Source organism: Passer domesticus, chromosome 4 (genome assembly GCF_036417665.1).
Source record: "Passer domesticus isolate bPasDom1 chromosome 4, bPasDom1.hap1, whole genome shotgun sequence".
NCBI lineage: Eukaryota > Metazoa > Chordata > Aves > Passeriformes > Passeridae > Passer > Passer domesticus.
Genome location: NC_087477.1, coordinates 23805632 through 24382347, shown reverse-complemented (window position 1 = coordinate 24382347; position 576716 = coordinate 23805632). Strand labels below are relative to the sequence as shown.

The window sequence follows — 576716 nt, the reverse complement described above, 5'->3', positions numbered from 1 at the left end:
AGCTTGGCACACAAGGTCTGTGTTAATAAATGTACAGTCATGGTCTAATCAGATTTAGATGTGATTTTTTTCCTTTTGTTGACTGGCAGGTGACAGCTAAATCTTTGAGGCTCTCTCAAGGAAGTGGAAAGTATTTTGATTTGTTCATCTGGGATTTGCATTATATGAAAAAGATAATACCCTGTTTTTTAAAGGGGTTTGCCATCTGAAAGCATGGTGCATACCCAAGAAAGGTTATTTTTGCTGTGTTTTTTCCCCCCAGAAAGCACAACCAACATGCCAATTTTGGTTGGAAATGTTCAGATCACATCCAAACTAAGTGGATTAATCTGTTTATTCTGCTTGATGATGCTGTACTCTGAAGCCTGCTCTGTTCTGGGAAGAGGGGAAGCAAGGGCAGCTGTGGAGTGAACCTGCTGGCTCCACAGCAAGGACCACACCCCAGTCCACTCTTGTACCACCTCCTGCACTGTCTGTTCCTCGCAGAGCATGAGCATTTCTTGGCCATGCTGGTTTAGGGGACAGTGGGAGAGGCTCAACCCCTTGCTACAAGGGATGGAGATGGGCAGTTCAGCACCTCTGCCCTTGCATCAGAGCAAACACTCCCAGACTGAGTCACAAGGGAGGTTGACATCTCTGCTTCTTCACTGGAGAAAGCAGACACACACAGGGCCCACAGAGACACAGGAATGTTTCTTGGCATGCCTTAAACTGGGGTCACTCAGCACCTCCTGCTAGAAACCCATGAAAAACCCTTGGGTTAAAACCCATGAAAATAGAGGAAGATTTTTGATGATTCTCAGTAACAGTCAGCATTTCAAACATATATGATTCAAAGGATAAAATATTCCAGATAAGGTCTGTGTTTAAATAGCAAGCCTCAGCATAATGCACATGCAAAAAAAGCGGTTTAAAACTGACATCTGCGTTTTGCATGGGTATGTGGCTACACGCTATTTTTAAGACACGCTCAGTTTTCCAGAGAAAAAAATGAACAGGGAAATGTGGGTTTGTACTGTTTAAGTTTCCCAAGTTATCAAATCAACTGGCTGTCATGCTGAGGGGATGACACTTCCTCAAGCAGCATCCAGCAGAAGAGTACCTAAAGGAATTGTCCCTTCTCTCCCATGTGGGAGTACACACCGCTGAAGCAAAGTGGTCTTAACACAGTGAGATCTACAAAGTCCTTTTTTTCCCCACTGGGATAAAACAAACCAAAGCAGACGCCTAAGAACAAAATAATCTATGTGTGCCACTGGGTGATGAGACTTTCCCCCTGCAAGACAAATGCATGACAAATTGTACTGGGGAAGGCACACAGCCAGGCTGTGCTGTGACAGTCCTGAACCAAACACTTGGGGAAGGAAATTTTGGGGACATCTGCACCAAAATATGGACTCTTCTGAACTTCTGCAAGCAAATAATTAATGCCATAGTATTCGACATGAAGTTTCTATGTGAGGGAAGCTTATATTTATAGATGTTCTATGTATAGATGTACAGATGTAGAACAGAAGACTTGTATGGAATATGTATGGGATTTTCTTCTTCTCAATTAGTTGATATGAAGAGGACCACTACAAGAACAACAGAGCAGAGAAGAGAGCTTGTTTTTGTCACACCCAACTGGAAAACACAGTATATTTCTGCTAAGAACCCAGTTAGTGTTGAAATCCTATTGAAGAGTTGGAGATGCTGCAGAGATGTCACTTTGATGGACTCAGCAGAACATTCATGATATAGGAAGTCAGAAGAAAAAGTTTGGATCTGGAGGGCAGACACCTGTTCCTTGAAGGAGGAAGGAAGTTGTAAGGGAATTGAGCCTGCTGTTTCCTGATGGAAACTGCACACTGGATCACAGGGACAGCTTCTGGTTGTTCAGTTCCCAACAGGAGCACCTCTGGAGCCAGCCTCAAGAGCCTCCAAACAGGATCTTCTCCTCTGAGAAGCGAGCCTGGAAAAGCACCAGGCAGAAAGAACATACCAGAAAGTTTGTGGTGAACAGTAAACAAAAAATTACTCCTGGTCCTGTGCAGCTGTGTAGGTGTCTGGGGACTGGCAAACCTGCTGGATAAGAGGAGATGCTCTCCCTGAGGAGATATGAGCAGAGGAGTTGTAACAATTGCATGAATTCTTTGACGCTGCATGCAAACTTCTGTTCAGTGGAGTGACCTGTACCCAGGATGAGGTGAAGTGAAGAACAGAACCCAAACCACCATCCCTGAGTATGAGCAAATGACTGCTCTAGAACAACAAATGTATCACCAAAAAGGGCAGGGAGCACTACTGAGGGGTCTGAAGCAAGGGGTGTTCAGCACTGTCCTCAGAAAACACAATCCCCAAGAGTCTTCCTGAGCTACTCCCTTCTCCACTATTAGCAGCTGACAAGGGGACAAGTTATGACAAGAAAATGTCATGCTCTTTTTTTTTTGTCTTTCACTGGAAAACACAACAAATACTTGAGTCAATAAATCAGATAGCGAGGAGCCGTGTCTGAACCCAGTAAAACCAAAATTCAAATGAGTTATTCTAAATAGAAAGCAAGCAAAAAGTCACTATCAATAGCAGATTCAGCTGCTTTGGAATCACATATGGCCAGCCAAGGATGATGTTCCAAAGAAACTGCGGAAAAATGACATGTTCAGCTAGTTCCCCTTACAAAAATTAATGTTAAAATAAAAACATGACATCTCAAAATCCCTTACAAAAGGCTTGCTTTTTCCACAGAGCCTGATGAATGTGAATTACAAGAAGCTAATGCTGTTGAAAAGAAGAAAATTGGATAACCTAAAATGTGGTGCAGGCAAATATCCTTGTGTACCTTCTGGTTAGTAAAATAAAGAACACTAACAATAGCAACAGTGCTAGAAAAAAAGTAGACCATTTCCAAAACGGAGCAGACACAGGTTGTTTTCAATATGGCAGTAATTATAGAACAACTGTAAAAAATTTGTCATAGCAAGGTGGGAGGGAGCAACTTTAGGAGAAGTGAAAGAAGTTTGTTTGAAAACGCTTATAAGCAGAAATCTTTGTGCAGCTGATGTAGCAGAGTACTGCAGAAGAGCATAAGGGAAGTCTGAAGGATATGAAAGGAAGAACAAACATTTATGGGAGATATGTCTGAATGTGAATGTAGAGAATACGAATTACCAGTTATTAGAAAGGAAGGTACTATTGATGCCTTGAGTTTTAGCTTTCATATTTTCCAGATTTTGTACTGCATTAGTATATAACTCTGAACTTCATATAACGTGTTTGCAAGTTCTTTTCACAGTTAAGTTAGACAAAACAATCCTTTTCCAGCCTGAGAACCAAGGGCCCAAAAAAAAATTATAAAAAACAGTGAATTGAGGAGAGCAATCCTCAATGGGAAGATGGGACTTCATAACCTGAAGCTATAATTGGACAATTGGACAATTAGTCCAATATGTAAATTGACAAAATTTATAAAAGTGTGAAAACTCATGATCCATCGTCCATCTTGGGTGTAGCCTTGGCCAGGCTCTTGTACTGCCCAAGGTGTGTCCTTTGAAGGCCTTTTAATAAATACCTACTTTATTCCTTTAACACTGTCCTTTAACATCTGTTCTAGGTAGCTTCTCAAGGCATCATTTTCACAATATTTTATCTCCAGACTCATCGCAGGCTGACACCTAAGCAAGGGTCACACCATAAAGAGAAACAAGGGAGTATGCGCTGTCAAACTTACATCCAGTACCCTAAATTAATTTTTAATACTTTAGAATTGTTTGATTTTTCCCCCCCTTCAGTAGCCACTTAATCTAATAAAGTTTCCCTGATAATATGTGTTTGCCTGATAATATACCTCCCATTTACATGCATGGTCTTGTAGGAGAGTCAGTCTGTAGTCAGGTAGCTGTGGGGAATCTCGAAATGTACAGATCTGTGTAAGCAAACTGAGCCTATGTAAGTGTCTACATGATTAGTGGATAAAAGTTCTTGGCAACCATTAAGCAAAGGGAAGTGTTCTGGCTGTAAACATTGATGAGGCCAGCATTTTTAAATTTCTCACTACTTAAGAGATCTTTTCCAAAGGACAAAATACATCTCTTGCAGGCAGTGGAATGCAGCTTAAAATGCAGTGTTGCGATAAGCATCTATCTAGTCTGGGAAAATAGGTTATGTTTTTAGATTTATTAGCAAAAACTGTATTAAACCATTTAAAAATACTGTTTAGTCTCCTGCATGAGTAATGACAGGAATAAATTTAAAATATTAGTCTTATGAATAGCTAACATATGTTCTAAATTCTTGACTGTAAGGAGAGCTGAATTTTCCTTTAAAACTGATTATAAAAATATGGAGTTTTTAATCTGAAAGACAAAACAGATAAGCCAGGATACAATACTGGAAGGAATACTTTGGAAAATTCCAGGTTTGTGTTTCTCCCTCTTCCCTTCCTTTGGCTGATGGTGGTCTGCAATCCTCTGATCCCATATCTCCAGCTGATGCAAATGCAGTGGGGACTGACTCCTCCCATCCTGTCAGGGAATCAACCTCAAAGGGCTTCTTCCAGTTTGCACTTTGTAATGGCTTTGTCACTGTGGAAAGATGAGTTTACTGGAAGGCAGAATCCCAAATTAAATAAAAACTAATGCTTGTGATTTAAAAACCTTGGCATTGTATTTGCACTGCAGAAGTACATCAAACACATAATCAGTACATCAAACACATCTGGAAGGTGCCTCTGTTTTTCCAGGAGGAGACACTGGAATGTGAATGTGGACTAGGCTGGGCCATTATAAACTTGAAAAATGTAGGTCAGGTGATTGCAAATCTGTTATCACATCCTTTTCCAGAAAAGAGATGAGAACATTTAAAAAATAGAAGCCAAACAAATCCTTTCTGTGAATGACTGAGGTCATACTGTGGCTGAATTTTAACTCCAAGATCAAGGCCATCTTTACAATAAATGATCTTTTATTTATGTAGTGAGATGTTGATCAGCATTTCACATCTGATATCTTTATCAGCTCTTTCTTATTTTCCTTAATCCTCTCCCTTCTGCACTGCACCTGAAGAAACTACTTTCTAAAAAAATCTATTTTTTCTTGAGTGTCACATAGGTTGAAAGTAGAGACATGGCAGATGATCCTGGTCACTGATACTGTGACAGTGTCTAGCAATGGAGGCTTTTAGGTAGAAACCTGTAACAGTATTTCCATGGATCATTGCCATTTTTTATGAGTTTGTGGTTCCTTGAGCAGGACCCTTCTTGCTGTCTGAAGCCAGGTCCACTCCCAGCAGATTACAGTTCTTCATTTCCTAGAGCACAGGCAATTTTTTTCCTAGCGCTCATCTCTGAAGATGTTAGGCAGATGGGAACGGACCTTTTAAGTATCTTTTGATAATTATATTACAGTTGTATCATTCTAGTTTGCTTCTTGCTCTCCAGTGGGTATGCCAAGGAGTGGGGAATTTAGACAGACTACAGACCTGTGAGACAGAGAGACATTTCACTGATCCCCCCGTTATGGCACTGCTCCTCAGGTCTCTCATGCCAGCCTTGTCGAGCTTGAACATTCCCTTCAGCATTACCTCTCTTAGAGCAGAAGCCCTAAGAATGACAAGGCTGGTTCTTGATCAGCATCTAAGAGAGGTGTGAGTGACAACAGCCCCTGAGAGATGTCAGTTCTTCAGAACAGATTTTTGAGGCCTAAATCACCAAGAGTCAAGACGTTTTTGCAGATTGAAGGAACCAGTTTCTTCTCAAGCATCAAGCAGTAACACCCAAGTGTTCTGAGCCAAGAGGCCATGTACCCCCAAATTTCTGCAGGCTCCAGAACAGCAGGAATTGAAGGTGTGCAAATTTAATTCCTCATGTTCCCCATCAAAAGCTTGACTTTTGTGTTGTGCAGAAATGTATAATGAGGTGTAATTTGAGTTTGAAAATTTTGTCTGCTGATAGCTTTTATCCTGTATTTTTCCTTTTCCCCCAGTGGTAAACATGGTAGTAATTATTACAGCAGCAGAGTGGATATTAGTCTTGTCTGCAAAGGCTTAAAGTACTGAAAAATATACCTGAGATATTAGAAAGTAAAAGAGGGTGTAGTCTATTTTAAAAGGCAGTTATCCAGTTCCAGGTGGTTGGAGGGCAAGATCAGAGCATTCGTTCATTATGTGGGTGGTCTGGACTGAGAGCTGAACTCTGTGCAAGGGAGTGGACTGCACAGTGGGAGAAAGAGAGAAAGAAAGCTTGAATTTATTGGTTTTTTTACTTTATTACTTAAAGTAGAAGTTATTAATGGAATATGTGCAAAGGGAAGGTTGCTGGTAGAGCTGGCAATGCATAAGTTTGAAATTACTAAAGATATTTAAGACAACGTTGGGAGAAAAAAAAACACATTTTCCAAATTAGAAGTAGCTGTAGAGTAAGTACTCAGCTCTGAAACAATTCTGAATTTTAGAAAATCTGGATCCAAATCTATTGGGCGATGGCAAGCCATATTTCTTGTTTAAAAGATTTATTTTACTTCCCCAGGGGCCTTCCTGTGCTTGTTTTGTTCGTTAATCTTTAGAGCACTAAAGATTATTTAGGAGGGGCGGGGTAGGCATCTTCCTCTGGTGATAGCACAACAGGACCCCCCCCCCCCCCCCATAAAAGGGGTGTTAGGAGTGCTGCAGTGGTGTAATTTACCAAAATCAACTTTATGACTAATAAGTATGTGTTCCAATTCATTACTCATAGGCAAAATATTCCATAACCATATTACTGGTTTTACAAGCAAAGTTTTTCAACTACATTTTAATCTGGAAGGCACTTTTCTGTCAAAGAGAGGACATGCTTTTTTTGTTTTAATTTAAAAAGTAATAATAGTTGTATTTTTGCTCTCTATGGAACATTAATACCTGAGTTTGTGATGCACCAGAGATGGAAGCAGGTGCATGACTGCTGCAGCACTGCTGGGAAAGTGGACCAAAGCCCCTGTGAAGATCACTGAAACAAGACCTAATTTTAGTGGCACCACTCATGCATGACATAATAGAGTTTGGGCCATTATACTTTCAAGGTCACTAAAGACAAGAAATAGAGAACAAGAAGAAAAAAATATTCTAGAGCAGCTTGATTAGAGCAAGTGAATAAGAAAACAACACTTGACACTTAATGTATGCTTTCAAAGTCAGCTATAATTAGTCTAAAGGTTTAATCTACTGAAAGCAAGTTGGAGGTTAGAATTTTGTTTAGAAAAATAGAAAGCAATGTTACCTAAATTTTGGGGTGGGGGGGAGGGGAAGTGTGTTCAAGTATGTTATATCTAGTATTCTCAAATTTTTAATGAACCATTTCCAAGCAAAATTATAGATGGACCAGGGAGCATGTGGAGTCTCTATCCTTGAAGATACCAGCTCCACTCAGCCCTTTGCTCACCTCCCTCTGGGTGGGACAGGGTGAAATGGGAAGGGCAAAAGTGGGAAAACCTCTGTTTTTTGATAAAGACAAATTAACAGGTAAAACAAAGTAGAGCAAAAATATGGAACTCATTTCCCACTTTCTGTGGACAAGCAGGTCTGTAGCCACCGCTGGGAAAGCAGGGCTCCATCATAGGTTGCCAGTTGTTACTTGGGAAGCCAAACACCTTATCCCCAAAGTCCTCCCTTGCTCCTCCTTTCTCCTAGGTGTTATTGTTGGGCACATCACATGTCCCAGCTGTGTCCCCTTCCAGCTCCCTGTTCCCTGCAGCTACTGGTGGGGCAGCATGAAAAACAGAAACCCTCAATGCTGTGCAAGCTTTGCTCAGTGATAGCTAAAACACGGGGTATTATCAGTACTGTTTAGGTCAGAAATCCAAAAGAGAGCACTATGCAAGCTACCACAAAGAAGATAAACTCATCCCAGACAATCCAGTATATTGGTTCTTTTTATGACCATAGTGCTTATCTTCCTCAGCTATCTCCTAATGTCATTTTGCATTCAGTCAGCAAAATCAGTATTTTATAGTAATTCTAGCATTTTAATTTTGCTTAAACAGCAATTTCAATGAGCTAGTTGTGTGATTTTTTTTTAGTGTTTTCTTTTAGTGAATTGGATATATCCAGCAACTCTGCAGTTGTAAAAGCCTCTGCCAAAAGAAACCCTGTGGCCGACTGGCGTCACATGTCACAGCTCCAGCAAGAGGAGCTCTCAGCTACTGGCTCATTTCCATTCTCCACTGCATCCCTATAAATCAGGAGTCAGTTATCTCAGATTCAAAAGGTGTAAGTGGAAACTAAAACTGAAACTAAACCACTGGATTTAGGGTGGTTCCTTCCAATATGACCCATCCTGTGATTCTATTACTTGTTATGCTAGCTAGAAGTAGTATTGCTTTTAGAAAAAAGAAAAAAGGAAAGAAAATTTCGCACTTCAGCGAAAACAGAGAAAAAGTAATTGGGACAGAGAAGGGAAAACCAAACATCAACACAAGAGAATATTTAGCTATGGTTTGTAGTAGTGGAAGGCTGTTGGGTGGCAGAAGGCAACGGGAACACATCAAAGAGAAAACCCTAGCGACTGCAGCTTTCTCCTTTAGTTTATTGCCTGATATATAATGTCCTGAATTCATTAGATATTACAGGTTCATTCATCACAAATGTGCTTTAATGGAACCAAGGGTCAAAGGTAAAATGAATGCTGAAGAGAAGGAGCAGCTTAAGAGTGGAAGGGGAGAGATGGTTATTTCTATTTTAGCTTAGGTTAAAAGGTTGCTATGTGTCTGTGCATGCACAGCTTTGCACAGTAGAGGATTTCTGGGTTTATGAACCTAGGGTTATTATAAAGCTTCATGAAAAAATTCTAGATATGCTAGGTAAACACTAAAATATGGTTTTAAACTAACAAGACAAAACAGAAGTAAAAAGGATGCTAAAAGGCACAATTCATCCCTCTTGAGAGAATATTGTAATACTCAGCCACAGAAAGAGGGAACTTTAAGCATACAATAGGAGCTTTATCCCAAGCTATTTCATTTTACACTGTCAATTTAATTCAGATTGTTAATGTACCTTTCTGACAATCTTGAGAAGATTGCATGTAGAATAGTTAGCAAGAGACTTTTTTGCAATTGGGACTTTATGAGATGTCAGAGAAATAAATGTGACGAAGGCATCAGAGATCACTGGGGTCTCCCGCTGAGTCACTGAAAGAACTGTGAGCAAATACTATGGGAACCACTAAGTTCCCTTAGAGGCTGTGTGCACATTTCTAAGTTGCTTTGCATTCAAAAGGAGCTCAAAGAAAAAATTCCTTATTTATGAAATCTGAATTAACTTCAGAATATTTTAATAACAATAATAGCTTGATTAAGATCTAAGTGAAAATATGAAGCTCTAAAATGAGCTATTTTAATAGTACATAATTTTCGCTTTTGAAGCTGTGCCTAGAAAGGAGTTAATCCTCATAGACTAAAGAACACAACATGCATAGGAAAGGCCTTTTGAATGGTTATTAATTTCTGCAATGTTAATGACACACAAACAATTGTGCAGGGCCCACCCACAGAATGAAGATAGCAAATATCAAACTCCCTCAAACCCCGTTATTGCCAAAACTTAGATTGCCTATACAACTGCTGTTCAGCCCTCTTCCATGCAGGCTTTGGGGTAAATTAATTAGTTTTATGGATATAAACTATTCTTTTACAGCTGAGTCTGCTACTTAGTCCAGAATTGCCTGTTCAGGGAGCTCAATAGCTGTAAGATACTTAGTCTTCTCAATTTTGCCAGTGACTTACTATTACCCACCACCTGAAGCCTACACAGAACCTCTGATTCCTTCATATGAAGGAAAGCTGCAGGTAGGATAATGATTATGCCTCTGAAGAAGGTACCATAACACACAAAACACAAGAGAACTGAATTAGGGATACGTACAACAATCTCAAGAGTTTTTGAGCATTTCAGAACTTCCTAAATATATTTCATCGAATGATCTCATTTTTGGATGTTATTTCCTGGGTTTTTTTTTGGTCTGAAGACCCAGTCATAAGCCAGCATAAAGAACAGGGCTGAATTCTGACATGCAGCACTCACATAGAATTGAAGTAGTATATTAATAACAGGAGAAGATTTACAATAGGAGTTATCCTTTCCACATACATCCTGTGTCAAAGTGATGAAGTAGAAGAAATTGCCAAGCATTATCAGCCCAAATTTCTCCACCCACATCCCTTGAGAAAATGTGTGTTCACATAGGTCTGAGTCGACTAAGTGCTGTTCTTTAGGTCTGATGAGGAATCACAGCTTCCCAAAAGACCTAAGCTGAACCAAAATTTCACAGCCACTGAAAAAGAGAATTTGCTCTCCTCCATCCCCACCCTTTCTCCTCCATCCTCCTGCTTGCACAATGCAGTTTGTATTTCTATACATCTTTGGACCTCAGGCACTGACTTGTGCAAGACATATTATCTCATCACTGGTGTCACAAAATCTTTACATTTACGGGATTTAAATATATTTATAAGTATTTACAGGGATTTATTCCTTGGCCACCTCAGAAGGAAATGATGTAATTACAGACTAATACAGTAGGATCATTATTAGGTTAGCTGCCTAAGCCTTCTTGTTATAAACCCCATTTTTGTATTGTCTGTAATTTGGTGGTTTTAACTCTGTGACCAGATTTCCTTCATCCCATAAGCCTTCTTCAGTTGTTTTTTTTCTTAAATAAAATTTTCTGCCAAAACACATGCTAATTTCCAAGAATACAGCTGCAAAGAGAGATGCTGGTTTCCTGACACTAAATCTTCCATAGGAAAACGCTGGCCTACACATAGCTCTGAGTAGGGAGCAGCAATTTGGGGTGAATGCAGAATTAAAGGATTGCTGTTTGATATCAAAAGCAAAAAAGTGGTACAAAAAAGTCTGGAAAAACAGTAGTTTGCACATGTTCAGTAGAGACTGTCCAGAACTTTGTAATATCACTCTTCAGAGATGCTGCTCACAATGAGCACTCATGACTTCACAAGGTTATCTGTGGCAGGAAGATTTTTAACACAAAACCATGAATAATTGGTCTTCCAGATTGGGTTGTATGTGTATGCAGCCAATTTAAAGTCTCAAGCCTGCTGATAAATCCTGTTGCTGTCAGTACAATTACACAACTGAATTTTACTTGTTTGCACTTTTCACAAGCTTAAGAAATCTGGCATAAAAACTCTCCTTTGAAAAAAACATCAACAGTACAAAACCTATGCAAAACGAGTATTATTATCCCATTATACAGATTTGCATCTGAGATATGTGAAGTTTAAAGCCAAATGCACCTACTGGTTTTTGGGCATACAGCCAAGATGCAAAATTTGATTTTTCACTTTATTTTTTAATTTTTATGAGCACGTGGCTTGACACAGCTGTAGCTGTGTGTTCTCTACTCCTGCAAACCTGTTTCAGGTCTCAGAGTCGGGTATTCAAAGAACAGGGAATGTACAAGGTAAAGACTACCTGTGAAAAAAAAGTGATCACCCACAGCCACTATCTGACCTTGCATTACATGGAGGACTGCAGCTAGGATGGGAAAGGGACTTCCTGACCAACAACTGACAGTAATATGATTTTAGCACAGTATTTCTATAAAGTTACCCACCAAGATTAAATGAGGCAAATAGGCATGCCCATTTCCCAAGAAGTCTTTGGTCAGACCTATTTCAATACCAGCTTGGTCTTTCTGAGATTTTCTCTTGTTTGTTTGTATGAAAAAAATGTTATGAAATTATTAGTGTGTCTTATCTTGAAAAAGTATAACCTGTGCACAGTATATAGGGCAGGTATTTGTATAGCAGAGAGGTTATATAGATACAATGATAATAATGATTTCATTAGATCAAACCTTTAATTGGGATGTATTCTGGAACAATTAATACCTTTTATTTTGGAAGTCTAGGTACAGAGATCACTATTACACTGGGAACTTGGGCACTGGAAAAAGTTGATGACAACGACATGTAACATTTATCACAAAGTATTAAAAACAAGCAGAGGAAGTAAAACAATATTTTCTTTAAAACTGTTGAGTTGTTATGATGAACACACAGAACCACTTGTAATTAAGATAAACACAACATTCTCTGAGTGTTGCTGTGCTTACAGCTCTTGCAAATAACACATATGATTGGTACTTTTATCAAGTGTGCTTAGACCTTTTTCTCCTAATGAGGGATTCTACGTGTAGTAGTTCGGAGCAAAACAAGACTGAGCTAAATACACTCTGGCTGTCTTAACTCAGAATTTCCTTGTATTTATGGATTTATATTAAATCCCTAAGATTATTTTAATTTTTTTCAGTGTTATTTTATCATTAATCTTATTATAATCCAAAAAACTGTCTGTAAATGATTGCTTTGAGGATTGGCAAACATATTTGTGCAGCTTGAAACAATTTATTGAAAACATGTTGCTTACTTAAGAGAACATGCTGTCTTTAAATGCTGTTGGTAAGAAATGTTCATTATTTGGATTTCCATTTTATTTATGGACTCTGAAGACAGGAGAAATACATTTTAAAGTGCATTTAAAGGTTGCATATGTTTTTAGGATCATCTTATTTTAATCTTAAGGGATCTTCCTTGTCCATAAAGCTCCGCAGTGCACAGCACACAAGCCAAGGTAACACGCCTTTGCAAAATATTTGATGTCTTCTCCAAAGGAGAAACATGTAACCAATCCAGTTGTAAACTGATGAACTATGGTTTAATAATGAGAAGATTCTAGTTTCAGATCAACAGAACAATCAGTTTTAGCCAAATATATTTCTGTGAACATAGTACATACAAGAAACATTGATTTATGGTAATGCATTTCCATTTTTCATGCTGATATCTCAGAATCCCTATAAAACTTCAGTCATTTGTATATTTACAAAACTCCCTAAGATGGAATGTCTTGTAACATGAAATATCTTTGCTAGTTTATAGCTGGTGAAAAGGAGGTACAGCCTGAGTTACACAGAGCATACCAAGTAGAACAGAACTATGAACGCCCCACATGGTGAGTCCCAGCAAAAAGTTCTCTTTGCTGTGTGTAATGGAAGCTCCAGGGGCTGGATCTATTCACTGGCCATTGGAAGCACGAGAGCTCTATGCTCTCCCACAGCATGCTGGACACTCTCCTCCCCTCTCTGGTGGGTGTCTTGCCAGCACGACCTGGGGGGACAGTCCAGGATTTTCCCTGATTACCAGCTAAGGCAGCAAAACAAAACAGTCTGTCCGTTACAGATTTTTTGAAAAATAAATCTTCACCTTCCAGAAAACAGCTTATTTCTATGTTATTTTTAATTGAAATCAAATCCTCACTAATCTGTATTGCCTTACATGAAGGTTTTGAGACAGTTATGTGATTTTCTTCTGCAGCTGCAAATCCTGATACTTCTGCCATCTATGCAAGCAGGAAACACAGAGACTTTTCATCTCTTCCTTCTTTCCTGGCCTTCTAATGATCAAGTACCTCATCATCTGGATTTTCCTAGAGCATAAAAGCCCAGCGTTTTTCACTATGAATAGTTTCTTATCATTTCCTTAACTTGGGAAGGGGAAGAAAGGTAGGACAGAAAATTCTGTAGTTTTCAGTGTGTGCAAAAATTGCAAGCTTTTAACAACACAGTTTAGCCCCCAGAACATCTTCTAGAAGGACCGAAGAAATTTATTGACTTGCATTGGGAAAATTTTGCTACAGCATTTTCAAGTCAAATTAAAAAAAAAAACAAAACAATATCAACTTCTATATAGTCACCTACCTGGTTAGATGTGAAATTCTGTCTGTATATCTATCTGCCCTCAAATTTCATAGAGGAACAAGTCCTTTCTCCTGACTGAAGAGAAGAGGCTCACTCAGAAACTCAGCTAGAATCCCACATTTCTAGCTTGCTTTCCCATTTAGTCCCTTGTTTTAAATTAACAAAGGCAGGATCCAAAACCCCAGCAGTCCAAGTTGGCTCCCCTATATTAATACAATTTTTTAATATTCAGTTTTAAATTAGGAGACTGACATATGTGGCTAGGCATTTAGAACATCTTCCTTTCAAAATTAAACATAGCTGTCTTGTAAAAAATTGAACTTTGGAAAGAATCCCCCAACCACAAGTATACATAACTTACAATCACAGCCAGACTTCAAAGCTCCTGCCTTTACACCCACAACAGGGTCTTTTTTTATTGCAATTCTTTTCAAAATAATTAATTTCTGGATAAGTGGTAAATAAGCAATTTACACTTTCCCCTTTATCCTTCATGGGGTAGCTGACATAATGTTGAGAGCACACCTACCAGCTAAAAGCAACAGCAACACAGTTTTGGCCAGGTCCCTCCATCCCAGTTTCCCAGGAATAAGAGTAACGACTTCTTCCCTGTTTCATTATAACGTTTGCCATGTTCTACTTAAGATCTGATTCAGCATCTCATGCCAAGAAACAATTTCTTGCTTAGATTGATCACAGAGGGTTTAGTCATGTTTTTGTCAGTGCTGTGCCTCCAGAAAGCTGGGATTTTGTACAGAAACTGCACAAACACTGGTAAAAACTCTGCAGCACGACTTGCATTTCTGTGCCACTTTTGGGTCCCCAGTAGGACCCGAGCATCTGGATGCTTGTTTGCCTGAGCACTTGAAAATGAAAGTCAGCATTTTTGAGTTTTATTTGTACTCTGCTGTAGCCTCCTTTCCTCTGTCCTGAGCAGCATGTCTCTTTCCAGAGCTCCTGCCAAGGGAGGGGGCCATGCTGTCCCCGCCTGTCACCAAGTTAGGAAGCCGTGCCAAGTTAAACGCTGTGAGTGCCACAGATCAGCATGCAGATTGATCCAGACAGGTAAGAGATTCCTCAAGGACAACACCAGCTTTGTATTTCTGGCACTTTTTCCTCCCCCTAGACTCTTCTCACTTGAAAAAGATCCAAAAATCTCTTATGGAAACCTAAGAAAACCTTCAGCCATTTGTTATTTACTCACTGTCTTGGTTTACAAGACAGGTGTCTTCTAGGGAAGGCAGAAAAGCCTTTCTTGGAATGGAGAATGTAAATCCTCTCCCTCTGAATTATTAGAATTTTGAAATTAAGGGGCTTTCAGGCAAAGACATGGGAATAGGAATAACAGTTCTCTACTAGTATGTATAATAAATCAAACAACCAACAACCACTGGAAGAGAGGCCTTGATCCACAAACCCTGGGGCAGCCGGTGCCGGTGCTGGAGGAGAGGCCTTGATCCACAAACCCTGGGGCAGCCGGTCCCGGTGCTGGAGGAGAGGCCTTGATCCACAGACCCTGGGGCAGCCGGTCCTGGTGCTGGAGGAGAGGCCTTGATCCACAGACCCTGGGGCAGCCGGTCCTGGTGCTGGAGGAGAGGCCTTGATCCACAGACCCTGGGGCAGCCGGTCCTGGTGCTGGAGGAGAGGCCTTGATCCACAGACCCTGGGGCAGCCGGTCCCGGTGCGCCTAGCAGGACTCTCAGAAGCAGCAGGCTGGAATGGCAGGGATGGGCAGAAATCCCGGGGCATGGACAAGAATGTCTCAAAACTCTACGACAAATAGCTGGAAGCTGCAGGATGTCCTGGCAGGGCAAGGATACGTGGGGCCCAGTAAGAGAAGAAAGGTTCCCTGCTGGGTTATGGTGGCGGCAGTGAACTCCTTTCCCAAGCCGCAGGTCTGGCTGTTCTTGGTAGAAGAAGGCAGCAGGAGACGGAGCCTCGCAGTCGTGGCGGATTTTTCCTGCAGTGACCGCAGCCGATCTCCCCTCCCCTCAGCTGAGAGAACTAGGAGCTGCCCCCCACCCCTCCCCGCAGAGAAACTCCCCAAAACCAAAGGAATTCCCTATCCTGCCTCTATCCAGCACTGTCATCAGTGCCTTCTTAGTAACTCAAAGGGGAAAAATTCTACAGGTGGTAAGGAAAGAACAGAAAAAACCAAAAACCCCAACCCCCAACATTCACCTACAACCAGTAAGAGACAGATTATGGTAACAAGATCATGAAATTTTAAAGATCAGTGGTCAGGTTTTCACAAATAATATTTGCAGCATATTTTTGTTTGGCAACATACAATCCAGTTACACAAAACCAACTGATTTCAATTACTTCCAAGTAAGTAGAGAGTTTACTTTCTAATCACCTTGTTAGGTCAGCACTATTCGCTGACATACAATTACGTTGATACAGGCACTAAAAATAGTTCACCTAGATTCTTCTTTAAGGTCAAGCCTGGAAATTTATGGTAGCTGTTCTATGTATTATGGTAATTCGTGCTGGTAGAACATATATATAGATGCAGGAAATGTGTCTAAAATATAAAAACATTAAAACACACTAGCAGGGGGAAAAGGGGAGATGCTTCACAGGGTGACGAAATCACAGCTGGCAGCCAAGGAGGAGGTATGCCATACAAAGAGAACCTAGCCCGGCACAGGAGAAGGTCGTTCTCACTGGTATGAACAGGAGAACCCCAGGGGTGATGGCCCACGAAGATAAACGGAGCCATCAGGGACATACATCTGAACACGGGATTCCAGTAACCAAATAATGGACACACCTCGGTTCCCGGAGAGGGTTTTTGTCCAGCACAGGACAGAGAATGGAAGCAACATGAATATGGAGAACCCTGAAAGGAGACAAAGAGACTCCGCTGTGGGCTAGAAAAAGGGTATAAGAACGGACTCTACCAAGGCACATTTGTGAACTCTGGGGGATTCGGTGCAATAGAGGCCGAGTCTGTGTTCACCCAGCTCCAATCCCAGGGTTGGTGCTGTTCCTTGATTGCTGGCTGTCGGGACTGTATATCGGTCACAAAATAAATTCTATTTTTATTTTTATTAAATTGGCTGTATCAATTTTTACCTATAACAGTAGCTGTTCAAATTTCTGTGAGATTTGTTATTACTCATATATTATGAGTAATGAGATGGTTGGCTCTCACAGTTAGGGGATGAACATTATATGCATGCCAAGAGAAGTTTTACAGATCTATAGCTACGTTACTGCAAAGTGTCCCCCCACCCAGCATTGTTATCCCGGGATGGTCTTGGTAGTGTGGGCATTTGGGAGAAGGGACAGGCTGGTTACTAAGAGGTAACACTTGACCTCCAATCAAGTTAAAAGAAAGCAGTCTACACCAATGGACAGCGATGAAGAGTCAACAGACAGACTTGGGGAGAGGCTAGGGTTACCTGTTGCAACACCAAGGGTATAAAGGGTGGAGCAGCCATTTTGTAGATGAGCCAGCCACATGGTCACTAGCAGGGGGATGAGGGGGTGTGTGCTGCCAGTGCTGTAATTTTTCCTTATTTAGTCCTTTTATTGTAATTTTTGTTAATAAACCTTTTAACTAAAGGTTTAATAAACCTTTTAAAATTTTAAAAAGTGAGTGGTTGTTTCTCACATTTAGATCTTCATGGAAAGCCGCCAGCCCAGCCCTACCTCCATTGGCTGTGGAATGAGCCTGGGGAATATGACCTCCTTGGTCAGCAGTCCAAATTAGGCAAAGGGAGTACTTTGATTCTCCTCACATTCCCAGTTTCTGCTTTATGGTTACTGTAATTTAAAGCTCCTTTACAAAGCCTACTTGTCGGTATAAATATTCAAAATACAGAGATATTGAGCCAATTACATCCTGTTGACTAAAGGTTATTTTAGTCTGTATTAAGCACTCCCCCAAGTTATTTTATGAAGTGTTTTAAATAAACATATTTTGTAGGTTTTATAAATTTTCCTTATGTTCTTAAGGTTTTCTTTTTATTATGGTTTTCTTGGTTTTCTTTTAATTCTTCCTGAGTTTTCTGTGCATCAATTAGCATGGGCAACTTTCCCAAAGTGTTATGGAAGGGGATTTGGGATTCTGTTCCAGGAGCTTCATCTATGTATCTAACTATTTTCCTTCTCCGCAGTTAATTCCTCCCTTCCTGCCTCTGATCTGAAATACAGGACCTCTTTCTCATTTCCCTGGAAGTCCATGTTAAATTGATCCACACTCCAAGTTTGCAAGCAAGTCTCCATTGCTGTCAGGTTTACTCCTTTCACAGTCACAGTTATCTTTCTTAGATTATGTACTTGGTATACAGTATATGTATATCAATTTTATGTATGATACTGAATGTTTATTCTCACCTTTTCTCACAAAAGTAAAAAAAAAAAAAAAAAGGAAATTACAATGTCAGAAAGATACCATGATCCACAAACAGTTTATAAAAATGCTGACAGGAGCTTGGATGGGAGATGAGGGTGCACATGCAGAATAAAAACCTGCTATGCTGAAGGGCACACCAGTGCTCCCAGTAGATCCTAGCAAGGGACTGAGCTCCAAAACAAAATGGTTAGGCTTTCCTGGGCAGAATGTAGTAAAGCATATCAGTCCAACCATGAGCAAGCAATCCACTACCTAGTTTCCACTACCTAAGTCATGGTCAGGCAGGCAGAACAAAGTGTTCAAGGAAAGGAAACACCTTAAAAAGACTGAAATGCCCCAGTATTTTTGCTGAATGGTGCCTGGAGGACACCATTCTTACTAGCAGCTCTGGCTTGGCTTTGGTTTCCATATAAAGAATCTCCCAGAGCTCAGTAAGGTTTCAGGAACTCACGTGCTGTATAAACGTGCACTCTTCTTCCCTGAAGCCACATCACCAGGCTCTAGAGATGAGCAGCCCAAAAATAATATTTTGGAAAGAGCACTGCCAATCCACCCTTCATGTGAACAGCCTTCTCATTGGCTTGCCTTGAGGTATTAAAAGTTATGATATGAAAACCCTCCAGGCAATCTTTCCCTCCCAGTATTGTTAGCTTGTACTTTTACTAATTCTGGTCTGCTGTGAGGGCCTTCATCATTTTGCAGACAGAGTTCTGGTTCCAATTAATGCATTTAGACACCTTATGCCTGGGCTACAGCTTTTTCTAAACCTGCAGTTTTCTACTTGCACCCATTCAGAACTGGCCATTCTATTCTCCTCACTTTTCTGTCCCAAAAATGTAACTGCTTGGCAAAAAATATTTCCCTTCCCTGTGTCGATAATTTCTAACTGGGTACTTCCTCTTTTGTTTGTTGTTTCCATGAGGCACAGTCCAGAGAAGAAATTATGTTTCCTGTTCACAAAAAAAGCCAAACAAAACAACAAAACCCAATGCAAAGCCACTGTTCATCCTCCTCTCCTCCAGGCCTGCAAGCCACCAGACCATGAGGCCCTTTTCCATCCCCCTGTGTGGAAGCACAGAATATGTCTTCTTGGGCTCCTACTCCAGAGGCAAATCCTGTACTAAAAGTGTGGATGTGTGTGTAGTAGATACTGCACATTCATGTGGGAAAGCTGAGGCTGAGAGCACTAGTGAGGCCATGTGCTACTTTCTGAAAAGGAGAATCAAAAAGCATAGACTTGGTGGTGGGCTAGCAAAGAAGCCCTGAGAAACACATTAAACATCAGACCTGACTGGGTAGGTGAAAACACAGATCAAAAATGAAGGCTGCAGCTTCAGGCAGGTGTCCTAGAACAGGTGCATGGAGGAAGGAGTGTGATAGTAGCTGAACTAAAATAACCCCCAGCTCCAGTGGAGCTGAGTGGGGCTTTCCCAGCTCACAGTTACCTGGGAAGAAGGTAACTGCTGGGACACCAAATGCAAAGTGAGGTAACAGAGTCACATTAGATAGACAAGTTTTCACCTTTAAGCTGCAGAATTCCCTTATTCTGGAACCATCCAGAAAAACCTTAATCCACCACCATTTGAACAGTAGTACTCAAGTGACCCAGGATGCCAGGCTTTCCCAGAGTGCCTCAGACTACCCACAAATGGCCTTTTAATGCTTTATGGACACCACAAACCCATGCCCTTTTAAACTAATACAACTGTATTTATTAATCTGGTATATCCTTATTCTTTTAAAAAAAATACCCCAAACCCAAAATACTGTAAGCAGAAGAGGGAGAAAAAGCTTTATTATATGTGAACGCAGAGCAAAACAATTTTCTGTACCTACAGGTGTTTGAGAAAAAAATACAACAAAACATAACTTTCAATGAGGTGTTGTTAATGAATGATTTATGGACTATTTGCATAGAAGTACTAAGCATTAAGTATCATCTTGATAAATCAGCTCAAATTCCACTAGTGCTAGTAATAAATTAAGAGCAGGTGAGCTCCATTCTTAATGTTATTATTATGCCTTCTGTCTGCTAACGCAAGTTTTGACATCTTCTTCACACCTTAGAGACAAAGATACATGTATCTCCTCAGTGAATTAATTAGCAGGATTTTGCATCCCACCATTCTTCCTTACACTCCTTCAGCTTGCTGAAGGCTACATCTATAACATATGAAGGACAAGGATATAGCACTATGATAAAACTGAGACAAATGAACAAACAGCTCTTCTAGAAATGGAAGGCTTCCTTCTCCCCTTCTGCAATATCCTTTTCTCAGCCTTTCCCTTTGCTCTCCAGCTCTGTAGGTCACCCAGGGTGCTGACACCAGCACTTGTCCAAGGGAAAGTAAGTTGATGTAATTTACTACCCCAGCAGAACTCAAGAAACCCCAACAAAAAATAACAACAGAAAAACCCAACACCCCACGCCACACTGTTTTGATAACAAGCCAGAATATTTGTGGGAACATTCAGCAGAACAGAAAGAAATGTAAGTGCTTGAAATTGGTTTAAATGCAGTTGCAAATGCCAAAGCCAGCTCAAGGTGAGAGGAGGGGAGAGGACAGTATCTCTTCCTTCTGGTAGGTGCCAGTTGCTAATTTGGCTCCTCCACTTATGAAGCTTTATCTTAAGACTCTAGGACACATCAGTGGGCTTAAGAATCATTAAAACTACCAGTTAGTCTGATTTTTAACTTGAGTTGGTGTGGGAATTGGCCCAGCTGTGACTTGGAGTCAGTTGGATTTTACCCTGAAAGATCCAGGCGTCAGTTTCAAAGCCCTGAAAATCCTTTGTTTAACTTCGGGTGAGCCTGAAAGTTCCCCCATAAGCCTTTAGTGTTATGTTAAGTTGTCCAAGTTCTGCTCCTCTATTGGTTACTTGTTTCCCCTATATGGTTATAGTTCTAGAATGTTCTACTCCCAAATATATATATTGTTGCTTCACCTTTGTTTCGGGTCTTTGGATACTGCCCCTCGTATTGTGCTTGATTTCTTCCTGTTTGTTGTTTTTTACCCCTTTATTAAAGTTCCTTTCAGGCAACTCCATCGAATCCCTCCTTTTCATTTTTGCCACCCTTGCCCTGAAGTCAGAGGAGCCAGAGAGATTTGTCACAGCCACCCTCACTGTGACAAGTTGGTCTAATTAGCTCCTACACACAAGTAACACTAATTCTCCATATATTCACTGTGCTGGTTAATACTCAACAGCAGAAAGGGCTGGTCATTGTGTTACATTTAGTATTTATTATGCATCTTAAAAATAGTCAACTTCTACTTGTAGTATAAACCATTCTTAGGATGACACAAAAATTAATTTTTTTTTCATAATGTATTGATGAACTTACACCTTCTGAAACACAAGCAGGTTCTGGTTGGTGTGACAACCCTACTCCTTACAGATTAATTTTAAGGATGTGTCACACAGAAAGGGAGAGAGAGAGAGAGAGAGAGAAAGAGTGAGACAGACAGAACAGATAAAGAATGAGAAGAAATAGTTTCTACAGATTCTCAGAGGTCATTTCAAAGAGAAGGGGAACTGAAGAACATATTGAAAGATACACTGGAATTTAGAAATCTTAATACAAGTACTGGCATGCCAATCTAAGGGCCTTTTTCTGTTTACAGAAAAACCCCACAGTAGCTTCAACCAAAAAAAAAAAAAAAACCACTAAAAATTTCTAAAAGGCCATGCACTAATTTTGCCAATGACAAAATTTTATACATGCAAAACTAAGACCTAAAAACTATACATAAAGGTGTATTGGCCAGACACTGCCACACATGTTGTCCTTGCTCTGCAGAGTTTACAAAGTGCTCACAAGGCACATGCCCAAAACCAAATGGCTTTATGCAAACTGCAAATTTCAGTCATAAAATTTAAAGTGCTTATTAAACTAAACATTCAGCAGCTTCCTATCTCTGCATTAATCAAATATTAAACAGACTCAGGAATGAGATGATGTGGTACAAAGCTTTATTCCCACGTGTTTAATCTCCCCTGAAAAGTCACAAATGGTTGAGGCATGACCAAGATTTGCAGGTGTTTAAAGGATTTGGCTCTCACTTGGCAGCCCCTGCCGTGACCTCAGAGTACCTCGGAAGAACTAAAACCATCCCACCAATCACCCTCCCTCCCTCCTGGTAGGCAGGCATGAATTACCTGACTTGGATGACTGAGCTGAAGGGGAGTGAAACAGGAGCACAGCAACCAAGGAAAGCTCCCTGGAGGAGCCGCATGCTTCATGATGAACATTCCGTGGTCATCCTTCTGACACACAGCTCCAAGGCCAAGGCCCAGCTCACACATAAACTCTGGCTCCTGTCTGCAAATCTCCTACATTTGCAGCACAGGTATGTACCCACAGTGTAACACACCTGCTGCACACAGTCACACGTGCAACAGGACAACATCCCAGGCTAATCCCAGAGTGGGCTTGGAACAGCAACACAGCCAACAGGTGGGAAGAGGACCCTGTCAGCACACAAGACTTCAGCATGATGATCTCAGAGTGACCTGCACTGCCCAGCAGGCAATCTGCAGCAAGTTTGGACCAGATGGGGCTTTTCAGGGTGTGATCTTGGTTCTCACTAATGGAAGGAATCATGCCTGGCTGTCTCAAGTGCATGGATCATGTGGAGAATAGGATAAGACTCAAACTCCTAACCAGAAGCAGATGAAAACATTTATTATTGTGGTTCTTCTGCACACACAGAGTGGAGGGGGTCTAAAGGGTCTGAATGCTGGAGGCTGACAGCATCCCTCAGTGGTAGGGGAATGTTACAGAGCAGGCAAGTTATCTCCTCTTATCCAGCAAGAAACTGAGCTCAGTTTTTGTCCTGTTATTATATCAGGACTTCCCAGTTAAACAGCAATAATATTTAACCAGTTTTTGTCTTTGTTGGGAAGACACGAGGAGAAAAGATTCTGACTGATTTATTTCCTTACTATTACTGCTCATAAAAAATGTTTGTGACACAAAACAATGTGCAGCTTTGTCTTGTGGCAGCATATATATATATTAGGCATGTTAATTATCTCTGGCAACCTTCCTCCCTCATTTACTGCTTTTCCCCAAAACAAATTCATAACAGGAAAGATCTTATTTTATATCTGAACATGGGATAAAATGCCCATCAACTGCTTCAAGACAGATCAAATCCTTAGATTACTTTATCATATAGGCTACACATTCTTCAATGGCTGTAGAAATCACTTAATACTTCTTCAGTCAATTATAAAGAGCGATAATCTCTCACTCTTGCAAAGATTCCTGTTATTATTGAATGGAAGCTATCAGTAAAAACAATGCAATGGGAAAATACCAGGCTCAGTGGGAGTTGGCAAGCACCAGACATAACTGTGGGAGTGACTCCCACAGTGGGCTCTGGCTAAGATATGCCAGCTATGCATTCTTATTTTATCTTCATTGTAAACTGGGGTTCTGACAAAAGCCTTTCTACCACTATTGAAATAATGAAACACAGAGTTATTTTGCAGCTGCAAACCAAAATTATTGGCAAGGGAGATTTTTCTTACTGTTAATCAAAGCTAATCAGTAATTGTTAGTTTTATTTTGTACCTTTAGACCAATATTTCTCCTGGAAAATGGGAACTCAAATGCTTTATATGTATAAAAAGGTACTGTTCCTCATCCCAGACACTTAGGTGGTGGCTCCATGCCTGGGAGAGATGATGATCTGGAGAAGGAAGACATCCCATCAGCAGCTGGTGGGGAAGCTCAGCAGACCCACTTGCCCCCGGTGTTTTAGCCTTGCCTCTGCTCACACCCTGCCCAGCTCTGGCACTGCAGCAGCATTGGCTTGGTCAGCTTTCTCATCACAAAATAGTTAGGGTTTCAAGGGACCCCTGGAGGTCACCTACTCCAACCCCTTATCCAGTTTATAGCTGGATATTTTTTTATTTCAAAAATCTAGCATGATGTTTCTGACCTGTCAGAAACTGTAATCTCTCCAAGCACCCCAGGTGAACAGAATCATACCTGTGAGCAAGCTGGCCTCACTTTTTCACTTGCTGTAGGAGAGATGGATTGAAATGAACAAGTTTAGCTCCCTAACTCAGCATCTGCTCAGCAAATGCTCACATAAATCAAGACGCAGAATATAGAATATTTGCCACACCCTGAATAGCAATAGTCATGCAAGATGAAGAGCGGAGTGAAATCCTGGACTTGCTGAAGTCCATGGTAAGACTCCCATTTAATTTCAGGCAGGCCAGGGTTTTAATGCAGATTATTACCATATGGTAGATTTTAAGACCAACTGACAAAAGCAAATAAAAGCAGAAAAGAATTTACTGTTATAATAGCTACATTAATTAACTGCATTCATATTACCAAAACCCAATACACAAAATACATCTGCCAGCAACACCTATGATTATCCTCTTAAAAGTATCCATTTCACTTAGAACTGAAATTCCTCTAATCCAGAAACATTCTCCCCCGAGCAAGCAGATTTTCTATATCAGCTTGACTTTTAAGCACAGAAAGGTGCTATTTTTAATGTTAACACAGTTTATTCAAATATACTATTTTATTCATGGCTTAGACCTCTTACCCTTTTTTCCTATTAATTCTAATAGAAAAGATTCTGTTTAAATAGCAAGGATAAAAATTGGGAGTTGTTCTTGAGGTAATACAGTGGTCTCCTAAATTCAAACCAAACACCAGCTAATGCAAAAGGCCTAGAGGTAATACTACAAGTTCATGCTCAGCATTGTAGTGTGGCTGTTGGATTTTTTTTCCTTAACTCCTCACAAATAATTTAATAAAGGCATTGTCTCCAGACAGTTATTCTTAAATTCATCCAAGACTGAGATGAATTACTATAACTCATGCTTCTCTCAGTAAGATTGTTTCAGATTGCCTGTGTATTTAGGAAGATTAATATACACTAGACACATTATTAAAATTCTTTTGTTATCCTAAGGGAGAATTAAAACACCTTTTGCTCCCATAGGCAGCATCTTCATGCTGCTCATGTAAGGTTAACAGTTCTGTGAGCTACTAAGAATGAACTGAGTTGGGCAAAATGCTTTTCACCATGCTGCCCAGCAGTCCAGGACACAAATTTCAGATACACTTGTTTATTTTGAAACATATTAGTGGGTCTGTTTCTATTTTCTTCTTGGCTCCATCTAATTTTCTCTCAAAGTGTGTAAAGGGACTTTCGAGTTGCTGGTCACAAACTTCCATTTGACATCTCAAAGTGTTCCTTTCTAATGCAGGAGAGTCACCCATAGTGACTCTAGAATTCCAGCTTCAGTAAACTATCCTATGTCCGGCTTGGCTCTGAAGCAAAGGCAGACACTAAAAGATGATTAAGAAGAATGCTTTTTCAGTCACTGCTGGCAAGATTCTGGCTACATAAAAAGAGGCAGGAACCACCTTGATTATACCACACCATACCATTCCACAGAGATGTTTAAGATACTTGTAGCATCAGCACTCAGCAATTTGTCCTGACAGTCCTGGCACCAGCTGCTGCAAGAGGGATGTTGATCAACTTCCACATTAAAGGCCTTCCCTTAACTCTTTAGTGCAAAGGACTCACTACAGTACTGCAGTGCCTCCAAACTGTGGGTTAATGTCAGTTTAGCATTTCCTGCAGGCTCCTGCTTTACATTCTTTTCCCCCAAAACTATTTATAGCAGAGCTTCAGCCACACAGTGACTTAGAAAAAACTCTACATTCCTAAGCCCAGCCCAGTTCTCCACAGCAAAAAACTTTAATACAACCCCTAATAATGTGACCGGACTGTCAGCTAATGGATAGCAGTGTCATTACTGCTCTCTACTGGATAAACACATAACTACTCCAAAATAAAACGGCATATCAGGAACCTCAGTAACTAAGTGGAGTAAAACTACTTGCATTTAAATGACAATGCTTGGAATATATTTCTAAAATCTTATGCCACTCAGAGGAAGTTAAAACCTTACATAAGGATACAAAAAAGGATGTACAGAAGTCCTTGAAAACAAAACACAGCTGAAGTTGCAACTCTGATCTCTGGAGTAGGACAATTAGAAAAAAACCCAGGCAAGAATACCTGAGTCAGGGCAGTTTTAATCAGAAATATTCCTTGCTATTCTTCACATACTATAGCCATATGCACAGATTAATTTATAGCTAACAACAATTCAATTTCAGAAATTCCTCTGCCCTCAAAAGCAGTAATGTATTTGGAAATCACAACAATTTGCATCATCACTGTTCATACCCTGCTAATACAGGGCAAGCTTCTACTTGGCAATCAGACCAAGTGGTTCACTGACTTAGTGAACTTAGTTCACTGACTCCCACATGAACAAAACCACGTCAAGGTTTGTGTTACCCATCACCATCACCACCAGTGACTATGGCTCCATCTGAATGAAGACTGCTGTAATTTACCATTCCCTCCAGCCAACGCAGAACCACCAGGTCCCCCCCACCAGCAGAATGGTTGTGCTGCCCTGGAGTCCAACATTATTCAAAGCCAAACATAAAATACCTAAATTGGCACTGAATCGTTAATGGGTTGAGCACCTGCAACCACAAACTGTTGCATAAAAATGAGCAGTGACTGGCCTTTGTGAGAACCTCTTAATATTGCAATTCCCTACAAATACCTGAAGCAAACCTACCCCTACACTACCCCCTTCTACCAGATTTCTTAGCAGGAGTTCTTACAAGTGTGGAAGACACAGAAAACATTTTATTGCAACTGCTACTTATCTGAAATTTTAAATGCAGAACTGAGACCGTGCAGAAAGTCACTTAACTAAGTTTTCTAATTGCATTTTTGTTACCCTGTGTTTGATACATTTGGGAATTATGTTTATCACAGCAGCATTTAGAAGCTAACCAAGAAAGAAGCAGTGTTAGGTGCAGCCCTGTACTTACCTGAATGCAGTGCAGAAGATACACCTGTATCCTGGAGTGGCCATCAGCCAGCAAGGGACATGAATGAGGAGCAGGAGGGATACTGGATGTGGAAAGGAAAAAGACCACAACCCTGCTGAAGCCATAGTAGGAAACATTTGTAAGTATGATTTCCACCAAATTTGTTTAGGGGAGAGTAAGATAGAACAAAGTTCCCAAGTGGATGGGGCAAAATAGGTTAACACTACTACCAAACACAGAACTGGTGAGAAAACTCAAGAAATTACAATTTTCTCTTATTTGTGATACCACAGTTTCTTTTAGCCGGGCATACTCTTGGTTGCACCCCTTCAGTTTTCATGAGGCACTTAAAGTAGGAGGGCATTAAAGAGAATAGTCTTGCTGGGACCTGGTGATCTAAGGATAATATGCATCCTAAAAAATAATTTGGGGTTAAGGAGGTTTCAGGGACAAGACTCCCTACAACCTAAAATAATATATTTATCACACCAAATTAGTTTAATTGTCATTACAGACATCCATATCTCTTTATGTAAGAAATTGTGCATGATCCTTTTAAAAACATGTAAGGCAGAAAATTGTTCAGAAAAATTAAACAGCTATTTCCAAAGGAGATTAAGTTAAAAAGACAAATCCCAAAGTATTTAGTTTTGTGTAAAAAAAATTGCTTAAATAAAATATAGATAGACTGGGTATTATTATAGTTCAAATAATAAAAACACAAATAGGTCAGAATTATCTTGACCAAGTGACTGCTATACTTTTTCCCACGTCTTTTCCTTACATATATGTGGCATGTGAAGATGGTATGGTTTTGCTTAAACAAAGCAAACTGGTTTTGGTCCCAAAAAGAGTAGGAAATCCACAGCTTTGCATACCCACACACTCTGAAGCTCTTGCTTACATTTCTTTCCAGCTGCTCCTTCTTCTTTTTTTCAAAAATGCTCTGCTTGTTTTCCTTTCATCAAATCCTCTCCGAAGCTCAGCATTCATGCCCATTCCCAGAACAGGAGCTGGGTTATGTGAGCTGCTTGCTATAGTTCATCCTGGTTTTTCCCACTCAGTAAATCCTTAGCACCAAAGAGGACCAAATAAGAGATGAGCTGACTTGAGCTCAAAAGCAGCCTTGTCAAATAAGCAGTTTAAACCTTGCACTTGAAGTGCCTCCTGACTTGTGGCTCATTCTGTGCAATCACAACTGCAGAAATACGCACCACGACGCACAAACTCCACACTGGATTTGCTCCCAAGAAAATGAGATGTTACAGAAATACTCTGCTTCTTGATACCCCCAATGAAAGGAAATGGTCTTTATCTATGACGACACTGTGAACAGTGGGTACACTTCAGGTCTAGTGGACTAATTGCATTTTTGTCTTTCCATCCTTCCACCGTAATACTGTGGGAGGAGCACAGCTCTTGGAGGCTGCAATGCAAGATCACACTGACACTGCCTAGGATCCTGCTCCAAGAACTGATCCTTCTCCTGCAGAAACATTTGTAACTGCTTTAAAAAAAAAAGCAGTCCATACATGCTTCTTTCACATCAAATCCCCAAATGCAAAACACAGCAGACCAATCCAAATGATGAAATCATCCACCTAGTTCCTTGTTTATACTGCAGTAAATTTCCTTCCCCAAGGAATTCTGTGTAGCTGCTGTTTTCATGGTCTCGGCAGCAGGAAACACCTCTTGTAGACCTAGGATGTTTAAAGCACAGCAGCTCCTACTGGAGCCAATGTGCTTATTTAAAAAAAAAAAAGTATTATGTTAAAGCTTGATCTGTCTATTCCCTTGGCAGTCAGCAGATTCAAGTTACTTAATCAAAGCAAAATTGAAACAGCTCAGGTCGAGAATAATTCTTCAATTAGCCTGAATAGGACTTGGATGAAGGGGTGGTTCCCACGATTTTCTCCTCACAGGCAGACCAAACTTAATCTGGAGACCACATAAAGGCAGCTATTTCTAATGCCAGAGGGAGCTGTGGGCAGCCAACTCGAGGAGACTCAACTTCAAACTACATATTCTAAGGGCAACCCAAACTTTTCCCTTCCCTTTCACACAGTTCACCACCCAGTAGTACTTCACAGATTATTAACTGGCTTGTTAATTGAGTTTCTTAGGTATTCCTGTAGTCAAGAAAAACAACCAAACCCAAAAGCCTTCTTTCAACTTTTAGTCTGGGGAAACTTGAGGAAAAATATAGAAGAGTTGAAAACAGCTTTTGAGAATCATGTCTTTATTTACAGAAGGCCTGAATGTTTCTGTGCCATAACTTCCATGTTCATTGAGAAAGGCTACATTTTAACCAACTATGATGTCCTTTATTATTTCAACAAATCGAAGTTATTTAATCTTCTTTGAAGATTGAAGTATCACCAATTGAGAAGACAAGTCAGATGAAACACTGTCATAATCACTGCATTGTAAATACACAGCAAATCCAGCTACTTTGTTCTTCAGATAGAGCTGGACCATCAAGAGTTCTCAGATGACTTATTTTCCATGTTTTTGTGTGAGATCCTTCAAGCTGAGATTTACAGGTAAAATAGACAATTAAAAAATCCCAAATCACCATTGTTATATTTTACTAGAACATCTATCGCCTCTCCAGTCAAACACAAGAAAACTTACATACTTTGAGACACCTTTTGAGACATTTAAAAGATGTGTATTTTGATTTCCTTATGCAGCCCAACATATGTACAGTCTTTTTGCCCCATCAATTTTTAAAAAATGATATGAAATCTTATTAAAAATTTATGCCAGTTCACAAGATTTAAGCACAGCCATACTGCAAATATGGTCTCAACTGTAGATCAGTAAAATAAACATCAGGAAAGATAGAGCAAGAAAATTAATTACTTTCTTCTGAGAGGCTGAGTACTAAATATTGCAATTCTTTAGTGAACATTTGAGAAAGGGCAAGTTGGTTCAAAAATGGTACTAATCTTTGAAGCCAAGTACTAACACATCCCTGTGTTTGACAGGGGACATGCCCTCCCCTCCAAACTGGAAAGGCTTTGCATTTCTGCAAACCACTTAAGGCTGACACCTCCTGTTTTGTCATTTAATGCACACTGCAGGAAAACAAACAGCAAAACAGTTCACAGCTCTTGGACCAAATTTTGTAAGAACTCTGAATAAACAGAGATCCAAAACTGAGTCATGCAGCACAGTTAAGGACAACAGTCTATATTCACAGAGTAAAAGAAACTGTCATTAGAAACTGGTCAGTTTTGATACATGTTCCCATCAAGTTAAAACTCTTTCCAAGACTATATCCTAAAGTGGTCTCCAAAGTGAGGTGCATGCACCCCAAGAGACAGCCCATTTGGGTGCAAGAAGAAAACATATTTTGCAAAATTAACAAATGAAATTTTAAGTAATTTAAAAATAGTCTTTATTTCACTTTTCTCTCATACTTTTTCAATTTCTACTCCTGTGTATGTACATAATAAATTAGTATAGTAGTACATATATTATTTATAAATTAATAAATATACATAGTGGGTGCACACGCAAGAGTTTTTAGTGATATGGATGTGCAATCAGAAAGTTTGGAGACCACTGGCCTCAAGGATGCTGTATGATACTACTGCTGCTTGCACAATCACATATCCTGCTGCTGAATTCCCTTTTTTAATGTCAACCTGAAATATGCTCCTCAGCAGCCTACTTTCCACAAGCCTGCTGAGATATTTCTCCTTCAAAATATAAATGGATATAATGGTGCAGTGGAAACTTCTGAAGGATCAGGCTCAGATAACACAAGGCATTGTTGACAAAGTATCCTTTGGTGGAACATGTGCAACTTTTAAATCAGAACAGAGCCGTGCTGTCCTTTCTGCATTTGTCCCATTTCAGTTCAGTACCAGCTCTTCTCCGTCATCACCCACTGTCCCTCTTTCCCGTGTTGTCTTTTGATGTGTCTGTTGAAGCACTTTTACACCCAATTCCTAAAAATATTATCTGCACTGGGGAAAAAAAAAAGAAGAGCAACAAGAAATGTGTATCCTGAATCCACATTCCTATCTAGAATTTTGCAGATTAAGAAGATATTCAATTTTAAATAAGGAGGGGTGCATATTGTATTAAACACCATTAATCCGTGTTTCAGTCTGGGTTGTTTTGGTTGTTGTGCCTTTGACTTGGATGCTTTAATTCAAGCAAAAGCAGAATTCAAGCAAAAGTGAATTGTGTGTGTGCATTGCAACACAAAAGCTTGTCTGGTGAGACAGTGCTACACTACACCCCACAGGCAGAGCTTCTGTCAGACACAACCCAGCCTGCACCACACTTGGCTCTCTGTCACATTTGACCCCACACCTCTGGATTTAACAACACATTACTCATAGCTCTGAATTCAGATTTAGGTAGACCTATGATGACTGGCTGCAGGGAACATTAAAGCCTTCAAGATTGTGTATTCTGATCTCATTTACATAACAGATCATTTGCTCACCCTTTGAAAATGTCCAATAATTTCCATTTGATTACAGCCTACTGAAGATACCAAGTGCTACAACTCATTACATCTCATTGTAGGTTGTTACCCAGGGAAATCACCCTTGTGTTAGAAACTGAGCACATTTCTTCAGATCACAACTCCTCCAAGCTTCCACTTGCCATGATTTGGAAATTTTTATGCTTCATTCCCCTACATCAGAAACCAACATCACCCAAAATTGAGCAGTTAACTTTTGTTGTTATGTCACAATTTAATATTCTCTTTATTTACCCTCAAATCTTTAAGCCTTAAAAACAAAACTGGCAATGAGGCAAGACAGGAAACCCAAGAAAAGAGCAAAACTCTAGGAAGAGACTGGAGAGGACCTCTGGTTTATCAGGTCTAGTTGCCTACTATTCAGACACCACTTTGCATTTAATTTCTTTCATAGCCATAGCTCGCTCTTCCTTCAAAGCAAGGCTCTGCCCAGAAGGCTGTTCCAGAATTAGGAACTTTGTTTCTAATCTAAATTTTATTTACAGAAAGTTTATACCCACTTGATTTTGTATCAACACTCTCATCTCCCAGAGCTTTTGCCCTTTGCTTGTCACTTGTATAGAAAAAGTGTTCGGATTCAATGAACAAACTTATTGCTAGAGATTAAAAAAAATAATAAATTAAGGCTTACCCATTAAATTAAACTTCCAGAGCATAGAGAAGGTAAAATATTTAACTTTCCAAAGAAGGGAACACAGGAAAAAAAAGGAAAAAAAAAGAAAAACAGCTAGCCAGAAAGTGTGATTTGTTCAGTTATTCAAAGAAGCCTCTTCTCATCCTGGATAAATGGGCTCACAGACATTGTAATCACTTGTTACAGGGGAGACTGTTCACAGTAATCCACTGTGATGCTCCACATGAAAAAAACTATAAAAAATTAACAGCACAAAAGAAAGTTAATACAACTCCAGTGACCATGAAAACAAAGACCAAATCACAGTGTCTTGGTAGAAGCAAATACGATTTTAAGACACACCACCCTTGAGTGGTACAACTGTGTCTCTTTCATGAAAGTAAACAACAAAAACCCCAAAGCTTCTGAAATGGTCTTATGCATTTTGTATCTTTCTATTGATTCAACTTAATAAACTTGCTAAGAATGGAGCCAAAAAGGTAAATAAATCATCCAGCATTCATTCACAAGCAAAAGAAATCAAAGTACATTTTTCTTTCACGTCCAGAAGATAGTGGCATGCAACACCATTACTGTAAACAATAAAAAAGGTGCACATTTCAAAGTGTGAAATAATTCTTCACTCCCACTAGGTTTACTGAAACCTTCCAAGTTGGGTATCTATGACTCACCAGCCTAGGACAGCTGTCAAGTCAGCAAGCAGACTTATGAAAAGGTAACCTGAATTTTAAAGTCTACTTTTAAAACCCCAAGCAAATGCATTGACAGGAGTCAACAAGGTGAAAGAAAGGAGTTATTTTCAGTTTCAGACATCCATCATTTTGCACCTAAGCAGATTCAACCTGATTTGCATTATTCTCGTGTAAATTTTCCATATTTAACACCTAATTTAGAATAGGCAAAAAGGGTGTAGAAAGCCTTCTAAGATCTCATGAAATAAATATAGTTCAACAGGTATACAAAAGACATACTGCATATTACTTTTAGGTAGGCTGCATAATTTGTATTTTTACTGTAAGAACATAAAAACAAAACTGACCTTTACAAAATTATGATTTCATATAAAGTAAAACCACTTGCCCCTGCTTCTACTTACTAGTAGTTGAAAATGAACAGTAAATTGATACAGAGACAAAATATTCCCAAGATAATGCAATGAGTAGACAGCTTTTTAGTGTGTCCACAATCTGGGAGACAAAAGCCAAATTAACCTGTCTTATAAAACATTTTCAAGCCAAAGCAAACTGGCAGAGAAGCCTAAAAGAAAATAAAGAACCCTCTTGGACTCAGTTACAGAATTTCAAAGCAAAGTGAACTTTCAAAAAAAACCTCATCCAAATGCAATGAAATGAGAATGTTCCTCATGCTGGTCTCAAAACATTCCATGTTTCTGTGGCTGAGCCCCTGGTTCAGAGACCTACCACTGAGATAGCAATGAAAAGAGTAGGCCAAAGCCAAGGTATCACAAACTGTCACAAGAAAGCTTGGATTAAAAAAAAAAAAAATCAAAGTGAGCTGCTCTAGCTTTCTTGAGTATAACATCTGAATGTATAGTAAATCACATAGTTTAGTGATAACAGAAAAATAGCTTGCAAGCCAAATTACCTTTCAGACTCAACTCCATATATTTAAAATCATATGAACAAGACTTAATTCTCTCAACATATCTTAGGCTTTTTTTAAAGCATTTTCAAAGAAATTTGCTTATTTTTATACAGTTATTCTAAAACTTCTGCATGCTTTTTAGGGACACACTTGTCACCTAACAGAGTACAAAAACACAGCAAAAACAGTGCAGAATTTTGTAAAAAATATTTTAAATAAATTTACACTTCACTCTAAAATTACTCAAGAATTAATCACTGGGTTCAACAGTCTAAGTCCTTTACTTCTGTTATCCTCATTGCACATCAAAATCAAAGTTGCTATTTCTGTCAAGCCTCAAAGGAGTGGATCCTCAGCCTCTGCTTGCCTAGGAGCCATCAAACACTGCTCCTTAGGCAGAATAATTGTGGGCTCCTGCAGACAATAAAAAAAATAATCCTGAACTCACCAGAAAGTTCCCACTACCAGCAAAACCCAAAGGCAAAACTTCAAAAGACTCTTATAAGCCAAGATCCTCAGCAAAGACCAAAAGAGGCAGATTTTCTGTGATTTCACGAACATCGCTCCATTTTTATGACCAGTTTTTTCTCAGCAGTACAGGCCATGAACATTACAGATCACTAGGTATGTATATTTTTTAATCGAAAAATAAAGGGCAATATTTACTGCATTTCAAACTAACAGATTTTAACTTCTGTAAACTTAGAAGCTTTCTATAAATGTCTTGATTTCTAATGCTGACAAAAAAATTGACTACTAAGACATTTTTCTCATCTTCTGCAGCCTCAGAGAGTTTAAGTTACAGTACTGCAAGGCACATACAGAATCTCTTCCTTTCCAATACTCAGCAGATATATTCCCTGAAATAATTTTAAAATCCTCAAAACAATTAGAAATGCTACTGAGTTAAGAATTTCTATTTAAAAACATCGCTCCTACACAACATGCACTTTTTTGGATGACAAGGTAGCAAATACTTATAATTTTTTTCTTTTCATTTACACTGGAAATGGACTGAATAATTTTTAACCTGGAAAGTACTGTATCATGTCACATTTAAGTTATTGCCTTCATTACAAATTGCATCATCTCTGAAAATCCACATAGGTATTGTATTTGAACAAGCAGTGGGTGAGACTACAGATGCAGTTTAGCCCATCTGAAAATGGCTTTTCACATAAAGCAATACCATCAGAGTAAAAAAGTGAACTTTCTTCATTCAGTGTATGAGGACAAGAGAAACTGATGTAAGTACATTTTGTTCAGTTTAATGCAACGTTATTAGCATTTACTAAAAAAAAATAATCTTAATTTTCTGGTTTTTGGGCAAGTGTATCTTACTATGAAAGCAACTGAACTTTTAAGAGGTAGGTTTTTTCCATTATGCAATTATTTATTTCAAATAGAACATAACCAAAAAACCACTAATATTTGCTTTTGGACAAGGATCAAGTCTCAAAGCCTGGTACAACTCCGACAGAGTTCAGTATTTTATTTGTCCTCAGCAGTACTAGGCTGCCTTGGAACCAGTGTATTCCAGGTTGTCTTCATAGTCAAAAGACCAATCTACCAACAGTACTGAACCCACCCCCTCCTCCTCCACCCGCGGGCCCACAACTTCCTGGGGGATCATTGTCATCAAATCCATTGGGTCGGAAAGAGCAAGAGGCCGAGGCAGCTTGAAGTGCTTGAGTTCGAGCACTAAGCTCTTGTTCCTGAAATGAAAGAATAAAGACAATTAAAAAAAAAACCCCCACAATCTCATGCCCTTGAAATAGCTTTTAAAACAGCATCACTAATTTCTAGTGAACAGCTATGCTGAACTTTCAAGTTGAACATCCACAGCCAACCTAAGATGTACAATTTCACTGACTGTCAGTAAGTGTAAGTGAAACAAAATTAAATCCATCTGAGTTCACGCTAAAATTGTATTTTATAGCAATATGGGATGTCACCAAAAAATGAGACTGCTGATGAGAAGCTAACAAAACAGATTTTGATACATGTTTCATATCAATTTTCATCCTAGGAATTTTCATATACTCTTGGTTGCAAAGTCAAAAGGTAAAACCTTTATATCAGTGTTCATTACTTTAAAGACATTTCTTCATTCCACTCCACAGAGTGGAATGTTACAACTGCATAGAGTAACAATACACTCCAATAAAAGCCAAAGGATGGACAAGCTCTCTAGTTTCCATTCACTGCAGCTTTTCAGCTTTCAATTATTATTGCTATGGTGTTACAATGTAGCAAGTCTCTGCAACTCTCTAGCACTTCCTAAAAATCAGAGTTACCTGCCGGAAATGTACCCGCACGAGTGGAAGGAACATGAAAGCTCTGCTGCCTACCAGCTGCTTTTTCAGCTGAATGCTCCTGAGGCTTCTTAAGACATCTAAGAAGGGGATGAGCACACGCTTTTCCCTCATTAGACATATCATGCACTGTTTCGTCTCTGGCCAACTAGTTCAATAAACCCTGCAGCAATTTTCTGTCTTTAGTATACCTTTCTCAAACTGGCCAATAACTTCAAAAACTGAGGGAGAGAAGGCAGATGTTGGCTCTGGAAGGCTAACAGGAAAAGACAGTGGACCTGGCAACAAACTGAAATTATTCCAATGCTAAGGCTCATACTGACAGCTGCCTTCACATGACACTTCATCACCACACACCTCCCTAAAGTCAATGCGAGCAAACTTTAGAACAGGGTTTCAGTAACTACAGGGGTCACCTTCAGTTCTCCCTGACTGTATTATACTACCATGAAACCACTAAACTGAAGTGTTGTCCAAATACTTTCACAGATGCCAGAAGTAGACCTTGCAAATTTAAATTATTTTGCCTTTTTCAAAAACACAGCCTAAGTTTGAAACTACTGTACACTACTAAGGACTGAAATGTATACTCATTTTCAAAATTAAGATATTTGGAGGACAGTGTCTACACAGATGTGCTGGCCATACTCCTGAAGACAGTATTATGCTATCTCCAGCAATATGGGGAGTTGCAAGTATCTGGCTAACTCTATGACACACCAAAAACTATGTACATTTACTTGGAATAACAAGGAAATATAAAAAACTACTAGTACCAGAAATCAACCATAGATTTTGATTTAAATAGCAGACTCTGCATAAATAGCCTGTTTGGTTCAAAAAACTACACCACCAAACCGTTTACCTTATAGCACTGGCATTTTTACAAGCAACAGCCTTATTTCTAAAATCATTTAATGTTTTCAGGCTGTTATATTTATCCCCACAAGTACTACATTAGGTAAGTAAAACTTGATAGTCAATCAGTTTTCTGGACTCAGAATAATGCAGAGCATCCCCTCTTGCATTTATTCACAGTAAAGGTTTTAAAATTTGTTTTAAATAGAGTGGGAGCTACCCATTGCAGGTTTAGTTATTTATACTGAAAACATCTTCATTTGCCATGTGGTAAACAGATATGCACTAGCAAAAAAAAAAGCAGTAAGATACAGAATTTTTTTTGAACATACCTTCTGAAAATTAAAGGCTTTCTCAGGACAGAAAAATATATTCTTAACTTAGCTGGAAAACATTAATTTTGAATTCTGAACCAACAGTGAACTATGGCATCTTAGAATAATCTAAATTCAGTGAATCACGGTATTTACAATAATTTCAGAAAAACAATAACCAAGCACTGGTAATGAGCCTCAATTAAAATGAGAAAAGGTCAGGAGCTCAGAAACTCTGAGATTAATAAAACACTACAAAAAAGTTCAATTTACCTAGTTATTCTAATTTGAGTTAGCCTAGAGCCCTTATAGGACAAAGAGCACACAGTGAAACATACTTTTACTCCTAGAACATCAAAAGAAAGCAGCAATGCTCCAAGAAAAACATACTGAAGTGTGGAGAACACTGGAGTTTTTTAACAGCAAACAAAAAGGCTGCCACAGCTAGGTGAAGTTCTCAGAACACAGGGAGTGTGCTGCTGGAAGCACTGGTCCCAGAGAGGACATGGCATAGGCAGCAAAGGGAAAATGGAATCCAGTCCCCCACATTTGGTCATTGTTTTAGTTGTTCCAGCATTTGAGTAAGCACAGTTTTGTAAGTCAAACTTCACTACAAATGAAAATGCACTAGTAAAAACACCACTTAGAAGTTTTTAAGTAAACTTAAGCCACTCTTGTAATTTCCTAAAGGCAATGAAAAGTTTGAAACTGTTTGAAGCCTCTCCCATATGGAATGACAAGTGGTTAAAAGATGCTGTACAAGCATCTCCACTCAAAGTTTAAACTGAAATGAGTTTATGCCATTTTCCTTGACATTTCCCATCTAACAGTGACAAACTTACTACAAAACCTGTCCAGTAACACCAAGATGAAGCCAGACTGGTGATTTGTAAGGTTAATATAGCAGAATACTTAAAAGCTACCTTGTTCTTTCCTTTAGATCGCCTCTTGTGAGGCTTAAGGAGACACCCTTTACACAAAATTTCCATCTTACCTGCAAGTACAGTTTGTTATCTTTTGTAATTGCATCCATGAGGTCTTTTTGTAGAGGAGGGTCTCCATTTACCCAGAGGCCATTTGCTGGATTGGTGTTGAAGCCACAGGTGCTGTTCTGTTTTTTGTAAAACAGAACATAAGCAGTGTCCTTTGGAAATCTACTGGTGATTTTCTGGACTGACTGAAATGAGGTAAATGTCACTCTGCTGTCATTGAACAGAAACCATTCTCTTGGCATCTCAGCGTCCAGCTCATTTTCTACAACAGTACAAGGACTCTCCTCTGTAAACAACTTATCCTGAGGAGAAACTAAAGAAAGAGCTGTAGACTGGTGGCAGAGTCCCGAAGACCCTGACCCAGTAACATTTCTAGCATATGAATAATAATGTCCACTTTCAGAGGATACACCAGAATGCACCACCACAGAGCTCAACACATAGGGCACCAATTGTGGGCAGATCACTTCATCAGCACCAGAGGGCTTCAGTTTTTTAGCAAGGTTTTCTCCAGTATCAGAAATCTCCACACCAACAGACCAGCCTCCCGAAACGACGGCTAAAGGGGATGTTGCTCTTTTCACTGGCAGTTCCAATACAAGTGGTAGAGAAACATTGTCCAAGATTTTGCGCCTTATGTGACACTTTGGATCATATGAAAATCTCAAAAGAGTGAGAATGAGGTATTCAGGTTCCTCAATGATTTGCATAGTTTTTTCAGCATTCTGTAGAGAGGCACACTTTTCACAATAATATTTGTTGTCTCCACTAAGGATCTCAGGTGCCAGAAAATAATTGAGTAAGTCTGTAACTGACAGGGTATTTTTACCTACTAGACTCTGAGACATATCCCCATTATTTTCAACTTTGAGTTCAGAAATTGTGGTATTCTCAGAGCTTGGCTCACTAGAAACATCTTCTATGGTTCCTTCATTCATTATTGTGTCACATCCATGATTTACTTCCAAATTACTGAGAGGTGTTTCTGCAACAGGACTGGTTGCTGAAGTATTACTTTGCACCATGTAGTCATCTTTCACTTCAGAATGTTCTATGCATTTTGGGTCAACATTCTCCAAGGAAGTTGGGGGACAGAAAGCCAAAGAGAGATCTGTAAAAGCTTCTTCCTTTTGAGACATACTTTTGCAGTTCAAACAGCATATGTTAGTCTTCAATTTTCCTCCAAACATCTTCTCTATCAGCGTTCTTTCTTCACTTTCCATACAAGATGCTTCAGTAAATCCTTGTGTTTTATGGGCAGTTTCTTGTGCCTGGGACTTGTCAGTCGTAATACTTGCAGAACTCTTGGCTGAAGACAATGCTTTCAAAGTTCTCTCTTCTTCATGCAACCTGAAGACAAAGAAAAATAAATCCAACTGTGCTATTTTCCAAATATTGCCACACTATTTCAGATTTTTTTTTCAGTTAAAAAATACAGATGGTTAAGTTGTTAAAGTATCTTACAGTAAAAAAATCTGTTATTTTTTATAAAAGGAAGCTGAAGCAGAGTTCTGCAAATGAGTACGAGTGGCACAAATGCATTTATTGTGGATATCATTACATAGAACACAAGGGCTATATTGAAAGAACTAGCAAATATTAAAGAAACCTAACAATGTTTTTATTATTTACCATTACGTTGTGTTAATAAATCAGCCCTTGAGTTGACTGGGCCTGTATGACAGACTTTGTAAGAGAAAAAGTAACTATTTGTCTATGGCCAAACTATTTCCAAATAAAATGTCAGAATTCTGCAGCCAGGAAAGTTCTACAGTAAGAAAATCCAAACTAAAAGAGGAACCCAAAACACAGGGGGGCAAAAAAGAGAGAACACTATTTCACTATTGAGATAAATTTCTCCAGAAGCAGAAAGTGTCTTAAAGTAATATTACTTAAGCCCCATTTAGCAAGCCAAAAATAAAGAGGGTTATTTATTTAATTATTTTAAATAATGAAATAAATTTAAATAAAATATTATTTATTTAGTTATTTAATTTCGTTATTACTGATTTATCTCTGCCACAGTTAATTTGCTTGCTTAATTAACTGATTATAAAGACACGTACATCTCTTTGTGACTTATGCACCCTGTATGAAATACAGCTGTCTCCACCAACATGAAATTCCAGAAGCACAACTAAACTGCTTTCACCAACTACATTAATTTAACAACAGGACCACAACTTGAACATAACACCCATGTTTAGATTTATCAAAATGGCACACTGTTACCACCATAACCTGTTCTCAATTATGGGGATTCAAGATGGCATCCAGACTTTACTAGAGACTAAACCAGACAAAGACAGGAATGAGGTTGAAAATTCCTGATCCCCACTCACGCATTGGAACTGTTACACAACTGCTCCTAAGAGTTCAACATTAAATGGTAAGGTTGTAGATTAATTCCCATTAATGGCACCATAACCATACCTGTCTAGCAGGAATCTGAGATATTCCGAACAATCCTGCTGGGATCGAGGAGTGAACCATGGCGGTCTGGAAGCTTCAAAGAAAATTGTAGGAGCATATGCCTCCCTCTGTTCAAGTGAGAGAACAGGCAAGGTAACACAGGAACAACTTAGAAAGTTGGTTATATAATTTTGATATTAACAGCTGAACTATGGACTACATTATCGCAGAGTAGCTGAATGAAACACAAGGTACACAAACATTTAAACAGCTTAATCATATGAAGGGAGAGCCATTAATTTTGTAGCAAATCACCTCTAGTACAAAGATAAAAATAGCTTATTCTGCTGGCAAATATTAATGTTTACTGAGTACAAGCCAGGTATTATAGCAGCTACCATTCTTGCTGGTGAATTAAAAAACTTGTTTGCTTTCTTCAGAACACCAGCACTTCATAAGTACCCACTTATTTTGAAGCTGATCCAGCCTCATTCTCTTCAGAAGTTTATTGCTATTATTCAAAGAAGTGTCTTGTGCCTTTCCACAATTAGCAAAATGTTTTGAACAGCTAATGATGTTCACATTAGAATTTGAACTACAATAAAATTTAGTGTAAATATCAATGAAGGTCACAGTTTACTCTAGAAGGACAGATAAAATCAGCTTGTATATCAACTCAGGTCTTACTTGGATTTTTTCATTCTCGTTTCTCAAAGAAAACCTATCACTACCTATTAATAGAGACAACAAAATACCAACATATTCCACCTAGAGAAACATGTATTTCTTAAGTACATCCACACCATCTGAGCATTTGAAGGCAGACTGATTCCCATACAAAACTATATTTACATTTGAAATATTCAGGACTCCTCCCATGGCATCATGCTTGTTTCTCAGTTTTGGTATATGGATCTAAGCTTGAAGAAAAGCAGATGAAAAACCAACATACCTGGGTATGGGCCAAAAATGCAAAAAGATGCTGTAATTTTCTCATTAGGGAATTACAGCCATTTAGATTCAGAGATAAAACATGTCTTCTGAAACTGAAATGAAAGGGAGAGACATCAGTTTCCTTGCTAGACTTCTAACAATGCAGTTATCATTCCAGCTCAGATAATTACTTCAAATTGAAAGCAGAACACAACACTTCCCTTTAATACTGGTATGCAGATATAAAATTACTGTATGGTAAGAATTAACACTGCAAAATACCCAAGTCTTTAAAATTTAAATGTGTAGGAATGGGATACAGATAGATTTTTAATTCCCTTCCAGATTATAACAAAAGCATCACCAAAATTTTTTACAATACAGTAGTGAGTGAGCAAGGACAGTGAGGGAAAAAGGACTTGTCTTTTGACACTAGGCAGAAGGATCAGGATTTTTAGTGGCTAAAATTTCAGTTTCCAGAGCTGAACTTGAACAAAGCAATCAATAACTGAGTGCAAAATAAACCCGCTCAGCTCTAGCAAGGTGAGAGACCCCAGGACATGTTACTATTGTGTGAAAATCAAGAATGCAGTAACTACAAGAATTATTGCCATGAAACAAGCTGTTAGAAGCACTTACTCTGTAGCCATAAAAAGTGCCTGAATAACACTGTTCATGTAGCAAGTATTTCCTAGATTTATTAGGCCTGTCTTCCCAGTTTCAGATTTTCCAGAAGGTCTAGATAAACAAGATGGCAAAGAACTGGATTGAGAAGTCCAGGCACTCTGATTGAGGATCAACTTAATCTTCTCTTCAGTGGGTTTGGGCATATCCTGCAAGAGAAACAATTAACATGCTTAATAGGTTTCTTTATTTGTTTCTGCAATGGGTCTTGCCATTCAGCAGTATTCTATCTTCCCCTGCTCCCCAGCTCTCCTTCAAGTTCTTGCTGCTGTCCCTGAGAGCCTAGGAGATACAAGACCCCCCACCCGTGTTCCCTTCCCTCCCTGCAACCTTCTTCTTCAAAGTTTTACATTTATTTTATATTTCAAACACAGGATTGACATGAGATTATGTGGTTAGCTCTTTTCTCCATGTGGAAGCTCTAAAGAATTTGGATCTGTGGAACTACAGCTTCACATCTGGGAGAACAAAAAAACATTCCATGCTCTTAACATTCCTGATGTACCTTAATAGCTTCCAGAATGGGTTCATAGAGCTCAGGAAAACCTGAATAATGATACATCATACAGTGTATCAACTCAGTCAACTGCATCAAAAAGGCTGTGCTGGAAGGCAAGCCATCTCTTTTGAAGGAGTGAACCAAACCGACCACATGTGGGACAATCTGAATGAGAAAAAGAAACAAAAAAAGTGTTAACTGCATTTTTTCATTGTTTTTTTTCTTCTACAAAATACTTCATTAAACTTCCTTGGTTTATACATGCCAAATGACAGGGGATCTTTTGTTATTAAATATGAAGTGGTTGAGAAACAATAACTTGAAAAACAAACATTATTCTTTACACATGACAATTTTCAAGCAGCACAATGAATTATTCAATGCTCTCTTTAGCTCACATAGCAAGTTTTAAAAGGAACATTATGAACTTAAAAGGTGCATGCTAAGGTTTTAAACAGTCAAGTGTCCAAAAGTACTCATCTTATTAAGGATATTAACTGCAAACATTTTGCTTTTGTGCCACTAAGATGGGACTTAGGTGGGACAGTGTGTCAGATTGAATGTCTCCATTCTAATATTAGCTTTGCTTCCAAGTAATCTGCTGTCATCCTCTGGTTTGGGTTGTGTGCCCAAGGACATCTAAGCTTTTGTACAACAGTTACTCTGTGAAAATGCTGTTCTGTTTTCCTAACACTTTGTGCTGTCACAGCTGGGACACTGCAATAGCCTGGATGTGCTGAGTGCCTAAAATCAACTACATGCAATAAACTCTCCATTTCTCAGGGGTATTTCCTACTGAAATGTGTAAAATTTACTAATGTGTAAAAGATACTAACAGTTTAGTATCTTGTTCTGATTTCACAGACATGTTTTTTAAAACAAACCTGTAAGTTTTCCTTTAACAGAATCTAATGCTTGGGCTGACGAGCCAATGAATACATTTGTGCTATTCCTACAAGAAGGAAACTGGTCCATAGCTCCACCTAGTGAGGCAGCTCAGCTCCATAAACCACAACCACGTCATTTACTACAAGCTGAAAGTTTACCACAGCTACAGTAATCTATCTGAGACTTAGTTCAGATTCAGGAACACTTTAAATTGGGTCAGATTAGAATCAGAAATGTTTACTTCATCTCCTTCCTCTTCTTCAGCACAGCTCTCTACTTTTAAATGTGGGAGACATTGGCCTTAAGACATCAAGTAGAAGTTTACATCAAAGCAATTTACAAAGAGCAGGGACTTCTCATTGCGAACCAAAGTATTTCAGACTCCTTTGCCAGTTTCCAAGTGATTAAGATTGATTAACTGTTAAAAAACTTGATAGAATAATTTCTCATCATTAATTACTACCAAACAATTTGTAAGCTAAAGGCATAAAATACAGAAGAGGAATCATAAGAATATAGGAATCTGAGGAAGGTATACCAATTACAAGAACTCATATAGTTCAAAACACCAAAGTAAAAAGGGCTAGGTGCAAAATACAGATTTGTCACTTTTTCAAATATTGGTTATTCTCTGGGTATAAAAAATATTTTTACATCTTTGATAAATCTTGCTCTTTAGGTAAGCAAGATATCCACTGTTTAAAAATAAAAACACAAAGATGAAGTGTTTGCTGTATCACAAGTCAATACTGAAAGCTTTTGCAATGAAAAATTTCCATCTTACACTTTATAAATGTGGGTACACAGCAATGAGAAAGCAACTACTGAGCTCCAAGAAGGAGCTTTGTATCAAGGAGATCTGAGATATGATAATTCTGAACAAAGCACATGGGAAGAACAGAAAAAGGATAGGTTTTCAATTCTATCAAAGAGTCAAATTCTGCAGGTTGGATAATACTGAAAGTTACACCTTGAATACACACAAAATTCTCTTCTGGCTTGAGGTTGCATTAAACTTTTATATATCAGTAGATGTTTGATGATCATAAGTTCCACATCATAAGTACAAGACTGCTTCTGCTACAAAAATATCAAACTAATTTATGCTAATGGTGCTCAAGGGTAAGGAGAGGGAATGTAATTTCAGATGCATTATCAAGTAAATTCATTTCTATTTATCAAATGTGCATTTGACACTTTCATAATCAGAGCATTTGTTATTAAAAAAGTAAACAAGCACTTAAAGTGAAGGAAGATATTACAGAATATTAAATGGTAGTAGCACAAGAAAATGATAGTGAAGAAAATTGTTTAAAATGGAGGAAAAATGGTCAAGAAACCTTACAGGGAGGTATTTATGCAGTACAATATGCAGCCTCCAATAGAAATTTTCTTTGGTAAATCAAATTCCTCTTTCTAGAACAGGCTATCTTACATTTTACATTTTTCTAATGTTTTGTCTCTCTCAGGAAAAAAGAAGCAAGACAGAAAAATATATGAAATATTTATGTTTTGAACATATTCAAAGCTTTTAATTGTAACTGAAATTTCTATCCTAAGACAAGATCAGGGCAGTGGAGAAACTTCAGAGATCTCTTGTTAAACACCAGTGTAATGGACATAAGGCAATTATTCCGACATTAAACAAAGGGCTTGAAATCCCTTCAGAGCCTTAGGAACAGCTTAGAAACAATGTGCCAGGCTGCTACTATTAAATCTCAGATATTTCTCCTAAACTTTAAGCTGAACACCAAGTGTGGGAACACCTTGCTGTAATAACACAGTCACTGTCACGCCCTCCTATCTATGGCCTTAACGAATGGATTGCATTTTGAAAAGGGGTCATTAAAAATGGTGACCTTTAATTCGCTCATAAACATTGACACAGACAGCACAGCTTTCTGGAAGTTGAGTACTTCTTGGTCTCATGAGCCTGTTCAGGCTGACCAGGTTACATACAGAACAGATTATCCCTGTTACCTGTTTTCCCCAAACAGCTGTCCTCAAAAACCTACTTGCAGCCCGACTTTATCAGCTAATTTCACATACACAAAATGGATTTCCAGAAGCACACAGCCAAAACGTGGTGCCCAGATACTCCTGCCGGAAATAGGCACATACAAGGAAGGACAATGCTTGTTTCCAGTTATATATGAAGTGGTTGAATTTGGAAGCTAAAAAGCCTCCCTGTAACCACAGGAACCTGATTCTAGGACCTTCCAACAGACAAAACCCAAGCACATCAATTCTGATGCTCTTTACACCCATTTCAGAAATCACACAGTGAGTGACATTTCAAAGCACTGAAAAACAGTAACTCACCAAATGAAAAGCTTCTGGAGAATGCTGGAAACTAAGTAACATGTGGGAAAGGACAGCAAGGGCACCAGGCCTCACTAGAGGAAACCAAAGTCGATTAAAGACCTAAAAAAACCCACATTTATTTCAGTGAATCTGCAAAGTAAAATTTCAGTAAACACAAAAACAAATCTTCAAACACACAGCCACATGAAATAGAAAAAAATCATTACATGCTTTACATTTACATATATATTTTACATATATCATACATATACATTTACATCATATTTGCAGAGGAAGAAGATACTGTATGTTACAATAAAAAGGATGCTACAAAGTTGCACAGCTGGTAGCAATTCCTTTCCCTGTCCCTCAGTTTTGAATGCTTTTTTCCAACATACCAATTCGATCTTAAGTAGAGTGACATCAATGAGGATGGTAAATTTCTGGACTGCAGCCAATCCTTTCAGCAGTGCAATCACCCATGTTTCCACGTGCTGAGCCAGAGGCCAGGACAGCCAGTCAATCATTCTGCAAGGCAACAGGAGAACAAAAAATATAAGAAAACCAATATGCCACTAACTTTAATCTCCACAAAAAAGATACTCTATATTAGCTTGCAACATACTTATGCAATAAGACTCACAATAAGTAACGTAGGAAAGTTGGGCAAGTGGTAAATTAATTTTGATTCTATCTCAAGTCATTTAACTCTGAAATTAATAATGATTTATTTAATACATTTGAAATAAATATGCATCCCCAAAAATACCTTATCATAAAAAAGTCAATATTTTGTATTGCTTCTTTTTTGTCTAGAAAATGCACTCTGATGTTATAGACATTGAGCTAACATATGGCAAAAACTTACAGCTGAAAAAGTGCCTGTACCTGGTTACGTCCCCTCTAACACCTTTTACTCCAAAGCAGACCAAAACTGCCTACTAAGTAAGACTCTACAACTTACAGCCACACTCCTGGAAGCCAACCCAAACACTCTAAATTAATGGTAAAATCTAGTCATTTTAAATACATTGAGCAGTCTGGGGTCTGCATACATCTCAAAAGGGAGCATTTTGCTTGAGCTAAGAAAAAAAGTGAAGGAACCTCCTGTGCCTAGAACATACAGTGAAATATCAGGAGCAGAAAACAGAGGTATTTTAAATTAATAGTCAGTTTATACTGATCCTTAAGGCAGACAAGCAGATGTGTTGAAACAATTCTAAGACAGACAATATTGCAAGGGAGTGCCAGCTAAAACATGAAATCTAGGCTTTGTTCTTCTGAGATTTTACTTGGCAATAGTTTGAATTTTCTTTCACTATCCATAAGATTCCTTTCTTCAAACAAGACGAGGCAGCACTAATTAGGTGGAAGAAAAAACTTTCTACCATGAGTGGACAGCTATTGAGACAAGTTATAATGTATATATCTTAGAATCTGCACATATAAAGTTAAGAGGTTTCTCTAAAAGAAGGGATCTTTAGAACTCTCTTTTTAACAAACAAGCACAAATCTTACCAAGTTTCTTCCCTATTACCATAAAAAAAAAGGGGGAAAAAAACATGGCAACATCCTAATCAGTGCTCTGAATTTACACAAAGCTCTCATTTCCTCAAGGTGTTGAATTCAAACATGTTTATCCTGAGCAACCTTTCCATATATCCTCTAAAATAGAGAATCAAAAACACAGGCCCAAACTGTTTTTGTTTGCTAAGAAATAACTTTAACCTAAAAAAAAACTCCTCACAACTCATAAACCAATCATCTTCAAATCTTCCCCTCCTTGATTGTAGGCCTGATATTTTTCAGCAGAAACATCTGCTGAATTTAAACCTAATGACAATATTTTCTTATCTGTTTAGACAAGTATCCTGTAGAGCCCTACATCAGAACCACTATTCTAAAACATCTGACTGTTAATCTGAGAGTTAATGATTTTGAGAGCAGAAACAAAAGCCAGAAGAGGAGACAGAAGTGAAGTTGCAGACCTGCTTGAGACTGTCCCAAAAAGCATCACATCTTAGATCTCGTAGGTGAAGATCAGGTACTTTGGTTGCATTTACTTGGCTTCTGCTCTGTTTCAATCAATGAGAGCATTTTTAAGCAGACACTAGTATGGGCCATGATGATCATGAATATAAACAGAGGATGCTTTTTTGGGTTTGACTAGATTAAGAGAACCTTAAAAGCCTCAAGAGGTCCCTGTGCTTCATACCACCCTAAAATCAGCAGGTCTTTTACCCATATATGTGCCTAGTAAGGACAGTATTTTTGATATCTTTGAATAGAAAAAAAAATTACTTGTGCAACCTCAGACAAACTTCCTTCACAAAATATCTTCTTTACCACATCAAAGAATCTGGCAGCTCAGTCGTGAGTCCCTCAGATTAGGAAAAAAACCCCCAAAATAGCAACAGAAGATCCTCAGACTACCTGTTACCCCCAATAACTTACAAGTCTTTTACAGAATTTTACATTTTTTCCCAACAGGACAGAGCACCTGGCTACATCTGGAGTTCTTATTAGCAAAATTTTCAATTTCTCTCAGCAAAGATACTTGGGTTGAAGTACAAAGAAGCATTATACTTGTCAGGATGCAGAGTACAGCCAGTTCATTTCCTCCCAGAGTTATGAATTAGACTTTTAAAGTACCCATATATCCTCAATGAGATTCAACAATTTTCTGCTTTTCCTTACTGATGCTTCAGGTAAGGTTTCATGAGACAGCTGAATCAATCAGAAACAGCTCAAGCCAAATTCTAACATGATCTTGTGTCTAATGTACCACCCACTCTGAACAAACTAAATTTATGAGTTTGTTAAATACAAATTATTTACTATTCTGTGCTGAACTTTAGAAAAGACTGCAGTGCCACAGATGTTATACTTGGGAAGTGACAACAAGGTCTCTAATTTACAGTCACCAAAAGCTCTGCTAACTCTCATCAGACCTTGTTGTGCCTGGAGTTCTTCATCTCCTGGGAATGCTACAAGCCTGATGAGTGCACAGTCATTTGGTGCTTCAGACATTCCAGCTGCATTAACCTCTTAACAATTGGTTCACTAAGCCAGAAAAGAATAATAACTGCAAAGGGTTTCCAGAGGTAGAAAAAGAAACTGGATGCAGTGGTGACATGAGGTTCCATGGAACCAACAAGATTCCATGGAACAAAACTAGAGGCTCTTAAGAGAGAGTATTACCTCAAGGAATGAACAAAGTAAGTAAGATTATCCTTCCTTTTCAAAAACAAGAGAAAAACTCACCCATTACATGGCTGGTACCCAAAAAAAGAGCATTTATTTGATAATAACAGCTCCTACTGTAACCAAAGCTCAGTACTGCATTACTTCCCTAAGCAGAGGGACACAGTGAAGCCGTTCTCAAGCTCCAGTTATATGATTACAGTGTCTTGATGCAGCAATGCAACATAAATGTTATAACTACACTAACTTGAAAATTAATCACCAGCATGTTACTGGCAAATTAGCAGCATGACCAAATCCTTAATTTCTCAGCTCTGACCTTTAGACTCGGAACACAGTTTTGATGAAATCTCTTCAGTCAAGGAGATTCTCTTGAAGTCCCTAAACAATATGTCTTACCCCCAACTGTATTACTAATGCTGCTTCTTTTCATTATGTTTTTGACTGAAATACAGCTTCTCAACTTATTGTAAACACAAGGAATATTTTCAGTGTGAGAAAGCCCACCAAGATATTCAAGTGCTACACTACATGAATGCTTAAGTACTACAGTACACTCAAATGGATGTACTTAAAAGTAATAATATTGCAGACACTGAACTCTTAGTTTAGGGCTTCTTAAATATTATTGTTTAAACAATACAAGTTTTTAATAGTTCCCTTTTTAACTGCATTACCCATTTTCCTATCCTTCAGTGCTCAGTAACAGCTTCTTCAATTGGGTTTAATTGGGTTTCAAAAAAAAAAAAACAACCCAAAAACTTCAAGGTCTTCATCCTTCTATCACTGTCATCTTTCTGCATCCCTATTATTTGCACATCTGAAGATACTAATCACGATTGCAATCTGAATCCCAGTCTGTTTACACTGGTACTCATCTACACCACATTTACTCAAGGTAAGATTACTGACAAACATAATATGCAACTGCTTTTACGTCATTTCTATTTCTGTATCATTCAAAGAACATCCAAAAACCTATAAGGGCTTGAGTGAAAAGGGTAATAGAGGCTGTTCTCTGTGAATCCTTCTAAAAAAATCATTAAGATATCCAAGTAGGAAAAAACCCCTCAAAACTAAGCAGTAAAATTCATTTTGAACCGGCTCCTCTCTTCAGAGCAGGACATGATGGTTAACACCATCACATGAGAATGCTTCTTGGAAAAGCAGAAAGATTCATCTTCTGAAAACAAGGCCTTGCTTCTCAGCTTGACTGTAAACCCTATGAAGTTTCCTACTTACACCACCTTCCATAAGGCAGAAGACCTCAGTTAAGATGCCATGTAAGAGGAACACAGGTGTTTCCTCTCAGTTTCTATTTAACCCTCTTCATCCACCCTGGCAGGGTTGGAGAATGAAGCCACAATAGCAATGAAGGCAGCAACCTTAAACTGAAACCATGCCAGTAACACCCACAGCATCAGATAGATAGATAGATAGATCTCCTTAAATTTTAACATGCCAAAAAGCATGACTTGGAATACCATTTTAAAAGTTATTCTTCATGCTTTGTTTGGTTGTTTTTTTTAATGGAACTTCAGTAACAACTTTAAGAAAGGCAAGATTAAGAAAGAGTCTTTTCTCTCCCTTCACAATTAAATACGTTACCTGCACAGAGCTTGAGTCATACTTGTATCTTTCACATTAGGATCTGTAGTAAGGCTCCTGATGAGTACTGTAATCATCTGCAATGGTATGTGCTGCACAAGACTTGCCAGTGCAACAGAAGGCTCAAACGAAGTGTCTGTAACAATTGAATATTACAATGTAAGGAACTAAAAAGAAAACCTCACAGAAGAAAAAGTAAGCTTCTTGTTCTACCCTACAGCCTCACCATAGTTTAAAAGTGACAATAAATCTATCCTATATCTTGCATTCTATTATCACAAACCAACCCAAAATTAGAACACATCAGTGAATTAAGGACAATGAACAGCAGCGAATTACGAACTCCATTAGTTCATTTCATAGCCGTGCCACAAAGTGACAATCTGCCAACTACTTCCTCCTCCACTCTAACAGAATTGAGAAGTAGGTGTTGTAATTTTCTAAAAAGAAGTACCACAAATTGTTTATTATACTTCATATTAAGCCTAGGAATTTAGTGCAGCAGGTACTCCCCACATCCTATCTCAACAATTCTCTTCAAACCATACCACTTATGGCAAAATGCAATGTCAAATTTCCCAGGTGCCTCAACAGCAAAGGCACTTTGCAATGGGAACTGTTATAGTACTTCACTGATTTCAGAAGTCAGAAAGGACCTATTTACAATCACATTTCCATTACTCAGGCACTGGATGCTTCCTAAAATTTTATACATATTACTTATACATATTTATAAATCCTGATTTGTTAAACAGTTCCAAGGAGCAACAAGAAGGAGCAGCTTTTCATCGAATCACATAACTGTGTTGGAAGGGACCTCTGGAGACCACGTAGCCCAACCCCTCTGCCAAGGCAGGCTCACGTGGAGCAGGTAACACACGAACACACCCAAGTGGGGTCTCCCTCTCTCCAGAAAGGGAGACTCCACGACCTCCGTGCGCAGCCTGTTCCAGTGCTCCACCACCCTCAATCTAAACAAGTTCTTCATGTTAAGGTGAAACTTATGGTTTAAGTTTACGGCCTTTGCCCATTGTCATGTTGCTGGGCACCACCAAAGAGTCTGACACCAATTTCTTGGCAAGAGCCTTTGAGATATTTATATGAGTTTTACTATCGATATTTTAAATCTTCCTTAATAGGGCACCCAAAACCTCATTTCGGTATATGATTTAAAGCACTTCGTGACACAACACAATCCTGCTCTGCAGCAAAATAAATCAGTATTCCCCCTCTAGCTTTTGGGGGGTGGGCAGGAAATAAAAAATAAAAAAGGATTTGCTTTCTCGACAGTCAGAAGTTGCATTTTAGTATCTGGGTGACAAAGCAGTGGTTACCAGGTGATGCCTGCAGAGCGCCCACCGCCTGCGCTAAAGCTTCTCCCATTTGAATAACCTACGCCCCCGTTACTCCGCGCCGCTCCCGCTCACCCGCGGCGGAGATGACAGCGAACAGCTCCTGCAGCGAGGGCAGCAGCGTGTCGGGCTCGGCCTTCCAGACGCTCCGGAGCAGCGCGCTGACCTGCGTTACCTGCGACACGTAGAGGCGCAGCTCGGCCTCGCGGGTGCCCTGGCTCTGGAAGTGGGCGATGCTGCGCACCAGCTGCTGGCAGAAGGCGAGCGAGAGCTTCCTGCCGCGGGGCAGGCACTGCGGGAAGTCGCCCAGCAGCTGGCAGAGGCGGGCGCAGAGCGGCGGCGCCGGCCGCTCGCACACCAGCCGCAGCGCCTCCACCTGCAGCAGCTCGAAGAGCTCCAGCACCGACGGGCAGCTCATGATGAGCCGCAGCCCCGCCTGGATGTAGTCGAGGATGGCGGGGTCGCGGTTGCTCAGCTCGCCGTAGCCTCGCTGCAGGAGGCCGAGGACGAGCCCGCGGTTGAAGAACGCCTCGAACTCGGCGCGGTGGAAGCGGCCGTAGGCGTCCAGCACCTGCCGCCCCACCTGCCGCTGGAAGGGGTCGGGGCCCTGCAGCACCAGCCGGGTGCCCAGCGCGAACATGGCGCGGCACTGCGCCTGGCTCAGCGGCGTCTCGGCCGACTCCACCACGCGCCGCACGATCACCCGCTTCAGCGGCAGCGGGTGCGAGGAGCTCACCAGCCCCTCCAGGATCTTGTCCATGGCTCCGGGCGCATCGGCCGAGCGGCGGCGGCGGCGGGCCAGACCAGGCCTCGCAGGGGGCCGCCGCCGCCGCCGCCTCCCCGCGGCCCTCTCGCCGCCCTGCCGCGCAATGCCGCCGCTCCCCCCACGACCCCCGCGGCTGCGGGCGGCGGCGGCGGCCCCGCTCCCCGGCGGCCCCGGCAGACGCGGCCGAGCTCCCGAGCCGACCCGGAAGCGCAGCCCCGCGAGCGGGAAGCCGGTCCGGCGGGGGCGAAGGAGCATCGCGCAGGCGCCGGCTGTGCCGCGGCACGCCCCGCCCCCCGCGCTGCCCGCGGCCAATGGCGAGCGAGGGCGGGGCGGGGCGGGGCCGGCCGTGAGGGGACGGCAGGAATGGCGCGGCGGGAAGGGCCGGGAATGACTGCATGGCAGGGGTTGGGGTACCGGGAGCGGCGCCGAGAGGCCGGGGAATTTAGAGTCGGCCCGGGTGGGTCCCCTGTCCCCCGCGTACATGACGTCCCGCCTGCTCCGTCCTCTGTCACGGAGGCGCTCTGGCGCATGAGGCGATGGCCGCCCTGCGTGTACAGTCCGTAAGCTGCTCCTGGGGTGTGTGTTTATTGCTTCAGTGTACCGCTCATCCTTGCTGTAGTTATTGCTCGTGTTTAGATGCCCGGTGCGGGTGTGCTGGTGACCAGCGGCACTTCTTCAGAGAAGCCTTTGCTCTTTGGCAGCGCTCTAACCGAGTGGCAGTTCGTGCCGACACACACGTGCTTGCTGTTCCCATCCTTATTTAAGGATCCTTCATTTCTGACCCGGTTTACCTCCAGTTTCCAACAATCAAATCTTGTTACTTTGCATTTTTATACCACAATACATTTTGAGAATAAGTGAAAAAGAGCAAGTTCTGCAAATTACAAAGACTGAATATTATCATACACCCATGGAATAAGGGAACGCTTTGGCTTGGAAGGGATGTCAAAGGTTACCTAGTTCCAGTCCCTCCTACCATGGGCAAGGATGGCACTCAGTACATCACCTTTCTCAGAGCTCCATCCACTTCTGTTAGCTCTTTGTGAGCTAGGTAACAAGAAAGGTCACAAATTGAATTAAGACCATCATTGCCAGTAAAATAACTGGAGGCCAAACTCCACTTGCTCAAATGAAATCCTTTAGGCTAGCTCGCTGTGGCATAAGCTGGGCAAAGCCTTCTTGATTTGCTGTTTCTCAATAAATCTTCATGCTATGTGGTTGAGCAATACCTGCAATTCAGCATCAGGAGAGTATGGGAAATGAGCCTAATTAATCCCTGCTAGTATTTAAAGTGGAACAGGTGCAGAATCTGAGCTGGAGCTTAGGCTGACAACAGATACCATTGATTTTAGAGTAAGAAAAAGACCCACAAACTCTCCAGGGAGAGCTGTGAGATACTACAGCCGTCAAACAACAAAACACAAAACTGAGAAGTTCAGAGATGGCCTGAAAATTGAGTGCCCTGTTGATAAAATATTTCAATTGCTCAGTTAAACAGCTTAGATGACCTGGACTTTGCTCCTCACAGATGTAAAGTCTGGTTCTAGAAACCACTGTGCAATTTGCCAAGTTATTACAGTCCAGTATAAAGTGTGTTGGTCAAGGGCTTTTTTACAAGAACTTTTCAAAGGCCAGATGCTGTTACCACCAACATCTTAACTATCTAAATTGTGTTTGTACAGTGTTCTGTATGGGAATGATATCTAAATTAACTATTTTTTTTCAGAAGGACTTTGTTGTAAGCATAGATAAAAAATTAGCCTTGAAAAAGGTGCTGGATTCTGTGGCTTGTATACCTGTGGAACTTAATGCTTTGCCTTCTGTGATCCTGACTAGGAGTGGTTTAATTTTCTTATGTTTACTAGTGTGAACTTTATTTATTTATTTTTTTTCCTAGCACTGTGGATGGCGAGTTCTGAAGCCAGAAGAGGAGAAGAGTCCCCTCAGGATCCAAAACAGAGCTCTGAAAGAAAGAAGCATTAAAATCAAGTTGCCAGTGACACATGGAAAGGGATGAAGTGAGACCTTATCTCAGCAGAGAATCATGGAGAATGGAAGGAGAAAGAAAGTTTGGAAGTATGTGAAGCTGCAAAGGTGCTCAGGTGTATTGATGTGAAAGAGAATAAAGGGGAAGAAAGGGAGAAAGGCAGGTGGTATGGCAGGCTTGTGGGACATAGGATGGAGTAGGAAAAGCAGAGAGATAATGAGTGAAGCAGTTGCCACAAATAGGGAAGAAAATATGGAAGAGCTAGAACAGTCATTTGAAAAGCTGGAGACTTATGGATGATTTTCGGGAGCACGGAGATATGGGGAATGCTGAAAGCATGAGCAGCTGCAGATTAGCAGGATCAGGGTTCCTGTGAGCCAGGAAATCAGAGGTCCCAACAGGTGTTTAGTGCTTTGCCCTTTGTTTACGTAGCAGTGTGGGTGGGAGGGGAGGCAGTGCCCACTGCTTGGGATAGGAGAGCAGTTTTCCTGGCAGCCTGGAACTGCTCTGTCCAGCAGCTCAGCCACAGAACAGTCACTGCGTAGATAAAGCAGGTTCTTCCCAAAAGGCCCAGGAAGGTGTGAAAATCTACAGCCCCCATAAAAATTAAAATTGATAGCTGGAGGTGAATAGTTGGAAGGAGGGCAAGGTAATTCTAGCAGAGAAGCTTGAAAATAGTGATCATATTTGCAGACAGATGACCAAGCATGCATAGTCCTTATTTAATGGTTGTATTTCAAGCAATAGAGCCAGCAATGAAAAACAAAGTGTTATGATGTTTGGTTGAGTCACCTAATTGCCTGTGACCTCAGAGCTAAGACTAACCTGAACTGTGGGGATGATCCTAATGACAACCTTACTATTAGATATGCAATTACCAATCTATAATTACGAGCTAAATTGTAGAACACTGACTGTTCCTCTGTTTACAGTGAAACCTGACTCCTCTATATAAGTCCATTACTAAATGTGACAAAATTAAAAATAAATTCATTATTCAGTGAACAAAATATATCTTTAAATACTTTCTTTGAAAAAGTAAGTAAAACACCCAGTCATGTTTCATGAAAAGTAATGATTATTGTTAAATACTAATTACCCTTACTGTGAAAAAGCACAAATAGCAGCAGAAGGTTAACCATGGTGGCATCTCTGTCATAACTCAACAATCTTAAAGACAGGAATGCAAAAAGGAAACTTTTTACTAATAATCCTGGATTAAAGATATTCTGTCAGCCTTATGCATGAGATGAATCCTTTCTAGCAGAGCATTTCATAGATAAGGGGGCCATCCTAAAGGCTTGTGAGGCTCTGGATGCAGCAGCTGCCCATTCCTTATGGTGCTCATGTGAAGCAGTTTGACATGCTGGACCTCCTGCTGCTGTACAGAGGCATGTCCAGTGAGGTCAGACTTCCTGAGAGGCAGGATCCCACACTCTGCAAGAGGTTCAGGGCCTCTGACAGAGAGCATCACGTGGCTTGGCCGTGTGCTTGCACGACTGCCAAATGTGGTGTAAGACAGGCAACAGGAGACCAGGGGAGATGAGGAGCAGGCTTCTCTTTTCAGTCACAGCTTGCTCTTCGAAGTGTCACAGTGACATGAAACTGCACCATGAGTGAGGAGCTCCTGAGCACTGCTTGTGGCCTCCATATCTACTCCTGTAATTCTGCCAGCAGCTGAATTAACTGCTCAGGGTTGGTATCTGTCAGGTACAAAGAGTGGTAGCTAGCTTGAGAGCACTGCAAGGTTCAATTAATAATGTTTGCTAACTATTAATTAAGTGTTTTAAGTTCTAAAGTGTTGATGAGAAATGCCTGAACGTTGAATCATCGTGTTCTAGTTGTCCCAAAGGTTCATTCAACTGATAAACAACAGGGCCAGAGGTTTATTTATCCAAAAATCAAGACAGCACAGCATGTGGCCCAAGTGTCTTACGGAAACCTGTTATCATGATGCAATTATTTATTTTTGAGGAGAGAATCTTTGATTTGTTTTGCCAGAGCTGTTTTACCTCCTGCAGATACAATCTGTCATGATTCAGTTTTGCATCTATAATATAAATATATTTGCCATGTCAAGGAGCAACATCTGACTGAATGTGGCTTTATTTCTACTTCTGTATTAGTTTTTCTCAGTTGTAAAAGAGAAATGTCACAGGGCTTGCATTTGGTATTCAAGACCTGTGCAGTAATTGCCTTGAAAGCAGGGAGAATCCATAGCTTCAGACAAGGAACTGACTATTAACAGCCGAGATTAAAGGCTGCAGTCCAGCAATGGTGGGAGATCTGGGTAGCTCTTTAACACTCATGTGACAATAATCTGCCACAGTATTAGGCTGAGGCATGAAAAATGTTTGAGGAGACTCAGGCCTTAAACATACAAAGTGTGGATTGAGGGGCCAGAAAGGTGATGTCTTAAAAGGCAAGCATATCCATGTGAGATAAACTAATAGACAATACCTGCCCCTGCAAATTTTCTGGAATAAGAAGCATCCCTGTGATTCAGCATGGCTCAGATATATCTTGGCTGAAAAACTGTGTTTTCAGCTCAGGCTTCTGTGCCAGATACATCCGCCTTCTTCACTAAGTACTCTGTCTCAGTAAGGAGTTCAGCTGGTCCACTGTGGTGAGTTTATTTTGTATTTCTGCCTTTTACTCAAAAGGATGACTGGCAAAGCTTTACACATCTTTCTCTCAAATCTCCCTTACATGAATAAACAATACTGCTTGTTACCAAATATACTTTTCTCACTGATGTCTATCTCAATGCACACCCTAGAGGAAATGAATGTAGTAGCCATGGTGAAACAATGGTGGTTAGATTGATATTTGGACAGCTGGAAACTCAGCTGTGCATTAGACTCTCCTTGTTCTTCACTTTGTGAGATTTAGAATTAGATCAGTGAAGTCTCACAGTGGTCAGGAAGGTTTAAGGTCCCTAGACATTCACAGCTATACCCCAGAGGCAATCTGTATGCCAGCATTGTGTGTCATGAGTATGAATGATACACAAATTCCAAGTCCTGACAAGTCTGTGTTTAGTCTTACTTCCATAGTGCTGTAAAAAGTGAACTTTTGGTGGCTCCATATCTCCTTTCTCTCGCATTGCAGAAAATGTTCATTATAAACATCCCAGATTTTAAAGTTGATATAAACTCCATTATGTTTGGGATGTGTGAACCTAGATGTTTAAATTTAGAGAATCAGACTAAGTTGTGCCAAAACCCCTTGAATTTGTGAAATCCTTTATTTATTTTACTTGTGCAAATGCTTACTTTGCATGCATAAATTTGCAATACAAATGCGACTTGAGTGTGTTCATATGAAAATGTGGCGTCATGTAGGAATTTATGTGCAATGATCATACTATTTTCAGGGAAAAATTTGTAATGGTGATCATCTCTTTCAAGTACAAACTGCTCTTAAACCCAGGAAAGTGGGCCTCTATGAAGAGCTTCATTTGATAAATGATACATTTGATAAAATTCAGATATGTGCTGAGGAAATGGCCTGTTTATAGAAATAGAGTTATACATCAACCCAGCTATCTGGCAGAAAATAATAAAAGTTGATTGCCCGCGAGGTCATCTGTGACTCAGAAATTAGACAGAATACGGACTGTGGAAATCAGCTGTGAGGCTATGGCAGAGAACAATGCATACTTGACTGAATCCTCCCCAAAAGATGTGTCAAATATCACACCTTTCTCACGAAAGAAGAGACTCAGTAGGTGAAAAAAGTATGAAGCATTCTACTTCCTTGCCTAGCATGCACAACTGACTTAACAGGTTTTTCATGATGTGATAGTTCTAAAATTTTTGTGAAATGTTTGGTAGTTGCACAGACATCCAACCACATACACATTGTAATTTGTGAAAATGTGGCAGCATGCTTCACAGTAGCAGGAAAAGTAGCAGGTTTAGCTTAAGTTAGACTGCTGCTTCTTTTATCAGTTTTTAATGAGACACTTGGCAGAACCAATACTGAAATCCTTATAGCTGTTGGCTGACACACACAATGTCTACTGCTTAATGAAGGAGTAAATTGTATCATAAATCTCCTATTTTTATTGCTGTTTCTTTGTAGGAGGAGTGAAAATCACCTTTCAAACGTAGACATTTCTGCTGTTTCCTTCTTCATGTGTTATCAATGTGTATTGTAAAGGATACCATAAAAGGATGTAATTTGTCCAAGACCAAGTATCAAAGATACTATCACATCTTCTGGTTATATATTTCATATTTTTATTTTATAAAAAATTATATTTAAAATAGAATATTTTAATTTTTTTATATTTCAAATGAAATTTCGTGGAATTATTGAGGACTAAATGCATATTATCATTAAAAACAAGTCCAAAAATACATGGGCAAATCCAGAAAAAAAAACAAAAACCAGAAAATAAAGTTTAATAGAATAAAAAGTTTTATTCCTGAGAGATTTGCCCAGGCTTGATTTGTGTGTATTTTAACAGATTTACCTTATTGGAGTCCGTCACTTTTCCAGTATTACAATATCTATGCATCCTGTGACGATCTCTGTGTACCTTTGCTAGTTGTTACCTTACATTTCTAGCACTTCTCTCACTAATCCAGCACTTTTGCATGTATGGAACCCTTTGCCCTGAGCTAATGACACAAAATGTTTCAGTATATGTCTGATAATGCGGCACAAAAGAAATCTCATTATTTTCAGTGTGGCTTTTGTAAGGCTAACTGGTCATCATTGCCTGGGCCTTTGCTGTTCTACTGATGTGTGCAGACTCCTCCAAAGTGGAGTAATACACACAGAGTCTGTGTTTAGTCTTACTTCCATAGTGCTGTTACTACACTGGTCAGGCTTCATCCGTTTCACGGGCTGTACAACTTCCTTTGTTCTGATTATTTTGCCAAAGATTAAGCACTGGTTTTCCTACCTTCTGGGAATTTTGTTCCAGGTAATAAACATGATTTTCCTTTCTCCACTTAAGCCATTAATACATTCATTTGTTGTATATCAGTCACAAATATCTCTTGGCATCTTTTTTTTATTGTCTGTGTTTAAAAATATACTGCTTGGTTATGCTCATGATATTCTGACTTATTCAGGAAACACTTTGTGTTGAAAGCATCAGACAGAGATCCCTTTTATCCTCTGTTGTCTTTCTGACTGCATCTAACCTACGCTGTGTGATAGAGACACCCAGCTTAGTCCCATCCTGAGCAGGTGTGTTTGGACCCTGCCTCAAATAATAAATAATGCAATAATAAGCAAAGCAATTCATGGAGGCACAGCTGAACTGCTGGCACTTGAATTCAGCTGCCATCGGTTCAAGTATCTCTGCAGTATCCTTTGTTGGGAGGTAGGTAGGTCCTTCACTGCCAGAGAAAGTCTGTTTCATCAGGTAACTCGTTGGGTTTCAGAGCCCACCGTAAGGGTCAAAGCATTACACCTCTGAAGTCTGTACCTCTTGACAAATCCAAGTGAAATCAGCATTTTTTTCCTAATGCTTATGATGAGGAAGAGGAGGTCAGACACAGGGTCATGACAACATATGTCTTCTTTCCTTGCAAATCTAAGAAAAAGAGTCTGACTTCCAGCTTGAGGAGTCCCCCCAAAACACTGGAGAGATCATATGCTGAATAAATTCACCCAGCAAGTGAAGTGCTCTGGAATGAGGAACACAGCAGATCTGGACAATAATGAGGGGAAGAAAATAAAGAGTATTTTCGGCAAATGTGCAGGCATGTTTAATGAAACAGAAATCAGATGTAGATCCACTAGCATATATCCTCCAAGACTAGGGCAGCATAAATGCATTGTGTTGGCCTTGTACAGACATCCTTAAAGATTTCACACTTAAATGAGCAGATCACAAGGAGTGATTTAGCCCTAAGACACAGGGTAGTCACACTGGTAATTAGAATTTACAATTGGTTTCTATCTTCTGCCAGAAATGTCAATGCAGTTTAGTGAATTTTTTGAAGGGTTTGCAAACCTGCAGTTTCATTTACCTAGTAGATTGTGGAATTTTTTTGCTTTTTAAATTCAGCTCCAAAATTCAAATTCCCTGAAGACTTCATAGCAACAAAGTCATGTATCTTAATTCAGAATATTTTGGTTTGGAATCTGTGATAATCTTCAAAGTAAGCCAGCCTGTCTGTATTTTGATACCTTGTTGGTGGTATTGGATGCACTAACTGAAATGCATAAGAACAAAAGGAATAATAACCATCATTAGGGTTGAATAGCTGAATTTTTTGTTAAAATTTGGATAATTAAGAAAATTTTCTAGACCTCAACTTACTTAAGATCCATGAAAATAACTATTACGGGGTACAGAAAAGCAGTGCAAGGTCAAAAATATACTTTGAAATGTGAAATTTTGTAAATACATTTTTATTTGATTTCATTTTAACTTTCAGCACAGACAGAACTTGTGATAATTCAGTAGTGGCGGTATTTTGTCTCCATCTGAAACCAGGATGTGACATGTTCTTCTCTTACAGTAGCTGCTGAGGAGAGCTTAGGTTAATGTGTAAAATAATTAGTTCTCTGAACAGTTGGGCACAGTCTCAATCAGTTCCAGTTTCAGTATCAGATTTCTTTTAATCAGAGAGAAATATAATATTTTTCTGATTCTCTGTATGCACTGAAATTGCTTGGAAAGAAAATGCTTTGAGCAGTGCAGTATAGAAGCAAATGTCCAATGTTATAAATAACATATGATAATACAAATATACTAAAATTATAGAGTTTATTTATGTTGAATCAGCTGTCAGGGTTTACTATGGACTCTTTTGTCCTGATTACAATGATCTCATTCTTCTGGGAGATGACCTATTTAAAGTAAATTTCATGCAAAATATATATACATACACATTCATACATATAGTCAAATAGTTATTTTTCTTTATTGAAGACAAAATTCTCTACTACATATTATCTACAATATGAAAAAATGAAAACTCATTACTTGTGGCCAAAACATTTTTTAAAAATGAGGCAGATCCAGCCCCATCTTTTTAAAAATTACCTGCTCTATGCTGACAGCTTGATATAACTTAGCCAAATTAAAAGAAGACGGACACTTTTTTCTCATGTAGTTGTTACATATGTTTGAGTATCTTCATTTTCCTAGAAAGATTTAAAGCAATGAGAGGATCACAGAAAGTTTATAGTGCCATAAATTGCTGTAGAAAAATGTGGATAATAGAGAGGAAAATAATTTTTATTTAAGTGGCTATAAATTGCTCCTGGTTTGTTAATGTAGCTTAATGTAAATCAGACACTTAACATATGTATGGAATGTTCTTTCTTTAAAAACACATTACCATTCTAGCTTTTCAACAAAGATCTGGCTAAAGTTGATCCCCTGGGGAGGGCTCAAAGGTACTTGTTTTTCCCTTTGAGCCAGTCACCTTCCAGTCCTTCCTGAGCTGTGAGTGCACATTGCTGGGTCATGTCCAGCCTCTCATCCACTGGCACCCCCAAGTCCTTCTGGGCAGGGCTGCTCTCCATCTGTTCATCCCCGAGTCTGGACTGATACTGGAGGTTGCACCAAGCCACATGTAAAACCTTGCACTTGGTCTTGTTACACCTCTTGAGATTCCCATGAGCCACTTCTTCAGATTGTCCAGGTCCCTCTGGATGTGTCCCGTCCTTCAGGTGTGTCAGCAGCACCACTCAGCTTGGTGCCATCTGCAGATATGCTGAGGGTGCTCTCAATCCCTTTGTCTATGTCGGTAATGAGGACTCAAATACCACTGGTCCAGTACAGACCCCTGAGGGACCCCATGTCACTGATATCCTCTGAGCCCTTGACCACGACCCTCTGGATGCAACCATCTGACCAATTCCTAGTCCACCTAACAGTCCAGCCATTCAGTGCATCTCTCTCCAGTTTGGAGAAGAGGATGTTGTGGGGGACCATGTCATAGGCTTTATAGAAGTCCAGAAAAATGGCATCTGTAACCCTTCCCTTGTCCACTGATGTAGTCACCCCATCATAGAAGAACCCTGGTCAGGCAGGACTTGCCCATGGTGAAGCCGTGGTGGCTGTCCTGGATCACCTCCCTGTCCTCCCTGTGCCTTAGCAGAGCTTCTGGGAGGGTCTGCTCCGTGATCTTCCCAGGCACAGAGGGGAGGCTGACAGGTCCGTAGTTCCATGTCCTTTCTTCCCTGTTAAAAGATGGGTGCAATATTTATTTCCCTTTTGCAGTCACCTGCAAAAAAAAAAAGCCATGACTTTCCAAATATGGTGGAGAGAGGCTTGGCAATTACATCCACCAATTTCTTTAGGACTGGGATGCCTCTCATCAGGTCCCATAGACTTATGTGCATTCAGCTTCCTTGGGTGGTCATGAACTTTATTTACAGTGGGAGAGACTTTGCTCTCTCAGTCCCCATCCTTCTATCCATCCATTTGAGGAGTGTGGGAAGAGAGGTTGCCATTGATGACTGAGGCAAAAAAGTTGTTGATTCTTCTACTTCAGTCTTCCCCTCATGAGTTGTTACCTGTTCACCAGTGTTTTTTATCAGGGGGATTTCACCTTCTTTGACATTCCTTTTCCGACTAATGTACCTGTAGAAGCCCTTCCTGTTATTCATTGTGTACCTTGACAGGTTCAGTTCCAGTTTCGCTTTGGTCTTCCTCACACCCCCTCTACACAATCATACTTTTTTCTGTACTCTTCCCAGGTCTTCTCTATACTCTTCTCAGGTTACCTGTCCTAGTTTCCACTTCTGCATTTGTTTCTTTCTCTTTATTTGACCAGCAGGTCCCTGCTCAGCCGTTCTGGTCTCTTGCCTTCCTTGCATGATTTTGTGCTCCTGGGAATCTCTAACTCTTTTTATCTATAGAAGATTTCTTGAAAGATTTGCCAGTTCTGTTCCGCTCCCTTTTCCCCAAGGGCAGTGTCCCAGGGGATGCCTCTGACAATCTCTCTGAGGAGCAGAAAGTCTGCCTTCCTAAGGTTCAGAAGCCTTACTTCTTACTTGGCATATGTTCCTCAAGAGTGCAAACTCCACCAATGCATAATTGCTCCGATCCTGACATCCCCAGTTATCTCTCTTATTTTGGAGACCATCAAATCTAGTGTCATGTTCCCTCTGGTAGGGCTGGCTATTACCTGGCTTAAGAAATTATCTCTGGAGTCTTCTAGATTGTCTACAGTTCACCATGCTACTTTCTACCAATACTTCACAAATGCCAGTGCTTTTGAAGGTAAAAGGCTTTTAGTGCTTGGTTATTTAAAGTTTGTCTTCCCTACTCTCTCCTAGAACGCTTGCAAAAGATTAATTGTAGCCCACAAGTTGCTTGTGAAGTTGACATCACTGTAGACAGTCTAAATCATTCACCTAAGGCCGCATAAGGATTTTACAGCACCTGGAACTCTCAGAGAATTATACTTGACCTTATTAAGTAAACTAATTTATTTTTATTTAGACAGTAATTTGTCTGTATTTTAAAAGTGGATCAGGAGGAAAAGAAATTACCATTGCAGTTTCAAAGTGCTTTATGAGTATCAGCCTTGCTAAAAACCAATAGGATGCATGTTCTGAAATTTCTGAGATGCTTTTGAAAATCCATCTCTGCAAACACCTTAACATTTTTCCTCATGAAGCTCCGTCTTACATACCTTATAAATACCTGCAAAACCACCTCATTCTTTTTGTCACTTTTTGTCAAATTTGTCTTGATGTGATACTTACAGAAAAAAATCTAGCTTGCTGTTGGAACCTTGGTTACTGAGAATTTTAGACTTTCTCTGCTGACAGGCACTGACCCTCAAGAGAACACTGCATTTGACCTGAGGCCATGGAGAAGGCTTCCAAAATTGAATGATAAAACTGGGATTATGGGTGTGTAGTTTGAATAGAAGTGTATCACAGTTGAATAGAAGTAATATCACAGGGTGGAAAATTTAAAGTTTAAGGTTTTAGGATATAGTAATACATATAAAGCAAGATGGAAGTTTTAGGGCAGAGGCTAGTCCTTCTTCACCTTCTTCTTCATGGGTTTGGGTGGTATTTTGTAATTGGATAAAAAAGTTCACATTGTGGGCCACAGGTGGTTGGTTGTTGGGTTAAAAGTAAAAATAATTTAGGTGTCATTTCTTAATTGGACAGTTTACCCTTAAAAAGCCTTGTAGAGAGAGAGAGATACAGCTCCATTTTTTAATCTGTTAGAGTGAGGTGCTGTAGAACTGACAGTTTGTGAGACTGTAATATAAATAAGAACTAATAAAGATCTGAGTCTGAACAAGAAATACTGTCTCACGCATTTAACCCCAACCCTGGCAAAAAAAAGTTAAGACTCGACAGTTTGCTTTCTGTGATCATTCCTTGTTTTTACTGGCCTGAATAATCACAGTCACCTTCATACTCCATCTATTTGTTATCTCTTCTCTCTTGGCCCATATTTACATCAGCAATGCTCAGGAACTGGACTGTTCTTCCCATTTTGTGATTTTCCAAAATGTGCTAGGGCATAGCTTGCTTCACAATGAACATTTCCAGCAATCCCAAAGCAATAATGCACCAAATTTACATGCCAGGGAAAAAGCAAGTGAGTATTGCTTGAACAGATGTGCCACTACCCAGCTGTAAGTAGGGAACCCCATCTACCAGGGACTGTTTGCCACTGCAGTACTAAGAAGTGCTTCAAAATGAGGTGGAAATTACCAAAATCTTATTCGTAATTTTGCCTTAGTATGCATGCTTATATCCTGACAGGACATGCCATGAAAAGATGTTTCATTACAGAGGAATGGTGTAGCATTGGAAATATAAATAGGGACTGTATAATACAAATACAGATGCCTAAATAAAAGCATTTGGGATTCATCTGGAAAGAATGAAATTAAACTGATTTTTGCTTCATTTGGATAGTTCAAATAGAAAAAAAGACCATTATAGTGCCAGTGACACACTTGCTAGCACAATAGAAATAATCAGGATTCCAGTTTAATGAGATATTGTAGAAGGTGAGAATATTTTGAAGTGCTAATGAAAAAGAAGTGTTATAAGTGTTAGAAAATGGTAATTGGTAGATAGTAGCACTTTTAAAGAATAATAACAGTTTCATATGAAAAAGGATTGTAAGAATATTGATTAGCTTAACTGGAACAGGAATGATTTACAGAAAGAAGGGATTCAAAAGAGGAGCAGCTTTACTTCTGTTCTTACAAAGCATTGAGTAGTGTTAATTAAAACTGAGGCAGGACAAAGCTTAGGGCATGCACAATAGCACAGGTATCCTCTGAATGGCATTGACCAACAGAGGTGAGTGTAATATTGCAGAACTTGGGAGAATTACTGATTGCAGAGCTCATTGCCTTGTACCTAAGAGGTTGCATGGGTAAAGCATTCCTATTCCAACTTTTTGTTCTCATTGTCCTCTCTGTATTCCTGCTTACCTGTGGCAGGAGCTCGCTGCCTATAGGCCATGGACATTCTGGTCTCATTTGTGTAATTTGTGCAGAGTATTTGAGCCCTCTGTACCTTAGCTTTTTATAAGGAATTATTGAGAATTAGGGATTATGATGCTTCTGGCATGGCTTTGTGCATGCTGGTTTTAGATGCAAAACAGGGAAGCAGCAAGTAATAACCTGAACTTCTATCTGGTTTTATTTACTTAGGTCTGCCTTTTTCACACTACTCACTGACAAAATGAATGCAATGAAAACTTTGATTTTTATTTTATGTTACTTATGGTACTGCAAATGTTTTAAAGATATGGTTTTTAAAATACATTTAATATAAAATTGAAGGGTTTTTTATTCAGAGCTGAATATGTCTGATGCCGTTGTTAAATATCTTATCTTACTTGATGTTAACATAATTAATTTCTTACAACTGAACTAAATTACCATCCTAATCATTATTCTCTGGTTTGTCAGCTGAAGTTAGACCACATTTAATGGTAATGCTATGTAAAATCTGATATGCTGGGAATATATAACATGTTTCTGAAGGGCATGATGATAATCAGATTTGTCTAGACATGTAAAACACATTTGTGATGCTGTGAACTCCTCCAATTAATTTCATGAGTTTCTGAGACTCATAATAATTTAATTCAGATGTAGTGTGGGATTAGAAATTGTAGCAGCCACAAGTTTTTTAGCAGAAAAGCCACAGACTTCTTAAAATATTCAGGCCACGTCCCCATGTGTTATAAGTACCATTGGTGTGTTATTTCAGTATTGAATGTATTCACTAAGAATTTACTTGATGCAGGTACTTGCCTGTCTGAGGAAGGGTAAATTTAGACATTGGGCAATGTAGTGTATCCACTGGTTATTTAATGGCATGCTGTCTTCTGCTGCAGCCATGCAGCTGTGAGCTTTTTCAGTTCATCATGCTTCTCTCATCCTTATCCAGCACATGCTGGTTGCAGCAATCCCTCTCCAAAGTGGCTGAGGAGTAGTGGAGCACGTTGGGATATCCATGATTTTCTACTGTGGCTCTGCTCAGTAGGAATATAACATTGTCCAAAACAGTAGTGGTAAGCTGCTGCATGTTCTAAAGTTGCAAAATGAGAGGTGCAACAATTCCAGTTTTAAGCAGCTTAAGTGCTGCATGTTGCCACCACTTCAAAGCCTTGGAACACCCACTGGTTCTCATATTTGCCTTTCAGTTCCCCTTGCTTTCCCCAACATGCATGCCTCTGCAGATGAATGTGTTCATTTAAAGCACTGATGACATATCATTTGTCAAGCTGAATCTTTTCCCACCTCAGTCTGGGTTTGGTGTGGGTATTCTCCATACTTCATTTCCCCATGTGGAAAGAGAGGTTTGTCTTTCTCTCTTTCTTTTCCGTCTCTGCAGACTGCCCACAGACTCTGTAACACAATGTGAGCTGGCACAGGAGACCTGGCTGTGGTGGGGGGACTGGGGGCAGTCTGTCTCTCTGTCTACCTGTCTGCATCCATCAGCTGATTTGTCTTCACTGTCAGACTGCACAGGAGCAGTGGATGACTGAGGAAGATGAGCTGTTCCATGGAAAGGACAGCCTCTTGCCCCAGCAATGCCCCAGCTAGGCTGGTCTCTAGCCTTCCACAGCTGCGCCTGACCCTGCCTGGACAAACCCCTCTGGGCTCTCCTCACTGCCCCCAGCTCCCATTCCTAAGGGAGCTGACAACTCTTGCTGTGCTCAAAAAGACTTGCCCAGAGAATAAAGGCTTCAAAATCACAGGGACATTTAAAAAACAAATATCCATCACTTTAAGATAGACTCATGTAATTTTTTTTTCAAGGTGTGTCTTGAAAAGTTTTGATGTGTGAAATCCAGTTCTAGCTGGGAGCTATCTGAATTTCCCAAGCAAAATGTTACCAATGAGGGGAATGTGTTTCAAAATCAGGAACAAAATGTGTGACCTAGAAGCCATAGGGGAGACAAGGAATTAATTGGAGAAAGCTCCAAATGGAGCTCCAAACCTGCTGTGGGGGAGGACCATAGGAAGGGTTTCCAGGCGACTCATCTGCTTGGCAGTGTTGTCACCTAGACACCTCAGTAGGGATCTAAATGCCAGCCAGAGTGCATGAACAGGAAAGACAAGAGTGGAAGAGTAAACTGTACAAGGAAGGCAGTTAATTTCCTGTATAAAGGTGTAGGAGAAAGAAGGAGAAAATCTTTTAGGGAAAACTGGGATGATTGTTTCTCAAAGAACAGATGAAAACACTAAAGAATGATGCAAAACAGGATTTGAGGATTTGACAGTCTGGGCTTGAGCACCTCTTAGAGTGCTTTATGGGAGTAAATGAGTCTCCACTACATCTGTAGGAGAAGGAGTGTTCCCACTGCCTCTAGGTTTATCAGCATAGGGTCTCGTTGTACCTTTGGACTCTTTTGGAAGAACTGACATAGCCAAAGGCAAGGTACACAACTTCCCCTTCCACCCTGTGTCCACAAATAGGTTGTCAATGTTGTTGCACCTGAGGAAAAACTGCCTGACTGTAAACTTTCATTTGCTGACTGTCTTCTTTTACCAGTGCCTTGGTTTGTTCATCTACCTGGCTGCTTTTGTGTGGGTTGATGCTAAAAGCTGTAGCGCACTCTCCTCTAATGCATGTTAAAGCACAGAAGCTTTGAAGATACAGGTGTTTTCATTGTGAGCTAACATCTGCCAGCTTGAACGTATGGTGCCAAAACAGCAGTTCCCCACAGCAGACACAGCATGTGAGCCTTATTCTGAGTGGAGGTTAGAGGGGAATGCAAATAGTTTTTCCTTGGTTAGCATCAAAACTTTGAGTTAGCGCCCCAGCAAAGCTGAGTCTTTCTCTGGGGAATACTTGTGAACCTTAGCGTCATCATCAAATTAATTAAAAGTTGTTCCTCCTCTCTTGAGGTTAATCTGAAATATGGGATTTAGCAGAGGACTGAAAAAGTTTTCTCTTTCCACAGGAGGTCCTGAGCCACCACATTGTTTATACTCACTGGAAGTGATCACCTCTGAAGTACTAAAAGATATTAGGTTACTTTTATATTATTTATATTAGGTTCAGTTATATTGTTGTAATGTCTTATTCCAGTATTCATCCAGGAATATATTAGTAATTACTAATACTATAATACAATTATAAGATCTCTTGAGTAGGTGCATGAATAAAGCCATCAAATAAGACAAAGTGCTAATAAAATCTTACACAGCTGGGGGAATATTGCTATAATAACACTTAATGAAGAAAAGGTCATACGTAACAAAAATACAGTAGTACAATGAAAACAATACTATAGTTAAGGATTATTAATTAAAGTACTTTCCATTAATGTAATTTGACTATAGTCCCATTCCACTAGGGGTCAAATTCATCCCTAGTGTTACATGGAGAGTGTGTATTTGAGAGATGGATTTTTGCCTTTGGTTCGGGCTGCTTAGAATTTTGTGTCCTGCTGCTTCTGAAGAAGTTCTGAGCACCTTCTTCTGGCATTTGTGTAAACCTGAGCTACAGTTTTTTCAGTTCCTTAGCTTTGTGTCCCTGCACGCCCCTACTCCTTATGCTCTTGTCCTTGCATGCCTTCTAGTGATTCCAGCACTCTACTGAACCAGAAATGTTTGCTGAAACCCAGGAGCAGAGCTGTCCTGTGACTTGGGGAATACTGGCATCAGTAGGTGGAGCTGTGCCTTGCCGCAGGAGCTCACTTGGATGCTCTGGGTTGCATCCACATTAGCGCAGGCGTTGTGTTGGTACAGGTCAGAGGAGTGCATTTGAAGAAAACTTGGCAGCTGTCCCTGACACGCTGCACTTTGTCCCGCAGCACAGAGCAGAGGGGACAGCAGTCCTGTGTGATCCTGGCCAGACAGGCCTTCCCATTAGCAGAACAGAGCCTTAGATTAGGGAGTCCCCAGCATAAAACTGTTTGCTGAGTGTGCTTGAGGTAACACTGATGATTATATGATCAGAAATCATTAAACTATTCTTTTTTTCTATTCTCTTTTGTCTCCTACTAATCAGCTTGCTGACTATTTCATAACGATGAAACTGAGCACTTTCAGTGCTGCCCCAGGATGTATTGGCTACAGTCAGAGGTCTGCATGTGCAGATTACTTCTTTATTAGATGTGTTTTCTGCCTTCTCACCAAAGTAAACAAACCATCACTTGCAGTAGTTGAATTCATTTTATGTTTGTTTGTGTTTTTGGTAATTTATTCTGTATGACTGCTGGTGTTTGAGTGGAATAGCTGTCTGAGTTCATTAGTCAAAGAATGAGAAGGCTTCCTGGAGCTCTCTCTCCATGCTTGCAAATGTCTTGCTAGTATTAAAACTTTATTTCTATCAGTTTTACTAGTCCTTCCCACAATTTTCAGTTCTGTTAGGCCACACTTCAGTCTTCTTTTTGCATCCATCTCATATTCCACAGAAATTGTCATAAGCTGTTGAGACCTGATATTATTTTTATTGTTTTAGTTAGCTCTCAAAAGCCATGGTGCCCCATAAAGCAGAACTAATACAGTAGTACATCCTGTAAGCTCTCATGTTTTAATTCTGATCAACACAGCAGAACATGTAAAAAAATACTATTTAATTTGCCTCCTTTATTGCATTTATGTATTGGACAGATGGATGTTTCGATGATTCTTTCACAGTAATTACAAAATCCTTTTTCTGTTCACTTTGCTGGATGATTGCTCCATTTAGCACATTCCTGAGCTTGATTCTTCACTTCCAGGCTAATTATTTCACAAGGTGCAATGGCTAATCTAAACTGTTATGTCAGGCTGTCAATACCTGTAATCCGTTTTTTTCCCACCTACAGGTACACCCAACCAAACATTCAGTGGAAAAAAAATAATGTGAAGGACAACTCTCATTCAGCTGTCAGTCATATTGCTGTGTAAACCAGGTGACAAACATCAATGAAGTAGCAATCACATTTCCATGAGTTTTCCTTAACTCTTTCAGTTATCTGAGCACTTCTTTGCCACAGTAAGATCTGAGAAGACCCACACTCTACCCACTTATAACTATAATCTCAGTTATATGAAATACTGCTTCAGCAATGTTTGCATTTAAAAACAGTCATCCCCTTTTTCTGACATCCCCTATTCTCCCTTGGGCTATATGAGCTTTATGCAGAAAACAATTTGGCATCTCTCAAACAGTGTTTTTTCTCCTTTTTCCCTGAGAGAGGCATTAACTTCTTTCAAGAACTTTTCAGGGACTTCATACTGACTAAGATATCTTAATCTTTCATTTGCTAAAAAACAATCAGGCTAAATGATGTAGATCTGAGTATTAGCAATGAGAACTTGTTTCTCTGCCAACCAGGTATGTATCTTGCAGCAGGCTGATCAAAGATTCCAACATGCCATCATGAAGCCTGTGTCAGCAAAGCCTCAGGTGACTTAAAGCCCTAAATTAGTGTGTGTATTTGAAAAATGTATTTTGGAAGAAAGTCTGAATGCAATCAGCAAGGACTATTGCAACACCATGGTCATCTAAAGCAACAGAAGCAGTCATGTTGTACCCAGATTTTGCCTCCCTCACTGTTGAGGAGAACTGAAAGAGGGTGTGGACTTAAAGAAGGCACCACTTACAGCAAGGAAAATTCCAGATAAACTCTAAGAAAACAGTTTGGTTGGACAATCATTCAATCAGGCTGCCCAGGAAGGTTGTGGGATCTCTATCCTTAGAGATATTCAGCATTGGACTGGCCATAACCCTCAGAAATTTAATCTAGTTTGGAAGCTGGATCTGACTTAGAATTGGTGATATTTAGTGCAATGGACCAAATGACCTCCAGAGGTCCCTTCTAATCTACATCTCTCTGATTCTGTGGTTACAAAAGAGCTGATGAGTTGCAGTGAGAAAGCAGAAATTGGGAGGATGAAGGGGAAAATACAATGCTAGTTTTGCTCTCTACAGTAAACAGTTTTCTTAGATTCTTGGGCTGTTACAGAATATTTAAGAAAATGCTGCTGTGTCCAAATGACTCAGATTCACAATGCTTCCAGCAGTGCAATGGCAGCACAAAAGGAGGTTTTTTAAAATGTTTATTCTTCTTAGCATGAGTTTTCTTGAACCTTGTTGAGTTTAACACTGTTAAGAGCTAGATGTATAGGAATACAATCTTGAAATGTAGCAAGGAATATGCATAAGAAGAGACCATTTAAAATCTGTCTTCCATACAGAGTTATCTGGAAAACAAGAGAAAAGGTACTAAAAACAATATCTGCTTTTGGCATGGTTGAATATTTTCTGTGGAAGAAAAACTAGATGGAGTTTTTTAGTAACTTCAATAGTCAGCTTCACCCTGGTGACTTACATCCATTCCTATTGATTTTTACATCCATTCATCAATCACTTGTTTTGTAACTGAATCTGCAAATTGTTTCTGGCTTAAAACTCTAAATTTTGGGATGCAATAATGGAAAATTGCAGTTCAGAGCAGAATAGAAAGTAAGAAAGTACTATGGTGATTATGCTGGTTTCTCTTGTTTGATTGTCTTGTATTCCTATGTGTCTTTGAAAACAGTGCTTAAAATCCTTGGGCACGGATCGTAGGATGGTGGTCAGGGAACTAAAAATAGCACTGATAACATGCACAGATTTAGCAGTGACACTGGTGATTCATGATTTATCTGATTCTTCCACTTCAAAAAATATTTTCTTGCATCTCTGCATGGCATCAACTTACATCTTCTCTCCAAGATCTGCTGCATTAAAAAATCAGTAGAGCATAAAGTTTTTCCATTTTCAAAATAATAGGAACCTGTGATTTTCTGGATTTCATATTTTTAAGGACTCTGAATGAGATCTGTGCTTATATTGTACATTTTTACCATTTTATTTTTCTTCCTAAAATATGCTGATCTAAGACAGACTATATGAAAAGACCTGTAGTAGTAAAAATTGAAATTATTTATGCTCCAATCAGTATTTTTCCTTAGAAATGCTGTGCAAACATAGCAGCACATTCCACCCTTTCACATTCATGGCAGACAAAGAATATATTGTCATTCAGTGATTGTTGTAAGGGAAGCTCACTGAACTGACATTTCAGTGTAAATTTATGATTTATTAAAACAATTGAGATGTTCTGCTAAATCACTTCCCTCTTGCCTTTCCCTTGTGCCTTCTCTAGCTTATTCATATAGTTCTCTTCTCCTTACAGGAAGAGTCTCTGTGCCATACAAACTGTGACAGCATTGCCATCCATATGGTTATTACTTCCTTGATCCTGAGTGAGGGATGATGGCATTGAAAGCAATGGGAAATGACTATGAGAATATGAGAAGTAATTTTAGAAGTCATCTACTTAACTGAACACAGCCAAATGCCAGTTACCAAAATGAAACTCCAGTGTAGTATTTCCGGCAGATATTTACGTTTATGGTTATGTGTCTGTGTTTATGGTTTAGTGGTTAACAAGTAACTGGTGGCATCACTGTAGAGGCAGTGGAACTGGGCTGTCTTTTCCCCCCCTCAGGGTGATGTTCCAGTTCCATTACCAGCAGAAGAGTTTCTGAAAGGAAGGTGTACACTCATCCAGACCCCTGTGCATCCAGCATTTCTGTTGGATGTAAAGGATGTTTCAGGGCAGTCCCCACCAGGCAGTGCTTCCAGCAGGGCTGGGCTGACCTGTGCATGCACACAAGGAAAAAACAAGAATATCAATGCAAAACATTTATTTCCATGACTTTGCACAGAAACTGAGCTCCAACTTTATTTGAGTAAGGAAGGGTATTGGTGCCCATCTCGTGATGATATAAAAGCAAGTCAAGAGCTGTCCTGATTATTCTGCTTTCCAAGTTGTATGGTTGGCTCATCCTAAGACCAGATATTGATTTGTGGTCAAAACTTAACCCAGAACACATCAAAACCAGTGAGAGTTCTGCTGAGATTAGGTGGACTCCGATTTTACAGGTAATGATGAATATTTTGTCTCACCTGACTAACCAACTGACAGGACAATAAGGGGATTCGTGTCTAGGGGTAGGGAGATTTGCCATAGCTGTGCAACTTCTTTTGTTTTTCTTCAGTTTGTAATTAAAGGAATTTTGGAGGCTATGAAGCATTAAATGAAGTGGTCCTGTGGCCGCTGTCCCTCCAGAGTTCCCTCTTGGTAGAGAGGAATCCTTTCTCCCTTGCTTCTGTAGATTGTTTTAGGAAGTCCCTGCAGTCCTGTACTGTAATTGTTCTCTTATTAAGGGAAGTTCTTACATACTTTTTTAGAAGCTACTAAAATGCATGCACATTTAGCCCTGGAGCCCTAGTTCTCCTCTTTGCACAGACAGGAGTGGCTGTGTTTGATTAACAGCCATGACCAGCAGCCAGAAAAATAGCACATAAAATCAGAGGTAAACAAGGATACTTTGATCCTGAGACTGTGTGGAGTAGCCTTCATACCTCATTAACAAAGTCTCAGCTCCACATATCTCTGCTTGATAACAAATGACAGTCAAAGATACAAAGTCTCTGAGTGACACCCTGCACCACTGAGCCCCTGCACTGGCACTGCCATGGACTGGGAATACAGGGATCCTGGCACCCTGCAGGCACCACCCTTTACTATTTCATTTAACAATGTGTCTGACTTCTGTCCTTGGATTCCTGAGCATGGGCTCTTATCTGTTACAGCTCTAGAGTCTGGCAGGAAGAAAATTTGCTTTTATCACTAAAATGTGACTCTGATCATACTTCAAGAGTGGATTTGTTGCTGAAGTAGGGACTGTTTTTGTAATCACATTTTCAGAGAACCAAGCCAGAAATTATTTAACACTGGCAAAGTAGACACATTTTTATAGTGGGAAAGAGTCATGTTTCTACAGTTCTTTGTGATAGCAAACCAAAGATACTGGTTTTGTATATCTAATATAAAAAATTAATTTCCTTTAGCATATCCCTGCAAGTGAGTGCTGTAAAAATAAAAGGGAATGTGTGCATTCTTATAGTACACGAGTCAGTTTGTGTTGTGTCTTCCATTAAAAGTAAATCAAATCAAATGCTGCTTATGCCATTACATTTTGAAGTATACAAACAACATATTATTTTGAACCTCAGCAGAGAAAAGTGCAGTGCACTTGCTTCTCCCAGTTGTATCAACTTTCCATTCAAGATGTTTTGGCCTTCAAACCCCATATACTAGTCGAGGTGCATAAGGATTAACCTAAATAAAAGTTCATAATTCTGACCAAAGGATTCACCTGTAATTCAGGTGGCAGGAGAAAAGGGGAGGTAGAATATGAGAAATATTTTTAATTCATAAACTAACACATCTGTTATATATCTTTTTGGGACGATAAGGTTCATATTGAAATCAACTGGCTCTGCACATGTTTCAGAGTCTCTTGTGGGTAATTGCCATGTTGAAAAAAATCTTGAAGGTCTCTTCTATGTGACAGAGTAGCTGGGTATTGGTAAATTTAACTTTTTGTTTGTGATTTGAAATGGTTCCTGTTAACATAGGCCCTTAAGGTGATGCTTTAAGTGAGGTTCCCAAGCAGAAGACACAAGACAGAAGTAGAAAGTTGCACAGAATGTTTTTTTAATACAGCTATGTTTTTCTTTAATGAACAGTAACTGAAGGCCTATTATTTAGCAGATCCAGATTAATGCATGTAATTACAAGTGGAAAACACCTTGGTGATAGGAGCCTTTCCTCCAACAGGAAAATCCTGGCCCTATGTCAGAAGCCTCAAGGATTGAGCCAGCAGCAAGGTTTTGGGTGGGACTACTTTTTGTTCTGTAAATGTAGATATAAACATATAGCAGTTAAGTCCCTGTCCTGCAGCAGTTTGATATTACCACATGGTATTGATCGAGTGCTTAGTGGCAAATAACATACATATAGAAAAAATAATTTGTCCTGTATTTAATTTTACCACTACAATCACTTTTGTGTGATGTGGTTAGACTTTTGTATACAAAGGATCATTTTTATGATCTCTTGAGGTTCCAAAAATTTTGTTGCAACTCATTTTTTCCTTATCAGTCATGATCAAATGATGTATTAGTATTATATAAGCATTTTAAATGATAGTAATTTGGATGATTTTATTACAAAGGTCTTATGTAGTTTCCCTTGTTTTTTCTATTTGTGTCTGCTGAAAGACCATAGTAGAAGAGTGATTTACTAAATCCATTTGAGAATTAAACAATACTTATTAGCCAATGTTCCATGTTGTGTTTACCAGCAAAATGTGAAGTACAAAAAATCAGTATAAGGAAATATTTTGAAATGTCCTTAAATCATATGGAACATAGCTGTTCTAAGTATAATAGGTGATAGAATAGATGGGTGAAATAAACTGAGTTTATCTGCCAGCAGCTGCAAGTCAATTAACCAAGCAAGCATGTTTACCATATTTCTATTTCTATTTCTGTCAGAAATGAAAATCCCAGAAGGAAAAAACCCCACCATATCTAATAAGAAAATGCTCGGTTTTGTAGGCCTTTTTTCCCTCCCTTTCACAAATCTCTGTAATCCTCTTCAATGGTGTATGTAGGAGTTTATAAATACTGTGAAGGAGCATCTCCTAGAAGAGCTTCTAGCAGCTGGGAATTGGCTCCAGTGCACACAGCAGTGTTATTGGTGCTGTAGGTTTAACTGAAGTACTTCATGCTTCCAGACAGCATTATTCAAATGACTTTTCAGGATAAACTTTGTGTTATGCATTAGCTGTTAGAAGAGCTGGTACTGGAGAGAGAATGCACAAATACCCCTTTCCCCTTTCCTGACCTCAAAAGAGTGAAGAAAAATATTTGTGTTTTGCTCCACAGATTTTAAGGGGTGAGAGACTGCAACAAGAACTCTTTCTTCTTGTCCTTCTTATGTTTCTGAGTGTAGTGAAGAGTGACTCTAAAAATTAAAGTTTTATGAGTCAGTTTGTAAACCTTCGAGTATTGCTCCATCAAATTTATTTTTGGACTCTGCTAATAATTCTTAGTCCCCTCATGACCCATTCAGTCCAGCTTATCTGCAGTTGCCTACAGTCACTTTCAGACAACTAAATTCAGACAACTAAACCCCTCCTGAGTAGTTCCCTGCCAAGCCTCCTTTACAAAGCCAGCTGCTGCCTCTGGGACCACCTTTATGTGGTGCCTGTAGGATTACAACACACAGGGTACAGATATGTGCCTGCAGCCCCATCTTTTTGAGTTGCACAGTGAGATAAAGTTGTCAATATTCACTTAGGAGTGTTACAGGATAAATATAATCCTTGTGAATACAAAGAATGTCTGAGGACACAACTTAAGTGTGTCTCTTGAGTACAGTGACCTTCTGAGGACATGGCAGGGTGGCTTCAGATGGTATCAGTTGTCCCTTTCATCATAACTGGCTCCCTCTACTATGTTAAAGGAAGCTTAGGAACAGGTATGTGTAATGGCCAAAGATGGAGTTGTGCATGGAGAAACACTTCACAGATACTATGCCCAGAACTATATAATTTTTGCTCTGGAAACAATATCTCCTGCAATGGAGATATTCTGGAAGAGACTTGCAGGCTGTTGAGACAGAATTGGTGGACTGAGGGCTGGTAAAGGAAGAAATAGCTGGAACAGTATGAAACCCTGAAGTACAGTAACAGGATGTATTTTCCAATGTAAAACTTTTATGACTGCTGCTTTTTGGAGTAGGATTAAATCCCAGCTGGATTGCAATTGGCAGTTTGTTATAGCAGCTCATCTTGAATTTCTCATGAGCTGAGACAGTTGTTTTGGTTGGGGGTAAACAGTCCCCCAAAGGGAAGAAGGGTACTAACTGAATCAGAAAGAACTGCCTGTTATACTTATTTAACTGGAATCTTATTCTAATATCATTCAGTCCTTCTGACGTCCATCTTTTTTCTCCAGATAATTTTAAAGAAGCACACATACTCAAAGCTAATAAAAAAATGTTTTATTTAAGCAATTTTTGTAAAGAAAAAAATTCTGTCTGGTAGTTCATTTCCCATCCCCATTTTATCTTCTACTTTGAAGAAACTTTCTTTTAAAGTGAGGAAAATTATTTTGGAAAACACTTAAACGTCTTGTTGAGCAGCTGCAGAATGCAGTGCCTTGGGTTTTGCTCCTATTTAAAAAGTCTTTGCATAAATTAACAGAATGGAAACATTTATAATTTATTGACATGTTTTGACTGTGGACTTGTGTTACATAAATTTTGATTAATTGAAAAAAATCACAATATGCCTTTTTCTTCCAGCTTGGAATTATATCACTGTATTTTCCAGTCACCACTACTTCAGAAAAAAGAAATATGGAAGTGGGTAGGCATAACAGCTACTGAAATTCTCTGGGATGCCTCTTTAAATTTATTTCCTTTCCTACGGTTTCGATCATTTGTCATTACATTTGATTTTGCTGTGCTTTGGGACAAATGATGTACTTGATCATGATAGCCCACTATTTTACAACACCACTAGCAGGAAAATATTGATTATCACAAACTTAAACCAAATCCCATAACATTAAATGATAATATTCCTTTTTTTTTTGGTCTGTCTGCTGCTCTGTGCAGACAGACACCCACCAGCCTGATTCCAGGAGGCAAAATTTTAATAAGTTTGCCAGTATTCTGAATTCAGACTGAGCTGGCTGCAGTCCCAATGGTGAATTCCTTCCAGGAGCTTTCTGGGGGCCTCTGCACTCTCTTGTGCTTGGCATTGCACAAGCACACAGTAAGAGTTTGTGTCTGACCCAAAGAACTACCTCAAAGCTTGTGCAGGCAAACATATGAAGCAGAAACTGGAGCTGAGACTAATTAATCTAGTGTGCTGACTCCAAACATCAATTAGCTGGGAATAAATTTTAATCCCTGCTTGAGCTAGGCAGAGTTTCATTTGGTATGAAGAGGTGACAGGCCGTATCATTCATTTTCCACACTTTGTGTTCTGGGAATAGATTATGATATTGAGTCCTTATATTTTTTGGATTTTGCACAGTCCCAATCAGCTCGTTTTTGGGAATACAAGTGAATCTGCTCAGTTCAAAGGGTGCTTAATGTTATTTCTTCATTCTAGTCACTTGTCACCTTTGCCAATAGCAACAGTAAGTGCCCCAGTTTGTGTACTGATTCAGATCGTGCACCACTGAAGGATATGCTGCAGCCTGAGAAGCACAGTCCCAGTGAAGCCAGGAGGCTGCCACAGCTCGTCCTCAAAGAGCTGGATAGTTTCAGTCAGAGAAGAAAATGTACAGCAGTAAAACATATAGCAACACAAATCTTGAAGTCATATATTAATTTAATACATAGGCATAAAATTGTTCTAGAAGCATCTGAATTGGTCTCAGTCTGTGCAGGAGCCCATACTGGCCTGTGAGTCCTGGTTTCAGTGCTGTCCAAATCACTTTTAGAAGTCCTTTTTCTGCAGAACTGGAGAATAATAGATACTGTGCAATTTGATGTAATGTATTGGGTTGTGAAGGGCAGAGAAATATTAACCACAGTTGGCAGAACAGCTGGGACTTGAACAATTAGCCTCTAGACACATAGATAAAGCTCTCTTCCTCAAAGCCCTAAGACGTTTTGAATGGGATTAGTTCCTCATTCTCATTTTGCTTTGCAAAAATTGTGTGAAAATTGCAAGATTATATATAGCGACAAAACAGCCTATAGCAGTGACCAGAAATATGTTACCTGTGATTAATAAAAAATGACAACAGTGTATGTATGTGGCCTATTTTAGCAGGAGGAATCCAGAAGTTGCAAACACAGAAGCTGGCCTCCATCCTGCTGCTCTCTGTGGTGAAAGAGTCATCACTTTAGCTAGTGCAAGAACAGGCCTTTTGCAGAATTTTGCAAGCTACACATGTGGCACAATTAATCTCTCACAGTGTAGCCACTCCATGTTTGACACACTGTAATATCCAGCAGTTCTGCTTCATCGCATCGCTCCAAAATAAAGGACAGCTGAAGACTTTGGGATAGATGCTTTCTCTTCCTGTGGTTACTTCTGACCTACAGGGCCAAGAGGATCCCACTGCAGAAGCAATTTGTAGGGCATGACCCTAAGCTTTGTGGCCTGCAAGAGCTTTCCCATCAGCACCTGCATGCTGAGAGAGTCCCAGGGAGGTGAACTAGGGTAAAAGTAAAGCCCTTGTGCATGGCTCTGCAGGTTTTCTAAGGTTCTTGGTCTGCAGGTGTCATATGGGATGATCTTCTGGAAGTCATAGTAGTTGATAATTTACCCTCAGTTATTCTAGCTTTGATTTCTAGCCTCCAAAATGGCCCACATTGTAGTGTAAAAAATAAAAGCAGCTATTAGCCGTGCAAATTCCTGGGGATTTTTTTGTTTGGTTTTGTTTAGTTGGGGTTGGTTTTTTTGTTTTGGTTTTTTTTTTTTTTTTTTTTTTTTTGTGTTGGGGAGGTTGTAGGGGATTTTTTTTTTTGTTTGGTTGGTTGTTGTTTCTCGGTTTGGTTTTGGTGGGTTTTTTTTTGTTTGCTTTTTTCCCTTTCTGTGTCATTTTTAGCAAATAAAACAATTTATACATGTCCCTTGGTTTCTTTTGAAATCAGGCACCTTCAGTAACTCGATGCCCCTTTCTCATAGCACCGAGGAAGTGATTTATTACTGATTGAGAGAGACACTGTGCAATCAGTATCTGTTATGACTTGATTCTGCTGTGCTGTTTTACTTGCCTTTTCTCTAAAAAAAATTCCTGTGAAGTGGGGGTGGTGTCAGTTTTGTGATCAGATGCTGCCTGCAGCAAGATAAACATGGAAATGGTAAGGAAGACCTTATATTTACTCTCTGAAGCTTTTTGTTCAGTGTAAGATAAAGGTCATTTTAGAGAAACACGTCAAGAATTCTAGTGAAGCTGGCTGACATCTAACTTAACCAGAGAACCAGGAAGTTTAAAAAGGATTTAAAACAGCAAAGGGAAATATTCTAAAAATATTTTTTAGAAATCTATAAGTTTGCTTTTTGAATGTAAGGACATTCAGTCCTGGTCATGTCTTCTGAACTGCAGAAAGCTTCAGGTGTAAAATGATTTCTCCTCTAACTGTTTAGAGATGCACCACTTTCCTTTCCCTTGTGTTTTCCAGCCATGGTAAACTTGGTAAAGTGGGATGGCACTTAGCAGATATTTATATGCTGAATTTCAAAACCAAACATTAATCTATAAAGAACAAGCCTCAACAGATACAAATAATAATACCAATTTATGAATCACTTCCTGAAGCCTCTGTTTCCTTTGGCAAGTCTCATACCTGCTAAAATTGGAAGACCTGGAATGTAGGTTATTATAGAGGCCACAATAATCAGGATGTGTAAATTTAAAAAGAGCCTTTTAAATATTGTTGGGAGTGTGTAAAATGTGCTTCCTTCTCCATCCTTTCTTTGATGCAGAATGACATTGATTTTCTTCTTTGATGGTCAAGGTTCTAGAGTTTGTGACCTAACAGATCCACTAGGTATAAAGGCAGAGGAAGCTCTGATTTTGAAGCTATTGGGTTCTTATCTGGTAGGTGTATCAAAGTCCAAAAGAGGTGAATGGGTGAGGATTTGAGATGCAGCACCGTTTTCAAGATACAGCACCATTTTCATCTGGCTGACAGGGAATCTGGTGAAAAGTTGTCCTTGGCCATCAGCCTAAATCAAATTAACAGCTTAAGGGTCTCTTTCCTGTTCTAATAATATCACAAAGAGCACCTCCATGACTGTTGGCAGTTGCTGCTCTTTCTCCCAGTCGCTGCTCTTTCTCACTGAGCATAGGTGCACATTAATGAGATAGAGCAGGATGCCCTTTTGAGGGGCACTGGCCTGTCTCGAAGCATTGGCTGAATTGTTACTTGCATTTACTTCTCTTTTAAATGCAGAAGTAAGCATAACTTGCCTCTCCAGCTACTTTAAAGTGGATGAAGAACATGTAAGAATTTTACTTGGCACTCTCAGAGGACACCTGTGACTTATGACCCTGGATAATGATGTTCAGAAAGGGTATTTACAAGCAGGTTGAGATACAGCTAGCATTGCCCACCTCATAGCAATTCATGAATTTATAATCTGACAACTGAATGATCAGATAATGAGTTAAAGTCAAATGTGCTTTTAAACCCTGCTGGAAAAACAGAGGCTTATGTCAGCCAGTCATTTCCTGATACATTTCCTGGGTACTCTGCACCCTGTCTGTTGGGATGCGTCTTCCTTCCCCTTACAGCAAACTAAAATATTTCAAGTTTTAGTAATTTCTGATGGAAAAGCCAAAGCCACTGAGCTTTCCCAGCTGGCTTCCAGGTCAAACTTGTCCCTCTTTCCTCCACTGGTATGAGCCCCCACCCCCACCAGGTTGGTCCTCCCCCATCACCACAGTGCAACAAGTCTGCCATAGGTATGTTGCTGCACAAGCTCTTGCACCCATATCTCTTACTTCACAGCTTGTCCTTTCCAGATGATCCTGCCTATACTCCTAAATTAGATGATAGGGGTGGCAGTGCCTAACTCCTAAATTAGATGATAGGGGTGAAAAGGCAGTTTAGGGTCACTCAATGAAATTAAGCTATAATATGATTATATTTGCCTGCTAGATCCTACATCATGGGCACGAGTTGTACGAGTTGTTCCTGTAAGTTATTGGCTATATAGGATATGACTTCCCCATGGTTGAGGACAGGTAACATAGCTTCATTGCCACTTCTAGGACTCCAGGAGTCCAACTGAGTATAGCATGGCACAGCTAAGACTTCAGGGCATGCCTGTCCTTATTTCTGTTGATGCTTTTAGTTGCAGCTTGGTGCTAGGACAGTCTGAAAACTGCTCTAAAAGATGACTCAGGAATGTGTGACATGGCTTGCCTGAGAAGAAAGAATTAAACAGTAGGAAGCTACATACAGGCACTGAAAATTTGGGCCATAGTACCTGAATGTGTCAGCAGGCACAGTGTTCGTTTTCACGCTTTTTTCCATTTCAGGTTGATAAACATTGTATTCAGTCATTCATCAAAGTTAATAAAAGATGCTGGTAGCAGGCTTTGGGACTGAATTCTTTTATTCAGAGAAGATACTTCACAGAGGCAGTAAAAACATTCACGTCCCCTAGACAGTTCTTTCAAAGTGCCTTTATGCTCAGTCACCATCTCTGAGATGTTAAAGGTCAGCTCAGTCACAATGTTTATGGAATCCTTGCCCTTTCAACTTAAACTGCCTACAGGGAAGGCAACTAATTCTGGCTCGTTGGAATGTAAACAGTAAGGACTGCTTTTTGAGCACCAAACCTTCTAAGTATCATTTATAATAAGGTTTTCCATTTTATTTAAAACCTTCTGTACTACAGCAGTTCCCATACTGTGCTGAAGTATAGATTGTCATGACCAAATACTCTGATCTTTCACAGAGGTGTATTAATAATAGCTTCTTAAATGAGCCACAGGACTGCCTTCCTTGTACAGAAGCAAGAAATGGGGAGCTTTTTCTTATTCCTAACCTTGCACCCATCATCCTCAGGCTCAGAATGATGGAGAGTGGAGGTCCATGCCTCCAATGCACTGACTCACTCCCCTCTTCTCAGTTGGTACATAAGTCAGTAGCATTTTCTTCCTCTGTGAAGCATAAAAATCTCTGGATTTTTGTAGCTCTCAGGCAACAATATTTCTCCTCCTGCAACTGGTCATGTACCTAGAACATAATCACATTCTTATCAGTTAATTTTAGGAGGGAGAATAAATAATGGGCTGTCAAGATTATCTGTATATTTAGAATCTTTGTATAGTCCAATTTTGTTGTCAAATCTTCATTATTTGATAGTGGTAGATAAATGCTTCTTTCTCTCCTGATAAGTAGCAAAACTTTCATTCGAACAGCTGATTACTCTTAACAAAGTCACTGTAGGAAAAAAATCACTCAGAATTTAGGTAGGGGCAGCCTGTTTCTGGTGAGATTTTACTTTCTGTGGTGGGCTTGTATGTTTTATACAATTAAACTGGGTCCAAGCAACCACTAAGAGAAGGGATCTTCTCCTCTTTGTATTATTTACTGAATTAGCCTCGTGCAGAGCAGATTGAAGGGGTGATGTGTGCCAAGTAGCAGCCTCCTATTCCATAAATTGTAGGATTTTAGGGAATGTGAAGAATAAATACAAACACAGAATGCTGAGAGGTTTTATTAGCTGAAGTCTTTTGAGAGATCTTAGGTAAATGGACACTGTTTTCTTCACTGTAGTCTCTGTGGAGAAGAGAGATCTTGGTCACCATTGCTCAACTCATTTATTGACAGTGCAAACAGGGTATTAAAGGACACCATTAGATTTTAATAGGTTTCTGTATTTGCTCAGCACCTGGTTAACATTAGTGCAAATGGATGTACTTTTCTTTTTCTGAAAGTAGTATAAGCTGTGGCATTTTGTCTGCTTCCTCTTTGTGTTGCTTTTCTTTTACTTCCAGAGCCACAGCTCAGGACAGATTTGACTCAATGCTGAGCCCTTAGCCAACCTATCCAAAAGAAACCTCCCCACAGTGCATATGAGGCAGAAGTCACCTTTCCACTGAGGGACACTGATGGCTTCAGAAAAACCAGCAAACCAAAGAGAGCACTGAGGCAGCACTTCTGGGTCGATGGTGACCAACATCTGACACCACATGTTGTCCCACAGCCCAGCCATGGGAACTTGTGCTGGTACTGGCCTAAACATGCATGGGAGCACCTACACCAAAGCTTTCTTATTCCCTTGTGGACAGCTCTTCTAGGGCTCAAAGAAATGATCCCTCATGCCACCCTAAACACCACACAGGACACCTGAAGCCTCGGACTGTCCCATTTCATCGTTATCTGCTGCTCATAGAATTTCCTTTGTGTTTCTTCCTCTGGCCACCAGACAGAGATCCCAAAAAACTGCTCTCCCTGAAGTCCCTCCAGCATTCCTACAAGACTTGACTTGATGACCAGGCTTACCACCTACCAGAAAAGGGATGTAAGGTAGCCTGCTCCCCACCTAGAGCTGTTTTTAAACATCCCATGCTCAGCCTGTTAATCCAGATAAACTATTTTTTTTAAATTTACATGTAGTGTTACATAGACTAAAAAAAAACCCCCAAAACCCCAAAACAAAAACCAGAAAAAAAAATCAGAAAATAAAAAAAGCTTTCTCTTGCTGCTTTGTGGTAATTTAATTTCCTCTTACATATTCTAACACCAGTAATTCCTGATCAACGAGTTGAAACCTTGTGTTTTGTTTTCAGTATTCTCTAAGCAAAGGAGTAAGTCTGATTGACATTGAAATAAAGAGGAGTCTGCTTTCCAGGACTAAAATAGTTTATCATCCTCTACCTCTGTCAGTAAGTTCTAAGCTTTTAGCTGTTCTTTTAATGGCTGCTCTAACTAATTGGTTTGTTGTTTACAGGCAGAGATATAACTGTCAGGCTTGTTAAGGGGTTCTGGTCCTATATCCATTTTTTACCCATATTACTGCTGTCTCCTATTTTTTTTCCAAGATCTCTAATTGCCATTCCCAGCTTGTGCTGTCATTAGTTCCCTGTGCCTTTTACCTGCTGCTGCTGCGAACTCACCACAACAGTGATTTAGGAGCTCTCCTACCTACCTAAAATTTTGTGGATTAAATTGAATACGTCCCCATCTGCAAGGTTTGGGAACTGCCATGCTCTCAGTTGCAGGAGAGAGAAGCAGGTTTTGACAAGCATCCAAAATACAAATGTCCCAGAAACTGGTGGAAGAGACAACAGTTAGACTCTCTCAGTAAACTCATCAAATAATAGGAAAATAATATTTTTGATTCCAGAGAAAAGAATAAGAAAAGAGCTGAATGAGTTTTGACCTCTGATTTGTCAGGTTTTGTCCTTCAGTTAAGAACTCAACAGAAGGGCATTTTTCCAGAACAAACTAACTGATAGGGAGAAAAGAGAGATAGCAGAATAAAGAAAGAGGAAAGGATTAAAAGGTAAAAATTAAATTGAGAAAATCATCATCTTTTCTCTTTGAACCTTCCGCCAAATCCTTTGATCTGTTTTTGGAGCTGTGCTCTTTCTGCTGAGGAAGACGAAGCAATGTCCCTTTCAAACCTTTGCAGAGGCATCTGTTGTTTTGTTTGTTTATAGCAGACAGTCCAATTCTTTATCTCCTTTTGCTCTATCAATATACCACGCCTGGGGGAAGGGGTAGAGGGGAAAGACCAGCAGTTGTTAATGCTAACACAGCTTGATTAGTGTGGGAAACCCAAGCTTGAACTATATTTTTGAGAGCTGACCTAGCTACTGTCATGAAATCCTTTTCCTGCTCTACAGCATTATGCTAAAAAATATCATCAATTGCTTAGATTTCAGCTCAGGATTATGTTTTCACCCCTATTTATGTGGTAGCTGTTAAACAATTTTATGAGATTTTGCAAGAACCAAATTTTGCACACAAGTAGTCCCACTGAGCTGGATTTCAGCTCAGTAATACAGGGGTAAATGCAGATTAGCTCCTTCAAAGGCAGTGGAATAAGTCCAGATTTACTGTGGTGTTTTTTTCTGACTATTTCTATGAAAGAAAAAAAAAGACAAAAAAGACATGCAGGCACTTGCTTAAACTCTGCTGAGACTGTCTGGAAGAAATTGTATTCAGGTTATCAGACATGATGGTTTGGGAGGGAGAAAAAACTGACTGTTAAGGTTTTGAACCAACAGTCCTTAGAGAAGTAAAATTTCCGGAGATGCCAACAGGGAGTTTGGTGAGGATGGAGGATCTCAGTACTGCACGTAGGTCTCTCAGAACACCAGCAGAGTAATTGCACAGGGAAACAGGGTGACTGCTGTGAGCAAATTCACAGATTGTTTAGGAGAAACAGGAACTTTAATAGGTAGGAAAGGCTGACTTTAAAGCACAGGCTTTTACTTTGCATTTCAAGTTAGCTTATAACCCAGCCTAGCATTTAGATCATAACACACCAGCCTGAGAAACTGCTGTCTGGGAAGACAGCCAAGAGCTAAGAAAATTAGCGAAGGGAGAAAACACATTCTGTAAATGTTGAGCTTCAGAGAAGGTATGCTCCAGCCTGATATTCCTACAGTTTTCTTGGGACTGATATTCATATCCTTAAAGCAGTCTGCTTTTATGCGAACAACAGTTACTTCTTTTTGATGAAAAATGAAAGGTTGTGCATCCCTGATTCCTTTTGCTTTACTTCCTCCTGTGCTCACTACTCTGTCCATCCCAGTAACAGTTTTACAGTAGTGAAGAGTACTGAATTCAAGTTAAGAGTGACAACTCTTTCCTTCTATTTTGTCACAAATTGCAGCTTTAAAAACAAAATGTACAATGGGTGGTCTGCAGTACTGTTTATTACTAAACTATTCTCTAAGTGGAGAGAAAAATGTACAATTAGCTTAGTAATAAACAGAATTGTAGTCCACTAAAATAGTAAAATGAAAAAAAAAAAATCTAGAGGGTTTTAGGTCTGCACTTTATTAGTCTGCCAAGATGAATAGTTATATGTGTTTTTAAAATAACAGCACATGCTATTACAAGAATAGAGCTTGGACAGAAAAAATTCCCTTTAACTATATAGCACAAAAATGGCTCAGAAGGGTGCAGTGTCCTCTGAAGATGCAATGCTGTATTTCACAGAGTTTATGCACATGCCTACAGAAGAATTCTACTTTGGTTAACAAACATATTTTTGGGATGGAGTTACAGGGTAAGGCATTAAGTGCTAGGTAATAAAGTTTGCATTGTATCCTGTAATAAAACAGGTGAAATAAACTGGAAAAAATGTGGCTGATCTAATTTGAATTTACTGTCCAAAGATGCTCACAGGACTTCCATGTAATGTAAATCAAATAATGCTATATATCAAGAATTCTAGAAGGTGAATAAAAGGCGCCTAGGTCACACACAGTATTTTGTGAAGACTATGAACTCCAAGTTGGATCTTAAGGAGAAACATCTGAAATATTATTTTGGTCAAATTAATTGAAAGTCTCTCCAAAGCAGTGTAGCATAAAATTTGTTTTTGCCTTCTGAAATTGTGGGGTTTATGCATTAAGTTTGAGCACATCCCAAAGGTTTGACCAATAAAGTAGTTCTATAGTATTAAGAAATTGAGATTTTTTTTCAGCTGAAGGAAGGAGTATGCAAAAAGCCTGAAACTGCAGAATGTAAAAGGAAAGAGAGAACACTTGCAAACCTATCAGAACCAACAAATTACTCTACCACTGGCACTAAAAGATTGTGCTGGCATGACCAGTAATGAGTAAAGCTTTTTGAATTGAATATAGAAAACCTATTCCCATTCCCATATGGGTTGCAAGAAGTTGAACACAGTAGATGCTTAAACACAGCAGAATGTTGTCTTTTCTTAAATGATGAATTGCTTGGTAGCAAAGAAGCCTCACACAAAGTGATTTTATACTCCTATTTTCTATAAAATATGTGATTGTTTTTATGATCATTTTATTTTATTTTATTGCTTTCGTATGGTTCTTGTAATAAATTTTCAGCCTTATTTTTACCAATGGAGTAGTGAAAAATAAGAATAGATTTATATGGTTGCTGAAATGACTTATATTTGAATACACACACACACACACACATATATATGAAATATATATTTTCCCACTCAAAATTCTAATTAATTTATTACCTTAGATAGGAGACAGGTAAAACTATAAACAGAACCCCTATTTGAATGGCTTTATCACTTTTTAAAAAGCCCTGAACACAAAAATGAACAATCAAAGACATTAACAGAAACACTCTTTCTACAATGAAAACAAAAAAGAAAATCAATACAATGATAACAAAATATTGTTATTTCAAAGATATAACTATAATAATTACTATAATATTTCTTTTTTTATATATTATTACCAAAACAAATGACCTAGCAAAAATGAATCTAGGAGATGAGGCATTAGTATTTTTTCTGACTGGCCATATTTCTTTCTGCCCAGGATGCAGGACTTGTTTCAGGTATAAAACAGAAAAAATTTCTACTCATATTTGATGCCAGTGAGGCTTTTCTGGTGTGCAGCACAGCCCCATCCTGTTTTCCCAGCCTCAGGTACAGATGTTGAGCTGTAGGTAAGCTACAGGACCTTTATGCCTACTGCAAGCTTCCTGTGGTGAGACCCTTCTCCAGAGAACTTGGTCCATTTTTCAGTGTCTGTTTTTTGCAGGAGCCCAAAGAGGATGGAGTGGGCCAGAGCCTTCACTGTACTTTTAGACACCTAAATAAGAAAGAGATACATAAAGTTCCTGCTTTGATTTACAGCAGGGATCCCAGACTTAATTGTCCAGATATTTTGACAGCTCTGTTAGATTAGAATTAAAACCTAGTTCTTTTCCATATGCACAACTTCAGAAGTCAGAGGGAATGACTGAGCTTTCCCCAGAAACTGTACACAGTTAGGGAGGACCTTCCCAGGGTCTCTCTGCTGCTGGGAGTGGGTTTGGACTCCCTGCTCTCAGCACATGCTTGTGAGGAACTGCCTGGTTTTGCAAACACTGCTAGAAATAAAGCTCTGCACAACCCTCCATCTAAGGTTTTCTGCTGATCAGTCCTTGTATGCACCAAACCAATGGGAATAAATATCAAGGCTGGGATACATAGGCTGCCTGGGTATATCCACTGATGTCATTGTCATGGACATGGCCATGGAAAAGAAGCCTTTGTACTCTGTTTCACCTCCTTCCCTTGCAGTTTCTGTGGCCAGAGGCCTTTGAGCTATCCTTGATGGAAACGCTTTCAGGTTGTAGAATAATGACTGGGAGAAGGAAGCACTGTGAAAGGGATGTTCCATTACATTGTACAACAAGTTTGTTATAAAATTCCAAAACATCTCGCTAAGCAGAATCCTGGTTTACTCTGTAAGAATAAGAGCAGAGAGGAGCCTGCAGCTCACTACTTTTGGCCAGTGTGCCATGCCTATTTGACATGCTATCTGTCACATTAGACATGAAAATCTTCTTCAGATATCTTTCCTACAAAGGAAGGAGTTTGATTCCTTCAGACATTCAGGTTTTTAGTCCATCACAGAAGAGGTTTAAGAATTCACAGCTTCAAATAATAGCCTGAGAGTCTACAGTGAGAGTCTGGTAGATATGATGATGTCTGCTTCTTGCCTTCAACCACTTTTTTTTTACATAAAAATGGAAACAGGATTACTATTGTATGGTTTTGAAATTTAATATTTTTCAATAAGTTGTGCAATTTTCAGTCTCTGTAATAATCAGAGCCCAGAAAATTAGCTGTTTCATGCTCAGATAATCACTTTTGCAGTAGAAGTGGGTCTAAATAAAGAATTTTTTCTGAATCAAACACGGTTGTACTCTCTTTTTTTTGCATACCGGTCAAATTTCATTGCATTTACACTTAGTTGCTGATAATTATTGTCAGAACAGGCAGAGCAAACCCTGTGGCTCCTGACATGCTAGAAGGCAGCATTCAGCACTGCTGTGCTGAGCAGGCTGGAGGAACCTGTGCTCTCTTACAGCACCTGAACTCCCGTGAGAGGAAAGCTACTCACCATAGAAAAGTGTAGAACCTCTCCTACAAGGAGGTCATCATTATTTGTTTGTCCTTTGCACCTCAAAAGCTCAAGTCTGCAAGTATTGTCTTTTACTGTTCTTATGAAATTAACCCAGTGGAAGAAAAGCATCTGCTTGTTTGCAAGCATGCCAGCTGTGCAGGTATCTGGTACTAACACACATGTCAGACCTTGTTAAAACATTTGGCCACCTAACACATAAAGAAAATCCCCTAAGGACAACATCTTAGTTTTTACCTGTGATTTGAATTATTGAGCTCAGTTCTATTGTCTTTTCCTTCTTTGCAGAGAAGAAACTCATGTTTAATTCTCACTTAATTTGATGGGCTTTTGGTCTGTTTAATTAGTCAGAATAAAAAATAAATAACTCCTATAATCTATAACCTATTTTGAAAGCAACTCCTTAGAATTGTTCTGTAAATATCAGAATAGACCAACAAGTCTGATACTTTGTTTGAGTTTTTAGATACCAGTGGGTTTTCTTAGTGAAAGTGAAGGTTGGTGCATTGGAAGTAAAATGGTGCAAAGAAGCAATGCTGTTCTTCCATAGCCTTGGCCAATTATTGCATTAGCAAACTTTCCAATTAACCTGTGATCCACAGCTTGACAATGCAGTTATCACTCAAAGATGTTGCAGTTGTCCCAGAGGAATCTAAAGTGTCTAAAGTGCTAGAAGTATTTATCACAGAGTCTGCTTTCCAGTGTGCCAGACACTATTCTAAGTTAATTCTCCATCTGCATTAATGGCTGCTTTAACTAAAATGCAAACTCAGTTGTCTGAGTGGTCTCTAGAAAACCTGACAAGAAGTGGAGCCAGCCTCCACAATGTAGGGTGCAAATGCACACAATTGCAGCTGATTTTGTCTAGAAGTAGCTCAGGCAGAAATCAATATATAAGGCAGGCAGAAGGTAACTGTCAGACAATGAATAGTTTTGGTCACCTGCCTGTACCCCAACCCAAAATCATTCACACACTTGGCTGCCAATCTTGCATCTGTTTTGAAAAGATTTGGATGCACCATTAAGCAATCCTCATGTGTGAGCTAACAGCATAAATCAGCCTATGTTTGAAAGTAGGCTGCTGGGCTTCTCTCCGTGTTTCTGTACTCCAGAAACCTCTGTAAAGCCCCATATTTGTATCCTGAATTCTAGTTTGCTCTGAAAGGAAGCTCAGATTGAATTATGTACAGTACAAGGAAATAGGATGTTACAGTTTGAGCAAAACAGATTAAACGCTTCTAGACCAGGCAGTCTTTGACTTTGAATAACAGATAAGTAGCAACATATGAGTCATATAAAGAAATAAACAGAGTTTTTTTCTTAAAATCTTTACTGGTGTAACAGTACATCAGACTTGAGGTGTTCTGTTCTTGTTACATTTTTGTTTCATACTTACCTTCTGTCAAAACCATACAAGTAAAGCCAGAAAAAAATTGAAATATTCAGGAGAGACTTGAATTTTTTTTTTTTGGTCATGAAGCAGTTTCAATCAGCCATTACTGAAATCTCTTGTTTCTCTAACCAGTCCTTGAATCATTTTGGTCTGCCCAGGAAAATTCTCCCTGTATTTAAAATCTAGCATTGCAGATGTTTCAGATCACACAGATGAGAGCAACCCTACCTAGAGATACATTTTGTGTTATGTTTTTTAGTAGAGATGAGATCATATAAATTTCTTCATAAGAAATTCAAGTAGTATTTGTCTCAGACCACTAAGTTACATATTCAGTAACACAATTTTGAAACAATATTCTATTGCTCAAGCCCATACATTTTTATGTATCTACCCTTATGAAGTGTTTCTGGATTTAAGAACCTAGAAACTGCAGGAAATGGTATGCTCCATTATCCATTATGCCATTCAATGGAAATAATAAGAGCTGTGTTGGAGATTAATTTGGAGCTAGTTTGGCTATCAGGTGTTTCTGCAGCAAAAGTTAACCAATCTGGAAATTTTTAAACTATTGAAGTTACTACAGAGCATCTAGTAAAGATTCCTTTTTTATTATTATAAATATTGTTGTTATTATTTCAAAAATAATAAAAATGCTGCTCTCTTCTCATTAACACACACAAGACTCAGGCAAGTAATATCCACTGTAGATCTGCATTGAGAGAATTTTAAACCTTAAAGGCAGAGCTTTTAAAAGGTAATTTATTGAGTGTTTCTATGACAATAAAGATGTGAACTTTGAAGACTTAAAGCTAAAATAGCAAGACGATGATAAAACCATAATTGTCACCAAAAGGAAGAGCAAATTTGAAGCACTTTTTGCTTTCTTGAAATTTGGCATCTTTTTGTCAATGAAACTAACTACCAGAAGAAACTAAACAAGTGTCTTGGGATGCACTGAGCAGTTTAAAGTCCATCAAGTTTCTCAAGAGAAAATTACTCTGCTGGAGAGTTTACAAGCAGGTAAGAGGTAAGTCTCTTTGAGCTGAACACCACATCTCATAAGATGCTACAGAAAACAGAGAGACTTGTTAATGAGTGAAAAAAATTAATATTCCCTTTTCTGTTTTGAATTTGATGACATTGTAGAAACGGCTTTAAACTAAAAGTTGTGCACACACGTGGACATCACAGGGACATGGACAAGGTACTGAGACCATGGTAGCTCTGATCAGTCTCTGCTCCACTAATTCTGGCTTAATGCTTTGTCGTTTAGTATTAAAGACATGGAGGGAAGAGATGAAGTAGGACCCAAGGTAAGACAACACTTATAAGCACTGAAACTAGCTGTCAATAAAAATTGGTTGATTTTAGCATAGATTTTAGAAGGTGTAAATTTAATAGGCTGTTTTCCAAATTGTCATGTTATTTCAAAGTGTCTCTGTGTTTCTGTCCCCCTGTTCTTCACATAGATTCTGCAATGCCTAATAATGTGTGAACATGTTTTCATTCACTGTAGGGCTTCCTGTCTTCTTGACTGTCTAGATTACCAGAACCAAATCAAATAATTTGGAGGATTCTTTATTCCTACTAGATTAAATGTGACCAGAATTTTAAACCAGTATTGAAGAAATGGGATGGAAATAAACAGAAAAGTACATATACAGAGCTGGAACTTGAGGGCCAGTTCCTCATAAACCATATATAAATAAAAGATAAGTTTCAGTCTGTGGATTTGGTACAGGGGAGGGTACAAGGTAGCAAGAAAGATCAATGTGTACTTCGTGTACTATGGGGTGTCTGCCCAGAATTACATCCAAGACCTGGTACATGTGGCAGGATGTTCTGATACAAACCTCAGCTTTATCAAGACTGCAAGAAATTATGCACATTGAGAAATCCCTGTGGCTCAGGTGCACCTACCTTAGGGACATAGCTAAAATATAACAGTTACAATAGTTCTTCCCTTTGCCTCAGGTACTTAAATTTCATTTCTCAAACCCTTGGATGCAGCAAGGAATTTAGATTTAGATGGTGTCAGATCCCAACAAAGAGAAATCAGGAACTGAGGTTCGGACTCATTCCAATTTTGAAGCAGGTCCAGAGCATTCTGAGGCTTGGGCTTCATTCAACTCCCTTATCAGAAACCCTTCAACTGCTTCTGCCATCTCTGAATGGAGAATAAAACTGATCTTATTATTTGATATTTCTAGTTCAATGTCTGATCCTCTGCTGGGAAAAACTGAAATCCATGGATATCGAAATCAGGACATCCCAGAACGTTGGAGTGGAGAGAATGATGCATCTGACTCCATGGATATCAAAAGGCTATTTAATTACTTTATTATACTATATTACATACATCACAACTGAATCTGCCAAGCACTCACTCTGCACACAACTGCACAGGGCTGCACTCATCTCCTGACTGTCCCGGGATCTCAGCCGACAGTCCGGACACACACACACTCTTGGCCCTGACAGGCCAAGGAAACAAAACACCATCACTCTGGGTAAACACTCTCCATATTGCATTCTACTTTGGCACAACACAGGCACAGCAAATGATAAGCATTGTTTTTTTTTCTCTGACATTCAATCAATGTGAATCTCAGAAATCCTTGGGAAGAATTGTGTCTTGCTTTTCTCTGTGAAGAGAAATGTGGCAACACCTGGACACTTTATACTAGCAGAGAATCTTAATTTTTCTCCTTCAGCTACAAGGAAAGAGGTGGAAAACCCCACAGGGAAAAAAAGAAAAGTGAATCAATCCATTTGTGAAGCTGGGCAAGCTGGAGAGCCTGGGAAGTCACTGATTCCAGATGCCTTACTCAGCTTTCTCTGTGTGCCAGCAGAAAGTGTAGGAGTACTTCGGACTCATCCGGACTACTGTGGGTTTTTTTCCCTTTGAAGTGTGTAGTTTCTTCCAGTCTGTTGTGCTAGCTCCCACAAGGGCTCTAGCTGGAGGAGAATGCCTCTGACACCACCCTGCCTTCAGCAGCAAGCCCCTGTCCCTGTCCCTGTCCCTGCCCATGCCAGCCACTCCCTGCAGCATCGCAGTGCAAGGGCTGGCAGATCCAGGAGAAACCCCCATGACAGCCCCTCTCAAGCATAAACTGCAATAACTCTTACTCTTGCAAGTCAGCATGATGCCCATAATTTATTCATCCCAAGATGTATTCATCCATCCATTATTGATTTGCATTTGTTTTACTACTATCATTACAATTTCATAAACAAGCATAGAGAAGGAGATGGGAAGTTAAAGGCAGAGGTAGCTGCTGGACAAAGACCCTGGCCTTGCCTCTCCTTGGCTTCTGAAGGCCTTCAGGTTTTGTGTGAAGGCATAACACAGAGTAAGCAAAATTTCTCCTCTTTCTGTTCATTTCAGCAGTTTGGTGGCAATCCTTTCTGCCACCTAAATTCCTCTCTGAAGTTATTTATATTCTGTTAATGTGGTGAGGACACTGGAATGTAGCAAGGCGGTAGTCAAAAGCCAAGAGAAAGGCAGGGATAGAAGGGGAAGGGATGTTGGTGCTGCAGGTCACCATCTTCCCTCCTTAATGCATTCTGTGGGAGCAGGTTTCTGCTTCTCTGAGTATTAGGAATGAACTGGCTTAAGGTCTACTTGTACAATGAAGAGATTTAGATTTACTATTTCTGGCCATGATGAGGTGTGGGGATTCCAAGGGAAGTGGGAGATTGTGTTGAAAGGAGTGGGTGGAAAAATCCTGGGTAAAACATTCCCTCCCTGGCACCCTTCCTCCACAGGCTCAGCTACCTGGGCTGGGGACAGATGGTTGGGAATTATTGGATTCCTGTGCTTTGGCCGTGGCAGCTGCTGGCCTGTGCGCTCATCACGAGTCAGCTGCAAGGAAAGGAGGGTTGGCTTAAGCCACCTCCATGATCATTTTCTGTAGACAGAAGTTCAAACACCAGGTACATCAAGGAACATGATTGAAGGCCACTCGGTTTCCCATCAGGGAACTCGAGCCCTTCTGTAGCACAGGGCTTTCTGCAACGTGTTATTGACTTTATAAAAACATAGCAGTCTTCCTCTGACTACTGCCCTCTAAACCCCCTTCTTTCAAAAAATATGCAGCACTATTGTAAATCAATGTCCAAAACCACTTCAGCAATACTACATTTATCTGGAGGGACCATTTTGTAGAAAAAGGACATTTCTTTAAAAAATAAATATATATATACAAAACTTCCTAAGGAATCATTTTGAGCCTTTTCAATCAGCCAGATATTCACTTCATGCTACAAAACCACAGATTTGTTATTCAATTTATAAGAAAAAAATAAAAGAAAAAGATTGCTATTTCACTACTATATAGAAGCAAAAAATAAATTGCCATGAAATTAGAAGATGGTATATAAACCATTTATGTAAATTAGGACAAGAGGCTAAGTAAAAAAGTCCTTAGCATGAAAAGTGAACTGTTTCATATTATATATATTCTGGATTTTTAAAAGGACAACTTATCTGTAGCTTTGTGTAAAACAACTGCAGATTTTGGAAAACATGAATCCAACAAAATCAAATCAAGGTCTTAGACATGAAAATTTAATTAGGAAAAAAGTACTAAATAATACATGTCAATGTCATGGATATTTGAACATTTGTTGTGCAATATATTGTACATAGAGTTGTTTCTTACAACAGAAGGTTATATTCTGAGGAGTTTTCTGCGCATAAGCACAGGTGAGAAGAGCAGCTGTGAGATGGAGGAGCAGAAGTTAGCATCCCTTGTTCTCTCCTCAGTAACTGCAGGAAGTGTGTTTTGCTGATTGTCCCTGCTAGGCACGAATGAACACACAGGCTCTGGGTCCAGCAGACCTGGGGCATTGTCAGTGTGTTTAGATGTGTAAACAACCAAGAAAATGAACTATTATACACTATTCTCTTCCTTGGGTATCCTTACTGTATTATTTCTGTTATATTTTAAGGGTTCCCTAGTTAGCTCTGATTGCAATAATAACCTTATCTCCCCATTACTGTCAAACAAAAGTACTATTATTATCTCTTAAATTGGGGTAAAAACTATGGCCAAGGATGCACCATTAGAGATCAGAACTATTAAGTGGCAACAGATTCCTTATTTCTGGACTTGAAGGATGCAGAGGAAATGTACAAAACTGCCATTTGTTTTGGCAATATTATCCCAAAATAGTGTTCTCTCTCTGGGTAGTATGCACATAATGGAACTTCATGGTATTTGTAAAGCATTTGCACCACATATTTCTGCACTAGAACAGTGTAAATTTGGGTCAGTTTCACGTGCATCATAACACAGAATGTGGAGGGACTTAAAATATTTATAGTATTGTGCTGTATGATATCTTAATGCCATCCCTGCATTTACATTTCATTTAACTGTTGTGCTGCCCTTAGGGAAATCTCTTTTGCCCAAGAATACACGCTTTCTGTAACAAATAGGATCAAAAAAAATCACAAAAAGGAATCGAACAGCAGTAATATTTATAGAAGGAGAAATATCTGTGAATTCGCCATGATCAAGAATATTGACCTAGAGAAGCATTTTTGCACTTGAATAAAACCATTATTAAGCACTTGGTCTGTATGTGGAAGCAAAGCTTTGAAGGAAAAATGAGCAGAATATATATCACATAGTGTGTTCCATTGTTAAAAATTTCTATACATTGGAAGTGTCTGATATGTCCTTAACAATATCTCAAGCATCTGATCCCCTGTGCTTTAGATTCCTGTTAGAAGGTCTCTGACCATCTCCTGTGTGGGAGGACTCAAATAGTTAAGGGAACCTGGACAGTTTTATATTTCTTCAGAATTCAACTCAGAAGGTGAACAGCATTTTCCAGTCATATAGGAAAAATCAACCAGAAGAAACTCTAGGGAAATAAGTTTCTGGCAGACCAGAAGTTAAAAACGATGAGGCTTTTGTCTGAAATTGAAGTTGGACAGACACTCCAAGCCACATGACTTGAAAACAAATCAGAGGTGGGTGAATACCCTTTGATCAAGGCACTGACCTGAGAGCAAGCCTACGTCCCTGTCTGTGCTCTGCCACAGACCTCTCCCTTTACATCTGCTGCCTGTGGTTTTTTCTGTGTACAGAGGCTTGGAGCATCTCATCTGCTGGGCTGGGGGCTGGCTCTGTCTTCTGCAGGGAAGTGCCTCTTTTACATCCTTTGAAAGAAATTGGAGCCATATCACCTCCAAGTATTTTACAATATGTTGGTTTCTGGAAAACTGGCAGCTTTTTTGACATTCTTTCCTGGGCTTGTAATTAAAACAAATGTAAAAAACCTACAGTTTTCCTCTCCAACATACATCCTACTTATCAACAAGCCTCGCTACACAGAGTCCACCAAGATCACTATTTTAATAAAAATGCCTTCCAAGCATTAATTCCACTGTTATTAATTCAAAAAGCCTCTCAGAAGTTCAGTATTCATAAAAGAAAAATCTTCTTTGGCTCACTAATATATAAAAGTAATCCTTCTAATACAGCAGCACTGTATCAACAGGAGCCAAATGCTACAGATGTAATTACTGGGCATCACTGGCTCAGGAGTCATAAAAACCTTGACTCTGAATAAAAAGCAAAACTTCTATTAATAAATTATAACAACTAGTTCTTGTAGCAAACCATATCTCCTTATGATAAAGAAATGCATATTTATGAAAATATTAAATAATCTGATTATGTAAGAGCATATTTGTGGCCTAAAAATGTCCAGCCATGCTGCTATCACTAATCTTTACACTGAATTATAATCAGGGTATGGTAACAAGAAAAGAAGAGTGGTGTCTCTCCATGAAATTTGAGAGACAGGGCTTGCTGACTTCCCTCTAGGCAAAGTAAATTTTATAAATTTTATGCCCAGCTCCACCACTGTCTGTCTGAGACAAAGATGTGTTTTCAAAAGTGCTCATCAGCTGGCTGATTTCAGTGGACTCAGCAGACTCAGTTCTCTCAGTGGGAACAGAGCTGAGACACTGACGAGATCTTTTTGAAGTCCTTCCCTCCTCTGCTGTCCTAGGGCCAAATCTCTGCTTTCCATGGCAGAGTGAAAAAAAGATTCTACAGAATGGAAATCACTAGACTGTTTCTTTGCACTGTTTTTTTGGGGGTTTTTTTTGGGTGTGGGGGTTTTTTTTGTGGTTGTTGTTGTTGTTGTTTTTCAAATTATAACATGGTGGTTTTTCAAATTATAACATGGTGGGAAAGAGTTTACATCATTAAGCAAAGTTGTCTTCACTCAAAAGCAGTAGTGAAGGCTTCCCATCACACTGGGCATTCTTGTTCAAGTGCCTGGTTCCACAGCTGTCTTGAAATCCTCTAAGAAAGGATTTTCTAGCCTCCAAGGAACACAACAGGATAGATAAAGGGCATTTGATCTTACTTCCTTTTTCCAAATGCATTCCTGAACTTTCACAAAGCCTACTATTGATTAATGAGGAGATAACAAGAAAATTGTGGAAATAGCTTGCTTTGAGGTGGTGCCTAAAGCAATAGCTTTCCATGTCTGCACATTATTACTCATTCATGAGTAGAAGGGCATGAGCAGATTCTGTGTAAGTCCGTAGATTTCTGTCATAGTATTCAAAGGAGTACCATTTACCTATTTCTGAGAGAAAGCTGTTTTCTTAATTATGTAGATATCTGTCACTGATAGATAGAAATTAAGAAGATAGAAATTAAGAAGGAAAGAAATAAACCTAGCAAAGAATGAGAGCAGTCATTTCCAGCTTCTTTGGTCTGGGAATTTACAAACACTGGGTCTGTGCAGGCACAGGTTGTAACACAAGCACAGGCACTCTGGAATCAGAGGACTGTGTACAGCAGAACAGAGAGTCAGGCTGTGTTGGCGTTTTTCACGAATGGAACAGGACTGCTGGGATACATTCCTTGAGTTTTATTGCAGCATCAGCCTCATTATATGGCTGAGACAATAGAAAGATGGCAATGGCTCACATACAGCCAGCAGCAGCCGAAGATTTCTTTGCTACAGAGCATTTTAAAAATTTTCTAGCCAATAGCATATTGCCAAAGCTTACAGACAATTGTTCTAACCAATCACTAAAAGTACATGTATGCCTGCTGCACACAATGCTTGCTTGTATGCCTTCTATTAACAATACACAATACACCATTATTACGCTTAAAACCTTCTACTATCTTGCTAGGCATATTTTTCTGTAGTCTTAAGGTCTATCTTAGCCAAGCCTAAAACTCAAGCTATTGTTTCATGTCCTTGCTTGCTGTACTATTGTAACTTTTTCTACCTTCAGACTTTGCAGGTACAGCTAGTCCTGAGTTTCCTACTCTGTTTCTAAAGCCTGTTTTTACAGCTTTCTGGAAATCATCTTACCTTTACTATTTCCTACATTTCCCTCTCTTGGTACAACTGGAAAGAAACTTTCTTAACTTTGTCATTTATTAACTACTTTGCGTTACATAGCTGTACTATACTATGGGTTTGGGGTTTTTTTTGCTTGTTTGAGGCACCTCTCTTGTTTGTTTTAAGTGTTGTTATTTTACACTGCAGCAGCTTTTAATCTTGTAAAGGATACAAGGATAAAGAATACAAGTTAAATCTGATAGTAGTTACTATTTACTGTTCCAATGTCTGGTCTGTTCTAAGGTCTTAATTTAAAGCTTTTATCTATATCTATACTTGCATCTACTATCTCTGTAAGATCTTGAGAACTTTCTGTGATTCTGTTTTTTACCTCTTTCTCTTGTATGATAAAAACTTCTTTGATAATTTTATCTATCATGTGTTGCAGATACTGAAGTATATAAGGTAGTACTACTAGTAAAACTACTAGAAGTAGTAGTAGTTTTACTAGTAGTATACTAACAAATACTAACCTATTTTACAAAGTTCCTTTAAATAAGGTGTAAAGTTTTATCTTTTGAACAAATCATCTAACTATGATCTACCATCTTTTTTTATTTAAACTGTTAGATATTTTAGTTTTTGTATGCTTTTGTGGATGGATTTAGAATGGTTAGACAGATCCATATAACACAGTATTTCAAATTCTTCATAACTATGTCTATGTGCCAGCAAAAGAAAATCAATTCAGTGAAAGAAAATCAAATAAAAGAAAATAAATTCCAGAAAGCTTTTACAGCTTTCTAGAAATCATCTCACCTTTACTATTTCCCACATCAGGCTTGTGGTAATGAGGCAAGACTTCATTTACTCCTTGTTATACCAACTCAAGTGGATGAGACCACCTTTCCTTCAATGGTGCTGAACTCAGTTCAATGTGGTCAATAGACAGCTGTTACAACAGGATATTCAAAGTGCCCTAATCCTGTAGGCACGTCTGAATAACCTACCGTTACAGCACAGGAGACTTACAAAAGAAATAGGTAATAAAAGAGTAATAATTCAATCACAGCCATTCCATTGTATTCGTAATGGGAAAAGTTAAAACCTGCCAGATTGGATTTGAGGAATTAGTGACTAGTAAGAAGGTATAAGAGAAAGGTTGGAGAAATATAGTACCCTGGTGAGGAGAGAAATCCCTCTTGTAAGGAGAAACGGCATCTCACTAGACTTGTCTAAGTATTGTTTAAAATTATTAAGTCAATGTAGTCCACCTGGATTTCCAGAGGACTTTGGGTTAGGTATAAAATATCTTAATGAAATCTTGCAACAATGGCATGAGGAGAAAGATCTTTGCATGGATGAAAAAATGTTAAATGATCGTTATCAGACATACAAGAATCTGCAGGGGGGCTGCTGAGGGTATGGACCAGGCTCATCTCAGTGGTGCCCAGCAATAGCACAAGAGGCAATGGGCAGAAAAGGATGAACAGGAAGTGCCAACTGAACAAGAGGAAGAACTTCTTTATTGTCCAAGCACTGGAACAGGCTGCCCAGAGAAGGTGTGGAGTCTCTCTCTCTGGAGATATTCCAGAACTGTCTGGAGGCAATCCCTTGACATGTGCACTGGGATGACCCTGCCTGAGCAAGAAGGTTGGCTCAGATGACCCAATATGGTCCCTTCCTGACCCATTCCGTGACTCTGTGATGCGACTAGATGAATAATATGGCAGTGGAAAGAGATAGTGAAGAGTTCTGCAGGGCCAGTGCTAGGATCTATGCTGTGCAGTATATCCATAAAAAATGTAGGAAAGCTGATGAGTGGTGACATGAAAAACTTTGTAAATAACACTAACTGATGTGAGAGAATAAGAAAGAAATATTGGTGAAAGATCCCATAAGCTTAATAATAACACAATGGCAACTGAAATTTCATGTAACTCAAATGTGAAAGGAAAAAATTGTTGCCTAAGTTTATACAAACTTTTTGTTTACTAGTGGTATTACAGAATAAGATTCCAAGTTTGTAATATAGACAGTTTTTTGAAAGTTTCTTGTCAGTGCCCAGCTGCAGTCAAAAAAAGTTAATTTAGAAATTAAATCTTAAACTGAGGCTCTTTCCCATTCAGACTGAATGAATCCACTAGTACAAAACATTAGAAATGGAAAATAACAGAGAACACAAAAGGGAATAATTTCCCACCTCTGAATACTGCATGCTGTTCTGGTCCTTGCATTTTAAAGGATCTAGAAGAACTAGAAAGGTTTCAGAAAATGGCAACAGGCTTGTCAAAATTATTGGACAACTTCACTTGAAGTCAGGATTAAATAGACGGGAATCCTTCAGACTGACAAAAGAAAAGCCTGAGGGATGTAGACCAGTGAGTGACATGACAGAATGCATAATGATAGGTCGTCCACAGCTTCATCTACTACAAGAACAAAAATATATGAAACAGAGATAACAGAATCTAAATTAAAAATAAAGGATATGATAATAGACCTGAGGAACTCCCTTGTATATGCTGATGGTTTACAGGCATTTGCATGAAGATTCCATGAATTTGTAAAAGGAAAATCTATGAAGGAATACTCAGGGCCCAGAAACCAACTCTGTTTCAGGAATTCCTTGAGCTGGCGAAGATTGAATGGTAGGAGACTCTCAGAGGAGAACCATATTTCTCAGGCATCCACATTTGACCATTGGTGGAAACAGAATACTAGATTATTTTTTTTATACTCCAGTGTGGTTTGCTTTTGTTCTTCTGTAACATTCTTTCAGTACTTGAAGGGGCTTATAAAAAAGTGGGAGGATGGCTTTTTACACAGGCAGATAGTGAGAGGACACAGCAGGAACAAAATGATCATTAAGGTCCCTTCCAACCCAAACCATTCTAAGATTCTATGATGGTCAATAACAGGGCAAAGCAATTTCTAGCTGCAGGCTAGAACCTGCTATGTTTGCAGGTTCCCTGTCTTATATTCAGGGAATGCTATAGAAACTAGGCTGTAATTAATAAATTTTCCTATGCTCTTGGTAACTGGACCAAATACCCCAAATTATATATTTGTAGCAATACTGTGCATGCAATAAAATCTTAACTGTGAACATTTCCGTCTGGATTGTTGGTTACTCTGAACATACATCACAGGCAGTAAAACAGGGAACAAAAGTAGTGTAAGTTACCCTTTCACATTCTTTTCAGGCTCGCCTATGCTGCCAGAGCAATGTGAAATGGTCTTAAATTAGTGAAGAGCAGGCTGTTCCAGCTTACATCTGCCATTCTTTGAGAGGGGTAGTCCCAGCCTATTTGATTTCTGACAGGAAAGAAGTACGAGGGAGATGGTAGGAGAGTAAACTTGTCACTGATGTGGCCCATAAATGCATGCTGCAGAGCTACTTTCTCGAGTTTAGGTGACAAAGAAGAGCAAGATGAAACAAATGACACACAAAAATGTTCTTTAGATTTGAGCTGTTTCAACAATAATTTGTTGTCCATCAGACTCATGAAGCTTAACTAATGTTTTGTGAACTATATCAACTAGGATATCCTTTTTCTTCAAATATCTTTTCCAGTTCATTAGCCTGTAACTAAAATGTCTCTTGGGTAAGCTACAAATTCTAGAAGCCCTAATAAACTGACTGACCTGCAGCCTGTTCCCATCTCCACACTGCTTTCCCTCTTGTAATTCGGTAGGGTTATTTCTGTCAATATATTTTTTTCCTATAAAAAGCGTTGATTATTTTCCACCAGCTCTGTACTTGACCTCACCCTTCCTGATGTAAACCTTAAAATTAATGGGATAGTGCATGTATCAGCTGAATATTAAATTTAAAGCCAAGCCTCTTGTTTAATGACTGCACCAGGCCAGTGTCATAGATATAACTGGTAGAGTTGCTTTTTACAGATTTTTGGCTGGTTTAACTTCTAGATATGTTTTGTTAAAAGATAACCATTAGCTGAGAAATCTAAAATATATTTTTTACTATGATATAAGTGTGCAGTACCATTTTTTGTGGGCTAATGGGAAAGCAAATAACCAGGACTCACCTCTAATTGCAGTAGACTGTCACCATAAAAATCAAGCCTTGCTTAGCTGCCTTTCATTGTGACCTGGTGTGCAACAATCTGCACAACTTTTGTCCTGCAAAGGCTAAGGGAGAAGTAATTCTAATATATAAGGCACAGATGCCTTTATTATCATTAGCAAGCAGGCTAGATTATTCATGAAAGTTTCACTTAGAAAAGAGGAAAATATAGAAATTATGGAGAAAAATTGTTTTCCTAATTTTTTAAGCTAAAGAGGCAAACATACATGTACATATGGCTACCTCTCCCAGTTATGAGTCAGGTAGTGGTAAAATGAACTGTTATCTATTCTTGAAATCAGGCAGAAGTGGGTAATTTCTATTCTGGAAAATTAGAGGAAAGCTCACTCTGTTGACTTCTGTTTGTCCTTGACTACACAACTGCATGTAGTTTTATGTCTGGGGGTTTTATGTTCATGTGTAATGGCATCTCAAATTTTTAAAAAAGCACTAAACTCTACACTGTTAAACTGAAAATAATAAACTGAAATGGCCTGCTTAGCACCTTTAACAGGTGTGTTCTTCAAGGTGGTTAGCTGTGGGGTTTTTTTCAGCTCTCTGTTTCTAAAGATATAAAATAAAACTTCCTAGAATTTGCTCTAACAAAAAAATTATTCCCACTAAAAGTCACCTTATTTCCATGTGATTTTTATGTGTATTATACATTACAATTCTCTATGAAATGATATAGTATGTACAAAAATAACACCACATTTTTAAAATAGTTTATTATTCCATGGACATTTTCCATAAAACTATTTATTTTTTACAAACTTCTTCTCGCCTCACCTGTTTTTGGGTGTTCTGCCTGCTCCCATATCTCTTCACTATTTTAATGAATGACAGTCATATCAAAAAGCCAGATAAGTCAATTAAATCATTGGTTTAGAGAAGAATAAATAATGGTGCCGTAGAAACACGCCTCAACAAGAGGCAATGAAGGTTTGATTAGGTTGTTGCAAAGGGAAGAGCAGCTTCTTGGAGCTGGAGCTCTACTTCATCTATTAAGCAGAAAGATCTCTGCGTAACAGCCTCATTTTCTTCAGCTCCCGTTCTTCCTTGTCTTGACTCCTGTGCTGAAACTGTTATTGTGGCCGTAACAGACATTTGTGCTGTTTGTGCTATCACCTAAACGTGAGCCATGATTTGTATGCTTGCAAGGTGACAGTATTGCAGAGTTGTTTATGGCAACCCCTGGCTGAGAAAGGGAAGGGAAGGGAAGGGAAGGGAAGGGAAGGGAAGGGAAGGGAAGGGAAGGGAAGGGAAGGGAAGGGAAGGGAAGGGAAGGGAAGGGAAGGGAAGGGAAGGGAAGGGAAGGGAAGGGAAGGGAAGGGAAGGGAAGGGAAGGGAAGGGAAGGGAAGGGAAGGGAAGGGAAGGGAAGGGAAGGGAAGGGAAGGGAAGGGAAGGGAAGGGAAGGGAAGGGAAGGATGCCCTGCACTGCATTACAGCTCACACTGAAACTCAACAAGTTGCACATCATTTGCCTCCTCTCTCAGCTTGTACCTCTCTGAGCTTCCTTTCGGATTTTGTTTGAAAGTCCAAGGAGGAGAAAACAAGGATCATTGAAGTGGCATATGTAATTATTTCATTTCATCTTGAAATGATAAATGCTGTTTGCTTGAATGTTAAGCAATAAATACACTCAGGCTGAACATTATGATAAATTCTGTTGCACAGTGATGCAGGGAATCCAAGGCAGATTTTCTTGCTATTTCAAGTTTTTGAAAGGAATTATAGATATTTCCTAAATCTGTTATGCCATCATTTTATATGGGCCAAAATTGGGCCTTCATAAATGGTAGCATTTCTGTCCAGCTGTGGGTATTTTGAATCCCTGCCAATACTTCTGAACATCTATGAATATAATTAAAATATGCACTTCCACCCAGTCACTAGGTGCAGAAGAAAACTGGGTAGTTTTTTGTGGTTTTTTTTCCCTTCTGTACACCATCCTAATTTAAAAAATTAAAATTAAAATTGTCTTTCTTTACATGCTCGTCTTGCCTTAACACTGCACATCAGAGATTTCAGGCTACAATTTTGTCTGGGAATGGTTTGTTTTTCTTTTGTCCTTAGCAGTTTTGCATTATCAGTAAATAAAGGAACTTCATGTATGTTCTTGTTTTATTGAAATGGACACACAGAGATTGGGCTGTCTGTATAAAGTGAACCACAGAATACAATAAATATTTTTCCTATGCATACTGCCTGATCACAGAGACAGGAAAAGGGCTTAAACAAAATGTCAGCTGAGAAATATGCTTGATTCTGTGTAGCCAATGTGTTTAATTTTAAAGAAGCATTTTGTCATATTCCCTGACATTTTAACCTTTTTATTATGGCACTGTCAACTTTTTTAAAAGCACTGTAGTGACAATATGGATTTATCCAAGCAGCATTTCCAAACAGCAGGCTGGTTTACTACTCTTCTACACACTGTGTCTTCTAGAAATCCTAAAGTAAAGGGAATAAATGCCTCAGTGCTGAGAAGAGTAGATTACATCTGTGCTGAAATGAATAAACTCTGTATCTAAATCAACTCTCCCCCATTTTGACAGTTTATGATAACTTTTTGTGTTATTTTTTTCCAACAACCATATTTACAGAAATTGTATTCTGAGATCTAAAGCATCCTGTTACATTTTATAGAAAGTATAACAGCACAGTAACTATCAGCCTGAAGTCTGAGGAAGCAATTCCTTGATATGACAATGGTTGTTGCTTTAATCTCCATCTCCTTTGTTTATAACAAGTTGTGTCACAAGGAAAGCACCATGCACTACAATCCATCTGGCCAGAAAGCAAAGCTGCTATTGCCAATACGTGCTGAGGTAATAAATGTCAATGCTAAATGAAGGACTGCAATGCCTTGAAGATCACTGGGTCATGTGCTTCTCAGCCCTTGCTCAGATTTTGTCCAGATTATCCCTGCAGTCATATGACTTTTCCAAATTTTTAATGATTATCTTATTGTCAGCTACACAAATATACACTGAACTGTACAAGAAGAGTGAATGGCAAGAAGCCCTGATGTACTTTTACCTTCCTTCATGAAATCTGTAGTTTTGTGCTTCAGCACTCCTTAGTTTCTAAGATTTAATATGAAAATGAGCATGAAAAGAAATCCATTTCCACAGGTATAGTCAAGAGAGATGACACTCAGCAGTTTCCTCAGAAAGCAAAGCTCCAGTGAAAGCACTCGACAGACTCAAGCTCTTGGAGACTCATTACTAGCAGCAATACCACAGACTTTTCCCTTGTACGCTGTCATCCTGCTCTCACCTTTAATTCTGAAGTGCTTGTTCATTCCCCAGGTTTTAACTCTTGCCCTTAAGGAGAGGAAAATGAATGGCTGCCATAGCAGTAGCTGTGGCACGAACATTATCCAGGATATATGTTTCTTCTCTAGCCAGTTTCACATGAAGGTTAATTTTGTTCTTTCAACCACAAGAAACGTTCATTCCCCCTGTCCTCTGCATGCAAGCTGGGGCTCATGCTGCATGTCCTCTGAGTATGGCAGAGGTGAAACAGCTCTACCTCAAGGACTCTGTTTCATCTACAGCCAAAATTTCTTATATCCAATAAATGCTCAGAAAAAACTTCCCCTCTGGCAAGATTATTTCCACCTAAAGGAGAACTTGCCTTCAAAAATGTAATATACAAATCCAGAGTTTCATAGTTCCAATATGTTTTTTTCTTTGCCATTGTGTCTTCTCAGTTTTCTTTTTCTTTCTTCATTTTATGTACTTTGCATGAAACCTCCTCAGGCAGATCACTGTCAGAATACAAAAGGCAGAAAAAATAAAACATATGTATATTCTGGAATGAGATTTTAGGGAAATCCTAAAGAAAATCAGAATTTGTCCAAATTTACTTTGCAGGAGGAATGTAATATTTGAAATATCCCCTAGATTCCCTTGGCAAAGGCTGCTGGACAATAACTCTGTGGAAGTCAGCCTTTGCTTCCTGTCTTTTAGTCTCACCTTTTTTTCCCCACAAAATGGTTTGAGGTTGACTTGGAGGGTTAAAGTCTCTCCACAAAGCATGTGGAGCCGTGTAGAGCACAGGGAGGGGACAGGCAGCCACAGCACTCGTGGTCACACTGGCCTCAGGGTGGAGGAATGACAGAGCACAGCCCCAGCCTTTGCCTCTACCTTGCTGTCCACCCCCATACTTCCTACTCAGCTCATCTCTCACTCACTTTCCAGCCCACACTACAGAGTTCAGCTACTTGGTTCATGTTTCCTGAGGCTGTGCGGGGTAATTTTAAAAGAAATGTGAGAGGTGCAAGGTAAATTCCACCTGTGATTGGCTGGAAGGCAGCTAGAAGTGCATCTCTTGCAGGGTGTATCCTCTTCTTACTCCAATGCTGCAGCTTCAGAACACTTTAGCTGGATCCAACAGAATTTCTCTGAATTTGTCATGGGGGAAAAAAATAAACAGACTCTGACACAATGAACCAAATGCAGCTAGCTTAATACTTCTGCAAGAAGCTGTACTTTAATTTTTTCGTGCTTGACTTACAAGTAATATATGTGTCAACCACTAGATCTCACATTGTCCCCAAAAATAAGAGGGAGGAAGTGGTTAAAGAGTTATTAACACCATCCACATTTGCTAAAATGTTTTTGCTACGCTGAAATTAACATCTTAGCTAGTAATGCTAGCTAATGAGCAAAAGAGATCCTCCCCCATACAAAAAAAGCCCCCAAACTCATGAATGCAAATATTGTATTGTAACAGGTTTATACTTTACCTGTGGAAATTACCTTTTAAGTAGACTTAACAAAAATAATGCTAGTCACATAGGTCAATTTACCCTGAAATAGCTGAAATTGTATTTATTCTGAAGGCATTTATCTATAGCTAGTGAGCCAGGCAAATTAACATGCACTGGAGTTATGTACCTACCAAAATATATATTTTTTTGAGAAGGATCAAGAGCAAATGTTTCTCTCTAACTGATGTGCTCTATCAGTTATAGCTATCTTCTCTGTGTGGTTATGCTCCAGGACACAGAATCCTTGATTTTTTTGTGATAGCAGTAAAATATTAGAATGTTGGCAGAAAAATACATAAAGCATAAAGCTAAATATTCTTACTGTCAAGCTGCAGAAAGAGGTCCTAAAGCTACATGAGAATAACTACATTAAATTCAGTGGAATATTTGCATATATCAAGATGACCTAGATAAAAGTCAGGAAGAAGCAGGGAATAGCTCTTGAAACCAACCTTCTGCTAACCAGAGAAACTGACAGATATTAATTCCCTGATAAAAATGGGCTTGACTTCTCATATGACCTTAAACATGACTTAAATTATCTTAAATGTGTTCCTCTTGAAATGAATAACACTTTACTCTTGTCTAGAGTCTGTTGGTCGAGGATTTTAGCTTGTCCTAACCACACAATTAAAGGCCAGGCTGTCCTAGGCATGGAGAGACAGACAGAAGCCTGATGGAGACTCAAAGGAAATGTGGTTCCTTCTTAAACATTTATAGGCCAGCAATGCCACATGATTCTACATTCTCCCAAGCTCTTTGAGGTAATCATCTGTGTTATTTTACAAGTGGTTCTGATTCATTTAAGTGAAACTCTCAAAATTAAGTAAAAGATCAGTGACAAAGATGAAACTAACCCCACATCCTCACCATCAATCACCACATAGTCATTATTTCCATTTGTTTCATTTACAGTGAAAGGCAGAAAATATTTTTAAACACAGTGGAATAAACAGACCTCAGCCAGCAGAGCAGACAGCCCACTTTGGGAGTGAACATCATTAGCCTTAGGTGGTTGATTCATGTTGCACACAAATTTTCACAGGACAGACAGGGTCAAAATCCAAAATATATTAAAGATCAGGAAAGGAGAAGTGAGAGACATAATCAGCATATACTAAGCTCTCAAAAATATTCTTTGTATCACTCTTTAAATTGCAGTACAGGGAAAAAGATACACCATTAAGTGGTGATGATTTCAGATTAAGCATTTACCCTAAGACAGGCTGCAATATCATACACAGACAAGAGACTGCTATTTTTGAATGGCATCAAATTGTGAATTGAAGCACAGTGGGTAGGAAAATACTGCAAAGGGATTTGGAAATGATTGCTCATCTGTGTAGTAAAATATATCCTCTTTAAAGTCCTGCTGTGACCAGTATAAAATGATCAGGGATGAGAGTCTGCATGTGGTCTGCCAACATGCAGGAAACAGAAGGAGAATCATTGTCCAAGATAGGGCTGTACATTACAGTTACATGAATAAGGCAATACCAAATTGTGACAGAAAGTTATCCTACAAGTTAAACTTTTCTGAAATCAAGATGGCTGTGATTTAAAGTTTTGTCTGATTAGAACAGGGGCTAGCAATTTTCAAACAAGAGGTGTCAGAACAGTAGTTTCCTTTTTCAAATTAGAAAAAAAAAGTGTGACAGCAGGAGCTTGGTAGAAGCTCAGCAAGACCAAAGAGGTTTTTTTCCCTTCAAGAGATAAGATGCTGCTAATTAGCTGAGTGGTGGTATCTTACCTCTGTGGCAGGCAGGCAGAGCTCTCTGCTTCTGCTGCTCCTGGTACCACAGGGAGCAGTGAGCCAGCCCCTTGCTCAGATGTCTCCCTTGGGGTGCAACATCCCTCCACCTGCTATTCAAACGTGCCTGTTTGTTGAGTTCAGTATTGCCCCGTGAGTCCTTGTTTTTCACAGTCAATATTCGATGTGGTTAATCTGCTTGTGTTGTCAGTGACATCCTCTTGATGTATGGATGACACACAGTGAGAGAAAAACATGTGCTGGAAGCGATATGTTCATTTCTCTGAGGGAGTTCCCCAATGGTTGCTCTACATGGATGTGAGAGGTTTGGAGAGTCATGGCACAGGGCACCAGGTTTGCCCCCAGCTTTAAGGTTTTTGTTACCACCCATGTCAGGAATCCACTTAGGAACTGTGAAATTTAATAATCCAGGATTTTTTTACACGAACCATGCCCTGGAAAAATTGTCAGAATCCAAGCTAAAGGCAAAAAATGCTGCTCTGCAGAGTAATGGACTTGCACAAAGAGTTCCGTCAGATGTCAACTGCACCTGTCCTATACCCAAACCTCTTTCAGGGCAAGAGGGGATAGCCTGTAAGCAGAAAAGAATGCAACTTCCAAAGGTTATTTTTGTATTTTCAGTCACACCTTATTTCTGAACATTCTATTCAAGCTCTAAACCCCTGTTTTTATATGGAAGAGAATATCTGTTAAAACTTCAGCTTAAATTATTTTCTTTAGTTTTCAAGTGTTTATTCTTCCTCAGACAAGTATGGGATCTTCTTGGACTCCTCTTGCTGTGAATTCACAGGGTATACATAAAAGGATATTTATGCAGCTGTAAAGGCAGATGCATATTAAATAAGAATGGGGTTCTCATAATGATTTTGTCAAGCTACCAATGACAAGGTATCCTATCATCTTGCTACTTTAATCTGGCAGGCATTTGTGGATTTTCAGGTTTTTAGATGTTGCTCATCTTCAACCAGCTGCCACAAGTGAAGCCAAAATCTATTTCAAAGGAGAGTGTGAATTACAGTGTGAACTACTTCAACAATAGCACTGGAAAGCTCTAAGGGCTTCATATTCTATTGCATCAAATCTTTTAATTTTCACCATGCAAATTAAAAAAAAAAAAAAAGCTGTCATGGTTTGAGAGAAAGTTGTTTTCAATATAACATGATATAAATAATTACACCAGTGGAGAGCAATGCAAATGTGAACTTGGCTGCTTTCTGAAAAATTGTCCCTTTGAAAAATGAGAGAATTGGGAACAGCTGGCCATTGGCAGGGACACCTGTTTTTGTAGGCTCTGCTATCCCAGAGGACTGTTTTGTCTCTGAATGCTGAAGCAAAGGGAACCTGGGATTAAATTTAGGACAAAGCCAGATTCTCTTGAATTTCTGGCATAATTATAAAGGGACAAGATCAATAATAATTTTTTTTGTAGGTAGGTAATAGTTACTGTTCTAACTTCTGAGAATGAAACTGGAAGTCTGAACTACAATTTAAGGAGGTTGTAGGGGAATAAAAAGTGCCATAAAATTGGTTTCAAAGCTATAGGAATGGGGTTGGATTTGCGGATTTGAGGGCTGGAGATTTTTTTTTAAGAAATGTTCTTGACAGGTTTTTTTGTTTTATTAGGTTTTTTTTTTGTGGGGGGGAGTTTTGGTTGGGTTTTTCTTCTTTTTTTTTTTGTTTTTTTTTTTTTTTTTTTTTTTAATTTATTTTTTGTTGTTGTTTCTTTTTTTTTTTTTTTTTTTTTTTTTCTGGTGGAGAGCAACAAAATGCTTTAAAACAGGTCTGTTCTGGCAATGTAATTCCTTGAAATTCAGCCTACATAGAAAATGTGAAAAAAGTGATGGTGAAATCTTGTCAGCAAGAAGGGAACCATGTATAGCATCCACTTAAGCCTGTCTGATGACTTTATTGTTTTAGACAGTAAACTATCTGCTGGCTTGCCCTTTCACCTTCTGTCCCAAAAAAGTATTGCCAAAAGATATTGAAGTGTTTTTGCCTTGTGAGATAAAATCGAGCAGTGTGATTTTTTGGCAGAGGTTAAGTGTCCATCAAGTAACAGGGCATTTGGTCTGAAAAATGGAATCCAGTACTAGTAGACCTAATAAAAACTATGGCTTCTGCCCTAAGCATAGGTCAGTAAAAGACCTCTGAAGTCTACAGACTTTGCACTAATGGAACTGGTCCAATAATGAAACCGTTTATCTTGACTCTTTTAAGCCTTGCATGCTATCTAGTCATTTACACTGGTGTAAAGGGAGCAGAAAATGAAATTAAAAGTCCATCTCTGGGGTTTTTCGTTTGTTTGTTTGGTTGGTTGGTTTTTATTTTTGTTTTGGAAGGGTTTTTTAAGCAGCAGCCCCACAGTATTTATTACAAGATCTGCACATGTCTGTCTCTCCTGGCAAATCTGATCCAGATTTGGCCTGGGCACACAGCTGCACTACTGTCAAAGTGGCCAGAGAACACGATACAGTGGTTATACAAGCTGTAAGAGATGACACCTCACATGGGGGCTGCTTCAATAAAGTCTCTCCATTTAATGTTTTGAGCAATAGAGAAGGCTTATGCTGTTTAGCATTTTGTGTCATATGAATATGATATTTCCAAGTTCATATTAGTGATAGAATCACATTTTCTGTCCTTTGGAACTTTGCTTCTTGTCCCTTGGTTTTACACAAAACATTGCACAGCAACAAATGTTGAAACTGAGAGAAAATGCTATTGAAAAGAGAACAATAATAGTGCAATAGTGCTTTGTCTGGGATTTCTACGATTGCCTTTTTCCTGGCAGTGGGGCAAGAAGTGGAATTATTGTTTAGATTGATGATAAATAGTTGCATGTTTTATCCAATGTGCAGAAAAACATTCGAGTTACTGTGTTACAATCATTCCCTACTTGTACAACCAACACAGTAAATATTGCCAAAATGTAAAGAAAGCAAATTAATCTTTTTTTCAGCAGAAGGTAAAATCTAGGCAGCATAAGACATCATTTTGGTTTGGGATTTTTTATTATTTGCCCTACCCCCCCTCTTTTATTTAGTACCCAGTGTGATACTCTCTCTGCAGTGCTTTCTCTAGCAGCTCTGTGTTGGTTTTCCTCCATGTATTTTGATGAAAAGTCTGTGATCATTTCAGACAACTGAGGAAGTGTTTTCCTTTGACATTGCTTTCTTCTGTATTTGGTAGTAAGGTGTTTTTCTCAGTTTCAATTTCACCTCAGTGTTATTAGTTACACAGCTCTTCCTCTGGTGGCTGTTGATCCTGCAAGTTGTTTGATGCTGACACTGGCCTGCAGGGGCCTCAGAGGAGCCACTGGTACAATCTATTGCCCACACAGAATAACCTGCAAAGTCAAGGCTTCGCTTTGTTCAGTAAGTCATGGTTTGCAGCTCCCCTGCAGAGCCTAGGCCCTCTTCTTCTGCAGTCATTCTGTAGCTGCAATATGTATGCTCGGTATAAATTGCAATATTTAAGTTGTCAAGGTAGCTCTTTGGCACATGTCCACCATCAGCATAAGTAACAAGGTGTGAGGCACTGAGAGCTAAACTGAAGTTTACGGTCACCGGTTCTGTTGAGAACCTGCCAGTGCAAGGATTTAAATTTTGTGCAGTAATCTAGAGTGACACTGTTATGCAGGAAGCCCTACCAGTCAAGTTCAGTCCTGCTAGGATGTGGTTTTTGCTGATTTTCATTTAATGTTTTAGGTTTATTTTCAGTATCAAAAGCACCCTTTGGTTTCAGACAGGGTTGTTGGTTCCAGCAAGAGATGACATTAAGGGGTGGAAGTGATCCTGCACTGATGGAGGAAAGGTTTGTGTTTTCATTAGGACTTAATTTTTGATTCCCCAGATTTTTGCAGTTAAAAAGCTGGTGTAAATTCAACAATATTTGCTGTACTGTGGGTAGTATGAAGAAGAAATGCAATTATCCTGTGCAATTATTCATATCAACTGTCCAGAGAATGAGCAGCCTTCAATTTTTACCCTAACTCTGCCTTCAAAGATATTTCATAACTTGGGAATACACTATGCTTTAGATCTTCTTCAGTCCCTCTGATTCTGAGCCTAAATTTAACTTCTCTGCCTAAAACAGCCCTGCTTCCTAACAAGGTTAGCATGACAGCCCCAATTGTGTTTGCTGTACATTCAGTCCTTTCCCTTGGTAAACTGTCCTACTGAATGCCAATTGAAGATAACACAAAAAGCACTTCTTGAAAACAAACCCTTTCTATCCATCAAAATGTACTCTGTGCAAAGATTCACAACAATAAATACTTGCATTTCTTCTTGCTTAGGTGTTGCCTTTCCTTGAAGATTTAGTAAATTCCTATCTTTCCCCCTGTGCACTGGGGGGGAATTGGATTGCTAGTTAGAACTTCTCCAGTAGAGAAGTTCTACTCCAGCTGCTGACAGGCCTACTTCTTTTCTTCATCCTGAAGTTCTTCAATGATTTATTGTTGTCTTTGATCCCAGGCCTTGGTATAGCAAACCTTGCTAGTCAGAGTACATGTGGTTAGACTGGATCTGGCTAGCAGAGCAGGGATATTCTCCAGTAGTGCCACTTGTTATCCTCTTATGAAGTCTTAAGTCTGTCACAATTTAATTTCTTCTTTTCTTCCCCTCTCATCTCCTCATCTTTACCCTTTTCCACTAAGTTAGAGACTCCTGATAAAGATTTCGTATATAAAGGTGCAATATGGGATGCTATACATAGGAGTTGGGAGATAGTAGATAGGGAGACTTCAGAGCAATAACACTGATTTGGAAAATAGTGGGGAATAGAGGAAAGATATTAATAAAACTGCCATAATATTAATTAATATTAATTTTTTCTCCTTCTACTACAGAAGTCTGCTAAAAGCTGGGCTTCAGATGCTGCTTTCCATATACCAAAATGAGCTGAATTATACAGTCAAGTACTTTGTTAGGTTAAAGTTTTGTTTTCTCATGGCTGAAGTCTGCATTTCTTTTTTGAGAATACTTTTATAGCTTGCCTGAAGCTTTCTGATACATTTATTATGAAGCACAGGTAGAGGTAGGCTAAAATTTTCAAGCCTGAATGGATGCAGTTAGACACCCTAAATCCATATCTAGGCATTTTAGGAAATGTGATTTTCAGACATAGGGAGCATAGAAACACATTCAAAATAATTTTGAGGCTAGTATTTTTGAGCATTAGATACCATTTTTTATGCTTAAGTGCATTTTCAAGCTCTGAAAATTTTGACTATATCACAAAAGAGAGCTTTAGACTATATATCCATTATAAAACATTTCAGAGCTGGATGAAACTCTGATTATCCAATATATTTTTTTCCATTCTGATATAGGGCTGATTTCTGAACATCCATTTTCTAGTAACATCTTGAGTCTTAACATAAGACTAATCTAAAAATCAGCCTTTTTCCTTCCTGTGGTCTGCAGTATGACTGGCTATACAACAAAGTCTTGCCCCAAGAAAAAGTGTTCTTCAAGAAAATATTTTTGATAACTGCTCATAATAAAGTTCAAAGTCGAGGTTTTATTACTGAAAAAAGAAAGCAGGGGCTGTCCTTGCATTTCTCCCCAAATCTAACAGAACATCTATTTCACAGACTCAGTATTCCATTCTGAACTTATACAGGAGTTTGGGATTGCTTTCATTTGAAAAACAACCACAGACTAAACCCCCATAGTATTTGGTTCTTAAGGGAGCACAGAGAAAGGAACAATCTATGCAACTGAATTGCACATAGCCAAGTTTTTCAAGTTCCCTGTTCACCATCTAGATTGTCATTGGTGGCAACCTGAGTCTACTGTTACCAGTTTCTGTGACAGCAGGATCTTTCCTGCTATATGTTACACTATGGAACGTTAAAAGTTTAACAAGGAAGATTGTTCCAAAACTCCTGTTGTGAGAAGCAAAATATTGTTCATGAGAGAGGCTCAAAGACTAATGTCTGAATTGAAAAGACAATTTAACTTCATTACGACGATTTGTTCAATATGAGCCTTATTCTGCAAACATTTATGCATGAGTAGCATTATATAAGTGGATAGTTCCATCAAGCTAGATTTTTTGTGTACTCCTTTGTTTAGGTGTTTGGACAAGGTCAAATATCTCTTGTGCCTTCTCAGGATTTTCCTTTCAATTTTGTGTGTAGCTTATAATGCTATTTGTTTAGTTCCCATCTTTGTGTCTCTGCTCCCAGCTTTGTATCTCTGTATCTCTGTTTTGACTTCAAGCTCTTGAAGCTGAATCAATCTTGCTTTGCACAGATCATTATAATGCTTTGTGCTGGTACCTTGTAGATGACTGCAGTTATTACAACATAGGAAACACTAAATCCAACCCTGAAACAAATGATATTGAGTAGGCTAATGTAGCTGTCTAATCTGTATTAACTTCAGTTGCTTGGAGAACGATGGTGTAGGAGCACGCTATGCTGCTCAAATCCCAGACGGTGTCCTGCAATAATGCACAAGTAGTCTCAAAAGGACCGATTGAAGCTTCAAATACCAGGATTTATCTAACTACAAAAGAAGTAGAAAAAACCCCCGAATTTAAAAAAAATAAATTATTATCAAGTGAGTAAAATACTTTACAAATTATTTGCCTTAATCCCTCTGTTGCCATACATACAAACCCGGTTTTCAGATGCCATGAATCAAAGGCCGGGTGTATGGATGCCGTGAATACTTTCTGCAGCGGCATCACCGGCCGGAGGCGAGGTAGGTCCCTGACAGGACCAGGCATCCCTTATCGCCCACCCCCTCCAAGTTTTGAGGCTGGAAGGCAGCTGGCCCGCGACACCGCTTGCTTGCCTTCTAGGCAGATTCGCTTTCCAGCTCCGGGACAGGGAAGGGACTAGTGTTTCCCACCGGTCCCGCTGCCTTCCCCTGAGCCCCCCGGGAGGTACCGATGCGGAGCTTGCCCGCCGGGTCCAGCCGGCGCCGGCCTCCTCGGGAGCGACCCCAGCCTGCTCCCGGTGGCCCGGGGCCGGGCGAGCTCCGGCCGCCTCCTGCCAGCCCCGGCAGCGGCGGCCGGGCTCCCTCTGGGCGGCAGGAGGTGAATGGCAAGCGCCGGCATCTCCCTCCCACACCCCAGCGTCGGTCTCGCCTTCTCCAGCAGCAGCAGCAGCAGCGGGTCACCTCTGCGCGGCTGAGCCGAGCCGAGCCGAGCCGAGCCGCGCTCCGCTGGCCGCAGGGCTCCCGGGGAGGCGGCTGGCGGCCACCGTGGCTACCTGCGGGGCCGCCGCCGGCTCGCGGTGACATTGGGAGGGGACGGCAGCGCTGGGGGCGGCAGGAGCGCCGTGCCCGGAGCCAGCCGCACCTCTCCCTCCCTCCCGGGCGGGATCCGGCTGCCCGAGCCCTTCATTTCCTCTGGCCGGCCGCCGCGCTGCTGGAGGCTCCGGACTATAAATAGCCGCCGAGCGCCTCCCGCACACGGAGGGCAAAGTGCCGCCCGCCGCTGGACAGGTACGGCTGCCTGGGAGGGCTGCGGGGGCTCTTGCTGCCGGCCAGGGTTTGGTCTCCTTGTTTTCCCCCCGGGCTCCGGCGCGTCGGGAGAGATTAGGAGCCGAGAATCGGATCCGGCGAAGTCCCTCCCTTTTATTCCCTTACCAAGTTTCTTAAGGTCGCAGCCCGGCGGGCGCGCAGCCCGGCAGCGGGCGGAGGAAGGCGGCTGTGCCGGGAGCCGCGGGCGAGGGGCGATCCCGGCTGGAGCGCGCCGCTTCCCCCCGCTCAGGGCTGGGGGAAGGAAGGTGGCCCGGCCGGCCGGCCCGCCCTCCGGGGATCACCGGCAGTGCGGAAGGAGCCGACCTGCCGGGGCAGCTTCCAGGTAGGACGCGCCGGGGATCTGCCCTGGTTTCTCCCGCCGGGAGCTGGGATGCCGCCCCGGCCGCGGTGCCGGTCCCCAGCGCAGCTGCGATCGTGGCCCTTCTGAACGGGCTTGGGGGGCTGGAGGAACTTATCTGCAAAAGGTTTTTTTGTCGCGATCGAAAGTTGGGAATACTCGGGTGAGGGCAGCGACTTCTGTGGGTGACGCTAAGGGTTAATTCGGTGGAGTGATGGAGCTATAGGATCCCCATTTGCAAAGAGCAGCGTCTGCCGAGATGTAATGGAAACCACAAGAAAGGTATCACAGATAATGAAATTGAGCAGAGTTGTTACTTGAAATTGTATCAGCCAGAAAAGGTGGGAGTGGGGGATGATGTTCAATTTCTGATCTACAGTCGAGGAGAGCTGTTTTCTTTTTCTGAAATGACACATAGAATTTGAAGCATGGATGGCAGAGCTTGGGAGTCCCATCTTGGTCCCCAAAACACTAACCCCGTACCTCATCCAAAATAGAAATAATAGGATCAAGTCTTTGTGGAGCTGTGTTTTCATCTGATGCCTAATTATGATTCCATTTATCTTCCTTGCCAGAAGAAATTTGCTTGTTTATTTACCCATTAATGATGCGTTAAATAGATATACTAAAATCAGGCCATACATATGCCATTTAAATCTGACTTTCAATCTCAAAGATGAGAATATTTTTAGTCTTTACTGGCTTACAGGCACTCTCTGTATGTAAATGATGCCTACATAGCAAGAATGATGGGGAGAATGTCTCTTTCTCGGTCTGTATCAAAGAAAAAGTATACAAATAATTGGTTACTAACAAAACTTCTGTTCGGATAAGTATTTGCAAATGTGATAGCAGTCTTTAAAAAGGCAGTTTTCTAGTCACTTGGTTATTTTCAATGTTGCTTTTATTTCACTTGATTAAATTTGAGCTAGCTTTAAAGCCCTGCAGTATCTCAGATTTTTTGTACTGTGAACCTGTCTGCTGAATGGCGTTTGTGTATGTAAGCTCTCATTACTGTATCTATCCATGCAGGACTGAATGCTGTTTACTTCACACATATTGATAATTCCACTAAAATTAGGATACAAGTCACAAGATTAATATGAGCAGTAATTAGTCCTGTGAGATTTTTTTCAGCCCTGATGGCATTAGTGGCAGCATGTGGCAGTGTTACTACTTCAGAGCCCTATTTTTGCCTTTTTTTCCCCCCTTCCGCTTTCTGACAGTTTCTACAGCACTCAAGTTCAGATTAAATCTTTCCTGAAAATACATCTTTTCTTTTACTGGCTTTCTTGGACTGACTGAAGCTTCAAGTTTCTGTACTCCATGGGTTCCTCAAACCTTGCAAGTGTGGCTGATCCTTCTTTTGCCTGGGTTTCTCTTTCTCTGGCGAGACTTATCTGTGAGGCTGCTTTACTTTTTTTGATCAAAGAATTCTGTCTTCCTCTGCCTAAGGTATATCTGTTTGAGCAGGTGTATCCAAGTGCCTCTTACATATCCTCCTTTATGATCTATAGTCTCCTTATCTTCTGATCTGCCTGAAAGATTTCACATTAGGTGAAGGTTTTGTGAACCAAGAATGCAAGATTAATAGTCTGCTTAGTGCCTAGGAGTCTACTGTACTGTAAGAAGAAGAAAAAAAAAACCAAAACCACAAACCCCCACCATCCCAAAAAAACCACAGGAGTGGAAGACCTGCCTGGAGCATTGAAGTCAGCCTGCAGAGGACAGTGCTGCCAGCTTACAGTGATGAGTGGAGGCTGTGAGAGAGTCTGCAGGTGAAGTAATTGTCTGAATAGGCCTAGGCCTAAAATCAGTGTGAATTTTTGGAGGCAAAGCAGTGAGATTGATAGGTATGCTGAATTATTAAGTTTGCTATGGATATATATTTTAGCATATGACTTCTGCAGAGAAATATGAAAAGAATACTTTTTGAATTTATGTAACAGATTTACATGAGGAAGCAAGATTGTTTATGAGACAAATCCAAAGGTGGACAGTTACTCCCAACACTAAAGTTTCTTCAAAACTTCTGATGACTTGAGGCTGCATGCTTAAACACTTGGGTAAACAGCTTAAACACTGTGTAGCTAACATGTCTCTCCCTAACTTATATTTTCATAACTCTTCCTGTACGTCAAATACTCTGATGGAAATTTTTAGGAAGAGCTAGTTTTGCTTGGCTTATTAAATGTCATGTATTACACTAATATTTTGTTGGTATTATTGATGAATGGTGAATGTTATTTGAGAAAGGATTCTTTCTTTGAAGTAATCTGGGCTGATAGAACTCAAATTCTATTAAATACTTTTCGCTGGATTTTTAAATTTGCTTGTAAATCTCATTTTGATTGTCAAAACATGAGCTGGATGGAAAGCTGAAATGTTATTTGGGATGAGTTGGCAGTCCTGGCCTTTTCAGGCCTTGGCTCTTTTCTACTACTTACCCTCCCCATGCTTCCTGATTTCACCTACAAACCTGGTAATCTCACTACAAATTTGTCCTGAGTTCTCCATCTCTTTATCCAGCAGCAGTCACAGCTGATTTCACTCTTTTGTTTGTTTATTTTTAAGGGAATGTCTGACTCTTCCTTAACTCAGTTGACTAAGGATCTGGTGAGTTATCTTCTCAGGCGCTCCTGTCCTGGATAGTTGATGTGTTACAGAAAATCTGAGGCAAAGTGTGAAAGGCCAGCTGGATTGACAAGGTTTGAGTGTAGTGCTGGACTTCAGCTCACAGATGTCTTCACAGTGATACAGGATTTTAATTAAAAAGACTTGCTTGTCTTCATACAGAATCCATGTTGACAATTCTAAAGAGGGCTTGAGGTTTGTGGATTTCGGTTTCCTGCTGTTTGGAGAGCTGTGCTTTTACTGCTTGCCAGAAGAGGGGAAAAAAAATGAACTACTGATGTAGAATTCTCCATAATCTGCAAAGGGCGATTCAGTTGATTTGGCCAGGTCAGTAGCAGGTCTTTTTGGGGAAGAATTTCCCCCCCTTTTTTTTTTTTTTTTTTTTGGTCATCATAAATTAAGTAAATATGGACAGAATCTCTAAGAGCAAATCAGATTTAAGCAATCTATTCTACTATGAAAATTGCTGATAGGAGACAGGATACATTGTGTCTTCCAAGACTTGTGTACCTTTTTGGCAAGGCATACTGAAGTAACATACTGAAAAGTGAACATCTTATGCTGTACATGGTATGAGTATTAATTTGTCTTGAGAGGGAGTGAATAGAACAAACTGTATCTGCTTATTCTGTAGGGTTTTCAAGTTTACAATGATAAAGTTCGCTTACCTGTTTCAGTAATGGGTTTTGAATTGTTTGATGTCAGTTGGTGTGACTTTTAAGAAATGTAGAATTATTTCTGCTTCTCAAGTGTTATAAATCCAAGGTCTAAAGAATTTGCCACCCTTCAGAATCCAAAGAGACGGGGCAGGAGTGTCCTTTTTACAGTCACTTCAGCTCTGTCTCTGCACAGGAAGTTTAAAATTTGATTTGGATGTAAAAAGCCTTTTTGTCTCAGTCTGGCAAAATAAGCATCTTCCTATTTGTCAGTGAATTTGCCCCACAGGTTCCTTTAGATTGCTTTTAATGTTGAACCAGGCTCTATTTAATGAAAATACATAAGAAAACTCAAGCTAAAGGTACTTACTTGACATAGTACCATGTCAAAGTGTTAAATGTGATGCCGTTTATCAAGGTCACTTTGGCAGGCTGAGTTTGTGCTCTGTTACCGGGTGCCATGGCCTTAAAAATTAAAACCATCAGTGCTTTTTTGCAGGATGTCTTTTGTTTTGTATCATGTCTCTATGAAATTTTACCCTGTGACCCCAGTGAAAATTTATCCCGAGTATGGCAGTAAAGTCAGTCTGGGGGGAACTTTCTCTTAAACTTAACATATAAAAGTATCAATTTCTTTCATTCTGTTATCTGTACTCTTTCCAGTTGAAGTTTCTTGCTGCAAAAGCACTATTTTGGCAAATAGAGTGAAATCTCTTAACACGAGGCGCTACGAAGACTCTGTTTTTTAATGTGACTGCAAGAGGTGGATATGTGAAGGGCAATTAAGAGGAAGAAACTCTTGGGAGGAATAAGCTTTTATTGTATTTTGACAGCTGTTCATGTATCATTAAGTTTGTGTTTTGTTTGTTTAGTTATCAAGTGTGATCTTAGTGTATTATAGCAATGCTAGTAAGATTCACTAAGCCTGGGGTGCATATTTCTCTTATGAAAATGGCTCAGAAACATGCAAATGTGTGTAAAATCTAGGTGTTAAATGTGGCTTGGTATCTTGTGCATTTGTGCAGATGGAGCACTAAGCAGAATGCATCAGCTCTGGTGTTGTACTGTGTTTGTGTAGCAGCACTAACAGGTTCTGTTTGCTTTGTGTTTGTGTAAGTGGCTAAAGAAAACAGCTGTTAGTAAAGCTGAGTTTTCTAAGATGAAATAACTTTGTCTGCTATAGAAATGTAATTTTGGAATAATATCTTTATTGGGTTATTCCATATTGTTCTGTAAATGAGAACAGGGTTTGGTACACAGAGTAGGAGATACTGCATTTGACATTCACAATAACCTCAGTCTGCTATTTTTATATTTAAAAAATATAGCATAAATATAAAACTATATTTTAAAATATTTTACATATACAGTTTTAAAAATACAGCACTTTCAATCAATGATAATTAATTTAAATTAATTTTTCAAATTAATCATCTAGACATTGTAGTGTCTGAGAGTGCCTTTTGCTTTAGTCAAGTATGAGTGTGGGGAGGGGTTTATTTTTCCCCCTTGAAAAGGCAGCTATAGAGCTCTGCTGTATCTGGAATTTCTGTATTACTGCTGGTCATGACACAGAACTTGGTGGCTTTTGTATAGTAGCCATGGAATGTAGCCTCTCTGGGTTAGCTGGAATGAGAATTCCATGAGATGTTGCCTCTGTGTGGAAAGTGGGCTGTAAAGCAAGCTCCCCTGCAGTCCTGCACAGCAGCTCTTTCCACAGGAGTACTGTGACAAGGATCATCAGATGGTGACCCAGTCACTGAACCTTGCAATAAAGACAGAGGATGTAAATGAGGAAGAAACACCTGGTGAAAAAAAAAAGTAAACATTGAAGTAAATGTTCTGACCTGCAATTGAGAAATATTGTTCAATTTGTTCTGTAGTTTCTACACAAGCACAAATGCTTAACTTGCATTCATTTTCACTCAGTGAATCTACACTGAACATTTTTCCAAAAGATTCATATTTGATAAATGTTCAGCCATAGAATTACAACAAGTAGGAACTATATATTTTTAATTCTAGGAAATTTTTTTTTGCTTTCCTGATGTCAGTGTCAGGTTACTTTAAGTTCTGCTATTTTGTTTCAGCTGCCTAGCATTGACATTTTCTACTAGGAACTGAGAGTTTCCAGGTAAGACAAACAAAAGTGATGACTGCTGTTTTTATGGAAGTTGTTTTGGTTTTGGAGACCACAGGTGGCAATAGTCAGAAGCTTGCAATATATCAATACAGCCTACACTAGGTGGCAGTGTCAAATATGAAGAAGCCTAAAAACATTTGGAATTCTTTATGAACCCAATATAAGCTGACACATTTATAGCTCATTTTGTAGATAAGACTATTTTTACTGCATAGTCTCCTCTTAGATATGAGGTCACTTACTTTTCATGGTCCTAATTTTTCTTGACTTAACCTTGTTTGAGTCAGGGAATATATTTGGGCACCTACTTACTGTAAGATAGCTGGTATACTGAAAATTCAGTCTACACTTTTATTGTGGTTAGTTGGCTTGTGTTTGTAGTTAGTTATTGTTTAGGAAAACCATACACAGTTGAAAATGTTATGTGAGATGTATATTTTTAACTGTAGGACAGAAGCTGTCAGCTGATGAAACAAGGATGGGTGAGACTTCATTTAAACCTTTTATAGCTGTATTATAGCCATTTATAATTTATCTAGAATGATCTGGTGTGCATATATTATTTTTAAAACGAAAATACTGGAATTGTACAAAATCTGATGTCAAATTGCATGTACTGTTGGAGCTTACTGTCTTTCACTTAGAGAATATGAGAATGTCTATATGTGTGAGCTGATATATGTATATATACACCCCCCCACCCCCAGCTGTTGTGGCTGTAAGTGTTCTTATAAATGTTAAGATGTGTGAGTCTTAAAAAGCTCAAATGCATCTTAATGCTCTTCAAGCATTGCAAGAGAGCTTAAGTGACCGTGGGAGGCGGGACAGTTGTCTGTGAGCAAAGTACATCCTTTGCTAGTAAAGTTTGGAGTCCTTTCCAAGTTTTCCTTCAGCAATGCCTGATTATACACAAACTCTGATCAGGATGGAGAAAATAACATTTACTGAAACCTTTAAATCAGTTTCTGTGCCATCAAGATGTGATAGCCCAGAGACAGAACTCCCTACTAAAGCATAAAAAGCAAGAGGGATCAGATGACCCAGCCTGTAAAGGTTTTGTGCAGAGTTCCTGAACTGCTTTGTTATGTGAAATGAGAAAGCAGTTTGATGTAACACCATGAAAACTTTTTATTTTTATAAATTGGATTTTCTCTCTCTGACAAAAATGAAAAGCCTGGTCACAATAACTTCTTCGGAGCTGTGTACTACGAAAAGCCAAGCTGTCCACATGCTGAGGTTACTAAATGAATTTAGGCTGTCAAAATTTGCATGGAAATATATTTAGTAACTTGCACTAAAATAGATCAGTAATTAATCTGATGGTAAATGAAGAAGACTGTACATATATAAGGTACAAGTCAGGATATGCTGAATATGTTTGAAGAATGAACATTTTATAAAATCCCAGCATTTGATAATGACTTCTTTTAAGCAGCAGACACAAAAATACTATGAAGAAGTGGGAGTATTTAGTGAGGAAACACTTCCCCCTCATTGCTTTTTGTTCATAGTACTGTGCTTTTCACAGAAGAAAATGTTTGGTACCATTGATATCTGTCATTTCAGTATTTTGAAGATAATGTGAAAGATTTACTGGCAGAAAATGTAGATAGTCAAGTAAACCTGTGATTTCAGACTTAGTGAATGGATGTAATGGTCCTAGAGGGGCATCATAAGTAGTGACCCTCTATGTTCATGTAGTCTTTGGGAAATTTGGCCTTAACTTTTATCATTCATAGTTTCAGCAAAGGAAACCTGGCATGAATTCTCCTTGGCAGCTCTGAACCTTAGTTGTTGCTTGAACTCCAACTGTAAATTGAGACATCATGTCTTAGTTTGGATTGTTTTGGTTCAGCATTCATATCTATTTTTGTTCATTTTGACTGGTGTTGATTAAATGGCAAACTGTGCTAATCTTGCACAAAAGTAAAAGCAGGCTAGGCACCAGTTTATCAAAAAAGGAGGATTGTGGATGGCAATATTAATGTTAATAGGAGTTGAAGATTGATCTAAAGATGTGTGGGAACCTGACAGAGCAGTTCCCTGACAAAAGCAGATTGTGAAAAGTCAGTGACTGAGTCACAGGGTGAAAGGAATAGAGACACTGAAGCAAGATTAAATGGTAGCTTATTTTAGACCTGTATAAAAAGTATTCCAGAAATAAACTGTCTGATCTGATGTCCAAGATCTCACCGTCAACCATGATTATGAGGAAAATTAAATCCTGTGGTCCAGTTTGGGCTGTGTTTTATAACCCATGGGTGAAAACTGAAGGAATTACTGATGCTGGTCTGGGAAGCAAAGTGGTGAACCCCAGCCTAAGCAAAGCAAACAGTCTCCAGAGGTTCTGGGAACAAGTCAAGTCTTATCTGAACAGTGGGGAAAAAAGGAAGTCAACCCATCTGGAATTCTCCGCTTGTTTTGTCTAGTAGCACCAAACCTTGGAGCCTTCTTCTAGGTGGTAGCATTTGTTGGCTACTATGTTTAAATAAATCTGATATTTCTCTAGAAAACATGCTACAACTGTTTCTATGTTACTCTGAGAAGATACATTTATAACAATTATTTTAAACTCTAATTCAGCACTTGGTCTACTTGTTGAACAACATGTTAATGAGGTGTCCTGGAGTTATCTATGAATATTTATTAAGATTTATATCAAGAGTAAGATATAGAACAACTGTACTCCTTTTCAAAAGAGAAATGATGATTACTCATTTTCAGTGCTCTGAAATTACCTTAACAATAAATTTTGGTATTTTAAAATAATTGCACGCTTTTGAATTTTACCTGAAGCAGAGATCTGATGTTTATGGCTTCTCTGTGTTTTGGGAGGCTTTTTTTTTTACTCTTTTAGAAAAAGAGCTACCTTTATCCTCATGAACTGTTCCAGATGGGTGGTAGGACCAAAACACTGTAAAACATAAACATAAAATATTTTGCCTATATTAAATAAAATACTGATGAAGATCTAGCCCATGTCTGTGGGAAGTTTTCTTGGCAGATGCTTCCTAAGTTCTGAGAAACATCAGCTTTGAGAATCTATTTTTGTGTTCTGGAAGAGCAGTGTCTCTCACTAAAGAGACTTGAAGGTTAAGGTAGAAATACGATTTTGGAAATTGAACTATGAAGTGCAAGAAGATATATTTTTAAGCAATTTTAAAAGACAATACCAGCCTGTCAGTTTTGACCCTAGTTTTTAATTTCTTTATTTGGAACAGTGTTGCAGCTTTGCACCCAGATGATTTGTTAGTTCTGCTGTAGTAAATAATTCAAAAGAGCCTTTGTTGTGTAGTCAGCAATGTCACACATCTCTCACCTCCCCTAAGTGATGGGAGCAGATTCTGACCCCATTTGCAGTGCTGTAGGTTTGTGGCAGCTCAAGGAAGCACTTCAGAAGATCTTGGCTTTTGGGTTTTGTTTTCTAAAAATAAATAAAATCTTCACTTAAAAATGAAATTTTAAAACTTAGCAGTAATTTAGCCTCTCGTATGTTGATTCTGAAAACTCACAGATGGGACAAGATGGTAAGAGAAACCCAAGCATGCTGGTATTTTGGTAAGAAGTGTAGGCTTCTTCTTGGAAACACTTACTGGGCTGAGTGTCAGACTGGAATTTTGAATCCTTGAACAAGGTAGGATGTGCCTCTGTTGAATGGCACCAGGGAACTGTTAGATGAGAGCTGGTGCCTGCAGAGCAGGGCACCTCTGGGAAGCCATAAAAACATCGGGGCTAATAGAAATTTGCCTGCCAGCTGGGAAAAGGAGTATGCCATAACCAGTTTCAGTGTCGCAGCTTTCCTCAATCTTTAACAAGTGTGCTTGGCTACTTTGCATCTTATCTGAAAGTTTGTTTTGTTTCTGTTTGTGTTTAGAGAATTTCTGTGTCTATGAGGATATAAGCTGGCTGCCTCTTTCGACTACAGTAAATTCTATTCTTACATGCTGCTGAGCAGTCTGGGGTTTGTTTTTTAATGAAAGGTGCATATAGGTTTTTTTTTTGGAACTTAATGAGAAATTTTAGTATGAAAAACTTGTAAAGTCTCTGTCATACTACTGCCAACTCGCCCACTTGTCAGCAGAACTGGATTTTTCTTTTTCTTCATGGATGGTTACCTTTCAGCTTGTTCTATTTCTGTCCAAAGTGATGCTCCTATTCTAGCCCAGTGAAGGATATTCATAGTTTTCAGACCTAGTTCTCATCACAGCCAGACCACTAACAGAATCAGACAGTGTTGAGGTGGGAGGTACATGGAACTTGCCATGCTCTTCTCTGTAGAATTTTCTGCATCTGACAGGTGATGCAACCAAACAAATAAACAAAAGTCAGATCCTGTAATGTCTGTAGGCAGCAGGTGTTTGTACAGGTCATGGACTGCAGTGGCTCAGGTAACTGAAAAAATAAACAAAATTTATACTGTCTTGAAAACAGACACTGCCTTAATCTAAAACTTAAAAGTTGTCATATGTGAAGGAGGGGACAATGTAAGTAAGTTCATAAGATTGGACTGAGAGAGACAGATTATTCTTCTTTTCTGCTGTGCCACATTAATAAAAAAAAAAAAAAGAAAAAAAAAAGCCTTAAAAGAATTACCAGGCAATGAGGAGATAATTATACCATCAAGCACAGGGAATTTCATGGCCATTGTGGGTAAACAACTCTGGCTGCTCCATTCAAAGGACCAACTTAATTAAAAACAATGACCAAAAAAAAAAGTCAAACCTAAAATTCAAATTTAGTTAACCCATTTACCAAAGAAAAATATTGAAAGCCCATTAGTTTTTCTACAGAAATGAACATTTTGTCTATAAATGCAACATTTTAGAAACTTGCTAAACTTCCTCTGGCTTTACTTTAAAAATGTACAAACAGCATGAGTTCCAAAATTTGTGGGTTTAAAATATATTTTATACCTATTTTCTGATACTGTTTTTGCATGACGAAATATTTAATTTTTCACTTCTAAATAAGGGGAAAGCTGCGATCTATAGCAGGAATTTAATTATTATTTTTTTTTTAATTTATGGGAATAACCTTAGGGCAGAGAGAAAGATGCAGAGGAAGCCAACCATACCCTGGCTGCATCCAGAGCCCTGTGGGCAGCAGGTCAAGGGAAGGGATTCTGCCCCTCTACTCTGCTCTGGTGAGACTCTGCCTGCAGTGCTGCATTGGTTCTGGGGTCTCAGGATAAGAAGGGTGTGGACCTGTTGGAACAAGTTCAGAGGAGGCCACAAAGATGGTGAGAGGGCTGGAGCACCCAGCACCAGAGCTGAGAAAGGTGGGGTTGTTTAGCCTTGGGAAGAGAAGGCTTCCAGGGAGACCTTTAGAGCAACCTAAAAGTGCTGCAAGAGAGCTGGAGTGGAACCCTTGGGGCATGGAGTGGCAGGACAAGGGGTAATTAGTTAACACTGAAGGTGGGCAAGTGTAGATTAGATATTGGGAAAAAAATTGTTACTGTGAGGGTGGTGAGATACTGGAATAGGTTGCCCAGAAAATCTGTGGATGCCTCATCCCTGTAAGTTTTCAAGGCCAGATTGCATGGGACTTGGAGCCACCTGGTCTAAGGAAGAGTATTACTGCCCATGGCAGGGAGGTTGGAAGGAGATTATCTTTGAGGTTACTTCTAACCCAAACCTTTCTGTGATTCTGTGACCATCATGTGCAATGAAGCAAATAACCTGTTTGATCTGTGGTAGTGTGGGAGCTGTCCTGTCCTGTAAGCCTTGCCTTGTCTGCAATTGAACCATTGTGACCACAGCATTACCAGTCTAACATCTCATTACATAGGAAGCATAGGGAAATAGAAACTTCTAGGCTGGATTGGTCAGGGTAGCACTTAACAGCTCAAGTAAAGATGGGTGTTTGTGTGAGCTTGGGACTGTGTTGTACCTTTAGATGCCAAATCCAAAACTTTAGTCAACATCAACCTAAAAATTCAGAATGAATCTATATAATACTTTCAACCTTCAGTTTTCAAGAACATTTTTATTTGTACTTGGTATGCTAAATTGTTACAGAATATGGTGTGGGAACGGAATGGCTGGGATGAATAGTGGCTTAGCCTCAGTGGTATATACAGGAGGCATCAACCTGAGACCATGGGAAGTGGGATGCTGATAAGGTCATGGTGAGGAGAGTGTTGCCATGGGAGTTGGTATGTTAATGGTATGTTAATGGCATTACTCTATAATAGGTCATATATAATTGTTCCCAGTTGGTTGATGACCTGTGACATATCAGGTCATATTCCTAGTTTGTGCTTGTGATTGGAGCCTTGCCCTCAGAATACCCCTATGTATTTTTACACTTCATCTTTGGATCTTGCCACTCAGATTGTGTGGTTTCTATGTTTGTTATTTTGCTGTTAAAGTTCTTTATTCTTTGGGCAACTCTGTTGTTCCTGTCCCTCTATTTTTTACCACATTCCCCCTGGCTGGACCAGGCTTGGGCTCACAGTGAGCTGGCCAGTTACAATCTGGTATTTGAAAATAGCAGCATCACTTCATAAATTGCTGCCATTCTTACTGGCCTATGTACATGCTTTAGCCACATTACTGAGGTTGGTGGGGAAAAGCCTGGAAATGAGTGCTTTCGTATAAAAGGACATATATAAAATTGTGCCAAAATGGCAGCAAGGGAGAAAACATGGAAACCAAAAGGCAGAAATAAAGATTCTTATAGAAGTTTCTGCTGCTGTGCTTATAAAGAATGAACATTTTTCCTGTTGTGTCCAGTTGAGCTACCTTGCACCTCCCTGACATCGGTTTGGAAATGTCAAAACTGAAATGTTTTTGAGTCAGAGTATGTGCATCCCTTCCTGGTAATAGAAACTGAATTCAACTTCAAAGTCATATTATTACAGGGCATAATTCTCTAACAGTTTTTGCAAGTAATTTTCCAATCTTACTTTTAATTGTGGATTTAATATTTAACATGTGAGGATTCTTAATGTTAAGGGTAACATTAAGGAATATTAATGTTTAATTCAACATCATAAGAAATAGCTTACACTCATTTTTGCAGATGAAATAGGTAGAGATATCTCTCATAGTTTCTTTGGAATTTTGGTGCTTCTTAATCACTCTGCTTAAGGGATAAGGCATAAAATCTTCTTTGTATGTGACTACCAGAAGTTAGATTACATTGGAACCAAATAAACACTGAGTTGGAAGGAATTTAGATTAACATCCATATTGGTAGATTTTGAAATTACCTTAATCTGGAAAAACAAAGCTTGAAAGTTGTCATCTGTGTCAGCACTACGTTAAGCTCTGCATTGGCACAGTTCTTACTTCTGTGCTGCTCTAAGCTAGAACTTGGTGTTTTGTAGCTCTTTTTTTCATTCATGGAAGTAGGACATAGTGGAAGAGCTGTCTCCTTGAATGTGTGCTTTGAATTTCACTCTTCAGGGCAGCTCGCTGGTCAGAGTTGGTGACTTCACTGGAACAGAAGGTTCAGATCAGATCAAGAAATTAACCTCAGTTAAGGTTAACACTGAAGAGTATTAAATCTGCATTATTATTAAAACCAGAACACATTGCTGATTTTATTAAAAGTCTTGCTTTGAGTTATGGTTTGAATTTGAATTCTTCCTTTAAAGAATTGTTGGCAGATTTCTTCTGGCTCCCCTGTGCCTCTGTCCCTGAGCCCAGAGGCACTTTTGTGTGCTGGTAACTGCTCACCAGCCCAGTTTCCTATTCTTCAGCTTAGTTGTAGTACCCTGTCATTAAGAATTACTTAATGATCTGATTAGGAATATGTATTGCCATATACTGAAATATTTCTCCCTCTTCATTCTTTTAGTGCTATTTTTCTGCCTTAATCTAAAATGCAGTTTTATTCTTCGCACTGAATGCAGTGGTTTAATGACTTTCTTTACAACTAAAATATTGGGGTTTCTGGCTGAAATAAGGTTGTTAAGTTTTGGGTTTGTTTTTTGTTTGTTTGTTCTTTTAAAAGTGGGATAAATTAAACTGTTTAAGAGTATTTTAGGGAATGTCTGCCTCAAACATGGTAAGATGCTGGGAAACGGGGAAAGATTTGGGAACAGAATGGTTTTACTAGAGAATGCTAATGTTGGAAATGGTGGAAATCAGTTTTGTGGGAAAAAAAGACAAGGTAGTTCCTGTAAAAACAGCGAGGTACAATTGAAGTAGGAGGTAGGTATGAGGGATTAGGAGGAGAATATTTTCTAAGGATTAGAAGGATGGTCACTGCAGGTGAAGTGACAGTCTCTTGGTTCATTTTGCTGTCTACATGGATTTCTTCCTCAGTTTTTGAGGTTTTTCTGTTAACAAGTTCTATGCAATTTATTTGGGTAGCCTACAAATTATTTGCATGACTATCAAAAATCTTGTGCAAGTCATAGTCAAAAAAATTAAATAAATCCAGCCTCTCCCTTCCATGTGACTGTAATTTTTCAGTCTAACACAGAAATAAATAATCTGAATAAATGCGACAGAAAAAGGCAGAAGAGCACACATAGCCTGTGAGGTAGTATGAGTTCCACTATGTGAAAGAGAAGAATGATGAGTATTCTGTAATCAGTTGGTACAGGACAACAGTGTTTATTCTACTGGATGACTTGTCATCCAATAAAGTTTCCTGAATGCTCTCACTGAAATACCTAACTTAGTATCAATAACAAAAGTCACGTTGCTGCCAATGCGCTGAGCTGGCACCTGTGTCCATCTGCCAGCAGTCACTTCACCCCTTGAAGCACAACTCTGCAAAACCAGCCAAGTAAGGGGGCAGAATTAGTGCTATGGGATTGAGTCCCCATATGACATAAAAAGAGGCAAATTATACATTTCTAACCAATGATCTAGGACTCAGAACTTACTGTTGTATTTCATTAACTGCTTTTATTTAGTTTTCTTCCTTTAGTTTAAAATGAAAATTGTGATTTTCAAATTGCAAATTTAAAGACAAATATATTGTTTTCTCGGGATCCATGGAAATGTAATAAAAGGGCAGAGAATGCAGCTGTCAGTGGGAGCTGTGCTTATTAAATAACTGTGAAATTTGACCTCAAGCTAGGCCTCTTTGTATTTCCTTTCCTATGGATAAGGGATTTGATGGAAGTATTTTGATATGGTAGCATTTCAAAATTTTGACATATATTTAAATAAATGCTTGAATCTGTACTTAGCCTTTCACTTAACCTGAAGACTTATGAATGAAAACAAAACAAATGAACAAAAGCATTTTCTAAAATCATCTTGAGTGATGCCTGCCATGTGAGGAAAACTGCGAAGCAGCTGCCAGACAGTATCAGACCTAAAAAGAGACAACCTCATCTGTGACCAGGTACTGCAAAGAGTTGTAGTAAAATGTGGTTACTGCTACGCAGTTATTAGGAGGTAAACTACCCTTTTCTTTTTTTTTTTTTTTTTGTATTTTAAATGCTGTGCTGTAGAGTAAATAGACAGCATAAATGTCACTGATGTGTCTTAAGATGTATGAAATGTCCTAGAACAATGTTCCCGTCTGTGGAACATGGCAGCTGGTGACACAGCTGTCTTCTGTGACAAGTTGGCCTGGCACTGCTGCAGCCAGGCTGGGTAACTGTGAAACCTCAGATATGTTTTGTCGGCAGGGCTGTTTTCTCCTCATTAAATGTATGTCCCACCCCTGAGCATCCTCTCTGGAGTCCAAGACCAGAAGTACACTACTGGATTTTGGGACAGTGGAAGATGAAGCTGTTGCATTTCTCCCTTCAGGCTCAATTGGCATTGCTATAATTTATGTCAGTTTTGAGCTGATGTCTCAATATCTCTGCTGTTCAGATTACTCCAAGCATAAGATGTTTTGGGCAAATTGTTTCTCATGCTCAGATTGGCTTCCAGCACCTCTCTCCCTGGTGTGAATGTAGGACCACTTTGTTGCTGAGATGAGATTTTAAATTACTGCCAGACACATTATGGATTCTTTTAAGGATTAGCCCAGAACAGAGAAGTGAAATATTTAATTTTGATACCACTCCCCTCCTTCTCCCTTCTCTTTGAAATGGTTCCAAACACTGTGCAACAAGAGAACTTGAACTGTACACTGGTACGTGCCAGTTTTTCTGTTGCTGGATTTTTTTTCTTTATCTTTACTATGTTTGGGATAGAATGCAGAAGCCATTTAACAGGACTACATAGCCACCATTAAGGACAAAGAGATGAACAGTATCTATCTGAAACAGCACAGGAAAATCTAGGTATGTATCTGGGAGTTAGGTTTTGTCCAGGATGCCATAATTAATGCCCTTAGTAGAAGGCAATTCTCCATTACTACATGCCAACTGTCTTCCATGCTCATCCCAGTGTCAGAGGGTGCTGTGCCCCTATAAAACTAGCAGGTTTTCACCTTTTTCTTGGAGCTGTAGGTAACCAGAAGCCCTTTCTATCTTGGCACAGTGATGAGCTCCAAGAAAACTCTTGGACTGCTTGTGTTGTGTGTGTTTATCTCCTTACTTCTGAGAGTAAATAATACACTACCCAATACACTCCTCAGATTTTGCCGCAGCAGTGGACAAAATACTTAACTCACCATTGTAGTTTTAAATATCTTTTTCAAATGTATGTGAAATTGTCACTCATCCCAACACTAATACTCTATTCAGAATGTTAATTCAACTAGAAAATATTCTCAGAATTAAACATCTACTTTTTCTTCAGAGGATATTTTAAAATTAAATTTGGCTGATTCCTCATGGTGTTTTTTGTGTCCTGTATCAATAATACATTGATATGAGTTTTTTTTCTGAAGGAAATTTCATTAAGTTGATCAGTTGCTGCTTTATACTCCTTCATCCATGCAATTCAGCTTGATTTTTGTTGGTAGCAGCAGTGGAGTGTAAGGAGCAGAAAAATGAATTACTGGTGTTGCCTGTCTCCTCACCAGAAGTGTTTGTAAGTTAGCTACTCCATTCTTCATACCATTCCAGTCAGGACAACCTGTACAGAAATGGCTTTCTTCATCAAAGTGAGAGAACATACCACTTAGAGTACCATTTTCATCCTGGAAATGGAGAATTGCTTTCCTTCTGGGAGGCATGGGTATTCAGACACACTAATGTCTTTGTAACTTTAAAACCACCACACAGCTCCTTAGGAAAATGAACAAGCTGTCAGGCCTATAATCTATGTCCAAGAGTCTGAGTCTTCCAAGGCTCAACATGCAGGACCAGAATTTTGTCCCTTTGAGATGAAAATTCTGTGAGTAAGGAGAGCTCCCTGTTTCACAATTCATTAAGTAAATCATTACCCCTTTTGATATATCTGAAATGTTTACTCTGCACGTATACCATGCATTGCCTGATTCAATGAGAAGACTCACATAGGATTTGGGTGTTTTCTTTCTTTCCCTAGTTAACCAGAATGTTTGTGGCAGAGAATTAAGGTGTAAGAGAAGCAAAAGTGAAGATGTGCAGTCGTTGATGGAGTGAGCAGTCATTGAAAAGAAAAGCATTTGCGGGATCCCAGCACTAACAGCACTAACATCCATCTATCTGTGATCTCCAGGTCTGTTTTATTCACCAAGGTTTTCAGGAATACGGAGCCTCCTTGTAAAAAGCTCTCTGAGGAATGATTCATGTTTTTGCCAACAGGATGACACCAGTCTATAGTAAACTGTGTCTAGTCTGTAATCAGACTCAGTGGGGCAGATTAGGTGTTCTCATAAAGTAAACATGGCTGGAGAAAATTGGCAGCAGAAAACAACACAGATACTGAAGCAGCTGGACTTGGATAATCAGTACTCCAGGAGGCTGGAGAATTTGTTTTTGAATGCTTTGCTTAAATTTTAGGTTAAGAAATAAGACCTGACATTCTCTAGACATAGCACCAAGTCCCTTCAGATTGTAGGAATTGTTTATTTGCATACATTCATCTACTTGATTATGTGGTTTTTGTGTTTGTTAAATGATGGTGATCAGCTATGCTATTGCAAGAACTAATCCCATCAGGAGCAGCCTTGCAATTATGGAAAACCATAACCTTCAGGGATTATGATTCATCTGTGTTTAAAAGGAACATACCGACATGAAATACAAGTTATATTACTGAGCATCCTGAGATCCCTGCCCCCTGGCTTTGTACAGCAGAAAGCAAGAGTAGAAGGCAAATGAAGGCTTTGCTGTGTGTTGCTGAGGTTGCTGGGGAAATGACTCTCCCTGACTGGGTTGTTGTGGTGTTAGTGCTGGGCAGCAGAAACAAATGATGTTCTGGCTGTTACTGGTCCCAGCCAGGTGTTCTACTTTGTGTTGATACCAGTGCTCATTTGTGTTGAACAGCAGGTGCTGAGAATTAGCATATAGTTTTCTTTGTCCTCTTGCCGCGGGGGTGGTGCCTTCCCCAAGGAAGGAGGAGTGGCAACCAGAAATACAGCAGTTTTGGGCTGTTACTGCTGAATTCAGTGTTGTCTGTTGGAGAGGGAAAAGAGTAAGATTTGTAGAAAATTGAAAATTTCAGGGAAGAGGGGAAAAAATCACAAGCAATGAATACGAGTTTTTTGAAGACAGTGTCCTGATTCACTAAGTTCAGGTAAGGTAGTTGGGTTGCAATTGCCTTTCATTTAGAAGTAATTATTGACAATTATGTTTTACATACTATATAATTATATATTTTTATATAGTATGATATAATATATAATAATTATTGACAGTTATATATATGTTATGTGTTATATATAATAGTTCTTGACAATTATGTGTTTCTGTGCTTAGCCTGGTCCTGGCTCACCAGGGTATCTGAAAGCTGTTTGACCTAATGGAGTAAGCATTGTAATGTAGGCTTTATTTTACACGTAGTAGCCCAAAGGGAATTATGACAAATATATGTGGTCCCCTATTTAATGAAAAAATTGCTCTTTAGGCTGAAGCTAGCTCTAAAGAGACTGTTAATAGTTTTAATATTAGTTCTTCATTGAAACAAGACCTTTGGAAATAACTGTAGGTTTCTATTGCAGCATCAGATTTATTTGTTAGATGTTTTGGTAACGCAGTGCTGGGTAGCTTAGTTTCCCCTACGATATTTTTTTTCTTCTTTCTTTGCATAAAACATAGAGCCCAACAAGAGTGAACCCACCAATATGCAGGTTTTGGTCCTAACTGCATCTACAGAGATTTGCTGTGGAAGAAATCTTAAGCGATCTGTGTCTTCTTGATGAGTTTCATAAGTTAGAAACTATAGATTTGTATTTCATTAAATAAAATTTATGTTATTTCTGTTCTTTTTATTTATCTTAGCAGCTTTTTGGTTTGGTGTCCCTATGAGAGCACTGCATTAATCTTTTCTTATCTATTATTTTGCAACTAGCTTGCCTTTTTCTTTCCCTCCTCAATAGCAGAACTTGATGCCTCAGTATTTCCTGTCCTCTGAGGATATACCACTCTGTTATCCTCTAGAGGCTGCTGTAGAAATTGCTGTAATACATAAAAAAACTGCTAATGTGATTAGTAAATTTTAAGGTTTTACCAAATTTCCTTGTTAGTTTCCATTTAAGAATGCACATCTAGACTCCCTATTTTCTCTACTTGGCCCAAGGGCCTTTTGCAGTTGAATAGGCTGTTCAGTGTTTTTTAAAATTTGTAAAAGTCATAATAAGCAAGTTGTACATTGTTAGTTGGTTCCTATTTTGTCTGAAAAAGTACAGATGCAGTGAGGCATACTGAGAGTTATCTGCTGTCTGATCCCAGGCTAAAACCAGAATTATGTTCTCAGTCATTTACCTAATGTTTCCTTGAGGCTCTATCAGTGAGTTGGTCTCTTTATCCCAGATGGATTAGTTTAGGTATCACATGTGTTTATATATCCCACTTATCTTTTATATGATCAATCTAACTTCAGGTTTTCAGTAAGCAGTTTTCCCTTTAATCCCATAGTTCATGCATGCAACTTCTTTACAGGCTAGCACTTAGCTTGTACCTGCATAATATCTATATTGAACTTCCATCTTTTTATCATTTTTATGAAATACAAGTTACCAAGTTTGTCTTCAAAGTAATCTCAGAGTTGCAGCTGGGTTAAAAAAGGTACTTGAATATTAAAGAAAATGAATAAATAACAAAGAAAAGATGGTCAAAGACAGGCCAGAAGTTTGCTGACCTGTGTATTATAAATATAGCCAATATGTGGAATTTCAACCTGGATTAAAAATGACAAGAAGTAAGGTTGATAATACAGAGGTGTGTGTGTGTTCAGGTGGATGTGATAAGTCTGAGCTCTGTCATTTGCTGAAAAATAATCTGGAAACTAATTGTAAATTACTAGTAGTATTATTATTTTGGCTTTTAAAAAATGTAGTGTGTTTCAAACCCCTTGTTATGTGTTATGGGCAAGTTACGAGTGGCTAACACTGTGCCTGAAATTAAATAGCTGCTAGAAAAGGGAGGCTGAGTAGACAAGAGACAGGGTTGGGTTAATGCTTGCAGGAGGGCCAGACTTCCTTGACAGGGTCAGTTGATGGCCAAGAAATGCCTTGTGAGAAGGAGTGTTGAGCACCTTTAGGAGATGTGGTAGAAGCTGTGTTCCCTCTTGTGTTTGTAGCAGTTACTGCATTTCTGTACTGCTCATGAGAGAAATGGGGACAGCTGCACTTCAAATAGGAGGATGTCTGGCCTTTCTGGTTTTCTTCTGTAAAATTAGTGAAGCTGTGTTCTGTGAATCGATGGATAGCTCTCAGATGCTATGACATAGATGGAGATAATCAACACTGGCATTTTTAGTACTTAAAAAAATACACTTGTAACTTTGGGGTTAGGGTCTTGGGCTTCTGTGATTTGGTCTGAACTGAGAGAACAGGCTCAGTATTTCCAATAGCCCAGTTCAAAAATTTTTAAGGTATCTGCATATATTAAACTTTCTGGTGTATGAGGCTTAGTCTGGTGTAAAGTAATTGTCTGCTAAAGTAATTGTGTCCATAGGCTTTGGATTCTGTACAAAAATACATCTAATTTTGAATTCATGTCATGTTTTGATAGTGTTCCTGTTTGCATGTTCTCTGTAGAGAAAATCTAGTGCTGATAAAACCAAACTTTATGGTTATATGCAACTTCTACATGACTTGCCCTCCCCCCATTTTCTAGCATGATATTTTAGTAGAAAGAAGCAAAGTATACCAGCTACTGCTCCATCTCTTTTCCATTATGAATAGGATAAGGAGCTCAATGGAAAAGAGAAAGATGCTGTGTTTCTTCAAGAGTGACACAATGTTATTACAAGCTATGTTTCTAAGATTGAGAGAGCATGTAAAATGAGTAAAAATATTTGTAGTTACTTAAGTATGTGTGAATAACATTTGTGCTTAAGAGTGAAAACATGAAGACCAAGCATTTTCAGACAATATGTGCTAAAAAGATTTGATGTTTTTACAGAGGGAAATATATAATTTCATACTTATGCAAAATAGAATTAGTGTTCCATCATAACTTTCTGAGCTCTAAGTCTAGCCTCTTGTAAATAGTTTTATCACAAAGGAATTTAAGTGTTACCTGGACTATTCAGAAACCTTTCTTAAGGATCCAGAACAGAGTTGCTATATTAACCTTTTCTGTTCCATGACATGAGAAACTGAAAATTTCTTTGCTGCTTGTGTTCTGCATGTTATTTTTTTTTAATTTCATTTTCATTCTGTTTTAGAAATCAGAGCCTGTTTCTCTATTAGTATCTCCTAGAGACAGGGATAGTACTACCTATTGTTTCTTATTCTGAATTACTTCTGACTTAATTTTACAACTGAAGAGGATGGAAATACTGATTTGTGGTTACTGCTTTCACATTTTGTCATGATTTTCTTTATCGTTGCTTAAGAAAAGTGACAAGCCTCCATTTGAGATTCAGAGCTTTCTTAGTGTGGTAGTACCCTTAAGTTTTGTCAGCTGAGACTGCATTGCTTTGCTGTGAGAACAAGTGTCACATCCTCTGTTGTGGCTTTGAATGTTTACTGCCTTAAATTTCTAGTTGGATACTTGGATTTTTGGCATCTTGGATTTTTGGTATCTAGAGGAGTATGACTGCTAACTTTTAAAAAGAGAGAATATTCAGAAATCACCCCTGTATTTTTCTGTGAGATTCTCCACCCCTGTTACTCATGGTTAGCAAATGAGTCACTAGAAGCTTCATGTAACCCATGCTGGTGACAGTCATGGAAGTGGGGGAAGGTGGAAGAAATGTTAAGTTGCAATGAACCTCTTTTCTAAGCCTGCCTAGCCTCTTTTTGTTTTGTTGCTTTGTCATGGAGAGACCAAAAGCTTACAGGCTTGAGGTCACATAAGACTTTGGCATAGAGGTACGTGTGTAGATGAATGTATGTGAACGTAGAGATCGGCATATGCAAAATTCTAAGTCTACAGACAAGCTGGACAAAATGGTAACTCTGCTGGTAAATCAGTAGAACCTGTCTATTCAATAAGCTTGAGGTGCTAAAAAACAAGGCTGAAGAGAAATCTGAAGGGTAAGATGTTTGTGACTCTGCAGACAGCAGAGATATGGAAGGTTTCTTTTGGAAGAGTGCAGTGGGTTTGGAAAAGCTGCATGGCTCTCCTAGGCCTTGGAACAAAGATGTAACAGGGTAACAGAGATGTATCACTTGAGACCTTTTCCTACAGAGAGGATTTGAAAATTTTGACCATTTAAAATGCATTTACTGGAAGAGGAGTCTTTGAAAAGATGAGATAAAACTGCATTCTCCAGAGAAATGGTTTGCTGGCATTGAGAATTTATGCTGTTGCTGAAGAAGAACTTGAAATTGAGGAGTGTGATAGATTTGCATAATGCCTATTTTTTTTCTTTAAAGTGTACATGAAAAGAGATAGAAACCCAAGGATACCATAGCAGATAAAGTGATGTAACTGTACAGAACAAAAGACAATTATTAGAATAAAAGTTAAGTGCAATAAATATTTCTGAGAATAGTAGTCAGGTATGTAACTACCTGTTATGACTATACCAGCTTTCAGTGCATAAGATTGTGTATTAGCTGAAGTGCAAGCAAAGCTGAAACACTTTTGTGCAAATACCAAGAGGCTTGGGGTGTAAAAAGGAATAATTTAAATTGCAAAATGTTAGACTGGATATTGCAGCCATAAGGTAATAGCATAGCAGGCACAGCAGAACATGAATATTGAAGGATACAACTGAAACCTAGAAATAGACATTATTGAGTGGCATTAGAGTGTTGCTGTAAGAGCTTAGAAGAAATGCTAGTGAAGCAGAAACCACTTGGACTGATGTCAGTTCAGTGAAAGGTGCTAAGCCTTCTGGGGCACTGGTGGACTTCTGCACGGCTGAATCTAGAAACAGGTAATTGTAATGGAGTCAAGATCAAAATTACTTGGCATGTCACAAGAGAAACCATCTTTGTGAATATCAATTGGAGAACAAGTGCTGCTGATAATGGTAGGTAGGGCTATGGTAGTGCGGTTTAACTGCATAACAGTTTTTAAAATTTGAAAATAAATCATGGGACCAAAACCAGGTGAGACTGGTTTTGAGTAATGTAGTTTCAACTCAGACTTGTATATCTTGAGGATTTATAAGGGTTTGGTCTTATATGTTTTCCTGAGAGATGGGTTCAGGAAAGGATTATGAGAACTGGAAAGCATTTCCTACAGGGGATGAATTAGGGAATGAAAACAACCCAAACCTTGGCTTCCTTTATCACTTCCAGTAATGGAAAAAAAAAGAGAATATACATGTAAGATAGAGGTCAGTGTTAGCATAATATTGCGGATAATTTGGACATTAAGACGTTTACTTTGAAAATTAAAGAAGCTTTTTGATGTTAAACCAGTCAGCTTCTGGACCAACATTCCTCTGTGAATATAGAGACAAAGCTATCTAGACACTTTTAGGCTTGAGCTAAATAATATGTTGGGGAAAGTATTAGATTTTTGTGTTGCATGTTGTAGTGGATCTTATAACTCAGAGGGCTCTTTCTGTTTTCTGATGTGGTTGGACTAATCCTGTCCCCAGCATGTGGTTTCTGGGTTCAGTTTGGTTGAAGTCAGTTTGTCTTTGCTGAGATAGTTCAGGCTTTACAAGGAGTAACTTTGTGCTAACAGTTTCTTCTGAGAATTATATCCAAAAAAGTTGCAATGGTAGGTTTAGGGCACCACACAAAAAAGTTGCCGTAAACCTTTCTTCTTCACGTCAAGAGAAAGTACTGAATGTGAAGTTTAAAGAACTTCATGCCTTTAAAACTGGCAATGCTGTAGCTGACTGGTTTCTGACCCTTGGTGTTTTTTTTGTGCTTGAAAGGTAATCACAGGAACAGTCTTTCATTTCCACACATTTCAAAAGCATCAGTACAGAAAAACAAGGTGACAACAATTCCCCTCCTTCACCTGCTACCCTTTTAGACTTCACACCTCTTCCATTCACCTGCATAAAGAGTCTGATGTGACTGGTTTTGACACTTGTGCTAATGGCAAGGGAATTGTCTATGCATCTCCATACACAGTGATTCTTAAATGAATGTTAGACTCCTTTCCTAGAGAAAAAGAAAGGTTGAGCCTTCTTATTTTGGTAGAGCAGGAGAAATCAGATGATACATCCATAAACTAATATAGGAAAGCTGGATTTGAGGAAGAAAATAAAAAGCAGCTACTTAAAGAAGTTGTGTGTGTCTGTCTTACTGCTGGGAGATGGGGAAAAATATTTTAAAAGATAAATGTTGGGCAGAAGTTAAAATTTTGGCCATGTTTACTGTGAATGATCAAAGAAAGTGCCAACATAGTGGCATTTCAAGCAAAATGTCAGACTTCCTTTGATTTATTTATTTGCAAATTTTATTTGTTTTAACAATTTATTTAAAATATTTTCTTATAAGTGCTGGGAAAGGAAGGAGACAGGTAAGTTTGAGAAACAGCAGAGAGCCAAGTTTCTCTGATTGTATCTTCCAACTAACATACTCTTAATTGCCCAACTGCCTTAAGGAAATCAAGAAATCAGTTTTTGAATAATTTATGAAGGTTTTTTTGTCACCCTTGTAAGGTGCTAAAATGCCATAGCGAGTTGAGGAGGGGGTGGGTAGCCACAACAACTTGTAGTGCATAAAATTAGTGAAATGCTTTTAGAAAATACTGTTTGTGGGCACATGTGTGTGCTGGCAGTCTGAAAATTTAAAGATGTTCTCAGAAGAACGCAAAAGCTACTTACCAGGGGAATTTAAGTTTCCTAAACTCGTTTGTGTAAACTCCTGCACAAGTTGCTTTTCTTCCTTGAAGTAAGATGAATAAAATTGTTTAGGCTAACATCTAAAATTCAAGAACAGGAGGGGAAAAGAAATCCTGAAACAAATTATGCTCCGTTTGGGATAAGAATTTTAAGGCTGTTATACATCAGTTGCAAAAAGTGTGCCCCTCTCCAGCTGCACAAGAGCTGTTGGTCCCCAGAGCCAGCCATCTCAGCTGGGCTTGTTTAGAGAGCTGGCAGAAGCAGTGCATGAGTCTTAAAAACTGACTCCCTTCTGACCTGGACCCTGAAGTTTTAGTGTGCTGCCTTTTTACCTCTCTTTTTTTCCCTTCTAGGCCTACTAGCAGCTCTTACACAGGGCTCTTTCCACAATCCTTCTCATATCTTCTCTACTTTGTGTTTCCAGCAACTCTAATGACTCTTCCCAGGCCATGCTCAGTTGCCATTTTATACAGATATGTCTCTCATCTTTAAAGTGTGTTGCTATATTTGGTCCTTTCCTTTCTGTCCCCAAACTTTGCTTCTTTTTGTGGTGTCCAATTTCAATTGACTCTCTGGTGGCTCTTTCCACAAAGTCTGCAGTCTTAAAGCTAACTTTGAGAAGTATGTCCTGGAACTGCATTTCTTTAGAAAATACTTTCTTGAGAAACACTTTCATTTCATAAGTTAGGTAATATTCCTGGTTATTGAATAAGAAAGAAAGTATTCATTCTGAAAGATTTAGATCTTAAGAGATTCACATCTTTTAATGTATGCAAATGTAGTTAAGATCAAAATAACTTCATGTCTGCAGCAGTGCAATGGCATTGTAATGGAATGATGCAGTGAGGAGGAGGAGATAGTTCATGATGGTATTATTCAAATTTATTTTTGTGCTGAATTAATTGTACTTCATATAATCACTCTGTATGGAATGTGTTTTTCTTCAATATCTGGCTCTATGTCATTAATAACATTGATAATTGTTCTAGTGCTGACTGGGATGGAGTTTAGTCCAGCCACTATTTTTCCTTGGAGGGGCATCCTCCTCAGACTGTGCTTACTGTGTGAAGCACCCCTCCATGGGCTGTGAGATCTTACTCCTCTATTTTTGCCTAGTGCAAACACCTCAGAGACTTAGTGATACCCAGGCTGGGGAGAGAAGCTTGCTCCAAGCTCTGGCCAGGCTGTAGCTGTTCTGCTTTAATATTGTGGTGGGATGACAGGAAAGCAAAGAACACAAGTGTGACCAAGGAACAGCCTGTTTGTAGCCACCACTGCAGAGCTTTGCAAGATGAAGTTCTGAGGGATATTTTTCTTTTTAGCCTTCTTAGAGTCAGATCTTTTGGTGCATTGGGTTTGTTGGTCCCCTTCTAAGCTCTGACTCTCTGCTTCAGGCTTCCCCGTTAATTCTTGCCCAGAGGATTTTTTAGAAGCTGAGAATCCTTCAAAGCATGTAGGTCTGATTAAAATGTAGGTGATAATCCCTCAGCTAGGCGTTGAGCAGCTATTCCAGGCTGGGCAATCAGATGAAATTTTGCTACAGATGAAAAAGAGGCTGCTGCCAACCATTCACATCCTGAGGCAAGCTCAGTTTCTGTCGAGGGACTTGGCTTGTACTGCTGTGCACCTTCAGTTTTCATCACAGAAACATTCAGCCCTGGACTGCCTCTAGTAAAAATCATAGTTATATTTCATGTTAAATATAAAGCCATTCATTTAATTCAGGCATACCTGTTTTGTAATAATTGCATCATACCACTTCAGTCATGGCCTTTTTACCCAAGTAAGTCTGTAGCTGAGGAGCATGAATATCTTAGGAAACCAACTCTTGAATTTTGTTTATAGTGAATAATTGTGATAGCCTTATATTTATTAAGTTATTGTGAGCTTTCTTCTTTGCGTGAAGATTTAATCTGCAAAACATCTACTTTTAGCAGGTTTTATGTAGCTTGGCTATTTATCAGTTTTAACTTCTTAGACTAGAAGCAAAAGTTCCAGTTATTGCCACTCATATACTGTATCTTGCAGAATGGAGGAGTACAGTGCAATATTTTTTGAAACTGGTTACTGTGTCCTACCTTCATTCCTTCCTTTAAGGGATTGGTGTTCCCAGCAAACCACCTCCCCTAGCCTGGTTTTACTACTGACTTGTGTGTAGGAGCTCCTTGTGAATTGAGCTGTGCCACACTCATTTACTTAGGATTTTGTTTTGTTTAGTTTGAAATGGCACCTTACAAGTTCATGTATTTTCATGCCTGGAGATTAGAGAAAGAAATCTGCTGTGTAAATAAATTTGTAAGTAAGTACTGACTGAAATGCTAATATCTAGCTGAGCTCCACTTGCTCTGAACCCATGGGGTCACAATAGTGGGTGAACCTGTCTTCACAGTTGTTTGCACGTAGCAGATGTCTTGAAACATTAGTTGGTGCAGTCACTTTTGAATAAGGTTTTGAAAGACTGATTTAACCTTCCAGTATTTGTTTTCAAGTGCAAGAGAAGATAATGCCCATAACACAGTTTCTTGCTGGTCCAAGAGAAAGTTATAAGCCAGTGCTACAGCATATCTGTGGCTGAGCAGACATGGGAGAAGGAGGAATATAGACAGTGTTTCTTGAAAGTATCATTGGGAATTTGAGTGAAGATCATGGATTAATTTGAATTTGTCATGAATTGTCTTGAGTGAGGACTATGTTTGAGGTCCTTCATGTGGGAATTGTTTTGCAAGGCTGTACTTACACAATCATCCTCTGCAGAAGGATTACCTGTGGGGCCACACTTTTGCCCTCCATGTTGGGCTGGCACTGACGTTTCTGCAGCTGGTCAGATCAGGGAACAGCTTGGTTAGGTTTTCATCGAGGTCAGTTCCTTGAGCTGACCAAGGCTGTGTGGCTCCATCAGCACTGGTGCTGCTGTGGGGAAGGAGAGCCCCTGTACCTGTGTCGGGCTCTCAGGTGCAGCCTGATGAAGGTTGCACTTTGAACACTTGGTGTCACAGTGCAGTGGCTGTGCTGAGCAAAGCAGTGAATTCTTGCTCAATCTCTGCCTAGCGTGGTGCACTAAAACCACGAGGGACAACTCCCACAACAGATAAATGACTTCCTTCTCACAGGGCAGGTTTTCAGCTGGATCAGTATCAGTAGCTGGAAGTACATTGTTCAGTGGGTGTGTCAGGTGATACCTGTTGGTGGTAAGTGCTTATTTGCATTATCCCTTCTAGAGGAAACAGAAGGCAAGATTTTTTTCCCCCCCTTCCCCAGGAAGATCACATCTGAATGTGATCTGGGAGTGAATACTGGGAAACTACATGAATCGTTTAGGAATTTGCTTGCCTGGGAAATCTGTCAGCTGAAGGGGGAAGATGGAGCTGTTCTGCTTGGTTGCTAATTTTTTTCAGCTGAAGGGAATACCTTCAAGGCAAGCCAGCATTTAATTTTTCATTATCTGTCTCCAAATAGAATAGCTCACCTCTAAGTGCCTCTATTCACAGGAGATACTTTGCTTTTAAGGTCTTGTTTGGTTTAAGACTTTAAAAAGGGACTTGCAAACAGCAGTGATAGTGGATGAGGGTGTTGGTTGGTTTATGTGCCATTGCTACGTCATACGTCCATTGGAAGAAGTCTGGTTCTGTTTAGGGATTGCTGTGTCAGCTGGAGCTCCTATGGTGTTTTTCAGGGCATAGTGAGGTAAGGGTGACTGAAATGAAAACTTACAGAGGATGAAGTTATTATGATATGGTGTGTGTGATTCAGCATAAAATAAAACTGAAATAACACTGGTACTGTTGCAAAAATGGACAACTACTTAATGTTTCTGTTAACTTTCTTCTATAGAATCAAACCAATCAAAATTGTTTTCAATGCTCAGTAAGGGGTGTTCTAGGAAATAACATTACTTATTAACTTGTTAAATATTGCAGGCCTTGTATTGAAAATTGTAATTTTTTGATTCTAATTGTTTTTGAAAGGCGCAGTGGCTGATAAATTGTAGGAAGAAACATTTGAAGAAGTTAAGGATGATAATTTGTTCAAATAGATTGCTATGGTACTTCCAGCCTACCAAAGTATAAGTGAAAACTACAAACATTATTTGATCAGCCCTAGCTTTGACCTTGCTGGAAGAAAATAAGAGCCAGGAGACAAAGTGAGGTGACTGTGCAGCTAGAAAGAAACTGAAATTTTCCCTGAGTATAATCAGTTAGCTTGACTGCGTGCAGCCAGCTGATAAGCATCTTTATATAGAAAGGCATGAATAACTTTGTAATGCCAATAGGTATCTTCTGTAGATATCCTAGTACTTAGTGATACTTGGTATATAGGTCTTGCCTGTCTTTTTCAGTGAGGAAAAAAGAAAAACCCTAACCTAAAGAGAAGATTATTTTGTAAGATAATTTTTTCTACTACTTTCTACTTTTTTCCCCCTTTATATTAAGGTTGCCTTTGCAGATCTCTGAAACCTTCTTTGGAATGCAGTCCCTGAATGTAGGTCAGCCAAGAGTTTTCTTCCCTGCTGATCAGCTGTCAATGATTTTCAAGGTAAAACTTAAATATAGCTTTTTGAAATTTTTACTTATAAATACCCAATATCTGTCTATTTGAAACTCCTGCCATGCATTAATTCTTTTTGCTGACTCTGCCTTGTACTCTTATTTCCTCAGTTTAAGGCAGAAAACCCAGTGTTTTGTTTCAATGTGCAGGGATCAGGGGTAGAATGGATAGTTTTAATGAGGAAGCATCAGGTGTTATTTATATTTTATGGCCTAATAAAGAGACAGTATGATGAATTAACAATATCTCCTTGCTTAAAAAGAATATAATTTTTGAAGACAAATTATGGACTAATTTTGCAGCATGCCTTTTGAAGGCTGATTCGTGTGCTGAAAAGATTACAGAAACTCTTAATGCAAAATGATGTGAACTAAAAATACTGTACCTTTTCAAAGGAGGAGAATGGGAGTTTTGAATGTATTCGGTAGAGTCTCTGAGGACTTGAAGATGTGAGTTCTGGTGTTTTTCTTTTTGAAATAGCTAAACTAGTGAAATTGGGCAGTCAATTTTATTGACTTTGCTTCAGAGGTTTAGGAGATTGTAGTATTTAAAAGCTTGTATTTTAACACTTTACCAGAATATCTAGAATTATATGCAGTATTAATGAAAGCTGCAAGGTATTGTGCACTGATTTGATGTTGATCTGGGCTTATGATCTGTAAGAAAACTTGGAACCTAAGAGACTGTGCTGAAAGTGTTGTTTCAGGGTGGTGCATGCAGTCATGAAGGTTCTTACTCCCTTTTGTACTTGTAGTAGTGACCTTCTGCACTTTCTGCTTTGGACAGATAAAGTGTGGTATTTGTAATAATAAAAAACTAATAAAATATGCTTTAGTAGCTGTTCTGCATGGTTAAAGAGTTGCACGTTTTTCAATGGGTAGCTATTATTCATGCTAGCCTTTAAGTGCTGAAGTCAATTTTGTGTGGGTTTTACATGATAATACTTGCTTGTAATTAAAATTTCCTCAAACATGCTACTGGGTGTTTTGATTTATAGTATTTATGTATGGGGCAAGAGGTGGGTTTGCATCTCTTCAAGTTTCAGCACTTTTTCTGTGTCACATATATCAAATAATTCTGATTTTACCCTGTCCATAGAAAGAGATCATGAAAACTATAACTTCAAATGCAGGGAGAATGTCCAGCAGAGAACTTGATAAATTTTGTGGTCTATCAGCTGTCAAAATGGTCATCTCTTCTAAAATTATTGCTTCGAAGGACATAGACTCCTCCACCTCTTTCTCTCCTGGCCACTCACAAAGTAATTGATTGGACCAGTTTGTTTATAAATGATGGTTGTGGTGATTGTGTGCAGAAGAATGTTGAGAAGGATTTTGGACTCACTATGCTTCTGTCTTTTACCATGAGTATTAAATAATGCCTGTCTCTTGAACCACTGGTGTTAAATAACTGAAAATAGTCTCTTTTCTAGCTGAGTTCATGCTAGGAAAGAAATTATCTAGGACAAACATTTGAAGGCACTATATGACTATGTAGTTTCCCTGACTGACAGTTTTAGTCTGAAATGGAGACAGAAGGGAAGTGCATTATTGAGCTAGAAAGTCTTTCTCGTCCTTCAGGGAGACCCAGTCCTGCAGCTGAAGACAGACATGTTGTTTGGGGTGGTTTACCTTTAATTTTATTATGTGATAGCCTTTAGATGGTCATTGAGTCTCTAAGTTAAACCAAAGTTTGAATCCCAGGATCTTTTACATGTTTTAGGTGTGAATACTATTCAGACACTGTCAGATTAATTTAGCTTCTCTGGCAAACTTCCAGGGAACAGGCACCTTGATTATTATTGCTGTGGAACTACTGGCCCTGCTGCCTTGCATTTCCAGGTGCTGGCTGATCTGTACCAAAGTGTTCTGTCTCAAGGGTTTTACTGCTGGGTCCTGTCCCCCATGATTTACACGTTATGGCTCCTATGCAGAGCTAGTGGTGCACAGGTGTGACAAAAGGAATTCTAGGCTGTTACTTCTTTACTGATAGATGAATGCAAGATACATACCATCTCCCCTGGAGGGAAAAATAATAGAATCAATAAGCACATCTCTTCCTGAAACATCTTTATTACTTCCAATAGCCTTTCCAGAAGCCTGGTATGTTCTGTTTACCTGGCACTATTTTTCCTTTTCTAGAAAGCAAATGCCTTCCTAATAGCAGTTTACAACTTGTCTCATCTCCTCACCTCCTGTGTTTTGCAGTTCTATGTGGAGTACAGATGTCTGTGCATTACAATAATTACTACATTTAAGCATAATTATCTTAGTCAGTAACCTTTATTTGCTTTGATAACTTAGGTTTTATTAAATTATTGGCAGTTTTCAAGGCTTTTCCATCTGGGACCAGACTCAGAGGTTCTGATTTTCTTTATGCTACTCAAAGAGATTGAAGCAATCAAAAATAACTGTAAGTAGATGAAGTTGCAATTTAGAATAGATTTATAATGTGTTTATAAAAAGGACTGGAACTAATTGGTTCACAAACCAATAAGGAGATTGTTCTAGAAATCCAGCAGCAACCATTCTCTAAAACAAGAAGGGTACCAATGAGCTGTGTGAAAGGTGTGCAAGAGATCCAAGAGGGAACCAGCCAAACCAAAACAGTGCACAGATGGAGACCACAGAAATTGTTTAGCTTGCCAAATTTTCATGTTTTTCTTGAAAAATAGGCCCATTGCAAAGAATTTCTTCTCTGTTTTTAAAAATACAGTCTGTGGCTATAAAACAAAATAAAGAATTAATTCAGCATATGGAGACTGTTTGGAATTGGCAGTGCATACATTCCTGAGCTCCTTTTGCAAGGGTCTCTTGTGGCTGGGTTTCGTGTGTCATGTGGCCCAACCAGTGTCTTTTCATGGATTTGGTCTGTGTAAGATTACAGTGCATAATAAATATCATATTTGTGAGTGCTGTATGAATCATCTTTCCACAGCTGTAATCTATCAATTTACAAAACACTGGCAGCCAGCTGCACCTGCATGGTGGAGCCTCTGGTAGCTCATTTTGGGCACAACAGCATCCTTGTGCTGGAAATCGTAGGTCAGGTTTTGAGATGATTGTGGAGTTATGAGGTTATTTCAAGAAGATTATGAAGATGGGATAAAAAGTATAGCTGCTGGTGCTCAGGGGAAAACAAGAAAGAATGTGTATATGTGGGAATGAATGGAAAAGTTGGAGCTGTACCTTCTAATTCTTAGATACCCGTTGGGACTGCTTGCACATATTCTCTTCCTTGTTTGCCAGGGTGTTTGATAATGGAAATGAAACTAAAGAGATTTTAGCTCTGTACCAGTTCTGTAGAACCTCCCTAGGAAAAAAGAAATACTTGGAGATTCATCTTCAGAACATCATATTTTTGACTTGGCTATTTTTCACATGTACAAAATAACAGCTAAGTTTTGTTTACTTTCACTGACATAGACCTATTGGAAATTACAGGACACAGCAGTGACCATTGCTTGAGGGATAAATTCAAAAAGAAAGTGAATGTAAAAGTGGGAATGTAAGGGCCCACAGAAAGATGCAGTGCAGATGTAGCTTCTCCTTCAGCTCAACAGTTGGGAGCAACAGTATCAGGAATTGTTAAGAGTTATAGTTCTCCACCAGAAAAAGATGTCAGTGTTGCTCTCTGAAAAGTAAAGGTTCCTGATTTAGCAACTGAAACTGGCTTTTGAAGCCCATGTACTGAGAATTAGGCAGCTTTTTTTTTTTCTTAGACTGCATAGGAGTATTAAAATGCATCTGACAGGCTTCACTTGCTTGATTGTATGAGGGTCATAGCAGTAATTCTTTTTTTGAATAAGACCTTTACAGAAGTATTGGATATTAAAAGCATAGAATATTGTGGGAATTAAAAAGAAGATCTCTAGAACTACTTTTCTGGCCTTATTTTCTCATCTTTGCAGCAGCATGGTGCTGTGTTAACTGCAATTTGGAAAAAAATATTTGCTACCAAATATCCAGTGTTCAAGATTCCTGTGGAACTTAATGTTAAAATAATTTTCAATAAACAGAGGAGAGGTTTTGAGAAACAGAGATGTCTTATATGTGCCAAGTATAATTTTTTCATTAAATTCAGTATATGTATTTCCAAGAAATAAAAGCTCTTGGGTTGTTTTTGGTGGTTTTTTTTGGGGGGGTGGGGGAAGAGAGAGAAACACAACTCATTTCCTGAAACCACAGAGGAAAATATTCCAAAAGTACTGAAAACTGTTAGGACTGTGGACTTTTATAGTTAATGCTTGGTATTTTGTTAGAGCTACTGTTCCTGTGAAGGAGATAGAAATAAAAGGCAATCTACCCTCTTCCCCATGCCTCATAAATGCATCTTGGGTCTTTCTAGTTATTATATGTCCATAGCCAAAATGTATCTTTAATGGTATTACTTAACTGTGGAAATGCTGCATAAAAATTACAGCTTCTGCATAAGATTCTAGAGCTACTGAAAAGAAACTAAGCTTTTCTTTCTCAAGAAATGTGTGGGGTTACCTAAGTGACTTTGAGTTTTTTCTCCTATTATGTACACTGCTCACATGTTATGAAAAGAAAGTAATATTTGGAGTCCATCCAATAGAATGGAAACCACAATAAACAATGGCATCTTTCATATTTTTGACTTTTTTGTTTTAATGTCTCAGGTGACCTTCACATCTGCTGTCTAGATTTTTCGCAGCTTCAACAGATTAAGTGGCACCATCATTGTCCCCCTCCATCTCTTACTTATCTTCATCCTCTTCCCTGGCAGTCCCATGAGATTCAATGCCAAAGATCTGGCATTGCTGGCCAGGTGCCCATCAGGTTGTTTTCACAAGGAAGGAAAACTGAAGATTTGCAGGGATAAAAATGTGTGGTCGGGGATCAAAAATGAATAGTTATAAATGACTTGCACTGAAAACTACTCCTGGTTGCTTTGTGCAGTTGTTAGCTTGGTTTCACTCATCATATAGACCTAATTTTTTTTTGTTTTCTTCATTTCTGGTGCTTGACTGGCAATAAATAACTTTCTAAATAATGCAACTTAAAACTAGTTTGCTCAAGTTTCCTTTGTCATATACCTGAGAAAGGGTACAAAGTCCTTAACATTATTTTTCCCCCCTGTAAACAAAGACTTGTTTTTCTCTGCTAGTAACTAGTCACTGGTTGCCATGTTCTAAAAATTAGATATCTACTTCCTCAGAATTTACCCCTCCCATCTCGAAAGACTGTGTTCTTTTATCAGTATAGATTTCCCATTACTCACTTTACACCTCCTTTGCAGGTTTCTTCAGGCTTTCATGACCATATTTTAAATGTCTTTCAATTTCCAGTAAGCTTGAATAAATGTCTATTCCCTCAGTGGCTGTTAGAAAATAGCTCATGTTTAGTGATAAAATCAGTCCTAACACAATCATTTCAGCAACAGCAAATGTTTTATCTTCACTTGTCCCAGTTGATCTTCATTGTGATTGTATTTACTTTTATTCTGTTAGGAAAAAAAAAAACCCAAACAAGCTCAAACCCAGCACAGACTCAGTTATAAGGGGCAGAGCAAGTTCTGTGCCACATCTTCAGAATATTTTATACATGTCCTGGTCAGACCACAACGTGCATTTTCTAATGATAATTAGCCGTAATTTCCTGTGAAGTGCGCAGCAACTTTACTGGGCAGAAAGCTTCAGGAAGCATTCACTTCTGTCTGCCTTGAGGTTCCTCACCAGGTTTACTTACCCTGTGTACTCATTGTAGGCATCACATCAAGCCCTGCCTGATGCTTTGAGGATGTTTTTGAATTTTCTGTTAGTGATGGTTATGTTGAGTGCTGTTTCTGCTAATACTGTTAAAATACCTTGTATTTGCTGGCGACATACCAAACATTTCTGCAGCCCAGTATTGTGGGCTATCTGTGCCATGGTGAGCAGTAGATTCTAGGAAAGTGTTTAAAGAGTTATGCATGATGTTCCTATTACTGAGTGAATCCTTCTGGCTCCCAGCAAGCCTGTTATGACCCCATGAGAAGAAGGATCCTTTCTGTCAGGGCATGTTAGTCACTGTGTGTCCTGTTCTCTGACAGGCTTGTCTTTGTTAGTCTGACTAATCTTTGGACCTGCTTATTTTTTGCACATACGAAGTAATGACTTTCCCAATCCTATAGAAAAATATCTTTTATCTGAAAAAGCTGCAGTGTGAATGTGATTCTTTTCTTCCTTCTGAAGCCCACAGCCTTCTGGGGGATGGAATTTAGTCTTAGCAGCATCCTGTGCTTGTACTCTAAAGCTACATACTTGGATCTGATAACTTTAAGTTTTTAGTTGGTGGACATGTGCCAATTCATGTTACATTATTTGCTGTGCCTTGCACTAGTAGGTCTGAAAAGATGCAGGAACTTCAATTCCTTTTCTAAGAAACTCCCCCAGGTTATTACTGAACACAGTTGCTCCAAGACTCAGTGCCTGTAAGTGTAAACCTCCCACTCATGGGGAAAAAGGTACTCTGCTTTTTCCAATGTTGCTCATTGAAGCATCTTAATTGAAATTATCAACAGAAAAAGAGAATGTTTCTACCCCTCCGCTAAAAACCTTAACTTTTTAAAATCATGATTCATTAGTGTATTTATTTACTGCAACAAGACATCCTTCTGCTCAATATAATGATTTTAGTGGTGGCTAGCTTAGGAATATACAAGAGTTCCTCAGAGGCAGCTGTAGAATAACATAACCTTAAGGTACAGCTGTGCTTCCAGCTCCCTAGCAATTCCAGTCTGGCTGCTGTCGGGAGGTACAGGATTTCATGTGCCCCTCAAAAACGTGAAAGAATACATCTTGTTTAGAAAGAGTTCTTCCTCTTTTAAGACGTGATCTCTAAAGAGATCACATTTGTCTATGAGATTTATATCGGTTTATAATAGGTTTATGTATCTATATGTATCTACTCATACATCTGAAAGTGTGTTTTTTAGAAGGAAAATAACACAATATTAAAAATCATCTGTTTATGGAAGAATAACTTTTCAAAGTTTTTTGACCACTCACTGTGAAGTTGTGGAACATTCCTCATTCTCAAAAGTTTGTGTACATACCTGCATGTGTCTACAAACAAAAAGATGTTATTCCCACAGGTTTAGCACTGTTAAAAAGTGTAGCAAAATAGTAATAGCAAAGTGGCTGTAAATATTTAGGCCTCATTTTACTCCTTTTTTTAATCTTCTGAAAACTGTAAATTCGTATTAGCATGTTCTCACATAAGTGCAGTAGTGAATGTTTTTCTGTTTTAACAGAGATTAGTTCTGACCTCCTGAAATAATGGGAGCAAAAGGTGTTCCATGATAAAATGCCTGCTTTTGCTCCCCTGTGAGGAACAGGGAGAAAAGCTGAGAAAATAGTGTTGAGTGTGACCAACCAGTTCTCCTGGCTACAGAGTAGAAGAAACCTTCTGGGAAGTTATTTGACATCTGACACAGGCAGCCACTGAGTTATGCTTTCTTGTTGGTTGATAATGATTTTCTTTCCTGACCTTTATAACTAATTCACCTTTTTTGAGAAGCATTTAGTGTGTGAAGACAAAAGGTTGGTTTTATTAATCTCTTACCTCTTTGCATGCAGAACCAAGGGCAAGATGGTGCTGACTGAAAGGAAATCTGCTTTTTCTAATGAAAAATAAGGTAATTCATTTTCCTACTGCCTTTTTGCATGTGCTAGTCTAACGTGAGAACTTGAGTAATCCTTTTTAATGACAGGTATATTGGCATTGTGCTTTTAGGGACAAAAAATATAAATCACTATTATTAGAAGAGTAGAAATGAAAAAAAATTGTTTGCTGTCTGTAATGCTGGCTCTTCTTCATGACATCAACATCCTTTAGCTGACTCATAAATAGTCTATACTCAGGGTCTGCTCATAACATACACAGGTCTAAATCCAGAATTACTCCACCAAATCCACTGGAATAATGAAAATGAAATCTCACAGCTAAATGAGGCATTGTGGCAATGTTCAAGATGCAATTTAAGAGCCTGACTACAGTTTTTTCATTTGATTTTGTAGCTAGATCTGTTATAAAGAACGTTATTTTCCCTTCCTTTGTTGTAGAAGGCAATTATATGCCGAATATGAAGGGCTTGTTCAAATAGGCTGTGACCCTGACATGTGGTGGAAAGCTTTGCACAAGTTGCTGAGTGCCCTCATCTGTCATTGGCTTTATTAGGAGTTGAGGCCACTCATCTTCTGCAATGAACAAGCACTAAGTGTGGAATTGCCCTTTTTCTTACCCTGTCTGATACTATGGACATGATTCTGTAATTGCCTGAAAATAGCACTGGCCTGGAAAGAATTGGGGAATAGTGTGCAGCTTGAGATGCTCACCTGTTAACAGTAAGTACTTTATAATTGGCTTCCAGGATATTTTTGTACTGTATAAAATCTTTCCAACAAAATATACAGTCTGACCAGCAGTTGGAAATGATTGCACTGCTGGGCAGACTGTATTTTTTGTTGGAAAGATTTTTTGATATGATATAGTCACTTATCTTAATATAGTGATGAATGTGCACATATGGTACATTTTTAAAGCAGTGTTTGCTTTCAAAGCACTGTTCAGGAGCTTGTGAGATTTCTGCACGTTTGCAAACAAAAGGAGACAGTAGGATGTAAGGCGTTCTATGGCTGCAGTTTCATTCAGCTGCATTCCTGTGGGTGGTAAATGATCTGACATGTTTAATGTAGGTAACAGCAAGCTCATGGCTATGCCTTTGTCACACCTTCATGCATTATCATTCTGCTGAGTGACTTGCAGACATTTTTAGTGAAGGGCTTTAAATTTGAAATTACTCTCCTCTACTCCATGTTCCTCCAAGCACCCTATTTTCATGGGAGCCTTGGCATTTTAAGTGAAACAGTTTAAGGAAATGTTTTGATCAACTTTGCAACATTGAAGAAAGGAGTGGGTGAGTTTTGTGGAAATCAACTGCTAGGTCCACTTAGGCTTTTGAAATTCAAAGCTGCATTTTGAAAAACTTTGAGAGTGAGACACAAATTAATGGCTTGTTGCTGAAATGATTTAAGCTTGCAGAAAATAAGTGGGAATTCCCCTTGAAATGCTGCAGTTTGATGAAACCAGTTAAATAGGTGGGTGATATTCACTCTACATCCAGGTCAGTGCTAGAAAACTGCAGCTTATTCTGATTTGTTTAAGCAAGTTTTTAAAATTTGCGCAAGTTAAGGAAGGAACCAAGAGATTGGACAAAAAGTTGATTTTATTTGGTATGTACTTTAAGTAGGGAGATGACAATAAGAGAGCCACTTGGAAATGGAAGCCAGACAAATGAATCTGATCACAGTCCCAAGTGTGGTTAGATATAGCAGGTGCTTGGTTTTAAAATATCACAAGGTACCAGACTCAGTACAGAGACCAGTGAGTGATTAAAGGGCAATGTCTTGTGATGGATCAAACTAAATGATGTAGCACTTCCTAGCCAGCTTATATCCCAGGAATTTGTAAAACAGTCATTTTCACAGGCTTCATCTGTTGGATACTATCAAGGATAGCTTCTTTGACAAAGACAAATCTCTCTTGAATCTCATAACCATGTTTCAAAAGATGTAATTTATAGGGATACTAAGTAGAACCAAAGCAATTTGTGTGCTGTGAGGACAGAAGGGAGTGTACCCTGTATTTTTTTTTTCATCTTATATCATCCTAGATATGAATAGGTTTCTCATCTGAAGCAGACTGTTGACATATGAAATCATAGTTTAAATTTTGAGAGCTAATTTGCCAGTATGAAAACAAAAAATAGTCTTATGATGAAATGTATCTTAATAAGCATGGTTGCCAGTTTTCTGCTCTTTGCTTGAATTAGCAAAGGTTTCAGTAGGCTGCTAATGCAGTTTGTGAAAGATATGTCCCAAACAGCACTAATGAAGACATGTGCCAATTTTTGTTGTTGGAATCTGGCTTGGCTTATGGCTTGGCATGGAAGAAAAGTAACTTTTATGTTTTAGAAGATCATCTGAATGCTAAACAATTAACTCTGGAAGTCACTGCCATGAAGCAAAGACTGATTCGTTAGTATTTGTTAACTGCTCTCAGGGGCACGTGCATGTCTGTATGTACAAATATTTATAGTTTAGTGGCAGACACTCATTTTAGTTCAGATGTTCATAAATTATACTACTTATAAAGAAGAATCATCCCTATGAAATTGCGAAGAATGTCTCCCAACCTATCTGTGCTGTAAATCTTAAGTAGGAATAAATCTTCAGTGTAGGGAGAAAATATGGTTCATTCTTCCACTTTTTCAAATTTAGATGCGGGATAATAAACCATTAGGCATCTTAAGGACATTTATTTTCTTTGGTCTAGCAGTGTAGTTAGTTATTTTGAACTGAGACACAATCCAGCATTTGCTGGTGTTAGTGAAGCTCTTTTCCTTTGTAAACTTTGGTGTGGTTTGGTAAGTCATTCTTTGGTTGTTTGTTCTTCCCCTCCGTTTTTTCCCTACCATATTGCATTGGTTATAGATAGCCAAGTTACAGCAGTGATATATGAGGAAGATATATTTAGGAAATGTATTAGGAATGTATTTTGCTATTTGTTATAGCAAGATGTATTTAGAAAATGGAGGTATGAGAAATAGCTTTGCCAAAACTAAAGTGAGAGGAGATTTTGCAGGGGCATACAGATATACTCTGAATGGTGTGAAGCCTGTGGCCAGTCCATGTTGGTGCTGGTCCTTTTGAAAGGAGCTGTAGCCCACGGAGATGATCCACACTGGAGCAGATCTTTGATATCTGGACCCTGTAAGAGGGGCTCAATGCAGGAGCAGGGGAAAAAGTATGAGGAGGAAGGAGTGGCAGAGAGGAACTGTGACAGACTGACTGTAAACCCATTCGCTATCTCCCTTGTGCCACTTAAGACATGTGGACAAGGAGGTTAAGTAGTTGAGAATGAAGGAGTGTGAAGCTGTACCTTGGGAAGAAGGGGGATTGGAGAAAGCTGCTTTAGTTTTTCTCTTTGTTTCTTATTGTCTTTCTCTATTTTAATTGGCATAAACTTAAATTAATTATCTCTGGGTTTTGCCTGTGATGATTATTGGCAAGTAACATCCCTGTCTTCATCTTAACCCATTAACATTTAAATTTTATTTTCTCGCCCAGTCCTGCTAAGAGGAGGCCTGACCAACCACAGATACGATCCCCTGTGGGAAGCATATTTTGTTAATACTTCCGTGTGTGAAGTCCTTAAACCTTGAGCTTGTGTGTGGGCTTTGTGTCCACTTCCCAGGAGGTGGCAGATGTGCCTTTGCATCCTATGAGCACGCTCAGTGTAAGTTGCTTTTGAAGGCAGAGCTGAGAAAGGGACTCCATAAAGCTGTGGTCAGGAATGTGACAGGGCTGGGGAACCTAGTGCGTGCAGGGCTTCCAGAGAAAAATTTGGCATTGTGTTAATCTTGAACCAGTTCTTACAGATCCCAGTCCAAAATATTTCTTGTGGAATTTGGCAGATTTTTGATTCACCTAGAGTACCTGGCAAGTGGGTTATATATATACTGAGTTTCTACCCACTTTGAGCCTGGGAGGTACCTTCTTCCAGAACATAAGTGGGATACTGGGAGAATGATTCTCAGCATCAGTTATGAATGTATGTAATAAGTATTAGAAATTTATGTACCTTTTTTCATTAGCATAGGAAGGGACTTTTGATTAGAAATTTTGGATCTCTTTGAGGATTGCAGTATTGTGTACTAATTTTTGTTTTGATTGCAGATCACAATTTGTAGCAATGGTTTTCTTGAGGAAAACACCTCAACATAAACCAACAAAAAAAGCAAGAAAACAGAACATATTTTTGTCATGCTGTTTCATTTCCTTTTTTCTGTTCATAAGTTCTTCAGAATAGTTTTGTGTTTTCCTTTTCCCTAAAGGAATAAACATATAGCTTTGGCCTTTTTCAGTTTCTTAATGCTTATGCCAGTTCAGGGCTGGATTTCATCCTAAACTGTTATTTGCCATATATGTGTGCATTTGGATTAATTGCTAGTAATGAAAAGAAAGAAGGTACCTAACCCACCTATGGTTCATTTCCCCATATCCTAATATTCCCAAATAGTAGTGTTGATACTTAAGCAGATTTGTAAATTACTTTGCAATTTAGTCACAAAAAAGATACATTAAGAAGTACAATTATGTTTTTGCTTCCAAGTAACAGTTCCAGAGGGCCCATTATACTTTATTGAGTAAACATGTTGACACTGCTGCTTATTTTTGAATACGTATTTAGGAGTTTATTTAAAAATGGATTATTGATCAATGGTCTGTAGTGAATTCCCTAGGAGAATCATTAGTGTCCATTGTGTAAATCTTGTGTAGCTTGATGATCCTGTGGAGGTAAACATTCCAGTCTGTCAGGTCAGTTCGTCCATGCAACAGCTCAATAAACTCATTCTGCTGTTGTGTAGGAAAAGTTGCCTTTTAAGATTGCTGTGATGTACTGATTTTTAAAAATTATCACACAGGAAAAAAAAAAAAGTTTACAGATGACAGTATTGAAAGTTAAAGCTGCTATGAATGCTGAAAGTTTTTTGCATTAGAAGTTGTATTTCATAAATTATAAATATATCCTTTTTTTCCCCTGTAATCTAAACAATGTTCTGGTAGCAAACTTGTATGGCACATTCATACTGTAATAAATCCATATGCTTGTTTCATTACCTGCCCTAAACCTAAAGGGATTTATATTGGCCAGAGCCAATCCATGGACTTAACTACACAGATGTAAATTAGAATGCTGTAATAGACCTAATTCCAGAGAGAATTATGTAAAAGGTGGTGAATATTCTGAGACTCCTCTTATAATGAATTAAATTTTGTTAAACCAAGTGCATTGTTGGGCTTGAGATTTTATAGAGTTTAAAGAGCAAATCTTAATGGTTATACTGTCAATAAAAACAAGCTTTCCTGTAATGTATGTGGAAGCTTAACATAAATTACATTGTTACAGCATTTATTGCAAGTGTAATGTGTTATTAACAGTTGGTATAAACAGCCTGAAAGTAAGATTTCAGATTGACTCATAAATCAATAATCAGAGAACCACATAGAAGGTAGAAATAATAGAATAATGACATTGTCCTGAATTTTGTATATGAATTTCATTGTAATGCATCTGTGAAAATACTGTTTGAGTTTTCATGGCATAGTTGTATATGAGTTCTGCCATAGAAATGTGTGAATGTATCACAGAATTTTATCTGCATCAGGCAGGCATACACAATGTATTTTCACCATTTCACAGCTGTAGAGTTTTAGTATTTTTCTCTCCCATTTGATATTTTAAAAATATTCTTAAAGAATGAGATTGCTTTATATGTACTGAAGCTGCAGAGTCTTTTCTGATCTGTTAGAATATGGAGTTTCTGTGTGTGTGTGGTTTAGCATTCTGTAAGTCAGTGATCTCTCCAGGGCATCTTGAAATAAAAGTGTCTCTTCTAGCTAAGGATGTACTTATTGTAAACCATTTTTCAGCAGTCATTTTAATTTTCTAGAGCATGCTCTGTGTCAGTTTAAAGACGGAGCAACTGAGTAAGTGCTGCTGCACAATGTAGCAGAGCTTTGGGATTGAATGTCATTGCTCAGTGTGGTTTTTCTCTGGCTATAAACTACATGTATGATATTAGTTATGAACACGTTCTGCAAGCTGAGGAGCAGGTAAATGAATCTATGTCCATTAAGTTTCAGTGAAGTATGTTGTTGCTGTGTTGGTAAGATTTTGATTTGCAGTTGGAAGTGTGCTAAATGGAGAAGAAAGTGGAAAAATTACAAAACTGTGGTACAGGTGGCTCTGAAAGCCTTATCACCCCTTCATGGTTCAGAAGCCCCAGTGTGTTTGAGTGCTTGCAGCTCCAGTGTTGTCTGTGCTTCTGCCTGCACTTTAACTGGCATGTGAGTTGTTCTCTGACTGTGGGAATGTTAGGTATATAACATTATATACACATGAATATAAATTTACAGCTATCCAGAAATATGTAAATATCAGTCAGTGTTTAGTGAAGAACTCAAATGAATTTGGTTTTGTTGAGAGAAGAGATGTTGCCATGTAGGCTTTGAATCTGCATTTGAGTTGGGTACTTTCCTGTTACTGTAGTCTTGCATTCAACTCAGCAACAAGGAAGGGCTGGGCTCAACTGAAGATGTTTACTAAATAAATAAAAGGCCACAAATGAGCGTGCAAAACAAAACATAAAAAGGGCTGCTTCACAAGTCCCCAAAGTGGGGCTGACGTGGTACTATAAGCATGTGTGTGTGTATATATATTATATATATATATTTAGTCTCTCATGGAATGTTCTAGACGTTTTCTGGCCAATGATGGGCTGTTACACCATCTGCATGGCCACTCCCAATTGGTCCCCCCCTTCGCTTCTCGCCATAAGCTGCCTGGATGTCTTTGGCTGTGGCTGCTTATCTCTTGAGACTTGATGTTTGTTGTCCATTGTGTGGCACATCCCCCCCAGGACAAGCCCTCACAGCAAAGCAGGCTCAAAACTTGGAAAGCGTATAAAGAAAACTTTATTAATAGAAATTAAAAGCATAATAAGAATTGGAATAAAATTTTTAGAATACTTATCTTTTTCCCTGTAACTTTTTTTTTATTGTTTACAATGTCTAGAAATAATTGAGTTTATTACTTTTAGAATAGTCCTTTTTAGTTTACTTAGGGAGAGGAGTCTCTCTTGTCAATTTAGGGAGACTTCTCTATAAGAAAACAGGTTTTTTTGTGGCTTTTAATGTTTATGAATAGCAGCTGCCTAGAAATCTTGCAGTTGTGAAGTTTCTTTTATTTTTTACAGCTTTTTTTAATAGCGGTGTTTATGGGCTATGTTAACTTATGGGGTATTAATTTAAGGATGAGCTGTTAAGAGTAAAGGGTTTTCTGTTTATCTTTGACATCATCCTTATTTCTGGAAACAGAGGTTTTCTTCTCTTCTTGGGGCAAAGGGTCTTTATCACTCTTTTCTCTCTCTCTCTGTGTTCAAACTTCTTATGGGATCACAGCTACTTTAATATGTCTTTGCTTTAGCATAGATACTTTGGTTCATATTGATAATTTGAATGCTTCATCTTTCATAAAATTATAAGGAAAAAAGAGTCTGATGTATTAACTATGTATTTTTTAATAGCTTTATAAAAGGATTCTGGCTTAGATTTAGAGATGCCTCAATTCTTTCTTATTTGGGACTTAACTTTTTTCTTCACTGACTTTAATGTCTTTATGTTGTTCTTCTGCATGTTTTCACTCCATCCTTTTCTCTCACCCAAGAAAAGACTGAAGACTGTAAGTCCTATTTGTGTACTAAAAGAGCTCATATCTTGCCCAGGGCTTTCAGACAGCCAGGTGACCCCAGCTGGGCTCAGCAGTCTGCAGTAGGTTGAGGCTGGGCTGGGGGAGCAGCTCAGATCTCAGCAGCGAAGCTAAGGCTCAGTTCTAGTACAGCAAGGGTGGATGGTGTCCCCTGCCTGCCACCCACTGGGGCTTGGCCCCGCAGCAGAGCCCACCTGGCCTAACCCGGCTGAGACGAGGGTTCAGGCAGGCCTTGTTACTTGTTCTTAGGCCAGAAGAAAAAAGAAAATTAGCTAAATGTTTCACTTTTAACATATGTGTTCATAGAAGGGTGTTTAGCTTTCTAGTAGTTTAATGAAGTATCAATATTTAAAGTTACTCTCTGATTAGTTTTATTAGACACAGAAGAAGATCTTAGCTGCTCCTCTTAAAAAGAAAATGCTGTAAACTCTAGCCTTAGAACCCTGCTGAGCACGATACACATAATGCCAATGCAAAGCCCTGGGTCAGCAGAAGACCACCTCTCCTTGGGGTAGCAAGAGCACACTGGGATTTTGTTCCCAGGGGTCTGTGCTGGATCCAGAAGTACTGACTGTTGCTGCAGTCTTTCCAACAGTTCTTGGAAATGCAATTTGTAACCATTGAGGAAAGAATAATCAATTGCTTCTATCTTTACTGTGGACAGAGACTTTACATCTCCCATTTCCCTTCTTAACAGGATCCAGGCAAGCCCTACTGCCTTTTTGCCACCTGATTCCCTCCATTTCCTTGCTGCTTCTCCTTCCCTGCTCCAGATATGACTGACTTTTTCTGCACACAGTAAAGCCCTCTCTTCTCTTTCACTGCTGTTGGAGTCAGACTTTTCTTCTAATGTGTTCTCCCTTGGATAATCTATCTCCTGGTTTTTCTCTGTGTCTGCTTTCACGTCTTGCATAACTTGTTCCATGCCTTCCTTTCCTTATGTTTTTTTGTGGTGTAAGCAGGTTTTACTCCTGCCCCTTTTGTGTCTATTTGTCCTTGACCTGCCTGCTCCCTCAGCTGTGCCCACTACTCGGTTTGATATCTGAAGTATTGCTTTGTTTACAGTGTCCTCCATTGCATTTCCATCCCAGAATCCTCCCTGGTCCTGTTGCTATTCCTTGCATTCTATAGAACAGTCTTTTACTAATCACTGAATAAACTCTTCTAAATGAGAGCTAAGAAGCATCTCTTGTTCATGTGACTGACTAGGGGAGAAAGGAGCCACAATGAGAGGGTGAGCTAGTTTTGGAAGCAACAGACATTCTCAACTTTTTCCATTGATTTTATTATTTTGAGGGATTAATGCTGTGCTGTACCTAGGGTCAAAGCATATATGAGAAAAATGTAACTTTAAACGGAATATTCTTCAGTACTAAGTTGCATCTAGACTTGCCTCAATACTTGTTTGTCCAAACTGCGCTTTCATCTTGCCTTTCAAAGACCTCTTCCTGTGCATTTAGCCATGAATTCAATTTCAGTGAGCATCAAACAGCTGCTTAATCTTTTATGTCAAATTCTTTCTTCCATTGCTTTTGATGGCTGAAGCAAACATCACTTCTGTTCCTGCTGCTCATGTAATTTTTAGCATTGCTTTCAACAGGGATGTGTTTCTAAGCATTTGTGTTCTGGCCTTCTTTGTGTTTTACAGATTCTTTTTAAGACAGACAACTCTTTCCCGCCCTGTATCACCCAGAAGTCTGGACTGCGATAATCTAATTTTACATTTTCTTTACTGAAATATCCTTCTCCTATTCTAGGTAAAGAAGGCATTTGGTTATATTCATTAGACCCTTGCAAAACCGATTTTCCTCAGTTTTTATCTCTTTTTTGACCATCATGCTTTCATTTGCATCAGATTGTTGTGTCCTTCCTTACATAAACTTTTTGTTTTTACTGTGAAGATTTTTCCCAGTCTCCAGTACCCTTCTTGCTCTTTCCTGAAGTTTTCTTTAAAATTCTGATTCTGAACTGTGTCCGGCATACAACAAACATGTTCACAGATCTGTCAAACCAGCAAGGAATTACCAAAACAAAACACTTAATAAAAATGTATTACAATAATTATCATACCCAAAGCTGTGCCTTTACAAATAATCTTTTCTATAATGCCTGCCAGAAACTCACAACAATAATATTTTTAAATTTAATATTCATTGGCTTTTGTGTAGTCTGATGCAGGCTTGCATGTCTGTGGTGTGTAAGCTCTCCAGCTTTCTTTTTTATCATCTGTGTTCTGTATCTGTCAGTGGTTAATATCAGAGGGTCCTGTGATCCTTGATCTGCATTTGTAAACCCTTGGGTGATAAATATACACTTTTAATCTGAGCAAATCCCTGAATTAGTGTTATCTAACAGAATTAGCTCAGTTGAAATTTTAAAAAATTGTTGAAGCAATTGCTGAATTATAATTATGTAATAGATAGAATTGTATGTGTTACAGTTACATAATTGATGGTAATCAAGTATTAGTCTCATTTGCACTAGATAATTGTCTAGATAACTGTATTTAATGAAATGTTACTGAGCATCCCCATGTGGTTCTGTCTCAGTTCAGTGGCTCTTACTGGATTTGGTGCTGCTCTCAGAGTTTCAGCTCTGTTTCTCAGAGTGCAGGGTCTATCAGATTTTTTTGTTGAACAGCTTCTCACATCACTGCAGAGACTCCTAGGAATGAGTGTGCATTCATTATTTGAGATAAATTTACAAGATCAGAACTTGATTAGCCTTCCACACTGTGCTGTTTTGGGGGACTTGGGTGGCAGTTCTTGAAATGCAAGCTATTGTTTTTAGAGAGGACTCTAATAGCTATCTGGTTTGGGTTAGAGAGGACCTGGTAGCTATACTGGAGACAAGAAAGGCTTTGAAATGCTGTGCACAAGTCCTGTAGTGGAACAGTCTATAACTGAGTAGATGGCAAGTGAAACGCTTGGTATTTATTAAATATTAGCTTTTAACACATGAAAGAAACCTAGGGATGTGGGAAGGCTAATAATACCAGAGCATGTACATGCTGCATTAAGAGATGGCTGCTGCTGCAGTCCATGAAGCCACACTGAAGGGAATAATGGAAATGTTGTGGTTTGTGTTTTGAAGTTGGTATTGACTGTAGCGGGAAGAGCTTCTAGGTCTCTGACACTTTTTTGCTTCCCAATGCATGCCAATGAAGGACCTCTTAGGAAAACAAAACCATATCAAACCAAGAACAGAACTGGCCCTTTTGATTATGTTATACAAACTGCAATATTATTCTAAGACTATATGCTGTCAAAGAGTTAGAGCTTGATCTTGCCAATAGTGTACTTACATTCCTTTATTGCTGAGTGATTAGTAATCAAAGAAAGAAGTCCCCACACTTCATTAAGAAAATAAACCACCTCAAAAAACTTATGGCTTGCATCAGGTTTCTTCTGTTTACGGCAGTAAAATAATTTTTGAGGATATTGTTGCTAAACTCTTCCTTCACTGAAAGTAATCTGTGCCTGGTATGAAGTATTACTCGTGTTTCATTATTCTGTTGTACGGAGAGTGTAGTCTGGCTGCCAGTCTGTGCATGCTGGACTTTTCTATTGCACCAGTTTGTCTCACTTTAGACTAACCTTGGTTTAAGCTGCTTTAAATTTTGTTTATAAGGGAAGCTGTCAGTAGATGGCAGCAGCAATCTCTTCACATAACAGTTTTAGGTTACCAGCCAAATGAACATCTTACATTAATGTTAACTAATCCCAAGGAAAACCACTCTACTGAAGTAATTCAGTGCAAGCAAAACTCACTTTTATTCTTAGCCTAAAGCAGGATTTTGAAGCTTGGGCTGCTGATTCACCTCGGTTTAGGCTTTCATGTGCCGGCTGATGAACGAGGAAGGGAAGGCAAAAGAGTCTATGTACAGCTAGACACATCTTGCAGCTGCAAAGTGATTGATGGCAGCCAGCCCTAGAAACTCGTGGGTGGAGCCGAATGGACCATTAGAGATCTTCGGGCTGGGCTGCTTTCTGCGCCGTATACTCATGAGTGTAGGCTGTGTTTAGCACAAGGGGGAGAGGGGCTGTGCATATACATACACGTGCATTTCAGGGTGCTGCTCTTTCACTTGCATTAGTGATCCTGAGTAGCTCTAGTGCCTGCTCTGCAGTGGCTCCCAGGTCTGAGAGCAGGCTGATCTCAAGGAGCAGGGGGCCCAGCCTGCCATACCCTCTGCCTCTTCAGGAAGTGAAGCATCAAAGGTTGCTTTGTGCTGTCCACATCCATTCCTGAGAGGGGCTGACACAGGATATGTTTTATGGCTGCTGGAAGGTGCCTCAGGGAAGGGCTGTGTTGCTCCTCTCAAGGGCGCAGCTGTAACACAGATGCTGTGGTCTGGGTGCTGTAGGGATGAAGGGTAACCTCTTTGAGTTGTCTTGGCACCAGCACGGGGATGAAACAGAGGAGGTCAGCAGTGAAAAGGAGCCATGCTTCAGGAATCTGGTTGTACCAAGAAGAAAAAGACGATTATTTTTTTTACCCGTCTCTCACTCTGAGATGAGATTTTCATTTTCCTCCAAAGAACCTGAATACCTCTGATTTATAAGAAAGGCTGTAGTGCTATCCTACCCTCACATTTGGGCAAAAAGGTGCCCTCTCATTCAGTATCTCCACTGAGCACTATTTACTATTCCCATTCTTCTTCTGACCAGCCCTGAGAACTGAGCTGAATTCTCCACAGTGCCACCTGAACTTATTTGCTGAGTGCTGAGAGCTAGTTTTAAGTCCAGTGGTATAAAAGTGGTCGTGCTTTGACAAATGTGTACAGTTTGAAATTATCTGCAGTGAATATCATTTAATATTTGAACTTGGTGGGGATACTGAGAGCCTTTAGCTCTCCCTTCAGTTATCACCTTGCTATACGTTGTTGTACCTGGGCATCTATTAATAGGAGATATTTGCCTTTTATGCCTCTGCAGTGCAGTTTTTCCAAGCAATTGGCCAAGGACCTTGTAAACGTTTTCTTAAAAGGAAGTCAATTAATGCTACACCAGTGCTTCTGATTATTCTGCCAAGTTTGTAACAGGTGAACTTTTATAAAACCTGTTAACTCTTCACCTTCCTGTTATTTTATTTTTATAAATTTCTCTTATTTTACTCTGTGTTATAGTTTCCACCCATTAGTACACCACAGTGGAGTTCCTCATCAGAAAGATTTGAAATCTGCAATTATGTGACTGCTTGTAGAAGTTTAGTAATACATAGGCAAGGATTGGCCAGGATATGAGCCAAACTAGCTTTTTATGGCAAGTTAAATACTTCTTTTGATACAGGATTTGTTATTTAGGTTAATAAAAAACTGGCATACTTAGGGCATTTTTCTAGCTATGTGATAGAAGTTCAGAAGAAGTGAATGATGGGGAAAACCATCTGTAGCTTAAATCATACATGTTCTATTTTCCTTCGTAGCAAGCAGGAGACAATGGCAGATTTTATATGTAGAAACAACTACTTGGTTTGGGAAAGTTTGGTTATGTGGTCTTGTGGGTGTTTTTGTCTTTTCTATTTTTTTTAGCATAGTTTTTAAAATTTAGTGTTAACATCTTAGTGGGGTTTTTTGGTAGTGTGTTTTAATTTTGTGTGGATTTTGGTCACTGTTTTTGTGTGCTGGTGTGTTGTGGTTCTTTTAAATCATATGCATCTGGCTTTTAGGCTTACTTAACTTCTTAGACTTTGGCTCCCTTCACTATTAGAAATGTCTGCCTGTTATTGAATGTATCTGTAGACTTTTGCCATTGACCTTTTCTTTAGAGCAGTATTTATACGACTAGAACAAAAGTGGAAGGAAAAAAACCACTCCTGAAACAGAAAAGGATATCTATATACTGTTTCAGAATGGTATAAAAGCCTTCCTAATATAAAAACATTCTGAAGTATTCCCATGAGAGAAGATATGCCTGAGCATTAGCCCTGATGTCTCCTTTTTTCTCACAGCCTTACACTTGAGTGCTAATGGATCAGCTCTTTAGAGAATTGCAATTAATTCTATTTCTGTTAAGTGCATTGCAGATACCAGTGCAGCATGGCATGTGAGTGACAAGCTCTTGTGTCCTACCCAGCACAGGTGGTTTGATTTCATTGGAGTGGAGATCATGGGATGCAGCAGTACTGCTTTTTTGCGTTATTTGGATTGTAGCACATTAACAAACCTACATTGGATGATGTAGGTTTGTTAATGTGCTACACGCCTGAAGTAGGAGGAGAAAAGAATAAAGTAAATTAAAATTTAAATAACCAGGATCACACCACCATTTCAAAATTAGTTGGTGGAACTGCTTTTAGTTGACGCAGTCTTCAATTTTATGGATATGTCCTAGATACATAGAAAGCTTAAATAAACAATTAAACTGTAATGGGACATTTTGATGATTAATGCCAGTGTAATCAAAGATATTAATGGGATTCAGTGAGGTCAACCTGATGGCATTTTAGAGAAATAGAGTGTATAATCAGTTTTTACTGATGAGGTTTTCTGTATTTGAGGAGGAGTTTCTGATTGATAGCCTGGTGACTAATCAGTGTTACTTGGTCTGGGTTTTATCAAAGCTTTGGTAGCTTCAACTTTACTGAACATGGTTTTAATACCATGTATGGCCATCTTGAGCAAAGCCAATTTATAAACTGATGAATTCTTTGGGATACATGTAGCAACAAGGAAACATAATTTTCTTTTTTAAGAAATGAAATAGTTGAAGAGAAGAATCATTAGGGTGGTATAGGTTTTTCTGGATGATCATTACTCTTTTTATATGTATTGACACTACTTTCCTTCTATTTAGGAAGTATTATATAGATTTTAAGGACTTCGGACTGATGTCTGGAATGCTGTACACATGGCATCTACCTGAAGCCAAATTATTGGTTAGAATATTCTTAAATTCCACTGCACTTCTCTTTAATGAGCACAGCAGCTTTGGTCAGGTGTGTGGGAAGTGCTTCTGTGTTCCTCGAGTTTGGTATTTGTTTCTACCTATCATTCTTTTCTGACCCGTGGTGCCAACATTGACCCTGCAAATCCCCCTGAACACTTTAAAGACCCATCTTCAAGTTTAAAAATGGTTTTGAGGTACTGGTGCTTGCTATGTTTTGTCTTGGAATGATTCTGTGGTCACCAGCGATCACAGTATGATTGTGTTGAAAAGGTGGGACCTTAAGCTTTTTCTGGTGCTGGCTGGAACAAATTGTACTTGTTTCAGTTAACTTACATGTGGGGAAAATACCATGTCTGTTCTCTAAGTTATTAAACATAAAATTAATGTTTTTAAATAGTTTTATGGTTGAGAACTGTGCTGGGAAACTAGGACAGAAAGAGAATTCCTGTGGCATGAAAATAATTAACACTTAAACAGCCATTATTGAGACTTAGGTGTTTAGCCTGTTTAAAAAGATGTGAATTGAAGGGAAAAGAATGTTTTTATATATGTTACCACAAAAATGGTTTTATATACATGATCACAAAAATCTTTAAAGATTCTTTTAAATGCTCAGTAATCTATATTGGAGAAAATTGCATTTGGGAAGTGGTAGGATAAGAGAAAAGGCCTTAAGTTGTGCCAGGGGAGGTTTAGATGGGATATTAGGGAAAATTTATTCACTTAAAGGGTTCCAGCATTGGAACAGACTGCCTAGGGAAGTGGTGGAGACACCATCCCTGGAGACATTTAGAAGATGTGTAAATGTGGTGCTTAGGGACAGGTTTTAGTGGTGTGTTTGGTGAAGACTGTCACCACATTCCAGTATGTGGCTGCAGAGAAGATGGAGATCCCCACTTTTACAAGGAGTCACATGGAAAAGAAGAAAACTAATGGGTATGAGTTACTTCTGGGGAGATTGCTACTAGTCACAAGAGGATTTTTCACAATGAGATCAGTTAGTTGGAATAATCTCCCCAAAGAAGTGGTGCATTCTCCAAATTTGGATGCTTCTAAAATTTAGCTGGACAGGTTGCTGAACTTTCTTGTCTAGATAGTGCTTTTGCCCTGAAGGGTTGGACCTCATGATCCTTGGGGTCCTTTGCAACCTGGAATTCTGTGGTTCTGAAAAAGGCACTGTGAGTTCAGAATTTCTGTTCCTTCCCTGCACAGAAGACTCAGTGCTCTACACTGTCTACTCTGACATGAGTTAAAATGTGTTTGTTGAAGACAGACAGAAAAGCTTTGTATTTCACTTGAAAAACTTTGCTTGTTCTGATTATACAAGTAGCTACCAACCTGCTTACTTGCTTTAGACTGTTACGTGTATTGATGCAATGCTAAACTGCTGAAAGATTCCATATAATAACTCTAAAAGATGTGCAGATGGGCTGTTCTGTTCCACTGGTGTATTGTACTTTTCTTTGTATGGGTAGGTTTAATCTGACTACTTTTTCATTACAAGGGGTCACATGCTGGTGGGAATCCACTTTGAAGTAGATTCTTATCTGAAATATTCTGAATATCTCTGTTGGAAACAACAGGTCCTTTTACTGCGTGAAGCAGTAGGCCATGTTCCCTTGTACATGCCCCTTTCTGCCCCAGAAAAAATTGCAAACAAAAGGATAGGATGAACTTTCCTACGTTATTCATTACTCTGTCCTTTGTTATTCAGTGATACATTATTTTCGGTGTCCAACCAGGTTGAACAAACCCTTAAGGTGACCAGGATCAACAGTATCATTGACAGGAATGTGTTGTTTTTCTTTTAAATTTTATTTTACTCATGGAGAGTCTGATTTTTCAATCTGTGCTCCCTCATGCCCCCAGTTTCATGGTTGACACAAATATTTTTTTTATCTAATCTGTGAACTGCCCATGCTTTTAGCCTCTATGTCACTGTCTTCACATTTCAGAATTTAATTCAGACTTAATTCAGTTTGTGAGGAAATGTTTCCAGTTTATTTCTTCTTGGAGGTGGAAATAAGTTAAATAAATGTCTGACCTACTAATGATTTTGTCCTCTTCCAAAATTTGAAAGGAACTGGAAATATTCTTCCAAGATGTCTCTTTAGCTGCCACATGAATAACAAGGAATCCAAGTCTCTTTTTTTGCATATGTGCAAGCTAATTAGAATGTTTTCAGCTCTATTCTACTGTATTTTAAATGTGCTTTTTTGTTGAATGAAGGAATGTTCTTCTAATTGTTTTTCAGAAGAGGTTTTGAATTCACTATTTAATTTATATAAAGTAGGTAAATTAAGAATGAGGAAAAGCTACCATTATTTTGTTACTTGATTTCTTAATTGCATACTCAGTTATTTTTTTAATTATATGCCCTATTCTCCACCTTCCTTTTAGAAGGTGATAATTTTTGAGTGTAAAGTTCAAAATTGAAAGTGTCTTTATAAGGATCATTTCAATGCTCGGCTGTATTCTTAAGCCAAGTATTTGTGGTTGCACATTTTAAAACATTGTTCCCTGCTCACTGTGTAGGGAAACATAACCTGACAGTATGGCTGTGCTCCAATGAAGGAAGCAGCATAATTTGTATGTAAACATTACAGGCTAAAAACCCTAATCAACAGGTGTGCCTATGCATGCTAGAAATTCTGGTTAAGGAGATGGGAACTGTGCTTCCATGATCTTCATCTTTCCCTGGTTATCATGAATGAGGATTTTCTGGGTGACCCTGCCCTAACAGATTTATTGCTTCATGTGCCTCTTTGGTCTCTCTGCTTTATGGAAAAGATCACTAAAGACAAGGAAGTTTTGCACTGAATTCTGCATTCCACCACTTTAATGTTGCTATTCCTATGTCTGTCCTTCTCGTCAGGAAGGAGTTCTCATCTCTGAAACAAGATGACAGTTGTTGTTTTGATTTTTTTTTTTTTCCCCCTGGTGCTAGACCTACCTGAATTGTGACTGCTGTCTTCTAGGGCTATCCTGAAGATCTATATTGAAACCTTACAACAAGGTCAGAATACCCTTTTACTGGAATGATGGAATCTTGCTGATGTCAGCTTAGGATCTCTAAATTACACTTTCTGTACCTCTTTCCATAAATATGGGAAAACTAAAATATCACTGTCCACCTTTCAGATATATTAAGTCTTTTCCTGTTTAAAGTTAGGAGCCTATAATGTTAAAGTCAGAAGAGACTTTTAGAATTGTGTAGCTAAAAGAAAAAAGTGCCTGGTATTGAGTCTTGTATGTGATTTTTGTTTATTGCTTTAAGTTGTTTGGAAGACGAATTTCTAAATATTTTAGGACAACCAGTGAAATATGGAACTGTGTGAAATATCTCCTCAACAAAGTATTGCTCTTGAATGTCACTGGCTCCTTCTCTTTCCAGTCTTGCAGGAGCTCCAAAGCTGTTAATACTCAAATGTTCTACTTGTACAGGAATATATGTTTTCTGATCCAAAGTCAATAGAAAAGTGTAGAATGAAGTCAGCTCTTGCCTATTAAGTAATATTTTTGTGGCTTGTAAAATGGGGAAATGGAATATGTGAAAATGAAGCGTTCATTTTGATGTATTGCTGGCTGTTACCCCTTTCAGAATAATAAAAGGCATACTTATATATGAATTGGAGAATAATGTCAAGGGAAAAAATGTTACTTTTTGGCAATGTTTTAAAATAACTTAAACTTTAGAAACGTTCAGAGTCAGGTGTTTCCATTTTGATTCATTCCCTTGCATTAATATTTCACTAATATTTTTTGTAGTAAATGACCTTTTCCATTTCAAATTAAAAAGACAAATTACAGGCAAAGCTTTTTCTTATTTTCTTCTTCCACTCTGAAATAGAAGCATCTTCAAGTTCAGTAAGTAATCAAACATTTACAAATGAGGTGTAAGGAGTAGAAATTTAGAGTGAGATGTTCCATAAAACTGGAGTAAATGCAATACTTTCAATTAAATAGTAACAAAACAAAAATTTGATAGAATTTTATTTTTCTTTGAAGATCAGGTATGTGCATGCATAGGTGGTGTTTGTGGTGTGTTTTGGATTCTTTTGGGTGTGTTTCTTTATTTGCTTTTTGTCTTGGATGGCTCTTTTTGCCTGTTTCTTGGAATGTGAGATCTGAAGTCAGTGGATAGAGCTGCCCTTAGGCTACACCACCTTTCAGGAGCCATGGAGACCTTGGTTTAGAGCTAGGGCTTGCCAGACCACCTTAATGAGGTGTTTCATGTTCTCCAGATCAGCAGGTTGTAAGAGAGCCTAAATTCTGATTAGCTCTGTTGACGTGTATCACACCCGTGCTTCTAGAAGGAGATTAAGGTGAGCTGCTGCTTAACAATTCCCAAGCTCTTCAACACAGCAGCGTATAAAGTGAGCAGCATGATGGTCACTTCACTGTTCATTTGTGTGCATCAATGCAAACATTGCTTGGAAACCGGAAGAAAGGTCAAGACTGTTCTCCCAACTACTCTCACAGCAGTTCTATATAATTTGCCATCGTGACAGCTTCTGCCTCTGATTCCTCCATTAATTAAAAATAGAAAAGAGAAAGGTCTCAGTGTGAAGTCTTTAAGTGGGATATTACTTGGCAAGCACTAGCTAGCCATGTAGATACCTCAGTAAGGTTCCTTAAATTCCTTCATATTCTCAGTGAAGGAAAACGACACATCCTTTGAATTCAATAATCAATTTGAGATTTTATTACTCTATTGGTCAGGATTCCTCTAAAAGCTGGCTCAAACCAATATTTAGGAACTTTTCATTATTGGTGAAACCTTGATATTCTGAGACCTGGTGAAGTGAGATTCAAAAGTCCATAGGTATAGCAAAAAGAAATTTTTCTGTATTATCTCAACCTTGCTTCATTCAAAAAGCCTTATCTTAAGAAATAAAAAATGCAATTTTTATTTCTTCTTTAAAGATTTAGTATGTTTTTGGAATTCCATAGTGCTGACTGTTTTGGTAGGCAAAGGGATCCATTATATTGTAGCTTAAAATTAATATAAAGTAAGCAAATTTAGAATTTTCCAAGTTCAGTTCAGTTTAACTTTATATTAAGCAAATATTTGTGTTTTAGCACAGCTCTCAAAGGCATAATTTAGGCAACTTTATCTTGCAATCAGTGTCAATATAACTTTTTTCTTTGAAAATTTTAACTAATGAAATTCTTTCAAATTATAGAGTTTAATAAGAACCAAGTTGAGCAAATGTAGCCCATTGACTTTACTACGATCTCTATATGGATTAGTACATGGTGCCAAAAATAACATTCCTTTCTGTTGATACCCATTACTGTTATCACACGGTGATCTTGTAATTTTTGTCCTTATTGGTGACCTTAGATGTTGTGGTTGAGATGTCTATTAAATTGCAGTTTTGGTTACATTCTTAAGATGAAAGTTTTGTATTACAGTTCACTCTGTTTTATTAGTTAAATTTTATGCCAAAGAATTTCTGTTTCTTTAATAGCTTCGTGTCAGCAATGCATCAGCTTTCACTTTGTGCACAAGTCCTATTTCTCTACCAGTAATGTAGGTTAGAATAACTGAGAGGCATATAAGTTATAAGGCTCCCCAAACTATTCCCAGATGCTATTCACTTTGACTTCACTGAGAGTGCTGTGAACTCAAGGTTTTTTAGGTTATGCCCTTAGTGTGGGACATATTTGAGATGAGAACTCAAATTTAAACTCAACATGGCTATGTGTTGCATTGACTTTGTAGATGAGTGAGGTGTGCTCACACTGCATGCAAACTAATTATATTAAGTATTCTCTTAAGTGGAAAAAAAGTCAAAATGGTACAAAACATGTTAAAATTAGAGGACTAAGTGAATGAAAGACAGTTCTTCACATAATTAAAACACTTGTTTCCAGATGTCATAAAACTGATAAAATAATAGAATTGAGGTTATTTTTTTAAAGATAAGACTGAATAATAAAGCAGTGGAAGACGGAAAATAAAGCATGTGTTAAATATATTTATGGAGATGGAAAATATATACTCAGAGATAAAATTCAATGTGTTTTATTACATCAAGTGTATTGAGGATAAATGACAGAGATAATTAATCAAAATAAGCCAAGAAGAACATGAGTATTGAAATTGTTAAAAAGACAGGGTTTTATGTTGAGCTAGGAATCTTGTATCTTTGCCTGGATAGGTTAGGAACATATTGGTGGACTATTTCTAGATTTTCAGGATAGGTTTTTAAGCTTATTAAGGACAAGCTTACTTGTGTTCTTTGTGGGTTTTTTTGGTTGTGGGTTTGGTTTTTTTTTTTAATTTGGTGGTTTTGTGTGGGGTTTTTTTTGTTTTGGTTTTTGGGTTTTTTTTTAGGGGAAAGCATATTCCAAAGTATTGAAAAATCCTACTTTTTGATCTCACTAGCTTGATAAAAGCTTTTCAAGCTTTTCTTTCATTGCAATCTACCAATGGCAATGTAGAGTAACATCCTTCAGGAAAAGAAACAAGTGTGAAATACAACAGAGCTACCTTAAAAGTGCATAATTATAATGGTTACAACAATACAACAATGACAGCATTATTTCAGGTACTTGTTTCTGCAGGGAGAGAGGTTGTGGATCAATTAAGAATTACTGCAGCACTGGAACGTGATACACTGTTCTTTAGTAAGTCTTGTTTTATCCCCTAGAGGCCTCAGGAAGGCTGCAGTTTGACTGAGCCATTTCAGGTCTTGAAGTCTCTCTGTTCGCTTTGTTCTTGCATATTTATAATAGACTCAGGTGTACTGTGTGTATTTCTGCTTTGCTGGTGCAACTGACTGAGAGCCAAACAACAGAACAGGTTTGTTTTTCAGGAACTGAAGGCTAATATTCACCCCTCTTCCATTCTTTTCATAGGATTCTACGAAGACATTATCTGGCACAGTAGCAGCAGTTGATGGAACTGCTCCTTCAGCAGCAGAGATTCCCAAATGTGCACTGAATAGACTGCTAAATCATGCTCTGACAGCATTCATGACTACTGGATACTTAGAAAATTTTGTTTTGTTGGTAGGAACATGAATGGAGCTGGTTAATGTAAGACATAAGGCAAGAGGATCAGTAAGGGTCAGGGAAAAAAGGTGCCTAGAGACAACAGCAGCTTGAAAAGTGGTGAATATGAAATAAAATATCTTTGTTTTCTGAAGGTGGAATTGGAATAAATGTGCAATTATGTCTCAAAGGTGCTTTTGCAAACTGTACATCATGTGCTTGTACCTTCCATGGCTCTTTTCCCTCACTGGTAGCAGAGCACCTTCCGTCACCTGTAATAGCATTGCCTCCTGCATACTGACTTCTCTCAGGAAAAGTGAGTGACCGTTTCTACTTAAGAAACTGCAGAAATTGCAGCTGGGTTGGGTCTGATTTGGTGTAAGAGTCATATTCTCTGCATCAGTTTGACTATGCTGTCCCCAGTCTGATATTCAGAACTTTAGAACAGTGACTGATGTAATTATTTCTTCATTGTAGCATTCATTTAGGCCAGTCTTAAAAAAAAAAAAAAAAGGGAATTATGGCAGGTACTGTATATTGTTGTGTCTCAATTTCTTCCTGATTTCTCTAAGTGAGAGCTGGAAATGCAGTTTGCCCTGTATGGTATGGAGTTGCTTTGATTAAATGAGGAAGAGATGCTTATAAAGTATTTATAAGATTCCAGACCATTCCAGAACCCTGTGTCCAAGGTGCCTGAAGAGCTCCAAAGGGAATGTGCTCTCTATGTGGAAAACACTTGGCACTATATGCAGCATTGGACTGATGATCCTTTTTTTCAGATACCAGGGTTGAATGTTTCCTAAACACTCCAAACTGGATTTTTGTACCTTGGTACATAAATTATGTAACCCTTTTTTTGGGCTTCATTCATGTCAAATTGTTGCAGGAATACTATGTTTCAACTTTTTTTTTAGTCTAGCTGTCTCATCTTGGTTTTAAGGTAGTTAGGTTTAGTCAGGCCTTTTGTTTCTTTCAGTTTCTTTCTTTTAACCTCTGTTAGTTTTTTCCCTGTTTCTTGAGGGAGATGTAGTTCTTTCTTCCAGTTATGTATGAAACCCCCAGTTCTCCATCTGCCTCCTACTTTTATTTTTCCTTTAGCTTTTTGTATTTTGTTCAGTTTTTCCATTTTCATCCCAACACCCTTTCTGCATTAGCAGTAATAATTTCTCATTTTATAGTGGTGTTTTTTCTTGTCTTTCTTGTGATCCATGTTTTAGAGGCTGCATAATGTCAGTGTTACCAGGCATATCAATATTATGTTGCATTTTCAAGAAGCCATTAAACCCGACATGTTTTGTGACTCCTACTCTTGTATGTTATAATTAACCCCAACTATTAATCAAGACAGAAAAACTAGTAACTAATATAATGAACTAATTCTGTGCCATATTATTAAAGTAAGTTATTATTTACTTTATGTGGGAAATATTTTATGTATGCTAGAAAGGATGTTGTAAGGATGGAAACATTAAAATGGTTCAGTTAACAAACTGTGATTGCTTTTTCTATCTACTGAAGAGCCTAGTTGTTAAAGAGATTGAATGACTTCAACACCCACTCATTGTTCACGATGCAATAAGAAATACTGTGCCTCCTAAGTAAAATTTTAACAATCTGCTCCTAATTCAACACCCATTTAACTTTTTGAGCCTGATTATTTTCCAGTAAACCAGCAAAATCAGTAGCTTATGTTACTATGTCAGCCAATTTTCACCTTTAGATAGAGCATTTCTTAATATTTAAAACTGAGGGTTTATTTGGCTTACAGCTGCAAAACTATTGTGGTTTTCCTTGCTGCTCATGGAATGAAAATTGGCTGTATATAATTGTGTGCTTGATAGTCACATTGCTGCTAGAATTTGTATGGCTTGTATTGACTTATTGACAGCAAGCTCTTGAGTTTCCTTCAGTTTAAATAGGGCATGGCATGGAATTGAATCTGCACTTTTTACTAATAACTGTAAAGCTGATAGACTTCAAAGAGTCCTAAATTTAATTTTCAATAAAGAAAAGTTGTTCAAAAATTTCAAGCTACTGCTATTTCAAGACAAATTACAGCATTGTGTTAAAATTCTGCTTGTATATGCAACAAAATTCAAGGAGCTGGAGTTTCCTGCAGTATAAATGCAATTGCATTCGCCCCGTACCGAGTTGTCCGAATTTGTTTTACTTCCATATAGGTTGGATGAGAAACACAGAGGAATGGCTAGAATTATACTTTGTTCATGACCAGAAGGTGAGAATTATACTTTGTTCATGACCAGATCCTGCAGAGAAAGAGTGTGGGTTTTTTCCAGTTTTCCTTTCTTCCTCACCCTCCCCCTGCCTTAGTTCCCAAACCCAAGAATTTAAAGGTAGATGTAGAATTCGGCTTATCCATCTTATTCTGTTAGTTCCACAGTTTAAAGTTTAATGACTGTGATCCAGAAAAGGTCTTTGCACTAAGATCAATCCAAACAGGCCATGCACAAGGAGGATTGCTTGGCTTTTGCTCTCTGGGAGAAAAGGCAAAACTTTGCTTTGAGGTCATCTGTGGGGTTGGATCATGACTCCTGAGGTTTTCCTGTGGTGGGGCTGGGTTGAAGGTGGGCTGGGCAGATGGGAGGCCTCTGATGCACCAAACCTTCTGCATATCTTTGGAAGACCCACCCTTGCTCTGGGTCTTGGTGCTGTTTGCCTCAAGAAACTATAGAATAGCAATCTCTTGGTTACATGAAGGTTGACCTATTGACCTGTTTTTCTAACATTACTCAGGGACAAACTTCTCCTCCTCTGATGAAGCATGGATTTTCTTGCCTTGATCAGTTCTCTTTGGAAAAACAATAAGGAAATAAATTGCTGTTTTTAGCTAACCACTAGAAATATCATGATACAAATCTGTCAACACTGGTCAAAATAATGAATTGGTTACAAAACCTATTCAACTGCTCACAAAAATGTGGATCAGAGTCATAAATTGATTTAATTTGGGAAATTACAGGCAGTGTGTAGCCATGGATGGCCAGGAAGGTAATAGACTGCAGCCTCCATAGATGGTTTTGTTTTTTAAAAGCCCTTTTCTATGTTTTGTCTGAACCATCTAGGACAGAAGCATTAGTTGTTGGCAATAGAGAAAATTTGGCAGCTGCTCTCAGGAATCATTTTGTACATGTAGGTCTCTTCAACTGTACTTATTTTTGATTCTGCTATCTAATTCGATGCATTTTGATTAGGGAATATTCTGTGGAAGGCCAAATAATCTTGCCATGAATAAGCAGATATTATATATAACTTCGTTACTCCTAAATAAACCACTCTTTAATTATTACTATGTAGCTTATGATGTGAAAGAAAATAGAAGGAAAAGCCAATAAATGAAATGTGCTGTTTTTTGTGGACACAGACAAAAAAGTCTTTCCATGAAGAAAAAAAAATTGGATTGGAAAACTGCATCTACCTAAAGTATTCCACATAGAGAAATAATACTGAAGGATTAAAGCAAAAGGTTGATTCCTGGATTGCTAGCAGTATTTTGTTTAGTTGGAGGATTGCACAGTAGGCTTGGCACACCTACATTGATATTGACAGGTGGTGTTTTTCTTGAAGGTCAGCAGCTACACCAGGTGAAAAATCCCACGGTCAGGCAGGAGACACTTTGACTAGTGATAATAGCATAAAAAATTGATTTATTTATTTTGCTAAGGAGTCTAAAAAATTAATTATAGTATCTTGTGCTTTATTAGATTTGCTTTTAGTTTTATTATTTTGTAGGCTTAGGAGTAAGAGGATGATGCCTCCATCTTGCTTATTCTCTGTACAAAGTTTAACAAGGGCAGGTGCCAGATTCTGCACCTGGAATGAGCCAACCCTGGATGTACGGACAGACTGGGGAATGAGGGGCTGGAGAGCAGCGCTGTGCAAAGGGCCCTGGGGGTCCTGCTCGATGGAAAGCTGAATGTGAGTCAGCAGTGCCCTGGCAGCCAGGAGGGCAACTGTGTCCTGGGGGGCATCAGGCACAGCATGGCCAGCTGGGCAAGGGAGGGGATTGTCCTGCTCTGCTCTGCTCTGGGGCGGCCTCACCTCCAGTGCTGGGGGCAGTTTGGGGTGCCACAGTATAAAAAAGGCATGAAGCCATTAGAGAGTGTCCAAAGGAGGACCACGAGGATGGTGAAGGGCCTTGAGGGGAAGCTGTACGAGGAGTGGCTGAGGTCACTTGGTCTGTTCAGCCTGGAGGAGACCGATGAGAGACCTCATCGCAAACTACAATTCCATACTTGCCTTGTGAGGGAAGTGGAGGGGCAGGCACTGATCTATTCTCTGTGGTCACCAGTGACAGGACTAGAGGGAATGGCTTGAAGTTGTGTCAGGAGAGGTTTAAGTTGGATATCCAGAAAAGTTTCTTCACTCAACAAACTCCCCAGGGATGGGTGAGATTAATTTGTTTCCTTTGAGCAATATTTGAGCTGATAGTATCAAAATTTGGTATAAAAGTGTTTTGCACAAGACAGAAGTGGGACTGAGTAGCTTTCAAATTGTTGTCTGTAGTATCCTTAGTATAACAAGCAAGCCAAACTTAAAATGTTCAGTCTCTCTTCTGCTGTGTTGTACTTTCTAATTTGTGGCCCCAAAAAGCTGTTCTAGATTCCCTGGTCTTTAGACTGTAACATTGTTCTTATCTGCTCCATTGCACAAAGCATGCTTCATCAGCAAAGAAGCAGGATGTAGTGAGTGAAAACATAGAAAATCTCTAAATAGATATCATCTTTTATGCCTTAATCTCTTACTTTTTAATAGAAATAAACTAATATAAGTTTATTCTTCATAGGAACTGGATTTTAGAAGTGGAAAAAATTGATGTTAAACATTCTAAAAATCTGAAGAAAGTGATTTGGAAATTCTGCTCTAAACTCAAGTCATTTTACTGGAGAAATCTTTGTTTTAAATTGAAATACTGATTTGGATATATACTTCAGTGGATGAGGCTTGTTCTGCTGGCAAGCGCCCCAGAAAATTTGCGCTTTAAGCACCATGCTGATGGTATTAGAGAGAGAATCATTATCTTTGCTCTAAGTGATTTGAGATGATTTGCCCTACATCAGCTAGTCCATGAGGTTCTGTAAGCATGCAGCACACTGCTTTCCCTTTATGTGCTAAATGGTTGCCTGAAAAAATAAATGTGGCATCTCAGTGTGTTGCTTTTTAGTCAGATATTTGAATTTATGTGTGTACGTGTGCAAGCACAACTGTGTGTAGCTGAAAGGACAGAAGGCAAGGGAAGCAGTGATAAATACTTGAGAAGGATCACAAACTGTATGTTCAAACTGCCAGAATTACTGCTGCAGGAAAACAATGTACGGTGCTTATTGCACAGCAGTAAGTTTCTGTTCCTCTCTTCAGCATGTGAGGAAATGCCACTGTTCCCCATTTCTGGGATCCAGAAAAGTGTATTAGCACAGCACATATCTCATCCTCTGCTGCCAGTCTTTACTATTTTTCGAAACACATCCAAAAAAAGCTAAATTGACTATTTTTCTGTACTCCATGTTCATAAGTAGATTAAAATAATCTATTTAAGGTCAAGGCTCTTAGCATGTGCTACAAGTTATGAATGGTTCTGTACTCCAGTCTGAATTTTTCAGTTTTTGTATGTGTGTCCCTCAAGGTGCTGTGCAGGTAAACTACAGTTGTTGTGGTTCTTAGGGCATCATGGAGTAAGGGATTCTGTGTTCTGTTCTTCATCTAAAATGCTGCTTAGAGTCAGTTTTCTGAAAGGTCTTTTCTTTGTAAATTGACTGAGAGCAGATTTGGGATGTATTTTTATAAGCCTCTGTAAATTTTTATTTGAGTGTTTGCAGATTGCCCTATTTCTTAAAGCACCTTCATGATTTACTGGCAAAGTTTATTTCTTTAACATGAATTGTTATCCTGCCTCTTTCTCCTGAGAACTGGCAATTAACTGCAATTCTCGTATTTGACCTGCTGCATTTACCATGTGTAACATGTTTAACATGAATGTTTTTTTATATAAACTATCTGAAGTATTTATCTATGTAAAATATCTAAATGCTTTCAGTCATGTTGAATACCAAAGGTGTAGGCTTGTTCATTCATTGAAATAATGCGTAGTCCTTTGTCCTGGCTTAGGACAAATTTGGGAGAAAACCTCCAAAGGGGACCCTTCCACAAAGCAAACCCACACGGCCCCTCCCCCCAGCCAGTTTGGAAAGGATTCCTTGTAGAGAAGTGGAAAGAACGTGTTTATTTAACAGGCAAAGCATCCCCAGCACACAAAATGAACAATACTGGATGACAACACTCCTTCACTGCTCTGAAAAGGATGACAAAGTCAGAAAGTCTCTCCTGGGAGTGGTCGCTCTGCTGTCGCTCCCTCCGGCGCTGGGGATGGCTGCTGCAGCCACAAGGTGCAAACTCTCGGTGCTTCCCAGGTCCCAGTCTGGAGCAGGTTTCAGTGGTTCCAAGAAAAGGGAAAGAAAAACAGTCCAGGGAAAATTCGGACTGTCTAGCTAAACTAACAAGCAAAAGCAAAAAGCATGAGCAAAGCAAAAGCAGCACTATGTTCTGCCCTGTGTCTGTGTCCCGCTGACTGTGGGGGGGAGTGAGCAGGCTGATAACAAAACAGAACTTCACTTTTCAGAGCCAGTCTTGAAGGCACAGAACATAATATACAGCATAAATAGAACACATGATTGGAATACAAGCATCATAACGTCACCCTAGGACATTCCACCCCTTATCCCCATATTGTCAATATACCCCCACACATCATGTATTTTATTCACGTACAAACTTCCATCTGTTCCCCCCAAAAATTACAAGCTATAGCCATCATGCCCTGGGCCAAAGGCTACTGCATGAGCTGTCTCCTGCTTAATGTGGGCAAAGGTTTGTTTCTGCTCAGGTCCCCAGTGGAAATCGTTCTTCTTATGGGTGACCAGGTAGAGAACTGACTGTACTCGCGAATGTGCATTCTCCAAAAACCTATGGCACCTAGGAAAGCTTGTGTCTCCTTCTTATTTGTTGGTGGAGACATAGCTGTGATCTTGTTGATGACATCCATAGGAATCTGACGCCATCAGTCTTTCCACTACTCCTAGGAACTGAATCTCATGAGCTTGTCCCCTAACTTTGCTCTTTTTGATGGCAAAACCAGCTCCCAGGAGGATTTGGACGGTTTTCTCTCCTTTCTCAAACATTTCTGCAGCTGTGTTTCCCCACACAATGATGTCCTCAATATACTGTAGATGTTCTGGAGCCTCACCCTTTTCTAGTGCAGTCTGGATCGGTCCATGGCAGATGGTAGGATTGTGCTTCCAGCCCTGGGGCTGTCGGTTCCAGGTATACTGCACTCCCCTCCACGTGAAAGCAAACTGAGGCCTGCATTCTGCTGCCAGAGGAATGGAGAAAAATGCATTGGCAATGTTAATAGTGGCATACCACTTCACTGCTTTGGACTCAAGCTCGTACTGGAGCTCTAATGTATCTGGCACGGCAGTGTTGAGTGGTGGAGTCCATTCAATGCATGGTAGTCCACAGTCAATCTCCATTCTCCTTCAGATTTACACACAGGCCAAATGGGGCTGTTGAAGGGTGAGTGGGTCTTGCTTGACCACCTCTTGGCTCTCCAGCTCTTGGATCATCTTATGGATGGGAATCACAGCATCTCGAGTGGTTCTATACTGTCGATGATGTACTGTGGTAGTGGCAATTGGTACCTGTTGTTCTTCTCCCTTCAGAAGCCCTACTGTAGATGGATTCTCAGACAGTCCAGGCAAGGTATTCAATTGCTGGACGCCCTCTGTCACTACAGCTGCTATCCCAAATGCCCACCTAAGTCCTTTTAGGTCTTTGAAATACCCACTTCAGAGATAATCTACGCCCAAAATACATGGGGCCTCTGGGCCAGTCACAACAGAGTGCTTCTGTCACTCATTTCCAGTAAGGCTCACATCAGCTTCCACCAAAGTGAAATCTTGTGATCCCCTGTCATGCCAGCTATAGAAACAGACTCTGTCTTCAATGGGGATGTAACAGATTCAGAGGAGAAGAAGGAAAGCAAAGCACCTAAATATCCCTTTCTTCTATTCCTCTAATTAAGCCTCTGCTAAAGTGAGAGAGTAAATCATTTGAGTAGAATGGAAACTGTATTCTAACAGAAAAATATTGCTTTTCAAACTTACTTGACCAATAGTGGTATGAACTCTGTTCCAAGTTCAGGCCCAGGGAGGAATATAGGGTTTTCTACTTTGTTTTAAGATGGTGCAGAAAATTGTAATGAAAGTGCAACATCTGCAGGCGGTTTTTAGTGTATTTATTATGTTTCATTGTAAAATCATTGCTAAATTCTCATGTTACTTTTTTATTAGCTGTGATAATTTAGGATAAGGTTTGTCTTGGAACTGGCAAATGGAAACCTTGATCTATTTATTTAACCAGAGCAATTTTTCAAAATTCAGGCTTGTTTATCTGAGAGCAACTATTTGAAGAAAAGGATAATATTCTTTTTTTCAACACTGGAAGAGTTGGTACCTCATGAGAAAAATCTGTCTCTAGAAGATAGAAGGGTGCACATGGCTAGAAGAGAACCTGCTTAAGGGTGGTAGACCTTTTTTGTTTCCTCTGTATGGAAAGGAAACTTAAAAAGTAGTTTTGCTGCATTTAACAGCACTAAGCCTTAAGAGGAATACAAGTGAAACAAATGAGCTTTGGTTCATTTTTGTAACTTCTGTGAATATGAAAATACTTTTTCACTGCATGCAGTCCCAAAATAGTATGCTCTGTCTTGGCCTTGGTGGTCTTTCAAAATGGGGAACTATTCAAGTAATTAACATCTCTACACCTGAAAGGAGGGTGTCAGTCTCTTCTCCCTGACAACAAGGACAAGAAGAGACAGTCTCAAGTTGTGCCAGAGCGGGTTAGATGAGCTGTTAGTAAAAATTTACTCACCAAAAATGGCAGTGTCACCATCCCTGGCGGGATTTAAAAGACGTGTAGATGTGGCACTCAGGGGCATGGTTTCAGTGCTGGGTTGATGGCTGGACTTCATGGTGTTAAAGGTCTTTTCCAACCTAAATTATGCTGTAGTTCTTATTCTGTTTAGCTTTTCTGACCTGGATCAGAGTAGTATCCACACCTGTCTTACGAAGTGTTGTAAATTACATAGATATTTCTGTCAGAAGTGACGAATTTCTCAGTGTTAGTTTATGTATGTACTTCCATTTTAAATTAAGAATTGCCTTGTATTTCTTTCTACCTTTGTTAGTGGAGAGTTCAGAAGCACAAAATAGTTTTCAAATGGGATTGCTTACTGAAAATTCATCTCTGTTTTCAAGCTGTTGGTTAAATAAATGCATGGTTGCCTAATGCATCTGCTGTACTGGTTTTAGGAATCTGGATGTGACTGCCTGTCCCTGATGCCAAACATGGATGCTTGCTATTTCAGCTTTTCTGTAATGCAGCTTTCTGCAGCACTTGAAAATTGTGAAATGAAATAACAGAAATGAAAGTTAGAATTGCTGTACAGAACAGAGCAAAACATAAAGTGCTTGATAATGTCAATTTTGTTTCCTAAAAATATATACTTAAAAACCCCCAGAGGCTCTTAAACACATACCAGATGACTAAGACTGTTATTAAAGAATGTTTTTGGAGTCTATAGAACTACATTTATGTTATGATTGTGTTACTCCTCAGATCCAAGCTACAAAACAGACAACTGGAAAGAAGATTTCAGCTCTATGAGAGCTTTAAAAGACAGGCAGTCACTGATGTTGTGAAATTTCATTCATTAAACACAGTAGGAGTATAATACTCTAAATGAAACAAGAAATTTAAATTATTTAATTGTGGAGTAATGCCAAATTTCTTGTAGCTGCTTTTTCTTTGTACTACAAATAGTTATAAGGATATTACTGGTTGTTTTTCAGGGTTTTAGCTGCAGTAAATCTGCTATTTCAGGTCTTTTTGTTCTCCTTTGAAATTGACACCTTCAAACAGGAGAGTGTTAAAAACTTGTAAGTTTTGTTGTGGGCAAAGCATACTGTTGCCTCTGTGTTTGTTCCATTTTGAGCAAATCCCCAAGTTTCAGCCTGTTGGGATTCACAAGGAGGCTGAAGTATACATGTTGAGGAAGCTCCAGAACTGAACGTGGTGGGGCAGAAAAGGATTGACTTGTGCAATAAATATGCAACATTTGAATCATGGGACACACCAGACATGTTCTTGAATCCTTGCCCTGCCAGCTGTGCAGGCGCAACTAGTACAATAATTTTATTTGACTTTTCAGAGATAGTTGAGTTAATAAGAAGCAGAAACTGAAGGAGAAATTGTGGCCCTTGGTTGAGATGAGATCTTCCACTGTCCTGCGCCACCAGGCAGTTGTTAAGGTCAGACTTCATGTAGCAGTGGGGGTTTGGGCGGTTTTTGAGTCTGTTTGGGGCTCCTTTGCAGTGGATTTTGGGTATGTCTCTGACTGTCTGGTTGGGATGGCAGTTTGAAAATTTTTAGTCTTATGTTTGCCTCTTGTTTAGCTTGTGGCACTTGGAGTAATTTCTGTCTGTCCCAAAAAAATCCTGCCCCATGCCTAGAGAATTCTCTGTCACTTACAGTCTTTTCTCTTTACTATTGGTTTGTCTTTCTCCCCTGGGCTTCTGACCTTCCCCCCGCTCCCCGACTTCCCGCACTCTCCTACAGAAAAGCAGCAGTTCTCTGCCCCCTCGCTCTCTGCCACTGCCGGACCCCGAACGGCGCCGGCACAGCCACCGCGGCTCTCGGCTGCGGGAGGGGACATCGGCTGCGGTTTCTGCGGAGGGACCGGGACCGGCCTGAGGGACCGAGACCGGCCTGAGGGACCGGGACCGGCCCGCGCGGCTCCGGCCGCCCCGCTCCGCCGCCGCCGCCTGCGAGTGCTGCGTCATCGGCCTGGCGCCGGCGCTGCTGCCCCGCGGGAGAGCCGCGCTGCCGAAGCCCAGCGGCGCCAGCCACAGCGCCGACCCCGCGCGGGAGAGAAATAAAAGCAGCTCAGGGCCCTTCTTTATTCCTCTGCCACGAATGCTTTAGGCGTTGGAGCCGCGTTCTGACCCAGGGCACGGCCCCGTGTGACGCGTGCCCCGATCGCCGCCCGCGGCCGGGGCGCAGCGTCAGCTTCACATGAGGTAATCAAGTGTGAGATGAGATCACTGGAAGCAGTGGCAGAGGAGGTGAGATAAACGTTCTTTCCCTCTCTATGCGACATCAAGTTGACTGTGAAATGGCTCACGAGGACCTCGCCGATGCTGGTCAATAAGCTGTTCGTTTGACAGTAACTCCAGTGTTCTGCTTGTCCGCCTTCAGCTTTCAGAGAGGCAGGACCTGAGTGATGTTTTTGAGTGTGAGTAAGTGGCATGGTGGCCTTGGAAGTGCAGTAGGGACAGTACATTGCATGCTTTGGAAAGTTGCTTTACTGATGCTCTAGATTCATTCTGTTTTGATTGCAGATGCCTCTGCTTTGTTGGCAACACCCCACATTAAACTAGTGTGTCCATTGTGAAAAATGTGTATTTTATGGTTGGCTTTTCGCAAGTATTAAAATGAATATTGTATTATGTTAGAAAGTTGTGCTATATTAGTTTTCTTAAGTAGTGTATTAAATATAGTTTTAGGTTATAACTTTATAACTTTAGGTTATAACATAATGTTAAAATAGAAACTGTGCTATGTAAGATATTTCTTTAAGAAAGGACTCGCACCAGACAGAAGCCACAGGACACCTAAATCTTTCAGAGAAAGGGAATTTATTGCTCCCTTATCAGCAGAAAACTAACTTCTTCCCACCTTGCTGAGACAGGAAGACGGCATGAGGATTAAGAGGAAGAAGTTGACAATGACCAGACAGAATCCTGTGTTTGAATGGACTTTATGCATCATGTATGAGATGTATGAATATGCAACAGGCAATTGTTTTTAAGGGTTAATCCTCTGTTAACGGGTGTCCTTATTTGGGCTTGTGTTGCCCAGAAAAAGGTACCCAGACTATCCGTATCTCTTTGTTTTCATTGTCTCATATTGTCCTAATCTCAAATGTTCAAATTTTATTATTCTAATTATATTACTATTTTTATAACCATTTTATTACTAATAAACTTTTAAAATTTCAAAACCAAGCGATTGGCGTTTTTCACACCTTTGAGCTGCATCAATGTTAAAATCTCAAGATTAAAAGAAAAAGCACATTTTGTTGTATTTATTTGCTTAGGTATTAGAATTGAAATGCTTAACTCACAGGAATTTTGAATTTTGCTAGTAACTTGTCTTTGATGGGTTATGGAGTTTTATGTTGACCATAACATAAGTAATTAAGGTAAAATGGCCATAGAATTTGCAATTACATGAATTAAAAAGTCATGTGATGAGATGATTAAAGTGGTTATTGACTACATATTGAAGTGTAGGCCAGCTGTTTAGTAACAAAGTTTAACTGTTCTTATATACATCAAGGAATGAGAGAGGTTCTTTGCAATAAGGAGAAGTTATTCAGAAAGACAAAACCATTAGATCAGAGCTGTATTAGCTGAAGGTACATTGATGGAATGGTAGGGTATTATGCAATACACTGGGAATAGATTCCCAACTTCAAGTGCTGATTACCCAGATACAATTTCTTGCAGTGCCTCCATGGTATTTTACACTTGCTTGCTGCTCTGTTTTGGCTGTGGGAATTGAAACTGGGCCCTTGTGTGCCATTCAGAACTGGACACAGGAGAAGTGGCTCAGTGGAGATTGGAAACTGCATGCAGTTGCTTAAATTCTCTCATTGAAGCTTAGATCTTGGAACTAAAACTTTTTATTAAGGCAAGCCAGTAAGACAGCCTTTTGGATTTGGCTACCATTTTTAATGAGGCTTGGGGGTTCCAGATCCATTTAAGACTTCCTGTATACCACTCCTAATGAAAAACTGTGTGGAAGTCTGGTTTTGAAACTGGTACTGACTTTATAAACTTTCTTTAAAAAACCCCAAACCTGAGGAGGACTTCTAACAGCACAGGCAAAAAGCGTTCTCTGAAGCAAATTTATTTATTATGAAATAAATTTTATTTTTATTATGGTATTGCTTAGCACTGCACTCTATTGCCAGGTTTCTGAAGTGTTCTATTTAAATTGAAGTCATAGCCAAAGGGAGTCTTAAGTTATGTAAATATTGTCAAAACCACTGTTCAAACCCTAGAGGAATTACTGCTTGCTTCCTGTCAATAAATATAATTTAAAATCTAGGGCTTCTGAAAGAATAGAGGGACAGCCTCCATAAGAACATTAAAAAAAAATTCTTTTAGAGAGACTTAACTCATACAGAGACAGAAATCTTGTTAGACCAAATTTTAATTCAGTTTTCTTTTTTGACTGTTTTGTGTCCTCTTTTAACCTATTTTTGATGCTTAAGAAATACTCTTCTTTTTCTGCTTAGGAAAACTCTTTTTTTTTTTTTTCATCGTAGAGATTAATAGTATATTGGACTACATGAGGAAAATGAAGGTATTTTGTATTTAATGTCTTTCTAGAAATCTAATTGGATAATGATTTTGTCTTCAGGGGTAAAACTGGACATCACAGCCGTCTTCTGGAAAAGACAAGTGAGGGGGTAAATGGACCTGCTTCACACAGGCTGCTTGTAACCATAGAGGGGCAGAAACCAGAAACTGTTGTGGAAAATGCCAAGCAACAAGATGGACTTCATTTGATTCTGATGTTATCAAGTTTTTTAGGTTCAAATTGGCTTGCCCAGCATTGTGCAGCTGGAAAGATGCAAGCACTGCTGGTGTCTTGCAGGACAGGGTGAGAGTAACCACAGGCAGCATACTTAGGTGGAGGACTTGATTTTGATATGGAGTTCACATAGCCTTGGAAAAGCAAAACTAGTGAATAATGCTTTTACAATAACTGAAAAGGAAGAAAATTGTTTTAGGTATTCTGAAGTGCACAGTAGCTAACAGTAAGATTATCTTTTCTTTCTGTCTCCATCCTACAAGAATTTTAACAGCAACATGTGAATCTGTGTTGTATCAGTGGTCCTACTGAATGTGCAGATTGTGCTTCATCCAAAATTTGACCTGTGAGATGGAACTTGTTCTTAGTGTAATTCTTGAGTCATTGATGAATTGCAAGGAACACATTTGACCCACAGAGGTGGAGCTGGCAGCTGAAAAGCCTGGAATAACCCATCATATTTCTCAGTATACCTTAAGATTTTTTACTTATTAATTCACCTTCTTGGTGTTTGTTTTGGTTGTTTTTGTTTTGTGGGTGTTTTTTATTGGTTGGCTTTTTTCTTTTTTTTAATTTTTAAAGCATTTTTAAAGCTCAATGTCAGTGCAGAATTCAGCCTAGTAGACATGGTTTCTCATGTCATCATTGGCTTTTTAAGCAGTGTAACTTTCTATAAATACAATTTTTAACGTAAAAGAGAAATAGTTTATATTCTCAAATGTGATCTAAACCCATATTTTGGAAGAAGTCATTATGGAAGTGTTGAAACTGATTTTCTTCTTTTGATTTTGCTTCTTTTTCTCTCTCTAAATGCTACCTTCATAAAAAACATAAAAAGTGAAGGCTTGGTTTCCTAATTTTAACTGCGCCAGAGCTGTATGGGAGTGCAAGTAATGCATTTAAGCAAAGAAGCGGGAAGGCAGATTTCCCAGAGTTAGAGGCATCTGGGAAGAAGATTTGAAATCGCCATTCTGAACTCTCTTTCTTAGTTTGTTTCTCAAAGTAGCCTTGAAGCTTTTTGATGGGCTTCACTTCAGTTACATGAAATTAAACCTGGGACTGAGGCAAGAGATGCCATCTTAAAAAACATGAAGATTTCCAGATGATTTATTTGCAGTCACGCCTCTTTAGCATTTACAGTTTTCAAAGGTTTTATGGTCTTTTATGTGATAAGTCTTACTTAAGTCTTAGAGCAAGACTGGCTCTTGTACTACAATGTGACCACAGTGGCACAACACTAGGAATTTGAAGTTCTTGGAATTGTACAGTGAACTGTACCAGCTGCTGGAACAATCCTTCTCATCAATCAGTACTTTGAGTGCACAAATCTTTTTTAAATGAGAATTGCAAAACTTGAGTCTTCTAGTCAAATACATTCTTTCCCTTTTAGTTTCTTGTTTGTAATATGTGGATTCTTCTATATGTGTGCCAAGCATATTTTTGCACAAGTCATTTAACTTTCATCAAATTTTTTAAAAGTTCCATGCTGTATATTCCAAAGGCTCTGATTATTTTCCAGTTTTGGAGGTGGGGTGCTGCTCACCAAGAACTTAGCGCTGATTTTCCAATTATGCCTTTACAAAAGGAAAGATAATTTGTTTGGTGTGGCAAGAAAAGCTTAATGATATCATGATTAAAGTGGAGACTTTAGTCCACTTTATAGTCCAATATCACTGCATTTCTAGTACCTTTCAGACTGAATAGGTTTTTTTAAGTATAAAAAGATATTTAACGAGTAGCCTAAAATCCCTCATATAAGTGGTGAATATATTCTTAATCTAATTTAAAAGGCTGTATGAAAAAGAATGAAAAAATAAGTTTAAGTATACCTTAGGGTATTTTACATGTAGTTTTCAGGTAATTTCCATAGTATTTCAATGTAAAGAACTTGACTATAATTGTAACACTATTTTTTTTCCTCCCAAGGGAAAAAATATGGTCATGAAGTTCAAGCACGTTAGAAAGATTCTCACTTTTCTTTCCAATTGTTTGAATTAGGCTTTTTTGTCTGGCTGTTGTCCTATGAGTCGCTGGATAAACATCTACAGTTTATTAATGGATGTGCTATTTACTTCTCCTTTGTATTTTTTGTCTTATTGAGTGTCTTGATGATTTTCAAAGCAGTTCCCATCTCAGCTCTAATGGAATGATGATCTTTTAAGAGAAAGGAAAGAACAGTATATTTTGGGCCAGGAGAAGAGGGAGATGAAGTGAAAAGATCCCTTTAAATAGTAGGAAAAGCAGTAAAATGAATAAAATGGAATACTACATGAATGGTCAAAAATTATTTTTCTGGGACAGAGAGCTGCTTTAAGGGGCATGAAAGGGAAGTTTCACTACTGTTACAGCCCTGAAGAGTGATAAATGTCTCACGTATCGTCAAAAACATCACACAAATCATTCAGCTTCCGTAATAGTGCAGCTCATTTAATACTTGTATTTGAATTCTTGCCATTATTCATAATCTTTAAACAATAGTTCTCACCAAGTACATTTATATTTTATGTTCTATTCCCATAGGTGTGTTTTCCTAGTTCTATTCAAGATGGATTTAATTTTATTTCTGGTCCACCCACTTTACCTCTTTAATTTTGTCTGAAATTTTTTTCTCAGCCTCTTGTTTTGGAAGGAGTGATCCCACTTTTATTCTGTATTAGATCACTTATGGCTATGAAGGAAAATAAATTTCTTCAACGTCTGTCGCTTTCTTTATGTCAGAGATAAAAACTTTGCAAGTCTCACTATTATCTTTGTATCCCAGGGTAAGGTCCTCTGTAAAGGTGAGATTTTAGTCCGAAATGATATAAAAATGTACCAGTCACATATTGACAACAGAGGAAAGCAAAGGGAGATGGAGGTGTGATACAGTAAAAGTGGTGAATTGTGATGTCCCTGTTGATACTATTAACTCATGTTTTTTCTTTATTAGAAGCAATATGGTGACCAGGGTGGCAGGAAATGCCATTTGTTTGAGCAGTCAGTATAGCTGTTAGATGGCTTGGTACATCTTCTCCAGCTCTTTTCAGCAAACGGGGCCAGCAGAGTATTAAGAACCTCAAAGCAAATCTCTTCCTATACAAACAGCAGTTGCCTGCTTAGGAAATCCATGTGATCCAGCACAGCATGTGAGACTAGAGAATGTAGGAAATGCTTTACAAAGCTCTAGCACTAACATAGCCACTTGGTTAGAATTGATTGGCCTGATTTTCTGCCCTCTGTGCAATGGAATAATCTTGTCAGATTACGTAGGGAGCTTGGTAGCCACAGTGTCACAGCAGGCTAGTGGCAGAATTAGGTAAAGTTTCCAGTGTTTGACTATTTAGGAATTTTATACATGTTGTCCAGGACTTCTGTGGCCGACTATGCAGAAATTGACAATTTTTCATAACAGAACACCATTACAACAGTTTGTCTTTTTTTTGTTTGTTTGTTTAGTTGGTTGGTTTTGAGATGAGCAGCAAGATGGTTTCACCATTCATCTACTTCATGTGGGCACCCTTGTTCTGATTTAGGAAAAAGCCCTAGAACAGTACTTTTACTCTGTGTGTGTGTCTCAGTTATTTTCCTGTTAAATTTGAATGTAAATTAATTGGTAGCCTGTATTAATACTTGCTTGCATAAGGAATGCATGATTTTGATGTGGTTCTACATGGATTTGCTAGCTATCTGTGGGATTAAATATTTAATATGTTAATTTCTGGCTGCAGTTGAGTATTGTCCCAGATCAGTGCCGCTTCTCGGAGTTGTAGGTCTATCTAGAGATTATCCCTTTGTTAAAATTATTGGTATTTTTTAATGTCTGTTCTGTTCTTTCTGACATTCTTCTGCAAGAGATTTGGCTGTGCATCACAGAAAACTCTGTATCAAGTTACATAAAACTTGCTGAAAAGTTATTCTGTAGCTGTACCGAGCCTCAGAAGCACTACTAGGGAATTCAGTATTTCCAGATGAAGAAGGATCTGGATGTAGTTTACAACAATGGGTGAATAGCCTTTCACACCAGTTTTTGCAGATGGCAGATCTACACTGGACTTCAAATTGGGATGCCCAAGCCATGTAAACAGCATTTTACGTGGTAAAACTGCCAGCAAAAGAAAAAAAAAAAAACCAAACCAAAGCCCAAACCATTAAAATAGCATTATGGGATAACTGAATTTAGTGTTGGTAAGATATGAGACTAACTTCTTTGTGTTCTAGATATGTGGATAGTACTTATCAATTGCTTTTTATTATGATTAAAACTTCAGTTACTTGAGTGCTGACTACTTCTTGTTGGTAATATCTCTGAAGTCCTGCCTTGGAAACTGGAGTGTTCTAACATTCTAACACAAAATGCTGAAACAAATTGGCTATGCCTCTCCAAAAGATTATTAGGCAGAACAGACCATAGGATTGAATGTCTATAGGTATATGTTCGCAGTCAGTTTATTTTAGGATTAACTTCTATTAAGTTTGAATTGCAGAACTTGACCGTATTTGTCCTTTTCCCCCCCCCCCAAATTTCACATTAGTTTGAAAATGTTTTGCTTCCTGGAAGATAGAATCCATATTGGCTGGCTTCACATGTTTTACTCAGGATTATTGGATATACTTTAGAGAAGCCTCTTAGTTGATAATGTACTGAGCTCAAAAGTATCTTGTTGAGTTGTTAAACTGGGACATGGGGAAACATTACATGCTTATTTACAAAAAATAGGCCATAGTTTTCAGGGCCATTTGTAGGGCTGTTTATTTAGTAGCATTACCACCATGTGCTGCATATTGGCTGAAGTCACTGCAACTGGGGAAGAATTTTCTCTTTTCAATATACTTTTAAATTTAAGTTGTTTTTTGTTGTTCACATAAGTATTGGTTTCAATTATTTGAAAGACTGAGATCAAATACAGGAAAGAAAAGCAGCAGTGTTTTTTTCTTATTTTTTCCTGTTTGCTTATCAGAAGTTAAGGTGAACTGTCATGTACCTACTTCTCCTTCAGAACTAGAAGCATCCTCAGTTTTTTGTGGTTTCCTGCCTGAGGAGGATGGGAATATTTACAGTGGTGCTGAACTAAATTTATGACATAATGAGACACCTGCAGTTCATTCAGTTTTGCCTTCCTATGTGCTTGTTGTAGGGTACTATTGTCAAATATTCTGTAATTTGGAGTACCCTCTTTATAGGTGTGCTCCATTCATTTTTGAGGCTTGCAATGTTTGCAAAAATGTATTCAAATTGCCATGCTAAACCTCAATAGACTATGTAAAATTCACACTGGCTTGTAGAGACGTAAGATACTTCCCCCAGTTATGTGAAAACAGCCCAGTTTGTGAGAAGATTAGACCTTGTTCTTTGGGCTGAAAAGGAAGTATATCAGTTATCAATTGAAACAAAGTTTATTCTTCTTTTGAAAGCATCAGCTGGATTTTAAAAATAATTCTTGTTTTTTGAATTCTAAGAAGAGGTGCTATTTTCCCAAATTCTGATTTCTGATGTGAACTTGAGTTGTACATGAACATTTTTCCCCTCTTGTGAACCTATCAAAATAGTAATTAAAAAGAAAGAATGGAATGCCTCATCTCAACTTCTCAAACAACAGATCCTGCTCCATGGTTTTCCAATTCTTAAGTGTTTCAAAAACTTCCTCTAGATTTTAAATCTTTTATTGGTCCAAGCCTCTCTAGAAGGAGAGCTTCTCTTTAGGCTACTGTGGGATATCACTTGGATCCCTCTACAGCAGTGGCAGTGATTCTGCTTTGAGGTTTTGAGCAAGCAGAAGGATTCCTTTTCTTTCCTTTCATCCTTAAGAGGAAGTTAAGATAACAGGAAGTATTTTATGTTGTAGATAAAGTTTTCTCAGGTGGGGGGTGGGGGGGGAGACAGCTGTTAGCCTAGTTGGAAAAATTAATTAGATTTTAGGGATGCTATCACAGATGTGCCTTCCTATAAAGGAAGGCAGATCTGTGATATCTCTGAGCTAATTGTATGGAAGACTGGTAGTAGAGCAAGTGGGTATTACTGAAACCTGTCAATCTCTGAGTTGATGGCTTTATGGAAGCTGACTCCTGCAAGACACAAGCTGCTTGATGAGCTTGCAGCTGGCTGGTATTATATGTTTGCAGCATTATAGCAGTGCATTTGCTAGGTGGGACATAGCACATAAAAAAGGGACTCTGTTGAAAATACCTGGAGAAGTCTCTCTCTTTTCAGGCAGACCTGGGTTCTGCTATCCTTGCAGCTGAACTTTTGCGTGTTTCACATTCAGTGATAAGCTGATTGAATGAGGTCTGACATATCTTTTCACCAGTTGTCACTAGCCACTTGCTTAACTTCAACTGTAGTGATAATATTGCCTATAGTGATTGCTTTCTCAAGGACTGAAGTTGTCAAGTGTTTAAGAAGAAAACCCTTAGGTACTATGAAAATTAGCCAGCATCTCAAACTGCTTAAATAGAGCCTTGTTGCTGAAGTAGTTTGCTCAGATCATTTACTTGACTCCTTTCCAGTGGTAAAGGTTGTTAGTAAAATCAACAGCTGTCCTCATGAAATAACAGGATAACCAGAATTATTTTTCTACCAGCTTGAATAAGGACTCTGCTTTCTGTTTGCTGTAATTCTACTATTTTAAGCTGCCTCTTCAATTTTGGACATCATCAGTAACATAGGCTCAAGTCCTGGAGGTCATAGTTACCTTTGGGGCTGAGCTTGGCTTGGAGTGCTATCTATTGACTGCACCATTCAAACTGTTGTGGATTTTTTTTTTTTCATTTGAAGATGCTGGTTTTATTCTATCACTTAAAGATTCAGTGAAATAAAATATGTTATGGCTTTTCTCTAAGAATGACAGAACTTAGGTTTCTATACTATGGAGAATTTCTAAACATAAGTAAAACACAGTCTTGAAGGATCTGGAGAGCTGTCATTCCAAATACTGCATGGAAAATTATTTTTAAGCCCTTCAACATTGTAGTACATTTGAATGTACTATCTGGGATTTAGTTCCACTACTAAGAATGGTCTTTAATCAGACATGTCTGTCTTTCTTCCAGTCTCAACCAGTCTTAGCACTGCAGCATAGTGGTATCCTGCAATTGTCAAGTTTAACACTGGCATGTGTTTTCTTGAAGTTAATTGTTGTTTCATGAAAATGTTTTGGGAGTTCATAATGTTAATATGGTGATTATTTCCTGATGAAAAACAGGTCAAGCCAAAAGCAGATTGCAAGCTCACATCACCTTGCACCAAAATGAAACTCTGTATGTGTTCAGCTAGCAGTGAGGCAGATGTTCCTTGGATTTACAACTTCTCACAGCACCGGGATTAAGAAGTACTTTTTCTGCAAGGTCCAATGTCACTGAAACAGCTGCGACTGCATTGTATATTCAGAATATGCTGGCATCTGTGGTGAAATTAGAGATGGTACTTATTCCAACCAGGAGCACAAGGTATTGGGCAAGGGGTTTTGTCTATTCATGGACTTTTGTTTTGTTTACTCTGTGTTAATTGGGGTTTTTTAAAGTTCTGTTTGCCCAGAAAAGTTTGCTCAAACTACGTAAAAGTCATCAGTTAATTCATGATGATCTTTTAATAGAATATTTGGATATTTACTGAACTTGAAATACATAAATTTAAAGCCTGTCATATCTAAGTTGAAAGGACATATTTAAATGGAATGCCAAATTGAAATTTTATTGGGAGAGAAGCCAGGAAATGATGAATTATAGTTCTGATATGGACTAAATTGAAAATCCTACTTGCTTTGTGTCTGTACAGTGCTTCTGATTAAGGAATCAATTTCTTGTTTATTTTTTGCTGAAAAATTCATGGGTTTGAACTTATGTTTTTACTTTAAAAAAACAGGCATTTCTAAGAAATGTGAGAACCAATAACATATGATCAGTGAGTATAAATAATATTTTTTCTAACCCTATATTAAGCTTGAAATAATACTGATTTGAGTTATCAGTCCATTTTAACTAGTGGTTTAAATCTGTGGGTGAAGCTGTGCAGTGAGCGGATTGACATTATGTTGCTGTTAAAGGAAAATAAGTCATCCTGCTCCTTGAATTCACCCTTGGTCACAATGGTGTGGTTCTGTGCTCATCACTGTGTTTCTCCTGATGGTTTTTTGAATTGATTTGTTCACTAAGTTAGCAGAAAAACCATTGTATTACTGGGTTTCTCATCTTCAGGCTAATACTTGATATAGCTTATGGAGTTTCATGGAGCGAATACCAGAATGAAGTGTGTGGCAGCGAAGGTGGCAATGCAGAGGGAGAACAAAAACCCTAGATATTGTGATATATCTACACATGGATGGCAGTTAGACTGGCACAGCTACCTTTATTCCTTCACCCTGAATTTATGGGATTTTGTGGCAGCCTGCTCCAAAATTCTTCACTCCAAATAAATCTCTGTCATTGCTAGTTCAGGAGCCTTATAAGTCATTCTATGGTTTCTTTCAGATGTTTAATAGTGAGTGCATTGAAGAAATGAAATCATAAAAGGGTAGAATGGTGTGGGTTGGAAAGGACCTTAAAGATCATCCCATTTCAATCCCTCTGCTAAAGGCAAAGACAACTTCCACTACGAGGCTGCTCAAAGCCCCATCCAATCTGGCCTTGAAAAATGAAAATGTGAACACAGATCAAGTAAAAATTAATAGATTGCATACTAGAGTAACTAAACTAGCTTGTAGCGTTTTTTAACACAATTTAACTGTGGTTTTTTTTGAATTTTTATGTGTTGCACCTATAGTGCTTTTTTTAGATTAGGTGTCATTTTGCAGTTTGAGGCTGTAATGTTTGGCACTCTTACACGTACAAGCTGGAGTTTTGGCTCTAGAAGAGTTACGTAGCAATTGCTTTGGTGTTGTGGTAAAATAAGTACTAACAGAAAAGCAAAAATAACTTGGTAGAAAATTTAACAGCTTAAGTTAATGAAGGCTTTATGGATTTTTGCCACTTATTTCCAAAAAACTGGCCATAAATAATGGAAAAAAATCTGTAGTAAGTATTGTAGTATTGCAAAATATGTTCTTACAGAACTTGATGTGCTGTAAGTTTGATTTCTCTTTTTGGCATCTTAGCTTATAGAGTAATAGAGTTTTAATAGAGTAATTTCTTTCCAAGTGTAATGTACTAGACATCATCTCTCTGCTTTCTGCACCCAGTTTGTTGTAGTTCAGAGGGTTCTTCTGGAGACTAAAACAGTTTTCTCATTTCATCATATATGATCCATCTTGATAGAAATCATGGCTAACATTAACGATGATGATAAAATTCTCTGTGCAATAGTTTTCATGAGGAATAATGCAATTGAACTTATTAGCTGCAGCCCAAATGGTGGACTTTGAAATGGTTTTTTAAGTCCATGAAAAGCTCTTACCCTGATCATCCCATCTTCTGCAAATGGGAAGACAGAGAAAGGGATGGAGGGCTCTCTCTTTGCTCAGGCTGCATTCCTGATCTGCACAATTTGGGGATCAGGATCTGAGACTGTGTTCTGGACGCAGAAGTTGAAGTCAGCCTCAGTGAGCATTCTGTCTGGTTTGAGTGTTTGTGGAGGTGCTGTCAAATTGGCAGGAGTTTTAGGCTGGGCTCATCTTGGAAGTGCCCAAGTTTGACCTTCATGTTCTTGAGGGCTGTTGCTCTTGGGTGTGGTTAAACTGTTTCTGCATGAAGTAAACATCTTTGACAGATTGGCTTTCCAGCTTTTAGCTCCTGCTGCAGTTCATTTGCCCAACACAGAGGAGCAGAAATGGGAATAAGAGACTTATCCTAGAATTGTCTGTCACCATGTGGTACTGAATGTAGCCTGATTTCTCACTAATCTGAAAATGAGAGTGAGCTTATTTGTTGACCTTATATGTGACAGCTTACATTTTTTATGCAAAATAGGGTGTTTGGGGATTTGTATTTAATGAGGCCAGAACTGGGTCAAAATTAACACCTAGAATGGAGGGAGCCTAAAGGCTTAACAGGAGTTTGCATCCGGCAATGCAGAAGCAGAATGATCTCAATATGACAGAACTTTCTTCTACTTGCCAAGTCATATCAAGTTATTTAACCCAGAGCAGAAATGCCAAGTGGGACCTTTTACTTATCTTTTCACGTTTTGCCTAATATGGTCTTTGATAACTGCTTATCGGCCGGAAATGCAGTTTTTGATCTATTACTCAGATGTTTTTATTCCTAGCAACATTTTATTGGTAAATTAAGATGTTAACACATAACTGTTGCTGTTTTCTTACTGCCTTCTTGTGCTATTGTGTAACCCATAATAAAGAATTTTTCAGAACAACACTGTCTTTTTATGGCCTTTGCAAAGTAGCAAAACTGTTTTCCGTATTACAGCCATGACAGTGATGACAATTTTAGTAACTTAAGTCTTGAATTTTAGGCACAGTTTGTTTCAGTTTATGTACTATAGAAAGGTGATTTCACAATGCAATTACTCTGTAAAACACACCACTTTTTCCTGGCAAAATGAAAATGTTGTAATTATATCCATGTATCAACTCGCAGCCATTCTGTCAAAGTGAGGGGCTCATATAGTCAGAATAGCTTCATTTAAGGCTAAAATTGTGTTACACCCAAAGAATTAGTAATGAATGACCTCTTGAAGTTTAAGTAGTGCTTGGCACTACTGTGCTTGTGGAGAGCCTAGATGAACTGGAAGGAGCCCGGTACAGCTGCCTGCAGTTGCTTGGGCACGGCAGCCTGTCTTCAGGCACTGTGCAAAGTCCTGTCTCTGTGCTGAAAACCTGGGATACTTAAAATAGGCTGTTTAAATCCTGTGCTCTTTGTGCTGGGATGCTGGACAGTAATTGCAATAGGAAACCAGGAACTCTTTCTGTTAGATCCAGCTCTCTGTAAAACTACTGTGCTCCTCTGGAGCATTATGTGAAAGAAGACTTACCCTGAGTCAGGAAAGTGCTAGAGGCATTTATCTCAAGCTTTGTTCTTTGCCCTTGTCTGCCAGTAAGGGTGCAGCTCCATGTACTAATTCCTTGGAAAGTGGTGCTGCTTGTACAAAGTCCTGCCATTTGCTGCCTTGTTAGTTGTGCTGATGGTGCTGGTTGTAGGGCTGCCTTATACTAGAGCAGATCCATGAAGTGCTGGAGGGATGTTGTTCCTTCTTAGATAGAATGATTTCAGCTGAAGGTCTGGAGTATGTGCACACTTCAGGACATGCCCATAATGTGTGCTTCCAGCTTTCACTCTCTCATATTTGCAGAAGATATGTTTTCATTTTAATTGTAAGATGTGGGTGGGCATATGTTTTAATGATAAGCTTGTCATAGAACTCATATTTCACAACATCTACTATACTTTGAATTAAGATCAGCTTTTCAAGTCATTTCTATGTCTTCACAGATGGCAAGATGGTAAGATTTACATTCTGCATTTACATTACTTTACATCAAGGCTGAATGGGGCAAGTAGTTATGTAATTATTATCTGTGGTTAACAAAGAGAGCCCAAATTAAATATTTTATAAATGAATGTGCAGGATTTCTGGACATTTTCCAGCTTGCTGCATTTGACATTTGTCAGGCTCAAATGCAGGTGGCATTGATGTAAGATAGGCTGTTGTAGTAGCAGCAGTTTCTGGGGAATATGTGAACCTTGAGAGTTGGTGCTGCTTTCTGGGGCTACAGGTGAGCTGTGTTTGGTAGCAGCCTAGGGAGAGGAGGAAGCCACAGACACTCTGCTAGTTAGAAGTGCTGGGGAGAACTGTCATATGAACAGGCTTATTCTCTTTTGCATTTCCTTTCCTTGTGGTCTCATGAGCATGTCTTAATAGGAATTGAAATTGTGATAAGAGTTGCAAATGTCTGGGAGACTTCTTAGTCCCTCTACTGTGCTTTATATCCTCCTGTATCCTTATGCTTTTGTGTCACCATCTAGTCCCTTATGTGAAGGTGGAAACCCTTCCAGAATTTTGGTTTACCACAGTGGAAAAAATATTTTAATGATAATGGCAATGCAATTTCAATATATTCACTGATTAGTATAGTATGATTTTCAGAAAATTAAAATAGGAAATTAAATACACCAAGACACATCAACCTTGAATCTAGCCTTTCTATCTTCACCTATCTTAGCAATGCATTAACAGTACTTGATGTCTGCAATTTGGGTTTGTAAAAGTGTTAAAAGCTTAGTAATTTTCAAAAAATTTTGAGCTTTTCTTTTAACTTTGAGTTAAAGTGTGAGATTGAGTGATTATCTATTTAAGACCATATGGCTGGAGCAACTTATGGTGCAAAAACTCTATTAGTATCATTGGCATTCTGGACTTCAGTTCACCTTTGCCATTGTCTCTGTTATAGTTTGGCTGTTATAAGGTCTAAAGACATGATGGATTATGGTGCTTGAGGATAAACTATGTGAAACTCTTTTTTGGAGTGCTGCACGAAAAAAACCAGTTTTAGATGTTCCATCAAAAAAAAAAAAAAAAAAGAAGGAAACAAAAAACCTCCCTAAAAATACTGAGGTAGAATCAAAATATTGTATAAAGTTCAATTTCAGATAATACATATTCAAAAGCTGTTACAAGAACCTTGAAACTGACACAAGAAATGTAACAATTTGGGATTAAATTATCTGGGGTAGTTATTATGGCATAGCCAGGAAGTACCAGAAAAATATATTTTAAAAGGTTTGTATGGAAGAAGATTATTATTTTGGATATCCAAGTAAAAACAACACATTCTGTTACATTAATATGACTATTGAAAAGTTGATTTACATTTTCCACAGCTAAAAAATTAATATAAGAAATGTCTTAATAGAAAAAATTCTGGTCTTCTGTTGAAGACTTTTCTGCTGCGTTCTTGTAGAGTGTCTGTGTTCTGAAATCAACAGGTTTCTGTGATGAAAATAACACATTGACCTAGGCATAAAAATGTTGCTTTTTCTCCTAAAAGCAAATTTCCTGTTTAAGCACTCATTTAAAAAAAAAAAAACCAAAGCAAAACAAAACAGAGGGTTGAAGGGAGGGCGTTTATGGCATGTGTGTTTCTTATGAGCACATATGGTTCCAGTGGTTTCCTTTTTCAGAGCTGGAATACCAATATTATTCCTACTGATGGAAAGAGCATGAAAGTCAGCCTTGCAAATTTAGATTGTGTGTATGTAACTTTCTGGACATGATACTGCTGCTTAACATTCCTAGCCAGTTTCCTGAATTAAAAGCTAGCTGCATGTAAGGAAATGCCCAATATGTTTCAATTTATACACAGCAAAAAAGGTTAAATGGTAGCTGTAGTTCTTATATTGACGTGGATAAGATGTTCTGGAAAGCTGATTCTTGTACTTCAGGGCTTCCTTGTGTGAGAAACTTACCTGAAGAGAAGTTCTGTGGTAAAGAATTAACGAAGACTGGTTGTGCATATCCCTAGCAATTATGAGAAAGATAGTTGGAAGAAGCTGAATTTCATTTTCTCTTCCTCAGAAATTACTGCATTTATATTGGGCCCTTAGAGAGAAATTACAGCTACCAGCTTAAGAAAACTTAAAGTCCTAATTTTGGTTTCACTTCTTTGGTTTATTGATGTTAAAAAAAATGAAATAAAGAAGCCCTCCTGAAGTGCTTCACTGTCTCTGGAAATGACACTTGGAATCAGATCTTTTAAGTATCTTCTGTGTATTGAAACACTTGCTGAGTTTTATCCTTACTGCTTTTATGGCCATTCCTTCCCCTCCTCCTGGTCTCTTCATGAACATCTCTGCTCAGGATCCCTGTCCACAAGTCTTGTGTATTTAGACAGTCTTGTTTTTCACATGCCCAGAATGATGCTGAGGTGGTCTTGTGCAAGAAGATGAGACTCGTGTGGCTGTCAAGCCTTTCTTTTTCTTGGTATAGGTCATGAGTACATATCTCCTGCAGGAGAAAGAAAATTAGAGATGAGAGCATCTGAACAGAATTATAGATAGCTCATTTTTTATTTTTATAGGTTTTTATGTGACACAGTGCTAGTCTCAACCCTGCTAGCTCCACAGCACTTGGTAAGCTCCACTTACCAAGGAGTGGGGTGAATCCCAAAAGTTGAATATTCAGAGTTCAGCTTAGCTGGGGGAGAAAGCTCTACAGCACAGCTTTGTAATCCTCCGTAACAGCTTTGTTACCTCCTCTGGGCAGAGGTAACAACAAGGAAGAGGTCTTCTGTATGGGTTCCAGAGAGTTTTATTCTCAGGAAAGTCCAGGGACAGAAAACAGAAATTCAGGATGTTCAAGGGTTTTTTAAACAGGGGAGGTTCAAGGAGAGGGTACAAAACTTTAGCCAGTAGGGGGAAAATTGGGGAGGAGCATAAGGTGAGATTCACAATTTACAAACCAAGGGGCTGGGAACAGATCCAACAAACCAAGGGGGCTTTGGAGGATATAAAAATGACAGGGAAGTCTCTGGAAAAAGTGGTAGGTATGAGGAGGGGTTGACAGCTGTAGGGAGGAGGAACATCAAACATTCTGGGCAAAGAGGCTGGTTCAGGATAACCTGGTGGATAGGGGAGCTGGGAGGATACAGGTTAAGGATAAACCAACTGTATGGGGGAAACAGAATAAACCATTTGGAATAATAATACATAATAAAACACACTCACTGCAACATTTACCAAATGTCAAATATAGTTATCTAATTTTGTTTTAGTTTGAAGTCCACAGCAAAGTGGTAACGACAAGAATCAACTTAGTGGAAGCTGTTGCTTCCTCTAAAGTTTTTTGAGTTCAGGACTGGATTGACAAAATCAACATTGCACAGCTTTATCCTCCGTTTTGCCTCAAACTCCAGAAAGATGAAGGCAGTAGAGGGTCTAGGACTAATGGCCTGTGAAGACTTAGGGAAACAGGGCTTCAAGCCTAAGGTACTCAGTGACTAGAGAGAGCTGGTACCTGCAAGCTTCCCTAAACCAGGAATTTGGAAGAAATATTTAGGGGTTCCAGTAAAGGGAGAAAATACACTTTTTTCCTTCAAATTCCAGAGGAGAAGGAAATGGTTTTTATTCCCACTCTGAGTAGAAATCCAGGACCAGTTGGGAATGGTGTTCCTTTGGTCCCCTGACAACACAGATATGAGGTCATTCATCTCCGTGTCCTGGCTGGTGGAGATTTAGTGGTGTTTTACCAAGAGAAATGAAAATGCATGTGTAGCGATGTTACAGTGTCAACCGTGTAATTTTACCAGGTTGTCTGCAAGCTCACAATGTCCTAAAGTGTAGCTGGGGTAGATGTGACAAAGCAAAATATATTATTCATGTGTATTACTTTGAAATGTTCAGCTGGTGGGTTCTTCTCCTTATCAAATATGATTACACGTTGCAGCGTCTCGGTATGATAAACATATCCTTCTGTAACACTGAAAAGTCACTGTTAGTTGCTTTGACATTTAAATTATTAGTAATATGATGGATGTAGTGGGTACAGAAGTCAATGATGTAAGTAGCTTCACAGGGTTTCTATGCAACTAAGTATAAATATTGTACTAATTCTTTAATGTGCTGTTGTTTTATTGTACCCTAGATTGCTAGTTGCCATTTATGCTGTGTCATTTTGATCAGTTTCCTGGGGAATATCTAATATTTCATTCAATGTTTAGGCACAGAACTTACAATGAGATGGTGTATGAAGCAATAAATGCTTTTTTGAGGGTGGCTAAATGCCAGAGCAGTGATGAAGCTGCTAAATGAAAGAACTGTTTATAGATGGGGTTTTTTTTGGAGAAGCATTTTTCTGTTTTGCTCTAGATGGAAAACAAAACTAGTAAATGGAAGCAGGAGAAATAATGTTCTATTTATTTTAGATTGAGAACATACACTTTGCTGCTCACTAAGTGTCTCTGTGTGCAAACTGCTTGTGAAAGTCTGGAAGGATTTGGCAGCATGGCACAGGAAAACTCATTAAAACCACAAAGGAACAAATGTGTGACACTGTGTTAGCATTGTACATATATCTATTTGCAGGGGGATGTGTGCATGTGTGTTTGTAGTGTTTTGTGGATGTATATCCATGTGTTCACAAGCACTACATAGATGGGAGCAGATTTTGAAACAAGATTAGTGTGTGTTTTGATGTCTGTAAAGAAAAAAGTGGTTGTCTGTGGCTTTTATGGGGAGTTGGTGTTTGGTTTTAGGGAGGGGGTACTATGGCTAAAATTTTCCTTAGTCATTTATAATGTAGTCTGGAATGTTTTTTATTTGCTGTTTGAGAACAGTGCTAAAACTATGACCTTTTAGTTTTATATTCTCTTTTTTTAGACCTATAATTCTAGCTTCAAGTTGGAATATGAAGCCCATATGAAGGTTATAGTTGGCTCTGTAAAGGGTTTCCAAGTGGTTATGTTGCAATAAACATTGACATTTCCAGAACACTGTACTGCTTCACCATCTTTAATCCAGTGCTTTCAGCTGCACTCTTCTTTTAATAATAGTAATGAATGTGTTTTAATTTTATGCTGAAAAATCTTTGGGGAAACTTAGTTGCTGTTATCTGTAGTTCAGCATTTGACTTAGTTGTTTCAGAAACTGTAAGCTGTCTTTTTATGACTGATGAAGTAAAAGGCTGAAGGGCTAGATAGCAGCTATTTAACCTTAACTTGCTCATGATCATGCAGTAAAATCACTTTGTTGCCTGTGGGATTTTAGAGTATTTTATCAAAAGACCTCCAAGTGCAGTATGAACCAAGAACCTAACAAACCCAAAACTGAATGCTAAAATGTTGACATTTTTGAAATTGTTGCTTTGTTTCTTTTTGTCACAAAACAGATGTGGTTGTGATTTGTCGCAGTCCACATTTATGGTGAGATAAGTTTAACCTAATTTTGCATAGTCTGCAGTAAATATTAACTCAGTGTTTACTTATATATAGTTTTGTCAGCAAACTGTAACTTCTTACTTATATTCTTCAAATGCATGGGCCATTGAGGCTGTGTATCAGAACATTGTACAGAATCTTTTCCTTGAGGATGAGCTTTTGTCTGTAGAACTGGTCTCTCCAGATATGGTTGCACAACATTACTTAGCCATTGTGTCTCAGGCTTAAAACACTTAAATTAGGATAGCATTCTTGCAACAGTTAAATATGTGTTTTTTAGCCAAACTCAAATTCTCAGAGGTGAAAATGATAGGACTTATAATTTTGCAAGAACTCAGAAGTGATCCATATTGGCTTTTTGCTTTCCTGAAACCTATCTGTGTGTGGCGTGCTTTCTGCATATTTCCAGGTGTTTTCAAAGAATTTTTGCTGGGGGTTTTATTTTGTTTTCTTTTGTTATTGCTGTGTGAGTACAGCAAACTAGAAGAATGTCTTTTGTAGGAGGTTATTTAAAATAAAGGCCAAGGTAATTTCAGGAAAAAAATTGAGCAAGTTATAAAAAAAGAGAAAAAATGAATACATTCACAAATGCATTATGCTGAAGGAATTGATACAAATTCATTAAACAGAATTGCCCATTTGTTCAGAAAAGTCCCTGAATAGGCCTAGCAGAAGCTTGGCGGTGTTTTAGAGGAGCATGATTATGAGCTTGCCCTGTTCTTAAAGAATTCCATGTTTATTTTCCTTTGCTTGCTGTCATAAATTCACACAGTGCTATGTGGATCTTTGCACAGATGCAGCAATTATTGTGTAGTTTATTTATTTAGGCTTTTAAAAATTTTAATTTTCTGGCTTCTGTTGTGATGTAAATGTGGTTCTGTCAGAGTAGTCTGGTTAGGAAATTAAGAGTTTGAATTTTTGTCAGACACTGACATGACTGGAGGAATAAGCAATACTGTTTCTCTAGACGATAGCAAAGATTTCAAAATATTTTATTCTTGCCTGCTCTCTTTATTGTGTACCATTTTTTGAATAATAGAATATTGGAACAAATTTCAAAGCAAATTGAGACATCGGTCTTGGTGGTGGTAAAACCTGATATTAATGTCATGCATAATAGCTAGAGGTGGCCTGTGAAATACCCTTAGTATTTGATGAAGGATATGTATTTTAAGGCATATTTTAGAGCTTTTCACTTACCACAAATTTAACAATAAATTTTATGTTTGCTGTTTATAGCCAACATGTGCTCCTTTAGACTTCAGTATCAGACACTGTATTTGAGGCAAGTGAAATATATCAAAATAGAATTTAGATGTAAATGAAGAAATATTTAGGGCTTGTTGATGCTATGATCAACAATTTCTGGATTCATTGCATTTCAATAATCTAACTTTATAATGGCTGTACTCATTTTGCTTTGAATGTAGAAGGTGATACTTAAATTTTTGAGAATCCAGAAGACTGGTAGTTTTTGCAGCTGGACACTTGTTCTTCATGCTCATGGCTTCAAACAGAGATTGCATATCTGGGGCTTTCAGTTTGGGACTGAATTTTGTGGTTTCCTTTTTAAATATACTTTGATTTTTGGAAAATGTAGAAAGAAAAGATTTACACAGACAAGGTGCAATAGGTCTAAGTACAGATAAAAGTTTGCTTTAATGTATTTACTCATCGTTATTTAAAAATAATTTAAAATTTAAAAAAAGAATTCTGTTAAATAGATTAGAAACCCCAGTGTTACTCTTCGCTAGGTACCTTTGAAAAGGTACCTTTGGAAACTGCACTTTTAATAGTGAAATGTAGTTTGAATTTAAACATGCACTGGTGTCCCCACTCAAACAAATAGGTGCCTTCCTTACTCGCACGTATTCACCTATTGATCTTTCTTTCCTAATTAGTAAAAATACCTTTCCTAAATTTTTTTTTCTGTGGGCTCATTACTCCTTTTTTCTTTTGGTTTGTTTTACATTGAACAATGATAGTTGTCATGTATCGGATGGAAGAACACAATAAAGATCAGTAGCTGGAGGCTGTGGGGTTTATTAGACCATGTGACACAGCTGACACATGACACGTTCTTGATCACAAAAGCCTTTGTTAAGGAAATCAAAATATCAGTATTCAAAATTACATAGAAGGTGAAGACTGTTTCTAAGTGTTAAATAGAGGTCAATTTTCCATCTCAGAAACAGAAGGTAGCTCCTGGGAGGGCATGCAGAAGAAAAGTAGACAGTATATTCTTGTTGGAGTGAAGAGATGTGAAAGCATTTGCCTCCCAAGGGTCAGGCAGTTTATAGCTGGTGGAACGTGAGGAATTGACTGGAGGGAAGAGATCATATGTGGCCCATAATTTTTATTTTAAGGCCAATTGGATGTATTTGGTATCTAGCAGAGTTATGAATTTTTGCCATTATGTCAGTTTAGTTCCTTGTAAAACTGCATCCTCCATTCCAAAGCTTGGATTTGAGAAATGCTGTGTAGGTTTCCCTTGATGATGGTCGAGAGTTCAGAGATGAAACAACTCTTTAATGAGAAGTGTCCTTCTACCTTTTATGTCCAGTGACTTAATGGTAGCAAGGGAATACGAGAAGAAACTTCTCTGGGAGATAAAAAACCAATCATATTTATTTCTATGGCTGTTGTCTGGGGTTTTTTCCTTTGTTTTTCCTCAAACATGATATCCTCTATATACCTCTGCTACATTTTAAGGGCCTATTTCTGCTGCTCTTACAAACACACAGATGTGGAGATTAAAGGCAGAGTGTACCTTGCTCTGACATATCTTCTTATACCCCATTGCATTTGGAAGTGGCCTGGAGAGCTGTCATTTATCAGCTCCAAAAAAGAGAGAAAAGGAAGAGCAAGTGCTCGAGAAGGAATGGTGAAGTTAACATGAAGAAGCCGAAGAAGAATTCAAGTATTTCTCTTACTTGGTTCTCTGTTCAGAAATTGGTGTTTAGTGACTTTGGGTCTGGTGACAATTTACAGGTCTGCTAGGATGACTTCTGATCCTCTTATGGACTACAGCTAATCACACATTCCATCTCTTAGCATGAGAAGTCTTAAGCATCCTTAAAAATATTCTGTTTGCTACTTCTGAAAGCACTGTGCAGGAGATTAAAGTTTAGGGGCTGTGTGGGGGAGAATCATAGCCTGCTTTCAAATGAACATCACTGTGTGCAGTCCAAGGAAGCAGAAGGAGTTATCTTTACAATACATACACTAGATACATTTGCAGTTTATAATTAAAAATATTCAAACCACTTAATTTTTGCAGTGTTTCTATTCCAATTTTTTTATCCTAAGGTTGTGTGAAAAGTGAGTAACATGTAGTGAATTTTGGGTTCATTTTTCACATTGGGGGAAAATGTAAGAATGGTTAAAAAGGATATTTTGTTAGGAAGTGTTCCATCCTGAGGTTCTCTGTGGAGTTCTCTGGTTCATGAAGCTCAGTCTTGAATAAAGTACAGTTCTCTGCAGAGGTGATTTGCATAACATATTACTTGTTGGAGACCAGTGAGTAGAATGCAGTTTGGTCCTGTTTTTCTCTGCTCTTGAGGTATATTTAGAATGCCGTATATTGCTACAGTTTGTGTTGTCACTTATGATATTCATCCTTTAAATGTATTAGACTAATTGCACATGTAGTTTGTGCATCATTTAAATCAATGATCTCTATGATGCCTGAAAATATCTTTTACTTCCAAAAAGTAATGGAAAATAGTTATATAAGCAACTATTTTCATTCACTTTATATGCTTGCATTCTTCATTTGCCTTTCGATATAGTTTTTCTCACCTTCTGATGCAAATAATGCTGACCACTATATTGCTAGACTTCCACTTACATGAATAACTAGTTGAATGTAATATCTGGTCCAGGACCTGTGACAGCCTGGTACTGTTACATCTGCATAAATAGGGATAAGAAGGTAGGCAGTGAGGTGAGAAATTCTGTTACTTGCTAAACAGTTAAGATGGGGTGCCAAATATGAGTAGTCATAAAATACTCTTGCAAGTCTAAACCATTAGCAATTAAGTGGCAGATAAAAGTCGACATCCATAAATGTTGATGAAGAACACTACATTTGTGAAGAAAGTTTATCAGCATTTTTCCTTATCACACAGCTTGGGTTGTAGACACACGATGGAGATAGTATTATGGCAGAAGAATATATAATATTGAAGGAGATTTTGGATTGTTGAATTCTGCTTGCTAGCATTTAAAGGGGTGTTTGTAATTCTGCAAATTGTATATTTGTGATTGCCATGGAGTCATTTGTTAATATCTCAAAATTAGAACAATTTTTTTTACTCTCTTTGGTAATGGACATATTGCTGTGGAAACTTACGGAAATAAATTTAAGACCACTAGCTTTTCTGTTTGTGAATGATAATGCACTATAATTCCTGCTCCTTTTTTTCTTGTTGAATCTATAAGAAAGCTGTACTTTATCTGTGGAGTGATGAACATCATCTTTGCTAATGCCTGAATATCAAATGTAGGTGATAATGTTTTTGTAGCATAGTCAAAAGTGTAACCTGTGTACATACCTTCATTATTGAGCTACTGTCAGTCTGATTAGCTCATTTGCCAGTACCAGGGAAAATAACTGATGTGAAAAAACACAAGCAGTTTGGTGTATGTAGCATTCCTAGTCTATAGGGTTTTGATTTAATTTTTTTGAATTTGTGAATGTATGCTTTTAAAATAAATTAACTCTGCAATTCACACACACCCCCCCCCCCAGCTGACTGGGGATGCTTTAAATAAGGTCTTGTTAGAAGAATTTTTGCTTTCTGTTGTGTTCTTTCTACAGTGCTATAGCTTTACTTTTTTACTTACTGTTTTAACACAAAGGAATTACCTGGAATGTCACTTCTAATTTTAACTGTCAGCTTAATTCTTGGCTTGATATACCTATCAGTGCGTTCCCTCCCCTGCCTCCAGGAACAAATCTCCTGTTGTAAAATCGATTCACAATGACACACTTCTTCCCCCCCACAATGGTACATCAAATCAGATCTAGAGGAATGCAGAAATAGCTTAAACGTGATGTTCTCTTTGACAGATTCAAAAGTTTCTCAGTGCTTTAATTTTCTAGGTTTGGGGACTCTTCTTTAGCAGTTTCACTGAGATATTTAATTCAGATTTAGAAATAATTTGTCTCCTCAAATCACTGTTTTAAAACAATTTCCCAATCTGGGACGGTGGTGGGGTGCCTATTGAGTTTATCACTGTTTAGAGGACGATGTAAGAGTTTGTCTGGTTGCTGTTTGGCATTTGATTGATTCAGTAAATTTTTATAAAAGTTATTGAATAATACCAATGGCAGGAGTAAAACCTCCCTAATGTATTACAGCTTAACACAGTGGTACAGATCTGATTTTGATAATATTTTCTATACATAAAGACAAGATCATTACAATGTGCCCTTTTAATAAAAGTAAAGCTCATCTGGATTAGCTATTATCTTATTTTTCTAGGTTATGTTATGCATCTAAAATAGGAGAAATTTTGGATCTCTTCAGGTGCTGAAAAACAAATCTGATCCTTTATCAGATATGCATAATGGTTTCCTTGATTACAGTTTTGTTATTTAATTTGTAAGTAAATTTCTTGTTAGCTTTTTGTGTGACAGGCCACAGCACAGCTCATCTAATGGATTAAAAGTCCACCATAATGGCAATTCTGAAGATTTTTTTATTCAGGTTTGTGTCAGGATATAGGAAATGTTTTGCAGCAACAGGTGCTTTATTTTCTGGCAGCCTTATGCTCTTTCATCCCTTTTCCTTGTTTCCCTTTCTGTTTTCTCTTATGTACAGAAGTAAATACATGTCCTCTGCTCAGTGGCCTGGATTGTGGATCTTGGAAGAGCATTCACATTCATTTGAAGCTGCAGCATTCATTCCAGCTTCCACTGGTGCAGAAAGGGGAGTAACTTGTCTCCAAAGAGGCTCTTGAGCTGCAGCATCTGGGGGCTTAAAATGCAGAGAGCTTGAAAGCATCTTCTTCTCTCTTGTGTTTGCAGTTACTGTTTTATGTCAACTGCATTGTGAGACAGACTGCATGGGGACAGCTTCTCGAGAATTGTTTGAAAGCTATTTTTGCTGCCTACTTGCCAATTCATTTGTATTACACACTTGTCATTCATGTACAAATCAAAACACCACATCTTTCAGTCTTGGCAACTATAGAAAACTACATCATCCATCTTTCCAAACACCTGGCTCACCTGAAAGCTGTGTAACAGCTTTTCTTTGCCTACTGACATGTATATCCACTTACCACCATTATATGTTTTGGAGGGAATGTTAAGTCTGGGAACTTCTCATGTTTCTCTCTTGGTCATATCTCCACAGAAAGATTGATATCTCTTGAAGGTATGAGCCTGCATTATCTACTTTTCAAGGAAGGGTTATCTGGTTTCAAGAGAGACTCTGTTGGGGCTTTGAAATGTAAAGAATTAAAATAGTTACCAGGATCGTTGCAGTGGAAGACTCTTCCTAATTAGTCTGCTGTTTGTTTTGTTGGACTATTATTGCCTGTTTTCCCAAACTGACTTTAGCTCTTGCTCATAAAGACCTGGTAGATCCTCAAAGAATGCTTCACTCAACAGCACTTGAGAATTGCTGCTGGGTTGCCATGTATTGCCACTGACTTGATGGATTCTATAAATAAAAAAGTTCTGAACATAGCACTTGGGTTACTATCAAAACTCACTGCGTTGTTTCACTACTTTCTCCTTTTCTCTCTATTTGTTTTGAACAATCAGATGGGCTGTTTTTCTGTCTGCATGACAATATGTTCCTTCTAGACAGCCCAGTCAGGATAATTTTTCGAAGAAATCAGTTTACAAGTAGTTTCTAGATAAGACTGTTTTTCTTAATGTACTACAGCTTGTCTCTTGAATTCATATTTCACATGAATTTTTCATATTTCAATACAACATTTTGTTCTTTTTTCATACTTATCTGTTTTATTTTAACCTTTTTTTTCCTTTGGGTGATGATTTGTGTTTAATAACTGGGTTTGGAGTATTCATTTAGTAAGTGGTAAAATGTTAGAGAGAGTAGAGTTTTCAAGGAAATACTTTTTAGACTCTCTGAAATGTTATGTGTTCTGTTTCTAGTCAGCCTTTCAGTAGGCAGTGTATCACCATGTAGGTAAAAGGTCCTTTTGTGAGAAAAGCAGGATCAAGACGTCCACTTGAAAATTAACCCAAAACCCTTGGCAAAAAGTTTAGTCTTGTTCTGGTGGGCCAAATAAAGCAGCATAGATACAGAGAAAGGGGTAGACAAGAAAACTTGTGCATATTAGGCAGGTGTTATAAATATGAACTGTTTTATGAAGTCATTCAGTAATTGGCAGATATGTTAAACTAAAGTTCAGGCTTTTGGTAAAATTGCTGCACAATATGAAAAATATTTTATCTTTAGGATCACTTGGAATAAAGTACCACCTGAGGAACGAGTGCTAAAACAAGCATTTGCATTAATCCCTGCAGAATCTCACTGAAGTTGAAAGTGAGCTCTGTAACATTCATGTTGGGAACCTGGTATGAAGGGAGTTATGGGTGCATAGTCTGAGGGTTATTTGTTACCAGTTAAGGATAAAAAATGGATAATGGATAATAAGAGATTTCAGGGAAAAATATTAATCCTGAGGGAGTGATTGATAGCTTCACTCTTCTGAAATATGAGTCACACTTATTAACTAGGTGAGTTTGCATCTTGTCTGCAAAGCATTCACAAAAAATTGTAGTGGTAATTTGTATCCTATTGCATTCAGCAATAGGTCCATATAATTTAATTCATTTGAATTTCATAGCCAGAGACCATATTCAAAGTTTCAAGTGCTGATAAAGAAATCCCTTTAAATAAAAATGGAAGAGAAATGCCTTCTGTAAAATTATGCATTATTTTGTTCACTTGAAAATATCCTAGTCTTTGAATAGAATCTGACATTTGATTCAGCCTTGTTCGAAAATATGAAAGTTTGAATGAGCTGGGCTTGCCTGACTTGCCTAGGAATGAGGTGTCATCTAAACTTTCGAATACTGGAAGTATGACAAAAACCCTCTGAAGTTACTTTTTAAAGTTTCCTGCAGGGTTTTTTATTACAGTTTATTCATTTTTTAACTCATTGATCTGAAGTAGGATGGCACAGATGAGTAATTAAAGAATGCCTTTATCCATCTGCCTAGTGACTTCTATGCTTCGTTGTCTTTGTACCTCTGTGTCACTTCAGGTGTGAACAGACAAACAGAAGGACTTCCCAGTTAGGTTCCAAATCCTAATGTTTTGCCATCTTTGTTTCACAGAGCTCTGATGCCTCTGAAGTGGTAATCCTGGAGTGCTTCTGGGTAGTGGAATTCAGGAGTAAAACAGATGTTTCAATAGTTCTCAGTAATTAAGGTATATCTCAATGTGTTCAGTGTGACTCTTTTATTTCTGCCAAAAAAAAAAAAAAAGAAAATAAAGAACCCCAGCCACCCAGGCATTGGAATTATCCAACTGTCTGTTTAATGCATAATTTAAATACTGGTGGTCTCTGAATTCATGCCTACAAAGAAAATCCTAAAATCAAGTGAAAGCCAAGTCATCATCTTCCTCTGACAATAAACAGAAGTTTGAGATTCTGTTTTGTCAGATATCTTGTACAAAATGGGGTTTATGTTGATGCGTAGTCAATGCATCTTGTTCTTCAATAACTAATCATTGCTAAACTCTCTATTAAATGACAGGTTTTCTGTTTTTCTTACTTCTTGCCAATTATTCATTCATACAATTGTTAAAAACAGCAGGAAAAAATAGCTATCTCATATAAATCAGAATTCTTATTTAGGGGAAAGATTTTATCTGGAGAAAGTGCTGACAGTTTTCTCTGCAGGAGCCACTGAAATAGCCATTGTATTAGAATTTTTTTATGACATGAATTCTTTCTAATACCTCTGCAGAGTTTTGAAGTCCTTAGAACAGTTTGCCATTTTCTGTTAGCTGTGATGGTCTAAGAGCTGAGGTAAAAAAGTTAGGCTGTGTTTGTGGGCTTGATGGATACATTTAAATTCAGTAGAAGCTCCTATCATCTTTTTATGCACCAAAATCTCTAGCCCACTTCTAAGAAAGTGTTGCATTAATTATGCTGACTTTTGTCCTCACCTGCTGAAGTGATTCATAGTGGTTGGTCATGTTTGAGAAAGCAGTGATTTAAATTATATTAATTGTGGATTTTATCCTTATCTGGGTAGTAATCTGGGCAATAGCTCAAATCCTTCATCTTTTGTAGGGAACAAAATAATGTATTTTGTACCTGGTGTTGAGGCACTGCATCAAAAAGTATTTCTTTCTTTCTGGGTTTGGAAGCATTGCTTTTCCTGACAAAAAGAGCTGAATATTTCCCATTGACTGTCAAATTGAGACTTTCTAATTGTGCCCTCAATGACTCTAGTTCATTCACAGAGTTCCCAACTTTACGAGTATGAATACAGTTATGTCAGTTCTCTTCTGACACTTGTGTTACAGTGCTTGAACACAAGGCTGCTGAATGAACCCAGAATACAGCTGTAATTGCTGACAGGACTCAATTAGCTTTGAAGCCTGCAAAGAGGATGATTTCTGTAGCAGCGACACTGGCAGATTTTGAGCCCAAAAGCTGGGGCATAGACAACAATGGATACTGAGTAAGCACTTCAGGCTGCCTGTGGAGAAAAGAAAACCTGTGAATATGTGTGGAGGAAGAAATAAGTTTGTATAATTAGGAACTAGCTGAGAGACAGACTTTCCAAAACCAAGTTTTGAAGGTTGATGGTGTTTCAGTAGGAATCAGGGGTAAGGGTGGCATTCTGTGTATCCTCTAAAAACATATTAAAGGGGAAAATAAGAAACAGTGTAGGAAACTTCAGGTAAACAGAGCTAGCAAATGATGATGAATTCTTGAGCATGACCAAACAAGATAGAGGAAAAGACAAGACAGGTAGAGGAGAAATGTATTTCAGACTGGGCAATTTTCCCATGCTGGAGAGCAAGGATGACAACCTGGCTGATGATTTGTTGGATGGGAAAAGAAATCTGGACTATTATGAGGTATTAGAACAAAATTGAAGACAAATGAAAATGATATACAGTGTACAGAATGAGGATAAAATACTAAAAGAAGTGAAATAATAATCCATGTACTGTAGGGTAGAATGAAATTCAGAAGACAAAACGGGGGAGAAAAGCAAAACTCATGAACTAGGAAGAGAAGCCTTTTATCAGTAGGGACTTTGACCATGAAAAGGTAGTTGAGTTGTCACAAGATTAGATCCATTGGCTATTGGAAGCCAAAAAAACCTATAGAACTTGTATCTGGGACTTTAAAGGATTCAGATGAAAGCAGGATAGGAGGACATAGCTGCTCACAATGTCAGATTTCTTGTGGAACTGATGAAGGAGAGTTTGCCACAGCATAGCAGAAGCTCCAAGAAAGGATGCTGTGAGATTTAACTTGTGGTCAAAGGACATTTTCTTCATCTTGCAAGCTTCAATTTGGAACTGTGAAGGGGGATTGGAGAGAGCCTTTGTCCAGTTGTCTCCATGTGTCTCTGACTGATGGATTGAATCCTAGGAGTCGTAAGAGTGAGAAAAGGAGACTGACTGGGCTGTTGAGGAAGAGAACATAATTAGATTAATTTAGTAAATCAGGAAAATAATAAAAAATGGGCCTGTATGTAGGAATACCCCTAAGACAGCAAGCATTCCCTTTTGCCGTTTGTAGTATGCAAGCCACTTAAATTTGGAGATTTTTGTTTCAATAGTGGTGGCTTGGAAAGGCAGGTCAGGACCGTTCCGTATTTTAGAGATGCAATAAGTGAGGCATATACAAAGGTTTCTGTTGCAGATCTAGGCAGAGAAAGAAGGTCTCTGAATCCTGCCTTTTTTACGGCAGACTGATGGTCCAGCCAGGGATATGAACTGCTTCCATTCAGGAACAGCAATCCACTGCTTTGCAAAGGCCACCCTTGGAACTTTCAGTGAATGCTGCAGTGTATTTGTTCAGGGATCTTGAGATACCAATGTGGTATTCAAATATTTGTGTGGTTTGCATTGCTTCCAGTATAGGTGTGGTATTTAATGGAAGGGTATAAGCAGTGTGGCCTGTGTGGAAAGTACAGGTATGAGAAGAAAACAGTGTTCTACTGCAGTAGTCAACCTGGGGCATCATGCTACATTAATTTCAAATACACTCTAAGTGAGGCTCTGTAGGGACTTAAATGGAGCTTATAATAGTAACTTATGTAAGTTTATTCCAGCATTACAAAATTAAAAAACATCACTGAAGATAAAAATTTTAATTAAATTCTTTATCTTTGATTGAAAATGTAACTTCCAAAGAAAGATTAACATAGCATCATGAGTAACCATGGGATGATTTCATCACTACTAATTTGAACATGAAATGCATCAGCATATAGAATTCAGACAGCTTTGTGAATTAAAAGCCTCTGATGTCTGTATTAGAAATATCCTGCGGATATAATTTATGTATCAAAGCTTTCATTCTACTTTCGTTACAGCATATGGTAGTTAGCTGTGATGGTGCTTTATATTTTAGAGTGTCAGTGACTCACTGATATTCTTAACCCTTTTCCACTGCTGAGCTAGCAGCTGAGCTGAGAATTGCTTTTTTGCTGGTGTGTGTGAAAAGAGACAGACAACCTTTAACCTTTCTGAACTCTCTTAATTTGCATGTTAGCATAGAAGGAAAAATAGTGATCCTCTAAAAAAGTCAGGGCTGTCATTGTGGATGTTGACCATGGGCTTTGTACATTTTATTAATTTGAATTATCCCTGTAATTTCTTCTTCATCCTGTTCAACATGATGTTATGCTTAAATTCTCATGAAGGAAAATACAGCAAGCCAAAGAGCATCAGTTTTCCTCCACCTTTAACTGTCTAGTAAAATAAACCAAAAAACTTAAAAAAATAAAAAACCGTTAATAACAAGTGAATAAGATGTAAAACCAAAGTGGAAATATATTTGTTTTATTATTATGTTTTTATTTTGAAAACCTTTCCATTAAACTGCAGTCTTTTGAAAGGCAAGAATCAGGTCCAATAACTGCCTAAAGCTTTTTGGTGAATTAACAGAAACCAAAGGTTCTGTGTAAAAGACTGTGACTAAAATTGCAATAAAATACTTTAAAAAATTCAGGGAAATATCACTCAGACATTTTTAGCAAGACATTAGTTTTTATTTTAAAAACAACAGACCTATATAAGTATTTAGAGGGAAAAGAAGCAACTGCTACTGTTAAATTGAAAAACTTAGGAAGAACAAATTTTATTATAAAATAATGGAAAGAAGGAAAAGGTTTCTGAGGATGAAGGAACTAATATCAACATAAATTTCTGATTTTAGGCTGTTGGATTAGAGTAGAACAGGCTTTCCAATGCCACTAGCAATGTGTCAGCTCTTTGTGCTGTTCCGTTTTTCGACAGCAGCCCTTCAGAGTAGGGGCATTGAGTCACTTATTTGAGCAGCAGAAGTCCTGTGGGACCAAAACTTTCTATGCTGACTTCTGTGGGAGAAAGTCTCATTGAGACGGTGCTTAAGCAAAGAGTTGTTGGTGAACAGACCATATCCTCAGGTCTTGCCTTCCGTTGGGTCTCTGATACTGAAATGAGGAGGAGCAGGGAGAGATAGAGCTACAATTATATATAATTTTACTTTCGATTTAGTGCTGTGGGTATTTTGAAGGAATTTTTAATGAATTAGTGATGAGACCTCTGAGTTGCTTTTGATGGTGTGATTTATTTTTCTTCATTTCTACATAGGCAGGAAGGGTGAGTTTGACTCACATCTTCACTGCATGGCTCAGATGGTCACAAGACCTCTAGTTATAAGACCTTTTAAGGATTTATTAATCAATAAAACACTGCTAAAAAGGATATTTATGCTTTTGACTCAATCCTTAAATACTTTGTCTTATGGACTCATGCTAGAATGTAAGCTTTCTTAGCCAATCATGTTATGCCATACAACCTTACGGTACTACACTTTGAAACTCTAAACTTTACTTAGCTTAATGTGTCTCTGCTTTAAACTATAAATCCATATTCTTGCTTCTAGCGCTTATGTTTGGAAGCCTTTTCCAAGGTCTCAGATAAAATCCTGTGTTTAATTGTAAGCTAAGCTTTGGCTTACAGGTCCAAAGTTCTGCAAATTCCCTGCATTTTGGATTCCAACAACTACTACTAAGTTCAAAGTTTGTTCTGCAAAGAAAACCAGTGTATTTAGGTTTTTTTTAAGGTTTTCCCCCGGGTTTATGAACTGGAAACCCCACTGAGGATGTCCAGCTTTAAGAGGAGGATTATTGTTCTGCTATTGCAGATTCACAAGTAGAAAATTCTCTTAATATAGAAAGTTCTTAAAGCTTACATGTCATCATGTTCAAAAATGGTATCACAACAATAAAATTAGGAGTGCAAACTAGATAAGCCACTGTTGTTGTTGAGGTTAGCAGTAAATGCTTGCAAAAGGTAAGGTTTTTTTCCAAAACTACTCATGGTAACTCCTTTCAGCAGTAACACTATAGCGCAGGGTGCTTGTGTTCTACAATAACTTCTTATCAGCAAAGTGTGAAGTGCTTTTGTCCACCTATGAAATACTACTGCATTTAGGTCTATTATTTATATTGTTATAAATTAACATATCTCTTATTTATTTGAGTGTTAATATTTTAATAAAACATGAAGTAGAAATTTTTATTTAATTATTTATATAACTCTTCTGATATGTCTGCGCTTTGTTTGAGGCCTTCATTACATTTGTTGGTCCATTAGTTTCATTTTGGGAAAGATTCATATCAATTTTCTCCCCCTACTGATATTTGGAATTAAATGTCTGCGCTTGTTAGGGAGTACTGTATGCAGCTGATTTAAAATAATAGTCAGCAACTATTTGAAGGAGAAGAGCAAAGAGATTATGATCTTTATTACATAAATAAACCTGTGTGCTCCTTTATTGCAACAGACTTTTTTTACCAGCGTGCATTTTTCTTGTTGTGTTTCCTCTGGCAAGTTGACTTTTGATACATATATAAACCTTTCAGAACCTAAAGAGGGATCTGCAGGAGAGCTGGAGAGACTTTACTGGGCCATGGATTGATAGGACAAGGGGGGATGGGTTTGAACTAAAAATGAACAGGTTTAGATGTTAAGAAGAAATTCTTCACTGTGAGGATGAGGGACAGGCACAGTTTATCCAGAGAAGTTGTGGGTGTCCCATCTCTGGGGACAAGGCCAGGTCGGATGGGTCCTTCAGCAACCTGGTCTAGCAGAAGGTATTCCTGTCCAGGGGCAGAGGGATTGAGCCAGATAATCTTTAAGGTCCCTTCCAACACAAACCATGCTGTGATTATGTGCATTGAAACAGAATGGAAAATAGGTAACTTACCAACTGAGGTAGGTAACTTACCTACCAGGTATACTGGTATCAGTGTACCTACTGATACCTTCATTCTTACTGCAGAATGAAACTTTTTACATTTGCAGTGATGAGTATTTTCCAGGCATTTTCATATGCTTTTCAGAATTTAACTTAGCTCTCAGAGTACTCCAAGGATCTAAATATAGCAAACTGTAGTGTTCTGAAGTGATAGTTTAGAATGAATTTCCACATCTCAAAACTTGCACCTGTTAGATCAGAATTATGCCCACTCCTACTGCATTTCACTCTCATTTCTGGTTCCATGCATATTAATGATGATTCAGTATGCGTTTTGAGCTTGGCAGTCTGATTTTTACAGCTAAGAGGTAAATATAAATAACATGATTTCATGAATTGAGAAACATAGATTTCCTCCTAAAGCAGATGTTTTTTATCAAGCTAGTGGTAGGATATTTCAAGGCAAGATTATTGTTCCTATTTCTATTTAAAGATAAAGGGAGAAAAGAAAAGAACACCTGGGTATATTTGTATTTTGGCTGTTAGATGTTGACTTGTTTCTTTGACAGCTTTTCTTTCACCTAAGGTATTTTGGATATCCAAACTGCTTTTATTAAAATTGTCTGTGTTTTTTTCCTTTAAAAGGTTGAATGGTATAAGCACATGTTAACTTTGTGGTTTGTTTTTTGTGTGTATGCATTTTGGTGGCTTTTTTTGTTTGTGTGGTGGTTTCTTACTGTTGTTGTGCAGTTTTTAACGTTTTGTTTGGTTGGTTTTTGTTTTATGTTTTGTTTTTTTTTAACTAAAGTGAATTAGTTAATTTTGATCTTGATTCTTACATACCTTTTCTTTCCTTTCCTTTCAATTTTCCACTAGTAGCTCAAAAATACTATGAAATAATGACAGACTTCAGACTCATTGATGTCAATGACAGGAGGAAGTAGGGCATTCTGCTGGTGTGGACCTTATCAGAGCAACAGAAAAGTTAATAGCTCTTCTAAATACTGGTCTTTCTGAAGGTTACTTCATGAAAGTATGGCTCATATGGAGTACCAGATCACAGGAGAGCTTAAAGCTAAATCTTCTGTCTCTCCAGTCATCTTGGACAAACAGCAGAGCTCATCTTGGTCAGATTTGGTCGTTCAAGAAAAGATCTTGTCTGAAAACAGGATCTAATGAACATCTGAAACTCTCTAAGATTTTGAATATTCTTCTCTCAAGCATTGAATACCTGTTTTTTCTGACTGAGTCAGGGTTAAAGGCAAGCATTTGAATCCTTATTAGCTTTTTATCTGCCCCTGAAGCAGATGTTTCCACTTAATTTCTTTTTCCAGTCTTTCCTCATGAAATCTATGGTCCAGATGGTACATGAAATGATACCCAGCATTTTTAGCAGCATCTGCAGCCACACAATTGGATTTCCTTAGATCCAGCCCAGACAAAAAACTTGTCCTATCTCCACAGGGATTTGTGTACAGTTTTTAGAGCCTTCCAGACTTGAGGTTTCATCTTTTATCCCCTCCATAACCATAAAAGCAGAGGTTATTGGTAACTAGCAGATGCTCACTTTATGAAGTGAAAACAGGTTTAGAATAACATGTGTGCAAGTGCCCAAGGTTCAATACTCAAGGTAATAAAAGCAATTTAAGTTCACATTGTATGGAAAATAACTTTTCTATTGTTTCTATTGTTGTTTGGATTTTGAAACTAAGTATGAAAACCTTTCAGTGTTCTGTGTTGTCCGGTGATATGATATATAGCTGATTTAGCTCAGAATGATTTTCAGGCCCAATGAAATACTTCAATCCTTGTTAATAAAATAGCACAGGTGTTTTATAGTTTTATGTTTCTAAATTAGTTAGTGACTTGTTTTTAAAAAAATTGATTTGCTTTCTTTCCCAGTTTGCTCTTCTTGGTGTGTGTTGCACTAAATGTCGCATTGAATTTGTGACTCTGTGAAGCCATCTATTCTGCAAAATTTTAAATGCCTAAGAGGTCTTTATTCTTCCTGTTCTAATATTAATAAAATTACTAGCCCTTGCTACTTATCTGGATTCCTTGGGAGCTTCAGCTTCCCCCCCGACCCCTTCTTCTTATGTTCTCAGAAAATTTGATCATTAAACAATTAGACTCCAGGCAGAACAGCAAATGACATGTGTATAATAATGAGGTCAGAAGCTCCCACATACAACCTGTTGAGTCTTCGCAAAGGAGTTATGTCGTGCTAAATTATCTGCATGTGTTCCTGATTGTATTCTGGCAAGGATGAGTGAGAGGATGAGCATAATGGAGATGTTTAATAGAAGAGATTATGGACATGTTCATTCTGGTGAATCCCATTCTCTGACAGAGCTGTGTCTGCTGCCCTTGCTAAATCAAATTCTTTGTCAGATTAGCAGCTCAGAGAGCTGCCTTGTAGGCTGCAGAATCTGTGCTGGAAGAGCATTTCCCTTTTTGGTTTGATTCTGCCACCTAATTTAGCCATCTGTTAACTGATCTTTGAATTAATCTGTGGATATGTTTAGTACTGCACCAATTCTGAAGGAGTTGGGATTTGACTCCAGAGGTGGATGGGGCTGCATGGTTCTGTGACCATGAACATAAGTGTGTATGTAGTGGTTTTGATTGTTTGTGACATCAGTATTTCCATCATTCCCCTTTCCAATCACAGTCCCTAAGAGCTGCTTTCATGCTTTCTGAGTGCAGAACCGGATCTTTGCCTCGAAGCTGCATCAAAGCCAGACTGTGAATCTTGGGCTGTGGCACTGGGAGAGGCGAACTCGGAAGATTTGCGGAATAAAATTCAGCAGCTCCGGAAGCTGATCATGGAAATCAAAGAGGAGAGATCATCAGATGAAGCACAACAGTTTTTCCCTTCATCCCAGTTAAACAGTCTAGGAGAGCCCCAGTTTACGAGTAAGTGCATGTATTCATTTTATGGAATGGTACAATAAAGGTGGCCCAGTCTCTGTGGCAGTTCAGATAGTGTCACAAGCAGGGTGCAAAATGATGTTCAACTTCTTGCTTGTCAAAGTGCAGTTTAGAGGAAATAAACTGATGAAAATTGTCTTTAAATTTTTTTCCCTGATATATTTTGATTTATGCACATAACCTTCAGGGGAACAACTGTGTGATTTCTGTGTTTCTGAGTTTTTCTCTCTAACTTATTTTCTTCATAAGAATTAAAGCATTTTTTTCCTCTTCTATGTGCTATATGGACTACTGTTTAAAATATAGTCTGATAATGTTAATAAGTCTATAAATCTTTAGTGATACTTAAACTAGTATCACAGGTTTGTTCTATGTGATGTGAAAGCAGTCTGGGGATTTGAATGCAAGTAGCCATATGTTGAGTTGTATTTGGTGCAGTGGAGTCAAAAGACTCTATTTCAGTTGCCCGGTCACTTAATCAGTTCTGTAGCCAGCATATTCATGAAGTTGTTTCAGGCCAATATGCTACCGGCAGAATTCAACTCAGAAATTTGCTAAAGCTCCATTAAAAAAGCCCAAAACCCCTTTTTTCTTTCCTTTTTGACCTTTCTAAGCTCTGCAGCTGTAATTTTCCTCACACAGATGGGAATGAATAGCTACACTAATGAGAACGGTGTGAATCTAGACTTAGCAGAATCATGTTTTTATGGAGCAGACACAGCTATAATCTTGGGGTGATTTTTCTGTTCATGGGTTTTTAATTTTTTTTTTAACAAAAGTCTTGCTCCAGTTCATATACTAACTCAATCCTTCCCATCTCACCACATTCTTCAATACCGACCAATATTTAATAATGCTTAATGGAGACAGTACAAAAATGTCAAGACGAGAGAGTTTAACTTCTAGAAGTTCATTGAAACTGTACTTGTTATGCAATTACTTTGTGCATCAGATGAACAATTAAGTGTTACTCACCCATCCCTCCTTGCTTCCTACTTTTCTGTTGTTGCATCTCTGTGATTCACTCCTTTATTTTAGCACAAGAAATAGCAAGAAATTATTGCCCTTTGCAATAGAACATAATTCCACAATGGATTAAACTGTTCCTGCTATGTAAGAAGAGGAATTAATGTATTTATTCTCCAACAAAAAGAAGTTGGGCTTATTGCTTTACAGTTTGTTTGTAGATCAATAATGGGTTTATATTTTACTATATTAACCTGATCTACCTACTTTCACTAAACATGGAGTTTGTTTTTTATATGATGACATACCTACTTAAAAATTATGAGACTTAATATTTTCCAACACATATATAGTCAGTCGCTGTAACTGAAAATCTTACAAGCAACCCATCCATGAAAACTTGGGTTTTTTTCCTAGTTTCCTTTCCCAGCAACAGAAAGTTTCTATTAAGAAGGAAGTCTTCTTCAAAAGTAGCCTTTTTTTCAGGCAAATATTTCATCCAAGTTTGCTTTGCCCATGAGTTTCTAACATAAAATGTTACTTCAGTGGCAATGGCTATGTATTAGAAATTAAGACATGGAAATCAAATTATCTCTAATTTTTTCTTTTTCTTGACCTTTTAAGGTATTCAGAGAATTGCAAATGAGCCAAAGCTGGAGTTCAGTCTTGGTAAGATACAATTTTGAATTTTTGGAATCATAATGGCCTGTGTGTGAGAAGTTTTTATATATATATAGTTATACAGTGTAGCATGTGACCTGTTTAAAAAAAAAAAGAAGGTCTAGGTGGGAGAAGTGCCTGTGCATGCCTTTTGAAATGCAGATTTTAGTTTCTTAATTGGTTGGAATGTCTAAAGGTTTATTGAATTCTCTTGTGCTATGCTGCTCTACCAGGGTGAAAATCTGCCCAACAGCTTTGTGGATGTAGTTTTTGAAATACTACTTATTTGGAAAAAGACATTTAATTTGAAGATTTTGAAACAATATTCAGATAAAAGGACTGTTGCTTTAGAACAAACTTTAATTGAATTGTGATATTATTTGGTAGTGAGGAGGCAATGTAACTGTTTACCTGACTTTGCCATTTTATATTTAGTAATACTTAGTAACTGGTATATGAGAATTATATATTGTTATAGTATGCAGCAGAATTGTTTTGGGAGGGGTTCAATTTTAGCTCAAGCTTCCCCTTTCATTTAGAGGTACGGAATGATTCAGATTGCTCAGTAAGTCAAGAAATCTAATTGAATAATGGTATATTTGTAATACAAGGTCACGGCGCACAATATGTCAGCTCAAACTGTGCAAAGCAAGCTTGGCTACTTTTCACTGTTCTTTCAGTGCAAAAGCTTTGAAGCCTTTGAAATAGTAAGTGAAATAATTATTTGCTGTAGAAGCACTAAACACAATAATTCCGTGTGGGAAATAAGAATGATAACTAGGTTTAGTTGATTAGTGGCTGGACTCTCTTCAGCTGAAATGATCCTGTGATTATTCCCTGCTCCTGTGTATGGTAAAAGAACACAGTCAGAAATAGTGACTTTTCAAATATTTGATTCTATGTGCTGTCTGCATTATGAACTAAAACTTGTCAAGTTTGTTATAATGTTTATATCCATATGACCTGTGAATATTTATCTGATGTTGTGTAGCTATAAACTGAGAAACATAGTGTTATTCAGTGTCTGTTAAGTTCACTCTGGTATAGAAACTTTTATAACATCTGTTGCAAAAAAATGTAAGTGTAAGCGGGAGAGGAAAATACAGATAACTAGGAGAAGAATATTATATAAATATCAATTAGACTGCACTATTTGGAGAATTTAAATAGTCTGCAAACAAATATCCTTCAGAAATTCCAAACACAGCAAGCAGGATGGCATGAGTGATGTGGCTTCTGTGGTTCTGTTTTTGCCCATTGCATTCTGGGAGCTTCTTTCCTGGCCTTGTCCTTGGAACTGGGTTACACTTGGCTTGTGTGCTGCTGCAGCAACACTGATTGAAAATCTGACACCTTAAAGCTGTGCCCTTTGGGACAGGCACAGTTCTATTTGATACAGCCATTTTTAGAACACCTTACATTTTATCTGTGTATTTTTTATCTGTATGTCTTTTAAAAATTAGAAAGTTATGGCATCACAAAAAATTTTGTTGAGTAGGTCATGAAGTTTTTTTTTCTGTATAGACTATATTTGCAGAAATTGTTAAATGTTGGCATGGAACAAAGGCCTCATTCTCTGTTGGCGGGAAATCACCATGGTGTAATAATTGTTAAGAGCAGATTTAACTTTTCTGTGCATTTCTATTTACATCTTATAGGTGATGTGACTGTAGGACTTGGGCAGAGCCAGTAATTGCAGCATTCCAGCAATAGCAAACTCTCACAATGACTAGTGTAGTGTAGGAGAGGGAGGAAGGTGCTACAGGCACTGACTACAAATTAGATGAGCAGTGCTTCAGGAAAAGTTGCTTTCAGTGATAAATGTGCCTCAGCAGGTAGAAGTGTAAAAACAAAGTAAAGCCATTTTCAGACTTGTTTGGGCTCGTGCTGGATGGATCTCTGTTCACTCAGTGTCGGTATTTGTGTTTTGCATTGGGCTGTTTCTAGTAGGCATTTATGTTCTGTGGTTTGTTCTGCAGCATTATTGATTTGAGTCATTGCAGCCTTTTGAGGGATTTTATACACTGGATCCTGCTGCTGCTCAGGTAACAATTGGGAGTAGCAGCATAAACCTCTTGATTTTGGCTGATACTCCTGTCCAGAGTCATAAGTCAGGGATATTTGGCAATACAGGCAATTGTATAAAGGTGATTCTTAGTGTCTTGAACCCTAAGTACACTAAATGTTTAAGCATAATACATTTGCATTAGGGGAATCCACCTTCAGTGACTGAACAGTCCATGAAATTCTTAGCAATTATTCTTCTTACTGGAATATCAACATTCTCATGCCAACACTTCCTAGCTTCAGCCACCCCAGTCACCAGCACTGTGCTGTTGGTTTGTACAAATGTTCAGCAGACACCTCCTGCTGATGAGTGACACAGGAACAATTTAGCTGGGAAGGATGCACCTGATGTGTGGTGCTAAAATTCCAGCTAAAATTCCCCTCCCAAGGGCAGCCAGTGAAGATGCCCTGTGCTGTTCACCTGGTTACTGGCAGGGCTGGAAGGGACACTGCAGCCTGGCCTGTGCACCTGGGGAACACCACTGCTGCTGGCAGGCCAAGGACACTGCTTGACTGACACCATCCTTTGAGGGATTTTATCTAGTTAAAGACTTGGCTTTCACTTCAGCTAATTAAGGACTTCCAAGATCTCTCTCTGAGATGAACCAAAGCATGGTAAGCAGGGATGAGAGAGGAATTTGCTGCAAGCAAGTGCCACAGGTATGATGTGTGCCTAGCTTGGGTAACCAAATCTTTAGGACTCTGTAGAAACATTTCAGCTTGATTAGGCTGGTATTTGGCATTTATAATTTGGAAGGCATATCTAACAGTAAGATTTATAAAGCTGGTCTCTAGCCCTGAAAGAATGGCTTATGCCTGTAATTTTGTTCATATTAGTTATATAATCAATATTATTATATTAGTTAAGTAGCATACTTACACATATATACGCAAATAGACATTTTCTTTTATCATTTGATATACAAATGTGTTTAAATATATTAAAAAATTATAACATCTCATAATTGTAGTTTAAGTCTCTTGTCACTTGTTGGTCAGTAAATAACATTCAGAAGTGGAGCTCCAGTAACTAAAACAAAATATAGCTTTTAAATAATATTTGAGTGCTGCCTAATACATGGGTTTTATTTAGGGACATTATAAATAAATACTGCTGTTCAGTGTTTGAAGTTCTGATAACTAAATTTTGAAATAATGATATTAAAATTCTTCCTAGGGTTTTTTATTTTGTTGCGGTATTTACCTTGCAACATCCTATGTCCATAATACTACAGAAAGCATTCTCTTCATAAAATGTCTAAATATTGCCTTCTCTTATTTTATTCTAAAGTGCAATAAAGTGGTATTTTTTTTTCTTTTTCCCTGAGGTTAAAGCAAAGAATAAAACTCACCTGAATCACAGCTTTCCACTGCGTTACACTCAGCATTTTCAGGAGTGTGCCTGTCTTGTAACATAACTTTGGAGTCAGAGCATCCTTTAGACAAAGATTTTTTTGTGGTTTTATATTCCTGGGGACTCTTTGGAAAGGTGGGTGATTTCTGAACCTTGTAGCTGCTGCTAAGTTTACCTTTTCAAACTCTGTGTTGCTGTTTGGCATTTTGAGTGCCTGTGTTCTGCAAGCAGTTCCATGAAGCATTAGGAGGTAGGATCTGAAAGCCTATGCAAGGTGCGAGTAGAGAGGAGGAGCAGAGGAAACAGAATGAAAACCAGATACTGGGACTGAATAGCAAACCAGTGAAACTGATGAAAATCTTTCCCATGACTTTGAAGTGTGCGGGTTTAGATCTGTTTATTTTGAAGCTGCTCTTCTTGGTTGCTTCTCCAAAATATCCCAGCTCTTGAGTCCCAGATCTAACTAAATATGTTGTGGGTTCCTGACTTCAAAGTAGCTGTGCTACCTCAATGTGAAGTATGTGAGCCCAGCTGATGTATAAGGTTATGGTTATGGGAGATAAATTATATTGTGCATTTTGATAAACACTATTGTGAAGTTTTCAAGAGCTTGTGCTTCTAAGGGTATTTGATAGTGAACTGGCAAAGCAGCACAAGAAAACTGCAACAATCAGAAAAATGAAGGAACAGGGTAGAATGCACAGTTGGTGGTCCAAGTGCTCAAATGTGAACTTGGTAATGAACATGATGTTAATAGGGAGAAATAAATCAGAGGAAAAAAGGAAATAAGTTTGTTAGTTACTCTCTCTATAACCAACACAATTTTAGTGGTTTTGCATTTGTCTAATTGCTTAGAGTTGTGAAGAGAGGGCAAGGGGTATGATGGCTGTAGTGTGGTAATAGCAACCAAAATTGCTGTGTAGGAAAAAATGTCTTTGCACATATTGTAGCATATTCAGGTGGTAATTTTTATGACAACACCTGTCTGACATTTCCAAAAGTGATCTCTTTTTTTGCAAATATATTAGGTCAGTGAATTCTGATGGACTGTTCTATTATTGAATAACCTCTAGGTACTTTTCAAAGTGTAGAATAATGTAACTCTTGTGATTGTGTTTTTACAAAATCTCATTAAATAGTGCACAAATCACAGGAAACTTGACCAAGTACTTGAAAGAATTAAAATTAAAAATTTCTAGGTTATTTTTAAAATTCTTTTTACTAAGTAGTGGGTTGATACAAAGGCAGTCTACCTGTAAATGCCAAAATTTTCATTCTCTACGATCTTATTTTTCCCCAAGTGATATTGTGGTGCCATCCCTTTGGAAAAGGTCTTGAAGCAGATTTAACTGTGCATGCTGAACATAAATGGTACATTGACGCTGCTCAAAGAGCATGACTAAATGATTTTTCCAATTCTGAAACATAATCTGGAACTTTTTCAGCAGCAGCTTATCATTCACTAAAAGAATGATAAGCAGAAAGACTTGTTTTATCCTTACCACAAACTTGAAGCCAGTCTAGTAGAATTTGCCTATTTGGTTATCCTTCTGCTTCATCAAGTTATGAGTTGGTGAATAAATGATGCTTTGTTGTGTTAGACAAATAAAATTGTAAAAAAGGTCATCATTGCACTTTTGAGTAAATGTAAAAAGTGATCACTTCCCCGTGCATCAAACTCACAGTGGCACTTATTGCTGAGGGATATTTATCCCTCAAAAAAAGTTGTGTTGGCCATGTTAGAAACAGTAGCAGTAAAAACATAAAAATGAAGGCTGGGTTTGTGACTTTTAAATTTCATTTTATTTGTTCATTTTGCTCTTTGTTGTTATAACAATTTTCTGAGTTTTACTTGAGTTAGTTCTAGTCCCACACAAATTCCATCTTCCACCAAAGCAGCTAGTCAGGTTTTTTCCCCCCTTATTTTTACTGGTGTATCTTAGATACTGTTACATCACAACAACAAATAGTAAATAAAATTGAACAGAAAAGATTCAGGATGTAGAAAAGCTACCACATGATTGGAAAGAATGCTCTTGTTTTCCTCTGGGAGCTGCTTATTTGACTTCTGTCTGCTTTGAGACTCCTGCACTGCAGCATAAGATGCCTTAAATGCAGTTTATTCTTCGTAACTCAGTGTTGCTAGGATGAGTCCTTTTTTGACTGAAAGGAATCCTCCCAAAGAGACAGCAATTCAAGCCCAGTCTGAGGCTGTGTTGGCGTGTTTTGACTTAGGACTTGTAATGTTTTAGCAGTAACTCCGGCAGGAATTTCTCCTTTCCTCACTTCTGAAGGAGAACTTGAGCTAACTTGCAGTTGGTTTCAGTGGAGATAAAGCAGCAAGTGAAACAGTCTTCCAAAAGGTTCTAAGGTAGTGAATGCCTGTCATCTTTCACATCATGCTGTCACCTCTCTTGGCAGTGTTCAATGATGGATAATGTATATCCAGCAAATTGATGAGTGATGCCGAGTTAGTGACTCCTGAGGAGAGTCAGCCCTTCTTCTGTGCTCCTGCATTCTCTTGCACTCACAGTAAGCTTTTTATGTTATATGCAGAAGTTGTGTGAACACTGCTGCAAAGTGATTTGAGAATGGATTTTCCAAAATCCCACATAATTTTTTTATCCACTTCTCCTCCCACAGTACTTTGCTCACTTTAAAGAAGGCTTTTGGGATTCTGTAATAGCCGTTGCCACACTGAGCCTGACAGTTTGGGGTTTTTAAATAGGCAGCTTTCTGAAACACTGCTCCTTCATCATTGTGTACCTCTTTAAAGCATCTCTCCTGAGTTTTGCATGTTGCGTACACTGTCAGAAAAAAAGGCCAAACTGTCTATATGCTACCATTAAGACTTGGTAATGTTGGAAAAACAAATCCAGGAAATTGAGATTGTAGGGTGGGATGTGTATGTGGCATGGACACGTATCCCAAAAAGCTCAAAACCAGAATCCTTTCAAAAACTCATATACTTGTTTGGTTTTTTTCCAGCTTAGGTGGGTTTGAGTCCTAAAGAATTAGGCTGGATTTTTAAATTTGCACCTGTAGGCACTGTAATTCTAGAAGTCTATCCTTCAATCCCTTTTAGGGCAGGGATTGTCTTCATTTTCACTGCAGCTAGAGAAGCAGGCTACTGTCACAGTCCTTAAATATTAATCCGTACTAATTGTTGGGCATACAATGCAAGGACTCAAAAATTCCAAACATGAAACTTGGGAAGATGTGTGAACAGTTAGTGTTCTTTGTGCTTGTTGCATATTAAGAGAAACTGAAAATTCTGTTTATAATAATATGTACTTTACAGTTAAATAGAGTTCTTAAAGAAATTATCTGTATAGAGAGTTAAATAGCTACTCTATGTAGTCCATAAATATGATTTTTTTTTTGTTGCTGAAAACCCATTACATCTAGTGTAGCATTACTCATTTTTATCTACTTTGTTTCTGTGTCAGTAAGAAGCAATTCCTAATAGAAGCAGTCACAGAAATATTTCCAATTTGTCAGCATCCATTGATACTTAATGATTTTCATTAACCAGCTTTGACTTGTGTAAATTCAATTTCTGTGTAGGTGTTAGAGATTAAAATTCTATGTTACAAGGTCCTGTGTAGCAGTTAATCCCCACAGTGGGCTCTTTAAATGCAGGGATGTTTATTTGCTCTGAAGTGGGTCAGAGCAGAGCATGAACCAGCATGAGGGAGCAAGTTGTTACTGTCTGAGTATATTTCAGATGGATTTACAGGAATCTGCTGATGTGCTGATGCAAGTAGTAAGAAACATTGAAGATGTTTTGAGTATCAATATTAAACCCAGGTGCAAACTGAGTTTCAGGCAGTTTTCTTCCATTCTGCTTCATGAAATTGAAGTATTTCCTGTTTCCAGAAGCTTTTGCTTTTGTGAAAAAAAATTGTATTTGAAACTACTGGGAGAAAGTGGTTGACAACCTTGTAAATATAAATGTGTATAAATAAGGGCTGAAACTAAGGGAAGCTTTTAAATCTAATAGCCTAAAGATTCTCACAGTGACTTTCACATGTTTTGATATAAACACTTATCTAGAGATAAATTTTGAATAGCTGTGGGTAATCTGTTTAGAGAGGAGTTTGTGGATGCCTGAATTTGAAAAGCTATTTAACAGTTGAGAGGGTTTTTTGGAATTTAGCCATTCTGAGAGACAGGGGTTTATCATCTTAGCTCTTGAGTGATGCAGCAGATAATAGGATTAAATTCTGTCAGAAATGTACAAATTCTGAAATCTTGTCAGTTATAAAACTGCTGGATTTATAAGTCCAAGGAAAAAAAAGGAGGATAAGACTAGGAAGGACCTTTCTTTTTCAAACCTTAAATAAATAAAATTGGTAGGCTTCTTAGTAAAATCAGGTTTTTTTCTTATATTGAAAATGCTGCTTTTGTGTCTATGGCATGTATTTCTCATAGACTTTGCAATTGCTGTCTCACATGTGCAAAAGTCCTTTTATCCAAAATTTCAGAGGCAAGGCTGTGTCTGTGCTGAAAACTGTTATATTTTCTGTGAAGTGGGGTTCCAGCTCAGTTTCCCAGTGAGTCAGAATCCTAGAAACAGATTAATGACAAGAGCTCAGTCTTAGCATGTGTTCATCTACCTCATTCCATGCTGCTTTGCCGGAACTATTTCTAGTTTCTGAGGTAAAACATTCATAGCTATCAGTAATATAATGATAATTTTTAAGGCTGATTCAAAGTTATATATGGAAAAGGACTCCAGAATTACTAAAGAATTTATAGATATGGGTAGAGATTTAATGCAATTCTCTCAGAATTGAGCTTTTGTAATTTTTTTCTCCCTTAGATATTAAAAAAAAACCCACCAGAAAAGAGCTAGTGGATACCTTAATTTGTCCTTTAGTATTTTCACATGCATTGTGCTTGGCTTCTGAATTATTAGGTGTTCTGGTGAACGTGACATTAATTTTTCAGTTAGTCTGATGAAATGGAAAACTTGTGTTTCCAGGGTATTTTTAAACTAGTTCATAGGAAAGCAGGATTAAAGATCATTGCATTAGAGAGAAGTTATTTTTGGCATATGCCGCTGCTCTTTTTTCATCATTATTTTTCTCTTCCTGCTTTTGCCCAAAAATATGCCTCCTATTGTGCATACTTTCTCCTATTTGCCTTGCCAGTCTATGTGTTCTTTCCAGTTTGATATTTGAACCTGATTTTCTCAAATTAGGCTCTTCAGTTTCCCTAGATTGGTTCCCACGTGGGTGTGGTAGATCTCATCAGGAGATTTGACTTTCTCTTTGCCCATACACAAATGTGTGTGCATCCTTTACCCCTTCAGGCTTTAGGATCTTGGGGTGGCCAAAGAGAGCGAGTGGGAGGAGGTGTGACAGTTCAGTGGCTGAGCTGGGAAGGGGAGAACCATGGCCTACCTGTCAGTTTTCTGCCGTGGAAGGAGATTTTCTTGCCAGCATCTTCCCAGTGGGCGTGGCTCTGAGTGCACTGTCCTGCTCTGTCACCGCACATCCACAGGGACAGCCCCTAAGTGACTGGCTGGCTTTGTGCTTACCTGGTACATAATAAATCTATGACTGATTTCTCTGTGGGTCCAGGAGAGTTGTCAGAATGAAGAGGACTATTCAGATGCTTATTGAGAATGTTTTCTGTTTCAGGTATTTGTACACAGAGAGCAACAAGCCAAATAAGGATGAGGTATTCCTTTGTTGTTAGAGAAAGCTCTATGAGAGTTCCTTACCTACAACTGTGATTTGGATGGCAGTTCTGGCCCTGCTGCCTTCTTCCAACCTTTCTCTGCCTCCCAGGAAGCTGACATTTTAACTATTCAGAATGCAAGAGATTTTTTTTTTCTTAACTCCTTAACTGTGCTGTTGTGAGGGAAGCTTCACATGTATGCAGTGTTTGCACAATGTTTTCAGCAATAGATGTTGGTCTTCTCCACAGCTTCATATGTCCTTTAAAAATACAATGTTTCTTCTAGAAACAGAGCTTTTTTTGATCAAACTGCAAAGTGTGTTAACATTAAAGTTTTAAACTTCATATCTACTTAAAAAAGAAATTGTGTGTACCATGAAGTTTCCTGAAGAGCCATTTTTATATCCCTGGTTGTGTGCTTTAGTGCCTGACATCTTAGTTTTCTCTGCTATTGCCTAATTGGCCCTCACAGTCCTGGGATTTTTTTCTAGGTAGAAATGAGAAATAAATTTTATTTTGGAATTACTGGACAGGGATAGTTGGGATTTTTATTTACTGTGAGGATGATCAAGCACTGGCACATTGCTTGGAGGAGGTTGTGAAGTCTTCGTCCTTGGATGTTGTGAACACTCAAGTGGATGCAGCCTGCTGTGGTTGACCCTGTTTGGGCAGGGGGGTTGGACTTGTTAAACCTAAAGCTGATTCCTGTGCCACAAATTTGTCATGTAACTTTCCAGGAAGAGTTTGGAGGCTTTTTAGAGCTGGTAGTGATTGGTTTGACATGAACTCCTCCAACATTATCTGTTGATCCTTACTGTTGTTGATACCCAGCTTGTGATCTAAAAAATCTTCACGTTCTCTAAATAATCACTTACAGTTATGTTGCAGTTAGACTATTTAAAATGGTTGCTCTCTATGTGGACTCAAGCTGTTCTAGGGAACTTCCACCCTTGCATCATAATTAAACCATTATGTGTGGCACACTGAAGGTACCATAAAGGTTTTAAGAGCAGCCTGAATAGCCTTTGCTTTTGGGAAGAAAGAGTCAGGACTGGATAGAGTCAGCCATTGTTAAAATAATTTTGTGGATGCTCTTGGCCTGGATAACATGTTAGCGGTGCTCATTTTTATGAATTTTTGTATATGTACAAAATCATGTTTGGCTTTTTTTTTTTTTTTTTTTTTGCATTGCATTTCCTTGTTCTCTCAAGGAACAGTTATTCATGGGAAGGTTTGCAAAATGAAAGCTTGAAGTAAAACATGTGTAGTAAACTTGTGTTTTCAGAAGTGGTGTTTTCCAGGAATTAAATTGAAATAGACTTTTACCCTGAATTTAAACTCTTAGCCCTTTCTCTGCAAAGAAGAGAATTTGGGTCAAAGACAAAATAAGCTGATGATGACTGTTAAGTGATTAGTGCCCTTTTTCCAGTGGGATGGACCTCAGTTCTGGAGTGATTATGGACAGCAGCCTGCGTTCAGTGGTACTGGAATGTAAAAATATATATGTAAAATATCAAAATACTATCGTCTTTTGTGCCCTCTATGCCTGCTGCCAAGAAAATCTTCCTTATTTTGCAGTCAAGGGGAGACAGCTTTGAGTGGATACAAGCAGACTCTCAAGTCTTCCTCTCTCTTGTGTAATTGTTTGCAGCCTTTTGTGGTTTGCAGCTGCTATGTTAGAGGTGGGCAGAATGCTAAAACCCTTGGATCTGCTCCGTGTGTGACCCCTTTCTGGTCCAGTGCTCTGTTGAATGAAGAGAGGCACTGGCCCCATTTCTCCTTCAGCCACCCCGCCGGGAGTTGTGAAGGAAATCAGCAGTGATGTTTTTGCAGAATGTGGACGAGCAGCTGTGCCCTGCCACTGCCTGCCAGCCCCAGCTTGTCAGGAGAGGTGTGTGGTTTTCAGATCCTGACAGGGCCAGAGGTGGGCTTGGAGCTCAGGGCTGAGACAGTCGGGATGTGCCCTGGAGCCAGCCTGCAGGTGTGTAGGGACCTCTTGCAGTTCAAAACTTAAATACCTGGGGGCTTCAAATACCTCCAAAGCCAAGGAGGTGTGCGGAGTCTCAGAGTACTCTGTTTGAAACCCACTAGTGAACATCTCTGGCTTGTTGAGGGTTTACTTTCAACTTTTTTAATGTCACTTTTTGCAGTTGCTCTTTCCTAACCTTTAGCCCAGTCTGTCAAACACTTCATGAAAAATTGTCTGGGGAATTCCTTCCATCTCATTCCTTGTGTATCTTTCTCTGTGAAGGTAAAGTCACCTCATCATTCCAAAAGGGTAGAGATTATTTGGAAGACAAAAAGCAAGCAAATGATTTAGAGGTTATAGTAGTCATAGAGTTGGTGCTTCTTGTGCAGAATGGTAATGACTAAAGAGAAATGGAACAACTCTCTGTGTTAGGCCAGTAATATATTAACTGAAAACAATTTTAATAACTCAAAGCATGGTAGCTCTTGACTTTTTTGACTCTTTGCTGCATTAGCTGAACCTTTGTCTTTCAAGTGGCAGTTGTTAAATACATCTCTGAATGTGCCTGTAAAAATAATTGCAGAAATACTTTCATGTTGTAAAACATTTCCCAGTGGACTTGTTTTTAATCCTTGTGTGTGGAAACAGAAGTTACATAAATAGAAAAACATGGAATTAATAGAAGACTAAAGTCATCGTCTCCTTTTGAACACATTAGTTCTAGATGTACTTATTTTTGGAAATTCTGGAATGCATGGCCTGTGGTGAGATTTTACTCAAAAATCAGGTTCTCCTGCAGGCCCTGAGAAAACTGGAATTCTCCTAAATGCAGGAGCACAAAATCCCACGCAACACGTGATGCAGCATGACTAGCAGACTGACCTGAGGTGCTTTGCTGAAAACAAACAAAATGCTTAAAAATGCTTTTCTCCATTGTTTTACCCTTACCTACTGTGGCAAATAAATTTTTTAGTCCAGTTATGGACACTTTAATTATTATTATCAGCCAAATTTTCAGAGTGGTTTTTGCCACTTATGTGGAATATAAAAGTGCTAGGTAATACAGAAGCATTAAAAAAATTTACTTCAGTCTTGTTCCAACGTTAAAAACAAGCTAAAAGATCAGTCTGGAATTCTGTTGCTTTTAAAATTGATTTCTGAGAGACTGAAGGTGTGTAGAATTTCATTATGATGAGTTAAGAAGAATTGGGTCTTAGCATTCATTAAAGATGAGAATTCTTCATACCTGAGATGCTGAGGATTGTTGTTGGTAGGATTGTAAATTAGCTGCATAAAAACTGAAGTGGGCTAGCGCTGTTTTCAACTTTGATATGAAGAGCTGCAATACCTACATAATTCAAGATTCAGATCTCTAATCTGCCAAGGGGTGTCTCTACAGAGACAAAAGTTTTTGGAGGTTTTTGGTTGTTTTTTTGTTGATGTTGTTGTTGTTGGTTTTGGGGGGTTGTTATTGTTGTTTTTATAATTATTTTGTTTCCTCTTAATCCTAAACTATTACTTCTTTGTACAAATGACTGAAAATAATTTAAAATTTTATCTCTGAAGAAGTCAGCTATGTCTTTTCATGTGTCAACATATCAAAATCAAGGCAGTTTCAAACATATTATTGTTGCATGTAAATAGCCATTGTTCACCCTTGAAGAAACTTCTGCTACAAATTAGAGTGTATTTATAGTATAAGGATTAAATTTTCTGTTTTGGGTCTTACTCCTTTGTAGAAATCATTAATGTCTCCCCTTCTAAATCTTCTTCAAAATACAAACTGCAGAGTTGAAAATTTAGAGTAATAATTATGACCTTTTGTCTTGGAGTGGAAGTGATCTTGGTGTTGATATTGAAGAAACTACATATACAAATGTATTTGCTGCTTTAAAAATTTTACTTTGAAATAACATCTAGGCAATCACAACAGCTACAGCCACTATGGTGTTTTTCACTCTGTACTTTTTAGAAGGCTGTTTGTCTGTACCACCAGAGTTCTCATGGCTGAGGTATGTTTTTTGGAGAAGTTTAGGAGTAAAGGTTATTACTTGAGAATACACAAGTAAACAAATTCAGGATGTTGACTTCTTGAAGCTTGTCCTCTGACATGATCCTTGACCTGTGAGGTTTTATAATTTCTGGACTCTGTCATTTATGTGAAAAAACCCAAATATATGTTTTCTAAAATTCCTTGTGAAGGAGTTCTACTTTGTTATCTTGTGCAGGTTCCATGCTATTAAAGAAACTGTAAATTATTGGTCAGAATGACTGCTTCAAAATCCTCTGAGGACTTAATCATTGTCTCTTATTTGGACTTCTAAATTAGGTATAAATCCGGAATTGCCACCTTTTCAAACAAGTCTTACTTATGTTAGAAGATCTTCTCCTTTTAACTACAGCTTGAATACAGATTATTTAACATTTATCAAGCATTTCCCTACCAGCAAATTTAATCATTACTGGGCTAAAAGTGATTGTTCCGGATTGCAGAAATCTATTTTCTCCTTTGATTAAAAGTGTGTCTTACTCTTCTTTGCCTTGTCTTTGAAGTACATTTTAGTCTGCTTTCCTTTGAGATGTGTGGGTTTTGTTTTGCTAAAAGGTCACCTCTGGCATATTGGAGGGATTAGTCAGTGGTTTGCATTGCGTTTTCTGTAGAGGATCATCTTTTTAGGCTATCTCACTGGTCATTTTCAACATCAGACACCTATGCAATGAGAACCAATTGTGAATCAGCCTGACGTTTAGGAATCCAGCAGAGTTGGGGGTTAAAAATGAGAAAAAAAAAAAAAAACAACCAAAACAAACATACAGGTAAACAATACACTGCCTACTTTTTTTTAAAGGTCACATTTTACCTCTTTTGAACACTACACATGGAGAGTACTACAAGGCTCAAACATTCCTGCTGTCTTCAAGGAGGTGGTTTTGGTGGGGGGTTTTAATTATTTTATTTTTGGGGGTTTTGTTTGAATCTTTTTGAAGTTGAAACGACATCACTTTCTTGTCCCCTTGGCACAAAGAAAGGGAGGAACACAGATCTTCTCACACAGATGATTGTTATGGCTGTTCAGTAAGACAGTAGATCTATAGTTTGCTTTTATTATTGTCTGTCTTTTACTTTGTGAGTTACTGTTGTTAATATAGCTCCCTACTGCATCTTGTCCTAGCATCTTCATTTGATTAGCTGTAATACGTAGCATTTTTACTTAAAGAAGGAATTATTAGTTTTATTCACCAGTAGAGTCTCATGGGTATCAGGGCTGTGGCCACACATCAATTTGCTGACAATTAATTATAGAGGTGGCTCCAGAGAATTTTACACAAAGTGCTTAATGCAGCCCCTAAACTTGAAGCATTTCTTAGGTGTACTTATGTTGGTGTTAGCATCATCTGGTTTGGGTGGCTTGTCCAGGCTGCAGGTGGATCACTTCCTCCTGGGGGCTGGACTCCAGTCCAGTTCTCTTGTAGGTGGGCTTCTACCCAGGAGCCAGAGTAGCTCCCTTACAGCTGCTCAGAGCAGCTGGTGTGCAGCAAAGAAGCACCCTGAACGATTTCAGGTTGTTTGGAGCTCTTCCTGAACCTTCTTGTCTGCTGTAGTTGCTGGACTGTGTTGCTTGACTGCCTTCCTTTGTTTAGTGAGGGGAGCATTTTTCTTCACCAAGCATGAAAGTATCTTGTGAAGATGCGTATGGTGACATGGAATTGGAGTCAGGCTAAGCAACAGCTGAATTTTCTTTACATATTAGAGAAGAATTACAGTCAGTCAATACTGCACACTGAGGATCAAACCCATGTAATACTACACTTGACAACTGGTACAGCAGTGAAAAAATGCTCCTGTCAAAGGAAGCAATGTGTGCTGTTGTAATAAAAACAGATGTGGCAGACTGAAAACTTTGAGACTTGGCACTTTTGTTTCTTTTCGTCTTCTTGTGGTATTGCTGATGTATTTTTTTTACATTTATCTTATTTCCAAAGAGATGTAAAATGTTAGGAAACAGAAGAATATATTTTCTAATAAAATCTAAAATAAATTGTTATAGGTTCTAGTGCATTTTTGTTGAGATGCCAGCTGCACTGATCATCTTATTTGCAGATGAAGTGATTACTGGTATAAGAGTATGATATAAAGAAGGTCGTAGTTCAAAGAAAAATGGAATTCTGCTTACTATTTGCAGATCTTCCAATTCTTCATTTGGTACTTTAACTTGTAACCACTCTATTTTTTGGATGGCGAGAAATCTGTGAGAGAAATTACAGCAAGATTACTTCGTCATTAGATACTTGATAGGACAATATTAGGAAAAGGTGAAGGAGGAAATGGTATTTAGCTCTGTTTCTATGAAGTTTCAAACCCTTTTTTGGTATTCTGAAATACCAACAACACCAAAATAAATTGCAGCCTTGGAATAGCAGTATCAAATTTATTTTGGTATGGATGTATTTTGAAGTAGAAATGTATAGCAAGTTTTTGTAAGGCTTCAAGCCCCTGCCCCCCTTCTTTCTTCATTTCTCTTGCTAGAAAACTGAAGATCAGAGCCTAAATATGATTAGGAGCTGGTGCCTTGAGTAGAATACTTTTGAACAGAAGGAAAGAGGATAATTGATAATCTAAAGCAAACAGCAAGAGATCTGCTTTGCTGTCACAAGTCTACTGCAGCATCTCTGTGAAAGTTTTCTGTGCTATTAGTCACAGTGTGCTCAGTAGGGAAATGCACTCTTTTTCATAAAAAATATATTTTTGCAATTACTTGAAAGATAAACAGAGATATATATTCTCAGGAACATTTTCAAAAATTAAAGAAGTTCAAAAATCTTGATCAAAACCAGTTTGTTTCATTACTTAAGGAGGTCTTCTAAGCCAAGCTGTAAGTTCTTGTTGCTGTTGTGTAGCTGAAGCCTAGAGCACAAAGATGATGGAATTCAGTTCTCCACAACTGTAAATAAAGCTGGAGCAAGATTATGGATGTGCTGGAACAGATCATCTGTCGTTAGCAGCAGATCAATGCACAACAAATGTAAATAGCACCGGATGGATACTTAACACATGTAATCATGCCTTCACTCCTGCAGTGCAGGAGTGCCTGTGAGCTGTGTTGATCGAGTCAGCCTGTTTCCTGAGCCTCTTGCATCTATCGTGCTTAAACCCCTACATGTCTGGGGCTGTCCAGGCTAAAGAGCAAAGCTGTAAGAGGAAATAAGTGTGTTCTAGCATGTCAGAAGAACTGAAACCCCATTGCTGGCAACAGGCAATAAAAAGTTGCACATTAAGCCTTTGCATTGCTAAGGAAACTTCTCTGTCTGACCATCCAAGCTCCACTCTGGCAGTCAGAATCCACCACCTGAGCTGGGATCAAAGCTCCCTTACAGCTACACCCCCCACACTAACACAGGCCTTACTCTGAAATAGATCACGTCTGATTTTCACGGTGGTAGTTCTAACCAGATTAATCACTTCATCTGCAAATAAGATCATGAGTGCAGCAGGCATCTCAACTCATGGGCATGATCACTTATCAGCGTACAACATTTCTCCCCTGCAGCATTCATGTGTATCTTATTTCAATGGCTCATAAATAATCTTGTTCTTTTAGCTGCTAATTAAGTGGGTAATGATTGATGTTTTTCTGGGCAGCATACTGATAGATTATTTACAGTTAGTACTGTTAATATTGTTTTGTGTTTGTGGGGGTTTATTCCCCCAAAACCTGTACTTGTAGAGATGTCTTAAGAGATATTTTTTTAATTATTAATTTGGTAAGACTTCCCTGTTATCTTTCTCCTTGGATTGTTGGTAGAAATTTCTTCCTGCTGTTTATTACAGACATCCCTGAAGGATACTAATTGTTTTATGTGTGTACATTTCCTTGAAAATATAACTAGGTTTCTTTAGCAACCAGCTGTATGTTCTAGAGACCAGATATATTATTTTTATAGGAGCCTCTCACCCTCAGACACAGGAACAGTGATCTTGAATGTCTCCATAAGTAAAAATCAGTGGATCTGTACTTATTTGTATATGTGCTCCAAGTGTAGTTTTCTGTTACACTGAGTTTGTTTTCATTATAGAGTTCACCTGAATCTGAGCATCTATTGTGGTCACTACAATTAAAGAGTGTCGCTCCTAATGCATACCTGTTGCATGGCTGTGTAACTGTGCCCTCTTTTTGTGATAACGTGACATTAATTTTTGTGGTCTCATCCATTTAGTGTTGCATGATGAATTGTTCTGGGAGTCCACATCGCAAATAGTGGGAGCAACTTCTCTGTTCTTTCTGTCCCCATCAGCAAACTGAAGCATTCCTGCTGACACAGGAATGGGACAACCAGTTAGTAGTATCTATGATAAACTAGTTAGTGAAGTTTATTATGGAGCACTAGCAGGAGTGCTCATTAACACCATTCTGTGCTAAAGCCCATCCTCAAATGTTAATTTCATTTGCTTTCAGGCATGTTTTGCCAAACAGAGAACACACTGCTGTTCAGTTCTCAGCCCTCTCACAGTTTCTTTTGCACTCTTTTAGAAGTATGGCCAAAGCTTTCCTGTGTGTTCCAAAATTTGATTATTCCTAAGCTTTTGCATGTGCCTGACTGGAGGTATTCGTTTTCAGCGGAGGCAGAAAGAGTGGTGATGTGCGCTTCCTTCTCTTATACTTCCCTACCATCCTCAACACTCCCCCAGGGTGGAAGAAAGTAAACTGTATGCTGTTCAGTGTTCTGCTTGTAGCACAGGTCCAAGTGTGGCATTCCCTTCTTTAACATGTCTTTTTGCCCACTAAGGAATAGCTACACCTGACTTAATTAGTTTATCAAGACAGACTGTACATTATCATTTATAAATTAAGTTTCTTTGGGATAATAATGCTGCTGCATTGTCATGAAATGAATAAGAATGTGAACATTACCTTCATATATATATGTGTGTGTGTGAGACACAGGCTTTTCCCATGCCCCTTGTCATCAGATACTACTAATTTTTTGTTGTTTTGACAGTGTACAAAATAGCATACCCTGGAGACAACAGGGCTATGTTGTTAATTCCTGTTCTTAGCCAGCCCCCTGGAATCTGTTTTGGTTTGGAATATGGGAAGGAATGAAGCTGTGGGAAACAGTGTTTCTGTCACTGGTTAAAGAAAGAGCTGCCCTGTACACTGTCATACAGGCTAATACATACATTGTGTGAATCCAGAGTATGAGAAGAATTCACCAGTGTACTGTATTTTTCCTCACTAGCAAAAATAAACTATTCAGTTTATTCCCAATTTTTGATATCCTGTTTGGCTCATTTCCCAAACAACTCTGAACTCTGAGCTGGGAATTGGGAGTGTCTTTCATTCCCCCTGCCCATGTTGTTTGCTCTAGCTACTGGAACTTTTCCATTCCTGGGAGATGCTGCATCTTCCTGTTTCTCTGCCAGACTAATTTTTTTGCCCTAGTGGGCTTTGTGCTTGGAGCAGAGTGTGCTAAATGCCTGGTCAGAAGTGTTACAGTTTCAGGGAAGGTAGATGATGAATTTCCAGGCTATTTCTATTTTGGGTTTTCTTTGTTTGTTTGGTTTGTTTGTGTTTTTTTGTTTGTTGGGGTTTTTTTTCCTTTTTTTGTTTCCTTTCTTCTTACTGTTATGTAGTAATTGGGATTTTTTAGTTTTTCTCTCTGTACTCTCTTCCAATATGGATGTAAAATTTTCAAAAAATCCTCTAAGGTCCCATGAGGAAACAGTAACCAGTCTTTCCATTCTTTATGTGGGCACATACACACAGAAGGGCAAAGAGCACAGCCATCATGTCAGTGTAGCACAGAGAACAGTGAAATATCAGTAGAAGACTTGTTTCTTCCTGCTATCTTAACTTTTTTCTTTGTTGATATTAAAGCATAAATTACTCTTAACACAGTTCTTCCTTAAACATTCATTGTACACTGATAGGCTCAGCAGAGGTTTGGTCACCAGGGGAATGGATGACTCAGGCTTTTACACACTGAGTCAACAGTCACAATGAGTAGATTCATATACTTTTGGCATGTAAGTACAAGCTGGCGCTTCATTTCACTGTGTTTCGTTAATTAATTTTTCCAGAATTAATTCAGACATTCTGAAGTATTGGGCAATAACATAACCTGTGGTCTGCTTGGGCGTAGGTTACTGTCGAAAGTGCATAGATATTGTTACCTGCTCTCGCGGTGTCACGTTTGCAGTTAAGGAAACAGCCTCAGAACGCCTTTCATGCTTGTGTTTTCATCAGTTTCTGTTGGAGGGGTATGCAAATAATACCTAGCAAACTTGTTTAAATATATAACATGCTTCCCTAACTTTGTAACGTTTCACTTTGTTTCTTTGAAGACCTAAGGTTTTTGAAGGTGCTGATAGTAAAATTGTTCAAAGGGCAGTAATGCAGCATGGGGCTGTGGAGCTTGCCAGGCTGCAAACAGGATATAACAAGCTTTTATTCTTTGGCATCTGCTTAAAAGTAGTCCTTTTGTTTTGCTAAACTTTTCATTTGGACTGTTTTGAAGGGAAGTGATGCACTGTGGCTCAAACTGGCAAGTTCTATGTTCTTTACCTGGGATAACTTTATTGAATATTCTCTCTGATTGAAAAGCAAGTTGTGAACAGCAGTAGTCCAGTGTCACAATAGAGATAAATAACACTGTCATCAAAGTAGGTGCAGGTTTCATTTAATTTCATTTATCTTTCTGCACCAGTGTCTCCCAAAGAGTTCTGATGCTTTATGCTGATCCTCCCTACTGGAGATATGCAGATGAGTTATTTTTCTGTCAGCTCTATCCAATGAAATTCAAGATCATGCTGCTAAGCCATCTTTTTACAGGAAAAATGATCGAATGACTGGATTGCAGTACTGTCACAGAAATAAATTGTCTCCTATGTTCAGATAGCACCAAGATTGTGACCACTTGGTGCAAATCTTCTTCCTATTGTTAATGGTTTCTCAGTAGGATAAAAGCCGGTGCTCTTGGTAGCTAAAAGATTTAGTCACATCTAGATAATGTATTTGAGACAAGCCACAACTAGATCAACTATTATTTGCGAGAGTTTTGCCTCCATTCATCATGCAGTAGTACTTTTTGCAAGAGTTCAGCTGTAGAGCTCCTGCCAGAGTCACTGATAGTGTTTTATGGGGGTCTAATTTTATTTTTCCTAAGTGTCTGTGTCTTTCTGTTTTTCTCACTTTTGTGGTATTCTCTTGAATTGTGAGCTGGCTAGCCTTCCTTTGTGGTGGGTGGGAAAAATTTGTCTCTCTGTTCCAGCTTCTGGTAGTGAACATGAGCTCTCTTGCCATTCCTCTGAATCTGTGCTACGTTCTAAAAAGATGATTGTAGAGTGCAATATTTAAGGGTTGTATGGTGCATGAGATCAGGTTCTGTGGGGGGAACTGGCTATATTTGGAAATCTCAGTGATCTGCTACTACTTAAAAGATCAGCTTTCGAGAGGACAAAGTCAAATAGTGTCGAAAGGTGTCTGCCAAACCTTTTGTACTTTGACAACTGCTTTTCACGAAGTCTACTGTAATTTTTAGGGTGATGTCAAGTAGTGCTAATATTCAGTCATTTTAATAATGCAGTAAGTCTTAGCAGCAAAGACTTGCTGGCAACTCACTGTTTGAGCCTGGTACTGTTACATCAGTCGTTTCGTAAAGACTTCATCATGCACAAACTTTTATGCTTATCCCATTTTTCCCACCAAATTATAATAGGGTCAGTTTGAAACTATGTACCAGGAGATTTTAATTGGCAATTGGACTAAAGCAAAATCTTTAATGGTTAGATTTCTCTCCCTGTCTCTTAACTCTAATAAAAGAATGGTAAAAAAGCTTCAGCTAGTTTTCCTTTTATTTACTCCAGCAGCAGGTTGAAGCCCAAAGGAAAAAAAAAGGTATAAAACAAGCTGAGTTGGCCTTTTGTATGTATTAGAGCTTTTCTAGCATTGGCTTCTCATCAGACGAAGTTTGCTTGCTGTGAAGATAATCTGACTCACCTTTTGAAAAGTTAAAGGTCAGCTGCACTTGAGGAAGCCCCTGGTAGGCAATGGCTCATAGAAAATACCCTCAGCTCTTTCTTGACAATTACTCTCTCTGAAGCCATAGTCTTTTCTTTGCTTGCCTCAGGCTTCTGAGATCCCAGGGTAGTTTATTACCCTGCAAAAAGCACTGGCTAGATCCCACCACAGTGTTCACTGCTGCATATTCCTTAGGGAATAATAGAAGGTGTATGGTTTTTGATTTTTGGCCAATGCATGCCCCATTAATCTGTGTCCCTTCTGTGGAGCAGCTGATGATGCATTTATTTGTTTCTTCCTCCTTTTTCTTCAGTGCTTTCACCCTTTCATTTTGAAGGCACAAAGTGTGTTAGTGTAAAGAATGATCTCAGTCACCTGCACGACTCTGAGCCCAGGATAAAAGTGAATTATTAAACCAGAATGGAATTTCTCTGTTAAGTAGAATGAGTTTTAATAATGATGCTATATAGGCAGAATGCAATTCTCATTTATATACCAGTCACTGACAAAATAATTGGTTATGTCGCTGTCTGCTTTTAGGTATGTAGATTTATACCTGACAACTAGTTCTGCTAAGTTTACAAGTAGTAACAAACAATATAAACCAGCTTAACCACTGATAGCAATTAGTTGTTTTAGAATGTATTTGAAATGGTTGTGTAACTGGGGGAATTGTCAGACAAGAGAGGATCCAATAAGGCTGCCAAAAGAGATTTTGTGGGCAAATTAAATGAGTACTTATGTAAAATTACCTACTATTGCAGCGTTTGCACACGCACACTCATGGACTGGAGCTGATGAGCCTCCGGCAGGGAGCTTTGCAGAAGCTGCAAGTATTTTTAGTGGAAACGAGATCTCAGCTCAGTTCTGTGGCATGTGACTTCCTATTTCTGTAGGTTACTTCCAAGGGACTTCCTCTGTTAAATCGACTTGCCTCTGGAGATTTAATCTGGAGCTGGAGCATGGTCTGCTTTGTCCTGTCTCTGTGACAGCATTTTCCTGGAGTTTGCTTTTGAGTATTTTATTTTTATTTTGCACTGTCTCCAGCATGCAAGGATCTAGTGGCTGCTACCCGTGATCGGAAGCTGAATACGTTTATCCAAGTCTCAGTGGTGCATCCAGCAGAGCACATTTTGACGTGGTATTCAAGCACTGAAATCGTGGAGGTGAGAGTCTTTCTTATTCAATTAACATTTTGATTATTGGATTGCTCATTTCTTCCTTAGTAAGTGAATTAGGAATAAAACAAGTCAGTGCATTGTCTTCGGTAACTCTGGCAGTTAGTAAAGCATACCTAAGTGTGCTGTAGTTCTTGGCATTTAACCAGAATAAACAGAAATTAACTTGGCTTTTCATGAAAGCTCTGTTGTTCCAAGTAGAGGCATGGAGAATATTCAAATTTTGCAGACAGAGGTTTAGAATGAAACAGGGAATAGTTGTTCACATGAAGGGACAAGGCAATCCAAAATAAAACTTAATTAAGAGTATAGTGAGTTTGGAAAGTATTTTTAAATGCAGAAAAGCATAGTGTATTATGTGGTTTTATACTATTTGTTTTTGTTCTATTTTTTCCATTAAAGAGTTGATGCTTTTGCAATTTGAAAAATATTACTCTAGATCTATAATTTGTGAAAGAAATGTGTGTATGTAATATCTGTGACTTTACATAAAATAATTAGTAATTTGCATCATACATTGCAACAAAAGTTGTCTGAGGCTGCTTTGCTAGTCCTACTTTGCCCTGTAAGCATTGGTATCAGAAACAGCAAAAATGGTTCAGAGAAAATGAAGGGTGAGCAATGTAGGTGTAACTTGTTTAACTTACTGGAGAGATTCATTAAGAGCAGGGAAGTCTCATTGTAAACACACACATGATTTCACCAGAGGCTTGTTTTAACTGTTAAATACAATGAGAATATTTCATGAGCTCTTCGTGTGATTACTTTCAACCAACTACTAATTAAATTATTATGGTTTCAGCCCTCAACCATCCTGAAACTGCTTAATTCAAGTATCTTGTATCTGATCAGGATGTCTCATTGCAGACTGTCTGGAATGATGTTGTGCAAAAGATGAATAGATAACTATGTATTTTTTTAATAGAAGTTGGTGTATTTCCTAATGCAATGTCCTAGACCTCAACAAATTCCTGAATTTGTTTTGTCAAGGTTCTTGGCTTTGTAGTCAAGCTTTGGTGGAGGGCAAGACAGGGGCACAGAAAGTTAATCCATAAGATAAATTACCTTTGTCATGCACAATTCTTTTTTAATTTTATTTTTACTTAATGGAAAATTTAAGGATACGCGCATGGTAATCTTTGGAAATTAAATATAATTAAACATTAAGAAATTATAAACGACATTTTGTATTATTCATTTAATTGCATGTCTTTAGCTATGATATAGTTACTTCTGTGTACAGCTTTTAAGTGTAATCATAATGTTTCAAAGCACAGGAATGTTATTTTATTGCACTACTGCCTAAAGAGGAGTATTTCAATCCCCTCTCCACAAATCAATATACTTACTGAGAGTCTCTGTAGCATTTCTATGCACTTATTATTGTGACTTAATGAAGATTGCTCCTTTTTGTATGTGTGTGCAAGTGAAATCTTTAGTTTATTTAAATTAAGATGAAATTGTGGTACTTTCAAAAAGTGTCACAGGAATAAGAAAGGGTTTGGTTGTCATGAATTGTCACGAACCTGATACTGGCTGAGCTGTTTAAAAATGTGATACTAGGCTCTGCTTCAGAAGCACTTCATATCTTTTCCAGTTAAAAACACTTTCCAGGAAGTTGTTGTGGTTTTGTTTGGATTTTGTTAATATGTTTTTAGTTTTCCTGAGAAAGTTTTAAGGCTGTTTGTTTTTTTTCATTGATTGGGTAGTAAAACTGAGCTGTTCCCATATCTCTGCTGTAGACAGCTGACACTTTTTGGGTTTCTGTACGTCCACAGTGACATCCCTCACATTGCTCAGCTGTTACCTTACTGAGTGTTTACTCATGTTGCACAGGGTACAAAAGATCCACTGTTTTTGACTGGTGTGACCTTCCCACCGGAATACCCGATCTATGAGGAAACTAAAATAAAACTAACAGTCTATGATGTCAAAGATAAATCCCAAGACACGGTAAGTGCTTTGCTTCAGTCCTTGCACAGATATTGCTGAGGAATAAGTTTTTTGCTGTGTTGTTTTTTTGCTCTCATTAGCAAATTGGCGAAATGGTTTGATGTGAAATTAGTTTTGTTGTTCTCTTGTGCCTAAAATCTACTTTATCTGTTGTTGATATATTAGAGAATAGAGAAAGAGAATCATGCACTTAAGATGAGCATTTTGCTGTTGGCTTTTTAACTGGTTATATGAGTCAGCACAGGTATTCCTGGCAAATAAAAGATTGCTCTGGTGTGCTTTTGAGGGCAGAGAACACATGGAATAGACTGAGATAGCACCACTGTGAATAATTTTTCAGAAATATATTTCTGATAATATTTTACTTACATGCACAAACCAGAATGACAGTAGAGACTGTAAATTGGGAGCGAGCTTCTCATATTTTAATCTCTTGTGTGGTGATATCTGCAGCTTTTCTGGTGCTGCTTCGTTATTGATTTGTAGCAGTCCAAGCTCTACAGTGTCACAGCTAAAGGTGAATCTGTTGGGGTTCCGGTGTTGTACATTTTTGAATACAGAGTCAGCTTTTTATTCTTGGGAGTTACTCACTTGAACTGATATATGGAGGTCAGTGGGACAATCTGAGTGATTTAACTGCCAAATAAAGAGTTCGAGTACTATTCTGTGTGTTCCAGGTAATTTAAGACTACCTTAGAAAAAGGCTAAGCCTTTGTCTTAGCCTAGATGTCATCATAGGACCTATGGGAGATGTGTGTTTTTCTTCTGCGGCAGCTGGAGTCCAGCTGATAGGTTGCTCTTCGACATCAAGAATGGCCCTTGACACCTGTATTTAATTAAGTGAATTGCTTTTTGTGTATCTCCAGTTGGCACCCAGCATGATTAAAGCAAGTGCAAGCTTATGTCCTGACTGTATATCTGTTCATTTTCTGTAAGAAGGAAATCGAAGGCATAATTTAAAGCTTGAGTCTTTGAACTGCTTACAGAAGTAAAGTTCTGTGTTTTGAGAACTTGTAAGTTTTTTCAGGTAGAAAATTATTGATCTATTTAAATTTTCAACCTTTGTGAGCCAACAGGTTGGTTCTGTCTCCTCACTGTGCTCTTTCACGGGAATGTGTGGAGTATTTTAAGCATAGAATCTGAATTTCATCTCTGTTTAATAACCAGGGAAGGGACATGTACATGCATTTTGTAATGTATATATTTTAAATTTGGTATTGAATTAGACTAGAGTGCCTTAAAATGGGATGTGCTGTTTATTCAGTAGAGTTGTAACCTGTGGACAGGTAACAGGCATTGAGTGAAGGGAGTTGGACTTTGTCCTTCCCTTCCAGTTTCATTCTGACTGACAGATGCTGGAGAATAATACTCTGTCTGTGGGTGATAAAAGTGAACTGAGTTTATGTGGGGGGATAGAATATAAGGTAATCTTACCCCTGAGGAGTTGCAGATGTACTAACTACCAAAGATTAAGCACAGGCCACAGCTGTAACCAAGAGTGCTGTAAGAGAGTGGTCTGGCTGATCGAGGAGGAAATTAGGGTTTGTTGGCTGTGCTGTGAGGAAGAAGTCAGTACTGTGAGGGGCTGCCCATGAGAAATCATGAAGAAGGTATGGAACATTTGCAAATAAGGAGACAACAATTGAACTTTTGCAAATAAGATGATAATAAGTTTATAGTACTTTTCCCTGTACTACTGCTTTTTTAGCTCCAGGCTCCTCTACTGCCACTTTTGAAAGAGAAGATCCACCCTAGAGAACTAATATAATTTGATAAGCTTTTTGCAAACCTGTAAGAACTTTTTGTAACTGTTCTAACAACTGTAGTTCAAGACTGGAGTCTCTTCCAGGGAATTCCATTGATGTAGCTTGTAAATCATGAGAGAATACCTTTATCTTTTGTCATAGCATTTATAGTGTTCCTATGTGAAACATTCTAGATCTGTGCTGTAGTATCTTTTTGTGGGGGAAAATATTAATCTCATCTTTGGTTTACATACATTTAGCATTTTTTACTACTCAGCCATTTTAAAACTGGATGTAGGCAAGAAAAAATTAAATAATATGTAAGATTTAAATCAAGATAATCTGCAGCATATGTGAATGACCCCAGGCTACCCTGGTTGCAATTTCATCTGTGGCAATATTTGGACTTCTGTTTACATCCTAAAATCTCACTTGTGAAAAACTTCACTTTCTTACCTGTAATTAATTAGAAACCATCACACTTTCTATAAGTTTGGGTGACTTTTTTCAAGTCTGGATGTTTATGTAGGCTCATAAAAGTGAGGTTGAAATAAGCTATAATTTGATATCATTACCGGCATAGCTGCAGCAGCACAGACCTCCATGCTTCACAACCCCAGAAATTGGATATGACCCTTTGGCAGTGAAACTGCTCCAAGTGCTGTGGTGTCACAGCTCTGATTCTCCAGTCTGCAAAAGAACTGGTTTTCTTGTTTCTCAAAAAGTGCTGCCGCATACTATGGCTACCATGCCTCCAAACAGACAGGTAATCCAGTTGGGGGTGAAGGGGAATCCAGGCCTGCTAGGCATGTCCTGCTCTTCTAGGCTGTGCTTCAGAGCAGACACCAACTCAAATAATTGGGCATTTATGGCAGAAATAAACCTTGAACTTGACTGTGAGATATTTTGCAGAAATTGTGTTACAGTAATAATTCCACAGCATCAGAGCTGTACTACTGCCTGCCTCAGTTAATAAGCTCGAAGTAGTTAATATCCCTTGTCACAAATATATACTTTTAACTTTTCTTCTCTTGTTGCAACTATAAGAAGTGAATTCTGTGCATTAACTCAGCAGGATTTTACTGCCACAAATAGTAGACTGTAGAGAAGGTGGGGAAAGGGCAGTGAGTACATCACTGAGTAAAGCGTTTTCCTGGGTTTTGTTAAACCTGACTGACTACACAAGAGAATTAATTCTCATTTTCAAACCTGCTGGACTTTTACTATAACACAAAAGTAACTAAATGCTTCTTGAGTTGTGCACGCAGGTGATAATATTAAAGTGAAAGAGGATGCTCCTCACTGAAAAACAACCAGAATTTATTTTTGGCCTGCTCTTTTAAAAAAATCTTGAAAATAACCTTTCAGTGCCCATATTCCTGTACCAGAAAGCTTTTAGTTACTTTACTCTTGCCTGTCATTTAACTTACATTATGTAAGAAGTATGGTTTAATTATATTGAAATACTGTGCAGCTGGGATCACATTCACTGTGCTTGACACACTGAATGTTCTGACTGCACTTTTCACTTTTTATGCATCTCTGTCTGATGCTGATTATAATTATATCTTGGCTGTGTCAGATTTTCTGTAATTGAGGCTTTTTAGTTTAATGAAACAGGGGTTTTTGTTTGTTTTGACTAGTCTTTCTAAGTGATTAGTTACTGTAAGTTTTCATGTAAATAGAAACTTTTAAGGACGACTGTGGTATTCCTAGTTTACTTTGATATACTTAGAAAAAAAGTAGTTGAAATGCTTATGAAATATCCTTTAAATATATCCAGTGAAGCCACCTATACAGATTAGTGGGTAAATACCATTTTATGAAAAATGTATAGTGACATGTATGTCTACATCACAAAGATTTTTCTTATATTGCCATGAGCAAATTTATGTTTTGCTAGCTTGAGCTACACTGTCTTTAGGACTTTATAAATTTAGGTTTTGTTGTAATGCAGGGGCTGTACCTGTTCTTTGTCATTGTCTAATAAGATCAGGCTTGTAAACTGTTGAAACCTCTGTCCCAGTTTTGTACAAACATGCTGTTCTTACCTTTCTTATAGACATGCAGGTTAGCCCAGTTTGGTCCAGCAAGTTTTAGAGCTGAAGCCAGGTTCATTGTCTGGGACAATACTGCATAGCACAAGTCAGGTACCACTCCTACATAACAGAACCACAGATCTGCTGATTTTGTGTTACACTGAGGGAAGTCTACTGCCTAATCAGGGAGGCAGCAGTTTGGAATATGCGTATCCTGCAGCAAGGGTTATGAATCTAGTACTCGGCTGGGCCACCTCTTTTTCATCCACACATGGACAAGTGCTGGGAACAGAAGCAACCTTCTGTACCTGCTGGGAACTTTCTGTATGTTATCTTTGCATCACTCCTTCAAAGATAATGTCCTTTGGATGGATATTACTACTGGAACTCGCATGTGATACTGAAGGTTATACACAGCCACTCCAATGTTATCCCCTGAGAGCAAGGAGAAACTGGGTGTATAAAAGGCTGTTAAAATATTTGACAGTCTGGTCTTCCTTTTTTTATTTTCCAAATTTTATCTTAATCACTGAGAATAAATTGATATTTTTAGAAGTAGTGGGGCTAGAAGTTCTCTTTTGGATATGGGAACATATGTTATAAAATGGCAATTTTAGATTACTTTGGCTTTAAATTACATGTCTTTTAAATCTTGAGGTTTAAATCTTCTATTAAAACTGCTCACTAGGAATGAAATTTTGCAAAAGGTTTTGCTTTGTGTGTTTCTTGATTTTGCAAGTGTCCCTGTTAAAACTGAATCCCGCTGGGGTGAGTGGAAAACGAAGACTTTCCATCATGACAGAGGTATTTTGAGTTAAGCTGTGAAACCAAATCTGAAGCGACAGGATTCCATGTTCCCTCATGGGCATTGATCCCTGTCACACCACCACCATCATGCAGTTTGGTCTTTGGTGCTTTGCCATCTCTGCTGAAGAGACTCAGGGCTGGAACATTAGGAGCACTGCAGAGCAGTGTGTAAAATGCATTAGCAGAGATAAATGTGAAATCTCGTACCTCGCCTTCCTGTTCTGTCTGCACCAGTCCCTCACTGGTGCACTCAGTCCCTCGCTCCTTTGAATGCTAAAAATACCGAAACAGTTTCTCTTCAAAAACTGAAGCAAAGTGCTGTACTTTGTTTAAAGAAAAAAACACTTTAGTCTTCCCTTTGTCAGTTGTGTTCACTGCCGTCTCTGCAGGATTTGCAGAGAAATATTGCCTAAATTAGAAACTCTTATTATGTCATTCTCCATAACAGAGCAGTACTGTAGACTACTACAGTCCTACCCATAGAAATACTTGCACTAAAGCTTTAGATGTTCATGTTTCTCTTCAAAATCATGTATTTTTTTCATAAATGTATATTTGATGATAGAGTTAGTTTTCCTTTTGCATCAGGCTAGATGTTCTTACTAAACATCATTATTAGCATGAGGAGAGGAATGTTTTTTGATTCTTCAAGGTACCTGCATATTGAATCCACCTAAAGTATTATTGTCAGTCCTTCTCTGTTGTTTTTTTGTTGCTTTTTATAAGTCTTGGTTGCAAAAAGAGAAATTCAAACTACTGACCTTCCTTTGGGTTTATATTGATATAAATTTGTTTGCAGTGGCTGAGGGTACAAATAGGTATCATATATCTTAGTCTGTCTGTAAGAGAATTGCGGGTAAGTGTCAAGACTGGTAAAGTTACTGTTAAAGCCCATTTGTAGCCTTACTGCTCTTTGCACCTCACCCTTAAAAATTAAGTGGGAGGATTTTGTTTTGCAAAAATCTTTCTTCCTTTGAAACTATCTACTACTTTTTATCCTACCCTTTTATTACTTTTTTCTTTTCTTATTGAGGCAAACTCCTCCCTATTGCTGTATCTTCAGGGAAAATTGTAACCTACTATTCATTAATTTTCCATTTTCTTTTCCTTTTCCACTTACTCTGCCAATCAAATACTATTGCTGCCTCACATCAGGCAAAGGTTTGTTGTAAGAGCTGACATTTGGGAAAAGGTTTGTAAAAGTACCTAGCAATGAAACCAATGGTATTCTCTAAAAGTTTAAAGGGTTACCTTGAAAATTTCTTAGAAAGAAAGAAACAAATTAGTAAATGATAACATTTTCCTGTAAATTTTATTTTAATCAGCTATGGATTTCAGTAACATAGGCATGATTATTGAAGTCTCTAGTACTGCCTGAAATGCTTGCAAATATATCATTCTTGTATATCCTTCATTGCTCTGCCCCTCACTAGACCAGCACAGAGCACATCAGAGCAGTCAAACAAATCCAAGGTGGCTTTTCTACTGCCCTGTCATTTCTAATGATGACTTCTAGTGTTCAAGGGACAAGTGCCTTGTATGGAAGGCTGGGATGTTTTCCTCTGAAATATGTATGCTGCAGCAAATAGAGGATACAGAGCATGGCAGCACAGTGTTTCCGTAGTCAGTGCGGAGCAACCTGGCTGTGAAGACATGCCCTCAAGTTGTAGAGTATGCTTCTGTCCTTTCAGAGGGTTGATCTACTTTCCCTGTGAGTGCCTTTGACGCTGACACGCCTGGACAAGGCACTGGAGGAGCGGCTCCTCAGGAGGGATGGCTGGTGCTGCCAGCAGGCTGACTACTGAAACCCTCATAGGGAGCCCAGGCACTGCAGGGGTGAAGGACTTCCTTGAGCTAAATGCAGCAACATGGAAATGTTTGAGTAATTTCAAAGATAGATTTGTTTGTTCTCATTGGTAATTTTTTATTTCTTGTCAGTTTTTTATTTATTGATCAGTTCTTCCAGCTCAGATGCATGGGTGCCCAGATATCAGCTGGTCTTGCTATTAAAGTCTGGGGCAACGAAGGCATTTGAAGTACCTCAGCCTTTCCCTCATCCTTTGTCTCTGTGTGCCTCTGCACCCATTAAAGATGAGGTTCTCTTTAGCCCTCCTTTTGTAGCTAACCTATTTATAGAAACATTTGTTACTGTCTTTTATGGCAGACGCCAAATGAAATTCCAGATAGCTTTTGGTCTTTCTAATTTTCTCCCTGTATAAGCTAATGGAATCTTTGTTGTCCTCCTGCATTGCTTTCCCTTTCTTCCAAGGGCCACAAACTCTCTTTTTCTCCTTGAGTTGCAGCCAAAGCTCTTTGCTCATCCAGCCCAGTCTTCTTTCCCACCAGCAGGTCTTTTTGCATGGGGGGATGCCTGCTCCTGTGTTTTTAAGATTTTGTGAAGAGTGTCCATCCTTCCTGGACCTCTTTGCTCCTCAGGACTGTTACCCAAGGGTAACCACATTCCTAAACAGGCCAAACCTTGCCTTCTGAAACTCCAAACTGACTATTCTGCTGACTCCCTTTCCTTTTCTGAGACTTGAAAACTCATTATTTTGTGATCACTGTGTGAAAGGCAGCCCCCAACCAACACATTACCCACCGGTTCTCCTCTGTTCACAGAAAACAGGTCCAGTGAGGTGCTCCCCCGGTTGGCTCACTCACCAGCTATGTCAGGAAAGCCTCTTTCCCACATTCCAGGAATCTCCTGGACCCTTTCCTCTCTGCTGGGTTGAATTTCTTGAAGATATCTGGGAAGTTGAAGTCCCACCATGAGAACGAGGACTACTGATAGTGTGACTTCTCCCAAAGTTTTGTCCACCTCTTCATCCTGGTTGGGTGGTCTATCTGTCTTGTTGCCCTTCCCCGATCCTTTCCTGTAAACACTTGACCCTATAGTAACCATCATTAAGCTCTAGACAATCAGAACCCTTCCTAATACACGGAGCTACCCCACCACCTCTCCTTCCTTGCTTATTCCTTCTGAAGGGTTTGTAGACATTTGTAGATATTACACCCTTTGTGGAGATCGATGTAAAGCAGTGAAGTATCCAATCAGTATTGAAAATATGAATAGAATGGTGTATGGAGCAGTGGTAAGTTTGCTTTTGCTTTTGTGTTATGAAAGCAGGCACTCAGATGTTAGAAACAGATTTTTCTTTTGAGGTTTTAGGATGTGTGTTCTGTGAAATTCAAAACAGTAAATTCAATCTGTTAGAACAGATTTTTCTTCCTTTACCATGTTCCTCACAAAAGTGTCTTTTACAGTTATGTTTACATTTGAAACTTTGTACTTAAAAACTAAAGCTGAGCAAATAATGCTATTAAAAAATTAAATTAGAAACATATGCACTGGATGTAGTGTGAGACTTTATCTTCTTGAGCAAATTTTTGCTAGAAGAGCATAGTAAATTGCTCTCAAAGCAAACTAGTTAAATGTTTTGTATTATGCTGTATTTTAAATATTTGATGAATAAACATGAAATGCTTGTGTAATCATTTAGAATTTCCAATGCTGTTAGAAGTGCATGTATCATTGAATTTTACAGTAATCAAAGCCTCTTTATGTAATCATTATGCAGTATTTTACAGAACTAAATTTCCATGTGGCTTACATTCTCCATACTTGGCTTTCTTCATGCCAGAAATGAGGATTTTATTTTGATCAGTTTTTTGTTTGGTCCATCATGGATTGTGTGATCACAAAGGGAGGGCAAAAATCCCTGCCTTCCAGCTTACATTTGCTTTAAGGATCTGTTTGCAGCTTGCATAGTGATAGCCAGAAAGCCAGGAGACCAAAGGAAAAATGCAGCCTTGTAGCGTGGTCAAAATTTAGTGCATGTGGTCCTCTCAAAATCTCAGCAGCATAAATGTGAGTGAACACTATTAACAGCAACAATTGTGAACTCATGTTTCAGTGTACAAAGCAGTTACTGTGTTTGTTCAACAGAGCATCAGCTGCTTTGTAGTGTTCTGGCACTTTGTGGTATCTGAGATGTCCTTTCACTAAGGAATAAACTGACTTCCCTTACCTTGAATTTATTACTTGTAGGTGAGATCATGGATTACAACCAAGGACTCACTGGCACAGTGACATTAGTTTTCTAATGTCTTTTTTTGGTGTTTGTTTTTTTTCACCATTCTTCAGTGATGAGAATTTAGTGCATTTTGTTCCCCCTCCCCTCTGTCCTCCCCCCACCTCGCCCTCCACCACCCCCCCCGAGTTCTTCTCATTACAATCATGGTATTTTAAAAGCAAGAATAACTGAATACTTTTATAGTACCATGCAGCTGTTGATGGTCTTGCAGTCTTATAATCCTTAAATCCTTTGTGGTATACACAGTCTCAGTAATGGCAAATGAAAATGCTGGAAGTCACAACTATCCAAACCACTTGAATAAAATTTCATTTTTCTTTACTTTGTTTTTTTTTCCCCTACTTCAGAGTAGGGAGCAGGACAAGTTTCTGTTTTACTGGGTTTTTCTGCCCCAGCTTTCCCTGCAGGCTTCAGCATATTTCAGTAAGGCACAGCATTTAAAGCATAACCAGTGTAATGGCTCATAGACCTTTCAAGGTAATTCAGAGCAGAAAACAAAGATGACATTAGCAGACACTGTTCTGTCAGCTTTGACTGTACAACACCTGAGCCAACTTCTAGTGAAATTCAGAGGTCTCTCACTGGAGAGGAAATAGAGAAATGTATTTTGTCTGCAAGTTGATAAGCAGACATGTTGCCATACACGTGTCAGGAATAGTAAAGGAGTAGAACATTTGCACCATTTCTAGCGTATGTATTCTTGTGAGATAAAATAAAGGCTTTCAGTGTGTGTATGTCATATGTTAGTCTGACCTAGATATCTGACTTGACAACTCTTTCTGGTTGTCTTCTGAAGTCTTCTTACTTCATGTGTCTCATTGCTCAAACTTCATAGTTGTCTACATTGCTCTGGTTTTTGGTTCTAAGGTAAGACCGTGGGCATTTGTCACTGTATTTTTAGTGAAATAAAGAAAATTACTAAATCTCTGTGGAGCAGAAGTCTGGGTCTTTTAGCACAAAATTGTGCAGGTGTAACTGTCTTAGAAATTTGTGACTACTGCTTCCATCAAAATCTGGCAGCAGCAGTTGGGGCAGCACTGTATCACAGCCCTTCAGTTTTATTTTTCCTACTTTATTCTACAGCAGTTTTACTGGGTGTATTAGAAGTGCATTGAGAGTTACAAGCTATTTCCTTTCATTGCAGCATCATCTGCACTGTGAGTAGTTGTATGTAGGTATGTTTTGTCTTAAAATGCAGATCCTTAAGTTTGTTGGAGAAAATAATTTCTCTGTTGAGAACCCTTCAGACAGGGTTGTTTGCTTCTGAACAAAAAGCATCTGTGTCATGAGGGACAAATGTGTTTTTTTTCCCTGTAGAAGGCAGCAGTTAGTATGTTTTTGAGATGCTTGGAAGGCTTGGATTTTGACACACAGCTGCCTCAGTGAAATCGAACACTGAGGTCCTTGATTTGTTATAGCTGTAGATTCTCACTGCCTCTGTTCCTGGGGAATAACTTGGCAGCTTTTCAAAAAGAAGTAATTGCTAGGCTCTTGCTAAAGAAATTATCTCTGAATGTGGAAGCTCTGGATGGTTACTGCCCAATTATTGCTACCCTGTTCTGAAATAACATCATCCCTGTGAGACAAGGAAATTTCTGAATAATTACCTGGGTCCAAATGGCTTTCAGGCTTGGGTATGGCAGAAAACTGTCCTTGCAGTATAAATTAAAGTGTAGGTATATACACCCAATTTCATTGAGAGACTTCCTGAGAGACTTTTTTCTGTGTACACAAAATACTCTGTACGGGTCATGTCCACAGTTTTATTGCCCATTAAGATGACCTTGGCATTATCAGCTTGCAATCCTCTCCTGGTGAATAAATCTGTCTGGACTTAGAGTTAGTCCTGTACAGAGTATTTGATAGTTGGGCAGGGGTGTATTCTTTTCTCTACTACTTCTTAATGTTCCTCAGTCAGTAGCTCACTGGCCCCTGGAAAAGGCTCCTGTAGGAGGGACCACAGGGCTTGAAGTTTTCATGTCTGTTTTCAGACAGGTGAAACCTCATAATCAGCAGTGTGTTCAGTATGAAGACAAAAAGCCTGTTGACTCCAGTTGCATTAAACTCCACAGGAATAGGATACTGGCATTATTAACATCTGAAAAATTGTTCCTCAAAATCCGTGAGCTATCTCTTGAAGGAGTTGAAGAAGATGGTAACAAGAAGTGAAAGGGGTGTTATGTAGTTTGAAAAAGCAAAGCATTTTTTGCCTTGGTTTTGGTTTGTTTCCCCCCTTTTCCTGCCAGTTCATTTTTTTTTCAGATTTGCAGTTTGGTTTGCTTGCTAGGTATGCAGCCTGTTCTGTATGCTCAGCATGGACCATGCTGTTTATTTGATGTTTCTGAAACTCTTAAATGAAGCTGCTTTTAGAGTTACCTGATTTTTTTTTCACTTTTATTTAAGAAAAATTGGATGTAGTAATTGAACTACTAGTGACTATAAGTCCTTTACACAGGAAAAAGCTGCAAATTCAGATTATTTAGACAGAGTAATTAAGTCCGCCTATGATCTGAACACCTAGCATAAGTAACATAAAATATTCTGGATTGTCAATCTCCTCTTTAAGAGAAATTGTCAGGAAATTTGTATTTACTATATTTGCATCTGTGATATAATCACAGTGAATCTTGTGAGACTGCATAGCTCAGACACTTCTTTTGATTAGGTCATAATTATTGATGTATTTTAATTATTAAAAATAGAATGGGCAGTAAATTCTTTGCTTCTTTAGTGAGTGGCTGTCATCCATAACATTTTATTGAGATGCTGTAAGTTAACCTGCACAGCATGATGCTTCACAGTCAATTAAAATGTAAGTGGTTGGTCCTGGCTTTGGGAATTCAGTATTGTAGACCCTGTCTGTTTAAGACTAGGTTTTTTTGTATCCTGGTTGCTGGATACTTTCCATAACTGAGATTGCACTGTCTGAAACCAGATACAATAAGTATTTTTATATAATGATGGCAACTTGTTTAATATGGGAATGCGAAAAAAATTTTAGATTTTCAACAAGCCCCTTAGCTTTATTAGAGATAAAAAGCAAAGTTTTAGTCTATAGTCTACTTTCTTTATTCTATAAAGAAAAGAAAACATGTATTTGCAGGTGGTTTTAACATTTTTTATGACTTCTAAATTAGAGATAATAAAAGTAAGCAAATGTGGTTTGGGAATGTGCAGATGTTTTCCTTTACCCTTTTCCCCACCAAGTGATGAGAGGACAGGGATTTGACGTGGAATTAAGCAAAACTGATGTTGAAAATGAGCTTCTAAAGCAACCTCTGGACTGGGGCGAAGATATGCTTTGCTGTAACATCCTGTAGTCCTTCTCTACCAATACCCAGACCTGGTGACCTGGGTGGAGAGATGTGGTGAGTATCTGGTCAATATCCCAACACAAAGTGCAGAGTGAAAGGTAGATGCTAGGAAAAATCTTAAGGGCCTAGATATGATCTAGAGGACCAATCTAATAGTCCCTAGCAAAGTGGACCATCATTGCTCTCTTACATGTCTCACCACACTAAAATACTGTTTTGGCTGTTCTGTTCCTTGGCTGCTGAAATTTGATTTTGTCACATGATGAGTGGGGGATGGGGAGCATCTGGCCAAGTGGAATAATTAGTAGGGTTGTGATAGGAAGCAAGTCCTAGGGAAATTCATATTCAGAAAGAGGTTGAATTAGAAGATATGGTCAGACTTTGTTATGTTGAGTTAAATAGCCCACACCATTCTGTCTTAGGTGTGCATTCAATTGGAGCTGGGTTTGTTTGCCTACAAACAGAGCAGGATCTCTGAAATGGGCTTCAAGTCCTAATTCCTCTGATATTTGCCATTGGAAAGAGTGATGATATGTGTAAGGCATTGCAAGGAGTTACTGGAGAGATAAGCACCAATACTGTGGAGCCTTACGATTAACACATCTTTGCCTTTGTGTTTGTAGTGAAAAATACAGAATTAGCTAAAATATTAATATTGCAAAGACTCAGGTGTTACGTAAGGTAAATAATCTCAAAGCTCAGGTAAAATGAAGGAGACCACAGGTTCCCCTACAGTTGCTTTGCTATCCAAAGTTTGTGTAATTACATTGTATACTTGCAGTTTGTGTGATTGCAGTGTGTACCTGCTTACTCTTGTTTCCTGGGCCTAAGGCACATGAAGTTTAGTGAAGCTGTTATTGTCATTTGCTTCCACAGTTACCAATATTGTAACACTGGGTATAACAAATTATTTGTGATGTTGAGGTTAGGGGAAAAAAAAATTTACACAGTTTGAGACTTTTTTTAAACATGGAACTTAGAGCATTAGTAACTAAAACAACTGCAAGTAAAGTGTGTGTTTCATTATCCTTGAAAAATGCAACCAATATATGCTGATATTACTAGCAAGTGCAATATAATGAGTTTTGCAAGTATTTTTCTTAATATCTTAAAAACATGTTCAGAGTATATCAAATTGCCTAGTGTGCTTGCCTAGACCAAAATAGTAATTTCAAGTACTTTATTTCATTTTATTTGTGGTTTCTCATTTATGTGATGTATTCATGTCTTGTTCAGGATTAGCCCTGCAATATATGAGAAAAAGCCTTCAATACTTTATTAAAGTAATTTAATTTTTCAATGAATTATTTAAGTTGGCTTTTCCAAATAAAGAAACATTGTAATTACTATTAAACTAATGTAATAATACTGCATTATTATTAGCAGTTATTTTAAGCAGATAATCACGTTATCTTAAATTAGCTTCTCCTGTTACTGTAAGACCATTCACCTCTAATAACATCTCACCTTCCTGCAGAATGCAGTGGTTAACAGGGGCATTTGGTTTGGCTCATATTTCTAAAATGATTTCATTTTCTTATCTTCCATGAAATTTAAACTGTTTTAAAAGATGATATTAGACAAAGTACCCTTTAAATGTTTGAAATAAAATTCCAAGAATGTTTACTTAGTGTGTTTGATTTCCCTTGAATTAGGTTTTGTTTGGTTGGATTGGGAGATAGTAGAACAGTCCCTTTTCCCCCTAAAAGTAAGATCCTTGGCCTGATACTTTAAACTTCCTAGGTCTAGCTGGCTGGATGAGTCAAAATTTCCACGTGGGATAATTCCTGGAGCTTGAGCTGGCAGGGAGTCTGCGGGCAGGGTGCTGCTTGCAGCCTGGAATATAGGTTAGTATCTCAGCAACAATAGTGTTTGCAGGAGACAGGGCTAAAATTATGAAAGGTGCATGTATTTACATGAAGGTTTCTACATTCATTTTTGAAAGGCAGCTTATGTTGTTTCTTTTAATCTCTTACTTCTCCTGGTTTTCTGATCAGTAAGGAGATCACATATAGGTGGATTATTTTCTAAGCTGGGTGTAAAGATTGGAGTTTGTACCCAAGAGCAGTGTGTGCTGTTTAGTGCTCTGACTTCCTTCTGTGTGCTCTTACTAGAGTCAATATTAACAAAGTCCTATGGAAGATGAAAACAGTCTACACTGAAATAATGGATAACATTGAAAGTCTGCTACATATTAATAGAGCAGTTCCTATTTATGCAGGAGGAATTTGTATACCTGTATTTAGAGTCATGCAGTCTTAGAAAAGCTGCTACTTTTTGAGGTATAGCTTCTTCAGAATGTTTAAAGGAAAAGGCTGGAATGTAGGCTACAGTATCAGGTATCTTTATTTACTTTTTGTTTTGTTTGTGGGGTTTTGTTTGTTTCTTTCTCTTTCTAAATCTATATAGTCCTTGTTGCTGCTGATCAAGTTCACTGTCTCTCCTTAACCTTTCAATTTTTAGGGAAGGAAGTTGCAGTAGTGCTTGTATTGTTACATTTGGTTAGCTTCAAATTCAGAGCTGGAAATCTACGAGTTTTGTTAATAAATCCTTTTCTCTAATGTCTGTCTGGAAGTGGAAGTGATGTGTGGCTGCAGTATTCCTCTGGTGGTATCACTTCAAACACAGAGTTGTTTGCATCATGTACTGCGTGCTCGCGCTTCTTTCTTCTGAGGGTTCTGTAAAAGTTACTGTTCACAATATTTTGATACTTAATAGTAACTCGCAGAATTTATTTCCTGAAAAATTAGTTGTGCAGGTAAGGATAGTGACTGCCCTGATAATCTGAAAAAATCTGCATGTGTAGCACCTATTTTTAAAATAAAAGCAGTATTATGCCAGGGAAATAGAGCCTCTAGTCATGTGGGATATAATTTCTACATGGAAAGAGAGAGAATAAATTAAATGTACTCATCACAGGAGTTAGCAATGCTTTGACTAAGACCCAGCAATGCTACACACTGCTGGAAGATAAGACCTGAAGTCATATCTTACTGCAGGTACTGGGAGGCTTCAGACAGGTGTGTTTGAATCAAGAACAGGGCTGGAGCACAAGAATCCAGACCTGCATTTCAGGACTAACCCCTCACCAAGAACAAGGATGTGTTGAAGTAAAATGCTGCAAGAATAAGCAATGACATTGTGTTTAACTGAATTCTCCTGGCAGTCTTGCAGATAATATTAATTGCAGAAGCTTTTGTGGCTGAAAATTATGTTTGCAGTGTGTTAGTACAAGTTGCATTTCCTTCCCAGGAGCTGTTAGTATTTTCATAATGTTGGAATTGAACATTGGATGTAATTTAACTCTGAAAATTTCTTGCTAAAGAAAATTTTCTTTGCAGTAAATGCATATGAAAATTTACCTAATTATATTTCCAGAACTTATATTTGAATACAATCTTTTCAGATATAATGGGATTCTTAATCAGTCTGTCCTTATTTGAAACTGAAAGGAAATTAGTTGAAAAAAGCAAAGAGTAAAAGGAAGAGTAGATGCCTCACTGATCTTAATGGAAGTTGTTAAATTTGCTATGAACTTTTGATGTTGCTCATGGTGCTTGCTGTTGTAGTTCCCTTCTTTCAGTTTCAGAAACTTGAGGAGTCAGGTGAATAGTGAATCAAACCTGTTTTGCCAAGGCCACCCCAGCACTCTCTGGTGTTTGAGTGGTGTAGCTTGTGCTGGGGCGAGAAGCACAGCCAGAGGCTGGTGGTGCAGCAGCAGCATCTCTAAAGGCTTGATAAAGGAGATGAAAACTTCAGTGAAGGATTTTAGCCAGCTTTATTTGCTCTGTTGATAAACTTAGATATTTCTGAAAAGTGTGTTAAAAAACAAGTTTCTTTTCAATGGCTTTATGATTTGTGACATCCTTTGTTTGATGGTCCTACCTTGTTTATCTTTTAAAGCACAACACATCACACCCTTGAACAAAAGAGAGCTTTCTGGCATAAATTTCACTGAATATTTTTCATTCAGTTGGCCATTGCGAAGACAATTGATTATTATATAATTTTCATTCACCTTTAGAATTATATTTATGTAATTTGTGATAGCCTCTGTTGCCTGTCACTATTTGTTACTTTTTACCTTTTAACATAGTTTTACCAGAGCAGTGCAAAGAAAAAAGGCAGTTTATCCCTCATGACAAAGTTACTCCCTTAACAGACAGAGTATGCATGTCCGCTTATACTGTAGATGTTACTATTTACATGCTGTTGTAGCCTTTGGGGAAATCATAGCTTATACACTGGGCTGGCAAAAACCTGGAAGGTCTGGAATGGTACTGAGATTGTTTAAGGTGCTTTTTAAGAATGAAACACGAGTTTTTAATATTTTTAAATTTTTTTTCTTCACATTAGAACTTCTGCTGTAGCTGAAGGGTATGTTAAGGCTTATGGGTAGATTTTAGAAAGGTATTCAGACAGGAGATACTTATACACCTGAAGATGTCAATGGGCTGCTCGATGGATTTGAATCAAATTAGACATCCAATTTCCCATTTTTTAGAGAATTGAGGTACTTTTTTTTTTAGGCCCATGTACCTCCTCAGGCACTTTTAAACTGCTTAAAAAAGTCTGTCAGCACCTTTTTCAGACTACATGTACATTTGAAAAATGTGACCCTAATTTGTCCAGAGTGGTGCCCACCAGAGCATCTGTTAGGAAACAGAGGTCACCCTACCTACACAAAGCAATATGCTCCATAAACTTTAAAGAGGAAGACCAAGTACCTTTCCAAGATATAATTAATCAAGGGTCTGGATGAAACACATACCTGGCCTTCAGGTCACTCTTCAGACCTGGTCCTAACAGTTGTCTTCAGTGGGAAAATGGAGAGCTCTCCCCTACAGTCAGATGGGGGGTGGGGGAAATATTTGCCTTACACAGTGGAATAGGTTTTCAGAGATTCTTTGGGCAGACTGGGGAAGAGATGTGTGTGTGTCCAGTCCTTGTCTTGGTGATTATTATGCTCAACTGAGTTGAAGAAATTCAGTTATATGGTTGAAATGCTCTAAAAAAAAAAAAAAAAAGAGGGAAGGAACCCAGGTTTTAATACAGTTGCAGCAGGTATCTGTAGAATGAGTCAAATGTTCTGGGGAGTGAAAATCAAGTAAGAGCAGGAGTGCCTTTGGAATGTAGAACCTGGAAACCCATGTCTGGCGGGTTTATAGACAACCAGCAACATGGCATTGAGATAAGTTTTTTTCAGAAGAAAAGATGTCAACTGTAATGAGGTGGTAATTCAGCAGAACAGCTTCCACTGAAACAGTTTGGACTGAATTCCAAAATATTACTAATGTAGTTTCCCTCTCATTTCTTTTGGGAAACTGAGTAAGCCTAGTCTCAGTTGTAAAATTTTGTTTACCTTTCTTTGTACTCAAACGCACAGATGGTTACTATGACAAAATTTTGTCTTATATGTAACAAAATGGGATGTTAATAAAGAAAGGGGGTCAAAAAACTAATACATTTTGCTTCAATCTCCATCCTTTTTTAGTGAGAAACTTGGCAGTAAAACTCTTAAACTGAGATATGAATATAAGTTCATTACTCCTGTTCTTACAGTCACAGGAAAGTCTGTGAAGGCTGTGATCCTTTGCTTCTAAATCTTTGTTATAAAAGACCACTTGAAAAGAAAGTAAGTGTTTAATACAGCAATGACAATGCATTTAGGAAATTCCAGCTCTGTCAGCAAGCCCTTTCTAAAATTCCTATTCTCTTGTGGGATTTTTTTGTCAAAGAAATTGCCTTTGGGCTAAATGCATAACGATTTAAGGCTGAAGTATATGAAGACTTTGATACAGGCACCTCTTATTCTGACAATGTGAATATATGTAATAATTATTATTTTAAAAATTAATTTTAAAAGTAGTTGGTTTTAGGTGCTCAAGTGTGATGGTTTGATTTAGAAGAGGTTCTTGGGCCGGGTTAATTTTGTGTTTTTTTTTTTTTTGTTATTGGTTTGAGGGTTATTTGGGTTTTTTTTATTGTTTATTTTAAGTAATTTGTGAGAATAGGGTAAGAAGGAGGAATGAGGAAGGTTGTGTGGGGGCTACAGTACTGATCCTGTGCTTATATGGATGTATGTCATTAGCACAACAATGCTGTAACTATTTTAAGCAGGGCAATGTTCATACTCTTTTATGCACCTCAGGACAAAACAGGAATTTGGGGTTCTTTGAACCTGTCCCACTGAATACTGGATTTACACTGGCCAGGTGGTTAAAAACTATGACTAGCTTCATAGTTCAGTATGTCTGCTGTGGTCCAGAATAGCAGTCATAGTCCCCAGGGCAATGCAAGCATAGTAGCAGTCATGGAGTGCCCAAAAGAATTCAAGAGGAATACAGCCCAAAGGGAATTCGCAATTTTTCAATTACATGCAAAGATATGGTTATTTAGAAGACAGAATTCAGTTAAGTTGAAAATTAATCTTTTTCTGTAAGAGAAATAATTATGCTGAGTCACAAGGGGATCTATTGTTTAAATTATTTTGGTATTATTCAGTCTTCAAACTGAAGACTTTTATCTATTTTATCCGTGTGTGCTAAGATTATCTTTTTTGCATGGATCAGGGCAATCCCTAGCAAAAATATGGGCTGGGTGGTGAATAGACTGAGAACAACCCTGCCCAGAAGGACTTGGAGGTGCTGGTGGAGAAGAGGCTGGTCACGACCCTGCCATGGCACTCTTAGTCCAGAAAGCCAAACATGTGCTGGGCTGCATCCAGAGCACTGTGGGCAGCAAGGGAAGGAGGGGATTCTGCCCCTCTGCTCTGCTGAGAGCCCACCTGCAGAGCTGCATCCAGCTCTGGGGTTCCAGCACCTGTAGGAGTGATTCCAGAGGAGGTCATGGAGATGATGAGAGGGCTGGAACACCTCTCCTATGGAGACAGGCTGAGAGAGTTGGGGCTGGGCAGAAGATGTGGCTCTGGGGTAACTTTATAGCATCTTCCAGAGGTGCCTACAAGAGGGCTGGAGAGGAACTTTTTACAGGGTCATGGAATGATAGGACAAGGAGGAATGGCTTCACACTGAAAGAAAGTAGGTTTAGATTAGATATTAGGAATAAATTCTTCCTTGTGGAGGTGGTGAGACACTGACATAGGTTACCTTGAGAAGTTGTGGATCCCCCATCCCTGGAAGTGTTCAAGGACAGGTTGGATGGGGTTTGTGCCACCTGGACTTGTGGAAAGTAAATTTCATTCTCCATTCTTATCAGCATCCTTAGACCTGTTTCTTGAATGTTACTGGCAAGTGTTCAGAGTATTGCTGACAAACAGGAAATAGATTTCCTGTTGTATCTGAAAAGAATAATTGTATTTTTTTTCAAAGTTGTTGATTTCTGATACTAAGCCTGCTTACTCCTGATATGCTTAGTTCTTTCTGCCACTGTGTTTTCTGAACTAACATGCTTCCAGCACAGAGAGGAAGTGCTAGTTCTTCCTATTGAATGCATTGTCTTGTACTTAATATGTGTATATTTCTGTTATTCATATCTTCCATGGGTAATTCCTTCTGTAGCCCATTGTGGTTTTATTTGTTACAGATTCTGCCTTTTATATTTCATTATAAAACTTCTACAACTTTTGTTGTAGCATTCAGTGAAAACCTGAAATAAAATTATCCCCACTGAATCTCAAGGAAATCTCCTTACTGTTTCAGCTCTATATTTCCTGATTAGGCAGTCTGTTAATCTCTCTAATTCCTTTCCAACTCAGTAATAACTTTTGAAAAGGTGCTATATCAAATGCTTTGTTGAAGTTCAGGAGGTAAGAGCTACTGCATTTCCTTTTATCTAAACAAGCAGTTAACTTATTGAAGGAAATTAAATTAGTCTGCTTGATCTCCTCTTAATGAATACATCTATTTTCCTAATAAGAATATATACTGTATGTATGTATATGTATTGTGAAAACCATCAGAAATAGTCAACCAGTCAGTGAATGCAAAGTTATGACTAAAACGTAAATTAAACTGGAAATGTCTAGAATAAATTGCAGTTTATAGTAAGATACCAGCTAGATCATACACTATCCCTGTAATGCTACTGACATTGAAGGTGTTAAACTATAAAAGGTATGAAGTACTCTGAACTGATGGGACTTGAGAATAAGGAAGATTCAGAAATGCATCAATGAAAGTCTGAATCGTAACTGGTGGTGTTCTGGAGTGGTGGGTGTTTTTTTGTTTTTATTTCTTTTGCATAATTGGGAGGCTTGATATCTGTGAGATCTTTCTGACGTGTGAAGGCTTGTTTTTAGTCTTAAGAGTCTAATATGCAGGGTTAATTCTAGGGTTTTTATTTTATATTAAATTATTTATATTCCTAAATACTATCCATATCACTCACTATTTTGTTTTTTGTTTTACACTGGGCTAGTAGTTACCATGGTTTATTTGCAAAGTGTTTCTGACTGCAACTTTAAATCTATTTGGATCTCAGCCTCTTGGTGTGTTTCAGATGGCAGCGGGTGGGTTGAACAAAACCAAAACATGCTGCTACATGTCATGGTGGATCTGTCTTAGCTTTTTCCCGTTCTCAGTTTTAGATTCTTTAGTCAGCTTTAGTGTTAACAGTGAGCTAGAATAACAAGTCAGAAATAATGTAGATTTCTTTGAAACTTCATTGTTGAAAGTCAAGTGATAAGTCTCCTTCAGTCAGTCTTAACTTTTTGTCCTGAAATAATAGAACTATTAAGATGACATTTGGATCATGCACATTTGATACTTCTATCATGAGCATTTTAAACTTTCATGACAAGAAAATTTTTAATAAGTACAGAAAGCACCTCAATATCTGCAGAAAAATACATTTTTATAGGGTATTAATTAATTGCGTAATTTTCTTGTCTTCAACAAGTAATTGTTTTACTATGGAGAAAATATGTTTTACAAGCTTTAGGTAAGTTTTAGTCTGATGTGAAGCATTTCTCATCTTTTGCCATTTTGGTGTTTGCAAAAGATAGATTCTGCTCTTGTATTTAAAGGCAAGAGTGGTTCAGTTTTATTCAGAGGTAAACTCGGCTGGTTAGAAAATAGACTCCTAAATTTTCAACACAAGCCAAGAGAATACATCTTCCCCTTTGCCTTCTTAGTGAGGGAATCTTTCCCATGGAAGAAGCAGCACTGAAGTAAGAAAATTCTTGAGATGGGTTTGAAAACACAGATCATTGTGTTAATTTATATTATGATTTGACATTGTGCACCAAATCTGAACTAGATGTACTAAATATTGAATTCCATCCTATCCCGTTCCCCCACTCCATTTTGTTAAGCCATTTTAAGCCATGTAAACACCACTTTTTTCTATCTGTTAAAGTAAAAATTTATAGTTTGGTTTAATTTCAAAGGAGTACTTTTTTTTTTCCTCCCTAGATTATCCTTTATAGACCCAAAGGTTTTGCAGTGGTGTTACTTCGGTGACCTGGGTTTGCTTTTAATTCACATTTACACAGCTAGGATCAGCTCTTAATTGTTTTAAGCTGTATCTGGCTTGCAAAAAGCATTAAATATTTATATTCATGTTTGTAAAATATCTGTTTAACGGCACATTTTTCATTGCACTTATTGAATCTTTCTCTGTTAAGAATAATTTTTTTGTTCCAATTGTGCTTTCCTCACAAAATGCTGCCATATAGCATCTGGCTAGATCCATTTCCCCATGAGGTATCTTTGTGAAAGGGCTATTCAGATTAACTATTTCACAGTTAATTAAAATGATACCATCGTTTTGTCCTTTTTGTTATGGTCTAGAAATTCTGAAGTTTTGACAATAATCTCTTGTCTCCTTTTAAGCTTATTCCTTTCTTTTGCTGACTTTGAAGGTGATCTCAAATAGCCTTAGACACTGTTAGGGCAGAAATTACTGATGATCCTGGAATGGAAACTGCTGCAGAAATCCTGCATAGTACCTTAGCAGTAAAGTGCAGTTTCAGTGATGGCGATATTATTGTGATGTTTGTACTGACTTAAGGGAAGGGAGAGGGGGAAGTGAAATTAAGATTCAAGATGCTCAATTTAGTTATGGATATGCCAAAGAATTATTATAAAAGAAACCTCAAAAAGAAACTTGTTAATGCAAGGAATTAAGACATTTTTCACTCTTTAGGTGTTGACATTGTGTTTCCTGCTTCTTTTACTGGAGGAAAGAAATGAAGTCTGCAGTGTAGAATTTTCAGTGACACCAATTGCCATGGGAACCTGCTTTCACATCCTAAAGTTCTGAACTGGGAGTGACAAATATTGTTTATCTTCCTTGAAAGCATTGCCACTGTCCAACTGGAACGGGAAAGATTTCAAAAAGTGATGTAGAAAATCATAGTTTACTTCATCACATCTGACATCAACAGTTTATTTTTCAGTATAATTTTAAATTTGTCATTAAAACCCACCCCTAAGCTACTGGTCAAGTAGTAAAACTAGTTATGTAGCTGTAACTAGTTTTACTGTATTCAGATGATCTGAGGTTGTAAAACACGGTTAAACAACCAGGGCCCTTTCAATGATTTCATATTGGTCTATCTTCCGTCCTTAGCACCCAAACTGTTTTTCAAAACAAGAAGGTGCTTGTAGCTCTGTGCTTTGCTAATAGTGTTTCTAAATCGTCTGAGGAGATAAATCGCTTGTGTAAGGTGCTGGATGGGAAGTCCCTGAATAGCCTGACTTTTAATGGAGCTCTGCCCAGCTGGACCTTGTGGCTGGCACACATGGCTTTTTGGGAGTTTTTCAATTAGGTCTTGGACTTTGAAGAGGTATTAAGGTAGTGCAGTGGTTAGAATAGACAAATGGATTGGGGGGATACCCCCAGCTGTGAAAGGAGAAAGGAAGCTGAGTAATCCTGTGGAATGGGAGACAAAAAACTATGTTCTTAATTTTTGCCCCAGGCTTACTATGTTATCACAGGCAAGTCAAAACCACTTTATTTCTATTCTGCGGAGGATATTTTCTTTTGCAAAATTACCCCCAGTGGATGAGTTTAAATCTATTTGGATATGTTGCTAGGAGCAGTGAGCCAGGTAACTAGCAAGCACCACTGCAGTGGCTGGGTAAAAGGAGGAGCTTCTGCCTCAATGAAGTGATGAAAATACTTAGGCATTTTACAGAGAAAATGCCTGGCATGTTATAGAGTTAATTTCCTCTTTTAACAGAAAATAATGTAAAAAATGCCAGGCTCCTTCCATCCCTGTACCCCTTTTTATTTTCTAGCAATATTTGCATGCAAGGAAGTTCTCTTTTCTAGTAAAATTCTGCCACTTTTCTTGTTGCTAGTTTTAAATAGAGGAATGCTGAGAAGCTTAGAACTGCTTGGAGTCTTTAATACACTACTATCTGTCTGATTTGGATGTTCCCACGTGCTGATGCATGGTGTTTGGGATGTTCCAAAAGTTTCAGTTCTTTGCTTTTGGTTAAAGGCTACCCCAGCTTTTAAACACTACTGATAGCTACTCTGATATTAGACATCTGCATTCTAACTAAGTAGAAGAATTGAGTTTCTTCCTTGGGATGCCAGAGGGCTACCAGTGGCTTTAGAATTTATTTTTCATCCTGGTGCTACAACTTTTTTGCACTTGGTCAGACACAATTTTTTCACCTCTTCCCCAAACCAGCATGCATTCCACTGCCAAAGGCACTTTGACTCCACTGAGGAGTTCTGAAGCAGCATTGTTCATGCCCCTCATGAAAATATCACTCATAGAGAGGAATGGTTTTCGTTTTCTGCAGGTAAATTCCTCATAAGTAATTTGTTGTATCTCTGGAGGTCTTGGGCTGTGGGAGAAGGCAAAGTTAGTAATTTTGCCCCTAACTCTTTTGTGTGGAGAGTTCTCACCAGAATGGAGGAAGAGTGCCATAATTTAAAACAGTTTCTGAACAGCTAAACCAAGTAAAAAAACTTTAATACGTTTCTTTTTTTTCTTCTTTTTCTTTCTCAAAGGTATGTAAGTACACAGCAATAAAAGTTATAGAAACAGATTTTTTTTAAAGCTCTTGTAGCTAGAGTTCATCTATCTGCCTGAAAGGAACAGAGATCCACAGCTTTGCCATACCTTCTTGGTTTATTAACTCCTTTTTTGCAGGTGCAGGTACACTGGAGTGGGAGTTCTATGGAATATTACTGTGTGTGATGGACAGCAACATGATTTGAGCTGGCATTTCGTTTAGTTACCCAACTGAGCTGCCTTTAATTTAAGTGTTACTGTGTGTAACCTTTGCTGAAACATTTTGAGTTGTCCTACTTTGCTGCCAGTCAGCCTCTGGGGGCTTCACCCTGACTATTTACTGCAGCTTGTTTTCACTTTTGAGTATGGTGGTGTTGCTTATTTTAATATGCAAACAAGGGGAGATTTTTAAAAATGTTTTTTAAAATGTGAAATGTGGGTGTCAGGCTTTCCTGATCTATTGTACAGGAATTACTGAAATTTGAAGGAGCACGAAGCCATTTATGAATAATTTTCTTTCATACATGGAGAGACAGATCTTATTCTCTGTAAGTAAAGAGTAGGAAAGTCAGGAGTAGATTACAGAACAATCATTTAATGTAGTCTGATGTGTGTGTGTCTCCTCATGGAAAGTGGCATATATTCAAGTACAGAAAATATTGGTACAAGAAAAACTTTCTGTGAAATCCTATTAGAAATGCTGGTACATAACACCCAGGAATATGCTTGCCAATGTTGTGGTGAGTATTAAAAGAAAGTTAAAAGACATATATGTGAACTTTGGTACTTTTGAATTTGAAACTTTGTAGATGAAGTTTGTAAAGGCCTTCATATAAAAAGACTGTGAATGTGGGAGTTTAGAAAAGCAGAGATGACTTTCCTTTGTGATGTGAACTTGGTGACCAATGAACTGGTTGCTCTAAGTCAAGCACAGAACCTAGTTTGATTTCTGCTTACTAAAAAAAGAAAAAGATACATACAGAAAAGAGTGAAGCCCTTTTCTGGGTTCAGTGTAACCATGCTGACTCCTAGTGTCTTGAGCAAGTGAATATGCTGTACTGGCCCAGTGCCACAGGGCAGCCTTTATCTGTGCCCTGCAGGCATGAGGAATTATTTTTCCAGATGATTCATGGGTTGCCAACAGAGCAGGATTTATAAAGAATGTATTGGAACTGTTAGTTATCAGCACAGGATGTGGGAAATTTAGGGGAGAAAAAAAGGGAGAGGAAAAAATACTGCTGTTAATACAATTGAACTGCGTAACTGGAAGTGGCTTTTGTTGTTGCTTTTCTATATGAAGGCAGTGCTGGAAGCAAACTGAGCTTCTGCTCAGGAAGTTTGGTTTTCTTAAATGATGTTCACTAGGCACTGGTGCTTATCTTTACAGGGAAATATGCAAGTCAAAATGGCAGTCAACCTGCAGATTTTCTTTCTTGGAAAGTGTAGTTTGTGGGGAGGACACTTTGCTTATGTTTTTGGTGAAATGGAACAAGAATAGTAGCTCTGCCCTTGAGAGATCTTTAGCATCCACAACACAATAAATGAAGAAAAGGTTAAAAACATGAATAATTCTTTGTCTTTTTAAAGATCACTTTTTAGCAGGAAAAAAAAAAAAAGATCTTCCAGTCTTCACTTGGATTTGTGGGGGGTTTTTTTGGTTTTTTTTTGCGTTTTTTTTTTTAATGTTGGTTGGTTGGGTTTTTTTTTGTTTTGTTTTGTAGGTTTTTTTCCCTGAAGTTTATTTTTTTAAATATATGTTATGGATAAATGGTATTTTTAAGTAGAAACTGAAGTTAGAAATAAAATAGGTTCTGTCATTTGAAAAAACTTGAAAGAGACATGTAACAAAAAGTAGTCCTTCAGCAGCAGTGTGCCTTTTCCCAAGGCTTCTACCAGCTGTGTTCACAAATAAAACATAAAAAGGGGAAATGGTAATTTTTTTTTTAAATGAAGGCATTTCTTTGCATCAGTTTCCTTTTTATGTCTAGAAAATAAAAAAGAGTAATTCATTTAACTTTTGTTTCATACCCCAGTGGTAAAACTTCATAATGACTTATATGAAACGGAAACTTCTGCAGCAAACTTCATTATTAAATTCTTGGTAGTGAAGAATGGAAAAAAAGTAGACGTTTGGCCTACCAGCAAAGAAAAGTTTCTGATCATGGGAGTCCAGAAATCCTGGAAGAATGCTTATGACATGTGGTCCATACTAGTGCTGTCAAGGTTGAGATGTTAAATACCAGCTTCCCTCAGCAGGGCTTTGTAGATCACTGTGTTCAGCTCATTGTTAAGGAGGGAAAATAATTCTCTCTTCCAGAAGAAAAATATCTGAGGAGAAAATACACCTCAGTTGGGAATTGGTTTTTAAAGAAAAGAAGGGTCTGTATGCTTTCTGAATATTGTGGAGTCTGACTTCTCTCTGACAGAGGCTGAAAATACCTTCTCTGTGTCTTCTTGTGAGTCATGGTGAGGAATTATGGGAAATGCTGCTTCAGGAATGACATGTTTCACTGTGGCAGCATGGGAAGAAATTGCTATGTGCTAAGGACAAAGATGCTAGGTAGAAAAATAAATTAACAGTTGAATTAAATTGTGGTGGGGAAAACAAAAATTACCATGACAGAAACGAAAGGACATGCAGAGCAGAGAATTGATGTCTGGGCATTAAAATATGGGCTCCAGCATCTTACGTCCTCCATTCTGCAGGACAAAGGTATTCAGTTTTACATAGACATGGATGGCTTTTATGAGATGGATGTCAATCGGAAAACAATTTCCATAAGTGTCTAGCTTTTGAGCTTGCTATTTTACACAACTGACCTTCCTGCAGGGGTCTGAAAGTCTGTCACTCTTTTGTTTGCAAAATATCCTTCATGTGTGTCATTCGAGGGCTCTTGGTTTATTCTTGCATGTGCAAGGGAAAAGGGAAGTATCATTAACTCAGAAGAACTTTGAGAATTCTTGGGATTTTTGGGGACCTTCACGTGCTCTGAAAGTGTCCCTGTCAAGGTATTTGCAATTGTGGATTGCTCAAAGGATTGTGGAGCAGTTATGGTGGTAGAGAGCGGTACATAAATCACTGCCTTTCTGTGCCATGAGGTCTGTGTAGAAGGAGGAGAAGTACAAGCTGAAGTCTTTAAATCAGACCTGTCATGCACACTTTGTTAATCCTGACATTATCTTGAGCTGAAGCCTCACATAAAATTTGGATCAGTGGTGGGTCTTCCTTTTAAAGAATGCTCAGCTAGTATTTGTAAATGTGTACTTTCAAGTCCAAGCATGTTTTAGTTTTTGCAGGGAGTGATTACTGAAGATCATTAATGTGGGTTTTATTCCACTCTGATCTTTTCAAAACCAAAAGATTCAGACTTCAATAAAGAGCATGTTATTAATGGCTCTCTGATGAGGTCTATGCTGACAACTTTGGAGTTAAGGTTCTTGCAGCAGTATTAAATTAGGTATTATTTCAGGATCTTTAGTGCTTAAAGCTGAGTAGAGTGACTTAATGAAATCAGAGACTGCAACAGAAAGAAATTAATCTCTTTTAGGCCATGACTATTGAAGATGTATAAATAAGCAATTGGTATACTTTGGATTAATTGCTCATTCTTATTCTTGTGCATCTGAATAAAGATGGTTTCATGTGGTGCTAATATTTATGTGCAAATAGAGGAAATTATAGCAAATTCTAGCAAATGTTTATGGGAATACTTATTTTGATTTTGCTGGTGTTTTGTGTTCTTTTTTTTAATTTATTGACCTCTGAGATTTTAAAAATATTTTCTCCATTTGCTAGTCCAAATAATAAAAAGCATTTTGACCCTTTTTATTCTTTCTTTTGTGAAATGACTAGAAATGACAGAATTAATTTTGGCCAACTTTATAGAAGTTTTAAAGATGGAGAAAAGATTCAGGGTTAATTTCAAAATAATTCTGATGATACTGGTACTGTACAAAATAATCACCAAGTTGAGGAATACATGTGAGAATGGAAATTTTCTGTCTTCAGAGAGATGTGATAAATTTTTATATGAGATGTTTCAAATGATGTGTGTAAAACAGACCCTGTCTGTCTCCCTTTAAGGTTACACTCTCTACCCATCTCCAGTGTTCACTGATTTCATTACATCCTTATATTTTGTTTGTCATTTTGCAATGTGGCTGTTACTGTTGTAGATGAGGATCTGGACTGTTTATCTGAAGTATAAGAAATAAAAAGTCATAAATCTGTGTATAGGGGGTGTTTGTGGGTGGTTTTGGGTTGTGGTTTTGGGGTTTGATTCTGAATCAACTTGTACAATTCAGCTGCTGGATGTGGCTTTTTTAGCATTGGAAATTGAATGGGTTTTATTAGAAAATTGGGCACATGACCCTTGGCATTCATGCTAAATTAGTTCACATCTTGAAATGTTTTCTAGAATTAATTATATAAAAATTAATGCATTTTTATCTAATGGAGTTTTGTCTTGCTTTTGATTTGTGTCAGAAGGACCCATCTGTAAGATGGTTGAGTTTGGAGAACTACTTTTGGAGGGCTTTTCCAACACTGATGATTCTATGATTCCACTGTAATAGTCATATTGGATGCAATGTGGGTCTGCAATAGTTTACAAGGAGTCTATGGCCTGAGTTGGACGATCTTCTATGAATGCAACATTATTTCACATATAAGCTCTTCTTTGTTGCATATATCTTTTTCCCTTTTAGTTGAGTTGTGGAAGGGGAAGCCTTTAAACATTCATTTTCTAGAACTACCATTATCCTGCCAGGACATAGGATGCTGTGCTATTGAGGGTGCTATATCACCACTTGTCCTCAAGCTGAAGAGATTACCATATTTTCACATGTAAAGCTACCATTCATATCATTCATCATGTGATAAAATGCTTTTCTTTTACAAATAATGATTCCTTTTGTCAGGAAAGGAGGTTCTACTGAATGTGGAAGGAGTAAGGCTGCTCTGTACTTGGATGAATTATAATACCTATAACTTATGACATATAGCCTTATGATACATAAAGGCTACCAACACATTTTTGGAAGTATAGACTATGTGGTTTACTAAGCAGATAGAATCTCTCACTGTTTTTCAGAAGTCCCTCCTCAAAATGTTGCATTATCTGTAGTGACCCATTTGAAGGTATATAAATTTAGATTTATCTATGGCAAGATGTATCTGTTCCTTTCACTTTGTTTAGACAGAAATCAACTCTGTCATCTAGTTTAGATTACATAAAATCTTTGCTGTGGAAATGTTCATGTGCTTTTTTCATCCCCTACTCTTGTTGTAGGTTCACTTTCTAGTGAATTTCTAAAATCAGTTTTGATGTTGGAGAGAACTGTTAATGATTTAAAATGCAGCTACCTTCCAGAAGCTAATTTATCTAGACCAGGACTCAAATCAAAAAGAATGTAATGCACTTCTCTAAACCAAGTGTACTCTTAATAAGTGGACTGGTTTTAGGTTAAGGCTGTTGACTGACAAAGTGTTTTTTACAAGTGCAGTTTGTTCAGTGGCATGGAAATACTGGCCTATTAAAAAATCTCCTGTTCCCATTCCTGGTGTCCATTTGCACATATCCTGAGAAACAATGCTGACTTGAAATCTCTGCATCCCACCCTATTTTTTGCCACTTGCTGAGGAAATAAACAGTGACTCAGCAAGCACTGTCATCTAAGCAGAGCACTGCTGGAAGCAACAAATGATGTGAGAGTGAAAAAATATCCTGAGCATCATAAGAGGAAAAAAAAGTAAAATACAAAAATGCTATTACTGGAGTTTGTGCCATAACTTTTCTGTCAGCTGGTTGTGGCTCTTTCATTCAATAAGCTATAGTGGCTGGTGTTTGGATATCTCTCAGAAAATGTTTCTGGTGGGATACAATGGAGATGGCTTGGTGTTAAACATGAGGGAATACCACAGAGAGGGTGTCTCTTTTCTTACACTGCTTATGGTAGTTTGGGTGTGAGCTAAGGATCCACAGAAGCAGGTAGCCTTTTGTTAGATGAGCAGGTATAATGGAGAAAACACAGAATTTTTCAGAAGCACAAGCTTTCTTTAGTTCCTGAAGGAACCATGGACGAAGAAAGTGTCTGTTTCCATTTTACATCAGCTTGTCTGATAACAGATTGTATCTTTCCCAGAAAACAATATCTTGATGAATTTCCAAATAAGAAGATGCAATATAAAAGGAAGAAAGAATCTGTAAGTAATTTCTAGAAATAGAAGTGTGGTGGTCAAATTTCAGACCTAAGCAGCTTTGCCAACAATATTGTTCCTAATAGATATTTTTATGTGCTGAGAAAGCATCACTGAAACAGTTCCCCCAAAAAATACCACTTTTCAGGCTTTGAAAAAAGTTTATTTTATTTTTTTCTAAGTAGTAAAAATATTTAAGTATATTTGGGGCTTACTCTGAGCCTTAGAATCCTTCTGCATCCTCAGAACATTAATTCTGAAAGAAGCAAAATGATTGCTTAAAAACATATACCTAATGTCTTTATTCACACCTTATGCTTCAAAAGAATCAGAATTTAATTACTTAGCTCAGGAAGCTGTGACTATCAACCTGCCTGAGCCTACTTATCAGTCTGAAAGTAGGGTGCTCATAACTTAACTTGGTTTTAAGTAACACCTCTGCAAGAGCTTGATCATGCTTGTCTTAAAGGATTACCATGTCTTGCAGATTGCAGTTATGCTTTAAAAAAAGTAAAATTGACATTGTAGAGAGGGAAGAGGATTTATATTTACGTGGCAGTTAAGCACAGTGACACATACTCAGGTGAGGAAAACTGGTCTTCCTGTGAACCAGTTTTGGGAGCAAAATCATGTGTTTAATGGGGAAGTAATTATGAATATAGTATCACTGATAGAAAAAAATAATGAACTGCTCTTCACATAAACCGGTCTCTGTTACAGGAGAGAGAGGTACTGTGTGAAATCTGCTTTTTATCTTCTCTTGTAAGTACAAAGTTACTTTTAGATTGCTGCATAGTAAAATAGGCCCACAGAGATACTAGTTTCCAGTGATATCTCCTTCTTCCTTTACAGAAGAAACTAATTTAGATTGTGGGAGAAATCACACATTTGTCTTGAAACTTCTTCTAAAGCCAGCAGTGAATTTATTTTATAAATAAATAAATAAAACTCCTTTCAGTTTCTCATCTCAGAAGACAGGGAGAAAAGGGCAGAGCACTAGCAAAGACTGTTTAAAGATGGCTGACCAGAATGTTATGGGTTTTAGTGTTTGTGTACTCAAGAATTTAATTCTTGCTCTGCAGGTTTAACTGTTTTAATCCAAGGAAAAATGCATTCTCAAATAAATAAAAAGAATTGTACATTTTTTTCTTTTTAGATAGCTTTTGAAATGTTTATATTTGGATAGTTGGGAGTGTTTATATTTGGATAGTTGGGAACATTTATTTTCCCAGGATTTTCTAGAGGTTCTTCTGAGAAAATTCCTTGCTCCCTGCAAGCATGGATTGTTAGAAATGTGGATGAAGCATGTGGGAGCCCTGGACACAACAGTGGTTCTCATGAGAGTACTGTGGTTCCACAGGTTGGAAGGGCCATTACCTATGGAAGTGCAGCTATAATCTTGCTAAAACAGACTTTTATGAATAGATAGGTCGTGTCTATGAAGGCAAAGACAACTGAGCTTGTAGGATGCCCCAAATATTTACGTACTCCCTCTCATCTGTCAAAAATATATTTATGCCTTCTCCCACAGTAAATCTGATGAGCAATTTTACCCCTAATTCTGTAAAAGAGAAGTGAATTCCTATCGATTAGGAAATACTACTACCAGATCTCAGCCTCAACTGTTTTTTAAACATTATCACAAACTGTCAGAAGAACAAAAGAAAAATCCTTATTGGTGAATATAATTTTCTTTGCTTTTGTGGATATTTCTGTGAGAGTCCTTCAGCTTCTATGTGTTAAAGTTTGGTGTGTGCAGAAATTTCCCATAGTTCTCCTAAAAAAAAAAAGGGTTTGCCAGCTGATACTACTCCTTACCCATGGAACTGCTTCAAAGCAGTCTGGAATAATACAAATAGGATGAAATGCAGTAGTCTCTCAGTACATGACTGTTCTTTTCTAATAACATGAAGTTTTTTGGGTGAACAAATACCTAATGTGTCAGAAACAAATTGTGTGAAGGAAACCACGGGTAAATTAGTTGTTCAAAGTGTAACAGAGCAGTGGATCTAATGCAGCAGAAAGAGGGAAACAGAACTGATTCACAGATGAATCCAGGGAACTCTGTTCCATACACACAGGTTAGGTCTCTTCTGGAAAGCTGGCAGTAATTAGATCATTTGTGTTCGAGAAAGATGAATGCGACTGGAGCAGATGATGTGATCTGGGGAATGGAGAACTTATTGTATGACAGTGTATTGGAAAAGCCTGGCTTATTACCCTAACAAAATGAAGTACGAGAGGGCATATGATTTCTTTCTTATTAATACATCAGGAGACCAGTATGAGGAACAGAAAATAATTACTTATCTAAAAGACCATGTTGGCAGAAGAGCAAAGGAGTATAAACTCAGCATGAGTAATGATGGGCTGTAGATTATAAAATTACTCTGAACTATTATTGCAATCATTTTTTGGAATGACCTTCCAGTCAGAAGGGAGGGAGAGGAAATTAAAATAATTTCAACGTGTAGTTAAAAAATGGGTGGGGAGGTTTATTATAAGGTGCCTGTGACAGTAAAATACTAAAACAAATGATCTGAAAATTATCATTGAATGATGAATCTGATTGTGTGTTGCTAATAGGTTTGGTTTGTTTTTTTTTACTGAAAGTACCAGACTCTTGGTTGCTTTTCATACGCCTGTGATGGATTTTGAGGGGAGTGGGTTTAGTCAGAAAATGTATGTTCCACTCATATTCATTCATATGCAACTTTCCCTGCTTCTCTCAATGTCTCACAGATGTCCAGGTTACTGATGTATGGCTCTGCTTGTAGACCTAGCACAGACTGTAGGGAATCAAAGGAATTCCTTTAAGCATTCACAAAATTTCTTCCTGGTGATGCCAGTGCTGCAGCTGCCTGTAGCAGTAGCTGCAGGGAAAATCCACTGCTGGAATTCTCTGTGGGAGACACCCATTGGGAAATTAAAAGGTCAAGACTGACTGGCTGAGCTTCATTGCTCCAAAATGTTCACTTTAGAATCTAAAAATTTATGTTAAAAAGTTACCATAAACCATGGAGTGGGAGATAAAATCTTCAGTGTTTTTGGGAGGTGATCTTAAAACTATTGTTTGCTTCTATGAGAGCTGATATTTGGTTAGTTCGGTACCTCACATAAAAATAACTCTTTCCAAATATTGAACTTCAGGCCCCCAGCTGGCAATGCACTCACGTGTTGGCACAAGGATAATACCAGCTTCTCCAAGGGACCTTTGGAGGCTCATGGACTGGGGATGTGACTGCTCCAACAAGTTAAATTCTGAGTTCTTCATTTCAGCTTCTGCCATGAGTCAGAAGACAGTGATATTTTGTGAAGAGTCTTGAAGTCTGGATTTGTGTAAGGCAGCAAGACTTTTTTTTTTCGGTGTTTAATATGCGAAAAGCCTTTTGTCACTTAAGTAGATGTTGCAATCTGTTAAGGAACTGGGAGTGTTGGAAATACCTCTACAAGACGCTAATATAAATCTTGTTTCTTGTAACTGGTTCATCAGTGGAAATGGCATAATGTTTAATTTATTGTAAAACTTTTAAATTCAACCTTTATGGTAATAGATGCAAATTATGGAACATGGACTTTAGCATGCTCAAAAAAGACTGTTTATTCAGTATATAAAAAAATTGGATTTCAATTTATTTTGTCAGATATTCACAGTCAAAGTTCAAATGTTGCTGAAATTTTGAGGCAGAAGATCATGTTCTGGAAATTTTATTATGCCACTGAGCTCATCTGATCAATTCAGTAATACTTGCTTTAATTCATGTTGTCTGCCATACACTGAAGTGAGACTGAGTTGACCTGGCTGTTCATCAGACAACTGTATGAGCTTTTTACCAGCCTTGGCTTGCATCTTCTCAAGTTTCCCCTGAAATAAATGGTTAGAGTTTAAGTTCTTTCCTTGGCTTTTTTAGCACTGTTTTTTGGACAGGTTCTCTGATATTCATATGGGAATGAGATTTCCCCTGAAATAAATGGTTAGAGTATAAGTTCTTTCCTTGGCTTTTTTAGCACTGTTTTTTGGACAGGTTCTCTGATATTCATATGGGAATGAAATTTCTTTTTTATTTCTCTTTCCACCCAGCTGCCTCAGGCCCTCTGAGCAGTGCTGAAATCTTGCATTCTAGGAAGGCATTTTCCCCTGAAATTCCAACTTGAACACTCAGTTAGAGTCTGCTGCTTCAGGCGAGCAAGGTGCTCAGACAGACAGACTGAGAGATTGCTGGATAGTCATGTTTTGCTGAAGCAGTGTGCACAGCTGGGTGTGTGGGGAGTAGGGTGGAAAAGCGTGACAAAACCCCCTCTCCTATTTTCTTCATCATTCTAGAGTGAGTATTCTTTGGGATTTAATTTGTCAGAACGTTTGGATTTCTTTGGCTGCTATTAACTGCTGCCTTTTTTGGACTGTGGAGTCTGTCTCAGGGATTTTTGGATAGTGGCATTGCAGTAACTAGCCTGAGGTATTTAGACTTGAGCAAGTAACAAGTCCCCATTGGCTGGTCCATGTAAATGAAGAGCCAAAAGAGCTTAGGAATGCTCCATCTGTAGCTTGCTGACAGAAGCCAGAATTTGCCTTTTGTGAATTTTATTTTGCAGTGGAAGAAAGCCAGGAAGAGGAGGCATCAAAAGCACTTTGAAGGGTATTTTTACTCTTCAAATTTTGCAGATTTAAAAAAATCTTAATTAAAAAATAAAATATGAAGCTTCAAAATAAAATCAGTATAAAACAGACTTTAAAGGGATCATTCCTGGAAATTATTATGGGGAGGGGGCAAGGCTAACTGGCTAATTGTAACAGCTACAGATTTACATGTGATTTTATATTATATTTTAGTAAAACTGTAGCTGACCAAATGCCTAGAATATTCAGTACCTATTAAGACTTTAGAAGGCTACTTTGCATCATTGGGTTTTGTTCAAAAAAGCCTGAAAGATGGCAGAAAAAGCCTGCAGCTCATTAGCTTGCTACCAGTGGTCATTGATTGCAAAAATTTGACTGCTTAAAAAAAACGCAATAGGTTGACTGATAAACAGCAACGTGCTGCTCTCTGTGTCAGTCAGCACTCATCGCTGGGGGCACTGGGGTGGGTGAGTGTCCTTTCCCTGTCATGGTTATGCACTTTGCAGCTGTATTTGAGCCCCTGCAATGCCTGAGCCATCGCCTGTGGGTGTTTCTTGGTGGGTGCAAATTGTGCACTGGAGGCACAGTGCAAAGTTTGTGTTTTACTGGGAGCTGTTCAGGAGCGGAATGATGATGAGCTCATCATGCAACACAAGAAGGTTTAACTGGGTGCAGCAGTGCACAGCTTTTTCCCCTCCCCAAAAAGCAGTGTTCTACAGCAACTGCTACTGGTAGAGTGATGTACCCCAAGTTTTCAAATTAATTGTGAGTAAAAGAGGTTCTATTTTTCATGATGCTAAGACTCAAATGTTAATTATCTCTAATTTATAGAGGCCATTTCTCTTTGTCACTTTTAATCTGTTGCATGACCTTACATGACAGAGCTTTCTCTGTAGAAAGAAAGCTGTTTCAATTTGGTTAAAAAAATTGAATCCAGTGCTCATGCTGTGTGCTATGTTAAGAAGGTAAATAAACTCTTCTTCCTTCCATTTTTTGTTGCATACACTAAAAATGTATTAAAGATTATTTAGATTTATGTGGCTAGACTTGACAGCTTTTTCTTATTTCCTGTAAGTACAAGAGATATATGAATCTTAGGACTTTGCCTTCATCAGCTCTTTATTTATTATATGAAAGTAAATAACTCTGGAATAGAATAGACCTTAATATGGGGGGTGGTTACAAGTGTGTTCCAAAGAGGTGTTTTTCAGCTCTATGATTTTCAGGTTTTTTTGCAATGTACTGAGGAACAAGCTCTGTGTGTGATCTTAATGCTTCGTGAGGGAAAGGCCAATAATAGGAGCTACCTTTTTTTTCCTCTTTGCACATCTTGGTTGTTTTTGGTGATCTGCAGACCAAGTTCCAGCAGCTGATGCTCCGATCCCTGTGAGCTGGGCCCTGTTTGTTGTCCCACTATGTAACCTCTGCTTGGGATCTGAGCTACACTGGGTCCTTGTATGGATAGGGCTGGTGTCATTTTGCATTGAGGCACAGTGCAAAGTGGTGCAGCTCCACCATGGCTGGCAATTATGCTGAGTTAATAAGCTTTGCTGGATCAGATCTGACTCTGATCTGCCCCAAAGCACTCATAATGTATTGATCTTTTCTGTCACTTGAAGTTCCAGCTTCCATGTGGATGCTGCAGAGTTGGTATGTTTTTTGTGGTGTGCTCAGTATGGAGAGAGTTCCTAAGTAATCTGTTCTCTTTGAACTGCGAGGTTTTCATTCTGATCAAATGCCCGAGCTGTAAAAATAGACAAACAAAACTGTATTTCTAATCAAACACTCACGATTTTGTGGTTCTCTGCTCATTATTCATACACCAAGTTACATACCTACATAAGCTGTTAAATTTTGTTAACTTTAGTCTTTGCTTGGGGATCTTGTGATTCTTCTCTTGTGCCATGTGTTCTCTAGAAAGCACACAAAGATGCAGCCTATACAGAGAAAGATACTGAGCTGCAGAGATGTCTGAAAGAAAAGCAATTTATGAAGATTCTTAGAGACTGAGAAGTATATATTTTCTATTATCCTCACATTACATCTTAAGGAGTGTGCCTGGAGGTAGCACACAGTGTCAGTGCTGCACAAATTAATGGACTTGACTCTATGCTCTGCAAAAGAGTCACATTCAAACACTGCCTATGGAAAGGATGCTGATAGTCCTGTCCTTCTGTTTGACCTTTTCGGATAAGTAAACAGATGAAACTGTCAGTTGCTATACAGCAAGTAATAAGATTATACATATTTTCTCTACTGTCTGTAGAAGGGAATATATATATATATATATAAATATTTTGTAAGTTTAAATTTAATGAATATATTATACAAATAACATTATAAAACATTGCAGTAATTTGATGTAGCTTATATTCCCTTTATTAATTTTCATCTTTAATTCAGTTTTAACATTTATTAGTTTCTCTGCCTATCAGCTTTTCTATTGGAGCTGTAAATCCTGCAATACCATGTGCATGTCCATTGGGAAAAGATTTTCACTTTCATTTTATTGACTGTTGGAAATAGTGTGCTGAAGGTTGGGAAATTACTGCATTGGTATTGTCCTACATTCAATAAGCCCTCATCCAACAAACTACTGATGGAAGTATTTTACTTTGCTGACTACAATATGTTGATTGAAATGATGCCTCAGATTTTAGCTTTTATATTTTTCAGATTCTGTACTTCTAGTGTGTAATTCTGAGCCTCATATTAGGGGATAGTGAGTTCTCTTCACAGAGTAGGAAGACAAAGCAATTCCTTGTCTAGCTGGGAACCAAGGACAACCAATTCAAATTTCAGGCCCAAGAGCATAAACAGTGGTGGAATGAAGAGGGGAAAACAAGAAAGATGGGACTTTATAACCTAAAGCTGTAGTTGGGCAATCAACTCCAACATGCTAATGGACCAGAGCTTACAAAAGCGAGAGACTTTGTGACCAGTTGTCCATTTTGTGACCATTTTAGGTTTGTCTTGGGTGTAGCCCAGGCTGAGATCTTGTACTGTCCAAGGTGTATCCATTGAGGCCTTTTATTAAATACCTACTTTATTCTTTAACTCCATCTAGCATCTGTTCTAGGTCAGACTTCACAATGCTTCAGTTCTGGTGACAGCAAAGGGACAGAAGGCATCTGGAAAACCTCCTGGACCAGAGCTAGAGGAACACCCAGCTTCTGCCCCACCACTCCTGCATCAGAATTATTTAGCAAATTGTTAATCTATATGATGAAAATAAATAGCTGCTAAATGTAAAATATCTTAATTCAAAAAATAATTTGCTGCATGTACTGGAATGGGTTCTGTCCTATAAAAGCTGATTCATGTTGTTGCAGAACCCCGTAACAATTTTGGCATTTTCAGCTCACCCAGCACAACACATGAAGCTGCAATTTCTTTGACTGAAAAATTCCAAGAAAGAGTAACTCCTGGACTCTAATGGGTGGTGGTGCCAGCTAGCAGGCAGGGAGTGGTGGTGAGGATGGGGCTGACTGCCTGTAGCAGCTGTCTGTGAAGTGTATGGTTGTGTTAGGAGAGTTTGGTGTTCTTTTCTCTGTGGGAGCAGAAAGGTGCAGATGGTCACCCTCCCAGAGCACCTCCAGGTTACTTCATGTGCACGTTGTGTTCCCATACAACTTCAGTTTTACTGAAGTTGGGAATGCTTTCCTGGAAGGTGCTTTATTGAAGGAGTGCCAGTAAATTTTTCAGTGACTGCTTTCAGTAGTCTCTTTCATCTTGCCTTGCCTAGCCTTGCCTGATGTGTGTACTTAGTTATCGTGAGATGCCAGGAGTGTATACCAATGATGACAGAAGAGTGGATTTGACCAGCCAACAGCAGTGAGTACTGGGAAGTCACTGGAAGCCTCTGTTGATTTGATGGAATAAATCCACTGTAACCAAGGGAAGGATCTAGCATTATTTGTTTGTGAAACTTGAGTGCGTTCTGAACATGGCCTTTGATCATCAACTGAAATGCAAAGGCTTTAATTAAAGGCAGGCACAAAAGATGATTGGGTAATGATAGTGAATGAATCTTCTGTATTTTGACAGTGTGTGAGAATGTTGCTCAGAGTGCTGCAAATGACTGAAAGAAATGTTCCCTTTAATCACACAAAACTGTCTTCTACAAAAGGGACAGTTCGTTAAAGCTGAATTTAGCATCTCTGCCTAGAGAAATTTAACAGATGTGTCTGTGACAAATGCATTACTCATTGCATATTGTTTTGTATGAGACTTAAAGAAAAGTAAGCATATCATGAGTGCCCACTGTTGTCCACTGGTGTTCCTCCTGGTTCAAGAAGCTGTGGTGTGTAGCTGGCAGGCAGGAGAGACATGGAAGGATCTTCTGTATGGGGTTCCAGAGAGGGTTTTTTTAGAGTCTGGTGCTGAAGGGCTCCAGAGAGAGAAGACAACAGACACAGGAAGGTTCAGGGTAAAAATATGGAAAGGAGAGGGTGGAGCAAAGCGTCAGGGCCAATCAGCTGAGGGCATAGGTGCGGTACAGGGCAGGAGCCAATAGGCAGTGCCAGGGTGGACAAGCAGGGCTACATTAACCAATGGGGAAACAGGGATTATTCTAGAGCAAGACCATATAGGGTTAAAAGGGGTAGGAATGGCCAACGGGGAATACAGAACTGGGGTGAATTGGCAGAGCGCTGCAGAGTGCCATGGGGCAAGCCTTCTGTTTCCCCCCAAACTGTGGGAGATGCCCACAGCCTATGGTGCATGCCTCCAGGGCATTGCCACTGCCCTTTTCCCAGTAGGTTCACAGGCCTCCACCGTGGTGTAAAAAGGTAACTGTATTATTCTACAAACAAAATTACAGGAATGGATAAACTTTTTTGCATTTAGCCTAGGTCGCAAGCTGTCTTTCTTGCACGCCTTTGTGATCTCTTCTTGTCTGGGGAGGTAAAGCAGTAGTGTGTGCTGTTCCAGGGAAGGATGGTCTTATCCTAGTTGTAAATTAACTCCCCTCTCAGAGGTTTGCATTTTGCACAGGAAAACCTAGGGCGAAAAATGAGAGAGCTGAAATTCTAACAGAGTAGTGGATGTTTGGGATTAAAATCTGACTTTGTGTTTGCATTTATATTTTGTAGTTGTTCTAGATGAGGCCGGTGGGGAAAAGTTGATTTATGACAAGGTTTTAAAAAGTGTGGCAGTTTGTTTAATGAGGAAATGCACTGGGAAAATATTTGACCTTTCAAATCCTCTGTAATTGTCTCCATTTTTTCTCCTCCATTTTATGGATTGGGACTAGAACTGACTTGTTTCTTATGCTTTATAAGTTTTTATGAGCTGACTTTATAATGAGACCTGCATGAACATCCCATAATGATACCCCAATAATTTCAGCATTCAGAGAGTTTTTCAGGAGCTCAACAAACAGACAGCCTGAAAGGATTGTACCATCCATGTACGTATTTACGTACACATATTTGGCTTCTCTTTTAATAAATATCAAAGAGTAAAAGGTTCTAAAATTACATATATTTGCGCACACTTGGATCAAGATATTAGATTTAATTTAAAACAAAATATATTTTGGGGGGAAGAGAGATACAGTCTAATGTCAGTCCCACCAAAGACAGAGTTAGATTTGGCTGTCCAGCTACTGGTTATAAAGGGGTTAAAACCAAATGAAAACAAACAAACATAGCTGAACAAAAAAATATTGCAAAATGCAACAAAAATTGTTTCTGTATTTTAAATCCATTTGAAATTCAGGAATATGCTTGTATTAAATGGAAGACTCTAGGTTAGTCAGGTCTTGACATCCCTTTCCACGTTTGTGTTGGGCCAGAAAAGCTGAAATATGTTCTCCTGAATTGATGTTTTATTCAGCAAAAGAAGGACTTAATATTCTATGAGTCTAAATGAATGTTGAATTCCCTTGATTTCAGTATGTGTAAGAGACACTTTAACTTTCTCTAGCTGTAAAGTACAACTTAGTATCACATAAAAACACATACACTTCTAAAAATATTTGCTGAACTGCTGTTGGGTTATAAATACATAAGTAAATGATGAAGAATAATGTTAATGCTTACATTATTAGTTTATTTTTCTTGAAAAAATAGCCATAATAATAATTGGAAAATATAAATACCTGACTTCTTGTTGGGCCAGATGTCACTTCTTTGAGGCTGGCGCATAGAACAGCTTTCTAGCATCTTAAAATGACACAGCATTTTTGGCCTGATGTTGATACTCCATCTTTCTTTTAAGAAAGAGATTGCTCTAAGTTATTTCTTCACCTTCAAAAGGGAAAGATGGGTATCATCAGCAAAAAAATGTTAGTAATTTAATTTTCATTCATGGCTTGAAGCATTTAAAGATTAATTTTAGATATAAATATTGTTATTGAACATTTTATACTAGTTTTCTGTAGATGGCCAAATGCTTTGAAGTTGCTAATGTATATAGTGTGGAAAATCTAAATGTAAAATTGCATCCATATGAGGACTCCCACAGATTTCTAAAGTATGCTGTCCCTTGCTAAATTAATTATAGCATTTTTTATTATCTTCAGGCTTTTGTGGAAAAAACAATGTTCTCACTGTAGGAAATCAAGGGATAAGAGCTGACTGAGAAAAGCAGTGGTTCTGCTTTGTATCGGTGCTTTATAACAGCATGTATTTACAATAACAGAGAAATTATCTTTGTATTAAAGGAGTGTTTCTTTTTGTGTACTAAATTGCAACTAGAATAGAAGAATTGAGGGTCATATTTGATGGCATGGAAAAAATACAGTCTTTTGCAAAATGAGTTTGAGTTTTACTTGGAAATCAAGCTAAAAGTTTGTTCTTGGGGAATGAATATCTGTTATTTAGGCTAGGTAATCAAACAGATGTGCATGCTCAGTGTATTGTCCCTTGTGCGTTGCTTTTAACAGCAAGTTATTCCAAAGGGCTGGTTTTGGCCCAGGCAGGCCATCGGGGATGTCACAGAGGTTTTCTTATACATTTTCTATCTAATTTTTGCTGTTTAATCAGTTGTCTGTTCTCAACCACCTCTCAACAGTAAAATTGTAAAGACACTGAAGACACACCCACACACCAACCTGTACTATATTTTGGGAAATACAGAAAAGGAAGTGAGATTATCCCATCCTTGCTCTTGTGAAATGAAAGCAGTTGAGTACAGTGGTAGCTCCACTTTGCAGAAAATATGGGGACAGCAGGAGGTCCTGTGTAGGGGAGAATATAGAGGCTTTCCTTCTCTGAATGCCTACAAACATCTCTCACCTCGGAGATGCTTAGCAAGTGTCTGAAGGAGGTAGGGTCATATATTGAGACTGGGGATCAGGATTTCTGCTGCAGATCAGTTGGCAAAGGCAAGTACTTACTTGGAGAAAATACTTTTCAATGTACTATGCTCTTTCACTTGAAGCTGAAAATTCTGTTTCCAGGTAACACCTATAGATGAAGTATTCTGTCAGTCAAGTTACAGCAAAAAAAAAAAATCTCCTTTTAGGAAAAGAACAACTAAATACAGGTTTTCTCCCTTTAGAGACTCAGAAAAGTTCAGAATGATAAAGATGGCAGTGGTAAGAGATTTTCTTTACAGCAACCAGCAAATATTGTGCTTAAATTACTAGCTGTTATAAATTATATATACATTTACAGCTCCATTTAAATTTATCTCCAAAATGTCAAAAATATGAGGAAAGAAAGGCATGAGTACTTCTTTCATTCTAATTGGAAGGCAGCAATAAAAAATATAATAATTTCTTGCCTTTTTCCCCCTCCCTTCTCTCAGGTCCGCACCAGTGTCCTACCTGATCACAAGGAACCAAAAACAGATGTGGGGGTAAGCAATTATTTTCAGTAATTGATTTTATTTTTTTTTTCATCTCATTGGCAGGCAAAAACGCTCAGTGCTCAACAAGAGCTGACAAGCTTTTTTAATAGCAAAAATTTTTGGTTAAATGAATAAAATAATCAAGGCAGGAGTGGTAGTCTCATGGTAATCTCATTGATGTATTCCCATTCAAATATCTGAAAATCTTTTTGAACTGAAGCTATCCTGAGACAAGCACAACCATGTAAACTCCTTGCTGATGTCATTCAAGCAATCTGGATGAGATTGAGAGTCTGGAATGGCATTTCCTCAGGAAGCCTGGGCTGTCGCTTTCTGGTCTTCGTGTGCAGGGTATCAAACATTCTGCAGCAGGAGTTGCCTTTGGTTTGTGTTGTCAGAAGTGAAACTGGCAACATATAGAGGACTCACTTTCATGTGTAGATCTACAGAATATTTGAGAAAGGTATTGGGAAGTAATTTTCTGGGAGGGCAAAAACCTCGCAGATAATAAACCTTCCCACCTGGTGGGGGTAGGAAAGGTTGGCCCTGCTAGAGCTGGATAAAAGAACAAAGACCACCTGGTGCAGGTGTCAGATCTGTCTGCAAACATGTAAAATACCTGGGGGTTAAATTTTTTAGCCTAAGTTATCAACTTTTCTGCCTTACTGGGGCTTCCTTGGTTTCAAGACTTCAGCTAGTGTTTGAAAAATCTGTAGCTTGGCAGCAAATTCAATCTTAGTGAAATAAAGCTTTCCATATAGCTATTATAGAGACTTTTCTCTTTGGCTAGCTGAGATTATTCATCAAACTACTCAAGGCACATATCTTAAAATTTATTGTTGTGTCTAGAACACTAGCAAAATTCCAAAGGAATGTTATTCTGCAATTAGCATTACAGCAGTAATTTTGTTTAAAGCCTACTTTTCAAGCCTTTCCAAGTTATGTGGGCAATGTTAAATTGGTTTGTAGACTGCCAGTTCAGGCCCCAGGGTGGACTATTGATATCTAAATCAGTATGGAAAAAGTATTCTCCATTTTGATATTAGATGCCTTAAACATTAGCATAACTCTCTTAATTTGGGTCATGGGATAATTTAAAATTTTATTTGATTTTGCACATAGCTCTGTTGTCAGGCAAAGAGTTTCTTTTTTTCTAAATATGCATAAAAATATGAAACAGAACTGTTCTACTGAACAGTAGAACATTTTAAGCCAATAAAATAATTCATCTTTAATTTCATGACACTGGAGAAGTAGATCTGATGCTCAGACACGTTTAGTGGGTACAATCCACTCTCTGACTTTATGAGAGAGCAGTGTAGCTGTCTCTTGGCCCTGATCACTTGAGGACTCTGACTTAGGATTCTTAAATATATATATGGTTCTATTTTGCAGCAGGAAGAAGCCCCAAGTGACCAAACCTTTTATCAGTTTCATTCCAAATACCCCCCTTCCCCTTTCCAAATGGTCAGCTTTCGAGTACAAGCACTCAAATGTCATGAAATGCCAGAATAAAGGCTGCCATAGAGGCACAGTGCTGTGGAATAATTTCTTACAGTATGAAGAAGGATATGCTCTTGGAAAAAGATAAATAATCTGGGCTAAATGTGTGACCAGAGTGTTTTAGTGCGGAAACACTCTCATGTTGACTCATCTAAAGGAAGACAGAACCATCTGCGTGTTCACTCCAGCAAGGCTGTGCATCACCATATTTTGCACCTGGGTGTCTTTTTTGTCAAAAGTACCTTTCATTTTGGCACTGAAAAGTAACTGTGATCTTTGCTTGTGTGGCTATATTCTTTTTCTTCTTTTCTTCCTGTTCATCACTTCCCAGATCCACTGTTTTTCCAGCCTTCCTTAGATTCTCAACTTGTTTGCTTTTTCCTTTCCTGCTTACATGCTGCTTAGGAAATCCAAACCTGTGCCATTGATGGGAGCAACCATACCTCATGACTCAGTTTACCAAACTTCAGACCAGCAGTTTGCAGTTTACTAACTGCAGTGTTGGTGCTTGCCTAATTTCAGAATTGGTTTTGAACTGTACATTTTATATGGAAGAAAACTTCTCTTAGTGTAGAACTTTATTGTTTGCATTCAAACAATCCGCATCCTGCCAGCTTTCCTGAAAGAAAACAGGCTGAAGGGTTTGTTTTTTTACCAGAGGAAGTTACTCTTCTCAGCAGTGAGAAATTCTTTTCTGTTTTCCCTGAAGGGAATATTGCTCTCTGTAGGCAGCCTCTGTTGACTCATAGCAACTTGATTCTTCTTTAATTTGTATATCCAAGAATATATATAATTTAGCGTAGAATTCTAATTTGCCGTTCCAACAGTAAACTTAGTGTTATGTAACAAAACCCAAACTTTGTGTTCGTTTTATTGCCAAAAATTAAACATAATGTAATGATCTTCTTACAGTTTCTTTAGAGCAAGTGATATGGTGTTGTATATTTGGAGGATAAGTTGATAGAAGATGGCTGTAGGCTGTTAGTTTCTTGCCCATTGTTCCCAAGGCAAGAATACTGGCCAAGATGACAAAATGGGATTTCAGCAATGTGGAGCAGGATATGAGCAGAGGTTAAAAAGTAGCCAAAGTGCAAAAGAAGATTTAACCCTTTTTCCTCTTTGAACTTTTTTTATGTGTCAAGAGTGATTTTTATAGAAGAAAAAGATACAGTGGTGTAGCTAAATTTTACTTTAGGCATTCTCATTGCATTGCCACATTTCTCTGCAGTTTTAATGCAGTGAATAGGTTCACCTTACAATGGAAATAGAGGAAAACTGTACTAAAAACATTGCCAATAACTAGATAAATATAACATTTCTATTAATAAACTTGTGCTAAACTCAAGTTAAGAATATCTTCCTAGCATATACATTCCTATTTGGAATACATGGATGGTAGTGCCAATGGCTTGAGAGAAACCATAACAAGAACAACTTCGGTAAAACACTGAAAACTTAGTACTTCTTGTAATCCAGAAATTGGAAAAATAGGAAGAAATAGATGCAAAATGCAAATACTTGTACTGAATGAAATCTTTCCTGTGGCTGTACATCTTACAACCTGTTATTTTGTCAGATTGTTAGACTGCTCTTAGTGGAAAGGAGAAAGGTTCCTGCCCATAAAACCAAAGTTTAACATTTTACTGATAATAGCGGTGCACAAAAAACATTCTAGTGGTTAAAGTAAAACTGTTATGTTGAAATGCAATATTTTTCTGGGTACCGAAGAAAGATTTTCAAGTGTGAGACCAAAAGAAGTAAAAAAATGAATGAATATATTATCTTTTCTTTCTGCTTTGATTTGTAGCAAAGCTTCCTGGGCTGTGCAACTTTTAGAGTAGGAGATCTGGTAAAGTCAAAGGAGCACCAGTTGACCCTTACCCTCAGGTAAGTGTTTCCCTCTGTTGTAAATCATGGTTTTTCTAATTACTAACCCTTGGTATTTGTCATCCAAAGATTGGCAACAAAGATAGGGAAGGGTCTGCAGCTCTAGTCAGGTGAGGAGTGGCTGAGGGAGCTGGCAGTGTTTATCCTGGAGAAAAGGAGGCTCAGTGGAGACCCTATCACCCTCTGCAATTAACTGAAAGGAAATGTTGTGAGGTGGGGGTTGGTCTCTTCTCCCGAGGGGTAGCAAGTAAGAGGACAAGAGAAAATGGCCCCAAGTTGCACCAGGTGAGGTTTAGATTGGATATGAGGAAAAAAATTCTTCACATGAGGGGTTATCAAGCGCTGGAACAGGCTGCCCAGGGAAGTAGGGGGGTCACCATCCCTGGAGCTATTTATAAGACATGTGGATGTGGCCCTTAGGAACAGGGTTTAATGGTGGGCTTGGCAATGCTGGATTTATGGTTGGACTCAATGCTCTTAAAGTTCTTTTCCAGCCTATACAATTCTATGATTGCTGCTTGACTGTGTTGTAGACTCCATGTTCCGTCAGGTATACTAGATGACAACTTGAAATGCTTCTAATTCTGCCATGTACAAATTCAAAATTAAACACCAAAATCAACCCTATAACCTGGAGCTTTCCAGGTGCCAGATTAGAAAAGGTGATTTTATACTATGATAACCTATGGAAGAATTGCAGGAACTTGGCATAGGGAATATTCATTCAAAGTTTCCTTTAGAGAGGAGCATAAGATTCTCAGTTTTGTTCGGTATGTGTGGTTTAAAGAATTAGCAGTGTTACAGTTCTTTTCAGGCATGTTTAAAGAAGGTGGGCCTAAATTTTGAAGGTGTCTCCCATGTGAAAATGCTTGTGGTCTCTTAAACTCATTGTTATATGCAGCCATACTGAAATTGGAGTGGGTGTGATGTACAACTCTAATCAGTGACAGGGTACAGAGCTCCAGAAGGGTCAGAGACAATGTTCAAAACCTAGGGCTGGGCTGAGCAGATACATCTGGGCACTGAAGGAAAAAAAAAAAAAAATCATTTAACACCCCTGATACTGTCTTGCATGGCTTGAGTTAAATGAAGATAATAATCAAAACCTTTGAAGGTTAAGGGCAACATTTTAGATAGTGATTTTCAGAATCTATTCATTGGACTTTATATAGTGCAGGGATTTTTTTGAGCTGATTTTTGCAACTACAGTGGAGGCTTATTTGGGATTACTGGCAAGGTACAGTTAAACTTTACAGAGCTGCTGCTCAAACTCATGTGTCTGCAAAGGCAGCATTCTGGGAGGAAAGAAGCTGTGACTGGAAGAGCTGAGACACCAACGTATGTTGTGCCTGCAATGTTGTACATAGATGCTGTGGCCAAATTGTGTTACATTTGTTATCCTGAGCACAGGAAGACAGCCTTAATTTGTTTTAAGGAGCAAAATATGACCCATTCAGAGATTTTTTTAGGAATGGAAAACTCCTGAAATATTTTGGCTCCTGCTTTCCTATTTCAACAAGAGTAGTTGTATATGAGTGTGTAGTTTGCAGGGCAAAGTTAACAAAATACTTTGATTTTAATTTCTCCCAAACAGAAAATGCCACGCCTGACAAGAAGATAACTTTGTCTAACAAAAAATCCAATTAGATAGCATGTGAACTGACTGTTCCCTACGGATATCGATGGCTAGGTAAATGAATTCCAGCTTAGTGATTGTAAGAATCTATTCTTACAGGAATTCAAGTTGTCTTTAGCTCTTTGGGATAAATTTTGCTTCCCTAAGTGACATATTGAAAATTTACTCTGAAAGATTGCCTCCAACAGGTGGCACAGTAATTGACAGAATGGAAAGCTTCAGTTTCAAAGTAAGTATTTTGTCCACTTTGTAATCAAAAAGTTAAGATGGAAAATTCATAAGAAATAGATGAAAATTTTGGTTTTAATTAATATTTTTAGTCTTGGTTGTCTTCTTTGTTCAGCTAACATTAAAAGACAAATATACCAATTAAATTAATTTGCAGACACATTAATGGTAGGGTTTAGTCAGTTGGATATTTTTTAAGAAAAACATCCAAACCTTTCAAAAGTGGGATTGTTTTCTAATTATGACTATTCAGCAGCAGAAAGTCAGTAGAAATTATCCACATTTCTTTGATGGCAATTTAACCAGAGCAGTCTACTAATTTAAGCTTGTTTTCCTCTAATCACCCTGTGGTATTAGCACGTCTCAGGAGGATAGAGAATATATCAAGGGACTTGTCAGAGCATGAAATTCTATTTAATTCGTGTTGATATTCTTTGGATAGGAGTTTATCAGGGCATGCCTGTGATTGAGATAGTCCTTTGTTAGATTTAAAGTAGAGATTTAAGGACCCGGAAATAGCCTGTGGTGTGCCCTGTAAAGATTGGTGTAGTTATAGAATCTGGTTCATTTTTAACTGAGTTTTCTTTTTGTTTTCCTTTTTCAAAGTTACAATATCTTTCCATTGTCTTTCTGAGGTACAATGTAACAATATAAAAGTGTTTTCAAAGAAACATTGTATTTTTCTGTTATTTTGTGGAGAGCTGGCATGTGTCTACAAGTTCTTACTGTTGACACACTGTGCTCTACTTTTCTGTTTTCCTACCATTCTACCCTAACAGTGATTTGGGAGACAAGTTACAAAACCTCTGCAAAAGAAGTTTTTATTTTGATTGTCCTTTCTTCTCCATAAAGGTGTCCTAAACTGGTGGCTGAGTGTTTCTGGTAGATCTGTGCACATGTAGCTAATCATCAAAACACAAAAAGGTTGATTTGTAGAATTACATCAGTGTACACAACAGATGTTGGCAGAGGAATTTAGTGACTAGAGATTTGGGATTGCAGTTTCCAGTGTGGAATTTATAAAAAGAGAGATGCTTTCTATAGACTTGCATGTTTCATTTTGCAATGCTAATGCAATGTCGCTTGCTTCCAGCTTTTTCATACAGTTGTGATGATGAATGGCATAAAATGGACTGTTGAATGCAACAAAAGTATTTTTCAGTAGGAGAATATTTCTTAATATTGATTATATGATATAGTGTGCCCAATTAAAAAAAAATTAAATCATGCATTTTTTTTCTAAATAAGAGGTATACTAGCTGCTAATTCAGTTATAAAAGCTGATTTTTTTTTAGAATATTTAATTTTTAAGTTCAGTTTAGAGGATCTCTTACCATGCCTTTCTGTTAAGAACAGCATAAAATTTTGGGGTTTTGTTTTGTTTTTATTTTTTTTTAGTTGAGCTCTATGGCTTTTTGCAAAGAGCTGGCAATAAGTACTTCCATTAGCCCCTTTCCCTGTGGGGGTAGTTTGCCTGTTTCCAGGAGGGGCCTCTTTGGTTGGGCAATTTTGATCCACAAACCCTGGGGCAGCCGATCCCGGAGCGCCTAGCAGGACTCTCAGAAGTAGCAGGCAGGGATGGCAGAAATCTCGGGACAGTGGATGAGAATGTATCAAATCTCTGTGGCAATAACTGGAATCTGCATGATATCCTGGCAGGGCAGGGGTATGCGAGGCCCAGTAATAGAAGAAAGGTTCCCTGCTGGGTTATGGTGGTGGCAGTGAACTCCTTTCCCCAAGCCACAGGTCTGACTGTCCTATGAAGCGTGGCAGTGAGAGAGCGGCCACCCCTGTCTCTTTTTACCTGCCCCCATTCTTGCAGTATCTCTGCCCACCCACTCCTGCAGAGAAACTCCCAAAAACTAAAGTTCTCCCCTCCCTGCCCATCTCAACGACTCAGCTCTCAGTGTTTCTTAGCAACTCAATAGAAGAAATTCTAGAGGTAATAAGGAAAGAACAGAGAAAACCCAACCCCCAACAACAGTTTATCTGGGAGGCCATGTCTCTATATGTCTGTCAGTCATGTACTATACAGGCTTCTTTAATCACGTGTCAGTGCTTAAGCTCTTGGACAGTATCTATTTGTCTAGCTATCTATCTAATTTTAGTTGTCGTCTTTTCATTAATCTTGGACAGGACTGAACTTTCGTTAAAGAAAGAAGATAAACCTAGCTATTTTTGACAAAAAAGTCCTCTTAATTTCCCTCCCTCCTGACAGCTTGTAGTTCAGTGGGTCAGAAAACATGTAACTACACTTTGGTAGTAGTAATATTCACAAAGTTTAACTAACTAGAGAGAATTGGAAAGCCACACAGTAATTTCTGCAGTCATTTATGTACTTAGCATTACTTCCCTAGAAAATGATGACTATAAAATGCTAAATATTTAGCTGCTTTTCCCTATTAAAATTCAGTAGATATGTCTACAACTAGTTGTACTTGGTCTCCCTCCTGAAATTGTTTCTTGGCTCCTTCATGTTGTGTCATCCGCCTCAGGAAGCTGGTGAACAACAGCTTGACTTCATAAGTCAGGTGAGTCTCCAGTACAGTTGAGGTGAAATCTGTTCTGACATGAAACTTAATCAACTACACATTGAAATAATGAAAACAGAAGGAACTGAGCATTGCAAAATTTTGTTTATTTATCTTAGAATGCAACAAAATTTTATTTACAGTGGACTTGTTTAAAACCAGTATTGATTATTTTAATAGGCTTCACTGTGAATTCACAGATAAACATTTTTCTGTAAGTGCAATACTTTTGTGCTTGGATATATCAAAATATATTATACCAGCAGAGAAATTAATTTTATGACAATCTGTAGGTTAGCCTTTGCTAATTGCATTTATTGTGTATTGTGCACTGGAGAAAGGGGCTGCCTGCTAGACTCAATCATGCAGTTTGCTTTTCAGGCAGTCACTTTGTCTTTTATAATTAACACAGCCATAGAGATGTGAAGTCTGCTTCCTTTCTTTCTTTATGTTATTGAATATTTTTCTTGTTTTCTTTTTTTTTTTTTTTTGGAAGAAAGGTGTATGGCCAGGGGAACCAATTAGCAGGCCTAAATTTAAATATTCAATATGTAGTAATGAGACTTGATGAGGTCACCATTGGAGGTTAATGAGGTCACCATTGGAGGTGAATGACTGCTGTTCTCAGTCCATCTAGCTCACATGCTTTTCCATCAATAGCTTGTTAACCTTTTTCCTCTCTCGATGCCTTGGTCAACATTTTATGGCCAGAAGTAGTAAGGTGGGCACAAGTTCCTGCTGCTCATGGTGTTACTGGCTATCTCCTTCCCTCATATTTGAGGGAACTAATACTGACCTGCAGATCCTTAAGGGCTTGGGATGGTAGAGAAATCTATTTCAAATGCAGGTGCTCTGCTGACAGGTATCAGATGATTGCTGATTCTTGTCCCAGGGTGCTAAAAAATACCAGCAATTTTCCAGCTCCATAAGCCAGGTGGATTTTGTCCCATGTATGGGCTTCTTATGTTGATACTGATTTTATTCTCTTTGCAGTATCCCCCCTCCCAACTTGTCCTAAACAGGTTGTCGAGGTGCAGTCTTTTGTTCTGTGGGGATATAGTGTCTCCTGTCTCGTGACTGAGAGCAATTTGATGCAGGGATCATCTTCAGTGCACCATGTGAGTGCCGAGTGTCCTTCTCAGCTTTATTAAACTACAGCAAATGAGCTGATTTCATCCTAATGCATTATGAAGTATCCTAAAACCAATTAATTATTTCTCTGATGCTGTGTTGAACAGTGTGTATGTGTGAGAGTCTTTACATCTCCGCAGGCAAAAGACATGAAGTGTGTACATAATGTGTGTGTGCTCAATACTGTTAGTGCAAAGTAAAATTATCCTACTAAAGTATGATCACTAAGCTTTTTTAAATTTTTTCCCACTGCATCATTTCTGTTTCTCTTTTTAAATTTTCTTTCAAGTGAAATTTTAATCTCATGACATTGCTGGAAAGTTTGAAATGTGTGTCTTCAAGTACCTGAAGACTCACGCACTGCTGGTGTTTTAAAATCACAGTCTGACACTGCTCACAGCAGTTTTGCCCTGGGCATTTATAGAGCTTTTTGTTGATTTGAATGCCTGTAGCATTCAAAAGAAACTTTGATTTTGGGTTTTGTTGGTATTGTTGTTGTTGGCTTTTTTTGTTAAGTTGTGTCTTCGTATTTCTGTGTGGGAAGATAAGAACTGGAGAAAGAAGTGCAACTACAATGCAACAAGTCCCACTGTTTAGTTTTATTGTGTTGCATTACCTTCTCTTACAGGTAACACATGTTCCAGATTGTAATATTACAAATGTATTAGACCAGAACAGGAGTGATTTCGAGAAGAAAATAATAATAAAAAATACATAAAAGTGAAATTTGATCAATCACTGTTTTTAAACCCATTCAAAATATGTATTGCTCCTCATGCAGGCAAGTAATGCAATGCTTACTGTCATACTGAGGCCAAGCTTTTACTAATGGCATCAAAGGAAACATTTAGGATTCTAAAGAATAAAAGACAAGGACTGAGAAACTGTAGCTAGCATTTCCATTTTACTGGTGCAACAGGTCTTGTTGGCTTGGATCACTTTATTCACTTGACACTTTGATCAGAACACCTTAAGCTACTGAAAAATTTTCAGTCTTACAAGCACACACTTTGGCTTTTAAAGATATGTGATTTGCTGACATCTGCTGTATTTCCTTTCTGCTTGGGAATGCTGAAGTGCATTTGTTGACAGAGCCTAGTTTGAGTGCCAATTTGACACAAGAAAGAGAAAAGAAGTGAAGTCAAACTTTCCCCTGAGTTGTAGCAACTCAGGGGAAAGTACTTAATTCAGAAGGCCTTTTCAAAAGTATTATGTATTTCTGCTCATAACCACAATTTGGACACTGAACCCTTATTACTTTTCTTCTGGATGCTTTGTCAATTAATATAGGCTTCTTCAATTGCAAAACTTTTTGGAATGGGTTCATTTTTAATAGTTTCTTTATTGTCAGTAATTAATCTGGCTTAGAACAGATGAAGTTTTACACGTGTAAAATATGACGAATTATGTTTATTTTGCAAGGTTTTATAGAAGACCAGATTTGTATAGTTGCAAGATGAGTGTATTCTACTGACTGTATATTAAAGCCTAATGGATTTCAAAGAAAATATTATTTAATTTGGAAGCTTGGGGGGGTAACTATTTTTTGAGATTTTACTGTAGGAGTTGGACTTGTTTACTTTAATGGGTCCCTTCCAACTCAGCATGTTCAGTAATTCTGTGGTTTTATGATTTTATGACATTGAACTTTTCTATGTATTGTTTTTTTCCTGATCTGTCACTCTTCATTTCCACTGCTCAGAAAATACACAGTATTGCCGCACACATATTTGTTTTGATTTTCCTTCCTCACTGTGCTTTTGTAATTGTGCTGAACTTATTATCATCATTTCCTTTTTGCCTATTTTCGCTTGGTGCCTTTTGTCATCCTTTCCTCATTATTATGAAACAATCTGTTACTCTTCTTTCCTTCCTTTCCAAAAATCCAGCTGTTCAGAATAAGCCAGGGGAGATAGACTGTATGATTAAACTTGGTGCTGTGCGCCAGTGAAAGCTGAAAAGCATTTGGTATCTTTCAGGAGTTTAAACCCTTGTTTCTTCCAAAAGGTAGATGATACTCTTTTCTTGGTGATCTACATCTGAATGATTGTTTTTGATTAATTGAAAGTAAATTATTTGTGGAGATTATAATAAAGGAATTCACCTGTAACTGTACCACGATTCCCATATAGTTCAAGAAATGGGATGGATTCTGAATAATTTCTCTGTGGAGGGATTAGAAAGGGAAACATGATATTCAGATTAGTTTTGTTGGTTTGGTTTTGCAGGGGTTTTATTAATACACTATGTCCTTTCTTTGCAGATTTTTAGGAAACAAAGCCATGTAATCAGCATTGGGATTGCAGATCCTATGTGGAATATTGGTGCAGTGTTACAGCCCTTTATCCAATGGTCCACAGACAGGATAAGGTCTAGAATGAAAACTTGGCAGTGTTCATGGATTCACGCACCATTTATAGCACTTACCCGTCCTCAGTTTTGTGATGAAAAGTTTTGTTGTCCTGAAGAAGTTACCTCATTGTTAACATTTGTTTTGTGGTGGTAAATAACCAATTCAATACAGGTGACTGCAGCTTTACAGAATGGAGAGGGCACTAAATATTTACTGATAATATTCTAATTGAAAGAATTTGATGCTGCAAGTGACCCAATGTCATGGGTTGTTTTTTTTTCCAGAACATCTGATGGTGGAAAGACAGTTGGTACCATTGAAGTCAACCTTGTGAAGATGGGAGAGCTGGAGGAGGGGGAAACAGACCACATCATAGCAAATACCCAGGATCAGAAGGTAGAAACTCAGTTTATTGCACAAAGTTAATTAGAATGATCAGTTGTACCAGATGCCTAAAATACTAATTACCAAACTGAGTTAAGGACATAAAATTTCTGGAGTAAGTACTATTATACACTTATCTCCCTCAACTAAAAATGTGCAGAGTAATAGTCTAACCTGAGTTTCCTAGGCCCTTTCCTTCTTTAAGAAAAAAATAGCTTATTTTTATCTCAACTGGATGTATTTGATCACTTCTGATCAAAAACTGTCCAGAGAGATGCCATAAGTACAGCTTTTTTTTTGCCTTGGATAGCTGCTCTGGTTTCTGCCCTTGAAATCCTGTTGATGTTGATTTTTATGTGCAGTCTGTGCCCACAATACTGAAAAGCTGGGAAGAATGACAGACAGGTAAACCAAAGAAGAGGTGAATTCCCTTGCAAAGGGGCAGGTTTATCTGCATTTCATTGGAGAACACAATTTTTACAGCCTTACTATGACAGTTTACTGCTTAACACTATGGTGTATTCTGTTCTTCGTGAATATAAAGAAAGGAAATACTGCTACAGGGAATGGAGTGTTTTTTTGTTTGGAAGTTACATAAGATTTTTTTTTTTGAGAAAAGGACATTGTTTTCAGTAGCTTTTCTGCTTGGCACAATCAGTCTGCTTTTGCGTCAAATTCTGAGGGCAAGTTTCACGCTTTTTTTTCACCACTTATCTCAGAGGACTTCAATGCCTTTTTAAAACAGTAGATATGTGTGACCAGTTCCAAAAAGCCAACAAATGCTGTGAAATCTTTCAGATTTTGACCTGTAAAACTTGCATGATACAGGCAACACGAGCTGGTTTTTCAGGCTTCTCTCTTATTTTGCTTTTCTTCCACTGCAAAATGTGGAATGAGACTCCTTGCAATTATTGGAGATGTAATTAATGGGGAAGACAGAAGGCTTTAATAGCATCTTTCTAGGGTTTTCTAATACTTGTAAAGAGAGACCAGACTCATGACCGAGGTATTTTCTGTGGTCTTTAAAGGAGTCCTTGGTTTGTACAAATCAGTTGCAACACTATCTTGTTTTATATATTGATAGTGAGGATGCAATTGTGAGAACGATGAGTTATTGAATTAATATGAAATAAATAAGTTTTGAACTGGGCTTGTTCAGTTTTAGGTAAACTATGTGCAGGAATTTCTCATAGAAGAGGAAGGTGATGGTTAAATTCATTTTCAGATATAGAGAGAACATAATGTGTTGTTCTCTGCCTTAAGTTCTCCACTGACAAAACCTGAGCATATTTTAAGGACTTTTTTGTGCTTCTTACTTTTCCCTTGTTTAAAAATTAATTAAGTGTTTTCTTGCATTGTGCATTTGAAAATGCTTTGCCTAAAGAAACTACTTTGAAAGCATAGAACTTGTCAAAAATTGTTGTAAACTAAACTGCCTTATTCTTATAATAAAACTTACTAAGCTAAACTATTATTATCTCTCAACATTTCTGCCATAATACTGGAAGGAAACATTTCTGTTTTATTATGGAACAGCTGATCATATTTTTTTCATTTTCTTGGCTATAATTCTTTGTGTTACAGTATCTTGGAACAGAAATATAAAGATAAAAATGTAGATGATAAGTAAGACTTTGGAAGTTTATATTATCAGTGGTGGTTTTCAGCCTACCTTTTATAATCTGCCATGGATTTATTTCAAACCCCTGAATGTGTCACATTTATGTGTCACATTTCTTTTGCAGTGTGCATTGGTTCATGAGTGTACAGCCACTGAAGGCATAAGTGGGAAAGACAACCTGCCTTCCTTAAATGCAGGTAGGAATTCCAGTATCTGTAAGAGACAGGTCTTGCAACTCTACGTCTGGTCCTGCAGAAATCGCACAAATTTGTGGCAAAGCTCATAAATGTCTCTTCAAATGCTGCACAGGTGTTTAAGTTCAATATTGGAGTGTTTCATACATATTTGACATTATCATTTTATTGAGAATTTTAAATAAATGCCTTTCAATTATGCTTTCTGGAGCAGTGCTGAAATCTCCATCTCCTACATCTTTACTGTTCAATGATTTTCAAGACTGTCAGTGACTTCCATGGGCATGGAATTAACATCATGTGTTTCTGTCATGTCATTGCATGGCATTCTGTTAAATAATGTTAAATAATTATGCGTTATTTGTAAGTGAATATGTAGGACAATCAATCAGTCTTGTAACTGATGAAGTGGCAGTTTCAGTTTGTCTGAAACTATCTGTTCCTGGAATGAAAGGAGCTGTTGGCAAGGCATTCTCAATTCTACGTCAACTCAGAGCTTGAGTGCATGGTGTTAGAGTAGATCTATTTTTCTTTCATTATGCTGAGAAATATTACATGCTGATATGCTGCACCATAAAACTTTTAGGAGCCTAAGTTTACGAATCTCCATTACTCTGCAGTAACAATGTCACAAATAAGTTATTTGGGTCATCTAAAACCACAGCACTGTCAAGAATTCTGTATTTGCTACATACAATTGAGGGGGAATGTTACTCAACTTTTACAACTTTTTAAAATCTTTACTGAAACTTCATCTGACTTCTCTGGTAGGGCAGACTTTCTGAATCAGCTTTGCAGTGTAAATGAAGCACTAAAAACTGCCAAAATTAAGTCTTCCATATATGCATGAATATTGTAATCTTTTTTTCTGTTAGTTGTTTAGCCTAGATCAGAAAAAGAAAAAGTATGTTCTAGAGAAATACCATTTATTTTCATCAGTTCAAAGTGAGAAAGATGTTAATTGAGAATTTCTGAATGTACAGGAACTACATCTGGCTACAGAAATTACTGAACTGGAAATAGCTGGAGGCAGGGAGGGTATCTTGTATCTCTAGGTATTTATTTATGGCTTTTCTTGGACACAAGATACAGAGCCAGTTGAAGGATTTGTTCTAACCCAGTGCAGAATCTTTGATTCTGATTCTGTATGTCATCCAGATTAGTGAGACTTGAAGAAACAACATTTCTGTTCAGAGAATGATACGGATTCACAACAGATTTTTTTCTATTTCTATTGCCTCCATTGCGTAGGTTTGACTGGAGTTTTTTGTTGACTTCTTTTGTATAGAAAAATGCTGTAGGTTATGAATGTATTTTGTTGGAACTTCCAAGGTAGATGTCAGTTTTAGGAATATTGAAGTCTAGATCAATTTGTCAAGAATATTTCTATGTGATTCTATAGTGTATCTAGACAACGTTTGTGTATTTGTTATTGTCATATACAAACACAATATAAAACCAAAGCCCACCCAACATTACTAGAGTTTATAAAGTCAAACATACCATGGAGAGCTTTTTTTTGGTCATTTTTTTGGGTTGTCATGTTTTTTTAAAGAATTGAAGGGAAAGAGGTGCATATGCAAGAAATGACAGCATGCAGGAGATTGGAAAGAGTTTGCACTCACAGGAAGTTTTTTCTGATAAATAGTTAATTTTCAGTCTGTTTCCTGCATTTGTGACTTTCTCTTCTCATCCAGCATCGCCTCCACTTTCCGGCTGACGCCAGGCACTGATTCCAGGTTTTGTCAGTCCTGCTCTTTTTATTCAATTCCTGATTTCTTTTCTTAGAAAAATTTTAGCTGCCCTTTTACACTGTCAGCCTCTTTCCCCAACCCATCAGACTTCTTGCCCAGCATGCCTCCATGACTGGGCTTCCTGTGGATTAAGGCTCTCTGTGTTGCCTGGAGACAGACAGGATTTCTCAGATGGATACCTGGGCAGAAGTGTCAGGAAAAAACCTGATAACATCAGCAGTGTCTGCACTTCTTTGCCTGCTTTGTTCATACAGAACTACCCCCAGAACAGTATGTTTTCCATATACATTCATATTTAGTACATGTGTATGCTGTTGTAAAGATTTCTGGTACTTTCTATTTCTTGTTGTTTATCAAGCCTTCAAAATGATGAAACTGAAAAAAACCCGCCTCTGTGAATCCTTAAGCCTGTGGGTATAGAAGCATGCAGCATTCTTCTGAAATTTAAATCTTAGGATAGGGAACTCTCAGCCCTCCAGTGAGTTAGGAGATGCTTATTGAGTGAGTGGGAATGAGCAGTGTATTTCAGAGCCTTATCACTATTCCATCTATACCTCAAGAGATTGAATCTACATCTCAAAATGCAGTGGTTTATTTATAATGCTGGAGAGTTTGCCAGTTGTTTACATGTAAACAAATTGCATTCTAAATTAAAAAAAAAAAGAATTAAAGTAATTGAAATAAAGCAAAATTAAGAAAGCTGTAATTATTATTCCTGAGGTAATACACATCATATACCTATGCTACAAAGAAAGATATAAATAGGAACACTGTTAGCAAATTAATATATGCCAGAGATATGCTTTGATCTATGTTCAGTAGGGAATGAAAATAAAACCAGAGTATTCAATCTTTTTTTTTTTTATTGTACTTTCAGGGGAAGCAATGTGAAGGATATGGCATGGAATAAAAAGCACAGAGGTCTTCATTTTTAAAAATGAGAATGTCCAAAAATAGTAATGGGTAAATATATGGCATTGGCTTTTAGGCTTGATGCTCTAGAGAAAAGCTTTTAAAACAGGGTTTTCTCTTTTTTAACCACTGCAGCTCATGTGGATTTTGGGGTTTTTTTTAATGCCTCTCATGATCACTGTCTAAATACAGGAAGGATTATTTTTATGAAACTTACATTCATTTTAATCACTACTTTTTATAAAAGCCAATTTAGTCTTGCCATTCTTATTGTACATGCCTTCTAGAATGTGGTTCCAGACAACTTGTTATAGTTAGAAATTAATTACTGTTGCAGTTGGAGGGGAAGATACTTCTGAGATTTTGATAGAGTTGCATGCCTTCAGTAGTTCTGTTTATAAGGAAACCTCAAGTACTATGCAGCTTTTATTGCTTTAGCAATACTGCATATTGAGATTATTTGGGAAAAATTCCCAGGCTTTTTTTTTTTTTTTTACTTTGTAAATGAAATTTTCCTCTTAAACCCATGGAGATACGATTTGACCATTTTAAAAAACTTACAACACACTTGAGATTATCCCCATCTGAAAATTCAGAACTGAATCAAAGACCTGAAAATTCAGCTAGTACCTGGAGAGGAGTTTCATAATTCTAGCAACAATAAAAGCCACAACTTTGAATCCATATTTTCAGTGTTCTTTGTCCCTTGCTGCAGTCCTGCTGGGTTTTCTAGGGTTTGTTTTTTTTCTTTGTGATGGTGGTGACAAGGGAGAGATCGGAGGAAAGAGATTTTTCAGGTACATATTTGCATAAGGTTCTAACAGATTAATGTCTGTTTTTCAGTGTAGTAGATTCTGAGTGTGAATTTAAGGGCTGCTCTTGGAAAAAATCCCATTATAAACTCCTTAGTAAGTAGATATAAAAAAGTAAAATAGTCTTTTGTGTCTGGGGCATCATCATTTAAAATGTCTAGGTAATATACTGATCAGGGGGCATAACAGAAAAAAGCAGTACCAACCCAAAATTATCATCTGGTTTGGCAGTTTTCTGTTTAAGGCCAGACCTGAATTAGCCCTTAGTTTCCTGAGCTCTCCCTGACATTTGAAAATTTGCATTCCCTACCTTGTTAATGGGAGATGATTGGTGCCATACATCAGCTTTGTCAATTGTCACAAACTGTTAATATTGTCAATGAGACTGATTTCATTGATAACAAGAATCTCAGCTGAACAGAAGGATAATAAGAAATATGCATTGCTACATATTTTAACCAAGTGATATAATAAAGCCTGAACAGTTGGTGAAAGTTGATGATAGGCACAGGACTTGCAGATTTTTTTTTTTTCTGTAATTAAATCTGCATGGTGAGGATCCTTAAACTAAAACTGTGTGGAAAAGTGTTTGAACATTGAGATATTTTGGGTATTAGTAGTAAAGAAAAATTGCTCTTTTTAACATGTCACAGAAATTAAGCATCTCTTTTGTTTATTTCACAACACTGAGTGAAAATTTCATTTTTGAAAGTAAAATCACTAAGAATTCAAGGCAAAGTGACTCTAAAAAGGCTTATAAAATTACTGTAAAAAGGCAAGAAATGCTTATAATGTACTGTAATTAAGAAATAGTTGGCTTCTAATTGTAAAGGCATGAATTATAACATCAGTGTTGTCTCACCCTTCACAAGAGACTGAAAATAGAATAAAAGTTTTTAAAACACCTCTCAGTTGCTGGATCTCTGAGTCAGAAAAGGGCATAATCTAACAACAGTTTTTCATCAAAGACTAACGATGAAAGACATCTCAGTAGAGTGATGGGAATATAGAGCAGTACAACCACTTAAACATTGCTCCTTTTTTCAAGTTGCCAGCAATGGATTTATTATCAGTATATTTAAATCTCTGGTCTTCTTTTAGGCATTTCCTAAAGGATTTTTGTTAAAAATCCTGATTGCTTAGATCGACAAGACAGTTTGTATACTTTTTATTTTTCATTCACTATAAATCAGACTACATAAACATTAATGGTGTCAGGAAGCTGGGAATTGAAATGTCTATTAGTAGCTGTCATTTTGACAGCAGCAGTTTCCCTGCAGCACCCATGGGGAATGTATTCCCCTGAGTTATAGACCACTCAGTGTCTGATCAATGGGAGCCTGCTGCAAGGCAGCTTTTTCCAGAAGGCTTGACAGAAAGGTAGCAGTGGAGGATTTGGGTGGCTGTCGAAAATTAGTCTCATTCCAAGTTAGGATGTTGTGGACATGTGTGTTAAATGACAATCATTTGTCTCCAAGTAAGCTTATCAAAGTAGTGAAACAGAGCTTTTTATTCCTCAGCTTTTTCCCTTTTTGTTCTTTCTTGAAAAATAAGAGCAGAGTAAAAAAAGAAAATAAAAAGATGGAGAGAGTAGATTATATGGCAACTTCTTAAGATCTGAATGGAAGTGTAGCCAACACATGAAAACTGTAAAATGAAAAATGTGATGGGTTTTAAGCATTATTTTCCAAAATACAAAGAAATGTGATTTTCTTAGGTCACGTTGCAATAGTAATCTGAAAACAGTGTATGTAACATACTGACAGGGCTGTTATATTTATTTCTATGTAGTGGCAGTGTCTTGACCACATCAATGATGAAGATAGCTCTAATGTTGTCAAAGGTTTCCTTTAATGTAAAAGCACATCTTCTGTTTGTGCTAATGATTTGTATGTGCATGTCAAGGGGAAGACGCAGTTGAACTCTGAATCCTGTACAATTTATCAGAATAGTGAGTGGTGACAGCAGGTGGTGACAAGCTATGGTGGTGTCTGTATTAAGTTCTTTGTTCATTTGTGCATTCTGTTCTTCCTAACTTCAGCTTAAATGTAAGAAAAGAGAGTCTAATTTATATTCTCACTACTTTGAAGACTAAATTCAAAGGTTACCTGCTCTGCTGGTAAAACGTAATTTATTGATGTACTAGTAATATTTTGTCCTCCACATGCTGGTATAAAAAATGAAATAAAAATTAAATGGTTTTAGTATAATTTTAATGGTTTTTAAATTAATTTTGTTAGCAAGGGAGAAAATAATATAATAATTGTATATTGTCATAAATTTTCAGAGTCATATAACCACAGTAAAGCAATGATATTATTTTTCCTCTTTGCAGTGTTGAGAAACCCAGTTTGTAAGTTATATAGATTCCCTACTTCTGACAACAAGTGGATGCGGATCCGGGAACAGATGGCTGAGACTACCCTATCTTTCCACGTTCCTAAAGAACTAATAAATCTGCACATAAAGGAGGATATGAGAAGGTAAGGAACAAGCAGCAGCAATAGTAAGTACGGAATTATACTTTTCTGACTTGGAATCGTGCAAATGATGAGCTAAAAATATTAATTTGAAGTATGAAATGGGCACTTTCTGGCTGCCTAGAATTTGCAGTTGTAACTGAACAACAGAATTGACTGCTCAGTAGGACTCCAGTGGCCTCATAAGTTCTGAGCATTGAACTGTGCTAAAGTGTGCTCATGACTTTAAATCTGTGAACAACACCATTTGGTTAACAATATAAATATTCTGGAACATGAACATTTTTTAAAGAATCAGCAAATGACAGGGGTGTGAACAACGTTATGTTGTGTTTGGCTATGTGTCTGGGTAGAGCTAGTAACATAGACAAACATTGTGCAATGAAAAATGACAAGTTTATAATGAAAAAAGGAGCAATGAGGATGAAAATTACATTCCTCTAGCTAATCTAAATTAGTTGGCATAAGAAAAGGACAGCAAAGTAATGTTTGTTTGAAACCTTAATGTTTGGCCTTGTAACCCAGAGAGATGTCTGAGAATCATTACAATGTGTATGCCATGGAGAAAAAGGAGAATAGGGAACACAGGTGTCCCAAAAGCCTTTGAATTTCCAATTTCCCTTTGCAGTGATTAAAATGGCAGCCTGTCTTTGAATCCTTGTAAGCTGTGCTGATAAAATTTGGGGAAACACATTTATTTTAAGTAGTCCAGGGCTACCCTGAAGACAATGCCTTCTCCTTCCAGTGATAATAAATGATGTTGAAGATAGTGCCTCCTTTCTCATGAAAGTTACTTCACACATAGATGGGTGTCTTGTCTCAGGTGTAAGAGTAATGCTGTGACCTAGTGTTGCATCCCAGAGCCATCATGTACACTTTCAGGCAATTCTTTCCTGTTGTGGTTTACAGAGGTTGTTTGTTCTGCAGTATGGAGCTTCTTTTTTTATTCACCCCATCTCTTGCTTCTCTGTGATGTTTATATGACAATAGAACAGGAGGTGAGAGACTGGAATCTTGATTTTAATAAAGTCAGTGGACTGATACATACTTATGCATGGTGATGATGGGTTATAAAATTCCTATGAATTGTTATAATAGTTTATTTTATTCATTTAATAGTGTGTTTAGGCATTTATGGCCTCATCTTGTTTGAGAATACTTATGTGCAAGGTTTTTTTAGTAAGCAATAAAAATAGATTGTGCTGAGTCTCACAGTTCATGCACTTCCCATATTTTTATTTGCCCCATGGGTAAATGCCTTTTAAATGTTAGAGGGTTACTTTAACCACTTTTACTACTACTGCATTATTCTCTCCAAAGGCATAATCCAAGTAATAGCCCTTGTTGTTATTTCATATTATAGAATTCGCCTCCCTGGATAAACTGATAGTAAAAATTCACCGTGGTGAGGTTTTCTGTTCACCAAAATAAAGATTTGAGAAAGAAACAGAAGTAAAAGTTGCACAAAGATTGAGATAAGTGCCTCTGATTTTTCTGATTGCCAAAGTGGTTGAGCTGTTCAAGCCAAGTTGAAAGTGTGGGTGTGAAAGAAAGAGAGACAAAGTGATTTATACAGTTTGCAGGAGAGGATAAGACTAACCAAAAGGAGCAACAACATGTACAGTACTAGCAGATGGTGGTAATAGGGGCATCTGTCATCACTTAAGAGTGTGGGTTGGAGCTTCAGCTTTGTCTGGGCTTTTTCAAAATAATAGTGAAGATGTGTGTGCTTGTGGAGTCCTTACACTTGTAATCTAGTAAAGTGTGTGGGGAGGATGCTACTATATTAGGTGTTGAGCTCACACAAAACATACACTGCAACATCTTCAGGCTGTTCTCTTCTGAAGTATTCGTCTCTGTGTCTTTTTCCCTCAGTTAGTATGAAAGGATAAATATTTTTGTCTCAGAAGCCACTTATCACACTCAGCCTGTTGCATTTTTTTTTTTATTGTGGCTTCAGTATAGTCAGGTCTGAAGCAATTACCTATAAAAATACACAAATGTTAATCCTATTCAGTATTCATTATAAATTGTAGTTTAAATTCCCTTTTCTCACAGCTCTTAAGATTGATTATCTCTTGATAAAACTTCAGTGTTCATTGTTAACCAAACCCTTCCATTTACTGACATGATGCTTTGAAATATGTAACCTCTAAGGATATTTAACTTTGGATTTCAGCATGAAATAATGCTTTTAAAGGAATGCATGAATTGAAGATTTTATCCTTCAAGCCTCCCTGGAAGAAATTTTAGTAGGAGCTATATGGTAATTTTTATTGTTCTAGTAAAGGTCATACAATCTGCTTTGCTGGTTTTTATTACAAAATTATCTCTGTTTCCTCTTTGAGGTATTCCAATGAGTCCTTTCTGCTGTTTTTAATATTTCTTTACGCAAATCTGGTCCAGATATTTTACATGTGTCATGCAAGATTAGTCAACTGGTTCTTTGAACCTAATGATTATAAGAAAGTCTTAGCTTACAATAATTTTTCAGAAAGTTGATTTGCCTATATAATTGAAGCTTGCAGTTGTAGATGCAACCAGTGTAAGTGGGTCAGAACAGCAAGAAATTTGGCTGAAAGGAAATTCCACCTATACTTGAATTTGGCCCATGGCATTTGTGATCACAACTCATAAGCAAATTTCAAATATGAATTACTGAACTTAAACCCTCTCTCCAGAGTACAAAGCACACATGCAAGCTTTGTCCTGCATCAGAAATTACTGTCCTGTCCCATCAGCATGTGGCTTTTTTTTTTTTTTGGTGTAAATCTATGCTGTCTGTATTTTATTTCTTACATGAAATATTTTGAAACTATGACAACATGCAGACTGTCTGAAAAATACGTTGTTTTTTTTTTTTTTACTTTCTCTTACTACACTACTTCTGTTGAGAAATAGAACCCCAGGCATTGATGCCATGGGTTGAGAGTAGGCTTTGATATTTTTTGGATGTTGGTATTTACTTGACTTGTTTTTGAGCAGTGGCATTGTTGTACTGATAGGCGGTGATAGCATTTAATGAAAGTGATTTTGGGTAAGCTTGTAATGACTTCTGAAGATATTTGAACAAACCACATTCAGAGAGGCACTGAATTATGCTTATCCAGTCAAGGATTTTCACAAGATTGTTTCTTGTAAGTACCTAATTTTCAACACTTAAAAAGTTCCCAAACCTGTCAGTAAAATGTAGCTCAAATGCATACAAATGCAGTATTTACCTCATCATGCGTCAAAAAGGATATGAAACTTCTCTTACTCTCCATCAGTTACTGCATAAAGGAATATAAGAATATAAGTATACGAACATAAGTGTAGCTTGACTTCTGTAAACAGTGTTTAGACAGTTGTCTTCATGAGTCAATATCAATTTTAAACCCCGTTAATTTATAAACTAAAGGATAAAATATTGTAATGAATTAATATAATTTTCTCTCCTCTTGATATCACTGTTCACAACCAATTTTGGAAGATATGGCCTCTGTGAAAGCCTAAGAGGGACTGTTATAGGTGACTCAAGTAAAATTTTCTGGATTTGACTTTGATTTTGGGTGTCTAAAGTTGTACTGCACTGGAATGGAGTGACATCACTTGATTTTTTTGTGACAGTTACCTCTACATAATGTTACCTTGAATTCAGCAATGCTGTGTGGCAGCAGCTGTCTGGCCACAGAGAGCAAGACATAGCTTTCCCATGCATCCTCTTGGGAAAGGCTGTGGGATGGTCAGAGAAAAGAATGATAAACAATTCTTATCTTCACTTGCTGCACCTGTTGTGAACACACGGAATGTGTTATGGAGATGTGTTTACCAAAGGGTGGTTTCTTAATTGGCCAATGGTGATGGGTTTGGACTGGAGGACCAGTTAGGTCCACCTGTATCATAACTGTCTATAAAAGTAATGGGTTTCTCGCTAAGTATAGTATAATGAAGAGATTGATCAGCCTTCTACGAATCATGGAGTCAGTGCTAATTCTTACGTGTCAGGGGGCCAGTGACGACAGTGCTGAATCTATAAAATGCTAATTTACATATTATATTGGGACTGCCCTCTCAGAGAAGTCTTTTTTGCAAGATCCACACAGGTTTTAAGACGCCAGAGAAATCATTCAGTACCAATTAGCAAAGGCTGCTGAGATTCCCAGATGTTGTATTTGGCACAGCATGCCCTGAGGAAGTCCATATTGAGCAAATTAGAGCTTCCCACAACATGGTGAAAGAATGCAAAATTGAAGTGAAAAATTTTGTCGCTTCCTGTCACTTAAGCCTTTAGGGTGACTAAAAAAGCTTTCTACAGTTTTATGATATTGTTTGTGTCATAGAGATCCTCACTCAGTATTTGGAATTATGCATTCTGATTAATAAATTGGGACAAAAAAAAAAAACCCAAAAAACCAGAAACCCAGAAAATGTTTGAATGGTTGAGTAATTGTTAAATTAATAATGTGATCCGTCTTGCCACATATATGACTCCAAGCTGAAAGAAGGAAATAAAGTTTTAAATGTAAACTCTTCAAATAAAACTGTTTTGATCATATTGTGCAACTGAAGCAATATTGTCTAAAGCTGATTACACTGTATTCTGGTGAAACAATCAAAATTGAAAAATAACCAAACAAAAAAAACCCTAAAGCAATTCTAGGCACTACTGCTAATTAATAAAATATAATTTAGGATAAAAGTGTAAATTCCACAGATACCATTCTAAGTATTACTTAAATCAAGACTCTGCAGTTGTGTGATGCAGGAGAATGATCTTCTGCTATTAAATGCAAATCATACAATTAAGTACAAATGATCATGCTCTTCGAAGACATTGAGGTTTTGAAAGGTAAACCCTAGTAATATAATATCCAAGGAAGAGAGAGAGTTCAGTAAGGAAAGAATTTAAGGCAGGAATGGAAGCAAAATGGTCTTAAAGTAGGAAGGGGGAAATTAGTTAAATTTAGCTTATATATTGTCTACACTTTTGTATAATAAAAAGGGAATGGTGGTGGATAGAAAGTAAAAAGGAACTTAAAATTTTTATCTCTTAGGAATGGTATAAAATCTTATGGCTTTGCAAACCCAAGTCTATTCTCCTTACATGTATAGGAAAAGAGGCTTTAAAATATTTTTAAATGCATTTGTTGCCTTTTTTGGGTTGGGTAGTTTGCTCCTGTGGTTCTGGTGGGATTTCTTTTGTCTCTCTGCTTTGTTTTCTCTTTTTCTGTTTGTTTGTTTCTAAACACCTGCTCAGGGCATGCAAAAGGTAAGCACAACCTGTATTGTAGTTTTTAGTTGCTTGTCAGGTCAGGCTTACTAAAACTTGGAATAATTTTTGGGAAAGTCTGTAAGAAGACAAAAATGGCAACTGTTTTCAAGACAGTCTAAAAGAAAATTATTAGTAAAGAAATAAAAACGTGCCTTTTTTTTTTTTTTCCCCCTTCTTTCTTACTGACTCCTCCTCAATAGTTATTTGCCTGTTTTGGACACAACAGAATGAAAAAGCTATGAGTATTTTATTTCTGGAGGGAATGTTATATTGTTTGTCTGGAGTTTATTGCCTGTATATCACAGAAGCATATCTTGTGGCAAAGAAAAATGAGAGTAATTTTATCTGATTCTGTTCTTAAAAAAACAAAAAAAGGCTATCTATACATTTGAAAGTGAACTTTGTTAAGAAGAATAATAACTCCTGTGTTCCTTTCCTTAAAAAGAAGCTTCTCGACTTCCTTTACACATAAGTGATTGAGTCATATTTGAAAGCTTATGGTGTATGTTTACTCCAGAACTCCTGTTTGATAAATATTCAGAATTTTTATGCTGTTATAATATTACAGAAGTTTTGCAAATATTATCTGCAGGAATGTCTCCTCTTGTTTTGAATCCTGCTAAGCTCTTTGCTTCTGATGTTTTGTGAAAGTAGATTTCAGAAGCTAATTTTGCTTGGTAGAGACCAAAATCACTTTATTTTTTAGGTGTTGAATTTGTTATGTTTACTTCACTAGGAAACATCATTGGATTTTTGAAGCTGTATGTATAAAAAATTGCTACTTGGTCTTCCTACAAAATTTTCAGTTTGTCCTTTTATCATATATTCTCTTAATTATCTCCTCTTCTTTTAAGTGCACTGATCTTTTCAACTTCATCTTTCAATTTGTCAATCATCTCCTTCTTTTCATGTCACATTGGCCTTTCTCATTTTACCAGACCCATCAGTGAATACAGCAATTCATTTTAAGGGTGTTCAACTGTTCGGGGGTTTTAGGGATAACTCAATGATCTTACGCATTTGCAGGAATATATGGCTTGGTAAATGATGCCAAATTTGTCCCTTGATATTTTGTGAAGCACTTTGTAAACATGTGCTGCTGGCATAGCACCATTCAAATTCTTCTTGCGTTACAGGTAGAATGATTTTTAATGGATCTGTTGTGTTCAATCAGAAACATCTCTGATGGCTTTTAATAATTAACTGGGCAATTAATCGTAGATGGTAGGGGGCTGTCTTTTTGGTTGATGGGGCAAAACACCCTCTCTAAAACATGCAAAGGGTCAGACCACTGAGTATCCCCTTGTCCAATGATAGTGATAGGATGAAAATCAGCATTGAAAATAAACATAGTAACACACATTTCCAGGTACACCTGTTGTCATATTATTGCAAAAAATTCCATACCATTGTCTCCTCATTGCAAAAATTTCATACCTTCTTGGTGTTTTCTGGTGGGCAGCTCCTCAGAGCACTGACTCTTTCCTCTTCACAAAGTAGCCAAAATAGCACCCATATAATGGTAAGAGTATGCCCCTGGGAATTGTTCCCTTTTTGATGAAAGAGCCTGTGCAGCATACCATTGGCAGATTGTGGGGCTGTTTTTCATACCTTGAGGAAGAATTTTCTATTGATAATGCTCCACTGGTGCAGCGTTATTAATGGAAGGCACAGTGATGGCAAACTTTGGGGTATCATTTGGATGCAGTGGAATAGTAAAGACGCAGTCTTTTAAATCCACAATTAGGATATCCCAATTGGCAGGAGTCATTGTGGGAGATGGCATACTTGGCTGTAAGGCTCCCATGCTCTCCCATGACTGCATTGATCTTTCTTAAATCATGAAGCAGCCTCCATTTCCCAGATTTCTTTTTTAAAACAAAGGGGTGTTCCAAGGGCTTGTGGATGGTTTTATGTGTTTTTGAGCCAGTTGTTCCTGCACCAAAGACTTAAGGGTGTGTAGCTTCTGTTTCTCAAGGGGCCAGTGTGGCACCCACACAGGCTGAGTGGTAAGCCATTTTAAGGCTAGTGTGCGATGTTTCATGCCCTTTAGGACAGTGGCCCCCGTTAAAAATCTGCCACCACCTGGACTCCCCAAGCAGATAAAACATCCCTTTCCCACAGGTTAAGTGGAGCTGCCATGATGTAAGGTCTAATGATAGCTGTTTGACCCTCAGGATTTTTTACTAATACAGGTTTACTCCTCAGACAGCTCTGTGTGATCCCTCCAGGGCCAGCAACAGTAGATTTTGCAGGCTCAGTGGGCCACCATGAAGGCCAGTTGTGGGTAGAGAAGATAGTGACATCTGCTCCTGTTTCAGTCAACCCTCGGACATTTATTTGGGAAGGCCTTGCCCGTGGCATTGTGATGCCTGTGGCAACAGTCCGTGTTGGGCCTCTGCTCACCCACGACCTGGGTCTCAAATACTTGGGGTTCTCCCATAGATCTGAAGCCCTGGTCTCCTTTCACCTTTAGGCCTGTTTCAGGGACACAAGACTTAAACAGGATAATCTCGGCAGTTCTGGTTTTCTCAGGGATAGTTGAGGGTGGAGTGGGGATGGAAACCATAGCATGTATTTGTCTGGTGAAGTCTGAGTCAAAAATACCAAGATGAACATTGATACCTTGCATCATAGCACTAGACCTTCCAATCAACAGTGCGCTTAATCCTTTCCTGATAGATTCCTCTCAAAGTCTGGGGACCTTATGCATCTTTGAGTTGCTTATGGTTACTGTGTTGGAGGTGAACACAAGGACTGGAAGCTGCTCTTCCAGTCCTTCCTGTGAGCTGGTCACATAAACCAGCACAGGAAGGTGAGGAGATGCTTTTGTCTTCGCTCGTCCCGTCTTTGCACTGGGTCTTTCTTTTCCCTGGTCCTTGAGAGAATGCCCGTTAGAATGAAATTTTGATCTACATTTTTTGGCCTTTCATGTAATAATAATAAAGCTTTGTACTATGGAGTATTGTTGATGGAGTTTAGACATAGGAAAGACAACTCTCTTTTTTCATCCATAATTCAGAATTGTATTAAGTCAACAACAGCAGTGACAAACTGTAAAAAAACCCACAAGACATAAATCCAATTTAAATCCTCTGTCTTCTATAATTTCATTAGAAAAAGAAATAAAGATATAAAGTGAGGCTGTGAGGCTATTTTCTGAGGAAGTGTCTGTCATATAATCCTGTTTTCTAATGGTTTTGATTTTGTTGTATTTTAAACTGAAAATAAATTCAGATAATGTAGTCTTTAAAGTTTCCATACTGCATATGCTCTAGATTGCTATAGCACTGTACTCTTACTTTAAACATTGTTGATGTGTCTTTTTTTGCAACATATTGAAGACTGAATTTTTACTTCAGTGATTTGTACATGTTTCTGAGAAGAAAAAAGTACCAACCTTGTCGCTAGTAATGGGGGCAGGATTTGATATTTCCTGAAAACCTATTTAAAAATTAATATTGAGGGATTTGAGTTTCCCCTTGCTGTTGGTGTCAGTGGAGTTAACTCATAGTCAGCCTGTTAAACAAGTTTTTGGGTTTGGTTGGATGTTTTAGTCTGAGATAAAAGTTTTCTATTCCTGCTGTTGTTTAACTTCAGTTTGAGACCAACAGCCCCAGGCTTGAGCTTAGACAGAGGCAGGGATATTGTTCTTGGATAGAATGCTATCATTCCTATACAGTAGGAGTAGGAAACATTTTGAAAGCCAGCCAGGTCCAAAAATTGTTGCTAAAACTATTAAATCAGACACCATAAATATTAAGGACCAAAATATTATCACTGCACATAAACAGAATTGCATACCCTGACAAGTTTTACACACTTTTCTGAGAAGGATGCCCGAAGATTTTATTTGAAAGGGATGCCTCATGTTATGCTGCTAAAAACTGGCAAAGAAAATGATCACTGAGAATGTTTGGTTTATCGTTTCATCCCTTCATGGCAGATGGTTCTTATGCTAAAACATTGCCAGTTTGTATTGTTGGAGGAAAGTTGAATTGATTCAGCTTCAGGAGCAATTAAATGGCAGAAAGTAATAATATCCTTAACATAAACTGTCAACAAGTTCATGTGTTGTAATCTTTGTTTCCAAGTTGATGTTTTCAAGAATATGTATAAATTAAATGCTTTAATTCCACTTCCAGTGCAGTCTCTTTGGTTTTGATTGTCATCTACACCAGGAGCAGAGTTATGCCTATAGAGCTTATTCTGACACTGTTCACACTAATACAAAGCTAATAATGATGGGGAAAACATCACCAGTGTGTGGCTGTTCTGTTTAAGAAGTAATTTTAAGACTTTTTGACTAATGGTCAGATCTGCCACTCACAGAAGTGAACTCTGTGTTCCTGTGCTGCAGGCTCACTGGTCTTTTCTTCCCTCTTTCCACCTCTTCTCCCCCATTTTTTCATTTTCTTACATAATTTTTCTGTGTGCAAGAGCTGTCCTCTGGAAGACTTTTTGGAGACTTCCAAGAATTGCAGTGAAGCACTCTTCTTGATGCTCCAAGGAAAATAATGAAAACTGGTTGTGTTGCAAACATTTTCTCCTGCAAAATTCCAGATGTTTGAAGACTCAAGATCTTTTATTTGCTTTAAAAGCAGGTCCCACAAAGTGGCTTTGGGAGAGATACAGGAGAAACTTCCTCTGCAAGAGGAAAAACCAAACAGAAAGCCTAGAATACTAGGCTTGTTTGTGCAGGAAATTCAGATTATCTCTATTTCACTCAGGTCAACTCTCAAGACTGTACAGGAAAACTGATAATTTACTAAAGGATTTCCTTTTGGATTTCCAGTGACATGTTTGGTTACCATAGCACTAATGTTTTGACCTGATGAACATTGTAAAGCTGGGCATGACGTATTAGGGAACTGATGTTGGGGGTGTTTGTGTGTGTATGTTTTGTTTTGAATGCCGAAGAAATGTGGTGAGGGCTGGTGTGTTGCTTAAACTGACTTTTGTAGAAACACTGCTAGAAATATGTTTATGAAAGTATCCAAAGAGTAGTGCATCAAACCAGCTATACTGAAAGTTTTGCAGGAAAAACAAACTTTGTGTTCTTTCCAATGGTGATTAATATTTCTTTACAAAAAGTTACTTGCTCTAAGCACAGCTCTGTGGAGCCTGGAAGCCTTCTTTCCTCCATGAAAGAAAAAGTATTTCATTTTGAAGGTTACTGCATTTATACCAGGTGAGTTTTGAACACAAAAATTACTGCATTATCTACTGACATACTTTATTGTGTACTTGTAAAACAGAGAAGAAAAGCAGATCTTACAAGCATTCTGAAAAAAGATTTTATTTCAATTAGGAAATCTTTCTGAGGTCTTGTAGCAAACTTGTTTTAGATTAATTTCAATGAATCTTAATAAATTAATGAATTAATTAGTGCCTTCTATTTTTGCTTTTTGGTACAGGAATCAAGAACTTAAAGACCTGGGAGAACTTGCTCCTCACTGGGACAACATGCGCAAAAGTGTAATTACTCACTGTGATCAGATGTTGAGCATGTACCAGGACACTCTTGCAGAGCTTGGGAAGCATACAGGTAGGAATCTCTGTTTTTATCTGGAACATTTAAGAACTTACTAGATTGTTAACTATGAAATACTGGCATATTCAGCAAGAATAAAATACATAAAAGTCTTAGAATCAAAGGATGGTTTGGATTGAAAGGGATCTTAAATATTTTCAAGTTCTAACCCACCTGCTACACGCAGGGACGTCCTCCTCTAGACCAGGTTCTCAAACTCCTGTCCAGCCTGGTCTTGAATACTTCCAGCAATGGGGCATCCACAGCCACTCTGGGCAACCTGTTCCCATGTCTCACCCCCCCTTACATGAAATAATTTCTTCCTAATGTCTAATACAAATCTACCCACTTTCAGCTTGAATCCATTCCCCCTTGTCCTGTCATCATATGATCTTGTAAATAGTCCTGCTCCAGCTTTCTTGTAAGCTCTCTCCATGTTCTGAAAGGTTGCAATTATGTCAGCCTGAAATCTCTTTTCCAAGTTGAACTATTCCAATAAGCATCTCTGTGACCTCCTCTGGACTCACTCCAACAGGTCCATGTCCCTCCTGTGCTGGGAGCCCAGAGCTGGATGCAGAGATGCTTGGTCACAGAAAAAGAGAAATCCTATTTTAGTGTATGAAGAAAAACCAGTCTCTAACTGAAAGTAAGCTTTTTGAAAGCAATTGATCAACTGCTTAAATATTTGTTGAGGGGAAAAAAGCTCTTGTGTTGCACTAAATGTTGTATAATAATTTCTATTTTATTTGCAGAAGTGACATTTATTGTATTTAAGATTGTTTGCCATCATCAGAATATCCCAGTTCCAATTTTGGCAGCTACTGTCTAACGCAGTATGACACTTCCTGTGATTCTGTTTTAAATTATATATATATATATATATATATATATATATATATATATATATATATATATATATATATATATATATATGTATTTTCAATCTTTGGCTAATTGATCTTGAAAGCACTCCGTAAAGTGTCATAAACAAGCCAATAAATATAAATACAGATAATGATGGATCCAATGTAATGATTATAACATGGAGGAAAATATTGAAAGGATGATTTGAGAATAGAAAAAATAGACAATATAATCTATTAAACATAATTCCTGTGAGACCTGTATTGTGCAAAGTGTCTTTCTAAAGAGTTTATAATGTTAAAGGACCCATCTTAATTGGGTCTTGGGAGAAATAATGTGGGCCTGGGAAACTGAGATTATCCAGGAGGAGCAAATCAGCACATATAAAAGAGAAGGGACATTTATCAGAAAACAAAGCAACCTAATAATTGTAGAAAAAAGAGAAATAACCACAAGGCTTAAATGGTTTCATTTCTTCTCTATAAACAGTACACTTTTTATAACTTAAAAAACCAAGATCATCGTCTTTGATTAGAAAAGCAAGCCAGACATAGATTTGACTGCATACTGTAGTTGTACAAGTAGTTATGTTGGGAGCACATTGTAGCTACTTGAAATTCAAGTACTTATGAAGTAGAAATTGCTAAGATTAAGGATGTGAGCACAATTTTAATTCAGACTTTTCAGGTCAACATATTTCAAGGCATGCTAAAAACCATTTTGCTTTTCAGTTTAGGCAGTGCAGGTGTCTTTCTTCATCTTAGAATGTTGCCTGAGTTTGGGCTGAATTGTTCAGAAGGGCAGATAGCACCTGCAAATAAAAATTCTCAAAAATATTCTCATGCTTCCCCAACACAATCTCATGTTGGGCTTTTTGAGTGATACCCACTTCAACTCAATGAAACTATTTGTGGAATTTAGTGGAGAAGGCTGTTAGGAGACCACTTAATTTCTTTCTGAAATTGAGAGATTGCTGTGGAAGTATGAGGAAACCACATTAGTGTTAGACAGCAATTTTGCTTTACCAGCATATTTATTGAAAATGGATGTTTAAGAAGGTTAAGACTATTTTAGATTTGAGTTGTTTTGGCAAACACTTATCCTCAGTAATGGGAGAATTTTAGAGAATGTAAAGCATTTTATTGTAAGGAAACATACCAGGAAGATATAAGGGTTAGGAAACAAAAACCCCAATAATTTTAAGTAAATCTCAAGCACAGATTTGGTGATATTGGGAGGGAGTGGAACTTGGAAAATTATTTGTTGGTTTCAGTTTGACCTGAAATCATCCCCAAATGATTTCTGCTACTCCCCAACTTACTTTTTCTTTGGTTTCAGTCATCAAACAGAAAAATCTATTCTTCATCCACCCCGAGAAGTGGAAAGAAAGACAGTCAAGGCTAAGGCAATTGAATGTTGTTCTCAAAAACTGGACACTATCCCTGCCTCTGTTGCAAAGCTCCTATGTGGGCAAGTCAGACTTGAGAAGTGGTTAGTGTGTTCTTTTATGGAAGCCTGGCACTAGACACAAGTTGTTTTGCAGAAGTGCTTGGTACTTATGGATGCAATTCAGCCCAGCGGGAGCTGTGCTTCCAAAATGGAATGTGATGTTGCATTATAATGAGTGTTCTGCAGGACAAGTTCTGCCATATCTTATATTGATGCATTGTTTCTTAAATGTTTATTCCCTGACATAAGGATGTGTGAAATTGTAACTCAACGAATTAAAATTATTTTATCAAAATTTGTAAAGTCCTTAGAGGCTGTTAATATGTATATAATAGACAGGTTTGAGGAGATGAATAACCTTGACTTTGAGGAAGGTTTGAGCAACATGTTAAAATCCTGAATGAATACTGAAATAAAAGTTGGAAACAAGATATTGAATCACTGCTTTTAAATGGAGCAGCAAAGACACTGAACATTCAATGAACTGGTAAAAGCTCATAAATGATGTATTATTGAAGCCCATTTCACAATTGTTCTTCAGGTGGATGTTAGATGAATGTTGCATCTATATTCTGGTATTTCCTAACTTTGAAGAGTTTGATCTTGCAACAATAATAACAAGAACTGTTTTAATTGAGAGAATGTTTCTTTTGGTTTTTTTTAGTTCTTAAATTAAACTTAAGAAGTTACTTAAAAACAGACTATACTTAAAGATAGTTTTATTGTATGGATGCTGTTGGTAAATGCAGATAGAGATGTTAATTCCACTGCATGGATCTCATACCTGAGCAAATCTAGTGAGTGATAGCAGCTGGGTGGTCCTTATCCAGTAATTTTCTGGCACTGGATGGGAAGGGATACCTGCTTCACAGGTCTTCCCTGAAAAAAGGAAAAACACAATTCAGCAATGCTGCATATCTTGTGCTCCTGCTCAGGGTGAAGTGTTCTCTTGAGCGCAGGCTCTTCTCCCTCCTACTATTCTTTCACCTGTCCTTTTAATCTGCTGTCATCTTATGCTCCCCTTGTTCAGCCAGTGTCTCCTTGTCTCAGGTCCATTATCAATCCTTAAGCTTTGAACTTGGTCTCAGCTGAATTCTCAAAAATGATCTTCCCTCCTTCTGTTCTGTTTCCAAATTACTTAAGAGTCTCCTTCCCCGCCCTATTCTCATTTATTTTCTGATAGTTTGCGTTGCCTTTGCTACCACCCTAATTGTCTATGTTTTTCAGATGCATCATCAACAGCTCCTGATTTCAATCTGCATGATGGGGCTTCCTGTCTAATCTAAAATTTTGAATCCTGTGACTTGCTTTTCTTCCTGGCTTTGCTCTTCATCTGTATTAAATTATTATTTTAAGTTCCTAAACTTCGGGAGCAGCCTAATCAAGCTTGGCTGGTCTGGAGCATCATTGGTGCCCTCTGGAAGAGTGGTTTATATTGGGAGGCTCAGTGTTTAGTCCTGCTGGAAACTATGGCAGTTTCAACAGAAAAACACTAGCAAGTCTTGACTGATCAAGCAAAAAACAATTTAAAATATTTCCTTTAAATTTTTGTGTGTTTGTTTCAAAAAAAGGCTGAACCTTGGAAAAATTTATTTAAAAATTTTATTTGAATGAGAGGAATTTTAGTTCTAATAATTAATAGTTGGCAAAATGATAGGGTGTTGAAAAATTGGCCTAGGTAAACATTGGGCTGCCTGAATTAGAAGACAAGGCCACCTATCTTTCCTAATCTACACCCTTTTATTTTATACAGATTCTGTATCGAATATCTTCAGGTAAATTATATTTTCATATTCTCAGACTTTAATTATATTCCTTTACACTACCATAAAACTACTCATAATGTAATGTTTTGGAAACATGCAGCCACATTCATATTTTTTTTGTTTTTCCAAGGCATCATGCCTCCTGTGAACAAATATATGTCTTTCCTTAAGATAGTTTGTGTTTCTTTATTTGAGCTTTCTAGGAAGAATGCATAGCCTATTCAATATAATACTTTGAAGAAAAAAATCTGACTTGGAAATATGCAGTGCTATCATAGTTCTGTAACCTTGCGGTTTTAGCACAGAATAAACATAATGCATATTAACTGCTACATTGTCTCCAGCAGACTCTACAGACTGATTTCAGACAGCAGGGAAAAGTATCCATTTCCTAGAATAAAAAAATTAGATTGCTCTGTGAATTATAAACTGGTTTGTTGTTTCCAGTATGGATATGTGCTGAGAGTCAGATAGTGAACCTTTCATCTCGTAATTTATAATTATCCGTTGAAGGTAAATTAAAGACAACTCCTCACATACAAGTATCATCCTCGCTTTAAAAGGAATACAAAAACATCTGGGTGCTTAAGACAATGATTCTTTAAACTTTTGTTTTTCAGGTTCTTCCTTTAAGTCAAGCTGTAGCAAAGGAGAAAAAACACTAGAATTCATCCCAATAAATCTTCATCTGCAAAGAATGCATGTGCATAGTCCTCAATTCAAAGGTAAAGAAATTCCCCAAGTGTGACAAAGTATGCTTTGAAATACAGTTTCACTGAAATTTAGAAATCATGTCCAAAGTCAAAACTCTACAGGGAGTTTCCCTGCCTCATCTTCTGATGCCACAAGTTGTGGACGTTTACTTACTTACTTACATCTTGGAAAACTAAGGGCTGATTAACTAAATTCCTTTCTAAAAATGGATTCCAGGGATGTGCTCATTTTGTTCCTATGACACTTCAAGCAAATAAGTAAGTGCAGAATATACGCTCACTGAAATGTATTGGTAACCTATGCATGGTTAAAAATATTCTGTTGTAGCAGTGCAGAACTAATACTGTCATGATTCGTAGTGACACACTGCACAGTGCTCAGTAAGATTCAGGTCCTTCTCGCACACCCACTTAATTGTTCATTGTGATCCATAATGCTGTAAAAGCCATGCTGTAATGCTCTTGTTTTAAGGTGGTTTTTCTTCTTACCCCACTCCCAAACCCATCACCACCAGAGATAGTGATAGTGCACAATACAGTACTTTCCCTCCCAGAGCATGCTGGGATGAGCTCACCTGCCCTGGTGATGGGAGTTACATGGTTCCATAAAGGACAGTATTACTTCTAAACCTAATTTATCCTATTTCTAAAGAAGTTGTAGTGAGCCCAGCACTGCTTGGTTCTAAATCAGCTTATGCAGTGCTACTCTGTCATGCCCACCTACTCCATGTAAGTGTTTCCTCAGAGTTAGTGAAAATACCTCACTGGTTATTGTTGAGTTTGCAGGGGTCCCCAGGAAGAGGTGAGAGATGAATCTGACTCCATGTTCTCAGAAGGCTGATTTATTATATTATGATATTATATTATATTAAAAGAATGCTATACTAAAACTGTGCTAAAGAAAGAGAAAGGATAAATCAGAAGGCTAACAAGAATGAATAATAAAAACTCGTGACTGCTGCCAGAGTCCCAACATAGCTGGACATGATTGGTCATTAAGTTAAAACAATTCACATGAGACCAATCAAACCACCTGCGACATTCCAAAGCAGCAAGACAGGAGAAGCAAATCAAATAATTATTATTTACATTTTCCTCTGAGGCTTCTCAGCTTCCCAGGAGAAGAATCCCGAGCAAAGAGATTTTACAGAAAATATCATGGTGGCAGATTATGCTGAAAATACTGCAAACTTCCAACATTACCTGGAAAGGGAGATAACTTTCTGTAACATCTTTGGTTCTTTTTAACACAGAAATCTGTTGTTGCCAGTTGCGTATGATTTTAGCAGCTTCCTTTACAGATCAAAGATTATACTGATACATATATATGACCAAATCATGGCACAGTGAATAATTTGTTGATAAATTGAGGTCTGTTGAACTTGCTGTCACTGCAAACACAGAAATTGCATGCTGTAAGGTTTTTGCCTTATTAATACACTCTACACCTAAGATTGCAAAACAGTAAGTACAAACAGTGGTAAAACTTCTGATGTTCTGATGTTCATCCACTTCTAAGTTGAGACTAGGGCCTTCCAATTATCTGTTAGATATGGGTTGGTTCAATATTTTGTTGCTTCTTTTACTAAAAAACTGTGCCTCCAAATATTTCAGCAAGATGGGCATTTATAGTGACATAATGTGATAGCACAGATTTTAATTTAATGTTTTCAAGTTAATTAGTTAACTCAAAAGGATTTTTAGGTTTGTAATGGTGGCCAGAAGCTTAACATTGTCTTTTCAAGAAAACCTCTTTGTGAACAGGTCACTGTATGTCTGTTTGCTAAATAAAATGGAATGAAATATGTGACTTACTTAAGCACCCACAACTTTTATAGTACTGGAATTTTGTTTTTTTACGAATTTTCTGCCTTTTCCAAAACCATTTTGCTTGGGTGACATGGATAATCCATAATCAAACAGAAAGAGATAAATGTTAGAATTGTTGTAGTTGTCTTCTAAATATGGATCTTTAAATTATAAAACTCTGCCTCTATTACTTAACTAACATTCACTGTGTCTTGTATTAGATATATAGAGTCTAAACAGTTTCTAGCAATTGCTAATCAATCTGGACTAGGCAGTACTTCCATATTAAGTGGGTCTTTCTCAGCTCATGCTTTGCTTGGCATATATCAAAGGACACCTGGAATATAACCAGGAGAATGACATTGGAAGGGGGAGAATAAAAGCTCATAGAGGTGGCATTTAAACAAGCTAATGATCCATGGAGGTGTCATTAACCCTTACACTATCAGATATCTTAATTTTGGGAACACAAGATAGGTTTTAATCTCATCTATTGTATATACACATTGGTATGTGTTTTCTTTGTGTTTGACATGTATAATACCAGGTGTACTTTTCCTGAACTTTTATTTGGCTTGTTATTGGGTACTGACATGGAAGAGAAAGTGTGCTTAAGCTTTCAGTAGGAATAGCTTTGAGAAAAAGAGTATTTTCCTATGGGTCAATGGTATCCTTATCCATTTGATAAACACCACATTGTGCTCTGTTCATCATACTAGAGAGATTAAATCTATATATTGACATAGCTTTGCTTTTGTTCCTGTTTACAATATGTGCTTGTTTTAAATAGATTGATGAACTGAAGTGGTTTTTGTTTTGCATCTGGCCAGTTTAAGACACTGATTGCCTCCTGTGGAGGAAGGCAGGTTGACTCAAAATTGGAATTGAGATGTTCTTGACAGCAAGCTACAACTCCTGTGGTGCTCTGCTGCCTTTTAAGCTCTGTCTTCACTTCAAAGGGGTGTCAGCAGTAGCCTGCACTTGCTTGATGGTTATGAGTTACTGGAGCACTCCTGCAGCAGTGCACTGATGCTGACACTACATGTCCTTCACAAGGAGCTCCACTGATGTGTAAGTAGAGCACATCACAAGGCATTTCTCCCAAGCCATGCAGCACTTTCTGCTGCACTGTGCTCTGGAAAATGGGAGTGAGATTGGCCTGTACCCATCACCAGGTGTGGGTGTTTGCTCCTCATCCTTTGCCATCCTCACTCTCCCATGTAGGTTGTGTGAGGCAGATACTAAGCTGTGCTGGGTGTGTTTCTGTCTCAGACAGCTGCTCCTCTACCATGCTGACAAGAGACCATAGGCTGAATAAAGGCTCCCTTCTGGATAAATCCCCCCACCTCCCAAAGTAACTATAAGCAGGGTCATGTCTATTTTTAAAACAGTCAGAAGCAGGTTTAGACTTTTAAATGTTTTCCTGTTGTTTCATGAGTTATCTCTAAACATATTCAGAACCCTGATGAGTTCATCTCTTACCTTGATTTCAAGCCACTGCTGTTTTAAGCAACAGAACTTCTTGTTGTCAAGTACTAGTGGAACTCTAATAGCCGAAGAATATGTATTATGAATAAATCTGTATTAAGACCTGAAAGAATGGGCTATTTAAGAATCTTGAAGCTCACCTTAGGCTAATGAAATTATGTCACTTCTCCTTTTAAGTGGATATTGAAGAGTCACCAGCTCATTAGAGTTCAAATCAATTTGAGCAAATATGTTCTGAGATTCAGCTCAGGAAGTAAAGCATAGTTCATTAACTGTGAATCATTTCTACAGTGTTCATGCTTCTGGGGATATTTATCATCAGAATGCAAGTTCTGTTTTAGGAGAGGTCCAGATTTTAATTTACATGGGAAACTTCTTTGATGAATAAAACAGTTCTCAAAAAACATCCTGTTTCCTTTAAGAATGAGGCATTCTGAACTGTATTTTTATACCTCCAGTGAATTCAGGTACAAAACAGGTACTCATGTAAATGTAAATTTAAACTTAGAAGAAATAGTTATGTGGTGTGGGGTGTAATTAAGTCTTCATCTCTGCACTGACAATCAGTCACAAGCTCTTTGAAAAATGATGTTTCACCTCCAGTTCTGTAAGCATATATCCACACAAAAAGTTCATCCCCTATGCCATAAGGCATCAGGTATATACAGCAGGAGACAACAGATTGTTTTCTCAGCAAGAATTTCATTAGTATGGTTTATCTCCTATTCTGGTAGCTTCTCAGCTGTGAACAACTGACTTTCTCTGTGTTTATAAACATATATAAAAAGTGTATGTCATAGAGCAGGGCTCACCAATTTAGCATTAAACACCATTATATCTGAAAGTACAGTAGCATTACATCTAAACAAATTCAAACTAGAAAAGGAATTGGGAATGCAGTGAATTCATTGTCACTTGAAATCTTTAAATCAAGACTAGATGCCTAAACAAAGACATGCCTTCACTCAACCAAGAGACAAGCTTGATGGAGGAATTATTAGCTGTAATTCTGTAATCTCTATTATTCAGTGAGACTATTCCATCATAATGGTCTCTTTTGACTCTAAAATGCTTGAATCTATGCATCTCAACATGACTACAAGTTAAATAATGAAAGTGACAATAAAATGAAATACACAATGGACCAATTTACTTGGCAGCTTTGTAAACTGCAGAGCTGGAATATTGCTCTATACAGTGGCACATAATTTAGATATAGCCATAAATCAAATGAACTTTTTAAAGTGTGCAGGTGGCTGTATAAAAAGATTGATTAGCTCTGGGGCCTCCTTGGGACATGGATTATCAATTATTCCCTGGAAATTATATAGACTTATCCTTACTTTTTGTGGAGTAGATGTCACAGTGTTGCCATGACTTGGGGATAGGAGCATTCAAATGTCTGTGTTCCTCTATTCCCATTCCAGATGCTCTGTATGATGTTATCACTGTGGGAGCCCCGGCAGCACATTTCCAAGGATTTAAGAATGGTGGGCTCCGGAAACTGCTGAGTAAATTTGAGGCAGAAAGACGAAAGTAAGTATTCTTTCTGGTAGCTGGGAAAATACCATTAAGGTTGCGTTAAAATGTTGTCAGTTCACTGAATAGCGAAACAGTTTATCCTGCTGAATGAATGGAAGATTAAACACTACTAGGATTGGACATTGCATTCATAAAATATTTCCTTTTTTTTCCCTGCTTTGATGAAAATTGAAGCACAGTCTACTTTTAGTGTTAAGACTAATTTTGAATAAACACGGGAAATTACCTCAAGCTGTGCCAGGGGATGTTCAGGTTGGGCATCAGGAAGGATTTTTTCATTAAAAGGGTTGTTGTGCATTGGAACTTGCCAGAGAAGTGGTGGAGTCATCATCCCTGGAAGTGCTCAAGAAGAGACTTGGCACTTGGTGCTATGGTTTAGTTGATATGGTGGTTCTGTCAAAGATGGAACTCAATGATCTTGGAGGTCTTTTGCAATCTTCATGACTCAGAATTGTGATATTTTTCCTCATATTTTAGGAAGCTGGAGGTATATCAGTACTTGAAAAGCTGCGGTTCAGAATGAGGCATTTGGCAATTGTGCTAAGACGAACTCACCTCTAGACAATTTTTAAATACAGAAACTGTAACTTAAGATAGCAACTTTACTTCTGACAGGTCTGGGTGCATGCTAAGATAAAAATATTTTCAGTACACTGTGAAAAAACAAACTAATCTTATTCTTCAGAAAGCCAAAATAAGACTAATCAAAAATAAACGTTTCAGTTTATTGTGGAGCTCAAATGCTTTGTTCACTGTTGAACATGCACAAAAGTGTTAGTTACATATTTTCCTAAGAATTGGATGTATTTGTGTTTGTTGCTGTGGCTGTTCAGATTTTCAGGCAGGCACAATTGTCACTGGCAGAACCTGTAGTTGTGACTGCTCAGTGCTTCAATTGGTGGTTCTAACTATGGTGTTACAGTGTTCCAAAGAGAATGCAGGAAGGAAGTACTCTGATCTAAATTATCATGACAGGCCACAGAAAAATAATTCCATTATATTCAATGCTCAAAAAAGTTTCATGGATAAGTATTGTAAAGGAAAAAAGGAAAATTATTCAAATCTGCTGTTGACTTCTAGGTTGAATAGGAGTTGGCATTAATATTAAAATCAAACAAAACCCAGCAGATCTAGTTGCTTTGAAAGCTGTATTAATGGGGGGGTCTTGCTTGCACTACACAGTATAAAAACCCTGTTAAATCTTCAAATATCTTTCATTTCCCTGACCACCTCTGATGCTGAAACCTGCCAAATGAAACATATACATCATGTTGATCACATAAGGCACATCAATGAACTCTATGTTAATATTCTGCTGTCAGCAAACTGGTAGGGGCAGCCTTATCCCCATCATATGAAGGCCTACAAAGTACATGTTTTCTGCTGAAGAAAATGTCTGAAGACATTTCTTAAAGTATCTGTTCCTTTACTATCTGATTAATGTAGTTGCAATAGTGGTTTGTGGATTTTTATCATAATAATTTATAACTGAAGCCGCAAGATATAAATAATATAATAGATGTAATCCTTTAAAGTCATATGATATACAGTTCTCACAGTGCTCAGCTTTCAGAAGATGAACCATTTCTTGCTACCTCAGTCCTGCAGCATATCCATGCTGGCAAAGTGCGACTGCCGAAAATGGAGGATAGCTGTGAGACAAATTATTCTCTGTGGTTTCCCTTCATTGGAGAAAAGAGAAAATGCCTTATAGGGAAGAGAATGTCTTCCTGGAAGAACACACATTGCAGTATCTCATAGGAATCACTAGACATTGCCCATGTTTCTTAGTTGCTGGTAATAGAGGGGAGGAGATGATGGGTGAGAGCTTTGTGCAGGTTCTATCAAGGCATTTCAGGCCTATGTCAAAAGCCTGCACATCATTTTACATTTGCTCTGCTGTTTAGATTTTCCTGCATCCCTCAGAAACACCCGTGTTTTGGCAATTTTTAAGGACAGGGTACAAGAAGTTTACTCTGACAGTTCCCTTTATGTTCCTTGGCTCTCCTGGAAAAGCAAAAGTCTGTCTTCAGGATGACGTAACTAGGGTGGTAGCTATGTTACTATTCTGTTACTATCATGTGTTCCTAAAAAATTAGCCTGAGTCAGTCTAGGAAACTGAAGTTTGAGCACTGAAAACAGTGCACTGCAGTTTTCAGCTAATCACTGGCCACAGCTGGGGAAGTGGTCACTTGTGTATGAACTTCCACAAACCGGAAACCAGGAAGCCTCTAAAATCATCTTTCCTGCTATCTTTTAGAGCAGCTCAGAGAAAACTCCCGTGTTTTGGTTTTTCAGCTTCAAGAATGTGTGCAAGTTGAAAGACAGGAGTAAGCAAGCTCTCAATACAATCTCACTTAATGAATATTCAGGAGGGGGTCTTCTTTAAATACATGAGAGGACCATTCTCAATCTTATAATGGAGACATTTATTTCACTGTGGCGACATCAACAGTTTTTTTTGCTGTATAAAGATACTTTGAGGACACATAGTGTCCTCAAAGGCGTGCCTTTTGCAATTTAAATTTCCTGTTTTACGATGGGGCCAGATTTTCTGAAGATTTTGTTGAAGGAAGTGACGCTTTGCGATATCAGTCAATATACAGAATGAACAGAAAAAATGCAGATTCAGCAGCCACTTTCTCTAGGCTAACTGAGCTGAAGACTTAGAGCAAGATGTGGGAAGAGATTAGTTCTCAGCCAGTCCTGGTAGCTTTCAAGATGTGACAGAATTGCCTTGCATGTCTTTGGCCTTCAGTCTGATTGTTAGAACAGTTTATCAAAATATTCATCAGTGGCAGCATATTGCAATATATTTCGTGCTCAGTCTTAGACTTGTGGAATTAACAGACAAAGAGGAGTGGTTATCTGGTAGCATTGGTAGTTGCAAAACAAAAACAAAACTGGGACGTATGTTTTGTGAAAGTTTATCAAACAGAAGAATGTGGAAATGTGTATCTGAAGATAGTTTGGGCATGTTTTCTATTACACAGAATTTGCATCTTTGTGCAGACACAAAGGGAAAGCCCTGTATAATAATATTTACCAAACATGCAGTTTTTGCAATTCTTCTCTCATTTATTACCATCAGGAATGTCATATCCAATTTTGTAAAAAGGTATATTAAAAAAAAAAGGTTTGAAATAAGAACAAGAAAGGCTTTTCTTTAGGTGAAAAATATGGAAATTTCTGGTATATGATCTGAAGCCCATTCCATTGCATACTATTATACTTCATCTGTACCAAAGACACAGATCAAAGGCCCTTCCACTGTAAACATGAGTCAAGTCTATGAGTCATGGCTCTAGTATGTCTGTCCCTTTAGTAGCAGGTAGTGAATTTCATAACACAAGTAAGAACAATTGATACTTTTTAAAATTTTTGTTTAGCCATGATAGCATTTACATTAGAATAAATTAAATAGGATGATTAAAATATGGTAAATAATTGCAGAATATTAATTACTTGTGAATGACATACATTTATCTTAGAATATTTTTCATTATTCTGTATGGGTATATTTTTTTATTTTTTTTCCTTTCCTATATCTGTATAAAAGAAAAAGTCAGGCATTTGTTCATACAGTCTCTTTTGGCTTGACAGTATAGATTATTTCTCCTTCCAGCAAATGGAAGGGCTTGTCTTCTCGTCAGTCTGGATGGCACAACAAATTATTGTTTTTAGAGCTCAGCTGTGCAGAAACATTTAAATCAGATATTCTCTAAGTTATACCCATATAGTGTCTCACTGATTGAAGTGTTCATAAATCAATTCAAGATACACAAAGGACCTTTTTTCTTATTTAAAATCTAATTTAATCATCTCTGTTTTAACCAAAACACATAGACTTATAATTGCAAAATTTTAATGCCCCAACTCTAACCATCAAGACAAAGAGGTATGTACAAGCTGCATTAGGTGCTGTGATTCACTGTGGATTTATACTTAATTTCTAGCAAGCTGTTTAGAAATTATCCTGCTTTAAATTTGCAAAATGTTTAAACTAGAACACTACTGAAGAAGACTTTCTGTTAGTTTTTTTTCTCCAATGCTGTAATAATTTAATTAATTTAATTTGGTTTTGAACAGTCTGAAAGGACTATTTCTGTTTGAGGCTCAGTTTTTTGTAAAAAATGAGGTGTGCTCCTTCAGTAAGGTAACTTTTTGGTGACCAGAGATTTTATTAATGTTGCAATATTCTGTGTTCCTATTGCCTGAATGTTGTAGCCTTCAACCCATTCCCATTCTCTGAGGAATCAGAAATGCCACCATTACACAGAAAGTCCCAGAGATATTGCAATAATAAAGATCTGTGTTTGATCTAATTGTAATCTTTCTTCTCAAAGGAAATGCCTGCCATGCCTAACACTTTTCATGTGCTTCTTTGCTCACTTTACCCTATTTTTTGCATGTATACATGTGTGTGAGGAAGAGAGATTGGACTTCATTGAGTTAGGAATGAAGAAAAATAGAGAAGCAGCAGGAAACGTGCTATGCATACAGCCTTAGCTATTTGCCTCAAGATGAGGATTTGTGGACATTTGGCCATCATAGACAGAACTAACAGCATCATTCCATTTTCCTCATATTCAACATCAGAATTTCCAAGGTGGCAAGGGAATCTTAAGGAAATAAAAAAAGAAGTAATACAAACTTCTAGTTTCTTTCAAACCTGTTTCCATAACCTCAGCACTGATCATCTGGTTTAGTTTCATTTCCTGAGATCATGAATTATCCAGAGTTTTTTATGTAGCAATTTATTTTTGATCATAAGTTCCCTCTTTAGACAGAATGCATATGATCCATAAGTAAGCCACTGAATCAGTATCTTCAGAAATGTAGATACAATTCAAGTTATCTAGGGCTAGATGTACTTGCTGTGTATGCTTTAACTATATTCTTGATGCTAATGTCTCTGGGTTTGGCTGTGGAAAATTGGAGGTCAAATGTTCATTGCTGGAAGACTGAGCCAGTCCCAGATGGTGACAATTTAACTCAGTGACACAAATTATGCAGTTAACAGCGGGAATGGGGTAACTCAGAGGTTCATTATAAATTAGACATTTACCATACTGCAGTATTTATTCTCAGGCAAAAACTCTGTTAATCTAGAATTAAAATGTAGCCAATTTAATATTAATTGAAATGTCTTGGTTTGAAAGACAGGTGTCTGCCAAAGAAGGCAGGAACCTCCCTTGGAATAGAAAATATGACCCCCTACCCTCCAAATGATTGTAACGTTGAAATTACAGGGCTTTTAGGCAAAGACGTGGAAAAAGGAATAACACTTCTTTACTAGAATATGCATACATAAATATAAACATATTTTTTAAAAAAATGTGTATATATATATATATATATAAATATATAAAAATATATACATATATATATATATAACATGGCAACAAACAACCACAACAGCAGCACTACAAGCAGAACAGAAGCAGAAACCCACCTGCATCTGTCTCCCCTTCACCGAAAGGGAAAGAGGCAGCGTTCAACATGTGACAGAATTGCCTAGCAGATGAGGGAATGTCACTGACTTGTAAGTAATGATGTCTTTTTATGAAGGGTAAGGCCACAGTAAACCTCATCCAGTCATAGATGCAACAGTGTGAAGACAACAGTTAGAAACTTCAAATACTCCCAAATGTGTTGTTTCTGAAAAATAATTACTCATTTTTCTAGGGGGCTGGAGGAAGTTGCCCTCAAATTATGACAGAAACTAAATATTTGAAGTTGTGTCATGCTTACTAGGGTTCTGGAAGTGTTTAAATTATCCAAATAATTGCCAGTCTGGTAATATAATTCATTCTGAAGAGTCATTCTCTCTTCACTAATTCCTTTACTTAAAAGCTATAATATTTACTTAATTGCAGTGAGAACTGCCCCACACCTTTGGTGTCACTCTGCCCTCTTTCTTACAGTGGTGTCTGTAGTTTTTCTGCTGCAATATTCAGTGAAGCTTAGAGCTGTGGGAGATCAGTGAAGATTATCTGGGATCTAAAGACTGAGGGAAATCCCAGAAAGGAGTATGTGCATGGTGAGCTTGATAACAGCATTAGCCAGATTCTGCCTGCAAAAAAGACTGTTTGATAAAGGGAGGGAAAAGCCTGATGGGGAATTAGAGAAGTATCAAGACTTTTAAGATTATGTCTTCACTGCAATTAGAATAAACTATTACTCTTTGTCCCTGCCCTATCTACTGGGCCTGGCTACTTGAGTGTTCCAGTGAATGTAGTGCTAGGTCTGACTCTGGAAGTCTGTCTCACTAACAATGTATCCACCTCGAAGGCAGAACTGTGGCAGTTTCCTTATTACTCTGAGGGACAGAGATTTGTTTGGGCTTTTTCCCCTAATTCATGAGGAGAGAGTTTATATTATTAATTTTGCTGAAATACTCAGAATTATGACTTCTACTAGCCATGAGTCTAGTAGACACGAGTAGCTCATTTAGGTTGGAGATGCGTCGTAATTTAGATGTGGCTGGTAGCATGGCTGAGCTTTGCTCACTTAGATGCCATTCATCCTGACTGGCTCTGCAAAGAATTGTATCTAGGAATGAAGACATTGGTGAAAGACCAATGGTGAAAGAAATATATATTGGGTATAGGGGGATAGAAGAATAGAATTGGGTATTGAGACTGTAACTCAGCAAAATATGTAAGCAAGAGCTTTAATTGTAAGACTGCTTGAAGCTATCCTTATTTGCCAGAATCATAGAAAATGCTGAATTGGAAGGGGCTGATCAAGATTTAGTTTCTAATTTGTAGAAAACTAACGAGAAGGAATTGGAAGTGACTCAACGAACGATACAAAGGGGAAGTAGGGGGAATGAAGAGATCTGGATAAAGACTGAAATGAAATGCAATGCATAAAGTTCAGAGGATTGAACAAGTGTCAATATTTTGTCTTGGTATGCAAAATTAAGAAAGAAATTAGTGGTGAAAGGGCTGAAGGGACTGAAGTACTTATGATGAAAAAACACAAGAGGAGAGAAGGGAGCTACAAACACTAGCAGCTGGGACTAGTATGTACATTTCTCTGACTTTGGTGATGTGCCAGGAGGTGGTTTCTTTTTTTCCTGTTCTAATCCGAAGCTGCAAAATATTTTGGTTAGTTTCTCTGAAAGACTAAAACAAGGCTTTATAACAGGAAGAGTTACATACAAGAGGTTCAGGTGAGAAGCTGTGCACTACAGGCATGAGCCAGTGGGTGCATGCATGCTGACTGAAATAGTGTTTGAGAACAATGGTATAAGAGGATATTGCATAATTTCTAAGGAGGAGAAGAGGAAAGAGATAGAAGTCCTGCAAAAGAATTGCAGTAGTTTGAGCAGTTGAAAGTAGGAAGTTTGTAGTGTGCATATTGTGTGGTTTTGAAGTAATTCACTTCCACACCCCACTGCTGTGTCTCTTCTTGCAAATCAGACACCTGTTTTTTGTTGGAGATAATGCTGTTTATCGTCACTTCCTGGACATCACTGAGGCTAATCATAAAACATTGTGGGCCACTGAGGCTAATCAAAAACACAGTGTGGGCCACAATTGATCAATTAAACATTAATGGCCCATTTTGAAAGACTTAGTGAGGTAGTTAATACTCTTTTGGGAAGTTCAGTTGGAAAAATAAGGAGCCTTATGCTCTTTGATATTATTACCTGGCTTTGTCAAAGATTTTCTATCTCTAGAATTACCATATTTAAAAGAAACACATAAAAATATGGGGGTTTTATGTTCAGATCAGTCCCTCAAAGGAATTTTGTACTGTATTACTTGGGGCATGTGGTGGTGGGCAGTCTGCTTTATGCTACTGTTCAAGGAAAGGTTTGTTTTTACCTGTAAAGGCAGGAGCATTTCAGTGGTGTCTATGAAGTTCAGGCATCTGGCTTTTTTTTTTTTTTTTTTTTTTTTTTTTTTTTTTTTTTTTTTTTTTTGCAAAAGTAGTGGCAAGATTTTTAGCACCGTAAGCATTGCTATTAATGGCAGAAATGAATTTGACATTATGTGACTCTCTGTTATCACAGTACTGGATACCAGTGTATTTACTATTCACCTGAAAACACAGCCAAGGCAAAAGAAGTTCTCAGCAACATCAGTCATCTGCAACCTCTCATATCAAGCCATGCAGACCTGCTGCTTAGCTCTGCAAGCCAACATTCTCCAGACAGCTTGAAGAATTCTTTAAAGATGCTTTCAGAAAAAGTAAGATTCAAATCCTCACTGCAATGGAAAATGGAATAACCAAGTCTCTCTAACTGCTGGGGAGGAAGGGGGGTTTCTGCATCAGGAAATGTTAAATAAACTCAGCTAAAATAAGCATCAAAATGTTGTTATTAGAAAAATAATGTTATTTAGCATTTCTTTAGGCTTTCCATACAGAAAATTAATGAAATCTATAAAGATTGCCTTTATTTAAAAATATTTAATTCCATGTATCTTCTTTATTCTCTAGTGGCCACATACTGGAGTTTGCAAAATATCAAAAATTATAAATAATTTTGTAGTATGAGAAGTCATTATTTTTTAATCTCTTTCTATTATATTTCAAGCTGCTGCTTATGGAAGGTAGTTCAAGCCAGGTTGGTGTATAAGGTTTGGAATAACAGCATGATCAGAAATGGTGATGAAGCCTGGAAGGAGAAGCTGGGAAAATTGCTCTAGAAGATCTCAAATTTTAATTCTCTTTCTCCTATTATATTCATCTGTAGCTGTAGGCTCTTCCTCATTTTAGTTCCTTTAGTTCTACATTAGAGAAGATAATATTTCCCACCGGTCTCACAGACCGATAATGGAGATTAGCTGAAGCCTGTAGTACTTCCCAGCATATGTTATCCTGTAAAAATATGAAGTGCTATAGCTGTGACCTGAGTGGTTGTGAAGAATTTCCCATTTCTCCATGGGCCACCCCTTCAGTAACGTGGTCCCAGTATGGCTTAATAATACGATCAATAACCATTTCAATATATCTTCAGCTATTGGGAAGTGACAGCCCTTGTGGTCTGTTGAGCACCATTACCCCAGTAGTTCCTTGTTCAATGGAGAGTTTAAAATCTGAATATTGAGCTTGGCCACTTGCTGTGAAGGCATTCCAGAAGAGCCATGGGGGAGAGAAACATTGCTTTCAGTTTCAGATGTGTAAATCCACAGTAAATCTGAGAACACTGGAGTCACTGTGAATGTCAGGGATAATGGAAGAAAGCAGAATTCAGCCTGGAAATGAAACAGAAGAATTTAAAATGGGGTGTTGTAGCAATTACAGTGTACCTTTGCATGTAGCAGGGCATTTTTAGCTGTGCATAGAACAGCTGAAGCTTCTCTGTTAGAGGTTAGTTCAAAGCTTTATCCGTAAGCACAGGTAAAGCAAATCAGACAAAGAAGTGTTTGTTCAGAAGATCCAAAGGGTGGTTGCTAAGGAATGTCTGTTTCCTCTGGCCATTTGCCTTTGGGCAGGAGGAGGGGATGATTTCAAAGGGGTTGCGGCAGCCATGGCACTAAAGCACTGCTTGAACTGTGGCCTGCTGGAGATTCTGGCTATAGAAAAGGGACAAAAAAAGACAATTCATTTAGTTTGCAAAAGTCATAGGTATTTTACATTTATGGCTGGTGACTTAGTTGAGTATGTTCATATCAACTTTTCAGGACCAGGATCAAATTGCTGTTAGTACATGAGCTCACCCCATGTACTCCGTGGATGTCTGTCTAGACCTTTAGCTTGGAAGAGATAAATCCAGTTGTCTGAACAACTGCAGCAGGAGTGGTTCAATACCTGCTTCCCTGTCTATCACCAAATTTACTCTTAGGAAAAGAAGGATAATAGAGAAATAGGGTGGATTGCTGAGGAAGCAAGTGTGGTGGGACCAGCTACTTGTAAAGAGAGGAAGAGAGATAGGGAGGAAAGACTGAGAAACAACTTCAGGAAAGGGAAATACCATTTCAAAGCCCTAAACTCAGTGAACCCACACAATACTGAAATGAGATCCGTCATAGTTAATTCAAAGCCTTATATTGCTGTCTTAAAATATTCTGTCTTAGTCTGGTACACTACTGGAGAACCAAGACTACCAGAGTGTTCTTGCTTATGTTTAATACAGAATAGCACATGCTCTGCTGAGTATAATTACATGACACCTACTTGTACTCAAGGCATATGTAGTAGTTCTGCTATTCCATCTTTCCTACACTTTTTACATGTAAAAAATAAATGCTCTTATGTTTTAACTTGATAGAAATTTAGAAATTAAACAGCTCTTTGAAGAAGTCATAAACATGATTTGCCTGGTGATTAAATTCTGCAAGTTTATTAAAAAACATATCACTTGATATATATAATAATTCTTTCTGTAATTATTAGGTAGCAGTGAGTAAATCTGACCTATCAATAATGTGAATTACATTTAAGTGTTCATGTTGGAAATGGAAGGACTGGCTGAATGGATTGGAAATGGAAAATTAAATCATTCCACTGCTGCTTCTTAAATGCATCTTATTTTCTCATATGAAGCATGGTTTTACATCTCCATATATAATTTACAATTTACTGTAGTTTTTTTTTCCTGAGACTAACCTTTTATCAACAATTTTGTTAATTGATTAAGGAAGCCTTTAACTATCAACAAATATATCAGCATTTGCAGCTTGCAGAAGGCTTGATAAATTAATTTTCCAGCTATGCCTATCTTTGTTTGCAGAAATACTCTTTAGCAGAGTATCTTAAAGATTTTGCAGAGTTTTTATTTCTTTGTATAGACTGGTTTTGTGATTTCAGTGCAATTTCATAAATAGTGATGTTCTGCAAATTTAGCTGTACTGAGATGTTAGAAAGTGAGGTTAAAATGTAACTGCTGTGAAACCAATGGGATCCCTGAATGGAATTTAATTACAGGATAACTTTAGTTTCTGCATGAAAAAATGGAGTCTCTCTTCTGTACTGATTTACTTTTAAAAACTGAATTTCCCTATAAAATATTTCCATTTTTTTTAGATATGCATGCAGTTCTTATTTTCAGAGCTGTAGAGATTTATTTGCAGTAAAATTTTCAGCCTTTCCATGTGAAACTATTTAGAAAATATTTTTTTCCTAAACATAATGAAAATGGGAAAAAAGCAGATACTTCTCATTCAAGTACCTAACCCAGCAGCTGGAGCCTTAAGAAAACTGTCAAGTTTTTAGAGCCTTTTTGTCTTAAATATCCGTAAACTTTTGAGAGGGTATTGAGACAGGAAGACAAGAAAAAGAAGTTGAGTAGGAGTGGATACAAAAGGTGAACAGGTAGCATGAAGAAGGGATAGGATAAGAATAGAAGTGCAGGAACTGGGAGAAAAGACTAACAGGAATCTTCTGAGGAGTTCGAGGGAGATGCTTGACACTTGTTTGATTTGGGATTATTTTGCTACTTTTTCCTCCAGTTTTTGCATAAGCAGCACATAAGGGCTGAACGGGGCTTGGCTGGGCAACCCTTATTTCTAGCATTTCCTGCTGGTTTAGGCTGGATCCTCTGACCCTTATCTACATACCTTCCCACATCCCTGTTTAATTACTATTGTGTACACAAAGGCATTTCAGCACCTGAATCTGCCCGCACATGGCAATCCACTATGTTCTGGGATAATAAGGATTTAGTTCCCATGGACCTGGGATAAATAAAATCCCACTGACGTGGGATAAATAAATTCAGGTAATTGTGCTGCGAAAGAAATTTTCAGCCTCCCCTGTGAACCATGACTTCTGTCTGTGGAGGGGAGCTCTGGGTGGGATGTGTGGGATGTTCTATGGCAGCAGGGTGTGCCCTCTCTCCCTGCTCTGACAGATGAACCCTGTTCAATGTTGTTGAAGTAACAAAAATTGGGACTCTTCCGACCTGTTCCTGCGGCTTTGTTAGCTGTTACACCCTGTAGTGAAAGGAAGTGTCTGCTCCTGTTCCGTAGGTTCTGGCAGCTGATGGAGGGAAAAAGCCAAGTCTCCCAGGGGAGATAGGGTGCTGTGTTTAAGACAGAGGAAATGGGCATGTTTGTCACACCGGTGGCTGTTGCAATGGTTGTGTTGTTGCACAAGTGCTGTTGCAATGGTGACAATCTGGACATGGTGAAGCCCATATGCAGAAAGTATTTTACTTTTCTTGTTGAGGTGGAAGGGAGATTAATAATGCAGGAAGGTTGAAGGATTTTAAAAATATGGTAAAATTCCAGCTGTAACAGCCAAATTAGAAAAATGACACAGAGATTGAGTAGCATCTTCTGAAGACCCAAGAAAACTACTTCAGAGTTTCCTTTCTTTAAAATGTACATAAAATCAAGCTTAAAATCAGGTGTCACCTACCATGATATCTCGGTTGATACCTACCAGTAATGAAATTTATCTCTGGAAACACTGCTTTTGCAGATACTGCTATTTCAAGGTTGTAGAGTGGTGGGTTTTATTTAGGGATATTATTAAACTGGTTAATTGTGTTTTATCTAACACTTATTCAGAAATTTTTATTATGCTGTGGTTGTTTACTCTTGGACCTGGTTGAGGCTCGCCTCTGAGGCGAAATTTGTAATTGGAATAAGATGTGAAAAGATTATGATCGCTATGACAGATAATGTACTCTTGTGTTAATCCTTAGAACACTGGGATTATAGAATGTGATGATATCTCTAAAACCCTTTAAATTTTCCTCATTATTTGTTGGCCTACTTTTTTTTTCTGCCTCCCAGGCAGGCCTGAAACAAATACCTGCTCTGCCTAAGGATAATTCAGTGTTAGACACACCTTTGCTGCAGTACTGCATTCTTTGGTCTAACCTTTTCATTTGTTTGGTTTTTTCCTAGACGGAGTTATTTGTGCACACATTCAAAGACCAGCTGGTCAGAAGTGCCCTTTTAGCACTGTACACAGCCCGGCCTGGCTGTGTCCTCAAGAAACCAGCTGTGCCTAGAAACAGTGCAGAAGAAGGGGCTGATGCACAGCACCAGGACCATCCTTCTCAGATTAAAAGGCAGGACTCTATACCCCATCATTCTGAGTATGATGAGGAAGAGTGGGTAAGTAGACAGAAACCCTTGGTCAGTGTTCAATGTGAAACCCTACAAATCAGCATAAACAAGCTCAAGCCCTAGGTGTCCTTGTCACGTGTCATTGCAGGGGAGGAAGGGGTGCAAAAATGTAAAATTGTGTTTTTCAGATGCATCGCAGATTTTGAAGCTAAATTTGAAGAATTTTCCTAAATACAGTGTGCTGCTCTGAGACTGCCTGGTTGTGCATATAACAGTGAAGATGTTGAGTATCTTCTTGCCCAGTCAGAAAAATAGTCTTTGTTCTTACTTGGATTGGTTTTGCTAGTTGGGCAGATTTAAGGACTGGAACAGCATATGCTGTTCAGAGGGAAATGTTCTTTTCTTCCCCACCCCTGCAACATCCCTCTCCAGCCCTCAGGCTGTAACCATTTTAAATATACTTGAATTAACCCTCAGCAAAACAGAGGCCTTTGCCCTTAGATTCTATTCTTAGAGAGTGTCTGAGGTTGTGTAAAAGAATTAAATATAACTTTTATATTTTAACATTCTTAGCATATCTTTCAAAGATATGTATTATTTATGTGGCTGAGATTTTATAAATCAATTATTGTGGTAGATGTCTTCATAATAGATCTGCTACTTTATTTCTTACGTACTCAAGCTATTTTTATTCAGTCCAGGCTCATACATTGAGTTCATCACTGTATTCTCATAAATGTAAAGGGTGCCAGCATATTCATCTCTGTTGTAAATAATTAATAACTTGTGTGAGCTATGGTATTGCATCTGAACTGTAATTTTTATCCACACCCAAAAATAAAGGAAGAAGAATATATTTATTCTAGAAGAAAGGCAATTATTTTCAGCCCCATGCATTATGTAGTCATGAGATTTAAACAATAAATAACTCATTATTTTATTTGTCCTCCGGTTTTAGAGCCTTTAATTCACTTTTTTGTGTTTTCTCAACAACCTGAGGGGCTGGAATGGTGGTTCTTTCATTGAACTAAAGCCAAAACGTTCATTTTCAGCTGTTGAAACATTCAGAAATATAAATAACACAATAGTGTTTGTAAAAGAGAGAAGTTTTGTACTGGAAAAAGTGGCAATTTGTGAAAGCTGCATTTTAATTTAGTAATGCATTTTAGCATTTCTGGAGAGAAGATAGCTTTGCTGTATTTCATAACTGATTAAAAAAAGCTGGTAGGTGCTTGGTCCTCACCTATTAAACTGCATAAGTGGGTCGTTTTAAACAGTATTTTTTTCTGCTGAATTAGTAAGATTATCTTGATTCAAAATTAAATGTATCTTTCACTGTTTTCTGAATTGAATTGAGTCAGAATCATTGTCAAACTTGAAACAGTATAAATTCTGGAGAAATTTTGTGATTTTTTTCTGAATTTCAATGATTAGACTTTGGATAGATAGAAGTTATTTCTGTCAGTAGAGTTGATAAATAATGTGTTTTAATAATCAAATTGTGATTACCATGATCGAAAGAAAAAGAATAAATGCATATAAAATTTGAAAAAACACTTAATCTACTGTGAAACTCAACTGTAAAGGAAAAATCTCTAATATATGTTGCTTTGCATGCACAATGCTATATCCGTCTTTGCTGTTGTAGGTTTTTTCCTCGCTATTATCAAGTACTAGTGTTACATTTTGCAATTGGAATTTTGGTTTTGCCTGAAATCTAAATCCTTAAACAACTCTTTAAGCTGACCCTGCTCCATCCACTTCACATGACTGTGTTACCTTATGACCATCACAGAAGTACAAAGAGTCACTGGCAGCTATGGATTGAGCTATTTATATTGGTGCACTATGCACAGGCAGCAGGAAAGCATACTGCCAAAGGGAGAATATTTAACTTGAGAGTTTTATGTTGCCTCTGGAAAGGTGTTCTCTTCTCCTCTCACCAATTGCTTCTGCTATCCTAGAACCTAGGATATCTATCCTAGAACCCTAGATATGTGTAGGAGGGCACATATCAAGTTTTCTTTTATGATAAAAGAAAAGGTGGGCACATTGCCACTTGGAGCTGGCTCTACACTTCTGACTGGTTAATGGGGCTGGAGCTGCAAAGAGCAGATAAAATGGCATTTCCAATAAACTCTGTACGAATGCTGATGTGGTGATCAGACACGGGGCTGAAGGACTAATGTGTGTGTGACCTATTCCATGTGCCACAGCACAAGGGGGTGTTAATCATACATGTAACTTAAGATATTTCCTGTATCTCTGAACAGAGCTCAAAAGGACCTTAAGGAAATATCTAAATATCCACTCAAGAAGACACAGCATCTTCAGAGCTCTGGGAAGTGCAGATGCTGTGTCATACGTGGCACAAGTAAAGCACACAACTGCAGTGGTGTCCATGGAGGGACAAGAAATGACTGAGGAGCTCTGTGGTGAATTCAGAAAGGCTGAGAATGCTTTAAAAACAAAGATACAGCTTCTGTGACTTCACTGGCTGGCAGTGTTTAGAAGGAAGACATCCAGTTAGGTGCAGTGACAGAAGAGAGTATCCTTTCCTGCTCTCTGAAATGAGGAGGCTGTCCTACTTTTTAATGATACTTTCCAATCAGATGGAAATTAATTACATTTTTTTTCAGTTGGATGAATGAAAGAGAATTATTTTACAGGTTCATTTTTAATTGTCCTAGGAGAAGTCAAGGCCTACCTTTCCAAGGAGATCTTTCAGTGTGCATGTCTGCTGGCCAGTACCATAGCATAGCTGACAGTAGAAGTGTGACTATGGTCATTTTTAACTAGCAACACCTAGCTGCATGAGCCAGGGCTCCATGTCATTCCAGATGACTTCTGAAGTTTGGGAGAAGTATAAGATGTAAATGTGGCACTGCCTTATGTCAATGGGGTCAAGTCCCATTACAGATTTCCACCTTCCCTGTCATTGCCTTGACTTAAAGAAGCCGTAATGAGAGGGAGAAAGAGATCTTGTTTCTCTCTTTCATACCACAAACCTACCATCCACATTTGCTCCAGCAACTAGTGGGAAACTTGTGATCAGGGGAGAAGTATCCTGCTAGAAAACTAGGGTGTTAGTATGACACTGTTGAGTCAGGGGCAGGCGAAATGAGACCATGGTTCAGAAGGTGAAAAAGAGATACTTTATTAAGCAGTAGTGTCCTGTTACAACCAGGATTGCTAAGGTGAAATCTGACTGATCTCAAAGTAGAAACCTTTCACACTGTTGGTGAACTATGAATGGCACACTCCAAAGGTACATATCTATAAACAACATGAACAGAAAGAGAGATAATAATTGTTTTTATTCTTCCTCTCTAAGTTTCCCAGGCCTGAAACCTGGGAGATTTCTCTTCGACTGAACTGAGAAACTCCACATTAGTATTTCAGCGTGTCAATAAAAATTTCTCCTGATGCATCACTTGACACAGAGGGTTTGTAAGAGTGCTTACTTAAGAGGCTGCTAGACTCTATTTTGTCCTTTAACCTGGCACACGCTATAAAGTGATCACTTGTGAGATTGTTCATGGGCAAATTGAAAATAGACTGGTTAAGAAGATGAAAGGTCAGTGCTAGGCTACAGGAAAATATTCTGGAAATAGTAAAGAATGACAATATGAAGTGGATTAATTTCTTCTCGTGGAGAATCATTGAAAGCTACTTGATTTTCACTGATTGGAAACTGCATTTTTACTTGAGAATTGTTCCTGCCAAACTGTGGAATTTCAGCAGCCTTCTTAGATAAATGTGACTGCCTTTGGTGGAGACAGAATAACATCTCAATGAATGATAGATACCTCTACATTTACTATCTGCCCACAATCCCAGGAACCTCCTATGTGGAGAAAAAGAGCTGTGAGACAGGCCCTTGCTCCCTCTCAGTTGCTTGCATATAAAAAAGCCAGATACATGATAATAAGAGTGAGCTTTCTGCCAACAGATGTTTATGAATTTTGCTTCTAAACCCTCAGGGAATGCTTGTGAGAATGTTGCATAGACATCATCTCAATGCTGTGTTAATAGCTGGTTTGAAAAAAGAAAAGTGCTCTTTCCAATGTGAAACAAGGGCTCATATTTGTGTTGCTTGTGCAATAACTCCAGATGCTCCTTAAGAGCTTAATGGTTTTGTTGGTTTTTTGGGGTTTTTTGTGGGGGAATTAAGGTCCCCCAGCAGACAAAGGAAAGAGAAATTAGACTGTTGCAGCCTCTCTGAGGACCTCAGTTGCATATTCTTCAGCAACTTCAGTAACTGGAAGCTCTGAAGCTCCCTGATACTCTCTGGAGGATTCTTCATAGAATCCTTCTCCCCAAAATTATGTTTGTGGGTGGTAAAAATCAGTAGTTTCACAAATATTCTAATGTTTTTTCAGGATTGCTTGAGGTGCATATAGGAGGAAACTTTCAAAGGAATCTGTACCTGCCCTCTGTCTTTTGACTTCTAACTGTATCTAATTGTATGTGAATACCAAATACTCATGTGTCTAATGTTTTATCTCATGTACAGGTGCAGATATTTCCACATGTTACATTGTACATGCAGCACTTTAAACAGTTGTGGAATAAATGCAGTTCTGCTTGGGTGTGACCAAGTTCTTGCCTCTTGTAAATCAACAGTACCTTTTTCATAGTATGGTTAAAGCAGGTCTATCTAGGGAGAAAATGAAAACATTGTTTCCATGTTCACCTATAAACTGGATGCTCACTTGTCCTTAAGGCTGCCCACAAGAATGCTCCAGGAGTCAGTTTGGGGAGCTGGAGGAGAGGAACTCTGTTGTACATGTTGGGAAAGTCCATGCTTCACATGTGGGCCCATGTGTTGTCTTTTGGGTCAGGATGCCACTTGTCACAGGTTGTGTCCTCAGGAGGAGGGAACAGGGGAAGATAAGATCCATCTAGTCAGGCTGAAGTGTGGTACGTAGTTGAAAAGTAACATTAGATTTAAATGTTTGCCTTACTAGTAGTAGTAGTAGTTCTAGATTTGCCTCCACTCAAAATCCAAGGGTTGCCATTTATATGGAACTATGGTATTTCTCTGAGTTATCAGTTTTCTTTAACCTTCTCTTGCTTCTGGCACTATAAAATAGAAAATAAAGTAGTGATGTTATATTCCCATTTTTAACCCTCAAGCAAACTCTGGTTGCTTTATAATATTTTCAAAATGACTAATCATTGAAACATATACTTGGAGAGGGGAGAGTGATTTCTGTGGGTTTATGTTTTGGTTTTAGTCTGATTGTGTGTCTTGTGTACAGCCTCATTTCTTGTATGGCTTGTTTCTTTTCCTTCTTATTCAGTGCCGCAAAAGTAGATGCAAAAGCTTTGATTTCTGCAGCATCCAGTACCTGAAGGACCCTCCCTATATCTCTGTTCCATAACAACTCTTTCTTGTGTTCCACATTATTTCTTTTGTTGCCATCTCGTACAGAATTTTTTCTACCACTCTATTACTTCAGTAGTTCTCCTACTATAAACTCTGTTAATTGTGATGGTTGCAGTTTATGTGAGAGGTGGGGAATGAAACTGGTGTTACCTAATAAATACGCCATGACAGCAAGTTTCTCATTCTAGTAGTTGAATTTAGCATTTACTTCAGCAGAGTAACTGATGTGATAAAATACAGGATATGTTAAATTATCAAAAAGAGGTTATTACGTACTGTGATAAAACTGGCCCACACAAGGTTTGATTTGGCAAGGCTTTTGAGTGTGTCTATACTCTTAAGGTATCATTTAAATAGACAAGCTGCTCAGTTCCATGCTATTAGACCTGAAACTTTGTCTGCATTTTTATGTCAAGTTTGAAGCACAGTGTCTAAAACCGTAAGAATTTGCATTCATTTACACTGCAAGAAAAATCTCCATGAAAATGTCTCAGGTTGGTAATAGGCTGAAGGATGAGAGATGTCTAATAGTTCTAGTAATTTGCACGTCTGTCTCAGCTTGAGGGGTTAATAAATTACTATTGTCTTCTTTTTTTTTTTTTTATTCTTCAGTAACATGCAGTGATAATTCTACTCTTTTCAGGACAGGGTGTGGGCCAATGTGGCAAAGAGTTTGAACTGCCTTATTGCCATGGTGGACAGATTGCTTGAAAAAGACAACATCAGCAACATTAAAGAGGGTGAAAATGAGCCTTCAGCAGCAGATTGCAAGGTGTTGCATACAGGAGGTAAGCAACACCCCCTAAATTTTTATTTTTTAATCATTGACAAGAGTCAATAAAAATCTACACAGCAACAGAAAAGTCATCTAGAGAAGATTCCATAGTATCTTTGATGAGAGTGCTAATAGCAAGGTTTTCACACTTGTAGGGAAGTTATGTAACAAAGTACAGCTTTAATATGTGCTCAGACTGCTTGCCATGCTCAGTTGTTTGTGCTAGAGTGTAAACCTTTTGCAACCACAACGTTTTATTTTTGTAGGCTGATGTAATATAATTTACTTTAGGTTTTACTTGCATGTAATATTTTGAGGAAAAAAAATTGGACTGTGTCTTACCCCATAGAAAACTTGTATGGAAAGGTGAACATTCTGTATCAGTGTCATTCTCCTGCAAATGCTTCCACTTTTCTGAGGTGATATACTGATTTTTATTTTCTGATTTGCTAAAATTCATGTTTATCTGCATATACGTATCAGCCTGTGTCAAAAGGTCAAGTGGAATAATTCCATGGGATGATGTAAAGAAAATTTTGTACATGGTGAGTCCTTGTCACTTTCTGATCTTCACCTTCTGATCTTCTTCTGATCTTCTCCTATGGCTTATTCATGTTTGCATTCTTGATGCAGAGATTAGGTCTGCTGAGACTTTCTAGTCTGAAAGTGTGTTGCAATAAATTAAACAGATCCTTAGTGATAGTGGTGGTAGTCCTAATGCAAGGAAATCAGAGCCAACCTTTGTGCCACTCTTTTGCTAAATAAAACAACTCCCCATACAAAACAACAAACCAACACAACTACTTTACTTTATGGAGCTTTGTGTAGTTTCAACTTTCTTTTTTTTTTCATTGTGCATTTTATCCTGTATCTTCCCTTACATGTTCTCCACAGAATTTAATTACATCATTTTAAAGTTATCAGTACTCACTTGTAATTTCCTTCTTACATAACAAGAATTAAAATTACTTTTTTAGCTTATTGCCATTTGTGTGGTACTGGTGAGCTCTGTGAATTCTGGTTGTAATCTTGATTTTTAATGCAACTGTAACATCTGCATTTTGCCAGTGTGAGAGGTTTGTGCTGGAGTCCTGGAATCCTTGTTTTCACCGCAAGATGTGTTGGACTTGATTTTGTATGATTAGTCCAGAGAGCAACTTATTCCTTATCTGTTAAACTATCTCTAAGTTTCTGTTTACTAGGCATGTAATGTTAGAGAGGAAGGTGATAAAATCTCTGTTCTCTAGTGAAGCCTTGCAGGTGAAAAATATCAACACAGCTTTCTATACCTTTCCTGCCTTCCTCAGAGGAGGTACAAACATTTAACAGCTAGGTAGGTGTAGTTTTGAACTGGGAAGAATCCTTAGATGGTGAACTCAAGCATATTCATTGTGATTAAAAGAGAAAAACTGAATATTGTTCTTGTTCCTAACTCCCTTCTCTTCCCCGTGGTGCTAACAAGGTTTCCTGCTATTGTTAGAAGCCCAGTATGTCTTGTAGAAATGTTTTGCAGGTAAAGTGGTAGTAGAACACTTTCTCCCAGACTTTCCCCCAAGTGACTACAGTGCATTTGTGTGTGTATGCATTGACATACATGTTGTAGATTTTGTCTGTATTTCATAGTTGTGGAACAAAAGTTCTGATTTCCATACCTCCTTCCTCTATCTGGAAAAAAAAAAAAGGTATGAATTAGGATAATTATTTTGGAATGCTTTCTGACATGCCTAGTTCATGCCAGCATGAACTTTTACATAATTTCCTTTACTCTCTTCAACGCCCTGAACATCTCCTCTGCTATACGCCATGTTATGGATTTAACCAGTTTGTTTGAGTCTTTCATTCTAGTGTGATCATAGCTTTGATTCAGGCTCACACCCTGCACAGGCAAATGGAATATTGGTTAGAGCTTTTAGGTCACAAGCAAAAAAAAAAAAAAGGAAAGTTGAATAATTTTAAGTATTATAATCAGCAGCCATCAAGTAGAATGAAATGTAGCTCTTGTTTTAGCAATAATGATAACAGTAATGGTTAGAAAATTATAGATAAGTTTCATCCAGCTGAGAAGTTGTCTTCTGGGCCAAGGACACAAAAAATATCCAACTGATATGGTGCTGGAATAAATCCTTCCTTTTTTCTTCATTTCAGAGCCATCCCTATTTCTCTTGAATCAGTACAGTTGTCCTTCAGTGAGTGCAGTCAGTACTTTTGTTAAGCTTCCCAAAAGTTCTGTAATACTCCCTCACGTGAGAACTGCAGAGATTTGTGGGGCAGACTGCTGTGTTTTCACGTTCTTCTTGAGCAAGACATCATTTTAGGAATACCTTGGACTGTTTATAGGGCTTTCAAGGTCATGTAGAGATGGAGATGTTTTAAAATTGCTTTCTTTTATAGGACTAACTTGAAATATGGAGCTTTCTGAAGAGCTGTCCAGGTGTGTGCCAAAGTTGGTTCCCTAATGATTTTCAAAACTTTGGGGCCAGAATTTTTCATGCTTGACTTCTCTATGAGAGTGTGGGTTTAGATGTTTGTTTTTTTCTGCATCTCGCTCTCTGAAATTTAACAAGAAACCATAAGGGTGCACTGTGAAGCACCTACACAGAGGTTGAGATTCCAAGTTTACAGTTACAAATTTGGCCTTAATTCTGCTTAATTTTAAACTTGAAGTCTGGTTGTGAGTTCACAGCATTTTCCTAGATACAAAATCACACAGTGTGTACACACATAGATACATTTCTAAAATTACGGGTTTTGTGCTACTTAAAATTCACAAATGTGACATAAATGAAAAGCTTGCCACATCTTGCTTATATATTATACATAATTTGAGCATAATGTATTTCATTAATGCTGGAAATATATGGGCACAGATTGATCTTTGACTCTGAAACTGCTTTAGTTAATCCTCTGAGAAACTGGGCTGCTTTTGTAAGAAAAAAGAATACAGAGTTTTGAACAAAATATTGACAAGTATGCCTTGAAGTATGGGATAAAATTTTGCTTATTTAGTGAACCTGATTGTTTTTTTGTAGCATGTAGCAATGAAAACCTTTCAAAGAATGCACACCTGTTCAGTTTAGATGATAGAAAATGTTATTACATTAATTTGATGCAATAGCATTTTCATATAATTATAGATGTTGTTGTGACATATATTCAGGGTTTCCTATAGTAGGTTTATATTTGCAGTCTCAATGACTGTGTCATTGTGTGATCTTACCCCTTTTTTTTTTTTCCAAACATGTTTATATTTGTTGTTTGGAATCTTTGTAATTGGAAATATTGAAGCACTTTTTCTCCCCTGTATTCTGCCTTTCAGTGTGAATTATACCTTCTTCAGCCTTAACTTTTCATGCAGTCTGACCTTTGAGTGTATTCTAAAGACTGAATTTGAGTTACAGTTACCAAGGTAACATGCTATGGTTTCATCAGTTGCAGGATTATGAATCCTCTGCAGGATAAATCAGGAAGAGTAGAAGGATTTTTAAGGAGAGGGGGTTTTTTGGTTGTTCTTCTAACTCTAGTCTGGCTTGCCTTGGAGAAATATGTGACAACATTAAATTCTTTTTACTTTTGCCTTTTCATTTTCCATGAGCGTTGGAATGTGAAAGCCTGTCCTGTAGCATTAAAGGTGCCAGTGAAACACAGCAGTTTGCTTTTGTGCTTACACAGCCCCTGACAGATGTCTGTGTTTGGCTGCTGAAAGTGGCTGTTTCCATCTGCTTCTTGTACCACCCCATCAGGGCTCCCACCCAGCTGTTCCTTCACCGGCTCTGGGTGAGAACTCCCTAATTTGATACATACAGGATCCACCATATTATCACAAACAATTTGAGTTGCCAGTGTGATTGCACCTGGATTTTGCCTTTAAGTGAGTTATGGAATCGTAAGCTCTGTGAATTGGCCTTTGATAACCTTCAGCATAGGTTTGCAAAGAGTACTTGGGGAATGTTGCCCCATTTCCTAGCTGGAATTAGAGGAAACCTCTGTTCATACTCACATTGCTACAGACATATGTGGGTTAATTTTTCTTGTATTATCTGTTATTATGTATCACCTGTGTGGGACTATATAAGTCTAGATTCAAAATTTCTGACTTTTAAATGCCCTGGGGATGAGCACTGCATCCTTTCAGTGCATCCCTTCCAATGCAATTCTGGTAGAAGTGGGAAATAAAGCCATGTTCTAGTTTTATTTGCATCTTCAGAAAAACTTTTATTTTAAAATATTGTTTAGTCAGGAAGATGAAATTTTTTTTTGTGGTCTGTGTCCTTGAGTAGTAGACATAATTTATTTAGAGCAATCAAAAGCTTTCTCTTCCCTTCCTCTTCCTTCCATTTTCCCTTCCTTTACTTTTAAGCTTGTCTTTGCATGAATTTTACTTATGCCTTTTTTTTTCCCTTTTCCCTCTCACTTTTGTATCATCATTTTCTTTTTGATAGGATCTTTATCTGGGCTGAATGTAGCCCAGAAATACAAGACAACCCCTTCAGCCATACTTTCTCTAAGTACTTTGCCTAAAAACAGAAGCTGAAAAATATGTAAGGGAAAGAAAGACTATTTAACTGAATCAACAAATTAAAACAAGATATCAGAATATTTAGTAGCACAGCATTCACAGGACATTCCTGTGTTTAAAATGTATTAGATTTCCTTAGCTTTGTCTTTTACTACCTTTGTCTTCTCTTTCTGTTTTCACTGTGATTAAATGTGCTGAGATACTTGTGTATGTATGATTGGATGGTTTCGGGTTTAACCATTAATCCATGTGACAGTGTAGAAAATCTTGGATGATTGCAATGGAATAATAAATCCCAAGAATTCAAATTTTCTGGACAACCAAACTGTGCAAAGTAAACTGCTACTTTAAAGTGCAGAAATACTAGGAAAAATTATTCAGGTTTTTATTGCTCCTGCAAATTACTAGTACAAAGCCTTCTCCGTTTTCAAAGAGCTTAGCCCTCAGCTGGAGTTAAACTGAGCTCCAAGAGCTGAGTGGCAAAATATAGAAAAAAGGCACTGACCTTTTTATGGTGCAAAGCTGAATATGTGAAATCATCTAAGTTAGTCTTTTTAAACCTCCCTTTAAAAATATAAATTAAAAGACTGCTCCTGTCCTATGTGAGTAAAACCAAATTCTGGGTTAATTATTTCACACTGATTTTAGGGATTTACTGCTGCTCTGTGTTGGTTGGTTGGTTTGATTTGCCTCCTTTTTCCTTAAAACAGAGTTTGTCCACTGTTCACTTTGTGATATCAAGACAACTCATTTATGTTGTTTTACCTCTATTATTTCAATTCTGTCATGGATTATTTTTATGATCAGGCAGTAAGTGATTAATTTAAGTGAAAGGTTACCTCGTGGGTATCTGCTGTTACATTTATATGTCACATTTATATTTATATATCTTACATGTCTGTAGTGCTCTCCTTTGCTTTAAGAGCATGACATTATACATTCTTCTGCTTATTTAAGGTTTGGTTTTTTAACTTCACACCATTTAAGTTTTGAAGTGACTTAAAGCCATTCATGGATTTTAGGTGGCACAAATAGCAGTGACAAAATTGACTTTTTTAATCTGTTGTAGGGCTAAAGGAGGTGCTATGCTGAAGCATCCTTTTTGGTTACCAGCATATTTTAATAAGCATTTCAGTGGGCTTGACTTTGAAAAGACCAGGTGCTTGCTTTTCTGCCAAGCTTTGTCGAATTTAACATGTGGTTTGACATACTTTAACTTGGGTATGAGCATGCAGAACTGACTAGCTGCCTGCTAAGCAGGTCATTTGCCTGTACAGGCCTGTTGATTACAGGAACATGGTACTGAAAGGTATTTTCCAGTAACCAAAGGGCAAATCCTATCACAAACTGAGCTGCTACCACTCTCTTGGCAATGGACATGGAATATTTACTCAGTGCTTTGCTGAACATGCACTTTTGTTTTAATCTCATTCTAACCGCATAGCGGTGGTACTGTCTTCTTAGTTTCATCCTTTCATTCTTTAATTTAACATGTTTAGTTTTTATGCCTTGTTTTAGTTTCCAGTGGCTGACTAACGCTATTTTTGTACTGAGTTTCTTTGCTTCATCAGGAGACTCTGACAGTTCTTCTGGATGCTAAGTGATCCAACCTGACAGGCTGCTCATGTCATTTTAGCAAGCTGACAGTCATCCTGGAGTCTCCTTGTTGCTTCTGTTCTTGCTCCTAATCTCTTTTTTCAGATATTCACTCATTCAGTTAATTCTTTACCCTTTTTCAAACAATTTTCCATTGATACAAATGTTGTAATTTTAATTTAAAAGAAAGTTGAGATCTGAAGACTCAATGTGTGTGAGTCTGTGTATGTGTTAAAAGCAATAATTTGTATCATTCCTTTTCTGAAGTGATTCTACAAAGAAATTATTTGGAAATAATAATTAGTATTTGGAAAGATATTTTAAAATGTATTCAAAGTGATTCTACAGTCACTCTAAGAGAACTCTAGACATGTCAGCTCCCTTTAAAAATAATGTCTATATATGAATTGCATTAGTATTATATATTTATGCCTTGCGTGCAAAACAATCTTTTTTTCCAAGATCTACTGAATTTACTTGGAGGCTTCAAAATACAATGTTTATTTGTTCTTTTGTTTCACAAACTTTAGTTTCACAGTGCTTCTCAGTTTCAAGGAACAACTTACAAGCTGCAGTACTTACATATAAGTAGGTGTTACTGCTGGATTTTTGGACCATTGTGCATTGTTAATGAATGGATTCTCATTCAGATTCCTGGTGGAGTATTTGCAGCATGACATCCTGCATAACAAGTGACACAGTGAAATTTAACCGAGCAAAAATTGGGCACCTTTTTTTTTCTTCCTAGGATTGGCTTTTCTAAGATCTCATTCTCTGATTCACCTCTTATTTTGATTTTTAATAAAGCATAAGCATGAGAATATACTTGTTCATTCATGAACATTCTTTTTTTTCAAGAAACAACACAATCCCTGTCACATTTGCCTACTAGCTCCACCTTCTGGGGACTGGACATCCTTATTAACACAGTTTCAGTGTGAGCAAGGAGCAGAAGATTGTTTTGGAAAACTTAATCACACAAAGGTTCTCTTCTTTACTAGTGACATGTGCAACTCTATATTCTACAATAATTTCTATTTCTCAGTTGCTAGGGTAAGGTTTTCTACAAACTTACAATTTTTATTGTTTACCAAAAAGCCAAATACCTATGTAAGTAAGGCTCTGTATTCTTTGGGACATTAAGTACTCAGTAGGATTTATTTTTAATAAATTTAGTATGAATGTTCTTTAGTAAAAACATGACCTTGAGAATTTAAAGTCTTTGAAATCCTTTTAAATGCAACTGTTACAGACAAAAACTGCTTATGTTGGTAAATTAATAAGTTGGTATTCCAAACATGTATTCTCCCCTCAAAAAATGTTGTGAGAAAATTATCTTGAAGCTACCAAAAGGTATGTGCAATTTTGGAAAATCGTAATAGAAGGTGGTTATCAGTTGTTTACTGCCAACCTAGAAAGCTGCATGGAGAAGAATCCACTTAGATTTGTTCTGGGTCCAGTATTATTCAGTATTTTTATTACTGACTTGCCTTATGAAATATGGATGATGCATATAAAATTTGCAGATGCTTAAAGCTGGGAGAGGCCTTTAAGCATTGTGGGAGCAGGAGTGGAATGGATGCTGATGAAACAGAGCACTGAAATGTTAGGATGCAGTTCATCCTGCATCCAAAGAGAAATACAAAGTTATGTTCCTGAAGAAACAGAAATCCACAGTGGGTGGACTCGTTAACTGGTAGCTCTGTTAAAACAGATCTAAGTATTATGTGACTTGTGGCCAGCATGTGACCCCCTCTGTTCAGTAATTTAAAGAATGGTATGGGTTGGAAGGGATCTTAAAGGGCATCTCATTCCATCCAACCCATCTGCAGCAGTTGGGCAGGGACACCTTCCACTAGACCTGGTTACTCAAAGCCCCAGTCAGCCTGGCCTTGTACACTTTCAGGAATGGGGCATCCACAGCTGCTCTGGGCAGCCTGTGTCAGTCCCTCATCACCTTCACTCTCAAGAATTTTGTCCTAATATCCAATCCAATCCTACTCTCTTTCAGTTTGAATCCATTCCCCCTTCTCCTGTCCGTACATGCTCTTCTTTTATGGAAAAGGCTGTCAGAAATTCTCTTTAGCCCTGTCTACATAACCTGAAATTGTAATAGCAAGTTCAAGAAGTGTAGTTAGTTCTAGAAATTCTGCTTTTTCTGCCCTGGCTATCAGAGTATGTGCCATATCCTTGGCATCTGTACCTGTATCCAGCTCTCCTTTCCCATGTAGGGGGAACAGATGCCTGCTGTACCTTTAAGTCTACTTTGAAATGGCCAAGTGTAATATTTTTCATTATTTGCTTAAGTAAGGGGCAGCCAACAAACTAGTCTTACCACATCCAGCCTTCCTTATTGGTTCAGTGTGCCTTACATTTTTTGAGCTTATTTTGCTGCTGTTGCTTTTATTGCTATTAATAAAGGATTGTAATTTGACTTGAAAGGAGAGTTTAGATTGCCTGATCTGTCTACACTGACTTCCAGTACATCACACTTTTTGTCTACCTTATTTCTAAACTTGTCTGTGTTTTGCAGCAGCCTCTGATTGTTCTTTTGCTTTTATTCCCTAGAATAAACACCACAGTTAGTCCTTGTTATTTTCTCCTCATGAAGAGGGGAAATCAAGTTGTTGCTCAGCCTTTTTCATCATCCTAAGGAGATTAAATTCTAAATCTTGGTAGCTCTGCCCTGCAAGCTCTCAATTTTTCCAGCAGTCTCTTTAAAACGCGTACACCAAACCTTGGCACGCAGTGTGTCATCCCTCTGTTAGTCAATGACATGTATAAAATCACCTGGAGCTTGTACCTGGGGGTGGATTACAATCTGTTTTGTCAGGATGACACTCACTTCAGAACTGCTGTTTTCCAGGGAATGCTTCCTCAGTCTGTATTACTCATGTTTAAATATGTATGACTGTGTTAAAACCCATGTTGTCTGACCACAAAGACAATAAAGGAGCTGAGATTGTCCTCTGTGCCTGCTCTGTCCTTGTTCCCCTTTCCTGCTCCTTGCTTTCTCTCATTTCTCCCAACTTTCAAAGTTCTCTCCAGTCTTCTTGGCTACAGTTTTATTAATTTATGTGTTTTTCTGGAGCTCTGCCAGATTGACTGGCACCAGGCAGCCGTGTCTTCCTGCCTAAAGAACTTCCTCAGTACTAATGAGTTTTTACTGTCCTGACTCAGAATGTTACCTGAAACAAGATGCTGCTGTCTTGCACCTAATTACAACAGATTTTAATTATCATTGATTCTTAATTACACTAATCTACAGAAAATATGAGCCAATTATAGACTGTTGCATTGTCAGTTGTATTCCCAACTTTTATATAGATTCTTCCAGAGTGTTGGTTTCCCCCATTTCAAACTGTACAATGAAACTGAGATGTAGATTCTGAAGGAGGAGGATTTATTTGTTTGTTTATATTATGTGCTCAACTTAGAGGGTAGGCAAAGCAACTAAAATGCAGGTCTGATTCTATTAAATCCTGTAAAATTCAGGAACATCTGGGATTATTGGGAAAGTTTGTGTAAGATGTTTTGATTTTCTTCCATTTCTAGTTATCACTGTTTCATTTGTAATGTATTAAGGAATCACATTTTTCAAGCATTTCACTAGGGTTTTTTAAATATTTTATATATTATTATTTATAAATAATTCATATTATATATGTAAACTATATATTTTAATAATTTTATATTATATATATAAATAATATATTTAATAATAGCATGTATTTTTACAGGGAAAAACATGTTTCAAAATAGTCTGCATCTCTCTGATGGAAATAGTTAAAATGAGTTCAATATCTCTAAATATTTAAAGAGAACAACATAGAGAGAAGCTAAAAAACAAAAAGGAATATGATCTGAAGCTTATTATTTTTCCAGCCTGTAGATTAAGCAGGTACCCTTCCAGATACCTATTTGTTATTGTGTTTTGCCCTCCAGCACCCACATTTTCTTAAATACATGTTTATCGTCTCTGGTTTTGCATTTGTGATGCTACTTCATTTCTTACATAGCCAGTTGTAAGTCCTGGAACGGAGATCTTCATTTCCACTGTATTAATCTTTATGTGCTAAATGAGGATTTATGTGTTTCCCTGTATACTCTGTCTGTGACACTTAAATACAAGTTTTACAGAGATGCTGGAACTGTTAGAAACAGCCATTGTTTCACAGTGCAGTTGGATTCAGGCCTGGGATTTACCCATTCCCAGTGGTAAGATGGAGTCCTACTTGCAAGCATGGTGGCATTTGTGATCCCACAATGATCTGGGGAGAGCTGCAAGGGTTGTTTTAAAGGGAAGGGTGATCTACACAGCTGCTGCCACCGTCCTTCCTAGCGGAAAAGGGTTTTTCACTGCAAGTTTTCCACTTTGGAACAGATGACCTGTTGTGTTCTAGATGACTGGTATGAGCAGCTGTACCCGCTGGTGATTACACTGAAGGACTGCATGGGAGAGGTGGTGACCAGGGCCAAGCAATCCATGGCGTTTGTGCTGCTCCAGGAACTTGCCTGTGGTTTGCCCCAGTGTTTGATGCTGACCCTAAGAAGAGACATCGTCTTTAGCCAAGCAGTAGGTTGTCTTGTGTCACTTCCTTCTGTTGCTGTAATTATAAGTATACTGTTCATGCCAGTGTTTGTGGTTTGTTTTTTTGGGGTTTTTTTTTTTTTTTTTTGGTTGGGCTTTTTCCTTCCAATTTGCCACAACTTTTCATTTATTTTCCATGATATTTACCTAAATATTTTATAATGTGGTAAGAAACTAAATAGTATGTAAAAATTCATAGTACTTCTATCACTAAGTCAGAGAAGCAGGTCTGCAATGGGCTGGAAAAGTTGCCCAATCCTGCCTTTGCACAAATAAATATCCAGAAATCTATTTTTAGACTTGATAGATTATATGCTTCTCAAGTCTAGCTTTGACTATATCTTGCTGATATTCATAATCACAGAATAACAGAATAGGTAGCGTTGAGGCACCTCTGGACATCATCCAATTCAACCCCCCTACCAAGGCAGGGTCACCTAGAGCAGGTGACACAGGAACACACCCAGGTGGGGTTGGAAGGAATCCAGAAAGGAGACTCCAAATTCTCCTTGGTCAGCCAGTTCCAGTGCTCTGCCACTCTCAGTGTAAAGAAATTCTTCCTCATGTTGAGGTGGAATGTCTTGTGTTTTAGTTTATGGCCCTTTGCTCCTCATCCTGTTGCTGGGGACCACTGAAAAGAATCTGGCACATCCTCCTGGCACTGGCCTTTGAGGTATTTATGTCCATTAATGAGATCCCCTTCAGTCTTCCCCAGACTGAACAGGCCCAGCCCCTGCAGTCTCGACTCATAAGAGAGATGTTCCAGACCCAAACCATCTTTGTGTTCCTTCTCTGGACTCTCTTCAGTAGCTCCTTGTTCTTGTCCTAATGAGCCAGAACACAGCACTCCAGATGCAGCCTCACAGAGCACTGGCTAGGCAGCGTCCAAGATAAGGGAGATTTTTTTCTCCTGGTCACCTTGGAAATAGAGAGCAATTATTTGTTTTCAGTTTGTAGCAGCATTTTAAGTGATTAAAGACCATTAGCATGTCTTTCCTTAAAACTGTCTTCCCTTGGCAAATAACTGAAGCTCTTTATGTCTTCTCCTGTAGATCATGTTTTCATGGTTTTTTCAGATAGATTTTTCTCTAAATATTTCACTTAATTTCTCCCTTAAGTTGTATGTTGCAACTGCCAAAGAGATTCAGTTGCATTAGATGTTGAACCACTTTCAAGTCCATCATCATTCACATGTTTAATTCACATCATAATTCACAGTCTTACCTGTTTAAAGCCTGACAAGTGAGGTTCTGGTCTGATTTATGTCAGTGTAAATTACATACAGTGACACAAAACAAATTAAGCTTATCTAATATAAATTAACAGAATATTTCACTACTTTATGCACCCCAAAAAAAAGCATCAAAATACATTATTATGAAATCATATATATAGTCACTAAACAGAAATACCTATGCTGTTTTCTTAAATATGTAGGTGTTACCTCTGTTGTGTATAATGATAGCAAGCCTTATTTTAACTATTTGTCCTGTAACAGTACACCTCTTAGTTGCACGTGTTTTAATTATCTTTACAGCTTGCTGGATTGGTCTGTGGTTTCATAATCAAACTGCACACAGGTTTACATGATCAAGGATTTTTACAACAGCTTCATACTGTTGGATTGCTCGTGCAGTATGAAGGACTCCTTAGTACATATAGTAAGTATTGTTATTGGACAAAGTTCCTTATGTACCAGGCCCAGAAGTTACCCAGGAAGTTCTTATTTTAACCTCTGTTCTGTTTCCAGTAATTTGGCTTGTTGAATCAAATATTGTCCTTACAGGACAGTAGACTTGCACATAATAGCACAGCTGAAGTCATTGATACTGTGTTGCCAATTCTGCAACAAAAATTATTAATCTATTTCATTCCGAGTTCCTCAGAGAACACGACCTGCTAATTGTTCCATGCAGACCTGATCCAAAATACCAGTTTTACAAAGCTAACCCAAACAGCAGATTTAAATACTTACTGCCTTTATCAGCCTCAGCCCTGATCACCAGTGCTGATAATGTGAAGATAGCCTGAAAACTGTTTCATAGTTTGTTATGGATGCCATTATTTGATATGTCTTAAAAAGGAAATTTTGAACAAGAAATTGCCTTATGTTCTCAACTTTGAACTACATCTCTTGGAATCATTCTCTGAATCAGAGGTTTTGACTAAAGTAGAGGAATATAGCATTTGTGCAGCTTTTTAATGCAGTTACTCACTTGGAGATAGCTGTCTTCTCCATATTACATGATACTTGTTGTTATTCTCAAAATCTTTGTCCTCCATCAGCAGGAAAGGCTTTTAAACACTTTCAGAATAGACAAAAATGGCTTTTCTGAGGTTATACTATGCCTGTATAGAGCAGGCTGATTTTCAGAACTGCTTAATACTCATAGTTACCATTTAGGCCACAGAATTGTCAGCCATTCAAAAAATTAGTCTGGTTTTATGTAGGTTACTGTAATGTGGATTTAGAATTGTGATTTTTAGATGCAGAGACTGGAAAATATAACCCTTGTATTGCTTTACTCTAACCTATACAGTGACCGATCTGCCAACTCTGTTAACAATCTCTTTAATCTTTTCATGTAGGTGAAGAAGCAGGGATGCTAGAAGACATGGCTGTGGGCATTTCAGATTTGCAGAAAGTAATGTTTAAAGTCATTGAAGCCAAGTCAGAAGATTTTTTGCCTATTATAACTGGAAGGCGGTAAGAATGTTATTTCTTGGACCCAGGAAACAAAGCTACAGTTTTCATCTGTAGCCCATGAAACCTAATGTTTTTCTTGTTGCTGAATCCTGTTTTATTGAAAGTGCAACAGTTTTCTTTTCAGAAGGTGAGGTGGTAGGGATTCTAAAAGCCAGTAAGCTCTGGGTTATTCTCCTGATAAAAAGCTAAAACTTCCAGTTACTAATACAAATTAATCAGAACAATGTCTGTGTTGTGCAGAGCTGCTGGTGCATTATTTACACATAGATAGTGAATCCTAGACAGGTGAAAAAGTCATTATTTAAAAATGTGGTCACTAACTGAGAAACTTTGGTTTTGAATGTCCCAAATTTGTATTTCAGTGTGAGAAATGAAATTGCAATTCCAAGAGTTAGGCCTTGATTGTTTTTAAGATGGAAACCAAAAAATTCAGAGGCCACTTAGCATTCAAAACTTAGTAGTCACTTTTAAAAATGGAAGCCTTTTTTAGCTGCTGAAAATCCCACAGGACATATGCAGTCTCAGAAATCCTTGCACAAAATCGCTTATCATTTATGAATCTCATGTAAGTACTGCTGAATATCAGGACATAAACTGCAATACTCCATTAATTTTGGGTATTTGAGGGTTAACAAGATTGGAATGGATTTTTCATCTTTATTATTATTCTAGTCTGAAGCTCCAAATGCTTTTATTTTTCAGAAATCACTTCCTTAATAGTATCATTATTCTTACAATGACTGTAAATTAAATTCAGCTAAAATCAGCAACTTTTAGAAAATATATGTTTCCTCTGAAGGGGTCTTTCACCACTGATTTACTTAATTATTCTGGATGATTGACTCTCATTGTATGGGCTTTCTGAGAAAGAATTTAAATAAATAACAGGAAGGCTGGAGTATCATAGGCAACACATTGGGAATAATTAAGAATAATTATGATGTGTGGATAAAACAGAAGAAATACATCCTTTGTAAATCACAGCAGTCAAAAATCCTGAAAAATCCAGCATTTGCTGGTTTGCTGCCATTACTGTGGTACACTGAGCTGTCACAGCAGGAGGTCCTGGATTTGAACTTTCAGCTGCCTCAGGCATTCTGGACTGATGGAGCAGTCAGTGTTTAGGAAGAAGAACTACAGCCCATGATTGCTGTACTGTACTTACTGGCAGATATTCACTGGATGGGATTGGTATCAGAAAAAAAAAAATCTATAAGGCTTATGTGGAGCAGTCCCATTCTTAGAGCTGTGATGAGACTGCTCCTACCAAACAGCATTGGAAGCCAACCATAAAAAGAGAAGATGGTGAAAATCTAGTTATTTTTTAATAATTGCTTAAGAAACCCTCCATTTTTATTTTGGTTGTTATATGATATGGCTCAATAAATGAGAGTAAAAGACTGTATAAACGCAAGACAGAAAATCAAACTACAAATTCTTATATTAAAGAGTCAGTATATTCACTTGTAATTGTTTCTTCTAGGGAAGTGCTTAAACCTGGCATTCTGTGTGTACAAACAAATCAATCCAAACTGTGTGGCACTGTCTAGCAGTGCACTGGTCTGCTGGTGTGGGTAATAGATACCAGCCACCCAGGGGAGATGAAATTCTGTTCAGGAACTCACATTCTTTTATTAGAGGCCAAAATAGGCAATTTTTGAACATTCTTTACAGAATCATAGGATATTTTGAGTTAGAAGGGACCCACAAGCATCATCAAGTCCAACTCCTGGCCCTGCACAAGGCTTCCCGAGAATCACACCCGGTGTCTGAGAGTTGAAATGCTTCTTGAACTCTGTAAGGCTTGGTGCTGTGACACTTCCTTGGGGAGCCAGTTCAACCTGCTCACCACTCTCTGGCTGAAGAAACTTTTCCTGACATCCAACCTAAATATCCTCTGACACAGCTTCAGGCTGCTTCCTCCTGGAGTCGAGTCCTGTCACTATTCACTGGAGAGAAGAGATCAGTGCCTGCCCTGCTGCTTCCCCTCCTGATGAGGTTATAATCACACTGAGGTCTCTCCTCAGTCTCCTCTTCTCCAGGCTGAACAGACCAAGTGACCTCAGCCACTCCTTGTACAACTTCCCCTCAAGGCCCTTCACCATCCTCATGGTCCTCCTTTGGACACTCTCTAATGGCTTCATGCCTTTTTTATACTGTGGCACCCCAAACTGCCCCCAGCACTGGAGGTGAGGCCGCCCCAGAGCAGAGCAGGACAATCCCCTCCCTTGCCCAGCTGGCCATGCTGTGCCTGGTGCTCCCCAGGACACAGCTGCCCTCCTGGCTGCCAGGGCACTGCTGACTCACACTCAGCTTTCCATCGAGCAGGACCCCCAGGGCCCTTTGCACAGCGCTGCTCTCCAGCCCCTCATTCCCCTGTCTGTCCATGCACCCAGGGTTGCCCCATCCCAGATGTAGAATCTGGCCTTTCACTCGTTGAACTTTCTACTACTGAGATTGCCCACCTCTAATTTGTTGAGGTCTCTGCAGGGCTTCTCTGACCTCAGGGGAGTTGACAACTCCTCCCTGTTTACTATCATCAGCAAACTTAGTTAGCATTCCAGGTCACTAACAAAGATGTTGAAGAGCATGGGGCCAAGGACGGAGCCCAGCAGAACCCCAGCAGTGACTGGACACCATTCTGAGGTCACCTCATTCCCTATAATCCTTTGGGCCTGACCTGTGAGCCAGTTGCTCACCATCACATAACACGGTTACCCAGCTGTGTGCTGGACATTTTGTCCAGAAGTACACCGTGACAGACTGTATCAAAAGCTTTGCTGGAGTCCAAAAGGTTTACGTCTGCTGGCTTTCCTAGATCAGTTAGGTGGGTTCATTTATTAGAATGCAGCTCAGAAAGCTGTATCCTGACCTGCATCATAAGCAGTGTGACCAGCAGGTCAAAGGAGATGGCTTTCCCTCTCTATTCTCATGAGACCCCACCTGCAGTACTGCATGCAGCTCTGGGACCCCACATAAGAAGGATGTGGACCTATTGGAGTCCAGATGTCTTAATGAAGATGATCAGGGGGCTGGGGCATTTCTCATGCAGACAGGCTGAGAGACTTGGGAATGTTCAGCTTGGAGAAGACAAGGCTCTGGGGAGACATTACAGCATTTTGCAGTACCACATGGGATTACAAGAGAGACTTTTTACAAGGGCATGGAGAGGTAGGACAAGGAGGAAGGTATTCAAACTAAAAGAGGGGAGATTTAGATTAGATATTAGGAGGAGATTCTTTGCTCTGAGGGTGGTGAAGGACTGAAACAGATTGAACTGTGAAGTTGTTGATGCCTCATCCCTGGAAGTGTTCATGACACGGTTGGATGGGGCTCTGACCAACGTGGTCTTGTGAAAGGTGTCCCTGCCCACAGCAGAGGAGTTGAATTTAGATGATCTTTAAGGTCCCTTCCAACCCAAACCATTCTATGATTGTGCACATGAACTTTGAGCTATCACAGTCTCTTACACTGTGTTATCAATGAAGTCCAAGACTGGACTAGCACTTAAAGCCACACTGAAGTGATCTAAAACATTGCACTCAGCTGAAAGAAGATCTGGGTAAAGAACCTCCAAGCTGAGTTACTGTGACTGACCAAAGTCCATGTAAATTACTTGTTTTGGGTTTACTGCAATGAGTTAAAGGTGTGTGATTTCAGCCAACTCAAAACAGCTGCAGGATCCATGAGCCTCAGCCATGTGGGGGGTACCTTTTAGAAGCATTCTACCAGGATTACAAGTGTTTGTCTATCTTCATATGTGATGATAACAAATATTAGAGAATAATGCAAAGAAAATTAGAGAGGAATATTTTTAAGCAGTCCTGTTTAGGCAAATCATATGCATTTAAATATTTAAGACCTAAATTTATACAGTTTCTTCCTCAGTAGATGAAAATTTATTATTTAGTCTCTTAAAACACATGCTTGCTTTCTCCACTCTGTTTTTCTGAAGAGTCATTAAATGTTAAAAATTATATACTGATTTTTGCATCTCATTGGAAAATGTTGTACCCACCTAATCCATCTCCTGCCTAATAGCTGTGCACTGAATGTAGCCATGAAAGAGAAAGCATATGATGATAAAATTTACTGTTTATTTTTTTATGTACAATCATAGACCTGTAAGATTTTTGGCTGACTGTTGTCAAACAAGTCCTCCAGATGTCCTCCAGTCCTCCAGTACTACTTTGAATTGTTTCTTTTTTTGCCTCCATTTGACTTCAGTACTTACTCCTGGGCTTTCTAGACAGCTCTGTCATAGCTTTATGGCCTTTTCCTTCCACAAACAGAAACACATTGTTTTTATTGTGCAATTGGTAGCAGACTTTTTAAAGTTACCAAGAATTATCTCTGAGACTTCAAAAACTGTTTTGAAAAAAAAATGACAAGGGGGAAGTCTCAAATTGTTCTGATACTAATTTATCATGCCTAAAGGTCAGTATTTCTCAGCATTCTTTCACATGCAGAGATTTGTAGTGATTTTGGGAGTAGTGAAATACAACAATGCAGTAATTTGCTGGCAGTTCAGTTCTGTAGTGCATGCTCTTTGAATTAGACTAAACCAATCTTTCTTAAGCTCATCAAAGCACTCCATCTCCAGAGTGTTCTGGTAGCACTTGACAGCAGCCAGGAGGGCTCTCAGGCAGGTTAAGAATTAATGCTGCTATGCAGAGGTCATGGGAACCACATTCTTTACTCTCCTTTTTTGCTCTCTATTTCTTTCTCATGGGTGAATTAATTAAACAAAACACAAACTTACCTGGGAAGCAGAACTATTTTGATTTCCCTCCTCCCTGAGACATGTATTCTCCATTCAGGACTGATATTCCCTCTCAGTGGGGAACATCTGGCATTTGCTCAAAGATTGGATGCCAGTTCTAGCCTGTACTAAACAGATGTTGCTGCCCTTGCTGAATGCAATTACATTGCAGTCACAGGTCTGCACTGATCCATTTTACTTTTTTCTCAGACATAAGAGTAGGATAAAGTTTAAACAAGACCACTGGCTCTTCCAAGTGAAATCTGTTTTTCCAAACACTTGAGGTGGTGCCAGTCATCCCTCTAGCTTGCAAAAGGTGTCAGAGCTGCTACAGAAACTGACAATTTTCTTCAAGATTTTCTGTCTTTTTCTCACCCAGATTCTCCAGAGGGCATTTTTATTCTTTAACAAGTATGTGATTGAAGAGTCGGAGGGACTTCATGATTATTTACATAGGTGCAAACAATTATCTATCTTAAATTTACATACAAAACTTGAGTCACTTCCTCGGCCTGACTTCTGTAGGCAGAATAGATCTTCCTTCCTCTGTGTTGCTGTAACACTCCTTATTGCTTGTTTCATATTTCAAATGTTCTCTGCAGTAATGAAAATTTCAGCCTCCATTATCAGTCAGCCCTCTCTGATTAAAATACCAGGAACCCTGGAAACAAATGGGTTTTCTTCTAGTCTGTTTCGTTTTTTTTGCCTTTTTTAAATTTAGATTGGTTGCTCTAACAATGAAAAGAAAGCAAATAAAAGCTAAGATAACATCACCCCATTGTTTCTGTTGTGGAGTGGGGCATCAGTTCTCAAAGGCAGGTGGAATCCAACTGGGGGCTTCCATGTGATCAGAATTTGGCCTGGCAGCCAAAGTAGCACATTTTTCATGAAGCCAGACCGAACACAAATATAAGCCCAGAACTGCTATATATTATATCCCTTCTCCTAAATCAGGATTCATGTTTGTGTGATGAGCATTCAGTTATTATCTTCACAATTTTGTTGCTGGTGATGCTTTCTACCCCCAGGGAGAAAATCCAACCACTGAAGAAAATGTGAGTTTTACTTTGGGTTTTTATGAAACATTTTTGCTCATATTACTTTTAGAGTGGATACCAGATCAAGTTGTGACTTTGGAAGTTTTTGTAACTCAGCAAGATGCATTTTAAGAGTTGAGGTATTCTTATTGATATTTTGGTAGCAGAGGACTTTTTTGCTGCTTTCATCCTTACTTATATATCCCTATTTTCACTTCAGTAAAGTTAGTTTGTAGTTATACACAGTTATACCTGCCTTTCTTCATGTAGCTTGGTTATGCTTTTAAAACAAGCAAGCTGAATCATCTCTTTTTATGGTTCAGTTAAGGGAAAAAGGGACAGATTTGTAAGTTTACACATTCTCTATAATTTTGGAAGGTTATTTTAAGCAGACCACTCAAGAACCCCATCTTTATTCTTGTTTTATATTTTTCCTAGTGAACATTACATTATAGAGGTCCAGCTTCCAGCAAAGATGTTTGAGCTGCTGCCACAAGAGATTAAAGAAGGAAAGCTGCTTCGCATGTATCCGGTGCTCTTTAATGTTGGAATCAATGAGCAGCAAACACTGGCAGAGAGGTAAGAAAAAGTCACATTTCATTTTCTGTGCATGTACTCCATGCTGGTACAGGATATCTCTCAGGATTAGAAATAAATCTTTTTTGTTATTTGCTCTTGGAAAATCTCACGTTGACTCAGTGTGTATTTTCAAAGGTATTAAAGGAAATAAAAACAAGCTATGAAGCAATGTAGAACAATGAAAAAGTCCAGATGAAGATACGACCATAAGTAGGGCTTCGTTTCACATAGTCAGTGCCATGTTTCTCTTGGATACAGATGCAAAATATTTCACAGATGCAGAATTTTTTTTGTATGCACTACTCTGAAATTCTCAAACAAGTTTGAAAATTCAAAGTTCTTATATCTTAAAGTGTTGAAGAGTCTGGACAAGTGATAAGCTAGAGAAATGGTCTCCATTTTTCAGGGCTTTTTTCCAGGGTTGTGGAGTGGTGGTTAATAATAGGGAATGCATTAGTAGTATGTTTGTAGCAATGTGAAGGCTGATAAAGTTCTGATGTGTTATTAGTACTCCTCTGCAACAGATTGCTGGAAACTAATTAATTAGTATAATAATAGTCAAAGTTTCACAAATGTATTAATTTTCTTTTCCAAGAGAAGGTATCTGTTGGTCATGTTAAATTACTATGTTTGTGCAGTGCTAAAACTGAAAGGTAGAAGTCAAGATGTCAATACAGACAGCTACTTTTAAAAAACTTTTTTTCTTTTAGCTGCTTTTATTAACAGAGCATTCAAAATACATAATGCTTATCTTTAGGTTGCATTTGCTGTAAGCCAAAAGCTTATAGCAAAGCTGTAGCTGGAGTGAGAAGGAGACAGTGAAAATCCTTAACCTGGATAATAGGCAAGAAGTTAAGCACCACAGTATTTCACCTCCTGCTCATTGTAGACAGCCAAGTAAAATCAGTCTCATAAAGAAGTCTATGAAAGAATGCTATCAGGTAGCTTTGTGAATGTTTATGGGACACTTTTCCAAGTTGAGTGGTGATATGTGAGAAAATTTAGACAGAAAATTGAAATGGGAGACATAGACTGAATTGAAAGACAGAAAATTTGGCATTTTACTGGTGAAAAGGTTGGATAGTTGGTTAGAGAACTTGGGAACTTCTTGAAAATGAAAATAGGTTGTTCTTGATGCCATAAAGAGGAAAGCGTTGAGAGCAGTGATGTGGCCAAACTCATAATGAGCAAAACCAACAAAATCAGTCATGACAGTTCTGAGTGGGACACTCAAAAAATAAGAGATAAGACATGAGGTGGTAGCCAAGAAGCAGGCTAGTGGGAGCTTACATGTGTGAGACAGGCAGGAAGCACTGAATGTTACGAATGTTCTGAGGAAAAATTGAGAAATAGCCTGATTACCTGGGGGCTTGTAGAGGAGTTGGTATGAAAAGATGTCTGGCTTGCAAGTGAAGTGGCAGGAGGTATTGTTCCCAGTGGTCATTTTACATTGTGCACAAAGAAAGGCATGAGAGAAAACGTAATAGCCACATATCTATAAATATGGATATGTACTATTACTCTATTAGAAAAAAACATCTTTTTTATTTGTTTTTTGATAGAATACACTTGACCATATTTCTGATTTAATAGAAATGTTCTCATGTGACAATGCAGCAATGGCTACTGAGGAAGTAGTCACATCTCCCTGTGCCCATTGAAATATTTTCTTCCCTTGTACACAATATAGCCGTATATTTGGTATCTTCTGATCCGTGTCTCCTTCTCTCTACCTGAGTTTCTCACTTACCTGCCCATGCCTCTCTTCCTGTACTCCTCCATTTCCATTTCAAAGCTATTCTAAAGATGAATTGCAAAAACTTGGCCCTAAATGCCACAGGGACATCCTTGTCTTTACAGTCACATCTCCGTAGTACCGTGAGATTTATTTTCTTGGCATGTGAAATGTGGCTGTTGTAGAAATCTTGATCTTAGAGACAAAGATAATTGTTTCTACAGCTATAGTTAGTTTGTAGATAAGCTTCTCTTCCGTCTTGTGTCACTTTCATATTGTCCAGCTCTTAGAGAAATTAATATGCTTAAGCAACAGCTGCACTAAGAGATGGAGGAGTTGGTATTCTCTGCCTATGATACCATTTGGAATTACCCAAAAGTGCCTTTCCATTTATTCAGGGTTTGTGAGGGGAAAAAAAAAAAAGTGCCTTATTGCATGTGTATAAATAGATTGCTTTGTTAATGAACTTTTGGAAGAAGTATGCATCAGTGATGATCTCATTTCCAAAAATTAGTTCCAAAGCATACAAGAACTTAACTACTGCATGTTTGACAAAATCTAATACATTCAGCACTATAAGACAAGTAATAGAAAACCAAAGCCATTTCTTTATGCAAAGAAATAGTTATGAAGGATAATTTATCTTTTTTTTTGTTTGTGGGTTTTGGGTTTTTTTCATAATTTATTGTGTATTTTCATAGGTTTGGAGATACCACTTTGCAGGAAAACATTAACCAGGAAAACTTAGAACTTCTCAAAGAATATTACAAGTTATTTACGGAAAAAATGCCTCCTGATTGTGAGTACAAAATAATGCAATGTCCAGGTGGCCTTGAAAAGCTTTGATGGGTAAAAGGTTATAAGACAGTAATATTAGCAGAATTCTATAACTTGTTCCATAAATTTAAACATTTTGTATCTGTACATGACTCTGTTGATCTCAAGAGTGATTTCAGGCTCAGTGCCACAGCAGAAACTACAGAGAAAATGAAACAGAGGAATGATGAACTGAACAGCTATTTTAAGTTATTAAAATAATAAGTTTCTTAATATTTCATGTAGAAGACACTCTGTGCCTACTGTATTTGTACAGAAATACTTGGTGGGAAATTTCATCAGCTTCAGTCATACTCTCTGTTCTTATTTGGAAAATGTGTTGAGGTTTGGTGAACCACTGAGAAATCTGCAGATGCAAATAAAAGCAATGAGCCACATCATCATTATATGAATAACAAGGTTTCATTAGAATAGGCCCTGTATTCCACTTCTACAGAAATTCCGTATTATAAACATAAACATTACTATGCTGTTACTCAGATTGCCAAAAGCAAGGACTGAAAAAACATTTCCATCAATCTTATCCTGTTAGTTTTAATGCCTGAACTACGAACTATAGTCCCAAATGTTGCAGATTTAGCAGCCTGATTTTTAAATGCTATGTAAAGCTTTGATACATCACATGCGTATGAATATGATTATCTCTTATATCAGGATGATTTAAATTTGGTAATAATTTTGATAGAAACAAAAGTTCTCTTCCTGAATGGTGGGCAGGATGCCCATCCATCACAGACCTAGTATTTCTAGGATGCCTACAGAGAAACTCATACAACAAGTTGGGTGATTAATTTAGGAGAATCTTGCCAAGAAAATATCCTCGAAAAACTAACTTCATTCAGGTTAGGACTAAGGTAGATGTGGTACCTCATACACGGATTTTATTTTATAAAAGCAAAAATTTGCATGCAGATAGTATTGGCTGCTCTTCATTAACAGAATTTAAACTTGTACTGTCTTCCTGCAGGATTATCAGTGAGCCACACAGTTCCTGGACTTCTTTCAGACTGTGAAGGCTTTTGAGAATTAATCTTGTCTAGTTCATCATGTATTTTATGGTTATAACTTTCTTGCTTTTTTCTCTACTTTTAAAAACTGAGTCTCTTTTTTTATACAATTTCTTACAGAACACAAAGCACCTTTTGGTTCCACTGCCCTTCCCAGTAGCTCCCTGCCAGCATATGGAATCCCCCTTTTGCCTTGGAGAAATATGCCTTTTAAGCCAGCCCCCTGGGAAAAAAGTGAAGCTCTCAAACTTGTTCATTTAGGGGAGGACTTTAATCCCACTCCTGTTCCCCCACCTCTGGAAGACAAACTTCCATACAAGGCTGGCAGCAGCCCTGGTGCTGAGGCCAAGTGAGAGGCATTCAATATTGATGGCTCTTTGATGGTTTTATCCTACCTATCCAGATAATTTCCTGTAGTGCCAAATCTGTGCTACAAAATAAATGCAGGACTGTGTTCCCAAAGCTGTTAGTTCCAAAGAGTGCTCATAAAGCCCAACAGAATTTGAGGACTCTCAGCCCTATTTGCCAGGCTGGTGCATCCACTCTTGGCAGCCTTCCTGGCCTGCTGCTTCATTCATATATTCCCTTTCAAAAAATTAAATTTTCCACTCCCAGAAAGGTATTGCCACCTTTGCTGTTAGTTTTCCTCTTGTGTCTGTATTTGTCCTTGCCAATATTCTTGCTTGTAACTAAGCATCCATGGACTTTGTCATCTTTAAGATGAACATACACTTCACCATTTACATGTTTCTTAACCTCTTAAATTCTTTTAGCAGAAACTGAAAATAATAGTGTGTTTCCAGCAAGATTCCTACCAAAAATGCTGACCAAATATAGCTCTGATTGAAGCACCAAAATGGTACCACTTTTATGGAAATGCTAAGGATAGTAGGGGTCCAAAAATATAAGATTTTTTGTTTAGTAGTATATAATTAACTGAACAACAAGACTGGTACTTCCAGGCTCCTCCCCCTTATAATCTATAAGCCTGATTTGGTGGTTTAATACTGTGAGGGACCCAAGGAGTTTAAGCAATTGATCATTTCCAGTCAAGGTGTGACTCATTTGGCAGTACTATAAATTAGGAGACTCTCGTGGTGCAGCCACCCCTCTGAGATGTCGCATTTTCTGCTGTGAACCAAAGGAAAGCTGCCTGGAAGCAGTAAAATGTTTAGTGATACATCTGCATAATCTCAAAGCATCTTTATAATTGTGTGCTCTATGTATTAAAGAAACAGATGCACCCATTAGTGTAATAGTCTAGCAGAGTGTGATGTGTTTTTATGTGCTCTGCATTATCTAAGTGTACAGTCAGAACTTGTAATACACGGTTAAAACAATCCACATGGAAATTATTGCAAAGCAGATTCTGGATGTACATTTCCCTCCCTATTTCTTTTTTTGTTGTTTGTGAGTTTTTTTAGACAGCACAGTATGAGTGAATCAACTTATTTCTTTTTGAATGTATTTAAATTACTTCTTACTATGAATCATGGATAAGGGAAACTACAGAATTTATTAGATGTGAAAGGTAAAAGCCTGTTGATAAGAGGGATCATTCTAACTTGGATCATGTTAGGAGAATGGATATTGAGCTTCATAAATACTTCCCTCATTTTTATTCTTTCAACTGAGTATAAATCTTTGGGCTTGGATTTGGGGCCTGGATTGTGGGGGTTTTTTTTCTTCACTGGATGGACAATTTACTTTCTTTGCTTGAAGAAACTGTATCATTGATCAATTTAGTTTCATTTTGTTTCACCCCTTTTTGGTGAAAAATATAATTAAAATTCTTTTTACTTTGCCACCATGAGAAGAAATCATTTCAGAAAACAGATTCTGTTTGTTTTTATTGATTTTCCAAACTAGTGAAGATAAAGGTAACATTAGAAAAAATGCTCCTCTATATACATATGAAACAGAGGGGGAAATTGAATTGTTTGCTCTTGAATTTTTGCTAGAGACGTAGGGTAAATTAAACTTCAGCTTAAATGCCATACCCAGAACAAGCAGGTAAAATTTTGGATTTTAAGTAAACTTGAAATTGACTTGAAATTTTCTGCCTCAAAATAAAGCCCCACTTAATTTTGGGAGAAATATACTTTGATACTTTTTAGAGGGGATACTTAGTCCTATTTAACCCTTATGTTACATTATATAAAAATCTAAGGCACATTTCAAAACAATAATTAGATGTTTCAATTTGAAAACAAAACCAAAATGTTTGACTTTAAAATAAAAAATCATCCCATCAAAGTAGGTTGTAATACACTCAAGTTTTGTTTTCTGATTTCTGTTGCATGTGTGTAATAGCTGATGAACAGAGCCACAGCAGAGATTTGATTTTGTTTTTCACCATCCATTTATAAGATAAAAGTCGAAGATACTTTAAATTTCCACATAAAGATTCTAGGGAAGACAAAGCAATACTCAAAAAGACATAAGGTTTGCTTATTCCTTAAATATTTAGCTGGTAATTTCCATCTTGTATTCCAAAACAAGGCTGTAAATAATAGACCTGTTCTTTAGCATAAGCATTCTTTAGTCAGGACAACTATACCATCAGCCTTATCAAAATGAGCAACTTTATCATCCCTTTTTTCCAGGTTTACCACATTTTCAAGAACAAAATGATTTAAAGGGATTGCTAGAAAGTCTTAATCAAAATATCCAGGCCAAAAAGAGAAAGAATGTAGAAATCATGTGGCTGGCTGCAACGGTAAGCTCTCTTGTTTCAAAGAAATTGATGAACCAATCATGAACTCATTTTTATAAGCTTACTGATATTGTAAATGCAGTGGATTTTAAGGATATGACTGGAGAACTCACTGGTTAAAGAAGGCAGATGTGCTGTAATAGTTTTTAATGTACTCATTCCACTCATAAATTTATCTCTTCTTCTTCCACCTAAATTGAAGACAATTTCTTTTTCTCACTTTTTAAACTAGTAGAACCTGCTAGAATTTGAGCAATTTGTTTCATATCCATTCTTTGATAATATAAAATTACTCAAAATAATTTCTGTTTTTCGTGTCCCTGAGGTATGATGTGGGACATGATTGCTTGCTCTGGATTTTTTTTTTTTTTTGCTATTGCTGCATTCAACTTTTGATTTTCTGTAATTGAATTAATTTCACAAGTAACTTGTCACAAAAGACATGCAAAGGACAATCAGACAGGGAGAGCACAAAGAAAGAAGTGATTAATACTTACTTTACTTTTCTCCCATAATTCCTTTCTGTTTCCCAATTCTGTGGGGTTTGCACACTCATGACAGTGCAAAAAAAAGTTTTTTACATTAAAAAAAAAGGCCAGGAAAACAACTCGTAGTTTATAAAGAGCTGAAGCTTTTCAGGAATGTGAAATTCAGCCACATAGTTGTCTTATATTTAGAAAAATACCTTTGGTATCTCTACGCCTTACACCAGCAGAGAGTTTTTGGTATCTACTGAAAGTGAAGCAAGGCTTTGTGTTTTGGGAGACTTTAAAATGTATATACCCTTCAAGGCAAATAAATATTTGATACAAAATTATTAATAACATTTTCCATTACTTTTTTTTGTATTACTATTTAACACCAGGGAAAAGACAGTCTTAACTGTATCTTTGTATTAATAATAGTGCTGTAACTTTCATATTACTAATAACATTTTGCTATGTGGTTAATAAATATTATCAAACACTATTGCAGTATAATTCCTTTGTAAGGAAAAATATGTTTTTCTTGCAGCACCAGTCTTGAAATTACTATGAAACACTGCTTTTAAAAAAGTAAAAGATACAATACAAAATTATTTACATAAGAATGTGCTACATCCTTGGGTATAGAAAGTTGTATTTTACCATCTGTTTGGGGTTCCCTGAAAATAATTTGATGGGTAAAAAGCATTCTTTGGATATATAAAGTGTTTCAGGTTTTTCGTTCACGGAATTCTATTTCTCTTTAGTTTCCTTTACTTTACCTTTCTGATATATGTTATTTCTGGTTCCAGTGATCTACACACTGTTATTCTATATTCCATTTATTTTTTGAAAAAGATGTAAGAATAAAACTTTGTCAGTGCAGTAGCTGTGAATATCACTTTTTTATTGCAGTAGGTGTACGATATTCCACTTTTGTATCTGTACCTGCATGGAATCCCTGATATAATTGGAATAAATTTATAAGAAGTTATAATATAATAAGAATAAATTTAATTGAAGTTGTCTATTTCCTCTACTCCTATGTCTCCCTACATCAGAGCCCATCACTCATCGAGAATAATTACCTGGGATTTTTTACTTTATTTTTTTATGGGTTTTTTAATATTTTAATTTTTTTAGGACTCATTCACATTGAATAGCCCCCATGAATCATGGACTTCCAAAGATACTAGTGCAAAGAGAATTAATCTCTTCAATTATAGAGTTAACTTCTTTCACACCATTATTTAAGAAAATTATCATATAGTACTTGTTTTAAATCCCAGTGCAACTGTTCAAATTGTTAAACAGATTTAACTTATAAAATTTTAAGTTATAGGATAGAAGAAATACTCATAGGTTCTCCTTCACTATCCTGTACCTCTTTGGATTCTAAGTAAGATTCCCTTAACTGATTCCCTCAGTGAAACTTTTGAGTTGCCTCACCATGGTATCACAAAGAACTTAAAGGCTCTAAGTATTTTCTGATTTTAATAGAATTTAATAGTATTTATTGATTTGAATAGAATTTCTGAGAATGCAATTAGCAGATGAAGAAACACTTATTTGCTGAACTGACATTGTGGAGATCATGTTCCAGTTCATCCTGCAAGCTCTCCCATGATAGCCAATGTGGGAAGTTCCTTTTTGTGATTACTGCTGTAGTTTATTGCCTTGCCCTCTTCTCACAAACCTTTTGAGGTTTTGTGCAATTATACCTATGATTCTCCAGGGATAGGTGTAAGCAAAGTATTACCTTTTCCCAGGACAAATTATATCTGGGGAAAGGTAGACCCACACTTGGGCGCAGCAGCTCTCCTTTAAATTTTTCTTTTTCTAGTAAAATATTGTTTGAAACTGAAGTATAAACTAATAGAATGTTACAACCACCGATTGATTCTTAAGGGGAGAAATCATCCTCCAAAATGTCATGTTTCCTTTATGTGTTATAACTTTTTCAAAGTATAAGTGAAAGTAGACAATCCATGGCAGTCATTTGTGTTAAACTTTCTTAATTGTGAGCCATACATTGAACAGTTTACCTGCTGAAAATAAAAACTGTATAAGTTCAGATGTGTCTGACTCCATACCTTCACAAGAATTTATTCTGCTGCATTCATGTTTGTGGGTTAAGACTTATCAAGATTTTTCTTTATTCATTAGGTATTCAGACAATTAAGCTTTAATTTAACAGGGTGGTTGCTAGATTAAGTGAGGAAATAGTGAAGGAATTGTTTCTTTTATAGTTATGAAAAATGTCTTTTTATAGTTATAAAAATCCTACGTCAAATTCAGGAATTTAATGTACCGGTACTAACTTTTAATGGGTGTTTTCTTCTTGAGAAATGCTGTAGCTGTCTGGATGCACTTTCTGGGCTTGCAGAGTTGCAGGGGCTGCACAGCCTGCCCGGTGGAGAATGGCTGACCTGTGGGGCCTGCCTGTGTTTCAGATTTGCCGGAAGCTGAACGGGGTGCGCTTCACCTGCTGCAAAAGTGCCAAAGACAGGACATCCATGTCAGTGACGCTGGAGCAGTGCTCCATCCTGAGGGACGAGCACCAGCTGCACAAAGACTTCTTCATTCGGGCGCTGGATTGCATGAGGAGGTAGGTGGGGCTCCGTGCACTTCAGGCTAGGCCAGGACCACCAGCACAGAGGGTCTAAGGCTGGTTCTAAATGCCCAGCAGAGCCCAAGCCTGGCTGAGCAGCAGCCTGACTGCTGCTAGGTCACCTCTGGAGTGCAGGGTCTTTGCAGCTGTGTGTTTTAGCAGTAATTAACAGTTTCTGAGATAGGTGATACCTTGCGAGGGTCAGTGACTGCAGAATCTGAGCAGCAGTCTGAACAGCAGTTGCTTTAAAAAAAAGTTATATTTCAGTTTTGAGGGTATTTTTAAAACATTTGCACAGTCATTAAATAATTTGTTCAACATCTACACAAATATTGAGAAAGCAAAAGAAACATTTGTTGCAGATGGCAATTCTTACTAGTCTGTGTTATTGAAAAGAAACATCCTAGTAGGTTTGGACTGGTGGTGTTTGCCATTAATATCTGATAAAATCTTTACTGTGCTTTAGAAGAAGTTAATTAAAATATGTTTTATTCTAAATTGCAACTATGCAGAAATTGAGGCTGATGTTATCAGGAATGTTTAATTAAAAGATGTAAAGATTTCTCATTACCTGAGTTTTTAATGAATAAAAAACATTAAGCAAAAAAGTTTTGATCATACAATTAATCCAGATGCTAGATTGTCTAAAGACACTTTCATCATTGGTTTTAACAAGCTTAATCATATAGTTTTATTCATATAGTAATAGTTTTAATCATATTGTCTATAGCAGTTTTAAAATATATATGCCCAACACTAGAATAACATATAGCAAAGATCACTGCAAAACTAATAGAAAATATTTTGGTCAGCCTGCAAAGAAGTAACTGAATCATATCTTGGACATTTGTGAAACACAAGTTGTTTGTATGGTAGATTTTTAAAGATCATAATAAGTAAGCAGTCATGTTTACAGTCTGTAATGGGTAATTCTGGACCTTCATATTCATTATTGCCAAAATAGATGCTTACTGTGTTGATTAATACTACAGATTTACCCGCATAAACCCTTTGTCCTTTGGCACAGATAGCTGTTCTAAAGAAAAAAGGTAATTTTATAAAGAGTAAATGGGCTGAGATGGCTTAGTTGTAAGTTTAGTTCACAAGGTGCTGCTAATGCAGTGAGATATGGTGTGCTGAACTGAGCTGTATCGTTTTGGATGTATTGTACCTTGCATAAATCCCTCAGTCTCTGTAGTAATTCAGTGAGTGAATGAGTTTTGTGCAGTCTTTCATAACTACATGTTTTATCATTAATGAATTCTGAGTTTTCTGTGTTAAATTTCGTTTATTGGCATTTCAAATGCTTTTTTTTTTTCTGTTATGTCTCCAAGAAATATAAAAGTATGTAAGCTACAGTAAGTTACCAGACACAGGAAAACTAATTAATTACACAAAATCACCATAATGTTAGAATGGCATTGAAAATTTTCACATAAATATAATTTTAAAAACCCTGAACTTGTTACTAAAAAATCTAGTATGTTTTTGTAGATCAAAATATAAATGATTTTGAGTGGGTTTATGTCATGTGACTGATTTGAAAGTTTAGAAGATGAACACATTAGTTATATTTGCAGGCAACAGTAATTTGAAGTCATGAAAGAGTGACGAAAAGGAAAAAAAAATCTGAATAATACTTAAAAATTAAACAGGAAGCACCATTACAAAAATGTAAAATCTATCAGTTATGCTGTAGTTTCAAACAGACAAAAGCTTTATCCTGCTCTTACCCTGTATATGAATTTCACAATTGAACTAAAGTAGGCGAAAAATGTGTTGGATAGGCGGTAATGACTTTTACTGGGTGATAGGATTGTCTGAGGATTAAAACAAAGGCTTTGCAAGTAGTGGCAGTAGCATACAAAATAATTTGCACCATCAGGCTAATAAAGAAAGAAAGAAATCTAACTATGCTAGTTGCTATCAGTCTAACACTGTTCACATAACTAGAGATTTTAAAACAAAATAAAATAAACAGCCAAATTACTCTTTTTCCCTCCCAAATTTATTCTTTTCCCTCCCCAGATATTTCTTTCCCTCATGAGTTGGTCAATGAAAGCCCAAAAATTCAGAACAGAAGAGTACAAACATCAAATGGGAGCATAGCACTTCACCCCGCAGTGCTCCCAGTAGGAGTTGGCCTACCAATTTAAGATGTGTCTTTGGATGGGGGGGTGGGAGTTGTATCTCTGCCGCTATTTTCCAAAAGAGGGTTATGCAGATACCAACTGAGCAGGGGCTGCTGCTCACTCCCCTGAGCTGCAGTGTCTCTGGAGCAGGGTTAGAAGGGACACAGCGCTGCTGCCCGGGTGGCCTGGCAGGGATCCTCCAGCTGGGCACTGCTCCTGTTTGCAGATGCAGAATGGAGCATCTCAGAGAAAGGCATTCTGAGACAGCACACTGGGAAGGAAAGAGCAGGTAGGCAAAGGAGAGGAGAAAAAACCCTTGATTTCCACAGGTGTTTTAGCTAAATGTCCTGTATTTCACTTGAGGGAAGTTCAGCAATTGTGGTTTTGAGGTTTGTGTGAATGAGGTCAACAGACTTGTTTGGTAGCCATCGTTGCACTTGTCCTTTTGTAGTTTCTTTTTTATTTGATTACTTTTGCAGATTTGAAAGATAATGCTTTGCATTTCTAAAATTTTCATTAGGTACTTTTAGAAGCTTTTAGAATGATTTTCACATCTAAAAGAACCTATTTTCTTTCAAGGGCAGACAGAGGAAAACCATTTGCCATTTAATTTGCAATTTTAGCAGTTTTTTCCCCAATGAATCTTCTCTAGATCACTTTGTTAAACTTTGCCAATCAAATCCCTTTGTGCTGATTGCCACAAATTGCTTTTAAGCCTTTCAAAAGAACAAGTAGACATGAAAAATTCAATTTTAACCTCCAGAATCCTAACAGTTTGGATTGACCTTTGAAAGGCTTCTTTTAAGAGTTAACAGTAGGAGGTAGAGACTACTGTGAAACTAAGTGAGCTGTAGGTGATTCAAAAGCAGACTTTATTGGAAATGCCATAATTTTGAGATATGAAAATTATAAAGATGCCTGTGTAGCTGTTAGGCATTTTCTTTGTCTGCCAGTGGTGACACAGCTTTTGCTGTTGGGAAAGGGAAGCATGTACTTACAGGTTCATGCTTTCTTGCCACCAGAAGCTTGGAGATGCTGGACTTCTGTGTGCTGCTGCTTTTCAGTTTCTTCAGGGTGCCCAGAATTTTGAGCAATCCAGAAGTGATTCCCATAGTTTCAGCATATTTACTTTAGTGTACATTGCATAACTCTGTTTTGGAAAATACTGCCTGTAGCTGTTTTTTTAATGACTTAGCTTGTAAGTGGAATTGTTGTCTTTTAGTGACAAACTATACAATGTTTGTTGCTTCTTTAGAAAAAAAGGCTGTACAGGAATCCTTCTATTAGCTCTTCCTTTCACTTATGAAAAATGTGGTGAATGAAGCAATGATGGGAATGTGTGCTTTATCATTTACAATATGTAATAGATGGCTTTGTCCTCAGTCGTAAGTCTGGCCATTATGTTGCTGCAGTTGATGTGTACCTGAAGCAGCCATTCTATAAATAATTCCACATATTATAATTTCCTTGATATAGGTTTGTGACTTCCATTGATCTTAGTGACATGCATAGTTCAGAATGAGGAAAATCAATATATCATCCCCTCTATATCAAGTGCTTGTAATTCACATCATATTAAAATCCTGTTTATAATGTCTTTGCCACTTCCAAGTCACTTTTTACAGGCATCAGTATTCTTATTTTTCCCTTCACCCATACATGAATGTTTCCTATCATTCGGTGTTAACTCTATTCCAAGAGACAGAGAGGAATAAAACTGATTTATCTGAGTTCTTTGTGTTATCTGTCACATGATCTGTTTCCTTGTCTTTAGAGCTGGCTACTGTTAAGGGAGAATGGACCCTTGTGGGCAGCACATAATGAAGCAGCTCTGTAAAAAAAACAGATTTTTTTTTTTTTCATTTTAAAGGTTTATTTCTTTTCTGAATCTATTTGGCTTTATTATTTCAGTGATAGGATCCCTTTTGGATGCTGTGGGTAGTGAATAACTTCAGAATCTCCTATCATTGAGCATGTTTCCAACAAAGCCTCAAACTAGTAACAAACAAAGGAAATGACAAATCCACTGTCTATGATGAATCCTCCATGCTGTCAGCCTTATCATCATTCTTAGCAGGGCCCAACACCTGTCATGTGTTTCTGACATTGAATACAAAATTTGACTCAATGTGGGACACACTGTTTCCACTTGAAATGGTTAAGGATATTTTAGGGTATTTTATATAAATTGCCTATCAAAAATATGACTGAAGCACAAGTTCAAAGAATGAATGATCTGGACAAGTACTGGGCTTTTGATGAGCCAATTATGAAGAAAATATCTCCTTTTTTAAAGAGCTGTTTGAGGACAGCTTTGCTTAAAAATGAGTGAGTTGAGGAGGAGGAATAGCTGTAATAGCTCCTTCATCAGGGACTTCCAGGTGTTCTGGGTGTTGAGGTGGACCTTGGCCAGGGAAGAGCCTGTACTAAACACCAGAGCTGTAATTGCCACATGGACTAGGAAGGAGGAGCAAAGGGATGGGGTTAGAGACAGGGATGATCCCTGTGCAAATCTTTCTGTGCCTTTCACCCTGTCCCTGTGAGCTTGTGGCAAGAGATGCAGCACATGAGGAGTCACAGAAGAGGAGGCACAAGTTCTCCTCTAACCTTTTTCCCGGCCCATCTAACCTTCTCCACCTTTTCTTTTTTCATTTAAAAGTATTAGCACAGTGCAAACAAAACTTTAAAAAAGAAAGCCTGACTTCCAGTGTAGATTTTTACATCTATAGAAACTTAGAAACTTAACATCTCTATTTTGAGGTAGAAACTGTAGATGATTTGCATCACCTGAGGTACTGATAGAAGCCTGGGCATTAAGTAACAGCAGGGTCCAGTTTTGATGCATTGAACTGCCATCCATTTTGTTTTCTAAAATTAAATTACTGGTTTGAGGTTTTTTAATAGCCACAGTGTGCAGAGGAAAAGAAAACAAAATGGAGAGAGGTGTAATGAGAGTCAATGCCATTAGACACCTTGCTGGAGCTTTTTAGAATTAAGGTCTAATTCTCACCATCCTTCTGGAAGGAGGAGGATTATAGACAATCATTGTGAGCAAAATATCAAACAGTAGTTGAAAAAGCTTTTATATTAGAAAATCTAAGCTTTTCTACTACAACTTTTGAATTTCACAGAATTTAACTTTACAGTGTATCTTTAAAGCAAGTCTCAGATTTTAAAGACTTAAACCAAGTTAAAAAAATGAAATAAAGGTAACACATGCACACTTTATATGCACTCTGGAAGGTCCTGAGGTTCAGATGTACTGCATAGACAAACTAGGCAGTATAATTGGCAGTTGTTTTGTAATATAGCCTCTCACTATATGAACCAATTTTATCTGCCTCACTGGGGTCAGATGTTTGAGTTCATGTTTTGCAAGTGAATGTTCTCTAGCTGCATGCAGAAGTTTCATTCTCCTGGACCTCATTTCTCCAACTTCTTCCTAAGTGCTGTTTTCAGACTTCTTTCTGATCAACACCCTAGTCAGAGTCCCAAAAACTCTCTCATGTGATCTTTTTCATCTTCCTCTTTTTTACTACACTTTTGCTTGAATATTTCCCTCCTTTCTCCTCTGCATGTATGGCTGCCTCTTTCTCCTCCTGTTCAGAATTTGGGCTCTGGCCTCAGTCACAGCACAGAGAGAACAGCAGAGCCAGTCCCCTGCCTCATGGTTTTGGCTTCATGTTACAGTAGTCATCCTCTGCAAGGGAAAAGAATAGCAAGGAAAAGCCTTATCCAGCTCCTTCACCTGGCATATGTTGAATCCTCAAAGTATGTACCTGCTGAATTTTAACAAGGCTTTGTTAGGAAGAGATTTGAAAGTCTTGCAGGAGCTTGCTCTTGGTAGTTGCATCTCTCACATCTTTATTATCTTGGAATATCAAACCCTGTTCTTCAGCATGGGGGTACTAGTAATTCTCTCAAAAAATAGGGGGGGAAAAAGCTGTATTTTTTCTTCTCTAAATGACATTGTAAGTTTGAATTTTGCCATTCAAAATGAGCTAACAATTATGAGTAGACTCTAAATTGAAAGCATAGTGTAGCCTTACTTATAATTACCTTTCCCCTGGAACGTGTAATAATATTCTTGGACCAATCACTTGGGAGGAAAGGGTGTTCAAGGGAAAACACTGAAAACCTTTGCCACTCTTTACAAAGAGTATTTAGGGAAGTGACTCAGTCTACATCGATGTAGCAGGCAGTAAGCAAGAATTCTGAAATAATGCTTTGCTTTTCTATCAGTGCATGAGGGGAAGGTAGAGCCAACAGAAATCTGTATGGTCTCTAAATTTTGACACCACTGTTTGGGGAGTCAGTCCTTGAAATGCACCTGCTCCTTCTTCAGTGACTACTTAGGGAAGGTGAGCTCTTCAGGAGGACTCAGAACTTGACAGTAAATTTTATATAAGAGGAAAGCATACTAATATACCAATTGTAGTATACGGTATTTTATTGTATATTAAAATAAGTTCCTTTTCAGTTGAAAAAGAAAATTTTAGGCAACATTTAGGTTTCAGCTTTGTGACAAGAAACAACCCTTGATTCCCTGTGATCTTTTTACTGAAGGGCCCCTTTTACCTTTGGTTTCAGATTGTGTGTGCCAGAGTTCTCCAAAGAAGAGCTCAGTTAATGGAATTCCAATCTAAAACTTGCCCTACTCTTGAGTATTCACCTCTGATTTGAACTTTTTATTTCTCACTGAGATATTGATGAGGTAAACAATCGGTTAAGTAGCCCAAAGTTGTATTTGTCATATCTTGATCCAAATGAGAGTACAGAGAACTGAGCTTTGTCTTAGCTCTGTGTGAATATTTTAATTATTCAGTATAGACAGTGAGAAATATATGAAATTAATTACCATGTGCACTCTATGGTCACTTAGTTTCTAAAACCAGCCTAATGAAAAAACCTTATCTGATAAATTTGATTTCCCATTTACTGCCACAGTCTGTGTTTGGATGCTTAATAGCGTAGAAGTTAATTTAAACACTGCATTGATTAATTACAGAACAAAAACAAAAAAAAAAGGAAAAGGAAAAAGCTTCCTAAAAACCTCTTCCAATGGAAAGTGTTTCTGTCACTTTTGCCATACGTATATTGCAGGCCCATAGTTCTGGATTTCACCTGTCATGGTTTGACAAATCTAGCATGCAAGTAGTTAGATTATTGTAAAATATTGTTTGGTGTTCACTTTTGAGATTCTTCTAGTTGTTTATGGAAAACTTCATTAATTTTCTCATTCATTTAGTGCTTTATTGCTTATTTAGAGCTTCCATGAAAGACTAGGTCTTAGCAGAAATCAACGACCTGATCTATTATAATCACCAGACTGAGTAGTACCAGTTTTCTTCCTGTTATATTTCACTTTAATTAAGATTTCCTGGAAGAGTGTGAGAAAGTCCTGTATGCATGCTTATTATCTGTTGAAAATCCAAGTCCTACAGCTGAATTACCATGGCTTTGGCCATGTTCAGTTAAATCTCAGGAAGAACAACACTGCCAAGTCTAAAATTTAGATAAGAAAGAAGCAGGAAATGAGAGTAAGAGGGCAGTAGCAGCATACAATAGCTAGTTAAAGCTATCAAACATGCAATCTCTTCAAGAAATTATTGGCCTCTAAAACAGTGTTCTTCTCAGAGTAATATAACTTGGACAGGGAGGGCTCATAACTTCCTGTCTGCAGTCCCAGCAACCTACAGACTGTCCAAAGGTTGGAGGGGGCACACAAAGAAGCAGCCAACTGCTCTTCCAAAAAAGGTCGTTTTGTAATAGAAGATTCTGCATTCGTTCAGGAGAAAGATGATGGAGTGTCAGGCCACAGCTCTGGCTGGCTTGTGAAAGAAGCAGGTAACAGACACTTCTAGGTTTATCATTCTCTCATTTTAGACTCCCTTGATCCCTTCATAAACTTAGTTTCTTTTTGTAGGAATACTCCTGGCTTGGAAAATCATCTTTTCTTGTCCAGCACCCTGGTTTCATTTTTTTTTTTTTTTTCCATAAGTTCCATCCCTTGTGATGCTGTGCTGGCTCAGGGCCAGCCACCATCTCTGGGGACTGGCCTAGTGCTTATTATGTACATCATATGAGAGAATCCAGCATTCAATCTCCATATTATCTTTCTCCATTTATTATTATTATTATGCATTCATAAGGCAACCTGGCACATTGTTATACAATTGTGCTTTCAAGTATTTAGGGTCCTATTCAACTTCAGACACTGGATCTGAAATTTTCTATCTCAGGTTCTTTAGGGAAGGAATCTAAAATCATATTGGATACCAAAATAAAAGGAGAGATGTAATTGTGTGTCATTGTCACGCCCCCCCCCCCCCCCCTCCTCCATTTCATAACCATAATTTGAGGAACTGTCTTCGCTGTATGGGGGTTTTCTCCCTTCAGTCTGCTGCTGATTTCTTTTTCCAGTGAGCATTTCCCTGTTTCTTACTCTCTTGCAGTAACATCTTGGTGTGTGGTGTTTTTATAGACACTCTTTTGACAGTGGCCTTTCTCAGCTCAGCTGAGGGAGTTAGTTTTAGTAGTAGTTTCTACTTGTTGCTTTCTGTTGCTTTCTGTGGCAGCTCTGGTTTGGTGAGTGACATTTCACAAGTGTGTCCTTATTACAGCAGCCACTGGTGACCTTTCACTGGAATAGCTGGCAGCAAAAAGTTCTTTCTCAGTGTTTGCCTGCAGTACAAGTTCTGGTAGCTGTCTGCAGTGGAATGACCAGAGGAGTTTCCATTTGGATTATTTTGTACCTATTATGTATTTCCTACTTTCGTGATGTTATCTGCAGTCAGTTGGAACTAAACCCAGTAATGGAGCTGGCAGTATTATATTGCTATCCCATTCTCTGGATCATCCAGAGACAAAGCTGGGAGATAATTCTGGGAACTTGCATTTTTAATAGCAGAAGTCTCTACTATAATTTGTGTGAATAGGAAGCACGTGTTTAGAATGAAGTTAATGCAAAGGAAATGTTGGAGTCCTCCCAAAGTGCACAGCCAGCTCCACAGTTGACTCCTAATGCTAGAACAGTTAAAGTAGTTTCTTCAGCCTTGGGACTTGGTGATGCTGCAGTTGTACTGTGGTTCTAAGCACACCCCTACTGCCAAAATCACTGGGCACTGCTTTGGCTGTGCATCTGCAGTGCTGTTCTTGTGCCCTGGTCTAGGTTTACTTCCCTGCCAGCTTGTCTCCTCTCCTCAGCCTGGATGTTGCCATGTGTGTATTGTCTTCCAGCAGTGGGAAAAGCACCTGGCTTTTCTCCTCTGTTGGAGATGCTCTTAATGCCCCAGGAAGGTGCCAGAGCAAGTTTCTACCACTGCAGAGTCTTTTGATTCCAGGCAAGGCTTAGCCAAGATTTGAAGTCCCTTAGACCAGGGAGATCAGAGTGTGGGAAGGGAATCACTGTTCCCTCTCTCTTCTGTTGAGGGATGACATATTTTGGTATGTGAACCAGCCTCTTTGTTAGGTTACTTCTTACTGAGGCAGACAATGCCTCTGCATGTGGTACTCAGGAACTTCACTTATTGTTCTTTGAAATTATTGTGTAGTACATATATAAGAAATCTTCCTTTTCTGCCCCTCTCATTCATCATATGGGTTTCATGACATATCATCAGCTTTAATTTCATGCTACAGCCTCCCCTTGACTGCACATTTCCTTACACTAGTGAGAACATTGTAATGTTTGAGCCTTCTTATCCCACATTTCAATTTAACTGAACTCAGTCTCTATGCCCAAAGAGGGAATGCACAGATTGCTGTTCCTTCCCCTCACACCAAGAGCTAGCATGTACCCTTTGCTTCTAGAGAAAGACAGGCTAAAAAGGCATCAGCTAATTATTATCAGCAAGAAATCAGTGAGATACACCTGACTTTTAAAAATATATATATTTACTCTTCAGCCCCACTCCAGTCAGCATTTTTCAGATTTGAGGAACTTTAGATTACTAAAACATTGAAAAGTCTAAAGTGTAATCTGATCACACAGTCATGTATATTTTATAAAACCCTGTTGTAGGATCATCTCGTTAGTAGTTTGTGTCCCGGGTGAACTGATAGGTCTGATGAAAATATATAATTCCTGTCAAAATAATGGTGGGTTTTATATTTGTTTTGCAAAAATCATTACAAAGTTGGTGATTCTTTAATTTAAATCCCTTTATAACTCCTTCATAACTGTTGACAGCAGAGCACCTACAGAATACAAAGTAATCAGCTCAGAAAGGTTTGCAACTTCCAGCAACCTGCCTTGTGGTGGTGTGGTAAGTAGAATATGTGAAGGTCCAGAGTAGTTTGTTGTGGAATGTTTTTCATGTTTTTGGTTTTGTTTCTTTTGGGTTTTAGCTCATGTAGTTTAACCAAGACTGGCATGGTCTGTTCTAAGTTTATTTCTGTTAAATGGCTGCTACACTGAAAGCCACAGGAAGGCAAATAAAAATGGCTAAATTGGCACTGTGGCAGGGGCATTATTGGTTGGTTTTGAAATGATCAAAGTAGCATCAGGCAGAGGCAAGCAGCTACAACAATATCTCATTCTCAAAGATCCATTAAATGATTCTGAAAATCCACAAGAGACTGCTTTGATAATATTGGTTATAACCAATTGGTTCAAATATTTATTCCATTTGCACTTTCTAAAGTAAAATGTTTTTTGACTTAAAAAGCTTGTAATTGACAAGCAAAGGGTGAGAGAAAGAAATACACTTGCTTCTCTTTCAATTTTAAAGTGTGAGAAAACTAGTATAGAGGTGCCAAGTCCCTTATGACCTCATAGTCCTTCCTTTGTTTGAAATTAAATTTGAATCTACTTTTTCTTTTAAAGGGCCTCTTCTCACAGACTGTTTTGCTTTAAATAAGAGTCCTGTTGCTGTATTTGAATGTGCAATAGCAAAGCTTATAAATGTTCATTCCCTTACTGACATTCACTATTCTGCGTGTTACTAATTCTCTTTTCACATCCTTTTTGCTACTTGGGGTCGTGCTGACATAGCAAATACAGCAATGCTGACTGCACAATTCAAGGCTCTCTGCCTTCTGGACATTGCTGAACTGGTGTGTAAGCTTCTGAGTGTTGATGGATAGTCTTCCCTCAACATGATCCTGAATAAAGTTCTCTCTTGCTTTCCTGCTGTGTGGTCACCTCAGGGAGAAAGCTGCTCCCTATGTCACCTTTCTCTATAAAAATGTGCTGCCACAGTGGTATTATCAGCAAATTTGTAGACAATCACTTTAAACTTAGTTTGACATTCATTTGCCATGTGAAGAGGCTTTTTGAATTTATTTTTAAAGTATGTTGGCATATATCAGACCACTATGATGCTGTTTATTTTCTCTCTTGTGCCGTGGAAGCAGCCCAAGATGTGCTGCCAGGCAGAGGCATTTTGCTTTTGCTTCTGTAGGATTGTTTTTCCCCCATTAAGTTGCACTGCTGCATTCTGTAAATACTGTCGTGCTCTTGCAGCAGCTCACATCCTTCTGCTCTTTCTCGGAGGGAAAAGTACAGTACTTCATAGAATCATGGAATGGCTTGAGTTAGAAAGGACCTTAACAATCACTTCATTCCAATCCCCTGCCATGGGTGGGGACATCTTCCACTAGACCAGGTTGCTCCAAGCCCCATCCAGCCTGGCCTTGAACACTTCCAGGGATGAAGTATCCACAATTCCATTAAGCCCTTAGTGTGAATACAGCCTTATGTTTCATGCTGTATTTGCTCTGCAGAAGAATTAGAATACTGTGTTGTGACTGTGGTTACTGTCTGTCTGACTATGATTTGCTCAATTTCAATCTAGTAGAGCAAAATTCAGTAAAATATTTTCCGGCTAAAGGGGATTGAAATCACCTTTTGGTGATGCTTGACAAGGCAACACTGCATACATCAAAGCTTTGCTTCCCAAGTATGCTGGTCTGTGTTACAGTGCATATAATATGCACACACACATAATTATATGCAAATCTAGAAATGTAGGAATTGGTACATTTTAGTTTGTCACATTGGTGATTAATTACATGACATAATGAAGCAAATTATTTTAAATTGCTTACAAACTTTGCAAATATTTTTCCAAGACAGGAAACTGGTTTTAGAGTTCTTTATTTCTGCATCACTGTGGTTTCTGATTGGCAATTAAAAGGTAATTAAAACACTTGAGACTTCCATGTCCGGTGTTGACCTGGTTTTGTCCTGTGATTTCTGGTATTATCTTCATGTGATAATCCTTGTTTGTAGATGAAGATTTTGGTGGGATAGAAGCTCTAGGAAAGTATGGTCATTTCATACGATGTGATCAAGCTCTTGTTTTTGGTTTTCAGAGAAACTTGAGTGCTCGTTTTTCAAATCAGACATATTTTCTTACTTTTACACCAAGGGTATTCACTGGCAAGACAGTGCTGAGCACAGAGGTGTAGAAAAGAATTTGTAGGCTTAGCTGACTTTCTAAAAATCTTTTTGTGACAGATGCATCTCAGATTTTATCTTTTCTATCCCAAAGGCAATCTTTCTTCCTGCTGTCACAAAGCATCTTCTTTGGTACAGCACACAGGGATAACAAAACTCATTTCAGTCTTAATTTCAATATAAAAAACTCGCAATGAGGTGGTAATGAACTTGAACTCAGTACAGATTACCTCCTGCATGCTTACATAGATGTTCAAACACAAAACAGATATTTTCAAGACATGGTTCTGTTCTGAGAGTGTTTCTCTCTTGAGCAGATTAAACCCTGAAATTTTCTGCTTTGTTTGTTGTTACAGTTAATACAGTAAAACCATTTGGAGTTCCACCTCCTAGGTTTGAATTAGATCTACATAAATACATACCCAAAAGAAAAAATTATCATCATGATTATCAGGATGAGATCATTTTAGCAAATAACGAGTTGGTAAGATAGAGACTGATCGTCTGAAACAGAGAATTATCAGACCAATGAAAACCATTTGAAAAGCAAAACTCAAACATGTTTCATAGTCCCAGCTGTGCAGTCCAGTGAGTACTGTGCTGATAACAGCCACCATCTGATAACAGCCACCATCTTCCTCAAGTGCTTTGAATTTTGACATGTTTGTCTTTTCCAAAATACTGGCTTGTGCCCCATACACTTACTACACTCATGGATAAAAAGCCAAATAATAATAATTTTTATTTTATCTGAACTAAAACTGTAGTAGCTCTAGCAAAGTCAAAAGAATGACACCAGCAAACACTGGCTAGAAATTTGCTGTCGGAGGTCTCTGGTGAGCCTTGTTCCATGCCCTGCTCTAAGCAGCTTCAGGAGCTGTATGCCAAGTAGGGAGGGGAATGCAGATCTTTATGATGCTGTCATCAGTCCTTTCTGGCCAGTTTGCTCTCCACTAACAGTCCCTACCAACAGTTAAATTAAAAAGGAACTTCTCCCCATGCATTCAGCTTTTCAGGCACGGATGAGATATCTGTTCTCCCCAAATGTGGCTCTCTGTGGTGAGCACTTCAGTGATCTCTGTGCTAATGTGTAACCCAATGGAATAATGGATCCACACTGGGTTAAGGAAAGTCTAAAGACCTTTTTTCAGACAGCCCACCTGGTATTACTGGTGGGCTGTTTTATGCAAATATTACAGCTTCATTATTATTGCACCACAGAATGCATTAGGCATCCAATTTTCTTTGTAAATGAAACAATGTATTACTTGAATAGCTACTTTTTAAGCTCTCTGCAACTTAAACCACAGATGTTAAAAACTATTGGAATTAAATGAACCCCCTCTGAGTTGTAATCCTTGAATAGACTATGAGGGTTTTTTAATTATAAGGTTTATTAAATGAAATATATACTATAATGGAGTGCAAAAAGTCAAATGATCTTATATGGCAAAAATAAAAACTTGAAGCTCGCTATACATACTCCATTGGGTATGGAATGCCAAAAGAGAAATAAAAGACATTTAATCTTGTTGCAAAGCCTAATGTTCTGTACCACATCATAATGTAGCCCAAAACAGACAATTGCTGCCTCATAAATCTCTTGGTTTTTCTTATATTTACACTACAGACAAAAATCAAGTCTGTCCTTCAAAAATACTCTGTTGTCAAGTGAGCTTGAAAGTTTACGTTGTTATCCATCATGTTTGACTATGTTTATGGTGCTGGAGATAAAATCTGAGGCTTGTGAGGTTCATTTTTTAGGTGATGCAGTGGCAGTGCAAGTATGGGCTGGAGATTATAAAGCTCTTTGAAGATGAGAGGGGAAAAGCATTTTGCAATTGGCATTGGAGAAGTTATTTCCAAAGACCATTGAATTTAGTGCAACACTTATAATCAAGCTGTTTCCATCATAAAACTTTAGATACCTAGGTAGGAATGCCTAGTTAAGGACTCAAGTTCCCAATACTCTCCTGGGGGGGGATGGTTTGTAGCCTGATTTAGGGGCCCTGAATCATCCTGAGGATGTTCGGTTGAAGTAGGGGAAGCCTGGGCTGTTAAATTTGGCACCCAAAGACTTGCCACTCATGTTTAGGGATTGTTGCCTTTTAGAGAATTTGGATCAGATCTCAGTAGTGTATTCTATAGTTATCATGGTAAACAGTTGAAGGTAAAGTAAAGGTAGGAGGGCAAAACTTAGCATGAGGAAGATTTTGCTGACATCAGCACCTGCTGTGCTTTTAAACATGTGCTTGTCACTAGACACTAATTTATTTATTATCATGAGATCAAGGAAGCCAAAAGTTATATAAAAAGAAGAAACGTGTAAGAAACTAAATGTGTACTGTTTAAAGTTTAAAGTTTAGCTGCTACGACTATTGGCTGCTTCCTTTGCTTGTTTACTCAATTAATATGATAAAATAACTACTGCATGCTTTGAAGTAAGGGTAAAAGTCCACTTTGGTTACTTTCCTTGTTTACATAGAGAGCAGTAGCCATTAAGTGATGTAGTTATAGTGCCCTTATCTTAAATTGTAGTTTATTTTCATAGGAAAACTTTATTTGATAACTCTTCTGGACAAAGTTACTTTAATTTGCATAATTTCAGCAACATTATGAATTTGGCAAATATTTTGCCATTTTGAGTAGATACATGTGTAGAAGTTATACTTCTATACTGAAGAATACTTTTTCAGTATTTCATTAAAAGTTGCTCTAGTTTTTTTACCATTGTGATTCAATGTGTTTATTTTCAAAAAAGAACTTATAATCAGTATTCCTTAGTAAAAATATGCAGCTAATAATTTGAATGAATGGGAGGGAGAAGAAGCTTTCTAAATAAAGTATGTCCTGTTTATGGAAGCAAGTGTTTGGTAGAGAACTCTTTCCTTGCCCTCAGGTTGTCTGTTGCTTCTTCAGTTGTTAAATTATTCTGTACTCAAGAGAACATTATTGGTCGAATCTAAACCCATTATTTTTCCACTGAAATTTCCATTATCTGTTAGAAATTCCATCTTGGGGAGGATTATAATATTTTTCATTTTCTGTAGTGTTCTGCATGTGTTTCATTACTGTGCACCCTACATAAGAAAATGTCATTATTTCATGCACCAAAATACTCTGTCTGCACTGATGAGCATTCTTGTCTGACAAGTGCAGCTGCTGGCCTGCACTAACATGTCTTTAGCTTTATTTGAATCTCATTTCTGCCATCATTAACAATTCATGCAAACAGCAAAACCAGAGGAAAGTAGTTCAAGGAATTCAGAGTGCTTGCTTTAACCAAGTCTTACATTCTGAGAGTAGGAAAGATATTATGAACCACGTGGTACATAAACAGTGCACAGGTCAACCCTGTTCCCTGTGTACATTAATGAGATAACAAGAGATGCCTGTAGCTCAGCAAAGATAATTGTTTAAAATTGCTTTTGCTGTTTAATTGCAGCTTTTGTATTTTATGGATTTTATTTAAGCTGTCAGTAATTGTGCATTAATAGTGTATTTAACAAACACAGAATTGAATACTAACAAAAAGAGAAGCGGACTCCTTTTCATGTGTATGCCAGGCTCTGACAAGATGATGTGAACTGATAATAAGTTTTTAATAAAGGGTAACTGAAAATAAAGCTATAAGAATAGTTGAGATCTTTAAAAACACCCCAAAATTGTTTAGTTACCAGAAGCTTGTAAGTGCTGTCCAACAGCCACAGAAGCTCAGGATTATCCAAAAAATAGGGACCGAATCAGCCTGTTCAGATGTTTTTGGGAAGTGGCTGCACTTTTTCATAGTCCACTGGCCATGAGCAAGTGCTAGAGGACTGTGAGTGCTGATATCCCTCACTTACCTGGAAAGTAGTATAATTCCCAATGAGGTTAATGTGGGGTGAGTTGCAATATATTTGGAGGGTATTAGCATTTATTAGAAATTAAAAATGAAGCAGAATTCCTTAAGGCCTGACATTACAGGCATTTGGAGAGGATGAAATGTTTCTCATTAACAACTTATGTGCTTTTTGGCTGCACTGCAGATTTTTTTGTATGAACACCTGGCCTCTGGCTCATATTTATTCAATCCAAACACCTGAAGCATATGAATAAGTGTGATTGGTTTCCCTAGTAATTAAAGAAAGCATGGCCAGAAACATGAACAATACCAGGATGTATTGTTTCTCTGACTTGTGTTGAGAACTATATTCTTATAAAGCAAGTGTAAAATCAGAGGCACTGGCATTGCCCCCAGCACAGCCTCAGTCCATGTAGTCTAATATTTTGAAGTTATTTCAAAATACAGGGTTTATCTGGAAAATTGGAGCAGTGTTTATCTAAAGTGGCAGCACCATGAGATGATGAAACACTGAAATGTTTCTTAAACTGTTTTCCTTCCAGTGTGCATAATAAGCAGTGCATATAATAGAGTAGAAAAATGCACTGTAGACAAAGATCACTCTCCATCATCCCAGTGAGAGATTTATACCCACTTGCTACCTTCTGTGTCCCATCCTGGGGAAGGAAGGAAATACTCCAACATTGCTACTGACCTGCTGCTTCTGAAGACGAAAAAAATAATGGATGAATGTTTCCCACAAAATCTTGGATGTTTCCAATTTTTTTTTTTATATTTTGGATTTTTGATAGGAAAACACCCTCTTTTCCCAATTATAGGCATTTAAGAATAGCATCCATTCCACTTACATGTGATTGCAATTGCCATTGCCACCAAATGTGGAAAGGCCCATTCCTGTTCTGCTTGGTAGTTGCATATCTGGCTTGCTGAACATGTGCTTGGGAACATTCATGCTTAAAATATCTCAAATCCAGAGTCTCCAAAGTTTCAGGAACTGGCAGATTCTATAGAAGGTGGAAAGGCATTGTAGTTAGAACTCTGGTGAGAATGTTTCTGCACTACTGATTGTGTGCTTGAGAGAACACAGTCTGCCACACAGGAAAGACTGACTTTATAAAAAAATTAACATGTATCTGATAGTTCAGTCCAGGTCAGGAAGTAAATTGCCATTTTTTTCATCTGTCAGAGACTTAGGTCATGGTTAAGCGATGCTGACAGTGTAGTGAACTCCTCTTCTGCTCAGGGAGTCCTGAGCATAGTTCATAAAGCTTATCCTGAAAGCTGCATCTTTGATCTTTGGCAAACTGACAATTACTGTTACTGCACTGAGCAAAACCATGTCCTTCAGCTCTTTGTAACAGTAAGAAAAATGTATTGTTATTATAGAGAGGAAGATATTTTCACCTGTATTATAAATTATTTACTCCTTTCTGCCAGCAAAGATTTAGGAATGCAGAAGCTAAATATATGGCTTATGGAATTTTTAGTCTTTAGTGACCTCAAATCTTCTGAAAGTCTTTTTTTTCTTGATACTGGGGGCAAAACGGTATGGGCTTTCATCTCTTTATTCTCCCTGTCAGTGCAGTGCTATTTTTGCTTAAAAAGTGAATCTGTGCTAATATTGTCTTTGTGAGATCCAATGATCTTCTTAACAAATCTGCAGTAGCATTCAAATAAAAAATTCTTTACAAATGCAACGTAACAACCAAAGAGAAGATGCTTGTATTCAATATACTGTTTAAAAGGTTTCAGTTCTCCTCCTTGATACTTGGGTGAAGAACAGGCTCCAAAATTTCAGCCATCTTCTAAAAATATACTGAAGCAAAACAAGTAAAATGAAAGAATTACATTCACTCCTAATTTCTCATAGAAAGGTTTATTCCTCTAAGTCTCCACATTGTACCTATTAACAGAAAAGATGACAAATGCATTCAAAGCATTTAAATTAGAATTTTATCTAGCCTTGTCATTTGCCCTGAAGGAAGTACATGGAAAAGTAGTGTGTTTCAGATTCAAACAGAATTTTCCTTGCATTTTCCGAAGTTCTCTTAAAATCTGCCTGCTAGAGAGAAGAGAAGATGGTTTATTGGTAGTAATGTTGGAATACAATTTTCAGGTTGCTGCAGTCTGCATGCCAGCCTATACATTTTTTTGATAGGTTGTTTTGGTCATCTCCCTACCTAACCAAAACAGGGCTGCATTTTTTGTTTCTGGTAGCAGCTAAAATCAGATTTAGGTGCATTTTTCTTTGTCACTGGGAATTTATATGTGCACAAATTTCTTGTATAAATATACACACATACTGTGTGTGCTGCTGAAAGAACAGATAAGATCTCAAACTGATTTTGTGTTTTTTAAAAAATGTATCAGTGTGTTAGGTGAAAGTTTTTAATGAACTGGCAATATTTAGCTGAAAGGGACTAGCAGTTGCCTGTAGTTTGTGACTCACACTTTGGTTAATCCCATGAAGAGACTATGTGAGTTGGTGTCATTAATGAGAAGCAGTTGCATTCCTCCTTTCGTATATCTCAAACTGAAGTTGCATGCAAAAAATCCCACCAAGTCAAAACATTCAAATTTAGAATTCCTGCTGTTCAGCACCCTCTTCCCTTAAAATACCCAAGTCAGAGATGTAACATAGATTAAATGATCTGTTTACACCAGCAGTTCTCTAACCTTAATTCTGTCATCCTACCCGTAGATTTGAACACCTAGAAATGAATGACAGATTTTAAGCATCATCTTTCACACATGTCTGTTAACTAGTGTATGAAGCCCTTTCTGCCTCTTAAATCAGCTTTGCTACTTGTCCTCAGCATAGGGAAAAAGACTAAAAAAATATTTTCCAAAAGAAAAGGGATGACTCATGGAGATTTATTTTCATGGTCAACAGGAAGTATTTAAACCTGATTAGACATATGAAAGAATTTATCATGGATTTATGTTTCACTGTGCTATGTGAGCTAAATGTATAAATACATCTTCAGTAAAACTTTCTTACTGTGACAGAAACAGTCTGGAAACAAGTGTGACTCACTAACCAATTATGCCAGTGCCATAACACTATGGAAGGGAAATGTTGTAAGTATTCAGAGATTAACTGAAGGTAAAACCTGTGGGGTTTTGCTTGGTTGTTTTCCTGCACAAAGATGTAGACTACATTTGCTTTTGTTTTGGTTGTACATTGGACTGAATTTCAAACCTTGTAAGAGAAGTTTGTCAGGAAAGATTTTGCAATTTTGTCCTGAGAAATTCCCACACACATGTAATCCTAATGCTTTATAGAAGAGTGTCTAGGAAGATTATTAGAACCATATTTTTTACTAGAAAGAGAAACCTTTGTAAAATTGATGTGTAATACTGCAGAGCACTATCGGTAAATAGCAGAATAAAACAGCAAATCCTTTCCTTGGAGTATAATAGAGGTGAAAATCATGTTTCAAACACTGCTTATCTGTCTTGGCAGGTAAGGAAGAATCTCTTCTGCAAACCCATCACTTTTCAGTTCTGAAGCTAATCTCTCACACAGTCACCACAATGACTTTGCAGGACTTGAAGCCTCTGGCCACACTTGTAAATTGAAAACCTCTGAGGATAGATTCTAGAACATGATCTCAGTCATTTTATACAGTAAAATTATTTAAGGTTTCCTGATGCAGTTTTGGCAGATTAAGTGTGCTCTCAAGTGATTCCAGGGCAGTTTGGGAGTTAGCATGACCAAGGTACTGTTCCCATGTGGCAATATCTGGTTGTCCATTTTGGCAGATTAAGGGTCACAGGCACAGAAAGTCAACTTGGCTGTTCAGATGCTGAGGGTGAATTTAACCTGCTAATGTAGGTGTCTTAAATGCACCAGTGAAAAAAATTGTGATTCTAACTGGAACTTTTTCTTTATGTTTCTTATATTTTCACTATAATAATTTTGTCAATGTTATTTTTTACCATATAGATACTCTTAATGTTGAGGGGAAAACATTCTTGCAGGCATTCTGTATCAGTCACAAAGGAAAATATTAATTCCTCTGCAGTCAGCAGAGATTTCTGAACTGCTAAGATTAACACTGGTAGAGATGTATATTACCCAGTAGCATGTTTTATGCATATTAGATATAAAGCTTGAAACTGCCCTTTTTTCATCTGTTCTTTGGAGTTAATTGTATATTAAAAGTAAACATAGACAAATAGTAGGGGTGTTGCTCTGTGATGAACCAACAATTTGAGAGATGTTTCCATAGACCAAAGCTGGAGTGAATTGTGCTGTTTCCTTGCCTGCAGTGCAGGGTGTGTGTCTCTTTCACCTACTCTGGGAAATGCAAACACAGCTAAGCTGATAAAATAGGTCATAAATTTGCACATTTATAATTATTTTGACTTCAAGGCGAACACATACACAGCAGAGCAAAAGAGCAAATATGTAAATTGAATTTTGACTTCATCATTCCTTCCAAAGGATCCCTGTCTGTCCATGTGAGCACATTAGACAGCAGGGTTTTCCTGGATGTGGTTGTGTGGCTGTAAGACAGTGTCTCCTTGCCTGTTAGTAAATACTGCTGCAAGAGGGTTTCTTTATTAATCTGTTGCTCTGCACTGAACTGTTATAACCCGTTCATAATACTGCTTAAAATCTGTACCCTCTCCACAGCTGAACCTCCAGTAGCTTGCTGTCTCTGACCACCTCCTCAAAGCTGAATTTTTAGCTCTGTACAGACTGAAACTCCATAATAGTTTTGAGCCCAAAACCCACAGTTATTTCACAATAGCTGTTTTTCGAGATCTAGGTGTCTTATCATCATAACTGCACCATGAATCTGCTGCTTAGTCCAACTCAGTGGTCAAGCCTCATGTTATATGATATGCTTTCTTTTTTATTTCCTAAATAATGAATTAGAAAAGTCGTGTTATAACCAGACAAGGAGAGAAGAAAGGAATAGGGAAATGGAGGATGCCAGCACAAGCAACAAGAGTAGGGAAAAACTTGCAGCACAAGAGGTAAAACAGGAGGAGGGGATTAAGTGACAATTTGATAAAACAGATTTCATAAACAGTCTGGTTTATTGGTGTATGTTTAAATAGCTGTCTAAATCACTGACTGAATTCCTTAGTATTCTTAGATCTAAGACTGCTCATCAGTTTCAGCAATTCTAGTTGTTTTGAGCTGAGATTATAGGATCATATAAGCAGCAAAAATTTATTTCTAGCATCTTCTACTTTATTTAGTGCCATGTAGATTTGAGGGGGAAAAATTGTAAGTTATTAAATGTGTATCAGAAAAAGAATAATTGGAAAGATCATTGATACAGAAGATGTCTCTGCTTCGTTCCTGCTCCCTTCCCTCATCTTCCATTTTGAAACAATGCAGAACCATTTTTTTTGTTCTAAAAAATTGTTAGAGGTTTATTGTATCAACTTTATCTTTCAAAATAAATTTTTTTTCCCAATATTCCTTTATATGTTTTATCTGAGTTCTGCTCTGATACCAAAATCCTTCAGGACTAAGCTGAGACCTGTTTATTTCCTTCTGAATCATGCTTATTCTTCTAGATGTTATAGTGCAGCAGCTTCATAATGACTAGGAGATGTTCACAAGGATCCCACCTTTTCTCTTTGAAAAAGTTAAGACTGCCTTCTTGAACGGTAGTGCTGTACACTTATTCTCTGAAGTGTTTCAGTCAATCCCAGTAACATGTATAATGTAGAAATTAGGATGCTTCCATTCCAAAAACTTCTTAAGATAAGCTGCTTCTTGAAAGCTGCTTCTGAGTTTGACTGTCTTGAAATAAAAAGAATAGGTAAGTTATCAAAATTGTGTAAGACTGAGAACTGTTAGCAATCCTTTATATTTGAAGAAATGTCTCTACTATTGTCAGATGGGACTTCTTACTTTTGCAGTTTTTCTGTGTCAGCACTGGAGTTTAGCAAGCAAAACACAGCAGGAGCAGAAAATACTGCTTCAATCTGTCTGCATAAAAAGGAAAATTCCCATAAAGTACAAGTGCAGTAGGACATGAATTCAAACTGTAGTCACCACTAGCACATGGGACTCCCACCTGTTGATAGAAAGCTGCCCATTTATTCTACCTTAGGAAATCATGTAGAACAGTTCAGCATTTCCAGTGTCACTAATAACTGTAGCTGGAAAAGTTCTAAAAAAGAAGCATGCATCCCAGAATGTGAAAATCATCTCCTCCAAAAACCTTGCTCAGGGACATCAGAGTGACTGATAATCAAAAGCCAGAATGTGCCCTCATGTGTGTGCTTGACTCTGTAAGGACTTGAGAGGCTTTTTCCTCACACTATTTTCATCATCTCTGCTTCGCTACTTTGAGGTTCAAATAATTTGTCATCTGAATTTGAAAACAACAAAAAATACCTGCTGTTTTGTCTTTGTCTCATTTGACAAGCATGCAGCAACTCCTAATAGGAGTTTAGGATAATAAAACATCAAATGAGATGGAAGACAGGCTGAAATGGTTATATTGTCATTAACTTAGAGTATCCTTGGCTGCTACAATGTGTTTGTGCTATGCTGTAGGTCTCAAATGAACAATTTGAGAGTAAATGAATAAAAATTGTATGCTAGGTTAGTGGGGTGTTCATGACTCCAGATGTTACAAACTTAGAAGCTTTCACTACTTCTGTTAAAATTATTTGTGAAATAGAAACTTGCTGGTTATGTTGGGAGTCTTCTTCCTTCCTTTTGCTGTTACAGTACAGTTTGTGATGGAGATAACATCTGAAACTACAGCTGCATCTTCCCACCTTAGCATGTAGCACTCTGTTCTGGTTGTGCTGTCAGTCAGAAGCCAAATAAATCCAGCTGACAGGGCACTAGTGGGATTCCTGCTGTTTGCAGTAAAACTTCTCCAGGGTTGGATGAGCCAGGGGAAGCAATATTATGATGCTGACAGCAGGGTATAGGTCCTTTCTTTGTTTAATAGTCACTGCAGAGGACACTTTAGGGTGTGTTGGAAGGCACTGTCACTGCACTGCATTAAAAAATATTGGCAGATCCTAGCAAGGCATCTGACCCTGATCAAATATTCCTTTTAAATTAAAAGCATATTTAGCTATTCTGCTCAGCTTGTTCTTAGGAAGCTAATAATGGAGTTGGATCCTCTTGCTCTATTTTGAGGATGTTTTATTGAATTATGCATTGAATGATGTGACTAATTTGTGGAACAGAAGTCCCTGTGCATCAGCTGTTCACGGTCATTTTCCTGGGGGGAAGATAGAACTTTTTATGTTAAAAGACACTGATCATTCTTTTCAGCATATCAAAGAACAAATGTACTGTATGCTTTTCTATTGAAAAAAAAAAAATAGAACAAATGGCTTTTATCTGTATTTTCATCATTACACCTGCATAAATCTCACTGATGCTAACGGGACTTGTAGCAATGTAGATAAAAGCTAGTCACACTGTTGAGATGTGGAGTCCAACAGAGCAAGGTTCACAGCAGAAGTAGGAGGGTTCATCCCTGTAGGGACAACCTGCAAGTGTGTGACTCAGCCTGCTTAGAATAAACTATTGGTGTGCAAAGCCAAGGCCCTCCAAATTGGTGTACACAATCAGTCTGATTAATGCAGTGGCTGTGCAAACTTACTGAATGCTCAACTTCACTGCTGCCCAGATGGATTTCTCCAGAAAAAAAAAGTTTGGTCTCTGCATCCACTCAGCCATAGGAGCACATACGATGTGTGTGATGGAAGAGAGGCCAGGCAAACAAAATCACCTGGACTCTGACTGGGAAGGAAGAGATGGGACTATGAGGGTTGAGCTAGAGCTCTCATGAATTGTGGGCATAATGGGAGTTAGCTGAAACCTGCAGGCTCACCTTGAAGAGCAGGAAGGGAGTGAGGGGACAGTGCAAAAGGGTCAAAGGGGCAAACCTGTGGGATGATGTAGAGCTTAAGAAAAAAAAAAGAAAGAAAACCAGCAAGCAGCAGGTTCTTAAAAGTATATAGAAATACATTGTGGAGGACAACATTAACTGGGAGCAATAAAGTTAGTCCTCAGAGCTGATCACAAATAGTAATGTGACTGTGAGCAGAAGAGGAAGGAAGTTCTGTGGGTGGACCTTAGGACAGAGGCATTAACTGGGGCAGTCTGATTGAGAAGCACAGAATTACTTATTTCAGTGTTGACAACTGATAAATCATGCAATTAGCTTCATTTCTTGATATCTTCTGAGAGAATGCCTGCAGTAAAGTCTGAGTTCTGCCCAAGTTCTATCCATGGACACTTGAAATCTGTAGAACAAAAGCAGCAGACACACTGCCCCCAGCAATTACTTTGACCTAGATGAAAATAGCAGGGATTTTATTTTTTATCTTTTATTTTGCTATTTAAAATAGTAAGTGTTGATCCCTTTATTAGTGTAACATACAGATTGAATGTTCAAAGCAAAGAATAAGACTAAGAACTTATTATAGAAGGCTTATTGAAAAGAGGAATTAGGCAAGGTTGATCATTTGATCAACCCCCTTGCCTAGGGTTCCACCTGTAAATGCAGTTCTTGCACCTCTCTTGCTATCCAAGCTTAAGAAAAGCAACATGGCTCTTTAATACACAAGTCAGAAAGGCAAGCTTTCTGTAAGGTGATGTGGCTGCTGCTGTCTTCAGAGTATCATTTTCATCTTACCTGGAGCTGTAGGACAGTAATGTCTGCCAGCATTTTCTTTCTTAAAGAAAGAGCATACTTGTCATATGTGCTTCTGAAAGGGCACTGTGTTGTCATCTGATATATTTGGATATTCTCAAGTCCACAGAAAAAAATGGCAAGTTATCTTTCCATCATAGGATATTCATAGTAAATAGAAATTTGCCAGTCCTTGCTGCCCAAAGGAAGTCTATACACAGAACTCCCGAGGGTATGCAAGTAAGCTTCAGAGGGATTGAAGAGGTGTGGTTGAAGTGTGAGTAATTCTACTTATAGAGAATCTGTCAAGAACACAAAAGAAAAGCCTGGCAGTGGAAGTATCCCTGTTGCTCTGGTAGGACAGTGACCACACAGTTCAGTGAGACTCAATAGAACTTACTTGTAAGTAGATTGGCTCCTCCCTGTGTTGACTGATAAAGATACACGGTGATATGCTTACAAGAATGTAAGTGCAAGCCTTTAAATAAAAAGAACTGCTATTGACTTTGAGTCACCAGCACTGATGAATTTTTTTAGTCAATTCACCATCATGTAATATACTATTTTGGAATAGCTGTTAGTGTGTGGCCTTTTCATTTCTGCCAATAAACTTCATAATAGATACCAAAGCAGGACTGAAAAGCCTGTGAACAGCATGGAGACACTATTTGTTCAGTGTTGCATTGTGACATACTCATGACCTTTTTTTCTTTGCTTCCTTAGCTTTTTTTTTTTATTATTTTAAACTTCCTTATTTCATTTCTGTTAAGTGTGTGTGTTCATTTTAGTGATAGTGTAGTTCATTGTGGAAGTTATTTAATGTTTGCTTGTGAATACTAGTCCAAGGCACCTAGCAGCATTAATATGTTAGTAGCCCCCACAGTCATCATGCTTCCCATGTCAGCTGTAGAACACAAAAGTTATACTGGAAGTACTTAGATAAATCTGTTTCATCAGAATGGCTGTGTACTTTCACTTTGTCAAAATACCTGCGTGTTGGCTTTCTTTGCTGCTTAAATGCTGTTCTATCTGTTCCTAACTTCCCCTGTTTAACAGCAGACAAACCCAGGGAGCACTGAATGAATCGGCTGATCCCGAAACAGGCTGTCTAACTGATAACAAGCCAACTTCTCGACACTTCTATCCTGTCGCCTTGCTGCTTGTCAGCTCACACTTGCTGGTTGTGTGGCTTATTTTAAGTCTTGCTTTGCTATTAGCCAAATATCAATAAACTTCACTTGTGTTCCTTTCTTTTCTACAAACTGCAACAAACTAACTCTAGAAAAAAGGAATCATGTTGTAATATTTCTACAGACTCAGACCCCAAGGATTCATCTTTAAGATTCCAATGTCTGAAATGTACTGTGTTTTCATTCTTTTTTCTGAACTCTAAGAAGTATACTATGCATTGAGTGAATTGATTTGCTCTTTCTGTTCATGGTAGAGCTTTCCCATTGTAATTAGCGCAAAGAAAGCCCACTTACAATGCTGTCACTGTATAGAAGTTGTGGAATCCTGAATGCTTGAACCCCTCTTTCCAGAGTAATTAGTCTGAAAAAAAAAATTAAAAATGAATTTGCACAACACAAACTAACCCCTAGACAAATATGGCAGGGCAATGGTTTGTGAGACTTTTCTTTTGTTGTGGTTTTTTTCACTGTTACTAGCTGATGGGATTGTTTTCGTTTAATAAATGATTATTACTTTGCTACAACTAGCCCTTTTCTGTAGAGTAAATAGAATATAATAAGTTCTGTTTTGTAATGAAATTAGCCTGTTTGTAATTGTTGCTTTAGTTGCTTTTGCTTTCAAGACACTTTTATATTCTTTTTAACAAAGTCCTGTTTATGTCTTGATGCACCACTTTGGCACTTGTGACTTTTGTACTCTGTGTGAACGAACATCCTTCCTTTATAAAGCAGAGAGGTGGATTGGACTGTTTGAAAAGCCATTCTCTCTTTTTTTCATTGCAAAGCTGAACATACAGGAAATGAAGCAGAGGTGAAACTTTCCTTCACAAATCTCTAGGGCCAGACTTAATAAAATTCCTTATTCCTAGAATGCACATTTTAGGGCAGTGTATACTCGCACATATATAGCAAACAAATTGAAAAAAAAGGTATAAAAATGTTTAAAAGGCAAATATATTTCTGGAATTAGAACAAAATGTATCATTAAAGTATTTAATTTTTTTTTACTGAACTTGAAACTGCAAGGGCAGATATATTAGGGGGAATGGAAAATCTTATCACCTATTTCTGAGGGCAATAACTGTACTGGGCCTGGCCTTGGATTTAATTCTGTAAGATGTATCATCACTCGTGGAAAACAAAAATGTAGAGTTGAATCCTTGTTATTTTTACTTCAACTGTTGCTGAAACTCTGCAATGAACAAATAAAGCATATTTATTTATTCTGTGTTTCATGAAGTTGTACTTTTTCCCCCTTTCACTAGAGAAGGATGCCGCATAGAGAATGTTCTGAAGAATGTCAAATGCAGAAAGTATGCATTCAACATGATACAGCTGATGGCTTTCCCAAAGTACTACAGACCTCCAGAAGGGACATATGGAAAAGCTGACACCTAAGTTTCACAAAAGTGTAATCAGGAGCATATATCATGCTAATTAGTGACTATAACAACCGCTGTTTATGACGTATGAATTGGGAATGTATAACCAGTGGAGGTGTTATTTTTATAAGGTTTTATCATTTTACATTGAAATTAATCTGGTTAGTCATTATGAAATAAATACCATGAAAAAGCAATGGACTGGATATTCTGAAAAACAAATATATTCAAGTTATTTTTGTGAAATTGAAGCTTAGTATGACTCATAAGCCAGCTGGAATTAGTTTCTGGGGTCATTTGATTGAAGATTAAAAAGGGAAATGGCATTTGCTGTAGGAACGGAGATTAGTAATCTGGAAGGTGGCATTCTGACTCCAAACCAAAACCTGATATTTTATTTAAGGGGTCTCTTACTGCTGGAAAAGGTGTTTTCTGTAACCAGCAGAGCACTGAGGTGTTGATCACTAATGATTAAACCCTTCACAGAAATATTTATGAAACATGCTAATGTTAATATCTGGGCTAAATATAATTTTGGTAATTACAATTAAGCATGGTAACTTCATAATATGTTTTTAGTAATTGCAGACTGTAATTTCAGTAATTCCATTTGATTCCCTGCGGTTTGGATGTATCACTCCTGGTTTTCTGTACCCCAGCCAAATACCACTTATTTCACTTTCACATAAATCGCACTGAAATCAGGGAGATGATTCCAGAAGTAAGGTGACCTGAATTTGACCTCCTATTTAGTGTAAACCCGTAAAAGTAAATTTTCTTTAGTGGTAGGGAAAATAAGTTGTATATACAGGAGTTAATGTATCTTTTGACTATGAAAAGATATGTTATTACAAAGCCTAAAATAAATATTATGAGTAAACTGCTGTAGTAGGACTAGTTAGCCACTGCAGCTGATTTATACCAAATTTGTAATGCTGCAGGTAGACACTCTAGGATGAAGAGCTATCAGCTTTAAAAATGAATGTTAATGCTCTGCCAGCTTGTGTTAGTCCAGAAATTTGTCTTGCAGAGAACATTTGTGTTTTCTAATTAGGTCTATTTACTACCTTCTTCTGCCTCCCAGAGAGAAATACAATTTAAAATTCCCAAGTATTCACTGGTTACTGACCTTTGTGTAATGCCTTCTTTTCATAACTAGAGCAAAAGTATGAGAAATGTATCCTAATGAAACTACCCTGGGAATTTGAGCATCTGTAGGAAATTGTAGTTGCCATGGATAAAGAAGTAAATGTTTGCTTACTCCTATGGAAGTCAAAGAAATCTCTATACACCACGACTTTTAATTTGTTCTTTTTAATCCATTAATACCCATTACTGGGTAAAAATCTGTAACTATAACAGAATTTAAGAGTCTGATTCTGCAAATTTCATTTGGGTGATCCATGGAACTGATCTATCGTTTAGCTAAAATTAAATGTATCTTGTATATTTGCATGATCAGGCTTTGGAGTTTGTAGGAAAACATCAGAAAAAGATCCTCATTCTAATATTCATTGACTTCAGTGGAGCCAGAAATTCACCTATACAATATATTAACTAATTAGAACTTCTTTTTCCAAGAAAAGTAGATAATGTAAGTAGTGTTTTGGTACATTAGTTTTTTATTTCTATTATATAATATGCTGTCATTAATTGCTTCCTTTTTCTTGGAATGTATTACTTCAGTATATGTCAGAAGAGTTGACAATGCATCACAGATAAGCTCAGACTGATGAGAACATAATGCCTTGATTTCTTCTTGTCATGTACCAGTAGAAGTGGACAATACTCATTGGCTGGATATGTGCATGAATTAGTGTTTGTCATTGAATATAATGTAGCTGAATTCTGTGAAACTTTTTTGTGGATTTATGGAACATAATCCTTCCTAGAAAAGTAATGTTTTCTTCTGTCAGGCTGCTGCACTAGCCCTCACTACATACATGTTTATTATTAGCTTAAAAAAGCGCTACACATGCAATTTAGAGATAGTGATAAATTCCTCATGGATCACCGATATAACCCCAGGTATGTAGTAGAGAATGCCAACCATTGCACAGTAGTTCTGAAATTTTCTGTAAAAATCTCAGTGGAGATGGTGTTCTCTGCTGGGTGCTATAGATAGCCAGACTTCTTTATCTGAGTACCATTGGCATTCTGTCAAGTTAAAAATATGAAATTATCTAGATTTTCTTGTCAGGAAAACAGTTTTTCAAGATTTTGCCTCAGGATTTTAATCCTGCCTGGGCTCTAAATTGCTGTTGTCACTACCATGTTATTTTTGTGTTGAAGTTGTTTTTCACAAGGTTTTTCACATGGTTGAAGCCATGGATTTGATGAGGAGAAAGAAAAAATGGCACTGGCTTACTGTCCTTTTTGTTTTAACAGCCATTCACAGTATGTTCTGGTGAAATTAAATAATCTCTTATTTGCTAAAGATAATTAAGACAAAACCACAAGCACATCAGTCAGCTGCAGTGAAACTTCATTGTGCTCGGGCCATTACAAAAGAGTTGGCTGAGTTCTGCCCTAAATAGTGCTGAAATTTTTCTCACTAAAATTTGGATTAGAACATCTTGTTGTAGGTCAGGAGAACTTTGTAAAACCTGCTGAAGTGCTCCAAGTCTCCTGAAAAAGCCTCGTTGCTTCAGTAGCAAAAAAGGCCCAAATGTTTTGTTGTTTGGTCAGTGCCTGCTGGTGGTCCCTGTGGGCAAAGGCTGTGCCATCAGCTAACCATGGATTCAAAATTCGTGGGTTTTCTGGTCTGCCTTTTATGAAGAAACAAAGAGGGGTTTGTTGCAGCTTGATGGTTGTGTTACATGGAGTACATTTACTTTTGTGGCAGCTGCTTGCAGCCCTCTGAATTGTTTGAATGTCTAACAGAGGAGTTAAATTATCCCTAGGGTCTTGCACATTATCTGGCAGCTCACTGTGGATTTCAGATTAGTAAAACCACACAACTTAATTTTTATAAGCAAACTACATTGTTTGTTTTGCAGAGGGGTAAGGTAAGCATAGTGATTTTGATAGTGGCTTTGCAAAAACGGTTCCATAACTGCTCTCTTAAAACTTTTGTAAGGTATAAAATAATCTGCTTGAAGAGGAGGGCAGTTCTCAAGGGCTAGAAGATGAAAATTCAAAAATACATCTGGCATCTAAAGCCAAATCTTGTCTTACAGATTATATTATTTGTAGAAATCAAATCAGGATCTGTCTTGAGGAATCCTGAAATAAGGGCTCCTAGCTTTCAATATTTGTACAATGCAGCACACACTTAGATGGGGGTTTTGTCCCACAGAGTAATGACTAGATAGAGAGCTAGTCTGAAATACCTAAAAACATAAGGAAAGGAAGGTTAAAGTATTTTTTTTTCCCAGAAATGATTGTAATATTGTTATAATACATGTCTATGACTGACATTATATTATCTATTGTTTATAATACATGTTTATGACTGACATTAAACAGGCAGGTCTTTTTTTTCTGAAGTCTTTTGAGGAATTTAAAATACATTCTGATTAATGTTTGTATTTTGGCTTTTATGGAGCAATTAGGAAGCAAAACTTTTTTATTATGTTATCTGATTTTTGTCTATGTGAAGCTATGTATTTTGATGAAATCCTAGCAATGTGTGTGTTATAAAGAAAAAATAATTTAGGAGGACAACTGAAACAAAATACGAACTGAGAAGTAGTATTAATGAAGCCCTTTGCAATCTTAATTTTTTGGTGTCTGAACTTTGCCATTACATAAGTGAAATGAGGAAATTAACAAACAATTTTGTGTCTAAATCAATCTCTCCTGATGAAAATTCACTTAGTTGCAGTGGAATAACTTGAAATGGTATTCCAAATCTTCACTAGTAATTTTGGTATAATGAAGTGCAACACTTCATTCTGAAACATTCTCTAGAATATGCCTATTGAAAGTTTCAGGAAAAACTTGTTTTTCTTTCTAGATTAAACACAAGTTCCAAGAAATCCTTTGGTCCATTTAAAAAAAAGCAGAAAATGCACTGAACATCAACCAGTGTAATAAAGAAAGGAATTGCATTGAAAACTATGCAGAAAAATTACTTGTGTGAATTAATTTTTGTAATCACTTAACAGTCTTATATGTACATTGTGTCAGTTGATTATATTGTAAACTTGAAACCATTGATATCTATATTTATGCTCTTTTTATTATAAAGAAGTGTACTGTATAGGCAGTGCCATGAGACATGAATTTGCATCTTGCTTTTCACTTCCTTGCAGCTTAAAAGCATATGTTTACAATGGATATGCTTTAAAGTAATTTGCTGTTCTTGAAAACACAAACTTACCTTGTATATTGCATGTTTACAAAAAAAAAATCATACAAATACTTTTTTAGAGAGAAAAAAAATCACAGACTTCAGTCCTTAAAACATTGTTTTTTTCCCTAAGCCATGCAACACCTCAACTGTTGTGTTGCCAAGCATTTGGCTTACACTCAACAGGACTCAAACATTTATTTTCTCTTTCTTTCATAGCATCTGCTGAATAAGTAATATAACAGCCATGACTATCAGCATGACACTCGTGAGCCAAGGTTAAAAACTTACATTTCCTATGAGCAATTACTTCAGGATAAATAAACTGTAAGAGACTTGTGAACCAGCGTCTCCCTGTTCCAAAGAGCTGAAACATAAAGCACAGGATTTGTGTGCTGACTGGGAAAAAGAGTTACAGTAGGAGTCTGACTATGATAAAAGAGTGCCCTGGACAAGCCAGGTTCAGAGTAGTGAGATTTGAACCACACTGCACTTACTTAGAGTTCTAACTGTTGGCAGTGGTATTTGATTACTCTTTCCATGCATGCAAAATGCTTTAAAAGTTTTCAGCACTTCTGTTTATGAATGGTCTGATTTTAAAATTTCTGAAAAACCAAATTACTTTGGTACTTGTTTTCTTTTTGTGTAGCTGTTCCTTGTGATGTTCCTGTCTTACATTCTGGAGCACATAGGGCTGTGTATAAGTAACATTAACAGGACTTCAGTCCGCAGCATGTGTTTGTCCAGAGAAACAAAACACAACTATAGGAATTCAATGCTTTTTGTGTTTCAGGGTTTATCATTTTTGTTTCATTGCTGTTTGTAAGCCATGTCCATTGTACACTATGTGTATATTTTTATTTAAATAAATTTAATGTTTATTTTTTATGTTTCTGACTTTTTTGTTTGTTATTCATTTTTCATTGTCATTGCGGTGGTGTTGCTCAGAGGGAGGATTGTCCATGCTAATGAGAGTGTGTTCCCTCCTGAAGGAGTTAGTGGGAGCTCACTGCTAGGGGCAAGGATTCAAGAAAAGTTCTGATATAACAATTAAAAAGCCTGCAATGGGAAAAAATTAATAGTTCCTATTCTTCTTAGTCTTACCATAACTTTCATCTCAGAAATAGGTGGGTCATGCATTTTCTAGGGCAAAGCAAACAAAACATTCACATGCCCATAAGGAAATCCCTTTCACATAACTCTTGATCTGTAATTCAGGCGGGATCAACACTTTTCATAATGAAGACTTTTAAAAAGGTAACGTCATGCTTTGTCTGGCATTACATCTTCACCATCTCAGTGAATTGCTTCCTTGGGAAATAATTGCTTCTGTGCTGTTTTCTTGAGCTTCTGTTGGTATCTGGATTTATTATATGATCTCTCACCACAATGAAAGGTAAGTTCCCCAAGAACAGATCTTCTTTTTGGGTATATGATAAAATGTGGCTCATCTGTACTATCAGTACTATGAATAGAAGGTGGTTGCATAATTTAGTGTCTCTGTTTATATGTTAGCATTTTTAGTTTTACTAAAATATATTTAGTGAGATTTTAATTGTCATAATACATGCGAGGTAGAATATTATATAATACTTATATAATACTTGCAAGTCTCTTGATAACACTGGGAATTAGTGCTTCTTTGGAAATAAGTTAAAAAGCTGTTAGCATTCAGCTAACAGGAGCCAAGGAGTTCTTTCTCTTACTAATAAAAGTGAAAGTCTTTTAAAATTACTTTGTCTCACTTGGCATGTTTATGGATTTTATTTTCCTTCTAAACTGGGAGCCACTTTCTTCTCACAGCAATGTAAGAGAGAAAAAGAGAAAGAACCTACAGCTGAAGTGAGATGATAGAATAATATGATAGTAAAAATATGTTTTCACCAATTCCCTTTCTAATGTCACTTCAGGGTATGCTTGAGTATACCATATAATATTTCTGAACCACAGTCTGCAGGGCTCTACACTGGGATGACCCTTGCTGCCGGTAAAAGAATGTGTTCACAAATGCTGCCTCTGCTAGGCAAGAGCTTTCCTGTGAGTTTAGTGATGAATCTTGTACAAATCGTAGCCTTTAATAGGTATGTGACAGATGTTCTTTATGGAATTAAGGACAAGAAGGTTCTAGATGCAAACTAGACTGTGTGCTGCTTGCTGTGCCCAACTAGACAGACCCTTTGCATTTCTGTGTAGGCTGTCTGTGCCCAGTCCTAACCCAGTACATAAATGAGAAGTACACTTGCTCTGCTGCAGGGAAAATTCTTGACATTATTAGAGTAGATGTAAGCTGCTTCTAAATAAGCTGGGATAAGAAGTTGAATTGAAATATTTCTTCCATGTGTTTGTTTACATGTATATGCATATATATTATATTTACATTTTATTTCTTTATATGTTGTAGGATAGCAAAAGGCAGTGACATATGATCAGTTGAAAAATTGAACTTGTGGTATTTCTAGCAGTCAAATACAATTTTGCTATTGGAAGTGTGGCACCAAAGATAGGCTCACATGAACAAAGCTGTGGCTTGTAGCATGCCTGGTCGCATGTGGTGACTCTAATGGTAAGTTGCTTCTGGAGAAAAAACAGAGAGAGAAATGGGAAAGGGAAGGTGTTTCCCAGACTGGAGTCTGCCATTCCTGCCAGGAGTTTGAAAATCTCAAGCCCTGGCTGGCTGTTTCCTCTCATAACTCTGTTGTCAGTAGCTGAAGTGGGGCTTGGTCAGGGCAGTTCTCTCTGCTGCCAGGTTATGATCCTGGTGTGCATGTGCTCTCATGAAAACAAAAGGCTTCAGTTGGGGGACACAAAGAGGAGGAAGGAAGGGGCTAATTCTGTCCCAGTAGGAATCACTTTCCTCAGTGTCTGCTCCAGTAGTACCAGACCACAGGTGCAAAGCTGTGAGAATAACAGCAGAAGAACAAGGAAAGAATACTGCTGCTATCTTTCCCCAGCAAAGTCTACATGTTATATCCATTTTTCATAGAAGAATAATTTTGATTGGTGCAATTTACAGGACGGCTGACTTGAACAAAATTAGAACAACTGTCATAGATAAGCAGAGCAGAATTTACCCCTTGGGTAATTCATTGCTCAGTAGTTTCATTTTAGAGGCAGAAAAGTTTAAGGTCTGGTCCTAAAGTCATTATTCACAAGCAAAGAATCAGAAATGGGGCACTTCAGGTGAGAAACTCCAAGGACCAGGTTTTGTGAGAGGTTTCAGAATCATTAACATTCCTCAACTTTGGTTCAGAACTGTAAAAAACATTTTGTTTGTACAAGGCCCCACACAGGAAGAACATATTCATAGTCATGGCAAAGAAGTTGATGGCAGTTTCCTGTAAATTATTATAATAAGTAGCTGATGCTAATGAACTTGCATGGAGAAGGAAATATATGCCATCAACACAGTCTCTTTAGAAGGACTTTTTTAGTGGAGTAAAATATTCAAAAGCGTCTGAATGGGATCTGGTTTTGCTAGTAAGATGTAGTACCCAACTTTCTTGGGCACTTATCAGCATTTAAAAAACATCACATAAATAGGAGCTTAAGTCTGGTTTCCTACTTAAATCTAGCTAGATTCTGAATACTCTCCATTTGAATTTAACTTCTATCTGGTATGAAATATTACAGTCTGGCTTTTGCTATTTTTCAAACAAGACCAGATTACCACAAAATAGTGACAAGGTTGTGTCAAACGATGTATATAAATGGAGTAATCTGACTTGATTCTGCTTGCAGATGGAAACTCAAAGTCTTAGTGACAAAGATGAGACTGATGTTACTATGGTTAACATCTGGACTGGTTTCCAGCAGCCGAATTCAGCTGCCTGCTCTGTAATATGGCAGCTCTCAGCCAGACTCAGCTGGAACTCAATAATCCCAAAAGAACCTCTTAATAAATCCCAGCCTTCTTCCACTCAGCAACATGAATTATGTTCTAGTGTTGGGGATTAATGGGCAATCCCAGCTGTCCCCCATCACCCCATCTCTGCATCATGGCAGGTGGGTTCTCTTTTCAGAGAGCAGCTGTGTTGTGGTGGTTATGTGAGGGAACTCAGGGTTCAGCTCATGGCATCTATGTGAAACCCCCAACAATAAACATGTAATAAAAAATAAGAACACAGGTAATAAAATCATGGACCAAAGAGATCTATGAACTAGGTAAGGAAGGTTATGTCTAAGCTCTGCATTTTAGACTGCATTCAACTTTTGTCTTCACCTGAAATGTTCTTGGAGTTGGAAGATTTTGCTGCTTTTGTGACTGTGGTAGCAGCTACAATGGACATAGACTGCAGGAGTATCAACATAAATATAACCTTGAACAAATAACAGGATTGTTGCAAGGGCTGTTGCTGATTGGCCAAACAGTCTTGTGCACAAACATTCTCGTACAGGCAAAACCATTTTGAGGGAAAAATGGTTGTACCACTTTGTACATTCTGCCAACAGCAAAGGACAAGGACAGTGCTCAGCTGAGAACATAAGGAGTGTAAGAATGCATCAAGGCAGTCCCTTTTATGATTGATAAAAATTGTAGTCATATCCAAAGATAACAAAACACTTGATTGCAAGTCCTAATATAAATAGAAATTACATGCTTCTAAGTACTTTTAATTAAGTTTAAACAGGTTAATTATTTACACTGTTCAACAGGAATATTTGATACAAATCAAGGTAATTTCCAGCATGAATTAAAAGCAACTCCCCAACTCACAAAATAACATTAGCTACTATAAATCAATACTTTTACTAGCTACCTTTACCTCCTCATGATACACCACCTCCATGCTTTGTTGAATGAAGGATTATTTTCAAAAAAAATTAAAAATCAATAATACCAGTATGGGAAATAGAAGTGATCATTTCGTGAGTGGGAAGTAGTAGCTGTTAGCAGGTTTTTAGTATGTGAATCCAGTTAGTGTGCTTAGATATAAAATGCTGAGTAAGAGTTTAAAAAAGAAAAAAAAGTGGAGCACCCAGCTTATATTCACATATTCATGGGCATAGTTAATAGACATCAGCAGGAGAGATGTGATCCCACACTTTTTAAAAATCAAGAGGAAAGCAGTGCACACCATGCAATTCCCTTTTGCATTAAACTTATTAAGTCAAATCAATTTTTACAAGCACATAGTCTAGAGTTCTGGCACTTAATTCCTTTTGATCTTCTGCCTGCTAAATTCTGCTTCCCACTGTGCTACCGTGCTGTTTATTTTTAACAGATAATTTGTTTGGACATCATTAAAATGAAAATACTGCAACTTCTAGCTCTACTAAGGCACTGAAATTCCTCTCAAGTTATTAACTGTCTGCACACACCCACACAGCCATTTGCACAAGGGAGAATTGTAGAGTTAAGAAAATGCCACTGTTATGTTCAAGAGCATGAAGCACACAAAATACAGGATCTTGACTTTTGCAAAGCCAGCATTACAGAACATTCCCACTAATTTCTGTGCTTGAGGTTCAGCTCCAATAGCAGTTAGGTGTCTGGAGAAGAAGACTGCTATGATGTGACAGGTTTTAAATGGGAGATTTTCTGGCTGAGTCAATTGGTTTTTATTTTCATTACAATATGACGTTAATTCAAAACTTTTCCATGATTAGTGTTCTGAAAGGCATATTTCCTAATTATGGATTGTTTTTTCAGCTGAGCACTACTTAGTATAAGGTGTTTTCTGAACAAGTAATGCACATCTTTGGCATGAGGGTTTTCATTCTCCTTACACCTTTCTGTGAGGAGCATCTTAAAATGTTTTAAATATTTCAGTATCAATTACACTGTGATTATACTACTTTTTTTTATTATTATTATTATTAAACTAGTAGTTCACTGACTTTTAGTGATGGGCCTACAAACAGATCTTACCTGAAGATCATTGTGTGCTCCACTTGCAGCAGCCAGATCCACACTCGTTTGAGCACCAAGAGTTTAAATAGCCCTAAATTCTGATGGATTGCTGACAAGGGCTGATCGGGCCCTTAGCCGCCGTGTCATGGAACCTCAGTGACGAAGAAAACAAGATCTTGGGCTCACACACAGATTAACTCATTGCTCTCCTTCAGGGAGGTGAGTCTTGGAGAAGGATGGTGGCACCTTAGCTGGGAATGGAACTGTGTGCATCCAATGATCTTCAGGTATTTTCATGGTTTGTGATTGCACCCTCATGGATCATAAATGCTGTCATAATCCCGTGGCCTACTAAATATCCTGACCTTTTGTCTTGCTCGAACACCTCTTATCTCCTTTTCAAGTAATGATCTAATTAGCAATTCATGATTTCATGAATAACCTACTTAAGTAGATATGAGTTCATGTCCTCAGAAAAGATGATATTACAAAAGATAGCCAGACACTTGAGAAGTTCCTTCTATGGATTAAATACTCTGGTGAGTCTTGATCTGAATCATCCCTAGGTCCATAAATCCCTGCCACTATCACCAGTATAGATCTTTGACACTGCAGGAATCTTCTAGTACCTAGTTTTCCTCTGCCAGAATTTTTTTTTACAATCTAGCTTCCTGCTTTCATTGCTTGTCTGGTAACTTGGGAAGACGGATGGAAAACTGGGTAGGGAGAACAGTTGTACAAACTTTGCCCTTTGAGCCCTGAAGAATTGCTCAACAGAGAACTCTTAAAAATTAAGGCAAAAGTACAGGCTCAGCAAACAGTATGTACAAGTCACGCTATCAAGTTATACCTCAAAAGCAGGAATCAGATCCACCAGGAGAAAATTCTGTGGGACAGCTTTTCCTTGGATATGCCAATTACAAAAAGGGAGCACTTCAGTAAAACATAGGGGTCTGGCTCAGATCAGATTTCATTATGCTGTAGGGAAAACATGCAGATTAGCCTTTTTAGATCTAGGTTGAGTAGAACATCTACTTATCCAAGGCTTGGAAAATGTAGGTCTTAAAGTGAGTTTTCACTAAACTTAAGAAGACAAAGTTATGATGTGAATTCCAGTGAGACAGCCAAAGCCTGGAACCTGTAACAAAATCATTCCAATCACAAGGCAAAGGGATCAGCTAGGACCCACCTAATCTTTTGTAGGATAATGCAGTTCAGGAAATTTCAGGTATAATTGCCACTTACCTTCTTCAAAATGCACATTTGTTTCATCTATCAGGTACAGAACACATTTTGTTCTGACTTTCATTGTGTTTCTTTAACTTGTGCTTGTGTCTTCCATCCAAGGAAGGATGGACATAGATAAACTTGATATTTGTGTTTTACATTTATTTTAATGTTTAATAGAAAATTATGTGGTCTTCCAATAAAGTTTTGAAGCATCATCTGCTATAAGAATAAAGTGTACACCTACAAATATGAAGTTAATCTACCCTTATATGTCTTGGTTTGAAAAGACAGGTGTCTGCTAAGGAAGGCAGGAGCCTCCCTTGAAATGGGAGAATGTAAACCCCCTCCCTACAAATTATTATCATTCTGAAATTAAGGGGTTCTCAGGAAGAAATACGGGAGTAGAAATAACAGTTATTTATTAGGGAAAAAATAAAATAAAAATGCAGTAATACAAAACAACACCGACAGAGTCAGAATACAACTTGGCACCCTCTGAGTCAGGGTGTTGTAGCAGTTCCAGTAAATGGTGGCTGCAGTCCTCCTGCAATGGCAGATGTGGCTCTGTTCAAGCAGTGATCCTGCAGAAGGGTGGCATTTTTGAAGATCCAGTGATGGTGTAGATGGGCCTGGTCTTCCTCTGGGAATCCAGTGGAAAACAAAGCTGCTCTTCTGGGAATCCAGTAGAAAAGGCTGCCTGTGGTGTTCCAAATCTCAGATTATCTCCAGGTAGGAATGCTTGGCTCCTCCCCCTGGGTGGAGCATCTCCCAATGGGGTGATGTAATTTTTTTTCAGTCATGCAGTAACACTCAATAGCCTGTTAACAGGAGATATTCCCCAGAGGAAGGATTGGTTGTGGAAGAGATAAAGCAAACTGCCCCACCTGGTTCTAACAGGTGGCCCAATTAACAGAAGACAACTGCCCCACCCCTTAACAGATGGCAATAGAATACACACCCCCAGCCACATCTTGCACTTCCAACCCAAGACATTATGAAACTGAAATAGGACAATAAATTTGACAGCAAGAAAACAAAAAAAAGTCTAGAAATAATGTTATTCATAACACGATCAAAACCAGGATTTGGATGGAGACTTTATGTATATTTAAAATCAGTTAACCAAGCAAATAGCTGATTATTTGGAACACAAGGTATGTCACTCTTGAGTATTCTATTTTAGTCCTAAATTTCCTTTTGGAAGGTTTGGTTTGATATTTTGATGGGGAATAACTAATACAGTTTTACTGGTAAAGTCCTTATTTTCTGGCCATGCTAAGGCCATAAGTCAGTGGAGAATCTATATGTAATGTACTTCTTATTTGGAAAAAAATACTACTTATTCCATCTGAAATTAGATATTACACAAGTGAAAATAGTTATAAAAATTAGCCAAAGTGGTCAGGAAAACTGGCATTTTGATCAGCATGCTTCAAACTTAAAAACTAGAATAGCAAACTCATCCCTCTTGCATTGCACTAAAAACTTTATTCCACTTCAACAGTTTCCTCAAGCATTTTCTCCCAGTGTACTGCTCAGTTCATGACTGGGTTTGAAAGGAAATGTGTCATAATATATCCTATTTCTCTAATGTGTTTTTGAAACAGCAAAATGAAGACTAATAGCAATTAAGGCAACTTAATCAGCACATAAGGCAGATAGGAGAGTTTTATATCTATTCCTATTTCAGGCAGCTGAATGTTTGTACTTTGCTTACTCTTTGCTTCCCTTCAGCAATCCATGTCCCAGGAGCTTGACCTTGGAATGTTGGCTGTATGTTAAACTCCTCTATCTCTTTGTCTGGTATTTGCTACAGTTTTTATTGGCTGATAATCTTCACCCTCTTCCACTGTCTAGAAAAGGACATAAAACAAAAGGGGAAAAGGTGTAGTGCACAGTAATACGTATTTTTCTCCCTAACAATATGTGTGTGTGTGTATATAGATATATATATATGTTGTGCACCAGTAGGAATAGAAAGACATAACACGTTTTGTCTGTATACCTTATTCTACAGCAAATTGCCATCACTGTGCTGATATATTCTTGAGTTTGAGATGTAGACTTCAGCAGTAAAAATGCTACTGATCACAGTTTTCTGAGTTGCTAACTGCACTGAGATTTTGCAAATGATGCAAAATGTAATACATTGCCATCACAGTTCCAAGACTGCAATCTAAATTTAATGCTGCTTTATTTCATTTGACCTGCTGGAGGAATTATGATGAATTCCACACATCAAAATGTTTTCTAAAAGAAAATTAAATATTTGCATTTCTCTCATTGATAAATTTATCAATTTCAGGTATCATTAAGACTATTGCATTTTAAAATGGCATGGGTTTTATAAGATAGATCTTTATTATAATTCCATATTTTATTATGAGTGAGAGTCTCTGAGGCCATGATGGGCATGAGGCCGTCTCCTCAAGGAGCTGGTGTTGTGATGGTGGTTTTCCTCCTGAGGAAGCTGCCATTTATCAGCAAGTGAGGCAAATCCTCCACAAACCAAAGGCTCCATCTTGACAGGATGAGCTGGACAGGAAGGGGAGATCCATTTAAAAAAAAAAAAAGAGTTGATAACTCATTCACTGTTTCTTTTCCCTGTAAAGACTTTTATAACAGGTTATTTATATCTGAATTTACCGTAACAAAGAGAACAAGACAAACAATGATCCAAATAGATGGATATGGAAAAAAATAGTTGTGTGTTTCTGTGGCATGTCAGATCCTATTGCTTTATTCAATAGAGTTTCCTAGGATTTGAGGCCAGAAGAAATAATGAACTCCTCCTTGCTTCATGTTGTAAGAGGTACTTCTACTTTAAAACCAATTTCTTTAATTAGACTGAAGGACTTCACTCTTTAGAAATACATAATTAATTGCTTATAAAACCCAGAGATTTCCTTAAGTCCCTTAGTTGTGGTATGACATGAACCAGATAAAGTATGCCCATATACCTGAGAACAACACAAATCCCAAGGCCATTGCCAGTTTTTCTCAGAGAGTTTCCCATCTGACCGTGACTGATACCCACATGTGCATACAGACTCCTTAGTGGGATGTGTAGGAATCACCTGCAAGCTTTCTCATGTGCTCTTCTTCACCAGGAGTGGTTGTTTTATCCAGTGTTACCTAGTGAATCCAAAGCCAGTCAGCTTGGGAAATAGATTAAGCTTGGCCGCATTTAGATAAAGGAAGGAGCACTTTTGCAGCTTAGCTCATGTCAGGTTCATGTGAGGTAGTCCTTAGTTTTAGGACAGGCAATTCAAAAACAGCAAATTGAAATATATAATTAAGGATAATTAATTATAATATTAATTATATAATTAACAATTTTATGTTAAAGTGGAGACTTGGTTTATGTCATTTCTGTTTTCTATATTTAGTCTAATTGTCATTTACATTCCCAGGGGAAAAATGGCCACAGCCAGAAACATCACAAATCCAATTCTTTAAGGAATGCATGACCTGTCCTCTAAAGATACTAGTCTGTATGTAAGTTAGGAAGGGACTAAATAGGGAGTTCTGAAAAGCAGTTTAAATTAGACACTTACAGCCAAAGTTAGGATTTCTGAATCCTAGCCACAGCAGCTGCCAGCTGTCAGTGCTATTCAGCTAAGAAAAGAAAAAGGAAGCTATTGTTTAAAAAGTGCAGAGAAGCCTAAGATGTGTTAGAAAAAGCTTTTTCAAGAATGCTCAAGGTATGGAAATGCAAGATAAAGGCTGTTTTAAGGAAGTGAACACGGGGTTGTCTCAATATGTCTGTACTATGTTGCCAGTCTGCAAAAATTCACCAAAAAATCCTTTTTAATAATCAAGAAGTGCATCTTGAATTTAGCCAGCAACAACATTTACTCTGCAGTGACATTAAAAGTAAGTAATTTATGACTGTAGCCCTTAATCTATTTGCAGACAAGACAGTAATATTGAAAGTTGGCTATTGGTCAAGCTGCTTATCTACTCTAATTTTTTACTTGGTGAAAGGAAGTTCAGAAATGAAAGGTAAATAAAATACTTGTAAGGACTTAGTGGCTCTCTCTCCCTGTGCTAATTCAATAGCAAAGCCTGTACTGAGCCATAAGGTCAAGCTTTTTAACTTGGAAAGGTTAGAAATCATTGTTATTGAAAGCAAGGCTGACAGCACAGCAGGTATGGCCATCAGTGGAATACCTGCCAGCCCCGTGACCTGAGCAGCAGTGGGAGGGGGATGCAAGACTGCCATTTCAATGGAAAGAACCAACAGCCACATTGCTTTAAGCATCTGGATTGTGAGATTAAGCTGACAAATAAAGGAGCAGCTTGAATACCATATCCTGAATTCCTCTCTGCAGTGACATGCTTCTCTGAGCTAGGAGGAAATGTACGGAGTTGCTGAGGCTTGCACAGAAGTCACAGAAAAATCACAGCAGTGCTGACAAGAAATTTGGTGGCAGTTTTCACATCTGCATGGCTATAAAAAGCAATGGCATCCAAATATACAGCAATACATTGGCTGCCCCAAATACCCCTTGGTCTCCTCCCTGACAAAATGGCTTCGCTTTGTCTTGAAGGAAGAAAGATAAATGAGACAATTCTCTCTTCAGAAGTTGCTGCCTGCTAGTGGAGTATCTTCCAAAAAAGCTCTTTTAATGGCACCTCCTTCTCAGTCACTGGAACAGAACTGGCTACTTAAACAGACAGGTTTAACAATCATTCCAAACAAAATCAATTCTCCTTGGGGATATTAAACATCTTGGGACTGAATGTAGAAGGGTTGGTTTTTGTAGAGGTAGGGTTGGGTTTTTGTTTCTCTATCAGCCCTTCATGACACATTTCAGGTGTAACCACTAATGAAAGCAGCCCTCAGTGTAAATCCTTGGACAGGGGGTTTACACAGACAGGGGGAACAACAGATCTCTTTGGGTCTGGGGCCAGAGGAAGCAGCACCATGGAGGAAAACCATCAATCCAAGCACTTCCCTCAATTTGTCACAGAGACGTTCTTCATCATTGGCATCACAGATGGGCAGGCAGGAATGTTGTTAACATCCAGAAACATGGTGTGTTTTGGTGAATCTTGGTAAGTTAATTTGTAGTTTGAAAGAGAGACAGATATATGGGGGGAAAAAAGCTCCCAGCAAGAGCCAACATCTCACCTTTCTCTGCACCACCATCTCACCCCAAGAACTACCTTCTGCAAAATCAGACTGTGGGTTTTCCAGGGAGGGTTTTCCAGAGTCCTGTGTTATTGTCTACAGTGGGACCACCCTGCAGGACAGCACAGCTGTCTGTGACCCTCCCACCAAGTCTCCTCAGGGCTGTCTCACTGCAGACACAGGAGAACCCTCTGGAAAGTGCGGGGTGAAAAGGGGGACCTCTGGGAAGCTCTGAAGAGTTTGTTTGAGGAAGGCAGCTCTTCTGAATGGTGTCAGAGCCCGGTGGAGGAGCTGCAGGAGCCCTGGGGACATCCACTGAAAGTCTCTGAGGCCATGATGGGCATGAGGCCGTCTTCTCAAGGAGCTGGTGTTGTGATGGTGGTTTTCCTCCTGAGGAAGCTGCCATTTATCAGCAAGTGAGGCAAATCCTCCACGAACCAAAGGCTCCATCTTGACAGGACGAGCTGGACAGGAAGGGGAGATCCATTTAAAAAGAAAAAAGAAGAAAGAAATCAGCTTTCTTGAGTGAAACTTGTTGCACAGGGTCTTCCCACTACTGCTGTGGTGAGTGTTTGGAGAGAAGACACAGGCAGCCTCCCCTCAGCACCGTGACATGGTCAGGATGGGGTCCATGAGGGGACTGTGCCTTGCACATGGCCTCAGAGCATACACCATTTTGGCAGGGAATTGGTATTTCCAAGAGGGATTGCATCAAACCTGCTTGCGCAGCACAGCCAGGGGTGGCAACATGGTGAGGAATACTCAGGAGCTTCACAACTTCAGGAACCTTTATTCTGTAACCTGGCAGCATGTAAAAGGGAGTACCTTTAATTCTCTTTCTGTTTTAAAACTCTGCTTGCAGAATGAAAAAGAACAATCGAGAGCAAGTTGCCTGTGACAGATTCCAGGATATGTACTTGTGGGTAGCTGCTTTTGCCTACAAACCCACTGGTATTGAAATTGCTTGCACTGCTGCAATCCTGCCCTGATGGCTCTGGCAACAGAACTTGTTGCCTGGGTTTTTTAGGCTCCATTTTCCTACAAATATGCTACAACGAGGTAAAAGCTGAAAATAGTACATCTTTGCTTTTCCTGTGCCCTGATTTTTAAATATTTGATTTACCCACCAAATATTAAATACAAAATGGCAAAGGCAACTACTCTAAAGAATTAAAAAGTGCTTAAAAATGCAGATCTCTAACTCTTTTTCCCAAACTGGTTTCATACTCTAGAGATGATGGGAGCATTTATTGTGGATGTTAGCTGGATGAACAATTTTTTCTTTGAGTGTGAAGATGTGATAGCATTTAGATATCAAGCAAGGCAAGAAAAAATTAGCATTGGGATGAGATTTTTCAAGATCAGAGTGTTGTGTGGGGTTTTTTTCCCTGCTGTTTGTAACCACTTGTTCTGTAGCTTTACAGTTCGGTTCAGCAAGCGCTGCAGAGGACAAGGTTACCTTACTGCCACCTTCCTGACACCTCTTGGTCAGGAGCCAAATCAGGGTGTGTAGAATTTAAATACCTCTATCAGTCTCTTCAGGAAATAGTGATCCTCAGATTTCAGTTCCTTGTAAGCCTGGTTATGAAATTAATGACAGCACAGCATATGTAGACTTTGAACACTCTTGTGTTGTTTTTTCACATTTTCTGGACTTACAGCCAGGTGAATACACATGACAAATCAAACATAAAACTTATACAAAATGTTTGTTCAGGTACTAGAATTTAGTAAATGCTTACCTCTGTGTAGCAGTGCCTTTTCTTTCATGTAAAGTCTGTTAAATTATTGTATGACTTACAAGCACTGGTAACCTGACAAATGTGGGACCTAAAACGAATACTTAAGGTTTCATGTCTCTTTTCTTGAAATAAGACAAACTTTTGGCAAAGTTTTTCTGGAGGGCAGTTTTTATTCTAGTGCACACTACAGAAATGCATGGAAAGTTTCTTACACTGACTGTTGATTATTGTTATTCTCAGGCCATGAATCAAGCCTGCAAAAGTGCAAATAATTCACTGTAGTTAGATAACAGTTATCATACAAATTAGGCACCCTTACAAGTTGAGATTCTTGTGTTTCAAATCACTGTTGGACTATTTGATAAAAGTGAATTTGCAGTTTGATGGTAAATTCAACAGAATGGTGCTATTTCTCCTCCCTTAAAATAACTGTAAAACCCAGCTGATTTGGCAGCAATCTTTATTTTGTTCCATGAACTTCAATATACTGAAGATTATGGGTACTCCTTTGCTGAGGAATTTGAGTCTGCAGAAAAGAACAAAAATGCCTGAACATCTGCAGTTAGCTAAGATCAATTGATGTGTGACATTGCCAGGGTTCTGAAATGGCTTTTAGTCATATGTCACCAGAGTTAACCAGAGAATGAGAAGATTCCTCAGGTGCCCTGGGTTCTGAGAACTCTGTATAACACCGTGATTTTTCACAGGAGTGAAACTGTCCCTTAATGCCCCTGGGTTTTTAATGCCAAGTTATGGCATTTTGCAGTTAGCATTTGTCAATGTCTGTCTCATTTTGACACTGTACCGTGCTTGGCCAGCGAGATATCAGATAAACCAATTAGATCATGTGTGTGCAGTGAACTCTGTGTGCCCCAAGGACGGCTCGCTGTGCTGTAGGACACGCGGGTCTCTACAGTGTGTTTGACACTAATGAACACGAGCACAATTGCTGTACAGCACTCCACTGTCACATCAGGATTTGGGGTGGAGGATAGAGAGCCTCTCTTTCCAGAGATGCAAACCAAACACGGAAATTTATGATGACCAGGGGATTTTTAGGTGGAATTAAAGGAACATTGGGAAAATAGAGGTGCATGTTAAATGTGGTCTGTGCACTGAATTCCAGAAGTGGCATCTGTAAGGTAGCTTCCACAAAATGTATTGGACATTGTGAGAAATGACACTGACTTTTAAAATTTCAAAGGCTTTTTGAACCTTAACAAAAAATACAACAAAGGGCTAAAAAACAGCACTGGGAGTCTCTGTGACTAGCAGTCACGTGCTCATCTACAAAATGGGTGCTCTGCCTTTTAAATCCTTAGAGCCTCCCAAGGTTTTGTCGGTCAACTCCTTCTCTGCTGTCCATTGGTGGTGATCACTTTTTTACATCTTGATTGGAGGTCAGGTGTTGCCACGTCATGCCTTTTAGGAATAAACCAGCACTCCCCAAGTGCCGTGACTGCCAAGACTGTTACAGGAGGACATATTCTCTTAACATACATATAATATCTCTCTATTAATTGTGAGAGCCAACTATCACATTATTAATCTATAACAGACATGTTGCTGCAGCCTTTGTTTTGTTCATGCTCCATGCACAGAATAGCCTGAGACTGCACAGCCAAAAATTCATGGGGCCCGTGCAGACATCTGTGAAAGCATTATTTTCAGTTTAGCAATGCAGAAGTGTTTTCTGAAGCTGCGATGTCTCCTGAGAGGCCACTTTTATCTGTTTTTCTCAGAGCTTTAAAAAATATTTTCTGCTTTTCTCATAAGAGTTCTCTGTTCTGCTTATCTGTACAAACAAAGCAATGCTCATTTAATTCAATTATGGATCAATATGTTTGGTTGTTGGGTTTGGGTTTTTTCTGTTTTTTCTTGTTACGTGTGGTATTTTCCCCATTGAGTAGCTAAGAAGCACTGATGGCTGGGTGTTTGAGATGGAAGGGAAGGGGAACTCCTTTGGCTTTGGGGAATTTTCTCTCGGGGAGTGTAGAGAAGAAACACCAAAAGAATGGGGGCAGTTTAAAAAATATGGAGTTGGGGACAGCCTCTCTCTCTCTGCTGGGCCTCGTACGAGGACAGTCGGGCCTGTGGCTTGGGAAAGGAGTTCACTGCCACCACCATAACCCAGCAGGGAACCTTTCTTCTGCCGCTGTGCCCCACATTCCCCTGCCCTGACAGGACTTCCTGCAGCTTCCAGCTATTTGTCGTAGAGTTTTGAGACATTCTCATCCACCGCCCTGGAATTTCTGCCATCCCTGCCGTTCCAGACAGTCCTGCTAGGCGCTCCGGGATCGGCTGCCCCAAGGTTTGTGGATCAAGGCCTCTCCTCCAGCACCGGCACCGGCTGCCCCAGGGTCTGTGGATCAAGGCCTCTCCTCCAGCCCTTCCCGTCCGCGCCCGTCCGCCATTGCCGCACTGCCCGCGCCACAGCGCCCCCTGCAGGCGTGGGGGATCACCACCCCTGCCCCGCCCCCCGGGAGCAGCAGCGCCCCTGCTGGCCATGAGCGGAACTGCACAGGCGGGAACAGACAGCGGGGTGTCGATGCTCGTTTAGTTATCAAGTGCAAGTAATGAAGACTTTTCTCTTAGCCATGGGGAGAGAAAAATTTAGAAGCAGTCACCTGAGAGAAAATGTAACAATTAGATTCACAAAGCAGTGAAAATTGAGAAATGCATCGTGATTGTAGACAGAGCTGTTTGCTGAGGAAAACCGCTGGCAAAAATTTGTTTGCAGCCCTTTGAAGGGTGTATGTAGTGACACATATAGGATAATTAAGCAGATAATTGACATGTAGTGTGGTTGGGTATTGATTGTTCCTCCTTAGAGGGAGTGATTAAGGTAGTGATTTCTCTGCCTTCTGTTTCATGGACATGGCATTAACAGTTATGATCATTCTATTCTTTGCTCTCACTGGCTTCAGGTTTTCACCTGGTTCTATGCAGATTATATCCTGCATATGAGACAATTAATTTTGTCTAGAACTCTTACTTTTTCCTTTTTTTTTTCATGCCTGCAGTGTAGCAGGTAACTTCACACCCAGGACCTAATTGCATTACTTTTCCTGGCATTTCTTCTCTCCTTAAAACATTTATGAAGACTGTGTAACTGTTTCTGAGGTCCTCATAGGAGTTGAAGAAAATTTGTCTGGCAAGGAAGTACTTTAAGAAATATATGTGAATGTGATGTGTTTAAAATCTGTCAGGATCTTTAGTGTAATGAAATTGTGTACTGCTGTTTTAAAAAAGAATAACTGCTGCCAGTTCTCTGTCACACCCTTCTCAGATTTTTAAACAGAAGTGAGCATAGCTAATAGTGATAAGCGGCAGTGAACCCTACAGGGCTGTTCCTCTCTTACCTGAGATTTTTTTCTATTAGGGGAAAAAAGAAGATTATGTAATTTTCAAGGTATTTCTCTCTTTTGTATATTCCAGTGTCTTTCCAAATGTTTTAAGCAAGAACAAAGTGTAGAGTCTTGTAAAGTCTGAATTTAGAATCCTTATCTGCAGTAGATTCAGGATCTGGCTTCACACAACTCTCTTGTATAACAAGGTGTGGAAAGAACCCTCTTGCTTTCTAAGCTCCTTCTCAGAGAGGAGTCTGCTTAGTGTTGGATCCAATCTTGGCCCCAGACTTTGTCAATGGTTTATGTCCAAAGGATTATACAGATGTAATTGAGACTTTATCCAACTTTGTCCAGCAGGATTAAGGGTGGCAAACCAAATGTATGTAAAAATAAATTGTTTATTATGATAATTATTAGACTAGATTATCTTAATCAGAATTATTTACCACTGAGTATAGGTAGCTATAACTAGAAGTATAGTGCACTATTTTTGAAACAATATTGAAGCAATTATATTAAAGCAATTATCTCGAAGCAATTATATTAAAGCTAGCAAACCAGTTTTTAAGAACAGATTGATGTTACTCACCCATGACAATCTCTTTCACTCAGCCTCAAGGAGTAACTTTGAGATATGTCCCCACTCAAGGGAGCAATCTCCGCTTATACTTTGAGAAGGGAGTTGTTAGGAAACCTTTCTGTTAAATGGTAGGACTGGGTTTTTATAGTGATACATATACATATCACTGTTACATATTTTTAAGTGTGTACATGTAGGTGTATATATACTATATATATATATATGTATAATAATAATAATAATAATAATAATGGCAATATGAAGTGATTGTCTATCAATCATAGATTTTTGGGCCAGCAGTGTCAGCTCAGCATCTTTAGATAAGTTACCAGAAGTGTCACTTGTTTGTGCCTTTATGAGATAGGCCACATGTTCACCTCACTGCCAGGATGTTGAACTTTGGGACTGATGAGTCAGGCAGGTCTCAGCACTGGTCAGCACCAAAAGCAGCATAACACCCCCTCCTCCATCCAGCACAGTTAGCTTTTCAGAGAGGGTATTGTTCAAGTGATTTTGCCCCTACTCTAGGAAGAGTTTTCCTGCTACACTGGTGCAGCTGGTGTAATGGATATCCATTTCTTGTCCCTGATTTTCACTGCCTGTTTGTTCTCTGCCTTTTTCTTGACCGTTTCCTTTTCAAAGGAGGGCAGTGCTGCTTGTATGTCTGTCTGTCTTTTGCACTCCAGCAGTGGCTCTGTAAGGACAATTCTGATGGGGTGTGCTGAATCTCTGCTATTCTGCCATCCAAAAGCACACCCCACTCTTTCCACCAAGTGCTGCAGCAGAGCTGAGGTACCAGGTGGGTCTGTGTGTTGCAGTGAGGGAGATGAGTGCAAGAAAGATTTTTTTTCCTATGACTGATTCTCATTTGACCTTATGACATTGTCTCCAGCAGAAGATTTAGGAGGACAACTCCAGCCTTTCAGTAAGATCAAATCATTTGGGAAAGAGACAGTAATGGGAGGAGTTAAAAATAAATTTCCTTTTGCTTTTCCCAACCAGCTATCTGAAATCATACTGAACCTTTTTCTAGAGTCTTAATAATAGCAAAATCCTTGGTGATACTTTGAGAGGTAACACCGTTTATGGAATATTCAGATGAAACTGCTCAGCACAGCACTGCAAGTAAGCATTCAAGTATAATAAAAGCAGAGTAAAATTTTATGCAAGTGTTAAAATGTGTTCAAACTTCCAAAAGATGGAAGAGGACAACATATTCCTATATAATTCCCTCCTAGTTTTCTCCTACTCATAATACTAGATCTCAGCTAGTGCGCCATAGCCAAGCTGAGTGAAACTCTTCCATCTTTCAGTTCCAAATGATTTCATATCCAAAGGTAAATTAGAATCTGTTTACAGTAAAGCAGGGCAAAATAGCTCACTTCTCACATATTTGTAACTCTGCCACCTGAAAAATGGCAACATTTTCTTCCTTATAGATTTTGCAGGTAGGGTGGCTAGACAATATAGCTTCCTGCAGCTTCTCCGTCTGTTAGAAGCACACTTGATGTGAAGGAAAATAAAGCATTTTACTCTGATTTTAGGGACATTCACTTAAAACAAAGTTGCTTTTACTGATCTGACTACCATAGTGGCATATTTCTTCATCTGACATAAAATCAAGAGAGGAGGGAAATCGGAGTGTCTTTGACAAGAGATGTCTGTTAATACCAAAATATGCTGACAGTGAAATTTCAGAACAGTTTCAGCCTTGCTCATTTGCTTGTAAGTAGGAAGCCAGCAGGGTGATTTTGTTTTGGCATTAAAGTGATAAGTTCTGTTCAACTCAAAATTCAGCACTGAATGCTGAGTTGCTGTAATCTGAGACAAAGTTGATTTGGAATGTCAGGCGCTTTCTGATATAGAAAGATTTTATCTGATGCTGTGGTCTGATCTGTTTTCCAAATATGGTAAAGCTCAAATGCAGAAAGTTTGACTCTTCCTCAAAAGAGGTGCTGGAAAAGCACGTATTATTTTTTCTTGAGGTTAATAAGCCAACCTTAGGTTGCTAATGATAAATACATAAAGTACATGACTAAGGCACTTGTATTTAGATTATTTTGTTTTGTAAATGCCTTTTTTATTATTATTTTATTTCAGAAAGATTCTTCTTGTGGCTATGCAGGGTATTTTGCACCTATGGTTTTGTTTAAAAATATCTCTTTCCCTTGGAATCAAATAGATTTTATATTTCCTCATCCTAAGTTCAGCATTGAAAGATTTCAAACTGCTGTACTGCTGTTATTTGGAACTGATTGCTAATAAATCTTTATTGAAAACTATAACAGTGAGATAAAGTTTACTCTTCTCCTATACTTGGGATAGTACTTAGAATTATGTTATACTCTCCAACAGTTTTCTTTTAAGTGAAGAGTGCAACTTTAAAGGAACATGTTTTTCACTGTTTGTTGGGTTTTATTTCATTCTGGGGTTTTACAGGAAAAGTAATAGCTGAAATACAAGAGGAATTATTGCTTAAATATCTCAGCTTTATAAATAAGCCAGCATAGACTTTTTAGCTTTGTTGGAAGAAAAGCCTCGTCATCTGTATTTCATAGTTCACTGTAATAATCAAGGTTGGCACAGAGTTGGCACAAGTTCCAGCTTCTTGCTCTTGGACTAGATTCACCTCCTGCAGTTCTCATGTACTTTGAACATCCTTTCACATTGTGATGGCAGAAATCCAGCAAGATTTGATCTTGTCCAGTTCTATGTGTGAATGTTGCCATTTTGGTGTTGCCTTGAGTTCCGTGGACTGAAGGTGAGTGTGGGGTCCCTGCACAGTAGAAATGTTTGTCCTCCCATCTTCAAACTCTTTGTCCTGCAATGCTGATATTCCAATGTCCTGCTTGGTGCTGCCTTGGAGGCCACCAGTGTGGGAGCACCACCATTTGTTTGTCAAAAGTGTATTGGAGGAAACATTCTTGAAACTAATTTCCTCATACACATTGTGTTTTCTTGCATCTAAATTATTATTTCGTGCCTCTGAAGGGGGAAGGAGGAGGAATACAAAGTACAATAAAATTGCTGCCTCTGTGAGGCAGGTTAAGACATGGCTGTGCTTAAAATCTTGATGAATGAGGTAATTTATGGGCTTCCCCACACAGAAGAGATCTGCTTAACATTTTCTCCTGACATACAGTTCCCATATGAAGAGATTATGTACCACATTATGGAATACGAAGTTTGTGATCTCTTAAAAGAATATTCCAGGAAAGGTGAGAGAGAATCCAGTACTCCTGAAAATGTATTTAAAGCCTCTGCCAACAAGATCATCTTAAGAATTAGACAGAGATTTTCTTAGTCATTTTGCTTTCAGTGCTGCTGACATTTCTAAATAAGAGGTTGACAATAAACTAATTCAGAATGAGTTCATGCCTTCAGGCTTTTATCATACTATAGACACAGCAGTCTCCATTGGAAAAAAAAAGGCAGTGCAGAGGACAGGGTTTAGAAGGCTTTGAGACTCATTATTTCTCATGTCAGCAGTGTTTTAGATTTCCTGGTGTAAAGAATCTTACAACTTCAACAGATGCCAGTTGCTTTTTTTTCTTCATCTTTTTCTTAATCCCAAGTTGCCAACAGCCGTTATAGAAATAAAATATTCTCTCTGGTTCTGCAGATGCATGCCTGATTTTTAATTAACCTAGTGAACACATATAGATCAAATTTGCTATATCCATTCCTCTGTGCTTGAATTAGGGAGAGGGATGTCTTCCGTGCTGTAATGTAGTAAAGTTTATTTTTAATTAACCTGCTTTGCACTTATAAGTGAAAGCTAATTAGTACGGCTCATTCATTGTTTATATCTAGGACCACTGGGAATGGTTTGATTTTTCTACCTACTTGGTTCTGGGCCATAAATATACATCCACTACCTGCAACTTTCAGGTTTTTCACTGAACTGATACCAGTATTTGTAGGAGTTCTTATTATATAACAACAAAGTTGTCTTAGGGCAATTTCTGAATCTTTGTCCATTTTAGCTCTTGCAGTATGTAAATCATAGATCTGAGTTTTGCAGATATAACCAATTTTTATTCTTTTTAAGCAACTGTGAATTATCCTTAAATAACTTCTCATTTTGATGAAAGAGCATACTGAATCATAGAAAACTGGGGGCTTACAGAGCCCATCTCCCTCCTTTCACTCCTGAGTCATATTTAACTTGCTGGCACGCCACTGATTTCAGACAGAAGGAAAAATAGTGCGTCCTTCCTCTTCCTCTGCCCCCGCCAAAAAAATCCAGTCAAATTTTCCCTGTGGCTTTCAATGTTTAATCTTGGAAAGGTTTCCTAATATCTGCCTGAATCTTCCAGGAATGCTCTGGACAGTGAATCTTTCAGGAAACAAATAAGCTACAGCAGAATGGTTTGGGAAAGATCTTTGGAGGGAAAATATATCATTGGAGGTCATATTCCATGTTGCTATACAGATACCCAAAGCTAAAAAAATATATTGCAAACTCTGGTTTTCTGGAGTATAAAAGGAAAAAGACTGGGACAGGATGTATTCTGAGCTTACTGGTTCCCTTAAAGGAGTAAACAATGGCAGCAAAAATACCCCTATATATATTCTATAGCTGCTGGCATCTGGAGCTGGTAAAAAGATATTTGTTAATGGTGCACACTGCTAAATGTTTTATTTCCTGACAGCTTTTCTGCATAAACAATTTAAGTTGGATTTGTTTGCACCAGTTAAGCTGTTTTAAATGTGATCCGACTGCCTTCTTTATGTGGTTTTTTATTACTCCTCAGTGCATAAGCCCTATAATCAGCAAATGTCAATGTTTCCTTGTAGAATGCAAATGCAACTTTTTCTATGGGTGCACCTGATTCCCCCTCCCTCTTGGTCTACACTGAGGGAGGTCAGTACACAAACCTAGCATGGCACAAAGCAATCAAGCCATTTTTAGCACCTACACATGCTAGAGGAAAAAATCAGATTCCAGGACAAGATAAAATAGGAACCTACCATCTTGTCAGAGCAGTGAGTTGTTTGTGGAACAAAAATTCCTTCACGAGTTATGTTGTTAGTGTGAGTGCAAACTTAAACGTGCTCACAGATAGAACCAATTTCAGTTTCCTTTCATGAGATCTGAGGAGGACATGCAGGAATTAAAGACTTTGAGAGTGTCAGAGTGCAAACGTCCTGCACTGGCCAAGGTCTCATGTCTAGCTGACAGTAAGTGGTGTCAGAGCTGGCCTTCACTTGAGGAACACTGTTTCCATGCAAGTTATAAAATAATATTTGCTTTTCCACTGCACAGATGATGCCCGCAGAAAGGACATGATAGATATCAAAATATCCTGCTTAAATTCCGGCTCCAGATATTTCTGTTTGAAATAACTTCAAAGGTGAATGATTTTTTAAGAATCTTGTAAAACAGATGCTTGCATAGGACTTTTAGATGAACTCCTCTCAATTTCCCTGTAGAGTCAATTGTATTTTAAAAGACAGGAGGATTAAGAGACCATTCCAAAGAATCACTTGCAATCCACAGTGTACGAGGGACAGAGAGGTATAAGAATCCATGGTGTGACTGAAACTGTTTCTTTGACTTCCAGTATTTGGAAATGCTGAGCAACTTGAGTCTCTTCAGCTTGCAGGTCTCTACCAAACATTTTCTGGGAAGAAATTGTGCCTCTGATGCTGGAAAACACAAACCTTGTGTTTTCAGAATAATTGCAGGACTTGATCTGTTCCAAACTTAGACTGAACTATCAGGATTTTTTTTTCCTTATTTTAGAATTACAGGATAGCCTGAGTTGGTAGCAGCCCACAAGGATCATTGAGTCCAACCCCTGGCCCCACACAGGACACCCTAATAGTCACACCATGAGCTCAAGAGTGTTGTCCAAATTATCCCTGAACTCTGCCAGGCTTTGGTGCTGTGACGCTTCCCTGGGGAGGCTGTTCCAGTGCCTAACCACCCTCTGGGTGAAGAACCTTTTCCTGATATTCAACCTAAACCCCCCTGACACAGTTCCTTGGGCAACATAGGACTGGTAGTAGATTAATTGCTGCACTGGCCTTTTTTACTCAGTCAATGAGTAGTAAAAACTGTCTTATCTTCTTTGTAGCACGGGAGAAAGCAATGGTCTATCATCTTTCCAGCAGTGAGAGTTGCTTTTTTTTACTTCGTTAAATGCGCAAAGGTTTCCGTTATCTTTCTCTGCATCTCAGAAACTGTTCAGTACCATAATGCTCTCTTTGACACACAAGTGTTCTGTCTCAACAAGAGCCAGCTGAGAAGTTACCTCTTCTTGAGGTAACTTCTGCATAAACAACTTGAAAGTTCATCCCTGACACTCCTCACGTAGTTTCCTCCATCTCTTCCCAGCCTATCTAAACCAAAAAGGAAGCAGAGCTTCAAGGGGCAAGAATAAAAAAGGTGGATTTTTCCTTATGAGAAATGTGGCTCTTTGGACTTCCTGGCTGACTGCTCTGCATAAAATAATAACCTGAAGTTAATATAATGAGCAAGTATTTTCTCTTAATTAAATATGTGGGGAGATGCAGTGTTGATCAGGCTGTATTTAAGTCTAGACAGTTTATGTTAATTATGGTTTCCTGAGATTGTTGTTACTTTAAGCAAACTGCTTTTGTTGGCAGTGTCCACTCAGCAGATTATCCTTTTTACACATTGTAGTTGTTTCACAGGAAACCTTTTTATGTGTGGACCTTTATGATGAGAAACAACACAGCAGTGGGTAAAATTGTTTCTACTTTCCTTCATTTTGTTTGATGAAAAATCAGTGGCAAGTAAGACTCTTTCAGGCTTCTGTCACTGTTAATTTTCATATAGAATTCACAAAAGATTAATCAATGCATTTGTTTCTGCCCATGTCTTGAACCAACACTTATACTAATTTCTACTACAATTGCTCGGTCTTAAATATTAAATTCTGGTTGATCTCATGGTCAGGTTTATTTTTTTGGGGGGTGGTGGTAATAGGTGTTCAATGAATAACCTCAAACTTTTAAGACAAATTATTTTCTTCCTTTTTTTTTAAACATTGTAGTTTTAAATTAAATGAAGCAATTGCCTAGTACATATTTTTTCAATTTTTAAAATGACAGGTTAATTACTTGTCCGTTTTGCATTGCTGGGAGATAAAACTTTGTGAAATGGAATTACAATTTCTGATATAAACTATTTTTGATGCTATCACTTAGAAGTGATTATTCTGACAGCCTCTATTCTTCAAGGGTCAAAATTACTTTAACAACCTTGCTTTTCACACTAAATTTTGAGGTGTTTTATCAGATAAGTGAGGTACACAGAGTGCCCTAAGTCCCACCCCTCTTTCTCTTTTAGGGCTTAATGTGTCATGAGATTTATTCCTGGGAACTGGCTAAAGTGAGCACTGATGCTGATAGGAAGTGCTCTATGGGGAGATTTGGCAGCTGAGGGTAATTGACCCGTGGTTGCTTCAACTGCACACAATTTAACAATGCCATTCATTCTCCCCAGAGTATTGTTTTAAGGTCATTTATAGCATCCATTTACAGTGCTCCGGTACTGCTGGAAAGCCCTGTGACTTATCAGAACAGGCAGCTGGAAGCCAGAAGGTTCCAAATTCTCTTCAGCTTCCGCTCTTCGCTCCATGTAGGGTGTGGCTCATCACCTTCCAGCCTCAGTTCAGCGTCTGCACTGCCTCCCTGACAGAGAAGATGCTTGTTAAGCCTCCAGCAGGACACAGACATTATGAGTATTAACTTGTTAAAGCCTCACTCGTTGCCCTCAACACATGCCTTGTTATAAAAACGTGTGGTCCATCACAAAATATAGCACAGGAAGCAATTGGGGAAGAAAGTTTACAAATAACAGATAAAGAGCGTTCCTGAGGCAATGAAAGTTCTTCAGATGTTGTACAAAACTCCAAAGAAACCAAAGAGTCTGCTCTGTCAAAGCTGATACACAGCAAGAACACAGCACATGAATTTTTAAAAGCTGCTTAGAAACATATGGGCAAAGCACTGCCTTATATGTACCTGCTTGTGGTTTTGGTTTTATTCCTTCTCCTCAAAGGTTTTACTCCTTCATCACTGCTTCCTGTGATGAAACCAGAAGCCCAAATTATGAGTGTCTGATGGAGGCTGATGAATTGCAGAGATGGAACCTTGCTATTAGACTACAGCAAATATAACACCTTTGGAAAAAGGTATTAAGGATTCAGGAAATAAAAAAGGTAAAAATCAGGAGGCAGAAGTGGATAGCATAAAATAAAGGCAAAATTTGTACTAACTGCAAAAAGTGTTTCTGTGTTGCAAATTACACAGGTATCTGTATTTATAGTTCAGTACTAATATTGTAAAAATATAGGAATGTTATTATTAAGTAGTTATTATTTTTAATGAGTGGGAAGGTGCTGAGACAGTGCAGAACCATGATCTGAATAAGATTAAAAGTGAGAATGAAGATAAAGGTATTGGTTGTCCTTAGGGTTTCCCTAGATGCTCTTCAAATCAAGAGGGAACTGTTATGGAACTAACAATGCAGTGGTGTGTTTTCTGCATAAGATCATTACTCCTATACAGAAGATATAAGAAATAACTGCAGGGCCACCACAAAGGGGAAAATCAATTAAGACCTGAAAAGTTTGATGTGATATAATCTTACCTGATAGGATATTGGATTTTCACTGATATTAGAACCTGGATTTTCCAAGTGGGTAGAGAGAAATGTAGGTGAGTTAGAGCACTGGATGAACTAATAAATCTCTATTACATTATTACAACATATTGAACTCTGTTTGCATAGACATTCTTTTTACTGGTAACAGCAGAGCTGTTCTATTTATTGGGCGTGTGTACACCCTCTTTGTCTAAAGTAAAATATATAACTCTGTGTTTTACCACATTCTCAGGCCTCACTGCATGAAATCCCTCCACCAGCAAGGAACTCAGCTTGCAGTCTCCTCTCTTTCTAGCCTTGTATTCCAGCTACCAAAGCTGGACAATCCCTGAGTATGAGTGGAGGACATATTTAATTGGTTGTGATAATTCTTAGAAAACTGGATTCAACTTGGACAGTAAATCCATGTAGTTGGATTGCTATACTTACTATAAGTGTCAAGAAGATCAAGTGACTGCAACTAGGAAAATATATAAAAAAATTGAAATGACTCGGCCAAGAAATAACAGCATTAAAAAGATCCATGTTGGCACTCAGGGGACTTGATAAGCTCTGATGGTTCAGCCAACACTGAGATTTAAAAAAAGATACCTCTTAACTGTTAAGTGCCTCAGAGAAATTGAAAAAATTACAGTATAATAAAACATTGTATTTGATGTCAAAGTGAAGCTTTATGCAGACAGTGCACTAATGATATTACTCTCTGGAGTGGAAGGTGATGCATAAAATAAAACAGGCATGAGAAGGCTCTAGGCAGTGCAGGTGAGAATTCTTCAAAAGATGGCAAGGGCCAAGTACAACTTTTTAAAATCAAATGTGGGCAAAAAAGATTAAGGTTTGAAATCATGGGACAGGAAAAGCTACAGAGAGCTTAAGAACAGACCTAAAAATAAAAAGGGCAGGCTAGTCCCAGAGTGATGACAGAGAGAAGGGCATGGCACTCTAGGAAGTGTGGCCAGCCTGCTCTGAGGAGTGCAGCAATCCCCAGCCAAGCACGGAGTGATCACTGCCCCAGTGTCCTGGAGCACTGAGCTCACTCCCCAGGTGACAGCCCCCACAGCACAGCCAGCTGAGGGCAGGGAGCCAGCAGGCACAGCAGGGATTTGACTTACCTGGCTCAGACCTCTCTTTGCTGGGGGGAAGTGGAAAGAAGACAACTTTCACATCCTCTTAAATATAAGGCATCAGAAATTGGAAGTTTATATAAAAGTTATGAATTCTTTTTACACCATAGCACATTATTTAATAGTATGCTGTCAAACTGCGATGTGACAAAATATATGCAACAAATACTTTGGTATACATCCAAATTTGCTTCAATTACATCTGGCAAAGGACAGAATGAGCAATGCATTTTTGGCAGCAATTAATGGAGAGTGGTTTAAACAAAAGGACTGCTTTACAACTCAGACAATTACACTATTCAGTGTTGCTCTAACTGAGCTGAGAAGAAAGAGCATTTCCCAATGTGTAGCCTCCAAAGCTATAAGAAATCTGCAGCAGTACAGCATTATCCTTCATTCACAGACACATCTGGTGTGCTGCTGTGCACACTGCACCTTGATTTTCTTTCCTCTGTCCTGCTACTGTGGCCCCAGCTCAAGCATTGGGCTGAAATGTTTTGCAAGTTTATACCAGGCAGCCTTTTCTGTGCCAGCAGTCCCATTGGCATCACTCTCCTTTTGCTCTCAGAGGGCTTTTAAGATGAAAGCTCTTGGAGTGGGGCAGACTCCCAGATACTGACATAGCGAATGTGTACATGTAGCTGGGATAGATTCCAAACAGAGAAATGAAAGTTTAAAAAATACTACGAAATGTTCTCATATAGAAATACTTTGTTGAGTACAAAAGTATACAACATCTATTTCATTCCTTTAATATCATTTCAGTACATTTTCTTCTTGAAAGTGTGTGTCCCGGAAACAGATTGATTTCAGCACAACACATGGCAAAATAAAGTTCAGGCTCTCTAGTGGTATTCAGAATCTGGTAGGTGCTGTAAAGATGATGGTATTCCATAACTAAAAATCGGGTATGCTGACTTGGAGGGGAAGGTGGTGGTAATAAATTGATCTATGCTAGCAGACATCCTTTAAATCTTGCTTCAGTTTGTTATTTGTTCACTTTCACTTATATTTTTCTGAAATCATGATCCTGAGAAGGGCTTGTCCAAACAAGAATGTCCTACGTGGATTACTTAAACCAGCTTATAAAACTGCAGTGTTAAACTGTGCAAAAGGGTGTGTGGAAATATTTAGTCTGGTTTTGGCTGTGCTTTTCTGTAACTTTTTTTTTTTTTTTAGTAAATTGTAGGTAATCACATCAACATTTGCTTTCAGCACAATGCTCAGGGGAAAAGATTGGTTGCCATCCTGGAATGAACACATATGGAATTTTTAGAGAGAAACAGTGTTCAGTTCTGGTTTCTGTGTGAAATGGAAATTTATAGAAAGTAGGGAGTTTAAACAATGGGTTGCATAGATTAGGCAGAAAACAAGCTATGTGGATTTATAGAAGTCCATTTGTATTATATTTCAATAGATCAGTCAATAAGGCTGTAGAGAGTTTTATTGTAGCTAAATGTCTATATTTATAAAGATAATAGGACAAGGGAGAATGGTGGTGGTTTGATCTCAGCAAGAACCCATCAGTGTCTTGGGGCTGCAGAGTAATGTCTCCACACTGAAATAATGACTGCAATTAATTGTCATGTGTCAGGACTTCAGTCCTTCCTCTTGTGCTAACTTTGTTTCTGGCATTTTTATTTATGTTTTTCTTTCTCTGAAACACCCAAGATTACACAGTGAATCCCAAGTGAGATTGGAGGTGGGACAGAGGCACCTCTCCACTTTTCATGCCTTACAAATATGTTCACAGTGATACTGGATGCCTGAGCTATGATTCTTTCTGCAGGTCAGAGTGTCAGGCACCCTTAAAATTGTTTTAATCCACTTTCCTAAGAAAGCAGGCTTCATTTAATCATGTCTGGTTCTTTTCCTCCAATAATCTCAGAAACTGTTGGCTAATTTTAGTGAAATGGCAGGAAAAATTATAGTGTTAAAGGTACTAATCTTCCATGGGTTTGAGGCAACTGGGTTAATGCCATGGCAGAAGGTGTGTTCAGCAGTGAGAATTTGCTCTGTGAAAGACACTGGAGCAGACACTGAGGAATACATACAACAGATACATATCTAAGAATCTTTGGAATGTCCAGGGAACTACTCATTTCTTCTTGGCTTTTATGCAGTAGCTTTTCCAAGATTATCTTGGCATGTCTCAAGACTAGTGAACTCCTAGTCTTTTTTGGCTTTCAGGTTTCATCTTTCCTGGTCTATCAACAGCACTGACAGGCCTTCTTTTAAAGAAGTGACTTTCTTACTTTAGCTGGAAGACTTAGGTCACTGATCACTTCTGCGATGGGTAACTCACTGGCAAGTGAAGGGATCAGCCCTGATGGCCTGACATTGTCCTCCAGCTTTACTTAACTTGAAGAAAAAGCTCTCCTATGCAGTTTACCCTGGCAGCACACCATTGGAACTTTCTCATAAGGGTAACAAAGCCAGTTCTTGGTGTAATATCCACCTGGTGGTCCTGAAGTACAGTAAACATAAAAATCCATCTTCCCAAAGAAGAATGTGGTCTGGGTTTTGTTTGGGTTCCTTTGTTTTGTTTTGTTTAATGGAAAATATTCTGTCATTCTCAAAGGTTGTCATGCTTGAAAAGAAAATGTGCTACACTAAAAAGGCTTGGATCTATCAAGGCAAATTCCCTTATAAGAGCTAAGAACATCACTTAGTACCGTGTCTACAACTGAGAGGACAAAATCACTGTGAAAGTCATACAAGGTACTGCTTTTGCTCATCAAATGAAAACTAATTTCTTAAAGAACTGTGGGGTTTATGTGCAAAAACAAAGTAAAAAGAAGCAGGTTTATATAAAATCTGTCTTATTCACTGACTGTGTTTCTCTAGTCTTTTCAATACAGTTTTCAAATTTACCTTGTGGTTCTCTTATATTTTATACATACTTATTTTACCCATTCATCCTTTTTTCTGCAGCCAACTCTCTAATGGCAATTTTGGCTATTCAAATCTTTATTTAAATTTGTTTTCATTGTGTTAACTGCTCTTTGAATGCTACCAGTTATCTTTCTGGATTAAATTAATTGATTATTATTGCTTATTAGATTGATAACTTTTGAATCTTTCTAGTTTCACAAAACACGCTAAACTGATACAGAAAATCTGATTTTCATTGTCTCAAAAATATTATTTTCTTTTTATCAAAAAACATGGTTGAGAAATTGTTAGGTAATATGGTGAAAATTATCACTAAGCACATTAAAACAGATTATCTCTGAATCCTAGTATGACTATCAAGCTGTTCAACCTTGGTTCCCAGACAAAACAAATCATTGACAATTTATTTACATATTATCTTCAAAATCTGTGCAACGTCATACCAAACCTACCATAAATATTCTCGGGAGAAGATCAATACAGCACATTGGATACAAAAGCTACTGATGTAATAAGTAGAGAAAAAAACATCCCTCCAGAAATCTTGGTAACAATTTTTAATGAAACATATATGAAAAGTGCTGCATTTCTCCTTACTAATTAATAGGGACTCAAGGTGGAGCAACATTCAGGAAAAAAGTGTTTTCCTTGCTCAAGTGGAGCCTTGGAACTCTCTTTTGATATTAAATCCATGCAACAAAATCTTTGTGTTTCTCCAACACACACTGATTTTAGAAAGAATCCCATGGCATAAAAATCCGTCTTTCATTACCCAAAGCAGTAGATAAAGTATTTTTATTTTATGGGTAAGCTCTTTTCCCAGCATGATTTCACCACAGATTTTCAGGAGTAGTTATGACTGACCAGTGCCCAAAAAATTCTTCTGGTAGCCTTCAGAGTAAGACAAGTATTGTCTAAATTGGGTTAATGATGAAGTTTGGTAATCAATAACAGGATAACAAAACAAAACAAAAAAATTTCCTTTCAATTTGTGATATGTGCTTCAGGTTTTAGTATATATTTTCAGGATTTGAGTGTTTTCAGTTTCATCAGATGTTTTCATGTAGAAACTAGATTACAAGAGGAAAGCAGTATTTCTGTATAGATGTTGAAGGCACTGGCAGTTTTGGATCTTCTCCAAAATTAAATACCCATTCTTGAAAAGCATTAAATCAAAGAGGGCAGCCCAAATCCTATACCAATGTATAGCCCATGCATGTATGGTACTACCTCTGACATATGAGAAGCTGACAGCTGGAAAAGTGTCTCACAAATAACTTAATTGGAAAAGAAGAGCCTGCACTAGCATTCCTGTGTGCCTGTCAGAAAAAGGGCCACTAAAGATTCTATCTGGTTTTTTGTATCTGTCGACAGAGGTCTGCTCTTCCCAACAACCTCAAGCACTCCTGATTCTAAAAAGGGATGGCTGAATTAGGTCTTGCCCTACATTCTTTTTCTGTGTAGGTGCCAGCAGGCCATCAAGCAAGGATTTTCAGTGAAGGCAAGCAAAGGTGAACCATAATAATTCACCACAGAAATTCTGCACAGTGTGTGCACCTTTTCTCCTGCAAAACATTAACTCCATGTGAAGTGGTAACTCCAGGAATTCCTTTACAAGAGCTGACATCTCAGGGCATTCCGCTGAGCCCTTATTCCAGCTCTGCTGGTTTTCTATTTAGGTCACCGTGGAATGCCTTACTGGCTCCATGGACCCCTTCATGTCAGAAAGTGACAATGACTGCTTCAGTTAGAAGTTTAATGGAGCAGGTAGGAGGTCAGAAGTTGAGACCATCCAAAAGAGAAGAGACTTGCCACAAATTATAAGAAAATGGTTGTAGGCTTTTAGCGACAAATTGGAGGTAAAGTTTTTTCTTAGAATTGGCTGACAGCATGAGATTGTCAGGATGTTGTCATATTGCTCTTGCAGCTCCATTAATGTCTGCTTAGGTTGTAAATAAAGACAGTGAAAAATAGCCCAACAAAGCTTTGGTCTTTGCTGGAAGCCTAACATAACCAGCTGTAATATAAATTAATATGCAAATTATTCTTATTGGGGTTTGGAGGTTTTTCATAATACAAGAAGTCACAGTGTCAGTATCCATTTTATATCTGATATATGACACATTGTTAACTTTTCTGCTCTTAGATCTCTCTGCCATCTAGGTAGGAAATCAATGTTGCAGTGCTTCCAGTAAGGTCTTCAGGAGACTTGAATTACAGCTCGTATCACTGTAATTAAGACTCAGATTTGGGAGTTTGCCTTTCATTTTATTCTACCTTTAGCTGGCAAATTAAGCAGTTGCTACATCTCCTTTCCATGTTTAAGAGAATTTTCTTCAAGTACAATGAAGGGATCTGAGGTGCAGCCTCAGACTTATCTTTTTTCCCACTGCTGACGATGCAACTCTTGAAATGGAGAAATTTTGTGAAAACCCCACCATCTGGGGACCCAAGAGGAAGAGATACCAGGTATCTTTCAGAAAAGCTGCTCCTTGCCTTCTGAAATTGCAAGGAATAAATGAAGATATTTTCATGCAAGGAGAACTGGAGAGGTGTTCTCAAGTCATCCTCCTGGATGGAATATTGTAGTTATCTTAGGAAAGGATCTGACTGGTGTAGATTAAATATGAAGTCCTTTAAAGGATGATTTAAGCAGGACATAGGCTATTCTTCTTTCTGGGAGTGAAAATCCTGGAGTTTTCATGTCCTCAGTGCATCAAGGTTTTTACTTTTATGGAAAGTAAAGGAAAATGTAATTTGGAAAATTAGATAAGGTTTCTGATGGGCAGTTTTGGTACAGTATGTCTTGCTGAGATCCATTAGTTGTCATCCGTGATTTTATTAATTATGCTCTGAAAATAAGCTTATCAATTTGAAGTAAATGCTGGGACAGAATTTTGTGGGGAAAATGCATAGTGTAGAAGATAAAGCATAGGAAGGAGTAATTTTGAGAAGAGGGAATGGGGAGGAAAGTGTAAAGTTCTCAAGATCTGCACTAAAATGGTAAGAATTAAGATTATTAAGATTATTCTGGAGCATAACACAATGTCCTTCTAACCTTCAGTTTTAAAGACCCCCTTCAATTTAAAGAAAATAGTCTTTTGTTTTTTTCACAAGTCAGTTTAAACTTTCATCATAAAATTACTTTTCTACCATACACTACAGAAATACCGTTCAAAGCCAATAGTGTCAGAGGGCATTGCATTTAAGGGTAAAACAAAAATGAGAAGAAACTGGTGTTATTCAAGAAATGTTCACTATTTCCCTCAGCAATCATATTTGATATGTATTAATTTGTAGAAGACAACTCCAGGAGAAATATTTTCTTAAAAATAAAATTGTTGCATAAGATTGTGACCCTTGTCTTCATTACTGCCTATAGACTCGTAAGGTTCTCACCAAATGGAAGTAATATTTTTCTATTGGCAAGAACTCAGTTGAAAAATGAAGAAAAAATATCCACACCCCAAAATAATAGCTTCATGGGAAAATATATTGAACAGTGAAAGAACCAGGAAAATTAGAGCTAATTTAAATTGACGGTGTTTTCAAACATGTCAGAACTAAGTGAACTTTATAGTCAAAAATGTTGTGCTAGATCCCTAAAGGACATAAATAATCGTATCCATTACCTTCCTCGTGAGATAAAATCAATATTTTATTTTTAAAGGCAGTCAAAAGAGATGGAGCTCCAGATTCTCAGAGGCACAGAAATCAGTGTAAGCAGGATAAAGTGTCTGAGGCTGTGTGGGTCTCAGTCCTACTTTCTTTATCTTGGAAATCTGCAAAGGATAAAAATGGCCTACAAATAATTTAGATTATCTTAATCTAAGGCATCTGGTTTCAATGAGGGTTTCTGTCATTCATTCAGAAGGGTGAAATTATGTTATTTTTGGAATGCTGTCACTCTTCTACTTGAAAGGCAGTACAGAATCAGCACAGCCTTTGTTAGAAGCAGGATTTGCAGAGTCAATGTATGATCTATGACAATCTGCTCTTCAACATCAGATTTCTCTGTAATGTGATATTCTTCCCAACATCTGGGCAAGGAAGAGTCAAAAGACTCAGGGGGTTTGAGAACTTTAGCCCAGAACATATTGTGATCCTAAAGACAGAGCATAAAGAACTGCGGTTCCTGGCAGACAAATGGAGAGTCCTCTGGACCCTGTGTTGCTGTGTTCTGCTGTCTCAATACCCAGGGAGCACAGGCACTTTAATGAGTACTGGAGGAGAAAGACCTTTGGGTGATATTAGCCATCTGCCTGAAAACAGATTTCCTGCTCTATGTGTGCTGGACAGATTCTTGATCCTCTCTGGTCCAAGGTTTCTAAAGCTGACATCAGGCTGCAAAGACTCCCTTTCCTTTGAGTGATCTCATGTAGTCCATGCAAACTGTTTCCTCTGAATAAAATTTAACTGCCCCTCCTGTGGGAGTTACTGCTTCTCCTCTGAGATCTGATACACAACTAAAGAAACCTGGGCTTGCCATTCACTTCCCTCTCTGATGTGGGGGCAAATCTTGCATTTTAGCAGGGATCCAGTGGAAGAATTTGATCAGGAGCTCAGTCAAAGAGGCCTGTGGATGCAAGTCTGTGAACACTTCAGAGATGAAATAGCCAATGTTTACCAGCAGCATTTGGCAATAACTCAGGGGAGCAATTACTGTCTCATAAAAGAATGCAAGATGAATAATAACCTTTTTCTACTAATGTACGTATGTTCCTTGCCATTTTCTTAGGGATGGAAGGCTGTGTCTCACTATGTGTTTAAATTAAAAAAAAAAAGAGAGGAAATGCACAGTTAATGTAGTTTACGACTCACTTTTTTGATCTACCAATGTCTTGATATGCAGCTGCAGGCAGGGAAATACCATTATCACAAGAGGGACTACCATTTCTGGGAGAATGAGAGCTAAATCAGGGCCCTCCTGCTCACATGTTGATGTGGGGATTTTTGTGTTGGGAGGGGTTTTTTTTAAACGTCATTAGTGAAAATAATTTGTTACAGACACAGAGGAATTTGGACAATACTAGGAAACAAAATGTTCTTATTTTTGCTATTTAAAAACTTGTAAGCAGCCTCCATAGAATATAAATGCGGTGCAAAAAACGTCTGTTCTTATCTTATAAATACCAATGAGAACGAGTCCATTAATTTGAAAATGTGCCAAGGGTTGTACTTATGAAGCATAGAATATATGAATTACAAAATTACAATTTCTATTCAGTCACAGAACAACTAAAATTAGGCTATGCTTTGAATTATCTATGGCAGAAAATTAAGCCTTCAAATGAAGTAAATGAAACTCTTTCAGGGTTTTTTACGTTTGGGCAATTAAAACATCTCATAATTCCACAGTATATGAGATCCAGTGTAAGGCTCATTGAAATAGATCAGAACAGATCCACTACATTACATTAATGATTTGAGCAACCAAACATGCTTTGAATTAAATAAAATTGCACAATACTAATCTTGATTTCATTTTAATACATTCCAGTGATGGATGGTTCTCATACATGTGTGCTTTAAGTTTCCCTGTAAAGCATTTGAAGTGCAGTTGTATAGTGTGGTTTCATACATTGAAATATTGTAAATAAGTTTTTAAAAACAACCCAGAAGATAATTTTTTCTCAAAAATATTTTTGGCAAAAAATAACAGCATTAAATATATTTTTGACAAAATAAGTTTTGTTTGGAAATTTGGACTAGATCTAAAGTTTCAAATGTCAGCTTGAAAAATTCTTTAAGTGAGACTACTTGTCTATGAAGCTTCAGTTTGTTCTTTCTCAGTTTATTGGAAAAAATGTTGGAAGAAATCAAGCGATATCAAGATGCATTCACATACAGTTCTTTGTCTGCAGTCATGTTTTAAATGTGAAATGACCTATCTGCTCTTTTTGTGACAAAGCATGGCAGTAGCTTCTGCTCAGAGTCATATTGCAGGAGTGAAAAAAAAAAATGCAGCAACAGCTGTGCTGGAAATGAGACTTTGTTGTTGTCCCATCCCCTTGTGATCCCAAGGGCTCAGAGAACAGGCCAAACCAACTTTTGAAGTTCTGTCTCCTGCTGTAACTGCGTTCTTTAGCTTCTCTCCTTAGAAAAATTTAGGTTGATTTACAGTATTTCCTCTTCACTTGATTGACCAATGACCTAATTTTTCATCATCATCTCTTTTTGCTGTGATAAACTATAATTGCATAATTCCCAAGAAGGTACTTTAGCGGTCCTTCAACTTTTTCAAAGCACTGCTTTTCTCTTTAAAATACTTTGCCTCTTTCCACAGCAGAAAGGGCAAGGGATAAAAGGGATTTGACATGTAGAACTGAATAAAATATGAGCTTTCTTACTTTCATAATTAGGAACATCTCATGTGAAAATTTTTTGCCTGTTTTGCATGACCCCTATAAGAGTACTACTCCAAGAAAAAAAAAAAAAAAAGGTAAATTTATATCCACAAGTAACTTCTGGGCTAAATTCTGAGCTGACCTGACATAGGCTGTCTGGTTAGGTGTGGATATGGTTCCCGATGGGGTTTTCATATGGTTAAGGATGCTGTTATGACTGAGTTAGTATTGATACCAGTTCCTACTGGTAAAGTCTGGCTGGGACAGGAGAGGCTGGAATGATCAAGAGGCTCTGCCTAAACCTGGTGGTTAATGATACAATTTTCCAAGTCTGGGTGGATAGGGCCATGGTTAAACTTAAGCTCTGCAAGAGTCAGAGAGCTACATTTACAGTAATTAGAAAACTTTTTTGTTAGATTAAGTGGGTAAAGGTTAATAAGAATAACTCTTTCACACTGTCCAGTGACTTAAGAATCCTCAGATTAGTAGTGGACTGCACACTATACTTTGAGCAGATATTTAATTTTTACAATTCCTTTTTTGATATGTTCTAGGTGTGTTATGAGGGTTTTCTGTGTCCCAAGGACTTCACATTTGGGAACATTCAAAGATATAGGAGCCATAATGCAATAAGGGTTTTAGTTTTTATGTAGTTCTGCATGTCTCTGCATATTATAGAATTTTATCTATGACTTTTTTCCTGTAAGGAACAGGCTTAATTCCCAATACTTCAAAACATGGCAGTGGTTTACATGTTTTCCTATCCACACTATTCCATGTGCATTACATATACAGCCACACTACTGTATGTGATAATGTGGGTGGGTTCATATACATCATAACATGTATGTAGTTACACACAGACACACACAATTCATATGCTTTATAGAATACTAAAGCTATATTCTGTATAAACTACTAACAAAACCCCCAGACCATGGCATGACAAAAGAATTAAGTTATTTTAGAACATTTTTGGGTTTTTTTCTGGATTGCAGAAAAGTATTTATTAAGAAAGCATAGTCTTTCATCCATTTGTTTTATTTAGTGACAGAGAAAAACTAACACTCGTAGTAAAAGAATCAACAAACCCTAGAAATTGGTATCTGGTTCAAGATCATTTCATAGGACTTCCAGAGAAAACAATTCCTTTTTTTACAAAACTGTCCTTTTCAAATTTGTTCTACAAACCTTAATTAAAACATTTGGCAATGGAGTAGAGAGATGTTGTGGGTTTTCTGTTACAGTTTAAAATATTTTGTTTTATTTTCTTTTAAAGTATTATTCTGTTGAAAATCATGGTAGGGGTTTGATTCAGGTGACAACATTCCATAAAGGTGTATGAGATATTTTGGTAGTTTAATTTTTGCTTTGACTATAAAGCTTCCTGATGCAGCTTCTCTTGATGAGAAATCTTAGGTTATAACTCAAACAGTCCTCTGATTTTTCTCACACGTTGCTTTTTCAAAAGGGATAAAATAAAGATTTTGTGTTGAATTTGACTCAGCTGTGTTTGATGGCATAAATGAGGGCAGAGGCTAAGCCTGACTGTGAAAGTGGGACCTTCTAAAGAATTCAGCTGTGGGTACATGAAAAGCAAAGCAGTGCAGCTTATTCACAGCCTCATCACTCTTTTGATTTTGATGCTTTGATATGATGATATCAGTAAAATGGTTAAAAATATTTTAAAATAAAGACAGCAATTGAGTTGAGAGATAAAATAGTGCCAATTAGAAAGTTTTCACGTTTCACAAACTGCTCAGTGCCACAGAATGAGACTGGACTATTTTTAATTACCCTTAAATGTGACTAAGCTGTGTGTAGGTATCAGAAGCAGGTAAGTCAAAGGGAGAAACCTCACACCTCAGTAAGGAGTTGGACCATCTGAGATAAACCAAGACATGTAGAAAATGAAATCTGATTTAATAATGCTGAAATTAATAGAAAATTTTATTTTTAAAAGTCTGAAGCTTACTACTTTATTCAGTTTAAGAAGTGAGACAAGAAACGACAGAGTGGAAGGATATCAGAGAGAGAAACCCCCTCAGAAAGCAAGCCTTTAATTAAATCATAACAGATGCTGACCTAGGCATTAAGGGAAATCAGTGGTTTTGATTTGTCCAGCATTTAAGGAGATACAAGAGGTGAAGAGTGAAAAGCACAGAAGTTCATGTATGCTTTGGTTTTATTCCTCCCGGGATCACGAAGGGCATTGGCAAAGTTGCTGCTGACCATAAAGTCACATGCTCAGGCCCATCTGCTCATGTTGTTGTTTGGTTATTGTTCATAAAGAAAACAGACATTCATGAAACTGGAAAAACAAAAATTTCCTTGGGGTAATTGTGAGCTTCAAGAAGTTTAACAGCATTGGAATCTGGCTGCGGCTGCAGTATTAGCCATTTTCCTTTACACAGGAGATTGATGAAATTTTGTGTATAAAAAAATATCTGACCTTTCTCTATTTGCACTTAGGAAAAAACATGGCCTTTATTGGACTAGCAGTGCTGTTTATTATACTAGGGGTAACAGAAAAGGGATGGAAAGGTTCTTTTTACAGATATATGTGCATTGTTAAGACTAGCAGAGTTCCTTTTGGCCTGATTTTGTCTCTTTAGGACAGGCATGCCTGAAATGGGCTATTAACTTTTTCATGTTCTTTTAGTCTGCTAAACATGGAAGGTATGCAAGGTGGGTAACAGTATTAAACAAGTTGTTTTAAGCACAACTCCCAGGTATTCATCATTGAATGTAAGCCAGAAGATAGAGTAATGGTTCAGTATGAGATGTTGACTGAGGCTTGAAGTTTAGGGTTTGTTGGATTATCAAAATTCATTCCTTTGTGATAGTGATTTGAAATATTTTTAGTCAAATAAAATAATTTAGGTCGGATATGCAGTCATTTATCAGTAAACCCAAAAAGAGAATCACAGTACTGGATGTCATTTACTCCCTACTCTTTGTAAATCTTACTGAGACTGTAATCTCCTCAGGACAGTCACTGTCTGCCTTTGTTGTCTTTGTGCAATGCCTCTACTTTTTCTTGCCTTCTGAGTGCTGTCTCAATACAAAATAAGTAATATCATTATGATTCCATTGAATTTCCTTCTCATATTCAGGCCTGTCACAATTCAAAAAATAGCACCACCAAGACTCTTAGCTATAATATCAGAACTGACAGCAGCAAGAAGCACTATTCTTTATTCTGAAAGAGAGTCTCCTGATACAAGTAGAATTTAAGACCATTGAGAGATCAACTACGATTTATAATTTATGTGGCTCCATGGCAGGTAGTACAGTCTTTGAACAGAGGAGAGAAATGTCTAACATCTGTATCACTTAAGTGGGTTAAACGAGTTGTGGGCATTTGCAGGTAATGAACAGCAAGTTCTACTAATATTGAAGTTTAGAAGGCTATTGTGGAAACCTGGACACAGCTATGTTTGAATTTAGCCTATTAGCTCAAAATAGATCATCACCACAAATTGTGAATCTTAATATTCGTGAATATGTCTCCATAATTATAGAAGTAAGAGCAGCAAGAACTACAGCACATGATATGTAATCACTATTAAATAGGAGAATATTTCTTTGTTCAAGTAGTCCTGTTGGTACTGGGCTGGGTCAATTCATAGCAGACAGTGGAAATCAAGGCTCAGACATTTGTAAGCATTTGGAATTTGACTCCCAAGTTTCAGGATTAGTCTCCCCACAACATTCCCATTACTTGTTCTTGTGATTTTTGTAATCAACCTCATAAATGCATGAAGTATATTGCATTTTAAATATTCAAAGTGCTGTAGAGTCATTACTGCTAATTTTGTCCCTTTTATCCCCCCCAAAACTTTTAAATTTTTTAAATAATATCTTATTTCTCACTGTCTTTTTTCCCCTTCAGAGAAGTGTTATGTTCAGTGATGAATATTGAGAATTTCCAGGGCCTCTCAAGCTAATGCCTGATTAACTCCTGCTTCAGATTTGATGAGATTTTTCTCTGCCTGTCCTGAAACTCTGCCTGGACAGACTGGGGAATGGCAGATTATGAAGCAGAGCTGTAAGTGCCAGAGACAGGAGGGCTGGACTCAAAATCTGAGCAGGTGGGAAACAAGGTCTGAGAGAATTAGGAGCCAACATGTTTTACCTACACATCTTCCTGTGTTTGGGGTGGATCAGCTGATTCCTTAGATGGGAAGACTGATAGAGCAGAAACTGAGGGACAGGTTGGATTCACCTGGAATTCTATGCAATCCTGACGAGTATGACATCTGTCAATATGTGTCCTAGGTGAACTCTCTAAGATAATGCATTCTAAAAATAACAACACTTGTATATACACTTGCCTTCAAGGCCTGAAATGTGATACAGCTGCTCTAAAATTTCCAAGCACTACTGCTTCAGTAGTCAGCTGCTGCCAAATTGAAATGAGGACAGATAACAGGATTGCAGGATGCAAACAGCATCTTGTATATACACACAGCTTGCCCAAGCCAGGCCATGTCATACTTTTCTTCAACATGAGCCTGTAGGTGCTGCAAACTGCACATTTAGCTTGTGCCTGAGGTGACAGAGATTGATTGCCATGGTCTGAACAGTTCATCCCTACCCCGTCTGCTGCTGCTTGTGTGAAGATGAGGAAGGGAATGGCAGCCCATATAAACAGCCCAAATCCAAAGCCGATATTGTCCCACCAACACATCTGCCTCAGCTCTGCCAGGAAAAGGTCAGAAAGCTTAATTCTCTGAGATCCACAGATCTTTGGGTTCTGCTTCTGGTGCTGTCTTGTCTTCAACTCACATTTTCAGGAGTTCCTCTTTGCCCTTCCTTTATTAGGGAAGCTGCTGAGAAGAAAAGCAGGTTAATCAGGGGCACGGAATAGAAGATGGATGTTAAGGTGCCTTTGGCAGTGGGGAGGAGGGAGGAGTACTCTCTCTAGGATGGGTTGTGAGGTATGGGATGAGGTGGAAAGAAAACGTGACAGAAAAAGGACGGGATAGAGGAGGGGGGGAAATGAAAAATCCCTGTTCCTCACCATACCTTTCAAAGTATCTTTCAGACACAAGACTTAAGCTTCCATTTTTTTCATAGACAGCTTGCTCCCAGGCCTTCTTACTTAAACCAGCTTTAATACTCTTTCAACTTCTACCAGCCTTTTCCCTCCCCCAGTTCCCCATGCCATGTATTCCAGCCCTGAAAAATATGAATCTTTTTTCTGTTTTGACACAGCAACATTCAATTTTGTTTTCATAGCTATGTAGCTTCTAGTCTTCTGTGCTATAAGGTAGTCCAATAGTGTGGAATCATCCTGGTTTTAGTGTGCATGGTTTCAGTGTTTAATGCATCTTGGTTTTAGTGTTACTTATTGAAAGTAACTGACATACCTTTACTACTGAACAAGTTCAGTATTAACAGGCATCTTGAAAAAATAATGCTTCACGGAGATGCCCATTCCATCAAAATTCTTTAAATCAGACTTCAATAAATAGAATACTAGTGAAGGGCAAGGGCTTTTCTTGTTTGCTCAACAAGTCTTTGCTGAACAATAAATATATTTCTATTAGAGTGTGACTGGGAAGTAATCCTATAATAACATGCACTCAACTATTTTCAATTACTAGTTCAAAGGGAAACACTTGATAAAAGGGAGCAGTGTCAAGTGTGATCTGAAAGGAAACTCTTACCAGTGCCTAGCTAGAAGAGCATACACCAAGGTAAAATATTCCATTATCAGGTATAAAGTATCAGCTGTTGGTTTGTTTCAATACAGCAATTAACCATATTGAAACTACAGGTCATTCTGTCTGATTTCTGTGCTGTGTTTCAATTGACAGTGAGCTGTTTTGTCTGTGCTTTTCCATTTTGTTTAATTGTCTATAGTGTTGTTAAGTAGCTAAGAGAGCCACAGGGGTTTGGCTGAATCTGAAAAGAGTACACTAGGCAATTAAATGCAAAACTTCTAATCTATCCTTACATTTAAAATGTTGCTGGATTTTATGAAAATATCAATCCAAGAGTTATAGTTAAAATCTCAAATTCTTTATTGCATCTTTCATTGACCATCAAGCAGATGTGTAATGTAGTTAAAAATGCATAGAATACAATATGAAAAAAATTGTCTTTCAAATAATTTCTTAAGGCTGAGAAACCAGATCTTATTTATACACATCCCACTGTCATAAATACTACTGGCATAATGTTCTTAGTGGGCTAAGTTAAAAGACCACAATGAATCAGAATGCTGTTTCCAGGATGCTATAGGAATCAGGGCAATTAGTTAGTTAGTGTCACTAACTAACTAATTGCTTTTATGTCCTTCATGAGGAGATTGATTTCCTGAACAAAACCATGACACCATTCATAAGCAGCTCTAATTATTATTATCAGTTATTCTACAGTTAAAGAAAACTGTTATTCAAAAGCCAACTGGATGTGGTTGTTGCCAGCCTCGTGTAGATGACTCTGCTTGGCCAGAGCTGGTTTTAGCAGATGATCTTTAGAAATCCCTTCAATCTCAATCATCTGGTGATTTCCAAACCAGAGCTTATGAAGACCTAAATGGATTCCAAGACAAGTGTTATGCTTGGACACTAACAGAAAAATGTTTCATGGCATTTCCAAATTCTTTAGTGACAGTGTAAATCTTCCCTGTGCAATCTCCTGGCCGTTAACCAATTCCTTTGCATACTTTAATAGATAGACTGTATCTTTATATGCTTCTCTATAGACAATAAAAAGTTTTTTAAAAAAAGAGAGATTCAGGACTGTGCCTTACTTACACTGCAGAACTATAAGATTTGCATGTTGCTAAAAACTGTTGCAACTATGTCACCTGCCCATTACAACTGAAAAAAACCCATCTCATATATATTTTTATTAAATTTAATTGAAATTTGCTAGAGAAATATAAATATAAAGATTTTTTATTATCTTAAATGACTTTTCGTAAGAACTTTGATCCTGCAAAAATCCAGTCTAGTAATGGAATTTCTTAAGTTACTCCTCCTACTAAGTACAGCACTACAAACACTTTTGGGTGTTCATGACCCACCATGACATATATAATCATATGCTAAAAATGAAATAGTAGGAAAGGACGAAGTGTATGAGCACTGAAAACACAAGGGTTATTTTCAGTCTTTCATTTACAGCTGTCAGTTCAGGTATAATTTGGATCCCTTTGTAGAAATTGTCCATTTATGCCCAACAATGTAAGTCCCTCCAAATCACCCAGGCACTCATGAGCTGCCTACTTTACAAGCTTACTAGAAAAATGTTCTTGAAAGAGAGAATTTTATTATGCATTCCTTCATCCTGTTGCTAGATCAGCAGCCCAGTCATGCCTTCTTTTTGGTTTCTGGTTTTGTTAGTGCTACTTTTTTTCCTTTCTTTTTTTTTCTTTTTTTCCTTTCTTATACAGATACTCTAGTAAGTGTATTATGGAAAATAATAAACCTTATGTCTAAGGTTTAAAGAGAGATACTGTTATGATTTAAGCTAATGGTTATAGTTTATCATCTGCTGTCTTTTCCATGAAAGAAGTTGCACAATTGCATGTGTTTCAAGAAGGTTTTTTAAATAAACTTGGTGTCACTTCAACACTTAAAAGAAGATGTTACAAAGTTCACTGAACTAGACTTATCTGGTTCTATTTACTGAAATTATTACTGTGACCTATCCCCTTTAATTTCTTAAAGTTATTTGGGAAATTGTCCAACATGTGAAGGGCCAGAACGCGGCCAAGATATTCCATCTGGTGGTTTTTAACTGTTCTAGTGAAAAACTAAACACTAATGTTCAGCTTAAGCCTCCAATGCTCTTGAGAGCTCAGAATAATCTTACAGAGTAGGTTTCCTCTTGGTGGTCAGAAGACATTCACAGTTAAAACACATTTTTTTTTAATGCTGTGGCAGTGTAATGGCTCTGCAGGGAGGAAAGGACTGCACACATTTTTTCATTAACCCTGGCCTTGATAAGACCCTCTCTGGAACCACACAGACACAGAAATGGGAGCACAGGAGAATCCATATCCAGTTTGTTAACCTGATTGCAAAGCTTACAAATTACTCCTGGCCATGTGATTTGGAAAGCTGTTACTTGAACACATGCTTTGTCTGCATGGAACTGCGGCATTGCTTAGTTGGTATTTTCCCTTTGGATACTTGGTTGAAAAGTTCAGTTTGTCACAGTTAATCTTTAATTCACATTAACTCCAAAATGTGTTTAGTGCATTGAATATGCTGAGTAGTACATGCTGAGGATGGAATAATAAATTGAGAGGTTATTTTTATGCAGTGAAGTGGGGTTAGGAATCTCTGCAATTTGCGTGCCTCTGAGCTCAGGCACCAAAGGACAACAGCTCTGTACTTGTAGTGCACAGAATGGGTACCATGGGTTGACCTCTGCACCAAACTCATCCCCATCTTTTCACTCACTCCCCTCCACAGCTGCAGGACTTCCAGAAGTGTTTGCCTGCAAGACAGGTCAGTGGCTGGAGAGCTGGTTAGATATTTTCAGTAGCAGAGGATAAGAGATGCTCAGGGGTTCTTTGTTGTTTGATCACAGTTCACAGCTGGCAAGAGCATGTAGTACGTGCATTATCTGCTTTCTGCCATTTAATACTGGATATGTTACACCTCAGCAATCCTATGTTTAAAGAAGGACTGGTAGGGTAAGTAGAGAAATTACATATTTATGTCAGCAGGTGTAGAAAGAAGATGACTAATTTTGACCCTTATAAATATCTTTGAGATTAAATAGCATGGAAAAATGAACTAATTTAATTAGAGAAAGTATTAGTTGTCCCTTCTTTTGAGCCTGGGATCAAGAGGCTGGCCATGAGGAGGTTTACCACTTTGCTGTATGGGAACATCCTTTTAGTTTAAAGTTGTATCTCAGTCTGAAATGTAACCCTTACACATAGATGTTGCTACCAGTGACTCATCTCAGTTATCTTTCTCATTTTCTTTCTTTTTGCTTTCATAAAATTCTTTCAAATTCCTAAAAAGAAGGCATCTAAACAATAAGCATTGACAGCTGTCCACAGCAGAAGGTTGGTGATGCACAGACTTCTCTAAATTCTGCTTCTCATGCCAAGGAATTATCACCTCATTGCTCCACAACTTCCTTGTTCTAAGGATACTGCCATTCTCACAGCCCAGGTGAAAGGCTGTATCCTGGAAGCATGACCTAACCCTGAAAGTGTAACCAAATCCTTTAAGAGATTTCTTTAAAAGCCTAATGCCTGTGTCAAAGAAATGCTGGAAGGGACACTATGAGGAAGGTGATAAGACAAAAAAATTAATAATATGCAAAATAAAAATTAAATTATAGTCATCTGAATAATGTTCAAATACTCTATTTTCCTTATCATTAAAAAAAAAAAATTCTTGTTATTCTTTATTTGAGTCTCTACCCTCAGCAAGGGTGTTGTAGTGCTTCTTCCCAGAAATGTATTGAATTTCTAACTGTTGAAAGGCTAAAATTCTAAAAATTCAGACTTATGTTTTACAGTAATGTTCCCTGTTAGAATATATTCTGAGAAACTTTTGAGTATTTTTATATGGAGTAAAAAAATGAGTTAAATCTCTTTTGATTCTAAAAGCATTTGTATTATTTTGGACAACCCAAATTCCTGATTTTAATAAAAAACACTTTCAACTCTTTTATCAATGAAAAACACAAGAAATTTCAACACAAGGTGGGTTTTCTATTTGCAAAACAAAAATGAGTTTGTACCACTCATTGTAGAAGTATTGCCAAAGGTACATATCAGGTAGTATTTGAGTCATCTTGGAAAAAAATACAAGAAACACTTGTATTGAAAGAGATTGAGTCTTACATTTACATAAGGAATGGAAAATTCTTAATTCTAAATTCTTTAGATATAGCCAAGTTTTTTACTGTTGAGCCAATTTCTCTGGACTTACTCTAAGTTGCCATTTTTTTTGTTTGTTTGACAATAGTGTGAGTTGGAAATTCCAATAATCCTTTTTGGAGTCCAGAATAAAAACCACTGTAAATTTCCCTCAAGTCCTGAGGAAGTTTGAGAATGTAATCTATATACTCTTTTTGTGTGCTAATATGCCACGAGGTATTTTCCTAGGAATTGCAAAAAATGCAAACTACTTCACTATGTGATTATTTACAAATATTTTTTACAATAACATCCGTAGACTAAAAATAAAGCAGCAGCTTAAGAAGTTGCTTCAGACAATGTTTCTGAGGATGCAATTAATTTCTGGTAGAAAATATTTTCAAGTAAAAAAAATAATTTGCAGCTCTGCTTACAAACCAGAAAACAGCCAATAATGATCTTAAGTATGATTACATTTCTCAGCTCTCTTGAAATACTTTTGTTGCAGCAAAAACTGTGAGTGAATATTGTTTGAAATAAACACCTTTTCTTTGCAGAAACGTTGTCCAGCTGCAGTGTTCAAGTTACAAGTCACAACATATGTCCCCGTGTCCTAAGTATTGTGCAGTGTAACTCCCTTAAAGAGAAAGGGGCTGTAAAGGAAGCACATGCAATGCTTTTTATCATGAAACAAGAAAGTAGGAAGAGTAAAGGCAGATCTTGTTTTCTGTCATTAATAAACCAAATGGGTTGACATTGTAAACAGTGAATATGTTACCTAATTTTTACTCCCTTCTTCTCAGAACCTCGAGATTTGTTAGTCTCAACATTCATGGTAATGATGTGCAGCTAAGGAAACAGCTGTATGTTATTCTTCCTCAGTTTCCCAGGGTCTGGATGATTCTTGTGATTAGAGTACTTCAGGTGTTAGAGATTACCATTGCTGAGCTGGTTTGCACTTGAAATGCTACTTACAGCTGCTCAGGGAAAAAGGATGCTCTGGTTTCCACATACAGTACTCCTTGAGTTGGGTGTAGTGTGCAGGCTTGGAAGATGCAGGTAAAAGCTTAGTGAGAGGAGCCACACATATATTCCAAAGAATATATCCATATTCTTTGGAATGTTACATTCCAAACATTGTCAACTTTAATATTTAGTGGTTGGAATAACTTTAAGGACCAGAGGGAAAAAGAATGCTTTCTATGCCTTCATCCTTTCCTTGTGATTCCTTATAGCATCTATCTGTCAGCAATGCTGTAATTTTTGTCCTGTCTCTTTTTGTCAATGCAGCTTAAAATTGCTCCTTACTTTCTGGGACTAAATGCAGACTCATAAATTCATGTGGCCAAGCCCAAAGTGTGCCGGTGCTGTGCCTGTTCACCTCCCCACCCTTTCTTGTTGTTTGTATAAGCATAGAGGTCTTTGATAAAGTCCAGAGAACACAACTTTGAATTTTTCATTTTAAGGCAGCTTTCCTAGAAAAAAAATTATCTATTTAACCACCACGTTCCAAGATAGTCTCACAGCTATCACCACCCTATGCAGCACCCAGGAGCTCCACTGCACAGAGACAGAAATTACGGCTTCTCAAGAAATGTTTCCAAAGAGCCACTGGCTGCTGGTGATGGTGCTTTTCCTTTGCATTGAGGAGGACAAGGAATCATTTCCATGGCTTGGCTTACTGTCAGTCACAGATAACTGACACCCTACACAAGCACATATCTGTCCCAACTCTGACACAATTGATGCCTGCTTCGTGGAAGTTTTTCTGCTTGAGATTCCTTCACCAATGCTGAAATAAGTCACAGACTATACAGAATTATATGTGCTCTCAGAAGGGCATTATAGGAAAAAAAGGGGACATAAAACTGACAAAAAAAAAAAACCTTTAGTCTTTAAGCCAATGCTTAACATCTGCATCTTATCTGTTATAGCTGGAGAACTTAAAACTCACAAACAATTTCAGAAATTCAATTATTTTTGTCTAAGTTGTCCCAAGTAAATCTTCATAATTTATTAGAGGTATAAAATACTGGAGGATGAAGTCCTAAAAAGGATTTATGTGATGCAATAAAACTGCAGTACAGCTGAGGGATTTTGGTTAAGTTAACTTATCCAAGTGACTGACACCTACTGCTGGGAAGCTTGTCTGGGGTAGAATAAAGCCAGGTCACTGGTCTGCAGTAGGAAGTGTAAGAGGGACAAATGTTGTCTGAAGACTTCAGGCAAAACTTTAAAATGTCAATTGGTTCATGAAAGCAGGAAGCTTGTTACAGAAAAAAAGTTAAAGGAATTATTCATAATGATCTAATCTTCTTTGAATTAGTTGCCAAGGAAACCAAAAGAAACATAATCTCTCATTTGATATCTTCAACTAAAAAAAAAAAAGAAGATTCTTCGAAAACAGCATGTAAAAATCTACAATTAAGGTTAATGAGGAGAAGAAATTCCCAGTTGTCATAATGGATTATGATTAATACCTGCTATTCAGTATCACTGCCTCAGAGGATTGGGAAGTTCCATGTGCTACTGAATAAACTCATCTGAGTGGCTTAAGATTGACCAAAACTAAGGTTTGGCTTCTCAGTACTCCATTGAAAAATAGAAGATTCTATCAATCATAAGAAATATTAGGTTTTTTCTTTTCTCCATGGAGAAAATTTTCACTCATTGGGAAACTAATGGCTCAAAAGACCCTCAAACTGGGATTACTGATATGTCCTGCATTACTGCAAGACTATAGATTTCCAGGTAGATTTTTTTAAATATATTTTGAACTGTAGGATATATATGACTCTTAAAAGACATGGGAAAGGCAACTTTTAAAAATAATGATTTCTCAGTTTTATCTGTGGCACAGGTACAGTGTTTCAATTAATGTTATAGTTGTTTGTGTTGCATTCCAATGACATAAGTATATTTTAAATTTCTCTTTCCCCCATACTCACTATACTGCTTCCCTCTCAAAGCCAGAAATAAGGAAAGTCCCTTTACCTCTTTGACTAGAGACCAAAGTTGTAACTTGGTGTTACCTTTCCTGTGCACATTACATTAGGTAAGGAAAAATCATATTCAGTGCATATCACTGAATTAAGGAAAAATTTAAAATTTAGGACCATTTTATTTCATGCAAACTATGTAATAAACACTTCTGGTTTTGATGTTTTATGGTGGAAAACAATTTATTTCTTTTTTGTGATATTTCTTCCAGTGATTAATGCTGATATCAATGTGCTTATGAATTTACCAACCTGTTTGTTTACGAGTCCCCTGGAAGATGACATCCCACATGCTCACATTTATGTTCTTCCTCTTGCAGTTTACTGGAGATTCATCTCCTCAGAGTGCTAAAGACTGACTGTTGGGAGCATCCCAACAATAAAAGAGAAGCAGGCAGTGTGTTTGTAGCCATAATGAGATTGAAACTTCCTTCCCAGTAAGTGGAGAGCTGAATGACTCAGCCATTTATCAGCTGAAGACAGAGAAATGGAGGTGCCTGGAGAAAAGAATTCCTTATTATGGATGGCAGCCGGCATGACATGAATATGAGTCATGAGGAAAGCAGTTAGTTTAGAACGAGCCCAAAGGAGACTGGACAACATTACAGAAATACCAGAGGACAGGTGGCTACATTGAGTCTTAGAAATATAGTTATGATTTCCAATAATTGATCAAAAGTGATTCGTGTCTTCAAAGTTCTTCCCCAAAAGGAGACTAAAGTTACAAACCCTACTTCACAGGCAAGTGAATCCCTACCTAATTCATAGATTTTTTTTTTTAAAGACTGCAAGAGACTTGGTCAGCTCCTTTATTCAGAGAGTTAAATTAACACTGCTTTGGTTGACATCTCAGTTGAAATCTTTGGCAATCAATAAAGAAGTTGTAGTCATTATAGTAAGGAATTGAGTCATGTTAGAGGTAACAAATGAAGGAACAGGACATGTTGTTGGCTAAAAGAACCAAGCACCAGTTTACCTTCTGTGAGAAGACTGGAGATATGCCCTTATGCTAGCATTGTACAAAAGGGGGAAAAGGCAAAGCAGAGTCTTCACATAAATATTCTAATTTTTGACTTTGAGTTCTTGGGTAGAAGAAGTAATTGGTCTTACCTGAAAACCACAATGGAAACAGATATATTAAGAGATAGCCAAGAGGATTGTAATTTTTTTTCTGTTTTATTTATCTAATTTATCTGAGAGAGTTCATGTAAGAATCTTGTTTCCCAGCTTATGTCTTTTGGTCAGTGTTTGCAATCCCTTTGTATAACCTTTTCAAAATTTTGTACAAATTCTGTAAAATTTTTTTCTTCGTATTCTTCACATTCTTTGCATTTTTCTGATTTTGTGGAAGTCAACTGAAAAAAAAAACGCAATAGTAAAGCAGGATACTGATCCATTCATTCTGATAGAGAATAAGCTTTTTTTGCCCTGTTTTGGGGACTAATTCCACTGCAGGTAATGGCTATGGAATATATAAGTGGAGGCTTCCATGGTGTGTGCAGTTCCTGGCTTTTTGAATAGGACTGTCTTTGAGAGGTACATCACTTCAGTGAAAGATCCAAATGATTGTCCCTCTGCAAGTTAAGACACTTTTCTGCACGTGTCTCACTTATCTGACTGCAGGTACTGAAGCTGCAAACTGTCATTTATACACACACATTCAAACATCCTGAAATACATATGCATGCAGAAAAGTATTTGCTTTGATGGGAATTCTAAATGTGTTTTTCTAAATACCACTGATTTTTCATTACTACAAGTACAGGTTACTGGAATCTCGTTAGTTTTCATCCCACCGTTTATGTAACAAAGAAGTATTTCTGCTACAGAAGTAATACTTTTAATTTGCCTTTTTTCCATGCACCATTGGTGTTGCTTACCTTATTTTTTTCCAAGCTTTCATTTCCATTTTTCCATATGTTCCACACATCCTGTGTTTTGCTACAATTTTTGATACGACATTCTTGAATTATCACCTGTGTCTCTAAGAAAAAACACCTCATTACAAGTTCTTGGCATTCTTCCTGAAAAAAAAAAAAAGTTGCAATAGTTTTATGATTAAAAAGAAATAAGCAAATGTAGGACATAATCTATTATATAATTTAAACACAGGTATGATATAAGTGAGTTGTAATCTAAGATAAAATCAGCCAAAAAGAGGCTGATTTTTATTTACTGGGCATCTTTTTTACTATTCAAATACATTTGAATATCTGCAAAGATGGGCTGTGAGAGCTAAGAACAAAAAGACCAAGCAGTTTGCTAAGATGGGGTGAAACATAGTGTCTTAGTGAAGAACATAGGAAAATAATTAATTAGGATAGGAACCTGACATATAACTAAACATAGTGGAATTATTTAATATTATTCTTAATAGTTTTAACACTTTAACTCAGAGACCTGAATTCAGAATGGGTAAGAGAGTAGAGGAAGGAGGTAATGCTCCCTTAAATGAAAAATGAAATGAAAAATGAGAAATTAATCCCAGAATTATTTTAGCATTGTTTGCCTTGAAAAAATTATTTTGAATCACACAATCACAGAATAGTTTGGTTTGGAAGGGATCTTAAAGATCCTGTACTTGCAGCCTCTCTGCTATGCACAGGGACTCCTTTCTGTAGGCCAGGATGCTCAAAGCCCCACCCAACATGACCTTGATCATCCCTTTCAATTGATTAATTTTAGTAGTAGATGACTAAATAAGGATAATTAATACCTGCTTCCATAATTTATCATAAGCACATTGATTAGAAGAATTATTTATTCCAAGGCAAATTATTTGATTTTAGATACCTTTATTCAATTAGAACAAGTCTACTTTAGGGGATAATTTCTAGTAAGGCTATGAAGCCACCACATTGAACATTAGTTGTGGTCATATGTGAAGTTTACTTACATCCTCATCTGCATTTGCAGTGTATAAACTGACATCAATATCCTACAAGAAAACAAGAGTTGGAATTACAAACATTAGCTAACAAACACCATCCCTCTCCCTCTCACTAACATTACTTAGCTGAGTGCAGTGCTGAATATTTTATTAAGTCTTCTTCTAAGATTATATGAAATGCTGACTGTTTTATGAACTTACTTTGGATGTCTTGATCCTTTCCAAATCTTCCAGAACTTCTGCCCACTTGCAGTGACTGGCTTCTGTCTTTGGTACATAAGCACTAGAACAGAAGAAACATGGTGACCATTAGGCTAAACAGGAGGTATCTACAACATTTATCCTGAAAAAAAGGACTCAGCGTTGTAAGATATTACAGATACAGTGTTTACATGTAAATACATATGGTAAATGTTTGGGGCAAGCAAGCATATTTGACAAATCATAAAATCACATAGATATATAAAAACTGTATCTCATGTCACACACAGTATAAAAAATGTGGGGTTTTTTGAAGGCCAGATTTAGAGAACATAATGCAAGAGAAGGGTTCAATTACCTGATGTAAAATACCTAAAATTCTTTTAAAGTGTAAAAGAGTGTCTCCACTCCCTGAAGTGACTGAAGACAAGTAACAGCTGTGATAGTAAAAATAAATAATTTATAGTTACTCTCTGATTGACATTAACTTACCATAGGAAGAAGATGATTAGTCCCATCCCATTCTTTAAAAGGCAAAAGCAATGGCTGTTCAGAAGCAGATACCTCAGACAAATACTTTTCAGGTATGTTTTCTGAAAGACACAGCCAAGGTGATACCTTGTCACAATTTGATTCCACAGAATTTTGCTTTAGTACTGACTTAATTAACCAATTTTCCAAGACTTCCAATAAAGACAAGACCCTGTTGTGTATAGCTGGAAAGACCAACTGATTTGTAGCTTGGAGAAATACATAATCACTTTACCAAACAGTTGGTAGAAAATCAGATGCTCAAGGCACACTGTGAAAACCTGATCATCCTGGGCTCCCTATTTATTTATCAATTCATACTGCAGGCTGCAATTTAATGCAGAATCAATATTAAAGAACTTTTGTTTTCTACCTCTCCCCTGGCTACCATTTTTTATCCAAATTCAATTAATTGCCTACAACTTCAACTCCAATACTGTGGTTGCATATATGTGAGACTCTACATCAAATGCATAAAATACTATAGTTATGTGTACAAATGTTAAATAAAATATTTAGCTATAGTATATATTTACATTTCTTTACACAGTGTATGTGTGTCTAATAGTGGACAATGATGCATTTAAGAATTTCCTCAGTGGAGTTTGGCAACTGGAAATAAGGAGAAGCTGTGAGAAGCTGTGCATTGTCCATCAGGAAATATTTCCCTGTGCACAGCCTGGTAACCTTTGTTCCAAGGTCACAAGCCCTTTGATTTAGCTGATGAAGTTCCCTCACAGGCTTAGGTTAATTATCTGCTGCAGTGCAGTGGTTTTGACCCAAGGGTTTATTCCTTATCCAACGTGCAATACTCTGTAACTGACTCAAATGACATTTCTTTACCTGCAAACTTGCAAGTAAATATTTGAAAATGGACCAGAGAACATAACAAAAGAAGAGCTGTGCAGGAATGAAAATATCCAAATGGGAGGTCAGTCCATGCACCGTCAGGATTGCAGCTTACTTGCTTAAAGACAATAAGGTAATGACCACACGTGTGACAGGATTTCCAGAAAGTATTTTTAACAAATATTTGCTACTCTCTTAAATAGAAAATGCTTTGCACACATTGTAATTATTTTGTTTTCAATCTCCAAAGATGGAGCTGAAATAGCATAGTTACCTAATCTTACATAAACTTCCACATTCAATAATGGGACACAGTGTCAGTCCCTTTTATCCTCTTTGCTTGTCCAAAACCTGTTAAATAAAAGCTACATGAGTGAATTACACTGTGACAACCTAAATTGCAGTAAGGACAGAGCAGGTAACATCTCCTACATCTTCTGAACAATTTCCATATGGAATCCTGTGTTATGATCAGCCAAAGTAAGTCTACAAGCAAGGCTAAACCTGCCACTGCTTCCACAACAAATGGAAATTGAAAATATAAGTACTAAACCCAAAATACAAAGTACTTATTCATGTATGGTTTTCAAATATACAGGATAAAAAAGGAAAATAATTATTAACTGCATGAATATGTGAAAAGAGCTAAATCATCTTACTATAACAGAAAAGCTTTATCCTTTTCACAGCTAACATTGATTTGAAATTGATATGTTATTTCTTTTGGGTTTGGATTTTGTTCATTTGTTTTGTTAAATCTGTGTACTAACTTCTTTCATTTGATATGCTAATCCTTAGAAAATATTCTATTTTGGTTGTGTTTGGGGTATTTTTTAGTATTATTATTATTTAAGTGAAGTCAGAAGTAGCCTTGAGGGGAAACTTCAAGTGTATTTAAAGAAATTTTAAACCTGATTGGTGAATACAGCTGAAGAAAGCAGGTTTTCATCCCAAGTTTTAGGAAAATAATTTAAAGTATACTAGAAATATTTTACAATAGCTAAACATTTTTATCATTCTACAAGCTAGTTTTTATGAAATGAGATGAGGTCGCAACAAATTAAAATATGAAAGACTTATGATGGGTCCATAAGCACATACCAGCTTTGTAATTATAATAGCTTTATAATTTATAATTAGTGTTATGGGGCCTTAAAAAATTGATTTGAGAGGGAGGCCCAGGACAAATGAATTGTAAAATTTATGCTGCAGAACAAAGTTTTCACGGTGAGGAAATAATATATGATGATATCTAGTGAATAATGGACCAGGGTTATCATTAGTTTGTAATTTGTTTCCTATTTTAAATAATTGTTCATTGTAATGACACTGGAACACTGTGTTCTTAATGATTGAACGTCTGCATCTTTGGTTTTCTTAAATATTGTAGGTAACCTTTATTGTAATAAAATTATAATTGCTAGTGTAAAATAAATGCTTAGTTTTTAGAAGTAATAGAAATCTTGTACTGATGATAAATATGTGAAAAATATACTACATGCATATTCTAAAGGGTACTCCATTTGTTCATGAAGGTTTCAATGTCAGCTGCATCCCCCAACACACTCCTTTGCAGACCTAATGCAGGGCCATTTTCTACTTGAATTTCTTAATTCTTTCATCCAAACTATTATTCAACAACAGAAGCATACTAGTTGGCTTAGAAGCTTTTACAAATCATTCTCCTGCCTTGAACACATAATATTGTAATGTCAAAATTTTCTTTGGATAATGTCTGGTTTTGGTTTCTTACTCTCTGTAATCATTAACTAATTACTCTCTGTCTTCATTACATCTCTGGTAGCTTGTAGCTTGTGTCCTGACTACTTGCTACTCTAAAGATTAAAGCCTTTTGAAATTAATATATTCTCTTCCAAAAATAAATTATGATATACACAGTGTTTGGGAAAGAAATGCTGGTTTTTAATAATGAATTTAAATTAAGCATTTTAAGAGCAGTTACCTCTGAGTGATATCTAAGATACAGTTGTATTGTTTTCTCTTTAAAGAAGCAAATCTTTAAAAGCAAGCAAATGAAAAAACCTTTCCTCAACAAAGCAGCAACAGCCAATGACTTTGCTGGTTTGGCTGTCACAGAAACAATAATCTAAGTTGCTCAAAAAAAAATATTCGTGGCTTTTTACAGTACTTAAGTTACATGTGATGGAAAATACAAACAGTTAAAATTACATGTTTCTGCCTATGTTTAGACCGTATGTCTAAACTTCTTTATTAATATTTGCTTATAAATGTCTCCTTGAATCCCTGAGATAAGATATTCATAAATAAGAAAGTTTATTTCCAGGTTATGCCATTTGGTTCTATTGGTAATGGTCTTCTCTTTTTTCTCCTTCTTTTGAACTGTATTTTTATTCTTTATTTATATCTTTATTCCTCATCTGCTTCCTTGTTCTTGAAAACTAGTCACCAGAAGCATACAATGTACTCAGATCTTATGAGTGATTTAGAAACTGGTGATACCATTTTCAGTTTCTATGGAAAAAACAGAACTACTGCCAGTGTTTTCTTCACGACTGGTGGCTCAGACCTCAATATGTTTCCCTGCCAGAACTTTATGTCCACTTCTTTCAAAATCCTGGAATGTCCTGAGAGTCTTTCACCATTTGCAGAAAACTCTCACCCTATAAAAAACCATAGAGCCCTGAAGTCTAACCTTCTTAATTTTTGATACTCTCAAATTTTCTGTAACTTCTTGACTTCTAGCATACAGCTTTTTCCCTTGATCGGCCCCCTTTCCTGGCTCCCAGTCTTCTCAAGCACCTCTCTCTCATAACAATCTATTTTCCCATTTCTCATCTTCATTCTGTAGTGCACTAGACTTCTTGCACATTATTTAGTATTATTATTTTAGTCGGTCTCTTCTTCTCCCTGTTCTAAAAATATGTGTCCTCAGCATTTTCTCTCTGGCTTCCTCTGCAGCTAAGTACTTTAAATCTTCTTTTCTCTGTTACTGCTGCAAATTTCACTCTAAAATCTTATCATCACCTCCAGCTCTCTCCAGTCCTTTGGCATTTTATTAAGAAATGTCTCATTCATAAAGTAGAGGTCTTTTTAGATCTGTATTCAAGTGCTGTCTACATCATGTACAGCTGAGTTTTACACCCACTCATTTGCACTGTTGAAGCAATTCTTCGATGTTTCTTTTGCCACAATAATTAGAGCCTCCTTTAGTGAACTCTGCCTCCTTCCCCAACAAAATCTCACCCCATGGCTCTTGCTCTGCTATCCTCTGCTTGTTGGCTCCACTAATTAACTTTTCTGTCCTCTTGCTCTAGTGCAAGGGGACAGAACAATTAATTACCTTCAAGGGGACAAAGTACCAAGTCACTGCACAGCTAGAGTGCTGCATCTATTCAAGGTCTTGTATTGTGTGTAATATTGGAGCTCCTTCTCTCTGCTCAGAAGCATACAAAATGTCAGAGTCCGTAAGATTGAGAAGAAAATCAACTTTTTTCCCTAGTCTTGTACCAAAAGAGCATTCTTTTCTAATTTTTTTTTTCCAGGGGTGGAGCCATAGAGAGTAAAGGTTTCATAAACTGTGACTGGAAGAGGAATGGAGCCCATAAATAAAGCAGTGCGTCTGAACTAGATAGATGTTTCCATATTGAGCCCTCAAATAAGTAATTTTGAAATAAAATTTTCATGGATTATGAGTAAGTTTTAGAGAAAAGACATGTTCCTTTTGTCTTCTCATAGAGTAAATGCTGAAAGTCAAAGAAGCAGTTTCACTGAAGCATCCCTCTGCTCTTTCATAACTAAGTTCCTTTAGGCTTCTTATAGGAAACAACCAAAGGGAAAGCAAGAAAAATAAGTCCCAAATTTGAATTAGTGTCAGAATGTAATTATTCAAATTTATAAACACAGAGAACCACATTAATCTTCTCTGAGACAATAAGAAACTCTCGCAAATGCTACCTACACATACAGCCCTCAAAACCACTGCCAAAAAAAAACTTATTTTACATCTCTGGTAACTTCTGAATACCATTTGATGCTACAACTATTAAAGAGTTGCTTCCACGCTATCATGGTGCCTGAATCCATTGTAGTTCCTCTTCTCCCTTCCTATCAGTCTTTGCACCAAAGCCTTGGAAATCTGCCCTCAAGCTCCACCAGGTGTTATCAGCAGCTCTCCTCCAAAAAGTTTTAATGTAAAGAGTGAGCTTTCCATGCTTTTGTCTGGTTTGTACTTACTGAACCAGAAAGGAAGCCGATGGAATTACTAGGTCATAAACTGAATCACGTGGCTGAATGCTTGTCTGGCTGAGAGCCAAACCATGCCTTGGTTTGTTAAATGTTTAAGGTTTTATGACATGAAGTGCTTTTAACAGTTTTGTATTTAGCTAGAGTTAGGCTGGCTAAAGTATTTTTTCCTCAGCAATAAAACTGGTTATTCTTTAAGTACTATTCCTATTTGGTTACTTTCCCTTCTCTCTCACCAAGAACTACAGCTTTTCTTGTTTTTTTTTTTGTATAGTGGTGACATTCTTGTGGAGTACTCTCCTACACTGCTTATTCCGCCTGTATCAGAGAAGTGTTAACCTTCAAAAGAGTATTTTCAGTAATCAGCATGTCAGGAGGCTCTCTCAGTTTACTCACATTTCGTATTTATATGTTCTTTCTTTGCTTAAGTAGTTGTTGATTTGCTTTGACAGTCCTTTCTTCTCCTGTACGTTCCTGATAATTGGCATTTATGCTAGAGAGTAAAGTTTGCAATGCCTGTTTGAAAATTTTGCTGAAAGGTCACAGAGTCATTGCTATTCCATTCAATACCTTTAACATCAGAACATGAAATGTAAGAAGTTAAATATTTTCTTTTGACCTTTATTTTTTTTGCAAAATGTGCTTGAGGCCCAGAGCTCAGACTCTTGCCTTGCGAAGATGTGTCCTGTACTTAGCTACAGACCTTATATTTGGCAGGTAGCAAAATCCAGCCAGGAAAGAAAGCTAATATATGCTTCTTTCTCTTTTCCTCCTTCCATGCAATGGAAGTCTCTTTTCAAGGTATCAATCATTCCTCAAATTGTGAAAGATCAACTTAATATTTTCTTGATGCAAGGATATGTAATATTAATGCTAGGTTAGCTTGCCAAACACAATTGACACAGGGACTCTCTAAACTTTGCTAGTGGCAAAAATAATTTAGCTCAAATACACAGTAAACAAAAAATTCAGAGAAAAAAATAATTTGTATGGCACAGATGGTTAGATTTGACCATTTATCCCCAAATGACACCTTCAGGATGCAATATGTAATAGCTAGTTAAAAGGCCTTTCAGAATAAATTCTCACAGATAAGCAGTGAGAATAAAAAGGGATTCAAAATGTAAAGGGCATTAATAAACCACACAAAATGGAGCCAGAACTAAGGTTTGTTTAGCAAAATGTGTTCTGATCTATACATTTGCTGTTAGGCACTCCTTGTGAATATTATTTGTGATATTTTTATCATAGTAACAAATACCCAACAGGGAATGAGAACACAATTATGGATTAAGTTTCTGTGCCTTTAGGATAGGATATTAAAAACTAAAACAGTATTAAACATGGAAACTTGAACAGCAAAAAAATTATAAATTTTGTCATATTGATGCATAACATTGGAAACTCTGAGACCATAAAAATAATTGTTACAGTAACAGCTGCTGGACAAATAATATCTCATCCTTGGCAAAATATTCAGCTTAAAGACTGTGAGTAAGACCATATACTGATAGAGATCTGTAACACGCTTATAAGAGACAAAATACTAAAATTAGCAAATGTAGTTCTCAAAATTGTGAAGTTAGGCAGTATTTTCAGAGCTTTTTTAAAAAGGATTATAATCCATGGCCCTATTTTACAGGGATAATTTTGCTGGAATTTGCTGGATCCTGAATTAAGGAGGCGTTATGCAGTTTGACACATTCTACTTTCTTTTCTGCTCCTAATGTTCTTTAAAGAGCAGAAATAAATCCTAATATGTGACAATTGCAATAGCTTTCCTGAAACCAAAGAAATTTTTATTTCCAGAGTTGTTGAGAATTTGACCAAAATATTAACCAGGGAAAAATAAAGTCATTGAACAACTGAGGAAACAGCACACAGACCACTATAAACACATGAATAGGCAGAAAAAACTAGAATCAGGATTCTAAGAAAGAAGAACAAAGTATCCCTATTACAGATTTATTTAATATAGGATAAGCATAGAAAAGGAAAGAAAATTTGGAAAACAAAGTGTTTCTGTTTAACGTTCTTTACAAATAATTTATAAATAATAGTGCAATATACTTACAGCAATAGGACAATCATTCTTAGTCTCTTGTCTTTGGATACAGGAGAAGTGATTATTGGAAAAGCTCTAGTGTGTGTGCTATGGAAACTTCCCTCTTTCATGTAAATTTTGAATGTATTTTTGTGTAATGTAGCCATTATGAACTTGCACACTGAACCACTTTTTTCTACATGTAACAGGGGCTGAGTGCAATACAGTGGTAAAGTATGTGCAACATTCACATTGTGGTAAAGCATACTAGAGAGATTAGTTAAAGATCAGATTTCTCCATAATATTTTCTTTCAAGCATGTTTTTTTATCACTTTTGAAGAGTAGAGCTAGAAAGCAGTCATGTCATTCTAAGCAAGGGCTGATACAGTGTTTTATCTGCTTCACGTTTATGGTCTCTATTTAAAAATAGAAAAGTGACTGGTGATATTAATAACTGTGTGTCAGACTGTGTGCCTGAACACAACTCAGTTTTCTGAAGGCAGTACAGCTCTGCTGTGGTATATAGACTTTTCTTTACTTTCCCAACAGCTCACTGCTTCCCTGCCACCAGAGCAAGGTACCTATTTCTCCTGAGTGGAAGGACAACTTTACAAACAATTTATTTTGCTGTCTTGCAAAGAACAGCAAACAAATTTGGGTTTTGGCAGATACCCATCCAAACACCACGTAAGGTCCTCCTGGTCGGTAATCAAATTTAAAAGTTGGCAAAAATATCTGGCCGTTCACATACAGCCTGGCGTCTTTTGGTCTAAAAAGCATAATAGGCATTGTGCACATAGAGGCTCGTGCCAGTATGCAGCTGAAGACAGTAGGGAAAATTAATGGGAATTATCACAGATGAGTCCCAGGCTGCCACCTGGCTACCGAAACACTGCTGACTATATGCTGGAATGTGTTTAGACTTAGCTTTATACCCAAGTTTTATGACTGCATTTTCTATGATGTGCTGTTCATAATAAATCTCTGGGCATTTCAGTTGGGACCTCAAGGAACCAAGGAGTCAGCTGACTCTGTACATGTAAGCATTAATCTTTGAGGTTTTTTAAAAACTTCAGTGATAGCATTGGTTGTCTATTTCCAGAAGGGAAACAAAAGCAGAACAAAATGTGGTTGTGTTACATCTGTCTCAGGTCAGAGTGAACACATCAGCACATTCTAGCTACTTTGATAGATTACACCGACTCCCAAACAAAAAACAGAGCTGTTGCTCATGCAAAAAATGCAAAAATAATTATTTGAAGGCTCAAAAGAGCACAAACTTTCTCCAATGTTCCTTGTGCCCTCCCCATAGGACACACAAACTGGCTAATCAGCATAGCAGAGTATGGCTGAAATGTGCATGCTGAAGGATTTTACCCTTTCCTTCCCTAAAACCAGGAACTTTACATTTCTAAGCTTCTAAGCTCACTCATTTTTGCTCCTACCCTCCAGCAGCAGAATTTCTGAACTATTGTACTGGACTACTCCTCCTGAGAAAACACACCTTGAGTTTCCCAAGCTTCTGCAAGAACAGGTCCAGCAGCATTTCAGATCCAGGAAACAAAATGTTCTTCTTAATTCATGTTTTGATTTTTCCATTATGCATTCATGTCATTACTCTATGCTGCCTCGGAAAGTTTTTCTTGCAATTGATTAGGCTACATTTAATGCTATCATTTGTTTCACACCTGGACATTGAGCCTGCAAGTTGCTGTGTCTGCTTTTGTCCCACTGGGTTTTCTACCTTTTGCTTTCAGAGCCTGAAGGACATTATTGATCTTTATTTTATACCTGTATAGACAGCTAGCAACAGTTTCACATCAGAATGGCCACAGGAGTCATCTTGCTCATGACCTGTTTCATATTAGAACTTCTTTACAGCTTCTGCATACTCAAAGGCCTGCAGAAAATCCTGCTGGAAGAATTATGTTCCATATAATGACATTTCATTAGCCTGTGCTTGCCTCCTGTAGTACACACCTTATGGGTAATAGGATGAGGTTATATTCATAACAGGCTAAAATAGGTACACGCTCCTAATGTGAATTAGAGAAGCACACAGGATTTAGGAACAGCAGAGCTGACTGCAAGCAAAGCCTGATGTCTCCATCTACTTCCAGCTGAGAATACCAAGGGAAGAGCCTATTGATATCTCCCTCATGTATCGTTGTTTTCCAGTAAAAGAGACTGCTTATAAAGCTTGTCAAATCTGGGGCTAGCATTTGCAAGTTTACAACTTCTCTAGCCCTTTTCTCCCTGCTGTTTACAGCATAGATAAGTATTTGCTATTTAATTAGTTTATTCGAATTTTATGTAAAACTTTCTTCTGTGCAAATATATTTTCAGCTTACATTTCAATTTTTATAGCCACTGTTAACTTCTAATCATAAAATATGATGGCAAGTATTACATTAATGAGGCCTCTTCATAATACAGTTTCCTGAAGAGCACTGGTTTTACACGCATATATAACCTAAGAGAACATAGCTTTCTTTTTTTAGTTCAGATCAAGTTTTCTAAAAGTCACAATGTCACAATGAATAAATAATTGAATAAAAATACATATTATTTCCAGACATTACAATGGAGGAAATGCTGGCATCTATCCTTTTCTTGAAAACAAATTGTTTTGGTTTTTTTGTGGGTTTGACCTCTTTAATTTTCTTTCAATTTGCCAGGCACTGTGAGAACATTTTCATCATTTCAAAACAGAGCAATATAACTGCGAGAAAACAAATTTCTTCTCTCTTAGTTTTCAATGATGAATAACAAAAAACATGGGCTTTTGTTTACTAATTTTAGATACCTGGGAAAATACAGTGTACTTTCAAGATTACTTTTTACACAAAGGCAGGAATGTGTAAAATTTTTCAGAGCATGTAGCAAAGTTGCATCCCACCAACCCAAGTACCAACCCAAGTTTTTTGTCAGCTGAAGGGATGATAAATACCAGTTTATTCTATTCATTTCAGTAAGAGTGAAGCATTTATACTACTCAAATGCTTAGCATATTTTTTGCAAAGGTGCTTCCTTGTCCTTCAGAAAATCTGAGGGGCAGTGAGCAAAAAGAATAACTATTACTTTGAGAATGTTCAGTTTTTAATTCTATGTGAGAAGTAGTTTAGCTAGGGACATTTAACTCACACAAGACAAGATTCAAATATTCTTTGATCATGTTATTTCCAGTCCCATTTCTTTGGCATCCAGACTGACAAAAATCGTAAGTACATTACAATACAAGCTAGAAAGCAAAAAGTTGTTGTTTACAATTTTATAGGATAAAACCTTTGTAACAGCTAAGAATCTGAGTGTAGCTGAAAAAAATTGCTTAAAATTTGGCATTTTGGTTTCTTTCTGGTTAGAAATGCCAAGTAGGATGTTTCAATAAAGATTTTTCCATTTACAAAAGTTTTAATTCATTATATAAATTAGATATAATGATCCTTTAGGAAATAATTAAAGTATAAACAGAAATTAAAAAATAGTTTTTATTACTTAAATGAAGGCTATTTTGTTTTCTGATATTTAAGTCCAGACAAAACAGGTGTCATAGGCTGCTTTGAGATAAATCATTCTGTCACAGTTTTTGGATGCTCCATACTTTTGATATGGTTTGAGCACTGAACTCTTAGGAAAGGTACTGGCAAAACCCCTCAGGTCCTAAAGACCTGAGGCAGAGAATGACTTGTAGCATTTACTGCACCATGTTGTTGTTGAAAAGTCACTTTTACGAAGGGTAATACAGAGCTTAAGTTCACTCTTAACACTTTATCTTGCTCAGAGTTTCAGTCAAATTGTTTTCTTTTTAAAAATTGTCACAAGTGCACAGTACATAAATTTGCATTATTGGCAGGTTGTTCATCTTTAGCTGGAGAAAAACTACTAGGAAACTACTTTGTCCTCACTGTGACCTGTGTATCCTGAAATTGCACACAGTTTAAAATGAGACCTGAAATATTCATGTTTCATTTAAATTATGCAAAATAATCTACAGCAACCATAAAACCTTATGAATCTGAGAGATATTTTCAGTTACATGAGGACAGGAGATGAGTAAGGGTTCTGTCCAAAAAAAATAAAAAAATAAAAAAAGAAGGAAAGAGAAGGAATTGTTTCAAAAGTAGGACATGAGAAAAGTTAAATTTAAATGCTACAAAGGAAAGCTACTCTGGGTGTTTTAATCAGCTAGAGACAATGCAAATGGTAACAACAGATACCTATAGCAGAGTTTTTTAGCCTGGGTTTATGTCCACACTCTTTGAGTGCCAATGTAGATTTTCAGGCAAACAACCACCCTGCTCCAAAGATAGCAAAAATGGTCAATCTTAGGATAAAATGTCCTCACATATCAGCATAAACTCTACTTAGCAACAACTAAAACCTGAGTTTTATTAACATTATCCTCGTCTCAGTTCCAAAACACAGCATTGCACCAGGTACTTGGAAGAAAATTAACTTTATTCTAGTCACAAGGGCATGAAGACACATGCACCTAAAATGCCACAGCATACCCCTCAAGCTAAATGGGCAATTTTTACCTGCAAATCATCAGCAGATAGAATAAGAAATTTTGTAGTTGATTCATATGATTCCTGACCTTAATGTTGATATATTATTTTATCATCTCCCCTTGCGTTAGTGTCATGATACAAAATGAAATTCACATCATTTACTACAAAAAACTTTAAAATCAGGCCTCTTCAGTAGCCCAGAGAGCTGTATCTTTGAAGGACTGAATCCATCAAAATATGCTTGAAAATTCTAAGATAGTGTAAATTACAGCACAGCCCTTCATTCTGAATAGAAGCAAGGAAACAGGAAAATGGGGTTAGTCTCTAACTGTGTGGAACAAGATAATGAGGTGAGAAATATCTCTTTTGTACAAAACAAAAGGAGCAGGCAAAACGCTGTAGTCCATTAAATAATACTGTGTTTGTCTGGAATTGTAATAAAACAAAATTAAAAAGGAAAAACATGCAGTTATATGGTTTGTTTCTGTGGGAAATGGGAAGTCACAAGAGCAGTCTCTCTATTCTATCTGCTGATGATTTGCAGTGATAGGTTCTAGGAAACACAAACAACTGGTTAAATGAGAAAAATTGCAGAGCAATTAAGGAGAGAGAAGAGAAGAGCACAAATCATGCAAATCAAGGCTCTCTGCTGAAAAGTTTGCTTGAATGTAAGACAAGGAGATGTGAAGAAAAGCATACTTAGGATTCAAGAGAGAGGGAAAATACCACACGAGAAGTCAGCCAAGACATATAAAGGTTAATAACTCTACTTTGCAAAGAGTATTCTGAGACATAAATAATCTGGTGCAGTGTGTCATGTTGCAGGAGAAACAGCTACATTTATAGCAGCCTTTTCTTTAGAAGTTTAGTTGGAAGCTGAGAGTGTAGAAAATTGCATGACAAATATATATTTTAGTACAAACTCTACTTTTTAATAACTGACAATTCATCGTAGAAACTGTTATTTCTATATCTGTTTTCCTTAAATCAGTACCTACAAATGCCACTGTGAGGTCTTTTCCTCCCTCAACTGCTGTCTAACCTCCTCAGGATATCTGTTTGAAACCACTAGGGGATTGTGATTGTAGTCAGTCCAACAAAATCCCGCATTCCCTATGAAAGGACTTAATTAATCACCTGTCTTGGAATGAAGTAAAACTTCTAGATTGTATTTAGAGGGGGAGATTTTATTAATTAAATTTTCTTAATTAAATAAAAGTGCTAGTACACTGCCACCCAAATTTACTTTCGTTTGAAAGTAAGTCACCATAGTGACATTTTTCTCTCTTTCCTCCAGGGGGAAATAAAAAAGCTTTGAATAAACTTTACCTAATATAACTTAATTCAAGAAAATATTATTTCTTGGCTTGGGTAACTACCGCTGAATGCTGTGAAAGAACAGTGATTCACAAATATGTCCTGGACACTCGTATGATATCACTCCTGTGCCTGTGATTCAGTCACCAGACAAAATATGCAGGCGGGAGAATCTCAAGAGACTGTAGATAGAATGACCCATGGAAGAGACTTTGTTTGTTATCCTCACTTGGGAGCTAGGGAACATAAAATGTTACATCCGTTTCTCCTTGGCAACAATGATGAAAATTGTGTTTTTCATAAGTTATGGAATGGTTGTTTTATGGTCTTCCTCTTGTTCCCAGTACCATCTGGAAAACTTGGAGACAGAACACATCTTCATTCAGCTTTGCAAAAAAGGCCTGATTCCAGCTTTGGCCGGGGATGTCAGAGGACTGAAGTCAATGGAACATGGACAGGAGAAAAATCCTGCTTGCACTAGTGGCTCTTAGAATCAGCGAAGAAATACGCCAGATGAAACATACATCTCCTCACTCTATTTTAATTTTGTTCTCATTGCTATGTTAGTTTAGTGGTTTATACTAAAGAAACATGTCAGGTGAAACTCATCCAGCAATCTCCTCAACAGTGACCTTCTAGAACCACTGAAGAGCACCACAGCTCACAGACTTGCACTGAGCAGGAGCTTCTTCAGTGCCTTGGGTAAGGGGTTACTTGTGACCCTACAGATTAACATCTCCTTTGCTTCCCTGTCAAGTTCCCAAGGATCAGCTACTTCCTAACTTTTTGTTTATGGCCTCTTTTCTTCAGATGTGTGAAGATAACTCATAAAAAGTGGCCAACAGACAGGTTCTGTTACTCAGCCATTTTGGTAATGGAAGGCTGATCTGATTTCTGGGAAACAGACTGTGAACCTTGGTTCCTAAATTTCTGCTAATGTTGTAACTACCTGCCTGTTCTGCAAAGAGTGATACCTCGAGCCAATCTCTGGAAATTGTTCTGAAACTTCTGATATCAGAGTGTACTTAAGTTAGTTTTTGTGCAGTAGTTTTAAAGACTGTTTTATATAAATAATCTCCATTGAAAACAAGAGAAAAGATAGCTCATATAGTTCAAGCATCATATAGTTCAAAGCATCATATAGTTCAAGTCTTTAATGATTATTAAAGATTTAAAGGAAAAAAATCTGTACAAATCACAGAGTGCACAATGATACATTTATTCTTAGTGGTTGGAATTCCTCAGCTTTTTTCCTAACAGTAGATTATTCTACTATAATTTATATTTTCAACTTATCTGCACTTTTAATTCTTTTAAGAGACACAACATAGATGTTACACCTATATGCTGTATCTGGCTGGGTGTTACACCTGTTTTTAGAAACTAAACATTATTGAGAAGGATGTCTTTTTGTTTGTACCTTTATAGCTACGCCATTGACTGCGTATAAATATAAGAAACAGTATAAAATTGTTAATTTAAGAGAAGATAAATTAATGGCAAAAACCATTAAACTTACATATACCTTTAAAGGGGGCACTGGTACAGTTGTATTTTAAAATGTTCACTGTCTTTGGAAGCTAACAGAATTGCTTCCAGAACACATGAGATGTTTTATTTTTCATGAAGGATGAAGGCATTTAAATAGGCAAGTCATAACAGAAACACTAGTATGACCATATGGCAAAACAAACTTGCTTTCTGCTAGTCACTCAATCCTGTGTCTGCATCTTGCTACAAGAGTAATGGCTTTTTATATACTTTTAAGAGCTGTTGAGGAAATCCTGTAGTCAAAACAACACTGGCTGAATGTGCATTTGAAATTCTCAGTGTAAATACTTATTTGCTTGTCATGCATTTGATTTTTTTACAGCCTTAGAAGAGAAAATAACCTTAGGCTATTTGCATGTATTACTGGCAATCATGGTGGAAGAACTGGCATGCTCAAAACAGTGACTCGTGACCTGCTTCCAACTTTCCATAGCTTTCATTGTTGACACTTGAGTTCCAAATTTTTCTCCAAAATCAGGAGGTCTATGTTTTCATGCTTTTAATAAAAGCTTAGACTGATGCAATCACTCTGGCACTTTGCATGAAATCATACAAAGCTATTGGGCAATCAGTAATTAACTCAAATTTGAGATGATTAATTGGTTTTGTGACTTCTGTAGAAAAACTACCGGAAAGCCAGCGTAAAAGATGAGAAAGACTGAGCATAGGACTAATTAACATAAGAACCATCAACCAAAAGAAGAATTAATGTGAACTATGTGACTTGTAGCCAATGAACATTAATGCCTCTGTTTGCTAAAATTTTATAAAATGTGAAGAGTTTCAATAGTTGTTGTGCTGGCTTTGTGGAGGTGCCATCCAGCCTCCATTTCTGGACAGAAGTGTAAGTATGTCTAATACCTCGGCTCTGAGTGTGGATCTGCCCGTTGCACAACCTGCTTTGGGACAACACCAAAAGATAATGACCTTGGGGTTATGAAAAGGTCACCTGGCCACAGCACTACAGGAAATGCAACTGCTACTGAATCATCTAGGAGATGTGTGGGGAGCTCTGAAGAGTGCTACAGAGGCTGGACACTTTTAAGGATTTCACCCCGCAGTAAAGAGTGTAGTAAATACTCTCAAAGATCAGGGGTTTTGGCCTCACATGTTGTGAAATATCAGCCAGACACAGAGATTGGGACCGAGCAGAAAAGTTGGCTAGAATTTGCTGTGCCACAAATCAACTGGAAAATATGAATGTGAAAAAAACCCAGACCTATTTACGACGTAATTCTGGTAAAACTGAACAACAAGTAGCAGAAAAACCAACACAAAAATTATAGAGTGTAAGGATTTAGTCTAAAATACTGGAGATGTTTCCAAGCCTTAAATTTTCTTTATTACCTACTTTTCATGTTGGGTTGCAAAATAACATTAAAAGCTTTGCTGAAATTTAAAAAGATATCATGTTGTTAAATGATCCTTACCTGACCCTGCAGCCTGCTCAATGCTCCAGCAGAGTTTTGTGTTTGCCGTGCCTTCCCCTGCATCCTGCCTGCTGGACCATTACTCAGAAGAGAAGAACAGCATCTGGATCAGGAAACTACATTTTGGGACCTGCACGTGGGGGAAAAAAATGTAAGTATAAAGCCACAATAGATTTCTGAGTGGCTTTCAGCCCATCCATTAAGATCATTCAAAGCAGGAAGCCTCTGAAATTTTGTAACTTCTGCAAGTCCCCTGTATATATTATAAATCAATTGAAAACACAAGGCAAAATTTTTGAAAAGGTTATTTTTATTTAGATAGTAGAATCTTATCTTTGAATTCTGTAGGATAAAGGGGGTTCCCCTGGAAATTATGTATTGTCAGCAACAGGTAATCTTTGATTTCTCAGGACAATCATGGTGACTGTCTGACAAGCTCATTGCCCTTTTTATTACTTTTTTACAGATGACACAATAAAATAAAATTACAAAATTGGAAGGTTTCTCTTTTCTTTTATAATTTTTCTCTAGATTCATGTTCAAATCTTGCAAGTTTTGTGGTTAGAGAAAAAAGCTAATATTTTGTTCAAGCAATACATTTTTTACTCATAGGAAGAGCTCAAAGAGATACAGCAGAAAATGAAAGCATGTTGACAGAACAGCTTATTTGGACATTATTAGTATTTTTATTAAAGTAGTCCCAACATAATCTGCAAGAAAATAAATGTGTGAAGGAGGCTCCCTGCAGAAGTTGAAGCTCCATCCTCAGAGGTACAGAAAAATCAATCAAAGCTGGAGCAACCTGCTCTGATGTCAAAGTTAGCCCAGCTTTAAGTGGGAGGCTTGAAGAAGGGTCCTGTATGTGTCTCTTTCAAATATGAACTATACAATGAAATAAAAAGAAATACGGTGGAGGATGGAAATATGAAAACACAAACAGATGTGTGATTGCATAAGCATTGTCTTCTCAGAAAATTAAGAACAGAGAATTTCAGAGATATGGGCTGAGAACACAGTCTTGTTTCTGTAATGTGTAAAGACACTGATTTTGTAGCCATTCAGCAGCTGGGTCTCAAACAATAAGACTCAGTTTCAGTTACCTGTATTTTGATCAAAATTAATTTATTGGAGCTGGAATTTTCAACAATGAATTATTTACTCAGGGTAATGATTTTCTTTTAAGTCCTTTAAAGGAGTAATTCACTCATTTCCAAAAACAAATTAGCAGAAAATATGTATTTCTTTCATGTATATATAATGTTTATAAGTATTTAATTGAAGCTGTGCTTTGTGGTAGTGTTTTCAAGTTGGGCAGCCTAGAAAACCTGCATAAACTTGGTCAAGTCCTGAGTGGCTTATTTTATTTACATAATTGCAGAAGAGATTTTTTGGCATTGTGTAGGTGGTCTACAGCAGTCTCTTCACGGACATATTCCATCTCAGAGCTTCCAAGACAAGCAGAACTTTTTGTATTTGTGTGCACAGGCTTTCTACAGGAACAGCATTGTGAAGGCTTAGGAGCAGAAATCAGTGATGCTGCTGATGCACAGAAGTGGAATTTGAGTTGTATGACTGGATGGAGAACACAGCAAAGAATTAAGACGTGGTTGAAGTGAAAGGAAGGAGAAAGTTTGAGAGTAGCAGAAGTAGAAGGATTTATGATCACTAAAGCATATTCTACTCAACTTCAAACTCAATCCCATGCTCACTGCCTTCCCATGACTTCATAATTATAAAAAGGTATTAAATCTTTAATCAGAGTATGATGTAATGATTTCCTTTTTCTCATACAGCGTTTGTAAACCAAATGGATTGTTTTCACTTAGTGGACCAAGCTCCTGGAAAAAAACCAAACCAAACCCCTGTATAAATGGCTTTGTTTGACCAAAAAGGTGTGTAGAAAAGGAGACACAAGATCACAGAAAGGAAACCTGAGTTCAATGACAAAAGCAGCTGGATGCAGCCCTGAGTCTTCTCCTTGCCTTCATCTCACCATATTTCTGTGATTTGAGCAAACTCCTTAACACAGATTTTTCACAAGCAGCAATAATTTTCTGAGTTTTGACTCACAAGAAATCCTCCCTTTTAGTGGCTTTGCATATCTGCCCCTAGGATGGGATGCTTCATGCTCCCCAAGCAAATATTTCTGGTTGCCATAGTCAGCTAGCTCAGATGCTAGCTCAGGCTTCTCCAGGGAAGATGTTACAGCGTGAAGAAAAATATATCCTTGAAGAGCTCAGTTCAAAATGGCTGCAATTCCTCACAGCTGCACCAGAACACATTGGGGGCTAAAGTGAACACAGACAATCCTAGAGAATGCTAAACAATCACTTAAAAAAAAAAAAAAATTATCCCCAGGTATCGCATATTGGGCCCAAAATATTTAGCTTCTTCCAATGTTTTTTGTATTTGTAGAGTGAAATTCCTCTTTTCTTATCCTTTCCCATCCTTTTGAGAAAAATTAACTAACCCATGATCAAGAAGAAAATGGGTAATATACTGGTAAGTGGCATATATATATGTGTGTGTGTGTGTGTGTGTGTATTCTAGCCAGTGTAAAGTCACATTTCTTGTGCCCATGTAAGTAATTACTATAAGATAGTGTAGCTAAGGCTGTAGATCTTTTTTTAGTCAACAAAAATTGCTGAAAATTAAACAAAATGAGGGAAACAAAGCTGTAAGAAGTGAGGCAGCATATGTGAACCCCAGTGTGATGGCTTTGGCCATCAGCAGGATCTAGTGTTGGTCACTGCAGGACAGGTTTACCCTTGAAATCCCCAGGCTGAGAACAGGCACCAGTGAGCTCCCAGTTCCACCCTCCTCTCGCCTTCTCTGCTGCCCAGCCTCTCCACTGCATGTGGCAGCCCCGAGTACAACTAATCACAATTCCAGCACTAATCAAACCTCAGGAAGTGAAGCAACAATTGACCTATTCACCCTTCCAAGAAGCAGCATAAAGAAAACCTCTAGGAGCTACACCACTGCCAAAGTACACTGTCAGGGAAATAAGCTGCATTTGTTTTTCTGACAAAGGTTACAGTTCTTTGTAGAGTACAGAGCCACTGTGACTCACATTGTTGTGCTCTTATAAGCACACTGCACACCATTGTTCTAACAGGTATGCCTCTTCTGCCTTTATTATTTTCATGGCATTCAGCCTGAGGTTAATTTGACATTCAGCCTGAGGCAACTTGACTGTGTGGCTTATACTAACAGATATCATTCATTGTTTTTGAGCAAGTGTGCTCATGTTGATAGCTTTTCCTTTTACAAGTAGGTCAGCGGCAGTAACCAGCTGCAGCTTTCAGAAGTCAGGCACACAGATTCCCATAGAGAATTCCTTAGTTCTGGAAGGGCAGGTAAGGCCTTCTTCACTTACAAGAAAACAGACAGCAGTTTTGTCACACCCCAGAAAATATGCAGGCCCCACTGGTGGAGGTGCCATAATTCTTAATTAGCCAATGCAGCATCAAAAGAGGCTGCAGAGTTCATGCCCAACTTTCTATCATGTTGCTTATCAACCAAAAAAGAACCAATGTTAATAGTATGTTAACAAAATATTAACAGTTAAAATTAGTTTTAAGATATGTGAAGTAAACCTTGTCACTCTTGTTATTCTTTTACCAAAAATGGGTCTTCTACTATATATGTTTTTCACAAGATTTTTAGCTCAACACCTGCATTGTCCAGTTTGTATCTTCACAAACACAGTCCATGGCAGATGGTGACATTACATAGTCAATGAGATCAGGTTCTTTCTCCAGCAGAGACAATGAACTTTTCCACACTGTCCTTATTTATAGCTTAAACTCTAGGGAAGAAAATTACCAACACTTGACATTCATTGCCTTCTGGAAGACACTGCAGCCATGGAAAGGTGCAGTGGGAATCATTCCTGACTAGCAGTTTAAAATATGATGGTCCATCTACTCAAAAATAAATTGCAGCCAGTAAATATTCTTCTCTTTAATTTTCACTTACAGAAAGACATCCTGATATATTTGATAAATTTTAGTCATGAGTGGGTTGGATTAACAACTTTGGTATAAGACTTTTTAAACTACTACAGAGTGCAACACTTTTGGTCTACATATATTTTTATAAAACAGTCTTTTAAAAGCAATTCCTCGATGGGCAAAAAAGCCCCATCCACCATTTTTTTGGTGAAGATTATGTAAGTATTGACATTAGAGTCAATTGGTAAACCATTAAATTGTTCAGTTGTAATGTTTGAAGGATCACCCTATGCTGCCACTAAGGACCTACCTCATCTGTTGTAGCATGAAATTCTGCTTGATAATTTGTAATGATGCAAGTATCTGGTAACTTGCTTATAGTAACTTATCAGCAGGGACAACAGCTTAATTATATAGTGCATCTCCTGATGTCTTCCAAATATTTCTGCCATTCCTCACTAATTTCTAAGGGAAACAATAAGTAAATAAATAGGAATCAGTTTCCTTATTTTACAGTAGTCCATTGGTTTATGAATGGAAAATAGAAGCTTTTATTAGCTGCCAAGGTGACTGTATTCTTTGTGCTCTCATCATGATATAAAAATTTAGCCCTAGCCACCCATAAATCCTGATGGATGATGGAGAACAGGACCCATTTAACTGGCCCAAGTCAGTTAAAGGATGTGGAGGAAATCCTAGACCAGACTTCTCAGAGCATTGTACAGACCATTATCTCAAAGGTGACACTCAGCCCTGGTCAAGTGGAATCTCTGTTCACACTGATAAAGTACAGGCAGCTGGGATGAAATGCCCTTCTCTTCTGGTCCTACCTTCAGGCTCATTCTGAGCACAGGATCACAGGACTCATCTTGGGAACAGCACTGGACCAGCAAGAGCACAGGAGCTTCCAGTGTGCAGGAACTTTCTCTGGCACAGAGGCAGTGAGAAAGTAAATCAGTATGGGATTAACGATATTAAAGCAGAAGTTCTTCCCTCTGTGAATGAATAATCTGTCTGTGTAGGTATCAGGGGCCTCCAACATGGTTCTGTCCCATTAAACATTGGCTCAAAAAGGAGTTCTGACATGCATTCCCATAGGGAACCATTAATAGTGCTTTCCACTGGAGTTTGCTCTTTGCAGAGACAAACTCTATCACCTTGTTTGTTAATATGTCTGTATTCATTCTTGGAATTAATTTCTGTCCTATAAAAACCTGTAAAATGGGAATCAGACACTTCAGCTGAGTGAGAAAATGTCTTTAAATTTGGGAACTGCTATAGAAAATGAGATTTTGCTTCATAAACATTTCTCTGAGAAATCAGAGATAATAAGTAACTGAGAGTAGGGATTTTCTCCCTCCGTTTCGAAGCAATTATTTTTAAAATACTTTTCAAAATTAGAAAAAATTTAGCATGCATCGAGAGAAAATGGACATGTTTGGGATGTTCTTGTTTTGCCTAGCACTATAATTTGGTGTAGAGAATTGGGAATGTATTACAATAACAAAAATAGGCAGTGAATTACAGTCCTGTAGTTAAAATAACCTTTAAAATCACTATCTTTCATTATGAGTGTTTCAGTGCACAGAAAAGCCTCAAAAAAAAAAAAAAAAAAAAAAAAAAAACAAAAAAAAAAAACAGGAATGCATGAGTATTCAGGCTCCCAAGTTTTAGCTCCTAGTGATGGCACAGTGTAGAAATAGGGAGTATAGCAATAAGACTGAGTCATGTAAAAAAGCAGGAGGAATAAATGTTAGTTGTGCAGACTAAGCAGTTTGTTCCAAAAACTGTGTATGCACTGCTGTGCTTCCCTGATCCCTGCAAGCAGCAGCACTGTGCTGGCCTGCAAAGCAGTGACCCACTCTGGGTCACAAACCACACTGTTTGGATAGTGTGGAACGTCTCACAGCCAGCTGTTCCAGGCTGCCTTTCTCCCTGCTGTGCTGGCTGCAGAAGCTGAACTCTCTGAGCACAGAAAAGGGAAACGTTCTTCTGGCAGAACCCTGAACTGACACTTGGAGGTTTGTGTCAAGTATATCACTGTCCATGGCCTGAAAGATACTGGAAGCTGAGGATAAACTTTTCACTCATAAGAAAAAAATCTAACATTATATTATCCATACTTCCCAACTATTCCACATTGTACCTCTGTCCCCTGTGACCCTTCTCCATTTTCAGTGAACTTTTAGGCAGCCTTAGAATGGATCTTGTAGGATCATATTTACAGGAAAATGGACATGTACTAAATGAACCAGCCTAACCTTCTGGAACTAAAGAACAAGGTCATCTTTATGGATAAAAAAGCTGATGTTGCAAGAAGAAAGAAGAAACAGAAAAGTTGCTGACAGACAAAGGGGTGTCAACCCGAGTGAAATTACGCTTACAGCATCTACCAACTAGATTAAGAAAGAGATGCGTTCTTGCCTCGTGGACAAAGTAGAGATACCAATCAAGAGATGCATGGACAAAGCAGAGCTACCAATTAAACAATGTGTGACTGTGTAGACCAAGATAAGAAGTAAATATAAACAATGTTTAGAAGCACAATAAACGGCTTTTGCTCGATTCACATTGGTTGCTCAGGGTCATTTTTTCTTCTCAGAATCTGACCACAATCATTTTTCCTAGAGAATTCAAACATTCATAATGACAGCAAGACATAAAGCATTCGTAATTACATCATAGAATTGTTTAAGTTGGAAAAGACCTTTAAGATCATTGAGTCCAGACATTAACCTGAGTACCACACCTACGTGTCCTTTAAAGATCTTCAGTGTTGGTAACTCTACCCCTTCCCTGGACAGCCTGTTCCAATGCTTGAGCACTCTAGGTGAAGAAACTTTTTGTATTATTCAGTCTGACCCTTCCCTGGCACAACTTGGGGCTATTTCATTGGGGAAAAAAGATCAATCTCCACCTGGCTACAACCTCATTTCAGGGACTTGTAGAGAGAGAGATAGTGTTAAGCTCAAGCCTCCATTTCTCCAGGCTAAACACCTCCAGCTCCCTCAGCTGCTCCTCACAGGACTTGTGCTCCAGATTCTTCCCCAGCTCCACTGCCCTTCTCTGGACACACTGCAGCACCTCAATGTTGTTTTTGCAGTGAGGGGCCCAGAGCTGGACACAGCACTCGAGGTGTGGCCTCACCAGTGCTGAGTACAATCCCTGCCCTGGTCCTGCTGGCCACGCTAATTCCTGTTACGACCAGGATGCTATTGGCCTTCTTGGTCACCTGGGCACAGCTAGCTCATGCTCAGCTGCTGCCAACCAGCAGCCCTAGGTCCTTTTCCACCAGGCAGCTTTCCAGCCACGCTGCTCCAAGTCTGCAGTGTTGTATGGGATTGAACTTCTGCACCTGGCCTGGCTGAAACTCAATCAGTTGTCCTCGGTCCCTTTATCCAGCCTGTCCAGATCTCTGCAGAGCCTTCCTATCTCCTGGAGGTCAGCACTCCCATCCAACTTGTCATCTGCAAAGGGACTGAGGGTGTACTTGACACCTTTATCCAGATCATTGGTAAGATGCTGAACAGGGCTGGCCCCAGCACTGAGCCCTGGAGAGCACCACTGGTGACTGACTGCCAGCTGTGTTTAATTCCATTCACCACCATCCTGGGCTTGAGTAACCAGCCAGTTTTTCACCCAGCAAAGAGTACACCAGTTCAACCCATGACTATCCAGTTTCTTCAGAAGACTGTTGTGGAGGGGAATCAGATAAGACAAGCAGGACTTGCCTTATGCCCTTCTTTGCTGACTGGGCCTGACCCTCTGGTAGCCCTGTACTTACTACCAGATAGCACTCAAGATGATCTGCTCCATGACCTTCCCCAGCAGCACAGTCAGGCTGACAGGTCTGGTCCCATTGCTGATGTATTCACAGAAATTTTATTTGTGTGTCTTTTAGGGCAGTAGCCAGATAAAGCTGCAATTGGGCTTTGGCCCTCCTAATTTTCTTCCTGCTTAAGCTCCTGTTTGCTCATGTTGTGTGCATTGGTGTAATGACACTTCAGCTGAGCTGCTGATTCCACCACCTCCTTGGGGAGAGAAGCTCTAATTCTTACATGACCATTCTCAGGTGCTTGCATGGTTTCTAAAGCATCACTGACCTTTGTGTCTTTTTTTGCCATATGGATCTCCATCCCCTACCTTCAGTGCTGGACAGAAGGAACTCACTAGCACAGTTACTCAAAAACTGGTGGGCTACCTTCAAGTTTGCCTCTAGTGAGCCTGGTTTTACCACTTTTCCCATTTTAGTTTAAAGTTGTTTTGATAAGTCCTGCTGATTTCTGCACAAAGATCCTTTTCCTCCTTTGGGACAGGTGTACCCCATCCATTGTCAGAAGGTCTAGTGTTAAGTAGACAAAATCATGATCAAAATCCCTGAATTCTATGGATGACACCAAGCTTGGAGCCAAGTATTGGTCTGCTGGATTGTACCATTCCTTCCCTGCAACAGGATGGATAGAGGAGAGTGACAGTTGTGATCCTGATCCCTTTACAATCATCCCAAGGCCCTGGAGTCCCTTACTTGCCCTTGAATTTCCTGTTGCAACTTCATCACTGCCTACCTGAAGAAACAGAAAATGGATAATAACCTGAGGGTTGTGCCACAGGGTTACACTTTCACTTTACATCTTTAACCTAGTCCCCAGGAAGGATGAAGACTTCCTGAAGAAGTCTGCCTGGTCTGCATATGGATCTTTCTGTTCCCTTCAGAAAGGATCTTCTATGACATCAATCTGCCTTTTTTTCTTTTTATGTAAGTAATTTTGACAGGGGGCACAGGCTGAATTAGCTTTAGTGACACCTCCAAGCCAGACTGGACCACCCTCCTCATTCCATTCCAGTTGCAGAGCCTCTCACCTCATGTGCCAGGTCACCTGGGGCAATGGGGCAGTAACACAGGAGACGTGCAGCAGCCTGTCAACATTCTCCATCTCTTAAGTCACTTTGCTTTGCCAGGCAGAGAACCAGGAATCCCCTGTGTCATGCAGGGCTTGTCTGGGGATGCAATTCCAGCAGTTTGTCCCTCTCACACCCCCGGATATCCCATTGCCAGAGGTCTAGCCCCCGTACCAGGGATTGCCACTGCTGCCCTCTGGTGCAGAGCAGGGCACAGCTATAAAGTCATACTCTGGGCTTCAAACAGCCCACTAGACTCCCAAATTTATCACCTCTATTGAGCTAGTTAATATCTGTTTGAGCTAGTTAATAGCTGTTTGTTTAGACTATTTTAATCTACAGTTTTCTTCTTCCAAGACAAAATAACCTGCGGTATGTTTCCATTTAACTGGTACATGCCAAATTAATTTGTAACTGTAAATAAATTAAACACCCTGAGAGATAAAGGAAGCACTTCACTATGTACTATTTGGAGAGTATAGCCAAACATGCTGTGATAACTATCATCAGGAGTTTTCTCCACAGTATAAGACTCTCTTAAAAGTAAGTTGCCTAAAAATATCTCCTTTATGCAGAAGGAGTTGCAAGATAGGGTTGTGCACAGGAAGGAGAATTTCCTATTAGACTTATACAGATATAATTTTGCAGGTTGTGACAATACAATCTGTGACAAGTTTCTGTTCCCCACATCTTTCCCTCTTTTCCAACCTATATGAATCTATTACTCTATGACTACGTAGAAAGTGTTGTTTTTAACATGACTCACCAGTGCATATGTTTACTCTTGTTTACTACTGACTAAAATCTCTCTATAACACTGCGATCATCTACAGAAACTGTCACTGTTTTCAGTAAGATTCCACTGTCTGCAGATTTTCTGTTCTCTGCCTGCATTTAATGCCCTTTCAGCTGTTTACACTAAGAAGTAAATAACTTTTCTCCCAGATTTTTGCCTCTGTCTTTGCTATATTAAACCAGGCTCAGAGCAGTAGCTTTGTTTTCTCCTCATTTTTGCTGAGTGAATTTGTTAGCAAACAATGACAAATTTTCAAGGGCTAGCACCAGTCTTCTCTACTTGCTGATTTCTCTAACACAGCAGAAACAGAGAAACAGGTACCAAGTGCAAGGTTAAATACAGTACTTAAACTATGTCCTTCATAAGAAATCTTATTAGACAGTTTTTAAAAGCATTTAATAATTTGAAACTAAGCTCTAAGTTCCCTCATCTTTCCAACGAAGAAAAAAAGAAAACAAGAGGATGTCAAAAGTTGTGAAATACTCACAAATCCTGGAGTGCTGAGCAGCAAGTCGACACGACACAGAAGTTAGGATAAAGTTTGCACAAGTGACAGCGCAAACGCTCCACCCCCTCCTCCATTCTGTTTTACTTTCAGTTGTTACATAAATAAATTTGTATCTAATAAGGTAAAAGTTATTCTCACCACAAAGGGCAGACCGCAGGGATTTCCTGCTGCCATTTCCTAGCAACTTTCAAACCTGGGGGAAAAAAACCCTAAACAAAACAGCACAGGAAGAGCTGCAGGGAAATACATAAGCCTACAATTTAGAAGGCAGGCAAGTGAGTGCCGAACACGAAAGGCAGCTGCTGATTGCTATCTGAAGCATGGACCTCCCTGGATATTCCAGTTTAGCATTCCCTAAAGGGAAGAAGGCTTATGGTTTGTGCCCTTTTAGCTGCACTTTGTAGCTTAAGTGTAACCTTCCGACCAGGGCTGGGCAGAGCTGCCTGCCTTGGAAGCAGGCACTGTAGCTTTGTGCTGTGACTCCTCCTCTTTCCAACGAGGACAGTGTTTTTTACTGGCGTGGCTGCCTTAGGAGTGAAAATGCAGCAGCCTTTCAGGACAGCACCAAGAAGCCATGGAAGAAGATTATGAGGACAGAGAAGAGCTTCTCCAAAAGGCTTCTTCATCTGGCTTGCTGTGGAACAAAAGGGGAAGGAGGTGGCACAGGCCAGCAGGAGAGTATCCTTAGAATGGAGCTGAAAAGAATAATCTGCAAATTGCATTGAAATCCAGAGTTGTGGATTTTTAGCTGTAAAGAAAAGTGGAGGCTTAGGGTCTGTAATAATCACTGGGAATGGCAGCTGTACACCTAAAGTCCTGCCTTGATACCTCATCATAAAAAACCTTTTGTTCCTTGAGATAAACTTGAAAGTCTTGAAGATGAAGCTTAGCAGCTCCCCAGGAGTACTGTCAGGTTTCTAGGAGCTATCCTATGTAAGGTTCATGCATTCAAGAGGCAACAGTGAAAACAGCTCTTGATCTCTGTGCAGTCTCTTTGATATCCTTGGCTGTGCTGTTCTGGGTGCTAGTTGTTATTCTGTGTATGTCACACTGAGAGGTGCTAAAAATATTCTGCAGCTAAATGACAGGGTTTTAGAAATTACTGACTGCTTACTGAAGAAGAGATGAGTTTCTGGAGCTGGGTATTTCCTTCTTGTTTCTCAGAGAAATAATATTTTTTTCAGGAACACTACTTATAAAACAATACCAGTTAGTTCACTGTGCTGGCATATTCTATTACAGAAAGATTACAAAAATCTATTTATGAACATAAACAAGACTTCTGTATCTTCAACAGCTGTCATACAAGTGAGAGAAACAGGACCTGGGACTGAATGTTTCCAGAGAGTAGTTACAGGCAGCTACATAAAAAATGCATTGTGTGGGACAGCTCACTGCCATTTCTTAGCACCCTGGTGTCCTGTGGGCCAACATTTGGATCCAGGATCCATTCTGCAGAGAAGGAATTGGAATGAAATGCCAACAAATTAATTACCTCCTGCATGGGTTCAGACTTGCCATCACTGCTACTGCAAAGAACAAAAAAAAAAAGCCAAACTCACAATTTTGTTCTTGTCAGGGACTCTTGACTCTCTCACACAATACCTTATCTGTGCCCCCAGAAAGGCAGCTACTTGTGCTCCTGGTACTTTGCCTCAGTGTAGGCTGTGAATGTCAGTTTTTAAGCAGGTGGTCAGACATGAGAGATGAAATCTGCTTCACCTGGCAGCTGTTAGAAACCCGGGCAGGATTTGAAAGTGAAAAATAAAAACACAGACTTTCCATAGCTAGTGACAGATTATGAAAAGAAGTACCAGCATTGCAGGAAAAGCATCAGCTTGGGTAAATATTTAAACCAAAGGAACATATCCATTTATTAATTGTCTTGTGATAAGAGCACTTATTTTCAGACAAGTGTGGTCATAAATACCTGTTTCTTCAGCTCACTCCAGCTCAAAGAGTGAGAGTAAATGACATCAAATATTCATGTGATTACATGTGTGTACTTGGACTTGGATCCCATGGTGTCTCATATTTTCCACTGTTTAAATCTGAAAGAAACAAAATAATGTATAACTATTTCTAATTTATGCAAGTTTAAGTTTTAGTGGACACAGGCTGTTTGACAAAAAACTGGAAATTATTCTCACTAAAGAAGCAACTAAATTACAACTTAGTGTTTTAACTACATTGGCAAAGAATGTGAATGCAAACAGTAAAGTGAAAACAGATGCATGCCTGTTGTTTTGGAACTAAAGCAGGAAAACTGAAAACTCACACATGACCATCCTGGTTTGAAGCAACATTACCCAAATGTTTTGTGCAACTGTGTGACTCTCATCAACAAATTTGTGGTTTCTCTCTTCCTAGAAGTCTGCCCATATTCTCATGGAATTCCTTTGGAATTGGTGTTAGTTCTGTTGCTGAGCACCAGAAGAGGAAGTATTGCTACAGCAGCAGGAGTGAAGAAAGGGGAGGGAGAAAGGCTCTTCCAGAGCAGTCTGTGTGAGCGGGTGGGTTTACAAAAACCAATAGTTCTAGCAAAAACAGACCCCTGTAGGATGGCCCCAGCTGACTCAGCCCAAATCCAACTTCCTTTGCTAAATTTCTAAATGCTTAAAGAGGGGAATGCACTATGCTCTTCTTACCTACTGTCTTAGGATCAGTCATTTTAATAAGAGGTCTGGAAATGAAGACCTTCACTGGTAAGTTCTCAACTCTGATGAGCCATAACACTCTATAATGATTTTAATTGTCTTTAAATGAATTCCAAAACTTTTAGCAAACCTGAATCCAAATATACAGGCACATGTAGAAAATAATTGCAATTTAAAATTTATCTCTTCCAAAGTACTTTTTTTTTTCTTATAATATTCCTGCTGTCTTTGAATTTTTGCTCCAGGGCTGGACTATTACACCATCAATTATCAATCCTATGAATTTCTGCATAGGAAAATGAAGGAAGTGTTGTTTTCTTCCTCCAGTTGACAGGGTGGACATAAAGAGCTGATAAGGATGTACAATTTTGGCTCCCTCCACCATTGCCAGTGTGGCAGCCAGAGGAGGTAGTTCCAGGGGAAACAGCCTTCTGCCTCTGAAAAGTCACATTCCAGTAATCCCAGCAGCCTTCACCATTACTCCATGGTGGTTTAGCAAAGGTGAGCCTTGATTCTAGTGACAGAGACCAGGAGCAGAGTGCCTTACTACTGAGAAGGACAGGACAGAGGGGAGCTTGTATGATGAGGGCCTCACATCAATCTGTCTTTTAGATAAGGTAGTAAGGTGCATTTCTGGAAATTATCGTGTTCATACACATAACTGAATTAGGTATCTGTTCTGCACCAGTGCTGCAACCACACATACCAATATTCAGGACTGAAATAGTTCTATGGAGCAGTAACTGCTGTAATAAAACATGTAATGTACTAAACATGTTACTAGGTGGGAAGGTGTACCCTCTGAAAATCTAGGCAACTTCTGTTTCATGGCTGCTACAGGGCTATAATCTGTCTCTTTTTTCTCATACTAAATTGTAATGTTTCCTAAATTATAGACTCTTCAGATTGCTTATTAAAAACTGGCATTGCAAAACTGGTATTTAATTTCTAGGCACATCTGGAGAGACATTGTTATTACGCCTTTCAGAATCATGCACAATATTTCTGTCATGTTATAATTTATCAACTACTGCCACTAAGAATGAGTTATTCCTATTTGAAGAGGCAGGGTTTCCAAGCAAAACCAGGTCAGTTGCTAAGTCAGCAAAAGCAAAACAAAGGGAAAGGCATTTAATGCATAAAATGTGTAGAAATATGTTTTGAATCTGTGAAAAAATTAACACATAGAAATGTGCAGCTCTTAGTTGGAGTTGTTTTAGGAGCATATAATCTTAAGTGCCACATGAGCAAGTACTACTCTATTTAGACAAAATATTTGCAGTATTTCAGCCTACAAGTTTTCTCAAGAAAGTTGCTCTTCAAATTGTATTATAGGAAAATTCTACATACAAAATAATTATTTTTAAAAAATATTTAAGTTCACTATAAATAAAAAACTGCCTAACATCCCAAAAGAAATCCCTTCACTATAGATGTTCTCTCAAATTATAGTTGTGTTATTTCTCTCTGCGTTAATCAGACTTGAGTGGAGCAGCCAGACCACAAAGCTCCTGCAGTTCACATTCTCTGATTCAGGGAACTACATGCCAAATCCACAAAACCACTGGTGACTCTAATCCCTCCACTCCATGATAGTTCCTACAGGAACAGAACTCAAGTGCTTCTTTGAAATTAGGTGCTGTGCTAGTTGGCCTCAGATGACTGGTCACCTTCTGCACTGGCTAGCTGGAGCCCACAGCAGCGCCCTGGGGAAGCAGGCACATTTCCCTGTGAGGTTGCTCATGCTGAACAGAGTAATGCTTAAATTAGTCGAGTAGCAGGGCTGGCAAAAACTTTTAAGGATTTAAATGCCCTTGGCTGCACTGCCAAGGTACTGCCTTCAAACAGGACCTGTAGCTCAAAATCCTCCCCTGAAAGCAGCACCTTTACGTAGTATAAATCACAACATCCAAAACATGTATCAGTCTTTTTTTTTTCTAGACAAGCATTTTCTAAGTGTTTCTCTACTGAAATTCCAGAACAGTGAGTTGAAGGGTCAAAATTTTACATTATAGCAATCTGATTGATTCTCTTGGGAGGGGAGAGTGGATTCCTTTCCTCTCAGCCAAAAAAATTTCCCAGCATCTCTCAGTCTCAGTCCATGCAGACACCCTTTCTGAGGTTAGCAACCTGCTTTGTGGCTCACTTCACCATTTGTAGTCAAAGCTTTAAGGAACACAGGAAAATTTGATCCTAACTTTTATGAGGATGCAAATAAATCCTACTAGAAAGAATAGCATGAGAGACATTAATAAACTGGAGCGATAAAAGAGGAATGCAACTGAGTAATGATGTGCATTCCGTCAAGATAATTTCCCTTTTTTTTTCTTTAATATTGAAGTAAAATAACTGTGACATTTGTATCAAATTTCTTGTCTTATGCTTTATGCTGTAATACAACTGTCTCTTCAATGATCAGAGCTTTTGTGACAGAAGTATAAAACCCTTCGTGAAAACTAATTTCTGTATAAACAGAGAAGACAGGATATTTAGCTACCACATACACAGAACGTATTCTAAACACTAAAAATGAAAGAGACACTGCACAACACAGTGTATTTAGCCAAAAGAAAGGAAAGGGATTTCTCCAACTAGTTTAAATTAGGAGTCATACCAAATTCAAAGTTTTCTTTAATTTTGTCACATTGCTTTCAGACTTCTAGAGAATATATGAAAATATATTATGACACTTGTGGAATCTTGAACTCTCACTACACCCCACATTATCACTCCTTTACATAAAAAAAAATTCAGTGTACTTTCTGTTGGTAATCTTAATACATGGCACACTATGTACAGAAAGAATGAATGCCCTGGGAGCTGGCAAAATTTTGGGTAGTTGATGAAAAGGTGGTGGTTTGAAATTTACCATCAACAATTGGTCATTTTTCATCTCAAACCTGGGCTTTACAGTAGTTTATTGTAGTTTATTACTGAGTAGTTTATTAGTAGTTTACAGTAGTTTATTACTCAGACCAGTGATGTTCCCCATCTGTTACTTCTTACCTCTCCCCAGAGCACCTGTTGTTAAGGAGCAGCACCTTCCTCTGAATGCTGTGCCTTTGCCTTTACTGGGGCCACAAGGGACACAGAAGTGTTCAACATGCATAGGAATGGAGATTCCCCATTTTTAACCCTCCCTGCTCACTCTGATCTCTCCCACTCTCTGCCTCATGGCTCTCTGGCCTAGCTGACTAAAATTCATTGTAGGACACCATGCAGTAGCAAGGAGCTGGAGAACTCTACAGCACATTTCCAGTCCTCTCTGTTTCCCTGATGATTTATCTGTGTGTACTTCATGTATCTCAAAAACAGCCAAGTGTTTATGGACAGGATTTCCAGTATGAGGCCATTGAACTCCACCTGTCCACTGAGCAACTTCCATGAACTGTCTCTATGAATGTCCAACACAGGGCTGGCTTGCAGGTGCAAACCGCGTTTCCTAATACTGATAGGTCTAGCTACCCCTGATTTATGACTTTATGTTCTTGTTACCCTTCAGTGGGCTTTGAAATCTGCTCCAGATTGTTCCAAATAGAGAAAAATCAAAGGCAAACTTCTCGGCTGTGTCCTAGCACAGAGTGTAATGAAGCAGCAGCCCTTTAAATTGCTGCAGCAACATCGGCCAAACTAGGCAAACACAGTAAGCCAAAACTTTTTGCCACTATGTTTGGATCAAAATTTTTGTGTATTAAAATAATAGATGAAAGATGCTCAACACATTGTTATATTCTCTGCAAAGTTGAAAATGTGGGAGGAAAAAAAAAGCAGGTTTTTGTAAAAAAATTATTGAAGAGTTGAAACTCAAAACACCCATGGTTGCTTTGCTGATTTTTGTCTTGTGTACCTGTACAGTGCTTAGTCAAATATAACCAAAGAGCAACGTCCAGAAATATTTGAAATATAAAAAACCCCCATATATAATGAACTTTAATCAATAGAGGCAAAGATGTTTTTTCACTGGCAAAAAGTTGAGACTTAAGCACTATGAAAGAGCTAAAGAAACTGTACAGGACAGATAAGAATTCAAGCACTGATAGGTGAGCCTTAGGAAGGAGAGCAAATCAAGGAACTAAACTCAAAGAAATACATTGCCTCAAAAATATTTCAGTTTGTGAGAGTGCAACTACACACAGTAATGCTAGTCTATAAATCCTGTGTAACGAAGATGGTAAATAGTGAACTTGCAAGATATGGATGGATGTTCAGTGTAGGCATGCTCCAGAAGAACAGTGGATGTAATGTCCCCTGAGAAATAAATAACAATAAAATCTGTCCAAAATCTCAGATATTAAGACTCTGGTATTTTTTGTCACTTCCCAGATACCTACATTACGGACAGCACCTTGTCACTTTCTTGTTCTAAAAACAGGATTTCTCCTCAAGTGACTCCTACTCTTTACCAGAGAGCATCTATTTTTGTGCAGCTCCCATTGTAGCTAGTTTTCTATCTTTAAAAATCAATGTTGTGTGGCTTAGGGGAGGGATAGAATTTAATTCTTGCTGATATAACACTTTCTTGCAAACCCTTCCATGTATTTATACTGGTGCGGACTCTGTGATTTCCAAGATTTACATTACATGGAGCTGGTCCATAAAATTGCATGTTTACTTGTTTCATTTCTGGGTGACTGTATGAAATCAGTTCTAGCCTACTCTTATACACCTCTCAGTAGAAACTTAGACTGAAGGTTCAGATAAACACAATCTTCTGGCATTCCAGAGGAGCAAGAGATCCATTTCATCTTTCTCAAGAAGGAATGACTAAGTCTTTGCACTGAATGTACGAAAAAGTGAACTGAAACTGATGATGGTGCAAGTTCTTATTATCCTAACCTACAAGGGCTTGGAGGCCTTTTTCACTGCCAGTCACCCCTGTTAGCAAAAACTGTATTCAGCAACTTTAAATCAAACCCTTTGTGCTCTGGATGAAATAGGAAGTTTAGCTTAAAATGAGGGGTTTGGGCTAATTTGTACATTTCTCAGGAGCAGGGTGAGTATATGAAACTGGTGAATCTCTCAAGGATTCTTCAAGAATATAAATGGCCACTGTGTGATTCCTGAGGGACAGGTAGTGTAATTTGAGATTATAAAAGTACTAGATATATTAGTACATTTTACCTGATAATTTAAAAATAACTACTTCCCTGCTTGAGAAAGAGAAAAGCTGTTTTTCTGGCCATCATTGTGATTTCGTGTTGTTTCTACATTCTAGCATTTATATGAAGTGTTCTTCAGTTGTGTGTATAATACAAATTGGAAGTTACCTTTGTTCAAATAGATCAAAAACTGAGTTGTAAAGGATTTTTGACTAGTCCATCCTTCTGCCCTAAAGTGTGAGCACACATGCCTAAACCATATCTAGTGGATATTTTGTTGATCTTCTCTTCAAAATGTCCAGTATGCTGAAAAACTTTTCAGGAATTTGACATAATGGGACATGCAAGGAAGGTGCACAGCAAAGGGAGTATCCTGTGGAAAAAGCATGCAAATTTTTTTGATAGTATTTTGTGGTCTGCTTTTCCCTTCCAGAACACTTCATTTTTTCTGTTTAATACTGCCTGAGGTTTTGTGAGCAGAGATTTCATTTGAAAGCTGCCTCAAAAGTGAAACTGCTTGAACAATCCTGAATGACCTTCCCATTTTCCTTTCTTTCAATTACATGAGTTCTTCTCTGCACAGCACTCCTGAGTCCATCTGACGGGTGCACAGGTTGTGCCCCCTCATGCTGACTGATTTCTTGCTTGCTTATATTAATTTTATAGGACAGGATGTTGAAAATCTTACTGAAGTCAGGATGATGTGACAGCTACTGCTTCTCCTGTATAATTTAGACTTTTTATCCTGTCACAAAAGGAATAATTTGTCAGAATTCATCCATAATGAAATGTGTGGGCTTATTCCTCCTCCAATTTTCATTTTGTCCAAGCACTTCTTCTAGAAGGTTTCCAGGCTTGGGAGATTACCTATTTAGACTGGTGCACTCACTCTTTCTGCCCCTGTATCTCGAGAGCAGTCATCCTGAGCCTACTTTTTATCAGCTTGGACCCCAACACATCCATCAGATCTTCAGGAAGGGAAGCCAACAGGAAGCCCCCACCAAGTCAAACCAAAGTCCTGCTATCCCAGGATGCAGCCTGACTGCCATCCACTGGCCAGGAGCAAATGAGGAGTGTGAGAGCAAAGCCAGGGCACAGGGACCCTTCCCCACTGATCCCCTTGTGTCCTCTGGAGGTGCCTCAGACAGCTTGTTTCTCTCAGGCAGCAAAAAACTTTGCAAGCTGTCATAGTCACATCAGATTTTAAACAGAGTCCCCCTTTTCTCACAGTGCTATTTGCTCATTATTTGTCTTCTATGCTTCTCCTGCTAAAGAGAATTTACTTCTGATTTTTGGTCAAATGATCTGTTCCCTGTAATAAATAAAGTTAAACATTTTAATTGTATTACTGAAGATCCCAGTGATTTTCAGCTGTCTTGATAACTGAGATTTATATTGTTTTTAAAACAGTCATGAATCTAAAATTTTGGGTAAGGCCCCTCTTTGCATCTCATGGTAAATGCAGTATGTCCCTTATACAATACTTCCAGAGGCATGGAAAGTACAACTCTTTCATCATACAAATGTTGGACCTAACTTAGTGCACATGTGGTTCATGATTTCTACCCTAGGTGTATCTATGCTGCATTTTCAGAACCAATTGAACCTTTCTATGTAAATATTTGGACATTTGAGGCATTGGAATTTGAACACGGTGCAGGACATTGCATAACAGACTGGCTGATCCATTCCTAGAAACCACTACAAATAAGCCCCTACATTTCATTTACCCTCACGTCTTCAATCACTTGTTCATCACTTCAATCACTACTTTGTAGATTATACATCTAGAAATATTTTGAACAGGGGCAAATTAAAAACTGTTGAATGACAGTTTTGACAGGGGATTTGAAAAAGCAGCTCCAGTGGAGCAATTTCATTGGTTAGCTCACTTACCAGCTACATCAGGAAGTTCTTTTCCACACACCCCACAGATCTCCTAAATTGTTTTCTCCCTGCTGTATTATATTCTAGCAGGTATCTGGCAAGCTGAAGTCCCCTATGAGTGGGACTCTTCCCAGCTGCTTGTAGAATATTCTGTGTGCCTCTTCACCCTGGCTGACTGGTGTATAACAGACTCCCACCATGACATTTGTCTTTCTGGCCTTTCCCCTGATCCTTACCCCTAAACACCCAACATCATCGTCACTTTCATTGAACTCTAGACAACAAAACCTCAACAGCTTCTTGCAGGGAGAAGCCCTAATTCTTATCCTCAGGCATTTCCATGAGTTTCTACCTCATCAATAATCCCTGTGGTTTTGCTGCTATGTGGATCTTCATCCTCTGCCCCTGCTGAGACAGCAGACTGAAGGACCTCACTAGCGCATTGTCCCTCAAACATTGGTGGGCTGACGCCAGGCTTATCTTATTTTTTTATTTACTTATCTTATATTGTTAAGTAATAACTACTTGCAGCTTCAGTAGATTATTTTTTAATTAGGCTTTCCAAAAATTCCATAGGTATGTTCTTGTAGCATCTGATCTCTTTTATGTGAGTTAGAGTTTTATAATTATCTTTTAATGTGCTTTTCAAACTGTAACCTGGGTGTTTACAGTGGAAAGTATTCCACAAAATATTTCAGAAGAGGTGAAAAAAATTCGTTTTACTTTGCTGCAGTCTTTTGCTATTACCATGTTTCCCAGAAAATTGCTGATCTTTAGGGATAAAGACAGATTTGAATCACGTGTCAAGTAAGGACAAATCAGCTGGTATAAATTGGTGTAGCCTGTTATTTGCTGCTCCATGATAATTACTTACCATTATGGAGAATTTAGAAATTTTCACTTTTAGGAAAAGTACTTTGCTATCTGAAACAAAATATTATATTACTTCTTTCTCTGTTTTTATAATGGCCCATATTGTTGCAACAAATAAACAGAAGGATTCTTGTTAGCATGCATGGATTAGATGTTTACAGGGAAGGGTAAGTTTTCTAAGGTAATTTTTCATTTGGAAAAAGTTCACTTGTGCATTGCTGTCATGTAGAAAGATGAAGGTACTTTTAGAGTGTGAATGTCAAGATTAAAGATCATAATTCAGTGGGTGAAAATATTAACACAGGCTTCTTGAGGAGGATTTATGGAAGATCTCCACATCTAGGAATCACAAGGACAGGAGAAAGTGCTACCTTTAAAAGAACAGACTATTCCAGAAGGTAGATTAACAAGGTTAGCAGATAAGCACATGATATCTTAAAGCTTTGAAAATATTTGTGTTCCAAGAGTCACAACCTACTTAATTGGATTTATAGAGCCTTTGATTCTATTCTGTGGGAAATATGAAGTATGAAATAATAGAACATTGCAGTAAAATATATGAGCATTATTGCAAAAAGGAAGAGAGGTCAAAAGGACGTGTTGAAAGGAAGTAGGAAAATAATATTTCCAAGTTGAAAAATGGTAAATGTTGAGAGGAGCTTGGTGATTTAATCTTTCAGGATAATTCACTAAATTTTGTAAGTTTTTAGACAAGTTCCATTTCAGTAAAAGCATCTTAACTATTCTTAGGCCAGTGAAGACCTAAAATGGATTTTTAGATAGGATGCTGGTTAGGATTTTTAGCTATTTAGATAGCTGCTTATTCTTCTCATCTTTTTATTTTTTCTCCCACCCACCTTAGAAGATAAGTAGATGAAGCAACTTGCTTCTTAACCTTTTGAATGAAAAATTAGTTTATAATGGCCATGGAAAATCTGCATCATAAATCAATTATTCTGTGATTTGTGAGCAAATCTTGGCTTTGTAAAGATTACTTTCTTCTGTGTAATTGAAGTTAGCACTGCAAATTCAAGTGTTAGGTGTGTTTTACATGTAAGTGAAAATTACTGTATAAAAGCTAGGAATTACTATTTATTTACTGTATGATATTCATAGTGAGCAGTATGTGAAATTATGTGGTAATGTCTCCTCTACATGAGCTGACCTTTATAATCTTCCCCTTCTCGACTAAATAAATGTTACAATTTAGTTTTCCCTTGCACACCTGTAAATGAAACCACTGTCAGATGGGGAATATTAATGAATACCAAACCAAAATAGTACATAGTTGATAAAAAATTGACAGATTGCTCAGCTTATGTCCATATGCTGAGGATTTTATTTTTTCTGCAGTAAATGGAGATTTATTTTACAGAATGTAGGCCTTCTTTTTTTCCCATCCATTAGAGCCCAAAGGTTTATGTGGAGAACTTTTCACTAATAAATGTAAGTTACGGGATATTCAGTGTGGAGACAGATGAGCACACCAGCCCTTGGAGAGATATCCCTTGATTAGGCTATGATAAGATCTTCCCAACCGTCCTGGACTGAGAAATCCTCCTGGTCATGGTGAGCTCCCAGCATGCTTTGGAACCCCGTGTAGGTTTTTTGGGACTGATTGGTTTTTCCCCTTTTGTACCACCCCTGCTCTTCCCCATAAAACCCCATTTCTGCCCCGTTCAGGGGGGAGCTGCCATCACTGGGGTCCTTCGCAGGGTGCTGGAATAAATGCCACCTCTGTGGAAAAACCACACGGTGCTCCTGTCCCTGTCCCTGTGCTGGCCTGGGTGCCCCTCGCAAGGCAGAGCTGAAATCAATCACTGCTCAGAGCTGATATCACTGCTCAGAGCTGAAATCACTCTCAGAGCTGAAGTGCCTGCCCATTGCTGAGGTTACCCTGCAGCTGAAGGACTAAGACTCCTAGAAAGCTGTCTCTTGTGGGACCTCTCTCTGGGAAGGTTGTGGTGTCCAGGCTGCGCCATCAGACACCTGAACGGCTGTCCACAACAGTTCAGCAGCTAAAGTGTTTTAAAAAATAAGGATAAGAATTGTGAACTCTACTTTTTTATTACTGATTTTTCAAGTCAGTCAGCAGGGTGAAGAAAGTATAAATATTCCCTGTTTTACTGGTGGGTCCAGCAGACAGAAATCACCACTGTGTCTGTCCATCTGCTGACTCATACCAGGCAAAGTTTCTGGCTGTGGAGCACTGACATAGTTCATTGTCCATCTCCCCTTGACCATTCCCACCATGCTTAAAAGCCAGGGGCTTAACACAGTCAAGAGGTGTGAAAACAGAATTTGCACAGGGCAATTCCCACCCAGTGACCCTTTGGAAGAGCTCAATCTCTTGACATAATGCTGTGTTGTTCCCAAGACAAACACTGCCATCAGTAGTGAGGCATCCTGTGATTTGAAAACCAGCATCACTGTGCCTGTGGATATCTGATAATATGCTTATAACCCCATTCAGACAGAAATTTGCTTTGGCTGCCAGAAAGCCAGCTGGACTTCAGCAACTGCTGCAGCTAAAAGCACTGTGTAAATTTATTTTCTGGACTATACAGAAGGCACTCTCTCACAGACAATGAAAACAATTTGCAGTTTAACAGAAACAGGATTGATTACTTCAAATAAAAACATGTCTTGTTTCTATCAATAGCATGATTAAGCTGTTGCTTTACTCAGGGGTTAAGATAGGAAGTATTTTTTTATAGTCTGATAACACAAGTAGTGTCTTTTTCCCTGCTGCTTTTGAGGAGCCTCAAGACTCAATAACAAAACATAGCTCTTTCAGTTATGAGCTCTGCTTTTGCTGCCAGTTTCAAGAAGATTCTCTAAGGCCATATTTCACACTAGCATGAATGTGGTTTTTTATAAGATTTCCATCAACAACCAAAAAGTGTGTTATGTAAGTGTGAACATGTCATAACAACTTTCGTGTTAACCCATGTTAGAACTTCTCCTCACAAAACAATTTAGAAGAACTTGGGCAGAGCAAAAGAGTGATATGTATAAAGGAACAGTTTTAATATTTGTACTGTGTTGCCTTCATTTTGGAATAAAGCTACTTTAGGTGATGTTATTTCAACACCAACCTAACAGTAAAGGTATACCTTTCCCTTCCAAGGGATTACAGGTAAAAAATATCTATGCAACCAAGGATTTTCATCTTTTGATACTATGTCATTTGGTAACTGCTGAAATAACCCACTTCTTATCTTGCAAGATGCAGTCCCTTTGCAGGGTTCAATATGATCAATTTTACTGGTGTTTTAAGAGTTTCATTCTGTCCATATAACTGAGTATGAGGCTTGGAACTTACTGGCTCTGTCAAGTACTGTGAAACAAGGATTACATAAAGAGTTGTATTTAAAGGATGTTAATTACTTCAATCTTGGCAAAAGAGTAGTAGATGAAAAATTTTCTTTAGTTCCCAATGGTTACTGTGAAGAAAAGAATCTTGGCTTCCGAGGAATTTTAGATCATCTTATTTAGGTCATCATATTTAGATCATCTCTTCTTACAAAATATCATTGTGTTTGTTCATATATTATCTCATCCAGATATTTTTAGTTTTCCACAAAATAGTTTTGGGATTAATTTGTTCAATGCACTTCATTTTGTTTGCATGCCCCAATTAAGGATGAAATATGTGTTTATCAAGATATTCTTATGTAGAGGCAAAGGAAAGTTTCATGTGTGTATTCTATAGTTTCTTGTTTATGATACTGTTTTATATTCTAGTTTAGGAACCTGAATCTTCAGATTTGAGCACTCAAAATTCTTTTTTATGACAAAATTTGAACCTTCTTGACCTGTAAAAATGTTTATAAACAGAAGTTTGCAAGGTCTTCTAAGAAAATCAATCTGGTACAATTGCAGTAAAGAGCTTCTTACCACTTTCTCCCTTCCTTTTTTTACTCTCACATTTATTCTTGTCATTATTTTCTCATCTAGTAGTTGCTAGTTAGGTAAATTCTTTCTTTAAAATTCTGATTTTATGTTTTTATTTAGCATTTCACTCTTCCCCTCTCAGATTTCTTAAAAACTCCTGCAATTCTGGCATATGTGCCACTCTAACCCAAATCCAGGAATTTTGGTTGTTCTATGGCTTACTCTTGTATTCTTTTCAGGCCCTTATGTTTGCCCTTTCGCAGCCTCTGGGAAAATAACATTCACTTGTTTCAACACGCTAAGCCATTTAAGGTTATATTTGTCTGTCAGATAGCTCTTTTTGTTCTGTCCTTCATATTAACAAATTTCACAGGAGACAAACCCATCTTGCTGTGAACCTCTTGTAAAGTGTGTATACGAATAACAATGTTGCAGAAACTAACCAGAGGCAAAGATCTGTCACAAGTCTGCTTAATTACTCTCTTACTCACCAATGCTCTTTGCATTATTGAAAAGCCTATAAAATCAAAACACTGCCTTCTAGAGCCTGAGCTCCTGACTAAAAATAATAATAGCAGTTGTTAAGAATTAGACACAGGACAAGCAAATTTATGCCTAAGCCCAAACTTGCAAATGTGGTTTTAAAGTACAAAGAAATTGTGACACATTCTTCAGCAACAGAATGAAACCTAAACCATTCCCAGTGAGAAGAGCTTGCTATATCTAATACTTCTTCAACTATAATATCTTCTTGTTACACTATCAAAAGCTAGCAAGAATACCAGGATCCTTATAGCACTGCAAACACAGCCAAGATCTTTTGGACAAGAAATCTTAAACCACCATCACCCTCTTCTGTAATTTGTTCACTTGGTCAGCTTTCATGTTGTTTATTATAGTGGCCTCCTCACCAAGAGCCCTCATCATTCCTGCTCTGTCCTTGAGGTTTCACTGCCAGCTCTGAAATGGTGACAAACTGACGCACAAAGGACAGTCTCCTAGGTCTGAGCCAGCACTGATCCATCTGCTGTTTAGCAGCGGCTCATGGAAAAGGAGCCGGCCCAAATGCTCCCATTAAAAGTGAAAATAATTTCATTTATGCATAAAACCACATTAGCCTTATTTAGCAGGACCCTTGTTCCTCAGTGTGTGAGAAATGTGTATTTGTTCAGCAGTGCCTTGTTTTTAGCCTCAGGCCATAGGCTGCATGTAACCATTGGCCTTCTCCCGACTTTGATCATTGCCTTATCAAACAATGCTACTTCCACGAGCTCTATGCACAGTTTTAGCGTGGCATAATTTCTGAAAACACGCATTTTATAGCTAATTTGTTATAATTATATCTTAATTTGGAGAAGAGGAGGGTGAGAGGGCAAAAGGTTTAATTGCTGCTACATGGCTGGAGCCCTGTACCACCATCTGATGAAGTGCTGTATAATTTGCAGAGTTTTACCTTGTAATATCTCTAATGGTGTGATATTCCTAACTAGTTTTCCATGTATGTTTGCAAATTTCATTGTTAATAACAATCTTAATCTGGTATTCATTAGCCTGTTAATTATACTGTCATTTAGAAACCCTTGCTTCCAATTAGCTTTAATGACAACATCAGAATAATTTTTCTGTGCTTCCATTTTTGTGCAACACTTTTCCATTTAAACTGCCTGCTGTTCTATCTTAATTAAATTTAATAACAGTAGTGGTAGTTTACTGGGGACATTTTAGCCTCATTTAATGTCAGACCACTTATTCTAGTTTGAAGTAGGCACTGAAAAAGTTTGCATTAATCCAATTACTTTTAAAAGAAGCAAACTTCACTTTTCAAAATATTTTAATTAAGGCAAAACCCCTATGAAAGGTCAAACTCCCTACTTGTGCAAATATGTAGAAACATTAGGGGGTTTTCTAGGTACAATGCAGAGACACTAAAAAATCAACAGTATGAAGAAACACTAAAGCACTGATATAAAGAAGGAAGCCATAATTGTTTGTTTGTTTTAATAGAGGAGAAAAGGGTGAAAAAGCTGTCAGTGTCATTAGTGACTCAGTATTGCCATTTAGACTGAACTTTAGATAGGGAATAGTTGCAGCATTTTTTATCTTGCAAAAACTCCACAGGGCCTGAATAATATGCTTAGCATTATGTAGCACCCTTGTAGTTGCACCGTGAGACTAAAATCATGGTTCTCATTAAAAATAATTATCTTTTTAGCCTATGCAAATTTAAAGCCCTTCAGAAAATCTTTCCAGGGGATTACAGAAAATCATAGAAAAGTAGATTGAAAGAAATGCTAGAGGTCACCTAGTCCATCCTCCTCCTCAAGCAGTCTGTCTGAACCAATACTATTCCTGAATAAAAGTTTGCTGGACATTATAGTCCTATTGTGACAAGAACTTGTGTGTTTATTACACACCACAAAGATGTAACTGGCAGCTTCTGCTCAGCTTTACTCATTCCTCTAAATCTTGCTCTTAGGATCATAAGCCACCATTACATCTGGACAAGAGTTTCATAGAATCATGGAATCATTTAGGTTGGAAAAGATCTTTAAAGCATCGAGCCCAACCATTGATCCGACACTGCCAAATCCATCACTAAACCAGGTCCCCAAGTGCCACATCAACACACCTTTTAAATACCTGCAGGGATAGTGATTTAACCACTTTCCTGGGCAGCCTTCCTTCCCTGTTGCAATGCTTGAACACCTTTTAAGTGTTCAGATTTTCTTAACATCCAGTCTAAATCTTCCCTGGTGCAACTTGAAGCTGTTTCCATTTCTTTTGCTTATTAGCTGGGAGAAGAGAGCATCCCACAACCTCCTTTCAGGGAGCTGTAGAGAGTGAGAAGGTCTCCCCTCAGCCTCCTTCTCTCCAGACTGAACAAGCCCAGCTCCCTCAAATGCTCCACATCAGACTTGGGCTTCAGACAGTTTTCTGACAAAAATTCTGTTTCTCTAAATATACACAATTCTTGCTTTCATATTATAAGATGCCAAAAATTCTCTGTCTCAGCTTCATACAATTAATTAATTTCCTTTTTGGTTGAGAACTATGAGCTTAGCCCTGTGTTTGTAGCTTGTGTATGTCAGCTGTGATGGGCTAAGCTTGCATCTTCTGTAACAGAAAGGACTTTGCTGGTTGCACTCACAGAACTGAAAAGTGTTATTTGTGCTACTCTGGTTTCACTTAAGGTATGATTTTCTTCAAGAACATGAAGCCTTTCCACTAACAAAAGTAACTAAGTGGGGGGAAACAAGAAGTTTTCATCATGCAGGCCCGAATATGGGATGTAGCTTTTCTCTTCAACTGAAATTTCTGCCATCTGGTTTTTCCAAAGTAACTACCTGAAAATCACAGAAAATAGGTTACTGCTTCTTTTTTTTTTCTTTTTTTTTTAATAAAATTGAAGCTATAGGAATAACTTGTTTGTGCAAATATAGATTTTTGGACTATGCAGGACTAGCTGTATGACGGAAATCTTAGGAGAGGCTTCCTTACCCTGAAGTAGCAGAACTTTGGCAGGGCCATGGTCTATTCTGGGTCAAGTTGCAGCATCAGATGAAGAAGGGAAAGGATGCAGGGCAGTACCAGGCTACACAGGAGTGACAACATGAAAAGATTCTGTGTGCTCTACCAGTAGTTTCAGAGGATATCTCAGTGAACACTCTTCCATCTGTTTTGTCACCAGAATTTCACCTACTGCTGATAGAAAACGATCCCATAAAATTTTTAAGTAGAACTTATATCTTTCTTTTTTTATAGATTACATGTAACAACCACGATAATTTGGATGACCACCAGAAGAAACTATTTTTGACTACTGAGGTAATAGGAATAATTTGAAATGTTGCTACCTGAAAGCAAAATGGAATGGGTAGATAATGAGAATACCGTAATAACAATAACCTCATAAGTCTGACACCTTTAGTCCTAGTACAAAATAGTTATGCCCTCCTTTTTATCTGTCTGAAAACAGGGCTGAAAAGGGCTGAAGGAGGAGGGGTGTCCTGGCTGTTGTGCAAAGGGGATGCCTGTCACCTTTGGCAGATGGAAGGGCAGGGAAGGCTCGGGCAGGCGGCTCCTGCGCTGAGCGGGCTGACTCACACACCAGACACCATTATTCTGCAGCTCTCCCTGGGCTCACTTTATCTGTCTGGGAAGCTGGCACAGCTGCATCACTCCTGTTAACTTCTGAAGGCATGCTGAAGTATCATTGCTCCATAGTCTTTTCCACAGGCATGTGTCCTCATAAATCCTGTCTATTAAAACCCAAGGTGAGCATTCATCTGTGTCCTTATCCCTATGCAGTAGTATCCCTGCACTATGTAGGAATCTGGCAGGGTAAAAATTATAAGCCAGCAGTCCAGCTGTATGTGAATATCCTTTCTGTGCTTGCCTGTGCAGGTGCAGCAGGACAAAAGCATTAAAACCCAGACACATTACTCCCCTACACTTCCAAACCTGTCCTTTAAAAGGCTTAGTTCCTACTTATTCTATTTTATTTTTGTTCTGTAGCAATTTCCATTTCAGTAAATTTTTCTTCACAGACTCTTGGCTCACTAGTTTTTCATCCAATATTTATTTTAAATATTAATTGTAATTCTATGTTTTCTTCACAGAAAAACTCATCTTACTACAGAGCTTCTTCCCAGTAGATCTTTCGTGTTGCAACACTGAGTGGTTTTTCTTAACTTACAGTTATTAAGAAAATGTGTTTCTCCAGAAGATCCTGTGAGTAGTCATAGCAAAATTTAGCTTGGAAAATACCTTTAGGACCACTAACTGCCAAGGGGAGCAAATTTATGGAAAATTTGCCTAGCAAAGGCTCATGAGGAACAATTTTGTGAATGCAGCAGTTTCTCAGTGTACTTGTAGGTGCTGTGGGTATCTTGCACAGTTGAGTGCCTTCAGTGGCTGATGGGATTGCAGAAGCCTTTCCTGGGATCGGGAGAGAAGTCTGTTTTTAGGCACATTGAAGTGAAAATTAGCTGTGAAAGTTAAAGGCAGAAAGAAACTAAGATGAGGTTCAAATAATTCTCAGTGCAACTCAGAAGCAAATGAAAAGGACATTTCAGGATTACAAATGAGAGGAAGGAATAAAGGTGAATTGGGGGTTGAAAAAAAAACAGCAGAGAAGAAAATCCTACAATATCGTGTCAGTTTGATATATACCTATCTGTTAAGTTTGCCTGAATTCAATAGCGAGTAATAGAATAGTTTGAACCATACTAGTTTTATAAATAAGTTTTATTGCTTAAAACTTCAAAATCAAAGTGTGAAGATGGATCACAAACTCTATCTTGTGTATATTGTAAGATTTTTTTGTCCACCTCAGGAAACTTCTGGCATTTCTTACCCAGCTTTCAGAATAATTTTTCAGACAGATTTTTTTGCTTCTATTTCTAAAAAAAAGGAGAATGTGCATGAAGCATAGCTTGGCAGTTAAAGGACAGAGTCAAAGGACTTAGCACAGTTTGCAGCAAAAAATTGAACATTATCTAGTTACAGTTCAGTCCACAGAACAGTGGAGTGTAAAACAGCTGCAGCCAGGGGATGGAAGTGGACAGAGAACTGGACAGTAAATGTGTCATGTGGGAAGTCCTCTCCAAAGTATATCTTTGTGAAATTTATTACAGTGTCCCTTCTCTTTCTGTTTCTTAATGTGGAGTGTGCACAGAAGCAGCATTATTTAATAGGGCATTTAGCTAAGGTTTTTAGGGTGTATTTCTGAATGTGTGTAGTCTTTCAGACAGACTCATTAAGAGAACTGACCCTAGAAAAGCAGGTATTTCAATGTATTAAGTACCCTAAATTCCAAATACAGTTGTGACAGCCAAGAACAGTGAGGACCATGCAATGCAGCATAATAATGCAGTGCACCTGAACAGATATTATAACAAACTAGGAAACTAAAAGAAAAATTCTTTTCATCTCTGTCTCTCATGGGGAAAGAGAAATACTGAGGGCATGAAAATAGCTTAAATCTAGGATTTATAAATGAACATAAGACAGGCCTACCTCAACCTGTACACACAGCTTGTATGCACAGCCTGTCTGCACAACTTGTATGTGGCCTTACCTGTTCTCTCTTCTGGATGAATGCTGTTGTGGAGAAATGCCACTAACCATGAACATATTTTCTGTAAAAAATTCACTGCCACTACTACAAAAGCAGCTCTTTCAACATAAGCTAGAAGAGTTTTTTTCTGCTTCTTTTTGACCTCGAATATAAATAGCAGAATAAAGGATCAGAAACATTTTTCTCAAAACCTTTTTAACAGGGATTTTACTAGATGTTACAAGATCTTTCTAACTTGCAGCTTAATGGTTCAAAGGAATTGTGTGAAAGCATTTGCTTACCCTGTGACTGAGGCATCATTTCTTCCAAACTTTGCTTTTTTTGGGAGCACAGAGCAAGGGTGTCCTCAAAGATCTTATGATGTTTGATTAGGTACACTTGTTTGACAAGTGTATTTAATTTCTGGGCAGATATCCAGTCTTATTCAATTTCAGCTAGTAACTTCTCTTTGATTCTCTAAGTATAAAAAAGACTGTCCATGTTTGTATAACCTCTGAAAATCAGAGGATTTTTTGTATGTATGTGTTTTCCTGGTTCTGGTTTCTTGGGCATGAACATATGAGGTACGAACCAGGAATTTTAAGATTCTGTCCTTCTTAACATCTGTCTCTCTTTAAATCCACAGCCTAGAACCCTCCAAAGTTTAATTATATCCTCCTTTTCAATAAAAAGCACAGTGTCCAATAAAAACCACTTTGCTATTAAAACTCAGTTGCTTGTCATTCCTGTTCATACTGTAGTTCCAGATGCAGAGTCCAGTGTGAGCCCTCAGCTGAATTCCTGACCTCTGAGTTACTGTGCCTAATGCTTGGGCTTTCATCTGCTTTGGGATCAAGGTGACCCTTTTCCTTGTAAGACGGTTGCCACTTGATTATATCCTTTCTAGAAGGCAGTATGTATAATCAGAGACTGGCAAAATAGTCCTATTGCAATCTTTTAATGGGTAAACAAGGTCCAGCATTGTTTGTACTCCTGCCTGAAGGATGAACATAATCTGTCTGGAATCCAACAGGCTGCTTCTGATCCCATGCCCTTGCTGCCTACAGCTCTTGGTGCAGACTGAGGGAAGAGTGTTTGCTCAAATAACCTGTGTGCTATGGGCCAGAGGAAGCACAGCAAAAAAACTCTGAGCTTCTCAGAGCTGGGAGGTTCAAACGTACAATTTCAAAAGAATGATATTAGCATAGCATCTTGCAGAGCCTGGGTTTTGTGGTGTAGGAATGTTCTGGGAGAACACCTACTGGATGGAGACTTTCCATCTTGCTTTTGAAATGCCCCCTGACTCAGAGAGTGAATTAGGAATGGAAATTTGGTGTATGTCTGGAAATCTAATTGCAGATGCCTGGAGAAATGTAAAGTTGAGTCTAGTCAAGAAAAGAAGGAGCTGTGGAGTTTAGTATTTAACATACTGGTTAGCAGCAGCATGTCTGCAGGGGCAAGAGAAGGGGGAGAGAAGGATTAACTGCAGCTTTGGGCATAAACACTTACATTGCAGTATCATTCTTGTTCGTGTCAGCCTTTTCTTGAATCCAGCTTCATAAATACAGGAGCAAAAGGGAAAAAATTTAGTCAGATTGTTTAGGATGTTATTGCACTGACAACTAAGCACAAGGAAAGATGCTGACAATTCATAGGTAGAGGAAAAAACTTAAGAGACAAGAGTATGGGTACAACAAAATACCAAGATTTGTAAGATCTTTTAAAATGCAGGCTGGTTTGTTTAGACTTAAAAAAAAATAAAAATAAAAAAATAAAAATAAAAATAAAAAAGGTGACAGCTCAAATCCAATAATGTTGGGACTTTCCAGTGCAGAAATAGTAACATAATTTTCAGATTCAGCAGGAGAAATTGTCCAGTAACACTGACTGCAGTGCTTTTATCACTACATTTACTGCTGTTGTTGTTAGATGTGCAAGGGAACTTTTTAAAATTAACTTTCTCTCCTATTGCATTAATTATCTGCGCTTTTTCATAACAACTATTTCTGCTACCTTTGAAACTGAGCTACAGTGATAAGATATATGGAGACAACTCTGGGCAATGTACACACAGCTGGCTGAAAAGATTTTGGGATATATATCTTCATACTTGAAAAAGAAAGAAAAAAACTGAAATTATAAAAAAAAAGAAAAAGTTTATCTGGAAATATATTTGAAAGGTTTTAAAACATCTCTGTATAGAAAAAAACAAAGTTGTTGCTTATCATAAAATGAGAATGGTTTGTGTTGGAAGGGACCTTTAAAGGTCATGTAGTGCAGCCTGCTTGAAGCTCAGAACATGTACAATATTTGCTCAATGCAGCAGTAAAAGGTGTGGGTTTGTTTGAATTTTCTTAAGATAAATTGGCTTTTTATTGCTCATAAATCCTTTTTTTAGGATTGTAGCAATATCTTCATGCACCTTTTGATTACATATAAAATTGGAAGAACTCGTCTGTCTAAATTCTGACATAGAAACTGTCCATCACTTATTATCTTCTACCTACAACAAATAGTGCCATTTTTTCCCTTATTCTTTCCAGATTACTGATTTTAAATTTCTATGCAATGAAATTCAATTATCAGCTGCTCGACATCTGGTTTGAGAGAGGATACTGGTAACACATATTTCTCAACAAATTTTGACTTCCTTTCCTCCTGTCACTCATATCTAGCTTAATAACTATTCTGCTTTCAGAATATACTCTTTAACAAGTATAATACTGCCAGTGTTGCAGATGAATTCCCCAAGCACTCCTCTGCAATGCCACCTTCAACTAGAAGTCCCTGGATGGAGTTTTAACAATGCAAACAAAATATATTGCTGCTTCAGAATGAGCTTCCCATAGGAAATATTCCTCCTGCTTTCTCAAAGTGGATGCTCATTTAATAGTTTTGAATTATAGTTGTTGGACACTTACCAAAATCTTGACAATAGTTTTCTCTTTCACGATTTCTATGCAATTCCAGCCTGCCTTATGCTGTCCCCTTTATACAGAGCAGTCGTTCTACAGGTTTTCCAGAAAAGTATGAATACAGACCCACTTAGTTCTTCTTTTGGAAAACTCTGGAAGATTTTTTGCAATTTGTGATGTTTCACAGGAAATATTTAGTCACTTGAAAAGATTTCTCCTGTTTTTCATCTTAAAAAGAAAATGAAGTTACAGGTACAAAGTGAAGACCTCTTTAGAAAGTCTCTAAGTTTGCACATATTAACATAAATGTCAAATAGGCAATCTATAATAATTTGCTGGGGATACTGTAGAACTGTCTAAGCTGTTTCCCTAGGAGTTCCTGTTTGAAATTCTTATCACAGAATAATAGAGGGAAGGTTTGCACAGAGGAGCAGTATCTCCTCTTAGATCAGCTGGTAAAAGGATGGGGCAAGCTTCCAGGCACTTTCTTCTGAAACAGAGGCAGAAAATGCAATCTAGCAGAGATCAGGAACAAGTCCTGGGAGTCAAACAGCTCTACCAGGTTGCCAAAGGTAGTGATTTATCAGCAAAGTGAACTTTGTACTTGCAGAGAACAGTGAAATAATAAAAAGGAGAAAGGGAAGTGTTAGGCCACCTTAGGCTGAAGCAACTCTACTCTTGCTGCTTTTCTTGAATAGAGTCTTGATCCAAAAGTTCTTCCATTATTTTCTCAGAAGCAATGAGAACCAGCACACCAGAACAGAGGAATTACTGCATTAAAAATAACACCAAAACATTGCTTTTATCAGGTTTCCACTGAGCACAGGGAGAGGACAGACAGAAATGTTTTCTTAACTGCTTTTCAGTCAGTCTTGAGAAGTTTCATGCTACATGTTTACTACTGCTTTCTTCAGCCCAGTGTCTTGAGAGATGGTTATTCTGCAGTATCATGGCAAGTGTTTTGGGGTATAGGTGGCCCTGCTCTTCTGTAACTGCTTACCCTGGAGAACTGAAAAAATAAAATATTTAACTGTATTATCTGTCTAAGTGTGTCAAGCCGTGCAAATGTCTCTGATTAAAAGGACAATAGGTGCTGCTGTATTTGAGAAAAAAAAGCACTTTAATAAGTACTAAAAATGTGGTAAAATATAATAAGGACTTTTGTACTCAAGTACAACTGCTGAGGAAATGCCCACAAGGAAAGTGTTAACAAAGTAAATCAGTACAGGCTAAATGTCTGTGCTTTCAAAATAGGGCTGAAATATAACATGTTGGGGTTTTTAATTTTTTAATTTGAGGATACCAAGGATGAGAGAAAATTCTAAAATTACAAATTCTCAAAGCAGATAATAAAAACCTTTGTTTTGGTTGAGGTTTTCTTTTTTTTTTTTTTTTTGTTGGTTTGTTTTTTGTGGGGTTTTTTTTGTGGTTTTTTTTTAGTTGGCAATTGTCAACAATTAAGAGAGATAGGGAAGACTGATTTGGTGATCAGAATGCAATTTTATTGTGGGATACAAATGCTTATATGCTATTTTAGGGAGGATAGTAAAGTTTTACTACAGTGATTGGGTTAATAATCATATAAACATTCTTATGCATTTTAAACATCTCCCACTTGCAGAAGTCTGATGTAGTTTTCTTTTTCTGGTAAACTAGTCTGATTGAATTTTCTTTTAATCCTCAAAGTTCTGTTTGCTCTTGCCAAGGCTTCCTGTTATCAAATCTCTTATGTTAATCGGATCTAAAGTCCATCATCTGTCTTGTGTCCCAATACCCCAACATTTTGGGGTTTGGTTTTTTTTTTTTCTTTTCCAGTGCTGTGCCCTAAGTTTAGAATTCTATGTTTCTAGTCTTTATGTTCCTGTTCTGATAGCATTTGTGAGAATAAAGCAGTAGTTTATAGCTACTTCTATAAAGCTTGTCAAGAATATTAAAAATCTGGCACTAATAATTTGGAAGTTTCAACATAAATGACCTGAGCGATATCAATAAATAATAGTCAGAATCTTGACTGACATGTCACCAGCAACAAAGACCCAAACCAAATTTGCTCCTGGTTACCAGGTCAGCCAAGTTTCTGAGCTTTAAATAAAGGCTAGGAGAGATATTTATGGGCAAACTTCTTTTACCATGTGATGCTTTTTTAGCATAGATTGGAGTTCTTTAAGAATTGTTTTTTAAAGTTTCAGTTTAGGGTGTATTATAACAATCAGAGATACAATTTAGTGCCAGTTTTTCCCTTTGCCTCATAGTTTCCCTGTAGTACACATGTGACTTGTTCAAAGGCTCACCCATCCTTCAGAACAGAGGTCTCTCTGAGCTTTCCTCAGATGGATGACCTGAGCTTTATGAATGTTTTTATCCACGCCTTGAGAAAAAATGGTGACATGAGGTACCTGCTGCTACTTCCCTGATATTTTTGTGTGCTTTTGATGTAAAATGATATTGTGGAGCTAGGTGGATTTTTCCGTAGATTTTCTCTTCAGCAGTGGCATCTATAATTTTTTCTTTATATTCCCAGCCATTGCAGAATGCCAGTAGTACAGTTACTGTGTGTTTTATTTGTTGCAATTGCCAGCATATTTTCCTGTATGCACTAGAATTCAGTTAGCATGTGTTTTCACTTCACTGAAGTCATTATTGAAAGCAGCTATTTTCCTAACAGAGTATGTTACATCTCATGCTGGTCAGTCTAAATATAAGAATGTCTCAAGATAGGAGGTAATGGACAAATCTAATGGATTAAATTAATGCCTATTTTAGACTGAACAGCTCCAGCTAGAATTATCTCAGAAATTAACTTGACCCAATATGTGAACAGAACAGTTATTACCAAGAGTACTGGTGATATCTTCTCTTTTGCTTCTATTGTTAGAACTATAATACAAACTTTAGTCCTGGTGAGAATGAATGAGGAGACATCTGCCCTCACTGAAGTCAAAGTCAAGATCTATTCTTCCTACAGCCTGCCTGTGTGTACATACACCTTGGCTGGTGTGATCAGCCCAGCTGGTTACAATGCATCTGCAAAATCAAACATCATTCCCTAACTTCCTCCAAGAAACCAACACTACAGCAGGTTTGCACAAGGTTCTTGGCTCATAATTATGGAATTTGATGTGTAATCTGTTAGTTTATTCTGTACAGGGCAGAAAGGAGATTAAGTGTCCAGCCTACCTTGCAGATGGTAAAAGCTGACACTAGTTTTGACAATTAGTAAAAGTAGCAAAATGGTTTGAGTACAGGTTAATAGTTAGATGCCTTCACTCTGATGATCAAATCAATGCCTGATTGATCAAATGCCTGCCTCTTGTCACCCCTACCCTTTCTTAATTGCTTTAATGTGTTTGAGGTAAATTCAATTGAGTAATGAGGAACTTACTACCACAGCACAAGAGATTTTACTCTTGCAAATGAAATATATAATGGAGTCTATTACTACCAGGCTCTTAAAAAATAAATTTAAAAAAACCAAACAACCAAAGAAACAAACAAAAATCAAGCAAAAAGAAACAACAACAAAAAGTCCTACCCCAACAACTAATATTGGTAGTCTGAAGCAAATGAACTTACCTTTCTGGTTTTTCCTGAATTACGGGTCACCATCTTGCAACCTTTACTGTGATGCATTTTCTTGGCAAACTCTGCCACAGGATGAAATTTGAGGAATTAAATAAAGTAACAACACGCTCTTTTGGCTTCCATTTCTTCAGGATGCAAAAATGGAATATTTGGATTTCTTCTTTTCCAATTACTGCAATGCAGCTTGTTTGCTTGCTATCTGAAGAAAAAGCTCGAGAAGAAAAATTACAATATTTTGGAAGAAAATTTTCATTTCTAAAGGAAATTTACTGCATTCTAAGGATGTTAGTTTAGTACCAATACTTTAATATTTTTCAAAGATGAATAAATTTTCTACTAATGAGGTCTCAAAGACCATGGAAACAGTCTAAGAATACTTTTTTGCAATTTTTTTCCTGCTTAGCAAAAAGAGCTCTTCCACTTTCCTAGTAGGTTTACTATGTCCTCAACCTTTTTACAATTTGATAATAATGTAGGGGCTGATGTATCAGTGAGAAGTCATCCCTAAAAGTGAAAACTATCAAATGAAAAAACAATAGAGAAAAATGACTTGTAGCATTCATTGACTCTTAACAACAGCTTTTGAGTCCTGTGACTCTTGATCTCATTCCAGGCAAAAATTGGCTTTCAAAAATGGATGTTAAAAGTCTTACACATTATGACAGCATTTATGTTGCTATTCAGTGGGAAAAATGGCAATGAACTAAATGCTGTATAATTTTCCTGAACTGGGTCATTCTCAGTCTACTCTCTTGCATATTGAAATGTTTTAATAAGCTCCTTTACAACGGCATCTCTACTTTCAGGTAATGCTGTCCACTCCAAGGGAGCCCTTGCCATGTATTTGCTTAAAACTCTGAAGTACTGGAAGGCTTTCCCCCAAAAAGGAATCTTCATTTTAAGATAACCTTCAAAAGCCAGTAGCAGTCTAAGATGTATAAGAGGAACAGACACACTGAAGATAACAACTTGTGGCAATCCCTGAGTCTCTTTTTTGCCCTTTGAAAATTGAGGTTACCAGAGAGGGAGCTTTTTCCCTGAGGCATTTTCTTAATGTTCTCCAAATGTTGCTTCATCAGAGACAAATGGTCAGAGCCACTGAAGAACCCTATTACAGACGCAGATATTTTTTTTAAATATATTTCCCTGTTTAGCTGCATTCCTGAAGCTGTAACAGAGATAAAGCATGTATAAAAGCTTTGCTTATGGAGTTCTCCACGGCTCAAACCCAAACAATTTCCCTTCAAGATGCATTAGAAGCAAGATGCTTCCAAGTGTGACAATGGCTCCTTTGCATAATAAGCACTGAATCTGGTTCATGTAAAATATTCCTTTGTTGGCAAGGAAACGTGTTTCTAGCATTCCCTTGCATGAAATTCAGCAGGAGTTCAACAAACTGCAGTTCAGCTGCTGAAGCACAGTCAGCTTGGACTGCTTTGGGTATGTTTCACTTATTCAGCTATCCATTTTATTATTTCCTACACTCAACTAAAGCTAGAAAGAAAATGGGGAGAATAGAAGGAAGGGGGAAGTCAGTGGCTCTGAATGACTAGAAGTGGCAGGCAGGACCATGTATAATAAAAATTGAAACTGTATGTACTTGAAGCAAATTGAAGCCCATGTATATACGTTTACACAAGCCAAGCTTCCCATCTGATGGTCTCCATCATATCTACAGACAAGCTGACTGAAGGTATGAAGTCATGGTATACTACAGGCCTATTTACAAAGGTGCTTCAGACAGAATTTTTAGACATGACTGAGTAGTGTATACTCTCTTGATTCTTTTTTTTCGGAACCATTCACTTTTCTTTCTTTATTTCCCCTCTTTTTAGAGCCTCTTTGTTGAGAAGTTTGCCTCTCTACAGGATCCTGACTTTTGTTGCCAGACAGTTGAAGCCTACATAGAATCATTGTTACACTGGGAAACACACTTCTATTCTTGCTGCCAATGATATAGTTAAGAAAAACTGTTCTTCCGTGACTAGACTGGCAACAACAGGGACCAGTGGCAAATTTAAGTGAGCCATTACTGAAACACAATTTGGGAAATGCAGAAAATCAGTCTAAGCTTTCTGATCATAATGATCTGATTCTCTTTTTTTACAGCAACAGATCAGTTGGTAATTGTAGGTGATACCATATTAAAGAGAGAAAGAAAAACGAGTTGAAACATCTCCAACCATAAGCTTTGCAATATTAAACCAAATTTCCTGGTGTGCAATAGGTTAATGTTTCCAACATGCAAACAGGAGTCAGTTGGCTCAAAACCATCATTGCTAAGCAAAAACAGAAAAACAACAACAACAGAGATGACTGGGATAAATGCGTAATTTATGAAATGTGGTTACTTCATTTTTTCCATGATTTGGAGAAAGCCACAAAGGCAGCTGTGGGTTTCAACTCATTGATACACCCGTCTCCAAGTCTATTGTACATGTATTCAACGTGTATTTAATCACTAGAGTATACAGAGGGTAATGTCTTTCCAATTTGAAATATTTTAAGCACCAATTCAGGAACTTTATCCTTTTTGAAGTGATACTAATATTGCAGCACATTGTCCCAAGGACTCTTCAAAAATAAGTCTCCACTTTGGCTACAGGTGGTTTGCTCTGATTTAAACTGAAGGATTGCCAAAATTATATAAGCAAAAAAATGTGTCTCTCCTTGACATTTCATTAGGCCTTTCATTCATGTCTCCTCAACATCACTGCAAAGCTCTCTGCAGAGGATGGGGGAGGCTCCTCACCAGATGTCTCCAGAGTAAAGGAGCTTCCCCTTCCTTTTTGGCCTCAGGCACTGATCTTAAATAAGGCTACTATTGCCAGAAGTGGTGGAGATTAATGTCAAACATAAAACTTCCCTGAGAGACTATTAAATCAGTGTTGAACTGATTTTAATAACATGTAGTATTTTCATGGATTTCAAGCAAGTAAACAAGCTTTGACAAACACCTTGCATAAATGGATTTTGAAACAGAAAAGACTATTAAAAAATCAGAAAGGATACAGAGACTATTTTCTGAAGGGGGAAAAAAAAGGAATTTTTTTTAGAACAGTACTTCACTGATTTAGAAACTTCTTGTATCACTAATGTGCAGTTTCTTGTCTTGGACAGTTCTGCCATAAAACGCTATTGGGAAAGTTTCTTGAAAACATTAGTGTCATGGCTTGCTGGGATCCACTGGCAAAAAATGTACTTCAGATGTACTTCAAAAATGTACTTCAAAAATCATGTAAGGAACCTGAAAGATCAGGTGAAAGTTTGTCTGGGATTTAGTCCTCTGGATTACACACGTACCAACAGCTGTTAAAATTGAGATACTCTGTGTTAAGCTTTTGATGATTCTCCATGTGAAATGCAGGAGGCAAATGGATTGCCTCTTCAGGTAAATTACATTTGGAATATAATGCAAACTTAAAAGTAACAATGCTGAAGAACTGGCAGTAGTTCTTCAAGTATATACCTTATAAGTAAATACCTTGCTCCTTTGAGAAGAACCAGTAGTTTTGAGTCCACTATTGTTGGTGGTGTGCCTAAAAATTGCTGATGTGCCAAGGAGGAAGTAACCAACCTGCAATTTTCTGGATTATACTTTATGCCTCCAATGGAAATCTGACCTTGCTTAGACAGCTACTTACAGCCAGGAGAGCAGTCTTTGTGGCAATTACTCCTGACCACATGGCCAGCCCTGGGGTGTGACTGTCTGCCTCAGGTTTAGCAAGGCATTCAGCACTGTCCCTCACAGCATCCACACAGGCAAAATCAGGGAGTGTGGGTTGAATGATGGACAGTGAATTGAGAACTGGCTGAATGACAGATCCCAGAGGGACATGATCAGGGTCTTGCTGGAGGCCTGTCACCAGTGGTGTCCCCCATGGTTCAACACTGAGCCCAGTATTGTTTAACCTGCTCACTAATGACTTGGAAGAAGGGGCAGAGACCTCCTCAGTGAGTTCACTGATGACACAGGAGGAGTTTCTGGTACCTCAGAGGTCTGCACAGCCCTTCAGAACTGCCTCAACAGGCTGGAGACATGGGCAGAGAAGAAACACCTGAAATTCAACCCACTGTAGTCACTTCCAACCTCAAACTATGATTCTTGGTAGTGTTCTAGCTCAGTGAAAGTCCAGTGGAGAAATATTGTTGCAGGGCCTCCAGCAGTGCACCTGGATGCAGTGCCTGCTGCAGTCAGAGATCTGCCCAGGTGCCACTGTGCTCTGTCCACTGCCCTGACATGAACAATCTCTGCCTGGCACACTTGTGATGCTTTGTTGTGAGCAGGCTGTGTATTCACTTCAGTCTACAAAAGAATTGCTGCATGCCTAAGAGCAAAGACTGTATCTGCATTTCTACCCATGTCTGGCCATTCGTGTTTGCTATAGACATTAGATTTAAAATAGAGCTGCTGTTCCTGAGACTCCTGTTGGGACATGGAACTTTTACTGCTCAAATTGCAAAGTATTTAGTGTTTCAAAATCAATGTCTTGCTCATAGCATGCTTTTTTTGCTTTGTTTTACATATTCCAGTTCTTGAGTCTATCCTCACCTCACAGCCTCCACTGTGAACCAATTGTTTTAAAAGCTTTACAAGGTGTGAGAGCCTTATGCAGTAGCTGGTCTTGTGGGTATGTAAGTAAAGGTTCTTATTTCTTCAGTGGATATCTAATGTTTTGGGGATTTAACTTCTTAACTTTAACTAGTAAGCAGCTCAGTGGCTTTGGGTTGACAGCAGCTTTGGAGAAGAAGTTTTGGTGCGCTTCCTTTGCAGGTCGTCCTGGCCATGGCCAGCTACCATGTCATGAATCCTGTGCTTGGTCAGGCTGAAATTGACAGGCACAGAGGGGACTGCTTCTAAACGTAGTCTACTATCCTGGAAATTCTCTCCTTAAAATTATAGACGCTTTTTAGAGTGAACCTTTTTGGGAGAAAATGGAGACTTCCTGATTATTATTTTCTTTTCCCCTATATTTCAAATGAAATCTGGTACTTAATTCATTGTGCAAGACTGTGGCTTGTCCTGTCCTGCTGATCAGCCACAATGGACATTTTGTACATCAGCCATAATGTGTTCTCATTGATACATTACTTGCTTTTCTTACTTCTTTTATTGGCAACCACACTTGCTGTTTAGCCTCAAAATGAGGCTAATTCTTCCACGTACTTATCAAGCCTAATCCTGCTGCTTTTCCAGTGAATTTCCCAGTCTCCTGAGACTGAGTGTCAGCTGCACTCAGCTGTCCATTGTTTATCCACCCCGACTGCAGGAGCAGCAGAAGACTTCTGCATCCTGGCTGCTTGTGAGCCAACTCTCTCTGCAAGCATTTCTCACACCAGGATCAACCTCCTCTTCCTATTGTTTCTTTGTAACATGGAGCACTCTTTTTTTTTCTTGAGGTAGTTGTGGTAACAGGCCCCAGAATTGCTGTTTCCCATAACTCTTACCAAATTACCTCCCAGCTGCATATTGATCTTCCTATGAGGCATAGAATATTTCCTGGCCCTTGACACATGCATCCTCAGTTTGTGTTCCTCTTTTCCACTGAATCTCTTTTAGCTTTAGTCTGTGCACATGTTCCATCTCAGTGGTCCTTGCTGGGAAAAAGAGAAGGTGCATCACAAATTGCATTTAAACAAGCCCAGGGACAGAAGTTAAATACTATAAGAACAACAGTAATGGATTTAGCCATATGCTCATCCTTTTTCACCCTACTGGAATTCTGTCCTCTGCTGAAGCAAGAGGGAGAGGGACTACAGAAATTCCAGCTGTCATTGCAATATACTTTTCTACTGGTGTACTTAAAAGAAGTGTACCAGGTGATGTGCAGTACATCGAGCAGATTCATTTTAATGAGTTCAGCTGAGGCCATCTATTGATTATATAGTAAATCCAACTTTCAAACTTCTAAATTGGGATTGGAAAGCTTCTAGTTGCATGAAACAGCAGTGATTCACTGTAAACTCATTCTGAAGATTCAGATTGGTTCAAAAGCAGTATGTTTAACTTGTAACTTGTAATACTGTCACATTAACTTGCAATACTGTCGTATGACATCATTGTATTAGCATGCTGTCAGATCAAGCATTGTTTCTTCACACAAAACCAGCATTAAAAGCACTCTGGGCTGTGTACTCTGGCTAATCTGCCAAAACCACTATGGCCTGGTCCAGATCAAAGCAGTACTTCTGGGTGGTCTTGTGCAGCCCTGGCATTCCTTGCTGGGACCTGCAGTGACCAGCACACAACAATAAGTGATCTCGAGCTCTCTGCAGAGTTCAGGCTCTAGGTGTTTTTATTCAGTCTGCCTGAGCTATGGCTAATGCCATGAAGGGAAACTGGACACCCACAAAATCTTTGAGGCTACATAAATTAACATATTTATTACTCAGGATTTGCCAGCAGACTGTTTGGTTCTAGTCTCTGTGGGAGGGTCTCACTTGTTCCTTCCATTTTCTGCAGCTTTAACTGTTTCTAGCACTTGAAGACAAATTCACTCCAAGAATGGCTCCTGATGCTGATCTTTTCCCAGGTATCGCTTGTGAACATGTGATGGAGCAAGTGAGGAGCAGACCAAAGGTGAGATGAGATTCTTGCATTATCCACAGGCACTGTGTATGGTGAAGAGAATCTCAAGACAAGACACAGCAGGTAATGTTGCCTAAGCATCTCCATTATTCATCCTCACATCACAGAGTTCCATTGTGATTCACTGTGTGATGCTGACTCTCTTCCCCAAAAAAAACCAAACCCTCCAAAGTATATTTTCCCATGGTAAAAAATTCCCTGACTATATCCTTTGAGGAAAAGATTTTTTTTAATAGAGACAAACCTCAGAATAGCTCAGTACCCTGAGCAAACTTAAAAAAAAAAACCAACAACAACAAAAAAAAAAAAAAAAAAAAAAAAAAAAACCACAACAACAACAAAACCCTACAACTTATTACAGGCTCATATTTTCAGTTTTCACAATTTAGCAGTCACTATGAAATGTTAGTGACAGTTCTGAGTGCCACTGCAGAATGAAAATACAAGCAGTGCCCTTACTTTGGCTACTCCTCTTTTTAATGTGTTGGGAAGAGATATTTGAATCCACAGGATGTAGCCATCCTGTTTTGTCAATCCTACAAACCCCATAGTTTTGGCTATGGATTATAAAGTACTATCTCTTTGCACACCTGCTGCTAGTTTTTGGGGTATTTAAACTGATTTGGGCTCTTTCTTAAGCTGAGAGAGATTTTGGTGATGTCTCATGCAGTTCAAATGCAATGTGGCATTGTCAGAGGGGTCTGCTGGGCAGGTCCCACTATTTGTAGGAGAAAGAGAGCAAGTGAAGGTCAGAAATGGAAAGCTGCCTTAGATCCCAGCTGCACATGCAGCTGAAGTCTCTCTAACAGAGCCATGTCCTTCTTTTTCTCTAGGCACTCCAAGGAAAGCCTGTCCAGTGGCTCTCAGCATACATGGCCCAGGGTTTAGAAAGGATGGTGTTTAAGTTTGAAAGCTGTGTGTTCAGTAAGAAAACAATTATATCAGCAGTGGATATGATTAATCATTTAGGGTGAACTTGTTTCATTTTCCTCCAGCTTTTTTTTTTTTTTTTTTTTGCTTTGAATCTCTGCCCACTGTGAAGCACAGAATGTTTCTGTGTTGTATCAATACAAACTGTTATGAAGAACCAGTCTGGGACACTAGTGCCTTGTCTGGCAGAAAGAATCCCTGTAAGATGGGCGAAACCTAAATCCCAAGCACAGTGAAGAGGCTGTTTAATTCTCCCCTGAACTACTTGCTGGTGCTTCATCCTTGCTGCGTTCCATGCTGCTGAGAGCAGGGCAGGCCTGGAGCACCCAGGTTTCTTCTGGCAGCCCCTAAGCCAAAGCAATTAATTTATTTTTTTTTTCAAATTTTGCTTCAGCCATCTAATCTCCACTTATATGTATAAAGGAGTCACCTCGTTTGTTTACCAGACCCAACCAGCGGCTAAGGTGGGGAGTAAAAAATGGGTGGAAGTGATTCAGCTAAAAAGACCAGAATAATTGTCACTCTTGGTGAAGTCCTCAGTCTTCATCATGCAGCAGAGGGAATTCTGGAGGTCTTTTCTGGGTGACTTGAAAAGATGACAAAAGGTGGTCTTTACGTCAGTCACTCCTGAATTCTGTCCCATGTACGGTGCCTTATTTTATGTGGAATCCTTAAGCAGCCCAGCTAAAGACTGTTCTAGTGGACACAGAGGAATAAATGTACCTGCTCAGTGGAGCCAAACACACAAAGTCTGCCTGGAAGCCCGGGTGTACATCCAAGCACTGCCCCTCTACCTGCTCTGGGAAACATAACTGGTTCTGAAAAGTGAAAACCTGTAGCCCAGGTTCAGCCATGTCTTGCCAAGTGCCCAGTGTTTATGGGCATAAAGAGAAGATTCCACTTTTCCCTAAGAAATTACATGATATATCCTTTGATAAAGTCTTTTGAAAAATTACATGCAGTATTTCCTTTTGACAGAAAGAGAAACAAGGGATCCAGAAATTCTAACTAAGCATCAAAGGTAAAACTGATTGGAAAAAGAGGGTGAAGAAAAGGAGATTTTCATACATTTTTCCAAATACAGTGTGTTTTTGGTATTTGCACCAATTCCAGGAAGTAACATAATACTGTTTTGATTAGTTTTTAGATCACTGAAAGCAACTGATTAGTATGAAATGGAAACTACTGGGTAGATGTTGGTAAGAAGGGAAACTCCACAGTGGCTTAATATAGATGTTACCAAATTCACTGCTATGGAGGTATGCTTGAATCCATATTTTGTAAGCATGTCACATCATAAGGTCCTTGTGCTTCCTCCGTGTCTACAGATAGAACCTTGCAAATTTTCCTTATCAGCTTTCTCATTGTTACTTTCTCTGTGACTATTTTCTATTAAACCTTTACTTGTAGTATTTACAGGCACCTCTGTGTTATTCCCATTGAGTTTTTCATGTTGACTTCTTTATTTCTAGTAGTTTATATTTTTCTTTCATGGCTAGCTATAGGTTTTCCTGAAATGACATTCCAATTTTAACATTGCCATATAATGTCAGTGTTAAAATGTTTCTAAGAAAGAAATACACAGTGATAATTTAAGCCTCAGAAAATGAAGAGGAGGCTGTTGTAAAGGAAGAGCCTCCTCTGAGGTCAGGCAGGATTCAACACACCAAGAGCTTGCTTCTGCCACCTTCAGTCATCTTGAGCAGCCTGTGATTTCTGAGGGGCCACTCTTTCAGATCACTTGGGCTCCTTGCCCAGTGAAAATCTCTCCAGTGAGGACAAGGGGAAATGAATCTAAGAGTTTCTTGCCTAGAAGCTTTCTGAAAAGATTAATTACTCCGTGAAAGAGTCAAGTAATGAGAAATGACATTGCTTTTGTCAGAGGCCATTGGGTCCCTGGATGGTTGTCCCATTTTCCAGGGCTAATCTCTAAAGTAAATAGTTTTCTTTTGTTGACTGGCAATGGTGTGTCACTGTGCAGTGACCTGCATGTGCAAGTGCTCTGGACTAAGATCTTGTGGCCTCTGTCACCTCTGTATAGGGTGTATCTCCTGCTCCCCAATGCCCCTGCCATCAGTTCCTTTCAGTTGAAAGGAAGGAGATTGAGCAATTTGTCACTGCTTGTTGAGAAGTGGCCTTTGCCGCTTGATGTCCAAATCCTTTCTTGCTGGCCTTTCTTCTCTTGCTTTTGAACCTCTTTTTCATTTCTTAATTGATGCTTTGCTGCATCCCTCCTCCTGCCTTTTTCTGCTATTTTCTGTTCTCTGCTTAACTCCTTTCTTCTTTTCAGGTTATGGCTTGACACGTTTGTCATTCACATACATACACAGAAAATTTAATAAATAGACAAATCTACTTCCAAGAGACACCTACAGACCTACTTTTTTCTCTGTGATTTCACAGTGTTGTATGGTCTACTGTTGGTCTCTGACTAATTAAAATTATCAGGACACCAAAGCACATGCTCATCCAATTATTTTTAATTTAGTTGCACGTATTTGTTGTTTCCTTTCTAAACCATATAAGAGCACCTTCTGAGTGACAGTTCCTTTGAAAACTGTTGATGTCAGGGGACAATGGATTAGTAGTGGTTTGCTATGCAGCTGCACTGAGTCTTCCACAAATAATAGTGAGAATGCTTAAATTAAAAATCTTCACTTTTATTAGAAAATCTGCCTTGGTCACATGAGAACTATCACCTGGTGACAAATTCCATATTTATATCTATATATCTACTGGCAGCCTTTAATATGCACCCCAAAAAATTTAAAACACCAGAAAGGGGGAAGGTGAAACTACCCAGAAATCTAGTCCTCTGTATCCCACAAAAGTAATTTCTTTGTTCCTGCTGTCACATTCTGCAGCACAGCTGACTTCTTGGGTGACAAGACTGAGGACTGCAATTTGGCTTTGGGAAGAAAACTGGGTGCACACACCTGTATTCTGTGTACAAGCATACAACTATTGATTTTCCACAAGGTTGCCTTGTGACGATTCTTCATTAACACAAAGGTGCACTGAAGAGATTCTTACTGTGCTGAACCCTGCAGTGCTGCAGCTGATGACTGAAGACAGAAGGGAACAAAACCTTAGACATATCATCCTAATCCAGTGGATTGTAATGCAGCACTGTCACTTTTTGTCCCTGATCCTTTTAAGTACTCTACTTTTTTTCTCATGGAATGAGCCAAAGGATACAAAAAGTGATTGTATGTAGAAGGTATCACAGGGACCTGTTCCCACCTCCCCCAGGCAGCAAACCTGGCCAGAAAGCATACCACTTTATTGCAAGTGAAGGGGAAAACCAGGGACTTTTCAAAACTAAATACAGGCTCAGCAGTCTCTGGGACACATGAGGAAGCTGGATTTCAGCCATGTATGTCCCAGGTTTTCACACCTCCAAAAAGCTTGAACTGCTTCTCTGGTAACAGAGTGTCTGAAACTGTAGGAAACAAAGCCCTGGCCTTGCCTCACAGATCTTGTAACTTCAGTAGGTGATAAGAAAATGAGCAGATGTAAAACCAAAGGTAGCATCCAGCTGAGCTTGAGAGTTTGGAATAAGTATAAAGGATCACTGTCAGCTGTTAGGTTTATCTGAAGGCATCAGTAAGTCTTGAGCAAAAATTTGAAATTACTGTAGATTCTCTTTACAGGAAGCTTCTCATTTCCAAAAGGAATGTGGCAAAAGAGGAGGAAGTAGTAGCGCAGTGTTGGAGAGCACCAGCAGCTGGAGAGTCACCCCTTATCTTCTTGGTCAGCTGCAAGCAAGCACTGAGCAGTGTGTGCTTTGATGGAGGGGGATAATAACATGGAAAATATTTGATCCAGTAGAGGTAGATGAGGGATGCAGAGTATGAAAATACTATAGAGGTGATAAGTCAGCAACATACATTTTTCTGCATTGTGTTAAACTGTTTTCTTGGGAGAGAAAGTAGTTGCATGGAAATCAGGAAGAGGAAGTTTCAGATGTAGAGGTGAGACAATGAAAATCTGAACCAGAGCTTTACCAAAGGAAAAGGGGCTGTATTTTTAAGGGAGTTTGCAGGTAGAATGAACATGATTTTTGTTGAACAGGTTGTCTCTTCTCTTGCCAGCTGTGTTCGTTAAAGAGAAGAATGCTTTTGCCATTCACAGGTTACTCCTCTTACAAAATTACTGAAAATTTCCATGCCTGTTGTTATTTAGAAACAGTTGCAATTAAGGAAATCCAATTATTTCAGTTTCCTCTGTTTTAGTTCCTCTTATTGCTGAAATTAGTTTCTTTGCTAGGATCTGCAAGCTTTCGCAACTTCTGTTTCACTCTTTATTCCCAATGTAAGCATTATGTCAGCATAAAAATCCTCCCAGCTTGCAGAGTGCTTTTCTATAGTTCTGAAATCCTGTGAGAAGATTTTTGTTCAGTACCTAAAACTTTAAGACTATCCAAACCGTGTTTCTGAATTTTTATCTTCTTTTTTTATGTCACTACTAAAAGCAAAAGCTCACACAACTCTAGGGCATTCTTTAATTAACCCTTATCTAACTCCTACTCATGTTCACAGAAATACTTCCTTTCATGTCAGTGAACCTGATCTGAGTAAAGTTAAAACCTTGATAATACCAATCTTCAGGACTATTAAGGATTGTTGTAATACAAGCAAAGAACAATACTCAGGAAGTTTCCTGGTGACGTAAAACTGGCGGGAGTAGCTGATACACCTGAAAGCTCTACTGCCATTCCATGGGACCTTGATAAGCTGCAGAGCTGGAGAGAAATTTAATGAGGTTTAACAAAGGCAAATACAGGGTTCTGCATGTGGGAAGGAATAGCCCCAAGTCCCGGCACAGTTTGAGGGGTGACCTTCTGGAGAGCAGCTCTGCAGAGAAGCACCTGGGGGTCTTGGTGGGTGGCAGGTTGGCCATGAGCTGGCAGTGTGTCCTTGTGGCCAGGAGGGCCAATGGTACCCTGTAGTGCATTGGCAAAAGTGTGGCCAGGAGGTTGAAGGGGGGGATCCTGCCCCTCTACTCAGCCTTGGTGAGACTCCACCTGCAGTACTGTGCTCAGTTAGGACAAAAATGACAAGGAGCTACTGAAGAAGGTCCAGTGAAGGAACACAAAGATGGTGAGGGGTCTGGAGCATCTCTCTTATTAGGAGGGACTGTGGGAGCTGGGCCTGGTTAGTCTGGAGAAGACTGAGAGGGGATCTCATTAATTCACACAAATATCTCAAAACTGGTGCCAAGAGGAGTGCCAGACTTTTCATTGGTCCCCAGTGACAGGGCAGGGAGCAAAGGCCATAAACTAAAACACAGTAAGATCCACCACAACATGAAGTAAAATTTCTTTACACTGCAGGTGACAGAGTACTGGAACAGGCTGCCCAGGGAGGTTGAGGAATTTCCTTCTCTGGAGACATTTCAACCCTACCTGGGGGTGTTTCTGTGTCACCTCCTGTATGTGTCTTTGCCTTGGCAGGGTGGTTGGACTGGATGATCTCCAGGGGACCCTTCCAACCCTACCTATTCTGTGACTCTGTGAATGCCTGTTTCAATATACTGCACAGAAGTAATGTTCCATGTACAGCAGACATCACTGAGGATTTTCCATGTATAGTTTTCCAATCTCTATTTAGCATAAACCGTAGATATGTTAGATTCATGTTTGTGGTATGTAACCTATGATGAAAGAAACAACCCCTCTGGTTTGAAAGGACAGTTGAGGTGATAGCACAAGCCATGCCAAAGGGAGATGATTAGCCATCTCCCTTCATCTCTTCTGGAGGAGCCAGTGGCCAAGAGGAGTCAACACTCAAGTTGTCCTAGGGAAGAAAGGTAAGATTCCATTGACTTTTGTTTGGTTTAGTGGTTGTTTCCTTGACAATATGAGAACAGAAGTCAACTTTGAGCCACGAATAAAAAGTTTTAAAAAGAGGAATATTTTGTATTGTTTTTCATTCTCAACCAGAAAGGAAATTGTTCAAGTTCTGCTGATATTTTTGTTGGCGGAAAGCATAGGTGTGGAAACCCAGTCACTACAAGGCTAACCTAGGGAAGGGGCAAGATAGTACAAGACAACCTTCATGCTCTTATTTTCATAGGCTTTTGAGACTGAGGATCCAAATGATGATGTTATGACAGTATTTACAAAAATATTCAATATTTTCCATCAATCCGACACATGGGGCTGTGTAGATAAAGGCGACATAGGAGGGTGTGCCTTCAAGCCAAGGGCTGAAGTTTCCCTTTTTCTTCACCAGCAATACAGTGGGGAAGGTGAGTAAAGCTGAGGCTGTGATTCTGCAGTCTCTCTGCACTGACACAAGCACAGGCTGCTGCCAAACACACAGAGCAGTACATTTTGACGACAGGCTGCCCTTGTACTGTGAGTCATGGAATTACAGAATACCCTGAGTTGGAAGGGAGCCACAATGATCATCAAAGTCTATCTCCTGGCCCTGCACAGGACACCCCAAAAATTCCACCCTGTGCCTGTGAGTGTTGTCCAAATGCTCCTTGAATTCTGTCAGGTTGGTGCTGTGACCACTTCCCCAGTGCCCCATGGTGAAGAACCTTTTCCTCATATCCAACCTAAACCTTCCCAGACACAATTTCAGGCCATTCCCTCAGGTCCTGTCACTGTTACCACAGAGAAGAGATCAGTCCCTGCTCCTCCTCTTCCCCTCATGAGGAAGTTGCAGACTGCAATTAGGTCTCCCCCGCCATAGTTAATTCTGTTAGTTCAGGCTTACTTGTTGAAAGGAAATGGGGCATTACTCTGGCTTGCATGTAAAAAGCAGCAAAAATCACAAATGTAACATAACTTCCTAAGTACATAGGTTAAATTTCTCTTCTAGGTTTAATTTTTTTCAAAAGCACTAAGGTGTTTGAGGCAATTTTATCTTACATGCTGCACCCAATTTTTGAATAAATTTGGTGATGGCCATCAGCCAACAGAGCGGGTGTTTTGGAGAGCACCAAGTGCCTGGACATGGTGGTGGTACCACATGCCTCTATCCCTGCTGTGCTCTGGCAGTGGGACCCAGTCAAGTAACAAGTCCCAGCCTTTCTCCCTTAATACATATGCTCTGTCTGCAGGAAATCGGAATGAGGAACTTTTGCGATCACTGCTGGTGGTTCCAAACCTTCCTGCTAACTCCAGAGATCACATCTTCATGAGCATGACAGTAGTCACTTGACCAGCTTCTTCAGGTAATACCTGAAGTGATGTCTCCAGCTGATGTGCATTCTTGGAAACAGCTTCTCAACATACAAAAGATCCAGAGACTCCAAAGGACAGTTCTAGGTGTGCACCCTATTGCTAACTATCGACAACTTTTTCCACCTGTAAAACAGAATAAAATGGTTTTGACCCCCTTTAAACATTTTCTTTAGTGATGGTGCCTGAAGGGGTACTGATAGCAGGCCACGTTCCATGGTACTGCCCACCTCACTGATCTCTGCTGCCTCTTCTCTCGCCCTCTATTGATTTGTGTTTTATAAAAGATGTGAAGCAGAGATTAAATGTATGCAGAACCCAGCAAAGTACGGCTTTGGTCTCTGACCAGCTCTTATTATCAAACTCATCAATAATAACGTGGAGTTCCTGGAGCAGTTTTTTGTTCAATACTGTTAACAGGGCGAATTAGCACAAAATTTCTCCAGTGTCTGAAGAAAGATGATGCTCAGCTGGTGCACAGATAGTATTCCTCTCTTCTTCCTGCCTACCTACTTCCATGAAACCTGCAGAAAGATAACATACAAGAGACCTTGTGTGTGAATTGCAGCTGGCCAGAGGTTGGGAATAATGAAGGCAGGAACTGAGAAATACCAGATCCATGACTTATGTTTTCTTTCCAGATCTTCTAGGCTAAAAATGGGCTGCTTTATTTCCAGTTAAGGAAAAACAAAACTGGGATGGTACCATTGCAAGTGGTGCACGGAGTGTAAAACAGGCCACAGAGCCAAAGTAAGACTGCCTTACTAGGCTGCAGAGAGTAATACATCATTCTGCTAACGCAGGGCAATATAGAAAAGCAAAGATGTGTACAAAGCTTGCTCTTTCTTAAGTGTGAATTCAAGACATTTTTACTTTGCTTCTTCATTTTAAGTCAGATCTGTGTTTCTGGAATACAGTGCTTCATATAAAATCTGAAAGTATCTATAGCAAAGGCTGTGATGAGGATACCCCAAATAACAACCCTCAGGAAAACCTACTTCAGTCTATAATAAGTCACTCTCCTCCTCCTGAGCTTTCTTGGAAGCAAAATCTAGAGGAAGTAAAATGGGGTCTTGCTGACTCCACTTTTTCCTCAGCTTCTCAGAAATAGTTCCACTAGAAGGCAATCATTCCAACAATTTAAAACCTATATTTAGAGGATGCTGAAGGATTTGTTTGTTCTCCATGAGAATGTGCTTCAGGTTTCACATGCAGAAATGGAAGGAAAAGGTCACTCTGACTCATAGTCTGCAATGGTAATTGAGCTGGGGAGACAGGCCAGTGTTTTGTGGTTTCTGTCTGTTTAACTCCCAAAAGAATAATCAATCAAGTAAATAATACTAGAATCTTTTTATCTTTCTTAGACAGATTTGGCTTAGACAGTGGCTCTGCCACTGAATTTCCTTTGGTAGAGACTGCATAGGAAACATCTGAGCACAACCCTTCCTTGAGTGTGTGACAGCCATTGATGTACGTGTTCTGTGCCGTGGGTGGGAGAAAATTCCCTGTTTGTCATCACCACTGCAGCGCTTCCATGGACAGAGCAGCTGCATCTCTTGCCCCTCTACAGCACTTGCACTTTGTGCAACAACAGCAGCCAGCAGCACTGTGACATAAATGTGTCCAAAATCATACTTCAATTTAATTACCTATAAAACTGTATACGATAAAAGAGGAGGAAGAAAATGCCATAACTTTCCTTAAATAGATTGAATTTCAGTAATAATCCCGAAAATTCCTTTATCTTTGATTTAACAAATGCAGGAAGGTCCTGGGTAGTCACTAAATCAGCTGTGCACTGGTAAAAGGAACTTGGTACAGCAGTAGAGATTCAGTGCTTTAATTAAAAAGTCTCAGACTGCTGGAATTTTCCATTATGAGGACAGAATGTTTCTCTGTCTCACAATTATGATGCTATCTTGACTTGTCTCATATATCACAGACATGTAGAAAATAATTTTGGGAAAATTTAGAATGTGTTCTTTACAGCACTCTCTTTTAGGAAGGCTGGAAAAATATGTGCTGTCCATTTAAAGTCCCTAAAATTTGTTTCCAGTGTTCCTATATTGCATTCTGATACCAGACCTTTTCTTTGTATTATTTTCCTCTAAGGAAAAAAAAAGAAAAGAAAAAAAAATCTGGGTTTCTCATTTTCTTACTGGTGCAGTTGTGTAGGAGCTTTTAAAATTTTTCTTATTATACAAATTCTTCCAATTTTCTGGGTGTAGGGCATTGTACTACTGCCTGTAATTCTTCCAATCAACCTATTCCAGGTTAGTTTCCATTTCAAAAGAAATGGAAAGCACAGTTTCCATTTGAAAGCACAGTTTATTTTGCTCCTTTCTAAATATTTCATGGAGATCACATTTCTAAATTATGCAGGAAAGACACCACAAAAAAAAAATAAAAAAATAAAAGAGAGAAAAGAAAAAAAAGAAAACAAAAATTTTATCAGCAGTCAAAGCTGTAGAAATGGTGTTGTCTGCTAAGTGGTATCTGGGCATGTTCCCATTTAATATAAAGACAAGAAAGTAATGCAGTCCAACGTATTTAGGAAGTCCAGTGGAGAACAGGAGAACTGAAGAATAGAGAACATATTTGATGATTGTGTTTTCAGCTGCAATCACAGCACAGAACTGTCTCGCTGCAGTAATTGGTACGGGGTGATTGGCAATAACGAACAGTGTGCATGTTGAGACAAACTCTGAAAGCAAACATTCCTGAGGCAGACACTGCTTTTTGTAAAGCTTATTTCACAGTTCACTTCAGCTGGCATCACCTTTTTCATACCCCCTCTGTGGCTGTCACAGAACGAGGGTGTATCGGAAGGGCAGCCTTGGCCGTGGTCCTGTGCTCACAGGATGTGTGCACACCCAGTCCCACCCCACCTTGTATCAACACAGGGGACGTGGAGTTACTGTTTAGATCCTAGTGTAGGATTTGTGGCAAGGTTATGATTTGAGAATAAATCTGGTAATACTTTCAGACTGAAATAACTTTATCTGCATTTGTAAATTCACAAGGAAATTGTAACTCTCTTATAATTAAATGTGAAGCTTTAATATTAATGTTAGTATTCCCCTGCATTTTTTTTTCTTGTTAAATATATACAACTTCTATTTCATCTGTTCTGAATTTTCTGTTTGGAAGAAACAATTTCCACTCGCTGCCACTGAATTTTCATTGGGCTCATTACCTCCAGTGAGATGGGCAACTGTGGTCGCCTACAACTGGCCTGTAGGCCTGTTATAAATAAATTATAAATAATCCCAACTCTATAACTAAATTATGTGATTGATTATACAATTACCTCATGTAACTTGACCAGTAAGGTCCACAGGAGAGCCGGCCCAGGCCATGAGGAATTGGCTGGCTGACCAGATGGCAACTGGCTTGACCAATGAGGATCCACCTCATTAGCATTCTGATTTGCATAAGGAAGAGAGGTCCCCACAGAAATGGCTGTTGCTGCATGACCTTCCTGGTGTAGGTGGCTTTCCTGCCTCCGATGCATTTTTGCATCATGGCATGGAATTATTAAACTTAATTCTGCTGGTCAGCGGGGGATATTTCCACCCTATTCCTTTGGATTTGACCTTTGGCTAAACATATTTCTCTTTGCTACATGGATGGTGGTTCTACCCCTGGGTGTAGTGTGGTGCTTTATCCTGGATGAGACAGCAATTTCTACAGCATTGTTTTTGAAACTGTGTTTGCAAGAAAGAAAATGTCATCTTTTGTACTGCTGAATGATGACAAATTTTTGTCTGCACAAATCCTTATTAGGTGGCAATAAAATATTATTTTTATGCCTATGAGAATTAATTTCCATAATGAAATTTCATAATTAATATTTTAAAGGAAGTTGTATTGCTGTGTTTATATAATGTAGTGTTTAATCACATAAGAATCTAAATCAGACTTTCTGATGTAACCCATTACATAAGAATAACTATTGGGAGATTTCACAAAGAATCAGGAGTTAATTCATAATGAAATTAAGAGGAATAATGCTTCTATTATAAGTTTTTCCTTAGTTAATAGTAAAAAACATCCAAGATAATAAAAAAGAAAAAAAATCCAACAAACTCCCAAAATGAAAAATAAAAAATCTGCCTGTCAAAGCGAAATGTGGTGTAGCTACAGTGTGGCATGGGCTTGATTTACTTGAATCCAGACAATGTCTGTGGATAACTGGAATTTTCCCAAAGAAATTTTTGCATATTTTATTTTTAGGTAATTTGAATGCTTATGAATATGGGCACCCTATAGACCAAAATGTGTGACAAATGCTTCATGGGAAACAGCAGTACAGGCTTTCTCACACCATCTTCACAACACTGTCCATCTGGATTTTGTCAGAATGAAAAAACAAGGGAAATGTTGTTCCTTGTCCTGCCAGAGGTAAGTTTCTGGGAACCTCTTGTTCCTTCTCTCTGCTTAATTTTTGCAATAAGTTTTATATTAGCAAACACAATCTTAGTGTAGTAACTCCCTAACTCTAGGGAATTTCCCCTTTCTTGATTTCTCACTGTCACTTCCCTCACTCTATTTAACAGTTTTTCTTGTTTTTCAGTGGAAAAGCTTGCCTGTCAGGGATAACAGAACATGTGGGCTCCCTTTGTAGTAGAGCAGGGAGCATTAAACAAGGGTCTCCCACACTTTTTCTTTGCCTCTGTCCTGTTGGTCTCACGAAGCACCATGCAGCTGACAATTTACAGGTTCTGGTTTTCTCATCTACTGGAAATCACTGTCAGATCACGATGATAAATGGGGTGTTTAATGTTGAAAAAGTTAATTTTTGCAGCTAGGCTTTTTTCCAAGTTCTTTCCGTATTACTGCAGGTCAGAACAAATGTCCTCAAACTTCTTAGAAGTATCTTGTACCTCTACAATAATTGAGGACTGGCCAAGAACAACTGTCTGCCACTGAGGGGTTTAAGTGCATGGCCAACATGATCATTTGTGCCTTTGTTCAGTCAAAGCAAATAACTGCATTTAATTTTCTGAGAAATAATGTGTAAATTTATGCGTGTTTTAAAATGAATTGTTTTGTGTTGAAATGAAACTAGCAAATCTATTGCTCCTCTGGATACAACATCATTTTCACTCTTAGTACAACATGAATGCAAAGAAGTGAATGGGATGTGAGTTGCTAATGCATCACTTTGTTTCCAGCAATGCCTTAAATGATAAGGATTTAGTCTTGCAAGACACTGTAAAGCTGGGTGAAAAATTTCAGTGAAAAAGGGGGAAAGAGAGAAAACTGTGACATAAATATTTCCTGTGTTTGGACATATTCATAAGGTGAGAATTTCTTTCAGGCACAATATGACCAAAAGTTACCACACAGGAAATTTAGATGTGTCAGGGCCTCATGAGAATCAGGTTAGAAACTCTTTTCCAACCCCAAGTAAGGAAAGACAGACCTCCTGGAGTAAGAGAATTCTGCTTTGAATAATAACTCTGCTTGCTGATGAGGTGTGCATTTATTGGCAATTATTGTTGTTGTGCTACTTCTCCCCTTTCCCAACCTCCCCACACCAGATCTTCTTTGTACTTCCCATTTTTGATTTAATCAGTTCTCTTCTTTGGTCCTAGCACATAGGAGAATTCAACAAGGCTTTCTAACCTGCTAGTAAGATCAAAATCCATAAAATAGATGGAAGATGGAAAAAACCCCTCTGTTTGAACAATAAAAAAAGGCAAAAAAAAAAATCTGGTGAAGATCATGATAATGAGTCCCTAATTACCACAGCACTCTGGCCACACAACTGTAAAGTGTGGGGGGTGGGGGGAATCCACCCTAGCATCTCTCATTTTATTAAAACACTGTCATTTTTAAGTGCTGCCATAAATTTACCCACTGTCACAGACATATTTTATGAAAAACCTTTTTGCCAGGATCTTTTCTCCTGAGAAGCTGGGAAGCTTCAGCTTCTCCATGGTTTGCTGCTTTGGAATGTGATTTGGACAATTGTTTACCCAGCATGTGAAACTGGTTTTACTTGATGACCCATGACAGCCACCTGTGTCAAGGCTGTGAGCAGTCACGAGATTTTATCGTTCATTTTCTTTCCTTTCTAGCCTTCTGATGGATCCTTTCTCTCTATTCTTTTTAGTATAGTTTTAGCATAGCGTTTTAATATAATAAATCACCCTCCTGAAACATGGAGTCAAGATTCTCATCTCTTCCCTCATCCGCAACCCACAAGCACAACCATAACCCAGCAGGTTTATGAATCTAGACTTCGTGCCCAAGTCTAATTGCAGTTCAGGAGGTGCTATGTCCACATAGGTTTCCATGGATTTACTTCAGAATAACTGACCCTTCATACAGGGAAGAGTCTTTTGTCTCCTGGGCTGACCAAGCCAAAGATACTACAAAGAAACCAGCAGTAAAAGACGGCAGCTGCAGAACAACAGAGTATCAGTGAGCCTGGATTTCATGTGCTACAGTTAAACTTTTTCACTTTAATTCGCTTTCTTTAGTGTGTCTGTGGATGTTTAGTTGGTAGATAGGAGGAGGTGTGTAGATATGAATAATTAGTGAAGCCCACTGGATCTGGGATGTGTTAAAAGCTCATGAGCTCTTCTGCCTGGAGCCCAAGCTATTTGTAGTATAAATCAGGCGATATGAAAAATATACCTTAAAAATTGATTTTGTGTTTTGTTTGGGTTTTTTTTTCTTTTATTGAAAAGTTTTGAACTTAGAAAGACAGAAATTGTCCGATAAAATTGTTAAAGTCATTCCTTCAAGTGTTTATGGTGCCTTCAGAGAGAAACATGTCCTATTGGTGTCCTTTTTGTAACTTCCTGAGTCTCCACAGCTGAACTGTAGGAAGTCACCTTTGGCCACCTCTGAAATGAAACTTCACTGGGCTGCCCAGATAATCTCTCTGTATTCCTCCCAGGCTATTTATCCTTGTTTCAACCACCAAACCTTTCTTTGCAATTCTGCTATGGCTAGCTATTATTTACAAGAGGATTTTAGAGGTGCTTTTTATTGTATTTTGGGAAGGATTTTTAAATTCAAATCACTGTAGATCAGTGAGCCTTCCTTCAATATAAAGGAAGTTAGATAAAATGATAATGCAATTTACTTTTAAATAATGTAGGCCTGAGCTAGAATGGGTTTATTAATGGAAAATAAAATAAAATGAAGGTAAAAAGGTCAAGAATAAAAAAATATTAGAGAAAATAATCATACCAGGATCACAAAACACATAATTGACCTCTGACAGACATTCAGTATTCCAAAAGATATGGATTACCCTAATTTACTAAACATTTAAATTGTATATAAATCCTCAGGTTTCAGAGTTAAGTCAAATTTCAAATGAATGGAATGAAGAATAGCAACTTTATATAAAGCTATCATTTCTATACTGTCTATAAATTAATATCTTGGAATTTTTCTCCAGTGCTAACTTTTGTCAGGAGCAGGTTGCTGAGGCTTATTCTGGCTGGTGGGTCAAGTTATGTTTCTGCAGTGCAAGTGACCACAAGGTGAAATAGATATGGAGTGATTTCTGCCTTCAAGAAACTGCACACCAGCACATCTTTTAAGAAATCTTTGGATCCCTGATGTCCTCCTAAGATACCCTAGTTCAGCTGCTGGGAAGAAGACACATCCCAGGTGATCCATTAGCAAAGAGAGCAATTGAGAAGCACATGCAGAAGAAAATGAGATTCCACAGGCCCTTTTATGCTTTATTGTGCTTTGTGCAAGATTCTCATCAAAGGTAGTTTTGCTTTTAAGATGAGTTTCTAGTTTCAATTCATTCAGCTTTGTGAGAATGTTAATAATCTTTCCATAGCAAGAAAATGGTGCTTTTTAAAGCTTTGGCCAATGATCCAATTACTTTCCCTCTGCATTCCAACAAAGTCTTCTGAAGTCCCCAAGTGCACAAACAAGATAGATGGTAGTAAACTCTCTTAGAGCAGATTCTCATTTGAGTGGAGTCACAAGCAATACATTTTTATCCCTATACAGCAGCAAAAGGCTCTGATGTGGTAATTTTCCCCTCCTCTACTTCCTTTTCTCCTCCTTCCTTTGCATTCACCTCGATGTATTTAACTCTAGAGACACATGGCTGTCTATCTGCATTCATAACCCAGAGCTGGAATGCCCTGTGCCTCACCCACCAGAGAAAACCAGAGTCTAGGGCTGGCTTGGGGTGTTCTGAAGCTGGTCTGTTTTATCAGGAGCAGCAGCTGGGACAGGAACTGGTCCAGAGAGGACCAGACAGGCTGCTCCCAGCAGGACGTTTTGCTGAGTTGGGTTTGTTGTTACTGTTGTTTTTTAATTGCTTACGTGCTCTATAAAAGGCACTCATAGCTGTGATGGGCCCCTTGTAGTCAGTTGAATAAGTGCAGGTTCTAATGTGGTTCCTTTCACAGCTTTCAGTTTTCTTGTCAGCTCAGAATTGATCTTTTGCTAATGCTTTCACACACTCTCTTCCAGGGCTCATACCCATTTATTTTTCTCAAAAGATGCTGAGTCATGTTAAAATTCTAATAGAATTTTGTTTCCCAGATACCTGCTTTTTAAGCTGTAATTTTTTACAGTAAGAAAGAAAACCCCAATCAACCAACCAAAAAAGCCACCACCAAACAAACAAACCCACTATAATTTATGTGTGAAATTCTAACAAAAAAAAAGGTGTTGGAAATTTTGATATTCATTCTTCTCAAAGAAGCAGAGTCAAAGCACAAATGGGCCAATTGTTTGTGTAAGCATTGCAATCAGAACAGGGAACTCTTTGTAATTCAGTTACAACTACAGTGCAGAAAACTTCATCACAAGTAAGAATGGGAATATTGAAAAATATGGTTTAGTTTTTGGATATCTCCTGTAATACAGAAGCAGCCCTGGACTGTACATTCAAGGGCCTGGGAATTAGCTAAAGAGACAATGGTTGTAAAAATTCTTTAATGCAAAAAGCTGAGTGCTCAAATGACACAAAACCCACTAAGAAAGTTCTACACAAAATGATGCAAACAAACTTCTGGCCACAAAATTATTCTCCCAGGAGGCTCATCAGACAATTCCCAGCATGCCCTCCTGCCTCTTCTGGGAATGTTTTGACTAAATCTAACAAAATAATGGCTACAGTCACCTCCTTTTATAGTCACTTGGGTTACAAATCAGCAGCAATGTCAAGTCCTTGAAGGAACTGATGGTTCTCACCAGCAGTATTTGACTGTCAGATGCATAACACTTGGCAGACACACAAGCATGTTGAAAGCCATTGGAAAAAACATCCTTTTTTTTTCTGGACTGAGAAATCCTCAGAGAGGAAGTACTTTGGATATGCTACTTTTTAAGAGAAGAGTTTTTCCTATTACTTGAGGTTATTTTAGGAAAAAGTACAACTGCTTCTGGAAATTTCACAAGTGAACCATTCCGTTCACTCTTCCTTAGTGTAGGCACTCTCTGTGCCCTTATCAGGAGTAAGCAACTTGAGCAAAACTAACTTCAGAAGCCATTTCATAGCACTTGTCCTTTCATTACACCTTTCATTCCTAGTCATAAATATTTGTTTAAAGAATTTGCTTTCAAAAATTGAACAAGATCTCAAAGTTTAATATGTTGTAAGCCTGTCCATCTTGGGAGGTTCTGCTAATGTTGGATAGGCACCAAAATGCATTTCTCCTTCTACAGATGTAGAGCTGAAGCTGTACCTGGGGCATAAGTCAAAATGGCCCTGTTGAAATTGGTTTCCTCTGGGAATAAAAAACCCCATGTGAGTGCTGCTGTGTGTGCTAACACAATTTTGTGGGGGACAAAAGTGATGAATCTCATGTGTTTCTGATTGCTTCACAGATTCCTGTCCTTTAAGGTGAGAAGTGGCCATTAGCCTCTCTCTCTCTCTCCTGGCTGTCTCACATGGGTCCCAGTATCTCTTCACCACTGCAGCAAGGCTTGTAACTTGCAAGTTAGGAATAAGGACGAAATAAACGAGCCAGAATGAAAGCCCTGAGGTGTTCCTTCTGCTGCATCCTCAAAGGACAGTAGGAATTTTGTGACTGCCCATCCAGCATTGGCAATGAGCTCAGCTCACTCCTCTTCCAGCTCAGGCTTGGGTGTGCTGTTTTAGGTAGTTCTAGGAAGGGAGAGAGCACTGCTTTTAGAAATTTTTGCTTGTGAAAAGGTTATGAAGTTGAAAATATTATCTTTAAAAACTTTTTAGATCTCTGAATCCTCATAAAGCAGAGTATTTTAATATTGTTCTGTATTTTTTCAATTGACTCTACATGGTTTACAAGCTTAGGAGAGCTAAAAGATCTTTTCTGCCTTTGGAGAAAGCTGTCCCCAGTGGCGACAATTCAAAATGTTAGACTTATTCAAAACTTGTTATTTTCATGTCTGAGTGGATAGATCAGTTTCAGTGTGGGAGTGAGAAAGTCTGCTCACATGCGTTATTGAGTTTAAGGAAGTGAATATTCTTGGACCAGGCTCCTCTCTTTTTTTTAAGGTACATACCCACAAACTTCACCATCTCAAGTTGCAGAATCAAAACTCTGTTTCAACACAGTTTGCCATGGGTTTTACAGTCTTTAAGGATAATATATTGGATGACAGAATCACAAAATCTTTTCATTTGGAAGGAACCCACAAGGGTCATAAAGTCAAACTCTTCAGTGAATGGCCATACAGGGATTATAATGTATTATTTTCTCCAGAATTCATTGTAAATAAAGTTGACATCATAATCCAGAATACTCTTCCTTTAAAGTACCTCAAGAATTGCCAATAGAAATATGATCTCCAGTCTTTGGGAAGCTAAACTTCATGCAAGGTAGCTGGCAATCTCCTGCATCTTCCAGAAAGATGATCTCCTTCAGCCCTCAAGGGATCTGTTTCTCCTTTGTCAGGCTTGCTCCTCCACTTTTTCCTACCCACATTTCCTGTGTAAAGGCTGCTCCTGTTGCCTCTCATTCTGGATCTCACAGAGCCAGCCCTGAAAACGGATTAATTAACTGGAACATATGGCTGCAATGCATCCCAGATACCCTGCCTACAGGAGCACAGGTCCTGCAGGGCTTGCCTGGATGTCATGGTCAGAACTCCACAACTGCACCACAGTCCCAGGCTTTTTGCTGTCCCCAGAGGACATTTTACTACTCCCTCTGAATTCTGTGGAGCTGGGATTTGGCAACTGCTCAGTCCCCAGAACCTTGTGTCTGTAGATATGGGTTCATTCATCATGTGTTCGGGCTGGACCATCTCTCCTGTCAGATAGCCAGGAGCACAGGTTACATTGGTGATAAAGGGTGCGGGAGGATGAATCTTCACCACCTTCCTCTTACTTGTAGGAACTCAGCCCTGATCCATCTCTGCTGTCTGCTGCTGAAGGCAGAGCCAATCCCTCCATCTTCTCACTCTAACATTCCCTCAGGTCCCAAAGGCACTGACCCACTGTTTTATCTGAGAACTTCAAGCTGAAGATGTGGTCTGAGAAAAAAGAGCATTCCTTTCCTTAGGGGTATATATTTCTCCCTGCATATCTCATTGCAGCCTGATCTGTTTAAACATCAAAAGTACTTGTGTAAATATATACAATGAGGCTAAGTGATTAGAATAATCTAATGCAAATTTCAAAGACTCTGAGGAGATCTGAGAAATCAACACTGTCATAAGTTTCATTTCCACAGCATGAATGGAAGTAATATTAGTAAAATACAGTTTGTACTTCAAAGAAAAGTGGTGTTGAAATGCTAATAAGTGAGAGGATTGCTGGAAGGTGGGGAGGGGAACATGGCAGGTGTGGGGTAAGCTCTTTCTCCAGTTGTAGATGCATTTTATTTCTCATAAATGCCTTAGAAATGTAATAACCTCTCTGTGAGCAATGAGGCATTATTTTCCATTAACTTTTGCCACATACTTTTTTCATGCGCTCTCATTTTTCTCCTGAGCCTGACTTGAACTCCACAGGCCCACACTCCCTGAGTCATGGCCCTGGCCTCTCTTGGCAGCACCAGTGACAGCCACCACAAGGGCTGAAAATAAGAGCCATATAAAGGGCTGAAAATAGGAGCCATATAAAAATAAGAGCCATATAAAGCTTCCCAGGGAAGAGAAGCCTTCTCAAAGGCAGCACCCAGCCTCAGCCACCCTCTGCCCAGAGGCAAGGATGCCTTCCTCTTGGACAAAAGGGAACCTAGCAGGAAAGCAAAATATGATGCCCAGATGATTCAGGTAAGAAAATGCAGTAGAGGTGTATCCCCTACAGGTGCCACCAGTCCAATATCTGCTGTTCTTGTTCAAAGTATGAGCATCTGCTCTGTCCCCATCATGTCCCAAAATGGCACTGTGTCAGCAGCACTGAGGAGGGAGTCAAGGGAGTGTGTCCCCTGTCTGATAGGGATGTGAGAGAGTCTCATCTAAACATCCACTTCAGACTTAAACTCTGTGGAGGGTGCACAGTTTCGCCTGCCAGCAGCCAGTTCATGAAAAGCTCCTGGGCTCTGGAGCTGACAGAATAAGAGCAGCCTCCTTCCTGTGACGGGAAATGGCCTGTCTGGTCCCTGAGCCGGAGCTGAGTCTTCCACCTCCTTTCCCTCCTCTTTATCCACTGGGTCCTAGTGCAGCTCCACTGCCCAAAGTACTCATTTCCTCCATGATCATCACTTGCACTCAAAGTGCCGTGGGCAGCTCCTCAGGGATGGAGGAGCTGATGGAGAGGTGGCACATCAAGGCTAGGAAAATGTCTTATTTTTTCAATTCTGAGGACAGGCATTTTCATGAGGGAAAAAAAGGCACATTTTTAGATCAATAAGAGGTGAACAGTTCAGAAATAAAAGCTTTTCCTTCAGAAATGCAAATCATTTGGATTGCTATAGCATCTCCAGGGCTCTAATGATCTAAAGCACTGTCTTTTTTCCTGTCAGCAAAGCAGCCATAGCTTGACCTGTGAAGGACAATTTCGTTTCAATTGACCTGGGGAAGCAATAAAAATGGAAAGACAAAATGGAAAGGAATATTTATTTCTTCACTCATGGCACTATTTTTATTTGCATCATAGAGATCATAGACCAGTTCTGTGTGATGTTTCCATTCCCAATTCCAATGGTCCACTATAGCAAATGCACTGTTTAAAATCAATCATAAAATAGCTACAAGTACAATTTAAGCTTTTGCAATTACAGGTCAAACAAGAGAAAAGGTACTTTGTATTCCATCTGGAATTCTACTCACTCTGTACAGTGTTAATAAAATACAGCTGCAGCTTGAGTCAGTGGCAATCAGAAGTCATTAGCATCACTGTTCAGGCCTGTATGACTTGTATTTTGTCGGTCTTAGCTCAGTGCCCATCTACATTACAGGCAGTGCCATTGTGCCATTGGCAAGGAGCACTGTGACACATATTCTCACTGAAGTCCCTTTCCGGAAGTTGGACTGACCACTTTTGGACACTGTGGGGTCCCTTCTCCCCAGCACCACCTGTGCTTATAACCTCTGTGGTCCCTGAGGGCAGAATGTGCATGTGCACGGTGTTTGGGTAAAATGCAAATAGGGGCCAAAAGAGAAAGCCATAACTGATGTAAGAGCAGAAAGAAAAACCTATCAGGCTGTCTGTCTTTCATGGAGGGAGGTGATACTTTGTCCCCTTCTGAACATCCAGAACCAGTCCCACATGTGACTACAGCCAAAGGCATTGCTGCAACAAGAAGTGTTGTGTGCCTGCAAAACATCTCTCTGAGTGTACGACATACAGCACACGCAACCAGGGCTTTGCTATCTAAGAGATCCCTGATCAATTAGAATAAAAAGTTGGTAAATGCATGACTCTTCTCTGCCCTGCAGCACTTCCCTAACCTGCCTGTGCTTTTTCTCCTGTGATGTTGCTACATTCAGAGCACAATCCTAAGGCAGGACCTCCATTACCACCCTTTCTGGTTTGTCCTGCTCTCTCTAAAGCAGCACTGCATTTGGCAGGGGAGAGATCATTTTCCATCCCCATGTTGAAGGATCAGCCTTTCTGAGGCACGCAGGGATGCGCTGCCAGCAGAGCATGCTGTAGCCCAGCTTTGAAGCCTCACTGCATCCATGCGCTTCCAATGATCAGGGTGATTTTTTTTCGCCTGGTTTCTGCATGGCTGTGACTTGTGCCTATCTCATCCATACTGCCCAACCATGTCCATAGGCTCTTGGATACCAGCAGGAGCAAGAAAGAAAATATTCCAATCTTCAGGAAGCTGTGTCCATCATTATCCCAGCTGTCACCACAACAGGACAGGGCTAGAGAGTTTCCAGTTCTCCTGTTGAGACTCTCTACTCTTCTGTGACATGACATTTTCACTCAGATTTGTCACACACCTCCCAGACTGGAAATCATATTTTGAGCCATTAAATCCCCCAGTTCTGTCTCCAGTAATATGTTTCATAGAAAAATGTCTGGAAGGCCTTTTTTGCTGTGAAAATACAGTAATAAATTTCAGGTTTAAGGCTGTAAGGATCTAGAAATATGTATTCATTCATTGAGATGCTTTAAAAAGAGTACAAAGCTAAGCAAGTGAAAATAAAGTGGATCTGATTTATACAGTAATACAGTAAAAAGGCTGTGCAGGAAAAAAGCAAACAATCATTTTATGTATGTTTATGCACATTAACTTTCTAAGTGATTATACAGTCTCTAACATCTAGATTTTCATGGGGTTTTGTAGTGCTTCAAAGGAATATAGCTACAAACAGACACGTATAAGTTTAATTTCCTTCATTTCAGTAACAGAAAATGCGTATTTTTTTCTTTCAGACACTGCCTCTTCTGTCAGTAGTACTTACATTTGTGTCTACTTTTCTGCTGATAAAATTCCACTGATGTCAACTATAGCAAACATTCATGCTTGCTAAATTTGTGAAGAAGAAGGGAATAAGTGCCACACTAAACAAACAAAGGTCAATCATCAAGGAAAAAATGGGGCTTTTAGCCTGCTCAAAGAAAAGGTAAGTGGAAGGGCCTTTCTATAACTCTTCCTTCATGCTCAAAGGTAATACCTGGATGGTGTTATTTAAATAAAAGCTTATTTTTGCCTTCTTTTTTTCCCTGTGTGCTCTCAGAGGAAATTCTTTCGAAAAGGCTAAAGCCACTGATATTTTGGTGTTGTGAAAGAGTGAGAATGTAAGCTAGACATTAATGGGAGTGGATCCCTAAGTATATGAGCTATTAAGTTATGTTGCAACCCTGAGAAATGAAGCATAGAGTATTTTCTTAAAATCAATATCCCACAGGGGTGAAAGCAATATTAGGATCTTTCAATGCAACAGCCCAGTAAGTACCTAGGTATAAATACAAAATACCTCTGGTTTACTTAAAGGGACTGCCCTGAAAAAGTACCAGTGCAGCTGACCACAACCCAGGGCCTCTAATCCCAGCCTGGATGTCTCCAGGCTGGTGTTCCCAATGCTCTGCACCTGCCAGTGGCAGCTCACTGGAGGGTAGGAATAGGACCCCAGGACCTCCCATGCCAGGCCTGAGACGGATCTGAACTGATGTTTTCAGGGGTAGTCAGCTGCAGGAGATTTTCTTTTCAGTAGGATGAAATAAAGAAAATTGCTCTAGAGGGGAGTTCTTTACATGGCATACCTGAACCTTAAATACAGAGAGAAGCCAGGCATTAAAAGAGTGCCAGCTTCAAAAATCTGGCACTGACAGATGTGGCTGATCAATGGTGCTTTGTTGCTACAAGGGGAGCTTCAACTGAAGCTGTTTCCCCTTGGTCCACTGCCAGGGACAGCAGCAGAGGTCTCTGAGGAGCTAAGGAAGAAAGGAAAGGGAGTCTGGAGGAATTCCTTTGTGACAGTGACTACAGACCGAGAAAAACCTCTCAGCCATATACGTCTTTTATAGCCCAAAAACTTTGCAAACATTAAAAGAAGTCAGTATGCTGCTGAAAAGAAAGTGAACTCAATCCTCAAATACTCTTTTCACTGTATTCTGTCTTCTGGTTCTGTGAGTGACAGGTGAAATGAAACACGTCTGAACATAGGTGCTTCACCATCACTCCCCTCTGCATTTGGCATACTGGGATCTAAAGGCAGTGGCATTATGAAGCCACAATTGCACAGCATAAGGGCTCTCTCCCCTCTGTCAGTTCAAGCAAAGACAGAATCACAGAGTCACAGAATGGGTCATGAAGAGACCACAGTGGGTCATCTGCTCCCACCTCCCTGCTCAAGCAGGGTCATCTCAGAGCACACGGCACAGGATTGTGTCCAGACAGTTCTTAAATATCTCCAGTGAGGGAGACTCCACACCCTCTCTGGGCAGTCTATTCCAGTGCTCAGTGCTCAGTAAAGAAGTTTTTCTAGTGTTGAGGTAGAACATCCTGTCCATCCCTTTTTCCCTGTTGCCTCTTATTACTTGGCACCACAGAGATAAGGCCTGAGCAGGGATTTTTTCTTGGTGAGGGGCCTTGTCCAAGCCCAGGAAGCAGTTTATGCAGGTTAGTGTGCCCCAGCCTGGGATTTCCCTGGTGACCCCCATGCTAGAGTTGCGGCAGCTCTGCTGCTTCCAATCCCTCTCCTGTGCAATGGCCTCCTGGAGCACGTGCATTGGGCCCTGCACCGCGGGACTGCAGCTCCCAGGGTGCAGCAAACACATCCTTCCAAGCAGCAGCTGCTCTAGGGGGGCTTCAGCCTCTGCTGTAAATTGGTCAGGGAGACACAGCATCAGACTTGCAGCATCAGGCCTGGTGTTAGAGATGCTGTCACCCCCGCTGTCCACAGCTCTGCTTTGGGGCAGCGGGCCCATCTCAAACACACCCAGACGAGCTTCAACCCACCCGGCTCAGGTGCTGCATCCTGCTGAGGCACCTTGGCTCAGGGAGCTGGGGCTCCTCCACTGCTTCGGGCTGGCTTTTACCCCTTTCACAGAGACATCAGGATCCTCAGCAGAAGTTAAACCCACATATGTGAACCACACGCTGACATACTCCAGTTAGTACCTCTTGGGCAGTACAGGAGTTAAGCTGAAATTGTCAGGCCTCTGGTGTGGCTGACAATCATATGCAGGATGGAGAAGGGTCAGGGTCCCTGTAATGTCACAGACTTTAACTAAATCTGTCTTTCCAGCTCTGTCACACTCTTTTTGAAGCAATGATTTTAAATTTTTCTTCTGGAAATAAAACAGATGCTTTTAATAAACAAGCAGAGCCCTTGGGTGCTGCATCTTTTTAACCAGATGACAGTGTGACCAGAAACCATCTCTCAGCATGATAACTTTTGCCTTATCTCTAAAGTAACACATTTGCCTGATCAATCAAATATAAAAAATATAATTTAAAACAGCTGCATTTGGGGTTTCTGAAATTCATTACATCTTTAGACAGTTACTCTTATCCCCTAAGCTGTGATATAATTTTAGTTAATAACCTCCTCCTTCACCTTACCTTCTCCTTCACTTTACAGTATAGTCCCATTTCATCCCTCGCCTTTAAAAGCAATAAATTTGATTTTTTGGCTGCTGGGGAGGTGGAGGATGGGGGACAGGACAGCAATGGGGAGAAGGAAAAGATGAATTTATAGAGGAAACAGGATTGCTTTTGTGTCTTGCTTTTCTTTCTGCGCACATAAATTTTAGGCAACAAGTAAACCTTCCCCATCTGTGACTATGCAGAAGTAGGTTACACTGCCTAAAGCAATTGCAGTAACTCACTTGCCACTTTTATAGAATTCCCTGCTTTATTAGTTTTATGCTGATAACTTTACTTTCCAGGCATATAAAAGTAGGTAATTGAAATCACAAAGGCAATTTAATACCTGAGCTATCATATCATCAGCTGGATGGATCTGAAACCAGATAAATACTGTGTTAGTTCTTTCAGCTGGCCAGTGATGTAGTTTATGTATCACATAACTGAGTGTTCTCTGTGTAAAAAGGACAAGTGACAGAAGGACCTTTTCTCCTGACAGTGCAAGTTCTGTAATATTTAGAAGCACAAAATTAAGACCATCTGGTCAAAAGCTACTCTTATACTAATAAAGACACAATGGGATAAATCTGGAATCCAAATATTTGGAGTAGTGACATTAGTAAAAGCAGAGAATTTTACAAACTTTCTGGATCTTCAAAGTGTTATAGAACTCAGATTTATTCATATGAAAAACTAGTGCTTTTGTGGCTTACAGGCACAGATGGAGAAACAACTTTCACCATTTCAGCCATGATGAAATATTTCATGGTGGCTATTAAAATGCAAGAGTGAAATTACAGACTTCCCTTTCCATGGCAGAAATAAGAATGGTGATGACGGTGTCTGATGCAACCAGATCTCAGGAACAATCTGAACTGGCAGCACGCAATTCCAACACCTCAGAATATGCTGCAGTATACAGTAGACCTGGGAGTTCCACCTCATGCACTTCTACTTCATCTTCCACACCTCTAAAAGGTATTCCTTCAGTCAGTCATGCATGATATTGGTTTCCTCTTCCCTGCAGAGTGCGACTGTATCAGCAAACAGTTGATCCAGCGTTCCATAAATTTCCAGTTAAGATGGCAACAGAGGTCTCAGGATATGTGAAAGCTGAGTTTGGAAAAACTATTTTCAGATTGGGCTCTTAGAAGCAAGGTAAAATGTTTGATTGTTCATATAGTAACAATTGGTCTGCAGCCAGCTGAACATGATCCCAGCTGTGCCCAGGTGGCCAAGAAGGCCAGTGGCATCCTGGCCTGGATCAGCAATAATGTGGCCAGCAGGAGCAGGGCAGGGATTGTCCCCCTGCACTCAGCACTGGTGAGGCCACACCTCGAGTGCTGTGTCCAGCTCAGAGCCCCTCACTACAACAAAAACACTGAGGTGCTGCAGTGTGTCCAGAGAAGGGCAGTGGAGCTGGGAAGGGTCTGAGTGAGCACAAGCGCTGTGAGAGGCAGCTGAGGGAGCTGAGGGTGTTTCTCTTGGAGAAAAGGGGGCTCAGGGGGGACCTTATCGCTCTCTAAAACTCCCTCACAGGAGGTTGTGGCCAGATGGGGGTCAGTCTCTTCTCCCAGGCAACAGGACAAGAAGAAATAGCCTCAAGCTGTGCCAGGAATAGTTCAGGTTGGACATCAGGAAGAATTTCTTCACAGAAAGTGTTGTTAAACATTGGAACGGGCTGCCCAGGGAGGTGGTGCAATCACCACTCACACATTCAAACAACTCACTCAGTGCCATGGTCTGGTTGACAAGGTCAAAGGTTGGACTTGATGATCCCAGAGGTCTTTTCCAACCTAATTAATTTGGTGATTCCGTGATTGCAAGTGGATAATTGTTATCTCAGCACATTCCTAACTTTCCCAAGATCAATTGCACAACTCTTGTAATTTAAATGACAGGAAATTATTGTTTGCTGATTTCCTGCACTTAAGCAATTTGAGCTGAGTCTTCCGTGAGGGCTTTTAAAACTACAGCCACTAATGTTATATGTGTATTCATTGATTTTGAATCTCAAATATTGGAGATTCCTGTTGTCTGCAGAAAACCAAAGCACACAAACAGCTTTCTGTGCTGGTCTTTTTGTTCAGCTTCAGAATGAAATGCTGTGTGCTGTTAGCTTGGGTTTGCAAGGCTCTGAGCAGAGGCATTACTCGAGGGAGCACAAACTCTGCAAGCAGCTGGATCTTGTGCTCTTTGCCTTGGTCCTTGATTAGACTTCATTCTTTAGGCAGAAATGGCTCCCTGGAAAGCAGCAAGTGGTGCTGGGCTGAGATTGCTGAGACAAGAATTGCCTCCTGCTGTTCTCAGCTGCCAGTTCTGGGTAAATAGAAGTGAGTTGTACTTGGGCTCTCCATCACTTACCACACTGCAAAAGCACCTTCCAAGGCTTAATCGCACACATCAAATGGTCAATATTAGTGACAGAAGGAACATTAATATTGGGAGAAGGGCAACACAATGGTGCAGACCCTGCCACAGTTGCAAATGTGTCTGAAAGGACCCTCTTAGGTCCCACAGGCTCAGAACAAGTGGGAAGGTGTCCAAGGACAGTCCACAGGCTGCATTCCACTGGCACCCAGCCCATCCTAACACAGTCATGGCTTACTGGACTAGACATCAACTCCTGCAGTTCAGTTGAACCTAAAGGTGAGTGGGCAACTGTGGGGCTTTGGCAGGAGAGAAAAGTGCTGAAATTATCCTGAGCAAAAGACCACAACCCACAGAGCACCTGGGGAGCTGAAGGACTACAAGTGACAAGTACAGGAAAAACAACCCTTGGGTTTATTAGTAATGTAGTTTGGCAATATTCCATGTATTAGGACAAAATGCAGTTTCTAGACTTAGTCTGGTAAAGAACATGACAGGTCTTTTGGCCTTTGTTCTCACCTTAGGGCATCTGACCAGAGAACCCGAGCTTAGTTGGAAACAAAACACCGTGTCCTGCAACTTCACGGGTCAGATCACTGCTTGGGCTGACACTAATTCTCTGTCAGCTGCAGCAATGGCTGTCACCCCAGGGCACACTCTCCTGCTGGGCTGCAGCTTATGAGAGCAGCCATGGAGCAAGTGGGAAGACCTCTTAACTTTCTGTATAAACCTGGAAGCAAGTTATTATCTGAGAACCAAACATCTCCAAAAGGACAAAGACTTTCAGATATTTTTTAATGGTACTTTAGAGACTCTGGCTCATTTTCAATGTTAATTATCTGATATAGCTGTAATATATTTTTTTTAATATCCAAGAAAAAATTAGAGCACATAAAAGACCATGAGGTAATATTTTAGTTTTCTAGAAGCTGAGATAGTCATATTAATATATTATGAAGGCATTGTAGAAAGACATTTTAAGATAAAACATTCAGGGTCAGCAGCAAATATATATCATCATCTGCAAATTCATTTTAGATATAATAAAATAGCATAGCATAGGAGATCTGTCACATCTTAAATAGGATAAATGTTATTTATACTTTATGCTGCAACATTTTATCTTCTGAAGAAGAAGGAAAGCACAGCAGGATTTAGTATTTGATCGTGTAGCATCTGCAAATGTGCAGAGCAGCCATAACAGCTCATCCAACAGCAACAGTCCAGGGCTGCAGGAATTGCCATGTGTGGGGAATGCTGGAGGCCAGCTGAGGAGAGAAGCCATGCACACCTGCCCCACACAGAGTCAGATGGGCCCTGCCGGAGGGGTGCAGGTGGGAGAGAGGTGATAACAAGGGAAGCAGGTAGTGAGCGAGCTGTGGGGTGTCAGGGAGCTTTGGCTGGCCTGGAGCTGCTTTGCCCACAGGTGAGTAACAGCCTGGGTTTCTCCGCAGGGGAAATGTGATGGTTGGGTGCAGGTGGTGGCAAGCAGAGGAGGAGGAAACTTGTGGCAGTGAGTGGTTTCCTTTGGGAGTGAGCTCTGGTGCTTGCAGGGGTGGCTACACAGGGTGCAGCGGTTCTGACAGAGCCCAGGGAATGGTTGGAATCCATGCTCCAGCACCAGTAGGATGCTGGGCACAGGTCTGCCCTCAGTTGACTAAAACCTACTGACTTAAACCAAGGTCAGCAATGTTGCTTCCAGGAAAGGCTTCTTAAGCTGTTGATTTGCTGATGACTTTGGGAATTGTTGAACAGAAGAGCAGTATTTTTCTGAAGGTGCATCTATGCTTAGATGGAATATGATATGTTTTATGTTGGCCCTGTCTGCTCGGAAATGCTTTTGACAGTAGATCACAGCAGTGTTCTTGTGCAGTACTATCAGGTAAATGTCAAGAGGGGATCTTTGAAATGCATGTAACATCAAGAAAGTGTGGAGAATGTGGAAGGAATGCAATTTATTATCTAACTTCTGAATTGTTTTAGGGTTCCAAATCTGGCAGCATTGGTTGTATCTGCTAAATTCCTGGTAAGGAATTGCACAGTGCTCCACAGGAACTGTGAATACTTTGGCAAACAAAAGCCCCAAGGTTGAGCTCTGTATAATGCTTTCTTGGTCTACACTGCCACACTTAAGACAGAGATGCTGAAAAAGCCAACTGTGAGCATATGCTGTTGCCCCCTGCATACCCTTCCTTCAAAGCACTCAGTGCAGCTTTGCTGTTCAGCTTAGATAGGGAAACATCTTTATTGAACTTCCTACATAATTTTCTTGCTTAAATCTGTGCTCAATTGATTATTTTTTTAATAATGTAAAAATGGTAATAATGAGTTCTGTACAAGCTTGTGGACATATTCTGTTATTCCTGAGGAAGAAAGCAGAGTGCAAATACCTTCTCATGGGATGCAGCTTTGCAGTAGTTATTTTTCCAGGCTGGATGCATTTAGGTTTCTGCAGGCTGCCAAAGCATGCTAGTGAAAGGTCAGGATTCAGTTGTTACCACCTTGAGCTGGCTCACCCTGTGAATTGGTGTTGACATCCAGGGTGAAGTCTTTGCACACCTCTCCTGTTGGTGGGAAAATCTCAGAGGGGCTCATCCTTGTCTCTGCCATCAAAATAAGGTGCTGAATTTAAATCAGACAGGAGGCACCCCAAGGGTTTATGTCCCTGACTAGCAGGGATTCACTTTCAAAATAATCAGCTTCTTGCTCTAGGCCAAAAATAAAACAATAGGAACAGCAACAGGCAACTATAGCAGTAAAATACTTGTATTACCTGTTAAGGAAATTGTGGGGGAATTGGCATTTTTACACTCTAATAATTCTTCTTTTTAATTAGTGTTTTTGTAATGTGAAAATCTACAATAGATGTGATGTAACATCAAGATGAAGTGAAAACATTCCTTGGGCCCTGAGGCATGAGTATTTCTCATTTCAGAAGGAAACCAAAGTGAATTTCGAATTACATTTAAGATCAGGAAACACTGTGGGAGAATCACAGGCTGCAGAAGTGAGGTTTAAAAGAATGCAACAAGCACTTTAGCATACTTTAGTGTTAGAAAATAGTAGGAGTTGGGATAGCTACAATAGGCTTCCTTATGCTTTGCACTTGTTTCTCAGCAAATGTTCTTATCTGTAGTAGTTTAATTTGGTGAGACACAGAAATGCAATTTATTTTTTCCCCCTTCCATATTGAAGTACAGGCTTGTGAACCTACTGTTTGTTTAGCAAAGGGAAACTAGTGGCTTTTCTATGGATTATTCTTCACATCTCTGACTTTGTTATGCTGATTTTTGTCTATCCTGCTTGTAGAAGCTAAAAACTAGGCTTTGCTTCAAATTTCCCATGTGTAGTAGCAATTACAACACACATGGTCTTAATAAAGGAGTGTCATAAAATATGTTTAGTCTGGAGCTTCATGGGTAGGAGATGGAGAGTCCAAGCTGCAGAAGGCTGCTGCCAACTGGACAGTCCACGCTGTGATTTTGTCAACTACTGTGTTTTCTATTTATGAACCTAAAAAAAGAGATGATAAAATTTGTCAATGTCCTAAGTGCTTTTAGCTTATAGAAAATATTTATTAATTACATAAAGACTTTCAGGAAATGAGTAATTACATTTCTGCATCTTGTAGAATCAGTTCTTTTCCTGTTTAAGCAGCTTCATCTTTCAGTCTTGAGAGCACTTTCCAGTGAAACTGTTGAAATTTAGAACTAATGTTTTCATGCTCATGGTTAACATATTAACCTCATGTTAAAAGCTTTGCTTCATCTTCCCCACTTCTGCTTATGCTCATGTTGTGCTTCATAACACCCCCTGACATTTAAGATAAACTGTAGATACTGAAGATTATTGAATTGTTTCCACTTGGATAAATGAGAACTTTGCCATTGGCTCCTCTGGAAATCAGAATCAGGACCTGGACAGATGCAGGTATTATCTTTCAAGACACAGTAATACCTTTCTGCCTAAAGAAAGAGCATTCTGAGCACTTCTAAGTTTGTCCTCTAGCTTTATGTGACATGCCTGCTACTACATTTTGCTGCTCAGTACATTATAATGATCTTCCCATTCATTTTCTGGAAAGAAAACTAGCAATACTGGATTGATCAAAAGACTCCTAGTCACAGGTGCTAAATTACACCTCAGTTTAAAGGAAAATGCATTAAATCTACAGGAACACCCAATGAATTCATAATGAGCTGATGCTGTCACCACAATAAACAGATGCAAGATAAGAGCTTACAGAGATGACTTTTTTTTTTCAGGTTCTGTAGGCACAATAAATGTTGCTGTGACTTTAATTTCTGCCCTACTTAAGCTTTGTTTAAATGGTCATCACAGGTTAAAAAACCTGAAATGTAAGATTTTATCAAGGTCTTTGCTTCCTGAAGTACAACACATAACTCATGGGTATTACTGGTTACATGTTAGAACTGTCCCACTCTCAAATCAGAACTACCTTTAACCAGGGACAGTATTTTTAAAGGAAATGTATACCAATGAAGAAAAATGGAGCCAATATGATTTTGTACCTGACCTGCTTTTCAACAAAGTCAGAATACGTGTTCATTTTCTGTTCCATCCTGTTCCTGCCATTTATCTTAAGATAACCAAAATTATGCACTTTCTGAAAGCAAGCCTATCCCAAACAGAGCACCTGCTTTTAAGCAGAGAAAACACAACACATCACATCCTATCTGGCCTGTGTTGCCACAGATTGACATGTTTGTCTGTTCCAGCCTGAATCCACCAGATTACTTTAAAGCAGCTTAAACTTGCCTGTTTTGACCCCTAGAAGGCCAGGCACTGCAGGACTAATTCCTGATCCCAATTTCTAGACAGGCTGACAGCACAGGCATTTTCAGTGGTCTGAACAGCAGCACAAAAGAAAAGCAAATAAATGTCCACTGAGTAGTGACCTTGCTAAATTACAGCAGGTACCCTGAGCATCTGCTGTAGGCACTGCTGTGACCCTCACTTCCAGTGTGCCATAGGAACACACATTAGCTTTGGAGTATTGATCTAGCAAGGATCAGTGCAAGGGCACTTCAATGAGAAAATGAATTCTTTATCCTGATTATGATTATTAATTCTGTTATGTCAGCAGCCTTTGGCACAGCCAGTGACAGCACCAGATTTCAGAGGGGAAAAACCTAATTCAATAGCCAAGAACCTTAAAGAAGGGTTTTGTGTATTAATAAATGACACACAAGCAGCCATAATTTTACATATATGGAGAAGCACATGTATTTTCCTCAGTTCTGTATCAGACTTGGGACTGATGTATAAGTGTTTTGTATTTAAAACACCAGCCAAGATTTAAAACCTGGCATTGTTGCTGGAATTGACCAGCCACAGATGGACTCATTGTGGAAGTTTTTGGACCACATGAAGTTGAGCAGAAATTCTCTCACACATGCCAAGTTCACAAATAAATAATCAGTGTTGAACTGGCAGGTGTCCCGCTTCCATCACTTAAAGTTTGGTTATGACAAAGACTAATCATCTCTCAGGTACATCATTTAAAATAGGCTGTTGCACATGATATTGGATGTTTCAATGTTTGAAGGGGATTTGCTTTCAGACAGTGCATTGACTTGTTTCCTCTCCAGTTCTGAAGGCATGCACTTATCAGTTGTGCCCCTCTCTCCTACACAGTTTCTCCCTCAGCTGCCATAACCAAGTTGTGCTCTCTGGCAGTTTGCTTTTGTTCTGGGTGGGCCCCAGCTCTTGTCTTTCATGCATTTGGTAGGAGATGTATTTAGGAAGAAAGTATCAAGACCAGGTTTTCCAATCCTGTTTTGATACAAAATGTTCATTTGGCAACCTTATCATTAAAAATTATTCTCAGTAGGGTATGCTCTGCTAACACATGACCTTTAGCTTTTTAGAAAGAGTAGAGAAACACCACAAAAGCAAGTAATGGTATAATCAGTTCAGGTATTTGACAGATAACAAAAAGGGCTCTCTTCCATTAAGGCATGGCATTTAGAAAGCCTGAGAAACACTTCAGGTTGGTGGCCCTTGTATCATGATCTGTCTGCTGTAAAACATTCCCCTACAGAGGGAAATTAAATGCCATCACTTAGATCTGTAGACGGGTAATTAACATGTTCACTTTCAAATCAGAACCACTGCAAACACTTCTGTAGGTGTCACCTTCTCAGCTCAGAAGTGCTGATTGTTTGCCTTGTACTGGCAGGCTTGCACAGAACAGTATTTGGACCCAGCATTTTGAACTCCCCATGTTTTCTCACCTTCCCAGTTCACATACAGCGTTGTTTCCCATCTAATTTTTTTTTTTTATCATATGCAAGGAAAAGAGATGAAGGCTAGATACAGAAGAAACCAGTCTCCTTTTCATGTAATGGCAAGCTGCCTTACATATTTTTGTGGCAGAGAGGATACCAACATTTTATTTCCATAAAAGTTTTGATTATCTGGGGTGCTCTTATAGTGACTATAATAGCCTCACCAATTAATATCTATTAATAAAAATACTGAAAAGGTGATGTGCAAATACACAAAAAACTACATTGATCTGCCATACTGACATAAACAAGGAAGCAATTTAAGTGTCAATTGACACTTTGTACACAATCTGCTTTCCAGCTATTCAAGGGAGATCAATAATTATGACAGTTCATTAGATGCAGTTGATTTTTATTGTGCAGACCAAAGAAAATGCAGTCACCAGCCCACCACTGCATAATGTATGAAATCAGTTAACAAAATTATTGTAAAAAATAACTTCATTTCTGATGAGCAAACGGAAGCAACAGCTACAGCTTTCCCACATTCCTGTGTTGATAGGAGAAAATGGTATTGAACCATTATACTCAGTAACTCAAGAACAAAACCATTCTGTTGCTTAGGGGAATAAAAATACCCTGATTTTCTCCCCCAATCCCAAACACATAATCAGTTCATCTACAGGAAAAATGTCCTTTGGAGTTACTGCAGAAGTCCCACACTCTTTGCTCTCTAACTCTGATACCTAAGTACCCGATAGAGCTATCCTACCAGCATGTACACAACTCAGTGAAGCATTGCTTGGCTCCTTCCAAAGCCAGCACACTAAGCTTAATCATCTGATTCCTCATAATGTGCATACCCACTCGCATAGGTCCTTCCTAAATTCAAATTGCTAAATACATCCGTGGCCTCAGAATCTGAATCCTTCCCTCGCTCATCATTGTCATCTTCATCATCATCTTCTGCTTCATACTCATCATATTCATCCTCACGGTCACCTGCATCCCCAGTTTTGCTGGAGGAAAGGTTTTTCCAGTAAGCATCATAACCAGAAGCTCCATCTGCATCTTCTCCTCCAGTCTGTCGGCCAAACTTCAAAGAACGTGCTGCAGCCAAAGAAAAATCATCATACTCCCACCAATCCAACATTTCATTTCTATCTTTTTCACTACTTGAAGAGTAGTTTAAATGGCATTATTTTTCATTATTCCACAACTAAAATCTCAAACTAGACAAAAGCTTTCACTTTCTTGGAATTAATTAATTGTTAAGAATGAGACTGCTCAATTCCAGAACTCAGAAACAAAAAGTTTTTCTCAAAACAAATGAAGCAAAACTGTGCAAAACAATTGAATGTAACCAGACTTTACTCAGGGCTCCTAGGTAGACATTAATCACTAATGGCATTTTTATGGCTTGTTAGCTAGAGAAACTGGCTTACTTGACATGCTCAGATCCTTTGTCTGCTGAGTTTCATGGCCACATTTAGGGCAAGGAGGCTTTTTCCCTTTTTCCTGCTTGAAAACCTTACTTCGCACATGATCATCACAAAAACAAGCCTGTGTGTTGAAGGGAGAGTACAAAGGCCAAGTATTTTAATCACAGAAGCACATTCTTCAACAACAAGCAAGCAAAAATGTGTCTAACAGCAGCAGGGTTCTCTGGCTGGGATTAAAATTTAATGAGGTCTCTCTTGCAGTGGACATGGGGTCTGTGCACAGAGGAACCACTCTGTGCTCAACGTGGTTCCAGGGTTTCTGGGGAAGAGGCTGAATAAAAGTGCCAATAAACATGCAGAGAAAGTAACATAATCCAGGGCTGGATTGCAGTGCTGCCCACAAGGAGCCTGGCAAGCTTGGGTTTGTGTTGACAAGCTTAAATAAACATAATGAGATGTATGCCAGAACAAACTATGCAGGAGCCTGAAGGAAAGAATTAGAGATGGGAAGTTCACACGCTAAGCACCAGGGTGCAGTGAAAATATCTGGAAAAAGGAACTATTTGGAATAGGTCATTGATGCCATGGGAGAGTACACGGAAAACATATGGAAGGTAAGAAGAGTAAGAGCAGGCAATGAACCAGCACCTGGAGAAATCTGGGCAATGCTGATGATGAAGCAGGTGGAGCTTTTTATACAAAATTACTTCTGAGTGTGTAAAACCATAAGCCCAATGTCAACAAATCAGCCTGTTCATATGGACAACTGGATTAGCTGTGGAGATTATTCCTTTGGATGCAGCAATTTCTAGTCAGATAATCACCTAACTGTTTAAAATAACAACTTTTCTGATTGTTGCAGTTCCACACTGGTTCAAAGCATTTTCCAAAGCCTTGGATTCTGTTAATGACCAAGGGTTTATTTTGTTGTCTTGGGTTTTTTTTAAAGCCCCAACATGCTGCAGGCCCAACTTAAACTAAGAGGGCTGGGTGAAGATCACCTCACACTGTCTTGTGGTGAACAGGCAAGCACACATAAAAGACCTTTTGTCCCCCACAGGTTTGACCCCAGGCTACAGAAACTAATACAAAAATATGAATTTCCTTTTAATCATGGAAAGGAAGATGTGGCAAGGCCTGATACCAGCCTTGGAGGCCTAGGAGAATCAGCTCCTCACAACTGTCTTTTCTCTTTACCTTGCAACGAAGGCAGGAATGCTGCCCCAGCCTGTTACAGGAGACACCTGTTGGAGAAAAGCAGTATGACAAATTCAGGACTTGGAAACTGCAGACCTGTCATGTTTTTAAAACCTTGTAAAAGTATGCAATACCATAATTGAGGCATTTTTTTTTAATTCCCTGACACAACTGTACTCTGGCAATGTAAATCAATCATTTTACCCCACAGCACCATTTTACTAGGTTTTTTTTTAACTCTAAACCTCACTTTGACACAAAAAAAAGAAATTTAAAGAGGAGAAAAGCATTTAACTATTTCTTGAGCTTCTAAACTTTTAAAACCTGAAGTTCCAGAACCTATTTGGGGTTAAGGTCTCATCTTGCTTTTGCTTTTCTCACAGCATTCTGATGAAGGAGTGCTAGAGATGTAAGAACACTTTAAGCCTGCAAACTTCAAAACAAAGAAAAGTTGTTACATTCTATATTTTCTGTCATATCCTCTGGAAATGTACTTGACTGCACAAAACTTCATAAAAGAGTCTGTGTTAAAGAACTGGAGCTGACACACAAGCTGTAAAGAGCAGAATCAGTGACCAAAATTTAACTTGTCTTGAGCTTCAAACTGTTTTTATTATTCCACTAGAGGGAGTACAGTAAAGGCAAACCCTGAGGAATTGGTGCAACATGAAGTTTGGTGAATAGTTACTCCTCGAGAAGCAGTAACACGTACATTACCAGTTTCTGTGCAAGTACTCATTCCTTTCCTCCTTGTCTAAACTCTGTGACAGCAGTTTTTCAATCTGAAGTAATAAGTATCATGAGTTCTCCACATGAGCAGGACAGATGTGGGATTTAGAGCTATGGCGTGTTTAAAGATGGAACTGGAAATGCTGATGCTGAATTCATCATTTTTTGAGTACCTGCACTTCAAAAACCTCTCTCAGATAGTGATGGAAAGCAACAGCACCTTTTTCACAGCTAAAATGGATTTATACTACAATTGCATGACCACATTTGAAGTTCAGGTCTTCTTTAAAAGTACAGGTTTTATAATCTTGTTACCTCACTGACAAAAATCTTGTCTCTATCAAGTCTGCTCTGTGCCCCAAAACACAGTGAAAACCCTCAAAAAAACTCTCTCTCTATTTAGGATGTGATGCCACATCTGTGAATTGAGAGCTTCCAACAATCATTGAAGAAACACTCTTATGGAACAGCTGTTGCTGCCTCAATATTGCTATGCAGGAAGAAAATGTATTCTGGCAAAATATATCAAGGGAATTCTGGCAGAATACATCAAGAGAAGCTATGCAAGACTTAAAAAATAGCTGTCTAGGAACAAAAGCATGGAAGGTGAAAAGAAGATAAGAGATGTCTAAAGATATTGATTAAAATATTAACATCACAAATATTCTGGACCAGAAGAAATCAATTAGGACAAGAGATTAGTCAGTTCAAAAGAAAACAGCCTTATGATAAAGACCACCTGCAATTTCTACAATAAGAATTGAAAATGTTGCAATAGTCAAGATACATGCATGCAAGTTTTGGGAAGGACAAACAAATGCTTGTCTTGTGACAAATCAAATCATATTTAATGGATAGGCAAGAAATGCTGCTAGAAAAATTTTGTTATTTCAAATATGCATAGTTTTGGCTTGTTTTGTTTTATTGTTCTTTTTTTTTAACTTCCCTTGAAGATACCCTGTTTCAGCCAGAGATGAGTAATGAGCAATGTCAGGCATAGCCATCATGTCTCCTTACAAACAGCAGTTTTATCCACACAATTAATCAAAGTTCAAAAGGACATAAAGTGTTCTTTACCCCCAAAGAGTGAACATGTATCAGCATTTGATACACTACCAACAGGCATGTCCACAGTCAACTGGTCAGTGAGGAAATGAACACTGAAATCGTGCTCTGGGACTATTTTTGTCACTTCCTTCTGTGCCCACCCTGTCTCACTGAATCAGATGATGACTGCTGAGTCACAGCTTCCTCAGGACTTGAGCAGCTGCTAACCTTTCACCAGCACACAGGCCTTCCACAGCAACCTGGGAAGGCTGAGCCAGACTTAGACAGGTAGCATTGTTTAGGGCAGCTCTCTTCCAGGAGGAACAGGTATCCAGAACTAGTTCATCACTGGGTCAGAAGAGTGGAAAACAGCTCCTTCTGCCTGCAGAGCTTGGTGGAGTGAAAAAGCAGCATCAGCAGTTCCAGTTGTTTTGTTGCAGTCCTGCTACTGCCAACAGTGCAACTTTGGAGAATGCTGGCTCCTGCAAGGGCGGCTTCACATGGGAGGCCTGTAAGAGCCTGGCAGGAAAACAACTGCCAGATATGCTCTGGAATGGAAAAAGGGCCATGAAAAAGAAAAAAAGTGCTAGTCTGGACAACTGGATACCAAAAACCAGTGTACAGGAAACAGGCCCTTCCCTCCAGGGGTGGCAAAATCTGCTTGGGAAAGGTGATGGGAGAGTATTCTGGAGCACAAAGGAAACAAGTAGAGCGTCTGCTCGGCTGTGGTGAAAGGGATTATGAATAACTAACTTACATTTAAATGTCTCTGCTTCCAGAACTTGGCAGCTGGCTTGATGTTCAAACTGATCATCTTCACAGAGGAAATCATGGCAAAAAGAGCAGGCGAATATTCTGCCTCCTGAAAGATTTATCAAGGCAAAATAATCAACAATGGGCAGAGGCATCAAATCCTGCTCTGCAAACAGTTTAGGCAGTAGTTTTGACTTGAAGACCAGTTCTACCCTCTGTGACAAATGCTTCAAGGTCGTAAATTAGACACTGCCATCCATTTTTACACTGAAAAATACCTTCTATGCTACAATATAAGACAGCATAACTATAAAGCAAGTATTATTTCTAGTACTTTTCTTCATTTTAATTTGACTGTAGCACTAACTGTTTTTCTCAAATCAGATCACACTCTCATCCAGTCTTCTCCACTCAGCTCTGATACACACATGAAATAAACATTTTAAAAGATTCACCAAAGGACATCAGCATGGTTTCCTAAGCAACTGGGAATCCAAATACCTGTGCTAGTGCAGAAGAATGGAATAAGAATGGCAGAAAACTGTTGGCAATTTGATGCAGTGCTTAATTATGTGAATAATTAAGCTGATAGAAACATTGTAATTTAGATTACATAATCATCCCTGAATTGAGCACCGTATGTTCTTGAGCAGGTCATTTACTTTCCTCACTGTAAAATAACTATTTTTAAAAGGGGAGAATCTTCGCTTTGAACAAACATACTGCAAGGACTAATTCAGTGAAGACTAAAAAGGCTATGTTAAGAATACAGGTACACTCACTTAAGAAATGCAAGGAAAGAAGTGTCATTTATATGTACTTATTTTTAAATGTGAGCAACCTACCATGGTCCCAGACACTTCTTTCACACTCAACGCATTCTGCGTCTGCCAGAGGGCACATACACGCGTGGGTGCTGAGACACTTCCTCCCGTGGCACACCCAGGCTTCACAGAAATCACAGATTGCACCCTGCAATCACAGCAAGATATCATCTCAGGACTTCTACAATACCAAGAGAGACTTATCCCATAATCCTCAATCTATCCTAGTATCCATTCTCTCAATGGGCTTGCTTTAGCTGAGTGAAGAGTATTGAATCAAACCTGTGTTCCAACCAAGCTGCTCCACAGTTCATGTTTGTTTGTTATTCATTTCTGCAAAATAATTTGGTTACCTGTCTCAATCCTGGTTTTTACATTTCTTACCACACACTTTGCACATGGAAAATTGTGTCTTCCAGTTGAAACCTGGGATCCATAAATGATAACAATGTTCTGGCAAACATGATATTTCAAAGACCTGAAAAATGCCTCTAGACTCTTAGAGCTGAAATCACTCACTTGGATTTTCAACTCTACTAGATTAGAGCACTACATTTATTTTGATTAAATTATAAGATCTCTGCTTCAGCTATCCTTAACTGTAGCATTTAAGAAGCCCTCTTAGCCCATAGGTAACTAATTACTATGTGCATTACATGCACACAAAGCTAAGAAAACAATGAGGAATCCAAATTTAAGTGTTGATGTTTTCACTCCTGCATCAGTGAATGCATGGGGTAAGTTCAGGAACACCAGCATGTAAAGGCTGGCTGTGTTACTGGGAACAGCTGATGGCCAGCTGCAGGCAGCAACAGGATAGAGGTTTAGACCATTTAATCCAGAGGCTGTGACAGGTCACACCTTGCTTTCCAGAATGCAGACACTGGAAAAGAACAAAACTTCAAAGACATGAAGCTATGATTATCTCTAATTAAGAGCCCAAAAGAGGGGTTTTGTTCATTAAAATTCCCCTCTAGTGGAACAGATTCCTCTCGGTGTTACTGATGGTCTCTGCAGTACTAAGACAACAGCGACAAAACTCTGCAGGTTTCTGCAGAATAATCCTACATTTTAATGAAGGCTGAGAATTTTCTGTGGTGCATGTAAGGGTCCAGTGCTCTTCATGCATGTGCTTAGGGCCTGCCACCAACACAGATCCATTAGCATCCAGGACATGTGCTGGAGTTTGCAGGAGCTGAATCTAAAACTTAAAAATTTGGGTGTTTCAGTATAAGGCAAAAATCAGTTTGTTACAGAAAAGCAAGGGAAAAACCAAACTTGGCATGGTGCATGCCATTGTTCCATAAATCTGTTTTATCATTTTTCCAGGAAGATTTGCACAGAATATCCTCATAGTGCAAAGAAGGCTGCAATTTTGTATACATACCACCATAGCTAGTCCAGTACTGTACACACCAGCATGTTTTATAACACAGTCAGAAGACTTCATCATGCATTTGGTTTTTCCTGTTTAAAATAAAAAGGCAAGCAACCATAAGAAAACTGTGTAGAAATACAATTTTTAAAAAATAGAATGCGTGTTTATGTAAGAACAGCACTTCAACTAAATGCCTGTGCTTAACCATAAATCTAGGTAAAAATAATGCAAGCAAAGATGTTTGCATTATTGCTGCATTCTGCAACCCACCTTCACACCTTCATTAGGTTAAATTAATTATTATCTGTTTTCAGTCAAATCTCTTGTCCCTGTACTGAGATAATAAGACAATATACTGGTCTTGCTCTGGCAAAAATTTCAAATGTCAAAACTGAAGTCAAAGACCAGCAATGAAACCTTAAAGAGTTAAGTTTAAAACCGCTGCTAGTTCTGTCCCACCATAAAAGCAGCTGAGCTGGGCAGTGAGAGGTGGTGGGGGCATTACTGGCTGTGGGGCACTGCAACAGAGCTACCTTGCTCCCATCCCTCACGAGCTCCTCTAACAAAGATGCTGCTGGTTTATAGTCCCCAATGCTTGATTAAGCATCAAACAGCTCTAATGGTCTTCGTTTGGAAAACCTGGGGTCTCAATATAGTATTATGGTTGCTGATAGCAATGTTTTTCCTCTAAAAACATACTCCAGATTAAGATAAATGCAACACACAGATATGAACCATAAGACAGAGCACGTTTTTAGTACTTCACTGCATGGTGACAGAAGGGAGACAGAAAGGGTGACGACACTGCCTCACACTGTGAGCAGTTTTGTCACCAGGAGTCCTTCTCTTCTAATTTCAAAGCATCAGCCCTCAAGCCCACATAAATAAAAAGAGATGCATATTACATTACAATCCCATGCAAGGTGAATAATATATTGATGCTTTAATTGATATTGAATTGATCAGAAATTATATAATTCCTAAAATAGCAGTATTTATTGGTGCCTTGCTAGCAGTCAGAGCTTTTTAGTTGTGCTGCTGTTACAAACAATGCTCCACGTGGTCAATCTACAGAAACAGTCAGATTTTTCAAACCTAAAAGGAAGTGAGACAAATTTTTCCAAAGAAGACAAGCCATGATCCAGGCTTGCAAACCTCTAGGGGTTAGAGGCATATATACTGATCAAGGAAGATCAATTCTCAAGGAGGGTATTCACAGCAGATTCAAAAGAACCTGCTCCACATCACAGAGGTACTTTAAGATAAAACTACTGTAACACAGATACTGAGAGTTTAACATCACAAACAGGACTGAGGACAGCTTGTTTTCATTCACTATTTCTACTCACCACATTGTGCACAAATGGGCAATTTCTGAACAGAATTACAGAAGTAACAAAAAGCTCTATTCTTCTGTCGTCTAGGCACATGGAGGTGAAAAAAAAAAAAAGAAAGTATTAAGCTTTAAAATAAAGCATTAAAAATACCTGTAAAATGTCTGAAACAATAAACTTGGTTTTAGAAGGGTAAAAATTCTTACCTTTGGCACTTATCACATTCCTATAGAGAAGAAATAAAACACATGTTAATTATTTTCATTCTAGGTATAATATATAAAATGTACAGACCACCACAGGGAGTTACAGTTAGCATCCAAACCTTTTAATCAATATTCTGTCTGGTGCAAACGTAACCTTAAATAGGATAGTAGGAAGAATGTCATTCTAGTGGTATTAAATGCATTCAAGGTGTTATCACTAGGTTTACATTATTAAAAATTAGGTGTTTTAATAGAGAATACTTTAGGTTGATTTACCATTGAAGCATTACAAGGATGTTTGGCCAAGTCTATGTTGGCTCGTGAAGCCCTTATCTGCTTCTCACGTTCCCGACGGTTCTCGGCTTTCTTACGAGCACCAGTCTTTTTTTTAGGCATGTTTACTCTCTGTGGGGGGAAAAACAGGTATGGAATCAATGCACATAAAACTATGTAAGTAGATACATGGACACACATGACACATCCAGCATTAAACCTGGATTTTACAGTTCCTGCATTAACTGTGCTTCATCTCCATTCACTTCCTTGTCTGAAAGTTTCTTTTGAAATGCAGAATAAGGGGACAATCCACAAGGAAGAGCCATGTGATGAACCATAAAGAAACTTGTGATCTGGAAAACTTTGCTGTCCTGAACTTGGACTTGTTTAACTCTCTTTGAAAGGTTTGGCCTTAAAAAAATATGAAACCATTACTCTCTGTAGGTTTATTTGTGACAGACCTCTGGTTTTGGTTTGCCTTGCCTGTTTAATAAGCATCTGTAAAGACAGTTGCAGCATCAACAGGCAGTCAATTCTAGCAGCTTCAACTTGGAAGAAAAATTAGTATCTTCACTCAAAAGGTCTTATAAACAAAGGAATCCTAACTTTCCTGAACACAGAAATATATTGTCCTGACCAGATACTAAAATGTGCTTTTGATAGCACACATAAATCAGTTTTCTTGCGCTGTTGCACTATGCACCATGTTTAAATTGCATTAGTGTCATATGTTGTAGTCAAAATTATATTGCTGTGCTGCCTGCTGGCAACTGTCATTATTCTAGAGTGTGACATTTCTGACACTGGGAGTCCAATATCAGGCTCCACACTAACTTTCACACCACTCAAATGCTGATTTAACAACAGAATCTAATGGTTAGTATTTATACCTTGACTTCTTCACTTTCCCTCATAATGGAAAGCACCAAAATGACAAACTGTTTTCATGAAAAGCACTGCCCCAGCGCCTCCAGAGGACACAGGCTATGGGAAATTTTAGATGGCAGTTTTCTGAAAGTTGCACTGAACTAAGTAACAACATAAATGCAATGTCAGGTCCCTTCAGCAAAGCTGTTGAGTGAATCCATGCTTTCAAACACCATCCAATAATAACAATATCCTGTACATCAATATTCTTATCACTCTTTCCTGCTGAGCTTTCATTTAGGTTGTTTGTTGTCTTTGTCCTGGGCTCAGATTTTTAAAGAAATTTACCATCTTTGTAATTTTTGGACTAGAGCTTAACAACGCTGATTCCAGAAATTATGACAGCACAAACCCTGTCTACCTTCAATTCCTTTCAAAGCAGAATATCACCTCCTTTGAAACCACTAATTAGTATTCAAATGCCTCTGGAGAGTGTTCTACCTGCACTTTTGGCACACTGTTACCAGATGTTCAGGCAGAAAAGACCCAGTGGATTCTGTCTGCAGTCCACACCCCTGAGGGGTGTGTGGGAGAGAAAAGTGCATCTGAAGGACCGAAAATAAGAGGTTGTAGGTCCATGCCTGGCTCCCCCCTCAGCCCCAGAGGGTACGAGTGTGCTGCCCTACAGAGCACTGGAGCTCCTGCATGGGAGCATTCTGCACAAAGGCTGTTTCTCCGTTTGAAGCTTCCTCCTCAGAAGTGAGGTGCTGTGCCTGGGTCACAGCAGCAGCTGTGGGAGTGCCTGTGGCTCCCCAGCTCAATGGCAGATGCTGTGGCACAAGGAGCAGAGCTCAGATGTCAGGAGGCTACGCAGGAGTGAGGTGAACAGTTCAAAGGAAAACCCTAAAATGTGCTATGTGAATATTGGGTCCCCAGCACTGTGTTCCACTCTGTAAATTTTCACCTCCTGTTACTCTCCTGCTGCACCATCTGCTAAGGCAACCAGGGGCAAAGACTACAGATTTCCCTCCAGATTTACACATCCAAAGAATGCTGGTGTATTTCAGCTGGTGGTTGTGATGTGAGGTGCATTAGCAATGCCTGGCATCTAAGTTCTGCTGAAGTCACAGCTTCTTGTCCTCGGTGAGGTTGCAGAGACACACCCTGACTCCACCAGCAGGTTCTGGATCTTTTATGCTGAACAGGACAGTGCCTTGCCCCATTATCTGGTGACACACTGCCCACCCTGCTGTCACAGCCATGGTGAACAGCTGGAACAGGCTGTTCCTTGTGTGCTACCCTTGTCAGACCACAGATCCCAACACCCAGAAGAGGCTTTCTGTGGTTCGAGGTTTCTTGTGCTTGACCATCAAACAGCTTTCACTCCATACATATTCAAAATCTGTTTCATCACTCATACAAAACTACAATTAAAAACAAAAATTAAACTATATTAATAGTAGTTCATACTTAAAAGGATCATGAACTGAACGCCCTAATAATGCAAAAACCATTCTCCAGGCACTGTGATGCCCATGACTTACTCCACCTTTTAAAAGCAAGGCGGCTAAAAATCGCGCTGAGGGCTGCTGTGCTGTAAGCGCCCAGGCGTGCGGGGCTCTCCCCAGCTCCCCTCTGGCCGACTGCCTCCCCAGGGCCGGGAGCCGGGCCGGATCCGCTCCACAGCTCCTGGCGTGTGCACCTTCCCTCATCCTCAGCACCCGAGCCTGCCAGCCTGGATGGCCGCGCTCCCGGCACTCGGCTGCGGGGGAGCATGGAAGCCGCAAGGGCCCGGCACCGAGACCCTCAGCGCCTCTCGCCTGGCCCCGCTGAGGCACCATTGCCCCTTCAGCGTCCCGGGCCCTCCCGCCAGCCCATTCCCATTCCCGTTCCCATTCCCGCCCCGCTCCAACCTGGCCGGGGCTCCGCGCGGAAGCCGGAAGCGGCGGTGCGCCGCGGAGCGCTGCCCGCCCGGCCCGCGCCGCCCGGCGGGAACGTTCTGAGCGCGATTCCTCCCGTCTCCCCTCACGGGCCTTCGCGTCCCCTCGCGTGGGTGCTGCGCCCAGCCCACGGCCCAGCCTCACCAAAAAACCTTGTTTGCTTTCGAGGCAACTGCGCCTCTGCTCCCACTTGTCAAGAAACTGAATTTTGGACGTAGCAATCACAGCGATTAGTTGTGGTTGTGGTGGATGCCTGAAAAGTTACCTCTGAAATCTTTCATCTGTGACTTGAGCTGTTTTTAAAATGAAGTATTGATTAACCTAAAGGGTAGGAATGCAATGTAGCTTAAAAAGAGAAATTGTACCCGTGCTATTAAAAATAAAACCACTGCACACAGCTCCGTCTCCTCTGAGGTTATGCAAGTCACTGTCACGAATGGGTATTGCCTGAAAAACCCTTTGTGAAAATCATTAGAAGATGTATTGCATAGATATTTAGTGGAGGATGAGTGCACGGATGGCATTCCAGTGTATTTCATGGGTTTTCACCTAGAAAGGGTTTGGTACATATTTCATATAAGTAAGATCCAGAGCATTGCTTTGTATGCTTTGATCATCAATTCGCTGCAGTGAGGTGGTTGTGTTGCTTCACATTGTGCTTGGTCATGTAATTCTTCCTGAAAATTGGCTTCTGGTCATGGAATGTGATTTTCACACAGGTTTTCATGGGCCATCACTGCCTTTCTAGGAAGACCCTCCTAACTTTTGTGAGGCAGTTGTTGATTCTCCCACAACAATTTGTTTGCTTGTCACTCTTTTCCTTCAAGACGTGATCTTCACAGCAGGGTCAGTGGGATGCACAGAAAACAGCATTATTGTTTAGTAACAAAAAAAAAAATTCCTGGTGGTCACTAAACTGGATGCTTCTTCTTCATGAGAAGGTGTGTGGAAAAATTATTTTTCAGTATTATCAGTCACACTGTTTAACTAAAAACCTAAGTAGAAAATACCATATTTTCTGAGATGTTAGAGGAGTTTTTGTGTAAGTCTCACTTTTCTTAATGAATGTCATTAATCACCCATATTCTTGTATTCTGCTTGTGACCATTGTAGTCTGTTTTAGGCAACCATGTATGCAAGAACACAATTAGGATAAATGTTATAGCATTGGAAAAGAATACAAACGTGGCAGCAGCTCTTTGGCCACAGAGAGCAATGCACAACTTTCCCAGGCATTGTCCTGGGGAAGGGTGTGAGAAGATTGGAGAAAAGAATGATAAACAATTCTTATCTTCACTTGCTGCACCTGTTGTTGTGCACATGTGGAATGTGTTATGGAGATTTGTTTACCAAAGGGTGATTTCTTAATTGGCCAATGGTGATGGGTTTGGATTCAAGGACCAGTTGGGTCCATCTGTATTGTGACTTTCTGTAAGGGCGATGGGTTTCCTAATGTGTATGGAATAATAAAGTGATTGATCAGCCTTCTGAGAATCATGGAGTCAATGCTAATTATTACTCCTTTGTGGGCACCTGGTTACAACACAAACAGAAAGTTTTAATCTATTTTATAATCATTATTCTAGTCAGCTACTCTGCTTTCATGAATGAATGGAACTGTTGAAAAAAGGACTGTTACATATGCACAGATGTGACTGGGCATTTTTACATAAACTCATGAATGAAAAAGAAGAGAACTCTAGAAAAAGTCCCAAGGAGATATGTAGATGCTAAGATTTTTATCTTAGTTTTATTTTACCCCGTGAAACATTATCTGCCTCAAATATGTTTCAGCAACCACCCTCTAGATGGCAGGAGTTCGTCACTTCACTCATGAGCAGTAAAACATTTTCAGAACCAACAGAGTGGCCTAGGGCTGTAATACCAATGAATTTAAAAAAATAATAGATGAGAATAGCCAATTTAGGTCTTACAGAACTTCCATTAGCAGTACTGGACTAGTCCCTGGGGAGTTGTTACAGACTTGTTTCAAGGAAAATGTAGAAAGTAATGAGAGTCAGCCTCATTTATAAGGTGTTTTCAGTTACTTTGTGCGAGAAGCAGTGGAAGGACAGCGAGTGTGTCTCTGAACGGTTATCATTCCATATTACCTGACAGAGGATCAGAACTGTCACGTCTTCACTTAATGCTTACTGTCTGGCTGGCCAAGATAAGAGGTGAGGGCCACCCTACACTGCCTGGAAAAGGTATTTGTCTAGTCAAGAGGTTTCAAGATAGCACATTGGTGATTGCCTTAACCCTGAGCTGATCTACCTGCACTGAGGTCACTAGAGAGAAAAGTGAAAGTCACTTCTGTAAGCTAAATGATGCAATGACAGCAGAGCCACTCGTCTTCCCACGCTGAAGGCATAACCCTGTAGCAGCATGCACTGGTTTCCTCTTCTGTTCCACTCCACCGTGTCATCATGCATCTCATAAAGTTAGTTTTGCCTATACAAAGGGCTAGAGGATACTAATGAATCAGAATCTCTCAAAACTAAATGGATCTCCTGGATAAAGAACTAAGAAATTTTGAGCAATCTTTTTCCACCTCACTCTCTTTTTTGTTCACCTTTCAGAGTTATGTGGCAAGGCAGAGCAGTGGCACTCTGGATTACATAGTGATTGCTGGTCAGATACATATTTTTAAGGCAGTAAATTCACATTTCAAATGGGAACAATTCAGTAAAAGGGTGTTGCAAACAGTTGTCTGAGGGAAGGTGAGCTTGCTTTCTCCAGAGTCAAAGCTGAGTAGTGCCATTGCAGCACTGCGTACCAGCTCACGTGGACACTGAACATATTCAGGGTTGTTCTGCTCAATTCTTCCTCTGCTCATCTCATAAAAATTCTTCCTTTGCTGTGAGAGCACGTTTCAGGAATGGACATTTACTTATTCCTTACATTACTCATGCAATAATAAAGGATTCATGCCTTCTCACTTCTACTGCTGAAAATTATAGAGATCAGAAAGGAAAATCAGGAAATTAGCTGTGTGCACAGCCTCTATCAGAATGGCAATATTCTGGGATAGATAAGACCTTCATATGCAGTGACACTGGACTATACTGGATGACAATGAAATATTTTTACTGCCTTTTGCTGTAATATCTCAGTCCCTTTAAAAATACAAGAAAGCATAATATCTCTCGACTTGAAATAAATACTGACCTGAGTTGTTGTCATTTACTTCTAATTGAATTAATTTCAATTTCTTTTTTTCTCTAAATAATATGCTTGTTCTGATCTATTTAAGCCTCTATTGCCTAGTTGCCTATTACCATAATTATCTGAACTATTGCAATGTCTACTTGCAGCATTCAAGATGTTTGGCTCCCTGGGGATTGCATTGTAAAATAGGTGCAGCATACACCTTTCTAAATGACCTTTGAAATGGCATACATCAAATTTAATTTGTTTTTAAATCCTGGCCTTGCAGCAACAGACCTTAAAAGTCATGTCAATATTTTTGTAAGATAATTTTGTCTGAAGACATTTGTACTTGTTGATTTAACTACATAAAGAAATGGGAAACAAAGAAAATAACTTGAGGCAAAAATCTTTAGTGACATCTACTGAATGGGCACGTTCAAATATAATATTTTAAAATAGGCATCCTAGAATTAGATGATGTAGAGATTTTTTGTGTGTATGTTTTCTTTTCCCCCTGCTATTATACCTGATGTTTGCAGTCATTAATCTTAGCCCTGAAAAGTCATTCCCCCAGAAATTTCTAGATTATTATTTTGTCTGGTCAATATTTGTGGAATGTGTCAAGAGGGAAAAGAAGAAAGATAAGAGATAAAACAAAAAGAGAAATTTTGCTGTTAAGTGGTCAGAGTCTTGATTCAGGGAGCTCACTCAGTTGTCAACTTCTTTATTAAG

General features: G+C 38.3%; 5 protein-coding genes and 1 long non-coding RNA gene across 22 annotated transcripts; 3 read left to right on the top strand and 3 right to left on the bottom strand.

Moving 5' to 3' along the window:
* Positions 1–29220: 29220 nt before the first annotated feature.
* USP38 (ubiquitin specific peptidase 38) lies at positions 29221–53477 on the bottom strand. The gene is made up of 11 exons (XM_064416588.1): positions 52185–53477; positions 50758–50893; positions 46344–46473; positions 45964–46065; positions 42760–42918; positions 42210–42403; positions 41590–41683; positions 40659–40765; positions 38228–39575; positions 35335–35461; positions 29221–30977 (listed from the first exon to the last, which is right to left on the bottom strand). Exons 1-11 carry the CDS (start codon positions 53356–53358, stop codon positions 30892–30894), a joined length of 3657 nt encoding a protein of 1218 aa, XP_064272658.1. The 5' UTR covers positions 53359–53477; the 3' UTR covers positions 29221–30891.
* A 64453-nt stretch (positions 53478–117930) lies between these two features.
* Positions 117931–214646, top strand: LOC135298731 (uncharacterized). Of its 12 annotated transcripts, XM_064416576.1 has the most exons (6): positions 117931–118598; positions 148001–148103; positions 155698–155756; positions 156299–156465; positions 198258–198501; positions 213701–214646. In XM_064416576.1, exon 1 carries the CDS (start codon positions 118042–118044, stop codon positions 118543–118545), a length of 504 nt encoding a protein of 167 aa, XP_064272646.1. In that variant the 5' UTR covers positions 117931–118041; the 3' UTR covers positions 118546–118598; positions 148001–148103; positions 155698–155756; positions 156299–156465; positions 198258–198501; positions 213701–214646. The 12 variants fall into 12 exon arrangements, with proteins under 12 accessions (XP_064272646.1, XP_064272650.1, XP_064272644.1 ...); XM_064416580.1 differs by lacking the exons at positions 198258–198501; positions 213701–214646 and adding an exon at positions 177211–178835 and having other exon boundaries at positions 156408–156465; XM_064416574.1 differs by lacking the exons at positions 198258–198501; positions 213701–214646 and adding an exon at positions 177211–178835.
* INPP4B (inositol polyphosphate-4-phosphatase type II B) lies at positions 118780–414564 on the top strand. Its single transcript, XM_064416567.1, has 25 exons — positions 118780–118959; positions 225012–225221; positions 226827–226871; positions 249007–249125; positions 250974–251090; positions 293597–293647; positions 296949–297028; positions 305192–305303; positions 307037–307109; positions 312920–313067; positions 323736–323866; positions 328551–328655; positions 333368–333476; positions 341509–341686; positions 346295–346507; positions 352495–352639; positions 363142–363314; positions 364867–364990; positions 365919–366036; positions 372274–372414; positions 374851–374948; positions 378600–378712; positions 381627–381781; positions 392111–392183; positions 409257–414564. Exons 2-25 carry the CDS (start codon positions 225131–225133, stop codon positions 409380–409382), a joined length of 2838 nt encoding a protein of 945 aa, XP_064272637.1. The 5' UTR covers positions 118780–118959; positions 225012–225130; the 3' UTR covers positions 409383–414564.
* Positions 414565–451584: 37020 nt separating this feature from the next.
* Positions 451585–494822, bottom strand: IL15 (interleukin 15). Of its 5 annotated transcripts, XM_064416570.1 has the most exons (11): positions 494681–494792; positions 493098–494570; positions 487746–487842; positions 482960–483089; positions 466994–467094; positions 466502–466583; positions 466307–466348; positions 465291–465434; positions 464521–464765; positions 463663–463907; positions 451585–455396 (listed from the first exon to the last, which is right to left on the bottom strand). In XM_064416570.1, the coding sequence occupies exons 4-9, from the start codon at positions 483020–483022 to the stop codon at positions 464652–464654; spliced, it is 546 nt and encodes a 181-aa protein (XP_064272640.1). In that variant the 5' UTR covers positions 483023–483089; positions 487746–487842; positions 493098–494570; positions 494681–494792; the 3' UTR covers positions 451585–455396; positions 463663–463907; positions 464521–464651. The 5 variants fall into 5 exon arrangements, with proteins under 5 accessions (XP_064272640.1, XP_064272639.1, XP_064272638.1 ...); XM_064416569.1 differs by lacking the exon at positions 487746–487842 and having other exon boundaries at positions 451585–455399; XM_064416568.1 differs by lacking the exon at positions 487746–487842.
* A 43469-nt stretch (positions 494823–538291) lies between these two features.
* On the top strand, positions 538292–542432 carry LOC135299944 (uncharacterized). The gene is made up of 3 exons (XR_010361788.1): positions 538292–538355; positions 539037–539204; positions 542224–542432. It is a non-coding gene; the product is annotated as an uncharacterized LOC135299944 (long non-coding RNA).
* A 17952-nt stretch (positions 542433–560384) lies between these two features.
* On the bottom strand, positions 560385–572944 carry ZNF330 (zinc finger protein 330). 2 transcript variants are annotated; one of them, XM_064416564.1, is made up of 10 exons: positions 572808–572944; positions 570028–570156; positions 569752–569771; positions 569561–569631; positions 568221–568300; positions 566855–566981; positions 566014–566118; positions 563481–563527; positions 562287–562404; positions 560385–561951 (listed from the first exon to the last, which is right to left on the bottom strand). In XM_064416564.1, the coding sequence occupies exons 2-10, from the start codon at positions 570145–570147 to the stop codon at positions 561674–561676; spliced, it is 966 nt and encodes a 321-aa protein (XP_064272634.1). In that variant the 5' UTR covers positions 570148–570156; positions 572808–572944; the 3' UTR covers positions 560385–561673. The 2 variants fall into 2 exon arrangements, with proteins under 2 accessions (XP_064272634.1, XP_064272635.1); XM_064416565.1 differs by lacking the exon at positions 572808–572944 and adding an exon at positions 572444–572743.
* Between the last annotated feature and the right edge of the window lie 3772 nt (positions 572945–576716).

Coding starts and splice junctions, on each gene's coding strand:
- INPP4B (XM_064416567.1), top strand. CDS start 225,131: ATGGAAATCAAAGAGGAGAGATCATCAGATGAAGCACAACAGTTTTTC. Junction 307,110..312,919: donor CCTGCCTTCCTTAAATGCAG/GTAGGAATTCCA, acceptor TCCTCTTTGCAG/TGTTGAGAAACCCAGTTTGT. Junction 323,867..328,550: donor AGAGCTTGGGAAGCATACAG/GTAGGAATCTCT, acceptor TTTGTTTTTCAG/GTTCTTCCTTTAAGTCAAGC.
- IL15 (XM_064416572.1), bottom strand. CDS start 483,022: ATGCAGGGGAAGGCACGGCAAACACAAAACTCTGCTGGAGCATTGAGC. Junction 466,584..466,993: donor CTAATCATCTTCTTCCTATG/GTAAGTTAATGT, acceptor CTTCTGTTCTAG/TGCTTATGTACCAAAGACAG. Junction 466,349..466,501: donor AAAGGATCAAGACATCCAAA/GTAAGTTCATAA, acceptor GTTTTCTTGTAG/GATATTGATGTCAGTTTATA.
- USP38 (XM_064416588.1), bottom strand. CDS start 53,358: ATGTACGCGGGGGACAGGGGACCCACCCGGGCCGACTCTAAATTCCCC. Junction 41,684..42,209: donor GCACTTTTTATGGCTACAGA/GTAAGTGCTTCT, acceptor CTTTCATTTCAG/TTTCAGAAGACATGTTTTAT. Junction 39,576..40,658: donor CTCAGATTCCTGCTAGACAG/GTATGGTTATGG, acceptor CTTTGTCTTCAG/GTTGCATGAAGAAGAGAGAA.
- LOC135298731 (XM_064416581.1), top strand. CDS start 118,042: ATGCGGAGCTTGCCCGCCGGGTCCAGCCGGCGCCGGCCTCCTCGGGAG.
- ZNF330 (XM_064416564.1), bottom strand. CDS start 570,147: ATGCCTAAAAAAAAGACTGGTGCTCGTAAGAAAGCCGAGAACCGTCGG. Junction 569,632..569,751: donor GAATGTGATAAGTGCCAAAG/GTAAGAATTTTT, acceptor CCATGTGCCTAG/ACGACAGAAGAATAGAGCTT. Junction 566,982..568,220: donor GTACTGGACTAGCTATGGTG/GTATGTATACAA, acceptor CTGTGATTGCAG/GGTGCAATCTGTGATTTCTG.